This window comes from Accipiter gentilis, chromosome 14 (assembly GCF_929443795.1).
Source record: "Accipiter gentilis chromosome 14, bAccGen1.1, whole genome shotgun sequence".
Classification (NCBI taxonomy): domain Eukaryota; kingdom Metazoa; phylum Chordata; class Aves; order Accipitriformes; family Accipitridae; genus Astur; species Astur gentilis.
Window position 1 is genome coordinate 15047561 of NC_064893.1, and position 548249 is coordinate 15595809.

General features: G+C 38.4%; 8 protein-coding genes across 19 annotated transcripts; 4 read left to right on the top strand and 4 right to left on the bottom strand.

Moving 5' to 3' along the window:
* Window positions 1-13462: 13462 nt before the first annotated feature.
* On the bottom strand, window positions 13463-328032 carry BBS9 (Bardet-Biedl syndrome 9). 2 transcript variants are annotated; one of them, XM_049817185.1, is made up of 25 exons: window positions 327816-328032; window positions 327406-327561; window positions 327092-327129; window positions 326606-326726; window positions 321339-321489; window positions 320698-320762; window positions 318104-318217; window positions 297949-298123; window positions 293317-293401; window positions 291364-291547; window positions 290210-290339; window positions 272879-273060; window positions 269822-269898; window positions 267481-267534; window positions 264733-264835; window positions 263687-263791; window positions 261544-261558; window positions 257788-257928; window positions 255477-255572; window positions 250601-250773; window positions 247696-247848; window positions 194122-194304; window positions 172462-172684; window positions 142650-142760; window positions 13463-15978 (listed from the first exon to the last, which is right to left on the bottom strand). In XM_049817185.1, exons 4-25 carry the CDS (start codon window positions 326715-326717, stop codon window positions 15938-15940), a joined length of 2673 nt encoding a protein of 890 aa, XP_049673142.1. In that variant the 5' UTR covers window positions 326718-326726; window positions 327092-327129; window positions 327406-327561; window positions 327816-328032; the 3' UTR covers window positions 13463-15937. The 2 variants fall into 2 exon arrangements, with proteins under 2 accessions (XP_049673142.1, XP_049673143.1); XM_049817186.1 differs by lacking the exons at window positions 327092-327129; window positions 327816-328032 and having other exon boundaries at window positions 327406-327665.
* A 356-nt stretch (window positions 328033-328388) lies between these two features.
* Window positions 328389-357105, top strand: NT5C3A (5'-nucleotidase, cytosolic IIIA). 4 transcript variants are annotated; one of them, XM_049817195.1, is made up of 10 exons: window positions 328389-328700; window positions 344324-344430; window positions 351422-351520; window positions 351969-352038; window positions 352742-352788; window positions 353191-353276; window positions 353534-353623; window positions 354880-355042; window positions 355508-355708; window positions 356472-357105. In XM_049817195.1, exons 1-10 carry the CDS (start codon window positions 328589-328591, stop codon window positions 356571-356573), a joined length of 1077 nt encoding a protein of 358 aa, XP_049673152.1. In that variant the 5' UTR covers window positions 328389-328588; the 3' UTR covers window positions 356574-357105. The 4 variants fall into 4 exon arrangements, with proteins under 4 accessions (XP_049673152.1, XP_049673149.1, XP_049673151.1 ...); XM_049817194.1 differs by having other exon boundaries at window positions 328618-328726; XM_049817193.1 differs by lacking the exon at window positions 328389-328700 and adding an exon at window positions 342350-343948.
* A 6926-nt stretch (window positions 357106-364031) lies between these two features.
* On the bottom strand, window positions 364032-382638 carry FKBP9 (FKBP prolyl isomerase 9). 3 transcript variants are annotated; one of them, XM_049817189.1, is made up of 10 exons: window positions 382323-382638; window positions 378089-378234; window positions 377316-377505; window positions 376454-376599; window positions 375020-375209; window positions 372579-372724; window positions 371178-371364; window positions 369112-369257; window positions 367445-367608; window positions 364032-365666 (listed from the first exon to the last, which is right to left on the bottom strand). In XM_049817189.1, the coding sequence occupies exons 1-10, from the start codon at window positions 382574-382576 to the stop codon at window positions 365484-365486; spliced, it is 1752 nt and encodes a 583-aa protein (XP_049673146.1). In that variant the 5' UTR covers window positions 382577-382638; the 3' UTR covers window positions 364032-365483. The 3 variants fall into 3 exon arrangements, with proteins under 3 accessions (XP_049673146.1, XP_049673147.1, XP_049673148.1); XM_049817190.1 differs by lacking the exon at window positions 382323-382638 and adding an exon at window positions 380784-381635; XM_049817191.1 differs by lacking the exon at window positions 382323-382638 and adding an exon at window positions 377618-377803 and having other exon boundaries at window positions 378089-378176.
* Window positions 382639-397375: 14737 nt separating this feature from the next.
* On the top strand, window positions 397376-407125 carry RP9 (RP9 pre-mRNA splicing factor). 2 transcript variants are annotated; one of them, XR_007508135.1, is made up of 8 exons: window positions 397376-397637; window positions 399023-399053; window positions 399868-399997; window positions 400320-400411; window positions 401877-401938; window positions 403111-403622; window positions 406384-406456; window positions 406541-407125. XR_007508135.1 is itself a non-coding variant. In XM_049817196.1 (6 exons), exons 1-6 carry the CDS (start codon window positions 397417-397419, stop codon window positions 403361-403363), a joined length of 789 nt encoding a protein of 262 aa, XP_049673153.1. In that variant the 5' UTR covers window positions 397376-397416; the 3' UTR covers window positions 403364-404244. The 2 variants fall into 2 exon arrangements, 1 of the variants encoding a protein (XP_049673153.1); XM_049817196.1 differs by lacking the exons at window positions 406384-406456; window positions 406541-407125 and having other exon boundaries at window positions 403111-404244.
* A 311-nt stretch (window positions 407126-407436) lies between these two features.
* Window positions 407437-413679, bottom strand: LOC126045741 (uncharacterized). Its single transcript, XM_049817187.1, has 4 exons — window positions 413529-413679; window positions 410858-412795; window positions 409732-409857; window positions 407437-407747 (listed from the first exon to the last, which is right to left on the bottom strand). Exons 1-4 carry the CDS (start codon window positions 413674-413676, stop codon window positions 407554-407556), a joined length of 2406 nt encoding a protein of 801 aa, XP_049673144.1. The 5' UTR covers window positions 413677-413679; the 3' UTR covers window positions 407437-407553.
* A 2863-nt stretch (window positions 413680-416542) lies between these two features.
* KBTBD2 (kelch repeat and BTB domain containing 2) lies at window positions 416543-430589 on the top strand. 5 transcript variants are annotated; one of them, XM_049816541.1, is made up of 4 exons: window positions 416543-416764; window positions 423841-424367; window positions 427265-427430; window positions 427870-430589. In XM_049816541.1, exons 2-4 carry the CDS (start codon window positions 424198-424200, stop codon window positions 429403-429405), a joined length of 1872 nt encoding a protein of 623 aa, XP_049672498.1. In that variant the 5' UTR covers window positions 416543-416764; window positions 423841-424197; the 3' UTR covers window positions 429406-430589. The 5 variants fall into 5 exon arrangements, with proteins under 5 accessions (XP_049672498.1, XP_049672499.1, XP_049672497.1 ...); XM_049816542.1 differs by lacking the exon at window positions 416543-416764 and adding an exon at window positions 417023-417265; XM_049816540.1 differs by lacking the exon at window positions 416543-416764 and adding an exon at window positions 417454-421717.
* A 3355-nt stretch (window positions 430590-433944) lies between these two features.
* On the bottom strand, window positions 433945-478990 carry AVL9 (AVL9 cell migration associated). The gene is made up of 16 exons (XM_049816587.1): window positions 478807-478990; window positions 463576-463696; window positions 461432-461517; window positions 459629-459700; window positions 458772-458861; window positions 458332-458398; window positions 457613-457653; window positions 456454-456492; window positions 452720-452789; window positions 451527-452074; window positions 448517-448651; window positions 447469-447688; window positions 445999-446116; window positions 442948-443001; window positions 440844-440932; window positions 433945-439391 (listed from the first exon to the last, which is right to left on the bottom strand). Exons 1-16 carry the CDS (start codon window positions 478870-478872, stop codon window positions 439297-439299), a joined length of 1911 nt encoding a protein of 636 aa, XP_049672544.1. The 5' UTR covers window positions 478873-478990; the 3' UTR covers window positions 433945-439296.
* A 9798-nt stretch (window positions 478991-488788) lies between these two features.
* Window positions 488789-492789, top strand: LSM5 (LSM5 homolog, U6 small nuclear RNA and mRNA degradation associated). Its single transcript, XM_049816950.1, has 5 exons — window positions 488789-488855; window positions 489613-489708; window positions 489943-489970; window positions 490631-490703; window positions 492488-492789. Exons 1-5 carry the CDS (start codon window positions 488810-488812, stop codon window positions 492518-492520), a joined length of 276 nt encoding a protein of 91 aa, XP_049672907.1. The 5' UTR covers window positions 488789-488809; the 3' UTR covers window positions 492521-492789.
* The last annotated feature ends 55460 nt before the right edge of the window (window positions 492790-548249 follow it).

Here is a 548249-nt window from a genome sequence, read left to right on the forward strand (position 1 = left end):
TCCCCGTACCATGCCTACACCAGGCTTCACAGACTGTTAGCTGCCCAGTAGAAGAGCCTGCCGAAGGCTGGTGCTGTCTCCGAGCCTCCCGATGCCCTGGTTCCCTATCTCCCCTCATTGGGGAAGGGGGGAGATGCTCGTTGTTAGCAGCAGCCTCGGTTTCTTCCCGATATTGGTAATGGTGACATGTCACAGAGGAAGATCGCTCTTCCATTTAAATCTCTCATGAAGTAAAACCCAGCCTGAGAGGGAAATACGCCATCTTAATCCTCCCACCTTAGTTTCACCCATTCAGTGCTACAGGTATGGTGTTTGTCTCAGCTTTTTACCTCTCCCTTTACCCAATCTCCCAAGTCTACCTTATCAGAGGTCAGCATCCTTTCTGGTTGTAATGCTGCATTAAGTGCAGTTTCAAGGTTTTTTCCTTTTTGCATCCCTATTTGAAGAGGGATTGCTTATTGTTGCTTATTTTTTCCAAGCAACATTCAATGCTGTGCTAGTTTTAACAACATCAGAGGGTTGCACTGAAAACCATCTCCTGCTGTCAGGTATGCACAGATTTTGTTATATGCCAGCAGTTAAAACAGAAGTCATGTCACGAAAACCCTTACTTCTTTTGTACAAGCATTACATGGTATCAGGTGTTATTGCAAGTTGTTACTGAATTACTTTGTATGTAATTCGGCTCCCTCTCTAGTGATGCTTTCCCGATGGTCAGCCATAAAGCTACATCAGCCATTAGCTGGTCATAATAAAGGTTCAACCTAGCACCCACGTAAAAAGAAGAAAAAAGCTTTATGGTTAACAATAGTAACAGTAAAGATGATGGCAGTGATCGCATTACATCTATCTTCATGATTATCTGTTTTACTGGCAAGTCGAAATAGCTAGAAAGCCCATTCTTCATGGGCTAGAGAATTCTTCCAGAAGTGGAGGAAGGCACCAGATCGCTAGAAATCACGTACACTTTCTTTTGTTTAGGAAATTCACTCTTCTAAGTCTTCAAAGGCCTTCCTAAGGGTCCCTTACCACGCAAGAAGGTGTGCAATAAACATGCTACATAGGAACATGTATACATCAGCACTGGGACCGTCCCTGCTTTTATTACTTTTATGTTGCTATGCAATATTTTAACACAGTTTCTTTGTATTCATAAGGCATCTCAAAATAAAGAAGAAAATATGTCTCTGATAAACACTGTATTAAAGGCTATGTCAATTGGCACAACTCACTGTTCCCAGTTCTGTTCTGCTAAATGACTATGCATACACAAGGCATTGCAGGTGGTTTGCATATCAGATTGAGTTTACACATTTCTATTGTTATTAACAGTTTAAAAAGACAAAGATTTCTCAAACCAATAACTTAGATAATTGGAAAGAATATCACACATCTGCTGTAGTTGAAGGCATGGATCTGATAAGTTTCAACCCTGCAAATTCTTGCAGGAACACCTGTAATTTGGGAAAGTATTTTATTGTCATTGTGCAGCAGCACACGGCAATCGGGAAGCCCCGTAGTAACTCATAGGATCATGATGGAGACATCGCACTTTCATGCAGGAGAGCAGATGGGAGTTACTCTACTGCTCATCCTTCGGTGGCCAGACAGGTCTTCACAGTTCAGTCATACTGAGCTGGGCTAGAGCCTTTCATATGCTTATGCATGTTCATTAATTTCTGTGCTTAATCGTGTTGTAAAATTAAGAACCAGTGTGAACAAACAGTATTTCTCACATGGGCTCTTTTCCTCCAGGAGATAATGATAATAAACCTCAAGACTGACCTGAATGTGTCAAAGAGGTGCTCCTGACAAAGGTCCCCTACTGCAAAATATTCAGAAAACTAAATGAATGTAAATGAGGTCTGGAGAGCACACTAAGATGTTTTAAAACTGTAACAGGATTAAAAATGGCATATGGTCAAAGTCCTTAAAGGAAAGTACAAGAAAGTATCTAAAAGTTACAGCAAGACTTACTTGAATAAATGTTTATAAATTTTATCAAACAACTCATCATTTTGACAGTTTTCCATAAACCCCTGGAACATGCAAAGCATTTAATTTATTTGCGGCAAGATAAATATAATGAGTAACATTTAAAAAGTTTATTAACATAGAATGTCCTGGCACAGTCAAACTTGCATACTCCAATTGTTTAAATTCTATTTTCTAAGAACTCAAAAAAAGTTAGCCTTACAAGAGGGAGTTTCTCATTGCAAAAGTCTTCAAAAGGATCCTCATCATCTGTACTGGTACAAATGCAAACCAAATGAACAGAGCCTAAACTAAACTGGATATAAATGCCACCAGTACCTCAAACTGAAAAATACTTGTATGCAGCAGAAAATATTGCTCCCATATGGAGACAATGGACTGCTATAGTAGTCCATATCAAATATGCTAAAGCAACAAAAAGAGTAAATTATAACAGAAATGCTGATGCCATCTCAATGATGGGATTCCCAGCAGAAGCTATTCAAGAAGCCAGAGGTCAAGCAAACAGAATGAAGTGGCATATGCTCGTATTCCTTTTTTGTTACTTCGCTGCTGTAAATAGTTTGTCTCCCAGAGATAATTAAAATAATTTTGTGTGAGTTATGTGTTTGTGTGTTAGGTTTACCCTTGAACATCTGCTGTGTCTGATAAAGGATAAGAGCTAATGAAATCAGATGAAGAGTGCCAGACATGTGGTACTTCTTTGCTTTCAATTTGGGAGAGAAACCAAAACCTGCATTTTGACCGGCTGCCATACTAGCTAATAAATGCAACAGAGTACTCTAGAAACATTTTTAAAAATGGAAGATTGATGATAATAGATGAGGATGGACCCTCTCTGTACTGGAGACAGCTGCTCTGCATGCGCAGAAATACTTGTTCCTCCCAAAAGAAAACACATGCTTATTTTGACAGAAGTTTTTTCCCTCCAGCCAGGATCCAGTTCAAAAGCACCTGCCCCTACCAAGCACAGAAAGGCAAAGACTTGCATTTCTGCTAAAAGACAAGTTTCCAATGACACGCATCCTGTAAGAGCATCACTTCACCTACAGAGACTCTACCCCGTGAGCTCATTCCTTCCGCTGCTGGTCTAGTTTTACAGCATAATTTCTCCCAGGACTTTTTTTTGAATGACAATGAAAGGCTTAAAAACTCAGAGAGCTGAGGTCTGAGGAACGAAATACATCAGGCTGGAGCCTCCTCTCCTTCACATGGGTGCCCTCGTTCACACTCAAATGAGCGAAAGGAGACTAAGGGCCATTAATTTTAAGTCATCTATAATAAAAAGTTACAGCTTGTCGACAATAGTAGGCGAAAAAAAAAGAAAGCTGCTGTGCGGTGCAGTTGCTGGCAGGTGGCAGCCTTGGGCGACCAGAGCCCTGCGGCCGGCAAGCCCCCGGGCAGGGCTGAGCCGGAGCTGCTCCCCCAGTTAACCTGAACCTCAGGTGGGGTTACAGCGATCTAACCCGTAGGGGCTAACGTCTTGCCCCTAACACGAGCGAAACGCTCTCTTGGTTCTCTCTCAGAATGCGCTGCTTTTTTTCCCCACTCACGTGGCTTCGGCTGGACAGGACGTTCGCTTCTACTGTCCCTGCAATTAGTACAACATACCTTATCTGGAAACAAAACAAACGACAGTTTTACAAAGAATGCCTCTTTATTGTTAATTTCCAGATACAAAGCTTAAGCGATTTACTGATTACTTTTTTTCTTAAGAAAACTGGCTATGCAACGTCACAGCTGGTACCGGTACGAAGTCCCCTCTACTATTTCTTCTCGGCTTCTGATTTAAAAAGAGCACACTCGATTAAGCATTAATACCCGATCTGTCCTGCTGACTGGCAGTACCTGCACATAGAGAGAGCAATGAACTGACAGTCATAAGCAGTCTTTTTCAGCTCCAACCGTCAGGATAGGTACAGATAATATACATCAGCAAATTGGGGTAATCCTGCACTGATCTGTTGAAACTTCTGCTAGTTATGCAGTTTCATAATGAGTAATACAGCCATTATTAAAGAAGCAATACTACAAGATATAATAATTATACTGGACTGCCCACCAATTCGACTGACTAATTAAACCCAGGGTATTCGGCATGTGCTTAAACAAGAGTACACTAAAAAGCAGAAATAAGCAAGTATACTAGCAACAAAGTAGAAATTTGTTAAAGACCCATCTGATTTTGCTACTGGTTCACTGAGGTCAGATTAATCTCAGACCTTCACCAAAAAGAAAACACACAGCCACTTGGGCAAGAGAAAAAATGTACTTCCAGAAGGCAGTGTAATTCATCTACTTGCCACGCAGCTATCTAAGGCTCTTTCAGAGGGAGATGAGAGCATCATTAAATGTGCCAGACGTGGGCTTTTGGTGTCATTACACAGATCTGCAGGAGGTTTCTGCCAAATCCCTTAAGTTCTCTGACAGTAGCATGCCTCTAAATACATCATTTAGAAGCATGAGGTGAACAGAGACAGGGAATAGTATTTACTTTGGAAAAGTATCAGTCACATGTCTTGTATATATTAGCAGGTTAAACCCAAGAGAGTCAGCTGAATTTCTTATGACCAAAGAAAACAATCAACAGTTTTAAGGTTTCACAGAATTTTAAATATGTATTTACATGTGGTTTATGCTATTTATTTTAGGTATCTTTAAAGGTAGACTCTGAAGTTTCAAGGTAGTGGCTGGCAGGTATTCTGACTTACAAAATGATGTCTTGTGAGAGGCTGGTTGGCAATAAACTATTTTCAAATCAGAATTTGTGGCTTTGGGGTTTTACTCAAGCTAGTTTGAAAAACACCAGAGCTAATTTGATCATTTTGATCAAATTGATCAAAATGTTTGATCATCATACAAACTGTATGTTTGTATCGGTATGGAAGTCCAATAATAAATAAGGTAGCTATTATTAAACAAAAATAATGTTACGGTGCTGGATGTACTTTGGAAACTGCTCACCATGCTAATAGACCCCATAATTTAGACCCTTCCCTGGGAAATGTTCACACATCAGAGTAGCCCCAATGAGGTCAGTAAGAATAATCACATCATGGGCAGAAGGCCCTCCGGCAAGCACTTGTTGCAGCAGGTCCCCAGAGGAAGGCAGGATAATGCCATTCGAAAGCAGGGCGACTACAGCATTGAGGAGCCCCTGTGTTCAGGTTCACTCTGTGTTGGGTTACCCAAGGACCAGGTCTCTTCTCCCAAGGGGGTGCATCTCCTGAGGCCCCCAGGAGGAGGAATTTGGGTCCACAGCCCTCTGAAAGTGGCAGCGCTGAGTGTTGTGCACACAGCCAGCCACACCTTTGGCCTGGGGGTGTGTGATCATGGTCCCAGAAGCAGTGTAGGACAGTTCACCCCATTGAAACCTGTTTAGTTATCCCTCACATTCAAACTGGCACAGGACCTAAATTAATCCACAAACGCAGCTAAGCAGCTGTCAGTGTCTAGGGCCTCCCAGGCTTTCCTTGAGAGCCAGTGGTTTCATGGAAGCTAGATGGAAAAAAACCCCAAAAGTCAAAGTGGAAAAACCTTCAGAGAAAAGGCATGAGACTGCCCATGTACTGACAGACTACACCAAGCAAGCTGCGTGACTTGGCTGCCCACTGGCATTGCTTGGATGGCTTGCCTGGGACACGCACAGTGTGGAGCACCTACAGGATAAAAAATAATCCAGGGTGGTATTCTTTAACTTTCACAATTAACTTCTTAGATGGACTTGTTCTGAAGCATGTGTTTACCTTCATAAATGTTCGTATTAAGAAAGAAAAATATCAAATAATAAATCACAGAACTGAGGGTTTTGCCACCCCACAGTGGAGCTGCTTTCAGTTCTGTTGTGCCAGAAGTAACGAAAGCAACTGGACTTCTTAAAATATAATTTCTGTGCATCTTTATCTAAAAATAAAAAATCATCCCCACACTCCAAATGATGATGAATTGACATCTGAGAATTCCACAAAATGACAATACAGGCTATCTATTAGAGAAAGTAACACTGTGAGCACTAGCCAGTGCTCACAACGGTTCCACACTTTGCTTTTGGATCCACTCCAACTGGATGAATAGACAGCACAATTCCCAAAATGCAGGAATTTTGCTGCTATGAAGCACTTGGAGGACAACAATCAAGCCTCAGCTTTGTAATGATAGGATTTCAAAAAATGGCCACTTGTTTTAAAATAGTCTGTGGTTTGTAAAGCTGTTTCTGCAGAGCGCACAGAGGATAAAATGCACATACTTTCGCATGCTTTCCGCTGCTGGCCCAAGTGCAGGAAAGGATTAAGACAAGACAGTTTGAATTTACATGATGCAAACTAGAAGAAAAGAGGAAGAAAAGATGGCTCTGAAAGCTATACTTCGGTTTTTGCCCAGAAGAGGTGTAACGCTAACTATTTTTTCACAGCTAGGAGGATCAAGCTAGATTGCAAAGGTATGAGCAGGGGAGCAGCCAAACAATAGCTCTATTCACCCACAACTCCAGATTCTCACTTTCCAGGTTCCCCAACTGAGCCACAAGCCTCGAATTTAATTGGGGTATCTAAAAAATGAGCACAATCCAAATTATCAGTTAGTTTTGATAATGCAGGCCTTAGCGAGGGAAAGGACAGGGACTGAACCGAGCCTAGCAGAGGCAGTGTGGTACCTTAACCCAAAAATATCCCCATGGGCGCACAGTGAAAACAAAGAGAGATGTGGGAGCCTGTAGGGAGAGGCAAAAAACCTTTATACCGGTTTATGAATATTTTCTAAGCACCACCTGGTGCTATAGTTTACAAAGGGTGGAAAATATATAAAGGGGATCCAGATGACACCCGACGTGAGCCAGGCGGAAGCACAGGGCTGCAGAATCCGTGGCAAGTCCTGATGGCTGCTGTGGCACAGCCTGACTGCCGACGCAGCCTCTGCTGCTATTGTGCGCTGGAGCAGGAGAGTCACCCTTGAGAAGTAAAACTGAGCATTCCCACTTCTGCCCTGTTCAGGAGCACAGAGGAGCCTCTGCACGTGTGGGGAGAGGGGGAGAAGGGGAAAAGGGCTAGAGCACAGCTCTGTCAGAGCCCCGAGAGCCCTGGTTTTCGTTTGTCCTAGCTGGGAGTCAAACCCACAATCTTCTCACCGCAGAAGCCACGTGACGACAGCGTAGCCCCGAGTAACAATGAAGTAGGCCCAAGAAATTAAAAAGAAGGGTGCTCCTTTTGCTTATACCCTCTGGCTGTTCTTCTTCTAAACAAAAATGTCTTCTGGCCATTCTGGTGAGTAAATTTCCCATTTTGGAAACTGCTCTGCCGCACCCGCTGGCTGCTCAGTCAGAGTTATACAACTTTGCTATTGACTGGTGGTTTGATCTGCTTACCTCTGCTGTGCCACTCACTTCACTTGCAGTAGTGCACGCCTGGTTTTGAAGGAGAGGTAGCTATTCAACTGGCGTAAAAGCGATACAGAGAAGGAATAATTTGTCTTTACATTTGGTGGCTGTGGGGGCACCTACAAATTTACAGTAGCAAGGCAATGACCAGAGAGTGCAAAAGAGAGGAACGAGTTTCAATCGGAAGTCAACATGGAAGCAATTTGGTAACAAACCTCTATACACAAAATCACAGTACATGCAGGTTTCTGTAAATGTTATCATAAAGCCTTCTCCAGCTCTACTATAGCAACCCAAATAAACAAAGATACAGATAAATGCCCAAACTCACTTCCTAGCTTAGCCACAGAGGGATGGACATGCCTGCTCGTTTGAGACCTAAGAAGCCTAACTCAGCTAAACACTCAGGATTCAGATTTTCCTACTGGGTATCTCCAAATGACCGAGAGGTGAAAGAGCATTTGTAGAAATTGCTTTTCTGGCCAGTGCAATAATCCTGAACAAGTAGGACCAGACTGTGGATTTTTTGCCTGTTAGTTTTTGTGCGATCAAAATTGTCAAGCTGAAGGTAGGAAGCTCACCCGGCTTAGCAATTAGGTACTCTCTTGGCATGCTGTAATCTGGAAGCCAAAAATCAGTGGCCAGGTTTGAAAAAGTTGATCTTAATGAGAAGCAAGAAAGGTTAAACGTACGAACTCTGTTACTCATTGGGATTTACTTGCTCAGCTCTAACTTTATCTTTGGTTAGCCCAATAAAAGGTATCACTTCGCTGTCTGGTTAGCTGTCATACAAAAAACAATGCAGCTACCAACTTTCCTCTGTTGGATGACATACTTGGGTAGTAGCCCTTTAAAAAAAGCTTCAACTTCTTTAGAGCACATTTGGTTTTCCATTCATTATTTTCCTGATGCTGAAAGCGATGTTATTCATCCCAGAGAAGAATAGCTACATTGTATTTCAAAGGTTTAACCAAAACACTCATTTTGCTGCAATTTTTCCTTCTTTCAGAATTTTAAAACACATCTACAAAGTGGCTGCTGGACAAAATCATCAATTTATCATCAATGGGATCTGGTAGAAAAAAAAAAGCAAAAAGGAAAGGAAATTAATGACATGATTGCAAGAGTGACTGCTATCTACAAAAATGTGGAGGACAAGAAGAAGGACTAAAAGCAAAGGAAGGACTCCTCTCACCATGAGATGAGCTAATGAATACTGAATGTAGAATGACTTTGTTAAAAAAAAAAAAAAAAAAGAGAGACAAAAATAGAATAAAATCAATTCTTAATACACCAAGTATGTACCATCCACAATCTATAACCACCTACACATTCACAACTCTCTTCCACCTTGTTTTTGCCAACCTCACCTGTAGCACTTACACAGAAGACCACCCTTTCTTTACCTTCTCCAGTCCTGCTGGCCTGCAGTAAGAAAGTATCATCCACTTCTGCTTGCACCTTGCTTTCCTGTGACTCTCCATCTCTTCATTCTCAGTGGTGGGGGACTAGATAGGTACAACTGACACAGCAATGACAAAACCATTAGCTATTCTGAAAGACCAGTCATATTGTCCATATTCTTCTTTGATTGTTTGGCCACAGAAACATTCATTTTCAGTCATCCTTTTACTGATGTTGAGCTGGTTGTTATCACTGCATCCAGCCCTGCTGCCTGACCACCAAACACCCGACCGTAGTAATCCCAGGGACACAGCCTTACCCAGACGAGGCAGGATTCCTCTTCTCAGGAAAATATATTTCTCTGTGGCAGCTGGCATGGGAGCTTCAGCACACGATCCAGCCGGGAATCCAGCTCCTTGGGTCTCCTTTTCCTTCTCCCAGGCCTTCTAGTCACTGCCATATGGGGCACATCCTTACAGCTGAAATACTGTTGCCCATAGCAATGGGAAAAGCACTCCCCTCACAAGTCACACACCTCCCGACTGCTTGTGGGACTTGCACCCTGAAGTCCGCAAAGCAGCTGTCTGGTGTCATGATGAAAGCTACAAGTCATACCACCATGAAATATCTAGTTAATGCTGGAACATGGCGCTCAAATATGCTGTCAAGAGAAACTCTCTTCTTTCTACTGGATCAGAAGCAATCACACCATGTTAACCAAGCTGTATTCTCACCAGTTCCTAGTTACAGTCATTGCTCAAGCAGAAGGAAGACACTACACATCCAGGCAGCTGGAAAAGCAGTTCCTGTTATATATGTAGCAACTTGACTGTTCTCCAATATTTATGGATCCCAATTGCCTCCACTTCATTATACCATCAGGGGAAGAAAAAGACAATAATCCCCTTTATGTCTCTTGTAATTGAATCCAACCACGATTATAATATATCGTGGGCACTTGAAGTAACTATTAATTATTGAATGCTTGCTTCATAATGAATTGGAATATCATCTGTTATAGACCAACTTCTTTATAGATTCTCTAACACTTCCAAGATGCTGTGGGACTGGTCTATCCCTTAAAATTAATAAAGTAATAAAATCAATACAATAAAAAATCATTTCTTTCCCAAACACACCATAGACTTTGTGATACGGTCTCATCAGATTTAGCAAAGTAAGAGGACTGGTCCAAGCCATCCTTGGACCAAACCCCTTGTTGTTTCCTAAGGTTCTCTAAGAATAGCACCTATGCTACATTCATTAACAATGATAAAATGTCTCAGTATAATGAGAGGAGACTGGAGGTGCCAATTTTTCAATAGTACATGAAATTCAGGAAATAGTAATAATAACGACAACATCCAATTTAGAGAAACCATGGCAACTTTTTAAAATACAGAGAGCCGAGCTTTCTGTTGATCAAATGTCACATTAAGGAAGTGCATTCTTCTTAATAGAATGTGTCCTGGAAATACTTCTCTCCCATACTCTCTCAGTTGGGGAGCAGAAAGGAAGCATGCTGTTCATTGCTTGATTTCCTAAACTACTTAACAGTGCTGCTTTGGTTGTTGAAAAGCTGCTATACATCACCCTGAGAGTGACTTTATCTCGTAAGTCGCTGAAGTAACATGTATAAAATGCTCTGGGGTTTTATTTTGCAAGGGCCTATTTCACATGCAGCATCACTCTCTACAGAGAAGCAACCACTTCTGGGGTGGAATGTAGCAGCTATTTAATTAATATTGACTAGCTAACCCTCATGCATATTTTATTTTGGGAATAGTACCTTTTGGAGTGACCCTCATAATTTATTACGTCATCTTGCTAGGAGTTAAATGGTGCTTATATGTCATCCTAATATGACATGCAGCCTCCCGCAGAAGGGTATGGATGTTCTCCTGTCAAAATTAATGGCAAAATACTCAAATTCAGTGAAAGTAGATTCGGGCCTCTCACCAGGTTACAGTAATGACTCAGGATAACTGACCTCCCTTCAAGATTTCTCATCAGGCAACAGCTTACATAATTGGAACAGCTTTTATCTTGTCTCTGCAGCTGAATACGCTGCCAGTCTGCACCCAGCTGGAGCTGTGGTGGAGACTGAGCTATGATCTGCAACGATCATTCCCACTTAGGAAGCACTCCAAATCCCTATTCAGCTTATAAAGATGAATCAAAATATCTTATCAAACACTGCTATCATTTTGCTCTGGAGCCTTAACTGGTTTTGCAAAAAATAATTTCCAAAAGACATATTTTTTATGATGACAGTGTAAAGTGGTGCTAGCAAACAAGTGAATAATACAATGTGTTCATGCTATATCAAATAGAAAATACTCCCATTAGAGCTAACATCACTTTACATGCTGTAGCCTAAGGGTGTGGATCTCTTCCAGGGCTCCTGGTTACTTTGAGATTTTTTCCTGCTATAAAAACATGATTTTGCTCAATCCTTTCATTTTAAGAACAAGGACGGATACTGAAATCTTCAATACAGCAAGTTCATCTGCAAGCATGGATGCCTCATACGCACGTAGTAAATCTAAGCACATGACAGTGCATGCAAAAGAAACATCAACCTACAATGACTGCATATGAAAATATAATGGTATTTTACACCCTTTCCTGTTTTTGACAACATGAAACTCTTGGAAAAAAACACAGTATACAACAATTATACTTCTTTAAATGTGCTTGCATGTTGCATTTGTTTGTAGTCCTTTCTATAGCAGATGTAAAGATAAAGCAATCGGGACACGTTGTAAGAGAACACCAGGTCAAATCAATTAACTGGGTTATGCTTCCATCCCATGATTAACCAAATCACTTGCTATACATTTAATGCTAACAAAAAAAGTGCTAGGTGTCTCTGCTGTGATCTGCTGGTCTCCTGAAGAAAGCATATTCCCCCAAATTAGCAGCTTCTATATAGCAACCAGCCAGCTATCTTGCAAAAGAGAAGGACAGAAATAATAATTCCTCATACTATTGACCATTATAAGAATTTACAAGAAGGAGATGGGCAAGTAGAGAGGAATTCCAGGCTCTAAACCAAGCAATATTTTAGAGTCTTTATATAAATATCAAACTTGTGTTAAACTTGGTCTACCAGAATATTAGAATAAATTCTCATAGAAACAATGCATTCAAAACCACTTCTAGCTTGGGTCACTTTTGCTAATTATAAGCCCAGGTCTGCAGACACTGAGTGCCTCAGCCTCCTACTTGTTTCCAGAGGACCTGAGGGCATTCTGTCCCCTCGACAGGATCAAGGCTCATGAACCAGCGGAAAGCTATGCAAACTTTACCTTTGAGCTGCAAAGGAACTAAGTCACCTGCAAACTGCTCATGAAGATACCACATAAATACCAGAGGAACCTTATGCTACAAGGGAGTAAATGAACAAGGCAGCATGATGTCCAGGGGTGACAACAAACAAGGCTATGGGAAACTGAAGGTTAATTTCAAATAAGGCAGCAATAGAGAATCTTGGTTTCAGGAGTACGTCATATTTTACAGCACCTTTGCAGCAGTTTTTTTAACAGATTATTTATAAACAGGATATTCTGATAAGAAGGAAAGATACTTATTCAATATGATGCATACCCTGTTTGGGTTTTTTTTATGCTGAAAGGACTTCACATAGCAGTACAATCTCTGCTCAGGAAATTTCAGTTTATGGCAGTAAATTACTATTTATAAGCAAGACAAGAATATTAAAACTTATACCTAATTCTTGCTGTACAATAAATACTGAAGAAGAGAAAAAGACAAAACATTATAAAGCAAAACCCAGCCTCTTGAAAGTAGAGAAACGTTGTTTTTCTGTGTCATAGTTGAATAATAGTTGGACAGAAGAATCAATCTGAGGCTGAAAACCACAGTCCTAGTTTGAACTCAGCATTGTGTTCAAAGCCCGAAAGATCAGCAAAGCCCAGATCTCCAGATTTTGGTCATCAGACTAGTAATTGTCTTAATCTGTTTTTCTAAATTGCAACAGCACAAAACAAAATGAAAGAAAAGCCCATGGACAATAACATTCAGAAAATAAATTCTACCAAGAAAATAAACTCTTTAAGTATTTACCTGTTTAACAGGAAAAAAAAAGTATATATTTTATGTTAGGACTTATTTTAGAAAATGCATTTCAAAGTGCTCTAGCACAAATATAATAAAGTTGCCATGACTCACAGCGTGGTTTTCAAAATGTCACAAAATTCCTTTTAGATATATGTATATGAAATTAATTTCAATAAAATGGTCATTAAAAAAATCTTTTTTATCTGTGAGCCACCTAAACATATAAAATTCTCCTTGAATAGCTAAACGTGCAGATAGGCTGCATATCTAAGCTGACCAGAACAGCTGACCAGGCATTACTTTAAAATCCTGTTCAGAATAGTTTGATGGCCAGCAATGTCTGTCTGGGCCTCAGAAACATCACTGATGAGAACAAAACATTTGGTCCCCCCTAACTAGCAATGTTTCCTTACATTTTTCTGTTGGACAACTCTCTAACTTCAAAACTTCCTGTAACTGGCCTGATTTCTTTCCAGCCGAAAAGAACTTTCTTAAAAAATCAAACTACATTTGAGAACTGCTAAGAATTACTTTACAATATTTCCTCTTAGCCTGCTGCATAAATGACTACCTTTCAATGACTTCCTTCCTCAGAGTTAGATGGACTATTTCACATTGGGGAAAACTAAGCAATTTTTACTCAATGCAACTTTTAAATCCTGATGATACTATCAAATACCACAATTTCGTGCAATATACAAAGAAGTCATACATTACTACTACAGACAGTTCTGCCTTTTTTTCCCCCTCTTTATTAACAGTATGTTTTTCCCCTTTCTGCAAAACTATTCCCATGAGGCCTCATTTTACAAAGCATAGAACAGAAAAGGTAAATAAGAGTGCTTCTGAGCCTTACATCTTAAAATGACAGAAAATAACTTAAATAAGAGTGAATGACATAATTGACCTCAGTGCCTACTTGTTGTTTACCCTACACTCCCAATGAAGCCAGGCAGCTCTGACCACTGGGATCACATTCAAAATGGTAATTATGATAAAGTAATATATTTTACAGAAGTCTCATTCTACACTGTTATAGTATGGGCTTTCAGTAGTAACTGTGGTTGATTTTTCTAGATTACCTAGTAGCCGCTGACAAGAAGACAAAAGAAGATTTGAGATCCATAGTTAAAGTTTAAGCCTAATAGCTACAGTAATCGATTAGTTCTCCATGGATTTTCTTTGGTCATTGAGGTGCATACAGAGACTACAGGAGATTATTTTATTGCGTAATTTTTGCAGTGCAGCAGGGTACCTTGACAATGGGTTGGATACCACCCTCCTGACAAAAACCATGGGGGAGGGATCAGAGTGAAGAAAACTCAGCCAGCAAAATCACTCCATAACAAGCAGGGGGTAGGATTTCCTTCCTGGGAAAGCAGCAAGATTTCTGGCCCCACAACTCTGAGAACTCAGTAGATATCTGAGGTCTCCTGGGGGACAGAGTCATTTTTACAGGGAGTTGCTGCCCACTTCAGTCCCAGAGGTATCAGAAGCCTTACCCAGTTCCCTGGCCACTTAGTTCTATTTAATAGCTAACATGTTGAAAAAGGCTCCATGAAACATGGTTATATCAGGTTTACTGAACCAGAGTTAGGACAGAGGGTTAAGCAGCAGATGCATAAGTGGTGCAAAGCTGGTTTTGTTTTGGGGGTGGATGCAAAGAGGTTGAAAGTAGATATGGAGATGATGAAGGTTGATGGCTTAAGACATCCTGAAAAATAATGTCTCCTTTTTATCCACAGATCAAGCTAGCACAAACCACAGCAATTGTCACAACCACTGCTGAAGCAGCACAGAAGTGAGTTGGAGGGAACTCTTCTACGGCTAGAACAGGAGTTGGTGAACCCCTGTTGAGGAAACCACCAGGAGCATGGGATGTGGAGATGGCACATGGACTTGCATCCACCAGAAACTAAGCTGAGACTAGCAGTGCTTTTGGTATCTGCCATTCAAAAGACCGCAACTTGTATTTTAGTATGAAGCAGCAACAGCCAGGAAAGGCCTCGTTCAAATGCCTGTTTTTACACTTGGTCCAAGTCTCAGTTATTTTCAGTTCCGAGTACATTTTTATTTTCAGTTCCGAGAATCTTTTATTGACATCTCAACTTACTCTCAGGAATCCAGACATGAGCCTGAATGCTTTCAAACCCTAGGCAAAGGTCTTCTCAAAGGTTACCTCAGTCATTGGGTGTTGCATTTCAGGCACCTTGCATGGACCTGACTTTCAGAAGGTGAATACTCAGCACTTGCCAAAAACTCAACCCTCAAAGCACCCTCCAACTGGATTAATAAAAATTAAGGCACTCAAAAATTGCTAGTTAGTTTTGAAAAATCTTACTCATAACTAGAACAGAGTAATTGACAAGAAAAACAGAAATCACAGGTAACCATAAAAAGATCCATGTGTTGCTATGCTCAAGGTACTTATAATGTAAACTTTATTCACGTTCATAGTGACATAGTTAATGGCAAAAGGGTTTGCCCTTTATGTCCAGTAACCATATTTTACTCTGTATCTCTAGAGAGCAGGAGTCTGTATAAGCAATGGGGGGGGGGGGGGGCGGGGGGAGAAGTTGATGGATTACCAGTTTTTCTTCTGGTGGTGAATTCAGCTGTCTGGAATAATGAATGTTAGTAGAGGAGGAAACGAGATAGTTATTTTTTGTAAAAACTCTGATATAACAAATGTTAATATAATCTCAAAGGGAGGTACAGTTCAGAATATCTTTAAAAAAAAAAAAAAAAAGATAAAACATATCCTGAAACAAAGGTTGCTTTTAACTACGTGTAAACAGTCTTTGATCAATCAACTGAATCCTTAGAAAGGGCTGATATATCGCAAAACGTAACGCAACACTCGTACTGCAGTTAGGAAGTGCTTAAACTTTGCTTATAGAAAGGATGCTAGTAGTTGGCAGGACACCCAACCAAAATTATTAAATGGAACTTTTTTGTATAAATTAGCATAGTCCTCTCCTTCTGGAAGCTGCAATCAGTACAGAGTAAAGTGGATTGGTACTGCTGCATTATAAATGCATTTGACATCAAATAGAAATTCCTCCTGAGGGTCATCTTCAGATTTCATGGCTTTTCTGCTTCCTCTGCTGCATCCTCACTCAAACCTATAAAGCAGAAAAGAAGATGCTTAAAAATTCAGCGTACTTGGCAAGTACATACACTATATTGTTGTAAAAGCCTTAGTTATAGCTGGAGGAAACAATTTATTACATGCAAAACAGGATAAAAATGCATAACTTGCAAATTCAAGCACTCACAAGTTTAGAAAATACAAAAAATTCAGGCAATTTCACATCAGCTGTTTTATGCATATGATGGGTGATACAGTCTAAGGTATAAAATAATAGAATACTTTTACATCAGAAAAAAATGACCGAGAACAACTGGGCATATGATCTGAGACAGTTACTCCATCTACTTGCATTTTGCCTGCCCTTTTTACTAGGTAGAACTGGTAATACAAATTGCAAAACAATAGAAAGTTAGGCTCCATAAACTCATTAACAAGGGGGGTTTTGTTGGTTGGTTTTTTTATATAAGACTAACACCTAACACTTTGGGCAAGGGGAAAATAGCAACACGCCTGTATTGAAGATAACTTCTGCCTTAAACCAAGAGTACAAGTTTCCTATTTTCAAATACCAGTTCAAGAGATGAATCCATCTTGGATTGGATATTAATCTTTGCAAATAAACCTGACAGAATTGGAAAAGTGGGTAGAAACTCATAAGAAGTTGCTTGGAATGTCTAGGGAGGAAAAAGAACAGCGGATAATCACACAGATTTGTATATGCACATACCTGTATGACTTCAAATTAAAGTGATAATTTAACCCAGCAGTTTCTTACATGTCCACTATTAGTTTAGGTTGAAAATTATTTAACTTAAATCCTTTTCTAATAAATTTAAAGCAATCCAAAATAAATTGGCACCATCTCCAAATGATATATGAATAATAATAAAAATAACACACAGCTTTTATGGGTTGTGGGGTTTATTTATTTTTTTCCTTATGAGCCATCTCTGAAGAAGGCTGAATTCCTCGCACACCCTGTGAAGTGAAATGATCCAGCAGGTCAGCAGAATAAAATTTGAGCATCCAGGTCTTCTAAACCCAAGACACCAGTTGCTTGTCAGCCCAACTGCCTTCACAATCACGTTCAAACAGAATTTAGCACCAACAATCTATGTAATATTAAAAGAATATGCTTTCATTTAGGTCCATGCAATTCCACATGAATAAAACATCTAGATTTCTTTTTCAATTTTTATTTTACACTACCAGTGTTTTTTGGTGTTTGGGGATTTCAGTATTTACAACGGTTTTCATAGCTGATGGTGCTAAACTGAACAAATTTTATCTCAAGCCTTGAGACTGAAGGAAAGCATCAGTGAAGCTAACAGAGCAGGAGATCAAGGATAAAATCGCCAAGATAAAAAAAGACTAAAGCAGTAAATTTCAGCAACAGCTGGAAGCCCAAGGGGCTAAGAAGCTCCCCTTACTGAAGCTTCTACTTTTTTTTTTTTAAAGGACAATTAAAAATACCATGTTAAGAGCTGACTTGGGTTTACAAAGGTCAGCCCTCGAATGGTAGTTCTTTTGTTCAAAACTCTTACCAAATAGCACATGCTGGGATGCCAAAGGGACCAGCAGCAGGTCCCATCTTGTTTCGTTAATGATCTCGGGGAAGGAGGTAGGCAGCATGATAATGAAATGTGCAGATTATAAGAAACCAAGATGAGCTACAAATACTGGAGAGGAGAAAAAAATATTGCTCTAGGACTAAGAGATTAACAAGGCTGAGAGAAGATAAAAGGAGATACCGCTTGACATATATTGTGGAAATAATTTTAGACACAGATACTTGCTAAGGAAAGCCCTGCAGAAGTAGCATGGTGGGAAAAGCTGTTAAAGACATGCATTTGCAATGAAATGTCCCATGTAGCTCAATGCAGTGTAGAAGCCACTGCAGAGCTCACAGTTAATACTGTTCTTGTCTATATAGCTTTGTTGAGATCATACCTGGAGCTGTTTACAGCTCTGTACTACATAAAAAGATACTGGAGAATATCTTACTTTCCCACTATAATCAAGGAGAAGAGTTTGCAAGAATTGTGAAACTGGTTTCTGCATGCTCTTACAAAAGCTGGACACACACATGTTTCTCAGATGAGAAGCAGCAAAAAGGTGGTATGATTATGGTCAGCTCTTTGTACTTGAAGAGAATAGCCACAGATTTTCTAGAGACCAGGAGGCACTAATCTGTGCATTAGCATTGCCCACTAAGTTGCATTCTTAAGACATGGTACACTGCCACTGCACAGTGCCCTCAACTTCAATACATTTCAGGACTGGCTAGAGGATATCTAAGAAGCATAACAGTACAGAAATTAAGGAAGGGAGGTTTACAAAACTATCGGGGCGGGGGGGGGAACCTTAATGAAAAGGCTGTAATATCCTAATGCATCTTTTCCTTTATTAGGCTGAAAACATAACATGCTAAAAATTAAAATGTAATTATAAAATTATAACGTAAAAAAAATTGAGCCATAAAATAGTGCCCAAGATACTGCTTTCAAAACCTGTTACATACATGACATTGACTTCTTACAAATAACCCCTGTGTCTACTTCTACACATTGCCACACCAAAATGGACAATGTGAATGGTTACTTTCAAACTCATGAAACACAGTGGATCCACTAAACCTAATGCGTTAACTGTAATTATGGGCTGGCAGAACTGAGGTAATATAGCAGGATTTACCTCAATTTCACACAGCTTTGCCCAACAGCACTATACACAACTATAGGGAACCTGGAATACTTCTGCATGGATCAAAGAACTACCACATGAGTAAACTGTGGGAGAGGTGAGCTGACAGGTGATGTACAGACTGCAGCTATATTTATTGTGTAACTATAAAATGGGAGCCAGTATGAAAACATGGCTTGCAATAATCAGCCTTCCCACCTCTACCCTGTATTTTTTCAGCATGAAGTATTTATTAGTCATCTAGGATAACAACAGTAATTTCAACATTGATCTAACTGGCACGTGCTATATCATAGTAGGTGAGATGATTAACATCAGAGAGGTTTATCATCAGTATATTCTGACAAGCTTAGGCAGATCCTAAGAAATACAGGGTATAAAATTAAAAATTCTGTAGATTAAGGCTCCTTTACCTCATTGCATCAGGACAAAAAGCTTCCTTCCATCTTCATATCCCCTGTTATGAAGTTCTCAATGTTTCATGTTATAGATCATCCAAAAATCCTACCAGAATAATACTGGCCTGAGCACATACTTAGACAAATGTATATTAAAAGGTTTATGTCTCTATTTATCAACACCATTAAGAACTGGGAAGCTGCTTTTGGAAATAATCGTGATAAATTTTAACTCCTCTGCAGCCGGCAACCCCAGGAGTTTTTGGAGGTAAGTTTTCAAAACAGAGTTAAAATATATGATTAACTTAATATCCTGATTAGTAACATGAGATTGCATATATCTGAGGTGAAAACCAGAATCCACCTTCAGTCACTTAAATCCCTCAAATTGTTTTGTGTATTTGTCAATCAGAGCACATTAGCACCCTCATGAAAGCAGCTTCTATAAACAGACACAGGGTACTTCAGTCGTATTAATTTGCCTCTTGAAAAGCATGACTTAATGCATACACATCATTGAGTCACAGAAAGTTCATTTGCAGATCAAAATGTATTTTTCAGTCTTGAAAACTGAGAGTTCAAAGAAAATCAGTTACAGTGACAAAAGCACCAAAGACAGCTAAAATACCCCAACTTTCCTGGAATTATTATTCATGCAGTTAGAGGAAAAAAAACCCAAACAAACAAAACCCCCAAAATATTTAAAGGGAGGGATGATATTTGAGCATGATAGCAGAAGGGAGGAGAAAGGATCATTTTCTGTAGTCATAAATTGTTCACGCTAAGCATGATGGTATAAGGTTTAAAGATGTTCAGGTTAAAGAATTAGGCAATGGAAGAAACTACCCAGGGAGGTGGCTGAGTCAAGAGTGCGAGAGGTTTGCAAAGACAGGGTCGATGAAATCCTAGTGGGGATTAGTGAAAAGGAAGATACGCAGGCTTTGAACTGGATGACCTAAAGGATCTTCTCCAATCCTATCATTTATGCTGTTATGATTCATCCTAAGAAGAACATTTTGGACTCTCATGAATTACTGGCTGAGTTTCCTGGATACTATTGTACATTAGTCTACTCTGAAGCATGCATAAAACTAAGTCAAAGTTGGCTATGAAGTGTTTGATCTACAGTATTTGACAGTCCCCAGTCTCTTTTTCATACAGTGACTCAGAAAAAGGGCTGTTATAACAAAACAACAAAAGTTATTTTGAGTTCAGATTAAGTTAGAGAAGGGAGGCACCACTTTATTCAGCTATTTCCACCTAAAAGAAAAGAGGAAAAAACCACCCCATCTCATGGCCTGATGGTTAATATTGCTATTTCTAGACCTGACATAAATCAGCCTTAGAACAAACTACAGCTTTAAAGTAACTGTTTTTCATAAAATTTTGGATCCTAAACTAAATGTTCCAAGTGACCAAAGCTAATAACTCTTTTTACTTTTTTGTTAACAAAAGATGACAAATTTTTCCCAGCACCTTCAAGTCACATTTCTGAAAATCATAATTTTCTTTTTAAGAACTCCATCTATTCACTGATAATAATTTTCATTATCATTATAAACTGCTTGAGGAAATATATCCTTTTTCTTAGCATAAAATCTTTATTCCATGGACACAACCCAAAAGGTTTTTCGGAAAGTTTAATAAAGTGACAATATCTCACTTATCCCAGGCAAACTGGCACAGTAGAGCTTGGAATGCAAAAGGGGTTAGTGCAAAATCATCAGCTTTAATGCAGTGCAGAAGATTTATCATGATGGACAAGCTATAAACTTTTCTACACTAATGGGAGAAACTGGACTTGATCAATATTCTATATCACTTTTTATGGAATAATAAACTGAGAGTGAGCCTTACCATTGCCTCCCAAGTCATCAGTGAGTCACTGATCACTGCATACATAATTTAAAAATTATCAGAGTTTTGTATCTGAAAGGGGAGTGATGGCAGCTGAATGAGTGGGAAACATGGACTGAATCATTCATTAAAGAGTTGTGTAAAACAAATAAATTCGGTTTTTATTTAGGAAGTAGTGTGACTGATAGAAAGGACTTCATTCAGTGAACTTTTCTTTGTCCTAAGGGACCATACACATCACAGGATGGATAATGTGAAACAACAGTTTCCATCACTCTTAAATACACCCCCTACTAAGTGCAACTAACGTGACCAAGTCCAACCTGTATGAAGTTATCAACAGTTAAGTTTCTAAACAGCCACAAAACAGCAGGGGTAGAAGCGGCAGCTCTTACCTTGAGGACAGCAGGGTCTATTCCCACAAAACTTAAAAAACCTTGCTAAAAATCTTCCTTTTGTCATTCAGACTTAATAGTAACATGTAATGGCAGCGTAACACAGTGGAGATAACAAGGAGGTAATGACAACGGTAGCATTTATCAAGTGTCCACGTATTTTGTTTTTTTTTAATTAACTTTCAAAGTTCTTGTGCCTTCATGCCCCCAGGCAGCAGCCCTCAATGGAGACTGCAGATGTGGGCTTGTGGCAACTCAGGCTCACTGTGAAAAAGGACACGTTAGGAAAAGTTACAGTGTCCCTTCCAAGGCAATTTCTTCATTTTGTTTCTTTGTTTTCCGAAGTACAGCAACTAAATATCCCTATCGTTAATTTTATCCTGACAATTGGTAACTTATGCTGTGCTTGTTTTGTATAATGCTGTTGCCTTCAACCTTAATTACATTATATGGTGCACACACACAAACATACATACCCATACACATCCCTACTACAAAATTTTCTGCTGAGAACCCCAACACCTAAAAGCATTAGAGCCGCCACCAATGGGTCCAAGGAATGAACAACTAGACTAAATTACTGCCCATCTGTTTTGGGTAAGGTAAGGAGATGTGCACCAGTCCACAGTTCCTGGGATTATCAAGCACTCAAGCTGTAAATGGTAGAGTTCAGACTCCTACATTTATAATGTTGCAAAGTTTCTATGCTTTCTTTAGGTCTTTCTTCTGCTTTGTATTTGGAAAATGTGCAAGACATATGAAACGTTTCTAATATTAAGTTACTAAATTTGAACATCAGGAAAAACATCCAGTGACATGACCAATAATTCCCAAGGCGCACAGCTGCTTCTTCTAATGATCCCCCCCCACACATATATACACACACACCCCTGTACACACATATATACACACTGCTGGAATAAACACGTTCTGTAAGAAACAAGGAGCTGCTGAAATACCAAATCTAGCTTACATTTATAAATATCAAGGAGAGAAGAACAAGAAGATTGGGATGCTGATTAGTTTGAAGCAATGTAGAACTCTGTAAGCAGCACTCTAAGCTCTGTTCCAGAACAAAAAAAAAAAACCAAAACCAAAAACAAACAAAAAAAATTCCAAAATTTATTACAGAGCAAACTGAATATGCTTGCAGGAAGACAAGCTGCTTAAAAAGCAGTTACCTATCTGAAATGAAGTCATTGATCATTACTGTGGGAAATGTAAACTCAATGAAGCCAAAATTTTGGATGAAAAATGCCTATTTTCTCCAAATACCTGACTTATCACAATCACCTATCAAATCCTGGACATTTTTCTAGGAAAGTTTGCAAATGTTTTGAGACATGGTTGTTTTCACTTAGAGATGATCACAAGAAGTCATCACAACGACACATTTTAGCTGGAACAGATTTTTCCTGTCAGGAATTAAGTCCCTAAAAATGAGTTTGCTTTTCAGTGGCCAAACCTCCCTTCTTTCTAATTAGCTATCAGTCTTTGTTAGGGCATTAAATTAATTCAGTGGCTTCTATGGCAAATACATGCAACACAAATCTAAAACTTGACTAATCATGGCCACACAAATGTCAACGCTTCAATTTATTCTTCATCATGCTTATATCTTCCTATTCACTGAGAACCAAAATCCTACTAAGCTTTTCAGAACTGTTGGCTCTTAAATAATTTGCTGTCAGAAAAAAAAAAAAAATCAGGGCCACATACACTGAGATTAGAGAGATAATAATATATTAAAAACAGGGTCTCTTTTGCATAGACATAAGTCTTTGCTTTTTCCTGGGGAGAAGTAATGCCATAGTAATCAGTCTTTTGCCTGCTTGATTGGCTGTGCTGTTTTTTTGTCTTTCCAGACAGACAGACCGACCAGCCAGCTGACTATTAACAAATCCTTTATCTTCCCAGACGAGTGATCACCATGACAGATAGGCAAAACTCCAGGGGTAGGTTAGCTTTAGGGCAAGATTTTCCACCATTTTCATATGAATGGCAGCGAATCCTACTCCTGGAGACAGCCCCCCAGTGTCTGCTTGCAGGAAGATCTAAGATCCTTCACTGATATGATATACATATATATATATATATTACAGTCAATTTCTACTCCTTATAGGTTGGTTGCAACTCATAATCAACATCTGAAGACCTACAACCTCCCTGTCAGTATAACTTCAAACATTCCTCATCTACCTATGCAAACTTTAGCTAATACTGAGCAAACTTTTCAGCCAAGATGATTTTCCTTACAAAACTGCAAATGCAGGTCAAACAAACCACCAGTCAAATTTCTGCTGAATTTGTCAGATCAATTTGTTTAAAAAAAGTAATTACAGCATTTTTTATATTTTCAAAATCTTTTGAATTTTCATTTCACCCTGAAGTATTGCAAATAAACTTCCTTGAACATAATGTGTTGGGTTTTTTTTTTTAAAAAAACCCCTTCAGTTAGCTGATACAAAGTCTAAGCGAAATACTTCATTTGAGGAGAAAACGAGAAACCTGAATCAATCATTGGAGGTTGTCCCAAAATAACAAATTTTCTAATTTTTTTGCTTCAAGTCAGAAACTTAAAAAAACCCCAGTTATTCAAAGTCCTCTACTCTTGTTAGAGTGTACCTGTATCTTAAGTCAAAATAGTGCACTTATCCTTTTAATATGCATGATACAATTGTCAGAATGAAGCCTTCAACAAATATAGCTACCATATCTATATGCAAAGTACACGCAGCTTTATTCAACACCAGCTTCAGTAAAACATAGAGTAAAAGGTATGTTAGGTCTATAGGGGGAAAAAAACGCCCTTTTTATAAGTTAGTCTGTATCAGACTTGCATTTGGGGCCTGTGCTGTGCTTCTTGTGCAAGTTTAACTTGTATGGCCACAAAACAACTTAGTATCTTCATACAAAAACATCAGTTTCTCCAGTAGAGATTTCCAACATTTTCTTTATAGCCTACAGGACGCATAAGCCCATGGCTCCTCAGTACCAGAAAGATAGTACAAAATAGAGGAAAATCCGACAGGAACAGCATAAATACTTGTGTGATTTTGTGGAAAACAGAAAAGAGGAGAGGGAGCAAAATAAAATAGCTAAAGGCAAAGCAAGATTAGGAATTGTTTAGTGCTACAAAGAGATATGAAAGAGGATCAAGAAGATGAAGTCAAGGAAAGGAATATTCAAGGCTGCTTTAATGACGTGTATTCTCCCAAGGCAAGTGGTGGAAGCCACATGGCTTATGACATTTGCAAATTAGTACCACAATGAAGACAACAATCTGGTGGTGTCAGGGAGATGGTCAAGCTGATATAACAAGAGTTTTCCATTTCTAACTCCTATTATCATACAACCAATCTGAGGTGTTACAAATTCCTAAGTGTTTTGTAATATTAACCAAAACATCAGCTTTTGCTTACCATCAAGTATTCAGCAACTGAATACTCTTCTGTATGTTGCTCCGTTTAACAAGGGAACATTACAGTGCAAATGATACAATCATATTTGAGATTTCCATGGTTTCTTCTGGAAATAACATACAACAGGATTTTACCATTTGATGTAATTTTTCCTTTGGAGTCTTGTGGGAAAAAGACATTGGTAGAGAGGCAGGTTTGAGGAAAAATGTGTTTAAAAAAAACAAAGGAAAAAGAATACTTGTGTAATACTTTCCAATCTTAAATGTCACACATTCCTTTTAAGTTACACTATATGAGAAAAATGCTGTGAGTTTTTTTCCAAATGCAATCTTTTGATAAGTCTCAGTGTTGGCTTAAAAGCAAAAGAACAAAATAAAAAGAGTCAGTATTAAAATAACAGATGACATATCTTCTAAATGGACACTTAACTCCTTTCTATTGCTCACCAAAAATCTGTATCTGCTTTTTTGTTGTTGTTGTTTTGGTTTTTTTGGGTCTCCCCCCCCCCAGGCTAAAATCTTATCTTTGCAAATGCAAAGGATGATTTCTGGGGGTAGAAAGGTAATGTAATAGCAGTTCATATTTTTTGTCTGATATATATTCTACACTGTCTTAATGTCTCACTATACAAAGACCTGTAATGTAATTCTCCTTATTTCCACTGCTCTTCCACTGGCATCAGTCTTGTTTCATACAGATGGAAGTAGAGTCACCCCCTGCTACACCCCCGGATAATATTTTCAGGCATGTCTTGGCCATAGTAGCTATAATGGCAATTTCAGTACTCACAACAAAAATTGTAAAGCTACTCAGATTTGATGATCCAATTAAGGATTCCTTAAGGCCTGGGCATTTCTGAACAACCACTAGAAATTTCTGGGCCCTCCAATCTCACACCAAAATCAGCAGAACCAGAAGGAGGGCAGTACTTCGCAAGACTGAGCCTTTAAGTGAGACAAGGGGAGTCAAAAGAATATCATTAGACATAATAAAGGGGAATGAAAGATGATGTTTAGTGCTTACATTGTTAAAATTAGCTGTGGCAGAGACAGTCCTTGATAAGAAGAGCTGGCCCCAAGAACTAGCCAATGAGGCAGAAACAGTTCCTGATAAGAAACAGGAGCTGGCCCCAAGAGCCAGCCAAGACTGGTCTTGTGGCTTGGGTAAATACCAAGAAAACACTGAGCCTGCGCAAGAAAAAAAGTTATTAGTGGTGACGAAGAGTCGTCATCTATCTTCATCTCTGTGACCACCAGATGACCACCATAAAGAGGCACTGCGCAAGCGCAGTTGAGAGGAGACTATGGAAATGACCTCTCGGAGCTAATTTTAATATGACACAGGGATAGGTCATGCATATGTATAGGCGTATTGTGAATATGTAACACTTGACTGTATAAACTTGAGGCAAACTGCCGAGTCGGGCGCGCAGGGCTTTGGTGGGACTACCCCCGGTGCTGCCCAGGGCTGAATGAACATTCCTACTTTACAATCTCACTGATTGTGGAGTCTGTTTTCCGCACGTCATTAGCACCTCCACGAAGGGCAGCAGAAGCCAACACACCCGCATCTAAGGCTTGAAATGATGAAAGTAACCATTTTAAATGTATTATGGATTTTCTCATGGGCTCAGGAAGCAATAAAAACTAAGTATAGTCAGACTGCATGAGAGCAATACAGCTTTCATAATTTTCTGTGACTTTAGGGAAAACATGCTCAACTTTTATAGACAGCCAATTCAGTATTACAAATTTTCAAGAAACGTCACTGCTATGGGATTCCCACAAAAAACGCAGGTTATGTTGAAATTGCTGTCTTCTGCAAGGACACTGCTCAAAATAATTTTGCGTCATGTAAATGGGTTGAGTTTAATTACAGTGCAACACAACTAACTGTCCTAGATCACTGGCTTCTCATTGAACTGGATACCAACAATGCTAGGAAGAACAAACCATTTCATTATGGTGGTAATGTAATGTTAAGATTATTTCCTCATTGACTAATAAGTTAAGTGCCCAAACAAAACTAAGAAAGCCAAGACAAACATGCTAAATCAGGAAAACCCCCAAATATCCAATAAGGTAAACAATTTCCAGAAAATACACTGAAATACAGTGAGAAGGATACCTTTTGTTGTGCAGTGCTTCAGTTTATCAATCACTTTGCAGTTCCTTCCAACTTTGGAAGAAGTTTAAACAACATCAGTGGCTTGGTACATTTAGAAACAAAATGCTAAATCCCAACATAGTTAAAGAGTATGCCACAAATAGTTAAAAAAAAGATCCTTGTTTTAAGGTCAGGTACTATAAACACTTACTGTGATTTATGCATAAGTAATTCCACTGAACTTAAGGAGTCCTACTGGAATTCTCGAACATGTAAATGCTTGCAGAAGTAGAGCCTAATTTTCATGCTATATGTTTTTTTAGGCTGCTAACTGATCTTTTATTCTGATAAGTAGTATAATATTATCAGTTAAATATTATTAAGGCAAACAAATGATCTCTCTTCAAGTATGAAAGTCAGGTTTCCCAGACTCAGCAGTTGTATCTATATAGCAGAGAAAGAGCTGCCTTTGGAGCCGTTTTACCTCCACAGTCTGCCTCTTGTCCACCTGAAACAGCCTAAAGACAGTTCAGTCATGCTTGAAAGTAACCTACCTGACAGAGGAACCTCACAGGCTTCTTTATACTTCAATTCAATTTAATGCTGTTCTTCACTACTTGATGCACGCAAGGTCCACAAACCTGTGCCTAAAGATATCATCTAGGCCACCATCACCTGTCCTTATTTATGTAAGCAATTACATATGCCTTGCCAAGAAGGTGGACATCCAGGTTTTCACAAGCCACCTTGAAGCCAGTGAAAGTTCTCAACAACATAAATCTGCTCCTGCTTAGCGTATAGGACAGAGCTTTAAGACTCAGGCTTACTAGTTCACAGAGTAACCAAGTACTCATGTATGATACTTAATCAGTTCCAATTCCAGTTCAGAAAACCGTCTCCAATCACTTAAGCGTATGATCAATTGAGATCAGTGGAACTGAACACACCATGTATGTGTTCAAGTTGGGTGCATGCACAAGCACTGTCTTAAGAAGGAATCTAAGTATAGCCTTAAATACTTTCCTAAATAATGCCCCAGAATTCTCTAATGCTACAACACGTTATTTCAACCTATACTCCAAAAGTGGTGATATCAATGCATTTATGTATGTATTTCAATATTATTTCAAATTTAAACTTGCTAGAGTATGATTTTGGAAAAATATTTGAAACGTGAAAGTGGTTTTGTGTATAATTTTCTCCTTTTCTCTTCCTCTCTCCCTCCTTGCTTTTGCTAATGATCTCTGAAACTCTGGTATAAAACAATTGTGGTGAAACAGAAAATAAAAAAAAAAAAATCTACATTCATATTCTGAATGAAATATAAAATGCTAACAAAAAATGGTCATTTAGTAACAAAAAGAAAAAGAGTTCTGGGGGTTTTTTTAATTTTTTGCGTTTTGCTGTGCACAGGACTTGCAAATAATGTTGGTATGCATTTTTTGTGGGAGGTTTTAGGTCCAAAAAGAATCTGGTGACATCACCCAAGAAAATACCTAAATCATATATTACATTTAACTCAATACAATTTTGTTTAAAACTTTCTTAGGAAACAGATACTTTTCTGTCTCCCAAGTGTTCTCAAAGGAGTCTCTGCTTTTACACATGGCATTTCTGATCTCTCACTGCGGGAGAGCTTTACATCGAAGTTCACACAGAGCTCCAAAAGCTCCATTGGAGGCTCTCAAGGTGATAGTTTGGGCAAAAATGTAGAGAGACATATGTTATTGAGAGATATTCTGTTGCAGCAAAAGTGAAATCTAAATACAGTAGATGGAGATCTATCAAAATGTAGACATAGTCTCACTGTGCCTGACCATTATCTGCTTCTGCTAGGATCTTGCAACAAGCTGGATGCTATTCTTCTCTCCCAATGCATTTGCAGTTTAGAAGTCTTGGTGCTGTAATCAGGGATTTTGTTGGAAGAAAGGCAACATACATCACATGTAAGATGTTTTGGAAGGAGCTGTGAATTAAGGTCTAGATCATTTTTGCTTTTAACCCTTACTTGGAATGGTAAGAGTGTTTTCCAATCTGTCATCCATGACGTCATGGGTCTGCAGCCCATGAAATCACATTGAACAAGAAAATAAACATCACCCTTGCAGTACTTTCAGCTAAAGGTGCAAAGATATGATCATCTGCAGGAAATGGGCCAGCAGAAATGCATGATTGTGAAAGTGTGAAAATCACTCATTCAATGGTGTGTGAAGATGAAAAGCAGAGGATCAAATTGCAGTTTTACTAGTATTCTTTTAACCTACAAAAGATGAAAAAAGAAAACAGTAAAACATATCAACAACAACGTGTAACGAAGTTTCAAATACACTATTTAAAGTAACACCTACTCTTCTCTCATGCCTTTTGGAAGGCAGTAAAACAGAAGCACTTTTCAAATAGGTCCGGGTATTAGCAACTCATTCAATAGGTTGCAGTAAAGAGTAACAAGTAGCTCAAGACAGACAGTTCCTTTAAGCATGGTGGAACAGTCTGCTGGCTCACACTTAACATGGCCAGATCTTCTCCACCCACACAAGAGAATTCAAATTGTACTATCAGAACTAGTATTTGCCTAAAGGGTTCCATATGCGTTACCAGAGTGAGTCCCTGTGCAGTAGCTTGGAAAAAGACGGCTAGTCATTTTAACAAGTTACAGATCTAAGAAAGAATGAGTTATTTTCATATCTATTACACATCATGCAAGGGATGACAAGTTAAATGATTTCGTGTTGGTAAAACTAAACTGGATCATATTGAGATACCTATCTTCAGAGATGCTGCAACACCATGTCCCATTCAAGCCAAGACTGTTTTGAATGACTTCCTAGAAATGCTTCTAATACTTCTTTACCTTCCAAATTCCAGGATCAAAATGTTCTCTTCCTTTATTCTTTTATGTGTCACCTTCACATGACAATACCCAGATCTGGCATATTTCAAGCCTCATCTGTTTTTCCAGGCTCTTCCAGGAAAGACAGAAATATATAAGGAGAATGATAAAGTCTGAATACAGTTGGAAACAAATAACTTATTTTTGTGAGATCTTTCTGTGTCGTTTTGACAGACTGAGCTCTGGATTGGACTTGATGACATACTGAGCTCTACAGTTGGACTCAATGATCTTAAAGGTCTTTTTCAACCTAAATGTTTCTATCATTCTACGATTAGTGCAATCTGTCTAAAACTTTGGGTTGAGACTTCTGCAAATCTGAATAAATAATTAACTTAATTAGCTGATGGAAATAACACAAGGCTCTACCATACCTTCCCTAAAGGCATGTGCTCATTTGTCCACAAAGCACATAATCTACTTTCTTAATCAATGGGCATTCAACTCATGACAGGAACTGGCACTGCCCTTCGGGGTAGGGAAAAAAAGTGACCGGCAAAACTCAATGGGATTATGAGTCAACTGAAGTCATGAGTCAACAGCAGCCTGTTGCTGATTGAATCTGCCTCACCAGTAGGTGTTACTTCAGCCATTAATGCAGATTGCTGTATGGCTGCAGGGATATGCATGCCTGCCAAGGTACATAAAATATATCCAAACCAAACTAAAATCTGCCAGATTCTGAAAATATCATGTAACACCCTGCTCTGTAGCTGCAATAGCATCCAAAGTAATGTTTGAGAGAGCTGACCATGACCACACCCTTCCCTATGTCTGCAATACAGCCTGAAGGTTTTTCATTGACAGCCATTCCACTTAATCATTCAAAGCAATGCTCAGTTATTTGATTGCTGTGACTTAACACAGTAATAACAATAACCCAGACTATGCTTAAACCACTCACAGTGCTTCCCAAACTGTTTATTAGCATTGGCTTCTGCTTTACTAGCTATTTTCAACACCCTTAATACTGAAGCTCGTCCTCCGGCACCTCCGAGAAGACCAAGACTATATGAAAAAGGTGGCCTTATTTTTTATTTAACTGAGTATTTGATAACTGCGCTTTAACTTCACAGTTTATTTAACCTCAGCTCAGGCTAAAGCCATCTAAAATGCCCTGTGTAACTTTAGGTCCAAGACAAAATTGCATACAGAACACAGTCTCTTTCATTTCTATTTTAAAATGAAATTCAAGAGCTCCTCTTCAACCCATGAGTCAACTGCAAGGCCATCATTTAATAATCCCATCCTCTTATCACAATCATAGTCTGAAAATTTAGGTCCCCATGCTCAACATCTCTGAGCAGAGTATCAGACATATCAAAGGATTTCTGTCATGTTTTCACTAAATCTTATCTTTGAGCTAGTACCTTCCGACAAGTCTCTTTCTGAAGACCCTCAAAAGGGGAAGCTAATCACTGGCAGTCTATTCTATCATATTCTGTCAACACAAATAACTCTTTCCACGGACTGGAATGACTTCTTTCTTAATGTATTAATTTAATCCTTCTTAACATTAGAATTCACAGGAACTGAATGCGTAATTTAAGACTTACACCCCAACAGAAGTCAATATTTTACCAAGCAGTCATTAAGATTGGACAAAGAAAAGGGCATTTCCCCTTAAAAGTAGGTTTTGTTCAACAGGCAAGGCACAAGAGCAATATACAACATAACAAAATAATTGGTCTATTGAACATAAAATATCTCACATTTGTTTTCAGAAAAATGTTATCTGACTGTTTAACATACGCACTGATATTTTTATCAATGTTTCTATAAAACTTAGACGACTTTTTTTGTCTAAACAAATACAGTACGTGAAAGGCAGAAGTATGCAGCCTTTCTTCTATACACAATATGAAAGAACAGCATTTCTCTAGGAGACTTTTTTATTGTAAATCCAATGCTTATAAAAGCAGTACAATTAAAAGCAGGTGGGATGCAGTACAAGGGTTTCTCGTCGTTCTAAGCATACGGTTTGGCTCACTCAAATAATAAAGCCTCTATGCTTATTCAGTCTTGTACTTCTCTTAAAGCTAGGACACTCAGTTGTGCCAAATAATGTGTTGTCCAACTTGGACTAAACTGAGAACACTAAGTCATTTTCTTAGTCAACTGTGCTGTACTTGTATGATTTCTACACTACAAACAGACATTTTCTATAAGAAAAAAAGAAATTAAAACTTTCTAAAATCACCACTGCTTCCAATTTCTTATATTACTGGTAAAATCTTGAAGGATTATATACTTGAGATTAAAAATTAAAAAGAACATTATTACCATGATGTAAATATACCCACACAATCGTATATAATTAGGTAATTGTGTACATACATATATTCACTCTGCCTAATTCTGCACTGTTGCTATTATTTATATTTGATCTGATAGCTGGAAGACACTCTTTAGTCCATTTTCTTTGAAACTGTAAACAGAAGATAGCATCATCCTTTAGAGTCATTAAAGATTAACAAGTTGGGAACAAAACTTTTACTACATTCATTTTTTGCTAACTTAAAAGTAAGAAGTTAAAAGGGTAACTTGCATCTCATTATGTTGAATTGTAACAGTGAGAAAGAAAAACAAAGAAGATAAAGCAGGGGTGACATGGCAAATCTGCTAATAGCTGAATTTGTTGAGATAAAATAAAGGCTATACATCAACTTCAAATAGTTGGAAGTATTAAAAAGATGAGGTAACTTTCTAGTGTCTTTCATTCTTCCCAACTCACATTATCTATTTTCATAATAATCTTTTAAATTTGGCTTGTGGTTGGTATCAAACACTAAAATGAGAAGTGACAGTAAGAATGGCTTTTTTCTTTGAAATTCGACTTGCCAAGGAGTGGATCTGTCACCCAAATTTGCAGAGGCAGTTCTTCTCAGATCTGCATATAACTTTGAAGTGCCATGAGGCCAGAAGAATGAAATCAGCATTTTTTAAGTCTGATTGTCAGTACATGTACTGGACAAATATATATACTCTGAACTATGCAAAGTCTGTGACTGCAACTCAGTTCTGGAAGCGGAATGCTTGCTTTATGGAAAATGTTGTTATTTGCCATAGGTTTTCATTCTCAGCTATATCAAAACATGGAAATATAACAAAAAAATGAAACTTTTCACTATGTTTCAGATTGGCAGTGCCACCATAAAACAAGTTGTGGGTATGAAGAACAGAAATGACAAAGTCTCATTTCCTATCCTGATTCCTATCCCTGATTTCTGTCAGATTTACATACTGCCTCTCCTACAGTTTGCCCAGCTAATCCCACCTATGTCCCCTCTCGCCTCACAGTACCTTCAGCTACCCTTCACATCTACTAATTTCCTCCCAAGCAAGAGCCACAAATTAGGCTGGTTTTGAGGTAAGGGCATACTTACTCAAGATCTCATCAAACACAACAGGAAACACTGAAACTCCTCTTTGAGCCTTCCCCCTGGTAATCTGAACCTTTCCTTTACACCCACCTGACAACTTCTATGAAACTTGTATGAAATTATATATTTTTGAGATGTTTATCTCTCTTTAAAATGCATAAGAAGCTGGCAATAGGGGTTCAACAAGGGTGGGGAGAGAAGAACAAGAGACAACCACTGATTACATAAGGTTTCAAAGCAGGTTAAAAATGAAAGGCATTTTCGTTAAGATACGAAGTAACTGGACATAACTGGACATTTTTAAATTATAATTTTGAGAGATTCCAGTTCAGCAAATCCAAATGTTCCATTTCAATATGTCCAATTGCCTCACATCAAACAAAAATAGATGCATTTTCAGCTTGTTTTCCTGCAATCCATCTGTGTCTCAGAGATATTCATTGAAGTTGTGTGAAAACCTTTACATAAACTAATTCACCAGGAGGGGGGTGGGGTGGTGGTGTTGATTTCCCCTGGATAAAAGTAGCTTTAGATGAGAAATTTTAGAGAATCAAAAAAAAAAAACCAAATCAAGAACCCACACCCTGACATTTAATTATATAATCTACTAGGAAAACAGTCTATAAGGAAGCACTTCTAAGTTAGAGGCTTGTATTAAATTTAAAAAACAACCCTGTGATTTATACCACCACTTAGCTTTATAAAATGCCATATGTTAAAAAAGAAACATAATTAAAACAGCAGGGTGAATTCAATACCTCTAAAAATGCCTTCTTGATTGTAAATGTTCTGCAGAAAGATGGTACGGAAAACTGCATCACTTGAACAGATAAAGAAAATGCCCTTTAAGTGGAGATGCCTGATTTTACCCCTGGGTTTCTGTGGAGCAGAGCATGGGGCTCATTAGCGCAAGCTCTGTCCCATGTGAGTGCGATCGACACACTGGCAGGACCCCAGCAGGTACCTCCATGCACATGTACAACCTCTGTGCCAGCACTGGAGTCTCTCCACTGCCTGCTTTCAGCCCAGCTCTGCCAGCCTGCATGAGAGGTGACTAAGTGAGCTGTAACTCCCCTTCACACCTTTCTATCCTTGGGCCTCTCTCAGAGTATAGAGAAGATGCCTATGAAACTGGTGGAAAGCAAGTTCTGTGGGCTGCCACTCACTGAATAAAGGAGAGGACAGGAATCCATGGAGCGAACACTTCTCAGTAAGGGTTTGCAAAAACAGATGCTCATTTTCAAAAGTAAATAATCACTGTTTTGATTTTGGGTTTTTTACATATACAAAAATGTATGAAGCACTGAATGAAGGGCCTCATCCTCACAAGCATAAGCATGATGGGGGATTCTTTCAGCTGGTACCACACAACCCTGAAGTGTACAACCAAAGTGACTCCTTAAAGGATCAGCAGGGGAAGAAAGACACAGTTATGTGTCCGGCACATGCACATCAAACACAGAGTTACCTCTGTGCCAGAGAAACTCTCCTTTGGGAACCTACAAAAAACCTCTTGGAGCTAAACTGGGCAGAATTTGACTATTTTAAAGGAATATTGGGTGTTGTTGAGCAACCTTTAGAATGCTGCTCCTTGCTGGGGCACACCACTTAAGAAAACACAGCATGGTAACATGGAAACATATGCCACCAACCGTTACTGTTCACAGATTTTAAAGAACAGAATGGCTTAGACTATGATGATCTCAATACAACCATCTAGTTGGGTGCCTGGAATAATACAGGATATAGATTTTCACCCACTAATTTACTCAACAAGCCCTTAACTTCAAGTTGAGCTTTTTGATGTAAAAGCTTCAAGTGAAGAATGAATCACATCTGTAAGGAAGTTACTCCTCTCTGCCCAAATTTTGTCCTTTATTTCTAGGTCCAAATTTTTCTTGCTTCCAGCCACGTACATGTGCAATACATCGGCTCTAAAAATCATTATGTGGTTTTGTTCATCTCTACTTTACATCAAACAAAACAAAAGAGAAAGTAAAAAAAATAATAGCCGTAATATGCACATTACAGAGCACTTAATTTCATGTCTAGTGTCATACAAAGTACGAGATAACAATCTTGAATATAATGCACATTGTCTACTGGAACTGTCGTTGCTTGGATAGCTAGTTCAATTTGCCAGTACTAAAAGGATTAAGTCTAGGTAAAGGACATATCCAAGCAACCTATGCCCAACATGGATAGTTTCCCCATTTGTCAGGGAGCACTTATGGAATGAAGGAGACAGAAATAACACTTACTACACTCTGCACTTTTGCAGTTTCAGCATATTTTTCTCCACAGGGTACGTAATAGTCTGGTGGACTTTTCTCTCTTTTTTTCAAAGTATGTTTGCAAGCCAGATCACAGAATCATAGAATCATTTAGGTTGGAAAAGACCTTCAAGATCGTCCAGTCCAACCATCATCCATGCCCACTAAACCATGTTCTGGAGTACCTTGTATACGCACTATCTGAATACCTCCAAGGATAGTGACTCAACCACTTCCCTGGGCAGCCTATTCCAATATCTGACAACCCTCTCAGTAAAGAAATTTTTCCTAATATCCAACCTAAACCATCCCTTGCTGCAACTTGAGGCCATTTCCTCTCATCCTATCTCCAGCCACCTGACAGAAGAGGCCAGCACCCACCTCACTACAACCCCCCTTCAGGTAGTTGTAGGGAGCGATAAGGTCTCCCCTCAGCCTCCTTTTCTCCAGACTCAACAGCCCCAGCTCCCTCAGCTGCTCCTCATAAGACTTGTGCTCCAGGCCCCTCACCAACTTGGTTGCCCTTCTCTGGACACATTCCAGCACCTCAATGTCTTTCCTGTAGTGAGTGGCCCAAAACTGAACACAGGACTCGAGGTGCGGCCTCACCAGTGCCGAGTACAGGGGAACAACCACCTCCCTGCTCCTGCCAGCTGCACTATTTCTGATACAGGCCAGGATGCCATTGGCCTTCTTGGCCACCTGGGCACACTGCTGGCTCATATTCAGCCGGCTGTCAACCAGCAACCCCAGGTCTTTCTCTGCCGGGCAGTCACTTTCCATTCACTCTTCCCCCCAGGCCTGTAGTGCTGCATGGGGTTGTTGTGACCAAAGTGCAGGACCCGGCACTTGGCCTTGTTGAACCTCATGCAATTGGCCTCAGCCCATCCATCCAGCCTGTCCAGATCCCTCTGTAGAGCCTTCCTACCCTCAAGCAGATTGACCCTGCCTCCCAATTTGGTGTCATCTGCAAATTTGCTGAGGGTGCACTCAATCCCCTTGTCTTGATCATTGATAAAGATATTAAACAGAACTGGGCCCAACACCGAGCCCTGGAGAACACCACTTGTGACCCACTGCCAGCTGGATTTAACTCCATTCACCACAACCCTCTGGGCTCATACATCCCGCCAGTTTTTCACCCAGCAAAGAGTACACTTGTCCAAGCCATGAGACACCAGCTTCTCAAGGAGTATGCCATGGGAGACAGTGTCAAAGGCCTTGCTGAAGTCAAGGAAGATAACATCCACAGCCTTTCCCTCATCCACTAGGCGGGTTACCTGGTCATAGAAGGAGATCAGGTTGGTCAAGCAGGACCTGCTTTTTGTAAACCCATGCTGATTGGGCCTGATTCCCCGTTTGTCCTGGACATGCCGCGTGAGCGCTCTCAAGACAAACTGTTCCATAATCTTTCCTGGTACCAAGGTCAAGCTGACAGGCCTGTAGTTCCCCGGATCCTCCCTCCGACCTGTCTTGTAAATGGGCGTCACATTGGCAAGCCTCCAGCCCTCTGGGACCTCCCCTGTTGACCAGGATTGACTTATGCAAAAACCTTTACTGCCAGATATTTTTTTTTATTGTTCAGTGTCCTAAAAATGCCATTTGAGCACATGAGGTAGGAAAACAAGTAGTATGGGAATACAGTGGCACCAAGTTATATCACTATTGTAAGAGGGAAAGGGAAGACCACAGTTTTATGCTGTTTCTGAATGGGAGCGGTTCTCCATCACCTCTGATGGAGGACACTGGCCAAAGACTGTGGCTGGGGGTGAAATCTTCAGCCAGTTTTGCAAGATTAAATGGCACACAGGAACAAAGCAATGCAAGCTGAAACAGAGCTCTCTGTGAAACACTGGCTGAGCTGAGGTAGCAGAATTCATAGTGTAAACATAATGTTTCAGAAAAATATCATTTTACCACGTTCATCAACAAACCAAGAACAATACTAGGAACACAGTTACATCCATGTCTACATCATCTTTTACTAAAGCCTCAAGCCCTAAAGCTATTCCTGGCAGCTGCTCTGCAGAAGGTAGTATTACTAGACTAAAGACATCAGCTTCGTAATTTAGACATAGACCCTGGGACCAAGGTGTCCTGGTCGGGTCATCCTGCTGAGAATCAACAGGCTACTGTTGCTTTGTTTCCAACCACTTCCTGACTCTAGTTTAGCTATTTAGTCTTTCACCACCTGGTTTGTATTTGATTTGCAAAACTAAAAATAAACAATATCTCCCAAGGAACACCAAGAATATTCCACAGTATGCAGTTTGTGACCAAAGAGGCTAGGAGCTGAGGCAATACGTTATCTGGTACCCAAGCCACAGGTCAGACTGGTTGCCAGCTAAGCCAGTATTGCTGGTTTGAAGCATCTGCTCAACTCTCTCAAACAATAAGAAAGATATGTTCCATCACTGAAATAGAAAACCAAATTTAAGAACGGCTGTGTAAATAAAGTGGAAGTTCACTCAAAAACAATGACCCAGAGGCCAGCTATTTCTGGAACATGAAGAAAATTAACCTGGGAGGAGGTCTTAAGTTTGGAGCTATAATTCTACTGATTTTCTTCAATATGACTGTAAACACAGGAATAAAAATGGCTCTGAAATATAAAATTTAAAGAAAAAAAGGAATTTTTTTCCAGATGTTTCTCTGTGGATAGAATCCATGTTTTATTTTATTGTTAACTTTAAAAGGTACCTGCTGAATTAAAAATCTGGGATTCCTGGTTTTTTTCTAGTAATTAATATTGTATGTTTTATTGCATATACTTGTATACAATACTGTAATATTGTAAATATTTTGTAAATAAATCAATCCATTATAACATTTTATGGATATCTCATATCTTATAATTTTAATTTTTCAACTTTTAATTAACTTTGGGATTAGTTGTTCCTACACAATCAAGCTTCAGGCTTTAAGTAAAATCTATATTCCAAATGCCTGCTTAGTTGCTCACATAGCATGTTTGCTTAAAAATATAACTTGTTCACCAAAGAAAACTGAGTAACAGCATTTCAAAACTCTGTGTAGAACTTATATTCTCAAATGAGTTCAGGGTTACCCAAACCTCAGTAAAATTTGATTATCATTATGCTCCTTAGCATTCTTTTAGCATGGTGATGGGAACCTGAAAAGAATCAAATAGGCACTTACCATTTATCTCCAGAAAGTATATAGCAAGCACATTTCACTCCCCTTGCAAGCTGTACAGTTAATGCTCAGTGCTAGCAGGAGGCCAAGGTAGAAGAGAAAGAAATGCTTCTGTTGACCACTACCTTATTTGCTTATGCCCCAAACCAGCTGCACATCTGGCTCCCTATCTACTGATTCCAATTCCCAAGTACTCAATCTGCATAGAAAAATCTGTTCCCTGGCAATGACTACACTTAATTTCACATTAAACAGTAGTAGGAAAAAAACCCCAAAACTTTCGACTTGCAATTGTACATGTTCATATGTTACCACGTACCACGGCACTAAACCAGGGAAGAAATTACATCTATGCTTACATTTTAGCATACACATAGTTCCATTTACTTCTGTGACAGTACTCACAAGTTTAAAGTCATGCATGATCCAATTTTTTAGAATAAACTGGGTAACTCCTGCTTCCCATTTCCTTCTATGCCTTGTGTTTCTGCCTAAAAACAAACCTTTCTTTACTTTCAAGAAAGAAATCCTTCAGAAAGTACTTACATAGAAGCACAGGAATGGCATACATAATCCTACTTAGCCCAATAGCCACCTTTTGATAGTAATCCAAAGTAGACACTTTGGTAGTGTGCATAAAGCAGAGGGCAAATACAAAGCAATGTCCATCTTCTAGCACTCTGCAGCTGGAAAGTTTCCCGAGCTAGAGATCAGTTTTACACCTTTGTAGTTAGTAGTTCTCAACTGACTTTTCTTTCATAAATTCATCTAATCATGGAACCCATTTGTACTTCCATGTGGTTTCCACAACATACTGTGTGAGGTGTTCTACAATTTATATGCCACGTAGAAGGGTATCCCCTTTATTGTTTTGCAACCTGCTGCCTGATATTTCACTCAGTGGCCCTGTTTTTAGAATTTTGAGAACTATTGAACAATCCCTTCTAACTCCACACCATTCAAGTTTTCCTATGTCTCTATCATATCATATCTATCATATCTCATGCCCCATTCACCTCTCTTCTATCTAGAAAATGCTACCATGAAGCACTTGGTCTTTAGCTTGAATTTTGCCCTTTGGATCTGTCTCCTCCCCCCTTCTTTGTCTTTGTTATCCCTACGGATTATGACCAGCACCTCCCTTCTCCATTTTCTAATAGATCCTCTAAGTGTCTTTATAAGTCTATCAGCTCTGCACACTGATCTCCTACTTCAGGTAGGAATTTGTCCCTCTTTGGTTAAGTGGCCACAGCTGGATAAACTAAGTCATGTCCCCCTCCCACCCCCTGTCAGACTCTGTTCCAAAAAGACTTACAGTCACGTACCCCTCCCTCCTGCACCAGGCCTGGGAGAAGATAGCACCAGTACAGACGACACTTTTATTTGCAAAAGGCCCCATTGTTCCAGCAGGTGAGACACACATGATACCAAAATGGCTAGATTGCTTTCTTGCACCCTTCCAGACACCATGCTTCCACCACTGCTCCTCAGGTGCCAGATTCCTTCCAGCAGAATGTCCTCATTCATGACTGTCACAAGTACAAACAGGACTCACAAAATAAATGGATTCATAACTGAACCTAATCCCCAAACTGTGACAGAAGCCATTTGAGTAATCCCTTATCTGTCAGGGCTGTGCTCCACTTCCTCTGCACATTCCCCACCAAAAAGGGCAGAGATGAGTAGAGTAGTTCAGTTGTGGGAAGCTGCTGGCATGGAAGGAAGCTCCAGCTGAGCTTATAATGGAAACCACCTGCCCCTTGGGTTATGACAGAACAGGATTTCTCATTATATTCCCTCTATACTACTTACTTACATGACAGGAGATTTTCAATGTCATGTTAAAAAGAAGGCAATTTAAAAGGATAAATGCATATGAAGGTTAAAAATAAAAGATGACTTTTTTAAATTGGTACACTCAGCACTTGGTGGGTTAGTAAAACAAAACACATACAAACAAGATGCAAAATGTGATGGAAAAGACAGAAATGGAAAGTAAGAGTTATTACAGAAATTTCTTTTCACCTCAAGATAATGTCATCATTGCAGAGAGTAAGAAAGCAATTCCTTCTGCTTTCAGTAACCAATGTATTGCTGACCCATGAATGTCCCAGCTCAAGTTCCCAAAGCAAGTACTAAGTACCACCAGCATGAGTGCCTTCCCCCATTCTCCACCTCAGTTAAGTTTTCTAATCTGGGCAAAAGTCTTGCAGGGTGTGTTGAAAGTTAAAATTCCATAACCTGCTACTCTTCAAAGCAAAATAGCCACAAACAAGTATGTTTGTATTCTACAGCACTCAAAAAGTAACAATGGAAAAACGCTTTGTTGGGGGTCTAAGACTTTGGTAAAAGTTGATTCAATGCATTAGCTCAGTTTTGAATGTAAAAGCAAAATCAGCTACCAGAAATAGCAGTCCATCTTTTTTTTGGCACCATGACATGATTTGAGAGGATAACTGTACCTTGCGCTATGATCCCATCAGAACTTACAAACAAAACTGGGATGGACCAGTGTCCTACTTGGCATGGTAAGCTTCCAGGCAAAAAAAAGTGCTGCCAGTCCACAACTGATGAGCAGATGATATGCTCCACTCTTTAAATCAGTATCAAACTATCAACACATGAAAGTAACAGAGACACTGTTTATTAGAGGGGACACCTCACTGAATGCACTTCGAGCTAAATCACAGTTAGGCAAAGATCGTTTCAAGGGGAACTAGAAGCCCCTTGCAGTCATCAGAAAGTTGGTGGAATTTAACCTACAACTAAGAAGGCAAAGTAAGAAGCAAACAGATATGCTGTCTAACAAGATTCACCCTGCAGTCTCAGTAGGATACAGTATTTTCTTCATGCTCTCTCCTGAACCGTTGTGTAGTGTTGCTATGTACTATTAAATACTTACCGCATTCCACCCCAGGGGTGGCTCTGTTTCAGTGCTGGGTGAAGTGATCCTTATTTAAACATTACTTAGCTCACAAGAGTGCTGTGAAACTTAATTAAATTAATGTCTGCAAAGCGCTTTGAGGTTCTCAGTTGAAAGGTGTTATAGAAATCCAAAGTACTATTAATGTTTCTAAGGATGGGTGAAGCAAATTGGGTAAATGAAAGACTTACATAAATCTTCCCTCAAAGCAAAAGATGTCTGCAGTTTCAGTTAAAAAGGAAAACAAAAATAAAAAATAGGTTAAGGCCTTTACAATTCCTGACTTCACATTCAATTGCAATAACCATATTATAACTACACAATACAAAGCATACTAATATCTCATTCATTTTCAGCCTCAATTTTACCTCTGCTTAAAAAGGCACTCTCAGTATTTCAAACCGTACTGCTCTCAAAGATCATAGCCATCTTTTTATCTGTGATCCATTACACAGACAACTTTATTAGATAAAAAAATAACCAGGTCTTGGATCTTCAGTGAATCTACAGTTACAGGATTAGCAATCAACTGTTACTGGAGAGTTAGCTCCAGTCTCTTAACTATATTGAGCAACGATAACATGCTGAAATGAAAATGCAAGCTGTAACTACCATCATCTTTATTCTACAGACAGGAGAAACAACAGCTTTCAGAGAAGAAAACAATAGCTTGGAGAGAAGGGATTTTCTCCCGAGTCCCCATAACTAACTTTGGAATAATACAGTTTTTTGTATGTCTAACCTAAGACATGTCAGAGAATCTTCTTTCTTAAAACAACATAAAATAAAATAAGTTCAAAAGATAATAATCAAGGTAGTCTGTTACCATCCAAACACAAGGCAGCCTTTTACATGACACGTAGCTGAAGACTACATGAGAAATGCATTTCTAAAAAGCATAAATGCAGAGCATTATTAAAATCATGTTACAACATGTAAAACTTGTATCAAACAGAAGGCAATTAAATCCCAGAAAACTAATGAAAATGCTTGTTCTCATGAAATTTCCAGCTTAGTTTCGAAATCAAAACAATATGAATAAATATCCTAAACAGAAAAACTGCAGAAATGGAGCTTTCAATTCTTTCGAGCTTTGCCCCTCACCATTTATTTCCTTTGCAGTCTGGAGCTGAGGGGAGGAATGCTGCAACTCTGTCACCTGCCAGAGAGTACCAAGGGATATTGGTACATAAAAAGGTCTGGCCACTCCACTTCAGTATCACTTTATGCAATGCAGACCAAGAGGAATTTTTATTGATGCAGTGCACTTTGGGGCTTTGGCATCTAGTTACAGGTTGTATAACACTACTGTGAGAAACCATTTTTAACCTTGAGTATGCATGACTGCTTATGAGTACTTTTATATTATGAGGTAACTATACAGGAACAGAGAAGGCTGTGGTCAAAAGGAAGGAAGTCCCAATCTCTGCCCTATATATATTCACTATAATTGCCATCTGCATATAAAAATATATGCTTGGTTTGACTAAAACCACATAGAAAATATGTGTTCTTTTGAAAGTACACAAGAACATCAACATGAAGCAAGAAAGTATAACGCATCGAATGTTGCCCAAATTTGAAAGTGCAATTTGATGAGCAAATAAACACCCACCAGCCCAGAGACTGATCAAAATACAGTGTATTCTACTTAAACACAATCATAAAAGTGAAATCTGGTGACTGTACTAGAGCACACACATCAAAATACTATGTGCCACAACTTCCATGGCAAACGGGCCCTACCAGAGTCCTGCACATATTTTCCTTTCCTGTGTTGCCTACCACCTTGGAACAGGAGCCATCTGTAGAGAGATTTCCATTCATTCAGAGAAGCCAAAAACCAAAAACCTCCTCAGTTCCTTTCATACATGGCACACACATCTTGTCCACATCTCCTTGTTTTCTTCCCCAGACTCTAGTTCAAAAAGCCTTTCAAGACCAACTCTTTCAATTCCCTTAAAAATTACACACATTTTAAGTGGAATCCCTCTTACTTCAGTAGGATCCCCTTCTTTCCTAAAGTATTCAGACCTAGACCTAGTTATTTTGCATACCCGGAACCCCTGTATTACATTATTCTAGCTGTCCTTTGCTCTGCTGAAACTTTTCCCTTTCTGTGTTTTTCACTCTTTTAAAATAACATGCATTCCTTACACAGACCTAAAATTATTTCCCACAGCTATTCCTGAAATTTTAAACAGCTTTTTCTGCAGTTTCATACAAACAGCATTTATGCAACGCCTTCCATCCAAAAAGCTTGAAGAACTTAACACTTTACGTTAAGTTTTACCATATCTCCGTGAACTGCCTCTTTATTTACAACTCTCTTCCCTCTAGGCAAGTAAGACTATAACCACGTTACAGAACCAGAATCTAATGCAGTGGGGACCCGAAAAGCCTATGGGCACGGCTTCACCCTTGGCTGAAGCTCATCTAAGTATGGGCTGCAGCCCAGAAAGCAGGCCCACCCTTCCTCCTCCTCCCTCCTCTTGGGTCCCTGTGAACAGGGCTCACACAGCTAAATCAGGGAATGGATCCAGCTGAAAATAGACCTCTTTTCTTTTGTCAGGTTGCTAACTGTCTCTTAGCTCAGCTGACCATCCCACCATGAAGACACTGGTAGTGTCACCACAAGGCTGAGACAACACACGACTGAAAGGCAAGCAATAGCTCCCACTCCTTTCAGCAGGAGCTTGAACTTAAATATGATTCAGGTAATTGTAAAAATGCAGCCACGGTGCAGAGGCAGGTAAGATAGCTGCTCTATAATACAAAATGGAGTCTTATATCCGGTCTCTTACTCCAGGTGCTTGCTCCCATTCCTTCCTTGTGGTGCCCATCAGACTTCACAACCAAATCAACAAATAATGCCACACAAAGTTAAACCAGCAAAAAATGTACAAATATTTATTTTCTGGTGGTTTAGTTAACAAAGTGCTAGCACATGAGCAAGGCAGGGGAGCGGGCTCCAGAGCTGGGGGGCAAGAGCAGGAGGAAGAAAGGAGAACAATCTCCTCCCTCCAGCAAGGAGTGATCCTAGACCAGCTCAGCCATCTCACGTAACTCCATGTTAAAGGACTTCTCTAAAGGGCCACAGCTAGTGAGTTCTGAGAATTAACCTGGAAATAGGTACTTCCCATCTAGTGCTGTACTCACAAACACTTTAGACCTTTATTTCAAATAGCCTTAAAGACCTTTTGTCTTGCTTATTGTCTGCCAGTATTTGTCAACTTCCAGTTACCCAAACTCTGAATCACACTGTTCTCTCTGTATCAATCCCCTTCATCTTCCTTAACTGTTTTACCTTTCACCCAAATTCTTCAAAACATTTCTCATAGTACAAATGCTGTCCTCCTTTCAACTTTTTCTTCACTCGAAGTGGAATTTTTGTGGATTTGCTTTCAACTTATGATCACGTCTTTCCTTAACATATCTCTGAATTGCCCGTCTTCCCCCTTGAGCTAGCTGTCAGCAGACTCGGTTTGTTTCCTTCACTAGGGAAGAAGAGCCAGCTCTTTCCAAAGCCAAGAATGGGCAGTAGCTGTGTGGTACCCACCACAACAGAATCCCATCCCAAGCATAACACATACAAGTCAACAGAGACCATACAGCTACCAAATGGTACATTTAGTGTAAGAGAGCTGTTGCAGTCTACCAGTTACCTACATTATCAAGTGTGTTACAAGCACTGTAAGTTTTAAATTGGATTTCACCTTCTGTCTATTGGCTCTCCATCTTATATTCAGACCTAATCAGACTGTGTTAATAGACAATGTTGAATGGGACAGAATGGGACATAAAAAGGGACAGAACAAGAGCTGAGCAATATCCTCAGTAGAAGGGCCTCATCCCATGAGGTTCCAAGTGCCCAGAAGTCCAACACTATTAATGTAAGTGAGGGTACCAACTGAGCAGTAAATAAATACACTGTCTCAACAACAGTATGTCACAGCTAATCTGAACAAAGTTTATGTGACAGGCTATATAGCTCTGCTGCTGTGAATCTCTGGAGAGTCAATTTACAGGAATGCTTTTCCAGAAAACAGTAGATGATCTCTTCCCTACATGGCACAATCACAGACACAAAAGCAGTTTTGAAAATCCCTCAGCATTGCTCCAGCCACAAGAACCTGTGGTTGCCTTTAACTTTAAACTCTTGACCAGTCCTAAAGCATTAAAGAGAATTACACAATTGTGTAAAGATAGACACATAGGCTTTTGCAGGCCTCTTCGGAGAATGAGATGTACATTCCTTTAAAATAAGAGAAGAGAACCTTTTTTATTTTTAATGCAGGGACACAATGTATTTTGTAATTTCAGTACTTATTTTTAATATCAGGGCACGTTTAGGTTACTGTGCTTTCTTACATAAATGGTCATGCAAAGAGTGAAACTCCCAAGGAGAATGTGGTCCCTACCTTCAGCTTAAGCAGCCTCCAAAAGCCAATTTTAATACATTACTACTAAGAGGACAAATTGGCTATTCTGTCAACAAAGAACACCAAGAAGTTGACTAGTCTTGTTACAAGATGGCCAAAGATGAAATGTGATGAATATACAGCTGATGAAGGAAACATACAGTGAAAACTCTTCAGGATGGTACTCAGTCTGTTAGCAAGAGGGCTCTGCCTTGCTAGCTGCCAGAGCTCAAACAAAGCCTTTGATGAAATCACAACTACCCTTGTCTCAGTTTCGGGGAAAAAAAAAAAAGAAAAAAAGAGAGAGAGACTGTGGACAGTTTAATTATCATAGAACCATTACCATCAGCAGCAGTTTCATAATCTTGAAATGCTGCCATTCTCAAAAGACATTTGCCTGGGAAAAAAAAATATCCTTAAAACACAAGAGGCTGTCACGCTGTCCAAACAATAGAGCAATTCTTATACAATCTGATGCTACAACTAATTATTCAAAACAAAAACACCAGCCACCCACCCCTTAATTTTAAACAAGAGAACAAAGGATGTAAATTTTATCCAGAAATATTAGATTTTAAAAGGAGTAAAAATATCTAAAAATCAAACCAGATGAACACTGTAGACTTGCCTTTCTTTCATGCCTGTACATGCACAAAACTGATTCTGTGTTGAAGGAATGAGTACATACACTGTTCAAGTTCCTAACAAATGCAATAAAAAATAATAAGTAATAAACGTAAACTCCGTAGGAGCTTATTTGGTCACTTTCACTTGCATTTCAAAGGAACTGCCTGCTTCATTCACACTTTATCTTATTTAGGTTAATCAAACTGTATTTTATTTTTTCTTTGGCACCTATAAAGATTGTACTGATATAGTGCCTGCTAAGATAAGTGTTTCAATGTTCTTTCTTCTTACCATTAGTCACAATTTCCTAATGCTGATATTTTGCCAGGAAGATGGAGGAAGCAGTTACAAATGCAAGTGATTAGTATGTGTGTGAGTGCCTTGACACACAGTTTTGGTCACTTACTAATACAAATACTGAGCTGGCCTAAGGGCATCTTTTTGTCATTTCCCATTAATAGAAAAATATGAACTCTTTGTAACAAGTTGCTACTAAGCATTATTTCCTTGACTTCTACTGAGTTAACTTTTCAAACATCTGATGTTTGTTATTCATTTTGTACAGCATTTGGACGTTCTAAAAACCTCAGTAATCAAAGCAATATGCACATTGGAGAATGTTCTTTTTGTTAGTCTATACTGGTCATATATCAATCATCTGACTATACAGAGACTGGAGTAAGTTCAGCTTATTTTTCTTTTATGAGACAGATCCATATGTAACAATTATATATGCAAATAGTGCCTAAACACATGAGAAAAAACTACACGAAGAGGAAAAATCCTCAGCCAGTTGACTTGAGTAGGGCCAGAATTATATTCCTAAAAGTTTGGCTTAAGACATCCTGTTTGAAAGGTAAAAGGAGTCCAAAATGATGGAGTTTGTGAAGAAAAGGCTCAGAGGCTGGAATAAAAACACACTGCCAAAATAGGAAGACAAGCGAGAGACAGCTAGAGAGGAACTGCTGCAGGGAAAGCACAAGTAGAGCTGGAAGTCTGAAAGGACAGTATGACAGCAGTGAAGTGACAGGACAGATGTAGGTGATTTAGGCGGTAGTTAATGGAGGCAAATAAAACCAGTGGCTGTCAATAAAGGAAGCGATGGAAGAGATGTATCTAGTTTGCAGTACATTTCATTTGACATAACTGAGTGGGAGGAATATGGTTATTAGTTGGCAGAAGGGGTCCTGGCCTAGCAGGGGGGATTCAGGAGAGGTCTGTAAGCAGGTCAGTAGCATGTTTGATCTGAGCTTGAAGTGGGCATACAGGCCACACTTCTCGCTTCTGATATCCCAATACTTGGAGGTGGGGGTAGTAGCATGGGGATTTGAGAAGTCTGCACGGTATGTATGGGGAATGGATGCAGCAAAGGTGAGCAGAAGCAGCCCAAGGCTTGAAAAAAATGAAGTGACAGGAGCAGACTACTGAAGAAGGAAGGCTTGTACCTGGAGGCTGTGAACAGAGTTAAGCAGCAGCTCCTGTTACTAAGGTGGCTGACCTGCATTAAGATTTAAAGAAATCCTTTGGAAGAAATCCTGAAGGATTTCTGCTGCTATAGGAGGGTCCTGGGATTTGCGGCCACCTAGTGTCCAAGAGAATGTTTCACTGGCTGACCTGAAACGAGAACAAGGCAGAAAAGTTTTCTTTGCTTCATTCTTCCAAGCTGGCTGCTTTTCCTGGAGTCTCTTAAACCAGAAGCAAAATGTGTTCAGACTGCTTCTACAAAAATACATCAGTGGCGATCCATGGAAACAGGTTACCATAACCAAGACAGGTCTTCCTTGATTTTAGCTAGGTATTTTCTAGCCACATCAGAAAAGGAAAAATGCTTCTTCCTCTTTCTTCAGTGTCTGCTTTTTTTTTTTCCCTAACAAACAGAAAAGTAACACATAAAGTCATTAGGGGAAGGTGTGCTGCACTACATGCATTATCTTTATTAATACATGTAACAGCCCACAAGGAGTAACTTTGAAGATGGCTTTAGGCCACATCCACATCCAAGTAAGTTCTGCACAGCCAGCAAGATGGGGACCTCAAAAGTCACTTCAGTGACATCTACTTCCATTGCCATCGCAACTTTCAACTCTGCCCCTAGTGAAAGAACCATGTCTAGAGCAAAATGTTTTAAACTCTGTATAGACATAAGGCCAGGAAAAAATAATCCCTTCACTTCAACAAAATCAGCTGGGAACGGGATAAATTACAAAACAAATAATAGATGTAACTAGAGTTGAAGTGAGGTGAACTAGTAAACCAGCAAGGTACTGCTGGCATCCTGCGAGACATCTCCATGAAGTCTACTGTTCTTTCTTTTCCTTAGAAGACACACAAAAAGGTTGTTCAAGCAGCATGCAGAACCCTAACTACCCACATTCTGAACACAGCCAAACACTTGGAGTCTCAGTGGCTGCCACCATGCAAACAGGGAGAGCAGACTGGTGTGGCAAGAGATTCCTTATGCGTGTGGCAAAGCACTTGGATCTAGCAGCCATTGCATCCATGTCACCTGCAAGAAGCTTGGGATACTCTGCTTGGCCGTTTGATGGGCTCCACGTTGTACCAGAAGGCACACAAATGCCTGCGTGCCTGTGTGTATCTACGAGCACGCAGGAGTGTCAGGGACAGATACCAAAGCTTTTCTTAATCCTTTACTAAATACGTAAACCTTTAACTTTCTATAGCAGCTAAAATACAATGTAGAGAATAGCCCAACCATCCTGATAACAATGAATTTAAGGCACGTAAAATAATATAATGTAATATAGGCGAAATATAATTTATACTATTAGTCTTTCACAGAATTCAGATATTTATTAGCTGAAATTATAGACAAGAGGAAGAAAGATTATTTGGAAAGATACCACATTAAACAACAGAACAAATGCATAAGAGAATATGCATCTTTTATTTGGGACTTAGCATAAAACTGAACAGAGGGAAAACCACCACCATACATTGTCGACAGAACAGAAATGTATTTAACACTTCTTCGATCTTATATAAATAGTAAGCTTATTCTATGAAGATTTATGACACTAATTCCACTAGATTATTTATTTTAAATGAGGTATTTAAATCAATTCACAAATGGATTGTTCCACGCCAACTTGGATAGCTCACAGGCACTGTACAAGGATTTTAACATAGTAGCCCTTTTGGCAGGGGAGGGGAAACAGTCGTGTTTTCCCTTCCCCACCAAAAAAAGGCTTTTCTACTAGAAATACAAACTCAAATCCAGGGTGACAGCTCATCTCTGCCTAAACCTAGGCATGTTTTTTTTAAAAAGCCTATGAAATTATAAAGAGTTAGGAGTTATATACAAAATAAAAATACGACAGAAAGGGAAGCTTTCATCTCTCATGGAAGCAAAGACTGTTTTTGTTGATACATATGGAAAAAATTAGGCCCAATTATATGTTGTGCTTTGGCACTGGGGTTCCAACTTCACCACAGGCTTATTTTTTTCACAGATATACCATTACAGCCAATTCTACCCTTGAACATTTGAACTCAAACCTTGTAACACAGGCATTTTTGTTGCTAGATTACTTGTACCCTGGATGAAATGTTCTGTGTTACTGTTGTACTATATTTAGAGGTTAAAAAAGGGTTATCTGTATAGACTTTGGAGAACATATATTCATAAAAACATAAGCAGCTTAAACCATCTTGTGAATAAAGCACAATTCATTGCAGCATAACTTCTCATTTTCTAAATTAGGTCATGAATTACAGTCCTTGGTATCATGAGCTAAATATCCACTCAAATTAAGTTTTTAATACAGCAAAACCATTTTATTTTATGTGATAAATCTCTGAATGAAGATAGGTGCTTTTTCATGTTAAAAGGTGACACGATTACTGAGAGGAACTAGTCTAGCTAACCCTTCAAGCCAGAAATTTTGGCTGATAAAAGAGGAAAATTTCAAGAGTTTCAGAACTCTTTTGCTACAACAGCCAGAAATGCTAATTTACTAAAGCCTAATTTACTAGAGCCTGTGGACAGCTTAAATATGGACGGTCACACGTTGACCGAGATAACACTGTATCTAGCACAGACAATTGGATGCTCTCTTTCTCTTGAGATTTTTCAAAGAAATAGAATATCCTTAACCAGTGGCGAGTTGGAAAGTATCTTCTCTGATTATATAAATGCAGGATACGGAGGATCCATCTCTCCTTTACACCACAAATGAGACAACCCAGTTAAAGCCTACAGCCAAAACTTGTGAGTCCTATACAAAAAGAAATGCAAATACCAGCATTTGTCCTCTGCACCTCTCTCTTCCCCCTGCAAATTAATGTAACTGCAAATATTTGGAATCAGACAAGCAAAGCCAAAACTCCTGAGAAAGATAAGGTGCAAAAAATGGAAAATGGAAAGACTCATCTTCATGACTGAGTGACAAAAATTAAACCCTGCTGCTCAGCAACAATGGTGACAAAAGCTTCTATAATGATTATAAACTCCATTTCATAGAGGTTGAAGCTAGAAGGGAATCAAGTACTCTGACCACCTGCATATAAAAAACACTAAAGTTCATCCAGGTACTTCTGTACTGATAACTTAATGCAAAACTTATGTTTGGTGGAAAGATAGCTTTCTGAAACACATCTCATTTTCATATGAACACACCAAAAATGCAAAGTTTAACTACTAAGCATCTCTTAATGTAGGAAATCTTGACAAAAGACAGTTTTTCAAATCCCCAAAATTCAAAACTGTGAGTCAGGCTCCAAAATTCATGACATTCACTTTAAAAATAAAGATGTTAAACAAATAGTACTATGGTGTTTTGCTTTTGCTTTCTCATTCCTGAGCTTTTAATGCACATCTTTCCACAACCATAATTTCAGGCAAAAAAAAAAGGGTTCAATATGGAAGTTGACATACTTTTCAAATCTCAAAGTATCTTGTGTTCAAGAGCTGAAGGTCTTACTGAACCATCAGGTTCTACAAGACATACAACTGAGAGCTAGCAAGACCATCAGTAATTTAGGCACCATTAACTGGAATCCCTTGCCAAAAAGCACGTCACCTATGAGACATAAGAAAACGTGCAGAGGTGTAGTTTATGAAACGATGTTGTCCTGGTCCTGAAAAGAAGCTTTAGAAGGAATTTGGAAAAAAGGATTCTTGAAGGATTGTTTCAGGCCTGGAGCATTAAACACACAGAGAGAAAGTAAGACTTGAGAAGGACTGTACACACCAGCACAGCGTACACCAGAAAGTGACAGCAGCCCAAAAGAAGGAAGCAAAGCAATGGGATTCTTGACAGCTGGGGACCAAGAGACTGAATGTCATGTGGTAAGAGAAAGAAGAATAGAGAAGGTCAGAGAGACAGGGGAAAAAATTATCTCAGAAAAATATATTTGTACAATTTGTAACCAGGAGAGATGATGGAGAGGAAGTTGTGATGAAGAGGACCATAACAGTCAAGGTAATGACAGAAAAGAAAAGAAGGGAAAAATATGTGAAAAGTGTGAGGTTTACAGATGAAGGTTATTACAATAATTCTATTAATTGTCACTTTAGGAAGGACAATTAATAATACTAAAAAATAAGTGTCTTAAATTTTTAATCAACGGTCTACTTCTAAAGGCCTTGAAAAATGAATTTTCATTACAGTTCTGCAGCTTTTTTGGAAAAAGTGTCATGGTCTACAAATCAAAACAGTTTGAAAAAGCACTAGTCCCAATTAATCCATAAGGATCTCTGTGGCTAAGTCCTTATATAAGTTTAATTATTTTTTATTATTTGAACAGAGAACACAAAGACACAGCTATCTTAAAAATCTGCATTAAATAATCTGTCTGAAATATGAAGATCATTAGTCATATCTGGACTAAAGATACAAGCTTCCCAAAGATCACAGGCATAAGTAAAGGTGGCCAGGCTGTCTATAACCTGGAAGAATGAAATGCCACAGCAGGCAAACTGTCAACCATCTATCTGTGGTATTTCCTAAATGTCTAATATACCTCGATATACAATGTCACTTAACTGAAATACTATAACAATAATTGGTTCTTCCTGTACTTAAACAAGAATGAACATTATACACAGAAAATGGAGAAGGACACTAAAACCAAACATAAAGGATGAGGGAGAAATATTCAATGGAAACATAACGCATGCAGCGAATACTAATAACTTGAGGTATTGTGGCTTATTGTGAAGGGTACTTCAGTTTTCCCCTTGTGTAGCAAGGGCTGCTGCAGAACTAGGAAAGGATTCTTTTCAAATGGATTCATCTTTGCTAATAACTACATGAGCATAACAGGAAAAAATTCTGCAGGTTCATATCAGTTTTAATTAAACCTTAAAATGACTACAAGTTCTTCAAGAATCAGCAAATTATGTATCTTAAATAAAGTTCACAATATCTCCTCACTTTAAAAATAAAGGGAGGAAAACTGAAAGTGACTAAATGTACCCACCTTCATCTAATCTTTGGTGATGAAGACACCAGAAACATCTTTTCCTGATGCCTGTATAGGCCATGTAACTGATTTTCTTAAAAATTAATATTCTCCAAGAATGTCAACAACAGAAATCATCAATATTATTAAATAGAACATGGACCTAAATGGTTTATTTGAAACGAACTCCAGCCATCTTGAAAATACCAAAGATGCTTTTGTGAATACAGTACCCCTCCAGTCTTTCACAGGAAAATACAGCTACTGTTGATATCTACAATCTTGACAGTATGGATAATCACGTTCTGATAAGATCATGTTGTCTGGGCACTGCAAAATTACATAGTTCTGTAGTCTGCTACATGCTTTTCATTACATGCACGAAGACAGAATAAGCTGCAAATTCTGAAGCAATGTAGCACACTCTTTCAAAGCAATACACCTATCAGGCTGATGTCATGTTTTCTCTGGATTATCCAAATCAAATTTGTAATGAAAACTCAGAGTTTGATAAATAGACTTGAATATGAACTTTATGTTAGGATTTTAGAGCTGGTGTTTAAAAAACAGCAGAATAAGTATGAGATGAACGGAAAAAAACCCCAAATATACAGTCTTTTAATATACCTATTGTTTATTTCCAGTTTTCCTATATTCCAATTTTCCTATTTCCAAAAAACTCTGTTAAGGTGTTTATGCATTCAGAAAATTTTGGCTACCCTAAATTAGGAATAAAAAAGTTACCATGGATGAAGAAAACAACTGCATCAAGACAAAATTATTAAAATTAATTGTTATTATATATTTGCCCTGGTATGGCAAATTTTAAAAAACAGCAACTACCATTTTTATCTTTTCTCTCCAGCCTTACTAATTCTGCTTCAGAACATAAAGCAGAAAATCATACATATGTTTGTAGAACTACTTTTTCACTAACTAAAAATGGGATAGCACAGTAAAAAGTTAAAAAAAAATATAATCAGGAACACATCCATCCTTTAAAGGTAGGCACTCAATTACAGTACTCAGTACAGTAGCCACATTTTCTTATAGCACTAGTTATTGATTCAGAGGTATTTGAAAAATATAATGCCATTTTACATTTTATGTTTCCTGGAAAGTTTCCTAGGATAGCTTCTTATGAATGACACTCCATTTAATAAGAGACTAAACTTTCTCACTGTAGTTTCACAATGCAGAATGAGAATGATGCTGAGATTGCAGAAGCCTAAGCTAGTACATCTACACAGTGCTACGGAGTACCATATATATTTAACAGAGTGGTATATTTAACACAGTGGTTATGGAAGTAGCGTAACTGTCTTCGCATGCCACTTTCACTTCTGGAGTAGAAGGTGTTTTGTTTTGTTTTGTTTTTTTCATTAAAATAGAAGAAAAAAATCTTCCCATTCTGTCCACATGATGAAATCAAGCCTCAAATAAACCTCATGTTACCACCACAGAATTGGAGCAGTGATCCACTGACTGGATTAGCCCCATGCATCTGGGTTCATTCAGGAAGTTTAAAGTGATTAAGCAAAAAGATTTGAAGACAAATGTATCAAACAACATTTGCTACACCTTGTGAAGGGAGTATTTTTAGCACCCTGGTGGCACAATCTACCATCATCTTAATTCCAGGAGACCCTCTACAAGCACATCCATCCAATTTTGGCTTATGAGCTTTATTTCTCAATCTTAAATAAATTCACCCTCACTTTCTTAAGCATCCCTATATATACAAGCACTCTGGAAACAAATCACTGCAAACCTTTCCCTTTCCTCTGTCTCCACAGAGAATTATGCAGGCCACAGTTTTAAAGAAAACACAGTCTATGAGTCAAAAAGACTGTTTGGGGAAATACAAAGTAGATGACAGATTTGTAATACAATATGGAACTTGCATAGCTGTATGTAGGGGCACACAGGTTAAATTATTTCCTGATGGATTTCCCATGGCAGTGAAATACAGGCAGTCATTCTGACCTTTTAGAAATTGTTCATTGGTACTCTGAAAAACCATCATTAAAAATTATTTTCTGTAGTAAACAGATGGCTCACCTTTGCAAAGGAGCTCTAAGGTGTTCAAGGGCATTGGAGAATGACTCCTCTATTTCCTTACGTCCCACCTGCTGGTCACGAGGTAAGGGAAAAAGGAGAAATAACTAGAGTGACCCTAACTCTGACTGGACTCTTGCTTTTGGGCACAGAACAGGTACGTGTAATTTATGACAGCTGTTAGAAGAATGATTCTGAAAACTACAGAGAAACAAACAGACCTCTACTGCTCACGTATGTTAGGTCACCTAAATCTCTGTTAAGTCAGTGAAAGGCAATCCAAGAAAGTAATACATTTTTATTAGACACGTTTTTGGGGAGTTTTGCCAGAGTAGCATTACTTCTTTTTGGCCCGAGCAGGAAGCCAAAATTTAGCATCCTTAGGGCATTTCTACTACAAAGAGAAAACGATGAGAAAGTCGCATGTTTCTTTAAAGTGACTTTCACCAACAAGGTTATTTGCCTTTCACTCAGGATTGGGCCTGATCTTAGCTTGCTCTTTGCTTTCTCCTGAGGCTGCATTTTCACAGTTTTGTGTCCTGCAATTATCCACAGGCTCAGTTTTGTTTGTCTTTCATATATTTCCAGAGAGAGGGAAGGCTTACCAGGAGTTCTGATGGGCATCTCTGTGAAGATGTGGCACCAAGGACAAGCTACAAGCCTGCCAAGCATTCTCAGTGCTCTTTGCGACTGCTGGCTTGTGCCACCTCATTGCCACTGCTAGTGCCACCAACACCCAAGTAAAGCTTCCTCTGCTGAAGTCACATTCATTTACTTGCTTGGACATACATGGAAACAGTATTCAGGCAGACTCCTCAGTCCACACATGTTTTGCTGATAGTTAATATTAAGTGGCAAAAACCATCTGTATTTTGGCTGGAAACAGCTTCCTCCCCTCGCCCCCCAGCTGATTCCACAGAAGTTTTACTGCTTCTTAGTCTGAATAAAGTCTTAAATTGCAACACAGTAGTGGTGTCATAAAAAAAAACCCAAAAAACAAAAAAGCAATTGTTTTCAGATTTAAGTTTCTGATTGGATTTCAGAGACAACATTGCTGAGGAACTGTTCAAAGATAATAAGTCTTGGGGCATAATCAAGAGAAATAGAATTACCCTAAATTCACAAAAATAAAACTGGGCACTTACCATTCACTCGGAGCCGCATAGCTACAAAATGCAGCACTTGCTGTCACCAAGGTGATGCCCAGAGTTCAGACTGAAATTACCACAGACAATTTAAAACCCCAACTCTGGAAGATACTTTCCATCTTCAGAGATGTTCACTGAAGCTCAGACCCTCTCACAATAAAAATGTGAAAATATTGCAGCATTTTTTAGCTGTTACCCAAATACTATGATTTCACTGAAATTTACTGAAATCTGGACCTATCAAGGAGGTTGTTTGGGGAATTTGTGAGGGGGTGTGTGTGACAGATTACATACATCTTAATTTGAAAGGAATGCTATTTACTTTTGATGTTTAGTATCAGTAATATATTTTTCCAGATTCTGTGTAATTAATGTACTTGAATCTATACAGATGCACAAAAGCAGTATTTTGACCATGGATTTACTAATTATTTGAAGTAGGAAAACTCCCTTTTTTAAGCTAACACTACCACTTTGTTGGCTCTGGTACAAGACTACTTAAATAATCATTTCATTTTAATGATGCAATGAAAATACCGCAAGGCTGTCCTTACAGTCCTAATTACTACTAAAGGGATCTAAGGGGATACTTTAGAATATATTTGCATCCTGTACTCTGTATACCATAAATTCAATTAGCAAGCTGTATGTTCATATTTAGATTAATATACTTTCAAGAAATTAATTCTTTATTAGTGACAGGTATACTAAATACTTCATTCCTGTTTGTACCAGCTGCTACCGTAATCATGATTTATTCCAGTGATTAATTTTAAGACTTTGATGTAATGTAAGATTACTGTTGACCAGTAAATAGAAGTGAGATTTAACAGTATATATATTTATCATTCTCAAGAAGTTAATATCAACAAGCCTAACTATCTTAAATAAAAAAATATTCCCCTTTTCCAGCCAGCAAGTGTCCGAGATAGATGCAACAGCAGAATTTTAACCACGGTACTTTTTGGAGTTCTTGCTTTATTGTCCCAGCTTAAGTATTTTTCTATGTACAAAATAACCCATGTCTTCCTGGTTTTTACATTTAAGTAGTATCTAATTTTAAAAGGCTCCACACAAAAGGACAAGTTTAAACATTCTAAATAATGAAATTAGAACCTTAGGAATTTCTGAGGCAATTAAAAAAGCTATGCCCCAAATATGGAGTTTTATAGGCTTGGTCTAAATTCTTCTATGAAGAATTGTTAAAATAATTGTCTTCCTTCCAAATTTCTTCTTTCCAGGAGGACCTTGAATATGTTGTTAAAAATCAGCAGGCTGACTATTAACTATAATATTCAAGATCAACATTACAACTACATTATTCAAGATTGACATTCTTAAAGCAGATTTGCCTTTTCTGAGTCTTTCAACATGTCAGAGAAAGAAACCATGGGTTCCTACTCATTTCACTGCAAGTGTATATAAGCCGCATTATTTCACTGTCCACCAGCACAGATTTCTTTTTCTTTTACATTCTATTTATAAATGAAAACATATGAACTCAATAAAGCATATGTCTACAGAATTATGGCTTCCTTTATTCTAGTGGTAAAGCAGTTTATACATAATTGGCACATAATTTTATCCAGTGGTTTAAACTTTTTCTTGAACTCGAGAAAGGAACCATTCTGTTTAAGAACCTGATGGTTTCATTTCAGTGCAATCCATCATATTTTCTGATACTAGTAAATGTGGATTGACTACACATCACTGACCTACTATGCCGCTTGATGCTCAGGAAGGCTTCCCTATTTCAGTCTCAAGCCTGAAGTGCAGACCAGTACCGCGGACCAAGACAACCAGTAGCTTATCAATAATAAACACAGGGTGGCTTAAAAAGATGGAGGGCAAATTCTCCTTTCACATTAATGATATCAGGAAATTGAATTCCATTTAATGGAGAGCAGAACTTTGTCCTCTGTCATGCCAATACAGTATTAGTGAAACGTACCTCTCTATACACTTCATAGTTCTGTGTCAAGGTTTATTTGAGGTATATATTAGAGCTTAATGTTTTGGTTTCCTGCCAGCACTCAGATGGCAAAAACTGCTTTGTATTTTCATTTAGTTATTTCGGGGTCAAACAATCAATTATCAAACCTTCTATGTGGTTCATGAGCTATTAATAAATGCCAGTTCTAAAAAGTGACTGACACAAATATATGGCAGTGCAGCGTGTTTTTGAGACACTAATGAAGTAAAAGGTAAACACAAAATGTCCTCCACACTAGCTCCAGAACACAGGCCAGACCTTCAGCTCATGTAAAATCAGCACAAGTCCACTGACTTCAGTAGAATGGCACTGATTTTACATGCAGTGAGGTTCTGGCTTTTTAATTAAGGCACTATTTCTTTCAAAGCATGACACAAAGCATACACAACACACTAATAATGATAATGTTTCATTTGTTACCAGCTTCACTTTTATCTAGCAATTGACTTCATTGGGGGGGGGGGGGGGGGGGTGGAGAGTAGGATCCAGCTCGTCTAATGGTAATTGTGCAAAAATTAGGCATCTGCTTTGATATAATAGACTCTTTTGATAGCTAATGGAGAAAAGAATTCACAACCAGAGAGTAATCCATTGCTTTATGCAAGACATCCATCTTAGAGTGGAATGATGTTCCATCCTATCCTACTTTTCTGCATACTCTAAAGCCTAAGTAGCTAGCACTGATCACACATCCAACTTTGAAACTGTAATTGTGAAAAGTTCTTGATTTAGCTATTTCATATTTCTTTTTCTGCAGCTTACCTGGAGCTGAAAGACAAATTAATAACAGTGCAGAATGTACATAGAAGCTGATTCTTTGCTACATTGTGAACAGACTAACATTGATCAATAGTCTACTTTTTTTTTTAAACTGTGGAACTGTATGAGTTGAAAATAGACAGGACTTGTAGCACTAACATTTTTCAACACATCACTGAAGATAAGTGCCTTTAAGATCACAAAGCAGTACTGTTTCCATCTTAAACTACAATATACTCAAAACATATAGCTGCCTTGAAAAAATAAAATGGGAACAGATTATAAATTACAATCCAATCATTAGCTTGAAGTTCATGCCACCACAAGGAGATCATATGGAATTGCTTTTCCCTTTTTAATCTCTCTCACCATTCAAAATAAATTAGTTTTTGGAAAATCTTAATGGTATGAATACATTTGTGTGGGTGAATACAAAAATCCCACTTTTCAAGTCACTTAGGCCATTCAGCCAAAGACACGCTGTTTTATAATGCACACCTTGTTGCGTGCTGTAACTTGCACAAAAATATTATTCATACAAAGTTTGTAATAACATACTTTGAGCATTATGATAATAAACATTGTTAACAAATGTTCTGTAGTTGGCAAAGACACTGCTCCACCTTACACTAGCTACTAGCCTTGCAGGATAAAGTTTCACTTCTTAAATAAAAAAAATATAAATTCTAAATCTAGAAGATTTTAGGGATCTTTTTGTGAAACTACTTGGAAATGCAAATGACCACAGAAGGAGATAAAAGACACAAAATGAAGAAATGTAGAATTAAAAATCTCAGATCTTATGTTACAGATCAAATTAAGCTTGGAACTCATCAAGAAGTTTCCAATAGTCTTTTTAAACTGGAAAAATGCAAATTTGCCAGATTCAAAAAGGGGAATAGAAGATGACAGAAATACCTCTAGGTAGGACATTCACTTGGAAAGAAAGAGTCTTCAGTTCAACTGCTGGGATTCCACTATTCCCCCAGATACCCAGGCATTCCCTGTCAGTCTATTGGCTCCTCAGAGGTGGTTGTCTCACTCTCTGCAACCATTTCATTCTGGATAATTAAAATTCACTGATGCAAGGATGTGAAGTCAAAAATCTCTACTTCCTAAGAACTCAATGGCACAACCCTTTACTGTGGTCCTTCCCTCTCATTAATAATTTAAAGTGAAACAATTCCAACAGGAGAGACTGAAAAACAATCATTCCAAAATTATCAGTATACCTGCAGGTAAAACACATTCATTTGTGTCTTAAGAGAGTCATGATCATGCCTCTGCTTAGGTCAGTGAATAAATATCAATTATTAAAACATACCCACAGGCACAATTTAAATTGATTTTTCTCATTAAAATTACTTCAAAACTAAAACCATCTAGAAGTAAACTGGAAAGAAACAATAACTAGCATGATAGAATCTACTGAAGGTATTTAATTAAGCAGGCATACCTTGATTTTGCATGGCTGAACCAATCTTGTCCCTCAGCTTCTGCTCATGGTGCAGGAGCTCCAGCCCTGGCCACCTGAACTTGTTCCAGTTCATTGATATCCTTCATGCATTGAAGGCACCAGACTGGATGCAGTATCTACACATGGTCTAACATGTGCCAAGTAGAGGGAAAAAATTGGTTCTCTCAACCTACAGGCCGTGCTCCTGCCCACGGGGGCCAGATGCTGGTCTCCATCACTGCCAGGGCATGCTGGGGGCTTGTGCTCAGCAACCTGCCCAACCTCAGCAGTCCCTCCCCAGTATCACTGTAAGGGATTAATCCTTCCCAGCTGCAGCACTTGGCACTTGTTCTTGCTGAATTTAATAAAGTTCCTATTGGCCCTTTCTTCCAGCCTGCCTGGGCCATGCTGAATGGCAGCCCTGACCTTGAGGATATCAGCTGGTCACCCTAATTTCATGTGGTGCTCACCTGATGAGAGTGCACTCCATCACCTCCTCCTGCAGGATGATACAGATGTTCAATAGCATTAAATCACAGATAGACCTCATTTATGACTGGCCTCCAGGCAGAGTATGACCCACTACTACCCTCTGAGCCCAAGCATCTAAGCAGTTACTTGCTCATCTACTTGTCCCCCTCTCCAGACCATCAGGCCCCAACTTGGATACCCTTCTTTTTGAGTTCTTATAGTGTAGAGCTATGTCCTCATGTCAAATCTTTTATTTTATTCTTCATAACTCCCAAATCGCAAATGGTATATAGGAGATTTAAGACATGGAAGCCAAAGCTTCTTTAAGGAATTTATCTTGCTAGTGGACTATACATCATAATCTAGAGTCCAAAATATGATGCCTCATTTGGATAATTAAGATTTTTGGAGTATTTCTTAATTTCCTTCACTGTTTTTCATTTTTATAGTTTAGGTTGCATTATCTTAATAATATTGTACCACGCCTTATTTAAATATGACCGTTGCCATAGCAATTAAGTATATGTAGTTCATAGTTTCTTCCCAGCTCAGTTTGGTTACTAAATCTGCCACTCTAGCAGCAGCATAACTTGGTTCAGTAGTTTTAGGCTATATACCTCTAAAACTTAGACAACTGTCTGGATTGATACACACATTGCACTATAACAAATTGTGTATGTGTTTTATCAGAGATTTGTCCAAAAATGTTTACTATTTAGACTGTGATTTCTTTTTCATTTGAATGACTTGCAAATTTACTTTGCTGCTTTTTCAGCAAGACTATGGTATCAGCACCATGCAAACAAAGCAGCTAAATAAAATTGCAGTAAATGTCCTATTTAAGGGGAAACTTTCAGTTTGTTAAGAACCCCAAAGTGCAACATAACACACACTATATATTCTCAACAAGAGCCTTCTACCCCCACCCTCCCAAAAGTACTGTAAGCAACATTTTTTTGAGCCTTTGGAAGGCTATCAATAATTTAATGGTTATATCAGGAATCTTAATCCCTCCTGCATTTATCTTAAGCACTCTTCTGACTAGATATATCCACACCACATGAAAGCTCCTTTTGCTTTCTTTGTTTGCATGGAAAATCTTTACAACAGTAGCAAGTACGTTCTCATCAGGTAAAAAATGGAGCCAGTGAAATAAACTAGGAGATGCACAGAAAGAACATCCTTGTTTTCAGTTATACACAAGAAAAGATTTAAAATTGGGGTTGATGAAGCATCTTGGAAAAGTTAACATTATCAAACAACTGACATTTGGTTCCTGTTCCAAACTTTGGCAGACACAGCCTAGTATTACAACTGGTAGTTGATCCACTTCTTGTTGGGAGTGTAGCTTCAACCATTTTGATCAGCCATATTAAACATATTATAATTTTAGCATAATGAAAATATGACCTTTATTTTTGTACTTGACTCAGTCACTATGCACTTAATGGTGCAAGACTCCAAATAAAAAAAACAAATGGATTTCTTTGGAAAATAGAAACATTTGACTGCCCTCTTGGTTTTAAAGAGTCACTTCCTTCTTTCTGGCATAACCTATAGTAAGGCCAAATGAAGAAACAGACCTCTGATCCCCTGATTCCATTGGAAGTAATTGCTTTTTCTTTTTTATACAAGTATTTGAGTGGTTCTTTTGATCAGACAAGAAAATAATCTAAAAAAAAAAAGAATGATGTTGAGAGGGCCTTTGATCCCACCAGTGACTAAAAGCAAGGTCAGAAGCACGATGCAGAAAGTCATGAGCTTTCTGGTGGGTTTTGCAAAGAAAGCGTCTTCAAAGGGGGAGGGAGGAGAAGAGTCAGTCAGGAAGCTACAGAAGGCATTCTCAGAGGAATGAGAGCTGGCTGGAACTAGAAATAGGGCCAAGAGAACAAACTCCTAGGTAAAGAAAAAGCATCCCTGTGTATTCCCTGGGAGAGAGAAGGACCACCTTTGTAAGTCAATTAGTTCAGCTACAAAAAGTCCATAAAATGCAGAAGCCACTGAGTCTTATACAAAGAATTACTCTTCAGAAGAGAAAATCCCAGGTCCTCCATCTAATCTGTTTTTAAATTCAGAAAGAAACTACAGATGCTTAAAGAACAGACTTTCAGCCCAGCTCTGTCTGTCAGGAACAAGCCGAAATCCCAGGAAAAATAAAGTACCCTGAAGCACTCAAAACCTTTCAGAGTGTCAGCTAAGGTGGAAACAAGATTCATTGCTACTGTTACTCTTTGTATGCTAGCCACATCCTTCAGAAAAATCTCCACAGCATTTGGACAGTATTTAGCCAACAAGTAGAAATTCATTACTATGAACATTGATACTCACTTCATCTTATTAATGTAATTGGCCTATGGGTTTCACTGCCACAAGAGTTTAACAGAATTTCCAGACATATTAGTCTGTCTATAATCTAAATATTGAAAACTATATGAAGATTAAGATTCATCAGTAGGACTACTCTTCCATCTAAAGCTACTGAAAGGGTAAAGGCTTTTTTGATCAAACACCAGGTTAGGTTCTTTGTATTCTGCTGCTAGCATGAATCCTCCATGACTGCTTCAGTCTCATCTTCTGTCATTCAACCTCTAGTCATTTTTAGAATTCATGTATCATTTGGCTGCACTTTACAGTAAATGATCATATCTGCTTCTCTCTTACCACATTGTATCCAGGTTACCGGGAAAAAAGATTAGGCAGGAGTACAGACCACAGCATTAAAAGAGTAAGTGTCTTGGATTTTTTTTGTCAGAAACATTACAGGAAAGCCAGAGATGGGCAGGTCACATTAGGAAAACAAGCTCATTTGAGGAAAATATAAATACTTGTCGTAAGTCAGAGACCTTTGAACGTTGCATAATTATCATTGTAAACCTTACATGGCACCCTACATGTAAGTCATTCTGAGAGTCATCATCCTAATTATTCAAATCGAAATATTTTAAAATCTTGCATAGATACACTTACATACACTAAAGTCACAACAGCATAAAACCAGCAATAGAATCCATAAAACAAGATGGAAGCCTCTAGGCTTGTCTCCACATGCCCAGATTGAAAATAGTGCAGTTACAATTTGAACTCTGTAACAGAGATGGGTAAGTCATTCTCCCCTGCCTGTACCCTCATAAAGAGGTGATAATTCCAGCACTCAACAATGCTCCACAAAGGAAGTTTCAAAAATACTACCATGGGCTCGTACATCACTGCCTAACACAGGATGTGCTTAATGCTCGTCAATGTACCTACCTTCCATTAACACCTTCCTTTAACTGCTCAATTTACTAGCACATGATTCATTACTGTCAGGAAAATGTCTTGAAATGTTCTAAGATGACTCAAATTATTATTATAATTGGCATCAGCCTAAACTACATTTAATTTTCCCACAGCTAACTGTGAGCATCAGATGTGATTTAGAAGTCCTACATTTCTGGATAGAGGTATGAAAAATTGTAACACTTTTCTCTGACTTTAACTGGCTTTCTGGTTTGGTTCTGAAAAAAAAGTTTTTGCTCTGGCTAAGACAAGTCACCACACTTTCCTTTGCCAGGATCCTATGACATATTCAGTACTTTCTATTCCTACCAAGTTGACAGCACTTTGATCTTCAACTTCATGTCACCTCCAGCAAAACATTTAGGAGGTTTGGGAGTAGTTGCTGTTCACTTCCTTTCTTTCTCATGAAAATGATAATGCCAAGTCACCACGTCTGGTTTGCAGCCCTGGATGTTATCAAGAACTTCCTGAAATTTTTCCATCATGTTGTTTTGCTTTTTTTGAAGAATACAAACAGAAATTCTGTCTTGAAGGTAAACAGCTCTGCTGTGAAATCTCTGATACCTTCCAGCAATCTCTGTAAAAAGTTAAACATTCACATTTGCTTTTCCAAAGTCACTCACTAGCCTTTCCATAAGGAAAAATAAATCATCTTCACTAATGACCACTAATCACCATATTGGGTTAAAAAAAATTTCTCAAGTCCATTTTTCCTTTGATTTTGTCTTTGGGGAATTGGTTCCAGTTAATACATAGCACACCCCTCCCTTGGCTAACCAGCATTGGCTGGAGGTGATTTATCTGACTGCCATTACCTAGGTAATTTGCCATGTATCATTACACTGTTGACCAGTGATTTGGGAGTCCCAGCAGTATCCCTGGGATGTTAAACTAGTGAGAGCCTACTATATGAAAGCTGGAGTTATTATACTGCTCCTCTCTGAGCTATTTAAGCTACTTTTAGGAGACCCTGGAGCTTGCTCCTTAAAGTCAGTATTTATTTTCCATGACAGTTACAGACTTAAAAGCTCAGTGTTTGATCCAAAGACTCTTGTAGTCAATGGCAAACTTTCTACTGATTTCCTTCGCGTGAAGACTTCACACACCATTCGCAAAAGTTACAGCCACAATAGGACCCTGTTTTAAAGACACAAATGATAGTTCATGAAGGGTGAGCCTTTACACTTACCCCTACTGCTGCTAACACCTGGAGAGAGGAAGAATATGCCACAGAGCTGTTATATTGCCAACTCACAAACAAGTATATAGGAAACAAGAAGACCCTTGACTTCAAGTCCTCAATTTTAGAACTGGGAAATAGTTTGGTCTCTTGTCCTTCCTCTCTCTCACACAGAGGATTCATTTGGGGGCGTGAATTTTTTTTTAAAAATTGTATTATATAGATTTTCCATGTGAACAGAAATACTTGAGTTTCAATGGCAAATTAAAATGTCCTTGTCCTCCTAACTGTTCAGGATTTTGCAGATGGAGTCATTTCTACATGAAGTTTGCAAGTATCAGCTCTGACTTCCTACTTGTAAGAATTCTTACTAAGTTAAAAAAAAAAAAAAAAAAAAAAAAAAAAAAGAAGCCCAGACCACTCAGGAAAAAAAGTGCATGGCTTCTGCAAATTATCCTAATCTGCAAATTTCAGGATTTTAAAACAGATACAACCTACGTACAAATACGTTACTCTCTGATACAGGAAATTTTAAAGCAGCACTAGACACTTTTTATACCACAATGATCGTGAATATAATTTTTCTTATAGTATTGAGGCAGTTTACAGAGCCCTGAATCTGTGATTTATCCATCAGGTTTGCTGCATATTTAAAATCTCATGTTCTACATTTAAAACATTTGTTGTTCTGAAAGTTCTTAACAACAAGGAGGGAACAAAATCCAAAAGCAAGATCATAATATGGCTAAATCATTCCTCAGTTTTACTTTACATTAAAGCTGCTTTGGGGTTTATGAGCCAGGGAAAGTTTGTCTCATTACCAAAAGGAAACGAACATACACCTTGAAATGACTATAACTATTTAGAGCACAGATTGTCATCAGACTGGGAGCCGGTGCTTTCAGTAGCTAGAACTGAGCAATGACATATACTGAAGGCTATCAAAATAATACAACATGACTAATATTTTCAAATACTTTGGCTCATTAACTGCAATAGAAATTAATCTGTTTTTAAAATATGAAATAGGAATTCTCCTCTTTAAAATATTAAATAGGAATTCTCTTCTTCCTCCTTTTAGGATCAAGCATGCAAAGTTATATCTTTTTTCTAACATAGATATATAGTACAACCTGAAAATCTAAAAGTACTTTTACACCTAAAGAAAAGCAAGAACAGCAATAAAAACTTATCAAAAAGTAACTTGCTTTTTTCCCCCTAGATATCAGAATGTTAAAAAAAAGTAAAAAAATACAAAGGGACAGAATAAGATTAAGTATGAAATTTATGTATGCAGATTTGTATTTTTCACATAACAGAATGACAGCAATGTCCTAAAACATTTATATTGTCTATTTCCAGACCACACATCCTCCTGGCCTTCCTCTTGACTCTAAAGCTAGCTGTAGTATCTTTCAACTTGAATATCCTTGTTTCACACCTGCCTTACAACAGTGACATATGTTTAAGTTATTGCATTATGCACGTGTTCATATGACATGCCAGGAGTTAATGTTTCGGATCTGTAAAGAAAACAATGGCTTTCTATTACCAGTTAACCAGTATATTGTGCATATGAGTGCACTACAGCACAACCGCTGGGAAATTATATGCACCACATACACTTCGTTGACCAGTGCCAATATTTTCCCCTGTGTCTAGCTTTTACGCTCTACTCATACAAACTCTTCTGAGGATACTTCATTTATTCCACAAACCAGATCTAAGCACACCTTGGGCACAGCAGCTGCAGACAATCCTTTCTGGAGAATTCCACAAAAAGGTCAGCTATGCTTGTTAAGATATTTAAGGTGTCTGTTCTATTTATATCAAGTTTAAAAAAATATATTGAATGGAGTCTAGTAAGAGAGAACAATTCCACATAAATGAAAAACACGTGGAAATGTTCAATAGGTCAACTATGTAAAAACGTGTTATATACTGTGTTTATAGGTATTTTATTCACAGACAAGGCTGGCATTAGGGTTTTATTGATATCCTGGTGAAAAGCAAGTTAATCTAAGGGTTGCAAACCCATTTTCTCTGCATTTTAATGCAGACCACAAAACAGCATAGTAACATGCAATTATTTTCAAAACATATTAACTTGCACTTAATTTACATTATATTTTGATTGTAAATCTCTTCTGGCTTTGTATCCAGATTTATTTGCAGGTGACCTGTACATATATGCCATTCCCATTCATATGCTATATGAACATTTCTGAACATCAAAGATGAGATTATAGATCCAAAATCAGAATCCTATGTTATAGTGCAGGATCATCTTCAGTCAAAATTGCTGGGCATTTTACTGCAGCTAATCAGACAATCTAATCCAAATAATACAGTGTCTGGTTTTGTTGTGCCCGGGAACATTCAAAATTTGCCAAAAGCAACTAGGCTAAGTCCAAAGGAAAAAAGCTATCGCATAGAAAAGACCTTGAGGGTACAGAAACATCTACACCCAGAAAACAACTTCAGAAAGGGGGAAATTTGTGCCTGTACATAATCTTTGCTTTCAGTGAAACTAATGATACGACTGTGAATAAAATGCAATTTAGGCACAGCAGTGTATTGAAACCTCTATTTCTTGCTTCACTTTGAGGTGGTTTTAACCACCCTGCACTCAATGGACTTGTCAAGCAGCTTCAGTCGCTTCCTGAAATCCTATGCAAACTCTTTTTAGATCTGATTAGACTTTGGACTTTTTTAATCTGAAAACCAATCCACATTTACATAGTTCTGGGACAGTATCAATGTAGCACATTATATTTATGTTTGCCCCCAGAAACCATGCCAGTTCTGTAGAGAGCACAGTAATCAGTTAGGTCCTGCTAGGGATCAGTTTGGAACTGTTAGGTACCACTTTAGGAATCTCAGTACAACACATAGGATTCACTTTAAAATACCACCTCGGTAACTGTCCTTATCCAGCTATACCACTAATGCATTTAAGGAACTAGACCTCCTACAGGGAATGCAAGAGCAACTATGGCAGGAAGTTGTTAGCTGCTGGGCTCAGGACTCAGGAATCTGCCTTCCATTTACACCTGCTCCAGCCAGAGTCTGTAGACCAGAAACAAACCTTTGATTAAGACTGGGAGGTGTAACAGTAGGTGTGATTGTAGAATACAGGAAAACATTTGTGGGTTATGTTCTTTCTCAGACACTATTTAAGAAGAATTGTGGATGCTGGATATTATTTTATTTTTTAATCAACCGGCATGCATGGTACAAAGGATCAAATTTAAAGAGAGATACCTATAGTAAAATTGATATTATAGACTAACATATTTGCTATCTATACTTCTACCTATAATAAACACATTCAATACATAAAACTAGGTTATAACCCTACAATATAAACCAATGTGCAATATATATTTATATTAACTAGAGAAACAATATTGTACGATTTTGTTTTCCATTCACTAGTTTTAGACTTGGAACAAATTTTTTTATCTAAATACAAAAAAATCAAGTGACGGTAAAAAAATCTTTCACCACAGAAAGTACTGTATTCTGCAATTAAAGGTCCTGTTTTGCAATTGATATGAGTAAGAAGAAAATCTGAGTACTAAATACAGGTAATTTTCAAACTACGCTTTTATTTTTTCATGTATAACATAGCACCTTCAATGAATGTGGGAGGAGAGAGGGATATTAAAAAACCAGAAAAACTGAAGTTAAGACCGTCTTCTATGCATAATTAATTCCATTTGTAATACGTCCAAATAACAGCATTTTATTTCAAAGGTATAAAAAGTATATTTATCTACACCCTTTCAGAAAACAGCAGAGGCCTCAATAAAAAAGACATAGACTGCAGAAATTAACTAAAAGGCCAAACAGGTGCTGGAAATGCTGCACTAACTTGGACTCATCTCATAAAAACAGATGACGACAAACCTTCTGATCCTCAGTAAATGATGTTAAGTCCACCTTACATAAACAGATACTTCAGATTCTATGTCACTATTCAACTAATTTCAAATCCCTTCTTCAGCCACTGATTATTCCACTGAAAAGGTAAGGTACCTACACATCTGAGCATGAACCCACATGTTCATTCAGAATTTTAAATGGCAGCATTTAGGACATTGATCTGAGAACACTTATTTCAAAACACATCTAGAAGAATGAAAAGAAAAGATTGTCTGAATGACTATGTTGCTTTTTAAAATTGTCATTAAGAGTAATTATTTGTTATGATAAATTCTGTTGATAAAATCTTACCATGGGATTTACCTGTTAAAAGATATGTTTCTACTAAACATACTCACTCCAATTTTCCATGGTAAATCCTAAAAACCATGCTTCCACTTCCTCCTCATACTTATTTCAAAGAGAATTTACTTATCTGCTATGTTATTCTCTTTAAATTATGCTTAATATCCACTACAATAATTGAATAATAAATCTATATTCCCTGTTTCTTCAGTCTTTCCAGTGTTAAAAACATTGTTCCATCCCATAAATATGACAAAGTATATATACATGTGTACACAGCACTTTTCTGTTTTGAGTATTCAAATCAGTAGCTGCCAAGTAAAAAGGAAAGCATTCTAGATAAAAGAAAGCCTGAGACTACCCTCAAGAAAGTATTAGGCATGTGATGTGCATTAGCCTCCTCTTTGCTGCCTATATGATTATTTATACTAGTGCTGATGGACATATATTGGCTACTTCAGCACAGGAAAAACCTCACCCAAGGATAAGAATATTTTTCTCATGTCAGGCTCCAGAATCGGAAAGTGGTATTGATCACTAAATCCCTATATGGTTAGTTCACATACATCAGGGTCAGATGAATTTTAGCGCAATCCAGGACTCCATATGTGTTACTATCTGCTCCAAAGCAGAACATTTATCTCATTTGTCCCTTCCTCCTCCCCTTTCTTCCTCTTGTTCAACAAAAATTGAGATGATTTCAAGTCTCAAAGATCTTGGGAAACTGTAATTTTATGAGAAAACACTGTAGCCAGCTGAGTTTCAGATGACTTCCTTATTCTACCTACTTGGATTTTTCTTCCTCGTCTCTTTGTCCGGTAGCAAAATCACATGCAACAGTTTTATTACTTCTCTCAGAAAATAATCTGGGAAGGTACATACTTCCCAGCTGCTTTATTAACCTAGGCCACTTGAAATATGGCGTATCAGGGTATCTAAAGGATCAAGTCATGGTCTGAATGTACATAAGCTTCTCCTTAATTAAGTTTCATTAGGATTTTCAGAAGTTGCATGATTCTCCAATATTCTGATCCAATAAATTTGCTGTACTGAATCATTTTGGATGTCCTTAGGCTCTTTTTTTAAACAGGTACTTCTTAATTTACTCACCTATAGCTCTAAATGTATAGACAAACCAACTTAGACTCTGGAAGATGGGGAAGAAAAAGGACAGAAATTTCAATAGAGAGAAATGACAAAAAGGAGAAGATTCATTGGAGAAGGGAGGTAATCCTCACATTAACACACATCTCCCACATCCATGCCCACTCTTCCATTCTTACTTTTTCTTGAACTTTAAACCGTCATTATCTAAAATTGATGATACTACTTTCGAAGACACAATTACTTTCTGCTTGACCATGATTTCTTCTGCCTTTATAGTTAACTTCCAAACTCCTCAGCAAGTCCCAGTTAATTAGAATATCACACAGATAAAATTTAATGAAATGTTATACGTGAACAACAAATCTCTGACAATTCAGGCAACAGTTGTCTGTCACTGATGAGATGGATCAATTATAAGATGAGTAAATGCCTACAGTTAAGCAACCAGAGCTGCTTACTTTCATTCTACACAAACATCTGAAATGCTACATGAAAACAGACAAATGTTTTAAATATTACAAAACTCCTTCTAATGGAATCCAGTCTGGGCAAATACAATACCCAAATAAATGATCAACCTTAAGCTTCTACACAAAAAATGCACTTGCAAAAAGAATTTCAGTGAGAGTCACCATTCAACATATATGAATATGAAGTTTGAAATGCAACAGAGATTTCCAGAGGAGCAAAGACAAAGACATTAAACACTGCCAGTGAGGAGAGGATGATATATATGAAAGAGAAACACAAGCAAACTGAAGTTGGTGGAATTTTGCAGAGACAGAATGAAAACAATATAAAATTGGGACAGATAACGAGAAGAGTCACGTAGTTCAATCACATGGAGTAGGGTTTGGTACAGGGCATATTCTTTGAAACAGTGTTCTAAAGATTGAAACTTCACAAGCTTATTTTCTGGGGTTTGATTCAAACAAGATTTTCAAAAGCACTTAAAAGTAACTTTGCTTTTTCTGAATAAAAAACTCAAAACTCACATTACTCTTGAAAACACACTAGCTCTTGAACCAAGCGTTTAATCCACACACATCTTATTTCTTACAATTTCCATTCAACTCATTTATGTGGGGAGTGAACTGCAAGAGTTTTTTGGTAGCCTTCTCAAAAGATGTAAAAAACAATACAGATACTGGGAATTGGAAATCTTATCATTAAAAGCATGATACACAGCTCAAAATCCTGAAACCAAACTGTTTTCCCTAAACATCTGGCTTTTTTTGTGGGATTTTATTTCCATAATAATAAATAAGTCACGTTTAGGAGTGCCAGTTTATTAAGTATTTAATAATGGCTAAGCCACAGCAGCTGCCTGGATCTCACAGCACATCCAAATAGACCAAATGTTCCCTGTTGGTAACAGTATATTCAAATACAAGGATTACTATTATGGATTGATACTAATAAACACAAGGTTTAATTTTAAATGGGGCTTAAAAATCCATTTCCTTCCCTTACCATTTGCTATTTCTTTTTTAGCTACTGAATATTCCTGGACAGTTAGCAAAAATCTTAAACTTTTCATCACTTTGCAGTACTGTTGAAGGCTTCGGATGTAACAGTACAATATTTCTGAATTAAAGTTACTTTTCTGGAATCAAGTAAGTAAATACATACCATGTCTGTATATTTTTCTTTTCAAACTTTCATATCGGTTCATGCCTTACAGTTTCAACTCATCAATTCCTATCATCTGCACTGAAGCTGAGGGACAGTGAAAGAACAGGCTTTTAATGTTACCACTCCTACTTTCTACTCTCTCTAGTAGACTTTTCACTCTTACAAGCCTATGAAGATGATAAAAAGAAAATATTTTTCATCTGGATTTAGTTTACGAAATGTGTAAGCTCCATTTCTGAAACTAGGCAATGTTCACAACCTACTAATTAGGATTTTTGATCCTTTGGGGAGTCATTTGGATAAGGCCACTAGGAACTTTATTGCTTTAAAGGAAATCTCTGGGTAGCAGAAGGACAATTGAATTGTAAATAAAACTTGCTTTAGAGAATCATTGCATATCAGGTGCAGCACGGAGAAAGAAAAGAAGTTAACTATAGAGCTGTAGAGCTATGAGTGCTCTTGGTTAACAGCCAACAGCTGTAGACAGCTCCCATAGCCTATTTATCAGGTTGGCTAAGCTTTGTAATTTAGAGTTCACTACAGTGACTGTATTGTAAAAACTAACTTTGTTTCCAGTTGCTTGGACATGAAGCAAGGAAGTCATGGAAGAGAACACTCTTCAATAGCTGCATATGACCACTGTAATGACTGAAAGGGTTTGAGGTCTGTTGTATGCACAAGACAGATATAAAAAGCCATATAAATACATAAGCATCTCTATTTTTGCAAAATATGCAAATTTCATCAAATATTCCAATGTCATTGACTAGCCCTTCTCAAAATTAGAAACAAGATTGGACAAAGGTGGGGTTAATTTTGGAGACCCAAACAACCTGTTGAAAAGATGATCTCTACCTTCTGCCCACAATAAGACTGAATCTAACCCAATATCATGACTATGAGCAGTATGCATTCTAGTATTTGGCATGTGAATGGAATTTTTTTGGCTAACATTTTTGCTGTGATATAAGGATGACAATTAAAATAATTCAAACCAAAAAGAAAGGAGTTTTCCTTTAAAAAATATTTTAATCATTTGGAATTTTTGGAAAAGAATTTTGTGATCCAAAACACAGCCTGCATCAAAACTGAGTATGTTAACTAAATGAAATTTTTCTTTTCCTCCAAAAGACACTGCCAAAACTGCTTTTCAGATTTTGAGCTGAATTTGTTGTTATTTATTACTAGAAGAAAAAAGTTTGGAGAATAACAAATATATACTAAGCTATTTGTAACTAACAATGGGTGCAAATAATCATTAAAATTACTCAAGGGATTTCACAGCATCACAAAAGACATTGATCTGAACTAGTTTAATGTGTTTCTATTCTATCGAATGCTATCAAAAGCAATAAACTTGGAAAATGGCCATTTTGCAAGTTTTCATTTCCTCTATAATGAATTTTAATAAGCCAAAGTTTCCCATAGCATTCCATATATCTTTTTAAAAAGCATGAAAAATAGGGATTTATTATCCAAAACTAGTAAGTCTAGACTATTAGTCAGAATCAGACTGTATAAGAAAGAATCACCTAAATAATTATAAGCAATTACCTGAGTTAAGACACTATTTTTCAAGTTCTGTGTGGTTTACTTGATACATGCTCTGCACGCCTCTATTTCAGTAAAGAAAGTTGATGCATGCTGAAGCACTTGAAGCTACTCACCTCAACCCTCCTCACCAGAAATGCCCACCTTCTCCAGACCAGCCTACAATCTGCTTCCTTAACCTATTCCACCCTAAACAAGTGAGGTTAACTTAAGAATTTAAATGGTAGGTTTTTGCTGAGCAAGGTCATTTTGTCTGAAGCAGTTTAGACAATATTCAGCAATTAGCTCCACTCACAAGTCTAAACTGTTACTAGTCTCTGGCAGGGGAAAAAAAGAGGGGGAAGAGGGAGAGGGAGAGGAAAATTATGTGTATCTGTGGAAAGGTTATGGATTATTTCTTTTACTGAGAAGCAGAATATGAAAGACTGGATGTCTGTGACCTAAAGCCTTAGACAATTGCACTTGTGAATTCCTATAATGCATATTTCATGGAATAGAAATCTTTGGGAATGAAAGCCTGTCTGGATTGGTTAAGTCATCAGATGCAAAGTGTTAGAATTGCTGGTCTTGTTTCCCTGTTTAATCTCTTGTTGAGGGAGTCCCCAAGGTGCTCTTTAATTGTGTTTATACAGCAAAGCAATGCTATATCACATGTGGCAGTACAAAAATATTTTCATGCTGATTATATAGGTTTGTATAACTCTGATTAAGGTACTTCTCCTGTTTTAACTTTACAGCTGGACTTTCAAACTTACACGTGAACTTATAACTGAACACTTGCAAAATTTGCACTCACATAATTAAAAAATATTAGCAAAAAATTACATCTGTTTTCATTTTAATTGCTTTTTTTTTTACATTATTATATTAAAACAAAATTTCATTTTGTCTACTGCCCATTTATTGCATGTACCTTCACAATCAAAAGCAAGCCTGCTCCTCTTGTGATCACCCATTCAGGCAGCAGAGTACCTAAGATTAACTGCAAGCCTGTGCAGGGACCTACTTCTACATATGTCTTAAGAAAAGCAGATTGCAATTGTTTTGTATTTTACTCACTTGTTGTTACAATGCTGCACAGTTTACAAGCACAAATTATATGAAAAGTATCAGTTATAGTCTTTAATCATAACAGATTCAATTGTCAGAGTAGTTACAGTTTCACTTGTAAACTACCATATGAAGAAAACTCTCTTTTCTTTTGGAAAGCCTGACAGATGTCTAAGGTTTGGGGGGGGGGGGGGGGGGGGGCTGTTCTTGTTTCTTAATATTTGCATAATTCAGCATTTTTCAGAGGAGCCCTGGGTGTGGCCAAGAAAAACGCTCTAATGGTTTCCATTGCAAATGGAAGGCCAATGTTTCAGATTGCAATCTAACAAATTCACATTATTTTACAAATATTTTTGGAAGGAACACCTATTAAAATTTTTTTAGTAATGCTGGAGTAGGGTGAGCTACATTTGAAGCTGCAAACCCAGAGGAAAAAACATCAGTTCACCCTAAATACGTGAGTTAGTATTTATGTTGCAGCACTGCCATATGAAAAATGAAAGGATAACCAAAACGCAGCCCCCCAATAGAACTAGTCTGAAGAAAGAAAATTTATTTGGTTTAACTCCTATAAACAGAATCCATACATGGCAATACAAAACATTGATTTTTACAAGCAAGGAAAAGGCATCTCAAGCCTCATAAGTAGAAACAATCATACATTTCTAAAAAAATCTCAGGTCTTGTTTGTGAAGTTGGGGCTAGCAGAGCCCTGTAAAATCTTGTTTATATCTATTTTACACACAAATATATGCATTCTTATATACGAACTGTATGTATAAATGTTTATAGATACCTTAATACTATATACTACATAAGCAGACTGTGACTTCAATTCAACAGCATCAAGGATTTGCTTAATCTATTCTGAACTTGGGTAATAATGATAATCGCACTGGATTTTATATTGTTTAGCATGTATAACAGCTTTGCTGAATGTAAGTATTTTCTTAAGATACAGTTGCATGGCAGACAAGGTATGTAAGCAAATGAAAGTTACTTGGGCACGTTCCTATATACTTTGCTGACTTAGGGATCGCATATGGGGCAGGAATTGCGCCTCCAATAAACTACAGATTTTTTTCACCTTTAAAATGTATTATTTTAAGGAAAATTTATCGACACCAAAAAACAAGCCAACGTGAAACATTTCTCTTCAAAAGGTCCCATATGGCTTGTGCAGAGACCTCCAAAAACTGTAGTTGGTATTATTCACCACACAACAGTTTGACACAACAGTAGAAAGCCATCAACAGCTAATCCTAACTGGTTTGCACTGGTTTCTGCCACTGCCAACACGCATTTGAAGTCAGATGTGCTTGTTTGCATGCAGACCCTGTGCCTATGCCACTTTCATACTGTGACAGAACATATCAAAGTCTTTGCACACTGTTTTCAAAAGCAATTTAATAAAAGCAAATGAGCCAGTGACTTTTTTTAAAAAGAAATAGCACTCGGCACTCAAATTCCATTACATTTCAAAGGAATTTAAGAGCTCAACTCCCTTAAGGTCTTTAATATAGGTTAGCTACATACCATTTATCAAAACAGTAACTATTTGATCCCCACTTGTGTAAAAGAAGATGGGTGCCAAGAGGCAGCTTCAACATTTAAAGTCAGTGATTTACATATATCAATTTAACCTTATACAGGGTGCCTCCACAGTCATTACCCAATAACTACTTTATTGCTTCCTGACAGGGGCCTCCTCCACTGTACCACAGCCATTAAATAATACACTCAGGCTCCCACACCTCTTCCACTTCACAGGTCTATCACTGCATCACTAACCAAGCAGTTGTCATCCTAAGCTGGTAAGAGTTCAGAAAAAAACTGAAGACAAGACCAGGTATGATTTATCTTTTCAAAAAAACTCAGGAGAACTTTCATAGAGTGCTATTAAATCAATTGAGTGCACCCAAAACAATTTATTTTTTTACATACTGACTTCATAACTGTAAAAATAATCTTAACACTGTACATGCTCTTTGAGGGAAGGAGATATTTGAAAAGTGGATGCTCACATGTTTTCCAGAATATCTTCCTACTGTGCCTAGGCATGCTTCTTCAATGCCATCTAGGCAATTTTTCATTCTTAATTCAGCAATTCTCCTTATACACTGTAGGAAAAGTGACTGTTATTCTTAACACCCGAACAGTAATAGCATGCAACATTTAACACAAAAGCTAAGAACACAAATATATGAGGCAACTACTCCCTCAGTATAGATCAGCAAGAAAGAAACCAACAGCAGAATCTAGAGGTTGACCTTGTGTTGTTTTGTAACATAAGCACTTTCCACCCAAAGGGCAAAAGTCAAGGAGGGTTTGATTGTGGAGTCAAAATAGTCCTACCACTCTGTAATTTTAGCCTCCCTTTCTTCCTCCTGATTATTCCACTCAACATAACCTACAGCGTCTAGTGATAAACCTGCTGGCACACAATTTAAGGATAAACAACACTTAACCCTCTCTCAGCTACTTATCTTTTTAAGCAGTCAAAAGAAAAACCCCTACTCTATATAGTGACTTCTTGGTGTCTGCCGTTCCCCTCCTCCCCCGCCCCTCTTTTTTCTGTATGCAAACGGACCCGAAGGCTTTAAGCACAGCAATAGAGAACAGTTCACTTTCCCAAAAGGACATAATAGATGCTTTTTCACAGAACCAAGGGCAGCTTGTAAATGCATGGTTGACCGTGAAAAGTAACTGCGAAGGGATGGTAAAATCGAGTATCTTTGCCTATATTGAAGAACCCCAAGCCATTAATAAGTTTATGCCACTAACTAAGAATTAGTATGTACTTGCATGTGGTTCAAACAAAACAAAGATTATTCCATTATAAGAGTAATTTAAGGTAATAACAACAGCTTATTTTTATAATTAGACAAGTATAAGAACAGCAAGGGGGGAGCAAGAAAATTACTAAGTAAGGAAATGACTTTCCTATTCTCATGAATCTGGGAAACACCAGTGACTGATGTGTGGGAAAAATCGTGGAGGATGTGAAAGGTATTTTGTAACTACTTTGTCAATCAGTGGTAGAATTTATTTTTCCAAAGCAACACCTCTAATATTGCTATATGGTTACCTTATGCATCGTACTATGAAATGGCATAACTGTTATGATTTTATAATTAGACAAATTAATGTACAGAAAATAAAACACTTAAAAAATTGTAAATGGCACCCCAGCGCTAATTCAAGTAATCATTTTCAGTTCAGATTTTTAAAATATCAAACTGTTATTCCACTACTGATATAACCAGTGATCAAAAATAAGACACTTTCCCCTCAAAATTTAATTTGCAGACCAATGCCGACCACCTTCTCAGATTGGAGACATAGCTTTTCATGGAGTCACCCAAATGTCATATTCAGTGCTGTATTTGGGCTTCTCTCTTTGTGTCCAATAACATGACCAAGAAAGAGCTGAAGGACCTCAAAGAAGGTGTGAAGGAGCAAGTGAACACTGGACTGCAGAAAAAATTAATACGCATTGCAGCCTGCATTCTAGAAAGATACTGGGCAGAGAAATTGGCCTCATACATCTCAGCCAAAAGCAAGTAAGTTCAAATCACAAGTGATGTGCACAGAAAAACAACACTTACTAATGCACGGAGAATTCTAACTTAAACCAGAGAAAGCGAGGAAACGGTGATTTTGCATAAAGAAATTAACCTAGAAAAGAGTAATTTGAAATGTCACCAAAATTTTAGAAATTTCAAAAAGTTCTCTATATTTTTTAATTTCTTGTAGCTTGGGCAAGAAAAGAAGAAAAAAGCCTTTTCTCCATATACTACAACCCTTCTCCTGTTATAGGTATCTTTCTCAGCCTGTATCTGCTCATTTTCTAGACAAAATAATTATATTTTCTTTAATCACTTACTACAAAACAATAAAGAGAGGCTATAAGAAAAGAAAAATCTGGATTTGCACTTTTTCAAAATATTTAAAGAAGAAAAATATCAATAAGTAAGAATAATACCACTTAATCCCAACTGTGGGTTCTGCGTGCCTATACATGGATGGCACATGAGCCTGTAAGAACCTAACCTGATTTTTGTATAACAAGCTGAGTTTGCAGAATTGAAATTCACAAAATCAGTGGTTTGTGCTTTTTCATAATAGGAAAATGGATCATGTTTGATTTAGAAACTTTAATTAGAATACTCCTAGAAACTAAAAATTATATTACTATTTTATTCTACAGTACAAAAAACTCTCTTTAAGAGCTTATGGTTTTTTAAATTTAAAGTAGCTTTTAATCAGTAACTCCCAAGTAGTTTCAAAACCCACCTTGTTCACAATCTGTGGTCAACATTTGGTCACTATTGAAGTTGACCATAAAAACAAATTAATCAAATTAAGTGTACTTGAGAAGGATGTTGGGCTTCTGAGAGAACATAACTGAGCCCTTTCTGCAAAGGTTTCTGCAACACAGATCTCCTGACTGCTTTTCACAACTTTCTAACACAGATTAAAGGACAATACGAAATTAGGATAATGGTATCCTAAAAACAGCTCTAGAGAAAGTGCACCTACAGACAGTGGCAATAAGTTGACTTGGCTCTTACATCAATAGGAGTAAGTATTCTCGTGTGCTGGCCATATGCAGGCTGCGTAACAGTGTTAGAACTATGAAGAAACAGCCAAGGGACTCATTTATATCTGTTTTTGCAGATGAGACAATTTAATATGAGGATCCATGGGGTGGATGGCTCTAAATCTTTGACTGAAAATTACACACGGAGACAGAAAGCAATGGAATTATTGCAATACTTTGAGCCTAACAACAAACATCTCAGAGCTCCTACAGCATCAGTACAGGGTGCCAAAGACATAAATCACTAGCCTGAATGAAAATGAGAAAGAAAATGTTTTATTTGTGTAAAAACATGCGAAAGGATGACTTAATTAGAGAACAAAACCCTCACTATATCCAGTTGATTTATAAGGTGTTTTTTATCTATGAGACAACAGTATTTTGCATTACATTTCTCTGCAGTAAAGGGCATGACTTATCCTTCACTACCACAGTGAGCACAATAATACATCAAAGGGTTTAGGAAGGGTAGATTTGATGTTATCCCTTAGATAGTCCATAAAGTAAAACAACACTTATTGCCATTTCACTAATACCAACCATCCTGCCTCCGTAAGTATCTCAGAAGGCAGACAGGCTCACCACTATCTTAGCACAGCTATACCAGAAAGACACTGCTGTGAGTCTCCTACTGCTAAGACAAAAACATTTTATGATATTATACATAATATTTTACAGAGTTTACAGTACTAATTAATAAACTATGAATTAATACAAATATACAAGACAACCATACCTTTACAGAACAGAAACCTAAGTGTCTCTGTTCAATTCACTCCTGCCCACAAGCCTTCTCAGTGATCTGGAGAAATCTTTAAAATTCTCCCTGCCTGGGGTCTGTGTCCTCCTGAGGTGGGAGATTGTGCAAGCACTCTGAAGCACAGGATGTCTTCAAGACCCAGAACTTAATATTCTTATTTCTCTGAGTTCAGGCTATCCCCATACCTTGCTTGCCCAGCAGCAATGAGGTCAAGCTTCTTCCAGCCCTCCTTCCTTATCATCACTAGTCTCATGAGGACACTTTAAGGGCAGATGAGATCAATAAGCCCTCAGGCTATGCAGCATGCCTAGCTTTCCCTGTTGTAGCTGAGTGAGTCTAGGATGTCCTCAAAGTTTTCTCTGCAGGGTTGTGACTGCATTACACTGGAATCGACACTAAATGTAATCAACACCTAAGCTCAACAGATAGCAAATCTGGCCTTCCTGTGCACAGCACAGGCAGAGCTACTATATTACCATTCTCCAGTGGGGAAAACAAAATTCTCAGGTCCCTAATGTGCAAGGCTTAAAGGCAAGGGTCAAACGTCTATCTTAGGCATTATACCACTATACATTATACCAGAGAGCCTCAGTTCCACCTGTGTTCCTGCACCACAATCTGTGGTATAAACCCTTCAGAAACACCTAAACATAAAACACAAGGTGGAGATGTGTTACATGGAATTTAGGCTACCTGTATTTGGTGTTGGCCCCCAAAAGAGACTTAAGTAATTAAGCCTCTATTGAGGTGACAGAGTCAAGTTTCTCCACCATGTAATTAAGAAAAGTTTACATAATAAACAGAAGCTTGTAGTAACAGCTAGTACTATTACTTACTAGGATTCAGCCAGCATATATAACTGAGCAAGGCACATGCGTGCATCTATCTTCTCCAATATCAGCCTAGACGACACAACGCTTTTGAAGAAGCAGGAGACAGGAATCGATTTCTTTTTCAGACTGAATCAAAAACATGCTGTGCTCCTCTCAGAATACTAAACTGCCAGGCTGCTGGCAATTTTCACTTCTGAACCTCCCCCTCCAGGACTTGTTAGGCATTTTGGAGCTTTTAAAGCAAAATCTTCCCAGAAGGATTATCAGAACACAGCTTTTACCACTCCACTCCCCCCTGCCATGAAGTAATGATTCAGCTACATAATAGTAAGGCTTAAAGCACGCCTGAGAACACTGCTTTGCATGCACACTAACACTGTCTCCTTGTACTCCATTGTCTTCTCTATTTCCACTTCCTCCCTCCTGTTTTGTCCTCTGACTGAAAGCTCAGGCACGGGCTGCTGTAGCGCTCTCCATTTATACAGAGCCTACTATAACAGGGTCACAGCCTGTGAAATGAATCCCAGTGCACTACAACACTATGAACAACCACCACCAACAGGCCTGTCAGAGCAAATTAATTAAGTATATTTTGGTGATGCATGGTTCCCAATGGCTTCTTAAGCAGTTTCTCCTACTGATTGATGAAATCCAGTCTTCCACAATGAATTAGATGGCTGTTAGTGCAAATTATGAAATTCTGCTTGACTTACACAAAACACTCCATGGGCAGATCCTCTGCTGGTGTAAACTAAGAGCTTCAACAGAACAGTAAGAACAACAATTTACACTGCCATCTGCCCCTTTACCCCCATCGACCTCAGCCCTCCTCATAAACACAGTTGCGAGGTTATGACTCAATCCACATCTGTATCTGAACTATCAGTCTTGTGGAAAAAAGTATCTATTAGGGTTGGATGCAGGTACGCTTAGTGAACTTTTCTATTGCACCTTGACACTGTACATACCTGTCGGTGGTCCTAGTTGAATGGGAGGGTGGAGCTGGGAGAGGGAAGGTTACAACTTCACCTCCACTCCTCTGCTGTAGGCAAAGCCGTCCTTATGTTTCAACCACGAGAAAGAAATGGATGGAGTATAGAGGACCTCACTGGCATGTAGAAGATTTTTTTCCCAGCGGCAGCTGGTTGCTACAGCTTGGTCTAGACACAAAGAATTTAAGAAGTTTCCTTGTAACTCCCATGGGAAATGGCCAACTGTGAAAACTGCTGGAATTTCCTGATAACCACAGTGTCCTGACCTGTATTTTAGAATAAACAATGTTGACAGCAATAGTGCACCAGAAGCAGACTTTACCAGTTTGCTGCTGGGAACTTCCACCTACTTTTCACTTTTCCTTATTATGAGAACTGATATGTACCATGAGCTGCTCCTGACACACTCATACACATTCCCACAGTTACACAAGTGACAACATATAGAAGAACAGAGAATATAGAGCAAAGCAGGATTATTTTGAAAGCTTATCGCCATTCTTCTTGTTTCTTTCATTACACATCCTTATGACAAATACTATAATCAATACTCTCTTCAGCCTATTTTTATGAATTAATTACACTAAAGTAAGATTTCACATACTGTATAAAATCATGTATGGGGAAAAAATAATATTTAAAGTATACATCTCTTTTAGCCCACCTTTACTTCGAACTACAGGCAGTCATAAAACCGGCTTTATGACTTTTCTTTTTAAATCAGACTCTGGATTGTACTGCCAGAAAGACTAAGAGATACAATAACCTCAGATACACACACTTCATAACTGTACATTTTTTGCAATAATAATTAACAGATTTTAAAAATCGGAACTAAGAAATGTATACTACATTATTTTTAGCTATATCATGATCATTATCTTTATGGAAGTCTGAAAAGAAACCTTTAAATATCCAGTGAAAATTATTTTTACACAAGGAACAATATGTCAAAACCGTACTTCAGGACTCCAGGAAACTCCTGCATATCCATCCACCAAGCTTGGTTAGCCTGCAAAAACAAATGGTGGGGGAGTGGCAGCTACCAAAGACAAGCTCAAGGGCAGGTCAGAGAGTAAGAAAGCTCCATATGAAGGAGGATCAGTTGGCTTCAGCTGCCTGCTGTATCATCAAGCAACATGGTAATGTCTCTCTTTCATTAGGACTACATCGCATACCTCCATACCTTTTTTCCAAACTAAACGTCAAGAGCCAACTAAAAATATCAAGCAGCAGACCCACAGCAAATGAAGGGTGACAGTAGCATCAAATGGACACAGATGCTCACAAACATCACCAGCTGCTTCTGGGGGATGAGGGCTGCAGGCGACCAGCTATACCTGGTCATGCTGGCCAAAGCCAAAGAGATGAAGAGAGTTGGAAGATGCCCATAAAGTATCTTGGTATGGCCTTGTTGGGAAAGGCATAATAAAAGATGGAAATTTAATGGCTAACAGAGGCCAAGAATAAGAGAGAACAGATATGTTCAAACCAGGATCACACTTCTGATTGCTTTTAGTTGGACTAAGCCAGGCAGCTCATCTTGAATTACATTACACTACTGTGGCGCTTCTGTGAAGTCTGCATCCAGCCCCTGGTGTCTAAGTATTAGTGCCAGACACACCGAGTCGCTCGTGCTTTCTGTCAGGCCGTTAAAATGTGCTACAGGTCCCAGACCTGGCCCAGGAGAAGTTTTATTTGACCGCCTGAGCCAGTGAAGGTGGCAGGCAGCGAGTGTGCGCTGATGTGCCTGCCACTGGAGAAGTTGAGTCACTGTTCACTGTGCCAGCTGGATTCAAACCCGAGTTTAATAAACTGGTTCACTGCAGTGATCATGCCTGGTTGCTGCTGGCACAAAATGCTTTCATCTCTAAATGTCACAGGCAGGTTAGTGCGGCTTCCCCTCCCTGGAGGCGAACAGAAATGTGGAAACTCCAGATATAAAACCCCAGAATGAAAGAGAACAGAAAAAAATTAATCTACTTTTGACGTTGTTTGTTGCCAGCAGAAACTGGCTCCGCAATTCTAGCTCCACATTAGGAAAGGGAAGCAACAAAAATAAACCTGTCCTCTGTGGTCAGTTATAATTGCTGAAATCTTTGAATTATTTTCAGTGCAAGTTCATTCTGCAAAGGTTTTCTTGGAATGGGTCAGGGAAATACCAGGCAAGGAAGTAACTTCTTGTCAGACAACCTGAAGAAACATGTCCAGACAAGTGAGATGTAACCAAGCCATTGCTTGCCAGGAAAGTTGCATGTAAATGCCACTGAAAATCCTCAAGAAAGGCATAATCTGTACTGCCTTGTCATTTGCTAAATTCCTTCTCGGGTTGAGGTTGGTCCATTTTGAACTATAGTGCACTTCAGGAAACGAACTGATCTCTAGATGGGTATAAATGCTATTTAGACCTTGTTCAGAGCTTTTTAACCAGATCTCAGTGTGATACTGGTAAACATTCATCTTCTTGTATCACAAATAGGAACCACAAGGTCAGCTGCAAGATTTTCAGGAAGAATCTTTGAATCTTGCTGCCCTAGTTGATTGTAAAATATGCTTAGCCCTCACCATTCCCAAAGTTTCCAAAAAGCAAGTTAAAGTCATCCCAAAAGTTTGTCACTCCCAGATGTTGGCACCCAGTAGCAGAGGGACTTTTATAAAATTCTGGTTTATCTGTTTTGCTGTCCCACACAAAAAAAAAGGCCAATGATAAAGAAAATGAAGGTAAAGGATTGTTTTTCATTCCTCAGCCATCAGGTTGCACATGTCTGCTGACCATTGAACTTGTTTTACTTGCAAGGGCAGCAGGGAACAATAACGGTTCTCCAACAGAAAGGGAAATAGAAGGGTTAGAATCACACATAACCCTCCCCTACATCCTTTTAATGATCAAAGGAAGAAAGATAACCATATTGACATTATGGACAATGACATTTGAGATTAAGGTCATCTTCTTGCCTGCTTGTTGGCAGAATTAAGCTAAGGAGCAAGTCCCAGTTTCCAACTTCAAACATTTAAGCCATATTCAAAGATAATTTATACTTCACTTATCTTCTTCCATCAAAGAAACAGTACAGATACAAAACTGGCTTTTAGAAATGTGAAGATCATAAATTTGATTATATTTAAAAGGAAAGAGTGTTTGTGTATTTTTATACACTTCTCCAGCATCTCAATAGGGAAAATTACTTGTTTTGCTCCTGTTCATTCTGGATACAGGTCAGATGTGTCTCTCAACTAATCTGCCTCACCCATGGCCTCACCAAGGACTGCCGACCCTTCACAAGACTGTTCCTAAGCTTTGAATATTGCCAAGAGAGCAAAACTTCTTCAATATATGTCAGGGAGACATTGAGGAACTTGTGTATTGTAATATTTGTGTCCTATCTGGAGCTGAGATTCAATGTGGTCTTGTTTCTTTGTGATAAAAGCTATTTCCTTAGAAATACAACAGAAATATATATAACATGGACAACCAACAAGTGAAACAAGATGAGACAGTTGGGGGCATTCACAGCGTCACTGCCAGACTAGACAGGCATGCAAAACACTATGCTCTGTCTCACAAGGTTCATTATATGAAACCATACAGAAAATAAAACAGGACTGAGTAAGTGTTTTCTGCCAGGAAAAATATTATACGGCTTACCAGCTACTGAGGACAGGAGACTGTGAATTCAAAGAAAAAGTAAAAATTATGTGATTCAGGATCTAAATGTCTCCTCAAAAAGAACTGGAGTGGGATGGAGTCAAGTGGTTTAGCCAGCCCACAGCAGGATGCATTAGCAGGATTACTGGAGATGATTTATACTAGTTTTGTACCTCAGACTAGGAAATACAAGCATGTATATGTTCCTGCCTCAGTGCCTTCTTGGACAGCACATCAGACCTTTTAGTAATCTTCTAATGTCTCTTTCCTAAACTCATTTGCACATTAAAAGTTCAGACTGCAATTTCTTTTGTTAATATTATGATAATCCATGTTAAATCAATGATGTTGCCTTATACAAATGGTTTAGTCTAAATTGATGGCAGTAAATTTTTACCTCACTAGACAGTGTGGGGATTTGGGTGCTGCATTTTAATCAAACAGGCCAACTGTAATCAAAGCTTGGAGACAGATGCACAAATTTTGGCTTGAACCAAACGTGATAAACAGAAACATGATGAAAAACCTCAAGCCCAATATTCTTTTTAATTATTTGAGCAATAAAAATGCACTAACATAATTTGTCCTGTAGAAGCAATTAATTTTTCCCCACTCTACAGATTATGTGAGGTCTGACCTTCATATTAGGTCCAAAACAACCACCTCTCTAACCAAATTCCTTTGGAGCTCCCTGATAAGCGAACACTGGTCCAATGACATAACTGAAGTTGTTTTGGTTAGATACTTGTAGCCTGATAATGATTTCACTTTTCTAGAAACTCTGAAAAGCAGTGTACCATGTGGCTGGAAATACAGCAGCTTGGGGTGGAGCACCAGATTGCATCTCTTCAGCTCTACTAAAGTTTTTAGTGACAATCCAAAGCAGCATTTGGATATCATGTGTAATATATATAAAAAACATTATAGCTGTCTATTTACCTCAGAAAAAAGGCAGATACTTAGGTCATTAACTACCTTCTCTGGATACTTTCAAAAAAATAATAATAATCAGTTCTATATTCCAATGTAAAAGCTGACTTACACTGGTAGCAGATACTCAGTACTAGAGAATAATTCCTGTAATAGCAGAGCAAAGTTTTAGAATAAAAATTGACTGATGAAACAACAAAAGCAGAGTTACGCTTTGAAGATTCATAAAGACTGCAGACTGGAAATCTAAAATGTCAGAGCTAATTGCAAAGATTTTTAAAACGGGCTCTTGGCTCTTTGGGTCTTTTTTCCACAAGGCCAGAGAAGTTGCACAGGGCGGTATCAAATTATGTTAGTCTGAAACATTATTATCATTCAGGATCTTTCTCTTCCTTTGAACTTGAAGTGAAGTGAAATCAGAGCCATCAGTCATCTGCAACATTTGGAAAAACTCAGCTTTTCACAGTCAGCGTAGTGATTCAGGTTATACCTGAATTTTCTCCATGTCCCTATAACTAGTGAATTTGACTGGCATTAAGTGTAACACACATAATACAAATATCATGGCCTAACAAACTGTGAGATTCAAGTTAAGGAAATTCTGTATTTTAGTCCTTGATTCCCCCTCAGACTTATTCAATTCATGTAATGTGTCTGCTTTACTTTCTCCCTGTGTACATACATATAATTACCATCACCTGCATCACAGAGGGGTTTTGCTGATAAATGAATCTACGAAATGCTTTATGCTCAGATCTGCAGAACGATCATGCAAAAGTCTCTTGCAGATAGGTGCAACTACTCCCTCCCCAGTCCCTTGCAATCCTAATTTCCACAGCTGTCTCTTGCAAACCACTGTCAAATTTTGGTAAATACATTCTGTGTCGAGGAGTTAGCATCATTCCTGGGACAGAAAATAAGGCAGAGAAACAAGCAACTACCTAGCACATACACATACATTACAGAAAATGAATCAGAGTTAGGATTCACCAAGTATTTTTCTTAATAATCTGTGCATCATTTCTGTAGCACAAATAAGACTACAGTTGAAAAAAAGGCAGAAACTGAGTTAGAGACTCCTCCAAAAACATTAATACCAATATAATATAACCTGCTTTGCATACCGATACAAAGCATTAGAGATATTGAAATGGACTGGCCATCTGCACTTGGCAGATGTCCTTAAACAGAGACAGTTAAGCTTTTGGGGGCTTCCCCCCACCCCTGGTTTTCTAAATTTCAGAGATGGACCAAATACAACATTCCCTCAGTTCTGGGGTGATCGATTTGTGCAACTGGAAGCACTTTTTATCCAGGGATTCAAAAGTAAATAGCTGCATGCCCTTCCACCATTCAAAGGGCTCTAAAGGGTAGAAGAAATGCGTCATTGCCAGTTCAATGACTTCTGCAACTACCACTCTATTGAAAGCAATTTCGGGAGGCTTAGCTTTAGACTTCCTTCTCCTACATAATCAATGACTTTTCCTTTGTTGTGTCTCTCAAAACTTTTTCCTATCAGAAGGCTCAGAATTCAAGCAATACCACCTGTGCAGATGAAAGTACTAAAAAAGACAGCAAAAATGAGGAAAACATGAATGTGATTCAGACGCCTTGGGTAGTTTTCAAGATCACAGAAAGCCACAATATGCAACTCTTTCTTCCAAAGGAAAAAGCAACTTCCAACACTTGTTCACTGCTTTAATCTAGTATTTTCTATCTACCACAGTGACAATTTCCCACCCTGGTAAAATACTAATTTTTTAAATTGAAAATCTTTGTAGTAATTAAGGGTTTGAAGTGCTAGTATGAAATCTTTACTCTTGACTGATTATATTATATCCACACGACTTATTTTATAGTGTGCAAAACACAGAAGAAAATATCAATGTAAAAAAAAAAAAAAGCTACTTTATTATTTACCTGCTGCTGATTAATTCTGACAATTAGCACCATTTGCATTCCTGTGGGCTGAATATTTTAAGAGTATTAAAGTGAACAAGTTGTGTGACACTTGTCAGTTTACTAGAAAAAAATGACCCATGGATTTCATTATGAAAGAGGAAGGTCATCAGAAGTTATCAAGATTTGATTAAGCCTTCTTGATCAAAAATGTACTGCTCTGACCTTTCCTTTTCCTGTACTTGCAACAAAGTTATTCCATACAAAACATTTCTTGCAAATGCTCGAATTTCCTAAAGACGACTGGACTGTTTGTTTTTCCAACTGTAAAGGCAGCTAGCAGCAGTGTTAATAATATACCTACTTGAAATTTGCATGCAATTACATTGCATACAAAGAGTAGAATGTTAGTAAATTATTTCCCTTCTGCCCATTAACAACGTTATTTTCTGCATATCATTAGATAAACCTATTTAGACATTATTTCTCTAAATTATGTTGTAAATTACCTTACTTCCAGTATCGCCATGCTAGCAGCTGAATGAATATGCAGAGAAGATGTTGCCATTCTCTTTAGTGACATGATATTCCACAGGATTAATTTCCACTATACCTTCATTATTTGTAGTGATGCTTATGCTAGTAATCACTGTTAATGTTATACTCAATATATTTAACATTAAATTTTGCCAAATTGCAAAGGCAATGAGCAAATACTGAGAAAAAAAAAAAAAAGAATGAAGAGTTAGAAAATGAAAACAAACCAAACTATGGTCCAGTGAACTCTAGCTTTGCTTTAAACACATTAGCAAATATGTACCTCAGCTCCTCATTTCTCCTGCATTTCATAAAGCACTGTTAACCCCTTCCTTTTGGTTGTGGGTGGGAGCTCAGTGCATGGATAAGATTAAGTTCAGAACCAGACAGCCTTCAATGAGTTAACTGTTCTTCCACAAAGGTGAAGAGTTTTGCTGACCCAGTGCAAGTTGGCTTGAATAAAATCCAATTCTGCTGTAGTCAACAGGAAAGTAGGAAGGAAAATAGGATTTAACAAACAAAGCAAAAAAGTCCACAGCAGGAAGTAATTATTTGGGCAATTGTTCACTTTGTTAAGAGACTGGACTGTACTAATGTCTATCAGGGCATACTGCTGTGTTTGTGGTTTCTCTTCAGTGCCACGTCTAGTCTAATTAGTTAAAAAGTGGTCATACAGGCAAGCGAAATCTGCAGTTGTGTGAGGTTTCCGAAGAATACAGAATACATATGTCACTGATACATAATCTGGCACCAGTTTATTCTGGTTAAAGTTTGAGTAGTTGACTAAAATTAGATCAATACTGAAGGAAGCTCAGAATGCCCATAGAAGTGGTTTACAGAAATAGTTTCACTGACCATTACAACAGCTGCTATGGATTAGGCATGTTAAACGGTTCAGTTCAAGTTAACATTTTTAGTATAGATACACAAAAAACTGCAGCCACAGTATTCTGTCTGCATGTCTGCAGCTAAAAGCATTATAGGCACACACATAACATTGATCCAAGTTACCGTTTTACATTTATCAATTTCAGTCGTGCTTCTCACCACAAGAAGGTCAAATTAAAATACATTAAAATATGTATATATGTGTGTGTATATATATATGACACTGCAGTTAAGAAATAGATTTGTAGACAAAAACCCTGTAAACCGCTGGGGAAAGCCTGACATTCTATAGGGTTTTACAGATCACAGAGCCTTACTCACACAGTGATCATAATCATTATACGATAAAACAGAAAAAGCTATCAATAATAACTAGTGAACAAGGTAATATCAACGATGTTTGTACTGGAACAGTTCCTTAACTTTTGTATGTATGAGAGCTGTCATAATCCAGTTTCTTTATATTCTGAAGGTTCTGGATACAAAGCAGCACCACAGGCAGAACACTCACCTCATGATCTAGCTATATTTTAGCTCCTCTTTTTCCAGCTAAAGGGAAATATTTCCCTGGCTGCCTGCCTTCCTCAAGCTTCTTTGAACCTACCTTAAAAGCTACAAGCAGCCTCTGAGAAATGAACTTTTGGTTACAAACTGCATGTGGTGAGGTAAGAGAAGACTTGCAATGTAACACAGCCAATTTTTTTTATCAGACTCGGACAATTTAGATCAATATGAAGGCAGTAAGAGTGATGCCAATTTACATTGGTTGTGAATGCAATTCAGTGGTTTGCACTGAAGAAAGATTTTGATTTACTTGTTTTAGGATGGGAGTGTGGCCCTGCCAAACACTATTTCCCAATACTGCAGAGACTTAAATGAGAGACATGCTGAATGGATCACACTCTGATCCATTCATTTATCATATTTTATGGAATTTGAGGGATTTCATAGAGCATCTTTCTTTTAACTATTAACATTTTATCCAGTTCACAGAGCATCAGTTTCTCAGAAGATAACTGGAAAAGGTCAATTATGCACAGCCAGTTATTGCAAAATGCATTGCATGCATTGCATTTCACTCCTGACCCGGTATCCCCTTTCCCAACCTTGATATTTCAGAAAATGTGTCAGATAACAGTCAGTTATATTTGACACTTCGTAGGACTATCATTTGCCAGCTTTCACAGTACTACACTTTGATCACTTTTCAAGGTGTGGGATCAAATCCAGTATCTGGCAACTTTTCTAATCTCCTCTAGATGAGTCTTGTGCTGAAATGTAGAAAACTGGTGCATAGCTCCTTGCAGCAGTTAAGCCCCACATAAAACCAGTTTGGGAATAAGCTGATGAGACACCTGTGTAGGTTACCTGTGCCTCCTCTGCTTTTTGTCTCTCAGCTAGCCTTACATTTGAAAAGTCTCAACCAAGGCAGCCTTGGGCTTTAGATTTACACAGAACCAGTGACCCCATTTGCCTCCATAGCTAACATGGAGGAGATGCACTGGTACGCTTGTTCACCCTCAGCCACAACTTTTCAAAAATTAAGTGGATAATATTAATTACATGTGCCTCAGTATGCTGCAGGGTGGGTTTACTAATCTATGTATCACAATAGTGCAGGAGTTTCCAAAATTTTATGTAGATTACTTGATTATTCTATCAACCATGTATTTATTAAAATTCTGTTTCAAGCAATATCAATTTAACTCTAAAATAATTATTTTCACTTTTAGTCTCTGGTAATTTGAAATTAGTTTCAGGTATGAACATTAACAGAGATTTTGCTGAAGTTACCTGTAATTTACAGATTCATAAACCCCCCCCACGTGAATCTGAGGGACGAACCAGGTTGTTGGTAATAACCTGGATTTACAGAACAGAATTTGGTCTGCATATTGTGGAAGGTTATCTTTTTGTCCTGGTATCAGGTTAAACCATGACACTTTTATATTGTACTTACACTAACTGCCTTTTTTTGGGATAATTCACTGTAAAAATAACAACCCAATACTCACCGTTACACAAGATTGCCATTCATTGAGGTAATCCTTAGGGGTGAATTACAAAGCATTAAATACTTGGCTTCCACAAATTATTAGCAAGAAAAAATGTCATGATTTATTTCAACTTCAGGTACTTGAATACCATCTCAGTGCACTGAATTCTGCTGGCAGATGCCATGATACTATTCAGGAAAAAAATTTGTAGGACAAATTCACAAGATAACATTGCAAGTTTTGTCAGTCAGGACCCAAGTATTACAAATATAAAACATTCATTCTAATTATTAAAAAGGGAGCACGATACATAAGTCAAGCCTCATAGTGAGAACAAGTAAGCTTGTGGTTTTGACACTAGGCTGACACTCAGGAGATGTGAACCCAGTTTAACTAAATCTACACTATGCTTTTGATTTAAAACATATTTAAGATGTCCCTCTGAAAAATGGGAATAGTGATATTTTTTTATTTGGGATAAGATTGCCTCTCCTAGTAAGATCTCATTTGCAATAGCACAATAATAAGATAACCTCGACAAAAACCTGTTCTAAAACTTCAGACCACAATCTGCACTGACCTGAATTCAGGAAGAAAAGAGGCACTATGGACATAAATGACTCTGAAGCAAATATGACAATAGAAAGAGTGCACTAAGTGCCTGCAAAGTGAAACCTAGGCATATTAAATACAAAACCTAACATGAACATGTAAGGAGAAAGTATCCCCAACTATTTTATACTCACTAAATTATGTTACAATCATTTAATGTCTTTAGCACCCCTTTTATCCAGTGGCATATGAATTGTATTTCAATGACATACCCAATCAATACTAAGACAGCGTGAGACATTTTATTCCTTAGATTCATACAATAACTTTATATACAACAGTCTAAATCTCATCTCCTGCTCAAAGCAGGGTCAACACTGAATTCAGACCAGGTTGCTCAGGGTTTTATCTAATCTATCTAGTCGTGAAGCCACCAACAAAGAAGATGCCATAGCCTCACTTGGAAGCCTGTACCAAAGTTTTACTGCTCTCATCATGAAAAGTTGGTTCCCCCCCCCTCTCACCCGCCCCCTTAATGTCAATTTGGAACCTCCCCTTTTTCAATTTACGACCATTGTCTCCTCTCCTGCCTTGCAGGTCTGTGAAAAGCCAGACTCTTTCGTCTCAAAACCTGCTCCTTATTACTGGCAAGCTGCTTTCAGGTCCAACCTGAGCATCCTCTTCCCCAGGCTAAAAAGTCCCATTCCCTCGGCTTCTCCAACTCTCAACTTTGTAGTCCTCTGCTGAATTAATGCAATTTTATTACCATCTTTCTTGTACTGGAGGGGACCAGAACTGGACACAATATTGCCAATGTGCAAATTTCCAGGTTTTGTTTTGTTTGGTTTGTTTGTTTGGGTTTTTTTAATGTAACAATATTTTTGCCCAATTACTTGAGCTAATCTAAATATAGCCATTAACCAAAACCATTAATATAATCATAGAATGGTTTGGGTTGGAGGGGACCTTAAAGGTTATCTAGTTCCAACTCCCTTGCCATGGACATAGATACCTTCCACTAGAGCAGGTTGCTCAAAGCCCCATCCAGCCTGGCCTTGAACACATCCCGGCATGGGGCATCCACAACTTCTCTGGGCAACCTGTTCCAGTGCCTCACCACCCTCACAATGAAGAACTTCCTCCTTACATCTAATCTAAATCTACCCTCTTTCCGTTTAAAGCCATTACCCCTTGTTCCATCACTACAGGCCCTTGTAAAAAGTCCCTCTCCAGCTTTCTTATAAGCCTCCTTTATATTGAAAAGCTGCAATAAGGTCTCCTTGGAGTCTTCTCTTCTCCAGGCTGAACAACCCCACCTCTCTCAGCCTGCCTTCATAGGAGAGGTGCTCCAGCCCCCTGATCATCTTCGTGGCCCCCCTCTGGACCCGCTCCAACAGGTGCATGTCCTTCTTACGTTTGGGGCCCCAGAGCTGAATGCAGTACTGCAAGTGGGGTCTCCCAAGAGCGGAGTAGAGGAGGAGAACCACCTCCATTGACCTGCTAATGGACTATTAGGAAGGATATAAGACCTCATGCCCTGCATCCTGATAATGTTGTGAACTCCTAAGATAAAGAATATTCTTTTTTGAGTATATAGTTTATTTATGCTTTCTTATTTACATCAAGATTTGCCATTACTTACTGTTTCAGGAGTGTCTATTTTAACTAGTAACTATATTTCAATACCATTTTGTTCAGAGATCAGGTATATTTTAGAAATACTAGGTATCCTGCATATACAGAACAAGAATGTTTTCTTCATACTTTTGCTATTCAACTAAAACTTTTCAGATATCGGTATTAAAATCCACATCAACTTTTCATATTCAATTAATTATCATCTCCTCTAACTTACAATATTTGTGGACTAATCCCTGCATCAGCTATAATTATTCTGTTAAAGAAAGTACTAAACCCACTCTTATAAGCCCCCACTAGGGTTCTTTCTCCCTTTGGACCACATGCAATTTTTCCATCTGCCAAGCTCATGCTGTACTCAGTCTCCTATATTCACAGTATAGAAAACTCTCTTCCTGCACTAACGCTACCAAATTTAATCCTTCTCCATTGCTGTCTTTTAGAAAGCAAGAACTGTCATCCTTGTCTTCATAGACCTCAGTCACTGTTTTCTCATCTCACATTTTTCACTGGAATTCTTATGAATATAAAACCTTTTTCAGACTAAAACACCAAAACCCCACAAAACCCTACCAGCTCTGCAGTAATAAAGCTTGCCTTATTTGGTGTCATCTTGATCTTATCCGTTTTTCAGTACCTTCAATCTTCTCCCTCAACCAACATAAGTCATTGGAACAAAAAAAATGCCTTAAATCTTTTTGTAGGCAAAAATAATTATTGCAGTGCATGACTCCTGTTATACACAAAGAGCCATGCAACAATTACTTCATTTGTTAGGAAGAGGTTAACATCACTCATGGGCTCCTTGTAGAGCTCCAGCAGTTACAAAATGTCTTTGTGTAATGCATCAGCATTCCTGAGTTTTTGTGGAACTGGGGAAAAAAAATATCAATATTAAAAACAAGGGAGCTGGAGCCTTTACATGAAATACAGTTTTGTTCCTACCACAAAGCTAAGTGGTTTTGATCTTTCTTAACTTCTCAATCACGTGTGACCAAAGAATTCTTTGCAATGAATTATGTTTGCCTTCTATATTAATGAAAAGCCAACATGCATAATTTATAGAAGCTAAGAACCAAACATTAAAAAAAAAAAAAGCCATAGAAGTCTTTAATGGGAGAGTCCTCACCATCTAAATGTAACTGTTATACAGTGTTTTTCTATCAGATTTATTAGGTTTTATTTGAATATATTTGACTTTGCAATGATGTTTGTACAAAAATTCCAAGGAGCAAAACCATTAAAAACCAATAAAAATCCAACAAAGGAATGATCACAAGAAAAACAGGGAGTCTATAGAAGACTCCATTTTCTTTTAAAGCCAGTATTAGGCTTAAATCTCAACCACAAATATCTTAAAATGTCCCTCTTTCACAAACATGGATCCTGATATTTTGCTTTCTTTTTAGCTTTTATGCTGCTACTCCTCAGTACAATGACTTCCTGTAAGGAGTTGTGTTCCACCAAAATAACCGTCACCCTCTTTCTATAGTGACAGAGAAAGGCTTCTTCAATAGGCAAGAATTGAAGAAGTAGTGGAAAATAACATAACGTCTGAATCCTGAGCCACAAACATCAACAAGGAGCACTTCCATTAGCTCGTGCAACTTCAAAGTGTGTGCCACCCGCCACCCGCTCGCCACTTCCCCCCCCAAGAATAAATGAGATTCTGTAGTAAATATTCTATTGAAAAACAAGGCTAGCAATAGAAAACATGTTTTTTCACCCCATTTCTTCTTTTGGGACATACTATTTGCTTGTTATACAGAAAAATTAGCTTTTTCATGTAATGAGTAAGACACATCTCTCACCCTTTTAAAATCAATATACTTCATTACTTCATTTAAGTTTGTTTACATAAGGCAAGATTTTTTCATCCACACCATCTTGCAAATCTTGCAAGGCAAGGTAGTTGCTAGACTACCACTCTAAATGCTAAGCTGTCACTGTGGGTACTATGCCATCTGTGGGTTTATCTTCACTTCAGAATTAACTGAGCAATTAATCTGAAGTTGCTCCTACCCTGAGTCGTGTCTACACACATGATCTTTCACATGACAATCCAACTTGCTTGAGATGCATTAACACAGGTTTCCAGATAAAACAACTACTTTGTACATCTGAAGAATTGATTTTCCAAAGTACCCTCAGTAACTAAATGTCAAGTTAATACAGGCACAAAAAACTTGAGCAAATGGTGCATACAATATTCACATTTACCTCACTAGACCCCTGAAAATACTTAACGTGCATCCAAGTTGTTTTTAATAGGAAGAAAGGGTTTGACAGAATATAAATCTCAAACCAAAATGTTCAACTGATAGTAAGTTTGAAAGTTTGAAGGTATGTATTGGGAAAACATTCACAAACTGTCAATAACACAAACTTATTCTGTGCTGATGCAAATTACTCACAACAATTATGAATGAGGTTAAATAAGATTAGACTGCTTATGTGCTACTTGTGTAAACAGAGGAATGAAATAGTTTGTACTTTGAAAACAATTCAAGAGCTGGATCTCATTCCCAAGGAATGCCTCATCAGGCCCAAGTGTTTGACAAGTGAGCTGGTTAGACAGCACACAACACCATTTACCTACAATAAAAGCTGGACTGTCAGTGCAGCTGGGAATGAGGTCTTTTGAACAATCCAATTCCCCACATCTTAAAATCAGTGAGAAATTTGTCCTATGCATTTCTTACAGCAATATTCTTCATGAATCATGAAAGAAAGTATTGATTTGGAGAGGAGCTGATATGAAATCCATTGCTAAGTTTAATAAGGTAATTAATTGGATCCTACATTGCTTATAGCAATAATTGCAGATTACAAATCCAGAAACAACCTTCTGTTCACCTCTTCTTCTAGCTAAGCTACTACCTTTTGGCATTTCCTGTTCGCCTGTGGTAGGTCTGTCCAGAGGTTACAAAGAAAACAAGCTAGGAGAAGAAATGTGTACTCTTCGCTCCGATAGCAGTCTTTTTTCCCTGAGCATAATTCCTATGGAAAGCCATTTTTCTTCTTTAGAAACATTTTAACATAAAAACCTACTTCTCAAGGAAAATCATAATAAATTCATCACCTTATTTCCAAGAACACATACATGCAAAGACCTGTTCCATAGGCTGTCAAAAATAATTGACTAATTTTCTTAAACAATTGAATGAAAAGAAGCACTGACAAGATATTACAAGGCAAAAATTATAAATTAGTTTGGGGTTTTTTTTTGCATTTCCACATGTAAGTTTTACAGGGAAAATTACTTGAATAAAGAAAAAAAAAATCATGAAAGAATTATTGTCAGGCATTGGCTTCCTGTGCTGCATGTAAGAGTTAAAACCATTAACTGCTTCAAAGTGTTAGCTTGGCTGTCATTATTACAGAAATTAAGTCTTCAGACATGTGCAAGCGTCACTAGCTTCATACAAAAAGTATAAGCAACTCCATGTATCATCCTACACTTCATGATGGCATTAACTCCATGATGATTAAACAGATCAGGAATGAGAGAATAATTACAATAATTCAAAATCTTCATTTCATATGTGATCTTATTCAGTAGCGCTAGTATAGGAATCCTGATGACTTGATCATGTACCAGTGGGCAAGAAATCAACACCATAAAAAAATCTGTGCAGAATTTGACAGGCTTTTTTGACATTTCTATCATCCTTAATTACATTCCTCTCAGATTTCTATGGGAAGACTCAAATTTGACACTGACTTTTATTAATGTGTTCAGACATATTTACAACACACAGAGCTATTAGATCTCCTTGGAAATTTTAGGTCTTAACTATTATTAAATTTTACAGAACTTTGCATTAGGAGCCTGGACACTAGCAAACATGTTGACAACCTCAGAGGCCAAAAATTAAAGCAACTTCTCAAATACATGACAGACATACCATGGCAATATGGCGTGAAGGAATCTGTACCACTGCTGTGTTTGATGTTCCTTTTCTTTGGAATACACAGTTAAACAGGCAGTGAAGTAAAAACATGGGTTCTGCAGCAACTACTCTAGCAACCTACTGAATTGCTGGAAAAAAAATATCTTTACTATTTGGAATCAATGTATAAAACCCCATAGCAAATAAGGGATTTTTCTCTACCCTATATCAAAGTCTTCTATAGGACAGTTCATGAAGATTATGCAAATGTAACAACCTCCAATACAAGTTAAGCACAGACCCAACTCACCAATCATGGTTTATCTTGCTGTAAGGAAAAAAAATCCACTGCATGTAAGATGGCATGCTATTCATTGTAACTTCTCAGAAATGAAAATTCCATAACTACATTATTTATTATTTAATAGACTGCCATATTGAGTAACTAATTTAGTTACTGGTGTTAAACAATGTGAATTAATAGTAAATACAATACTGAAAGCTGTAGATTTTGCTAAGGTACCTGCTGCAGTTAAAAGTCTAAATTGCTATGACGACCTGTACCCAAGAAGACATTTGGCTGAATTCCAGTCAGCATTCTACTGTGTTATGCAAATTTAAAGCTTCATGATTGAAAAATAAAGATTGTTTCTAAGTGTGCAGAAATATAATTTTTTTAGTGTGAAAAAGTAATAGCATATCTGCATATCTGTAGCCTAGAAAATTCTTATAAGCTTTCTTCACCAATACAGTTATAGTAACAAAACCAGCAAAAATTCCCCTCCTCTGTCTTAATCATCTCAAAGTAAAATGAATATCAACATCAAATAGGGTCACTTAAATAACATTGACACTTTCTTTCACCAATTTTTTTTTATAGAGAGACCAAAGGAAATTAATGCAATCCCATACTTTAATAGGAAAGTAGATCTCCATGGTTAACATAACCAAGGAACTTAAATAATTTCTAATCTGGTCAAACTGTCATTCAGGGTCCTTTCTCATAATGAGAGATCAGGAGAATGAAACTACTGCTCCGTTATCTTATGCAAACACTCTAGATGGCCAAACATGACTTTTACAGTTGATATCCTTCTCATTTAAAAAGTGTGATTTGATCATGCATCTTTGATGCTTTGATAGACTAAAAAAGATTCAGTGATTGAAATCATCAATGGTAATAAAAAGAGAATTGGAAGACACATGCACGTGATGCTTTTTAATTCTTTTTATCTTTTTTTTTTTTATATTAAACTCTGAGTTATCAATCCTAAAATAAAATTTATTTTAGCTAAGACAGAATTATATGTACAAACTCGATACACATGCAGCTCAAATTATTTTTTCCTACAAAGTTGGAACCAAGTAAAGCAGTAAATAAAGCATGATCAACAAGATGACACAAAGACAAACTTGGAAATCTCATTTCTGATGACCACAGTTACCATATGTCTCTCTGCAAATACAGACAAGCAACTTGCTAGGTCGAATTTTCAAAAGTTATCAATGTTATCCTAAGCATGGTTGTATTTAAATAAAATAAAATTTCACCTTATGTGTTTCTTTGGTTTGAAGACAATAAACAACCACTGACCAAAGTATAAGACAGCTGGCAGGTTTTCACAGCTCAGGAAGTGACTACATCTTTTACTGGCATGGTTTCATTTTTCAGTCAAACTTAGGTAAAACATTGAATGGTTTAGAGCCCCAGTAGTAGTAAGGGTGAGTATTCACACTCTTGACCTGTTTATTAGTGCTTTTTAATATAGCTATCAAATATTATTCAACTGTACATTAGTTCTTATTGATCAGCCTGCAAAAAAAACCCTTCCTAAAAAGGCGGGGGGTGGGGGTGGGGCAAAGCAAACACGGAAAAAATGCCTTATGGTAACTTTCTTCACATTTTGCAATCTTCATTGTCCAGTAAAGCAGCATTTCAGTGAAAAAAACTGCCAACAATAAACAAATAACCTTAGCAAGCCTGTTTCTAGTTAACTATTTTCCCCATTTTAACTTTTTAACAGCAAGAAGAGAAACACAACCCATACAAAGAATACAAATCTTCCTATAAAAGCTCCTTCCCAGGTTGACTGTTAGTGCACATGAGAATTTAGTACATTTTCTGCAAAACTTCCAGTTTACACGTTGACGATTCAAAATATTACATCTCTCTTAAACTGACTTTCTATTTATTGGGAAAGTCTACAGGGGACACTGGGTTTGGACAAAATATTTAAAACTGAATGTAGACATGGCACAAAGAGAAACACTTTTCACTTTATTATTGAAAAAGACTTGCCTTCTACATCTCCCATTTGATCCAAATAGACAGATGATCTTATACCTAATTAAGCTGTCACTGTACACACACTGTATCCATCATAGGCCTAAGCAGCAGAAAATTGCTAAGGTCTAAACTATTTACAACCACCATCCTTTTTTTTTCCTGAAAGAAAACACTGGCAGCATTACATAATTGTTTTACAATGTCTATTGTTGAAGATTTCACAAGGAACATACAACTTTGTGTGGAGAGCTGTTGTCTGTAAAGGGAGTAAGGTTACAGATCAACAGGCGAATTTTAGAAGGATTTTCACTGTCACCAAGAGGTCAGTTTGGTTGACCCTTTATCAGTAAAGCTTTGCCTCAGGAATACAGAAATTTTCCAGTTTCAGAGACTTTTGCCCTTGCCTGTCCTAATATCTTCACTCCTCCACAGAAATCTCTGCTAATTTACTTGTTACAAATACTACTTCTGTCTTCACACTGTGCATTTTGAAACACTGCCCATGCTACAGGCACTTAGAAAAGTCTATGAAAAAAAAAGTAATTATAAATATTCACTGCTTTCATGCACAGAACTGGACCAGAAATTCAATAATGTGTCAGCAGACTTTCAGAACTACATCCGCATGCTCTCTGGCAATATGTAAACTTGCTGCCTCACCCTCACACATTTTTTTGTTCAAAGCAGGTACCAAAGAAATAAGTTTGTCCCCAGTTTTTTAACATCAGGTCAAATTAATCCCTAACGTAACTCAATGAGATTGTTGCTTGGTCTTATTCCCCAAGGAAAGCTCTATTCCAAAACATACATTTAATTAATATTCTCTCTCGTCTATAGATTCCTACAGGGCTTTTAAACTTTTCCTTGTGGCATAGTATTTGCAACCAATATAAGTTAATACAAAGGTCCCATCTATGCTGGTGCTTTATTAGTGTTAGGAAATAATAACACATGTGTTTAAAGATGTTTCCACAAGCACATGGATAACATGGAGCGACCACTCGACAGTGGAATTATGCAGCTAACCTAAAGCAAAACCAAGGAAGTAGCTTTATAGTCTGTGACAGCATATGGAAAAGCAGTGGAAGAGAATGAGAAGCAACGCCTCAAGATAGATAAAATTGGGCACAGGAAAACAATATTTGACTATTGATCCTATCTCACCCACATTAATAATCAAAGGCAAAGCTCCTATTAGCTAAAATTACATAGGATCAAGCTTTTAATGAAGAGTGATAAATGTCTCTCAGGGCTCACAATCAGAGATTATTACTAAATTGACTTAAGCATATGCTTGAGAGTCTTCCTGAAAAAAATCATCTTGGGTATACACATAAACAAAGGAAAGATGGGCAGTTTTTCCTGAATCAGACCTCACATGAATCAAATAGCAGCCAGGAAGGGAAAAGTGAATGGAAGTGTAATGGAGAGGAGTAATATAATCTTCTAAGTGCATTTAGCTTCTTGAAATTAGAATTAGACAAACCAGATAAATAAAAACTCAGGCTTCAGTGAGTGCCTGTTCTAAAAATCCTTTAACTGCCTCTGCATCCATTTATCCTTTCTAGCTCTGAACTGAAGCGCAGTGATGCTGGACAGCAGAGATGTGTGAATATTTTAGGTTATAATTTGCAGATGTATTTTCAAAGAAGTTTTCTTGCAAACAAGAGACCACAGGACATAATTTCTGAATGGGACTCCTCTGAAAGGTTGGGACTATGAAATAACAAAAGGAAAAAGAGCATATGGGAAACTCTCCATAACACTGAAAAAAACCCAGCATTAGCACACTTAGCCTCCAAACACTGTTCTATAAGAGAGAGGGAGTGAGGAAGAGAGCATTAATGCTACTCAGAAACTTTAGTTCATATCTAAGCAAGTTACAAAAGTTTGGAACTTTCACCTTGAGAAGAAAAATGTTAGAGATTAGATTTGAAAAAGAAAAATATTATTGTTGTGAATTCACTATACATTAAAAAAAGATGTTTCCAGAACCTACTGCAACATTGTTCAGCTCCCTAGATTACATCTAATGTCGACGTTTAGGACCGGAGATTCACAGAAGAAAAGATCATTGGAAGACCATGTGACCAAACCCAATGCTCTTAGCATCTTCTCAGATGAGGCTAATACTAAGTATAGAAGAACTGTTGCAACTTTTGGTTCTTGGATTTTATCCTCTGCCTTATACTTGCTCTGGAAATAGCCACCTGAACAGAATCACTAATGCAAATGTCTTTGATTACAAAGCATCCATGAGGCCAGGATAACCTCAAATATCCAGAATTCACCTTCTGGAAGCATTTTAAATGACATCTCATTTTCCACAGCTGATAAGAATATGACTTAATAGAATATGCACTTTGTGGTGTGATGCGACCTTCTAGTAAGAAGGTCATGCCAAACATTCCACATTTCATTATTTTCTCATGTGTGCAGGCTTTTTACACTACAAAAATTCAACTTTTATTGTACTATATTTTCAGCTGCTAAGATTCCTAATGTACAATATGATTTTTGAGAAAAAAAATTAAAAGTAGTAAGAGCTTGAAAACAAAATGAAGTTCGTACCTTTAAAATCTCTTCCCAAAATTTAAGCGATCTTGCAACACACATCCAATTCTGAGCACAATCCAGGTTAAAGTAATTGATCATTTGCAAAACCATTCAAAGATACAGTATTTACATGCTTTTACAAGATAAATGGGGTAATTTATTGTACACATTGTTAATTTGTACTTTCTCTTCCAAAAATTTATAACTGAGAAAAAAAGCCCATCAGAACAGCACTCAAAATCACTCAAATCTCACATTTGGGTGAGATCCTAGACATATTGCAGTCAAAAGGAAAGTACTCCAAACTACTTCAGAGGAGGAAGCTTTCAGCCCTGATATGAAGTATTACTCCACAAGCAGTTCCACTGGTCAGCAATCATGCAACAGCAGCAAGACATGGTAGCTCTTTTCAATTTCCAAGGAACAGCTATGTTTATTTGGATTGAAGTATGATTTTTAAGAAAATATTTTGGACTCTCAAACTTAATTCTGATCCTGACTTTCTGCATGACCTTGGGTGAATCTCAAACTCAATATACCTCAGGTCCTCATATACTAAAATGAATGCAGCATAAGTTATCCACCTCTATAAATCTTTATCCTGCTTAGATGAAAGGCGTTTTGCAATGTAAGTGCAAAACCTTGTTATTTATTAAAGGAGGCTTCTACCACAGCCCCTCACTTAATGTTGTTAGGGCCAGCCTTTACCTTTAAATCTAGCAAGACAATTATTGATTAATGACCACATCACCTCTGTCAGAAATATAAAAGCAATATAAACATGACGGTGCCTGACAAATCAGCCGCCTTAAGCAATGACTTGCGTAATTTTATCTTTTTATCCTAATGCACTCCCACTTTAGTAGTTTCTGGCAGTCTTAAGTGGATATACTTACATTAGCCAATCCTAATTCCTGCGGGTGGTATGCTGGCACTAGCACTGAGGTGCTCTTAGCTTTAGTTTATGAGCTACTCAGAGGTTATTGCACACACAGATCACTTCTCTCTTCCTCACATTTAGGTTTTTCAACTCATTGCAAACACAGGTTCAAATTTCCAACCCAACAGGTAGGACTAAAAAGTAAAATATTGTCTTAACCTACAAAATACTTATAGTAGCTACCCTATTAAACTTTATAGGAGCCTACACTATCTAGGACAATATCGGCCAATTCATTTCTAGAAAAAAGAGAATTTACACTGACTTCAGTGACACCATATCATGAGTGATATGCTGTTGGGATTACTGTAGTTCTCAATACTGAATGCAATTTATTGCACACAATTAATACCTACCTACAAATAGCAATGACTGAAAAGATATAATTAATAGTTATTATTAGTAAGTAAAAGCAGCCAGTTAAGAACCTATTTCTTGGAGTGTATCTTTGAAAGAACTTTCCCAGTTATTACAGGGACCAGTTCATTGGTGCTGCTGGCAACAATTTTGTAAGTTACCAAAATTCAACTTAAAACTACACTTTGCCTGAATGAACCCTACTGGCAAGCTGCTTAAGAACATTGCCATGCTTTGTAGGTGGCAAACGGGTGACTTATTTGGAAATTATTTAACTTGGCGAGAAGTAATAAAAAGCAAGATATTCAGCTAGAAAGTAACAATCTACCTGGACCAGATTATATTTATCCAAGAGTTGATATACTTAATAATCAAATGTAGATCTGCTAAAATTACTTATTAAAACTGGTAGACTGGAAGAGCAAAACTCTTTAAGAATGGTAAGTGCTTGCTGATTGAAAAACATTACATTAGCAGTAGATAAACTGACTGAAATAGTAGACTGTCACAATATGACAGGAGAAAACTCTTGCATCCTAAATATGAGGACAAGTTTTTTTAACATGGCAATAAATTATGACTAAAGAAGAATGCGCACAAATTACTTTTTCATCTCTCACCACAAAAATTTGTTACAAACAGTAACTGACTACACATTAAAGATAAAACACTGACAAAAAAAGTGAACTTATGAGACACAGGAATAGCAAAAGCAGTTTCTAAGACAGTGGAATTAAAAATAACCAACCCAAATACAGCTCCTCTCCATTTGTTGATTATTAAACCTATCTATAGCTGATTCTGAATTAAAAAAAACAACACAAAAACAACAAAAAAAAAAACCAAAACAAAAAGGCACACACCTGCAACTCCCTGTAGCAGTTTTTGTAGAAGAGCAGCATTATTGTTCTTCTAACAGCTGTAAAGGTATCTCATCCTAAAACAAGCAAAAGCTGTGAGGCATGCCCCAGTTGTGAATCTAGGTCTAAAAAGAACCTCAAAACCCTATGAAGCCTGAAGGAAAACCAAAGCTTCAAGGTACAGTGGAGCTGTTGGAGGCAATTCTTTTACTTTACATTATACTTTGAAAGCATTAGTATCTGCTTTATTTAGAGACTGACACTATCAAATACAGTGTCTGGTCATACACAGAAAGATTACCAAAAAGGAAATTTAACCACATTAAGAATCACTGCTTTAAAAACCCAGCCCAGCCTGAAATCAGGGACATTGATAGTTTTTAATCAAATATACTTCTGTAGCCCAGTATCCTAACATTTTGCTGGAAGCATTTGTATCCAATGCTATCACAGGCAGTGCTGCCAGGCCATTGCTACGTTAAGTCAAATGTCTAAGAATTTGTAAGAAAAACAGAGGCAGCCTGTGCTAAGTTAAACACCTTGGTGCCTCTTGCACTAAGTTACTAGAAGTCCCACCACTGGACCTGGCTGCTTTTGCTTTCTTTATGCTCTGTTTTCTTCCTTGCCCCCTAGTACATTTCTTCAGCAGATATATTTGTTACCCCTCTAAAGAATCAGAAGCTTATAGTTCAGCATCCACAGATCTGCAGGACAATTTTGCTGCTGTCAGTAATACAGCAATTGCCTAAGTACAGTCTTGAAGAGCTTCAGTGTTTAAATGAAGAAAAAAACCCAGAATTTGCAAGAGGATCTAAAAAACAATTACCCTTTATTTAGTAAAAGAGATTTACATACCCAAGTAACCAATACATTATCTGTATGAACTTCACAGCCTCCATCTCCTCCCCTTTTCTGGGAGTTCAGTGAGTACAAATGAGATCTCTACTGCATATCCATGAGCCCCTTTCTTTTTCTACAACATTGTGTTGCTCTGAGTTTTTCCTTCTCTCTTTTCTACTTGGTAGAAAAGTTACCTTTTTTTAAAGTTGCTCTTCATCAAGCAGATGACCTTTGATCATCTTTACTGTATGATCTGTTCAGTATCGATGAAAATCATAATCAACAAAAACACTTAAGAAAAAGAGCACTGGGTTGTTTATAATTCAACACTGGGAAAAAATTATAAAGAACAAACTTTTAGCCATTTTTTCAACAAATGTGTTTGCCTTTGAAACAGTTATAACTTTCATAATATAACTGGATGGACCTGCTCTCTACACCTACCATTGCTAGCACTGTGCCATGAGCCTGGAATTCTACCACAAGACTTGGAAAAAAAGAGAGGAGGATGCAAGTAGCCTTAAAATAGAAATGAAATTTGCAGTGTGATAAAAGTATATGCAGGGAGTTCAGAATCTCAAACTGGTATGCATAAACTGTAGATACACACAGTCCCAGAAGCTGCAAATAGCATCGAGGCCTAAAGCAAAACAAAGCCAAGGAACACTTGGAACATCTGAGAAATTGAAAGTCAACACAATATCATTTATGAAAGTATGGAGTGAATTCTGAGAAGCTGCCTCACAAGTCTCAGTTCAACCAAAGACTTTAGCAGGAGGCTTAACTGCTTTTCCTGCTATCCTTCTTCTTGAACCAGTTCTATTTTGACCATTGAGTGAAAAGCAACAGCCAGTGTAAATCTCCTAATCCCTCACTCATGACATTTAAACAGACAGCGCTGCCGTGAACAGCGTGATTCAGGCTAAATTTCCATTAAAGGACTTCCTTGCTTTAATTATTTTTTCATTGAAAGTTGACAATAGTAATGCACACATAAAAATATCATAAATGGGCAAATAGGCTGGAACTCCATCTGGAAGCTGTCACTAGGCTCAGTGAAGAACTGAGTATCGGATGGTATCAGAAGGTTACACCTCAATAGAAGAAAACTCATCTCCATATTAAAATGCTCATCTTTTGGGTCTGTATGAACTCCTGCTGATTGCGACATGCTTATTGTTTCAAATATTTAATACTGGAGTTCAGAGGAACCAAAGAACTCTGGAAATTCCAGACAGCAGAAAAGCAATGCAACACAAAGATTAGTGTCAAATAACTATTACTTTTCTCTGTATTAGAGCCAATAATTCCAGGTACTGATATAATGAATGCTGCAACCATGTAAGAATATATTTAATATTCATACTGCAATGGCAATAGAAATACAGAGGACCTGTACATACAAAATAACTGTTCCAGCCTTAAATTCCAGCTCAGTGCATGAAATAATCACATGGATAAATCCATTCCACGTCAGTACAGCAGTCCATATCAAAACACATTCTGGAAATCATTAACATCAGTGGCCTGGATATCACAATTATCAAATTGAAACAGGTTACTAAAGAATTGGGTCCCCATGCGGCTATTTCCATCATCAAATGTATCTCATAACTTCAGTGGTTTAAATGCCATTACGAAGAGAGATAATTGAAAAATCTGGTGCCTGTTCATTTGCATAATAAATATTACGACTGTAAAATGGGATTTTTTCATAATTGTTAGCTAGTAAACAGCTACTTGTTCTCTTTATGTGGCTGCTACTGTTTTCAACATATGAAGTCACAGTTGAAAATATATTAAAAAAAATTTACAACTGCAGGAGGAGTTACTGGATCAATATCATAATTTTAAGAAAAAATGTAAGGCTTACAGAATCATACCAGTGACAAAATGCAGTCAATTCAGGAACATGTCCTTTGGTTGGACTGAACAATCTCCAATATATTGGCATCTGATAAAATACATAACTTAGTAAAAAATTATTCAAGCTGACCAAAATCTGTACTTAATTTTATGAAATGTGATGACATAACAATTAGATGAGACTTAAAGCAAGCTGCTTTTACTGCATTCTGCTTCATCAAAAAACAATGAACAAATTTTGAAGGACAAGGATGAAAGCCCCAGCATTTTTCTTACGTAGAGAGAACTATTTTGGTTTCTAGTTCATGTGTCCCTCAAATTATGTCATTATCAAACATGAAGGAAAGCATAAGCTGGTTTAGAAAATCTATAGATGTGGCCAATATCTATAGGAGATAGAGACCTTTCTGAGGAAACTGGCAACCTGTCTCATTCGTTCTTCCTTTGCCATTAAAAACAAATACAGCCCCTGGAGAATTTTGGTTGTTTTTTCTTTTAACCTCTTTAACTCCTAGGTGGGACATAGCCACAGTCAGATAAGGGGAATACAGCTAAGAAATGGTATTATAACCTCCCCCTCATCTGACATATAAAGCGTGCCACAAGATGCTAAAACTGAGCTCTGATGCCTTTTTGAAGTACTTCCCCTTTCTCAAATGACTGTGAACCCCTCAAAAATAAAATATCTTGTAACTGAAGCGAAGATGATATAGACAACAAAAAGGAGATCAGCAAAAGATCAGCAGGAGGAGGAATTAGTAGTCTCTGAGCCTTTTCAAGTACCTCAAAAGACCTGGTTCACCTCTCTGTTCACTTCAATTTCTTCCAACCAATAGCCCAATACCATCTTTTGCTTAAACATGGAATTCCATAGTCTATAATATGGGCTTCCTTTTAACCTCCTCAGACATACAGAAAATACAGGATGGTTGGTTGAACACACAGAGATAAAATCAGACAAGGTACTGTATTGGGTCTGGCTGAGATGGAGTTAATACTCCCCATAGCAGCCCTCATAGCACTGTGCTCTCCATCAGTAGCTAGAAAGGTGTCGATAACACACCAGTGTTTTGGCTACTGCTGAGCAGCGCTGGCACAGCATCAAGGCTGTCTCCCCAACATTTTTGCCCTCCCCTCAATGGCAGGCTGGGGCAGGGCAAGATCTTGGGAGGGGAACATAACCAGGACAGCTGACCTAAACTAACCAAACAGATATTCCATACCATATGATGTCAGCTCAGATATAAAAGCTAAGTAAAGGGAGACGGAAGGGGGGCATTTTTGTCTTCCGGAGCAACCACTACGCGTACTGAAGTCCTGCTTCCCGAGAAGCGGCTAGACATCGCCTACTGATGGGAAGTAGAGAATAACATCATTGATATTTAATTCACTTTCGCACGCGTGACCTTTGCTATCACTTTATTAAACTGTCCTTATCTTGACCCACTGAGCCTTTTGTTATATTTTCTCCCCCCCATCCAGCTGAGGAGGGGGAGTGATAGAGCGGCTTTGGTGGGCACCTGGCATCCAACCAGGGTCAACCCACCACAGTACCCATGATTAATGAGGTAAGCTAAAACTGTATCAGCCCAATTCACTTCCATTTAGGCAGAAGGATATAATCAGTTCTTCAAACTGAAAGTCAGTACAATACAACACAGATCTTGCACCAACAATTTTTAAAAAAGGTCATTTATCTGAGCATATCTTTAACTTACACAGAGTAAATTTAAAAACAAATGATAAATTTGTCAGTTTTGTCACAAAGGCTGTTACTTGTAGTAATATAATTGTCAAGGAACATACACATGTTATAGTCAAACCTCAAGCACACAGCTTCTTGCAAAAGCCTGTAGTGTCAAGGAATGTTTTTACTACATAGCATTTCCTGAATGAATGGGAACATAAGACCTTTTTACTGATATAAAACTATAAATATGAAAATACATAACATTGATGATAGTATAGCTTAGGAAGAAATGAAAGTAGAGGATTACTTAGATTATTTTTTTTCTTTTTAATATTCTACGTAGAGCATCCACTCAGTAATGTACCACATATGCATCAAGGAAAAGGGAGGGTGACAGAAAGTTATACTGTACAGAGCTATTAAAAAGTTTTTATTGCGTATTTAACACATCGAAAGCATAGAGTTTTAGCTGCTACAAAAATTCAAATAAGCCCTTCAATTCAGCTGCACATGAGCAGGACCACTGTCTTCAAGCTAACTCATGCTGTTTCATAAGTAGTTATTAAAAAATAGTTATCTATTTTCGCAATGGATTTTTTGTTTATACTCCAGTACAGTTAATCTTTTTTCCACAGAATAATATTGTATATGACCACAGAGTCTTTTAGTGCCTTGTGTCTAAGTCCCTAGGCCTACTTTTCATAGAGCAGATCTGTCAGCCTAAAACCCAAGTCTTTTAATTCCAGAGATACATTCAAAATGGCAAGGATTATTAGTTCTGCTGTCAACTACATTTTAATAGTTTTTACAAGTCTAATTCTGAAGTTGTGTAAGAACTAGCTGGCAAAAAAGTTAGCCATAACTTATCAGGGAAAACACAAAGAAATATAAGCTATCTTAAGTGATTCTCAACAGCTGCATTTTAAAAACAGAATCAGGACTGCAAGTGCATAACTCTGAGGAAAACACTGATTTATTTTTAAGTATGTTGTACTTGGAAAATCATTATAAACCAAAACAAGGCAGAGCTCAGCAATGGAAAAGAAGCTAAAAGAAATCCATATGGGCTTCATCTTTTCACATTTTCTCCCCAGACAAATCCCACTGCTCTCACTGTTCTTTTCTGTGCCCCAAACTGTATTCCCCTCCCTCTCTTGTATACCTGCCAGCTTCAATACAGACCTCAGAGTTGTTAGTCTCTCTCCTTCCCTTCCTTAGAGCTAATTATCCATATGCTTGTCATTCAGATCCTTCCCAAAAGTTCCTTTCTTCAACAAATTTTCTTCAACAACACTCGACAGACATGCATTCATGTGTACCTGCAGGACAAACTCAAATCCAGGCATAATTAGGTCCCTAAGTGTACTTGTGAACTTGGATCTGAAAAATCAGACTGGAAAAAATGGGAGCTAACAACATAGTAGTTAAATTTATTCTACATTTGATTCTGCAGATTGGATGACCAGTGTGCTAAAATTTGAATTGGAATTGTGGGAGAGATCCAGAAATACCTCCTCAGGAATCTCTAACTTAAGGGTTTAAATACCAAAGAAGTGGATGTCTGGTTCCAGAATGCAATCCTGGTCACTTGCCTACATAGCCTATGGACACAGCAAAATATCTTCAAGGTAAAGGGTCCAAAAACCCAAAAAGCTGTGTGTAGAGCCACTAAGGACAGCCAATAGGAAACACTGTACTTTACATGTGTTGGAACTTCATCTCTCTTTTTCCTTCAAGAGCATGACTGCCTACCACGTGTCTCCAGTGGGAGTGGATCAAGGGCAGAAGTCTCCACTGAAGACAGGCACCTTAATAAACGGGGTTGTCTTCTTTGTAAAACTCCTTTCTTGTGTTTTTGAATATATATATAGCTGTCGTGCCTGAGTTTTGCTCTGAAACAGATGGTGCAAGCGCATTTTAATAATACTCAGGGAACGTGACTCTGGTAATACTCGCATGTCCCCACTTACTTGGTGAAAGGCAGTGACAGTGAGGGGAACTTTTAGTCCAACAGACATCCCTAGTGCACTTAAGGCATCTCTAAGGTTAAAGTAGAGCATGAGCTCATTGTTGTTTTCTTATGATTTTTGTTCACTCCCAAGTCCCATTTTAAACACCAAAACAGGTGTTTCAAATCTTGCCTTTAGAAAAGGGACACTGTGAAAGCAATCTTTCAGTACAGCATCATGAAGACTATGTGATCTAATAAACAGATAAACTAGTGTATATCTTAATTTAAAAATAAAGATCCAAGTTGTTCTTGAAAAATAATTATTGTCAAATGTATCATTTCATGGTGGCAGTAAGAACAAAAGCACTTTTATATGTTTAAAGATATGAAGACCCCATTACGAAAGGAAAAGAGATCATAAAACTGGGCTTCTACAAAAAAAAATAAAAAATGCTGGCTTCATCGGAGAGTATAGACTGTACAATAAAAATATTCAGACTGAAAAAAAACCCCACAACACAAGAAAACATCATCTTTCCTCAGTAAGAAATTCTCTGTGGTATCTCAACTAACATTTATCTGTAACTGCAGCCCCCCCCCCCCACTCCTCCTTCAGCTTCAGAAAGGAAGAACACTGAGAAAGACAATAGAGGAAAAGCGGTTCCAGTAGAAAGTTGAAGTACAGGTTTTGTTGTTGGCAACTCACTTCTGTACCTCAGGAGAAAACTCCTTTCCCGCCTCCTTAAATAACAGCAACAGACATGCGCAAAAAACAATGAGAATAAAAACCGCTTAAAATTTTGGCTCAGCACCATACTTATGGGCGATATAAAAGCACCAGATGAGATTGACAGCCAGTAGGTGCTATATGTTGGGAAGTGCCAAACGCTGCATGCAGGGTACCAAGAGACTACAGCCTGTGCTGAAATAATTTGCAGGCACTTGGGATCATGCCTCTGGTTGTGCACTGCCAGCTGTTACACAACACATTCCTGGAACGAGATCAGTGTAAATGAGCAATGCTATGTTTAGTGCAGGACATAATGGGTTATGAATCAGAAGCACTGAAGACAAGAAGCTATTATCTTTTTTTAAAAAGGTGTATTTCCAACATGTATTAAACACACCAGTAAAACAGTGACTGCAACTTTGAAAATATCACCGCAACCATTTATTCGATTTAACATACCACCTGTGTGACAGAAAACAAAATATGTGAATAGAAATGGAAAGTAAAATTCTACCATGGTTAAATATACCACACACAGAGACCTTTTCATCCAACATTGTCAGCCAAAATAAGAAATGTCAAAAAACATAACCTCAGTGAAATCTACTAATAAAATTAAATTTCATCAAGGCTCATGCCAGAGGAGACAGCAATAAAACCTCGGTAAACAACGTTGCACTACGCTTTAGAAAAAAATTAGAGGGAGAAAAGTTGGTACTATTTTTTATTTTTATTTCAATCTAGACTATTTCAGTCTAATAGAGTTCTTTTTGCAATTAACTGGAAAATCAAATTAAGGGGTTTAGTCATCTAACTCCCTAGTAGGCAGGTGCAATCAAGTGGCTAGGTGACTAAATCCCCAAACACGGCTGTGCAATTAAACAGCAGACATAAATTTGTCCTTGCAAAATTGTAAGTCATCTTTCAAAAGCAGCTCCTTAGGGGAAGAAGAAGAAGGAAAAGAAGAGAGAGTTCCTTATATTTTCTGTAAGACTTGCAAAGCAACTGATCCTTATTCTTCATCGCCAGAAGGCTTTTCTGTTAGAATGAAATTTGGAACAAACAAACAAACAAATTTAAAATTAAAAGGACCTGTGGGAGGTACATTAGTAACAGGTATGCTTTTTTCAGTTTCCTTTAACCTGTCATATAGCTTTATAATTAGACAGATCTGATACAAGTGAGCCAAATTAATCTGTTAACCCAATTAAAGCAAAACTCTAATTGAGGTTTCTACTCTCTGTTCTGTGGATCAAGTTATTAAATTACTTTCGCCTATACCAGCACAGATGTAATATGCTCTCCTTTAAAGCCAGCAGTTTTGTAAAACCATTAATTTTTTTTCAGAAGTCTCTGGACAAGTTCAAACACATGCAGCCATCCAACCTGGCCAATGTGAAGTGGAGGTAGAGCAGAACAAACCCCTCTCTCTTTAACTAGCTGCCAAATTTCTGTTAAATCAAAACTATGAAGTTATACGGTAGGGCTAATTATCAAGTGAACTTGGTTACTTTTTCCTTCCTGGGTCTTTCCCTGATGTAGGTCTTTAAACTTCTGCCCATGCTAAGCCTGTGAATCAGTGTGATTTACAGCACACATTAAGATAACTGAATGTGGTAAAGAGGAAACATATACAAGACATCTACTATTTTATGTAGAGAGGATAATGTTGTCGATGAAGCAGTACACAACAGATCGCCTCACGGTGTTTTTCACACACTGAGTTAAAGAAAAATTAAACTGTGAGAACACAAAAAAAATCAGGTTTTGTCCTACTCTTCATTTCAAAAAGGTAGTTTTATATACTTCACCAAAACATAACAGAGAACCACAAATTCATGATACATTGTATAAGAACAAGGATGAATGCTGCAGTTCAAAATGGTTAAAACAACATACCTGAAGAGCACAGCTCTCTAGTGGTAGTGAAGTGCTTTGGCTTAAAAATACTTCTACATTTAAACCAAAAAGCAGACAATAAATATAGACTGCACAAACTAGAAGATCAGAACTAGCTCAGGCCTCAGTTCTGCAAACCACCTGCCTATAAATAGCACCACTACTTACACACTAAGTTGTTGTCATAGCTGCATGACCAGGGCCCAAAATAAGCATACAATTTTGCTACAACATTGGAATATCCTGTTTGTAATATTAAAAACATGCATATAAAAGGTTAAACTAGAAGTGGCTACACATATATAATTGATCCTAAAAGATGACACAGTGAATCTTCAATGTTTTTGTTGGGTTTTCTTTCAGTATGCTGCTTTTTTTAACCTGCAGAGCAAGATGAGAGAATATGAAAACTAAACAGAACTTCAATTCAGATAAGAGAAAAGTTAGTTAAAAGATATTCAGCCCTTGTGCTGATGAGACATTCTTTTGAGAAAAGGCTTTGCTTATCAGACAAATGTCTAAGGGCAAGTGCCCTTGAAGGAAGCACTTTTTCCTAAGATAATTTCTGTTTAGAGAAAAGAAAACATGTTTGAATCAGTGGCAGTTAGATGCGTACACCTAGTAAGACACAGCTGTACTTTTCGCCTCTCCAAAGAAATAAGTTTAAATTAGATTGAGAAAACAACAGTTAAAAGAAGAAGAAAAGTAGTTATGATAAACACTTTTTAGACTGACCTTCTTCTACATATGTACATATAAAAAAACCCAGGTAGATGTTACTCAAACAACAGATGAGTAACCTCCTCAGTGATTACTCACATCCATGGCACACCACAAGCATCAACAGCCTACAGCTAAAATTTCAGCTAAAAAGAAAAGAGAAGGTTGATGCAATGTAACAGCCCTGGATTAAGAAGTATGGTCACTTCCATCCCTACCTGAACTGCTGAGGAGTGCTTTGCAGATAGGTGCAGACGGATAGATGTTTTATCTACACCTGCACAGCTAGACAGAGATCTCACAAATCTCATTCCTCGACCTCCTAGGAAAGGAGAATGGCTCTGAAAGGCCAGTAAATGAAACTCTGGCAGGGGAAGCTTTTCTGTAAATGATATAGGGGATCAAGTCAGATCAAAGTTGAAGCTGGTCAGAAAAACAATATCCCTATAAAACAGTCTAATGGGAATGAAACTGTATTGTCTAATAAGAATCCTTGAAAAATCCAAACCACATGAAAAAATTTTGCAACTCCTGATTAATATTCTAGACATTGGGCAACTATTGAGTAACCTACTCTTTCTTAAACAATACATGGCTACTGAAGTGTCCTGAGCATGTTATTAAAAGTTCATTTCATTGACGGGTAAGTGTAAACTGATGACAAAACTTTGCACCCGAGCAACAAAATAAGAAGCTAATTTCAAAATTATACTTGCAACTTTCAAGATTTCTCATAGTATTTGACTAGAGAAAAACTCTCAGACTAGAACAATCCTTAAATTTCATCATCTCAGTTTTGTAATCTATAGATACATACACAGGTCTATACATTAAAAAGATGGCACAGCATGCAACCTAGTTAACTTTTATTCTGCTTATAACAACGATGTATCCACTGAATGACAAATGTAAACATGACTGTTGCATGAAGACTAGCCTAATCTGAATGTGTAACTAGTAGTGGGCATCCACAAAACACAACAGAAAGTTGATCAATTCTTGCTAAGTCTGTTTAATAGCCTTATAAAAGTGAGAAGTCATGGAAGGTAGTGAAAGGTAAACTAAAGTAGTATCAAGGATAGTCATAAGTTTTTATCAAAAAGACACATTTCTAGTTTTGCAAAAGTTGATCTTGGATCAACTGCACATATCTCTTAGGTACTTAAAAATTCAGCTTGTGTTTCATTGCACTGATAAAGACACATTTGGTCAGTTCTTCACACAGTAAGATAGCCCTTACCAAGAAGTATGTTTATTTTTTTTTAGATTCATTGCTCTAAATTTCTACACAAAATCCACTTATAACACAGCAGTATAAAGCACTGATAGATGCACTCAGAAAATATCCTTTGAGTATCAAAATGTAGCAACATCTCCTATTCCAAATTGGGGGAAAAAAATCTAGGTATGTAGGTAAGAACAGTGAGATTTGAGATTAAAATATACTTTTCAACTTTTACTTGCATGTGGAGGCACACTTAAATAGAATCCATACTTTAATGATCTGTAACAGGAAATATTCAGTTAAAAACAGAACTGGAGAACAAAATATTCTAGATGAAAACAATTGCATCTGCAATTACCCTAAGAATATTCTTCATTTAAAGCTAAAATAGCATAGTGTCGTGGTTTCAACCCAGCTGGTAACCAAGGACCACGCAGCCACTCGCTCACTCCTCCCGCCCCCCTCCGGTGGGATAGGGAGGAGATGGAGGAAAGAAAAGAAAAAAATCCTGGAACCTCGAGGGTTGAGATAAAGACAGTTTACTGGGACAACACAAAGAAATTACAACAACAACGGTACTAATGAAAGAAAATACAAAAAGAGTGACGCACAGTGCAACTGCTCACCACCCGGGACCCGACACTCCCCCCCACCAAAAGTCAAGCCCACCCCTCGGCCTGCTCCCCATTTATATACTGAGCATGATGGCACATGGTATGGAATAGCTCCTTGGCTAGTTCAGGTCAGCTGCCCCAGCTGTGTCCTCCCCCCCCCCCCCAACCTCCCAGGTTCCTGTAAAAATTAACTCTATCCCAGCTGAACCCAGGACATTATCCACCCCTTATTCTATACCATCTACATCATGCCCAGATCCTACATTTTCCAATCAATCACCACCACTTTCCTTGTCTTATATACACATATGTATATGGACACCCCCTCCACACACCCACAAATAGCATTCCCTTAGTCAATGGGCTATCCCTCTAATGCGTCCATCAATTTTATTTAGTCCATGAGTTTGGGGCTCCCTCTGTTGTAACAGTCCTTCAGGACAGGAGAGATGGTGTGAGGTGTTGGGTTGTTGTATGCTGCTCCTGGAACTTGGGGATAGTACATTTAGTGCAACTCACGCCCTTGGTCTGCAGGTCGAAGACGTTGATCTTGAGGAAATTGCTGGGCGCCAGTTCAAGTTCTATCACTGTTGTTCCTGGCTCGGTTTCAAAGTCCATCCTTCAGTCATTTGGGGTAATTCTTACTGTAATACCCTTGATATGGCATATAGACAGTATAGATACAATGACATAAATTGGCAGGTTATTTAGTGGTTAACATCATACAGCCTAATTCACTGACTATTGTCTCCCAAAATCAAATCTCCTTGAGGTACACATTGAACTTCCCCATCCTTCTGCATCACCCAAGTGTAACCAGGTCCTTGAGCAAAAGCAATCCCTTGGATGGGTTTGTCTCTGCTTGAGGCAGGACTAACCCAGACTGTCTTCCCTAACATGCTCCTCATGCACACTACAGGGACTCTATCTCCTTCTACAGTATGTGGAAGTCTTGGTTGGGCGGGGCCAGCCCAATTGGCAGATCCTCTAGTATTAACTAACCAGGTGGCTTTTGTTAAACGGGTATCCCAATGTTTGAAAGTTCTACCCCCTATCGCTCTCAATGTAGTTTTCAGCAGCCCATTGTATTGTTTGATTTTTCCAGAGGCCGGTGCGTGATAGGGGATGTGATACGCCCACTCAATGCCATGTTCTTTGGCCCAGGTGTCTACGAGGTTGTTTCGGGAGTCCCATTGTCTGACTCAATTCTTTCTGGGGTGCCATGTCACCATAAAACTTGCTCTTCAAGGCCCAGGATGGTGTTCTGGGCAATGGCATGGGACACAGGATATGTTTCCAGCCATCCAGTGGTTGTTTCCACCATTATAAGCACATGGCACTTGCCTTGGCGGGTTCATAGGAGTGTGATATAGTCAATCTGCCAGGCCTCCCCATGTTTATATTTCAGCCATCGCCCTCCATACGACAGGGGTTTTAGCCACTTGGCTTGCTTAATTGCAGCACATGTTTCACATTCGTGGATGACCTGTGTGATAGTGTCCACAGTCAAGTCCACCCCTTGATCACAAGCGCATCTATATGTTGCATCTCTTCCCTGATGGCCTCAAGTATCATGGGCCCACTGAGCCATAAATAGCTCACCCTTATGTTGCCAGTCCAGGTCCACCTGAGCCACTTCAATCTTGGCGGCCTGATCTGCCTGCTGGTTGCTTTGATGTTCTTCAGTGGCCTGAGTCTTGGGTACATGAGCATCTACGTGACATACTTTTACCACTAGCTTCTCTATCCGAACAGCAATATCTTGCCACAGTGTGGCAGCCCAGATGGGTTTACCTCTGCGCTGCCAGTTGCTCTTCTTCCATTGCTGTAGCCATCCCCATAGGGCCTTTACCACCATCCATGAGTCAGTGTAGAGATAGAGCACTGGCCACTTCTCTCTTTCAGCAATGTCTAACACTAGCTGCACAGCTTTCACTTCTGCAAATTGACTAGATTCACCTTCTTCAGCAGTTTGTGCAACTTGTCGTGTAGGACTCCATCCAGCAGCCTTCTACCTCTGATGCTTTCCCACAATGCAACAGGACCCATCAGTGAACAGGGCATATTGCCTCTCATTTTCTGACAGTTTATTATACAGTGGGTCCTCTGCAGCATGTGTCACCTCCTCCTCTGGTGACATTCCAAAAATCTTTGCCTTCTGGCCAGTCCATGATCACTTCCACAATTCCTGGGTGACTGGGGTTTCCTATGCAAGCTTGTTGTGTGATCAGTGTGACCCACTTACTCCATGTGACATCAGTTGCGTGATGTGTAGAGAAGACTTTCCCTTTGAACATCCAGCCCAGCACTGGCAGTCGGGGTGCTAAGAGGAGCTGTGTCTCAGTACCAACCACTTCTGAGGCGGCTCAAACTCCTTCATATGCTGCCAATACCTCTCTTTCAGTTGGAGTATAGCAAGCCTCGGATCCTCAATATCCTCAACTCCAAAACCCCAGGGGTCGGCCTCAGGTTTCCCCAGGTGCTTTCTGCCAGAGGCTCCAGGTAGGGCCACTCTCCCCCGCTGCAGTATAGAGCACATTTTTAACATCTTGTCCTGTCCGGACTGGCCCAAGGGCTACTGCATGAACAATCTCCCACCTAATTTGTTCAAAGGCTTGTTGTTGTTCAGGCCCCTATTTACAATCATCATTCTTCTGGGTAACTTGGTAGAGAGGGCTTACAATTTGACTGTAATTCAGAATATGCATTCTCCAAAAGCCCACAACATCTAAGAAAAACTATGTTTCCTTTTTATTGGTCAGTGGGGACATAGCTGCTATTTTGTTGATCACATCCATAGGGATCTGATGATGTCCGTCTTGCCATTTTATTCCTAAAAACCGGATCTCCTGTGCAGGTCCCTGGACCTTACTTTCTCTTATGGCAACACCAGCCTTCAAAAGGATTTGGATTATTTTCTTCCCTTTCTCAAAAACTTCTGCTGTGTTGCCTCATATGATGATGTCATCAATGTACCGCAGGTGTTCTGGAGCTTCACCTTTTTCCAGTGCAGCCTGGATCACTCCATGACAAATGGTGGGGCTGTGTTTCCACCCCTGGGGCAGTCGATTCCAGGTGTACTGGACGCCCCTCCAAGTGAAAGCAAACTGTGACCTGCACTCCACTGCCAAAGGAATGGACAAAAATGCATTAGCAATGTCAGTTGTGGCATACCATTTGGCTGCCTTTGATTCCAGTTCATACTGAAGCTCTAACATATCTGGCACAGCAGCGCTCAGCAGTGGCGTGACTTCATTCAGCCCACAATGATCTACTGTTAGTCTCCACTCCCCATTAGATTTCCGCAGAGGTCATATGGGATTATTAAAGGGTAAGTGACTCTTGCTGATCACTCCTTGGCTCTCCAATTGGCAAATCAGCTTATGGATGGGGAACAGGGAGTCTCGGTGCAATATTGCTGTCGGTGCACCATCGTATTGTTCTTCAACCCTCAGCAACCCCGCAACCGAAGGGTCCTCAGAGAGGCCGGGCAAGGCAGACAGCTGTTCAATTTCCTCCGTCTCCAATGCAGCTATACCAAAGGCCCAAAGGTACCCCTTTGGGTCCTTGAAATAACCCCTCCTGAGATAGTCTATGCCAAGGATGCATGAGGCCTCTGGGCCAGTTGCAATGGGGCATTTATGCCACTCATGCCCAGTTAGACTCACTTGAGTTACAGATGCTTCCAATACAGTTAGCTCTTGGGATCTCCCTGTCACACCAGAGATACAGATGGGTTCTGCCCCTTTATAACTTGATGGCATTAGGGTGCGTTGTGCACCAGTGTCTACTAGAGCCTTATATTCCTGCGGGTCTGATGTGCCAGGCCATCAAATCCACACTGTCCAGTAGACTCAGTTGTCCCTTTCCTCCACCTGGCTGGAGACAGGGCCCCTCTAATCCTGGTTAGAGTATCTGTTACTCACTTTTTGCAAACGTGAATCAGAAGTCCCTTCAAGAGGGTCAGAAATGAGATCAGCCCTTCTACTCCGTCTGGGGGACTGCTCACGGGAAACTGGAGCAGCAGTTTTCCAAGAAGAATCCTCTTTTCTGGTTGCGTTTTCTCGCAACTCCCGTACCCGTGCATCTAGGACTGAGGTAGGTTCTCCATCCAACTTCCTCATGTCCTCTCCATGGTCACGCAGGCAAAACCACAGGTTAGCCCATCATGTGTACTTTCTATCTCCTTTCTCTTGGGCAGGGGAATGCTTACTCCTAATAGCTGCAATGCAGGCCTTTACAGGTGGGGAGGAGGACAGATCCACTTTGAATTGCTGGGACTCCCAGGACAACTCTTCTACAGCCAAGACACAGGCCCGCAGGGAGGAAGAGAGATTTCCTTCATATTGCCAGAGTTGGACAGCCAGTTAGTCCACCATTTGTCCATAGCCTTCTTTCCAGGACATTACTGCCAATGAGTTGGCATAGGTTGGTGGTGCACTTCGTAGAAACTTCCACAAAATCGGTTGCATTGGACTTCACCTGGATCTGTGGGTGACTGCCCATTTTCTGGATCATTATAAATCACCTCCAGCATGGCTAATTCCCTCAGGTACTGGATACCTTTCTCCATGGTGGTCCACTTGCCTTGGTGACATGTAACTTCATCCTTGAAGGGGTATCTTTCCTTCACACCTAACAGAAGTCACCTCCAGAGGCTGAGGACTTGTGTTTTAATTCCAATCGCCTTGTCGATGCCCCCTTCCCTAGACAGAGATCCCAACTGCTTGGCCTCCCTACCCTCTAATTCCAAACTACTGGCCCCATTATCCCAGCATCGGAGCAGCCAGGTAACAATGTGCTCACCTGGGTGGCGGCTAAAATCTTTTCGTATGTCACACAGCTCACTCAGGGATAGAGATGGGGTGATTATTTCAGGTTCTGCCTCTTTCTCCTGTTCTCGCGATGACCCCGGTTCACTTTCATCTCTCACTAAGCGAACTGATTTCTTTGTGTGTTTCTTTTTCTGTACAGGGGCGACTGATACTGGCACAGGTTGGTTCTCCAGTTTAGCTGCAGTAACTGTCACCAGGGTTGGGGTAGCTACAGTGCCTGTTGCCAGGGTAGGGGTAGCCATGCTGCCTGTCACCAGGGTTGGGGTAGCCACGATGCCTGTTGTCAGGGTTGGGGTAGCTACGGTGCCTGTTGCTGGTGTGGAGGTAGCCATGGTTCCTGTTGCTCTATTTTCCCTCTCTTCCCCCCGAGGGTGCTGCATAATATCAAGCAGTGTTTGGTAAATACTGGCCAGAGCCCAGCACAGTGCAGTAAGTTGTGCATCTCTGGAATACCCACAGCATTTTTCCGTTCAAACATTCTACCACTTCATGAGGGTTCTGTAGTTGTTCGGGAGTGAACTTCCAAGCCACTGAAGGTGAGAAGTTCTCTAGATACCTGCCCATATCCTCCCACATGCCATGCCACCCATGAATATCCAGCTTTGGGGCAGATCTCTGGGTGGTAAAGAACCTTTTTGTAGCCCTAAACAAGACCTGAAACATATTCAGGAGACAGAGCACTAACAACACGCTGGCTTGCGCATCCCAAGGATATTCAAAATTGTCAAAAGCTGTTGTAATTAGCCGGAAGGAGAGAAGGGAGGTGAACAGATGGGGGGAAGTATCCCCCCCACTTCCCCATGGATTGGGTGCAATTACCAATAAAATCTGATAGAAGGCCCCCGAAGTATGGAAATGATATCACCTGCTGCATGCAGATATCAGCTTAACCTCATGACCAGTCATGTAATCATTTCACAAGTCGACATTGCCCAGTATAGCAAAATGATAATCCCAATCCCTCTTCCAGAGGTGAGAAACATAACTACAGGCAATACATAGAGCATGTAAGAACTTACAAAACGCCACCATGTGAACAAATGAACCAACATTGTGACTAGCATCTATTTATCTAACATAAGAAATGCATATGACAAATTTGTTTCAAGACGCTCTGGCCAGATCTGTCGTTATCTCAACCCTTCGTGCCCCACGTTGGGCACCAAAAAGGACTGTCATGGGTTCAGCCCAGCCGGTAACAAAGGACCACGCAGCTGCTCGCTCAGTCCTCCCACCCCCCTCTGGTGGGATGGGGAGGTGAATCAGAAATAAAAGAAAAAAACCCACAAAAAAACCCAACAAAACAAAACAAAACAAACCCCCCAAAACCCAAAACAAACAAACACACACACACAGACACCCCCCCCCCCCCCCCCCCAAAAAAAAACACACAAAAAAAAACATGGAACCTCGAGGGTTGAGATAAGGGCAATTTACTGGGACAACACACACACAAAAAAGAAGTTACAAAAAAACAATGGTAGTAATAAAATACACAAAACGAGTGATGCACAGTGCAACTGCTCACCACCTGGAACTCCACGCTCTGCCACTTCCTCCCCCCTCACCCCCCCCACCCTGGAAAGTTGAGAGGTCCCCCCAGCTTGTACTCCACTTATATACTGAGCATGATGGCACATGGTATGGAATAGCTCCTTGGCTAGTTCAGGTCAGCTGCCCCGGCTGTGCCCCCCGCCCCCAACCTCCCAGGTTCCTGTAAAAATTAACTCTATCCCAGCTGAACCCAGGACACATAGGCAGAATTTGAATTTGAATATTTTAATAAGCAGAAACCAATTACTGAAACTCTTTACTCAAATGTGAGTAAAAATTGACCAGCATGTTCATTTAATTCTGCTGCCACTATCAGTGACCTAAACTGAGGGCATCTATGTTATAATTTAAGCTTAGAACAGAAGTGAGCTTTTGAAGTCATCCCCACTTTCTGTACTGTGGTTCATATACCATGAAACAGTCTCAAAGAATACAGATGAGACTCCTTTTAGATGGAGCAACGCTAGAAAATGTACTTCAACCACTAATGGAGTCCATTGGACCAGATCAGAGAGAGTCGGAAGTGAAACACCCTGAAATATAGATAGTGTGAACATCAAGCTCTCTGCATAAACTGTTTCCTCCCACAAATGTTTGGGGGGGTTTGCCCTGCACTGTTTAGCATAGCCATTACAATCACTATTTAGACCACAAATTATGCCTACTGTCATACGCACTTCCATTTAAGTACTGCAGAGTAAACTGTATAAATGGCACTGAACCTGTTACTTATCCCTGCTCTTTGGCATCTGAACTTAAGAGTGCTTAGTCTCCACAGTCCCAGGCAGACCGAGGTAACCTGCTGATGCTACGTTTCTACAAACCTAATAAAAGAGCATAAGCAGTATTGATTCTGAAATAGGCAACTGCACTTTCCCAACCCTCATCTTTTAACTTTCCAGGACTGGCTCAAACATTTTTGCAGCTGTGCAGAAAAGTGGATCAGAGAACTGCCTGAGGTAAAAGCAGCTCAATGTGCAAGCATGGCATGAGAAGTCCCGAAGCAAAGACAAATTCAGTCATGGATGCCTGAAGGTAGAGATTCCCCCAATACCATGTGGCTCCCTGCATGGCATGCAGGAGCACTAAACTGCCATATGCAGGCATCAGAGTAAGCCTCAGAACAATCCATGGAAAGATACTGGTATCTTCACTAGTTCTTCAGTTTATTCTTTGGAGGAATCTGCTTTCTTCACTAACTATCCAGAAGTTTAGGCTGCTAATGTAGGTGGAATGAATGACAAAGCCTGAAACAAACACTCAACGTTTTCAGGTACTGAAATACGTTGTAAGGGGCGTGAAGCAAGCAGTCAAAATACAGCTCTTCGTGCTTGATGCAAAGTGCGTTTAATTCAAAAGAAAGCCTATCAGTGGTAGCAATAACCTTGAATATATTGTGCATGTATATATATCTATATACAATGTTAACATATAGTAACCAATAGTAATATTCAAAATAATTTCAGAAAATATTGTCATCTACTTTATACTGAATAGTGAGGTCAGTGGAACAAAACTCTAACTTTTGGATTAACTGGAGACAGTAGAAAATTGTCTTCCCTTTTTCTCCTTTTAAAATGCTAGCAATCTGGTAGGATTGACCTTTGGAAAAGGCAAAAGTCTGCTCTTTCCAATCCTAATAGATTAAGTCAATAACCTGAATATCTGGACAAACATTCCAATTAAATATCAGTAGTTCTACATAAATCTTATACAGGTCCAGATGCGGAATTCAAAGCTACAAAGGCACAAACCTTCAAATAATAAATTTTATCTAAAATAACTCAGAAGTTCGTTCCAGGAGAGGTTTAAAATGTTCATCATTTTATAAGACATTTTTGTTTAAAGCTTTAATCAAGGAAATGTAAGATACTGGCAGCTTTGCCTCATTCCACTGCTGTGAGCTCAGTAGAATTAAAGGAACAGAGGTGGGGGGACATGTATTTCAAGTCACATAAGCATGAGAAGTAGGAGTGTCTTACACATATGGTTAGCACCATTTTATTATACCATATGCTTAGTAATGTACTTGGCTAAACATATTTTCAGGTGCCAAGTGCACCACTTGAGCATACTAGAGAGCTCTGCAGATCCTCCAAAGGTGAAAAAGCTCATACTTTCCTGTTCACACCCTTTTTCTCTTGAATCAATCTAATCAGTTACACTCAAACAGAACTGCACTACTTGTGTTTGGTATTGCATGACCAGTGTTGGTGGTCTTAAACTTTCACTGCCGTCAAACCTCCCTGAGGGTACTCAGTTACCATTTTTCCCTTCTCTATTAAATACCTGATTTTTAACACATCATCCAAAAGCATGGCAATGATTTGAGACAGCATGGAAGAAATAAAGAGCGGAATACCAAGTTCGTAATATAGCTTTGCCTTAATGTGCTTCACTGGATAGGAGAGTGGGGAGCTGGCATTTGAAGATAGTTTTCTGCAGTTTATTACTTAGAAATCATAATTTTAATTTAATTTCTCTTTAGTTTTTTGGAAAATATTTCCTTACAATGTTGTTAATCCCTCATTGGCCTAAGATACACCAGAAGGTGCTATAGGGTATCTGTTACATACGGCAAGATTCAACCATACTTGAAAATGGATTCAGAGTTTGTTCAGCCTATAGAAAAATGGACTTCATAAATGTTCAGTATATTTTATCTCTGTATAAATTAATGATCAAATAATTTTAAAGCATCACTAATCAGCAGGTTGATCTATATTAAGGATCCTGTAATTGCAACATGACAGACTGTTTCTGATCTCACCTGAACTGATACTACCCTTAAATGAAATGAATATGCCCAACCAAAGTTGGGCAGGAGAAAAGATTGGAGCCTATGCCACAACTACCTTTCCAGTGCCAATGTTTTTATCATCAAAAGACCTGACAAATCAGTTTGTTTATCATTGCTCCAGTATCAGAATTCTTCTGCTCCTTCAGCAGAGGTGAATCAATTACCAAGACATTCCTTTTTCTATTGGTCATAAATGTCTGTTGGAAAACAAAGTAAAATTTTTAACAAACTTCTCAAATTCAACTCAATATGAGACAAATTGCCTCTTGCCAGAACAACTTAAAAATACTGACTCCAGTTTCTACTGAAATGGCAGGTAGAAAGAGGTGTCGTATCACAGGACAAATGGATGTGAACAGATACGAGTGACAGATGTTCTTCTGGAAGAAAGGAGATGCAAAAACCCAAGGGGAATGTACCTTGTCTATTTGGACATTTCCTGTGGCAAGTTTTGTGGGCTATTTTATACATCTATACAAAGACAGCAGGTGTCTTGGGATCTCTCTAATCATGAGACTGTTAATTCTACTTCCAGCAGTGCCTGCCAAGAATAGTCTCCCCCTGAACTGTTACTTATGATAAAACCAGGCAACATGCATTACTTAATGTACATTACAGATTTTAAAACCCATCCTGTTTGCTGTAAAAACAGATTTTCTTTGTGGTGTTTTAGAACAAAGCATATCACCACGGTTCTGCAATGAGGACAACAATGCATATCTAGCAAAATCATCGTCCAAAGATCTAAAATTGCTTTAAAAACCTCTCTCAAGAACTCAAATCCAGCTCCTATTTTTCTGTGGTAGCTGATAATGGTGAACAAGCATGCTTCAAACACCTGCTTTCAGAGAGTTAGCAGAATATTTCACTATTTAAGAATTAAGGAAGAGAGGGCAGGAGGGGAGCCCCCTCCACCTGCTTTTGTGACATAGGAACCAAGTAATTCTCAAAGCTGGTTCAGCCAAAATTACAAACATTAGCACTCAGGTTGCTTTTTTAAAAAACTCAACAACAAAACAAAAAAAACTTTACCGGTTGTCTCTCCCCAAACTACAGAGCACTCAGCAGGAAAACCATGAAAGATGACTACTTTGAGAAGTACTGAAACCACAGATAATTCAGAGACTAAGTAACTGTTGGCAAAAAAAAGACAATAATTTGTATTTGAAGTACTGATTTAGGTGGAAGACTTTTTGAGAATTAGAGAATGGCTTATAATACCTAATTCATCCTAATGAATTTTTTAATTCCTATATTAACTCTAACTGTTATCTTCTTTTCCACAAACGTATTCCCACTGATTTGCAGAAATAAGTCTGAAAAAGACTGAACTGCATGCATACTTAACATTTCAGTTGGCTACTTTTTGGTAATTTATTAACAATTGTATTAGATATTACTAACACCTCTGTTCTGTGATTCTGTAAATAACCTAGAATCTGATTTTAGGAGCAAATAAACAAAATCAGCTTCACACACAGACCTGTGAGGTATGCTCCTAGAACAGTTTTAGCTGATGTCTTTGTTGCCTTATTTGTGACTGGCCATATGTAACTCCTGCTTGTATCAACATTAGTTCTCATTTGCTCTTCTGGAGAACAAGTTCAGGGATGCAACCTGGCAAAAGACCATTCTGTCAGGTATTAGGAACTGAGAGGCAGTGCTCAGTTCTGGAGGGAACGGCAACCTTGAGAGCCATTGACCTAAACTGTTGTAGAAATAAGCCTGAATTTAAAAGAAGAAACAAATGAGTAGTAAATACAGATAGGGCAAAATTCGGTTTGGGGAAAATGTACTCTAATCACTGACCAAATTAATGAAATTTTGCATTCACTTCAACTACCTTTCTCTACATGCAATACAATAACTTTTAAGTGCTACCTATGATTGTCCTTTAAAATTCAGGAACATCCTACACTCTGAGAAACAGTTACCTGATTCTTCTTAATGAAATTCAAACTACAAAATCACAGAACTGAATAGGCACAGCAGCCATGATATCTGGACAGGAAGTCCACCAGCCCTGATCACCTTTGCCTTCATAACTACCAATAACCATTAACACCTTCTGCATCTCTACCAAACATTACAAGCTGAGCACTGAAAAGAATTCATTACTCTCCAGGAAGAAATTAGTTTTGGCTAAATCGTCTATGTTTTCTAGTTTGTCTTTGCATTAAAGTACACAATACTGGCCATGATGTATTACATGACTATAAATATCAAATATTGAGGATCTAGAAAATAAATAGTGAAATACAGGATGTGCCACATTAAGTCAGTGCATAATTGTCAGAACAGTACTCCAGAAAGCAAATTAAATTTAACAGAGGTTCTTGTGTTGCCCTCTTCTTTTTTTTTATCATTTTTTCGTTTAGTCCCATTTATTGTATTACACTGTGCATATCATACAGCTCCTCTGAAAAATCCTTTTAACAAAGGGAAAAGAAAAGTAAGAATGGTAATTTAATTTTAGACCATTCCAGATTGATTTCTAGTCCATGCTCAGATGTCTGGAATTCAGCCAGAATAAAAATTGTATTTTAGAGAAAATGAACTAACACAGCCCATGAACAGTTTATTATCATAAAGTTTAGCTGTTAGCAATAAATATTCCAAAATGTTAAAACTGCTGCTCAAGGATATTTATGTGTTGGCTTAGCTTCATGTTCATGATGGAGTCTTGACCTATTCTCCATTTGACAAAACCAACAAAATGCTAAGGAGGACAGGAGAAGCAGCTGTCCTAATGCGACATTTCTTTCAGGCTTACAACCAATTTTACTCCAAGAAAGACCAAACACAGTTGATATAGAAAGACTAGAGGGCGTTTTCACTTTACTATACTCCCTTTTGAGTTCAGTGAGACTACATATACTTAGCAGTGTATGTGCTTAAGAATACTGTTGGATTAGGTCCTGGTCCACAATTTTAGAGCTGTGAGATAATTGCCAGGAAAAAGCATAAATGAGTTCTGGCACGATGGACTGTGAACACAAGAATGAAGAGGCTCCCCATCATACACAAACCACCTTCCGCAGCATAAAAATAAACTAGTGTTTCCAGCCCTGGTTTATTAGGTAATGGAACTCAGAATAACTTTACGATTCCACTTAATAAGGCATAGTGCACAATTTAAAAAATCCTAATAGCATTCTGGGTTCTTTTCTCAGTGCTCCTGTTTACTGAGGGTCTGAATCTGCCTCAGCTACTGTGGCTTCGAGTTCCATGGCAGCGTAAATTAATGTATGCTGGGGCAGTCGTGGCTTCCCCATTCCCTTCTCCTTCCTTGAACCAGCACTCATGCTCCTCCAATTACATGGTGAATGATTCAGGAAGCTGATCGAGTCAAAAGCTCGGACGCAATAGACTTAATTTGATGTATCTATGGCCTGCTGCCAAAATCGATAGTCATGTTCTCCTCCATGCATCATGATGCACATACCAACCTCCTCCACTGCAGAACTCGCAGCTTTGTACCTGTAGACCGAGTTATAACTCACTGACCCCATAAAATAGTAATCTTTCCTTTTGATGGTCAAACCATAATGGATAAAGACTAAGCAGCTTTAACCATATTTGGGGCAAGGTTTAAATCAGTTAAGCTCTCTAAAACTGCCTTACCACCTAGTCATATAAACAGTAGTGCTGCCACCAGCAAATGGAGCAACACTTGGTAGCTGGAAGGAAGAGAATGTGGCAACTGCCTGGATTCAAGCCATATCTCTTTCAGATACAACCAATCTAGTTTTAAGTTAGCTAGCCTAGGTACTGCTAGCAGCCCAGCTATGCAAAAGTTAACTTTTCAGGCACATTTTGCAATGTGCACTGAGGAACAGTTGCAGTGATTGTTTGCTTAATGCTGCTAAGAATGCAGGCCAGATGAAAGCATGCACATGTTTTTAATCATGCTTTTCACAATTAAAAACTTTGCCAGGTTATGGCTACAGGGGAGAGAACTAATACCCATGTGATGTGGAACATTTAGTGTATTTTCTATTTTTCTCACTTTCTACTGTCCTGTTATTCTATCCTCTGTTCTTACCTTGCTGCTTTTTCCTCTTTCCCACCTGCAATGATAGCAGTTGCCAATCTCAAAGTGACAAGTTGTTAGTACTCATACACATGAAAAAAAACCAAACCTAACATTTGCTGGAATATTAAAGACACCAGAATAAATCCACAGAAGAATAAAATTTGCTTGATAAACAGAGCCACAGGAGAGCTCTAACTCTGTCTAACTGCATATAATTTTGGTATTTTTAAATCCTAACTTTCACATTTAAGGTTTTCTTGAATGAGATCAGAGACCACATCAAAATCCAAGTTACAACATTTTCCTAAAGCTACTTTCCAGAAAACAAGCTTAGCTTCTAATTTTTAAAGTAGTATTCTCCAGTGTGCTAATACATTGCTGGGGTATTGCACAGTGTTACACAGCCCATCACTCTGTCCACAACACTCAGAGTACTGGACTTGAAGACAGATATGACATCTATGAGCCAAAATACATAAAAAAAAAATAATCACAGATTAAATTAATTATTAACATGAAGGTAAGGGCAACTTTTATAGAGAATTTTAAAGAAAATTAAATTAAATATGAGTTCAGATTTGAGTAAGTACTATCTTACTTGCTGTCTTACTAGATAAGAGCTATAGGTAGAGCTGAAAAGTAATCTGGCCTAACTGGCATCACAAAATCTTTTACTCTATTTAGGAAACGTAGAAGCCAAGGAACTACAGGGTTTATGTTGTGGTTCACCTTCCTCTGTGAGGCAACATGGGCTGTAAATAACACACCACTGACAAAAGCAAACATGTCCTCAGTAAGTTGCATAGTACATTTGTTTTGAGGGTAGCAGGAAAGGAAACAGACCTAGTTGTAATGCCACTTCAGATACCACATCCTGCGCTGCTAAACATTTTGGAACATCTTTCTATTTTTCCACCTGAAATAGAACCAAACTTTGAAACCAAAGTCTGCGCTAGGAAATACAAGCTGGTTTTGCATCCATCATACATTACCAAAGACCTAAACTTGATTAGCCTTATGCACTGGCTCACTGCTTACTAACACAAAGGCATGCATATAGATTTACTCATGCAATAACACAGGGTGGTAAGACACACCAGCACTGCTTCATGCAGCATGAGTATTTCTGGTCATATGTTCCAGCAGCTATTATAAAATTCAGCACTTAACATCTTTTTTTCCTGCACTTCTACTTCATCCTCATATCCTACTTTTGGAAACACTGCAGTAGGCTTAATACTAAATTGGTGAAGGTGACACAATAACCACAGGAAATGGAATTACTGTAACAGGTGAAAAAGATTAAAGGATACTCTGTGGAGTACAACAATACAAAATAACTCAGAATTAGAAGGTGCTTAGCAGAGATGGCTGATAAACATTTGATGAGGCTTACAAAATGACTGCTGACTTCAGGGTAAGTAATAAGCACTGCATTGTTGGAACTGTTGATTTTAACAACAAGGGCTACTGCTCTGCTGTTCCTTCTCCCTTTTGTGGAAGTCTTCCTAACGTGTAATATTGTTTGGTCCCAAGGTACCAAACGATTCTTTAACAAAGTCATCCAACTACCCTCACTCAACATGGTGAAGTTGAATCAGTTCTTGAAGCCTAGCTTTTTGAATTCCGTTACTGTAACTAATGGGTCTCTCAATCAGAAAACGTCAGAAGACCTGCATTAACTATAGTCAAAGAGTCATTAACTACTAAATTTTAATTCCCCACTGAAGTTAGAACTATGACACATTCAAGCATTAGGGACAACATGGTCACATGTGCTGCATCTCACAGCCACAAGCAACAAGAACCAAGTCATGAACCAAGGAGTTTGTGACAGGCCATCAGCTATGATTGTTGTGACAGCACACAGAGGTGGGGGCCCCAAAAGACATTACTATTAAAAGCAAAATGTGGTCTTCTGTGAATTAGATATACGTTCACAATGGGGAACTGTGTCACCAAGCATTCAGAAAACTGGAGAAGAGCTCTTAACATTACTGCATACAAATGTAAAATAAGAATTTTACTGTCCATTTTAAGTCACCAGTTTTAAGAGCTACAGCCAGCATGACCGAAATGCGTACTGCTCCAACATACCAAAGTGAGAACAACTTTGAGACACAATAGACTATTGGGATTCAGTGTTCAAGCCTCTTCTGAGACATGTCAACCGTAGCATCACAGTATCACCTACCTGTCCAAACATGGAAATCACATTGCTTCTATAGGAAAGCTCCAAGTTGCAGAACCTTGGTGGTACAATAACATTTTGAATATTTCATTCTAATAATTAAGAGCAAAAACTGCTGATACCAACTCTGGACACGTTTCAGTACTAATCACAGTATTATTTAACTAAGATGATATGCTTTGGCACTATACATCATCCATATTACCAACAATGCCCATTCCTTGAGAATTCAAAGCTCTAGCAATGCTTCAAAGGGGCTTATAATGACACTGATAATTTCCACAAAATGACACGGAAAACCTATTTGCAATTCCAGTAACACTCTCCAACAAAGAGCATGTGGGAATGTGCTCCCTCATTTCAGGCATGTCAGCAGTTCTTTAAATGAGAGCCAATGTTTCCATTCAAACGCCTTATGTTTCAAGAGGTTGCAGAGTCAGCCCTCAGGGAGAGAGAACTGATACTAGCAGTTTCAGGTGCTTTCATGCAATCTTGTATCTCAAAACCAGCCTTTTTTTCTTTTTTTTCTAAAGAAAGCTTAAGCCATTAGCTCATAATATGGATGACTGCCTTCTGGAACTGGGAGGGGAGAAAGGGGTGCAAGACACCAAAATTACTTCCAAAGGAAGATATTTTGGAAAATAACCTCTAACACCTCCACAATGTCTTTTTTTTTTTCCAGCAAACAGTTCCTAAAGACCTAGAGCTAGTCTCCCTTTGGTGGCCAGTGTTGACAAGCTATAAAGTGAGTCTTGGCATTTTGTGTGACCTGGAAAAAAGGCCTGGTAAACCATTTTACAGCCTCATCCTGGATTTAATTAATACTTATCTGATATATCAAACAATTACATTAGTATTAAAATTCTGAGAAAGTTAGTGAAACAGTCTGAGGACAAAAGTAACCTTTATTATGTGTAATCTGACTTTTATATAAAACTTAAGCCATACAATTCCAACCCTGAGCTTCTGCATCAGAAAAAACTCCTCCCTGGAGCACTCAATTGAGTTTTTGGAATTTCCTAAAACTTGCAGTACTGTTTTTCAGCAGTAGACAAGTTCTTGAAGTGGAGCGCTTGGCTCTGTTTTGTGCTATAGAACATCTTACTTTTAATTACCTCTTTTTTTATAAAGACAGATGGTAGAAGCCAAAAGAGTCTATATTCTCCTTTGCCCTCCAACCTTGATGTCCAGGGCCATGAACAACTGACCAGGATTCAATAATATACCTGGCTGCCACTAAATCTTTCTTGGCTTGGAATGCTGAGCGGGCATTCAAATAATGTTTTGATGAGATTCTCTATACTTTTTCTTTCTTTCTTTCTTTTTAAATAATACTTCATTCAAAACCAGAACAGCCTGAAATCTTTATATTTCTCAAAGACTGCCAAGAACGTATAGGAACCAGTAATATCTAACACAAATGCACATAAAGAATCAATAGTGGAAAGTAAATTTTATAGACACACTTCTATAATGTCAAGACAATAGCACAGATATCTGTGTACTATCTCACTAACCAACAAAGATCTAACAAAAGAAGTGAAGCCAGGAATAATACACTAATCCAAACAACATATGAAATTCAAAGCTATCCATGTTCTGAACAAAATGATGATTTCACAGTTAAACAAAAAACTAGGTACAAAAATTTATGTAGAAGAATTGGAGAGCCAGTAAAGCAAGTGGTGGGAAAACAGATGTCTTGAGAAACAAGCTTTACTGAGTATTCACTGAAAAGATTTTGCCACAGTTAAAGAAAACAATAGCCAGCAGCTCCTATCTACCAGAAACAAAGTCCTGGGCATATCTGCAGTGTGCATTTTAGATGGCAACACTTGATATGATGGAGAAAATAACTGATGTGTGGAAGGAAAAGCAACACAAGAAATCTTACTAACACTAGCAAGGAAAACAGCATTAACCTTCACCATCACAGAGGAAAAGTAAGCAGCAGCAAATAACAGAGAAGTCAGACTAGTTTCTGTCCTGCCCATCTTTACTGGCAGAGGATGAGCGAGTGAATGAATCCTAGTGACAGACAATCACCTTCTCTTAAGCACAGTTACACAAGACAACTGCCAAGGAAATATGAAAAACAACGTTTAGTCACATAAAAAGCTTTTAAATTTCTCTTTCTTTTGATTCCTTCCACTGTGCTATAGTTCCCCTTTCTTGCATACAGGACCTATTCAGAATTCCTAACAATGTGTTTAGCTTTGATTTTCATTTTATTCCATATGTAGCATGTCCCTTCTTCTCAACCTATCTTTTATGTGCTCCTTATCTTCTATTATGCATCAGCAGTTCTCATATTCAGGACTTGATAAAAATAAGGAAAGGCTTTTTCATAGATTTCAAAAAGCTCTGGATATGGCCATGAGTATGTTGCTATGCCTTGTATCACTTTTTACTGCTCCCCTAACTGCAAAAATAGCAACCATTTGCTAGTAATTTTAAGAGTGCCTTTGAATTCTCAAATCATAAAAGCGCTTTAAACAAACGATTTTTTCCATTCAAGCCACCAAATTTGAAGGAAAAGGTTCAGACTCTCTATAGCATGATTTGTTCATTTCACACCTTTTTTCTGTGATCTCATAGCAATTTCCAAGACAACCCATGAAGCAGAGTGTAAGGTACCCCTCAGTTCTTTGTTTCATTGACAGTCATGAAACAAACTGGAATTAGTCAAAGACTTTTTTAACCTTTGAAAGGAAATATTTTGTAAAACACTACCACAACCATTGGCATGGGGCAAACACAGAGAGACTGATCTCTTTACCCACTCTGGTGGATAATACACATTATAATATACACATCATAATATACTTGAATCTGCAAATATTAGAACATAAATACGGCTTCATATACTCTCATGTGTTGTATTACATTTCACAGGAGATGTATATACAAGCTCCTGCTAAAAAAGAAACTGCACTTCATTTGGTATTGACTTAATGAAGGAATTCTCACGTTAATCTCTTAAGCTGTACTGCTCTTTAGAAAAACAGACTCTGTGGAAAAGAAAACCTTCATAAATCTCTTCAGCTCTCTCCAGAAAAATAGGCTTTTTGTAGCCCAGTGATTTTCTTTGCACCTTTTCTTGTGGAAACAATTAGCTTAGCAATGTTAAAGTATCAGGTGAGACCAGCTGCAGGCTCCTGGTATCTTTCCTATTATATATCAATGCCCATACAGAAAGAAACAAGGATCTTACTCTCATAGTACTACAATACATCAGTGGGAATTACATAAGTGAGCTACTAATAAGGTTAGGTCTTGAAGGAGCTTTCACTTACCTGAGGCCATCACAGGTTTCAGCATTTTTGCCTGATTTGTTTCTCATTCAAGATTCTTTGTTAGCTCAAGGACAAAATATTGTGTTGGAACTCCCTTGTCAAAATGCCTGAAACTGAACTCAAACTGTCAGAAGCACATTTACCCCCTCAGATGAGCCCCATTAATTGGTTCTTCAATGATTGTCAAAAAATAAGTCTGAAGTCAGACTTGTTATTCTTACTTTTGTCACAAGCGTAGTAACCAAACTTGAGAGAAGTTCAGGTTCAAAACTGTGGCCATGGACAGCTGAAAAGTCTGCATTGCCAACAATACTGATTCGTTCAACTGATTGTTTTGAAAGCTCATTATGGGCATGAAATCCTATTCCAGACAGCATGTACATTTTTCCAAAATGATCTTTAGCTTAATTTATACATTTCCCTTTTATTTAATCTCATGTACAATACAGTTAGTACTAGGATTGATTTCTGTCCTATTATACTGTCTAACCCCAAAAATTTAATTGCTTGGCTACATTGATTGAAAATACTTCTGCTGTAATTGGCAAGAACATCAGTATCCAAATGATTACCAGTGCAGCAAATGATGATAATTACAATAACAGTAGTAAGACCACCTGTATCCTACTTGTGTATGTTGAAAATTTAGTGCAGTTATTAGTCCAACACATAAATAGTAGATGTCTGATCTACAGCAAATAAAAATCTTTAATAGAGCTGTTTTAGAGTTTTTACAGCATATTTAAACACCCTTCAAAATAAATTCAAGGATATGTCTCTGCTCATTTCTGTAGGTAAAAGATAATATTAAGAACAGTACAGTACAAAAATAAAAAGACTCAGTGGATAGCTGGCAACAATTTATATCCAAAAGCTCTTTACCATCTAACTGTACAAAGCCAAGTGTTTAAGAATACTCCTTTCTAAAATCAAATAAATGAAACACTATCGCAAAACTTCATCTTATATTACATCACTTTGTGATTAGCTACTTTATAGATGGCAGTTTCACACAGTTGTGTATTCATGTAAATTATGAATTATAAGATAAATTAGACACATAGCTAAATTTAAACGTGTCACTAGACTCTTTGAAGTAAAATAGTTGCAAACTTGTTTACTAACAAGAGTTGTTTACACAAGGTTGTGTAACTAAACATCTTAATGGGCTGGAATCATGTGATAGTTCCTAAAATTGTCTAGGCATAATGAGGACAGCAATCTTTGATTAGACAGGTAAAGTTGAAAGATCCTCTTAAATGGCACCCACAACATCTACATGAACATTGTAATGCAATGCTGTACATAAAGTAACAAATAAAATTAATAAAAGACACTAAGTAAAAATCGTAGGAAAAGATGTGCAGCTGTGCAATGTCTGGGTGCAACTTTGGAGGGTGTTTTGAAAATTTGGCTCAGAATGTCTTGTTTTATTGGAGTTCATAGCTCAACCTCACAGTCATTTATGTATAGCTGCCTGTGTATTTAGTCAAAAGTAATAAGCCAGATGCTTCAAATTAAAGACAGTTAAAAAATTCTATTTGAATACATAAATATAAATGCTGAGACAGTTTTTGGTCTTAGCTGCTATGAGTATTAAACTATGAAAGTTTATTTACTTTACTAAATATAATCATACAAGATGAGAACTTTGAAATTTAATCTTTGAGTCATCTAAATATTTGTATGACAGTAAAATACAAAGAATTTAACTAAAAACAGTGGCAGCACAGTAGTGAGTGCAAATGACAAATCTTTGGTCTCATTTGGTCTCATGAATAGCTTCTCAGAAATGTTTGTATTTAAACAATAAATGTAAATACTGGGCCATGTTCTCTGTTGCTCTCTCAAAAAGAGACAATGATTATTCTGAATTATCGTGGCAAAGTAAGGCAAGTATTTCCCTTAAATATTTAAGACTTTTTTCGTTTAGATAGATCGTTTACAGGATAGACTTGCAGGATCTTTGATGAAAAATTCTGCCAGGAAAATCAAGTCTTACAAGTTGTGAAAATTTCAGCAGCTGCATGACATAACACTTGACAAATCTGATGCCCAGTGTTGCAAAATCTTGAACGACTAAGCAAACTACAAGGTAATTGGCACCATTGTTAAAAAAAAAATAAAAATTTAAAAAAATAATAAAAAAAACCAAACCAAACCCTAACAACAAAGATACATTTTTCAGCCCTATCAGTCTTTGATTCATAGTAACTTTTCATCTAGTTTTCCATCAGCTTATTGGAGTTACTCATGATTTACCAGCATAAAACTCTTTACTCATAAAAAAGCAACCAGATCCTCTCTGTCTAAATCATTCAGTAGGAATATTGGTTAGAAAAATACATCTTAGGAAACTCTCTTTCATAGTAAGTAGTATGCAGCAATAGTATATGAGGAATCCAGAAAACTTACTTTAAGGGCTACATCCTGATAAATACATACGTCGTTATTTCATCCTGAAGCTCATCACCAACACAGTTTAATTGTTCAGAGAAAAGTAATTTTAAGGTTGTTCATCATATCACTTACAGATGTCTCTAAAAAGCCAGGAAGATCTTCCTTATTTGCTACAAAACACATTTTCAACTCATTTCATCAGAAATATTTAAGTACAAGGGAGAACTGGAGAAGAAGAGTTCTGCAAATCTCCATTAACTGTTACCTTCTGGAACATATGAAAAGTTCTCCTTGAAATCAAACCATTCACTCAAGCAGACTGCAACTCCAGTAAGAAATTCATAGTTTGTAAAGAAGAAAATGGAAGACAGCAGGAACAACATAACAAAGAGAAAGGAAGTGCACAGGACCTACATGAAAGAGTCTACAACCACTGCATTTGTACTTGTGATTGGAGCAGATCTGCACTGGTATTGTAGCTGTGAGCTCATGGAAGAAGTAATGATGTAACAGCAGAGACTTGAAAGTGGACTCAACTTCAAATTATACTCAAACTCTCCATCAGGCTTTTGCAGCCCACGATGAAATCTGTGCTGCTCTGTCCTCACTCTTAACAAAAACACCAAGATTAAAGCTAGCAGGGATAGATTTATCATGCTAACATCACTCTTTCAAATGCAACGTGCGCAGATTCAGTGCCTTGAGGTGGTAAGCAGGAAGAATTATTTTCCATTCACTGAGATAGAGAATGTTCAAGGGAGTACTTTTGTACCACTCAAAGCAACAGTTGTTGGCAAGAAGCTACTCCTGCAACTGCAATAATATCATTAACTTCCACATATCATGAACCTGATCCCATTCTTTACTATGGAATCACAACATACTTGGATTAGAAAAAAAATAAATAAGAAAAAAATCAGTTTGAACTATTTCAGCAATAAAAAGAGAACATCATGCAACCATTCACTCCCCTTCCAAAGAGACTCTGTGATTGGGTCAGAACCATTCATTCTCTCCTTGCACAGACTTGCAGCATGACTACTAGATGTCATTTTCTGCTGTTCTAAGTAACTATTCCAAATAAAGCCAAAAGCCATATTGACATGCTTAGCAACTGCCTGGAAAGTCTCAATATAGTATTTTGTATGAGAAAACTTGCAAGTCTGTGGCAGGATGCTACCCTACAGCACACTTCCTCATAGCACAGCACAATCTTCCAGGTCTTAGTCCCCCATTTCCCTCATAGTTCTTTGCATAGCTCATACGACATATTTAAGGCAATGACCTCTTTCCTAATTCTACGTCTACTCATGAAATTCAAAAGTTTTTTAAAAATTCTCAGCATGTCCAAAGAGCATACTAGCATACGATGCAGTGACTGGCAGCTATCTCCATACACTACATACAACATCTCACCAACAAGAGATTAGCAAGCTCAGATATTTATTAGCAGAAAGAGTTTCATGTAAATTAACTGTTGAGTATTTATTTTCAGTTTTGGTAAATTCTACAGCCAGGGTTTAATGCCATACTATCACAGGTAGATTACTAGCAATACTGGAGTTAGCTAGCTCAAGACTAACTAAACATCATCTGTGCAAGTAGAAATCACAGCAGTAATAATGTAGACATACAGAGGTAACAGTGTGGCACAGAATTCAGGTCTCCTCTTGCTCTTGAGGCTTCCTCCTTTGCTCATCATTTCTCTATGTTCCAACCTTCTTGATAGCACTTCTCTTCAGCAGATTTATACACACAAGCAATTTAACTATAAGCAAGGGTGTCCAAGTACAGGACACCTCTGAGAGAATTTGTTTCTTCCTTTCTCAGTGAGGAACTCCCACTGCCTCCTGCTGAGACCTTTGCAATTCAGGTCTTACACTTCTTTTCAGTAGATAAGGCACTTTATTCTGTTTTGTTTTTCTACCTCTACACTCGTACTTTCAAGAACTGCTTGAGTTTTGTCCTAATCCAGCACACTATATCAGTGGGAGAAATCAGACCCTTTGTTCCGGTATAGAAATACATATGTTCCCACTAAGGCAAGTTCATTACTCCTTTTTTTTTTCTTTTCTTTTTTTTTTTTTTTTTTTTTGCATTACATTGTGTATAACTATTAATAGAATTCAACCTGTACAAAATCCCGTTGCTAAGATTTGGTCTGGCAGCAGATGTTGCAAGTATGTAACTATACTTCTCGCTCAGTTTCAATGCATGGTAGTCCACCGCATTCAGCTGAAGTTCTCCTGTAACCTACAGAATCCTTTGGAATATTCTAACTTGATCAGCTCATTTTATTCCTTTGATTTCCATCTTCCTCTGTGAATGCAGTCTGCTACTAGAGATGTTTCTCTTTAGGTTTCTTTCCTACACAGGGATATCAGCCATTGTGCCCATGTTCATACTAAACTACAGCTGAAGAAACCCTGATTTTCTCTTCAGTTTTGAGCTATTTGGTGTTGTAACCTCAATCTACTTTTATCTATTTAAACCTCTATCATTAAACAGTGAGGATTTTTTGGTAAAGAACATTAAGAAGCTTAGGCATGGCATATCAGTTCAGCTGATACAGCCCAGTGAAAAATACTAGCTAAGCGCAGAAATGACTCTAAAGCCAGTATAATTTTGTATTGCCATTAAACTATCTGTATAGCTAGAGATATGAATAAGAAAAGCCATCTATGGGAAGAAAACAAAACCTCTCAACTTATAATCAAAATCTATCTTGAACTGCCTCAGGAAATTAAGGAAGATACATCAAGAAATGGAATTTTTACTCTGTTTTGTCCCTTTTTTCTCTTATTGACTGGACACAGTTCAATTAAATGCAAACTCATAAAACAAGGTACATAAGACACAACAAATATTCTTTGAGGGCTCACTGTAATCACCATGGTCTTGCTGCAGTCTCTGGTGCCTGAGCAAGAACTCAGGCCAAAAATATCATGTACAGAAAAACATTTAAATGCTATGATTTCATGCCTAGTGTTACCTTATGGTTTAAGTAGCTCCCTTGGCTCTTACACTTGTAGCAATTGGAATTTCCAGACAGCTCAGTGGCAGATAATCTACACGCTCTCTATATCGCAGCACTAACTGGCAGATGGCAGTCAATTCTTACCATAAATTAAATAAATTCACTGGTATAACACATGGCTGTAAACCTAAAGACTTTTTTAAAGCTTTCAAAGTTTTCATTCTGTCTGTTATAGTTACAAAGCAACAACAGCCAGCTATGTGATGTAAGTCTCAATGTTTATCATGGGCTAAGACTTACAGAAGGATACGCAGGTCCCCATGCTGCTGTTTCTGGATCTCACAAATATACTTCTACACTTTTCCTCTCATGCTAGTCTTTTCAGCAATCAGGTTATTTAAACATAGCAGAACACTATCTACTGAAGAACAAATATGTGCTTGATCAGAAGACTGGAGCATCAGACAAAGAAGAGGTATTGCCTGCCATATGTTCTTGATTTATTGGTCTAGTTGCCTGAAGTTAGAATTTTATCAGGATTGTACCCTACATCAGAGAGATGATATACTTTTCCATTACCAGAAGGTTACTTAATATATACAGATGACAAAGGTTAAACTATACATACGTCAACTTTGACATTCAAGAAGAAAAGAAAACCTCTCAACTTATAATCAAAATCCATCTTGAACTCTCTCAGGAAATGAAGGAAGATATATCAGGAAAAAGAATTTTTACTCTACTTTGTCCCTTTTTTCTCTTATTGACTGGACATAGTTAAATTAAATGCAAACTCATAAAATAAGGTACATAAGACACAACAAATATTCTTTGAGGGCTCATTCCCTTCTTATGAGCTGAAGTCTGTGAGGACAGTAAGTAATTAGCACTCTAGAAAAGTCAGAGCTCTAGGCTCTAGTGGATTTTTCAGGTCATTTTTGTGAGCAGATACTAATTTCAGAGTTTCAAGTTACACTATGGCATTATTATATATTGCTGCATTAGATGTCCTTCTTCCCTGCCCGCTATTAAAAATTTGCTCATGTCAATTCTGCTATTGTAATTAACTATATATTCCAACTCCCTGCCTGGCTGTGCAACAGTTAGCTGGGCAAACAAGCAGCTGAACGCATTTTAAACACACAATTAACCGTTTTTTGCAGATATATAAGGATTTTCTGTCTATTTCTATTGTTGCTTGCAGCCTCTAAGCTGCTGCTCTTAACTTCAACACCCATCTCTATAATGAACACATTTGATTTACAAACAACATTCAAGTACATTTTAAAATAAATGCTACAGGGAAAAAAAACAAAACAAAAAACAAACAATGAGGGGGGAAAGAGGAATGAAGGCACAACTTAGTAAACAAAATGGGAAATAGCTGCAGTCAAAGCCTGAGAGCTTACCAAGCACTTTATTAAACTGCAATGCACTACTTTACAGTGCTGCTTTTAAAATATGTTAACACTGTATCACAGTTCCCGGCAGCATGAAGACTTTCCAGAAAATGTGTCATCACTGTATGCAGCATATTTTATAGCCAGTATAATTTCATTTTATTATATACAATAATATTTTTCTGAAATTCTAGTAAGTCTCCCTACAAAAGATAAGTAATGACCATATTTTAATCAGCTGGCACAAAGTCTAACCACCACACTGCAGAAAAAAAAAGCCTTTATTACACCAAAATGTCCTCAGTTTCATTTTGCCTCTGTGGAACAGGTCATGAATAAAACCTGTGAGAATCTCATTCAAGTATTATGTAGCACAGAACCCTTTAACTGTGAAGTTATTTAATTCCAAGACTGATCTCTACAGTTTAACTATTCTTGATAGAAGAAGCTGAATAAATTCAGAATCCTACACATTGTACTATTATCGCAAGAAAAATTGAAAATTATGCTTAAAAAGCCCGAGATATATGTCGTTTGTTCCATATGTCCATAGCATTCTGAAAAGACAAGCTGTACACTTCTAAGTAAAACAACGTATTTTTCCTTTTCTTACCAGGCTTGGATTTCTGCTTTGCGATCTGCCCATGACTGGGAAATGTTGCTGTAGAGCCCTGTATAACCGTTCTTTCCTCTAAATCAGACTCTGTGATTGTAGTACAGCCACCTAGTTGAAAATAGAAGAACCTTAATGTGGTGTTTATGTAACAAAACAAATTTACCAGTGCATAATTAAGGAAAAGAGGTGATAAATTAGCTGACAGGAACATAAAAAACTGAAACAGTCTTTACTTTCACTTGCCAGAAATGTTTGTTAAAGAAAACTATTACCATTGTTTAGAAGGCTGATTATGCCTTAATGACTTCTCTCTACTACTAATGCTGGTTTGAAAAAAGTTTGAATGTATTAAGAGCACAGAATATGTAAAACTGGTTCCACATAGAAGATAAAATAATGTGATTTGTGTTAAAGATCAGATTATTGGGAGCTAGGTTTGTAATAAAAGTAATTAAGTGTGAATGAAATAACTTTACAAAGTCAACAAATCTTATGAAGATTGTTAGCTTGCCACAGAGAATAACATACAACGATATTTTTTGGATGGGCTGTTAAGTACAGCATTTTTATTACTTAGTGCTAGAGATGGAAACACAGGGACACCTTCACTGTCCAATAACACACTGCACTGGCAATGCCTTACTCATGAGTGATCTTAGGATGCATGGCATAATAGATTCTTTGTATTTTGCAATATTGCTTTCTGAGTATTTCATTAGAGAACACAATGACTTAAAGCCTTTCTTCAAACATGTTTAAAGGCCTATGTTAAAATATGAAGAGAGGGACAATCTAGTAGTAGTATCACCTGAAGACAGTTGCAGTAGCTTGCAGTGGAATAGGCTGACGCAAATTAATTTCAAAACAGCTGCGATCAGGACTTCGGAGGATATGTCACTGTTCCACAGCAAAAACACGGCCTTACAATAACTGCATTGCCAACAATAAGTACACAGCTGAGTAGTATCTCTTTCTCAGAGCCCTCCAAGGATCACCACAAGCAAGCAAACAAATCCATGTACTTATTGTATTCTGAAAGCACATGCTTATAAACAGCGCATCAACTCCCAGTGGCGAGCATGGACTTTTCACCTTTATGTCAGAGTTGTTCTATTTTGAAAAGAAATGTTCTACTCCAGGCCTCATAACCAATATATCCAATTTGCAGCAACACAGGCTATTCTCTCCTTACAAACTACATAAGTAAAACTGTTGTTAAAAATAAGGAAGGTTGCATCACCAGGTAGGAGAACTGCAGTTTCCCCAGCAGTTTCAGAAGCACTGGCAAAGCAATGCACGATGTCCTGCACAATCGTACCCCGCTGTCTAGCTAGGGTAAAGCAATGCAGCTCCAGTGAACCCTGTGAAAAGACTCACTCCTACCAGCTCAAGAACTGATACAGCATCCTTTGCTTCCTAAGGAAGAGGAAAGACACAAGCTACTATATTCCAAATACACCCCGACAGAAAGTTGCAAGATACAGCATGGGGTTTATGTTTGATTTAGAGCAAGCAAGGTTTTTTCAGTTAGAAAGGAAGGTTAAGAGTGAACGTGTCAGCAACATGCAGGCTTATGACCCATGACAGCTTCTAATATTTAGGGTGCCTGCTATGAAATGGAAGGAAAAAATGGGAAATTAGAAAAATATCTTCATGTTAAAATACTGTAACACTGCGGCAATGTCTGACATTGCATTAAATATAAATGTAGCTACACCCTAAATGAAAATAAAGACCAGTAAACTAATACTTCTGTTCCCATTTGCAAATTGTGACTAAAATGTAAACTATGAGATTTGATGAAATGGAAACCACTGCTTTAAAAGTCAATTAAAATATTTTTCATTCTTATTCTTCAGATAAAATCTACCCTATTAAACAGTAATCTGTAAATACAGTACACAAAATTAAAGGCGTTTTGCACAAAAACAAGTATTAAGAATGGCATGATACGTTTTAAAAAGTTTTATAACATTTCTAACAGCATGAGTGAAAACTCGCCTAGTAAATTAGCATCTATTGAATTTCTACATGGCAACAAAAGAACTTTTACAATGTTCATTCTAAAACCTGAAACTCAGTAACTTACATAGCTTTGAGAATTGAAGGCTTTTGATGCCAAAATATTTCTTTAGTCATTAACGCTGATAGTAACTTAATAACAGTTGGAAAAGGTCTATTTGCCCTTAGGTACAACACACTACTTGCTGAAAGGAAACAAGACTTCCTGCTCTTGATTTTGATGCGAGACATTTCTTAAGTGTTACTTGTCATCTGATACTATCAGAAGTTATTAAAATTAAAAGCAAAATTCACTTCTTCCGTAACTTTATTTTCTTGACAGAGAATAGTGAGAACTGAAATGTTATGAACTGAAATAGACTGTTTTACATACAAAGAAAGTGTAAACAGAATACACACAGAAATAGTATCAGCATCAATACTAAGTGCAGTAATTATTCTTACTTCTGCAATGATACTAATAACTGTTCCCTATTAATTGTTTTTTAAATACCACTGTTTCATAAAAAGAGCACTGTTCTCACTGCGGCAGGATTTCACCAGGACTCTTGCACCAGTAATTATTTAAATGAATGACCAGACAAGAAATCGAGATAATAGTGATACTTTACTCTTCAGAGGCAATGAGGCTCACATGATCAAGGTCTTTGTGCCCCCACATTTCCATCTTACTCTTTTAATACCAGTATGACCTTCTAACTGAAGGAACTACTAGAATTTGCTGAACTATGTCCCTTAGCTTGTTCAGATGCCTAGGACTGGGTAGAATGACTGGACCCTCATCTACACATCAACCTGCATCAGCATAAGCAGTATCTGCTTCTTCCAGTGGAATCAATGGCAAATTCCATTTTCTTGCTCCAATAGGCACAGGTACCCATCCTCAAGATAATGATGGATACCCTTGACAACATGCCATGATTTCCCACAGGAAGAAAAGAGTGGAGACCACACTAAGACAACTGTCACACTAAAAGAACCAAAACGTTCAAAGTAAATTGTAAGCTTTTACTAGACTAAAAAAGAGACTGGATAAGGCACAAATATACACCACTGAATATAAGATTTAAACCACAGTAGACCAGAATTGTGCAATTCAAAAACATTTCACAACTCAGAAGGACAGCTATCTGAAAAAAAAGAACCTTTCCTGCTAGGACTCCAAACTTTTTAATTTCACACTGCAGGGGTCTACTGAGGGTATCTACTCTGACTTCTCTGGTCAGAAACTAACAGAATTTTTACTTGAAGTAAAAAATCTATGAATTCTTGTGTATCTGTATAAATTTCAAAAAGTATCCACTGAATGTCCATTTTAGCTAGCATTTAAAATTTTTATGCACCTGGAGTCCTAAAATAAATCAGAGCAGCAGAATAATTTGCATTCATTGGTAATTAAGTGAATAGTACAAATCAGAAAAGTGAAATATTTAGGGGAAAAGGAGGGAAAAGAGAGGCAGGAATAGTAGTACATAAATCTACACACTGGAAAGGATCCAAGTTGAGAAGTTCTCCAGATGTCAGTCTGTAAACAGTGCTTCACAAAATGAATTTCCCCATTAATTGTTGGCAGGAATAACTTCTAGAATATGTTATTACATTTGACCCACTCTTTCCCCCTTTTCTGTGTACCTAAATTCTTGTCTGACATCACAGATATTTTATCAGTCGTGATAAATCCAAGAAAGCAAGCTTTGGTCAGCAAAACCGTTTGACAGGGTACAACATGCATAAAACTACACTCAAGCTAATTGTGAACTTTGTTCACCAAAGGAAATGAGACTTCTCTTGTTTATTTTCACTACATCTGTTTTTGTAACACATTTGGTTCTTAAGTTGGAAAAAGGTATCCACACCCAAAGGAAACATAAACATGCAATACACGTTGAACAAAAATTAAGTACTGACAGTTTTCCTACAGGTTCCTATCACCATGGGTTTTACACGTTTTAGCATGGCTCTAAAAGTTGAAAAACAGGAAAACAAAAGTAGTATACATTTAAAAATGAAAAGGCACTTTGAGGGAAAGATTATTTGGGTTTCCTTTTTCTCTTCCACTGGCTCACAATCTAAACTATGCATAAAGTGTTTCCATTTTCCTCTGAAATTAACTCTTGCAACAGTCTACAGAAAGGAGGAGACTCCTGAGCAGTCTTTGGCAGCGAGTCACAATGTGAGCAGGAAGCTTTCTAAATAGCAGCTTTTGTCATCCACATGTATACCATTATACAATGGAGACAATCTAAACAGTAAAATTATTTCATAGAGATTCTAAGACTATATGCAAAACCATAATCAGTTGGGTTTTCTGTGCTGTCCATAATTTTTAGGGAAGTGTATACAACAAATGCAGTCTAAGGGATTAGAGATTATTCTCTCTAAAACAGTGTTAATCAATTACTTCTACTGATTCTGCTAGCTACATTTATTCAAGTCCTGTAAATTTTATTACGATCCGCCTGTCGGAAAGTACCTTGCCTGTTGAAGTAAACACTGTATGCAGGCTCTGTAGATAGGCAGTGGTATTACTTCTTTCTAGAAGGAAGACAAAAAAATAACATCTACAGAGGAAAACCATACATATTTGAGTGTAGGATGACGTCCAGAGAGCATTTATTCACATACCAGGTCTGGATTAGAGTCTGTCATTTCAATAGACACATTCCAGAAATTCAAGCCTATTTCTACTGCAGAGGGAAAAGGGAAAAGAGAAAAGGGAAAAGGGAAAAGGGAAAAGGGAAAGAAGGTTGTTGGGTTTTTTTCTAAATGGGTGTCTGATAATGAATACGGTTACAATTTGCAATAGAAAACAATCCAGGTTTAGCAGCAAAATGTAGTCACTAATTAATCAGTTATGGATTTCAGAACATAGCACTTAAGTCTAACAGTGTGGCTACAATTGTGCAGTCACAAAATTCCATTGTTTTGTGCCTGATTTGACATAACCAAATTCAATTAAATGATGGAAAATATTTCTGTATTACATTCCATTAGAATAATAAATTAATGAAAAATCATACCAACTGAACATGCAGTCCAAGGCTATTGAAGATCACCAAAACATATTTTCAATGGGAGTACACAGAGACATACCAGACTATTGTTCTGCTTTACCCTTGTTTTACCGAAATGTTTCTTAACAAAACTTCCAGTTCATAAATTCCATAGCTTTTCTTATAATAAGTTGCCACTATCTGCACTGAGAGCTATACAGAGATATTTTGCACCAATTGCATGGCTTCAGTTTGAGCTTGTAACATGTTCATATATTTTGAACATGCCTGAATTCATAAAAACTTGACTTAAGAAGTTCAGGGTACTTTGGTAGTATAACCTCTTTATGGGAGCAACTATGCTGTTTAAACTGTCAGATTGCCTTAGCCATTCTTCCAGGATGAGGTTCAGTGCCTGTGGTATGACAGTCATACAAATGGCATCGGGAAACACATTGCTAAGAACAGATCTAACAGCTGTTTTCATTAAAGAAGCATCATTGGACGTTCAGCCAAGTACACAATCAAAATCAACATTCAGTAGTACCCTTACTAACACAGAATGCAGTAACATTAAACTACATTACGTCATTCAATATCTAAAAAAAGTAATTTGTTACTCACTATGAACAAAGGATAAATGACAATTGTGCTTCAACCACATAAGTGTACTGTTCCATCCAACAACCTATTCACCTGATGAGCACGGACTAGCTGAATGTCTTGGTTTCAGCTGGGATAGAGTTAACTGTCTTCCTAGTAGCTGGTACAGTGCTATGTTTTGAGTTCAGTATGCAAAGAATGTTGATAACACTGATGTTTTCAGTTGTTGCTCAGTAGTGTTTAGACTAAAGTCAAGGATTTTTCAGCTTCTCATGCCCAGCCAGGGCACAAGAAGTTGGCACAGGACACAGCCAGGGCACCTGACCCAAACTGGCCAACAGGGTATACCATACCATGGGACGTCCCATTTAGTATAGGAACTGGGAAGTGGGGGCAGGGAATCGCCTCTCGGGGACTGGCGGGGTGTCGGTCAGCAGGTAGTGAGCAATTGCGCTGTGCATCACTTGTACATTCCAATCCTTTTATTATTACTGTTGTGATTTTATTGGCGTTATCATTATTAGTTTCTTCTTTTCTGTTCTATTAAACCGTTCTTATCTCAACCCACAAGTTTTACTTCTCCTCCTGATTTTCTCCCCCATCCCAGTGGGATGGGGGGGAGTGAATGTGAGCGGCTGCATGGTGTTTAGTTGCTGGCTGGGGTTAAACCATGACACTGTTATCTAATTATGAATTACTATTCTCTGTGTATCCAACAATATTTTCACAGCATTCAAAGTGAACATGAGACACCACAAAAAATAGGCTGACTACTTTAACCTGCTGTAGGAAGTAAACCATCAGTTCACAACGGAAAATGAAAAAACGTAAAGATTCTGGGACCAAGGTATATAATTGAAAATACTTCATTACAAAAATAGCAGTGATATTGTAAACACTTAAAAACCCTAGTTCTGGCAATTCTGGTTCCCAAAAGTATTTGGCAAGCAAACTTATTAAATTTACATTTCGAGAGACACTGGACTATAAAATATAAAATGCCAAATGCTGAAATTTAATACAAGTAATCAGACATTGCATTTTTAAGGGGGTAATGAACTAGCCTCTGTTCTGCTGTATCTCCAGATACTACTTGGAAATAAACAACTTAAGTGATGAAATAAACATGGATACCAGCATCCTCTTTTAATGTTATTGAAATAAACCCTATAAACATCGAGCTGGTGCCTTTCCAAGACAAAAAGTATAGAATTTCTTTGGGCACTAGGAGTCTAGGAAATCAAAGTATTCATAAGAGAGAAAGAGAATTCTCTTTTTTATAATGCAGAAGTTCCCTTCCACACTTGAAATGCAACCTTTGCCAAAAATACTTGCTTTTCATTAATTATATCAAAGATAGCATGTGATTTTCGTGTATTGTTAATTTCTACTTTCTCAATTGTACCCAAATATCAGATTTGTCCATAACATGTAAAACCTGACTAATATTGTATTTGTTTAGTCTAAAAAAAGTCACTTTTACTTAATGACCAACATGATTTCTATTAATTGTACTAGGAGCTAAGAACAAATCAAATGATAATAACCTATCTTTGCTCCAATACTGCAATTAGAAACATACATTACTTTTATTTACTTTAATCCCACTAGTATTTAATACTCCATTTACTATATACTCCACTGACCAAATAAATCCAAATATTATCTTGTGTTAGCTCAACCTTTTATGACATTAAAATCTCTGGGGTTGATTTTAGGAGGAATAAAAAAAAGGCAACTCTGGCTCCATTTAGTATCATAATGCCATTCAATTAATCTAGTTTATCTGGAGGAAATGAGTATGGAACTGTACATAATACTTCAAAATTATATCTTATCCTGCAGACAGAATTTTCTCTTTTGCTTAGAGGGACTTCCTATTCAGCAAATTTTACTCTACAAAATGCATAGAATTTCATTATTTCACTAATACCACACTTATATCTGTGTAAATTGTGCAATTTTACTAACATCAGTAGCGTTCAAATGTTATGAAAATGATACAACTGAAAGATAAAAGTGATGTTGCATTACTGGGGTTACTTTGGACCCCAAAATAAAGGAGAATTCATAGAAGCAAATATTTTGTATAGTATGTTCTGCAAATATTTTCAGAAGTAGCCAGGAGACTGGGGGGCTTCATGTGATAAACCTTAAAGACAACCAACTTTACAAAACTGCCACGTACCTTTCTACCAAACACAATGTATCTGAAGATATGAGAAACCACAATCCCCCAAACCTCTAAACTCAGAAGAATCTTGTCACTGAGCTTTTCAGAGAGGAGGGAGAGACTTAATTTGGCTGTCATCAAATGAGTTACATCCACTAGAAGATAATGGATATTTAGGGAGAACTGTGTTTAAATCCAACCTGCTTTTTTGGTAAAAAGCAAGGTCTCTTTTTACAATAAAATGCTGTCTGAAACAAAGTGGCTTTTTATATGGGAAGACACAGGATTAACTGTTCTGATTCATCTTATTTAAAAGCTGACATTGCTGCTACTGCCCAAGATGATAAATTAAGTGACAGAGCAAGTAGATGGTCTCAGTCAGCTACTTGTATACCTTACGCTTATTTAATTCTCTCCATCAACTCTCTAGTTTTTAGGGATCATCTTCTGGCCTGACTGAGACAAGGGGTTACTCATTTTAAAAAAACCCTATTTTTGTAACTGTGAAATCTGCTAAAGTACAAAGTGAAAGTTGTATGACAAGGGTAGCCCCTACTTCCCTTCCCCTCCAAATCATATTTTTCTTGGTTTTGTACATTAGTACATGCTAAAGAAAGTCTATGTCAAATTAAACATAAATCTTGTAATGCACAGTTTAAATAAAACATAATTTAGAAATGTCTACCTCATCTGCATGGAAGCTATACAAAGCAATCTAAAAACTAAAGGATCAAATATGCTATTCAAAATACAACTATAAGTATTAGACAAATAACCTGAAACTGGAGAAGAAAATTAATTGAAATGACAGAACTTTACAGATTGCTTTGCACAATCACACCAATCAAGAAAAAGAGAGGAAATGAGTTTAGAGCTGCTTTTTACTGATTTGTATAATATTGTTCTGTGCCTGCATACCTCTTTTTTTAAAGTAAAAATATTTTTCTCCTTTAGTGATAAAACTGAATCTTAAACTGCAGCTTCACAGACATTTTAAGCCAGTCATGTGAGCCTATTTTTCGGTCCCTCCCTGTTATGTCCTCTGTGCTGGCACAAAGGTACACTTGAAGTTCTGTGATACATCAGATCTAGAAACTCATCTAGCTGAAAACACAACAGTAAAATGCACAAAGGCTGATCATGAGAATCATTAAATAATTTGTTACAAGGGACCTCTGGAGGTCGCTTAATCCAAACTCCTAATCAGACCAGGTCCAGCTAGATCAGGTTGCTCTAGGACTTATCAAAAGGAGTTCCAAGCATCTCCAAAAGACAGATTTCCACCACGTCTGGGCAACCTGTTCTGGTATTTGACACAGAAAAAAGGATTTTACCATGTTATTTGTCACACAAATTCCCTCCACTTCCTTTCCTACTATCATCAGGCACCTTCAATAAGCATGAGGCCCCATCCAAGCCTTCCTTTAACAAGTCCTCCATTCTTAAACATGAAAACAGTTCAAAAATAACTCCAGTAATGCAACACAAGTATATACAAAGGAGGCACTCCATTCTATGTTGTCCTGGTTTCAGCTGGGATAGAGTTAACTGTCTTCCTAGTAGCTGGTACAGTGCTATGTTTTGAGTTCAGTATGCGAAGAATGTTGATAACACTGATGTTTTCAGTTGTTGCTCAGTAGTGTTTAGACTATAGTCAAGGATTTTTCAGCTTCTCATGCCCAGCCAGGGCACAAGAAATTGGCACAGGACACAACCAAGGCACCTGACCCAAACTGGCCAACGGTGTATTCCATACCATGTGACGTCCCATCTAGTTTAGGAACTGGGAAGTGGGGGGGGGCAAGGAATCGCCTCTCGGGGACTGGCGGGGTGTCGGTCGGCGGGTGGTGAGCTATTGCCCTGTGCATCATTTGTACATTCCAATCCTTTTATTACTACTGTTGTCATTTTATTAGTGTTATCATTATCATTATTAGTTTCTTCTCTTCTGTTCTATTAAACCGTTCTTATCTCAACCCAGGAGTTTTACTTTTTTTCCCGATTTCCTCCCCCATCCCACTGGATGGGGGAAGTGAGTGAGCGGCTGCGTGGTACTTAGTTGCTGGCTGGGGTTAAACCACGACATATGTAAATACAGGACTTCAATACTTTTGCAATAACTAAATACAGCATATATTATATGACATGTCTAAAGAGCAACAGTTTTCCCACATTTTGCTTCTGTGCTGGTGAAAAAGCTGGTGATGCAGGACTTAGTGAAAGAAATGTCTTCCAGTGGATATGGTAGCAAAAAAAACCTCTTGGGCATGCAGCAAGAAGAGGGTGAACCTGACCAAAGGGTCTTTGAGAGTATTTCATAACATCAAAATTAAGTAATGATGTGAAGTAATGGAAATGTCAAAAAGTGGGGTTTTTTTCTCATTTATCTTAGGGAGAAAAATCACAGGCTTGTTGTGTACCACTGCATTCTGACCTTCTTTAAGTGTAATTTAAAACCTCTTCTTGTCAGTAATCTCATCTAATATATACATGCTTCATAACACAGCACTTTATGCACAGGAAAAAACAACAACATGACTGGGTCTCAGTTTCAGTGTTCTCCCTACGATCCACAATGGAAATCATAAATGAGATCTTATGCATGGGAACCTGTCACTTCAAGACAGATTTTGTCACACAATTTGAATTTAGTATTTACTCCCTACAGTATCTACCCTATAGCATTTCTGAAAACTTTCTATATTTGATTAACAAAACATCTGATCCCCTATTTATCTCAAATATGCTCTACAGTGCAGTGTGGAAAGATCAACCTTTCCTTAATTGTGAGGCTGAATGTTTTAGAATTCCTAAATAATAACTTTTTTCTCATATTTAGTGATATTATTCTTTAGGGTTTTTTCCAAGGAGAATTCAGTGACTCTTAAGTGACAGATTTATCAATACAGAGGCTTTTCAGCAACAAGCTAGGCTTGTTTATGAAAGCCATAAAGAATCCAGTCAGTAATTAGAGCTTCAAACTATAATAATGAATTTCCCAAGGTCTAAAACATGTTTTTGTAGTTTATAACTACTCTGAATAACATTACACCCATGTGCATGGTGGGTTGACCCTGGCTGGCACCAGGTACCCACCAAAGCTGCTCTATCACTCCACTCCTCAGCTGGACAGGGGAGAGAAAATATAATGAAGGCTTGTAGGTTGAGATAAGGACAGGGAAGGATTGCTCACCAATTACTATCATGGGCAAAACAGACTCAACTCAGGGAAATGAATTTAATTTATTACCAATCCAATCAAAGTAGGGTAATGAGAAATAAACTCAAATCACCTTCTTCCCACCCCTCCCTTCTTCCCAGGCACAACTTGACTCCCGGATTCTCTACTCCCTTCCCCCCCCCACCAGCACAGGGGGACAGGGAATGGGGGTTGGGGTCAGTTCATCTCACGTTGTCTCTCCTGCTCCTTCCTCCTAAGGGGCAGGACTCCTCACACTCTTCCCCTGCTCCAGCGTGGGATCCCTCCCACGGGAGACAGTCTTCCATGAACTTCTCCAACATGGGTCCTACCCATGGGCTGCAGTACTTCACGAACTGCTCCAGCGTGGGTCCCCAGCAGGGTCACAAGTCCTGCCAGAAAACCTGCTCCAGCATGGGCTCCTCTCTCCATGGGGCCACAGGTCCTACCAGAAGCCTGCTCCAGCGTGGGCTTCCCACAGGGTCACAGCCTCCTTCAGGCATCCACCTGCTCCCACGTGGGGTCCTCCATGGACTGCAGGTGGATATCTGCTCCACCGTGGACTTCCATGGGCTGCAGGGAGACAGCCTGCCTCACCATGGTCTTCTCCACGGGCTGCAGGGGAATCTCTGCTTCCCCACAGGCTGCAGGGGAATCTCTGCTCCGGCGCCTGGACCACCTCTTCCCCCTCCTTCTTCACTGACCTGGGTGTCTGCAGGGCTGTTTCTCTTACATGTTCTCACACCTGCAGTTCTTGTTGCGCAGCAACGTTTTCCCCTTTTTGAATCTATTATCCCAGAGGCACTAGCACTGTTGCTAATAGGTTCAGCCTTGGCCAGCGGTGGGTCTGTCTTGCAGTCGGCTGGCATTGGCTCTATTGGGCATGGAGGAAGCTTCTAGCAGCTTCTCACAGAAGCCAGCCCTGTAGCCCCCCCGCCATGCAAACCCAATACACCATGTTACAGAACTAGACAAAAAGAGCATGCTAGAATCCCTAATTCTAGACCATAAACACTAAGTGGTTTGGAAGGTCAAGTTGAACATTATTTGAAATCGGCTTTTACTGTCTAAAACCATTCTCAAATGAAGCTAGGTTTTTGCAAATGTGGATATGCTTTAAATTATTTAGTGGACTTTTCTGTATGAAGGTACTGATTAAAATAGCACTGTGGCTGCTGCTCCTCCTATATTTCAGCAATGTTACTCATCCTTTAATGTGTTTTTTTTTTTAAATTCCACCTCTTCTTTAAACCCTCTAGCCACAGCATTAACATATCATGTATATTTTTCTCCTCTACTTGTACATCACTTGAAAGAAACCAACTTAAGTCCAAACACCTGTATCTGAGTGGCAAACCAAAGACCATCTAACTGTAGTTTGCTGCCATCAAACCTATAATCTTTTATATTAACCACTTTTGACAGTGTGTTTTAACAAAAGATTAATAATAGCATGAGCAATTTCTTAGTCCCCACAATGTGCACAATAAAGTTATTCTGAATATTTTAGAGTCAAATTGACTACAAACACTATCAAATATTACCCTCTTTATATCATTAGATAACAACAATATTTCATATGAAAAATCAATTACATCTTTTGACTGATTTTTTTTTTTTTTTTTTTTTTTTGGTCTCACTTGATACCAGCTTTTACTCTGACAGCACCAAAATTCATCCTGACCTCAGTAAGACCCGAATCCCTTCATTAAAAGAAATAACTTGATGGGAGACAATTTCTGTTAAAAAAAAACCACAACAAAAAAAACACAAACCACATACCCCACAAAAAAATCCCACTATGTAAACATCATGCTATTTAATTTCCTTGCATTAGAAGTCTGTGTTCTTATATAAACAATTTGTTGTATAGTCAAGCTCACTGAATGACTGTCGCATTCTGATTCTTTTGCCTACTCAAAATGACTGAAACACAGTGTACGTTGGCTCAGCTCCCCTCCATAAAATAAGCTTAATGACTTTATACACAGGATGAACAAAGGCCAAGGATACATTTCGTTGGTAAAAAAGTGTTGTTTGTCCCTTTGCTTTAATTTGGTCATATCTACAATACCAAGTAAAGCAAAGCAATAGTAGCCTTTCTTGAGAGTTGAGGACTTCACATTGAGGATTCAGCTCAAGATCAGGCTCTGACCGTGTTTAAAAGGGTTTTTTTAACTCTGACCTGTTCTGAAACTTCAAATTTTGTTCATGATGTCACATTCAACAAACGGCTCCCTACAGGTACTTTCCTCCTCATGTAAAATTTATGAAATCAGACCAGTATCTAGAATGCAACACATCCCTCAACTCTCTATGAGTATATGACAATACATTATAGGATATTAAAGACTTGAGAAAGCTTATTTTAATTGAGCAGTCATTTCAATACATGCTCATGAACTAACTGCCATCTCACAGATGGACTCGGGAATTTATTATTATGAAGCACTACAACATTTACATTAAGACACTAGCTATACTTCCTTCATATACAGAAAAATTATTTCTTAGAAATACTAAACAAGAAATTCCATTGACTGAGTATAAACTTACCCTTTCTAAATGGCCCAAAACTAAAAGAGAAATTGGAAAAGACATTGTTTAGATAATGATTTGGCTAAATAGAGTTACTGAAATCCAGATTTAGTTTCCGTTATGTAGTCAAATAGCCTGCAGGTATAGTATCTTCAGCTGGCACCAGTCTTAATGCTTTTTTTATCGATCTGCCCATAGTTTAAGTGCATACATAAGGATACGGATTGTTAAACAATTCTTGTTATCTATCACTGATTATGGAAATATAATACAACTAGCAGCAGCATCTGCACTTTCTCTCACATGAAATGCTACTTACAGCAGTCTGTTCATTTTATCCTGTGAACCCTCTAATATTTGTTGTATTTTTTGTGCCTCAGCTAAATGGCTGAATTAAGTACCAGTTACATGACAGGTCCTTTCTATTACAGCCTATGGTGTAAGCAGTAATGTATGATTAGATTCTTTGTATTTGAGTTGCATCAAATATAATATACAATTATAATTGTAATTAACAAGGTACATTCAAATTCTTTGTATTTCTTGTCTTCCCCAAGAGATCCTTAGCTTCTCCTCATTTGAAAATTTCAACCAATAAAAAAAAAATACTAGGGGAAATAGAGTATTTCAAGTTCACATTTTGTGGCAGTTGCTAAAGTCAGCCTTTGAAAAGGGTTTGGTACAGCTATTAATACCACATGCTGAGTGTTTCCTGCTTGGTGCTCAGTAGGAATTAATAGAAATGAATCAATGTAATTTTCATATTTTCTTTATGCTTTTATCTCTGTACTTGTCATGAAGACAAGAGGTAGCACTGCTGTCATCGCACCAAAGTTACAGGAAAAAAATGAGGCTTTTACAGTCCTCTAACAGGTTTTTTCCTCCCAGAACATAAATGTGTATTTCTATCTTCCTTTCTACTAACACCAAATCCACAATGAGCTAGAAAACACCTTCTGTACCTTCCTTTTCGTCCACATACTGAATGAAAACCCACCTGAAGTGAATTCAAACTCTGAAGGTACTTTTAAAAGAAATCTGCTTCAGAGTTCACTCTCATGTGTCCTGCTAAGTCAGAAGGTTACCAACCACTACATGAATAAGCATAAAACAGTAACATACAGTACTGTCAAGTAAACAGGAGAAATCCTGACTAAATTAAGTCAATGGCAAAACTCCCAGAGACTTTAACGGGGCCAGGATTTCAGCCTTATCTTGTTGATCAAAACAATTATTTCACTGTTCAGAAGGACCAGACTGCTGTGCCTGCCAAGAATTTCTTAATGAAACCTATCATGGTGAGTCTTAATTGTATATACCTCTATTCTTTTTTCATTCTACCAAGGTAAACTGTTGACTTGCCAAAAATATTACAACATAATCAAACAGCATCCACAACAAATATCCATCTCTCACCTTAGCAAAAAGCCAGATGTACCAAAGCTCTCCTTAGCATAACCTTACCACTGGTCAGCAAATGAGTATTTATCACTCCCTCAACACCCATTACCAGCCACTGATGTTCATACCTGCTGAAGTGGCATACTTGCATTAAAAAGGAATGGTTTGAACCAAGAAATAAAATGCTTTCTTGGGTTGGCAATGTTGTGTGGCAGAAAGCTTCCTATTTTTCAGTGAATCACAAAGTACACAATTGAAGGAATATCTTCTACATAGCATGGACCCAAATTCAGAGTAGACTAACCATGAATAGTGTAACTGAACACCTCTTATATTTCTTGACATAGTTTGCAGTATACACTGTAACTACACTAACCAAAATGATCTCATGTATATGCAATTCAATAGCCAGAGAGAATCAAGTTATCCGTGAGAATCAATTTTACACTAAACTACAACAAAACTTTGTTTTTAATGTGCTGCAAAGACAACCAAAAATAAAGGCTCTTTTTTGACAAAGATTCCAGTACTTTTTATTTGGAAATATTTGAGAAATATGTTGTAAGATTGCACAACAAGCATTTTTCCCTTGATAACTAATTAAATTAAATAATCAAGCAGAACCAGTTAATTTGTTGTCCTCAGACTGGGAAAGTATTGCAAAGTATTAATTCTGCCAATACAGTGCCTTTGTAGGGAAACATGGCAGTTGTTTACTACCACAGGCATCATAAGAACCTGTCTTACATTCAGAAGGACTTTTAGGACAGAATCACAGGAACATAGATAAATCCTATCTATAACACACAATACGGCCTTTGCTAGATCTTAACCTCTTTAATTACCCCATCATATCTGGATTCTACTTTAGTCCATAGACTTTCCTTCTTCTCAACAATTTATGATAGAACGTAATCAGACCCAGGATATCTAACATAATTTATTCCACTAATTTTAATCACCTGCATAATTCCTGTCACATTAGTGCCTGTTTTATCAATGACCTGATTGAAATGAGAATATCAGTTTATAGCTTCATTTAAGTATGCCTGAACAGCAACCTAATACCCCTAATGACTACTCTGGTTACAAGAAACTCTTTCCATTTTAGAGAAGATAAAAAACAGGAATTACTAATTCATATCTATTTAAATAGATTGTAAGATTAGAAGGAAACAGTCTGATCATTCAGCTAGGCTTTATTCTTAAATGTCCTCCACAAATTCCTATGTGTAATTCAAGCATCCATTTATTTCTAAGCTGCTTTCAAAAATGTCACCAGCAATTATTTTTACTTAAAAACCCCTCAGTTTTGACTGAAAAGTTTATTTTTAAAAGTGCTAGAAGAAACACTTGCTTATCAGTATTCTGGTACAGTTCTAAGATAAATGTGAAATATTTCTCAGCACCACTATAAAATTTAATATAGTTCAGCACCACATAACGTACATTAAAAAAGGTTGTTCATAATATTTATTACCCTATAGTTGCACTATTTCTGTTCAGCCATCCATTCAAAATGAGGCATCCTTCATCATCCGCATACATCAGACCTTCTCTTTGATCTCTAATGGTAAATTTAAAGGCTGAGTAAATGTTCTTTGAAACACAGTGTGGCACAGCTGGTTATTGTTACACAGAAGACAGTAGGTCATTAAAATTGAAACTCAATTAATACAGTGGAACATTCCCCCTAATCATATCCCAACTTTGAAGTATTACCCCTTTTGCTGATGTCTCTAATCTACAGTTAACTAGTTTTCTTCAACTGGAATAACAATCAAGCTTTGGTTAAGGTCAGAATTAATAAAGTAGATCTTGCGTCAAAAGACAGAGAGCTACTGGCAATGCACCCTGCTGTGGTATTTGCACTTACAATACACAGCAAACACCCAACAGATATGCAGCCTACCATGTTAATTGCATGAAACTCATCAAGCCTGTGGTTTTTACCAGTTTGTTGAAGGTTTTTATAATCCTACAAGAAAGTACTTTAGCATTATTTAGTTAACTACACATTATTTTTTTATTAGTGCTTTAGCAACATTCTAATTAGCAGAGCATGAGCTAAATCTTTGCCTCAAAGTGTGACTGAATCAAAACAAAATCTTAGATATTCAAGTTTATGTAGCTTTTCACTTTTTCTTGCCCCCTTATCACCACTGTTGTTGATTCAACCAGTGACACCATTAGAAAAAAAAGAAGAACTATTTTAAAGAACTTTCAAATCTGCCAGTGTCAAGACGCATCTCATGTTTGATTTCATTACATTTTCCAGCTCAAATACCAGATCAAATTATTAGAGATGGATGAATCTGAATAAACACAAGGACAAGGAGAACATGGATTCATGGACCTTCGCTTACCATATGAACACTAGCTGAACCATTGATACCAGCTTCATTGACAGACCAACAGCTGACTCCTCACAAAATGTGGAACAGTCATAAACGTGACTGGTCTTCCAAAATGCTTTCATTCTTTAAAAACTAAGAAAAAAAAAATCTGCAAGTTCAATACTGATGATGCACAACTTTGTAACAATGTCAGGCATTTGGATTCAGGAATATGTCACGCTTTTTCCCCTAAGAAAAAGCCATCAAGACCGGGGTGGAGCGGGGGGTGGAATTCATAATGTAGCTACTGAGGAGCTTTACTGCAGCCAGACCTGCATCCTATCTGTGCTGGAGGTGATCACTCAAATAACCAAAACAACAAAAGGGAAATTGAGAGAGATTCTACACCTCATTGACCGCCATTCATACCCAAGACACTACCTTAAAACGCCACTATTTTAATCTCAGGCTGATATGCAAGGGCACAAGCTGTGCTTGCTGAGGCTGTGCCCCATGCTCTCTAAAACCCAGCCTGTCCAATCACATCTACCTCCAAGTCCGGTGATCCAACCACCCAGAGGCAGCAATAACCGCCCTGCATCACCAGATGGATCGGGCTGCATAATATGTTCCCTGAAGTTCAAGAGCTCTCTCTCAAATTAGTGTAGTTAACCTTGGGGAATTATTCTTTAATTGCAGCATAGTTTTCCATTGCAGCAAAAAAAATAAATGATTTATTAGGACAGACATCCCTGGCTCTCTGAAACTCACAACCCAAGAAAATTTTAGCTAAACTTATAATAAGACTGTAATTTTAAGCCTTGTTATTATATAGTTGTGCATTTAAAAAATAATCTTCTAGCATAGAATTTGTCATGCTTAGACTAAGACCCAAGGCAATTTCAGCTTCAAATGTTAAAGCCACTCTTTTACCTACTAAAGTTATAAGACCTTTAAAATTACTGTTTTTTGTTTCAGAACAGCATTGGGAACTTTTCTGTATGCAACTCAAAACCAGCTGTACTTTGCAAGTAAAAACTTTCCAAGTGCCTGGCTCTGCAGATTTTTGGCAAATCTATTTGAAAAACTGAAAACTGGAGGCCTGAGCCAAAACTTACTGAAGTCCATGGAAAAACTCCCATAGATTTCATCAGGATTTGGATTAGGCTCTAAAAAACTCTGAAGTAATTGAAAAATCAGTTCTGCATGTACAAAATATGAAATTTTCACTAGGTTTAGATTTATTAGACTCCTTTATGGTCATGTGGAAGAGCAAATACATTATAAGTGGTGTTAGTGAAATACATATATATTTTGCACTGCTAATTCACCACAGAATTCCACAGACTCATACATGTTACTTACCCTGCCTACATAATAAAAACAATGAAATCAATCCCACATACACAGACACCTTTACTTCATTTTAAAAAGACCTGAATATTAAGAAAAAACATTAATACCATCATACCCTGAGTGATTTTTTATTATTTTATTATTATTATTTTTATTTTTAAATTGAGGACCAAACAAAATACGGAGTAAGAGTTTTTCCCTTCAAAAGCTGTAAGCCAAATTCAGTGATAATACAAAACAAAAATCATTCTGGGTACATTTGCTTGTAACAGTTTAGACTAATGTAACTGTAGCAATTTCAGCTAAGATGCATCTAATTAATGGCAGCATAAGAGAAGAGTCAGGTTTACTCAACCTAAATATGCCAGAAAACAAAGAAAAGTAGCAAATGCAAAACAAATGTGTTGTGGTACCTGAAGTAACAGCCACACCATCTCCTGATGCAGAAACAGCTGCCTCTCTGCTGGCTACTGGATGCTACTTCCAGTCAGAAGAAACTGAATAAGCCTTTAACCTTGACATATTCTGGCTTAAGCTACATATCACATTAAAAGAAATACTAACAATCAACTTAAGAGAAATGTTGCGCATGCATATTAAAAAAAAAAAAAAAAAAAAAAAAAAAGGAAAGGCTCCCAAAGAACTTGTTTTCAGCATTTTAAGAGAGGAATGATAACCTGGAAATTATTTTCCACCCCCACCCTTCATCTGTCTGTAATATCTCTCCTGCAATACCTTTTTGTGGATAAATATGCTGTAATTTTGTGGTGGGCTTGTCTAGATAGGGGCTGGAAAGGACAATTAATGCCACCTAAACTGCAGAGCTAATTATGCTCTTAAAATTCCTAGAGCTTATGTATGAATACCAATGCACTCCATCATATAGGCTGTTCTTGAAATATCACAGGGAACGAAAAGTTAAAGGAACCAAGGGAAACCTGTTAAGTGGAAATCCAAAGTATGACTGGACATACAAGACTGACTCCCCATTAATAGCATACCTTAAATAAAAGGATTATGCTACATTATTAAAGTTTGGCTTCATGTAAAAATAGATTACATCATTTTTTACAGCCTCTTAAAATAACTATCTAGGTTTTACTTTTACTGTTGTACTTGCTACTATTGAGTCTTCTGAAATGGAAGGTCAGAGGCTGTACACTTTCTCCTTTAGCAGCACTTTTTCCATAGTTTTGAACAATTAGCTTATTAGTGCAGATTTTAGAAGTTTATTTCTGCTTGTGGTCTCTCAAGGACTCAAACAACATAGAAAATAAAGCCCAGTGACAAGCATGACCATTAGAGGAAATTCTTTCAACTGACAATTATTTTCACCAAAAGCTTACCTCAACATTATGAATCATTTGTGACCACTTATACTTAAGTAGGACATATTAAAATTTAATGGATTTCAATGCAAAGAGCCAGCAATAGGATTGTACACATCAAGGCACTAATGTGTTGATCCTAACTGTACTTAGATGAGGCAAGTTGGAATTGCAATGCTGCCAACTAAATTTCATAGTACAATAAATGAATGAATCCCAAATCTCAAGCGGGATTTCTTTTTTATTCATTATGCATGACATTTTCCTCTTTAAATTATTCATTTAAAAAAAAATGTTATTGCTTTAGCCTTCTTAACCTTTGTACTCCTTCCCTCTGTGGTTTTTGCCAGCTGTAATATCAATTGAGGGGGAGAGATTATCTAAACAACATAATAAAACCTTTTCACAACCCTGCACACAAATGTGTCTTGTTACACTTCCACCTTATTTTGCCTCTTTTCACAATACTGGTATCTTGGAATGTCCTGGGAAAAAAAAAATATGTATTTTCTATTAGTAGTTTCTTTTCAGGAAAAAAAATAATTCCAATACATTGTTTACGTAATCCCTGAAAACTAACCACTTGGAGAACCACCATTTGAGTCCAGCAAGCTGATGAAATTTGACTGAATTCATTAAAATTAAAGACCACCTCAGACATTCTTCTTCACTCTCTTCACATGTCTGATACTTAGATTTCCATTTTTAAAATGTGTTCACCTGAATCGTGCAGAATAACATAGCAGGTTGCAAGACAAGCTGTCACCACAATCTATTCAACTGTAACCTGTGTTTTAATAGTAAAACACCTAAAAACAACTGTACATAGAAGCTATGACACAAGACTGCAAGGCATATTTGAATTCTATTTATACACAGGTGTTATTGACTCATGGTATGACCTTGGGAAAGTCACTTAATTTCTGTATAGTTCAATTTTCCTTTCCACAGAAATAAATTACCAAAGTTACTAAACCAATAGAAAGAAAAGCTTTAAAGAGTAAAGAAACTTAAAATGGAAAGAAGTTACAAAGAATAAATATTCACATCAGAGAGCCAAACAATCAATGTTTCTGGCTCCACCAAGCTGTTCTTAAGCTTTTCTTGAGCAACCACAAAATCTTGTTGCTGTAAGCACTCCCAAAATTCTCCCTAATGATTTGCCACTCCCCTTCCTTTTCATTAAATCAGCTTTATGGGGCAAGGGATATATTTTAGTCTCAAAAATAGAACCCAAATAATTAGTTTAAAATGTGTGATATATTACTATTAGCTTATTTCTAGGCTTTTATATTAAGATAGAACTGTTCGTCATGAACAGCCGATAAATTTCTGCAAAAATACTTTAAACATGGAGAAATAGAAGTCACGTTAAAGTTGCAGCACTGTATCATGTTCCATTACATACCATATCATGTCTCATTATTAGCTGGCATGACACAATGTAACAGTAATGCATGACAATGCTAAGGGCTGTAAGAGTTATGGCAACTTCTTTGTTCTTATGATCATCCTCATGTGATTATCATCTGCAATTAGATGGAAAGAAGAAAGTTATATTTAAACTGGCACAACAGCTCAGCCATGCAGAGCTGCACAAAATGGATAGAGAAGTACACAGTGATCATGCTGTTTATGGATTTAACCTCCATTACGCCTTTGTCGAACCTTGCTAAAATCACATTGCCAGATAGATCCACACTAGTACCACAGGATTTTCTCTGCAGTTACTGCTTTGGGCCACCCAGATTGACAGCTGACCAGGAAAAGGGTCTTTCTACCCTTTTATTGCTACCTCTCGCTGTCAGAGTCATTTACTCCCTTGGGTGGCTAGTGATAGAGCTACTTGCTCCAACTATCACAGTAAAGGAACTGCGCATATAGTTGTATGGACATCAAAAGGCACAGTATGGAGAAGGAAACCAGTTGAAGTGTAGTGTGGAGAGGAGAAATGCAAAAAAATTATTGAGGAAAACCAGAGAAAACCAAACAAAGCAGAGCCATACTGGTAGCTTTACTAGAAGGAAGAACTACAAAGAGAAGATAAAAAGTACGCATTTTACCAAATGTTTGTTTGCCTTCAGGCAGTGTGAGAAGTATGGGAAGTTTGAGAAAACTCATATAGTGATGATGGACCTGTTTTGGTTTCAATGCAAGTAGTACACAACTTCACACAGAGAAACCTTTATCTGGGTATGGGAACTCCAGCTTCTACAGGCAAGTGAGAAAAAACATGTACTTGTTAAAAAGCAAACATACATTAATTTTTTAATCCGATAAATATTTCTATAAGTTTTGAACACTTAAGAAAATGAAGGTTAATCAATATGATACTTTAGTGATACATAGCTATACTTCATATATATATTTATATTTTCTAAACAAATTTAGCCAGCAAATGTAAGAAAAATATCTTCTCTTTCTGTTTAAATGCAGAGTTCAGTCTTTTTTATATCATCTTACACATTAAAAAAAGATATGTTTTCACTCTTAGTAAACAACCCACTTCCTGGGGGAACTGGTGTTTCAAGGTACTTTATTGATTAATATTGATTATTATTGATTTAAAAATCATACAACCTGTATGATTTTATAGAAGCTAGAAAAGAGGAGTTAGAGTTTTCATTGCAACAGTTAAAGTGAGTTAATGTCATTTCATATTTAAGGGCCTGAGCCAACAAATCCATAGGAATGAATTGGCATGCAGTGTTTTATAAATGTGCTTTAAAAGCCTCTGGGTACATTTAAGAAAAAATTCCTCAGCAAACTGACTTTCAATGAGAAATAGGCACTTTTATTAAGGTTTAGGTTCCTGAGGTCACACATACTTACCAATGTCCTCTAGACACTTTTGTAAATGGTACTGTCTCGGGAAATAGTGGAAACAGGCGAGAAACACTATGAAAAAGATGGCTAAAATGCTGAATCTAATTTGGTCAATGACAGTTTCCACTGACCTCGGTGGGCTACCAGTTCCATCAATCAGTACTGACCAATCTTGAGGTATACAAAATCCTTGCAGCAAGCTTTGTGAATGAAACTTTACTTTCACTTTTCCTTACAAAGATTTAATAAGCATTGTTAAAAAGCTTTATGAATACACAATATATTTAAAGTAAAATAAGAAAAAATATCTTAAAGCATTATTTTAAGGGTTACTAAAGGGAAAAAAAGTAGTTTAGTATTTTATTGTTACAGACAACATATGGAAAATATCTTAAGTGAGAATCACACTTCATAATGGACCATAGTCTTCTGTGGAGATAAACACCACTGGACTTGTGTCACGTCTATGAGAAAAAAATATACTGGCAATTTTTATACACTTCTCTGCACCAGCATGGGGGGCTATACAAAGCTGTTGATGCACCATGATCTCAGACTCACAATACTTAAGTTACAGGAAAAGTTTTCAAACCACCTCCCGTGATTTTAAGAATATCTGCTGGTAGTTCAAAAGCATTGTCTAGTCATTGGTGCTGATTTCTGTGCCCTCTTTGGGCTGCTAAATTACTGTTGAATAATTTCTAACTTCTCCAGGCAAAAAATTACTGTAGTTGCTACTGAGATAACATTACTATGACAGACGGGAATCTGTGTGAGCACAAGTGGCAGGCACTACATTTTGCAAGATATTCTGTGTTAAAAGTCCACATTATGAAGTTTGAGAATACCTGAGTTATACTGCTTGTTCCTTTCCTCTAATGACCAATGAAGAATTGATAATTAACACTGTAAGAGAGCAATTTGCAACAACAAAAATCCTATTTTTTCAGATCAAATAAACTATCACTAGTCTTTCTCTACAGCACACTCGCTGTATACTAAGAACTTTGCAGCAATGTTTATATCGTTTATATAGATATAAAAAAAATTAATATTGCTCTTCCAGGAATTCAAATCCACATGTTTTTACAATATAATCCTGACATTCTCCTCAAGTTTAGTAGCATGTAAACAGAGTTCCTTAAGGAATATGACACATTCTGTTGCATCCCAGTTTTCCAGTTAAAAGCACAGCTTCAGAATAGGCGATATTCACTCATGGATATCAGTACAGAATTTTGTAAAGAGGTTTTTATAAGCTTATGCAAAAAAAAAAAAAAAAAAAAAAAAGCATACTAGAAAAACTTTTTTCTTCCAGAGAATGACTTTGAATACATTCTGGGTGCATATATATATTTAATGTGGTAAAGAACATTGTCTTTAAAGTTAGCATTTACCCATTCATAATATGAATGATAGAATCATGATTATACAAAGCAGAATTATAATCAACTTGATAAATTAAAAAAGCTATGAAGACAAAGTGTCGAGTCAAGTATATACTACCATGCTTAGAGAAGTAACATAGTATGTATAAATACAGAATGGGAAACATCTGGCAACAAATGCATAGGAAAGGGTCTGGAGACTGAGATGGAGCAGAGTATAGCAGGGTATACTCCCTGCTATAGACAAAAGGAATAGCATTCCATTTTGGAAAACAAGCAGTAAGAATTGAAAGTCATCATGAAAAGACTGGGATAATTTAGTCACAATTAGTACAAAAGAAAAAGTTACTGAAGGGATATATGAAAAATCTTCCAAAGCTTTTACCATTATAAAGAACATCATTAATTGCCACCTCCACCTTCAATATTCACACTAAACCAGTTTGATTTGCAGGAAAAAAACCGTATATCGAATATCAGGAAAACCTTGCAATAAGGACACTAAGCTACCATATAAGCTATCAAGAGATATTGTTCAGCCTTGTCCAAGGTGTTTAAGAGTTCAGATAAACTTTGTCACTGATAGTCTGGATACACTAACCCCATCACAACACAGAGGAGAAAACTAGATGGGCAGTTGGCTTGACTTCTAGCTCTACTTTTATATAAGTCTTAAATATTACACTTACACAAAACTATTTGCAAATTCTATTTCCTGGATGCAAAATATTCCTCCTTTTGCTTTTGATTTCAGTTCTGAAGATTCAGTTGACCCAAGAAGATGACAGTCTGGCATTCCCCGGATTTCAGTGACACAGTACTCAGTAACTGATTTTCACATTAAGATAGTATTTTCTCTACTGCTCCAGTTATATTCAACTGCGTAAGCAAATCATGCTAAAGCACAATACAAAGATCTCCTAACCAAATAAAAAGTAGAAAAAAATTACTGAAGCCCAGTTAAAAAAAAAAAAAAAAAAAAAAAGTAGAAGAAAAAGGATGGTTTAAAGAAAAAAAAAGTCCTAATTTAAAATTAAAAATCCTTGCTTGAACAAAACATTGAACCAATACAGCTGCCATTTGCACAACGGGAACTACTATAGGAAAAGCAGAATCACATTCTAGCCAAAGAGCAGCTGAGATACCCCAAATATAGATGAGGCAATACTGCAAATAGAGCTCCAGTCAGACTGACACCTGAACAAGCCTCCAAACAGCCACAGCTGACACTGCTTGAGGTTTTCAAAGCAATCCTGCAAAACACACAGATATTATAAGAGACCTTTAAAAGCTACAGAATTAATTCATTGCAGGTCATCAGGATTTATGCTCTAAGTTCTCACACCCATTAAACTCAATACATGACAACCTGGGTGGTCTACAGCACCTTCCCCCAGCACTTCCCTGGCACTGACCAACACTTTGGGTTCACATCACTCCCTAAGCCCCTCACCGTTCCTCTCACGCAACCGTTTACACATTGCCAAAGGCAACACAGTACATAATACAGCCTGATGTGGCTTACAGTTATAAACCTATTTAGCCAATGATTCTGATTAACTTTTAATCATCCTTCTAAGAACATTTTACATACTGGAAAATTATCATATCCCTCCTCAACCTTCTCTTTCTCTTTCCCTCAGAAGAAAGAGAAAGCAAAATTGTTTCAATCATTTATAATATTTGTGCTCTTCTCTGAACTCTATTCAATTTGTCTAAGTTTTCCTTAAACTGTGTTACCCTGTAATTTCAATTGAATCTTTCTCATGAATAACAGAAAGAAATAATTTATCTCTTCATTAAAAGTCATATGACTACATCCCAACGTTGGAATTTGCCTTTAATGGGATCATATCGCTGACTTTTATTCAGTTGCTGGTCCACTATAGCCCCCAGGAGTCAATCCTATGGCACCAGAGCTTATGGAATTATTTCTCAATTTTCAGTTTGTCTGATTCTTATTTGCCAGACTCCTTTGCACTTATGTTGACTAAACACCATCTTAGTGACTTCAGATCATTCCCCTAATTTATCAAGGTCAGAGTTATTGCTCTTTCAGTGTGCTTGAAACTACTGCTAGTTTGTCACAAAACCACAGTTTTAACATTCATGCTCCATATTCCATCACTGAAGCTGTTAAAGAAAATAATGAACAAACTCAGACCCAGCAGAGAGCATGGCATACCTCTGACATATACTCTTGGATTAACTACAAATACTGATAACTATCTTCTGAAGGTATCTTTCAAATAGTTGCACACTTAAAGATAATCATCAGCTTTTTGATGTGGCTTCAGGCAATTTCTCTAGATTTCAGGGTACACCACCTTGAAGCTATTAAATATAGCTTCTGGAAATGCAGCTTACTGTTATAGTGCTGCAATGCCAGAAGGGTCCTAGGTACTTTTAAACAAATTTTTTAAAAGTTGGTTGCTATAGAAAAAGGAGTTTCCACCATTAAGAAAAAGAATGGGCCTGAGAAAAAGTGGCATTGAACAAAATCCTCAAGCTAATGACAGCTACACTACTGAATAATTATGGGACCACCTTTGGCTTGGCTTGGAGCTTAAACATCCTGAAGAACTTTCCCCTACATTAACATCCAATATTTAACCATAAATCCTTGGATACAAATTCAATTCTCAACATCTCCCTCTCTATGTATAGTTCTACCTCATTTTCCTCTACCTATTCCTGTTCCCTCCTTTAAGAACTGGGAGGAGGAGTTCCTCAATTTTATAGGCATTATCAAAGAGCTCTTTACTCAACAGCATATAGTTATTTTGCATACCGGTTCCCCTTTATATGACAGCATTCTCCATTTCTTCCTAGTGTAGACTGACCAGGTAGTTGGAATCAAGAGTGAGGCAAATTTCTTTATTATCCCCATTAACTGCACTGTTTGCACACTGACGAGTGGTCTTGGGCACATGAACTTGGTTTTTTTAGGTGAATCTAACTGGGCAGAAGAATCCCAGGAACACACCTAAAGCACTCTGAATTCTAATGGAGGATCAGTACATCAGACAGGAACAGAGGTAGTTCAAACAGCCTCAGAAACACATAGATAATACAAGTCATGTTGCCAGGCTCAGTTACTTCCCCCTGCAGATCTGCTTCTAACAGACCACACTACCTGCCAATGTCAAGATAGCCAAAGAAAACCCAAAGAGGTGACAAAGATGTTTAAAAAGCATCAGTAAAACCTTTATTCTCCAAGGAAGGCTCCCAGTTATCTCCAGCCTGTCCAAAGACAAACATCCACACTGTTTCAAAGCATACAGCACATCCTGCTAGAGAGTAACTATTTAAACACTACGCTATTCTAAAAGCATTTGGCAGAAGTGAGCCTGTCCAGTAAATGAAGGTGAGATTTCTTTTTTTTGAAGCTCTTCCATACTTTTCCAAAAAGCATATTCTCTCAACAGTTAATGAGTAAATATATATGTACAGAACCTTTTATCAAAGCTTCAGGCTGCACTCTTAGTGAACATAAGAAAGTTACATTAGGTTTTATAATTTCTTTAAATGATACCTTCTTGTGATACTCTGAAGTGTTAGCCTAATTAGGTCATAATTTTGATTCTTAATTAGGCGATTTGATATTCAAAAGGGCTACACATGAGAGTCAGCAATTTTGAAAGTAAAATTATTTATTTTGGAATCTGTATTGGGGTTACAGATTTTAATTCTTTTTCATGTAAGTTATGGCCAAAGGGCATTTCAAATATAGCTAAAAGAGTTTATGTTGGGTGGGACATTGCTATACCAGGTCTCAACCACGTCCCTACAGGTACTTAATTTTTCACTATTCATCATATGAAACTGTAAACCTGGTCCCACATATCATCAATACATGGCTAACAGCCCACTGTCAAATATCTTATGTTTTGCTTGGAATGTACTTCTTCCTTGTATTATTTTTATTTGAGAGGTAGTATAACTGTCTACCTGTACCACAATGGTAAAAATTATTCTAGTAGATGTCACTCATGCCTTCTTGGTGTTATTTTGGCCTCGTGTAATAGAAAAAAGTGGGTTTAGTGGTTTTCTAAATTTTAGTCTTTATATATTCAATGTGGAGACCAGATGGCTTTCCCAAGGTCCTTCAACTAGAGCAAGATTTCTTCTAATTTGTTTACAATTTTAAAAAATTTTACTCTTTTCCTAACAGAATTAATCATAACCAAATTGAATAGTGTCCTGAACCCAATAACACTAGTCAATTGAACAGGCAGAAGTGAATTTCCGTATTAAATCAATTCACCTTATTAGCTTAGGTGGAAAAAGATGAACTGCAGCTATTAACACCTTTTCAAAATTTTGAGAAGGAAAAACAATGCCTTTTCAAAGTTCTACAAATAAAATACCCTTAACATATTTTAGGCTTGCAAAGAAATACTAACAAAAATTTGTAAAACTAACTTGACACTTATTCTGGCTCACTTCTTCACTTCACATGATTATCAGTCCGCTTCCAGATATGGGTATAGTGTAACTCTAAAGAAAAATTATATAGAGAGTTTCTACCACAGCACAGTCTGCAGCTGTTTGACCGAATTATTTAAAGTAGCACATGCAGAGGAGGGCTGTACAGAGTAACAAGGACTTCTCAGTTGCTGAAACATTGCACAGGTCATTCAGATTATATTAAACAGGAATTAAATTATTCTTTGAAATGTAGGAAAACAAATACAGAAAATCAAGATACTGCCCTAACACAACTCCAAACTTGATCAAAAACAATACCCATGAAGACAAAATAATAAACTCCCAATTTTAAGCATGAACCATGCATACAATATACTTTTCCCTAAAGATATGAAGACTGCTGTAGGTGAAAGAGGTCATTGAGGCCAAACACCATAGTGATATTATGTGGTCTAGGAGACTACAAAGCTGAATGAACATCCAACCCAAATTCAGAGCACGAAGCTGGTAAAAAAACCTGCTTCCAAGTCAGCAGGAGTATCCGGTGTTTATTAAGGGATTGTCTGTCTCACTAAAGAAAAAAGACAGGAAGAAAATGTCTTGCAACAGTACAAAGACACTAGCCTTAAGATTCTAAAGAAAAGAGGTGGCTTTGTTTCCACTGTTACTAAAGAAGTAGGAATATAGAAAAGGACATGAATAAAATTTCTTTCAAAAATGGTAATTCCATGACATGCATTTAAATCATTGTGCAACACTCTGAAATCCTCTCTGCATTCCTTTTCCAAATTAGAAATATTCTTCAAGACCTACTTAAATTAGCTTCATCTTTAATTTCATGCTTTCTATGAGCTATCACCCAGCCAACTAGTACTTTCTAAAGTTGCAGACTTTTTTATTCAGTGCTATCACTACTTCATAATTAGTCATAGGCATATGCAATAAAGCCAGTAATGCAACCATAATCATTTGTCTATCAAGAAGGTAGGACTTTTCACTCCTCACTGCTTGCTCAGCAGCAATAAGTGATCAAAGTGAGATAAAACTTAGATTTAAAATTATCTCATTACCAACTCATTCTACAGGTCAGCAACACAGTGTTTTGGTTTTTACCTGTTGTGGAAACCAACTGCTAACACAGTCAGATGTGCATAATTTTTAATTTTAATATACAAATACATCTTTTGAATTGTGAACATATACTTCATGTCTTACCTGGCATGACAGCAGCTTGCTGAGTGGCTGAGTCTGTACTTAAGGAAAGCCGACCACCTTTGGCCAATCTATCACAGAAGAGGGTGATGTTCTTCTTCAGTCTGCTAGTGTCTTTGGGCATGCACAACTGGCTGCTGAGAGTCAGGGCCTGTTCCTTAGAGCTCTTTGACAAACAAGTTCTTAACAAGTAAGAAATGGCAGCATCCACAGTTTCTTCCCAACCCTGAATTAAAGAAAAGGAAATTAAATAAAATTAGGTGAACTGTAATATGATATAGCATATTAAAAACAAAGTAACAAATCAAGGACTAAGAATTTTCAAATTATACCAATACATGCAATACAATTTGAGGGTTAATGAGTGTCACGAACACCCAGTTCTTCAGCTTGTACAAACAAAAACTTTGCCAGTGAGCCTAAAAAACCCCAAACATGTCCCAATATTGACAGAGAAATGTAATTTCAACAATAATAGTAATAATAATATATAGACAGTATTGTGACCTAACAGTTAATTTCAGTAGTTACATTAACATCTGAAAACTAGAAGTTCCTGGATGCAACATTTAGAATTAAGAACAGAATTGATATGTAAATACAAACATAATAAGTAGTATATAACATCATGCTGAAGATATGTCAAGGCCAGGAAAAAAAAAAGTATCCAGTTATATGTTCTTTGGAATCACTGTCTAAGATTCTGACAATATGCCAGTTGCACAGAACACCATGACTGAAACTCAAAGCTGCAGATATTCAGTATCCACATATCAGATTGATTAACTTCAAGCTATGATACCCACAGCATTAGTAGAGGTGTGTCAGTGCTCTGATGAACTGGGACTTAGATTTCTGACCGTGTAGAGGGAAGCTGTAAACATTTATGAGAAAAGCAGTTTAGTAATCAGTTCAGTTAAAACAAACACCTATCTATGGAAAAGCTTTCAGGAGGAAAAGCTATATTCAGTGTCATATTCAGTATACATACTTCCACAAAATACAGTGAAGTTATTACTCCTGTGAATAACACTCAGTAAAAGCAAGTAAGTTTCTTTACATAAGGCACCTTGAAAAGCATCTTTAGAAGTCAGGTTCAAGTTTGTAATCTCTGCTATGGTTTTCAGTGACACAAATAAATAAAAGACATTGCTTCAAGTAAGAATCCTGGATAGCAGAACTCTTGTTATTTGCAACAATGTTATTAGGTTAATTTGTAAAATGTAATATATGACATCTATCTCATTTATGCAGTGTGCAATGCAGAATTGACTCTTCCTGATGCATTCTGTAATCTTAAATTACACTCTATGATGAGATCATGTGATTAATCCAAAGTGTCTATAATTAATGAACCTGCAAGTTGATCACAAAGCCTGCTCATGTCTTTTCATGACAATCTTGCAGAGCTTGGATAGAGTTAGCAACTAATATCAAGGCTTTGTGGTCTGCTAACTTCAGGACTCATAACATCTCCTAGTATTCAGCTACCTGTTAGCAAGTTTTATGTATGTGCTGCCTACATGTACAGGGAAGTAATATTCAATCACTGCACTATTACTGTCTGCTCTCTCAACACTCCTCATTGGTTGGGACTTACTTTGGCAATAGTCTTTATTGACTTCAGAAGTTTTGAGGCTACAGTCTGGAAACACTCAGCTCTATCTGCTGCTAAGCTAACAGAAAGTAACACCAAGGTAGCTCTTTACATGGTGATCACTCAGACAGAACAAACTCAAATATCCAGTTGCAGTTAATACAACCCCAGAGTCTTCTCGTTTTTAAGCTCTTCCTCATGATGCGTTCTACTTGATTGAAAATGCTCAGCTGAAGTGCAAAATCACCTACCTATCCAAATTTCCATGATGGGGTAAGTGTAACATTTTTAAAAATGATGGCATCAACCATGTCAGAGTCCACTGTCGAGCAAATAAGGTTTGTGATTCTCTTTTACTAGGTACATATGGCTTTTGTGAAAGCTAGGGTACTACTTTAGACACAGAGAAGCAAAGGCCACCCTTCCTGACTTTGTTACTTCCTAAGAACAGGTCCAGGACGGATGCTTACTAGTGGTGAAGTATATCAGTGAGACCACACAGTCATATGCACTTCAACCTGGTCCAAACAGACACTATTCCTCATAGTGTCCTGAAAACACACTGTATAAAACATTTACATTTTGCAGAGGAACAGGATCAACTAGTGAGGTTTTCTTAGTAAAGGTTTGCCTTTCCTGATTTCAGAACAATGACAACAATAACCTATTGTCTTATCTGGATTTCCGCCCAAAAAAACATGTAACTTAGAAAAATCATGCCAGTCAATCTGTACTGTGGTAGCTCAGTATTTTTCAAATATTCTATAAAGATTCCATTGGAGTGTAATCCACCCACTGACCTGTGATGGTGACAGGAAATAATCCACCCCACAGTCAATTTAAAGAGGTTAATGAGCTGGTAAATGCTGTCTACATTCCCACATACTGGGCAATGAAAGTTAATATGTAGAAAGCATCAAAAACAGTCAAGCCAGGCACTCCTAATTATACTACAAATCATGAAAAATAAGACAACATAAACGTAAGAATCCGAGTTACACTAAAAGACAAAGAAACTTGATCAACTGGTGTCAGCATACAGTAGCTGAGAAGCTGGCCAATATATCCCTCCAAATAAGTTATAAAAACGCAGGCAAAAGGAGCATTTAAATAAGGAGACTGAAATACAAGCTAACAAAAGTCAGGAAATTAAAAGTGGCTAGTATTCTCTCCTTGGCTCACACAGGTTATGTTTTACTTTGTACCATAGCCTTAAATACAAGAACAAGGGTTGGAAAATGTTGATTTCCATGTAAAACTGGTTTCTCAGTAGACCATAAAACTATCTTCTCCAAGTCAAGGACTGTTGACCTAGTAAGTCCAGTCAAATCCAAAGCAGCCTTTATGATTAGTGAAAGAGTACACAAAAGCTACCTCTACGTGGAAAAAAAACTTGATGGAAATCTGTTGAGGTGATTTTATACAACTAGGAATTAATGGCCACAAATAAGACTGCATTTGTCAGCAATTTTTATTGCCACAAGGGGAGAATTGAAAGAACAAGAAAAATTCTTCACCCTTTACGTATTAAAAAAAATAAAAGATGTTTGAAAATGAAAGTGTTCTAGTCTATGGCCCACACTGAAGAATGATTATACAGCCATAGTTGTAATGTTCACTAATGGCTTTTTGTGTAGTATTCTGCATATCTGAGGTCTGAAAAGAACACCTTCAACAGAAGTGTGATACCAGTAATCCATCATTCTATGACCAACAAGCGTTGCCATAACTGCCACGACGAATGTGAGTCAAGACTCAAAGAAAGAGGTATTATTAAATAATGCAAATTCTTCATATTGACTGTATCACCTGGAATAGATATGAAAAGTACTTAATTGATCAGTTTAACTTTTTCATTGGGAAAGGCTTGGCTTCATATTTCACATGTATACATTATTATTTTTCTCTTGTAGGTAATGGGTGGAGATTGGCACTTTCATTTTAACCAAATCATATACACCGCAGGAATCTGAAGACCAAATGTAGATTTGTGATACTAGCAGGACTAAGATTGTACTAGTACACACCACTTATATTCCATATATATATTATCATTAAGGAGCCTCAGGTGTTACAGCATATCTGAGTGTGACTGTGATTATACATTTGATCTCACTTTGGCATAAGGTTTAATCTAAAGTACCTAAATTTTCGGAAGATTTTTAGGTTCTACCATCTGCCAAACAAGAAGAAACCTCCAAAATTATGTTCCCTGCAGGGTAAATGACTAACCTACTGTTATTCTAAGATTGTAGCCAATAAACCTGGAGGCCTATTCAGCATGTGAGATCTCACACTGCAGATAAATTGTCAGGCTGTAGAAAGGGCACTGATCCTGTGACACAATATGCAGGTGGGTAATGTGGTTACTAGTGACATTTGAGGGCAGGCCCTGTTAGAAGGCACAGCACTGCTGTCTGCCACCTGGCTTCAAGTCTCCACTCCCCAAGAGTTTAACTGGTCAACAGACAAGGTCAACCAGACATACATAGCGGCAGGATCCGAGAGAAGAATTTCAATATTGTTGTTAAGATGCATAGGACACGCATAAACAGGGAGAAGCATGAGATAGGGCCTAACTATTGTCAGACTTGATAGGTTTACTCATATAGTTTAGATTCTTAACACATTCATACTGTATAACTGTCCACAAACATTTTCTTAAGTTTTTAGACTCCCCTTGACTCCACCAATAGTGTTATTCATAAATCACTGGAAGTTAATGAAGTGAAACATTAAGTACTGGTTAAGCTACATTGCTCCAACTGAGGTCCAGTCAAAATCCTATCTAGCTGCACGGCACAGAAGTTTACAGCGTTTGGTTTCCATTGCAAACACATACAAAAATAAAAGTCTCAAGTGCAGTTTCTAAAGACACTAAAGCGATTTCACTTGGAAAAGCCTGAGAATCTAACAGCTCCTGCTGCAAACATCATGCTGGAATTTCTGGTGGGTAAAGTGGTCTTCCCTCACGTTTCCCCTCAGAACTGGGGTGAACTGCTGCCAACACAGACAAGTTCTAGTAAGTATGAGAGAGAGTCAAGTAGATAATAATACAGCACATTGTGTCACATCATTTCGGGGAAAAAAACAAAAAGAAAAAAAAAAAAAGGATGTTTTACCTACAAGTTTTACCACATGGATTTTCTATAAAAAAATAAAAGCATTTGTTGCTTTTTAACTTAAAATCTTCAACAAGTTTTACTAAATTTTAAGCTGTACTTAAGCAGATAATGAATAAACTGAAAGTCTACCTTTCTCCATATTGATTAACATTAGACTTTATTAAAATTTGTTCTGAGACATTGAAGGTTTTGACACTCAAACCACTGATTTAGCTAATAGCAAACATACATCTAGATAGCCAAGCCAAACCTCATCTAACTGATGAACTCTATAGATAGATTGATTTCGCTAATCATTGAGAAACAGTGGGCAGTCAAATCTATGATTTGCAAGGATAGCCTACATACAGGACTATCTTAAACATATAAAGGGTGGATGAAACCTCAGTAAAGATTTTTAAAAAATATTATCAAGCCTTCTGAAATGATGACACGACTAATATTCATCAAGTTTTACCTGGACCAGATTATAGCAACTACTCATACAGCTATGTAGCTTTGAAGAAACAGCCTGATAAGTACTTTCTCTTAAATCCCTATTCTGCAAAGTTAAAAATTATCACTACATTGAGTATGTATAATTACAAAAGACTTTTTCTAGAGCAATCTTTGTGAGTAGATTTTTTTCCTGTAGGAAAAACCTGTAACAGACGTAAATAATACATAGACTTACTTTCAGGTAGTTCTCAGGCTTTAAAAAGAACACACACACACACACAAAAGCAAAGAAAAGATGGAACTGGGAGACAGAAAGGAGCCTTGGGATATGTTGAGGATGAATGCTCTGATTTTATGACAAAGCTTTTCCCTTCCTTTAGTACTCTGCAATTGTCATAAATTCACAAAATGCACCAGAGCTTAAATCCTGCAAAGGCTCTGAACACAAAATGCTCAAGACACAAGACCAAAGCATGGAAACTGAACACGCGGGGAGTTTTGTGAAGTGTGAAACTTTAACTAGTTCATTACATTGCATCATAACACAAGTAAAAATAACATTTATATTCACAAATTTAACCAGATGACCCCAATGACTTTTCCTCTACTCTAATACAGATAACCATGGAAACTCAATTTTGCCAAGCTATTAGTCTTCCAATATTTTTCTTCTCTGGATAGAAGAGATGACCAAAGGGTTCTCTTTGAATGTAAACCCTAGTTCACTTTGTGATGCTTAATATAAGAAAAGTATATAATAGGTCAGTAGAATTAACTACTGCACCACTCAAACTGATGAAAACATCCTTGTTATATGAAAGCAAAAAACAGTAAATCTGTAAATGCCAGCCCCATAAAAGACATTATTTAGCCTGGAGATTATACCTACAAGGTTTGAAAAGATACAAAATTAATTAATCATCTAGTCTGCAGAAAAAAGAAACATTGTTCTAAATGCAACAAGATTTTTTTGACAGGGAAATGATAAAAGAACCATAGAAACAGAAGATTGTTTTGACTGTAGTTGAGAGGTGAATGCTGTCTCCTGAAAGTGTGCTTACACCAAATACATAGACAGGACTGGAAGTTGCTGCAATCTTTGCCATGCCTTTGACTCTGGTTAAAGAGCTTCAAGCAGAAGTGTTTGTCCAAAAGGCTAACAACAAAGACTTTCCAAACCAATTCCATTCTTATACTAGTTAACGCAGAAGTGCAGCAACTTTTCAAGAAATGATTGCTAATGATATAAGCCCACTACAACACAGTACTATTCTAAAATGGTTAGACGTTTTCATAGCTGTTTCTCCATTAGGCTATTTAGTTTTCCTTCAACTATATCTGCCAGTTCCTTTTAGCAAGCCAGATAATCTGACTTGTGATCATCAAGGGGAAAAAATCTTTAAAGTTTCAGAAGACCCACAAGAGCAAGAAAAAGTAGAATTAAAATAGCTACTTCAATCTGTGGTTACAATATTTCACATGATATTGTGCATATCCCTAAACTGCAAGAACACTGACTCCTATTTGGGACCAGAATCTAGAGGTACAAAAGCAGCTCTAAGCAAGCACTGCAATCAGCTGAACTCCATCCTAGTAACAACATCTGCTGCACTGCATCTAGAATACCTCAACCTGCCATGCTAGGAATTTTTTTTAACACCCCTCCCTCCCCCCATGCCCTAAAAAGGCCCAGTAAGCTACATCACTACAGGATAACAATTTGGTTTATTGTCCAAATAAACAGAGAACATATAGAAGAAGGTGTTAAAGTAAATTGAAAGATGTAAAAATATTTCTTAGAGCTCACTGAAAGGTAGTCACAGATGGACAGTTCATGCCAGTAAGGTTACAAGTCTTCTCTACTTTGCAAAAGATGTTAATAATTCTCTGATAAGAACCTTCTCTAAATAGGCTTAAGGCCTTTGAAGGCAATCTTTTAAGCTACATGACTTCATTGCTGCTCAAGAAAGAAGTCACTTTGCCCACAGAAAGCTTCTATTTCTAATTTAGTTTATAAAATATGAAATAAGTCGACTTAATTTCACTCAAACACTAACTATGGTTACTGGAATTTTTAAGCAACAATAAAGCCTCTATTAAAAACTGTAACAAAATGCTTTATAACAGCAAAACAAGGGAAAGCCATAGATGCCTACAGAAATCTGTACTCAGTAGTGCTTGCTGATAAATCTCTTCATAAGTTTAAAGCATCATAAAATTCATTCAAAACCCTTCACATAAGATATCTTAGACAGGAAACTGCATGATCTTTGTGAGAAGATTAGATTAAAATAAATTATAGTACTACTTAGGGCACTGTTTCTCCAACCTGGAGGTAACTTGGACAGGGTTTCTGGCTGGGGAAAGAGTGCTCTATAGGGAGCAGACGTGGAGATGTGAGCAGAAAGAAGCAGCTCCAGTAAGAGCTCAGATATATTGTAGGGCCAACGACATTCCAGGGAAAGGATGGGGTAGACAACATGGAAGGGGGCACGGCAGGGGTGGGCAAGTGACTGTTGGAAGGTAAATTTGAGAACAACTGGTTTATGGAACTAACAGAACTCTAGGGATTGCGGAAAATTTAGTTAAGAGAGCTACAAATTCATACTATTTGTCTTAAGTGTAAATAAATCATTCTAATAGCACATCAGTCAAACTTGAACAAGATTGTTCCTAAGTTGTGTTCATGAGCCAGACAGATACATGATTCTGTATCTTAAGAAGTCTTTCTTAAAAAGCCTGAATTTACTTTGAAAGCCTTTATCATTATTAATATTATTCCTAGGGCAAAAGCCATTTTTCAAGCTGCCTATGAAGTAATTTATCCTGGACTGAAAACCAAGATAGTTCTGAAAGAACTCAAATGCAATGTGAAACATACTGAAAAACTATGCAAAATAGGTGCAAGCCAAATTATGGGAATTCTTACAGCTGTTAACTCAGGAATTTGCCTGGCTTTATCTTATTTCTGAATTTTAGTCACAATAATGATTTCATCAGCTCTCAAAAATGCTAGAATACTTAGATCACCTCACGAATGACAACCTTGGCATTTGCTTATCCAAACCACCAAAGAAGAAGTTTCTGTATCCGAAAGCACTGTATATGCTAACTCACAAGAAACACCAGCCATGTGTCTCTCAACAATTTGCTTTTACAGTGATTAAAAAAAATAATTTTATTGTTACACATACAAACTCGTAATCCACTAATCCAGGGCTACTGAACCGGTAGTTTCCAACACAGGCACAAACCATTAGCAAATTCTGCCAGGATTTCACTGTTCTACCAGTCATCCTAACCCACATTTTTCACGTATATTCTGTATTTCTAACTGACCTATTTGTCTCAAAGAGGAGATAACAGCACAGCAGCCATGAAGATGGCACATAACATTTGCCTGTTCTGCCAGAAATGGAGCTGGCAAGCTTTCCTTGTGAATGTCCCTGAAAAATAACTACTAAAGTTGAATTGATAAGGCATTTAGGAGACCTTCTGAACAGAATCTGAATAAAATGAAAGAAAAAGCCAAATAAACAGACTCTATATCTACTCTATATCTATATTGCAGAAAAGATGCAGTAAAATATTACTGAAATGTTAATGTATTAGCCTTTTAGCACTCCAAAGAGATAGTGTATTTTTTAAGATGCACAACTTGGTTGAAGAATTATCCTTGTAACAATGTAAAAACAGTTTTCTTCAACATAGTGCATTAAAAACGCCAGTCAGACATCATTTTAGAATCTTCTACAATTCACTTTTTTAAAGAAAACCCCAAACAAACAAAAAACGCAAACACAAACAACCCCACAACACCCAAAAACAAACAAACAAAAAAGACTTACCTATGTAAGTAACAAAAACCTACCACTGGAATAACTAAAAAGCAAAGAAATGGTAAAATCCTACAGACTAGTGCAACTCAAGTCTGATGAAAATCCGGACAAATTACTAAAGCCTAAATACATTTCAAATCTATTAAGTGCCTAAGAGGAACATTTGTCGTAAGCATACAATAGAAAAAGCACAAACTGAAATTCTTATACTAATCCTGTTCTCTCTAATCATATCTTCCTTTAAATCAAATATTATGTATAACACCTATAATATTAATTGATCTGATTTTTATTACTACTGGCATCTAAAATAATTAATTTCTAATGGGAATTTGCAGACTGATGAAAGCAATATCAAAATGAGGATATAGCTGAACATCCAAGTCAAGGCAAAAGACAGAACAACTAAAATGAAGAAAAGTAATAAGATACATAGTTCTAGAAGAATAGTTCAAAACAGTTGATGAATCAATTTCATTTTCATTCAAGGAAAGAATTTTAGGCAGAAAAAACATCCTTATTTGTGCAACGGTACTCTGAAGTCCTAACCTAAAGTGAAGAGCTACATTATAGACATTTAAATCTTATTAAGGATTTGGATTTAGCATACTTACCTACTCCAAACAAATTACAATTTACTTGAAACACAAAGGATAAAGACAAATGCAAAACCAGGGAAGTACAATGTAACATCTTCATAACTCTGATCACAATATGTCACCTCCTGGACAACAAAGCTCTGTAGGGATCCTGATATAATGGATATTTAAGGTACAAAAGATTAAAGAGTCTATGAGAAACAACAAATAGAAGAGCACAGAAAGGAATCAAGACTTATACAGGAAACTGTATGAGATCTCTTTACAATATTTATTGAACTAGTCTGAGTATAGCACAACAGATCTGGGCAGAGCTATTTAACAATAACTATTCATGCTAGCAACTATTTTCAAGCTACTTCAGAGCACCTATCTCACATTTTTAGCTAGTGGATTTCAAATATCAGCTTTAGAAAAAATCCTTTGTGAATAAGTTTGGGGTTTTTTTTAAAAAGTCTGTCACAGATACACTTGTCATTTCTGCACAGCTGTGCTGTAATTGCCAGCAACAATAGAAACAGCAACTTCATCTGTTCAGTTGAGAAATATTTATTTAACAAAAACTCCAGAAGCAAACAACTCGTCTACAAGAACCCATTTTGAGTCCTGCTGAGTAAATGTATACTGATATCCTATGGCAACTTCACCCAAGAGAAATCTATACGACAGATTCTTTCCTGAAAAGCACACTTGGCATTTAAAAGTTTATTTGTTCTCTGATATTTTTGTCCTCTGAAGCACAATTCACAAACCACTGAACACTTCTGCACTAAATAACAGACTACAAGTTTTTTGAGGATTCTAGTCTATAGACATTTAACTTTAAATCAAGATTTGCCAAAACCTCCTTCTATAATGTCTTCAGGTATGAAAGGAAAGCATACGGCTTAGAAATCAAAATAGCATTTTTAAAAATATCTCATAGAATATGCAGTATTTGTCTTTTAGGAAAGGTGCTCCTAAACTAATATTTTACCAAGGATCTTCTAGAAAATTCATCATGTAGAAGAGTAGTGTTAAAGCAGTAGGTGTTTCTGGAATCTAGCAAATTGAGCATTACTAAACAAACGTTCTGAAAGCTGCGTTCCATCATGATGATGGCCGCTATCATTCAAGATTCTAATATATTTTTCAAGTCCAATTCAGAAGAAAGTCCTGCTCACAGAAACAAGTTATGATTATTAGCAGTTGTAGGGTTTCATGTATTAATGAAACAACTGATAACATGATTAGAGAATGTATCACCTGTAAGAAAGCAGAAATCCTTCAGGTGGGGACCATAGTCATAACATTTCTACAGCTGCCTAACTCTTCCATGCTTTTGGGTTTAATAATTTGCTCTCAGGAAAGTGCATGCTTCACCAAAACATGACATATCAGGATGACTACAGATGGTGGTTTCATTAGCTCCTCCATTAAAATGTAATTAATCTCTGACTATTGTAGCCAAAGTTCCACAAGGGCTGCGTCCTTTAGGATCAGATGTTCTCCATTTGCACAGAAAGACTTTCAAAATTAGGTTAGAATTATGTTCAGAATTAGACTAGAATTAGATCAGTAGTTTTCTTCTTGACGAGTAATGAAGCTATATTGCCCAACTCCTCTTTCAAGTTGTCTAATATCTCAAATCAGAGCAATACAGAGTGTGTCCTAACACCTGTTTTTTATTATTTTATTTCTGGACAACAATGAAAATTATGTAGATCTTTAAGGTAGAGTGGGTGAGAGGCAGTGAAGAGAGCATGTTTTTCAACAGATAAATTCTAAATACCTAATCGTACACTTACTCCTGTAGTAATGGTTGTTTGTTGTAATACATCCTGTCTGGAATCGTGAAAGTTCACACACATCATGGGTTTCTATACAAATCATTCTTGAATCCTGTATTTTTGAGGGGGGGTTGTCATCTTAATTTCCTTTTTAACTTGACTTCTTACAACCATTGATCCCTTTCTGGGAACTGATGAAAAGAACCTCTTGTATGCACTACACGAATGGAGTGGTTTGGCTTCTTTGTTGCCAACTTCAGAGGTCTGTTGTTTTGCTTTTTAGCACTGAAATAATCTAACACATCATCTTTCTTTTCCTCAGGAACTTTTCACCAGTTGGCCAGGAAAACTGAGGTGCTGTTTGGGTTTTGCAGATGCTGTTAAAGCTGTCTGCAGGCATGCAAACACATCAGGAGTCATGCATCTTGCTGAAGAATGCTATACATCCAACAGTAGGTCTATACATGAGGTCTATAATTTCAGTGAGGTTCAGCAAGGTAATTTTTGATATGGGGAAGAGGAATCAGACCTTGTTACACTTGATCTGCAGAAAAAAGTAGGTAAAACATAAACATCTCACTTGAGACATCTCACTGCAACTCAGCCCATATTTATTTTCATATCAGTGATAAATACACTTGGGGAGGAACTTCTCTTACTACAATATCCTTTATTAGATTACCAATAGAAGATGCTATGAAAGCCTGACAAATGAGGTTTTGTTTCCAAAAGCTGGCAAACATGGAACCATGCCCACTTAAAAATTTTAGCTCTGAAAAAACCACAACTTGACAAAAAGTTTGTTTCCTATTTAAATTCTAACAGTACTTTACATCTCTCACCACTAACTTTAAACTCAGCTCTGTTTGCTTCAAATTGTGGAATTTCTATTCTTCCAAAATGGAGAGGTGAGGACAATGAGGATAGTGGCAAACTGGACTTGCATGTTTACTTCAACAGCCAATTTTCAAGCTTATGCTAGAATTACTGGGTTTTTGCTTGAGACAGTAGCTTGAGCAAAGATCATTAACTCCTCTATTGTTTGTACAGCCTTGTCTTATGACCTATTTTACTTTTGAGGTATCAAAACCATATTTTGGCTATATTCAGCTCTCACTTCATTATAATGCCAGGAGAAGATGGCAGAAATAAACCATGCAATCTTTATGTTCCTTTAAATTGAACTGGCCTGTCCTAATGCAAAGTGAGTCTATCACCAGCTGTGCAGGTATGAGAGAATACTAGTATATCAGTCTTAATCAAGGAGTTAAGACAAAGCATTTTACGATTAACTAAAAGGAAAAACTTCCGTCTGAAAAAATTGCTACTCTGAAAATGGTAAAAAGAGACTGATTATTTTTTTTTTCTGGGATCTTTTAACAAGATGAAAGATTCATATGACATCTTCTCACACTACCTAGCAGTAGCTTTGTAAATTCCAGTAGACAGATTATAGAACAATGCAATGTGTGAGCAATAGCTATAGGTTATCTAACAACAACCAACAAATGCAACATTATGATTGCAATTTACAACAAAGAACAACCATCAACAACCTCAGAACCAAAAGCAGTAATACCACAACTGGTTCCCCTGCAAGAACAAAGATTGGATGGTTTGATCTTGATATACCCTCTCAGAAACATTACTGACTGTCAGATCTGAGGGAAATGATGAATTCACCTGCATATCATTAAGTCATATGTTCAATATAAACAGAGAGCTTCATAAAATTATTGGGAGTATCTCTATCTTATTTTCTCAGAAAATGCCATGACACATGGTTGGCTTCTTTAATCAGATACTAACATACCATTACAGTATTTAGAATAAAAGTATCACAGCTTTGAACTGATGTGAGACAATCAGAATATAAAACCAACAGTAAATATGCAACTTTTCAGTCTATAAACCCTGTCCTACTATGTAATATAAAGGCCATACACTAATGATGCTGAAACTGGTAAGCTTTTTCAATATATAAGTAATTCCAGTGGAATTTTACAATCAATCTTAAATCACATTATATTTCTAAAACACTACTATAATACCTTTCAATGAATAGCAAGAGCCTGCAGACCTTTCAATTAGGACACAATATCAAGGAATTCTCCACTGACAGACAATCAGCTTCTTTAAAAGAAACAACCCAAAAGAAAGAGTGACTGATTAGGTATATCGAGTGTTAAGATGTTTTCGTGAACAACATTGCTATAATCACTGTAATGCATCACTCTTGTCATTAAGCAGTTTTAGATGACAACTGATCTGAACTCCTGGTGTGCAGTGCATATTCAGTAATTACTATTACGCTAAAATATTTTATATTCTCTTTGTACCTGAACTAGATAGATTACACTGCCCTAACAAAGAAAAAGTTTAGAGCTCCCCATTACAATATTACATAGAGAAAGATGTCTAGTAACAGAAACTTATTTAAGCTGTCAAACAAAGGGTATGTCTCTTGGGACAACTGCAATACTTTGTAGGATATCCAAGTTAGTTCTAAAGGAGGTAATATATGCTGGAAGCAAACTAATCACAGCAGAAAACAGTTCTGCCTTGACTAATTTACACAAAGAAATAAGATACCTGAGTAGGCTTCTGCTCACAACAGAGCCCACTGAAGATTAACTTCAGTATCTCTAATACTGGCAGAATAAATAAGGTGATAGCCCAAGTTAAATACAAAATCAATTCTCAAAATGTTTTTTTAAAAATACATCTAACCCACAGATGTGTCAGATTCTCCATCAGCATAAGGTTTATACCAAGGCTGAATGTTTGTTCTGAGCTTAATACAAATTCCAGGGAATACAATTAAACAATACAAGAATACAACGATTCTTTCTGTACTTACAATTCATAATGCATATCAAAGCCTGTTTCTGCATAATTTTGTTTAAACTAATTTTATGCTATCTGGAAGAAAAAAAGAAAGCTTTCTTTTTTCAAAAGCAGTACTTTTACCAACCACCAGACGTGAGCCTTTTAAAAAATAAAAATCTTATGTCCCCTTCTTACCAGCCACTGCAAATGACAAAAAAAAAAACCAACAAAACAATTTGGCATACCTTATTCTGCTAGTCCTTTGAAGTGGGAAGCATCAGATAAAGATATAGTATAGATTTTCATTAATACACAAAAGGTTTAAAACAGACCACACTAATCCTTTCTTTCTGGAACCAACAAAACATTGGCACGTTTCTATTCTGTCCACAGAATTCACTGTGAAGAATCACATGAATTCAGTTTAAAGATGAAGATGAATAGATAGTGGTGTAATTTGCCTCCAACTTGCTATGTTTGCCATAACCCACTGTCTTCTCAGTAAATAAAATTAACTGCAGGAAGAGAATAGTTCACAAACTTTTAAAGGAACTGTGATAGTGCTTAAAGTAGTGGTGAGACCACCACCTCGCTCTTCAAATTCCCTTTCCCCCAAATTACTTACCACAAACATTTGATCTTTCATTTCTAGACATTATAAAATTAACAAGTAATCAATCCATTTGAAACCCTGCTTTTAAGGGATCACAAATAAAAGTAAAGTAGAAATGGTTACGCATCAACTTGCAGTAACTTAGTGGCTTCACAACCACATGTCCTTCTCTCCACCTACTCTAGTTGTCTCTGGGGTACTCTGGTCCTCTTGAAAGCAGGCTAGCAGGCAGAGTGCTCCGCAAAAGTTTAACTTCTATATCAAAAGATAAAATCAAAGAAGGCTGGTACTTGAGCCATGCTCTTACTTCTCTTGTTCTCCAACTGGGTCACATATACATGCCCAAGCAAAGGGCACTGACAGTATCCAGGCACCACAACTCCATTTTTAACCTCTCTCCCTCATACTGGACCTTCCCTGCCCAGGGAGGAGTGGGGAATCTCATTTCTTCACCTTCATCTTTCCTCACTTGATAATCTTACATTGCCCTGAAGCAAAACTAAACTTCAGACTGAAGCTGACCTTTTTTACTTTAAAATGTTGTTTTGTACCTGGAAAAGCTTAAAGCTCCTTTCTTTTACTTTGGTGGTTAAAGGTTTAAAACTCACTAGCTTTTTTTTACCACTTCTACTGGACTTAGACTCTTCTGGTACAGTCAAGCATCTTTCTGAATGGTTCTGTTGCACGGCCTTGATTCGAACAGGAGGAAGGCTTGTTTATTAGTTTTGATTTTAGAAAAAAGATAGTCAACATCATTTCATGTAAAGTATTTTTCCCAGATGAAAAAAGGCAACAAATTTCACATGCTTCTCCCTCTAAACCTACTTATTTTCAGCTGTATTATCCACCTTGTTTCTAGAAAGAAGAAGGGGGGGGGGGGGGGGGGCGGGGGGGGGGGCGGGACAGGGATGAATAAAAAAATAATGTATCTGCTATAAACTTGTCTGTTCACAGAAATAAAGAAAAGTTACCAGTTGTCACTGCCCACTGCCTTATGGTGGTTTTGGTTTCTTTGTTAGTTTGTTGGGTTAGGGGTTTTTTTTGTTCTTGTTTAAGAAATTTTAAAAGTATTTATAAAATACCAAAAGATAATTTGTACTGGACTATGGCAAACAACAAAATATAAAATATTTCAGCCTATTTTAAAATGCTGCAGTCTGTTACACGGTTGGAGCTTTCTGTTTAAAAAGTGGTTAAGACAACTGTCGTGGTTTCAGCCCAGCCGGTAACCAAGGACCACGCAGCCGCTCGCTCACTCCTCCGCCCCCCTCCGGTGGGATGGGGAGGAGACGGAGGAGAGAAAAGAAAAATCTCGAGGGTTGAGATAAAGACAGTTTACTGGGACAACACAAAGAAATTACAACAACAACAACGGTACCAATGAAAGAAAATACAAAAAGAGTGATGCACAGTGCAACTGCTCACCACCCTGGACCCAACGCTTCCCCCCACCGAAAGTCGAGCCCACCCCCCAGCCCGCTCCCCATTTATATACTGAGCATGATGGCACATGGTATGGAATAGCTCCTTGGCTAGTTCAGTCAGCTGCCCTGGCTATGCCCCCCACATCCCAGGTTCCTGTAAAAATTAACTCTATCCCAGCTGAACCCAGGACAACAACAAGCAGATTATAGAATATAAGACACAAAAACCTAATTCCAGATGTATTTTACTGTGATTAAGACCTAGGTTGGATTATACTCTAACTAATTACAAGAATTAGTGAAAAGTGACAATTTCCAATAAATTCTATGAATTAGGGCTCATAAAAATTACTCTTGCCAAAGATGTAATTATTAGCTCAAAGCTTGAAAAGTACTAAACATTAATGGAAAAAAAAACAGTAAAAAGTTGGCTACTGACAGTCTTGACAGAATTAAGCCTCCTCGAATTACAGAAATAACCTTATCTTTAATTTTGAGAACTTTCACTCAGTAAAGGATTCTTTCCACAAAAGGGTATTTTCTACGTTACTCAAGAACTCTACAGTAAAACCCATCTGGTATCATGCCTAAAGCCTAGCAGGCTATCTAGTCTTTCCCAAGTGACTGATCCTTTCTTTTTCTGGTGATTTACATTCAGATCATCTTGTTACAGAAAGCACAGACACTTCTGATAGTAACTCCTATGACTCTTACTAGGCACTTTATGATTTTCTTCTGACACCATCTCTTTTTCATCACTGCCTTAAGAGTATTTTTCTACTTTATCTAATCAACACTGTAAAGTAGTAAATTTATAGTCACTAACTTCATTTAATTACACTAAATCACAGAGTCACTTAAAAATATGCATTTCACCCTCAGGCATTATTTTCTTCCAAATTACAACTTCAATAAGAAATTAAGATCGAATACAGACATTTATTTGGTTGGTATGATTCCAAACATAAATAAAAAGAGATGAAAATGTGCTACTTTGATGCCAGTTTACAGCTGTTACTATTAACTATAGTATCACAGAGGTGACTATAACAAGAAAGGGATGATTCTGAGCCATGAAGCACCTGTATGTCATTATTTGGTAACATCACGAGAACTATGAAAATATTTATTCTTCAGTAAAGTTATTAATGATGGCCATACTGCTGACAGCCCTCCATCAGTCCTGAAGTTAGAATGTTAGTATTGACAGACATATTTTCCCTTTGTAATATCTTAAACAAAGAAAACATTAATAGCTTAATGATCAGACAACTGAGCTATCAGGCAATCCAGACACCATGCAACCATTATATCAAAACTATCCTGTGTAGCATGAACCCTTTGAACCCTTTAAATTAGCCTGGACAAATTCCCTCCTTTCCCAAAAGGATTTCCTATTGTAAACATAGGCTTTATCACAAACTCAGCATTTTTCAAATATCTTTTTCCATCCAGAGAACTCAGCTTGGTAAAGTATAATCACTGAAAAACACCCCATAAAATGTTCTTTGCTTTTTTCATTTTTCAGATTTTACAGTACTTCACTCCCTGTTACAGCTAATAACAAATACACTAGTCTTGCAGAACAGTCACTAACTCTCCTGAAAAAAAGTGAATTGCATAATAAAACCTCTGATACATCATTAATATTACTACAGTGATCATGGATTCTTTTGTCTCCAAAAGCACTATAAAATAGTTTCCTACCATGTATTTCAACAGATAGCAAAATACAGAACTCAAACCCAGGATCCATTTTAAAGTATTGTTTGCATGGAGCTGTAACACTATGCTCCGAAATACTGATGATGTATACATCTATATTCTGAATATGGGTTTAATTTTAGTCCCACAGTAGCAAAGTACATTGGACAAAACTGCGCCTAACTTCCGTGTGAATAAGATTAACTTTTATCTGGCTTTGGCATCACTTTCTAAACGGTTTCATGAGCAGAAGGATTAGCTCATTTATCCCACTGGTCAAAAGCAGACACCTGAGAGATCTCATCCAATTTCTGGTGTTATACTTCTCAGACTGTGCAGAATTCATAGAAGAATCACTGAAAAAGGGGAATGTCCTTGTATTTCGAATACTAAACAAGAGCAACCCTTTTAGTCAGTTTAATCAAAGCAATACTATTTAGGTACTAGTTAGAAGTTTACTGCTGGAAATAAAATATGATGCCAAATATCTGTTACTCCCAGAAAATATGCACGTTTGCAGTATTACCTCCACTATATCTTTGTAGACAAGAAAAAACAAGTTTTACATGTTCTTAGACAAAAGTCTGCAGCAACAGAAACCATTTAGCAGTCTGAGAAAAAAATTGGTGATAATGGGAACACAAAACACCACTTTTGTATTTGCTAAATATCTAAGTGAAATGATTGCCAGGTGTAGAAAACAAGATGTAATCTGTTCTAAATGTATGAGAATAATGTTGGTATTACGGTCAGAGAAGCATTTCTTTTTATGGTAGCAGTATATTCTAAACATTCCCCTTCTATTAAAAAAAGCACTTCCATAGTTTAATGCTCACAGGGCAGAAAATGTTCTGGAGATGTAGACGGCATACAACCTGTCGTCTAACACATTCTCTCCAAATAAAAATGCAACAAACCATCTGTTATGGTTTTGTGTGGCATGGGGTTTTTTTTGATAGTGGGGGAGGGGGCCTCAGGGGTGGCTCCTGTGAGAAGCTGCTGGAAGCTTCCCCGGCTCCAAGTTGAACCCGCCACTGGCCCAGGCCGAGCCCATCAGTGACAGTGGTAGCGCCTCTGGGAGAACAGATCTAGGAAGGGGAACCGGCAGTGAGTGGGGGGATTGGAATGTGAGAGGAACACCGATGCAGATACTGAGGTCAGTGAAGGAGGAGAGGGAGGACGGAGCAGGTTGATGCCCCTGCAGCCCGTGGTGACACGGCAGGCTGTTCCCTTGCACTCCGTGGAGGGGAGCGGGGGAGCAGAAGCCCACCTGCAGCCCGGGGAGAGAGGAGCCCACGCCGGAGCAGGGGGATGCCCCCCAAGATGGCCGGGACGCCATGGGAAAGCCCGCGCTGGAGCAGTCTGTGACTGAAGGTCGGCTCGCGGAAAGGACCCACACCAGGGAAGTTTGTGAGGAACTGCAGCCCGCAGAAAGGACTCACGTCGGAGATGTTTGTGAAGGTCTGTCTCCTGCGGGAGGGACCCCACGGTGGAGCAGGGGACGGGTGAGGAGTCCTCCCCCTGAGGAGGAAGGAGCGGCAGAGACAAGGTGTGTCGAGCTGACCCCGACCCCCGTCCCCTGTTCCCCTGGGCCACCAGGGGAGGAGGTGGAGAGAACCGGGAGTGGGGTTGAGGCGGGAAGGAGGGAGGGCTGGGGGGAAGGTGTTCTAAGGTTGGGGTTCACTTCCGAATATCCTTGGTTTGTTTTGACTTGTAGTAAATTAAACTGATTTTGTTTTCTTCACCAAGCTGAGCCTGCCTTTTGCCCGTGACTGTAAGTGGGGAGTGATCCCTCCCAGTCCTTACCTGGACCCACGAGCCTTCCTTTGTATTTTCTCCCCATCCCACCGTGGCTGGGGAGGAGGGAGAGAGCAAGCGGCAGCATGGTGCTTTATTACCGGCTGGGCTTAAACTATGACACCATTGTGCAGAATTGTTTGAAGAGTAAATAAAAGAGTACTTTCTTTCACCAGCGTTCCACCTGAACGCTAGCTAGGAGCTTCTGTCTATAACTACTACTGGTACCTCAGAAGATTTTCCCCTTCCCTGCCTAAACTTCTCCTTAAATTGCATTCAGATTTCTGTTGTACCTTAACAATTTCAATATGGCACATATTTCCGTATTTTGTAAATGTTTCATCTCCATTTCCACCTCCAGTTATTGCTGGTTTACATTTTTCATCCTGGCTGCTCTGCAGGATGTACATCTTTACAATATTTATGTGAGGTCTTACAGCTTTAACATTAAATATTGTTAACTACTATATCAAAACCACATTGAGATATATACGGAAGTGATATCCTGTATTATAGGATACGCAACAGATTTCACCATGTTTTATCAAAACGTGTCAAAGCAATGCAATTCCTGATGGCAAAATAAAAGTGAGTCACACAAAAAATGGTTGTTTGGGCTTTTACGAGATTCATATGAACTGTCTTTTAATTCCATTCATAGGTACACATACTCCTCAGTTGTGCAGCTTGCTTTTTCAAGTTTAAATGAGGACCTAAAACAAATCTTGACAAAACCTTTTTGCTTTGCCTGCTAAGGGTCAATATCATGTAAAATGCCAAAACACTTTCCACCCCTCAGCGGAAATTGCAGATGATCCTAGATTCACTTGGAAACCACCACAACCTTTCTAAATGGCCACAAACCATTGTAAGTATTACAGGTATGTACCAAAATCCAGATTCACTGTACATTGCAAAAACCCTGTGCAAAGCATGAAAATTAAAATTAATGTGTACTTCGATAATTCTTATTTTTATTCTATAGAAGTAATTTGTGAAAGGTTATGCAGTATACTTTATAGTTCAGATACGTAAAAGAAATGCTTGAGATGTATTAATGTCAGAGTTTATTTCTCTTCTAACTGTGGCACACTGTCTTTAAGTACTTTATCCTAGAACCTAGTAAGAAGGCTGGACTTGAAACTAACTCGAAACTGGAGATCAACTCCAGTTGTTTTAAGTTTAGAACATGCCTTAATTCATCTAAAGCAGTGTTTAGCTGGGGACACCTTGGGTGAGGACAGAATACAGCATTATCTTTCATTACAGACCATTCTCCAAATTTTGCACACAATCTCACATAGTCACACTCATGAAATCAGAGCAGAATTTGCAAGATACCTACACAATGCAGGACTACCTAGAGCATGGTTTAGAGAATACAGGTACATTATCTATTCACAGTATTTTCTTTGTATAACTTTCATCCATTATATAAACCAATGTGCAAACACTGAAGACAACGTATGGCAACTGCTTAATAGATTAAATATATTGTATTACTGTGTACACACGTCTGTATTTTATAGTTCTATTGGAATGTGTGCATGTGAGTACACATGTATGTGTATTATATAGCATTTATGTTACAGTCTTCAAAAACTTGGGGCTATTCTGTTTGTGCTAACAACTGGACAGAAGCTAAAACCAGCTAAACTTACGCGAGACTCTCCTAGCTGGCTTGATAAGTAAGGCTCAAGCAGATGTTAAGTGGTATCACCTATATTATCTCACAAAACATTCTATAATATACTCCTACTTTCCCACTTTCCTGTGAAATCAATGTAGTTTGCATCAAACACCTACTTAATAAGGCTACTAAATCACTTCAAAGGACAGTCTTCAACAAAGTAAATGGGGAAATACGTGAATTTAAGCACTTAAAGCTCTGTAATGAGCATTTTTTGAGTAGCTCTTACAGATTCTTACCAGCTCTTGTGTATCTTCTGCTAATGGCAAAAACGTAGCTTCCAGAATAGCAACTTGATCAGTGCTGAGCTTCTGCCACAGACTAATCAGCATAATCACCAGATGGGTGGCACTTTTCAACTTTGTGAATGCCTGGAATATGTTGGCTTGATTCTCTTCTGCTGCATCTGCTAGAGCTATTACCTGCAAAAATTACAAATGTCTGTTAAGTATAATTTTACCATCCATGAACACTCAACACTGAAATTACATTTGGCACATTCTTGTTTTCCTTTAGAAGATCCTGAGGAATTCTGTTTTCCATAAACACAAACCACAGAGTTACCATTACTAAATGAGTTACCATTTGTCTAGTGTTTTCTTTTCATAGGCAATTTCAAGTCCATATGGCAACAGAATTAATCTATCTGGTACAATCAGTGTAGAAAGGATTCTGTTTAGAGCATATTCTTAAGGCATTCCTGAAATTGATCCCCATCATATCACATAATACATGGTAACAAACTAACTTGCAGGTCTACAACACAGAAGACACTAATCCCTATATGACCAGCAAGCCTACTGTATTAATAAAAAACCAATACATTGATTTTCTGCAATTAAAAATGCAGTATATAATTATTTCCACATGAACGTAACCGCCATCTGTTATTTTATTAACTCTCAGGTCCCTCCAGATTTTGCACTAGTTGCTTCAGCTTTTATGCCAAAACATAAACATTATGGATCATGTATATGAAGGCAATACCACTTTAACTGCCAGACATTATGAAAGAGTTTGCAAAATAAAATAAAATGGCAGATTCACTTCTAAGTTGGTAAGATAGTTTTGCTGAGTACTTCAAGATGGGGAAAAACAGAAGAGCTATTATATGATATTCTACTCAGTTCAGAAATAACTTGTCATTGTATATAATACTGTCCACTCACAGCATTACAAAAATTGGTATTTTGAAAAATATTGCTATAAATGCTTTCTTTCTTGAAATACAATGTTTAGACATTTTCCACCACTGGTGAAAAGTGAAGATGACAGTGATTTCAATATGCAGTTACTATAATTTCAATATGACAACAAGAGATTTTCCACGGTATTTGCACTGAATTACTTCAACTAAAGGAAAGGAACAAAGGTTAGGGGTTTATCCTGGGGAAGCACAACTTACAAGACCTGTTCTCTTGAATGCCATTACATCTTCATGTTGTCTGAATAATACTTGGCCTACAGCAGTGCCAGTTATCTTTACTGTCATTTAAATCAACACAAAGCACCTCCCTCAACCACTTTCTCCTTCTGTTTATTTATCTGCAAAATGGGGTAATAGGTGCTTGATTGGAGTTGTGGAAAGCCTCACAGAAATGCAGTTAAAGTGTAATTAGTATTACAACAGAATTTACAACATTAAACTTGCAGAGCTTGATCCACTAACATTTGGCAACAGAAGGAAAACGAAAATATTATACGATGCATCTTCAGCTGGGAAACTTAGCCAACCAGCTGTTAGCATTTGGTGGAGGAAAACTATTTTTAATCTGCAACACTGGCAGTAGAGATGTGTGTGTGTTCCCTCCAAGCTCCCATGTGACTGGGAAGATAAAGAAAACAGAATTTTAGGGAACTATAAATATGAAACATTTCAAACAAAATGTGTTGATAGCTTTTAGTTTAGATTTTAAAATGCAATGTTTCCAAATAAAATGGAGAACCCACAGGACACTCGTGAGTCCAAACACTACACAAATCAGAGCCAAGTAACTAAACAAAACAACAAAAAAAAGCTCAGCTAACCAGGCAAAGGAGAAGTGAGAGATTAATCCCAAATAGTGAAAACCAACATGACATACTTTGGTTGGAGGAGGGTAACAGTATCATAGACACATCATCTGATGTAATCGTGCCCACGTTCAGTTTGCTCAGACAAAAGCCCTGATTTTTTTCATACCTCATGTTCAGCACGAGGTGGAGTTCCATATTGCAGTTACTTTTCAACAGAGCTGTGCGTGACAAAGCTACATGAAAAACGCAACACTACCTAGTACCCTACATCAGTAGCATCTGACCAGTGTAACCAGTAACTGTATGCACAACACAGCTTCATCTTTCTGAGGAGACAAGCAACAACAGTAGACAAGTTCTCCTCAGTCTGACAGTGCCCTTCACCTATCCTGTTCAATATGAGCATCTGAGAATTTGGGGAAGAAAAATATTCTAAGATGAATTTTACATACTGATGACAATCATCAGTACGCTTCCTATAATACCATTACTGGATGGGACAGTGCAATGGATAAATTCAGAATTCCTGGAATTTGGAATACAGGCAAGTTATCTGTATCCTATTACGGATAATCCTCAGCTAATATCAATTTTGCTAAAGAAGCAGGCAAATACAGTTGCACTTGTGCGACAGCTACCTGAACCCCACTTACACAACAAAGGTAAAGTCATTAATGAACTCCTAGGTGGTGTCTCATTGCTGTGCTGTATTTCAGCTTACACTGTACTGTATAGCTCAGAGGTATAAATCACATAGATAAGCAACTGACATGGCCTTTTACCTTAAGAATTCTTCATTTCAGAATTGGCTTTCTTTCTATTTTATAACCATGAACAAAGGAGATGCTCACCTTTTCATAGGCTATAGATGTAAACCAAATATCCCAGTCCTTCCGAACAACACCTAATGTACCAAGCCTATAAGCTATTCTGAAAGCAGCTTCACAAAAAAACCTAAAAAGTACAACTGTCAAAAAAGTTTGTCTTTGGTACAAAATTTTACAGTTCTGAAGGCACAATAATACAAGACAAATATTATACCGGGGACAGGCCTAAGTTTCTAAATCAGAAGCGCAGTCTTGGAGTGTTGCAGGTCACTGAAATGTACAGCAATTAACTTGTTATATGACAGCTTATACACAAGTTCTACTTTACACTTGCAGAGAAACCAAAGAGGGAAAAAACCATTTCTAAGAACTAATTATTATGTAAATAGACGAAGAAGTGACCTAATAGAGCTTTCTCAGATCCGGACTATCCAGGATAATACAATATTAATTACGATACCATAATGTGGGCACACACAGTCACCAAGATTTTTAAAAAGCCTATACCACAGACAGAAAAAGGTTGTCAAAACAGCACCCTTTGAGATATGCTGAGAACAGAAAGCCAAGGCAACACAGAAAGCAGCTGGAAGGGACTAAAAATAACTTTGACAATACATGGTTCAACAGTAAATGCTTAACATGAGGGGAAAACAAGAAATCACTCCTCACAGAGGAAAACTAAACATCTCCCAGGACATCAGCTATATATTTTAGAAGTGTTCTGCAGTTCTTCATTCAAACACTTGCAGAATTTAAGGATGAGTAAGTTTTAAAAACATGACATTCACATTTTTAATTCTTTTACTTTCACCTGAACATTATGTCTAGTTGTATTTTACGACAGTTGAGGCATCCTGAAGAGACTAGGATCTCAGTTTGTGACTATTTTCACAGAGTAGGTTGAAAAATATATTGCAACTGGCAGTCCCAAGTGTAGCTTAGATGCAGATTTTTAGACAAACTGCAAACTATCAAGTAAAAAGTCCATTTATACTGCATAAGGCCTATCATTGCCTAGTTAATGTTTCTCTTTCTTTAGTATCACAAAGCTTTCAAACAAAGAAAGCTAAAAATAAGGTTTTCAAACTTTCTTTCTAAAAGCAATGGAGAAAGGAAAGCGGCTGATGCAGGAAAGATTTAAGAGGTGCTGGAATGGGTTGAAAGTACAGTATCAAATATATATTTTTACAACTGATCAAAACTTGCTTTTCATTTACATCCTTTTATGTTTAATTTTTTCTGACTAAATTCTTGCTCTGTTCCAAAACACCTACCTACAGCAAAGTAAGGCAGTTGTTAATAAAAGCATGCTGTGAAAAGAAAAGAAAGAAAGAATAACTATTCTCTAAATTAAGATGATATTTAAGACTTTTACTAAATTTCATATTCACAGTTGCAAAGGTAGAACTGAAATCCAGAAATATTTTTATAATCTTGAGAACTTCACCCCTCAACACTATTACCAGGATTTGACTGCAATAATTTCCAAGCATAGAGCATTTCTCATGTTTTCAGCCTTAAGTTTTTAAGCAGAAAGATTTCTCTCTATGCTTATTTCATTGCTAAGCAGACCTTAGAAGACGTCAAGCATTTGAAAACTGTAAACTAATGGTGATTCAAGTTTTAAAAACAATCAGATTTCTCCATTATTAGTGCCTACCTAATGATATTTTTTTAGGGCATTGTTTAACATTCAGCAATAACTTCAAAATTACTAATCCCTCTTGAAAAAGGCTTGCAACATACCCACTCTTGTATATTCAGATGAGTTTCTTGGGGCAGTAATGAACATCACTCTCCCAGGCTTATTCCAATAATAAAAAACAACCATACAAATACTATTCCAAAAATACAAAATGCCTTCTTATTAGCTGGCTAGGAAGTTGAAGAAAACTTTGAAAAACTAAAGGGCAAGAAATTAGTTCCAAGAAGCTTTCTTTTGATTTGGTAGTATATTTTCTTGGAGACCCTAACACTGTTGGGACTGAAGACTCTTACAGGTTTTACGCCATATTCTAAAATGGAGAACAGGAAATGTGGCTGACAATTTGTTGTTCTTTTTTTAAAACAGCCAAGAAAAACATAACTGTTCACCATTGGTGAAACTTTAGCCAACTAGTCTTACTGTCACCTAGTTCTATCACACTGGGTTCAGCTTCCAGTAAATTTGAAGTATCTTCACTTGATTTAGCAGAAATCAAGTTTGAAAAGAACGGAAGTTTGGCATTTAAGGAACACAGAATCTCTTTACTTTTCATTCACAGCACTCAGGAGCAAGCCTTCTAAGCAAAATTTGTTAAAATACGAAAAATAACACCAGAAATGTAATTATTCTCAAATGTATACCGGGACGATGAATTATCAAGGCTATTATGTACTCCACAGTAAATTAATCCATAATCAAAGCCTTTATACCTGGTTTCAAAAGAGCCATTCTGTACACAATTATACAAGCAAAAACAGAGATCACAAGCTCACAGGTCTCATCTGGCAATCTTTCTTATGGAATACTTTATTGCAAGGTAGTTAGTTGATCCGACCCATCCGACCCATCCAACTATTTTTAAACAAAATTAGATCTTCATAAAGCAGGATTTTAATGCATATAAAGCAGAAAAAATAGAGATCTGAGAAATGCTAGGATGACTGCTTGTTCATTCGCATTGCAACAGGTCATTTACTACTACTCTATTTCACACTTTTCCCCATTCACTCATTTTAGAGAAGGAAATACAACTCAGTTACTAAATCTATAATAAGATATAACAGATTTGGGGGGGGTCAGAAGTCTCCATCACATATCCTCGTTCACATAGAACATGTAAGCATTTGAAGTCAAGTATTTTCTTCCTTACAAGCCCCTTTGTTTACCTTGCACACATGGCGCGCAGACACATACAAAAGCTAAGACACCAGCAAAGCAAACATTTAAGACAAACAAGACAACATAAGCGATAATATCAATTTAATTAAATCCTGAATATCCCTTATTCTTGGAGTAAACTTTTTTTTTTAGGGGCAATTCTCAAAGTAGTGTACAAAGTAACAAAACAGTGATTAGCAGCCTGATTCCCTGTGCGGACCATCTCACTCAGCAACCATTGTGTGCACAGCTTTTGACAGGTGACTAAAGCTTTATGGAATGCAGGCAAAGATATCCATGTCAGAGAGAGATCTTTATCAAACACTCCATCACCAGAAAGAATAACCAGGTCAGTCCCGCAAGGGAGCACTTCTAAATGCTGTGGTGTTCCCACAGCGCTGCAATGGGTACGTGAGAGGGCACGTTGGGATTAAGTACCTCAGGCCAGAATTATCTAACCCTTGTAAAAATGCTTCAGCTAGTGCTAACCATGACCGCAGTTTTTAAAACTGTGGCATAGGCCCACCTTGATAACAACAAAGCATCAATTCACTAGGCACCAAATACTCAACTTTCAAGTGAAGCTCAACATGACCTCAATCTAAGAAGACAGCAGAGACAAAAGACATTGCAGCATGACGACCCATGCTTTATCTGCATGCACCCAGCTACCTCCTGAAATTCTATTGCCTCACTTGACAAACATGAAATAATTGATCATCACAAGTAACTACTACAGCAATCTGTGCCTCTGGAAACTAGAATAGACAGATTAAGGAAATACTCAAGGTTGCAAGGGAAGTTGTGTGGTTTTGTTTTCTTCTATGTTATTTCCATGACAGAATCATCATTAACAGCTCTACTGCACCTTTCTAAATTGAAATTTGCCACAAAGCACTATCATCTACAAGCACAACAAAGGTTACAGGTTAAGATGGCAGTTAAACACTCTTGTAAGATCCAAATGCATGTTCAGAATCCTCTTTTGAAACTTCAGATATATTAAACCTGTGTCTTACCTCCACAAACTAACGTGACATAGTGGATTATTATCATGGAGAGTCACGCTGCATCATTTATTTAGTTTTTAGAACTAGTTACAACAATGTTAATAAGAAAATTTTTTGGGATAAAGTAACTATCATTTCAGCTACACAGACTCATACTAGTATAAATATGGTCCGTTCAAAAGGAAAAAGAGATCTCTACCCTTTTCATTTTTCTGCTTTAGAACATTTGATAAGAAAACAGGCTATTACTTTGTCTTCACAAGTGTCTCTTTCCCCAGCTTTTATCTATACCACTATACTCTTAACTAGAAATTGTTTTGAAAATTACAGCAAAATATTTAGTGGGTTCAGAACCCTGGGCACTGGAGTGCACTATCCAAAAGTACTTGATGGTTAATACATTGAAACTCAAATTAAAAGCCTGATAGATCGATGTTACCCTGCTCTGTAGGGAATTTCTATTTTGTCTGGACTAAGTATTTAAACAAGCTATGACAGTAAAATCCAAGCATGAAGACCACCTGGTTAGCTCTACTTTAAATGGGTACAATCTAATCAAAAGAAGAAGATTCATATTCCTCTTCATATGCATAAATCAATTTTGAAAATTTTTCTGTCTTAGCAATACTAAAGTAGTGGCAAAAACCTGCTTGTTTGCATCACTGTTGCCAGTTTACTGGTTTTATTTATATACATCTTAGTGTTGTATACTGCTACCTATCATTATCTGAGAGCTTCCTTGTTTAAATCCATGGTAACAGAAAAGAAGAATTCCTGTTGTGTCTGGTGTTCCATCTGCAATAAGGATTACAGTTAGGATTACTTTAACTTGATTTATATACTTTTTTCTATTTGCTTGTTTGTTTTTTTTCCAAAAGGGTTTAACATTTTTGAGAAGCCAGATAAATTAATATGGTCAATATGAAGAATACGTAGAAAAAAATTATTTAAATACCTGACACTTGACCTCCTCTTGATAGCCCATCCATGAGTAGATATTGCAGCCAGTTTTGCATGTGAGTAATTGCTTGTTATTTGGTACAGCTATTAAATACCAAGATGGGGCAAAAAAAAAAATTCTTGAAGAAAGGCTAAAAACATATTCAAAATACATATAATACTTTCCAATACATTTAGAAGCAAGTTCTACATTATAAAATCCAAATGTAGAAGTGGAGTTATAAAATTAGTAGCTTATCTGAGTGAAATAACATCTGTTGGAAATTACACAAAACCCAAGAAACCAGTGAGTTACAATAAACCCTTTAGTTACCCCTTCAAAACAAAAGTTGCATTTAAGCATAGGGATATGCTAAATAACACACAGATATGTCACAGAATCTCTGATAGTAAAAGAATATTGAAGACAGAGTTTCACTGTAAAGCTGTGGTTGAACTGGCAGCAATGTAGAAAAAAATACAGCCAAACATTAGCTAAATGGATGAGCTTATCATATTCCTGCCTGGAACCCTCCATCTATAGAAAAAGAAAGAAAATAAAAAAGGAACCACCTGAAGTAACATTACAGTGTATTCAACAGCAGCTCTTCAGGTGGTATCAAACGAACATATATTTTTAGGTCACTGAATTTGTTGTGCTGCAGATAATGGCCAATGATGCTCATTCTTCTGCACACCTGGAACTGCACCTTCTAACTCTCTTCCCTCAAAATGACAAATTAAGAAAATTTCCACCTGAAATACCCTGCTAATTCACAAGCACAAAGCCCACAGAAACAGAATCAGGTGCAGTTTTCTTTACATGCACACCTGCCCTAGCCACACAATAAACTCAGGCAGTGCATTCTGCCAGTTAAGCCTAGGAGTTAGAACTTAAAACAGAAATCAAAATATAAAACCAATATAAGCATATATTCGTCCCCCAAACTGGTTCATCTTAAGTTCAAGATAAGACCAGCTGCAAAACTAGTAATTATTTTAGTGCATAAAAATTATTTTATCACAGGATTATTCTGATGAAGTAAGTATGTCTCACCATAGGCTATGGATTGGTGTCCAGTATAGTAAATGCCAACATTATATAGTCGTGTAAATATTTACAGGATTGGGGCTTTACTATTAATCATAACATCCTTTGTTGTTGTCCTGCTGCACTTCTAAATATAACTGGATATATGGCTTTCTAACATTCTTTCCAAAATACATTATTTAATGATGCACTTATAATCTCTTAGCCTTTGAGAAATGTCATGAAAAAAAGAGTTCAAAATCAGCAGTATAGGCAAAAGTCCTTCACCTATGGCTTTGGAAATACGACTTTTTCCCTACTTTCAGTAGGGCAACTTCTAACTCCACTCATATCCCACACTGCTGTTCTTTTCCGTAAAATAAATGAAAAGACAGAAGAGTTAACAAACATTAAAGAAACTCCTTCCAATATGTTCAGCACCAATTCTCTACTGAAAGAACAGCTGTGTGGCAAACTTGCCAATTTTTGAGATAAACACATTTTTCACCTAGCCTCACTACCTATGTACCCTGGTGTGCTGACAGAAAAGCAAGACTGTTCAGGCCACCTAGAATTAAAGGGGGAACAAACTCTCACCTTCAAAAAGCCGTTGGAGACACACTCAAAAAGATTCAAAGTTCAATTCAACTCTACTTCCTAGAAGAAAGCCATTTTTTCCATAAAGGAAAAAAAGTGTTAAACAGCCTACCATCAAATGCACAAGAATTAATGCATTTATATTGCAGCCTTCCATGCAAACATTTCATTCCTCAACTTCTCCTTTATTCTAACAGGCAGCTGAGTCTATGGAGGAGATGGGACAAGATGTGTAATGTCTTTTTTAAGTCCTGTTGACTTAGACTAAGATTCCCACTGGGGCTGCTAGAAGTAGGGGAGCAGAGGAAAAAGATAGCAAGTGTCAGGTAAGGTACTCTCCAGTGTCTGAAATGTGATAATTAACCTTGTAACTTAGTTTTAAATCTAGAAAAATCTCATTGTCTGAGCAGAAGTCTATGGATAGTTCTACTGTGTGATATTTGGATTAACAAATAGTACCCTCAATGACATAGAGCAGGAAAGAGCTCGTTTTTCAACACTAATATATAACCACACACAAATGCGCCCCACTAAATTATTAACAAATGCTCTTACCGATTTTGGCTAAGATAGGCTTTCTGATAAGAAAAGATTTTCCTTTCAAAAAAAAGCTCAATTTAAACACTTGTCTTGTTCCCCTGATGTAATACAGCTGAAGTTCATGCCCTGGTTCTGTCAAATCTAATAGTTTTAACTTAGTTTCAACCATTACTGGTCATAACAAGATGTATTCAAAAGTGTGTTTATGTTTGCTTTATTCTATTGCATCAAAGTTAGGAAAACACATCTGGGTACCGCACATTGTAGCCACACTGCAGACCAAAAATCCAGATAAACGTTTTGTCTAGAGAGATGACTAAATAAGTTGGCCAAATATCAGAACAAATTCACTTTGATGTTTCAAGTTGGTGGAGCTCAGAAACATGACCTAAGTTATACAGTTACATCCTCTGAAAGAGTAGCAACCATCTCTTCCTCTAGCATCTGCTGGGAGGAAAAAAAAAAAAAAAAAAAGCAGCATTCGTTATGAATGATGGCACAACTTAACATGAATAAAATCACAGGAACCTAAAGAAAAACATTTGTCTACCTTCACTCATATTCATGAATAGTTCATATTCATACCTTTTTCAGGACCATCTCCAGTGCTTACCTCCACTGTTACCAAAAATGCCTTGGAGTCTGCTTAGGAGTACATAGAGAAGGATGGCATTTGAGATTCACATTGCAGGTGCACACAGCTAAACTCAGACTGCATGGACAGGTTCCATGTAAGCAATTCCCTCAGAGTGATATGGAACCACTTGTCAGAAATTAATGATGAAAATATATAAAAATAGTTAAAACTTCATATGAGGTGTAGAACTAACTGAACTCCATTGATCACGTAAGAAAGCAGACAGCTGGCACGTTAAATGATTGGACTGGAAAGAATTACTGAGCACCATTCCTGTGGGAAGTAGTACTAAAGAAAACCTGCTGCGCAATGAGAATATGAACCAAACATTCTGTTCTTTTTCTAAATGGAAAATTCCTAAGGGAAAATATAAAAGAAAGAACATTTCCCAAAGGAAATAACTCCATTGCAAAGCTTACCGTTAAAGGAACTGGAGGAAGAAATGTCCTCTACCCTCACAAAGCAAAGAAACTATGAAGAACCAGGAAGATAGCAGCCTTGCTTTCTTTTGGAGCAAATACAACATAGCTGTTTAAAACAGAGTGAGATCCACAAAGACAAATTCTAAGATGAGGTGGCTAGTTTCCCTTAATTTCCTCTATAAACTGTGGAGGGACCACTGCCTTTTTTTTTTTTTTTTTTTACCCATAGAAGATATCTAACTTTCAGTGCCTTTGACTCCAGAAGATCCTTCTTTCTCTCCATTGACTATGAAGGAAATCTAACTTCTCTAGAGGAAAACCGCTTTTGTGAATCTCGCTCACCCATAGCATAACAAAGCAAACCCAATCTATTCAAGAGATATGCATAAATGATCCTTTAGCAGTAAATGCTGTAATAAAACATATAAGAAATAGTATTAAAGGACAATTTCATCTCATTAGAGTCAATCTTCATTATCAATAAGTACCTTTCCCTGAACTTTATTGAAATAAGCAACTGAATAACAGACTTTAAGCAAGATGTTGCTATGTGCTTAAGTACTCCAGTATAGATGTACTCTTGTGCCTCACCATACTGTACATCAGTACAGTACAGTACCTTAAAATTTCTCCCTCCTCTATACAGTTTATCTTTCTTCTTCCTTAAAAACAGCTATAAAAGTTGGAGGACATTACAAATTTTAATTTTTACAATATCGGCTATCCTTAATACAGCATTTGTAGGCATGAGTTAGTGATCATTCCATAAGTACTAACAAGACAGGCCAAGAGTAAAATTTTTGCAACATATATGCTCATGAATGGCATTTTTTCCACAGTGTTCACAATACTTCAAGACAGAAGTAAAATATAGAGAACAGCCAATTTCATGTGATCAGAGTGGTTTTCCAGATTTCCATTAAAACTGAAGTACGGAATTCAAGGGAACATTTTGAAAAATAGTAACTTAACACTGCACTGAGTATTGAAGGATCTTGTTTGAATTTTTTTTATTTACAAATTAACAAAGCACAGTAACCAATTTTGTAATTTATATATTGGTAATTTCCCACACAGACAGTCTTTGGTAATTCTACATAAGGAGCATTTCCAGCCTTTCACTACCATCTGGAGCTATTTCCATTCCTTTCTACAGGGAAGTCTTTCAGTTAAAGGCACAGGTTCTTTCCCACATCACAGACAAAGACAACTATACACACACTGAGGTTTCCTCAGCTAGCAGTTTGACTCCCTTTGTACATACTCAGTTGACAAAGCTTTAACTACCTTTTTTACAGCAACTGTGCATTACAGTCTGCACGTCACTTGCTCGATTAGCATTCTTCATCTCAGTAGAATAACTGAACTGCCAACATAAAGAGCCATGGCAGGTGAAGTAGTTTCAAAAATATATTAACAACCTGTACCCCTAAGTTATGTGTTTCTGAAAATCTCACTCTTCTTCAAAAGTATGCATCCAGAAAGAAGTTCTCATTGCTTTATTCTGTAGCAAAAAATAAAGCTATCCCCAAGACTGTCAGGTCACTTGGCACTACGTTAAGCCTCTAACAGCCACTTAAGGCAGAGAATAGAGCAATGACTACATCGCACCACTTACCAGCCCTCCTGTTCTGGACATCGGAGACACACCTCAAGTAACTCCTTAGGATCAAATACAAAGCTATCTACAATATAGTTAGGTTCCATTTTCCACAACTCCTGTTTGCCTGGGACAGTCCGTCTCCTGTAAATGACTACTGAAATCTACCTTTCCTCCCTTTACCCCCTTCTCTTCAATATACCCTTGAAGGATAATAGGTGTCTTGAGGTGTGTACACATCAAAGCACGAATCGTCAGTGTCAAACTCAGGACTTCACCTGACAGCAAAAGCATAACATCCAAAGTAAAATGAAAAAGGAAAGTAGGAATAAGTAAACAGTTCAAAGCAGGTTACACAGTGGTATTCACCACAACTTTTTCTTCCGCATAGTAGCACAATACTAAAGATATAAAATTCCCAACACCCTCCCTCACTGTGAATAATAACATGTTTAAATCTGCAAAAGCAGCCAAGAAAGCTGTCCACAGACAAATTAACCACAGACATTTTAGTTCCCTTAAGAACAAAATTTTAGTACATTTGGTTTTGGATTCATGATCTATACAGCTCAAAAGTTAAATAATTCTGGCTATAAGTAAACCCAAGCTTTACCTAGAAACTGTTAAGAATATTTATTTTCCCATTGAAACAAGCCATTCCAACCTAAGTCTATATACCACATACTTCTGTATAAAATGTAAAATACAGTTTAAAAACAACCAACACAAATCCAAAGCAAACCAGTATCCTTTATTTGGGACTCAGTTGGTTAAAGCATCAGGTTTAAGAAAGGATCGACATGAGAGTTGTTGTTTGGACCCTTGGGGGCCCAATCCACAGAAAACAAAGTTCCACTACTTCAAGTGACATATGAACAAGGACAGCATGTAAACACAATACCATATTGAAGTTATTTTAAGTTGTTTTCCATTTTCTGTGTCACAGATAAGACATATTCCTAGTATTAAAAAAAGCTACAGGTAAAAAATATTTCGTGATAGAGGCAAGTGATTTTAAAATACCGTCAGAATGGTTATTCTCTGTTTGAACCTGAAGTTTTATCACAAGCAATAGTACGCTGAATTCACATAGCAAGCAAGTTTTGAAACAGAATACTATACATTGTAGACTCAACTACAATATGCATCTATACTATAAAAAAAGTATTACAAGTAAGACTTAAAAACTACAGTATAGAACACACCTCACATGCCTCTGATAACTGAGAGTCACAGTGCTTACGTGCCAAGTTATACACAAAAAGGCCTATATGTTCATTAGAAAGTCTCACTGATGTGGTCAACACTAGGGCAAAATGAACCACAAGTTGGGGAAAAAAATCATTGTATCCTGCAGTCATCTATTCTAGTATGTCCTGAGCACTGTAAAATTCATTAATTATAAGTAAATTTCTTAAATACAGAATATGTAGGTCAAACTTCATACTCTCATTTTTTTCACAAATCTAAACCCATGGATTTTTGCTCCACAATTGTTCTATAGTAAGTCTGTAAAAAATTAAACGTTGACCAATTATAAAAAATGAAATTGACTCTACATTAATAAAGCCAGAAATTTTCCTTAAGTCAAAGAAAGCTTTCTCACTGACTTCAGCATAACTGAGATTTTAGACAAGGAATCAAATGCAAAATGTAAACAAGCTAGTAAAATACATTTCCTCCAATATATAATCCTAATTCTTAACAATATAATTATATAGTAATAATATAAAAATATACTAAATACATGTAATTCTTAAGATATAATTCTATTCTTAAATAGCAGTTTTCTGTATGTAGATAAAACATATTCAGCCTCTATCACTCATAACAATATTCACAGAAACAGAAAAACTGAAACTGTCCTGAACTTTAGCAAAAAGCTACCCCGATGTAATAATTCACTTGATAAAAAGTAGCTCCACATTAAATGAAGAAAATTCTTTCCCCAAAAGTTAACATTTAGCATTTTCAACATTCAAAGATCACTAACATTATCAGGAGTTATTATCAGAGTACTGATGGACAAAATCCCTTTCAAAATGGCAAGGGGGTACTTCTGTCAGTAATTATCCCCACTAATTGGAAACTGCCCTCTTTCATTTAGTCTCTTCTAGTGAATGCTCCTCTTATCTGTTTTTCTCCATGTGATATCAGCCAGTGCCCCTCTCAATTCACCTGCTGCTTCATTTAACAGTCTTACCCCTCCATAATCACTCATTTTCTTTTCAAATATCTTCCAATTTTCAACATGTTTCAACTGGGCATTTCTCAATTTATTTATTTCTTATCAATCTATGAAAATATTGCAAAGATATTTTTTTTTTTTGGTCACTTGACGTAACTTCTAATGGTAGATGAGTTAGGAGCATACCTTATGTGTGACAGGACATCAAGATACTCTCAGCTTTGATGACCATGTTTCACAGATGACATACAGACTTTACAAAAAGGTTATCACCTGAACCTGTAATCCACCTACAGCTCTTTGAAAAGCAGTGTAGTTTTAGCCCCCTGTCCTTTATCCTCAGGTACCCATAATCTTCCCTGTCTTTTTGTGGTGATTTTGCAAAACAATATCCATAATGAACAGTAGAAATAGGAGGCAAACTATGCAGAATTAACAAAAATGGTAGTTACAAAACAGAATCCTGAACATACAGCTTTTTCCTTAACCACTGCATAATAAAATTCAATAGCATATAATCAATAAGGGGTTTTATGGAAACTGAACATAAATTACTTTTTTAATAATTTAAACTAAACATATAATTAAAGGAATACAAATAAAAATCTCATATCTTTCCATAAATTGTATCAACTATTATTGATTATATTACACTTCTACATAACTTTCTAACACAACTCCATTTCAGCCATTCCATTATTTTACCCAAGATTAATGTCAGGCCAACATCCTTACACTACCTCAGCCTTCCTTTAATTCATCTGAACATCAGCTTTACCCAGTTTTCTGGAACCACCCTCCTTTGTCACTTCTTATTAACCTTACTTGTAGAGGGAACTGTTTGTCCAAACCTTTAAAATTCTTAAATACGAGCTAAACTGAGGATTTTTAAAGGTTTATAGTAATGTTTAATATTCTCCTTAGTGACTACTGGAAACTACTACATCATTTGATCAGAACACAACTTTTCCCTTCAGATCAATGAAGAACATATATTCAATATTTCTGATTCTTGAAGATACTATGTTGCATCACAGCTGCAAAAAAAATAATCCATAAAACAACAATTCTAATGGAAAAAGGTGTCTAATATGAATACAACAGTCTCAGGTAAGTGGAACTTTTCAGATTCTTGAAGATTTAAATGCAAAATAATACTCTGACATCCTTGTTTGCAGAACGGCCCCCTCATACTGACCCTTATATGTACATTTCAAAATCCATCAGAAGAAAGCTGGAGGAAAAATATGCTATTAACTAATTAACTTAAATATGCAGGGGATCTAGCAGGTTTCTTCTCTATCGTGCTGTGGTCTTTTATCCCTATCTTCTGTTCTCAATCTGATACTGCTTCAAGACACATAAATACCTCTGCAGGAAAGAAAACTCACACCTCCACTAAACTGATGCTTAGAGCTTTTCCTTTAATCTGTGTCACAAATGTAATTACAACTGAAATAGTTGTTAATTTTATAATTTTTATTTCCTTCCATTTCGCTCTGATTTAAAAGCATCTGATGCTGCAAGTTCAATAAGCAAAATATCAGCACATTTGCTTTGTTAACCCAACAAAGTCATTACAACTCATTTTTTAAGAGTTCAGTTTAGATACACAGAAAATGTATGTTTTATTAGCAGTGTGTTCTTAGACTTCATATGATGAGAAAACTATCTCACTATATATACAGATATTTTAGTATGTAAACACATTGTGAAATGTGTTTGAAAGCACCAGTGGCATTTATGATTATAATGCTGATGTGCTTGTCAATTTGCTACAAGATGATTATACCATCAAATAAGGTCTTGGGTGGCTGTAATTAAACCTTCCACTACATTTTACCTTATTCAAACTTCTGATTATATTACAAAAGCTTCATGTAAACTGGAAGCACGCAGGCAGTTAAGTTTCACCATAATACAGTATCACTCAATAGGTGTTTGCTTCTCAGTAAGGGTCAGATTTTGCTTATAATCTATGGCCCTCTAAATTGGCTGGGACACTAGTTTTACTCAGGATTTGTCATGGGAGTTAAGATATGCAGTATTCAACCACTAAACATTCCTGGGTTCTATTCTCCACAGCTAGGGAGAATACCGAGTAGGATATTTCTAGAATAGGATATTTTGAGAGAGAGAGAATTTGTATATTCTCTCTATATATGGAGAATATGTATATTCTATATATAATATAGAAAAGGATATTTTTAGGGACTCAGCTTCACTGCTGAAAACTATTCTCTCAAGAAAGCAATCACTATTTGAGTAACTGTCAGGCAAAACATGAGACTTCTCTGTCTGGTCCTATTCCTAGTCATTTTTAGGAGTCAAACAAGTAAAGAGCTTTTCCCTATAACCCATTACAACTACTTTTATTGATGTTCTAGTAATTGGTGATGTGGCAATAGGCACCAGTACACCTGTCAAAACAATTACCTGAATAAAATCCCTGTAATTGAAAGGCTAATACATTAACCCATGGTGCCATGTGCTATGTGGGTAGCAAGAAAAGCTTATGCTTTCTTAACATCTTCACTGCATTCTTTCCAACCTTATTCTGACTGCTTGGCAGCCCATGAAATTATTTTAACATAGAATTGCCCTATTTTAAAAATAAATTGGGCTCTTTTATCCATAATATATTGCTTTAGTTCAAGAACTAATAGAAAAATCAAGAACAGTAAACTCCCATCACTTTTTTCATATTACTGCTAGAACATTGTAGTCTAAACTTTTTCTCATTATAACACAATTTGTAATTGCTTTAGAATGTATTAGTTGAGTAGTCTTTAATTTGAATCATCGATCCAGCTAATCTTTACTCTGGTTTGTTATATTTTGTAAGTCTTAGATAAGGGTCTTCTGTTAATAAAAGGTATACTTCGATTTTGCTTAAGCTCACTTAAATTATCATAGTGCCAAATTATAGTGCCAAGACTTAAGGGCAGTTTTAGGACTTCATTTCCTTAAGTGGTATCAGCTCCTTATCAAAAATGTTGCATACAAACTTAATTAAAACATGACGGCAAACAAAGAATGAGTTGATTTAAAATGCAAATATAAAACATATCCAAAGTACAAAGCACAAAATGTACACCACTATAGGCTATATACTAAAGTACAACTCATCAGATTATTTAAGTGTGCAGCAAAGAGTTTTTTTGCAAATAGGTCAGAATCTGTACAACTCCTTAGAAAAAGTTGTGATCATAAAGGCCAATTTTACAAGCAATGGTCCTCCAGGCCCATGAGGTTAATATGAGCGGCAAATACATTCCTAACAGCATAAGATGACCTTTATTGTTTCTAATTGGGCTTCTATGTCTTCTTCAAGCCAGTGAAAATTCTGTCTCATTAAACCGACAAACTTGTTACACCCACCTGGTTCTGACAAACAGGAACACATCCATGTGAGAAATACCAGTGAACTTCAAATAGTACATTGTGCACTTTGACCTCTGAAGTCAAATGTACATGAAAATAAAGCCTTGAAATGGTTCAAGAAAGCAACTTTTACTGCTGCATATTAAAATGCAAATTGCAGGAGATTAGTCTAATAACTCACAATTGGTGACCTTAAAATAATTTGCTTCTAATCCCCACTTAATTTAAAACCAAATATTTTAATAAACTGACTCTTTACCAACCGTTTTCCCCATCAACTATTTTTCCCCTTAACATCTATACTATTTTTCACAGTGTTGATTTGATGATATTTCCCCTTCAATGGAAATTAAGCAAGGGTTGCCCCTGTACTACCAAAGAAACAGAATACTTTTTGACTGAATTCTTTTCTCTATGCATTTAGCTGCCTTCACACTTTCAGAACAAGCCTTACTACTTCCTTTTTAAACTTTCTCTCATCTAAAGAATTTGATTTAGTAGAAATGTTACAAGCTCTTTGCATCTCGGGGAGAAGAACATAATGTCACTGGGCATTTTCCTCTTTCTCCTAGTTAGTACTATTAAGACCTTTTTAATTAGTATTTTAACAAGTATACTCTTGATTCTGCACCTTTATCTTGTCAACAAGCTCTGCTCCCCATGGAAATAAACAATAGAAGACTAACTTGACATCTTTAACAAAGCCTCTGTCCTTCAAAGACACTGGGACGAAGGAACAGTTTAATTAAGATAGGAAAAGAAGCTGCCAATCAAATTTTAAAACACCATTCATTAGATGGGTTAATAGATAAAAAGAGTGCCACAATTTCTGGAATCCGATCTCTTTCACTGCTGCAAGCAATACCTCACTGAACGTGAACTGCTAAAAGGATTGACATAATATATTTTGGGGGAGGAAGGGTTAGAAATGCTCACATATTCCAGCGAATCACTCTGCCATAATGCTTGCAAAGTAACACTGGTGTGTTCCCCTTGGGCAAACACCTGTTTACAAATTGGGACATATCATTAAAAGTGACTTCTCCTTTTATGCTCTATGCCAGATTCAGTGCAACTTATTTGGGTTATGCCAGACCAGCATTCCATTCCCATGTTCTGGACAATTAATTGCAACCTTCAGTTTGACTACTTATCTAAGGTATCTAAAACAGTGCCTGAAAACATGGAAAGACCCAGGAACAGCTTTCAGACTTTCCACCTAAAGAAATGGTGCAACTAGCTTAGTTAACACTAACACACCCTCGAAACCTATGAATGAATGAGGCAAATTATTAACTCACAAAGTGTACAGCACTTCTCATTTATCCATTGATGATGTCATACAAGTTTACAGAGGAACCTTTCTTAAATACCAAAAGATAAACAAACATGTCAGCACACTGTGGAGAAAACACTCTACTCTGGAAATCTCTCAATGGACTAAAAAAACACCTTTGGTCATCAATAGCATTTTTGCCAAATTCAGGTATGCAAATTTTTTGCAGAGAATTATATTTTGTAGGTTTTGCTGAAAATTAACCAACTCTAAGAAATAATTAAAAAGTAAAACAACAATGTATCTATTGCTTTGAACACCATCATTAAAAGTCACGTGCAAAATCAGAAACCTAAATCAGTAATATGTAGGCTACTTAAGTACCATAGATTGATGTTCAAATACACCAAATCTCTTCCAGTAATTTTGGAGGATACAAATACTCTAAACAGCTGAAAGTTCATTGTTATTTTAGGTACTTAAATAAGGTGTAGAAACCTACAGTAGAGTATGGAAATTTGAAAGTGTAAAGACAGGTACTTTCAATGTAAAAAAAAATATTCACCCATCTGACATATATTACTGTACATTCTCATTTTTATTATTGCCATCAGTCACCCCTTCTTTTGATTGTGCTGTATAACTGTACATAACAGTGGTTAGAAAAAACACTACAAAAATTGATGGAACGTTATAAATACACACTGTTTTAGTTGTAGCAGACCACATCCTGGTAACTAGGCAGATGTTTGCTTTCCGCTAACACAGAGTAAATGCATACCATCTAAGACAAAATGGGGTTAACTTCCTACATCGCTTGCTCCAGTATCAGAGACTTCAAAGCAGCAAAGCCAGCTCTGTGCCTGTAAGCTGCCCGCCCTGTCTGTACCATCCCAGTAAGCACAGCACGCTCTGCCTTGTACCCACTGTACTGCCTCACGCAGAGCCTGTGAGCTGCTCCACAGCACACAAAGCCCGCAAGTAGTCCCAGCTGCCACGATCTACATGTGTTCCAGAAGACGTCTGGGACATGCTGGCGTGTCATCCCCACACACTACTTTCGAGGGGGTGCTGAAGCCTCTCTTTAAAAGTAATATGGACACAGGGTCTATAACAGATACGTGACAGTTCCCTGTGTGTTTCAAAAATATTTCATCATAATACTCAAATTAGGGAAATATTTACCTTATATATTAAGCCTGTAACAAAAAAATTATTGCTTCAGTTGTGAGACTACCAAAAGGAAGGATACATCTATTAACAAAATTACTTCTATGGAATTATGAGTAGTTTCAAAAGATTCCTGTTCTTCACATCCCTTTCTCCACCCTAGACAAACTAAAAAATTTACATCATCCTGTCCTGGTTTCAGCTGGGACAGAGTTAACTGTCTTCCTAGTAGCTGGTACAGTGCTATGTCTTGAGTTCAGTATGAGAAGAATGTTGATAACGCTGATGTTTTCAGTTGGTGCTAAGTAGTGTTTAGACTAAAGTCAAGGATTTTTCAGCTTCTCATGCCCAGCCAGCAAGAAAGCTGGAGGGGCACAAGAAGTTGGCACAGGACACAGCCAAGGCACCTGACCCAAACTGGCCAACAGGGTATTCCATACCATGGGACATCCCATTTAGTATAGGAACTGGGAAGTGGGGGCAGGGAATCGCCGCTCGGGGACAAGCTGGGTGTCTGTCGGCAGGTGGTGAGCAATTACACTGCGCATCATTTGTACATTCCAATCCTTTCATTATTACTGTTGTCATTTTATTAGTGTTATCATTATCATTATTAGTTTCTTCTTTTCTGTTCTCTTAAACCATTCTTATCTCAACCCACGGATTTTGCTTCTCTTCCCGATTTTCTCCCCCATCTCACTGGGTGGGGGGGAGTGAGTAAGCAGCTGCATGGTGCTTAGTTGCTGGCTGGGGTTAAACCACGACACGCCCTTACTTTATGGAAGTACAACACTATGACTGGTTGGTCCTATTGCCTCCATATATGAAAACTATATCAAAGCATTACAGCAACCAGGACTTTTCTTGCTCATTATTTCGGATAGTCATCTTACTTCCCAAAATGGCCAACTAACAGTTTACCTGGAAAACTGACATAACCGATGCATTAGAGTTACACAGGCATCTGGGATTATCCCATCATTCTAGAAACCTTGACACAGAAGTTCATTTGCTGCTGCAGCTTACTCAAAGTCAGATAACTTGTCTCAACTCTTATTACTTAAGATGGGTTAGTTTCAAAAGAAATGATATCTAGCTGAATCAAATTAACATCTTGACATTCACTTATCTGAAGGCTGATCTAGCTGTCTGAGCTTTTAAAACTGAGCTAAAATATTTCAAGGCCAGGGGAGGTTCTTGAGACAGTATTATAGGTCTGTGTAAGGATATGTGAGGAAAGCCTCCCTCATTCTGGGTAGAGATGGCACATCTACCTCAAGTGACTAAATTCTCCTAACTTACTTCCAGCCACTCAGCAGAAAGTTAACACTCTCTCAAATGAGACACTGTATCTGATCATGGAAGACCTTCTAAAACATCTCAATGCAAAGTATAATTGTTTAGTCCAAAATTTTGTGTATATTGAGCACATTATATTTGTAGTACATTAGGATTGATCATATATGAAACCAGAAATAAAGCACGTAAAGGGGAACCTGAGTGGCAACTTTTAATGCCAGGATAGGTACCACTCCAGCATATATCCATGCACTATGCATTAGTTCTTCTTAGACTACCTCTGCATCACAAATCAGAAGGATAAATAAATAAAAGGATGATCTTTCATTTCAGAAAAAGTGTTTGCTATTTGAAATTTAAATTAGAGACTAAAGGTTCTTAGCTGAGTTCTTACCTTATCTGAAGGTCACTTGTCTTTGTCCTTAACGTCAACCTCCTGACACTGCATCTTTTAAGCTTATTAGACACCACTACCCTCTTTTAAAACTAAGTACTATTGCAAGGATGTAGACTCTTCTTTGTAAGGCCTGCTTAACAGTTGAAATCCATTAATTTAAATCCACCACTGAGCATCTGAACAATATTGCTAACCTCTTATAACTCTGACCTGAATATTACGGAAAACATTTCACCTTGTTTTCTGGTAGCTACTTAACCACATTAGAAGAAGGAGGAAATCACTTGCACTTAATTTTGTTTTGGTAGCATTAATCATTAAACAATAACTGCACTTTCAGAAACTATGGGAATCAGCGAACCTTTGAGGAATGTACCACTTGGGGAATGAAATTCCAGTAGTAAATGCCATTTGGAAGTGTCCTCAGAGATTATCAGTAAATTGCCTAGACGTAAGAGAGGATCTAGAAGGAAACTAAATGGTCTGTCCTGAATTTTACATTTCATTAGTCACCTGCAGCATGGAATGAAAAAACATACCCAGACACCAATGCACACCACCACATAATGAGGGCATACCAAAGAACAGGATTAAACTTTCAAATCATTCTGAAAAACTGAAGATTTAAAAAGTTTGCTATGCAACAGAAGCAAAGACAGTTAAGTATTTAGGCAGAAATAATTAACTGTATAATATAGGGGAGGGTTATGTAGCAGATCTGCAGAGAAGGATCTCAGCATTACAGCAAATCAAAATCTGAAAACAATTCATCAGTATTCTGCTGTTGCAAAGAAAAACCTACCAACAGGATACTGCAATGTATAAACAGTGATTGTGTGTATATATACACATAAGCATTTTATAAAAATTGAAAGCATTGTTCCATTTTGCTGGAAATAAATCACCATGAAAGGACTAAATATTAAAATGAAAGACTCTGTTGACCAATATTAATCATTTCCATGCCACTCCATATGTAGCATCTCCCTCTAGATTTTTTTTCTGATATCTATGGCTAATTTGTTGTGCTGTTCATTATGCAAAAGTTGCTTGCAAAAAGGCAAAACACATATTTGCATTTTAGGTTAATTTGTTGGGGAACACGACTAAATCCTTTACTTGTACAACTTAGCGGCAGAGCATTAGAATAGCTAGGATATACAATCATTTTGCTATCTGTACCCAAGAATTACACTAAGTATTCCTGAAATGGACACTGCACAAAGAAGAATTTAAAACAAAACATTTTATCTTACACTTTGCTAGTAACTAGCAGAAATACCTAAACAAATTTTTTCACAAAACATGGCAAATCAAAAAAGCCAACAATAACTTTTTCCACAAAAAACCTGTATTTCTTTAAAAGTAATTTCACACATCATCTGTAAGCTCAGGTATGTAATTATACGAGATCTGTATGTTTGAACATAAGAATTCTGTAAGTAACTTATTACATTGTAGATTTGAAAGATAGCACTAATACCTTGAAATAATGCAGAAGAAATAAGAAGTCCTGTTCTCCAATGTGGCTGAGCTTTCAGCAGAAGTGAACTGAGCCACTTACGCTTAGTTATCTGTAGCCACAGGAACCATGCAGCTAGTCCCAACTGACCTAGTCTCAGGGGTACTCGAGCATGACCCTATACAGGGATCTCACGAGTAACTGGTATTTCTATATCCTTAAAGAAGGATCTGAAAAAAACAAATCTAAGAAGGTTAAGTACAGATGGCACAAGATTCTCTAGACACTAGATGAACAGTTCAGTCACGTGCAAGTCAGCTCTAGCCCAGAAATTTTACTGAGGTGTATTTAGCACTGTGCTAACCCAATAAGCTTGGGCACAGCACTTCACACCATGACTTCAAAACTGCAGCATGGCCAGAATTAACTCATATCTGCCTGTAATAAATGTGTAGACATACCCTACCAAATGCAGAAGTCCCACAGGATCATTTCAGATACTGAGACAGTATTGTTGCAGAGCCAAGGATCTTGCCCAACAGATGTAATGTTGAAATGTAAAATATGTATCATTCCAATCTTAATTTTAGCTCACATCTCATCATTATTACTAGAGAAAGAAAGTGTCTGTGTTGAAAAACAAGTGCTTCAGCTCTCAGCTCAACTCTCTGCCATCAATTCCTCATGTGCTAAATAACTATAATAAAGTCTCACACCTCAGTCTCAAGTGACAGATCAAGACTACAATCTATGTTATCCAAAAAAGAACTCTTTCTATCACATTTCTGCCAAATTGTATAACATATTAGGTCTAAACAAAAGAAAGTATAATATCCAACTTGGATGATGTACAGCCATGTCTCCATCTGACCATGGTGACATGGCTGTCCCACCTGTTTTATTACAAACACTTCATTCACATGTAAAACATCTGAAGCATTCTAGAAATCAAACTGAATTTATGCTGCTAGAGGCATTCTACAGTAATCTTTATAACCTCTGTGGTTTATATATATGTGAATATATACACAAATATATATTTGCACATGCTATATATTAACATACTACACACTATATAAATATACATCCACATATCAGCTATGTAAAATAAGCATGAGGAATCTATGCATTTCCTATGAATTTCACAAAATTGTTGTGAAATTCAGTAAAAAATTAATAGAATTTTCCTGATTTTTTATCTAATTTTCTTATTTAACAGGGCATGCTGCCTACACTAAACACAACTGTCCCTTTTCAACAAGGACCAACGCAGTGTTACAATACAGTTTTTTCAGAAGTGAACTGTAGCATAATGCAACTAATATGCATAGAGCACACTCTCTTGGGACTAGTATTCTGCTGCCAGAACAAGGGAGGCCCACTTATTCAGCTGACCTCCCATCCTGAGAGGTATTAGGACTCCTCAAACTACCAAGTCTCAACCCTGGCGTAGCTCCAGTACTGTACTCGTTTCATAAATGTGCTTTCGGAGCCAAGACATCTGCGTACTTCAGTGACATGCAAGTTATAAAAGGAGTGTTTATATCCAGCTTCAGTATAATGTGAAAGTTTAGCAGCCACAAGACAGCTTTATACCGTGACTGGATGTTACTTAAAGGCTTCATTGTACTTCCAATGACAATACTCAGCAAAATAACTAGAACTCTATAAATTAATTACACTTTCTTCTAATAATTACTAAACTCTCCTGGATTTATCAATAAGATGGCCCAAGCATCAGAAAACATGGCAGGAGGCCCAAAGACTGATTTAATATTTATCCCTACTGACCAGTACTTCCCATTATCATTGTTCACCGCAGGAAACAAGAGAGTAAGCTTCGAATCGTACAAAATGTAGCACTGCAGCTGCTGAGCTTCACAGTCTGCTGGGTGTGCTTTGGTCCAACGGCCAGTTCTCTGATGGGGTAACCTGACAGGAACGAACTTCTTTCGTGCCCATGAATCCCATTTCTGACATGGCATTTAAAGCCTTCATTTCCGTTCCCCCACAGTTCAGTCTTCCTACATGTATCATTCACTCTGGTAAACTCTAAATAGCAAACACCATGTACATTCAAATATCTTGCCAATGGTCTAAAAGGAATGAAAAAACAGTATTTTCAAGTATCTGTCTAGCTCTTGCAAACAATAATGGTACATACTGCTTGCCTACAAGAATTAATTACTTGTCTTTCAAATAAAGCTGGACACACAGAAAGCAACTTATTAAATGAATTATTACAGTGTTTTTAAAAAGCCACTGCTATGAGCTCAGAGTGCAAATATGTTTTATCATCACTCACCATCATCTGAATCTGGGTGGCAAAGTCACAACTGCTAACAGAGATACCTAGATGCCATATTGGAAAAGGAAGGCATGAGTAAGGATGGAAGAAAACATCTGAGAGAAAGCACCATTTGTACCTAATCTTCCATAGAAGATGTTCCAACATTCACATAAGAACCATGTCCACTCTGCTTTTTACTTTCATCTAATGCTCCTGCTTTCATTTGCTAAAAATTTCCATTTTAGATTCTTAAATACGTAATTTATTAAAATTTATAGTGAAATGTATAGGAGTATACCTTTAAATAAGTGAAGAATAGAGTGGTGTCAGGACTTTAGTAATTTCATAGATTAATCTACATAATTGCAGACTATAAATTATTTTATATTTTAGTATTATCAATCATACTTCCCTACTTTTGCTTTTCCTTTAAAGCTTTTAAGGCCAGATTCACTGGAACTTTGACTCATTTTCAGTAATAAGAAAAGCAGAAGCATGCAGTACCAGCTTGGAAAGCTTTACAGATGCTTTATTTCCTCAGAATAGCTAGAAAGCACATTCCTCTTCCTGCTTTCATCTCACAGATTCCCACTGCTGCTTGCATCTTCCCATGACTTTCTATACACATACCCCAAATTCCCTGCCTGGTGGCTTTCACGCTCCCCTGCATAAATTCCCTTTCACTGCACACATTTCCTTGTGCTCCAGAATTAATAAATGTCCAATACACCACTTTCTATCTCCTTAACCACTGACACTATCACAGACAAATATCTGAAGAGATAAAGCAGGCCTGATATAAACATTTTACACAGATTGGGATTTCATCACTTCTATCAGGTAACGTATGTTTAAAATTTAAGATTTTGATCATAATTCTTGGGCAAGTTTGTCAACAAATGTTGCCAAATAAATAGTCTTTTTCACATGGTTTACAAATTAATAAAGATTTGGCAGGTCTCAATTTTTTTTCTCCTCGCTTCACTGACTGTTAGGCAAGATGGTAAACTCTGTCTTTTCCACAAACAGTGAAATAAAGTCCCCATCTTAAATGTGTAATTCAGCTCCACCTTAATTGCAAAGCTGCAACTGGCTCCTTAAAATGTTTTATACCCTTTCTAGATACGTTCAGTGCTAAGGCAAGTGCAAATAAATTCAGAATTCTTTGAGAATACAATATTTAAATACAGTACACAAAGCTGCTTCTGTGGAGCCTGGGTCAATACTCAATGTATTACATTTTCTAAGACAGATCTACTGCCTCCTTTCCATAAAGCCTCACTTGTAGAGGAGGAGGAAAAAATGCATTTTCCTGTCAAAGAGCTCATCTGCTAGCACTGCAATGAATACGACATTTTTAACTACAAGATGAATGTAGTGTGAAATGAACACAGGTATCTATGATCCTTCCAGCTTTAACTGCAGTTGTGTTATGAATATTTAAATAAACATCTGGATTCCCTCTAGAATTCAGTTCGGAAGGGAATGCTATGTTGAGAATAGTGGATTGGGGAAAAAGGATTCAGACTTCTTTCTAATGCAAGAAATTGTTACATGGTTTCCGTATCTCTAATGAATATAACAACATCCCTACATAACAGCTTGAGCAATATAATTAACAGAAAAGTGCAGATTTTAACATTTTCATTTTGCAGATGATTCAGTAATTTAAAATCTCAATGCTAACACATAGCATTAGAACTATCCAGTACAATTTTCAAAATTATTCCATTTTCAAGCCATTTAATTTTGTGGGGTTTGAGTTTTGAAATGGTCACACTTTCAATATGGGCAATACAAAATCATTTAAAGAACAAATAATGAAGAGTGGAAAATAATAATTCAAGTGAAACACTCATTTAGCTTAATTACAAAATGTTACCTTTCCAATTTTCTCCTTTAGTCTTAGGAAATACAGATCAATTTATATTTCGACATGAACAAGAAATCTTTACATATGCTTCATATAGAAAATGTTTGAATAGAACATTCTGACAACTACAAATAAGTCTGAAAACCTGGAAACTGGCTAACACTAGTTAACAGCCTAATTTTAGTGGCTCAGCATTTTCCAATAAAAAAAAAAAATCTAAAAAAGCTAAATAGCTCCAGAGAAGACACAAAATGAACTCCAGAATAATGAATAACGCTATATGTGTAGGAAAAAACATAAAAAACGCAAGAGACTAGTTAAATGTGGCAGAAGAAAAGAAAGCAGAAAAAGTAAGAGCAAGAAAAAGAGACATATCTGCAGTAAACATTCAGGATGCCAGAAGGAAGTCACTCCTGGACATCTAGATTTGTAGGTGTTAAAAGACGTTGAATTAAAATAAAACTGTAGAAGAAAATACAATGAAAGTAATAAAATTACTTCCAATTCAAGCTCAAAATACTTTAACAACTATTCTTTTCAGATGACAACCTGTGCTATGAAACCACTGAAAAGTATCCTTCAGTATGCTTTCAATATAACAATAACCTTGAGCTGGAACAAAACATCCAATAAGGTAGTAGCAATAGCTTTAAAAACAGTGATTGTGGAGTACAGATTCTTCTAATGTTTCACCATAAGTCTCTATAGTATAGTCCCAGTATACTTGCCTTTCGCTCAAGAAAAAAAATCACATGAACATAAACCATAACAAGCTGCAGCAAAGCTCAAGTACTCCCAAATCTCTTCATGGTCCACCTTAGATCAATTCTTCTAGCAGCGCTCTACTGCTTCCTCATAATAACAATCCTCACAAAGACTTAATTTGCACCTCTGAGTGAAGTATCAATTGCCACACTGGAAAACTGATGTTTGTGTTTAATTGAACATCTTTCTTCATCAGTCTTCTTCCCACTATTTAAACATCCGACAAGCTTGTAATGTGAAATTTGTTAAGATACAGAAAATGCCACTGTCTTATGGTTACAGGTTTACGACTTCACCACCAAAATCAACCAGTGGTTTAAATGGATGATGAAACAGGAGTCACGTGGATCTTAAACTACATTTGAATGAAAACTCAACACTGCTGGAAGACAGCATCCCATGAGCAAAATGATGTAACACTGTCAATCAAGCTTTATATTTCGAGGGTGAATTTCACAGATTAATCTGCTGAGATGTTATTTTACATAATGTTATACACTGCTGTAAGCCTCTGACTCTAGCATCTTTGACGTGAAATGTGTAAGGATTAAAATTTAGCAAGCCAACCTGGCAGAAATACAACTGTTGACATTTACTAAAATACACAGTGAAATTTCAATGCCAAAACAATATTTGTTCTTGTTGCTAGATTTATTTTCCACCTTTTTAAAATTATTTGTGAGACAGTTGGGATTTTGTTTCAAGTGGAACTGCAAAATCAAGTATCTGGACACAGATCTCAAAGAGGATTATCAACTCCAACAAATTTACCAGAGCAATAAAAAGGCACTTAAAAAGAATATTTCAGACATTAACATGGAGCACAGTCCACAAAATTTACACAAAATAATGTTTTAATATGAATAGATAGTTGAAAAACTGAAAAGAAAGGTAGACGGGGAAAGAATTTCCTAGGATCACAATTCTTCATTTAACTCAGTATGATTAAAGAAAGATTGAGACTCAATGTCTTAAGAGATAAGTCCTCTTATTACACTACCATTGGCAAATAGCGTTTACTGCTTACATTGCACTTCTAGTGCACACGTTTTAATACCATTTATGCACTAAAGTGTAGCAACTTAAAATTGTAAAAGCTGTCATAGTAAAGCTGAAAAGACATCCAGACCTTGCAGTACCAGATCTCATAGTATATTCATTGGATCACATTGCCCACAATGCAAGTAATTACCTGTGATATATAAATCCTAAACATCTAAGTGCCAGAGACTGCCTGCTGGACCTAATCATTTGTTTTCAACTGCTGTGTTATCAGTTTGAAGTAAGCAAGGAAAATCTGCCCTAAGTGTATTAAACTTGAAGAGAAACTGTTTACAGAATGAACCCAGAATTATATACTAGCTGTTTGTCATGGTTTTAGTCCTGCCGGTTACAAAGCACCACGCAGCTGCTCTCTTACTCCAATCCCCCCTCCCCAGCCATGGTGGGATGAGGAGAAAATACAAAGGAAGGCTCGTGGGTCCAGGTAAGGACTGGGAGGGATCACTCCCCACTTACAGTCACGGGCAAAAGGCAGGCTCAGCTTGGTGAAGAAAACAAAATCAGTTTAATTTACTACAAGTCAAAACAAACCAAGGATATTCGGAAGTGAACCCCAACCTTAGAACACCTTCCCCCCAGCCCTCCCTCCTTCCCGCCTCAACCCCACTCCCGGTTCTCTCCACCTCCTCCCCTGGTGGCCCAGGGGACGGGGGTCGGGGTCAGCTCGACACACCTTGTCTCTGCCGCTCCTTCCTCCTCAGGGGGAGGACTCCTCACCCGTCCCCTGCTCCACCGTGGGGTCCCTCCCGCAGGAGACAGACCTTCACAAACATCTCCGACGTGAGTCCTTTCTGCGGGCTGCAGTTCCTCACAAACTTCCCTGGTGTGGGTCCTTTCCGCGAGCCGACCTTCAGTCACAGACTGCTCCAGCGCGGGCTTTCCCATGGCGTCCCGGCCATCTTGGGGGGCATCCCCCTGCTCCGGCGTGGGCTCCTCTCTCCCCGGGCTGCAGGTGGGCTTCTGCTCCCCCGCTCCCCTCCATGGAGTGCAAGGGAACAGCCTGCCGTGTCACCACGGGCTGCAGGGGCATCAACCTGCTCCGTCCTCCCTCTCCTCCTTCACTGACCTCAGTATCTGCATCGGTGTTCCTCTCACATTCCAATCCCCCCACTCACTGCCGGTTCCCCTTCCTAGATCTGTTCTCCCAGAGGCGCTACCACTGTCACTGATGGGCTCGGCCTGGGCCAGCAGCGGGTCTGACTTGGAGCCAGGGAAGCTTCCAGCAGCTTCTCACAGGAGCCACCCCTGAGGCCCACTCCCCCGCTACCAAAAAAAACCGTGCCACACAAACCCATAACACTGGTAGATTCACTTACTGTTATTTGGTATCTGCTAAAAACATACTGGTAGGGTTTGTACGCAGTTTGTGTTATACTAGTAAGTTTTTACCTTCCTGGAGCTGGGAATAATTGATATTTTATCACCTGCCACATTTTAAAGTGATTTATATCTAGCATCATGCTGTTGTGCTGTGTATACTAATTATATAAAATTACTTTAAAAACTAGACACAATTTGCATTGAGTTGAGTCATACCTAAAAACATCTCATTTATTGTACTTCATTCAAATTTTACATCTGTATAGATCCTGACTGAAGATCATGGCACACCAAGGAGTTCATGATTCACACAACAGTTCACCTGCACAGTCTTAGGCCACTGCTGTGCTGCAAGCCCAGTGTGGCCTTCAGGCCTGAGATGTGCTGCAGAAATCCTTTGGCCACAGAACAAATGGAACCTACGCATTGTAATAGAGGAGCCTGTAGGCAGCTCCACCTCCATACCAGCAATTATGCCACTTGCATGGCCTTGCCTCTACCTGAAAGTGCAGCAACGTCTCCTGAGAACTTTGTTCTTTTTTGACTGTAGAAATGATAAAGAGTTGTTTCCTTGTTTTCCTAGAAAATCCTTTAATAGCTTGAATGACCAAAAGGGAGAATCTTCTCTATAGATGGTATCTGCCCAGCACGCTGCACATGTGTTGGAGAGGTGCATTTGAAGCTACATCACTTGGGGTTCGCAGCATCTACAGGGACATAAGATTATCTATGCTTACTACAGTGTCAACTCCAATAAACAGCATCATGAATGATACCTTACAGAGACAAGTACCTTTCTTACTGGGATCATAACTGACCAGAAGCTTCCAGTGCAAAACATCTCATGCCTGTATCCTCTTAACCTACCACTGACTTATCACACTGCAGCTGGCTAGCCCGTGGTAGCCTCGGGCTCTGCAGTAGCTCCTGCTACCCACTAAAAACTCAGAAAGCCAAATCCAGGAAGGCACCTAGTTGAAGCTGCGTATCTTTACACAGGACCCTCTACAGAGGAGTTAAAGCACTGCCCTAGGAAGTGTGCTACCAGGTCCCAACCCTCCTTAATTCCTATTAAGCTCCCTAATCATTGGGATGAAAAGACCCTGGGACGGGACCCTCCAAAGCTGGACCCAAATTAAGTAGGGAATGCAAAATTTATAATGCCAGAAAATAAAGAATACAAACTGCGAGCCAGTGAGAAGAAATACCTTACAATCCACTGAGCTGTTTGCCTATGGTTGTATCCTACTCTGGCTACACCAAATTCTTTCCCCATAACTGCCCTATTCACTGGAATGCATTCAAATGTAACGCTCTTATAAAGGTCAAATATCTTTTTCCTCATATGCTGGATATTATCAGGTAAAGGGGGGAGGAAATACACCAGGTAGGGATTTAACTGATTTTTGGACCATATGGTTAAAGCCTCTTCCCTGGTTTTTGCAAGCGAAGAGGTTCATCCTATACTGTTTTAATTAGGATTTTGATCAGTTCTTTAAAACCAAATTGTTATAGTTGTCTGAAATTACATATGTGCATGCTGCAATTAATGAAAATGAAGTATTTTAAGCACTCAGTCTACTCAAACGGGTTTCTGAAAAACTGAGAGAAACATGTTAGGCAATGAATTGAAGTCTATTCTGTAAAAACTAATGTAAAATCAAAGAAAGCCTGAATATATAAGCCCTCACTGAAAACAGTAACTTACCACATTTTCTATACTAAAATCCACTCACCACCTCACAGATAAAATTTTACTACAATGAAGATGTGACAACACTGCTGTAAATAACTGAGTTTTCTCTACCTCATTTTCATTTAAGCTCTGAAAGGTCAGTGTTTTTAAGCTCCAAAACGCACATTTCCTTGTCAGAGAAACAGAAAAAAAAATAATCCATATATACAAGCAAGTACCTTTCAGAATATCCAGAGCCTGTTAAAGAATGGTAGCCTATTTATTCTCCAAAAGGCTGAGCAAATTTTCTTCCCAACCCCAGTAAAGACCAAAGTACAACCATGCCTCTTAGAATAAGCACACACTTAAAACGAAAATACTCACCCTCCCTCACTATCATTGTTTTTCTTTTAAACTTTTGTTTTCTATTCCTTTGGTATATTCTTCCTTCACTATTGAATCTATTCCTTTTGTACCTCAAGCTGGTCTGTCTCTCATTCTATCATATTTATCCCTTAAAATCTTGAGACTCTTTGCCACCCCTTATCTCATTTTTTCAGAACTGTAGGAGTCAGCTTGGTTGATCTGTGAGCTTCCAATTTCTCAGACAGCCCTTCCGACTTTGCTCAGGCTCCCCGTCTCCAAATTAAAAAATCCAAAGAAATATGGCTTCACAGATGCCAGCCATTTCTCCTTCATGACATATCCACCTTAAAGCATGTGATTTTTTTGAAGTATTCATGCCAGAAAGAGATTGTTTCATTGTTTACACAGCTGTTTAAAAAAAAAAATGAAAACATTTGGAAAAAAACATTCTTCAAACTTTTAACTTTATTTCCTTGTAATTCCACATCCTAAGTATTTAGGAACTAAGATATTTTTTAAATTAATCTTCATTCATCTGTCTAGAGATTTCAATTTTTTATGGCCTGGATTCTCAGAATAGTGAATGGTGAAGTCCATTTTTTTCCAAGAAAAAAAAAAGAAACCTGAAGTATTCACCTAACCAGACCAGGCCCAAATCATTCAGTCAATGAACAGATTATCATTGAACTTGATGGACATTGGGCTGGGCCTACTGCACATGAAAAAAGTTCCTGTACTAAATGCTAAAGAAGCAAATATTAAAGATTCAAATGAAAAAGTTCTTCTTTTTTTGTACTAGCATGAGGCAGACCTCCAATAATCTTAACCATGCTGAGTAGCTGGCTTTAGCACATATTTAAATCAGTTCTACACACAACAATTTACATGATCAGAATTATACCCATAGGATCATACATGTGGACCAAAATGCCAGACTATTTTATCTGAAGGCTGTTTTTAATTCTGTTCTTGTTGTTTTTGTAACGTGATGGTTTTAGTTATTTGGCTCTTCTAAAGGCATTAGCTATCAGGAAAACAAAGATATAATAGAAAAACTAAAAATAAACCATTTCTCATACACATTCTGCCTTTCACAATTTAGTTTATAGGTCTACAGTACATTTATGATTCTCATTGCATTGGGGGGAGGAAGGGGGAACAAAGTCTGAGTAATATCAATAAGGTGCTGTTGTTCGCTCTGTCTTGTCACTAAATGTGAAACGGGAACTGAACCACAGCACAAGTTGCTGTACAAAGACACTTCACAGAAGATTACCACTGCAGAATTCAGCATAATGTTGGCATTGCTAATGGAATGAAACTAGAACAGTATGAATAATACATTACATGCACCAATCAATGTTACACTGTAATGGACTGATGGAAAATAAATAATCTTCATGAAAACCAAGGAAGAACTTTCAAACACAAATATTTTATGATTATTCATTTATTATCTTTACTAGATGAAAAGAATCAACTGTGACAAAACTGTAAAAGCAGCATAAATGTTGCTTTATCTTTACCAAATATTTATTATTGCTTTGAAGCATGACTAGCTTCTGTACTTTCTGGGTTTTCTTCCCCTCCACCCTCCTTTCCCCTCCCAATCAGGACACACAAAATCTAAATGCCTACTCCTGTTTTAAATAATTTATAGGACTCTATAAATCGATTATTCAGATTTAAAAACTAAGACAAAGCAGTATGTGTAAAAATAATTTGTCTCATTTTGTCTGAAAGTTCCAGATTCTCCTCCTCTCTTCACTGTATCATCTTAGCCATCTTTTCTTCCAAGTACAACCTCTACTACATTCCTCCAGCCCCCAGTCTTCCTAAACTTTTATTTTATTACCCAATAGCAACAGCCATTCACACACATGTACATCCCTTCAGCTAAGATCGATCTTTCTTAGTCTCACTAGCACTGATAACTATACATAGAAAGTGCTTTCCTACACACCTTACTTCAAAACAGTCTGCACCTACCTCTCTTCTAGGCTTCACAAATCCATCCAAGGCTCAGATCTCCTTCCCTACGGCCCCCACAACCTCCATGAACAGTCAGACTCTGTGCAGATTATAAATACCCCCTACTAGTTGCAGTGCCTGGAAAAGTAAAAATGAAGGCTGCAAAGGGTCTGGTATTATGATAACAAAGACAGCTCTGTATTCCAGGGCCCTAAATCTCTCCTCTTTCTCTGCATGCAGTTCATGTGTTATAGTCAGTCCAGGGACATGTAGTTTGTATCATCGTTGAATCAGAAAAACATAGGCACATCATATTCTCTTCAACACTCCACCTTCTCTTTTCCTCATCTCAAAAAAACCTCAAACAGTGAGCGTGCTTTTTGTAGCCACCATCTTAACATTCTTCCCCCTTGCTGAATTTTTGAAACTTTCATTCTATTACTTAAACAAAGTGGCTCTCAAAGAGACATTCTTTATATATTAATTTCAGAACCAACTGAAACCAACCAACTCCCAGCTTGATAATTATCAAGGCATAATTATCATCACAATTAGTCTCCTCAGTCCAAAGGGCTTTTATTATTATCTTCAGGTTCATCATTATTATTATTATATCTTTGCAATGACACCTTTATCTCAGCCATCTGTAAAGTCTTCAAGTTTTTCAAGTTGTGATTTCAGATCTATCTACCAGTGGTCTTCCTAGCAGAATTCAAAGCAACTGACAACTAAAAATACAAATAAAAACTACCTACACAGAAATCCCACTCAGCTGGCAGGTATACAGCTGGGCTTGCCAGAAGACAAAGTCAGAGGCCAGCTCCTAACTGTTGTCAGTGCCAATTTAAAATATCTGGTTTCATAGCGTTAAAGCAATGCTTCTGTAAAACAATGAGATGCTGTCTAAATTCTAAGCACTTTATTTTCTATCTTTCCTTGTTTCCAACTTCCAAAGAGCAGGGGCGGGGGGGAGGTGGAATCAATCAGTGTGAACATACCCATTATCTTAAAAATACAGAAATACTGTACGGAATTTGAGGAAATGACTGGTATTTTAAGTTTGGACTGCCTGCAGAAAGGGTTCTAACTTGAGCATGGCCACTCTGTGCTACGACAAAAGAAATGTTAAGATAAGGAATACAGTAGGGTAGCCCTAAAATTAGTCATTGCCACATGTCCCACACTATTTGGAGAGAATTTTAAACTTTCCTTCATGATCCTTATGGCCTGTATTTGTTGACCACTTTTCCTTTAGTTTACCAAGGCGAACAATGTGCTGTGTAAAATAAAGCATCCCTTTCACAGGAATAATGGCCATTCCAACAATTGCATTTTCTCATTAGTGAGTGATTCTTAAATGTATTCCCCTTTGTCTTCTTGTAAATAAAGTCTTTACAAAGCTGAGGCAAGAAAAATACTAGATGAGCTTCGCACTGTTCTTGCTCTGTGAAGATCTTCTGGTATGGAAAAGGTCAGTAACTAATTCCCTTCAGACTACAGACTCAGATCCAAAAGTTTAAACAAAAACAGTATTAGAAAAGCCAATAAATGAACCCAGAATCATCTTATTGTGTAACAGCTTTCCTAAATACCTCCTAAATACTCTGACCTTCATCCTTAGTCAAGGATGTTAGACCTGTTAAACTCAAAACTTGGTTAGAATTTGGTGTGTTGAAACAGCAAGATCTTCAGAAAAAAAGAAAAACTTTACTCTGCTTGCACAGCATCCAATACACAGGGTGCCTTGAGCCTAACTGGAGTCTATAGGTACTCCAGAAATTTAGAGTTACTTCACACTGCATTGAAGATCCTGATCAAAACCAAACCCAGGCTTTTTCAACTTAAACAAAAACTTTTATTGCCATCTGAGAGATTCAAGATCACAGTAGGAAAAAAAAAAATCATTCAGCATCTATCAGAGGCTGTTACCACCTGCTGCTAGAGCCAGAGGACATGGGAAAATTGGGAAAGTGTTGGTTGCAGCAGACTGGAATGCTGGGGTAGCCTCCTAAAAGCCTGCTCTGATTTCTCTCCAAACATCCCTACCCCTTCAGCATGGCAACTTTAGTTTCTCCATAGGTTACTTCTCTCATGATGCCCTGGGGAACTGTCCTCATCTGACCAGTGAGTAGAAGCAGGAAAGGACTAGTGCAACAAGCAAGACTCTGCACTTCTACTGGGCAAAGATGTCGAGGAAGAGCCACTTGTGGCAAGAGGGGAAGGGGACCCACTGAAGGATGGGAGGGCATACTGTGGGGATGATGCCCACAAATGACTGGGTGGCCATCCCGGACTCACATGTCATCCTCAGTCACTCATTTGACCTATTCATGTTGATTAATGAGCTGAGAATGAACTCCTCTGGGAACATTTCCCACTGCAACTTCGGCAACGCAAGGCATTTTGAAACCCAGGATCAGGAGGACCAGGGGATCGGGCTGCAACCCAAACAGTGAAAATATAAGCCTGCTTAGGGCTCTAAATCCAGATTCTGACATGGGAACAACACTAGAAACTATTAGTAAAAATGTATGGCTTGATTCAAATTATATAAATTTTAACAGATGGGTTAAGGAAAACTGCATTCCTTTGAGGTTTCTTAAGAAATATTTTGCATCTCCATTTTAATTTTCAATCTCTAAATATACATACATTCACATTTTCTTAGCTAAATATGTAGCTCTTACACTTATTAACATGTTTTAAGACTAAATTTCCTCTTTTCAGCTTCTGAAAACTACTACCAGCTTTAGTGTTATAAAAAAACTATGCTTCTAGGTGGTCTCTTCACTATTCTTTTATAGTGCTAACATCCAGCAAAGCTATGCCTATATGAAGAAAGAATATCTTAAACTGAGTTTAGACATGCAGACTTACAAGGAACATGCAAGAATCCTTTTGCATCATCGGGATTTTTCCCCAAGATTAAACTAGAAGACTGACTCAAATTGTATACATTATCCAGAAACCAGTATTTGCGCACTACTCTTACTTACATTTTGGAGGGTCAAGGTAACTATATAATCTTTTCTTAATGGTGTCATTTAGAGTAAGGCTTCAAAAAGCTAAAAAAAATTTTTTAAATGTTATGGTGAAACAAAGGCCAAAAAAATAAGGCTTGCTACCTCATAAGCAATCAAGCAGGGGGGGACAGACCAAAACAGTAGTAGCTAAAATTATAAAAGGCAGGGTAGTCCAATAGCTTAAATATGGGGAAGAACGGAAAAATCCTGAAATGCAATCTCAACTCTTCCACCAGCTTGCATTCCAGCCCCAGATAAATTACTAACCAGTAGCATTTAGCTACCTACAATTCAAAGTTCTGCTTCTATTTACCAGGAATGCTTGAGAGAACTTAGACTTTACTTATTCACTATATATTAGCACTTTAATCATTATTTTCCCAGTAAATTCTACCGATGTTTCAGAGTGCAGAAGGAAAAATCTGGAGAAAGAACTTAACTAAAGTGCAATCTTCTTAAACAGTTCCTCTATAATTTATTTGGTATTTTATGAATTATTAGCTCCATATCTAAGTTCTTCCTTTTTTACAATGTACCAACTCTTGACAGGAAAGCTAAGCATATTTACAATATTTGTCTTTTGCTGCACTCTGCTGGAACAATCCACTTTTCAACTGAAAGCAACATTGTTCTGTATGCAATGCAAAAGTTAACGAAAGAGAGAGGGGAAAATCCAGGAATCTTATTTCTTGTAAGTATGTACTGTTTTGAAGCACATGTATTTTTCAAACCAGAATTTAGACATTTAAATCCATGTTTAGTTGACCTAATAAAGTGGCCTATTTTAAAAGAAAGAGCACCTGAAACTGTCCTAGATAGAACAGGATTAAAGAGGGCTCCCTACTGCTCAGAATAAAACTAGAACAAATTAAGTGCCTCAGTAATGCACTGAAAAGCCTCTTGAAACAGATTGGAAGGGTCCAGACTTGCATGCACCATTTTAACTATCCTTCAACTGATAAACACACTATTTTAAAAAAGAAACATATGCACAGAAACCTAACCCTCTCTATTTGATCCCTGATCAAAATACGAAAAAATTAAGTGACAACATAGGTTATTATAACATTTACAGAAAATGAGACAAGACTTTGAATCTCTTCAAAAAAATGACTACAATTTACTGGACATTTTATGAAAATTTAAAATTTACAGTCCCATTTGTCTCATTAAAAAATGAAGAAACTTAACCAGGCTAGAGAGCTTGTGTTAACAGTCAGAACAATTAACTCCCATGACAATTCATTCTGACTGAGGATCTGCTCCAGAATCACCCAAACATGCTCACAAATTAAATGTGACCTCCTACTAGAAAAATGCACCTGTGATTGAAACAAAGGGCTATGACTTTTTTTTCTTTCCTTCCCTCCTTGCCCCCAGGGAGTAAACTCCTTTGCAGTGACCATAAATTTCTCCCCCCTCCCAAAAAAAATTTTTCTTGAAGGGGAAGTAAATAACACAGATGCAACAGAACACAAATGTCACAGGCTTGTTCTAGCAGTCTTCTGAGAGCAATGAGGAAAAGCTTTCACTCTTAGACCTGTCTTGGGAGTTGCAAATACAGATGTTGGCATCAGTCCCAGAACACAAAGCATACTTTTCAGTTTTTACTAATACCTGCTAAAATTGTATCTTGGCATTTTTGCTCAGAAAGAAAATTAAGGAACGACCCTTCTTAATGCTTTGTAATCCACACAAATCTCAAAAATTCTTCTCAGGGAAAGGTTTCCATAGAATTTTTATTTATTTATTTATTTATTTAAAACAACATGGCCTCTTAGGCAGTCATTGCCTTTACACCTTTACAGATTGCCTTGCTGAATTCAAACCCAAGAATAAATACAGACAATAATCAACAAATCAATCAAATCCTCACATGAGTAGTGAAGTAATGGTTTCAGAGCTTACAGACATAGAATGGATAAACAGTGACATAGGAAACAAAACATGAAAAGGAAGTTTATCTGAAAACTATCTACTTCAAAGGTTGAAGTACTTAGACTAAAATTGGACAGGCCAATTGGTTTCTCTGTAAAGGCACTGCTAGTATTCCCCCCACCACTACTCTCAAAAAAGTTTAATTCAGAAATTAAAACTGGTTTTCATAGGAACAAATTTATATACTAGAGGCCAAGTGCTTCTCTGTTCCACAGATGGGTTACCCACAGAAGAAAAAACACATGAGCAAGATGAAGACTTGTATCAATGTGGTTTTCTCCATTTGTCTCTGGTGCCTTTGTTAAAAATAAATGGTCAGTGATTATCACAACAATAAACATAAATAGGGAGTTACACTTCAAACTGTAAACATGCCATGCTGCAATTTTTAACCCGTAATGTAAGAAAACATATGGGAAGAATGGGTGAAGGAGCTTTTTGGAGACACTGGTCTTCCAAAAACAAATGGACAGTGCAGGCAACAATTTAAGAACTAGGTAAGGAGAGCAGTAGTTAAGTACTGGGTAAGAATCAAGTCAGATAGACAAATCTGTGGTAGACAAGCTTCCACTACTGTGCATCTCAGGGAAAAAAAAAAGCAATAGAGGAAATTAAGCAAGATGACATGGGAATTTCACATCATGGAATTCTAACTAATTGCAATTACAAACTACAATCTCTTCATGTGCTTTTATACAAAGGAAAAAATAGCAAAAAATAAAGTGAAATAAAATGCAAAAATACAATCCAGTAGACATGAATAAAATAGTGAAGATTGAGTCAACCTGCAAGCTGTTAATAATTTCTGCAGTTCATAATTTCTGCATACAGTTAAAAAAAAAAAACAAAAAGAAGGAGAAAGGATCTTTAAATTTGTCAGAAGAAACAATTCAACATATGTTTTAATGAATCATATTCCTTGTGATTCTCATCAAACAATACAGATTTCTTCTCAAAAGGGGGTAAAAATCTGAAAGATAGCTATTAGTAGCCAACAAGTAATCTGCTTCGTATTTGTTTCCACAATAAAAAGAGAAAAGAAATTGAGTGTATCAGATGCTCATAAAAGCTAAAAGGAATAAACGTAGCTAGAAGACATAGAACATACTGAAACACAACAGTCTTTTTGAAAATACTTATTTTAAGACAGACTTCTAATTGCCTATTGGAATGTTACAGACAGCTAATGCACAATGAAATGCTCATTAAGGAGAAATGAAAAAAAACAAGGAAAACGCAAAAAGTTTACTTTTCTTCCAGCAAAGAATGGAATTTTCTCAAAACTCTGAAACCCCATTCAAATTAGAACAGAGGCAAGGGCTACTACTGTTTTCTTTAACATGACAAATCTAATTAGCTAGTAAATAACTAACCAATAGTTAGAGGTTGCTCTTTAAGCACTAAATAATGAGATGTAATTAAGGTAGCAAAGGCAAAAGGTTACTAATTTAGGGCATTTCTATGGTGTAGTGTTTAAATTATAGGTTTTATACAAAACGCATGGGCCAATGCACAAGAAAAAAAATCTTAAAAAAACCCCGGAATGCAGAACAAATTAAAATTTTAATATTATAATACTACTCAATTGTATAATAGGATTTTGCTAAGTGTCACAGAACAGAAAATAAAAGTAATGCTCCAAGGTATGCGTGTTAACCTCTTCAACCTAAATACATTGCAAGCCTGCTGACAGCAGTAAATAGACACATTGTAACATGAAAGACTCTGAATTCAAAGGGCTTTAATAGGTGTTACTTTTTCTAAGTATATTGTCCTTGAGAGTATAAACAATGAACAAGATAAAAATTATGTTATCCACACCAAATAATTTCAAATTTCCTAAAGGGAAATGGAATGAGTCCTTTAAAAATACCATTTAAAAAATCGAGTTCCTGTGATATATAATGTCTTTTTCTCCACTTCTGCTTCCCTGGCGAGTATAGTCTTCAGCACTCATACATCATGTTTTCTAGGTTGACCAAAAGGCTTTTTGGAAAAATAAGGATTACAGCTGTCACTGTCAAAACCTGCCACTTCAACATTTCAGTGTCCTGGTCATCTATCCAACAAGGGACTCAAGCAAACACTTAATTTTCAGATATCTAAATAATACCAAGTCTGCATCCATAACAAATTGGCAATATTAAAACAAGAAATTGGCAGTCACAGAACTTTGTCAAAGAACTCAAGGCAAGCAGAATGGGCAGAATATTAAATATAGAAGCCTTAAAATAATACCTCTGTGGTTATGATACTCATCATTACTGTCTTCGTCCTTCCTGACTTCTGACACACTCAGTTCATTACACCAACTTTCCCTGCATTAACCACCTTTTTCCTTTTCATACTGGTTTAAATTATCCACAACAGAATAATTAAAGGCTTCACAATGTAGAAATACCTACTGTGTGGAAGTCAGTAGTTAAGCACAACTGAAACATAAAATAGGCCTGTTGAGATGCCAGCTGGCAAGAAGAAATGGAGAAGAAAGTTCTTTTCCCTTTTGTTTTTGTCAATTTACAAATTTAACCAACAGTTTAGCTCCAACATAAACTGTACCTTTTATTAAAAAGATCTAAATTGGGAGAATGACCACACAAGTTACATTTTTCCTCAGAGAGGTAGTTGCTAGAGAAGCAGCTCCAAGCTCACTGCAAGGAACATACACACAAAGAAACAGATTATTTTGTTTTTAATAAAGTGTTTGTACTATTCTTGATTTTTTTTTTCCTTCAGGAACCCACAGTCCACTACTATACTGCCTCTAGCAAGTAATACCAAGCAGAATCCTAGCTCAGCTGATCAGGGTGTGCAATGAATACGTAAGCAGTATTATTAGATGTACTGGGCAAGCAGGGGGTTGATGACCTGAGGTCTATTCTCACCTCTGACTTTGGTCTACAGAGTAGACCAATGGTCTATACAAGTCAGTTTGGCCAGCCATCATCAGTGACTAAATTAAATGTCACACCTATACAAGTACCCAAGATCAACAGAACAGTGATTTAGATGCTCATTCTCCATGTGTTAGTGGAAATAAGTAGTTATAGAGACTGATGTAAAATGATTTTAGATTAAGTTAGCAGATAAAATAGCTTGGTGTTGGTGGGTTTACAGTGAAGATACAACAGTAACCAAATCGACTTCAATACTCAACTCACACCAAAATCTGCAAGCATTAGATGAGTAAATAATTTAGTTAATTTGGTCCTCGAATATTTATTTCCCAGGTGGGGTTTGGGGTTTTTTGGGGGGAGGAGGAGGGTGGGTAGGGGGAGGAGAGAGGTCTTTTTGTTTTGTTTTAAACCAGAGTTTGGCATAAAATGCTATTAAATTACATGACATATGTAGCTTTCCCCCTTATTATTTAGTTGTTGGTATAATGAACATTATAAGTTGACATGAACCCAAGCATTTCACTGAATCCAGGGATGAAGGTCTCCGAAATATTTACTCAGCATGAATTTGAAACCAACATATACTTGCCATCCAACCACAATGCAATATTGTCATCTATTGTCCATCAAATAAATTAGTATCACTTATGTGTTTACACCAGAAAATTACCTAGTTCAATGTTATTTCAGCTACCTGAAGGCACAGCACCCATGGTCACGCTGGTAAAACAAGTATAGTAGCCACCCAAAAGCAAACTATTAAAATTCAATCAGAAGACACTAAAAATGTTCTCAGTACTGCATGCAGAAATTAACCAAAACTGATAATAATTTAATATTCACTTAATTCATCACATCTGGACCACTCAATTAAAATGAGCAATTTCACAAAGATCATGTATGCAAACTCGCAAGGTAACCATTGTATCTTCTATCACGTATGCTCACTAATTCTTCTCAGCTGTATAGCTTTTATGCCTCAAATGCTTTTGTACTGCATAATTACAGGGCTCATATAGAAAACTTTCTAAGGAGCATGAAATAAGTGTTTTCCATCCTTCTATGAAGGCAGTATGAATTTTTTTATTCAAGTTTTGATTACACTACTGCATCGCACTTCCTCTCTTACCTATGGAGTACATTTCTTCCAGTGAAAGAGCCTGTCAATGATTCAAGCTTCAGCACAGGTATCCGATATTTCAGATTATGAGATATGACATTTCTTTCAAAGAAATAAGACTTACCAGTATTTCTTTCTCCGGGGAATTGTAGCCAACCGGCTCCATTTTCATTCATTCAAATGCACACAGGTTCTTTCAGTCCCTACAGAAAGCCCTCATATACAGTCTGGTGAGCTCATGTTTAGGCTGAGGATACAAGATCTAGCCCTAAAAAAGGAATATTATTTTTCCCCTTCAAAAAGACATTAGCCAATGAAACAAATGTCACAAGATGTGCCAAAGAAAATTTACATCACAAGAAGTGACATAAATCACTTCCTGATGTTGCCTTTATACACCAGAGAGTACAACCTGCACATACCCCTAAGGACTGAATCAAAGTTTGGGGAACCCTCTGATAGGTCACATTGGTGCAACAGCTCTAAAGTGGGAACCCCACCCAGGGTGGAGTGGGGAAAAAAAATTTAAATAGAATCACACCTCTGGCCCTTTAGTGATTTGAATGGAGCAGTGTGTGTTCAAACCTGGCTAATTCACAGGTTCAAGAGGAGTAATTCAGTAGATAGGGCTGTATGACACAGCACAGTGTAGCTGAAACCCTCCTTTATGGAAAATGTGACAGGCCAGACTGAATGCAGTCCAGCAGATGCCAGCTGAGGTGCTTTGTGCCATATCTACACACACAAGGGCATTTTATTTCCAACCTCGTTCTCTTGTGATGGCTGTATTGTTTCCAGCTTTTACATGCATCTAATCCCCCTCTCCACAAACTGGCTGACCTGAAGTGAAGACTGTCCCACATTGGAGCAAGTAATTGCTACCACAGACCACTATACAGAAAAGTTGTGCCAGCAATCCTAATATATGCTTCCCAAGCACAGCTAACTACTTTCAGACATTTTTGGAATATATCTTCTAATAAAAAGGGGCTTTGATGACATTGTAAGTATTCCACTGTTAAAGCTAAATTAGTCTTAGGGAAACAGAAACATAACACTACTTGAACACCAGTAAAATAGAGAATTTTAATTATATGTAATAGCCAATAAGCTACTTTTAGGGGCTATGAAAAAACTACATTTAGCAGAAACAGCAATAAAACAAGAGAAGTTAAATATAACTCCTCCAAAGAACAGCATAATTATTCAAGCCCAAAAGAGCTAATTTATACTATGGGTGTAGTTCTCACTGACATTATCTGGGGAAAATTACTATTACAGGAGCGGGTGTGATATATAGCCTTTAAGTCATGCATGATAAACCCTAATGGTTTTGCTTTGAGGTAAAAGTCTTTACTAATCAAGGAATGAATCATTACCAAAATGTCGAGTTCCTGAGGCCATGTGTGTCAGAAGTGCAATCTAGAGAGAATACTTAATCATTAATGATCACTTTTGAGATTTTTATCAACCAACTAATAAGCAAGGAAAGAAGTTAAGGGGCTTGAACAAAGAGTTAATGGACCTTTAATGACATCCCATGTGTTTTAGTGAATAGAACATAATGAATTTTATTTGCCAGGACCACAAACCACCAAGGATCAAAGTGCTTCACACATTGCAAGTGTTAAAGTAATGCAAGGAACAGTACTTATGCTTTCAAAAGATTAGAAAATTATGTTTACTTTAAAAATTGCAATGCCAATACTTATTTTGTATTACACCTATGTAGTAGATTACAGATTAGAAATAAAGAGCCTAGCTTCTTAAATCAGTAGATGGAGATGAGGTAAGCAGAAAAATGGGAAGATGTTTTCTTCTTTAGTATATTAGGGGCTGGACCTGTTGGTATCAACTATCACAGAAGTAAAATTCTGGCTCTTAAGATATACAATTCTAAAACTACATTCAGGAACAATTCTGAAGATGAAATAAAGATATGATGAATTATGTGTATGTACACATATATACGCATGTGCACATGTACACAAACATATATCCTTTTGTACTACTGCCTATAAATCACCTACATCTAAGGAGGGCAAAGGCATTTACCTTTGATATACTCTTCACCTTTGTGCTGAAATCATTATGGAAATACCAAAAGAAATTACTCCACCTAACAGCCTGAAACCACAAAGGATTACTAACCTAGAGTATTTCCAGATCCCTAAAACAAAAAAAACTGACTGTAGAGAACCTAGTTCAATCATGTGAGTCTGCAATCAAGCACTAGAAATAAGAGACCCAAAAATCAAATGGGAATGTGTCATTTGATAGCTGGGGGAATCTTATTCTGAGAGCAGGGAAAAAACAGGAAACAAACAGAAGCAAAGAGGGGAGGTTGTGCTTCCTCTCAAAAGACAGGGACAAGATCCAAATCTCTTGCTGAAGAGATTAAAGTAAGTTAGATCCTTCCAATTAGCATGGCTCTGTTTTCCACATAGCTGTATTGTTCATGCCAACAACAAAATGCACGTGCACATTTAAAAATTCCTTTGCAGAATTCAATTATCATTTACTCCAAGTGTCAATACATATACCGTCAGTAGTGAGGAAATTCAGTATCAGGAACTGGACAAAGCTGAAATAGCTGTCATCAGTTTGAGTTAACTGGACTCCAGGAAAGTCTGAGCAAGATACATACCAGATACAAGACCGAACCTAGAGTGCGTGCCTAGAGACCAAAAGACAGAGAGCACCTGCAATTGTGCTTGTCACAGCACCCAACAGCACAGCAAAAGATTAAAACAGATCTGCAGAGAAGGGTGCGGAAAGTCACAGAATTGTTCCACAGTAGCTGAAAGACAGGAGATCATGAACCACCTCCAACTGGGAGCCACATAACTACATTAGTGCAGTGCTATGAGGAAGGTGCATTAGTATGTTTTTTGTTCAACTTTGACACAGGTGCAAAGTTTCCAGGTGGCATCATATTCACATCTAGCTGGTGTTGAACACAGGCGGAGCAGACACGTGACAACATCCCCAGCCATAAAGGCAAGCCCCTTAAACACTGGGCCAGAACCCTGTGTCTTATAAACCAGGCTCTCTGGAATAATGGTGGTTTAAATCAGCTAAGGAACTGTTCTGAAAACTGATCAAAAGTGTTAGACAAAAGGAACAAAATATGCTTACCTTTAGATATTTGTGAACTGTTAATTAGAATATGGCTTTTCATTTGAAGTGCCAAAATTTCAGAGAGGAAATCATATGATTCGGAAGATACAATTCAGAATCAACTAGTTATCTCAATTGTGATTTAAACCCAAAACTAATTTTGCCTGATAGTGTCAAATACTATAAAATGGACAAGAACTGGCACACAGTATTTTAATACTTAAAATACTGCTTCACAAGGTTTCAACACTCTTGCTTGATCACAAACCAGAATGAAAGAGATATAACATGCATGATCAGCAGCACTAGGGTGAAAATTCCTCACAATTGTCTTGTTAAGTAAGATGCGCTCAAAGGGATTCTAAATTCCTTTAAGTTCTATCCAAAATTCAGATTAATTACACATTCTGCTGAAACCTCAAGAAACATAAACATTTAGTGCATTTCCCATGGGCTCCTAAATTATGTCCAGGGATACAAAAGATTTGCTTTTTCTCCATACATTTAACCTTGAAAGTCTATTGTATCATAGCTTTCTCTTTTTGGATGCTTTTCTAAAAAAACATTTAGTTAACTCTTTAACATTAGCTGAATGTTCTTTTTGTGTATGTATTTTAGAGTAAACTTAAAGCTGCAAGTCATATCCTACATGCTTTAACCAGGTGTTGCTCTAATTTTTTTTTTTCTTTCTTTGAGAAAAAGAATGCTACAAAGTTAGGTTTAGATTTGGTTACTTACATGTCAACTTTCAAGACTAGAATAGATCCTGTCAAGTAATATGGCTACTCAACGTCACTCTGAAAATAACATGGGATTGAAGGGCTCCAAAAGGATCAAACCAGTTGCAAGAAGAGTTATCCATAAACAAAGAACAAACGTAAGGGTACCTAAATACCAATCCTGTGCTGTGGCATGAAACTGTGGGCCAGTCCTAAGTTTGAGCAGCTGGCATGAATTCATAGCACAATTGCTTAAATTCCATCTCAAAAACATGAAATATTCCATCATTCTGTTTAAATTAGGCTATGACAAAGAAACAGTTGTGTTATGAAGCTCATAAAGTTCGGAAAATATTAGAAGCACCTTTCTCCAAAACTGTCATAGGAAAGAGAAAGGGCAACTCCCCTGACACTACTAATTAAAAAAAACACTGCATTCATTTAGAGGCATTTGACTTTCAAAACCTTCGCAAAATTCATCTCTTTCTCCAGAAGTCTCTACTGAATGCTGAAGATCCCCAACTAACATCCAGGGCTGTATATGTGAGGGACAGCTCACATCACAGATCTCAGGGAAAATGGCTACCCTTACATGTGAATAAAGCTTTCTCAGTCACAGGTAACATATTCCTACACAGTTTACTGCCGTGTAAAGAATTAAAATGGATCCTCCTGATAGAATTGCCTTCGTTATTCTAAATGAGGAGTCATGGTATCTCTACCTAGAAGCAATTGTGTTTGTTGACCACTTCTACCAGATCGATGGTGAAATGCTACACTTACCTTCCAGTGCTGCTAGCTGTATGAACAAGATAAACGATATAGGAATGCTGAAGGGAGAACAAATGAGGGAGATTACACTGAAAAAATCTGTAGGAATTGTGTTTGTTCCTGTTCCCCATAAACTGTAACCTGTGAGCACATCATGAAATCTGAAAGACTACTTGAATACTTTTCCCCTTGTTTCAAGCAGAGTTTTTAAGTGAAAAATTCCTATGTGTGTGAATCTCTGCAATTCATATGCAGAACTCAAAAGATGCAAGACCACAACCAGCCAAGATAAATACAAACCATATACTAAAGACAGAAGAATGAACTGGACAGCTTCTAGTTGTTCACAGAGCAAGATCTGAAAATTACATTGAAAGCCACTTTATTGCTGCTTACAGCCAAGTATTTCTGTGAGACAGGTTATTCAGTAATAGTATACATAAGATGACCACGACAGAATAGCTGAATTAGGAGAAAATAAAGGGAATAAACTTGCAGTATCAATTAGTTCTAGCAGTTTTGTTTAGAAAACCATGTTAGGTCCTCTTACTAATGGAAAGACGCTCTCAAATTTATAAAGTATCTTAAAGAAAGAAAAGCTAAAATGTATCACCAATCAAAAATAAGGACCCATTGTTGTAGAACATGTAGTTATTAAGCCTAGATGTCTCAGGTTATGCAACTGTGCTGACCATTTATATGGGACTTGTTCTGTCAGTCCTTTCCTAGTAACTGCCACTTCCAATGACCACACAAAATTTTACAGTGACATGAAGATCCAGAAATCATTAAGTTCCTCTATACATTTTCTAAATTAGCAGACTGGGAGAGGAGAGACACTATTAGTATTTCTACTGAGACAGGGGATATCATCCATCGTGTCTGGTTAGGTGGCTACTGCCAGTCAGCACTAGTGCCCTGGCTTGACAGTGCACAAAAAAGCAACTGACGGTGGGTGCTGAGGCCATGGGTAAAACCTGAGATGTCAATATTAGAAAGCACAAGTGAATTAGTGGTTTTACAGGGTAGGGATGAAGAAGCTTCAGAACATGGGGAAACCTGAGGTACTGTGCAATAGTGGCATCAAAGAATAGGAAGGGAGCTATGCTTATTACATATGATGGAAGTGTGGGGATATAGGATAAATCTGTTTGATTCATGATTTGTCTTAATTTTGCTACCTTTTATTGTAATACAATGCAAGGTAGAAGTGATTGCTTTGTCATTACATGTTTTTGTAAACTTGAACTGTTCAATCTTCTCTCAGATTCATGTTTTAAGTACTTAAAATTGGTTAAGTAACAGTTAGTGCCCTAGGACACATTTAAAATACATCTGTCTTCCTCTTTCCCTAAAAGAACGTAACTGCAGTAGTCTTCTAAACATGGCTACAGGGTTAAACACAGCTTACACCTAGACATAGCTAGAACTGCTTAGATTCACCAGGATAAAATACATGTGGGTTGAAATAAGGAATTGAACCATCTGATTTTTTATGACACTTGTTAATTCCAGCTTGTACCTGGAAACCCAAATAATCTATGTCAAGAGTCAATGCATGAAAATTATATTTCCAGGGCAGGCACCTGCAGCTACTGTCAAGCTATGATTATTTCTTTTTTTTAATATGACAGGAAACACATTGTAGAGATTAAAGATTATTAAATTACACTTTCAAACAATAACATCTCTACTAGTTGAGCGTTATACAAAGTACATGCTATTTATGCCAGCTACTATAAAATTTGCTGCAATCTCATTTAATATTTGAAGTCCTCTAAACTACAAAACATTTATGCAATCTCAACTACTGTTCAATTGCTTTTAAATTTATCTAATTAAATTCCTTTCTTAGAACAAGAGCTAGCAGCACGTCCAACTGCACTCATAATTTTAACCAGAGATCAAGAAATAGCATCTATTGCAAATTGATTTTTCCATTATTTTCATAGCATCTTCCTACAAATCATTCCTAAACATTGTAAGAATAATATTCCCTTTTTCTAATATAATATACAAGGCTACTACATATATAACAGTTTTTCTTTTCCTTCCAAAATGGAATACCTGATGTCACTATTTGTTAACTGTTGTTAATAGTCATTCAAATCTATTTAGACCTAGAATATTACTTCAGAAAGACAAAGTCTAGAAGATTAAACAGGACTATAAAACTATAAGCAAGGTTTTCATCATTGCACACACTGATGCCTGCTTATACATTTCTCGGTTATTGTGAAGATGAAAAGTATGGTGACAGTTTCCTTATAGTAAACCCATTAGTAATTTTACTGTAGCACTAAAGACATATTGCCATGTTGGTAATGTACAAGGACTAATACAAAAATTTAGTTCATAAATAGAAATGCTTTTTACCAGAGAATCAAATGCAGCTTGATGAATTTTCTGTGGTTTGGCATCTATAGGTTTGACACACCTTGTACATCCACCTACATATCACACAAACACAACTTTTACTTGAACTTGAAAATCTGAAAATTAACATTTACAATCTACTTCAGTTGTAAAATTCAAATCAGTTCAGCAATTCATAACAATTTGCAGGTGGGCAAACAAACTGTACAGAGTAAGTCTAAAGTAGGTATGTATCACACCTAGGCAATGAAACCACACGAGTTGAATATTCACCATTATTTGATTTGTATTTAAAAGGCTGTTCACAAAAAGGTTATATATCTGCTGTATAACTGTTCTGATGCAAGGAAATAAGAGAAGCAATAAGAGGCACCTTTATATTCCCGTGGATTTGGAGAAGTTACATTATAGCTCCATTATAGCTTCAATTTAAAAAAAAATTCCTAAGTTATACTAGTTATTCTATTAAGAATATAACTCATATAGAGCCCAAATGCTGGGGAGTCTGGGTTAAAAAGAATAATAAAATCACATACTCATAGTAACTGGAAACTCCTTCGTGTTCTAGATGAAAAGATTTGGAATATACTATAAAACCAAAACATCTGCATTTCCCTTCTGACTGCAAAACCCAATGTAGAAAGTAACAAAACCTTTCTTTGTACATAACAGTTACTTTGGTGAAAAATGAAGGGATAAAGCAATGTAAATTTTTCTTTTCTCATTATAAAAATATTTAACATAAGAGAGGAGATGAGATTCTCAGAGAATGCTAAGAGAGTAAAAATCAATTTCTTTTCTAACAGAGGGTTTTTTTGTGGGATTTATCATATTTGTTTTATTACAAAAAACCCTAAAACTTCTACATCACTTTTTCAGAGTTCAATCCAAATTCCACTGAAGCAAATAAGAGTCATTCCACTAAAAGTCTATGGATCATCATTCTTCATTGAATGCATTCTGCATTAGGAAAACTACTAAACACGACCATGGTGCTCAAACCAGACAACTTTCCAAAAGGAAAAATAGAGACAACTTGTTTGAACAATTCTTCTGAAAAGCAGTATTCTCAAAAATACAATCATATTAATTCCAATGTCAAAAAGGCTATATGCTTAAAAGAATTTTTGGAGCAAGACTTCATACTGTTCGTATTTATCCAACCTCATTATTCTGTTACTGAAAACACACATACCATATTTTGAATACTTCCAAGTATTTGCATTAGATATACTTGTTCAAATAAAGACAGATGATGATACTGAAGTAAAGAAAACAAGGTCTCTTCTAATATAGGAAATGCATCATCGAGCAACTTCATTTCACCCACACAGCAAAGAGACAATATTAAACCCTACCACAGCTCTCACTTTCAAAACAACATATGCAGCAGTGCGATCTCTATGGCAATTACTATTTTACTACACTTTTGTTTGTACTAACAATAACAACATTTCTTTGTTGCAAGGGGGTTCACATGAAGAAAAGAAAATTACAAAGGAAATCTACCAAGAAAAATGTGAACTTGCCTAAACCAAAGTCTTAACAAATGTGGAAAAATGTGTTTGTTCTCTGGAAAGAAATCTTTTTCCTCATTCTCCTTTCAACTACACTAATTCTAATTAAAAAAGCTTACAACAATAATTGTTAAGAAATGGACCCATCTAATTTGGTTTGAGGGACTAAAATAAGTTTCTGCAATATGCATCTTTTTCAATCACCTGATTTTTTTCATATCCTCAGAACTCATCTTTCAATTCAATTGCATAAGAAAACTGTCAAACACATCCCAGTTGCTTTTAAGTTTAAAAGCAACAGTTCTACAGAGCAAAAGCAGAAATGCAAGAGACTCACTTTTGTTTATCTTTAGGGCTTATTTAGCCATGCCATTTCAAATTGTTAAAGAATCACATATCTATATCAACAGTACCTAGTATTTCTTGAAGTTACCAAAAAACCTCCACTTTCAAACTTAAACCATCTCATAGTTAACTCATTCACAGTAAAGATTGAAACAAAGGCAAACCTGACTTACGTATAATCATACATGGAAAGGCAGTTTTCTCCAATTTAGAGAAATGTTTTCTTAAAGCAAAGAGTAAGGAAAAATATTTTTCCTTAACACATCTGTTTTTTAGTTGTGATATACAACAGCACACAAAGGTAAGGGTTTTTTTCCAGCAAGGAATCTAATTTTGACTCAGCTTTTCTAACAAGTCATGTTAGAAAGTAAAATCAGATCCTCCAACAGAAAAGCACAAAACACATAAAGCAACTTCTTAGCAAAGGGGACACATCATGAAAAAAAGGTTTTTCTAAATCAATGCAGGGCTGAGGCAGGAAAAGGAAGAAAAATTGTTTTATTCCTTGTGTACTTCCAGTATGGGGATGGTTTAGGAATGAATTTTTTTTAAACATTTTTCTTCTGCAGCTATCGCATTCTGAAATGATTAGAACATAAAATCCCCATAAGGCAGGACATGGCCAGCCTCAGATAATTTTGTTGTGAATGTTACACCAGCCAAACCATTCCACCAGTTTACAGTGTACCATAAAATATTTACACAAGCTATGAACTATAAAATATTTTCACATGAACTATAAAATATTTACACTATCAACATCAGTTAGGAAAGAATGATGTGCTGTCAAGCTGGTGTGACCCAGGAGTAAAGATTTTGTGGTCGCAGATTGAATAAAACCATTACAAATCATCTGGAAAGTTACAGGGAATATTAGGTTAAACAAATTACTGCTTCCTGGTCTCTTGGATGGTAAATGTAACCAGGAAAGCATAGCTCATTCTTCAAGCTAAGTTTTACCAACAACGTATAGAAATGCTAGGCTCATAATCAAACTGTACTGACCTCTCTGAATGTTCCTTCTAGCAAGGTGTCCAGATGTTGAAGAGGAGCAGGAGTTTTGTCTTTGAATCGTGTCAGCAATCGCCGCTCAATAGCTCGAAACTGTACGGCCCTTTCAGATAATAGCTCCTGAAATTTTTCAGCATTCAAACGTAGCTGCAATTTAGGGGTTTTCAAGAATTCAGGTTAAGGGTCATATACATTATGTATGCACATTCCAAATGAAATGGGAGAATGATAGTAAAATTTTTGTGAGAGTGTGTATTATTCAAATCTGATAATGTCATTTATATCAGTTTCATATTTTACACTCCTTGTGAAGATTATTAACATTTTCAAGAATGATCATTTGCCATGGAAAACAAAACTAATTTTCAACAGCCACAATAATCTGTGAAAAAGCATAAATATCTCATCAAGAAGCCTAATAACAAGAGTGAAATTTCACAACCAGGATCTCAAGGCTGCTTCTTGGTTTGGTGTGCTGTTTATGACACATACACACAGTGTATTGGACTTGATATTCATTGCAGTAGAAGGTAAATGGTTATTGCCTAAAGCATAAGTAGAATAACTAAATTCTGCACTGTTTGAATTATTGTCTTTTTCTGAAGAAATACGTTTTCTTTTTATATATACTGATCAGCTATAGCAAAAAAACTCTCTTGAAGTGTTCACAACACTTTGAACATTGTACATCAAATGCCCAGATAATAAGAACTCTTATTTTATCTTTTAATCACCTTAGCATTTTCCAGTACATGCCTCTAACACAAAAATTACTAAATACAGGTGAGTCCTTTCAAAAAGTTGGGACTCCTGTGCACAACTGACACACTGTAACTAGCAGAAGTTATCAGAAGAAACATTAAGACACACAGCTTTCCCGATGTGAGCATTATGACACACATCCATTTTAAAGTGCCCCACAAGGAGCAGAAAAATTAAGTTTCCTAAATTTAGAAAACAGATTATATTTTAAAATAAGCAAATGTACCATTCCCCCACTACATTATTATGAAGGACAGTTCAGGGAAGCTAAGAGAAAAAGGAACACTATGCAGCTTTTCTAGAAGTAGGAAGAAAGAAGGGACATCTTGGGTAAAATTCTCCCAAGTTTGCCAAAAAAGAATGTGTTGAAACTAACAGGGATGGAACCATTAGGATCCCCTTGATAGATCATTTGATATTTTTAAGACCAGATAATTATTCTAAAATTTCAGAAACTTCAGAAAGTTTCATCCAGCTGAAACATAATAAGATCCTAAATGAGCATTCCAGCAATCACACCTATATTTCAAATTTCAATGTATTTAAGCTTGTGATACAATCTAATGAAGCCTATGTTTAAGGTATTTCTACAATAACAGTCACTAAGAAGAAAAACCCAAACTATTGAATTTCAAATTAGTTGAAAGACTAACAGAATAACTCATGTGCTTGAGAGACAGACATGGATGTAGGCTGACTCCCTAAAACATCCCAGAGAATCCCAGCTACAACTTCCATCTTTCTGTGTGGCAATGGCTCCACCTCACAGAAAATTTGGTAGCACAAAAGAACATCCAGTATTATGTCTCACTCTTACATACATATGTTGCTGGTTTTGTCCGTTACACAAGTTTAACAGAAATTTTCAAATAGCTATTCTCTTTTTTTACTGGAAAGGCAGGGGGGGAAGGAGTGCATATATTTTATTTTATAAATGTCCTGGTTGCAGCTGGGATAGAGTTAATTGTTTTTCTAGTAGCTGGTATAGTGCTATGTTTTTGAGTTAGGTATGAGAAGGATGTTGATAACACACTGCTGTTTTCAGTTAGTGCTAAGTAACGTTTAGACTAAGCCAAGGACTTTGCAGCTTCTCATGCCCAGCCAGCAAGAAGGCTGGAGGGACACAAGAAGCTGGGAGGGGACACAGCCAGGACAGCTGACCCAAACTGGCCAAAGGACTATTCCATACCATGTGACGTCATGTCCAGTATGTAAAATGGGGGGAGTGGGGCTGGGGGGGATTGCTGCTCAGGAACTAACTGGGCATCGGTTGGTGAGGGGTTAACAATTGCATTGTGCATCACTTGTTTTGCATACTCCAATCCTTTTATTATTGTTGTCATTTTATTATTGTTATTGTTATCATTATTAGTTTCTTCCTTTCTGTTCTACTAAACTGTTCTTATCTCAACCCGAGTTGTACCTTTTTTTTCCCCCAATTCTCTCCCCCATCCCACTGCGGGCGCGGGGGGAGTAAGTAAGCAGCTGCATGGTGCTTAGTTACCAGCTGGGGTTAAACCACGACAATAAGCTATTTCTACAAGCTAGCTGAACTATTAGAGATTTTTCATTGTCATCTGCATGACCAAACAGGAAAAAGTAATTAAATTTATTTTATATCTGGTCACGTAAACTCCCTGGAGTCTCCAATGCTACTTCTACAAGGGCAGTCAGTTTTTTAAATCTGGAGGGACTTTTTATATCATTACCAGGATGATTCAGAAAAAACAAAAATTCTCATGGCTTCATTATTACAGAACAGTAAAGTAGTCTAAAACTAAGGACAAATTTTAGAAACAATTTTACAGCTAATATGACATTAGTGAATGAAGAACCCATGGCTTCTGTACAGGCAGTGAGCAGAAGGGCAAATACTAGTACTGTAATTTGTATCATTTGCAGACTGCACTAGCTACTTGCACTCTGCCAGTCACAAGGGCTATTTCAGAGGCAAGGCATACTCTGTATGTTAAAAAATAAATGATGACATTTCTTCCATCACTATCTTAGATGCAGCTTTCTATTTTCTGAAAGACAAATGCCTGTGATAGCTATAGTTATAATCTGATAAATCATAGCACAACATACAATTTTTAAACTAGCAGAACATTAATGATTCACGTATTATGTAACATACCTCAAAATGTCGATCAATTAGTTCAAAATATTCTTGCAGGGGAATTGAACCAGAAAAAGTACATGCAAAATCTTTGCAGTTTTGCTTCTTGAAATGTTCTTCAAGTCGAAGCGTGAGCTCTTTTGTTATCAGCCAAAGGTCTTCTAACTGATCACTCTGGATCCTATATCGTTCTTTGAAAACAAGAACAAATACAAGACTAATAAACACACATTTAAGCCACATACATTCACTGCACAACATCGTTTAGATAATACACAAATTTAACTTGCTAACTATATCCAAAGTCTATAGGAGATTTTCATAAGAGATACATGTTCACTAGTGCTAAAGAAATAATTGTATTTTATTTACATCAGTCCTAAATACTCTCTGGTTTATCCTAACTTTAACAAGGCAATTTAACAAAATAAAAGTTTTTACTGCTTCAGGACTACTTACTTCAGAGTATGGGCCTGTTCATGAAGAACAAAAAGCTATGAAGAACTGCCATAATAAGGAAACAAGAGAATTACTGGATTATATTAAGTCATAACAACGGGCTGTCTGCAATTCTCTGCCATAACACAATCTTAGTGAGCTTTTCTGAGAGCTGGAGGCAGAATCAGGTTCAATTCACTTTGAACCACGACAAAAGCACAGCATCCTAAGCATTTGATAACAGTGGTAACAAAACCACTCCAATCCACCTAAAATCTTGAACATCTTTTGGAAACAGTTATTGAGTTTTTAGATAATACAGTCAATATAAATTTTATTACATCTCCACTTCCTAGGGTATCTTCTAGTAGGAAAAGTATTACTCTAACTAGTCATTGACAACAATACTCGGTTTTGATAGTGCTATACTTCACTCTAAATACAACTAATATTAGTAGAAGGTGATTTTTATCCATCTACACACTATGGCTTTGTAAAAATGGCTTAGTGTAGAAACAAAAGTGTTAATATAGTCTGAAGTGAAAAAACAAATCCTGTTAGCCAGCATCTGTCCCAGCAAATTAATTTAACTTAGCACATTTTAGTGAACTTCAAATTATCAAGCTAGTGGGATGAGATTTTATTTCTGTTGGTTTTAGTCCACATTTATATAATCTTCTCCTTCAATTTCCAGAAAATCAGAATTAACTGAATGTAGAGAGGAAAACATTGTGGAAAATCATAGCAGCATTTTAATATTATTTTTTTCCAGATAAACACTTTCAAACAACAGTTCTTTATTTCTTTTCAGTACTCATCTACCAATACCTTATCCAAAAGAATAGGTAGAAATAGACCTATGAAGAAAAAGAGTTGCTGGGGTTTGATACAAAATAGGTTTTTTTTGCCCTTGTTAACAAGGTTCACAGTAAATCAAATCAACCAAAATTCTTTAGAACTTGAATGTACTTATTTAAAATTTTCTCAACATTAGTAATTCAAGATTGTTTGACATTACCACTGGCATCATTCCCAGGATATGTATTCCACTGAATAGAGAATGACAAATTCTGTTTACAGTGTAACAGGAAAGAAGCAAGTTTTATTTAAAAACATGCCTGTTAAAGAAAAGAACACCATCTGCTAAAGATAACATTCAACTTAATATCCATTTTTTAAACACTCACAATGTAATGGCTGGACTTAGTTGGATGTACCATCATACTTTGCCTTAAGTGATTTTTCCTTGACGGAAATTAGCTCAGATGTTTTCAGGCGAAATCAACAGTCATTCCATTTATAATTGGCATATCTAATACATTAATGGTTTAAAATGGATAAAACTAATTTCCTCCAAAATGCATTTTCAGTTTCCATACATTGTTTTTTGGTCAATACAAACACAATCTAATTTTACCATGCCCTGAGTAGAGAGCATTGCAGTAATTTGCTTTACATGATCTTCCAGTTCTCAAAAAAGACAAATTAGATTTAGAAACTGTAGGAAACTGAGAATCTTTAGTTGTACTATAAACACATGCTTTAAACAGAAATACAATGAAAAAAACTAAAGAAATAACTGTGCGTCTGCTCAACCCGTGCTTTTATAATAGTTAACCAACTTTTGTTACCTTTTTCTTAAAATAAGCTCTGTTACAAAAAATTACAATAGGTTTTCAGAAAATTCTCATACAGAAAAGCAGGTGACTGAAGAGCACCAATAGGTTACATAGGTTACAAAGGCTTTTAACACTGTCCAGCTAGCACAACCTGCATTAAGAAGAGTTGCCCTGCCAGTAGGTTATCTGAAGGAAGTCTAGAAGATTCAGTTCACTCCTCAACTAGGAAGCCCTCATCAGCAGAAAACAAAAAACCCACAATTAGCAGTCAAGCCTTCTTTACATTTTGATTAAAAGACAGTTTAAAAAAATTTCAGAAAAAAAACCAAAACTTAAATCTACATGGAGCAAGCTTCTTTTTAATATGTATTAACTGTCAAAATGAACTTCAGGCTGGGCTTCTTCGCAGCATCTGAAGAAGCCTGAGGTAACAGGCTGAAGTAACATCTTCAATTACTACACTGTTCAAAATGGATTAGGTAATACCATTAAAAACAAATGTGAAAACAGATGTTATTCATGTTTGCAGCTTCAGCAGTGAAACCCAACTGAACCTGGAGACTTTCATTCCTACATGTAGTTCCTCCCATTTAGAACTTAAGGTCCATTTGATAAGGGATATGGAAAAAGATGTCTTCTTCCATTGTCCAAGATTAACTTCTTTCATGGAAAACCAGAAATAAGGATTGATCAGTCCCAGTGAACTCTTGTACTTTTCTGAAACACCATTATTTTCAGTCACTATTTATCTACACATACAATTTTCTTTTTGAAGAACACTTCCACAATGATAATGTTGCATACACACTTTTACAAAGTATAAAATCAGTGTTAAATTACATAGCAGATTAAGGACCTCCCAAATAATACATAATTTCATCTGCATTCATTAGTTCCATAGAAGATCTGTCCACTCAAGCACAATCATTCTGGTATCATGACACTCCACCAAACAGTGCTTTTGTATTATGGATAGTCTCTGCTCATAAAAACATTCGGAATTATGCTTGAGTGTCAGACCTTTTACAATTTATTTATTTTTTAATAAGTTTTACTTAGGTAACATTTCAAATAAGAAACCCCCCCTAAGAAATTCTGAAACCAACCCAATGCAATGCATGAATTGGATGCTGGAAACAGGCTGCTAACATAGAAGGTGGCATCAAACAACTAATTTGTTTTCTAATTCCCAAACACAACAAATGAGTAGTCACACTAAGAGAAACAGGTATTTTGAATCTCCTTTGTAAACTGAACTTCACAAGTAAAGCGTGGGAAAGTTTATAGTAAGACTGCAAGCATCATTCCTAGCTAGTGAATAAAAAAACCTGAGAAGAAAAGCTTGAGGGGTTGGGGTGGGGGAATTAAAAGGTAAAGCCTCACTAGAAGCTAAAATACATTCATTACATAGACACAAATTTGTCCCTTACACAGCATCAGATTTAGCAACTATGCAAAACAAAGTCCAAAACAAAGATTTAAATTGTAATCCAAAAAACAACCCCACAGTTATTTATAAATCCTTTAAATCTTTAGTTTTTAGAAACTATCATTGCATGCCTAGTTAGTTAAAACTGTTTAAGATCTACTATTTAAACAAATATTAAAAACCAACTAACAATAAAACAGCATGCAAATAATGCATACAAAACCCAATACAAACGGGTTTCAACCTTAGAAATGTAAAGTGATTGTCGGTACAATGAAAGTTACTCTCCAGATGGTTTCTGTTTTTAACACATTTGATTACATTTGAAAAGGTATTAAATATTATCCCATAGCTCACAGCTGATGCCACAAATACTTATACAACCCATCGTGAATACTGATTTTTGAAAACAGTGAGGCAGATTGTTTTTGTGTCAAAAGAATTTCGCATCAATAAACTAGATTCTGATTTCCCACTCAAAACAGTTTTCATAAAGCATTCACACAGCGTTCCATTTGAATTCTCTGGAATGCACAATAGGTATTCTAGCTTTTCAATTTGTTAGTCTGCTGTATTAAATGAAGACTTTGTGCTCTGCTGGCATGCAAAATGCTAAACACAATTGAACTGATTTGGTTCCAATGCACATGCCAAGAAAGAGTTTAGCAAGTTGAGTAGTTGTACAGGGCAAGACCATAAACTCTCCAAAATGAAAAGAACCAATCTTTTTTTAAAGAGCACAAACTCACAGGGGGCTGGAACATAACTACTTAATTTACAAACTGCCCTATATGAGAGACACTGGACTAGGTAACATATCTACATGCAAGTTAATACATTCTGTAGTCATAATAGGAAGGATATTGAATCCATAATCCTACACTTATAAAGATAAACAGGCATCTAAAGACAGGCATTTACTTAGATGTAGAGAAACAAGTAAAGTAAGGTCTGATGCCTAAAGTCAAGGATTACTGAAAGTCAGTGGAGAGTTAGAAACCTGCTTTTTAATCCCTTTCAAAAATTCCAGTAGATGACTACTTCCAAACAGAGGTGTTTATATACCTTTGAGGAAAAGAGGGTTTTTTCCATTATTATAATAACAGTATTACTTCATGAATAAAGCCATTGCTAAAAACTTGAAGAAAATCCAATTTCTTCAGAGAATTGACACTATAGTGTACTATATTTTGAGTATTATTTTTTGTTTTGTTATAAAATTTTGTGCCTTCCCTAGTAACATAATTAGATACTTTAGAGGGGATAAGAAACAGTCGGTTAACACTTTGAAACTTCTGCATTAATTCTCATACAGTGATTATCCTTCTTTGTATGATTTGCATTCTCATATTGTACGTATATTAACTGATGATCAGGCCTCTTCTGCATTAATACTAATAGCACTTACGTGATGTTTTTGAAGCAAGAAGAGTGGTTTTTGAACCAGTTAAAAACTGAAATCCCAGAACATTTGCCTGGTCATGCTCAGATGGATCAACAAAGTCTGAAAGAGAAAGTTAAATACAGTTTTCTATAATTTGACACTGGTATTCAACAAACTCTAAACCATAGCCAGGGCCATATCAACATTTGCACAAGCAATGTAGGAAAGACAATCCAAAGGAGACTGCTCCCCTTCTTAGGGCTCAGAAGAAAAGAACATCAGCAGTAGTTTGGCATACCCTCCCTTCATTCACAGGCAGAAGCTGAGCCACACATTTCTTGTTCTCCAGCCTGGAAACAAAACGTAGATTTCTCAGAGGTTCAGTCTGTACCATCTAAAAAGATTTGTGATTAGCGTACAGCCAAAAGACTATCACCTTTTACTGGAGGCAAGGTCACATTTAATTCAGATATTTATGCAAAAATTATGTGGAAATTACAATGAAAATGTTTAAGTGCACTCATTTTTCAGCTTTCGGCACAGAGCACAACAAACATCTAGCTTGCTAAAACTAGGTACTCTGCAAAGTCCATGCATGCCCACCTTTCTTTGCATTCCATGTAGTGGATCATACCAGGTTAAAAGGCTCAATTTTAGAGTACCATATTTTAAAAACTACTCCATGTCACTCCTCCTCCCACCTTCCCCTAAAAATAAGGCAAAACAGGAGTAGGAGAGATACAATTTTTATTGAGTACACCAAGAATCCAAAGTTCCTTCACAGATCACATCATAAACAGCATGCTGCTTTCCCTGCACACCTCCCCCCCACCCATCACTGAAAATGGGATGAACAGAAGTCAGAAGGTTTTAATACCTTCTTCTGGAATACATTAGGCCTATGCTTTGTGTTGTATTTTCAACAATGCATCCCTAAGTTAAAAATAAAATATCCTGCTGTATTCTGAAAGCATTATTGCTTAGCCATAATGGAAGCCTACCTATGATTAAAACCCCAAAATCTAGACAGTTGAGAAAAAGCTTCTCTGTTTCAAGTATTACACAGCACAACCTTTTTAGAGAAAAGGTATATTTACTCTCAAAGTGAAGAAAATCATGCTACCAAAAACCCCAATCATGTCTGCTCCACTGCTCTCAGACAAATGTACTATATAAGCTTTTAAAAAGAGATGCAGCTCCTCCTTAAAAATACCATATTAAAGTTGTTGGCCCATACGGCTCTCTGAAAACTGTTCCAGAACCCTGAAGTTCAGAAACCTAGTCACTGCCAGACTGAACTTTTTCACAATCACTTTATAAGCCCTGTTTATTCATTTATTCTTGTGCTAATATGATCATCTAGATCCATGACACAGCCACAAAATATTTACTGAAGGCAACTGTATTCCCCTTTTTTGCCTGTGTTTTATTAAGCTAAATGAGTCACTTCAATTCTCTTCTTCAAATCCCTAGATAATGTTCATAGCCTTTTTCTACACTTTTGAGTTTGAATTAATTTTTATTTAATATCAACAACCAGCACTCAGTGTGCCAGTTCATAGTAACATGATATTAGTTTCTTGCATGGAAACATTTTGCCTAATGCATCCTCAGTTCTTAAGTGTTTGCTTATGATTGTACCATATTGTACCACAGAGAATTCCTGTGGTAACTTCCTCCTCCTCTCTATCTTCCAAATTATGAGCACATAATTACAGCTGAAATTGTTACAGCTGAAAAATAACATTACACTTTACCCAATTTCATTCTTCTTTTTCCAGGCCTAAATGGCACCTAATTCCTCCTTCATACCATTTTAATATTGTCCTGAATATAAAACGTAGCTCAGGTTTGCGCATCAGAAAATACCACGAAGTACATTTCTTCTAATGAAGGCTAATGAAATTATTAAGTAAGATCAGGCTCCAGATCAATGCATCAAGAACTCCACAAGACTTCCTCCAAAGCAACTGTACCCCTTACATACAGTATTTACCACTTTTGCTTTGCCCTGCTTATCTTTTTTCAAATGAATGCCCATGTTTTCCCCATTACAACACCACTGATAGAATTTCATGTAAAATGATTTTCTGGATAGATAAAAATTAGATGTCTATCATGACCACTGCGTAAAGAAATCTGCAGTTTTACCAGAGACAGATACACTAGCCCAGACGGATTATTATTGAAATATTATGACATTGTTTCTTTCAAAATATACTTTTTGAAAATTCTAACATTAGCTTTGTTAATTACCTTATTACTTTGCACAGACAAACAATTCCTGTTGGATTTCCTAACACATTTCCTTCTATAGACATATTTAAAAGCCTACCTGGAAATATGGTAAGAAAACTGATGGGAGGCTTATTGGTATCAATAGTTAGCTTGTGGTTTGCTGCTTTTGAAGATTGAGCTGGAAAGCAAATTAACCGCAAAGGCAGCCTGAAGTTACACTGTGCAACTTTCGGTATACCTAAAATGAAAGAACACAGATTCATCTTTCATATCTGTATTCTGAATACAAGATACTTCATACTGGTGTCCTCAAAGAGGTAAAACAAGGTATTTTTAATGTGATTAAGGAATATGTTAAAACAAAAACTATGTAAAATTGTCAATTTTTGTTAAGTTTTGCACCTAAAATACCTTTAAATTTGAATACTTCTAATTACCTTTTCAGGTGAACAGTTTCAACTGAATGGGAAAGCAAGAGCTATTAGCCAAATCCATTGCATACCTGTATTTGTACCAATTAACATGCAGTGAAGATTAACATTTTCTTTAATGCTCTAGACAAACTATTCTACTCTAACAGAGACAACAGCTGTGTGATTACTCGTGATGCTTCGAACACAAAATTAAAGCATGTATGCTTTTATCAGGAATATCACAAACTAAATAATTTTTAAGAAGACATTTACTCTTTTTTTTATACTTTTAAATATCATCTATACAACCTTCATATCATCTGTCAGAGGTTTGTGGCTTAGAAAAAAACGTATCTAATGGAGATTATTACCCAAAGGTATATTAAATTCTATCTTTCAACTCATTGCATCATAACAAAACAGAATTGTAGAACAAACTGGCTACTGCCTTTGGTATTGGGATCTAATATCATATGCAATTTTATCAGAATAGTGCAAAAGAAAAGAGGGAGTTTTAACACTAACATTTAGAAAACATATTCTTTAGAATGTGTAGAAAATTTGCTCAAATATAAACATTGTTGAAAATCATTGGCATGTCAGGAATTGCCCAGTATATTCTATGTGAAGGGTAAAAGTGCCAGTTGCCATAAAATATGGAGTTCTTGCTCTTTTAGGCGGCCACATTATGGTTTTTTTTTGAGGAGGATTAACCTTGTTTTGTTTGGGTACAGACATCACTATAGGCACCAATATTCATCTTATTGAGAATAGTATTAATGCCATAGCAACAATCACTCATTCTCTCCCAAATAACCCATGAAACTCAAACATTAACCCCCACTCACCTCAGCAGAATTTAACAAAGCACATTTTTCGAGAGAATAAAGTAATTTACTGTCACAGATTATATGGAGACGGAAAAATCATGAAACTGAAAGCTACACAGAGGTTATCAGTCATGTAAGATTAGCAGGTTAGTATAAAAATAGAGCTCAACCATTTAATAGTCATTCAAGCAACCATTTTTGCTAACAATTTTGCTTGCTGCTTCGCTGATCTCTTGCAATGAAAAATTATTTCTAAGACTCATCTCAAGTGAAAAATGTTATTAGAAGGCTCAGATTCATCCCTCTGGTTGTCAATTCATTACATCTTTTGGCTGGCTTATAATGCCTCCAAGTAACTACTCTGCAGCAGCTTGTAAAAAAGCAAAATCAGTGTAAAACAAGCAGAAAGATTAAGACAGGTCCTCAAAACTAGGACATCCCTGGGTTCCACGGAAAATTCCTGAAAAAATACTTGACAATATACCCATGACCTTTCAGAATGATTCAATCAACTGTATCTTGAAATGTTTCAAAACTGCATTTTGAAATATTTTTATATTTAAAACAAGATGTTTTTCTTCTTCTTTCAAACCAGCTTCTCCTAGATAGTCTGCTCTCAGTCTGCCTCATCATAAACATAATTGTTCAATATTTGAGACAAAGGTCAAATCAAAACTAAATCAAATCGTATCTGGTTTTGGGAGAGGCCTCGGGAGCTTTCTACTTGATGAGTCCAAAACAACTATATAAAGAAAATAAAACAAAAAACCTTCAACAAAATTTATCAGTACAGTGAAAAACTCTTGCTGGGAAATGCTTTCAGAGTATTTCAGAATTTTAAATGGTAGTAAAGAAACACAAAGCAATAGCAAAGTGTGGGAGCCAGAACTTCCCCAATCCTTTGGTGGTATGTCTAGTAATACATCTCACTTCATCTACAGTTACAATACATTGCACAACATACAATTTTAGCACTGTAATAAAGAAAAAATGTGAAAAAAAATTCAGATTCTATTCTAATCTGAAACACAACAGAAATTTTGTAACATTATCTCATAAGTTACTACTATTAAAAGGCATACTATGCACTTACGCGATAAAAGTAATAAAACAGTTACATGCACAGTAGTTACAATTTCACTTCCAAAGTACTCGTGCATTCATCTTAATTATATTTGAAACATAACATTGATGTACATGACATAAAACATTAAAGCTCAGATCTCTAATTTAGGATGTTAAATATTCAGAGAATGTATGCTTTTTCTGGTATTGATTTAACCAGTCCAGTGCATCTCACAGTAACCCAAATAAATTTTGTCCCAGATAATTCTGCAAAGTTTACTGTGCTCCACAACACTCTCTTCAGCATCAGGTTTTCATCTAGAGTAAAAATTTCTTAAAACAAAATCCAAGTCTTCATTTTTAGAACATTACCCTTTCGAATTATATACATTTTTTAAAAATAGTTTATTTATATATTTACTGTATTTTTAATAATTTTTAAAATTACTTCATATAGCAGAAAACTGCCACATGGTGATACCTATTCTTGCCAAAAATAGTATTTTATTGAGATGGTTCAAGCATCTGTTTCCTGTATGGCACCTCAAGGTCCCCCAAAATATCCAGAAACCAGAAAAGGAAAGGAACTGTTAATGCAGTTATCTACTTTTTTACTTCATTTAGTATGCTCATAAGAGCATAAGTATTGAAAAACAAGACTCAAATATACATACATCTATATGTAAAGCTTCTGTTTAGGAAAACTGAAAACACCCTTCCGGTTGATCTCTAAATCTATGACAAGCAACTTTTTCCCCTCCCCGAAACATGAAGGTATTTGTACTTATATATCTTTAAAGTTAGTAAAATATCCCCTACAAGGACTGTACCTTTTCAACACATGTACACAATTACATTGCAAAACTATCCTTCTCTCTTTTTACTCTAGCTATACATAAGCTAACTTTCCAGTTCTGTTTTGTCTTTTAATTGTACCTTTTGCAAGTATCACATCTATCACAATCACAGCTATGTTTTGTACTGCTGGTATTCTCAGTTAGAAAGCAGCCTTTTAGCCTTGAATAAGATGTTTCCAATTGAAATTGGAATGAAGAGATGTTAAGTGACATCATTCTCGGAGCTAGTCAGTCCAAACAGCATAGCATTAGCTACGAATCCTTAATAGCTGTTTCAGTTGCATCAAAAAAGCTATAATTTAGCTGCCTAAGTTCTTGCTGAAACTTGAAAAAAATAGCTAAAAATATGGTAAAGAAAAAACATACAATTGTGTTTTCCATTTCCAATCTCAATGCACAAGGCACTAATACTTTGCAAAATTCCTATGTTACATATGAGAAAGTGCAACATACTTCAAAAAATGTACTTGCTACTTTCTATTTTCCCCATGGGTAATTGTCTTCTTATCTCTAAGCCTCATTTACGTTCAACTGTCTCAAATATTCACAGCTTCATAGGGTCAAACCAAGGATAATAAGAACTTACAGAAATAATAAGTAAAATAACTCTGTTCCAAATCTGCTTTATTCAGCATACGCTGTCATTCATGAAACCATTCGAACTTTGCATTTTTTTCCATTCACTCACCTTCAGGATTGAGCTCTACCGTATGACCAGCAATGGAACAAAAAGAGAAAAAAAAAAGGATACATAAGATGTTACTCAAATAAGAAAAAAGGGAAATGTAGTAACTGGTTTTAAAGAACTTAAGCCACGTTTGTTAAGTAGACAATACATAAAGACATAATACTAGCCAAAAAGCAGACATGAGACCACATTCATCAATAGTGCAATCCCATCCAACTAAGTGACTCATTAACCTTCAGCTGTATGAATCCCACAGAGATACACTGAAGACTGATTTGGCCACAAATATGGATATCTTAAAAAAAACAAAGGGGAAAAAGTCTCTATTCAGATAAAATGAAGTCACAAAGGCACTTAACTTTTGTTTACTAGTACATTACACTTAAGGATTTGATTGCTTTGTAGAAGTAACACCAGTATGTATATGTAATGTAATGGAATAGATTTATCCCAGCTTAATAATTAATGAATATCCAAAAATTTAGCAAGATCTTAATTATGCTGTTTTATTTAGAAGTCTTCCAAATTCTACCATTAAAAGTAAGTTTTTAAAATTTCTTCCACAGTCTCCTAATTCTGTTAGATGTCATGTCTTCTGGGGATTTTTTTTTAATTGCATATAAACAAACATACTTAAGATACAAGATTTCTTTACTTCCCTAACCAAAAGGCTTGCAAAATCCAGCCTAATACCTAAAATATAAGCGTAAGTTTAACTAGTATCACCTGAAAGAAATAATACTTTCATTTGCTGGTGAGAAATACCCTTTAAGTTTGATACTCTGGTCTTGCAAAGCAAAATCACAGAAGCAAGACCAGGAAAACAAAAAGCAAGCTTTTAAAATCAGAGGATCCAAGATACTCAAAAGTATATATACTACCTATACATTCGTACCACAAAACCTGTCTAAAGCCACATCATTAAGTTGGATACTTATGAAGGTACAGCATCTCATTCACAAGGAATAAGCAGAGTCACAAGACAGAGGGACTGAAGTTGTACAAGCTGTTTGTGCAGGCTCTCAAGAAAAAAGGGAAGAGCATCCTTTCCTCTCCCACCCTCTACACATATCTGCAAGCCATGTCTACAGAGGGTAAGATCAAGTTCTTTAAAAACATGACTTTCAGTTTTGTCTAGAAGTAAACATTTCAGTCATCACATAGCCTAGACTATCATCATAAACACAATGTTTCAAGTGAGAAGTGATGTAAAGTAAATGCTTAAATAAAAATGTCTACACAGGATAAGGTACTTGAGACCACCACCCTTCACAGAAGCCCTGACTCCACATGTATTTCTTTGATGCCAGTCAACTTACTCCATGTCACCCTTCCACTTGCGCTGGCACAGCTCTGTGTTTGCACAGTGAACCAAATTAGCAAATCTGGCTGAGAAATAACTGTTGATTGCATAAGCACAACAGGGGAGGAGGAGGAGCAGGAGCAAAGCCAAGCAGTGAGAAGTGAAGAACAGACAGCTTAAACCAGTTTATGCTGCTTTTAACTTAATGTGGAATCCCTGCCTAAATACAGTTTCTCTGGCACCTGACAGATTCACAAGGCTGTGTGTAGAAAACTAAGCTAATCAGTCTTCAGTTATGGATAGCAGTGTAAATTCACATATTCTATCACTAGGGTCATTAAGGCATTATAAAAACAGAACTACTTAGTTTCTGTTCCTTTGGGTTAGTTTATCTGTTTAGAACGAATATATTGAACTGTTAAAAGGGTAGTGAGGAACAATCACTCCCAATGCTTATTCAAATCTCGTCAGTGGGGAGGCAGTTATTGTCACATTTGCTGGCAGCCCAGAAGGCTGAAGAGTCATAAAGATGTAATTAACTTCTCACTCCCAAAGGTGGTCCCTTAAAGAGAAGAACAGGAGCAAATCGATAGGACAGGGTAGGAAAGCTTGTACAGCTGCTTCCTAAGCCATAAGCATATGATTTTATCTCTATAAGACCAATTACATAATTTAATGATGCTACATAAAACATTAACTAAAACTGAAGACTAGACTCTGATACACACTATTTCTTTAATTACTACTGTTTCAATATATTTCAAAAGAACATTTATAAGAAATATGTAAAGAAAAAAAACTCAAAAAAGGCAAATCAATTTGAAACCTCCAGTGGCTTACCTGTTGGTGTACTATATGAAACCACACAACTTCCTTCTAGTTCTGATGGAGTACAACTCCCCTTCAAAAAGACAGACAGGACCACGGTTTCAGATGAATCTGGTTCTAAAAACAATACAATATTAAATCAAGTAATAGGAGCATCCAAATGAAAGCAACATTTTCTAGCACTTTGGGAAATATCCTACTAAATTATGATAGTTGTTTTCATCAGTTCACCTTTATCAAATCACTGGACATGTGGGGTTTTTTAAATCCGTAATTTGTAAAAGGCAAACTAGTCTCTCCAACTTATAACTATCTTGAAGTATAACCAGTAAAACAATTCAGCACACTGAACACAGATACTATCAAAACAAATGCAGTTTTATACTGTGATTTTACAAAGCCATCAGCCCTTTGCTCCTGTCACATGTTGATGAAACATAAGAATGCTCCTTTCAGATGACAGCAGCAGTCAGTAAAGCCCTGTTTCATTACTGCATATTTCAGAGCAGAATTGATCTGCAGTCCCAACCAAGGCAGCATGACATACTTCTCTGGTCTGTAGTTCTACTTAGTCTTCAAGGCAATTCCACCTGCAGCCTTATTAACAGAGCTGGAAAAACACTAGAATCACCAATTGATGCCAAGTTGGGAACATATGCTAGACTGTCCACAGGTGAACAAGCTTTCTGTTCCTGCTTTTAGCTCAGCAGTGCCATTTCTACATAGACAGAACTTCCAGCAAAACAAAGTACCCCAGCAAAAGCACCACAGAATAACTGATTATTTTTTTTCTCTCCATCATGAAGCTGTCACCCTGCCTTTCCTCACCTGCCATGCATCATACCATAATCAAGGAAGCAACTCCATTCCTTTCTACTGTGTCTTTCTCCACCAAGCAGTATCTAGAAGCTGCAGAGTGCAGGCAAGGCAAATTTGTAATTGCTTTAACTGCAGTACATCTGCAGCAATGCACTTGATGGAGGCTGGACTATACCTTTCAAACATCCTCAGAAAAAGTAATATGATACAATAGCTGTAATGGTACTATAATAATTTACCTAAGTCATCAAAGACGAACTGGTCACAGGTCACTGCTAATGGAGCTTGTACACATACTGCCAGGTTTGGTTTCTGCGCAGTCACTCTGCTCTGTATTGTTATCTAAATCAAGTGACATACGGAAGTATTTAAAGGAAGCAACAAATCAATCTCTGTATAGCAGAAAACAAACATAACCAGCAAAAAGATATGAAAAACCTGCAAAGAGCAATTCAGCAACAACATTTAAGAACTTCAAATTTCAACTTCAAAACCAGTAGTTTCCTTTTACAAGTGTTATTTACTTACAGTCAATAATGGAACACAATAACCTGAAATGCTACAAAAACCTGAAGGGATTCCTCATGTTCTTTGTAATTTTAACTCATGACAAACTAATGCTAAAGTGTTAATTAAAATGTTAATATTTTGCAAGTATCATGTGCCTTTGTTCAAATGTAATAAATAAAATGTTGCCTCTTTTAGGTGACTAAAGTAAAAAACCACAAAGAATAAAAACAAAGCTAACCAAAGAAATTATTTCCTTTAACTAGAAAGAGCAATACATAATCTTCTGAGTAACTTCAGAGACAAGTTCTATTTATTTTTTTACTGCAAACAAATTCTAAAGTTCAATATGCATAATACCCAGCACAACTACAACTCTAGATATGGGAGCTGACCTAACCATAAACCATGGAGTTGCCCTGGTTCCTTCTACTGTAGGCAGTTATTTCTCTGCTAAACAAATGGATATCAAAAGAATGTCCTTAACTGAGATCTAAAATGAAATCATAGCGGTGACTGAGATCTGAACATGGTTTGCATATATGGGCTGCATACAGGTCCTCGGATCATACATTGCTATTAATGCTAGCAAGGAACGATCACATCTACCTCTGTACCTATATCAGGTACACTTTGCCCCATTTTCTGAAGCCAGAATCTCAATAAGATGAATAATGAAGATGGAATAAATAGCCTTACAGATGTTATGCCAATTAAATGAGCTGAAAACATGCAGGCATGAGACTGCACACTTCAGAATTTGTAATCAAGACAGTGATATTTAAAGTTACTGGGGAATGCTACTTCAGTATATTTCTCAATTATGTTTGGCTTTCTGCTGTATATAGGAGCCTGAAGTGAAGAATCCTCTTATCCAGAAACTTTTGTCGAAAGTATCTAATTTTATTAAAACTTTTCTGACAGGCCTGTCATTGGTGCAAAATTAAATTTAAAAATTCAGCTTTTTAATATAAAAATAAGTGTTACAAATTCTGGAATTTTTTTTAGAGCACAACCACCATTACAATGGCCAAATAATATTCATTAGTAACATTAGCTACTTTGCAGAAAACATGCAAGGTATTCATATACATTGGTTGCAGTTGTGCAAGTCAACAAAATATTTAATTTTAAAGTTTATCAAAATTGTTCTCAACTTGTCCAAATTCAGTGGTTAAGTTTAAATTAGTCTGACAGGAGTCATAACATGCAACCATAATGTACAATTATTTCTTACTTTATAAGAACCAATGCTTATAACTTTGTAAATATTAAAGAGTTGAATCCATTAATTAAAAGGACTTTTCCATCAATTGCTATTAATTAGAATGGAGTTATATGAGATCAGTTAAATGAATTTATCACAGGAAAATATATTCTGGAAAAAGTTGAATGCATGGTAACTGCTACAATTAATATTTTTGTTTCATTAAGAGGTATAAGATGCATAAAAAAGAAAACAGAAAGGGGAATTATAAAGGCTTCCCATTAAAAAGCTTATGAAATATATGAACACATCCATGCTCATTTTAAACAGTGTTTGCCATTGGCCTTACAACAGCAATAATGAGGAGATGAGGGAGAACAATGGGAGTTACCTGCATTCCCAATACTGAAATTGTAACTGCTCCCAAAAATCAAATTTGGCAATTATAAACGCAGTACTTTCTTCTGTAATAACTCACTTATACAATATATTGGCTTCAATGTAGACTAAAAGCTGATAAATTCATGCCTTTCTGGAGGTAATTTAAATTTACATTACATATTTTAAGGTACCCCTATATTCACAGCCTGATTCAAAGTCCAATGCCATTCATCTGAACTTCTTTGAGCAAAACTGTCACAGACTTTATGACGATTAGAATTTTATTTTGTAACATTTTAGTATCTAAAAATGCAGAAAATTACTGTATTTAGGCAATACTGAGGAGAAACTACACTTGCACACACATGCATACCTATGCACATACACACTCACACTTTCTTTAGAATCAGTTACAGGCAGCAGCTCTCATGGAGGACTGCAATGATGTCAATTTTCAAATTAGATTTCCCTAGCAACTTTTTTCACTAGCAAAAGCTATGAAAGTCTTTTTATAAAAGAAAGTCTATTTTTGTTTATTAACAACTAAAAAGGCAGCTGAAGATAACAAACAGCACACTTTGAGTAACCAAACATTTACTTCCTTTGAAAAGCATTGGAAGAATTATTCTTACAACTTCAAAAACAACTAATAATGTTTTCATGTCTGCTTCCTGATAAGCCTATCAAACATAAAACTCCAATCACTTTCTGACTTCAGCAGAAGGCTTGCTAGAATGACACCTTGTCATAGTAAGGAGAAAAAGAATTAAGTATATATCACATTTCAAATTTTACTCATTTTCATTATTTAAGTGAAATACACAGAAAGTGACAGGTTTGTTAAAATTTGCCACCATTATTTGAAAGCTACTGTTTGAGTCAGGCACAGTACCTTTACTGTAACTGATGGTACTGCCTCTGCTTTTACCTCACTGTCAATGGCTTGCTGTGAAGAAAAAGATGAAAACAGAGTAAATTCAATACTACACATGAATGAATGAACACAATGAATGCAATATTACTTTCCTACCATCAACTTGGTAAACCTGGAATTAACAGTAAAGGACTTATCATTCCTATGACAGATTAAAATACACAAAATACATTTCTGAGTTCCTTCTGAAAATGTAAAGCCTCTGTTTGAAATTGCCTGCAAAAAGGATAGCAAAAGGTCATGAATGTTGTGTATATAAGAAACTAATACACTCTGATGTATATATGAATATTTGAAACTGTTTTATTTGGCACACTACTTTCCACTGTATATTTTATTTAAATTCTGGAAATACCTTCTGTTATTCAGCAGGGAAAGGTGACTTCCAATCTGCCAATGTATTATATGCGCATCATAGTACGTGCTACAAAATCATCACACACTATCTTATAATCAGAAATATATTTTGAACTTCAAAAGAAAATTATAGCAGGCATCTTGCTACTCCTGCTAATTTCTATTTCAATAGGCAAATTCCATCTAATTCAAAATCCATCCTGACCTTGCTATCTATTTTAATAGCTACAGTTTAAGAAAATGTTCCTGTTTAAAATATTTTATTTTAAAGAAACACTTCACTTCTGCTATAATACCAAATTACTGACTTGAACTTACACCTTCTCTTGATAAAAGAGTATAAGAACAATCTGATGTCCTCTACCCACCCTCCTTTTCATCCCAACATGCCAGTATAAGATCCACATCTGCAAGGTTCCTAAGAAGTCAGGAAGCTGGTAGGCTCTCCGGGTTCTAGAAATACAACTTACATTTGTACATTGTGTATCTTTTTAAGTTAAAAAAACATAGCTACTTTCATACTGGTTGTCATGCCCACTGTTTGTGGTCACCAGAGGTTGATTCTGAAGCAACAATAGGGATCCAAAGAGATTGATCCTTACCATATTCAGCTTTCAGAAATCAGCTGGATTTCCTGGATCAGAGGCCATACACAGAAGGTGGTGTTAAATAAGCAAGTGGAAGACCATTCTGGTTATCTAATCCATTTTAATACATCTGTATCCTCTTTGCTTCTACCACACACATCGCACTTTGAATTTTTTCACATGTGCGGAAGTAGTATCTGCAAGCCTGTAGGTTCCAAGATCACTGCAGAAGCCCTAAAACTGTTCCCACATTTGCTGTATTGATCCTTCCCCATGAAGCATCTTATCACATTTTTCCTTTCTAGATGGCTACTGAAGGAACCCCCAGGAAAGCCTACCACACAGGAAACTAAGATATATAGACAGCCTTGGGAAATAAAGATTTAAGGCTGTGGTTCAGTTGAAACATTGAGTTAGTTATATATGAAACAGACCTTTTGCATCTGGAAGGTTGAGCAAATGAGCCCAGCAGCATTAGAGCATTCTATGGACTTAACAGTTCTAAGCATTGTGAGCAGATTATTGCAGCTAGCCAAGACCATGTCACACTGTCCTTTTTTCCACAGACAAGTGCTAGGACACTAGCACATTATAAAGAGGTCCCTTTATCACAGAAAAATAGTAGTAGAGGTAGCAGTAGTAATAATAACAGAGTTTAAATAAATATATCAAATATATATATACACACACACACAAGTATTAAAAAGCAGCTCCCTGCGTATTTTTTAAACAGTAAGTAGCCCTGAAAAAACAGTTTTGCGGAAATTAGTGGCCAAAAATGACTAATTACAGATGTTCCAGTGCAATTAGTACATTCTGAATTGTTAAAGTGAAAAGTTTTAAGAGACAATATAAGCTCTCCTAAATCTTAATGTGAATTCATTTTTATAAACTACGTATGTATGCAAGATGAATAAACTCATTAGGTTGCAACACCAAAGAATACTGAACGATATCTTGCCAGAGAAAGATTATTTCTTACAACACATCTTTGAGTGGTTCATGTATTCTATCTTTAAAAGATACACAGGATGACACTTTTACTGTTTCCCCCATATTACTAACTGCTCACCATTAAAAATTCTCACTACTACGAAGTTACTCCAGATCCAAAGTTCTCATTCACTTACATTTGCTTAGACAGCAATCTAAAGGTCCCCAGAAAGAATATGCTAAAAAATTTTAATAATTCTAGTTAAAAATCATTAACAAAAGTGCAGGAAAACTGGGGGCTATGCAGAAGCTCAGTCCAACAAATACAAATATGTAGTAACCACTATCCATGATCAACCATTATTTACTCATGTATGAAACCAAAGTTTTCAGTGCAGTTTTCTTTTTATACAGGTACATACAGATTCTGCATCCAAATCAGGTGAAACTTCGGCTGTGACAATTAGACCTCTGTGTTTTTCAGATTTGGGCAAAATATCTGAAACAAAAAGTAAATCAGCTCTCCTTTAACAAACATGCAGCTACGTTTCTAAAAATAATACAATTTCAACATTATATTAATTTATATTTCCTCCATCATTATATACTTATAAATATTTTATATTAATATATAAATGATTAATATATAATATTTATAATGTAATATTTATATTACATTTATATCTCAACAATACATTACCTGATGATTTCCAAGACTGCCAACATACAAGGCAAAGAATGCTATGAACTCATTTATATCCATGATATAGAACTATATGTAAAAAAAGTTGTAAAGATTAAAAGCTAGGCACTTAATAACAATCTCTTAAGAGTCCACAAGTCCAGCTCTAAGGTATTTGTGTTTTTCTGAAAAGCACTTTTATTTCTTAATACTAAATGTATTGGAAAAAGTAAAAGCCAAACAGGAAACGTATAGTTCCCAAAGTAACAAACAGTAAAGACTTAATGTAAAGGGGAAATTAACATATAATAGTTGAAAGCATGAGCACATTCAGAAAGCTGCAAGAATTTTATTACCCATAGGGTCCTGAAAATGACCCAGAACTAGTAGGCAGCACATTATCTCTTTCTAACAAGAGGGTCAAGAGAAAAGATTTTGATTAGGACAGAAAATAAGTTTTTATTTTCTTGTGCTCAGAGAAAAATGCCTCCCTTTATTACAAGGAAAAAATGCAAAACAAAAACACATTCCTCCAATATCAACTACTAAAGAAGCTTAGGCCTGTTTCATACTGCCACAATTGCACACAACTGGTTCTGCCAGTTACACCTAGATCAGCACAATCCATTCCACTTGTACAGGTAAGAAAATATTTTCCTTTTCTATCCCTTCTTAAGCATTTCTCTTCAGGTTGCTTCTTCAAGCAAACTATGATGCAACTTCTGTCATACAGTTATTTCTTCAGTTAGAAATAGGACAGAGATCACAACCAAAGTTTACATGTAAGTATTAGCTTTTTCTTACCATTAAACAGAGCCAAAACACCTATGTTTAATCAGTTATGTCATCCAGACTGATGCAAGTAACACTAGATTTAAGTTAGTATAACAGTTAAGATTTTAAAATATTTCATTGGTTTATAATGTAAATCCTTATTCTTCAAAATGTATAAAACAACTTAAGTTCAACAGTTTAATGGTCAGCACTGGACAGAAATACAAGACGTTTATGGAAATAACTAGTCTTAAGGTTGTTTTTTTTATATATGATGACCTAATTCTAAATACCTTCCATGTTTGGAAGTCAAAATGAAACAAAGAAAAATTATTTCCATATAAGGGTAGGTATTTTCAAAACAACACAAGCTCTTACTGCACAAATGTGAATCCAAAAGACAGAAAAGTCAATGGCTCATTGTAAAGATTATGCTTAGCAGTAACTTCATGGTGACCAACATTCAAAAGTGTTTTGTATTCAACTAGACATGATTAGCAGTTATTTTAAGACTTAGCTAAAGTACTAAGAAAAAAGCCAAAATGAAACAAAGCCAAAAATCCGAAACTGAATGGCATTCTTCAGAAGTAAAATGTTCTGTTGTAAAAAAGGTTTTCTCACAAGTTTTACATCCAGTTAAAGCCAAACACCACATCACTAGAGCACCTCTCCACAACGGAAAGAGCATTCATAAAAACTCATCTGAAAACACCACTGTAACACCTTAGTTCAGATTAGAAATATTGAGGAAGAAAAAAAAAATTAAGAGGAAGAGAGAATGGGAAAAAGATCAACAATACTCACAGTAAACTTGTCAATAGTAGTTATTAGAAAAGTTATAAAGGACAGCTGTGTTTCCTTTCTCTCTCTCTCTACATCTTCCACACAATATGTTAAATCTAACAAACAGATGTTGATTCACTTCAAATGGATTTATTCCTTCCATTATGCTTTTCTTTCCATTGGTTATGATAGCCAGACAAAATTGTCAAAACACTTACAAAGGGCTGTGGTAAATATCAATGGAATTCACCCATACCTATATGTTTAAATAACCAATTACTGGATTTGTAAAATTAAAAAACTGATATTAGTCTATCACCAAGTTACATGCAACTACAAAAAAGAAATACTTGAGTTGTAGCACCAAGCTCACAACTGCAAATAAATAATTTCTTTTCTAGTGATTTCAGCTGTGAGCTTTTTCACTCTTTCTCACACAGAAAGCCACGACTATTTCTTTAATGCATTTTAAGAACATACTAAGTATCATCAGGAAAAGATTTTAATTGGTTGTTTCTATTTGTCTAAGATTTTTCCATAGTTTCCTGTAAAATCACATGCTTCCAATTCCCTATGCAAGTTCAATAAACTGTTTTAAAAACTCAGTTATGAAAACACAAACTTTGAAAGATCTCTGGAGAAATTATGTGCCATTACTTGAACAAAATCAATGCAAGTTATTAGCAATGTATGTAAATTCCAGAATTTATCATGATCAGTTATTTGGGTTTTGATACCTTTCGCTATGTTCTTCAAATACTATCGCTTTTTAAAGAAGTTAAAAGAACAGAAAAGTTGCTCTAACAAGTGTCATTCTTTGTTAATTGCATGACTTAAGAAGCCATTTGTAATAATAAAACAGAATTTGGCGTACTTTTGCTCTCTCTGAAGCCTAAGTATATCAGACTGTTGCTGTGAAATTTCTTAAGTTTTCTTGCCTTTGGGTAGTACATGCTTGTCAGTTTTTGCTCTGAACCCTTGCACTAGTGAGAATTATCTGCAAACTGACGTAAATATCTTGAAAGTTCCAATAGGCATTATGAAAATACAAAGAAAAAACTCTGTATCGAAGGGCCTTACAGTCTAGAATTTTGTTTGTCCATTTTTTTATTAAAACTGAAACTTTATTAAATACTACATTTCCTACAGAAATATAATTACAATTAAAATATGAAAATAAAACAAAATATTTTAAAGTCCTAAAAGGAAAGTCAGAACTACAGAAAACGAAGAGGTATACCTTGTGTTTTTGTGGCCTCCTTGATGATTTTCTGAAGCGCTTTCATTTCAGCATTGAATTCTTCATAGTTTATTTCCCTAGAATCAACTCGAGGAGCCTGGAAGAGTGAAGGATCAGTTCCAAGGTAGGAACACTGAAGATGCCCATTGTCACTCAGAGTGACTATAACACCCTTCAAGTCTCTGCATAAAAAGAAACCCACAGCTCATTAAGAAATTGGGATGTATCACAGAAGCAATAACATTGAATTTGTGCTGCTTCTACTGTTCCATCTACAAATATAACAGAACTTCCTGTTTTTAATGAGATTCTTTGACCAAAAGAAAACAACAATATTTATTCTTCAATTCAGATGTGTTTATTAATATTACTCCCACTTACTGCAATCATACCTAAGAACCAACCTGTGCTAGATAGATGATTAAAACATCACCCAATTATCTCAGAATCTGTATAATCAAGACAGATAAAGGAAAGGATTAGAACAAACAAGCTGAGTAGAAAGTACAGTTATAGCCTTTTTTTATTCACAAATTGTTATTTCAGTTTTTTGAAGTATGGATATTTAGATTGGTATGCAGAAGAGGAATTAGCTAAATGGAACACCAAGTAAGGGAAGGGAAAGGATGCATTAGAACAAACCACTAATGGAATGAACATGCTCACAGTGAAGACAGCAGTAGGACTTTGATGGTATCAGTAGGTCCCCTAACCCATTCTTTGGCTGCTACCGCAGCTCCTGTGCTGGCTTCAAACCTTGGCTGGCTCTTCCCTGCAGCATCTTTCTGAAAGGAAGCCACATGGATCCAGAACATTCCCTTTACACTGCTCTGGATCAATACAAATGAGTGTTTATTAGCTACACTATGGTGTCTTTTCTCTTGAGGGAACAGTACATCATTGAACTTATTCCTACAAAAATCTCACTCATTTTGTTTATCTGATCATGTACCACACAGATGCAAGATTTAGGAAAGTATTTAACAAATTATGAGACAACAGGGAGTACTGCCAACATTTTGCTTAACTTGAAGGTTATTCCTAAACAAAAGAAGAACTGAACAGTAAAGAAAGACTAGCATAAATGTTAACAGAGAAAGTTAGGAGAACGCTAACTTTCATTTTATTTTTTAAAATGCTTACTCAACTAAATTAAAAGTTTGTATTTATTTTCATAATCTTGAGGTGACACATTCATGCCAATGATGTGCTCTTATCCCATACTTAGAATTTCTTACAGCAGACACTGCCTTTGCATCAAATACAACTGTCATATAAAGAAAAGACAGATCAAATTTAATTCTTAGATATAAAACTTAATTTTCATAACAAAGCCTAACGCACTATCCCGCTAATTAAAACTATGCAAAACATTTCATTTATGTAAGTGTTCAAGCTATAATTCATAAAGAATTAACAAAAATTCTTTTTACTTACATAGGCTGATGCCTTTCAAGCGCCTCCTTTAGTACAATCCTCATGAAAAACCAGGTAGCTATATAAAAAAATAGAATTCTCTCTGATTTCCTATGTTGTCTTGTAGCATGGCTCCAGTACGCACAGATAGGAAACCTCATTCCAAAATTTTCCAGGGTAATAGTAATTATGAAGGCAAACAGGTGTCACAGATTAATTTTGATAACTGATGGCCCAATTGGGCAGTCCAAAATGCCTTTTTACAGAATGCTAAGGCCACAATCCCAGTGTTGGTTTCACAACTTCAATCAAATATTCTGCAAGAACTATGCTGTAACTGAGATCATCTGAACTCTGTACAGTTATAATATAACTGCATACAGAAATAAGACCCCACTGGGCACCACACAAATAAGTAGTTTCTGGAGGTAAGTTTGAGCTTTTTTGTTCTACAGAAAGTAATTTTTACTTAGTGAATGAAAGAAATCTCCTGGCTGAACAATGAATGTATGGAAACTGGTTCGGAGGTTTTTTTTGACAACAGGTATCCTCAGCTAGTCCTTCGCTGCAGGTAGAACATGCATATCTGAACTGCCTTCTGGAACAGAACACACATAATAGGGCTCAAAACACACTGTTCCCCTTATCTATTATATAAGCTCATCTTGCACAGAAACAGTCTTCTCTTTTGGGACTACTGTTCCTATTGCCACAGAAAAGCTTCCAGCTACCACTGCAATTTTTAACGTATATTAACATTCACTCCAAAACTAAGCAAACTGTAATAGGAAGGTGTCTTTTTGAGCACCATAAAGCTGGAGATGCCAAGTGTCCCCCAACAAACACTTCAAGAAAAGAAAGTAGAAGACTTAATACTGATTTTCAACTTACATACCCAGTACCTGTGTTAACAGCCTTCCTGTGAATGTGATGATCTATTTGTGACTTGTAAGCATGGGGTTTGCATCCATTACTTCTGACAAATTGTAAACTCTCAATCCAAAATGAGAGGAAGTGGAACTAAGCATGTGTCCTGGTTTCTCTGGCTGCTTCAGTATTTGTTGCCAACTATAGTTGGCTTTCTTGCTCAGGACTGGATCTGTTGTTGGAATTACATGCAGAACCACTCATCCTAGCTTTCTTATGTCCAGAAAGCTCTGTACAACACACTTGTGCTACATTTACAGAATTCTGGATGCAACAAGTACATTGGGCTAGCCCTGAGATCTGTATATGAACAATACAAGGAGACAGACTATTGTGAATACTTGGACCATAACACAGTCTTGGTAACATATGCAAATAACACCTAATTTATAGGACTTTGCTTAATGACTGCCCAGTGCTTGCGAAGAACGTTGCCATACTGGTCACAGGTGTAGCACTCTAAAAAAAGGAATATTGTTGAAGCAGGTGCTACCACACCACCAAATGCTACCATGCCCCACACTTTGCTATTTAGTTATAGCAAATAATGAAGTTGCTAAAAAAAAAAAAAGGGACAACAAGAGAAACTGCATCATGAGCTTGTTCCACAACTGGAGAAAGAAAACTGACACCTGAAAACAAAACAATTTCTAAAATTCTTCAGCAATTGCTTTGGACCATCTTAAAATTTCTTTCCGGAGGCTATGAATCTGTTTAAGCTGAGAAGGAAAGATCCATGAGGACATCTGAATGTAAATCAAAAGGGCATGAAGATGAGAAGGAAAGATCCATGAGGACATCTGAATGTAAATCAAAAGGGCATGAAGAAATATAGCTACACTGTTAGCAATAAATCTTTGATGATATACTACTGAAGTATAATACATTCAAAAGTGGTTTGTAAATACAGTCCCTCCTATGTACCTTTAAGTTGGCAGTCATCTGCAAGTACTCTATAGAACAAAATTAACTCAAATCAATGAGGTGATTTTCCTGTATAAATTATGCTTTTCTTAACTTCTGAGTTTATGTCAGCATTACAAAATGCACATTCAAAAACTCCATCTTAAAATAAACTCAGTCATGACATCCTTTAAGTCTGCACTAGCTCAGAGACAAAAGCATTGGTCTAAGAAAGCAGCACTACAAATGACACTTCCTTTGCTTCAGCTACTGTTCTGCTGGGTCCCAAGAATATTGTTCAACATGAAACACATACAAATATTTAAAAAAGCCTTTCCTCAGTAATCTTTCCTTGTTAAAACTGCCCATGAATTTGTACATCAATAGAAACAATAAGAAAAATATGAATAACCAGTTACAACATATGATTTACAATACATTAATTTCTCTGTTGGAATGTTTGTCAGCCAGTTAAGATTGCTTTATTTTCTCAAGCTTTTATAACAGTGGTTAAAGACAGCAGGGGGAGGGGGAGCATATTTAACAGTTTTATAGTAGTTTCACCACAGCTACTGCACTCATACAACAACCCTGCAAATACCATTACTTCATTCGGCACATTTTGCACACAATCTGGAATTTCAATTACTTGTTAAATTTCTTTTATTGTAAACTATATATTACACAATAGTCAAAGTAATAGAAAATCTAATGGGACACTTCAATAGTGAGGAACTCAAAGTATGAAAGAAATTATTCTGGTATCTAAAATAACTTTACAGTACAAAGCAACTCCTACACACATATGGCAATAATTTGAAAAACTATCTTTTATTGGATTCTGGATAATAATAACAGCATATGCTTTTTGTAGGTCTTCTCTTACTAAACAAAATGCTCACAACATAATTCTCGAAGAAATTAAAATGCTTTGCATGTTTCCAGTTATATAATACCAAATTGATCACTTGAACAATTGACTTAGAAGTTGAATCTGTAATTCTGAGTTATACTTGAATGACACAAGCTAAGCTTTGGACAACTCTTAGGACAAGGTCTGGTTATTGACACCATTTACAGCTTTATTTATATTTATAATAGCACATAAAACTTCCACCTCAATTTCAGAAGTAGTCTTAATTGGTATTACTCATACCAATTATTTTAGAAAACAAGATGCTCTGCAATACTATTTTCAGTCCCTTATTGATAGTGTATTATTTATAAATTACTAAATTAGGAAACTAATTCCTGATTTGCACTTCAGCATTTTGAATCCAATTGTCCCCTCATTTTATCATCCTCTGAAGTAATTACATGCAAGAGCATAACTACAATATCGCTTATTAGTTTAGTGCTTTTGAAAACCCAAATTGTTCTAAGTTTCACTACCATTTCAATGCCACTTTAGCAGTAACTGTGTGAAGTATTTGATAAAATGCTGAAGGAAGATCAGACTAGGAGTAATAAAGTATTAGAATTTTCTAACATGAACTAATGGGAGTAAAAGTCAAAAGCCCATCTTACTCATATTAAACGCACACACTCCAAAATCAGACCTTTGGCTGAATATTTAAAATATGCCTCATGGAACTCAGTGCCAGCTACCACCATTTTTTAACTGGTTTTGGGTATCTGTGGAGCATCCTCAGGCTCCTTTGAAAACCCCTTCCTCATTAAAAAAATCTTTGTTCAACTTTACATCAAAAGTAATACTTGTATGTGTAAGACTTCCCCATTCTGCTATTACATATGAAAACAGATAATTTGTTTGCTCTCAGAAACTAACATTCTTTTAAGGCTATTTATGTTATGTATTTAACATGCTTTGCACACTCTGCAGAGGGTATGCAAACATCATGTAAATATAGTGTTCAATTACAATTGTTTAACAACATGTAATTACACTGAATATCATTAAATAATTTGTGCTGTTGCTTTACAGAAAAGCATTCTTCATCTTTTCCATTTCTGTGATGGTTCAGGATTGCAGATCTTAACAGTATACCAGACACAAATCTAATTTAAAAAAATATGAAATACATGTAAGAGGAAAAGAGAAATCAAACATGATTTCATCTTGATAACCAGTGGATAAGCAGTTTAAAAAACAGAAGTTACGACTAGAACAACAGGTCAACATCTATCCCCTCTTATAAGCACTGAAATCCACTGAAAGTCAGAACTGAATAAAACCTGAATTTGGCCAGAGTGTTGACATTTTGAATGGCTGAAGGATTCTCCAGCTTCCAGGTCTTACCCAGTACTTTCACGCTCTACTTGGTAGTGAAGACATTTTCACTAGCACCCTTACATAGTGACACCACACAGTAAAACAGCAAACTAGTGCCTTACAGCACAACAAATTCAGACAAGTCTTTAGCTTCTGTAGTTTTTTGAAAGAGACTCTTTGCCTAAAAGGCCAAACGCCATCCAGGGACCAAATAAAAAGGAACATCTTGCACCAAACAACAAAATGAAAAAAAGCAATGGAAAGTAATTGTTTTTACTTTCACTGCCAAGTTAAAAACGAACACCACTCACAGAAGTTTGGGTCGAGGTCTTTTCTACCAGACCACTACTGCCACCTGCGGGGCAGCACAAGGCTTGCGAGGGCAAGCCAAGCAGCACAGCTTTCGCACAGGAGAGTCGAAAAGTTACCATATCACGTTAAATGAAGCAGGTTTTTGGGGTTTGTTTGTTTTGTTGTTGGTTTTTTTTTAACACGGTTAGTGTAATAGCTTGACAGTTTAAATGTAAGGGAATCTTAACAGGTTAAGATTTAACAGTGCATGCAGAGGGACAGACATCCATGCACGACATCATCTTCTGGTTCCTTCAGGCAGGGAACACGCATACTGGTATAGACAGGCTAGACACATGATTCAAGCTCATGCTACAAATTACATATAAAATTAATTTTTATCTGAAGGATTAACCAACTTATTTTCTTGTTTTAACTACAAAATCAAAACTATTTCAAAAGCAGAGAAGGTTTTATTAAAGTAGCCAGCTTTAAAAAAGCAGATTTAAATGAAAATTAGTATTTGTCACGAAGTAGAATAAAAACAGAATAGAGTGATCACGCAGGTCTCCAGAAATATCTGATATTGCTTTAGGGGAAAAAAAAAAAAGTAAAGAGCTCTGAAGTATAATATATTCAAGGAAAAGTTCATAACTTCCACATTGCATTTCTTATTATCACAGTTCCATATCTAAGACACTTAATGGCATTATCTGAATTGAAAATGAACGTGAGGACTGATAAGAAAACCTGATTACTTTAAATAAGAATCCAGCCTCTAAGAGCTTCAAATAATAAGAAACAAGAGAAATTACATTGTGACTTCATTTATGACAGTACCAGTGTTAGCAGTAAGAAATAAATTAAGTCCAACTGTGACACATCTAAAACATCTCCATGCTTCATTCCCTCTTAGAGCTACATCGAGAAGTACATATTTCTTCATTTCCACCTCCTTTGCTTAAGTCTGAAATCTGTTTCAAGGCCAGACTCCCTCACTGGCAGACAGGTATATAGCAGCATCTAAAGGCCCAAAGGATAAACCAAAAGGTAGCAGTTAATGGCATCATGAATATAGGATCTGGAGGGCCTCAGTAGTTTATCATTCATCTAAACGTTCTATTCTCCCACTTCAAGATAGTGGTTAAAGTCCATTTCACTCTGGGCAAGCTGGAGAGGCCCCTAGCATCTCTGCTTCCAACAACAGAGATACAAGGTCCTATACAGATAAAACTACACTCTAGTAAGTTTATTGTTTTAGATAAAGCTTATTCTTAACCATTGGCTTCATACAAGCTAATATTAGACAGTGTGTGATGAAAATTAAACTACCCACAGACTACAAAGAGGCTAACAAAAATAACCATGATGTCTTTCCCACAGATTTTTTCTGAAAGGATTGAATAATTAGGAAACTTAAAAAACACTCAACTCTAATCTCCATCTCTGTCTCTTCAGTTTGACAGTGATGTGCCTGCAAGCTTCAAAATTCAACAGCATTTCAGGCAGGAGAAAGTGTGTACGCTATTACTTTTAACAATACTTATCATTGTTCCTTCATCCTGTCTTGTAAAGAGCAAAGCTGCTATTTAAAAGCATCTCTGGCACTTTGCACTGCTAGCTGGCTCTCGTCTCCATAGCTTAACATAAATGTCCCCTCTGCTGGTCCTTGAATGAAAAAATGTCTTTCATGTTAACAGTATAATAATCAAGACCTTCAAAATCAACAGCCTTAGACTGTTCATAATAACTGTTTTTCAAACAAGATGTCCCAGCACTTCCATGGGCAGAGCAAGTGTCGTAATACATCCATAAACTCAAGCCTACCACTCAATACCCAACCCCAAGACTGAGTTCAGAACCTGATACACTTATATTGTACTCTGTCACAACGTGAACAGGCACAGAGAAATTGCAGGTTACCCAAAAAAACCCTATGCTATTTGTTTAAAAGCAAGTATTTTATTTTAAATAGTAGAGGGGAGTTACTTGCCACCTTGGTCTTGAGCAGTTAGAATTTCCACTTTTAAGGCTTTCGCTAGAATCATGAGGGTAGGAATATTTTAAGTGTTACTCTAAGTTGAAACCCTTACAAAACCATATGACTGTAAAAAGTAGGCTTTTTGAAAAAAGCAAGTAAATGACATGCAATAAAATTAGGAGGACTGGCAATATGGGCAAGTGCTTAATATCATACAGTAAATACCATTTGAAACTAACTTGCTAGAAAGCCCAGTCATGAATCACAGTATATGCTGGACACGTCTATGTCTTTTTCAGGATCAGAATCCTACTAAGGTAAAAGAAATACAATCACATTCATACTTTGTGGCTAAGTTACACACATTAAAATTATCTCTTCAAAAGACCTTTAAAAGGGTAATATTTTGTACTGCCACTTCTTCACAATCCAGTAGCAATTTAGTGATGAAAAACAAATGCAATTTTTCTTAAAAAAATTTCTTTAAAATGCAGTTATGTTTAAGTAGAAAGATTCTAGAATTCTCTGTATTTAACTTCTCAGATCAGGCAACATTCTTACAGAACACTCAAATAAAAATTTATATATATATACACACGTATATAACTGAACAGTTCATACTGTGCGTCATAACTGGCATTGCTTCTATTACAGTACTACTATACAGAAAAAGGAAAAACCTTTCAACAAACTATAAAGTTTGATTCCTTAAGTTTTCTTTCCATAAAACCATGTAATAAGTGCTAAGTTTTGCTGGTTTTATATGTAAGTTTTGCCATTTTTATATGGTGATTCTTTAACAGTTGTGGTAGCTGTGGTGATGTCAGTTATAATAAGGAATAACAGATGGGCTGGAATGAAGAACAAAGTCTTTTCAAGCATCTGGATCGCTAAAAAATTCAACTAAAGGAGTTTTATTTTGACTCCACCCTATATGTGATTGCACTTTTACACCTTATATACTTAATACAGCTACAATATTTCTTTTTTTTTTTTTTTTTCCAGTTAAATTCAGTTCCTGTTGCTTTTCTACTGTTTGGAGAGCCCAGCTACACAAAATACGTTCATCTAACCACCCAATGTACTATGATTCTGTGCCAGAAAACAAGTTTTCATTTCAAGTTCATATCTGGACCAGGCCAATATTTTCGCACTTGCAAATTGACTGCAGATTTTAATTTTCTTTAAAAAATATTGGAAGCTAAAACTTCATAAAGCACAACTTCAACAAATAGCTATACACCAGAATTCTGAACTCCAGTCTTTTGATTCACGTGCCTCATTTAAATTAAACTGACCAGTCTGTTGGGCTATGTATCCATTCAAATCTGGGAATTAATCCTATGTCAAAACAAAGAATTTAACACTAGCTTATGTTCTCTTTTTTATGGAGACAGGTTGCTGAATCAGAGATTTATATATAAACTTATTCAGATAAAGTGCCACGAAATTACAAGCACGTTAACTATGTCAGGCTTAAGCTATTATTCACACACAGAACACAAGTCTTGATTCTGTGAAGCCAGAGAACAACCATCTCCAGGGACTTTCTACCTCATTAAACAAATAAGGATACCAACTACATATTTCTTACTAGTCATTCTAATATTACGGAATACTAACAAATCAGAAAAATCCAAAAGGAGTATTGTATTAAACATTTTTCTGGAAGGCAAAAAAGTGATTCTCTCCATGGATGGTCTAGTAACTGTAAAATTCTTAATTGTTCGGTGTTGGGGTAAAGATGGGATTGTTTTTAAGTGCAATAAACACAATAAATGTCTCTTTCAGTAATGTGTTTCCCTTCAAAACACAAACCGATTAGCAATCCTGAAGTGCAGCAGCACATATCACTTGGCTTATGCTTAAAGTGCACTGGAGGTGGTGTGGGGACAATTTATTGGTTAGAGTCACCAGAGCAATACTTCTCAGCCTTGCAGTCAAGCTGCAGACTGATGGGGAGAGAGTGGACAGAAACAGAGTACTGGAATACACAGTAAACTACTAAGCCATAAAAACCACCCAACCCTTCCTCACATACTCTTTTGAACCTAGGGTTAAAGCATCAGGAATTTTTTTTGCATTCATTGTTGCTCCCATGGTCCTCAAATAGCCAAGGCGAACAATAACACTAACAGTTCAAAGGTGGTACATCAGACTATTGTATTGGTTTTGTGTGGCAAGGTTTTGGTAGCGGCGGGGGTTACAGGGGTCTTCTGTAAGAAGCTGCTGGAAGCTTCCCCTGTGTTCGAGAGAGAGCCCATACCAGCCAGCTCTAAGACGGACCCGCCGCTGGCCAAGGCCGAGCCAATCAGCGATAGTGGTAACGCCTCTGTGATAATATTTTTAAGAAGGAAAAAAAAGTTGGGATGCGGAAAAACAGCCGCCGGAGTGAGGAGTGAGAACATGTAAGAGAAACAAGCCTGCAGACACCAAGGTCAGTGAAGAAGGAGGGGGAGGAGACGCTCCAGGCGCCGGAGCGAAGATTCCCCTGCAGCCCATGGTGAAGACCATGGTGAGGCAGGCTGTCCCCCTGCAGTCCAGGGAGGTCCACGGTGGAGCAGATATCCACCTGCAGCCCGTGGAGGACCCCATGCCGGAGCAGGTGGGTTCCCAAAGGAGGCTGTGACCCCGTGGGAACTCTGCGCTGGAGCAGGCTCCTGGCAGGACCTGCAGATCTGTGGAGAGAGGAGCCCACGGAGCAGGTTTTCTGGCAGGACTTGTGACCCATGGGGGACCCACGCTGGAGCAGTGTGCTCCTGAAGGACTGCACACCGTGGAAAGGATTCATGCTGGAGCAGTTCATGAAGAACTGCAGCCCGTGGGAATGGCCCACATTGGAGAAGTTTGTGGAGGACTGTCTCCCGTGGGTGGGACCCCACGCTGGAGCAGGGGAAGAGTGTGATGAGCCCTCCCCCTGAGGAGGATTAGCGGCAGAAAATAACATGTGATGACTGTAAACCCCATCCCCGTCCCCCTTGTGCCGCTGCGGGGGCTTGGTGAAGAAATCCGGGAGTGAAGTTGTGCCCGGGAAGAAGGGAGGGGTGGAGGGAAGGTGTTCTGAGATTTGGTTTTATTTCTCATTACCTTACTCTGGCTGATTTGTAATAAATTGAGCTAATTTTCCCCAAGCTAAGTCTGTTTTGCCCGTGACGGTAATTAGTGAACGATCTTTCCTGTCCTTATCTCGACCCACAAGCTTTTTCTTATATTTTTCTCTCCCCTGCCCAGCTGAGGAGGGGGAATGATAGAGTGGCTTTGGTGGGAACCTGGCATCCAGCCAGGGTCAATCCATCACAACTATCAAGCCAAAAAAACTTCCCACTTTGTTCTGTAAGTATCCTTAAGTGGCCATCCCTGGTTATAAAGAATGAATGCCACATACTTGTAGTAGTAGTAGTATATGGCAAAACAGAAAAGTCAAAGACACTACCTTCAATCAAAACGGGCTGGAAATTACTAGATAACTAAGCAAAACTGTACACATCTTTTAACACTACTCATCTGTTATTCATATTACACATGCTTTTATCAGAAAAGATGCAAAAGAAATGGAAAGAGGGAGCTAGAAGTAAAACAATAACTCGGCACATAGCAAGAGGCTATTGCTTCAGTAAATTACAAGTCACTGTCTCCAAAACTAACTTATAAGTATTTAAAAAGACTGTAAGATACTCTCTTGTAATGTACCTGTGTAACCATAACACAAGTGGGGATTAATTTTCAGTACCTTCATTAGTCAAATAGTCTCTGCTTCTTTATTATTTCTGCCAGGGGAAAAAGGACTCATACAAGAACAACATTAGAAATTTTAGACCTACTGAATTACTTTATTTTGTCTTATAAGTAGTAAGAAAATCGGACACTACTATAGCATCTTAAATCAGCAACTTTGAAGTGATTCAGTAAGCTGCACTATTTCCTGCATCTCAGCCTACACAGTGCAAATTTAAATTTATTACTTTAAGTCTCTAATTCAGTAGACTCCATAATCAAATACGTAACAGGGTAAGTCAAAACCTGAACACCAAAAGCCAGCAGCTGGGTTTAAGAGATGGCTGATAAATACATTACTATTTGATACAGTCTTAATGGGCTGGTGGTTCACAACACCGATGTTAGGAGTTCAGGCATGACCCCTATAGTCAAGCCTGCAGTGACCATACTTGGAGAAGCAATAACCAAAAAATTACCTAAGAAAATTTCAAATACCACAGACAGTTGTAATGCTAGCAATTAGCAGGGAAAAAAAATCACTTTTTGATTGCAAACTGAGCAAAACAGAATCAGTGGTGAATACATGGAACCTTGTGATATTTTTATGGGATCATTCCTCAGTATCAACCTAGGCAGACTTGAAGTTCATAAAGAGTTAAGTGTGGATAAAGCTTACTAAGTAGCCCTGCTTGCCATCTTGAACATATAAAGTCTACTTTTATTTCCTGGCTTTTTAACAGTTACTTTTGTTTAAAAAGAATATTATTTTTTCCCCATCTCAAATAATGAAAATCTATTTATTAGCTTAACTCAAGCTAAGAAGTTGGGTTCTGGAAATTTAATATTTTAAGAAGCTCAGAAATTCTTATTCTTTAGAGGTGATAAATTACTTCTGCACAAAAAAACTCTCCAGACTGCTTTAAATTTCCTCTTCAAAAAACATGCTGTTCCATTACCAAGTAAAATTATATTTATCTGTCAAATAAATGAAGGTGAAAGCAAATATTCTAGTCATTTTCACCAACTTGTCCATACCTGTCAACCCCTTGTAATAAAAGGAACTTCACATTTTACAAGGCATACGCAGCATTTTGTGGGTTATTTGCTTCAAGAATCTTTCTTCCGTGAAGAACAGTCCTCTTGCTTACAGATATAGTAGTATATATAAAGGCTCACAAAAGAAAGTTGGTTCCTGTATTCTAACTCCTAGATGTAGCTCCTAAAAGCAAGAGGCACCACATATGCAAAGCATCCGATTACCTATAGACAAGCACTACAGGTGACTCTAAAGTTTTTTCCTTGGGGTATTTCTAATCAAATTCCAATATGGCTGAAGGTGGAAATACCCTTCATTTAAACATGAATTTTACTGACAAACTGGTGCCTAAAGTAGTAAGAGTCCCCAATATATTAAACAGAGAGGGAAGAACTATCTTTCCCACAATACATCACCTAAACCCTGAGAGAAGGCTGGTTTACTACTAGAACTGTGCCTGCTGATAAATTCTACATTAAATCAACATTTTTTTGCCATATAGATAACACCAGACTTCATTTCTAGCCAATAGCTGAAAGCACAAAGAACCATCTTTGTTCTAGGGACATCACAAAATACTGACTTGAAAAAAGAGGTATTTGGGGAAGTTTGCAGTCTATTTCAGTTTAAAAGAAAAAAGTCAGGCTACCTTTCAGCATTCACAGGCTTATCAGATATAACTTGAAGACTGTGTAAAATTATGACTAGTGAACTTTAAAAATGTTCAGAGAAACAAAGTCCCTGATTTAAAGGCTTTACGCTTTCCTAACATAAAAACAAGCTTTTAACTTGGAAGCGATCAAAGCAGAAATCCCTTTCCTGAGACTACATCCAAGCTATAATGCTCTTATCTATGTGGTTTTAACCCAACCCACAGTGGCATTTCAGATGTTTGTGATGGAAATATCCCTTAGGCTAGCAACATGTGTTATTGTGCCTGAATGCACCTTAACATAACATTCTAGTTTCAGGCCAGCCAGGTCAGAGTAATAGTGCAATCAATCAGCTATTAAAACATGGTACTCTTAGGAATAGTTTTGCCAAGTGAGTTAGTGTCAAATAAATAGAAAAGTAGTTGTCTAAGTATTTTACTCTACTCCAAGGACCTTTTATGGTAAAGCATATGGAGATAGGATAACTCAGGCACAGAAAAACAAATACGACTTGTGATGGGCCCTTAAAAAGTGACTTTCTGCTACTTTCTGAACAAGTTATTTCAGATGATTCAGACAAACATAACCCATCTTTTTCGTGGGGGAGCATTAAGTCACTTGCCTGTACAGGCTCAAATTCCCACCAACAGGAAAAAAACTACTTTCATATGAGGCGCTTTAGCTAACAGGAACTCTACATAGGAGCCACATTCCTATGGGCTTGTTCCCCACACAATTACCTGAATTATGAGGGGGGCAGACAGAGAGAGAGAAAAATGTAACACATCTCAAGAAGCATCAAAAAGTGACAAATTCATAGAATTGAGAATTATAAACATAAGAGATAATGCTCATGAAATTTCCTTTGCAAAGGAGATGTGGAGGTACAAGGAAGGTCTTAGAAAAGAGGTCTCTGATGAAACAGAAAAATGGAAACTAAAGGGCAAGAAAAAAGGGAATGGACTTTGAAGTCAATGCTGAGAAGATATTTATATAATAAAGATGGATACCAAGCAAACACTGCTGCTCACAATTACCATTTTGACACTGAAAATTTGAGTAGAGTAGGAATTCTTGTAATTCCTTTGTGTAACTTCCCAGATTTCAGCTGTTCTAACTGCTGCATATATACAGTTTCTCTTCAAACCACTCTAGAAAAGGTTTTTTTGTTGGTTTTTTTCAGGTTTGTTTGGGGTTTTTTAATCAACTCAGGCAGAACACCTAAACCATTTCCTTCAAGACTTTCAGTGAGAATGCTTTTGCACAGCTGTAACTTCAAGGATGACAACACAGGGCATGCAAAAATATAACTGTCCAAGGAGGCTTATCAGTGGGAAGATGAATTTGTGCTGAGACGAAGCCTCAAGCAGTTTAAATTAATCCAAACTGTCAGTGTAAGGAGTCCCCTGGACATTAAAACAATGTCATGAACAGTTAGTAACTACTATACATTAACAGAACTAGAAAACAAACTTCTAACAAAATAAGGGACTAACTTCTATAACAATGATTAGAACTGAACTTCCAGTTCATTGATCATAGTTATAGAGATCTTCAGGTAAAACCCAGAATGAGATAAACTCTCAAATTTTTGCCTGTAGTCCAATTTTCTGATCAGAAGCTTTTATAGGAAATTTTCAACCTCCTGACAGAGAGTGTTCAGGTTTTAAGAGAAGGCAAAAAAGTGTAGTTAAACGGCTTAAAAATATATCACTTTTAGAGAGCAGAGACACCTCACAAAAAATGTTGTAAGTAACCACTTACCTTTGATTCATTTTTCCTTGCATGTTTCTAAATATGTGATGGAAATCATGCAGTTTATGCATGTTGTAGTGTGTTATTATCATTATTTACATTACTGGTATTGCAATAGGAAAATACTGCATTTCACATTATTATAAGAGGAAAAATCAATTCATAAAGCATAAGGGGAGACACACACTAGAAACACAAGTTACTTAGCTGGAATTCTCTGAAGCACTTGAACAGTTGATCTTAGAAGTAGACTATCAAGATTATAGGATAAAGTATATGACTGCCTTTATGAAGCAATCACTACCCCTGCCCCAAGGCATTTATATAAAATAGCTTCTAATAATGCTTTTCTTATCCAGCAAGCCAGAGCTATTACATTAGAAATAATAGACATTATGCCAACAAAAAAATACAGATGAATATATATGATCTGTCGAGACAACTGTTTTCAGAACACTCCATTTACTTTGTAAGTATTATTGCAATAAAAGTTGAAAGGATGTGAAAGTAATTAATTGACATATGTCATATTTAAGGCACTTCAATCTCTCAGCAGTGTAGGATTAACAACTCTATGCTTATTAAAGTACTTAATATTATTTATGTTACAGTAGTGCCCACAGGCCCCAATTGAGACTGAGACCTCTCTTGAGTGGAGTATTAGAAAATAATTATCACATTGGCTCGCAAAGAATTCCCTTTCAAATTTATTTTTTTATTTTAGAAAAAACGTATGTTTTGTTTCAGCCAAATTACTACCTCTATAATCTTTACCACAGTTTTTGCTGTTTAGCCTGTATTTATTTTTAATGTCAGAAAGAAGTAAAAGCATACCACATATTTTTAAAGAGAAAGACAGAAGCATAGTTCTGAAATACATATGCCCTAGACTTCTCCCTGCCTTTCAGGTCATTGGGTCTAGACACAAAGACGTTCCTTCATTTACTAGCAGTTGTACAAAGTTTATAAAGAAGTTTGTATAACTAGACTGCTGTGTCTCCACCCTCTACAGAACAAAACCCCAAACCAAACCCTAGCATTAGTAGGTCTGCAGGAATTCCAAATCTAACTAGCAAAATGATCCGGGACAAATCAGTAGGCTCTCAAAATTCTCACTAAGATCAAACTACTGAGTGTTAAAGTTCACATGAAACAGCCAGAATCTGCATACACTTCTTAGAGGCATTATTGAAATAGATGGTTCAATAACACCAGTTTCCAAACAAATAATGGTACATACAGAAGTCAGTACAATCCACTGTTGTAAAAATCAATGCCTTTTTTCTAATTTTTTCTGACACAAATATTTTTCTGAACTTCAAAACATGTACTGTCATATCCTGCATAATTAACTTTTGGTTTATACTAACTGGCCCACTGACACTATTCATTATATTTTACTTGTAAGACCTGTTGGATGAAAGCCAGCACAACTCTCTCCAGAGAGTCTAAAAACAATTTGAATTCGAAATTATTAAAAAATCATTAAGTAACCACTAGTATCAAACACAACACAAACATCCCTCAGATTACTCTGCAGAAGTCAGTAAAGCTAGTTAGTCAGACGTTGTATTTTCATTTGTTACGAGATAAAACGTGTGACTTATCATCAAGTATTCAACAATCCAGTGTATGTTGGCACAACAGCCACAAACCTGCTGGGGATCAGAAATTATCTTCCTGACAAGGCCACTCCTACTGCATCCCATATGGTCACAGGCACTGGGCAGACAGCACTCACCACAGCTCTGGTGGCACACAGTACGGGCATCAGATGGATTGAAAAACACTAGCTGAACTTTTCTGTAGTTTGCTTATTTCAGTGACAGACTCAGCACAAGTTATCAGTATGTCACAATTTCTCTACACTTGATCTCCCTGCCCAGCCAGCTTTTCCGTGACCTGTCTGTGTATTTTAAAGAAAGTTTTGGTCTGTTGCAGTACAATCCTCAACAATTTAAACAGTTCCTTAATTTCTACAGTTTAACATTGGAGTGTAATAATCTGTTCCAACAAATCGTCTCTGGAATTCATATGCTCTTAAATGCTTAATGAAGAACAGATTTCCAGTGAGATTCCCTATTTTCCTGTCTCAGGGAAGGATCTTACCAGACTGCAAAGCTTCACTTTTCATTCTTTTAAAGAAGAAACTACTCCACTGGAAGTATGAGAGCCCAGGTATACCTTCACTCAAGAAAAAACGAAAATCTAAAGCACAGGATAGGAATTCTAGTATTCTTCTAGAATTAACAGTATGCTCATTAATGAAATGAATATTTTACAAAAGAAAGAAAAAATGCTGAATTTTCCTTTTACAAGTCACTTTGTTACATACCTCAGAAGTGTTTAATAGGATCTAGAAGCAAATTTCACAATGGGAAATTAATCTGAAAAAAGTAAACTTTAACAAGTTACTTACTGTAAATTTGCTACTTTCACTGATACAGGAATGTGGGGAAGTTGAGTGGCCCATTTCAGTGTAACATCTTGATAAACATTCAACATTTTACCATGGTTTCCAATTAGAGTGTTTATTGTTCCTTCTTTCACTGTTAAAGATATAAAAACAATTTTAGGATGAAAGATTTTCAAAAGCCAGTACTTTTCTTGGAGGCTTGTATGATTACACTATTTTTTCCTTTTAAGCCATTACTTATTATAAACAAATTTATTATAATTACAGTGTCAAAAGTTATGAAAGTTACATTGACAATAACCAAGGACATATGTGATTAATTATGGATACCCATTTCAGTTGCATACTACACAACACATGCCACAACTTTCCAAGGTTCTAGCCAGCCATGTTTGGTAATTTAAAACATGATGAGCAAAGACTCATAATTGCCATGTTGGCATGCCAGGATAGATATGACAAAATACACACTGGTTAAATATCAACTACTTATACTCTTCATTAATTCATTGACTTGTGAATACTGATTAAACATGTATGCATTTATAGGGTTTATTTATAATATAATTTAAATCGAAGTATAAAATGTGAAGATTGTTAAAATCATATTCATAAAGTATAAAATGATATTTTAAGTCTAAAATAAAAAATGGTGTAAAAACTTATCAGATAGTTTTTGAAACATTAATATAGAATAGATATTAAGAATCTGTAGTTCTATAGTGACGTCTAACCCAGTTGCTTCCACACAACATAATAAGTTAGTTTCATCTCCTAACAGTAAACTTTATTTTATTTTTTTTTTAACTATCAGTAAATGACAGAAGGTCCTCAAACACTAGTTTACTCTTCCAAACTCTCTCACTCTTTCATGTTTGTTGCTTTGGTAGCCTGGGCAAACTTACTCAAACACTAGACAAGTACCTCAATTTGGTGATGAGAAAATACTTATTTAGATTCTAAAAATTATGAAACTTCACACTAAGTAACATTTGAAAATAAACCTGCTTCATCCAAAAAGAGAATTACGATTCCATAGATTTTCTACAAATCAACGGCTTATTCAGAAAAATATATTTATTCAGTGAAAAAAAAAAAAAAATCTTAGCTGTAAAAGTAACCAAGCTAAAGTAAAGTTGAATTTTCCTTTTACAAACCTGAACAATAAGGAATGAAGCAACTCGGACTGTAATCAAGCTTTTTCATAAATCGAATTTGCCCATTGTCCTTAAGGCAAAAGAAGTTTCTCTCACCAAGCACAAAAACAGAAGAAACTGCCTGATTAAAGGAGACAACGCATATATCCAGTGCTTGCTCTCCGATGTTTAAAACCCAATCCACCTTCAAATGAAAAAACATACTCCATAGATCAGTTGACAGCTGCGTATTAAAGACAAAACTTGGAGAAGGCTCAGAACTCATCAAGTTACATGAATATCATTAACATAGATAGAAAAGCAAAATCAAGGTCTTTTTTTGAAAGAGAGCTATCCTCTTATTTTAAAGGCAGTTGGTAACTTTCCTTATTGCAAGTGAAGCAGCAAAAACATCCACATTTTAAAATAATCATGATTGATGGCTATGCAGTTCATTTAAGTATATTTACATTTTAAAATACACATCCCATTCAAAATGAAAATGCTTTATACTTCAACTATTAAATCCAAGAACAGAATATTAGAATCTTTTAAATCTGCCTCTGTACATCTCCCCAGATTAAGGGCAAGGTCAGAGAGTGAAAGGTGGTAACTTATTCTACCAATACATGTAAAAGGAAAAATAGACAAAGTTTGAGGTTTGTAAGCCAATATTCATGCTTGCAGTCACTAACGTACATCCTTCAATTTGAAGAACGTTTGTGTATACCATAGCTTGTTTACTTTTCCAACTACATACCCTGATATAATAAGCAACCACTTACAAATCCTGCCTTGCCTATATCATTACTCCTTTAAACAACACTACTGCTTATTGATACATTTCATTGGTTTGTTACTTCAGCTCCTCTGAGAAATTTCAACTCATTCACACATGCAAAAATTGCTTTTTACTGCTGCCAAGGTGGTTAAACAGAAATTCAGAATTTATGGAGTAAAAAAAAAAAAAAAAAAAAAAAAATCGAAGTTTAACTGTCAGCACTTCCTATATGAACAGTATCAATCATTTTGCTTAAAGAACATAGAATGCATTCTTTACTGGCGTATCTGATATATGAAGCTGGAAGTGCCATCTTAAAAGTCAAAGGGAAAAAAAGCCAGGCTTATTATATTTGTCTCCATGTATGCTTCTAATTTTAGATTAAAAAAATGTATTTAATTTGCAGCATATCTGATAAAGCTTCCAAATTTCTTATTTAAAAACTATGTCTTCTCCTAATTCAAGATGTAGGATTCTGCCTGACTTACAGTTTGAAAAAATTCTGCGATTAGCCACTGGAAGGAAGATGCTCTCCCAATATTTTACTGTCATACCTGAAATACGCTGAATCTAGCTAGCATTTTACACAGTATATTTAGCAGACAAGCAATTCTACTGCAGGACCACAGAGAATGAAATTGTCTTCCTCTTAATAGGAGGCAGCTCAAACATTAAACTTAGTCACAGGGACCTCCTGAAGATGGTTGAATCCACAGGTTTTTGACAAAAAGAGTCCAGGATACTGACTATGGAAACATTTTTCACTGCTGAATTTTCTCTAAGTACAAAGGATTCCCCAAGTAGAATGAGGTTAATTTTGTAAGTCCAATACAAAATCACAAATAGACTTAAATTAAAAACATGAGTACTATTTCATGTGTATCTATTTATCTATTTTACTACAGTTTAGGTTCTGCATTACAAAGACTGCCTTAAAAACAGTTATCTCCAGTAAAGAGTTCTATCTTTTTTTTTTCCTCCTTAGAACAACAGTAAGTTTTAAGGCCCAACCTTAAACAACTGAGGCCCAAAAAAACGTTAATAGAAATCTACTGGAGTCTTTCCATTGCCTTTAATGGCCATTGGATCAGGTCCTTTGTCAGCAGACAATGTTTCCATTCGTTACTTAGCGTTGGTCTTTTTAACATGTATGCAGTGTACCATACAGGTTATGTAAAATAAACTGGTTTTACCGCAAGTCTTTTTCCAGAACTAAGTTTTTTCTGTTCTGGTTCTTGTCTTTCATCAGCATCTGTCGCAAATGCCAGCACTTGGTATCTGTTATAGGAAGTTTAAAAAAGTGGAAAAAAAAAAATCTTTGTAGTTAATACCCTTACATTAAATAAAAAATAAAATATAATTATCATATTATGAGTATACATACACAGTAAAAGCACAGTCTAAAGGGATTGTTAGAAAGCCTACTGAAACACATCTATTATCAGCAAAGGTGTTAAGGTAAATATCACTATAGGATAACAGCTAAATGTAAAGGCAGAAATGAAAACAAACATTTCTATTCAGATTTTATCTGGAGTTAAAATAAATTCAACAGCTAAATATATTACAGGAAAGAAATCTGGACCACAGAGACAGAAGCAAGAAACCAACATATTATCAAATTGTGAAAATAGGATTCTACTAAAAAATAAACTTTTTTGCTCTTATTAAGCTTTAAAAAAAACTTCTTCAGCTACCCTGAAATACAATCTGCTATATTTAATAGTTACACTCTAAAGCACATCCGTTAAGTAAACTAAGCGGTTCCAATCCAAGAGACAACAGTAAACTGGCGCCAGTAGGTGGCACATCTTGCAATAGAAGGGAGGTTTGTGGGTTTGGGGTTTTTTTATTATTTTGTAACTGCCAACCAACCATACTAAGAAAAATTGGCAATGAAGACATTAGAACAAAGATGTCAACTACCTTAAAACCTCCACACCATCTATCCATCCTCATTTACACCTATGCAATCCTCAATGTTCAAACTGTGTCCTCACTGACTCTTCTGTAACTATTTCTTTCCTGAATTTGTGCTGGTGTTCTAACTTACTGAACAACCCTGTTTCCCATGTATGCACATTACATAATCTGTAAAATACTGACATTTCCTACAAAAGTGAAATAAACAAGAACAACAAAAAAACAGCAAAAAACTTATCCAAAAAGGTAGCATTCAATTCTGGAAGTCATGGAGTACTATCAGCTCCTAAGGTCAAACCAACACAATTGTGAATGTTCCAATTTAACAAATAAAAGTATGTATTTTTGTATATTATCAAAGTTATAGATTTAAAATGAAGAAACCAGCAACCCTCCCATTTCAGATGCATGTATTGTGGTGCTTGCTACTGAAGGTTCTTAGTTTCTAAGATTATGTTACTTACAGAAGTAAACTATGTACTTGGAGTAAGAAATTTAATTGCTTAAGGTGAATGCTATGACCTAGTTAAAAATACTAAATAAGCTGCTTTTAGTACAATTATCATGCCTTTAGGCGTCCTCTATATGAACAAATTCACTTCCCTTTTTCAGTTTAACACATCTTATAAGAGAAGTTGCAGATTCTGACCTAATAAAATTTTCTTTTTTCACCATATTTTGATAGTCTTGGCTAGCACATTGTCATTTTATCAGGGACTAATACAGTTTTCAAACCAAACTCCCATTGAACAGCAATATGGATTGACCATACATACTGCATACAAGTCTTTCATCACAAAAATCTCAAGCCACAGATGACCAACACAAACTCTCAATTCAGCCATCACATGAAGTATTCAATCATTTAAATAGGACAAATTTTGCTTTTAGACTTTGAAATAATTCAGAATCAACACAGGGAATACTGCTTTTATATGAAGGCATTGGTCTGTATGAGCTATAGGAAGATGGGTAATTTGAAATTTGGCAACTTTTTCTGCTAAAAACACTAGATAGAACTGCTGTATTTTTCATTTACTATGAGAAAAAAAATGTTTAATACCATAAAAATAACCTCTTCTCTTCTTACCATGTCTATTTTCTTTACTTTAGAAGGATTACTAATTCTAATGTCCTAATAGTTTAGACACACACTAGAGACTAGTACCACAGTGTCTTAACACTTGGCACTAAAGACCAATAACCAAGTGAAGAGTTCCTTTAAAACTACACCTTCCTACAATAAAGGCAGCACACTTGTGAATCAGTGACAGACTTAGGAAGGATTTTAGCCACATTTGTTGTAAGAGTCAAGAATCTAAATATAATGAAAATACATGAGATAATAATTTGAAAGAAAAAATATTTATTTATTACCAATAATTATAAATCCTATTCTGATTTTTTTCTTAGGAAAAATATGAATTTTCTATTAAATTACTTTTACTTACAACATATACATCTTCTCCTGTGTTAAGAAAACAATACACGATGTCTATAATCTGCTCATGCAATATCCAGAATCTAAAAACCATCTGATCAAGCTTAAGCAGCATAATAAAAAAAGAGTATTGCTTGAGAAATTCAGTGATAGAGCAGGGTAGTGTGACAAAGTATTGTGTTAGATTAACATTCCCCAGATTAGATTCCCAAGGCATAATCTATAAAAAGTGGCATTCTTATTTTCTTTAATATGATTACGTCTGAAAAAATCCTTAAAGATACTTGTCAGCCCATTCCTCCAGCTTGATGAGATTCCTCTGAATGGTAGCCCTACCCTCTGTATATTAGCCACTTCCTACAATTTGGCATTGTCCTTGAATTTCAGGACATGCATTCTGTCCTATTGTCCAGGATGAAGATGTTACAGAAATACTGGCTCCAGTATCAACTCCTAAGGAACATCACTCATATATGGCTGCTAGTTAGAACTGCAGACAACTACTACTCTGTAAGCCTGACAGCTCTGCCACTTTTTCATCCATTTTTTTAGTTCTTTTTTTATCATGGGTAGTAGCTCTACCCCAAACACCACACCACCCCAATTTACTGCTAGGCACAGAGATGCAAAAAGCATAAGAGCAGACCTTGTCAGTTTTAATGGAGAAAGGATGAGGCAAAGCAAGCATTAAGTTCCTTGGTCTTTTCACACCTTTCTTAATGTTGCCCAATCTGTTCAGTACTGGGTCAATTTCCTGGATCTACCTTTTTGCATCTGAGGTATCTGTGGAAGTCCTTGTTCTTCAGACCCTCTGCCAGTAGAAGTTTTAACCAAGCTTGTATCTTCTCAATCCCATCCCCTGCATGCCCACATGATATTTTATATTCCTCTTTAGTAGTCCATATTAACTTCCATCTCATACATTTCTTTTTTCCATTTGAACTCAGTCAGGAGCTACGTGTCCAGTCAAGCTGCCTTCTGCTACTTCTTATTTTCTTGAACATTGAAATGGATTGTTCTTAGTCTTTGAGACAGTTACCCATGAAGATTCGGCAGCTCTCCTGAGCCCTTTTGTCCCTCAGGGCAGTCTCTCACAGGATCCTGCCTACCAGTTTCTTGAACAAGCCCAAGTATGTTCTCTTGAAATCTACAGTCTTTAGTCCACTGCTTATCTTCCTCACTTCTCTCAGGATCTTAATCCCTACCATCTCATGGTCACTGCAGCCAATGTCTGCAACACTCAACGGCAGATGCTGACTATTACTTCTCCAAACATTTCTTTCTTCTTTCTGAGTTGTGGACTCAGCAAAGCATCTTCCCTAGCCAGGCTGTCTAGCATCTGCATCAAAAAAAGTTTTCCCTAACACACCTCAGAAACCTTCCACATTGCTGAAGTCCATTGTGTTGCCCTCCCAGCAGACTTTAGTCCTCCATGAGAACAAGGGCCTGCAATTAGGAAACTTCTTGTTTAAAAAAGGCTTCACAGCAGACATCCACCACAACGTCCCCCTCCTCAAGCATTCATCTGATTCTAAACAGATGGATGTTTAATAAACTCTCAACATGGTGGTTCTGTAAGAGAGCACCATGTATTCAAGCTGCTCCCTCCATGGTGAACACAAATCCTCCCACGTCTGTCTTTTCTTCCTGAAGAGCCTGGAGTCACTTAGAGCACCTTAGTCATGCAAGCTACCCTGTCACATCTCTAACTGCACACACAACTGCTTTTTGTTTCCAAGGCTGTAAGTGTTTGTAAATATGCACTTAATATGGGCCCCCACTTATCCCACTTCCTCTAAGGTATTATGAAAGCATCCCCCTTGGTGCACTTGACCCTTATACCCTATACCATCACTTACATCCTAGATTTAGCACCTATCTGTCAGTCTAGCAGTCAAGGAGGTTTACAAGCCTCCTCTGCAGCTTTGTCAGGTGGATTCCATCTCTCCCCACCAGCCGTCATTCCTTCAAGAGGATCCTATGATCACAAAAGCCAAAGCCCTGTCTCAAATCTTTTCTGAAAACTGAACAGATTCACCAGACTAACACCTACTTGCATCAAAATAAAAATTCCATTGAAATAACTGGAAGGAACATCTTGCTCAAGCGGTATAGCCCAGACAACACTGAAAGCACAGATTAAACTAAAGCAGGGAAAAACCTGGCACTTGCAGGACAACCTGATGTGCCTTGATAAACTAGCAAACTTAACACCTTTATCCAAATAAAATAGGACCATAAAGTCCTCAGGGGACACAGTGTGCTTTCTTCTATGACTGTACAGAGATGGTAATCACTCAACAATACAGAACATTTTATTTTTCTTTCCTGCAACTACCTATCACCTGCTTTGGATACAATATTAGTAAAGGCAATAAAAGTTAGACATGATCACTTAATTTGTTTACATACTAAATGATAGCACCAAAATACACGATAATTACTAAACATGAATACATACTTGTAACTCTCAACTTGTCGACAAGAAGACACTGTAATGAAAGAATCTGTCCGAGAGTTGTAAGTCAAGGGACCAGGCAGAAGAAAACCAGGTAAAAAACGGCCAAAAGCATAGCTTTCCTGTTCAAACAACATAAGCATCCCATCCATGGACTGTATGCATATCAAATCTCGACCTAAGGTAAGGAAAAGAAATACAAATTAAACAAAGCAATGTTATTTATATAGTTTTAATCCTAAAGTTGTTAGTAAATTAAAATTGTACTCGTAAGTAATCCTAACAAAAATAATTAATTTTAATTCACATGAGTGTTTACTATGAGGAAGAACACTAAATATTCTAACCTCAATAAAAGCTTACTTACTAAAATAAACAAACTAGATTTTTGGGGGAATAGCATTCAGAATATATTAAGAGCAAAAAAAGAATTAGATACTTTATTTCAAACCAAAATTCCTAAAGATATAACTATTACAATTTCAGTTTACAGAAATGTTTCAATACTCCCAAAATGCCAAAGTGTTCTGGTTCTTAAATGCCTCTACACATTACAAGCAGTCATAACAACTGTGGTTTAAAAATAACCTATTCTACTCTTCCAAGTCTACTTAAGGAACATAACAGAAAGTCCTACAAATATGTACTACTGTGAGAATAATACAATGGTAATGTTTTCCACACTTTGCATTCACATTTTCTGTCTTCAAGGAAATAAAAAAAAAAACAAAAAAGGCCCACTGTGTTACCAGCAAGACTGGGGGAAAAAAAAAACCCTCAGCTTGGAGTAAATTACTTCAAGCCTTGTCCATTATTCAGCAGCCTCAAGACATGACTTAAGACATGACTTGTCATGCCTCAAATACACCAATCTAAATTCAATGTCTCATTTGGAAGACTTCCAAGATCAGAGACTGATTACGCAGTTCGCATTTCATATGCAGGGATAACAATTCAATCAAACAATATTTTGCATGCATTCGAAGACAGCTATACCAGTAAGACCAACACCTTCTGAAGCTGATAGAAGTATCTCTCCTGAATTCAGAGATAAGGCCCCATCTTGCAAACACAACATGAAATACTTGTAATTCAGAATGTCTATTCACCTCCATTAAAATACTCCATTGTGTCTCAGGAATTACTCTATACGCATGCAAGACCCAAACAAATTGTCTGTTCACTAAGCTCCATCCTCAATCCTTTAAGAACTGTTTTCTAACATAGGAAGGTGAAGCAAAACACGAATAGACCCAAACGTCATTCCTACACTTAGATAAAGGTAACAAAGGTCAGAGATATTCAGTATCTGAAAAAGGAACAAATGTAAAGTACAGTGCAAAACATTGTTCATCTTCACTGATTCTTCATAGAAACTTCAATTACTTAAAAATAAATAGTAGTGTAATAGGTCAGCAGTACATCATGCTACTTGTCCTTGTGATTAAAACATACAATAAAAATTTAGCTTAGGGTGAGAACAGAAAAAAAAAAAACAAAAGGAAGGCAAAGCAGCTGGGTCATTTCCACTTGCCCTCCCTCAACCATTTTTCAGACTTTCCCATTTTCCAAAAATCAAGTTCTCCCACCCTTCTTTCCAGATTCTGCATATATTTCACTACATATTCTATAAACCCTGTTGCAAATATCAACCATTTGACAGGAAGGACATCTGGAAGTGTAATTCATGTTGTTCATTTGGTAGAGGCAAAGTTGAATTTTCAGTCTCTAGTGGAAAAGTTAAAATACTTCAATCCTTCACACCAATGATTATACAGACAGAACTGCAAAACAATTTCAACAGTGTAATTTCAGGAACACTGATGGCATTTCAAGCATGTAATCACAACACCTGTTTCTTCCCTTACATTCTACATAGACATTTTCTGAAAACCTTAAAGGTCATTCTTATTTTATGGAGTTTTGTTGGGTTTGTCTATTTGAAAACTCCTAAAGTGCATACATTTTGGGGGATAACATTAACTGACAATATCAAACACTGAAATTTTGCTTTAGCAAGGTAGTAATAGAATTTCCAATTGACAAATTAATAAATTAAAACATGGAAAAAAATTTTATTCAACATTAAAAAATCCCTTATTCCTTATTAAACATTAGAGAAGTATTCCATTAATCAAGAAACCTTGATGGCTTCAAAAAGAAACTTAGGTGAGAAACAATGAAAACTCATCTTCCTAAACTGAAAAATATCAGAATCTGTACTAATAAACTGGCACATTACACAAAAGCAATTCAACATGGAAATCATTAAAATACTGTTCAAAAGTAGTAAGAGTCAAACCAATATATCTTTGCTTTTTTTCTACTACTGCAAGTGAGAAAATTTAAATATATCATCTTTATAGCAGCTCATTAAACCAGTGACCACTTGTAACTAGCTAGCAACTTCAATTTGATGATTTAAGTCTCAAAAGTTTAATCTATAACATTCTGAAGTTTGTACCACTACACTGGAAACTTGAAACATTTAAAATGTTTCCTCTTCTATGTGCAGATTAAAGTCATACATTGTTCTAGGAAATGTAAACTCTTTACCTCTGTTAACAGCAAAAGTCAATGAGGAAATGTTTCCTGTGTCTAAATGCAATCATTTTTGAGAGAATTACGGGTTTGACATAGACCTCCAAAAGCATTTTCGAAAGAGACCAATTGTTTTAGAGCTATGATTTTCCCAGGATTTTCTACACAGGCTTTTTAAATTATAAAGCAGGGTCTAGGGCTTCTGTTCAATCTTAGAATTTATTGTTTATAAAATCAGAAACATATTCTACAGTATACAAACACATTAGATAGGCATATATACACACACACCCCTCTTCAATGTTCCTAACTAGTACATTTCCTCTGAAATTATTTGTATAAAGCAGCTTTATTAAATCTTTAAGAATCATTTACCCTCTTAAATTCTTGTGCTGCTTTTGGCTGGGACAGAGTTATTTTTTTTCATAGTAGCTGGTATGGGGCTACATTTTGCATTTGTGCTGAAAACAGTGTTGATAACACAGGGATGTGTTAGTTACTGCCTAGTAGTGCTTACACAGAGTCAAGGCCTTTTCTGCTTCTCACCCCACCCCACCAGCAAAGAGGCTGGAGGTGCACAAGAAGTTGGGAGGGGACACAGCTGGGACAGCTGACCCCAACTGACCAAAGGGATATCCCAGGCCATGTTATGTCATGCTGAGCATATAAAGCTGGGGGAAGGAGGAGGAAGCAGGGGACATTCGGAGTGATGGCATTTGTCTTCTCAAGTCATCGTTATGTGTGATGGAGCTCTGCTTTCCTGGAGATGGCTGAACACCTGCCTGCCCATGGGAAGTGGTGAATGAATTCCTTGTTTTGCTTTGCTTGTGCACATGGTTTTTGCTTTACCTGTTAAACTGTTTTTACCTCAAACCATGAGTTTTCTCACTTTTACTCCTCCGATTCTCTCCCCCATCTCACTGGCGGGGAGTAAGCGAGCAGCTGTGTGGTGCTTAGCTGCCAGCTGGGGTTAAACCAAAACAATATCCTCCACGGGACACATTCCAGAATTGACTTATTCATAACTTGTAGCTGACGTTCTGTATCTGAAATATGTGGTATTAAAGAGCTTACAGCAACTGCTGATCATAGTTACAATGAACATTTGGTTTGCTGCTTATACTGAGTCTCTGAAGTACTAGCCAAGAAAAGTGCAATGACTTTACTAACATACAATTCAGAAATTAGTGAGAGTGATCTATAAGTACCTTATATGTTTCAATTAAAAAATAAAGCAAGATGCATTGTGAATTTTAAAGTTATTTAATATTAAGATTCCTACAATTCTGAATGTCCTGCTTTTCATCACTAACAGTGGACCCTATCAACTATTAGTAGTGTAAATAAAAAAAGAAAAAGAATGTATTTATAAAATAATTGTAGCAACTATACAATTTCAAAGAGTATCACTTGAAGCACACTAAGGCTATGAATATACAAATGAGCAAAACCAATCTAATGCTTTGCTACTGCTGGCAGAAGCAGTCTTGCTCACCTGCTTCTCCCTGGGGGGCCTCCAGCTCCCCTTGTTCAGGTCGCATAGTTCCTCCCCACTGCCAAGACAGATCTGGTACCTATCTGATGGCTGTTAAGCTGATAGTAGGACACCATCCTGAATTTGTGATTTTTTAAAAAAAGTTTCAAATGAGTGAATCATCACCCCACATAAATAACTCCATACAAGCTTAGCAGCTGCCAGGGGTGACCTGGAAAGTATCAAGTGTGACATGGCTCTGGGGGTGATGGTTAAGGGCATAAGGGCCCAGGTGGTTTTCCTCCTTGATCCTGCTGAGGAAGGGGAAGGGCGTGAGGAAGACTGGGTATATCCTGTGGGCCAACAATTGACCACACAGCAGGTATCCACAGCAGAGCTTTGTTTTATGACCATGTGACCCTCTGAGGATTGACAGCTGTTTGGAAGAGACAGAATCTTCTGACTAAATCCAGCAAAAGTACCTTTGCCATGACACTTGCCAACTCGGTAAAAGCAACTTTAAACTAGGAATGCCAGGGGAGGGAGACATTTTACAATCAAGTGAGGGAGTGGTAGGTGGGGTAAGCAAGCAAAAGGCCCCAGGATAATGTGAACTAAAGGGAAATAGCTATCAACAAAATAGGGCTGAAGTGGAATCACCTCAAGCCCTAGAATCGAAGCAAGGAAGTGCCCATGGAATAGCAGGCTTATAGAGAAAGCCCTCATGGCCTTTTTGAGTGCCTCTCTGAAACGCCTCTACAATAACGCACATAGTATGGGGGAAAACAGGAGGAATTGGAAGTCTGTGTGCAGTTACAGGGCTACAACCTCACTGGGATCACAGAGACATACTGGGCTAACTCACATGACAGGAGTACTAAGATGAATGTATCCAGACCCTTTAGGAAGGGCAGGCCATGATGGGGATGGGGAGTTGCCCCTTTTTAGCAAGACAGCACCCAGAATGCATGGAGTTCTGCCTGGGGACGGATGATGAGCCAGTCATGGGTCAGAATTATTGAGCAGACCAATATGAAGGTCTGCCATAGGCCACCTGATCAGGAAGATGAAGATGAGGCACTCTTCAGACATCTGGCAGAAGCCTCACATTTGGTGGCTCTGGTCCTCATGGGGGACTTGAACCACCTTGATATCTGTAAGAAGGACAACGGCAGGGCACAAGAAATCTAGGAGGTTTCTGTAACACACTGACAAAAACTTCCCAACTCAGGTGACCGATGAGCCAAAAAGAGAGGCGCTCTGCTGGACCTGATACTTACAGGCAAGGAAGGATGTGAAGGTTGGGGTACAGCCTTGGCTACAGTGACTATGAGATGGTCAGGAGGATGATAAGAATAAGTTCAGGAGCATAATAATGAATGAGCAGGGCATAAAACAGGACCACAGCCCTAGACTTCAGAAGACCAGACTTTAGCCTCTTCAGGGATCTGCCTATAAGTATCTAATGGGATATGGCCCTGGAGAGAAAAGGGGTCCAAGAGAGCTGGTTGAATATTCAAGGACCACCTCCAAGTTCAAAAACAGTCTATTCTAACAAGTGGGGAGTCAAGCAAAGGCAGGCAGCAAGACACCTATGAGGATAAACAAGAAGCTCCTGACTACCCTGCCATAAAGTGTAACAGGTGTGGAAGCAGGAGCAGGTGACCTAGAGAAATATAGACATACTGTATAATCATTCAAGGATGGGGTTAGGAAAGCAATAGCCCAGCTGAGTTGAACCTGGCAAGGGATGTGGAGTGCAACAAAAAAAGGATTCCACAAATACACAAACATCCAAACAAATACTAGGAAAAATGTGGGACCACTGCTCAATGGAGTAGGGGCCATAGTGACAAAGGGCACAGAAAAGTCAAGGAGCTTGATGCTTTCTTTGCCTCCATCTTTGCTAGTAAGACTGGTCTCGAGGAATCCCAGGCCCTTGGGACCAAAGGGAAAGTCCAAGCAAAGGAAGTCTTATCCTCAGTGGAAGGGAGTCTGGTTAGGGAATATTTAAACAAAGTAAACTGAAGTTCATAGGGCTTGATGTGATGCACCCACAAGTGGTGAAGGAGCTGGCTGATGTCATTGCAACACCACTCAATTATCTTTGAAAGGTCACAGCAATCAGAAGAGGTCCCTAAAGACCTTAACTTTCAATGTCTAGCTTCAGTGGAACTCCCTGGAACCTGAAACTTGAACACAAAAAGATTACAGATATCAGCTTGAAAAACTTTTTTTAAAGGCACAATAGAAGGACACATTTATACTTTGTTTCTTAGACTTCTTATCCTTCATCTTTTCTTCCTTAGAAAGATATAGATAAAACCAGAAAAGAAACCTCCAAAATTAAAATTGTGCATAAAGTCACCAAAAAATTATAACAGTAATTACTTTTTTGCCATGTTGCTATTCCACTGTTTTGAAAATTTCAAAATATTGCTTGATGTATCATAAAAGACACTCAATTGTAAAGTGAATGCCCTTACTAACACAGAAATCTAATATATTTTGTAATAGAATTAAATTTCAAGTACTTCTGGTTATACTGATGGTAGTGAGAAAGCTACCTTTTAGACAGCTTCCAACCACAACCTTCAGGGTTTAAGCTTGTCTAAAACATACAAGTTGTTAATTTCTATTCTTCTGATGACATATAAAGACAAACACTAGAGCAGATATAATTGATATGCAGTGGTAATCTAGTAGACATATTACAATTCAAGTAACAGAAGTAAGTGAAGGTCAGTAGAAGTGTTGAGATGTTACTTAAGTAACAAGTAGCAACAGCTTCTGCTCTCATGTAAATTATGAATATCAACCTTATTCTTATCAATTTCATTACATCATGAAAATGATGAACAGAAAAACAATAGCACCTTCTGCAGTATATATGAAGCTACATGTCATATCAGACACGGAAGCATTCATTTTTAACATTCATAATCCCTAATCACACAAATATCATTGTTAAAATATCTCCTGTTTTAACAGTAGTGACATGATTGAATATGACATGACATAATGTGACAAGTTCTTTAGAGCACTCCAATGATCTCCAAGCATACTGCAGTACTGAACCATACTGTTGACGAAACAAATATAAGGCACCAAAGACTAAATCAGTAATCACTCTTTTTGCCTTTAAGAGCACAGCATCACTTCTTAATATACCTACCACTTTGTTCATCATATTTATGTTGTTCCTACTCACTAATTTGCAAATTTGGATTTTAACTAGCTTGTACTAGTGGTTCAAACTCCAATTATCCAAACTATTACACATAAAGCATAATTAAAGAAAATTAAATTGTGTATGAACTCTTATTTCCCAGTTTTTTATAGGTTAACATGTTTCCTTTAGCCATTTGTTTTTAATGTGTAGCTAGTGAATGGAGTTTTTATGTTTCACTTTAAGAAATGCCGTCTTCCAAAAACTCAGCAAGAAATGTCCATTTCAAGAAAGCTTATTGCAGCCAGTTGGCTTTGCCAGTGACATATTTATAAAGTGAAAATATAACCCACAGTGTTTTCTGCAGATCAGATGGAATCACTTAGTGTACTCTACATAGTTTCAGCAGCTTGTGTCTCAAGAGGAATGTCCCTCAGCTAGAAAGTGTTACTTCTAAGCACAAGTCCAGCTACTGTTGTTTTGTAGTTTTGTTATTCTAGCATTATATGAATACATTTATGGCACGCTTTTAAACCACAAGGCATTTTTAGAGCTAATGCAAAGCCAAAATGAGAGGCAGGTGGTAGCTCTTTGAAATAAGCTTCTAATTATTTTGGAGCTCAAGTTTTTTGCATGTTAATTATTTCCTCTACTCTGAGCCTCTCCTCTGGTACCAAATCATTTTCACAAAAAGTACATTATGTAATCCCAAGGCCTGAGCACCATGTGAAACCATGCAATGAAAACTACAGTATCAAATGGGATAAATTAGAAATCAGAAAAAGTTTCATAGAGTTACAGATTTTAGGGAGACATCAGCAGAGATAACTTTATTGCCTTCAATGGTAATAAAAAACTTCAGTCAAAAGCCTCATGTGGAAGGCAGTGTCAATGAAATAAAATGAAAAGATAAATTGGCATTTATAAGACACCCAGGAACCTAGGACCCCTTTAATGATACCTGGGAAATGTATTCCTAATATGATAAAAGAAAAGTTAAATCCACAGTGCATTGACCAGTGAAGCGATGCACACAAACTGTATTCTCACACACTGGAACAGAAATTACTGCCCTGACTTGAAACAAGCAAGTATGTTTTCCTTTTCCTTCATCATTGAAATTTGCCCCCCCAAAATTTCTCCCAGCATAGAGAACAAAGCCTCCTCTGGTTCAAACCCATTTTGGAGAATTCAACTTGTTGCTGAGTGTAGCTCCTGAAGCAAAACAGATCTGGGTCAACTGTGAGAAAAGCACTTCAGGAATCACTTCTGACTAATGGAAAAACCATTTGAAAGTATGTTGGGCAGTTCTTAAAACAATGTATACCTCGTAAAAGGCAAGTCTTAAGTTACTTCCTTAACCCAAAGCAGGAAGCACACGTCAGTGTACATTCTGAAAGAACTCTGAATTGACTAGCTTGGTGGTCTGGTGACTGCTCATTGCATTACTACAGAAGAGATCAAAGTTCAGGACTTCAGCTACAGCCCTTCATTCTAGGCCAGAGGATCTGACAGCACCACCAAGGCAGTGCAATACCCTGCACACATGTAAAGAGGAAAAGGAAAAATGCCCTGCATCACTCAATGCTAATGCTAGTACCCATCCCAAACAATGCACAAAGTGTACGTATGTTCCAGCTGAGATTGACTAAGTGCTTTTCTGCTGGAATTGAAAACCACTCCAACAGGAAGGAAATAGAGACATGGATAGGCGTTTAAGAGAAACGAAGGAAAGTGTTTACGGAAAACACTAAATCCTTACTCTACTGATGTTAGATTTAATTATTTTCTAATCCCTTCCAGATATTAAAATATTGCAGTAAAACATGTTCACAAGTCCCGATACAAGAGATTCTGTTTCTGCAACAGCCCACTCTGTAAGAAGCATCCCTGGTCAAGACACAGTAAATCATGTGGTCAGAGCTGCCGTGAGAAAAAGAATCTTTTTGCTTCTCTCAGCCATCATGCTGTATTCTACCTAACCTCCTGCAGATTTCTACCTGCCATAAAGCATAACAAGGATTTTAGATGGAAAGGGAATCTTGAACTATTGAAATATCTCCAAAGGCCAATCAGCCCTCACTTGTACAATCAATCCTTTTAGAGACCTGTGATATACTCCTTTATTCTTGATCTGACTCTTACCACAGAAGATTACATAGTTAAATTATGCAACTTGGGAATGATCCCTTTAAACCTCATATTGACCTGAGGTGGCAGAACAACCCTTAGGAAAAACACTAGTATGGTTCAAAGGAGCACAAAAGACTGACATATAGTATAGACATCCAAAAGTATCATAGCTGCAACATCCAGCACACCAAAGCTCCTACTGAAAGAAACATGATATTTGGCACTGTGTATGCATGAGAGGTAAAGTCTCCATGCCTAAATAGATTATAGTACTAAAATTTGCTTACTACAACCTTCATATTAAGTGAATAATTTTTGCCACACTCAAAAGTGGATGTTTCTATCTAGTGCAAGAAATAGTCTCAGGAAAAATGTTCAGGCAGCTGTGAAAGCAGTATCACACAAAGTTGTTCTTTTTTCAATACAGCAGATTAATTATAGACATTATAAATAGACTGGGTCTTGAAAAAGAACATTAGCTGTGCATGGGAGAAAGGCTGTATGCATAGATGTAGCCTGAATAATGATGATTCATGAAGAAATGGTAGAATTCTTTTTCCTTAAATTCTATTTCTTGCCATAACTTGTTGAGTAACTACTTTTCAAGCCCTAGCAACTGCAGAAATCACAGAAGCATTACAATACTGACATATGCTTTTTCTAAAGAAGGTAGGAGAAATTCTAGTCTGTGAACATTTCCAATGTCAAGCTGCCCTCATGTGAAGTTATACACATATTATACATTATAAAACATCTTGCTGAACTAGCAAATGTCCCCCAGATAAAAATGAAATAAAGTACTGTCAGCAGTTGCCCTTCCAAATCAATAGCCTTTCACTGAATAGTTAAGGCACATGGATGTTTTTAATGAATCACAAATCAATACCAGATTTTTCACTCACCTCAACTGAAGTGGAGTATAGGCCCTGTTTTGCAATATTTTAGGTACCAGTAGGATCTTAAGTCACCATCATACAATAAATCTACAATTTTTAAAATTCCTTTTAAGACAGACCTGCAAACTTATAACCAAAGTCCCACTGTTAAAGCCCAGTGAATTCCCCATCTTTCTCCTACTTCTCCATTCCCATTCTCCTTAGAGTAAGAAGCTTCATGATTCCTAAGCACTTCCCAAAGCAATTTGATTCTTTACTGATTTTTTTAACTAGAGAATTGTTGAAAATATTTGCTGAAGAATGCTCTCCAGAATAACTGAAGTCACATCCAAAAGACTCATTAAAAATAGTTTATAGCAAAGTCTAACAGTCTGAAGCTTACAACACAAAACTTGGGAGTTTACAGAATCTTAGGTGGAATACCTACACCTCTTCAAAAAGTTTCAAATATCCCATTAAAATTAGAAATAAACAGCTTGACTAAATGTCCTCAAAAACACCAATAAAATACAGCCACTTTTCACATTCAGATCATTTGTCTATATATACCCTAGGCTAGTAACGAACATACACAAAAAGGACTAACTCCTACTTTGTGGTCAAATGAGTCAGTGAATTACGTAGATGTAGCAAGCAGGAACAATTTGTTACCTTGTATTTTAAGACTGTTGGAAGCACACTATGAAAACTCAAATGATCTTATTACTTTGTCACTAACCTTTCCAAATATTATTTTCATACTTTTGCAGGTAAGCAAGATGACACACATTTTCATTCCAATCAATCATCATCCTAAAGAGCAGTTGCATATATTTCATTTCTGCTGTAATCCTTCCTTGTCCTTTTTATTCACTATAGTCACCAAATACATTTTGGGGGGTTAGTCATGTTTATCTTTAATAAACCATGCTCATAATCAGACTCAGTCATGTTAAAGAAATGCAAAAATCTAGCAAGGCTGCAGCATTATTTCTTTAAGTTATGATCACTCTCACCTGATCTGACCTTATACAAGCGGCAACAGAGCAGACAACCACAGCAATGCATGGTGAAGTTACAGATTAATTTTGTTTAAAAAATGAATTTTTAATCCAATAACTCGATTTGGTTTCCTAAACTATTTTTGTGCTGGATTGCTTTTCTAAGCCTTTTAGAATCCTCCAGTTTCCCCTAGAACGTTAAAACTTTGCTACTTGAAATGACAGCATTGTATAGCACCAGCCCTTAAACTTCCAGTAGGCAGAGACTCTGCTACTTAGCAAGAACTATGATTAATGTATGCTCAAGTCTCATTGACCAAAGCTTGCATTACTACCCAGGGGAAAACATGGCAGTCCTACACAAAACAAGTATGTAAAATGAAGCCTACCAAAAATTTTAATTTTTTCCAGCTTGAATTTCTAGTTGTCTGGCGACACTTTTAAAAATCTTATCCATCTGTATATGTGCAGCTGTCCAAGTTTCGCAATGATAAACCTATCAATGAGGACTAGAACAAGTTGTGACCATGATCAGAGCCAACCAGATACCACAAAGTTAGAATTCTCCTCATGAATCTGAAGTAAGATTACCTTGTCACCTTTTCACTGTTATCTCCTCTTGCTAGCTTGTTCCCTCTCACTTTTGATACAGGCAAACTGTATTCATTGTCTTTGCTTTGCATTCTTTTCTGTACTTGGAGGATACACTCAGACCTACTCACCACTACCTAAAACCTCCAAGAAAATCTCTCTTGCATGACATAGTAGAGTGATTTCTAACAGGAATTATCTGCACCAAATCTAGTAACCCAAAGTACAATTAGTAGAAAGCATCATAGCCTGTACAAGATACATTTCACCCCTCTAGGAAAAGCCACTACCAAGGGTTTGGTGACCTTCCAAATAAATGTCTATAGGTTTTAGACTTTTTTGTAATGGAATAGTCACAGATGAACACTAGAAAAATAAACAAAAGCTACATATGCACATTTCTGAAAGACTCTGAGAAGACATAAGAGACTAAATAGTTAGAAACTAAAACTGCATTCCTTTGGATGAAAAAAATATGGGGCAGCAAACAAATCTGACAGACAAATGCATCCACATGAAATGCGGGAACATTTAATAAGAAAGTACATATGTAAATAATAAAGCTGTACATAGGTTTGAAGTAACAAAATTCATCACGCCAAACTATTTATTAGACAGGGTAATAATACATTATTGCATTTCTAAACTTTAGAGACAGCGTCTCTAAACTTAAGTAAAACATCTGATATGATCTCAGACAATTGTCTCACAGGAAACCAAAGAATGGCAGGCAATAGCACTAAGAAGAAGAATCTGGGGATTAGAGTAGGACGATGAATTAAATATGAGTCAACAATATGTCACCAAAAAGACAAATGCAAGATTGGGTCATTATTAATATACATGCACTATTAAAAACATATGAGGTAATTATTGTTCTGCTTGGCACTCACTGATTCTTGGCTGAGGTACTGCAGAAGCTGTAACCCTACATGCAAGATACAAAACATTTTATAATACTAGTGCACAATGACTGCACACATTTGGGTACCATACTTCAACAAAAGAAATTAGAAAAAGTATCATATAAAAATCTATCAACGTTTTGAAAAACAAGGCTTTCACTTACATATACAACTGCTCCCAAAGTTAGGTATTTCTACAATTGGTTTTACCTCATTTTAATTATAGTGCTTTGTTTAAATGAAATACAGATTAAATGATATATCTAGCAATTTATAATTGAAGCAAAGTTCTGGCATACTGAAAGACAATAAGAGTTTTTACTTCAGTTAGGCTATGATCTTACTCATTACTGTTAAGAGAGGCTGAGGAAGGTGAAAGGAAACGGATGGCAAGGGATTCAGAGAATGTTTTCCTCGATTATATTTCCATTCACATATTCAATTTAGAGAAGAGGTTCTTATTTAAAAAAACAAACAAACAAACACTAACAGGTTTCCAAAGTTACATGAGAAACCATTTACAAGTAGTCATCAGCAGATCTGTTTCATGAAAAAACTCACGAAGACCAAGCCTTTCAAATAATCTGTCTTTATCCAGAAGCAATTTAACAGGAAGGTAACAGTTAAACATTCTGCCCCTTAATAGATCTAGCCAATAAATCAAAGTCCAAATTTATACTGCCACTGTAATTAAACATAGTCATAAGAATCCTTTAATCTTACAGCATAAAACTCAGCTGGTAATTTTTTTCTTGCAGAACCGTGGAAAAGTTAAGCACAGTCTACCCTTCTTACAAAGTTTCCTGTTACAAGGTTGCATGGTTTACACATATGTTGTATTTCATTATTAAAAAAATTCCTCTGTATAGCACCCTCTTTGTTGTAACAGTCAAAAATACTTTGCCTCCAGGCCAGTGCTATAATAAAAGTAAAATGAATTCAAGGCTATTTGCTGAGAAAGATAGGTTCAAGGTATTTTCACACTTTTTTGCTTGTAACTTTTTCATGTCAAATCTGTATTTTCTTTTTCCTTCCTTTTGCTATTGTTTTATTACTTCCTTTTATTGGTACAGTATCCACTGAACAACTTCAAATAAATCTGAACTATTCTGGAAGCCAATTTAAAGCATTAAAGTTTCAGATTAAAAAATAAATTCCAAAACCTGTGCCTTATTAGGAGGATCCAACTCTAAATCATTTATCAAGTCATTTGAAGAGGTTATATAAAAACAGGGTGAATTCACTGATTATTTAACTATTAGATAATGCAAGTGTATTTTGTGGAGTCGCACAAAATGGTATTATTACTTTTGCAGGGAAAATAAAAAGCCGTTATCTGTAAGTGAACACCATTCAAAAATAACTCAGCAACTAAGAAAGCAAGGTTATTAAACTATGCTTTCTCTCTGTCACTAAATAAAATTAGTATTCTATTCTAGAGCAACCCAACAGCTTGTGTGTCCCACTGGTAAACTATCAATATGCTGTTTCTTTAGTTCTTAAGTAGAAGACAAAATCTTAATAACAAAAATTGAAAAAGAAAACTGGAAGTGTTGAGAATATTCATACACCCACCTTAATGTACCACTTATGCCCTGAAGAACAATCACAGAACTCAAGCCTCACCTGGGAAAGGTCAACCTATTACAGCATGGGATCATTCACACACTTCCTAAGCATTTCAGACAGTAGCTCAGGAAACCTACACTTCATACACCAGTTCTCAAAACATAGAATTTTAGTATTCACTTCTTATACACTGTTGTTTGTTCATATATAAGCTACTACCCTGCCCTCCATTCAGTCTAATGCACAACTGACCACAGGAAATTTATGCGATTATCTGTAAAGCTACCTAAGCTTCAAGTAATAGTGGGTTTGGTTTTACTTTAAAGCACTTCTCCATTCTTTGTATCATTTCAGCAGAAATTTATTGCATATACTTTCCTCAAACGTAAGTCACATTGACTCAAGGCAAACAAGGTAAAGAATGAAATTGTAGCCTGATCTGCACACTTTTTCAAAGCAGTAGTAAGGGCACTTTTCTTTTACTACATAAGAGCAAAGTACTATCATTTCTTATAATTAAGCTCCACATCAGCAATCTCTCAGTCAGGCACAAGTAGTATATTAACTCTTTCTCAAGATGTAGAAGGACTTAGGCTAACGGCTATAAGCCAGCTGAGTTGTAATCCATTCAACAGAAACTGGTAATGTAAGAATAAGAGTGATTTTCCAAGTTAGTGTCTCTTTCTCAGATTTCTCCAAGGGCAGGACAACACCCCACGTCTAAATATCCCCAATGTGAACAAGACAGTCAAGGCTCAGGAAAGTTTATTTCTATGTGTTGTAGGTACAAAATTAGGGTAACCCACCACCACCCACTGACTGACACCCAGCTAGTCCCTGAGCGATGATTCTCCGCCCCCACTTCCCAGATCCTATACTAAATGGGACGTCACATGGTATGGAATACCCTGTTGGCCAGTTTGGGTCAGGTGCCCTGGCTGTGTCCTGTACCAACTTCTTGTGCCCCTCCAGCTTTCTCACTGGCTGGGCATGAGAAGCTGAAAAATCCTTGACTTTAGTCTAAACACTACTTAGCACCAACTGAAAACATCAGTGTTATCAACATTCTTCGCATACTGAACTCAAAACATAGCACTGTACCAGCTACTAGGAAGACAGTTAACTCTATCCCAGCTGAAACCAGGACAATACTTCATTAAGTCTCGCAGTAAATACACTTGTAGAATCAGTATAAATGCAGCTTTAGAGATGCTGCCTAATAACCAATAACTGTAATGAGAGGACCATCTAGTGGTGACAGCCACAATTCACGCTCTGCTATTTTAAAGACAAATGCACTGTTAATCCATGCAAGTCACTGGACTTCTCAGTCTTTGGCTTTTTTATTCCATAGCTTTAATTGTTTAATTTAGATTTCAGCCTTCTATGATGAGACTAAATAAATGGGTCCGTTGATTTTCTTCATTCGTTCCTGTTACGAGAACACCTATGTCAATTCTTCCACATGTGAAAGTTGCTCATAGCATCAAATCATTAATCTAAAGACATGAGCAAGAATGAAGCTGCTAGCAACTAGGCTACAAAATAGGTCTGTTTACATCACAATTCCCTCCTCAGAGAAATCTATAATACCTTTATTCTTAATACAAGAGACAAAAAAAAAATCACCAGTTGAGAGATGACGGTTGTACTTGGTATGTTTTACATCTCTATCACATTTCAGCTAAACACACGTGCAGTTTAACAGACCAAATTATAACATAACAAGGGTCGAAGATTGCCACAAACTAGCAGGGACAGAGCAAACGCTTACATTGGAGGAAGCTGAGAATGTGATACACATCTAATGGTGTGTGTTTCTGTATTTTGAACATGTCAAACAACTGCAGAGACATTCTTCCCCAGCTACCACAGTAATAGAAGCTGTGAGAAATCCTCCTCCCTAACAAAGCTGCAGAGAGTAGGCACAGGGAGAGGTTTATGTAAGCACACATTTAACTACAAACAGCTGAAGGAAGCTTAGTGGAGCTTCATAACCAAACCAAAACATAAAACAGTAGTAGAGCATTTGCTTCTAAGACCTGTTCTGCTTAATTTCTGAAAATCTCTGATAGGACTCGGTCAACCAATACTCAAGAGAAAAATTTCAGGCAGTTTCTCCTTAAAGACAGGCATCCTAAAGCCACTCAGCTGCTTTGTAAATTAGAGAATCAGATTCTACTCCAATACAATCTAAACCAAACTTTGATATTATGAAAACTGAAAGCTTGGTCTGAACAAATCTCTGCCCTTCAGCCCCTGTAAGCATCTAAAGGTAAATGCAGGATTTTCAGCAACTCGATAGTTAAAGAACTGCTGAATTGAAACAGAATGCAACTTCTGCACCTTTATGCATTCCTTGCTGCCTACTTATGGAACTGTCCCCCAATTTTAGTAGCAGTCACCCAGCCTCAGACTTCTGTTCCAGCCTGTGTTATGCATCTCTTGCAACCCTACCTGGCCCATCCCATACTGTGGAAGGTTCTTGAGGACAATAGAGCATGCTCAAGTTCTTTCCCCACAGGCTTCTCTCTAAAGCAGTGGGCAGCAGTAACCCTTAGCCAACTTCTTCACTGTTCAACCTTCCTCTTCCAAAAGCAATTGAAACTTTTCCCAAAGGAATGCACAGAGGCCACCACAGAGGCCAAAGGAGACATAGGATGGGAAATGGAAACTATGTGCTGGTTTTACATCCCAATTTTCAAAATTGACTATGCAACCTTACAGCATCAAGAGACTAACAAAGGACTTGGCATCTCAGTTAAAGTCACAGCTGTAGTGGCCCACTAGACAGCACAGACTGCATCTGCACATGGGTAGAAATCACATTATGAATGATTACAGGAGAAATCTGAATGCCAAGAGGCAAGTATTTTATCTGAGGAAAGAGCAAGCAGTAGTGAACTGATAATTTTTGGCAGTACCCAATAAATTGACAGGCAACTGTTTGGAAGCAGTCCAACAAAAAAGAAACAGAAAGTTAACTATAACCCAAGTAACTGTTCGTCCCAAGAAAGGACAGAAAACCCTCAAGAATGCATTAGAGGATACCAGTACAAACTAGTGTACAACAACTCAATCTTATTTTTCTTTTGCCAATGTTAACTGGTATGGCTGGGTAGAATAAGTTTCTTTACCACTGAAGGTACAGGACTAAGACCTCCATAAAAAGAAAAAAGCATAATCTTCAGTAAAAGAAATCTGAACAAGACTGAGCAACTTCATAGATGAAGTGCTCTGTGTCAACTCCTACAGCATTCTTTGCTTCCTCAGATGAAAGATTACATTCCTGGGGGGACTGACATTCACATTCCTCCCCAACACTCCCACAGCATGCTTTCCATGTATGCATGCTTTCCTCCTGTTCAACTGACATTCTCCTGTGTCTGCTTCAGTAGCTCTGTAAACATGACCTCTAAAGTGCCTCTTTCACCTTCACATTGTTTCAAGGATACTTCAGTATAGCAGTAAGACACATATTAGTCACAGCAGTAGCAGAAGGCAGTAAATACAAAACCTCTCCCCATGTTTTGTTAGTCCGCTTCTAGAGTGTGGTGTAGAGGTCAGACTGTTAGCAAAGCAAGCTCAGCGCTGCACGCTTACAGCACTGCGACCACCACCACTCTACTGAAGGCAAAAGAGACTGTTAGCAGATGCCTGGAAAGAATTCCAGAGAAGCCTACAGAAGGCAGACAATAAAAAAAAAAAAAAAAAAAAGTTATTTATTTACAGACTGGTTGGTTCTCAATTGCAGCACAGAATATCTGCCAAAGATACACACAGATAATATGGCAGGCCAGACCAGGACAGGCATCTGTTTAGTAAAATTAACAATGCTTGATAGACCTCCTTTCTGGTTCACTCTGGCTGGTCCTGCAAGATGGAAATAAAACCACAATACTGTCATTCATAAGCCTCAAGGAGAGAACAGAGTATTAAAAATTATACTTAAAAAATCTGAAAAAGATTCACTGCAAAAGGCTAGGGGCAAGTTTAAAAGCATATCCTTGACAAGAAATCTAATCAGACAGTCCAGGAAAGCCACATAAAAAGGACATTCAGTCAAGGAAATCTACAAAAAAGAACATTCTTTCATTTCCCCAATCTTTCTCCAGTGTCCATTTTGCCTATTTCTCTGATGCTTCAATATATGCTTTAGCAGCCTGCTATTAAGTACCTCAACATTCACTAAAATGAGGACTTAAACAGAAAGCTTCTTCATCTTATGATATGAACATGTATTGTTTATTACATAACACAAATCTCTGCCTTACTTGTTTATTAACATTTTTACCACCTCAAGACTTGAGGTCATTCTTTTTCCACACTGTCTTCCAATAAAGACACTAATGCGAACTGGAACATGGGGAAGATGAAAGGAAAAGGAAAGGAGCTTGACATGCTGGGACAGAAGTGCTACTAGAAAACAAGAAAAGCCTGCAGAACTTACCAAAGTTCCCTCTGCTATTCTTGCTGCTTTTGCAGGATTGGCCCTCATTTTAACCATCCTATGTGTTGAGAAGTATTTGGCTGACTGAGTAGGTTCTGAGGTAAACACTACCTTCTGTCTCCCTATCTTGCAAAGACATTTTCATTACATCACTTGCATATGCCACAGCTCATGATAAGGTATATAAGACATGGGTCTGGCATCAAGATAGAGCTGGTGGTCAGATTTCTCAGATCTCCATAGTAAACAAACATGCATGTCAAAAATCCAGAGAGTTTATTCTGCAGAACTGCATGGTGGTACACAGGTATTTATTTTATTCTTCCTGAACCACTCCAGACACTCACATCTCTTAGTTTACTGTTGCCTCACTACATCTGTTACTGCAATTCCACTACAGTATGTCAAGAAGCACACTACTCCCTCTTCTCAGATTTACGAAACACTGTATTGTCTTTCTGCTGTTAAGAGGAATATGCCCATGCCCTGTACATTCACTCATTAAGATACTCATAGCATAGATACCTTCTCACCCACATGAGCTGACTGTCTTTCCCAAGGTGGTTGTGCAAAATGAGTAGATGAAAATCTCTTCAATCGGTATGAATCTTGGTTAGCTGAATTTAAGCCCAGGGACAAGCTTGCGTTTAGGGTAAGGCATTGGAGAATATTATAGACACAGAACTAAGGGATTGTCTGCATATATTTGCCATATTGACTCAGAAGACTTTCTGCCTTGGTAAAGTGATATCACTCTGCCAACAGTTTAGGGATACTACTTGAGTAGATGACTACCAGCCCCCAAAATTGTTGGGCAAACTTTACTTCTGAAGAGAAAGAGCTGTCATGTAGAGTAAACCTAAATGCTTCCAGATTAGAACACAAAAACATTCATAATTGTGTCACAAGTTCAAAAAAGAATGATAACTATTAAACTTATTCAAAACTACAAACACACCATAAATACTATTTTCCACTGTTATGTTTTTCCAATCAAAGTTAATTTTTTTTAAAAAAAGTCTCCATTACATATCTTCAAAGACACTTCATATTTTAGGTTCAGAGAATGAAGATGTTAACTATTTTCTTTGTCCAGGATAAGCAAGTTGCAGAAAAGCAAAACAGAATTAAAACATAGAAAACAATTATTTTACATGTTAAAGTATTTTACAAGGGAAGAGCCAGGGGTTTTGTAATGTTTTTTAAATCAATATTATCCTTGTAAATTCATATCCAGGTCAAGATGTGAAGAAACAACTATTCTGCATTTAATATTTTTTGCCTCATTTTAACTTCTGTTATCTTCTATATGCATCAGATAAAAGTTACTATAATTTATAGAAAGATGGTTTCCTCTAGGCAGCAGCATCATGTTGCCTTTCAAAATCTAAGTTAAACCTCACTTGTTCACAGTTAAACAATAATAAAGAATATGCAACAAAGAGTTTACCTTTTACACCACCAAATGGACCATAAGTCATATTACAAGCTGTTCTCTGAAGATTGTGCTCATACATCAGTTTAATCTGATACTGGTTCCCATGTTCCACATTTCCCAGAGTTCCTACAAAAAACAAAGGGCTTATATTTACATCTTTGATCCATGCAATGTGGAAGAATTAAAGGAGTACCACTTCAAACAACCTGAAAAAACTATAACTTACTCCTAGTGACTCTGAGGTATGAAGGCTCACACTGCTGCTTTCTTTAAAAAAATCATCAAGCTACAAAATTCCTAAAGGCCAGAACCAGAAATAAGGTCTCATTATATTAAATATGGTACAAAGACTCATGGGAGGCTGAGATTTTGTTACTTAAATGTATTTTTCTTCATGTTAGGCACAACTCTAAGATCAGAAAACAGCCTGCTCAAAGGGGAATTCTTACGATTCTGTAGTTATTCAGTGAATATACCATATACAACAGCCAGCCTCAGCTGTAAGAGTCTTTGCCTCAAATCAAGCTGTAGCTTGTCATTAGCTATAATTTGACAAAGCTATGCTTAGGGCACATTTATCACTTGCCTTTGCTCTGTCTGAAATTCAGTGCAGTGATCAACAATGCAAAGATAAGAAACAAACATATGGCAACAAAAATAATTTTATGATACACATCACATTCTCTGAAAAAGTCTGCATGAACTTTAATTTCCTGACTCTTTCAGGGAACTAGCAGATATTAAAATCTTTCTAAAGAAACTGAAGTTAAAGCTCCCCTTTGATAACCAAGTCTTTCCCGCACGCCATGAAGAAAACAAAGTTCTTCATCATGTAGAGTAACCCTTAAGGACTAATACTAGCAAGCAAAAAAAAACCTTTGAGAACAGCCACATCAGCAGGGAAAAAGGTGTCTCGAGTGAATGTTATCTAAGCTAAATCCTACCACAGCTTTAAGAATACAAAGATTATTCTGACACTATCTTAAACAACATGCTATGAAAGATTTGTAGCTTATGCTAACCTTTTAGGCAATTTCTCCAACTAAAACCCAATATAGCTTTTAAGAAATTACCCCTAAAGCAGGCCCACATCAGGGAAGGGACTGGAACAGATATGAAGAAAAAAATCCTGGCTAGGTAAGTAACTAGCTAAGTAGCAACACCAGAGGAAAAACAAGTTAGAAAGTAGTCAGTCTGTGTATACTGACTGTAATACAATATCCAGGCCATACTTTAGTCAGCCCTGAAGGATGCTTTCATTTGTTGAGGAGAAGCAACATAGTTATTTTATTACGAATAACAGATATGGCAAAATTTATAAAGCAAGTTAAGATCCCACTTCATGAAAGTGTAATTTGCCATGGAAGCATAAAGAAATACTAATCATTATTTCTCAAAGGAGCTTGTTCAAAAGTACCTGTTCAGATGACAGAAATTACCATTACAACATGAATGCTTACAAATTAGTACAGAAAGTCTGTTAAAGAATTGTAAAACTTTATTTTTGTAATTACTTAAATGCTTAAGCCATGTAGACCAAACAGCAAGCTATAACTAGAAAGGAATTCTAGACTGATGTATTGTTGTACGCCATTAACACAAATTTTAAAATAATTTTTTTTAATAGAAATTGTACTGATAGACTACAATCCTAAGACATAGCACTAGTACAGAGAAGGGAAAGTATGAAAACTGCAGTACATCTCAAAGTATCACCCCTCAACAAAGACCAGTTCTACATGTGTCTCCAGATAAGATAACTAGAAGACAAAGAGAATCTGGAAAGCGAGCATGTATTTGTTACCTATCTGCCTAGGCTGTGAATAGGAAGCAAGCTGCTCCTACAAGAAAACCATGCTCTTATAATGAAAGGAGCCACAGCTGTCCCTGCACAGAGAAAATGAACAATGTATAGTTGTCTATTGAATTTTGAAGATGGGTGTACAATCAATAGATCTCTTAAATCTGTGCTTTGCTTTAAGCATATATTAGAATTCATGCACAGAATACGTATTTTGTGACTTGCCTCTTTACATATACAGAGAACACAGCATTTGGAATTTCCAGACAAAGGCAGTTGAAGAAAGAGGATTTAAGAAGAAACATAGTAGTTTCACCTTTTTACCTGTATTAACCTCCTATCTTCTCTTGGGCTACGTTACCAATGTTCTGGCTTTCTAAGAAACTACCTGGATTTTTGAGTTCAGAAATAATTGTAATTGTTTCATTTTTAAAAAGCCAAGTAAGTTGTCATTAAACAACCATTTGTTCATTAGCACCCTGAATGGTACCATCCACTCCTAAAACTGCAATGAGAACGAGTTGTTCATAAGCACTACCAATCACAGACCATCACACACATCACAGCATCTCAAGCCCTGAGCAGATCAGCAAATCTCTGTTAACCATCAGGAAAAATCTAGACCTAATTACTAATATTTCCTTTTCATACATGAGTTTGAGTTAGAGAACATGACTACAGCTCTTCAGGGATGATGAGCAAACACTGTATATACCAAGTTTAGCATTACCAAGTTTAGTACTAACCTAATCCAAACTTTAAAATACACTTAAAATCACTGGAAAGCTTGTATCTGTAAACTAACCTGAAACAGCATATACACAGAGTTTTCGGCAATGCAACACAGCCAGATGAAGTCCTTCAGTACCACTGTAAAGAAGGTTAAAAAAAAGCATTGTTTTCAGATAAATTCCAAGTACAATGCATACAGGATAAAATTCAAGTAACATGTTGAAATTACTTTCAGGTGTGGAGCCTTTGATCTCAGAGCACACATCTTTCCCATGGTTAGTACATGGTTAATGAATTCTTTAAGAGCGTATATTTAATTGGCTGTAAGAGAATCTACTTAGGAGAACTTAATTTTAGATATTAGTTCTTAAAGGATTCATTTTAATTTTGAAATTAACTTCTAATACTGCAGCATGAACTTTATTTTAAAAATGAGAGAAAAACCTGTACTAACTTTCAATACAAGGTTTTTCCTGTTCTACATACTTTAAATAAATTGTACAAGTATCTGGAAGATTTTCCTCCACATACACATTAAGTAAAAACTCTCTCATATCAAGATGTTTCAAGAAGCAGATCAAATACATACTACAGCATTCATAGATGTGCTTAATAGTTGTCCATCTGGAAATTGAAAACCCACCCCCCAAAACAAAGAAAGAAAATCACATATAAGCCTTAAATAAACAGCAACACAGACTGTTGTTGACTTACGAAACAAATTTTCCCACTTCCACCTGCAATATTGGTTCTCGTAACTGCACTTCCAAGAGCAAGTCTTCAGGTTGTACTCCATCTCCAGGTTTCACAGGATGTGGATTGAAGATTCGGAGATATCCCATATAACTGCCCACAATAATTTTATCTAAAAAAAAAATAAAAATAAAAAAAAATTATCACCCACTAAAGGAGACTACAGAATACTACAGCTCATATGGAATTAAATTTGCTGCAGAAGTGCTTCAAAGAATACCCTAAAAAGACAGAATATTTACATCATTCAATTAATGTTGATTATGCTGTGTCTTCTAGGTTAAGAGTAGCAATTAGCTTTTTTGTAAATCCATGAAAACCTGTCAGTAAAGGGTTCAATATGGCAATTATCAAGGTGGTGGCACTGACCATTGTTACTATTCCATCATTTTAGACTATGTTCACACTTCTTAAAAAGTCCCATTCCAGTTTTGACGAGTAGTTCAAACTTTCAGCTTCTACATCTTGAATTTGTGCATACACATATCACACCAACAGAAGTGTGAAATTTTAACACTGGGACTGATGACATTTATCCAAATGCAAGCTGAAGCCAGGTAATTGCTACATTAGGTCAACAAAGCTAGGCCTTGAGGTCACCTACTCTTGAGACAGATCCATTACCTCAAAGGGGAATGCAATAGTTACATCAGACTTATTTTGGAATCATTATTTTAAGCAAGTAGCTATTTGGTTGTTAGTGAATAACAAAAAATTATTAATGAAAAAATCCCAACAAGGTGCCTCCCATGATAACTACCAACAACTAGAGTTGGTTGCCAGTACTTATTTCCTCTAGATGTAGGTCCTCGTATCAATGCAGATCAAAATCAAAACCAATAAAACTTGTCCACAAGTCAGGACAACGTACAAGTATTCCTAAACAAAGTCCACCAGGCTCTAAAGGCTTGACATAGTTCCACAGGACCCCACATCAAAAGCTCAGAACAGCTGCTTGCTTCCTCTCTTCTTCAGTCACAAAAAAATTTCCACACCCAAGTCCATCATTCAGAGAATACTGACTGCCTTCCCCACTCTCATCTCATCCTCAGTTGAGTAACAAGTATTCCATCAGCAGTAAACTAAATCCATTTTAGTTATTAATTCCGTAAAAATACTTAAGTGAGGACATTTTGACCTGTGGTTAGGCAATTGCAACTAGCTGATTCACTTTTGGTCCTGAACTGTGGAAGAAAAGAGCCTAGTCTAAAAACAAAGAGAAAATATAATGTTGAGAAAGTAAATAAAACAGCAGACTACCACTCCCACGGCACTGTTTAAGTCATGCTTTTATATCAGTTACATTTTTTTCCACTAGGAAAAGACTATTCAGAACTCTGGCAGAGTTTTGGGGTTTTTGATCACAGGTCAGTCTACACAACACCAAGTCTGCAGGCAACAGATGGGCTACACTTGTCCCAAAGCGGGGAAAGGATCTTTGCACAGGAGTTAGCAGGGCTCACTGAAAGAGCTTTAAAGTAGATGTGAAGGGGGAAAGAGATAAAACTAGGCTCGCTAGAGATAAGCCTGGGGACACATCCCCAGTGTTTGAGGGGACAGTGTGCTAGCAAGGTCCTTTGGTCTGCTGTCTCAGTGGAGGTAGGAGATAGAGATCCATGTGGTGGCAAAGACGCAAGGGTTAAAACATGTTAGAAACCATGGAAGCATCTGAGAACAGTCACATAGGAACTAGGACTTCTCCCCAAAAAATGGTGGCCAATGCCATGCCATGCATGCAACATGGGCACCAAACAGGAGGACCTGGAAGCTATTGTGCAGCAGGAAAACTGTAATACAGCTGCCATCACGGAAACACGGTGAGATGACTCACACAACTGGAGTGCTGCAATGGATGGCTATAAACTCTTCCGAAGGGATAGGCAAGGATGGAGAGGCGGTGGGATAGCCCTGTATTTTAGGGAGTGTTTTGATTATCTAGAGCTTGATGATGGTGATGAAAGGGTCGAGTGTTTATGGGCAAGAATCAGGGGAAAGGCCAACAAGGCAGATATCAGGGTGGAAGTCTGTCATAGACCACCCAACCCGGACGAAGAGATAGATGAGATATTCTATAAGTAGCTGGGAGAAGTCTCACGATTGCTAGCCCTTGTTCTCATGGAGGGCTTCAGCTTACCAGATGTCTGCTGGGAGTGTGTGGAAGGTAACTTCCTCACACAGCTGGTGAGGGAGCCAACCAGGCAAGGCGCACCACTGGACCTGTTGTTTGTGAACAGGGAAGGACTTACAGGTGATGTGATGGTTGGAGGCTGTCTTGGGCATAGCAATCATGAAATTATAGTGTTTTCAATTCTTGGAGAAGAGCAGAGTTAGCAGAACTGCTACCCTGTACTTCTAAAGGGCAGAATTTGGCCTGTTTAGGGGCCTGGTTGACAGAGTCCCTCAGGAGGCAGTCCTGAAAGGCAAAGGAGTCCAAGAAGGCTGGACATTCTTCAAGAAGGAAATCTTAAAGGTACAGGTGCAGGCGGTCCCCATGTGCCAAAAGACAAGCCAGCGGGGAAGATGACCAGCCTGGCTGAACACAGAGCTTTGGCTGGGACTCAGGAAAAAAGAAAAGAGAGTTTATGACCTTTGGAAGAAGGGGCAGGAAACTCAGGAGGACTACAAGGATGTCATGAGGTTATGCAGGGAGAAATTTAGAAGGGCCAAAGCCCAACCAGAACTTAATCTGGCTACTGCCATAAAAGACAATGAAAAACATTTCCATAAATACATTAGCAACAAAAGGAGGGCTAAGGAGAATCTCCGTCCTTTATTGGATGTGGGAGGAAACACAGTGACAAAGGATCCAGAAAAGGCTAAGGTACTTAATGCCATCTTTGCCTCAGTCTTTAATAGTTAAAGACCAGTTGTTCTCAGGGTACCCAGCTCCCTGAGCTGGAAGACAGAAACAGGGAGCAGAATGAAGCCCCCATAATCTGAGGGGAAATCATTAGCAACCTGCTACACCACTTAGACGCACACAAGTCTATGGGGCCAGATAGGATCCACCCAAGGGTACTGAGGGAGCTGGCAGAAGTGCTCACCAAGCAACTTACCATCATTTATCAGCAGTCCTGGCTAACTGGGGAGGTCCCAATTGACTGGAGGTTAGCAGATGTGACACCCATCTACAAGAAGGGCCAGAAGGAAGATCTGGGCAACTACAGGCCTGTCAGTCTGACCTTGGTTATAGAAGGTTATGGAGCAGATCATATTGCATGCCATCACATGGCACGTACACAACACCCAGGTGATCAGGCTCAGTCAGCATGGCTTTATGAAAGGCAGGTCCTGCTTGACTAACCTGATCTCCTTCTATGACAAGGTAACCTGCTTAGTAGATGAGGGAAAGGCTGTGCATGTTGTTTATCTGGACTTTAGTAAAGCCTTTGACACCATTTCCCACAGCATTCTCCTGGAGAAACTGGCTGCTCATGGCTTGGATGGGCACACTCTTTGTTCAGTTAAAAACTGGCTGCACAGCCAGGCCCAAAGAGCAGTGGTGAATGCAGTTAAATCCAGCTGGCAGCAAGTCACAAGTGGTGTTCCTCAGGGCTCAGTATTGGGGCCAGTTCTGTTTAATATCTTTATCAGTCATCTGGACAAGGGGATCGAGTGCACCCTCAGTAAGTTTGCAGACAACACCAAGTTGGGCGAGAGTGTTGATCTGCTTGAGGGAAGGAAGGCTCTACAGAGGGAGCTGGACAGGCTGGATCAATGGGCTGAGGCCAACTGTATGAGGTTCAACAAGGCTGAGTGCTAGGTCCCACACTTGGGTCACAACAACCCCATGCAACACCACAGGCTTGGGGAAGAATGGCTGGAAAGCTGCCCAGTGGAAAAGGACCTGAGGGTGTTGGTCAACAGCCAGCTGAATATGAGCCAGCAATGCACCCATGTGGCCAAGAAGGCCAATAGCATCCTGGCTTGTATCAGAAACAGTGTGGCCAGCAGGACTAGGGCAGCGATCATCCCCCTGTACTCAGCCCTGGTGAGGCTGCACCTCAAATACAATGTTCAGTTTTGGGCCCCTCACTACAAAAGAGACACTGAGGTGCTGCAGCACTTCCAAAAAAGGGGCAATGAAGCTAATGAAGGGTCTAGAGCACAAGCCTTACAAGGAGTGGCCAAGGGAACTGGGGTTGTTTAGCCTGAAGAAAAGGAGGCTGAGGGGAGACCTTATCACTCTCTACAGTCACTTGAAAGGAGGTTGTAGTAAGGTGGGTGTCAGTCTTCTCCTAAATAACAAGCAATAGGAGAAGAGGAAATAGCCTCAAGTTGCACTAGGGAAGGTTTAGATTGGATATTAGGAAAAATTTCTTCACTGAAAAAGGTTGTCAAGCATTGGAACAGGCTGCCCAAGGAAGTGGTTGAGTCACCAGTCCTGAAGGTATTTAAAAGTCATGTAGATGTGGCACTTAAGGACATGGTTTAGTAGTGGACTTAGCAGCATTAGGTTTGTAGCTGGACTTGATCTTAAAGGTCTTTTCCAACCCAAGTGATTCCATGATTCTATGAATTTCTACTGAAAAAGTTGTACACCAAACCAGTAACAGCTCAACTTTGTATAAATCCTCCTGAAAAAAGGGACAAACTAAAATAAAAATAATTTTTAAAGTATATGGCAATGGTGAAATCAAACTCAAGTACCTCTACTGAGCAAAAACAGAGCTCTAAGATGAGCATGAGTGTATCAGAGAAAGATCCCAAATATTTATTATTTTTAAAAAACATACACATACAAGAACACTCCCTGACAGCAAAGATCATTCTAAATTATTAATGACTACACAGAAAAGAAGGGTTTATTCAAGCAGAGTCACTTATTTCAATGGACCCTTATTTTCCAGGCAGAAAAGGTTGTCTGTTTTTCTAAATTCTTAGCTCTCACCTTTCTTTTTTTCCTTAAGTTTTTTTAAGCTACTTACGACATGTGTTTGCTCCCGTGACTAACTGAAAATATTGTATTTTAAAGATATCTACCATTGAGGAATAAGGCATTAGAAAAAGTACTATTGAACACAAGGGAGAATTTAGATGTTTAGAAACCTACAAATATACAAAGACAAATAGCACTGAATTTGTCTTAAGCCTGTAGGGACACATAAAATATAGCAGACTAAAATACCTAGCCAGCTAGTCTGGCTAACAAGCTTTCAGCATGCATTTGCCAATTAAACCTGCAGCTGTATAGCTTAAAAGCCAGCAACCATGACATTTGAATTTACCTTGTCCACTGCCACTATTATCAACATCAGCAACACAGAGACAGCCTTGATCAAATTCTTCCTTTTCTCCAAGTATGGTGGACCACCAGTCTCTAGCTTTAAACAACGACATTCTTCTTCACTGAAAAGGAAACAAATCATTGTTAAAGCATATACTAATATATATACAAATGTTTCTACAAACAACTTTTTCTTCATTAGCAACAACTTTCATTAAGTATATTCCATCTCTTAGCTTCACATTGCTCCAGTGTGAGATTAATAAGTGGGGATTCTTTCAGGTACCTTGGGTTTATGGTTATGTAGTTCATAAAACAACCTTAGGAAACTTCTTGCCATTAGTTTACAAATTAGTTGTGATAGACACTGCTAGTTATATGAAGAACAAGCAAAATAACAGCTTTTAAAAAATTGTTAAAAGTCTTCTGTAACAAGCATTAAGAAATTAAGTTTTCAAAGTCACAGAACTGAGGTTTTCTCTCTTACCAAGGTGTATCAGGAAAAAAGATTCTGATGCAAGTCTTCTGCAAGAGAACTTATTTTTAGAAAAGTAAATGAAGACATAAACAGACATTAAAACCTCCACCAAGTAATCTCCTTGAAGATGCCCTAGTGACACAACTAAAGAACCGAGTCAGAGAGGGCACAAATCAGCTTTTCTGCTCCCTACCTGCTGTTATTTTAGGAAGGGGGGGGAGGGGGAGAGGAGACTAATCCTTTTGTAGGCAGCTTGACAATAACATTAACCTAGTTCAAAACTCACAGGTCCATGCCTATGCTCTGCCACGAGTGGGACAAACCTGAACACAGTAGACCCCACAGAGCCCGCAGGGGAGGTGAGGGGCAGCCAGGCAGCACCAGCTCCGGCGGTTCTTTCCGGGAAGAAGGAAAAATGATGGGCTCACCCCTTGTTTTCCTTCGGAGCAAACGCAGCCTGCAAGCCCGCGCCTTCCCTCCTTAAAGGAAACAGTGGCCAGCAAATAAAAACATTTATTTTTTTCACCTTAGGCGGTTACCGTTGTCATGCCAGCCAAGCAACCCGCTGCAGCCGAGTGGAGGCTGGCGACAGCACAGCCCTCCCCACACCCCCTCACAGAGCCGCTGTGCGGCACCCACAGCACCCGAGCCCTACACCTCAGGAGCCGCGCCCAGACACACACACACACAGACCGGAGTGGGAGAAGAGAGACAGAGACCGACGGGGGGTTACCTGAGTGGAAGACGGCGCGGTGCGGACCGACTTGCTCCGGGGCGGCAGTCCCCGTCCCCGTCCCCTCCCCCCTTCCTCACAGGAGCTCCTCGCTCAGGCTCAGCCGCCCGAAGCGAAGCGAGAGCCACAGACCGGCACCGTTACAGCTCCCTCCCCCTTGCCGCCGCCATCTCCACTGTTCTTCTCACCGCGCCTTAAGTACCAGCCCAGCCCCGCCCCCGCCCCCGCCCCGCCCGGCCCAGTAGGGAGGGCCGCGCTTCGCGCCGGCACTGGGAAATGTAGTTTGGGAAGGGGCGTGACGGACCGTTGGACTCTCCCATTCCTTTCGGGGGGGGGGGAGGGGGAGGGGAAGGGGGCTGGGAAGAGAGGCATTCCTTTGTGTTTCCTGAGGCTGGTGCTTTTCTTTTCCAAAGCCCTCGCAGAAGCCTCTCGCCTTCGAGGACGTCCTTTGCGGCGCCCTGGTCCACCAGCCGTCCCCCTTCCTCCCCCCCCTTTTCCTCACGCGTGGTGCCGCCTGCAGGCCACGCGCACGTGACGTCTCGCGGGGAGCCCGAGCCGCAGCCGAGGCGGCGGGGCGCGTGCGGCGGGGTCGGGCGGCGCGCGGCGCCGTCGTTGCCGACCTGCCGGGTCTGGCCGTCGGTGCGGACCCGCTCGGGCCGGCGCTGAGGAGAACGCACACGCTCCGCCATCCCCGCCCCTCCTTCGGCGACCAGGGGGCGGTCCCGCTTCCCCGCAGCGGCTCTCGGCGCCTTGGCTTGCCCCGGGGAGCTACCATGGACAGGACCGCCGTGGCGAAGATGGGAGCGGTGGCCAGCGCCAGCGTGTGCGCCCTGGTCGCCGGGGTGGTGCTCGCCCAGTACATCTTCACCATGAAGAAGAAGACGGGTCGGAAGACCAAGATCATCGAGATGGTACGTGGTAAGAGGCCGAGAGCGGGGCGACACCGGCCGCACGCCACTTCTCGTACTTCTCAGGCCGGCGCCTCCCTGGTGGGCCAGCTCCCACCCCGGCCGGCCGGCCGTCTGCGGACGCAGGCGGATATCCCTCTCTGCCTCGGCAGGGCGCGGGCGGTCCGACATAGGCCGCCCTCAAATACCAGCCCTTTGCCCAAAGCACGGGAGTCCCTTCTCCTTCGCATCCGTGCCTTACAGACCCTGCCGTCGGCAGTTTGTCTGCTGGCTGGCACCAGAAGCTGAGATAGGTCTCTCCTCCAGATGTGTGGGGCTGTCCGTGTCCTGTGTCCACCCCTCGAGGCGAGGGGGCGGAGGAGGGACGTTGAGCCGGTTTCTCATCACGAGGACACAGGCTGAAGGCAGGCGCAGCTGTTCCACCACAGCGAGATCCACTGGCACTAAAAGTGTCTGCTCCGGCTTGCCCTGCCTGGCCTACATGTACCTATGCGTAAAGCTGTAGGTCTTGGTGGTAATTTAAAAGCCTGTGAGTAACTTGTTTAAAAGAAAAGGGGGGTGGGGCGCATGAAACTGGGAAGTAATGTCTGTTCACAGTTACTGTAAAAGGAAGACGGAGCTGTCTCTCACTACCCTTGTTATACTTGTTATTTAGGGTATTATTTAAATATCTGCTTATGAGTAACTGGATGGTAAAAGGTCTTAGACAATATGCTGATTACATGGAAATCCTTCAAAATTTGAGTTTATGATTTGGACACCACTGAACTGAAAGCACCAAGTCACTTGATGTTAGCGAATGGATATTTTGTGATCTCTCCTGCAAAACCTTGCTAAAAGCTCAGACTTATTTTTCTTTTAATTCCATGTGGAAACATGTAAATTACACATGCAAATTGTGAGCTAACTACTCCTTGACCATGTGATGCAACACTTGCCAGTAGAATTCATGCTATGCAGTTTATGATAACGTAAGTCCGGACAAGAATTCCACTGTGCGTTTTTACTAATCATAGAGTCATACTTACTGTTGAAAAAATATCTGAATGCCATTTCTAGTCTTCAGTTACATCATTCAACAATTTGGAGGGGAGTGTCTTGCTTTTTAGTTTCTGTGAGCCCACTTACAACAGCTTGTGATGGAGCAGAAAGTTTGGATTGCCATTTCAGAGATGTTTTAGATCTGTTTCTAAAAAAGGGCCCTGGACCCTATAGTAGGATTTTACAAAACCAATTTGAAAACTTACAGTGGCATAACACTGGTTGACTATAAATTACTCTTTTTTTAAAAAAATTCTGGTACTGTAGTACTAGAACTTACTTCAGACTTATGTGGACAACAAAATAACAACATTTAAAAGCCTGATCATGCAAACCCTCAAAAGGGAGATCCTATAGTTTCACCAACTCGTATTCACAATATCCCATTTGAGCTGTAGTTCAGAAAGTGCCTGATAATTGCTGAAGGTGTATTTGTATTAATTTTGTGTACAATGTTTAAATGGTGTTTTGGCTGGGAAGACTTTAAATTTTATCTTTGTTGCAAAGATTTTGCCTTTGGTAGGGAAAAAAAATTGTTATGCCATGTTAAATTGATTTCTGGTAAGTGAACTTCTTAAGTATGTACTTCAGATAACATTTTCAGAGCTATGCTCTTGGACACAGATTGTGATCCTAAATAGATACTTTGAAAAAGTTCTGCTTTTATGATCAGAGCTTTTCTCAACTTTAAATTGCAAGGGAAGAATAAAGCTTGTTCAAAGTATGTCAGCTTTCTCATACAGAAACATTTTACCAATTGGATGCAACACGTTAATACTATCTGCTCACTTAGAGAGCTGGCATTTCAACCAATATTCAAGTTGGCAGCTTCCTCAGCTAATAAACACTTTCAGTTCATCAGCTGCAAATCTTCTTTCTTCCTCAAGGAGTATTTTCAGCAGACACATGTAATCAGGCTGTGAAGTATCTTTGAAATAAGTGAAATAGTTGTGTAAACTTCATACCAAGGAGTTTGGTTTGTCAAGTATGGGCAAAAATGTGTTTAGTTGTTTGTTTTACTTGAATATGCTGCATTCTGGAGAAATTCCTGAAATCCTGAAATAGTTTTATCCACCAGTGTAGATTTGATTCAATGTTTGTTGTTTACAAGACACTGTATCTGGTTTAGTTTATCACGAGAGAGACCTTCCTTCAAGCTTTGGAAAGAAGGTCCTGTTTTCCAGTCTGTAATTTAGTGTAAGTTAGGGTGGTGCTAACAATACTGCTTTATTGAAATGTGTTTTTTCTAATACACAAGTTTACTATACCAGGCTGGTCTTCTGTGTTAGATTAAAATTACAGGATTGTTCTTGTATTTTCAGCAGATTTTTTTGGTTCAAGTTTTCTTTGGGGAGCATCAGACTTCGGTTAACATTAGACTTTGGTTTTATACCCCCATTAGACTCAGAATTACCTTGATTTATAACTTTCATCCAAATCAATAGGGAGCAGACCTATTTATACCTTAGTTGTATGACTTTAATTCTCACCAATGAATTATATTCTTTCATTGTAATTAACTTTCTTTCATTATAATTCTTTATAATGAAATATTCTTTCATTATAATTAACTACAGCAATCACTTTTTTGACTTTTTTTCTTAGTTAAAATAAAATTAGATTAATATAAGACCCAAATGTAAGTAAAAAGCTGACTTATAGCAGTGTTTAAATGCTAAGAAGACAGTGACCTTACAAATCAAATAGAATATCTATGAGACAAGTTAATATCAGGGATTATGATGCCAAGAATGTTTAATGTGAAGAAAAGTGGAAAGGATTCTCAAGCATTGTGGAAAACATAAGGGTAACCATGTTTCCTTGTTGAATAATAAAAATCAAGAAATTCTTAAATATCTATCTCACATTTCAGTAGATGAATTCTTTAGCAAAGTAATTAGCCTAGTACACAAATTTAAGCTTAATAAAGACACCATAAAATTACTGCATCTTCTTTGGAAGCAAAGGTTTCAGTCTGGAATTAAAGTATTAATGTTGTGTCTTCATTGACTGTCTGAAGTTTGCAAATAGGGAGTTTGCCTTAGGCACTGATAAATGTAGACAGAATTACTTCAGCTCCACTGCTGAAGTAACAGAGGCATTAATAGTAAACATATAGCCAGTCACATGAAGTTTTACTCAGTCTGTTAAGAAACAAATATCTCCGAAAACCTTCTGTATTACTTTGCACAGCCAAATTGCCATTTCTGTGAAACTGTAAAAGTATTCCTACAGTCAGGTGAAGGTAAACATTAGCTGCAATGTTGCTAACTTTAAATAAAGAGAAGGTTAATATTTAATTAGATTCTTAAAGTAACTTATTAGATAATGTTTGATAGCTACTTTAAAAAGAGATTAAACCTTACAGTAACAATCTATTGGATTTTTCAGGCCTCAGACAAGTTTGCAATGAAGTTGTGGATCCTTATAGAGCAAATCAATTCTGCTGACAAGTAGACTTCAGTTTCTTGCTTACTCTTTCTGAAGCCTTTTAGAAACTCAGCAGAAGACAGGTGTTCACAAACTAGAGTGAAAAATGTTGCCTAAGTCTTTCAAAAACACTCATCTGTAAGGAATAGCCCATACTAACTAAAATATGGGGTTAATGTAAGAAAAACTGTTTAATGGAGTAACAGTATTTTTTGTGGTTTGTCCATTTAATAAACAGTTGTTAAAACCTTGGATTTTTTTCAGCAGCTTGTTCCTCACTCTTTAGTTTTGGAGCTTTTTATTGTATTTATTTTATAAGGTTGAGAAACAATAATAGAACTGGTTGAAAACAGAATAGCAGAATACCTTAAACTGAGACTTACTCTCTCAGGTTTGATTTCCTGGGCAAAAGCTTGGTTACATTTGCCTAGATCTCCATTCTGTACCTGAAGTGAGAGGATCCAATTACTTGAAAAACAGATTTAGTATCAAATTTCAACAACAGCAAATTAAAAATCAACTTAAAAAGCAGTTTCTTATTTTACAGGAAACCTTTCAACCAGCCATTGTGAAATGTCTCTGGCCAGTTTCCTTTTTAATATGTTGGGGGAGGAAAAGAAATGCATGGATTTTGGCAGCATTAGAATTTACCTGGAGAGAAATAAGCAAATGTCTAAGGTAACTGAGGTTACTGCTGTTTACCTGCTTCACTAAGAAAGTAACATAGTGTGACTATCATAGGGTTTGTGTAGGGAGAATTATTTACTATTATTACTTTCTTTTACTTGCCAACTTCTGGTGAGACTGGCTTCTTGTTTCATAGGCCATCAGAGCATTTGTGCCACAGATGAAGAATACAGACCTTTACAACTGGCAGCAATCACATACTACTCCACTTCTTTATTCTTGTCTTGTTGCTAGTAACTAGTTGTTATAACTACTGTGAGGTTACTCTGGCATGAGACATTGATGACCTCCAAGTGGAGGATAAAGTAAAGGAGTATGCAATATGTAGCATCCATATTCAAGAATCTACATGGCTAGTATGTGAAACTCCTTCATACATACTTTTTCCTTTACAAAGGCAAAGAAGAGTTTGAGCCTGAGCAAACTGGAATCAATAAAAAGGGGAATGGAGGGAACATGGGCTCTATCTACCACTGCAGGATATTATCAGTTTCTGGGTAGTGCAGTGATAATATTTAAAATGTTGTGACCTTGAGAACTATCCAGTGATGTGATCCATGTGGGAATAATACTGTTCCAAGAGAACGGTACCATAGTATGAACCTAAGTAGTGAAAAGTGAAAGAACTCCTGAGACCTGATACTGCCCCTACCTATTGATGTGTGATTGAGTCCCTTTACATTACTAGTGACTAGAGTATTAAAATAATTTTTTAGAATGTCGTTAAAATTTTAAAACCAAGTTAAATTTGATATAAGTACTGGAGATTTCAGGTAAGTATTTCTATAAAACTTGGGGGTTTGTTTAGACTGTATTCCTCAATAGAAAAATCACATTGACACAGTGATAAACACCAACATTACTAAAGCAAGGTTGTGTTGCCCACAGGCTTTTTGCACAGATAATCTTAATATATAATAATCTAGAATGTGGCTTGTAAAGCAAGTTTACACAGGCTAGGAAAAACACTTTAAGCATAGTTCATGTTGATATAACTTAGACAGTAGTAATAGGTTTTTATTCTCACTGTAAAATAATTCTCTTGGAAATTTAAAAAATTTGGATCCTAGTAGAAGAAAAATTGACTCAGTTTCAGTGTTTTCTTCTAACACTGTTAAGAATCAAAAAGTAGTCTACTATACAGATTATAGACATACTAATATTTTACTTTATTTAGTGTAATATGTTGATCCTACAATTTAACCATCTGTTTCAGAAGTAGGTTTTAATTTTCTGAAATTGCTGCTGCATTTTTTTTTCTTTTTTTTTTTAATTCAGTATGTGTTGAAACATATATTCTTACAAGGAATGGGTATGGGAAGATCAATTAAATTTTTAATTCTGCATTAGTTTCTTTAGAACTCATTTATTCTAGTTATAACAGTTATCAAAAACATGATGATGAGGTACACCTGAAAATTGAGCTCCAAGTAGTAAATATAAGTAAATGTCAGGATACAATATATATTGTATGTATAGGCTCAGAAGAACTTGTTTGCTACTTTGTTTTATCTTTTGTATAAAGTCTTTCTCCAAGACAGAAAAGCTATCTTTCAATGAATCATTCTGCTTGGGAATATGTTTACCTTTTCATAAATGCTTGGTATGTGTTAAGTCATATTTTCAAGTGATTTTCTCCTCTTTGCAATAACTCTTGATTATTGGTTGAGCTATAATGGCATCTGTTCTATTAAACTCTTTTTACAAATTAAGACCACTAGCAAATACTGCAAGTATTAACTATGTCACCTTTAACTGTCAAACAATATAAGCAGTAAAGTTTTTTAACTGTCTGAATATACATGTCATTGCAAATTTGTTCATATCATGAATTAAAATTGCATAGCATTTCAACAGTCAGTCTTGAGTTAACAAGAACTATCAACTTTTATAAAAAATACCCAAATTGATCAATATAGGCATTGAAGAGACCCAGGGTATGGATCCATGCGTTTATAGGCAGGAGAATACTAGCTGTAAATTCAATAGCAATTTTAGGTGTACCTGTAAATGTAAGAATGTCACCATTTGTGTAAGTCTGGAAACTTTAAAAATACCTGAGCTTTTGAAGTTCTTTCCTAAAAAAAAAAAAAAAAAAAGCTGCCTCTTACCTTTATTTTCACTTGAATTAATTGCTTAATGCAAAATACATAATCTTTTTCTGTGTTGGCTAGTTCCAGTTCATGTTAATAGCCTTCAAGACATCAGCCGCCTTTCTTCCCTCCATGTGTGCATACACAAGCATATTTTGTGCAAGTATACTACAGTATACTCTTAACTTACTGTGAAGAGTAAGTCTTGGAGAGAGTTTAAGGAAGAATACTGGAAGAGAAGTGCACAGTTAGATTTTATTGCTACAATTTGGTGCATTTGTCAGACGGTAATTAATTTTCAAGATTTAAATTTTAGGTAGTTGAGCTGCAGCAGACAGCGTAGAGCAGCAGGTGGCACTAGTGTGAATTTTGTGTCTTTGGACAGTAGATCTCTGCAGATGGATATTCAGTTTTGTAAGTAACCTGTCATTTAAGAAATCTTGTCCTACAACGACTGGCACTTCTCAGTCACTACCTGACTCCAGGTCAGACACGTACAACTGAACTTCTCCTGCAGGCAGAGGGCCTAGAGTAGCAGCAATGTCTCTGCTACCTGCCAGATGCTCAGCACTGAGATTTGGCTGATCCCATCACGTGCTAAGTGCAACTGAGAGGCAGGAGTAGCTCATGAGACTTCTTCCTGGCCTCCTTTCCTAACCAGCGTGTAAAGAGATATAAGACTGGGCAAGAGAGTTGGGTAAGTATACTGCCGTGGAGGATGTGGAAAATAAAAGTTAGGACATGAAGTCTAACTTTTCCCCAGCCTTCCTACAGTCATGTTACTGTGCAGCAGATGACCTGTAGTGACAATTTCTTCCTGGGCAGAGGTCTTCATATAGCAGTTATGTTGACTAGTTGCTGGACATCAGCCACTTTCTCTTACCCAAAAGTAATCAATCACCAATGGTCAGCTGCTGTAAAACATCAGAGAACTTATGATGATTGCAGTAGGCAGATTTTTAGTCCCATGTCAATCATGCACAGCTTGACTGGCACTGTGCCATTAAGTTGGAATCTGTGGCTGTTGTGTTAGTCACCTCTATCTTAGGTTATTTGTGTGGAGCTTCTGACTTTTAAGAAAAGAAAAAAAATCAGTACTCATTAAAAGTCCACTGGATTTTTCTAATTTGGCTAATCCTTGTATCAATAGAGTGTTTTACTTGAATGTTAAAAAAGGTCAGGCATTTTTCAGTACAAATGGACATATACTTAAGGTTGCAGCATTCGGGTCAAAGAAGACACCATGTTTAAATGCTAAAAGTAACTATATTCTTTTTGTTCAGTAATGCCACAAAAGAATACAGAACTTCACTGACTTAGACAATAATTACAAAAATAATTTTTAATAACATTTCTATACATTATGTAAATAATGCCCATTGCTAGAAGGAAATGTGGCTTCTGCTTTCATATATGCCAACCTTTAAAAAAAAGAGTTAATTCATTTAATTTATAATTATTATTTTTTAAAGGGGTGGGGCAATGCCCAGACTTGGACACTGAAGATTTCATTAAGTGTCTGAATATAAAATTTCAGGCTTCTTGAGCTCGTTTTGCCACCAAGAAAGATTCCTGTTCAAAGGTACTTCTTACTTGTTTCCCCACTCATTAGCTGTAGCTTCCTTCCTGCACCCTTATATAAAGGACTGTTTGTCTGCTTTGCAAATTGGATCACTGAAATAATCCAAGTTTATTAGAGCTTTTGTTTTTCCCTAAGAGATTGTTTTACTCCACCTTAATGCTGACAGAATGAATACCACTGAAATGTACCATTAATCCTGTTCCTTTAAAGCTTTCCCTCTTTATTGGAAACTTGCTAGTTATCAGACTGAAAGTGTAATTTTTACACTTAGCAGTTATTAACGCAATACTTATTATCCTGGATTGCATCTGCCTTTGCAGTGTAAATCAGTTATGGGTAAGCCTCAATCTAATCTGCACGTTACCAAGGAAAAATTGTATGTGAAACTGAAGGGTAGGAATTAGTACAAAGCAGTAGCAGTATAGTACAAAGTATAGTAGTGGTAGTATTGCTACAAACTGGTTTTGAACATGTCCTGTATCACCTCCAGAGGGCAAATACACAGAGATACAAGAAATAAGGAGCATCCAGTTGCATCTTTGAATGGATCCAGCAACCAGAAACACCCATAAAACAATGAGACACAGGGGCAAAACAGTCCATCGTGGCTCAAATTATTATGCTGCCTGTTATCTTTAAAAGGAGTGTATGATAGCTGTATTTCATCTTTAGACTTAATGGATTATTTTTTCAAGATGTTTAAAGAAGGGTCTGTACTCAAAGAGATGTTAACAGTTAAAAACTTCATTAGTCTCAATGTGTAAGTTTAATTGGAATATTAGCACTGCATTCTTCCATCAGAATTGTAGTGTCTGGTAATGCATTGTAGATTAAACTTTGTCCTGCTGACTTTGCTTTCAAACTGGGTCCCGCAACTCCACTATTCAAGGGTCAGAGTTTATTTGATCTAGATACAGCATTCTTGGGCTTAGTGAAAAAAAAATCTAAGCAGATGTTTTTTTCTTAGAAGCAGATAAGAGAAGAAGAGAATCAGCAGCAACTGCTTCAAGTCCAGGCCTTGGGCTTAATGCAAATTCCATTCTAGTTAGTGTTACATGGGAAGTTTCTAGGGAAACAAACATATATTTTTTTAAGTTCTTTCAATGCCAATGCATATAAATATATACAGGATATTTCATTTTAAAAAGTATACATGCAAATCTACAGTTTGGGGAAAAAATAGTACACGTCATCAAAATTACATTGTTATGCAAGGTGAGCTTTTGCACACCTAATAGCTAACCAAGAATTTTTAAATATACCACAGTATCTACATACTGCCAGTTCTTAGAATTCTATACTGTTTGCCTAGATGCTTTGAAGAAGGATTAGTTGTACTAACCACTTCACCTGTAAGCATTCTTTCAGAAAGTGTTGGATTCTGTGTAACATGAGAACAAACTGGATCTTTCAGATAGTCAGACTCCAACATCTATCCTGTTACCATAGCAGTATTAAAGGAAAATGAGAGTACCACTCAAATTAAAAAACTGTAATTTGTCAAAAATTAATTTATATATCTTTGCTCTCTGAAGAAGAACCAATAGGAAAAAGGAAGGAGGGGTTAAAAAAATAAGATACTTGAAATAAAACTGAAGTACTATCATGAAGAGCAAATGTTTCTCCCTGTTGCCACATGTTACAAACAGGGAGTGTAGACTTACCTTCCATGAAAGGTCTAGCCTGATACAGATAGTATCATCTGTCTAGAAGCAGTCTATAGCAGAGGCCCAGGGAATGCAGAAGAATGGGGCAAGTTGTCATGATTTTTTTTTCCAGAATGATTTCCCAGCCTCCAGCAGCTTGTATTTCAGAGACAGTGTCTGTAATTTAAGATGAGCTTTTTTCTTGTTGTTTTCCAGTACCTTTTTAAGGCTCTGTAAACTTACAGTATCAGCAGAAAGGAATTCCACATCTTACTACTTTACTTAATTGTGTGACCTGTAGCTGACTCCTTTTATTTGTTTTGAATGTGCCTCCTGTTAATTTTAGTTCATGACCTCTACCTCTTACACTGGAAGAGACAGTGAACAATCTTTCCCTATTAACCTTTTCTATGCCATCCAGTTATTTGTTTTCTAGGCTAAATTGTTCATTGTGTGGAAGCTTTTCATATCATGGCTTATCCTTACTGCCCTTCTCAGGGCTTTTTCCAGTTCCTCTCTGTCCCCTGTAAGATAGGGACACCAGAACTGCATTTAATATTGAAGTTGGATTTAGAAAGAGGGCTATCCAGAAAACATTGGTAAGAATAGGCACCAGTGAAATATAAGTATGAAGGCCAAGAAAAAAGGCACAATTTTCTTCTGCCCTGCATCAAGTGAGTGTCACAACCTTGATTTCTTATTTCAATTCTAGTGCTTTAGAAGCTCTTCATAAAATTTAAGCATAATATAATAACTTCTTAGTATTGATCTGAGCTTGCTTACATTTAGAATTTTTTAATTTTTTATTTTTTTTGCAAGGGTAGGAGAGGAATTGTTAAGAAAAAAACAGATTAAATTCTGGCTCAGGGAGGATGTCATTTATAGACCAGTATTTCCAACATACATTGTTACTGACCAAAGAGCACTTGGTCCTTTCCAGATACTCACTGATGTTTGAGAAATATGTCTTTGATTAATGTGCAAGTCCATCAAAACCTCTTACCCATATGTTCTATTACCTGGACTTCAAGATACCAAGTCAGCAATGTATTTGGCTTGCCTTCATTCCTACTTTCCTGTAAGATTCAAGATGTCTGATTTATCACCAGCAGAGATCTCTGCTTTTAGAGTGGTTTTGTAAGCACAAGAGGAAGATGCATAAGGGACAATGATGCTACAATATCTTTTATTCTCTCATCTGAACAATCATTTCCTTATACAGTTGCAAGTCATGGTTTCCTACGTGTTTCAAATTGATGCTAAAAACTCTATTCATTCTAGATTTACAGAACTGCAGAAACTGCTTTAAAAAAAACAACCAAACAAAACCACACACAAAAAAACCTTCAAATTCTGACCTCATAGACTTTCATAGAGTAACCACCTTGAGAGATCATTAAACCAGAATAATTTGTCTCACTACATGACCTTAACATAAGCTAATCATTGTTCTTGTGGACACTGCTTGAAACCTTTGCTTAGTCCTAATGAAACTGATGGTCTACGCCATGCTTAAAGCATGCTCTTGCTGGATTACAATGTGTCTTTATGTAGCCTTATTTTTTTAATGAATGACAGTCGTTTTATTGAGATAGCATTTTTTCATGAGTGCAACTTCATAGTAATTGTTGTATTAAACACAACAAGAATAAATACTTAAGAAGTTTAGCTGTTCTTTATACATTTGAGTGTATGTCTTAGCACTTAGGTGTTCAATACAGCCATAAATGATCAGACTACAGATAATGACCAGTTTATCCTGTACTGTAAAGAAAGATTGCTCTCTGATCAGATCTAGAAAATCCTTATAAAATAAAGTTGCTAAATATGCCTTGTGATACAGTGCTTACCTTCTCTAATTGGTTCTGTGCGTGCATTTATTTTTGCCTTTTTAAAATATAGCTGAGTAGACAATAAAATGGTGCTGGTGAGTCTTAAAATTGTTCAGCTTAAGACCCTCACCTTCTTAGCATGTGTATTCTCTGGATTTATCACAGTTTAATGAATTCAGTCTTTAATATATTCTTAACGCTTTTCCATAGCAAGTGCTGTTCAAGCTCTTTCTGTTCAAAGAATCTCTTACATTCCTCATGAGTGATCCCTATAATACACACAAGCTTTCATATACAAAAAATATTTCTGTATTGCATCATACCAGCTGTAAATACAGCTAGCATTTTTTTACACCAGACCTGTACTGGAAAAATAAGTGGTATCCAAAATTCCTGCAAGGCATCCTTCTAAATCTTTGTTTACCCCAGCTTCATCAAACTGAACATTTATCTTATTTTCCTTGTAATTGTCACTTACAGATATAAGAAGCAATTGCTGGAACCAGTGTGCTGCTCATCAACTCAGTTCACTAGGGTATGAATAAAAATCATGTTTGAATTAAATTATTTTATGTTGGTTCCTTTCTTCTGCTTGGTTTTGGTACTTGAGTGCTGAGGTTCAGTTAGCTTTCCCTGTCTTGTGGAGATTCTATCGAGTAGTCTGCTTAGGAAAATATATAGTAGGTAGATTTATTACAAAAGCAAAATTAGAAAACAAATGCAGTTCCTTAATGTTTAAAATTGATCCCTGTAATAAAACAAGGTATTGCTTAAGTAAAGTTGGGCAATATGCTAAATATATGGGGATATATTCAGAGTTGTTCAGTTGTAGTAGGCTCACTAAACAAGAATAAGGTAGTAAGCTCATGAAAAGCCACTAGCTAATGTTTATACTGTAGACAGGATTCACTCACCTCTAATTTTTGTAGCAATATTCTAATTCTAATGAACAGAAATAGCTTTTAAATATGGCTTCTTTCTTGATCTTTAAAAGCTGATATCAGTTTAGTTGAAGTATTCAACTTCTGCTTAAATTAAAAAAAAAAAAAGTTCAGCTTACTTGCTTACATAACTTATCTGTGCTGTGTTCGTTTCTTTCCACAAATAGGTGCAACTTAGGGCAGAGGTGTGTAAGGACCGGTAGAACCAGTTTTTCTTTGCTTCAAACTAAAACTTCCAGTGCTTCATACTCTTTGAGAGCATCCTGAATCTCTACAAAACAAGTTCGCCTAACACATCACCATATAAAGTTGAACCTTTTCCTAGTCTTAAATGAATGGCAAATCATCTAATGTTTTAAGTGGTGGTGGTGGTGGTTTTTTTCTCTCTCTCTTTCTGCTTATAATATTCTGCAGTTGAGATATGGCCCTCAGCCAAAGAGAAAAGGTTAAAATAGAACCTAACTGTTGAAATAGCTATAGCTCTTTAGTTCATGGTTCTTAAAATGCATTTAAATGACCTTCAGTATTGTGAGAGTAGAAATGTCATGCTAGACTTTGTTTCTCTCTCTTTAAAAAAGAAGTAGTAATTTTAATTAATCTTTTACCAGAAACAGTAACAGAACATGGTCGGTAGTAGCTATTGTAATTAAAGTGTTTGACACAAAGGTTTCTTAGAATTGCAAAGGCAGTCTTCCTTGTTTTGTAGATGAGGAGTTTCATATATGGTATTTTCATTAAAGTGAAAGTACATTGTTGATAGAGATACAGTAGATGCTTTTCTAAGAATTAGGTGTTGGCTGTATTAATGTTTACAGAAATTTTGTTCACATCATTTGCTCTTTCACTAACACTGTAATCATTCATTTAAAATGCTTTCTAGTCTGGTATACCAAAAATTAGTCTGTAAAATTTGGACTTAATTTCTGCAACTCTTTTCTTCAATCTTAAATCATATGTAATTTGAAGAAAAAAAGAAAAGAAAAAAAAACACAAAAAACCCCCACACTTTTTTTTTGTTTCCCTAACTTTCATAAAGAGCAAGCTAACTTTCTTTAAATTCTTGATAGCATTAGAATTAATTTTTTCACTGAATCACATCTGAGAAGTACCAGAATATCAACAGGCCAGCCCCACCACATCCCAGTCTCACCTATAAGGTTCACAAGACTCATTTATTTATATCAGTACCAGTCACCTTTGAAATATATAAAAGCTCAAAGACTTTGCAAATTGAATGCATAAAGTGATGCCTTTACCTGAACTACATGATTCATCAAGCAAGCATATTTTACTTCACTGTTCATAAGACTTTTTAAAATTGGAAATCCAGCACTGACATAAGCTACACATTTTTGTTGTGCAAATAATTCATATTTATTCAAGATACTGCATTATGCATACCTTTCCTAAACATGATTATGGAGATATTACTAACCAAAAACATGCTAACTATATTAAAATACTATAAAAGGTAATATTCCCTGTATGTTACCTATTACAACAGTGTACAAATTTTATAACAAGTAGATTAATGGGAGCTATGAATCCTGGCAAATACCAATGCCAAGTAAGTTCAATTTACTGTATATAGTCTTTGCAGGGATTATTTTATATTTTTAACATACCTTTCAAATTGTTTTGCTGCTTCAGGATACAGCAGACCTTAACATGTACATGTACATTTGGGGGGATCTTGTCCAATTCTAAGAGGATGAGTGTTGATGAAAGTTGCATGTTTTGTAGCAGCTGCAGTATTTGCTAGTTGTTTCATTTGGTCAATACACACAGAGCACAACTGAAAAAATAAAAGTACTATGTGTAGGTCAGAGTCTGAGGAATCCTAACAGAGTACATACTGGCCTACAGTTGAAATGCGGACACAAAACATATGGATCCAATGTACCATTCAGAAAAAAATCTATTGATTTTTTTAAATGTAGAAAAACAGAACATCCTCCTTAAAAGGAAATTTTCATAACTGATGGATTTCTAGAGTCCTGGTAATGTGGTCAATTTTTTATAGCGCTAGGGGGTTTGTAAGTGCTACACTACTAATCTGCCCTTGCTTCAATTCTGACGATTGCACTGGTCACACTCGTGGCCACGTATGAATTGGCCTGATGTTTGTGGTTGGTTCTGGCAGCCTGAAATAGTGATCATAAACCTAAGGTTGAACGTCAATTATGGGATAGTATAGGGAAGCTTGCACTGTTGCTATAGCAAGAGTTAACTTCACATGACACTTCCAAGCATTTACACAACTTCAAAGTGTAAATATGACTAGACAATACTTCCTTTATCCTCTCACAGTAAAAAAGATTCATTTTAATACACTTTGTGTCACCTAGTTACTGTCTTTGATGAGGCAACATGCCTAATGACAAACTTCTGAAAGCACATTGAGTTGCCTTGTCTCTCAAAAATCCTGACAAACAAGCCTCCTTGATTTCCTGTTTCAGTATCACATAGATAAAGTAAAAAATTAATTACTTTGCTGTTTCTACACAAATAAATGTGTGCTCCCTTGTAAACGTTAATGAGACTGTGTCAATGAGTTGTAGGAAATCTGTGGCACTCTGCAACAGGAAATCCTAAAATATTTGGAAAGTTTTTGTAAAAGGGTTAAAAAGTAACAAAGTAGTGAACTTCTGCTTTGAAAAACAACTGCCTTCCTCTCTCAGAGCAGCCCAAATTTGCCTGCTGCATCCATGAAAACTGTTCATCCAGTGAAGGTCAAAGGTTTTGTTGTTGGTACACCAGCTGATCATCTGTAAGCCTGTCAGGCTGTACTGCTGAGCATAACAAACTGCTGTGCATTGCTGACGTGCGTCACAGGACCCTGGGGTTTTGCACGGGGATTAGTCAGGCTGTATTTGGAAACGCCCTCAACTGCACCTTGTGCTGCTATATTAGTGTTTCTCAAGCAAGAGGAATTTTCTTTTGATTCTGCAGCTGCTCCTGCAAAACCCTCTGGTAAGTGCGCACAGCTTCTGTCAACATTACTGACTGTCTTCTGCCTGCATTTTTAAACCAAGGTTATGAGCTGAGGCATTACTTACAGTTGTTTATTGTGACAAACTGTATTTTTCAAATAAAAATTTGATAGCACAGAATTGGCAACAGCACTACAGGAATATATTTACCAGTTTTTACTGAATAGCTTAATTCAACTTAAATATTCCTCTACTTTTAAATATGAATCAGAGTAGTCTTAAGTGTGGGTATTTTCAGAGTGATATAGCTATGTACCATGCATGTCTGCTTTTATTTCTATACAGCAGGAATAGCAAAGATCACATAATATAGCAGACCAATTCTTAAAAGGATTTGGTTGGTTTTTGTTGGCAGCCTGTATGCAAGCCCTGCATCTCTGGACTCTGCTTGCCACCTATGCTGTTGCAGTAGGACAAAATCAAGGACAGAAGAATCAGGAGTGCCCTAAGCTCAACGCACAGGTACTCTCCTTTAAAAGCACAAGAGGAAACGCTGTTGTCATGTTTTCTGTGAAAGCTCTCTCTCCAGATTTTTTAATATGTTTTTTTTTCCAGACTAAATATCAGAATCCAGCACATTAAGTGTAAAAAGATGTAAATAATTAAACAAAATAAAATAGGAAAAAGTATTTTTAGTATGCATCCTATTCCATTTCTTAAAATAGCTTAGGTAGTGAAGCCACTTCCAGTTATTTCTTATAACCTGTGCTGGGTATCTAGTTTTGCAGCATGTTATCAAGCAACTGTGAAGATACTCAATGTTCTGTTATTTCATTTCCATAATAACATTTGCCTATTTACTTTTTACATAAGTAGTCCTAAGGCTATTTCTTGGCAAAACTACCAGAAGAGTAATTTGGTAATTACTAGTTACTAAGGATTTCCTACCATATTTGAGTTTAAATCATATGAATATAAAATGTATTATGGTTTTGGTTTTGATAATTATAAATTGATAAATATCTGTCCTGAGCTCAGGTTATTCTAGCGAACTGCATGATCACTAGTGCAGTTCTCCTGACTAGCTAAACATAATGGAGTGACTGATGTGACTACACTCGCATCCGGTAGCTTTTAATGTTCCTGTCTAAAAGATAAGCCTACTACAGCTGGGGCTGCTAAGAGAAACCTCTGTTGCACTCATGGACCAACATTCATATTGTCTGAATTAAAGCCAATCTTTCTTTATATATATATAAGCATATAAGCACATGTAGCTAAATAGGAGTATATACAGGTGACGAAAAAAGATATACACACACTCTCATTCTGTGGTTTTTGTTACAGCTCCCCCACATATTGAAACTCATATATTGTAAATAGCAGAAGTTACATGAAGAACCTTGCATGCTTTTCAAAAGCTTTTTGGTAAGGTTTGTTTTCTAGATCTAGTAAGTAGATGAAAGTAATGTTCTGTAATAACAGCAAAAAGAAAAATGGAGTGGAAAATAAGATGTAAATTGAGGATTGTGCCCCTTTTCTTTATAATTTCACCAAACTTACTTTCTGCCACCAAGAACACTGAAACCAATTTTCTGTAGCTTGCCAGGGTATCAAATTTCACAGCTATCCCTGATGCCATGCCCTGCCCTTTTTTGGTACATGTCCATAAGTAAGTATATGTGATAGCTAGTCTCAGACCTTGGAATTGGGCATCTGCAGTTCCCAAAATAAATGTAATTTATTCTTGGTTTATACTCTTTTACTTGGAAGCTGTCACCATAGACTAGAAATAAACTTTACAAATAATTGAATCCTATCCATTTTATCACTTTGATTTGCATTTTCCTTGTTCAGAAGTAACATTAATAGTTCCCTCTCCTTGACAGCCCACCCTTGTGTCTCCTCTGTATCAAAAGTTTATAGGTTTGGAACCTAGTCTAGTCTAAGGCAGGTTTACCAACAAAGTAGAAAAAAAGAAATTGTGTGATAATCAAAATTCACATACTGTCAATAGTATTACAGCTAGTTCTTATTCATTGTCTTACCACTTTTATGATGTTATGGTCATCTGAACTTTTGCAGAGTATTTTTAATATGTCTGTAAGTGTGAGAACAGTTCTTACTATTATTCAGAATTACTGACACCTAACAAAGTACTCTATCAATCATTGAGAATTATAGAGAAGTTCCTTTAAAATTTTATCCACCCATAATACGGGGTGTTTTCTTAGCAGTGATTTTTGGGAGGCATCCATACCAGATTAGTCTTTGCAAAATAAGAAAACTTTGTATTTGCCAAGTAGTGTAGGCTTACAGGGTATCAGTATAAAAATACTTTGCCCCATTTTTTTGTGTCCTTGGTCAAAGCATTACTTAGCAGACTTATGATGATAACCTCTTATATTTTTAGTTATTACTAGTAATATTTCAGGCTGTGTATCTAGATTTGACTGTGAAATGAGCCATATCTCCATGTAGTTAAGATAGCAAGTCACTCATCAGCTCATCCTTCCTAACTTAAAATTGCAGATAATGAAAAAACAGAAGGTGCCACAGTCGTCCTTTATATTAAGTTTCCTTTTTTATTAGACATTATTTTTTAATCTTTCTATATTATTTTTTTTTTTAATCATAGGGACTTACATTGTTGTTTTACTGGATAGGGGGAGGGAAGTAACTGCTCTACCTCTAGCTCTCAGTGGATTCAAAAGTTCAGTATAATCTTAACTCCAGAAGATGACATTACACCTTGTGCACACAATCAGTTATTAATTCCCTAGGATACCTGATTGGAAATGCCTATTATGACAGCTGTGAATTCACTTAGATACCTGCCTTCCATTTGAGTGATTATCACCAGCTCTTGTTTTATAATCGAACTGACACAGCATGCACTTAGATATGCGCTGTCTCAAATACTAAGAAAACTACATACATAAGCAGCACCCAGATACAACATAAAAGCATCTGTTTGCACTTCTACTATCCAATTGTATATAAGAAACTATATTTCAAAACTAGAATTCAGTACAGTCTTTACAGTAAATACTTTTCCTCTTCATTTAACCCAGCTACAAAGATGCATGTCTCATGTACTAAGTAGACTTGTAATTTTCAGAACTATCCTTGTTGTAAATGACCCATTCTGTGGTTTGTAGGACTGAGGGATTTCCAAACATGCGTGACTCCATTACTGTTAATTCTTTAACGTACGACTCTAACAGGTAGCAGGTAACTGGAATAAGGATGTAGGAAATTCTTTTGTAGCTATCATAAACAAGCAGATCTTTCTTCCCTTGCCATAAATCCAGTTAAGCTCAACCTTTCAAATAACCTTTTCCAGTTTTGTTCTCCTTGCTTCTCTTTGAAGGGTCCTTAAAAATGACAGAGACTAGAAACTTAAATGTATTTGTGGCCAGTGTATGTGCCAACCACAAATTACCTTTGGGAGTTGTCATCGTTTAACATGTGTTTTAAGAGAGATACCAGCCTCTGAGCTATTTCAATAACACATAGATGTCCTTGGTAAGAAAGCAAAAGTCTTCTCACACTTTCATAAAATGACAGAATAAATAGGGACACTTAAGTGTTTCAATATGATGTACTTTCAGATGTCACAATGAAATATGAATTCCTTTTCCTGTGCTTGTAGAAGCTCCTTGCTCTGACAAGCTTTCTTGCCTTTGTTAGGTGCTGTGGAGATTTTTGTTTCGCTGTTTCTCTATATGTGTTCTTCCCAGTCAACTGGTGCATCAGAATTTTGGCCCTTTTGTGTATACCAAGTTGACTCCTAGACCTTTCTTAAACAACTAACAGAAACACAAATTTTATCAAATTGACTGAACTTTTCTTATTAGCATTTTTTCACTCTTTGTTGTTTAATCTGCCTTACCAGTTCTTTCCAGCTTGAATCTGCTTATCTCTTTCAACTCTGAAGAATAGCAAACATACAACAAAAAAGACAACAGCTGGACTGGGCAGAAGTGTAAGACATTGAAGGAGACAGTTTGCCAGAAAACTGGTGACTGTTCATTAGACAGTTTCATTTACTTCTAATATAATAATGATAAAGCCTAAATAAAAGAATTGCTATTTAACATTCACTTGCAAATATGAATACAAGGTACTAGTGATGGGGACAGTGGCTATTTCAACTAACCATATTTGTCTGAGGCTTTATCAGATGCCGTATCCATAATGAAGACTTCGGTTTGCCTATTAAAGTGCTTGTGAGACTGAAATCATCTGGGTTATACTCACTGCAGAAGACGCTTTCTTTTTTTCCCCTGAACTAAAATACTCTTCATCTGACTTCAATTCTTGTGTAAAAATGAAAGATGTATTAGAAATAAATGAACCTTAAAATCTGATCTTGAGTAGGAGTATCAGTTTACAACATCAAAGCAGGAAGCTTTCATCATACTTAAAATCTTAAGCCATGTCTTGTTTAACATCATCTACTAAAGTGTTTACTAAAGAGGTTTTTCCTCAGGTTGTTTCAGAAACTTAAAAAAGGCCTCAGTCTGGAATAAAACAGTAGCAAACAATCCAAATTTCCTCATACAGTCTCTCCCTCTGATCTCTCCATCTCTCCCAATATATGTTCTGTTTAAATCTGTTATATTAGATACTAAGCAACAGACTTCCTAAGTAAACCAAACAATGTTTGAACTACTTCTTACAAAAGCATGCATTTAGATTTCACTTCAGTTTTTGTATTCCAAGTCTAAAAATACATATATCATTTGCCTCCTGAAAGACAAAGGAATTAGATTAGTCAATTTACAGTGAAAAAATTACAAAGCATAGTCAAATTGCATTATCTTTCATTATAGAGAAAAAATGCTGGATACCCACCAAACAAGTGGTAAGTTTACTTTTGTTTACCAGCACTGTATAACATACAAAAGAAATACCATAGAACACCTTTAAAGAGTTGCAGATTGTTAATGTTTTATTTCATGAAGCTAGATCTGCTGATAATTGTGAATAAATATCTTTAAGTGATTTGTAAATTTATTTCTCAAAAGATTAGGCAATTCTTTAATGGCTATTTTCCAGAAATTTTATTTTTTGTTAACACTCACTAGCTTTCTCAATGATTCCCAACCTGGGATGTAGCTGATAGTTGGAAGCCAATCCTAATGTAACATTTTTGAATTTGCTGTGCTAATAAAAGTAGCAAGGCACTGCAACCACACAGAGAACAACTGTCTTAGTTTAGGAGGTACAACTTTTGCAGAAAATGTCTTTGCCATAGGATGTCAAAGGAAAACCTTAAATCTTCCAAACTAAGTGAAATTAATGCAGTTTGTTTCTTTATGAGACTTAAAAAGCAAAGTAGTAGTAAATACCCTGTCATGACTTAACAATTTTTGGCAAGATATTCTGGTATAGGTGAAACTTTTTGGATGGGTAGAAAACCTTAAAAAATTATCAGAGACTCACAATTAGGGTTTTAGAAGGATTTATATTTTCTGTTTTCATTAGTGTCTTTGAGGATATCAGCCAGAAAGTAGCAGTAAGCATACTGTGGATTAGAATTGTTATATTCAAAAATGGGAGCACTGATGTGGAAGAAAAGATACAATCCAGCAAGACTAAATGTAAAATCTAGCACTTTGTGCAACTACCTGTTTCTGCCTAGGAGTAATTTTGAAGACTACTTGACCATTACCAACTGAATTTGAATCATTTTCACCGTATTACTACTAACGAAGCAAGTGTATTCAGACATGTATGCAAAGGTATTATCTGAAGACATGGGCCAAAGTCGCCCTTCAGCTGAGGCCTTTTTGGAGCAGAGCAGAAAGGTTATACCCACAGTTAGGGATGCTGTGTTTCAAGAATTATATGATTCAAATGGGTGGGCTAGGACAACACCAAGAATTGTCAGAGGTTTAGAAAATTGTGCTCTGCAAAAGAAGATTGAAGAAAGTGGGGTTCTTTAGTTAGGAAGAAGGGAAAAATATCCAGCGGGCACCTGTGAAAAAGAATACTTTCCTTGAAGATGAATGACCTAAAATTACAGTAAGGAAGGTTAAATAGAGATTAAGCAAACTTTTCTGAACATGAAGGTAGTTGAGCACTAAAATACATAGTTGAGGAAAATGAGGAATATGTCAGTGGAGATTTTGAAGAATGGCTTAGACAAGTATCTGCTGAGAATGATGTAGCTGTAATAGTTTGCTTCTACCTGAGGGCAGAGTGGACTAGAGCCAATACTTAAAGGCTTCTCCAGTTCCGTCTTTTCCCTGACACACCAGTGTCTTTTCCATTACAAAAACATGTGTTTGCAAGACTTTAAAACGTCATCTTTTTCTTAAATGATAACCTAATTGCAATTTGACTGCAAGGCAGTTGTTGCTAATTAACAAAAGGCTTAGTAGCATCAAGAGCAGGAAGAAAGCGTTGCGTGACAATTGGTGATATGAAAACTCTGGTTCCAGAAATGTGTCTGGAAATAGAAGCTGCCTTTTTTTTTTGTTTGTTTGTTTTAGATTTTATTTAGCTCATTGCAGCAAAAATTACATGCTAGAAAAGCTGAATGATCAGAATGTGAAAAATATAATTCCTAGCACTTCATCATCTTTGAAGTTCTGTGTGCAGAAAATAAAATTGACTACTCATAAATCCCCTTGTAGACAGATTGCAAATGTCTGATGCCTTTGCTTTAAAGAGAGTCCATACATGATTATAAAAGAAGGAAATACATACTAAATTGGGAAATTTCTGTCAATAAGTACTTCTTTTATGATTTCTGCAAGGTTGAAGAGAAACTTTTAAAGTAAGCAAAGACTTGGCAGGGAGGGTGTTGTTTGGGGAGCGGTGGGGGTTTGTGTTGGTTGGGGTTTTTTTTCTTTTTTACCAAATTCAGCATTTATCATAATATTCAAGAAACAAAAGGAATATGTGATGGGATAGCACGTGTTTGTTCAAAAATGTGCAGTAAAATAGGTAATAGAAAATGATTGATGAACTGGCTAGGGAGCAGGAATTATTTACTCTACAGCCTTGGAATACTCAGTTGACACATGCAGCGTTCTCAACAAAAGAAACAGGTGTCTAAAATCAGCCTGTCTTCTTTATCTATGTTGAAACTTTAAGAGCCTATTAATTGCACAAAGAGCTAGTTTTCAGGTTCACCATCTCCCAGTGACATACTTGAACCACAAAGTGATCCCATATGTCCTGTTTCTATGTATCTCCCTTATTTCCTACAAATACAATTATCTTTTCTGTGAGTGTCAGCTTACTGAATAATTTAGTATTAGGAAAGGAAATGAAAACAGATGTCGAGAGCAAACAGAATTGTACGCAGTTGTCAGTTAATATATCCAGAGTATTTTCTGTATCTTCATACTCTTAACTTGCCTTCCTGTCCTGAGCATGTCTTGATGTCACATGAAACTTTATAGATACAGATCTTCCAATTTGATGGATAGCTGGTATTACCTAGTAAGTTTTCCTCTGTAAGTATATTTCTGTCTTTGTTCTTAACTCTTCACAGATGCCAGAATTTCAGAAGAAGACTGTCCATATTAAGGACCCAGGAAGAGTAGAGGAAATTATTTGTGGCCTCATCAAAGGTGGAGCTGCCAAGCTTCAGGTAAAGACAGTAGAAGGTGCAACCAGTTCGGAATGAAAGCAAACGTGATTTTTGTTCTATGCCAAAAGATTTTAAGAATACATGTATATAACAGAAGTCAGTCTTCAAGAAATCTCCAAAACATAGGCATCTGTTAACTCTTTTAATAGCCCTTGTTGACTCAACTGTAATTCAACCAGACACTAGTTAAGTAAGTGAAATAAACATATAAGCTTAGTAATTTCAGGAAATATTCTGACCAAAGGAATTAGAAAAACAGGCTTGTTAGAAAAAAAGTTATTCATGTGGGATATTCTAGCTTACATTACAATAGTTCAATAGAATAGGGAGATTTCTGTGACACATGATACTCAGCTGCAACTATTGTTGATCGTTCAGAATTTCTAGCCATTCTTTATTTTATCCCTCCGTGTTGTAAGACAGTTTTGCTTTTTCTTTCCTTAAATAGATTATAACAGATTTTGATATGACATTAAGTAGATTTTCCTACAATGGAAAAAGATGTCCAACTTGTCATAGTGAGTACTTTTTTTTTTTTTTAATATGGATTGTTCACGCCTTTGAGTTTTTCCTAGATTTTATTTTTCTGTCCAATTTGTTCCCTAATATGAGATTTTATATTGACTTGTTACCTAACCTGTACATTCTAATGAAGTATTCTAGTGACTGTCTATATGTGGTTTTATGTATACGTATTTTAATCACAATCTGTATGAATTATAATCAGATAAATTGTCATTCACAATTAAAACATTAAGTTCTGAACTATAAGATGTTGGTGGCTTGATATGGTAGGGTTGACTTTTATTTTTTAAGAGCCCATAATAGTCCTGATGCCTGCAAGAACCAGATAGTAAACTCCTCAGAATTCTTGATATTTTTATCCCATAGCCTTTTAGAACAAACAAAGAAAATCCATATACTAATGGAAGTGGGAATTCTAAAACACATAGGATGCCTCATGATGATTTCAGAAACAGCTAAATCTCAAGAAACAGGTTAGAGAGCTTTTAATTGAGCTTTTAATTCAGAGATGAGGGAAGGACATCTTCATGTTTATGAAGGAAAATGTGCCTTTTACTGGTTGCTGGTAAGAAAAATTCTGAGGAAACATAGTAGTATGTCATCAAACATTGTCATCCATGCCATTTACAGTGTTGTAGAGCAAAGTAAAATAAATATACCATGTTGTTTAACACTTTTTTTTTTTCCACCCTCCAGACATCATTGATAACTCTAAGCTCATTACAGAGGAATGTCGGAAGAAGGTAAATGGAAAACCTGCTAGCTATTGGTTTGTTGTACAGACAACTGTTAGTATTCATTGGCTGTACTGTGTGTTGAATTACACAGCATGACAAGACAAGGGATACTTTCAAATCCTTAAAGCTCTCTGAGCTCTCTCACTGGCTGCAAGACATCCCATCACTAATAGAAGTCAACAGAAATATTTGTATTCTTGTTAGTAGCATGTAGTTCAGTTTACTAGCAGCCACTTTTTCTTCTTAGATATATTTACAAGCTAATTCTTTGTTCAAAGAGTATTTCAGACTCCATTTTATCTAAATAATGTAATCAGAATGAAGAAAGTTACTTTGATTGGTTAAATCAAATACCAAGTGTTATTTTATTAAAATACATTAAACATCTGATAGTTTTTTTCCTTTCAGTTATTGCAGCTGAAAGAAACCTATTATGCTATTGAAATTGATCCAGCTCTCACTATTGAAGAAAAATATCCATATATGGTAGAATGGTAAGAGACACCTCCCATCTTCAAATTGTACTAAGATTAGATTTAATAAGCTTTTAAAAGCAAATTAATGGCAGTAATTAGCTTTTAGCTAACACATTAAATGAATTAATGTCTGAGTATTGTGCAACAACTGGTTTTGCTTTGCTCTTAACTTGAATAAGCAAGAATTAACCATACAGGATGCTTTTCATCATGAGATTTGAGGAAAGGTGAATCTTAATAAGTCAATTTCAACCCATTTTTTGTTTCTATTCTAGGTACAATAAATCTCATGCACTACTCATTGAACAAGGCTTACAAAAAGATAAGTTTGCAGAAATTGTGAGGGAATCTGATGTTATGCTGAAGTAAGTTCTTTTTGACTTGAACAATACTCTTTTGGAGAGTTTTCTGTAGATTCTTACTTGGGGGGGGGAGGGGGGGGGGGGGGGAGAAACCACCACATTTCTGAGAATGGGACACCTTAATCTTGGAACATAGTGAGCTCTTTATGCTCCCAATTTATTGATATCTTGTGGCTAAATGCCCACAATGATCACACTATAAACTAGAGATCTGAAACTTTTTTTTTTAGTCCCATCTGTACAAGCTTCATTTCTGTAGACTTTCATCCTCTTGAACTTGCACTGGTGACACTTTTTTATAAGGGGAATATAGAGTTCAACATTGTTCCTTTAAAAAACATTCCCTGTGAGATAAAAATGCAGCATCTTGAGGAATATGTCTCACATGTTATATTAAATATTATTCTTCCTCTATGGCTAAAGGCAAGTTTAAAATCCAACAAAGTCCTTGCTTGAAATGTGCTCTGGCTCGCATCGCTTTTAAAGTTCTCCAAAATTGTCTGTAAATTTTGGACTACCAAAAAAATAGTGTTTGTTTATCATACTGACTAAATTCTTATCTTTCGCAAAACAGACAAGTATACCATCTCTGCCTGTTTGAAAGCCTAAGTCCACGTGGGTTGAATCTTCATTCACAAGCTAAAATTCCCTCAAAAATTTCTGTGATAATTTTTTTTTTTTTTAAATGTAAAATTCTACCTATCAATGTCTGTGTGGAGAAGGTGTATAGAGATAATATTATCTTGTTCCTGGAATACTATACATAGTTTTGATTGAGTACTAAAAAACTTTCAGGGAAGAGTGACAATAAATGTTTTCAGGATTTAAAAACAAAACAAAATTAGTTTTATGGTAATAACCCTACAGAAAGCAAAATATTTAAGCAAGGAAGATTGAAAAGAAATGTACAGCCTGATAGTAACTAGAGAGAGTTCTAGTAGTTGCTTGCTTGTTCTGGGGTGTTTGGGGTGGGGGAAGTGTTTTTAAGTCTTTAAAACACAATTAGAGGTTCTTGGGGAAAAAAATTATACAGATCAAGACCAAACGGCTTGATGCAGAAGTTTCTTGCTAAAACTATATGCCTTGTGTTAGGTTGATGGTTATTGCTAACCTGAAAAGGTGCAATAAAAGAAATTGTGAGATGCTCAGGGAAAATGAATTTTCTTTTCCAAAGATGACATTAATGTCTTCTGAAAACTCAGACATTTTTTTGCTTGCTTTGTTTGAGATTTGATTTGTATTTACATTCTGTGTTGCAGAGAAGGATATGAGAACTTCTTTGATAAACTCAGTGAACATAATATTCCTGTGTTCATATTTTCTGCTGGGATTGGGGACATTCTTGAGGAAGTCATCCACCAGGCTGGGGTCTACCATTCCAATATCAAAGTGGTTTCCAATTTCATGGATTTTGATGAACATGTATGTATGAAATAACACATTCTTATCAAACATGACTCTTTGTGGTATTTAGTAGCTATTTATATATACTACAAGATGAACATTTTAATGCAACAGATGTAGCCATCTACCCTGCCATATAGCAAATGAGAATTGATTACTCAGCACTCTCACAGGCAAAAAACAAGCAGAAGATAACAGTTCAAACACTGTTAGCATGGTGTGACTAAGATACCATTCATTTCTTTTAACAGCAACCTCACACTCAGCCCAGTACAGCGCTACTCCTCCAAGCAGGAAGGATCGCTCTCTGCCTAGTCTTAACAGTGCTATTACAGTCATTACATTATTTAACAGTAATTTATCTTGTTCATCATTAGAGATTACATAGTTCAGTGTTAGTTCAACAGTAATATCACCTATTTCATTCTAGGTTCTATCTTGCCTATGTGATATTAGAAATAACTTCAGTGGGTTTTTTAATAGGGAATATTAAAAGGATTTAAAGGAGAATTGATTCATGTTTACAACAAACATGATGGTGCCTTGAAGAATACAGAGTACTTCAAACAACTGAAAGACAACAGTAATATCATACTGCTGGGTGATTCTCAAGGAGACTTGAGTATGGCAGATGGAGTAGCAAATGTTGAACACATTCTTAAGATCGGCTATCTCAATGATAAAGTAAGTAGCCTTATCTAACCTTGTAAACTTTGAGTGAAACATTGTGAGTTAAACAGGTTCATTGTAATAAGCTTCAGATATCAAACCAAGTGTTTGGCCCATATTTGTTTGGAGATTTTAAACATTTTTTATGGATTTCTTGCCTTCAGTTTTTTTCTAACCCATAAGCTACAAAAACTCAAATGTAAATTGCTTTGGTTTTTGTACTGAACTAGTTCCAAAAAGGTATTTTTGTTGAGAAGTAAAATTCAGAGGCTAAAAAAATTAATTCTCTTAAATTCCTGTGCCTCCTCCCGCTCCTTTCAATACTGGATTGATAATTGAGCAAAATTATAAATCTTCCGAATAACAGATTTAGGCCGTGTCTCCTGTTTTAGGGTTGGGATTTTTTTGAGGTGACACAAAACTGATTGTTTGCTAAGTTATAATGCACATCCGTTTGCATTCAGGAGAGACAAAACTTCAGTTTTCTATTTCTCTCTGCCTTTTGGGAAGCTGAGGTAGTAGTTTTTCTTTCAGTTTCTTTATGTGCAAGATCCTGGAATAAATATGAGGTGTTATATCCTGTAATGCGCACACAGTTATGTCAGGCTACTCCTACGCTGTCATCCTGTGGAATTCACTCGTAGGAGCGATAACAAGTTTGCATGGCTCATTCCTTGAATTTGGTGGAAAGACTGGGCAGTATTTTAATGACAAAAACTCTTTCAGAAATTAGTTGTATAACTAAGTGGGTCTTTGTCTTTATCCCTTTTGCAATTAGGTAGATGAGCTTTTGGAAAAATACATGGACTCTTATGATATTGTCTTGGTGAAAGATGAATCCCTGGAAGTTGCCAACTCCATCCTACAGAAAATCCTGTAAATTGCAGTCTCAAGTCACTCCATTCCTTCCAGGAGGCAACTGGACAGAAGAGCACACATGTGCTGTCTTATATGTGTTTATTACTCATTTACAGAACTGTTTAATTTAATTTAAAACTTTTATCTTCTTTTTGGTATTTTGAAATATATATATGGAATCCATTGTCAACTATAAGCTCCTTTTACGGCTCTTATGCTGTTCTTTATTGTCTCACACTCCTGTTATAACTATATTTAAATTGGATTTATAGATGTGATAAACTGCTGCTGATGGGATACTATGGTTCACTGTCTTTTAATCAGGCATTTCAGAGGAGCATTTTAGAAAATGTGGCTATTTTGTAAAATTGAAGATGTAAACATTCTATGAATAAGCAGCGTGCACATTTGTGTTGCCTTTTCTTTCAAAGATACTTCAGTCTCAGCTGTACTTTGAAGGATCTTACTTATATGCTACAGACTGCCACAGTATTTTTTCATACATATATTTTTCTTCAGTAAAAATGCTTTATTCACCCAATTCAGGCAAAGTGTTTCTTACATATTTGTAGCAACAGATAGTTTCACAAGCTAATAGTACACAGCTGTAACTTCAGCCCCTTTTCAGATCTTATTTTGTCTGCTGCTCCACTTCTAGGCTGATGTTTCATGTCAAAGCTAGCATAGCTCATCTGAAATAATTTCTCTTGCAATTCTCAGTGAGCTGCTCCAGGCACAGAAAATCAAAACAAAGCTAGATCTTAATCTTGGATTTTAAAAGCTGGCTTAGCCGTCTTGCAAAACCAAGTTTTCTTGCTACCAGCCCCATGCCTCAGAAGCACTTAAGGAACACCTCTCCAGACTGCCTTTAAGTCACATTCCCACTGTCTGCAAACTGTAAGTCCAAGTATCATCATAGCACCAAGCTCTTCTCGCTTCATTATGCAAGTCCTCTCTGTTTAAACACCTACTGAATCCTCATAAAATCATAGAATAGTCTGGATTGGAAGGGACCTTTAAAGGTCATCTCATCCAACCCCTCCTGCAATGAGCAGGGACATCAACTAGATCAGGTTGCTCCAAGCCCCATCCAGCCTGACCTTGAATGTTTCCAGGGATGGGGCATCTACCACCTCTCTGGGCAACCTGTGCTGGCGCCTAACCACCTTCATCGTAGAAAAATTCTTCAGAAAGTATTTCCCCTGTACTGAACACATTACAGTACCTCTCAGCATCGTGTACAGAATGATACAGCTTACTACAGACGCAGCTTTGGAAGCTTGATCTAATATGTTGCAGAAGTTAAAGATGGTGTTGTGACCCTGGTCCTAAGAGGTCTCAGCTGTACTAGCTCTATTCATTAATAGAGGCAATCATACAACTTCCCTAACATGCAATATAGTCATTGTTCCCCTTTGCTTTCATTTACATACAGCAGGGACTGTGCCATCTTCCATTCCCTGAGGAATTGTAATGAAAATATGAGAGAGCCTAGATCTGCATTCTTTCCCACCAACAAGTCATACACACCTTAAGAAGTGGCCTCTTTCCATCCAACCTGTGGTCTGTTCTCTAAATTCTGTCTCAGTAGCACCAGTCACATTTTTTCCAAATGAGCAGACTTACATCTGTTACCACACCTGCTAGAACCTTCCAAGGTGGCAAGGCAGGGGGGTTAGTTTCCTTACCCCACCTCTGCATCCTCTGTGGTAAACTGAAATTAAATCATCCCTGTATTCTGAATGCATGGCAGAGGCTTGATGCACAATCTGAGGCAGTGTGAGCATCCTTTCATAATAACGTTGCACATGCTGTGCTGGCAGGGAACTGCTGAGCATAGGGACCTTTCAGAAATTCCAGCCTGTATCTGAACAGGCAAAGACTGTTTGAGGGATGATGTCCTCCTTGTATACAGTCTACAGTCATCCAGTTTCCTACTCCTGGCACAGGGGCAGCTAGATCCCCAGAAGCAGGAGCCTTAGAAGCTGTCCATTTGAGCAGAAAACCACTTAAACCTTAAGACAACTGGGGAGAGGATAGTGTCTTGGCTGCCTTCCATTTGAGAGCCATGACTCAGACAGCAGCAGACTGGGAGAGCTGAAAGTGCCCTGACAGTGCCAGTGACAGGAGGAGATGGGAGCAGCAGCTGCCTCAGCCCTGGCCTGCCAAAGCCAGAAGACAAGGAGAGCTTGAAAACATTAGTGACAGCTGCTGAGTCAGTGGCATCAAGATTGCTGCTATTCACCATCTCTCTCATACACATGCACCCAAAATCAAGTGCCCAGCAGCAGCAGGTGCTGCAGTTGATGTGTGGCTGACAGGAGCAAAGACTGGTCGGGTGGGAGACACTGCACAGAACAGGCTGAAGGTGAGAAGGACTTGTGGCAGCGCGGCTGAACGGGGGAGATTCTGCAGCTCTGGGAGCTACAGAGTGAGCAGCTGCCTGGGGTAGGCAGAGTCACAAGCAAGGGCAGCAGGCCGCCTCAGAGCAGCCAGGGACAGAGCAGCTTTATCCAAGCCATCACAGAAGAGCAGGAGGAAGTGTATTAGAGCATGCCAACCATAGTGGGACAGGAGAGGCTCACAGGCAGGCACCCTGGACACCCAGCCAGGAGGGGCAGGAAGGATGTTCCCCAATGTACAAGATACACACTTTCTCCCTTTCCTCTCCTGCTTGGATGAGCCATCGAGCCAACCTTCACACCCAGTCCCTGTGGCCTCTCTCCCTGTTCCCTTGTTTGCCTGTGCCAGGGAGGAGGGCAGGATGGTCGTATTGCAAAACTGTAAGGGAGGGAGCAGCCTTCTGCGCAGTTATCTTCTGCCTACACCACAGTTTCAGCACTGCCAGCAAGCTAAGCAGGGCGGTGTTATGCATTACTCCTCACAGGTCATCAGTGTGAGCTGCCCGCTCAGCAGCATGATCTGTGCCACCCTGGGCATGGCAAGGTGCTCAAGGAATGCCACAGTGTTTCCAGGGGAGGTCAGCAGACACAATCTCTTTAACACTCTACATTTTGGGTTTTAGGCACCTACAGAATTTATGTTAGCTGAGCTAACATCAAGGGGTTTTTGGGGGGTAGGGTAGGTCATTCTTCGTTTTGGAGTTTTTTCATTTTTTAAAGAAGCAATCATGCTGGATCTTTTGTCATAGCTGCCAAATAAAAGTCCAAAAGGCAAAGGCCTTCTGAAAAACACCAAGGTGTTTGGATGCACTGCTTACTCAACCAGTCTCCATTTGCAAGGGGCAAATTACCAGGCATGACTCCCAAAGTTTACACTGGGACAAAATTTTCCGTCTACAGGCGGGTTACCTTTGGAATACAGATAACAGATAGAATTTAGAGTATGTGAAAAGTGGCCAATAGCCACAGCTCCACAGCACAAGATATGTCAGCGACACACTCCCTGGCACAAGATCATTCTGGCTACAAGCGTAATGGATATCCCTGGCCATCCCAGCGTCGGTGAAAAGGAGGGGACAATTCTGGTGTCTCTATGTAGTATTTCTGAAAGGCAGGACTGCCCCGTGTTCTCAACCAACTTGCCTCAGGGTTTCACATAAACTCACTGATCCTCCCTCCAGAATTTTTCCTCAGCTTCACCCAACCCTACAGGAAGCAAGCTATCAGTCCTTCAGCATGATGAGGATCTCATTGTTCAACCCACCCACAACTAAAAGAAAAAGAAAATACCACCACCACAAAAAAACCCAACCAAAACCATATGGGAAAGCACTAGCAGAGCAATATGGAAAAGGATTAGACAACATCTTTAAAAGCAGTTACCAAAACAGACCTCCATCTACATCTTAATCTGAGTTACTGAAATGAGTATTCAGACTGCCTAGAGCCCAAGCTTATCAGAAGTGATCCCTTGATGATTTCCCAACTACACAGACACTTAAAAGTCTTTGCCTTGGTAGAGGATTTCAGATCAAACAACCATCTCTCGAGCATTATGTAATGAAGATTTTCCCATCTCACCTCCAAGCAGATGGACGACGAATGGTCAGTCACCAAACGTTCAGTCCGCAACGACAGTCACTTAAGGAAAAGGATTCTTACCCTCTCAACGAGGAGGCAGGTAAGTTAAGATCTCCAGCACACTTTTCTCCTTCTATCATTAAATCCTGTCAGTCTCAGATTCTACGTTAAGGGTCTGCCAGAGCAGTGAACCTTTTCTAGGACATAAGAGCAACTAAGCCACATTGCAGTCATCTGATAGAACCCATTTCCTGTACAAGGGGTATCTGCACACCAAATAATTTACTTCTTGAAATGCCACATGTATAGCTTTCTAGCGAATACAGTTACTTATATGATCAACCTGAACCAGGAGGTCTGATTTTGTAAACCTACATAGTGAGGTACAGATTATGAATACCCACAGATTATGAATACCCTTTCATCATCTCACATTCCGCTGTCAACTGTAACTCTTGCTTATATGGTAGTTAATGGAAAACACAAGATGCATTTTTAGATATCCTCCACTTTTTCAAAATCCCATCTTTTTGTCACTAGTCTGTTGGCTAGAAATAAGAATTGATACTATCAGTTGCCTCTCCAAAACCATAAGCAAAATTAACTGCAAACAAAATTTACATTGCAGCTACAAGTTAAACCATCCTTCTCCAGCAAGCCTAATTCTTGTAATTGCTATCCAGATTCTGCATTCACTTTTAGGAAAGAGACAGTATTCACAGAATGTCTTTCTAAATCAAATTTCTAACCAGAAACATTTTGCAACCCTGAAAGTTTATTTTATTTATGATTCAATTTGGAAAGAAAGGTATCATAGGTTTTCCAGACCATTCTCCCATAGCCAAAAGAGTATATCTAAAGTTTAATGCAAGGTATAAGCAGCAAAGTTAAGTGAATTTGTGAGGTGTGTTTTTTTTCCCCTCTACTCACAGTATGTGTTCTGTCTGTAGCACATGTCCAAGGTCAAGTATTTGGGACCTTTATTTAGCTAAAAATGTTTCCTCCTTCTGAGTGGGTGTTACAGCCAGCTCAAATACCCTCTTACTGTCAAACACACACTAATAGTCCTGATCTGAGCCAAAAACTTGCACCAAGTACTAGCTAAATATGCCATTTTTAAGCTTAAAGGAAAATCTGAGTATTTTTTCACACAGAAAAAAAAAATATTTGAGTTCAACAACTGCAAACTCTGATTTAAGTATAAATTCTGAATATACTTGGAACAGGCAGAGTTACACAGCAGAAAACATTGCTGTCAAGTTAGGACAGAAAAAATATTTGTAAATACCTGGATTTTTCTGGGTACATACCCATGTTCCTTGTTCATTTTTCTTTCCAGTGAGCCTCTGACAATCCAGAAGGTGATTCCCAGCCTTGACTCCAGGCAGCTTCCTTTCATCAACCAGCTGCCTAAGAGGAGTCAGCTGCCCAGCTCTGAGAATAGCACCTGGCTGTTCATTACAGGAGTAGCAGCAGCCTGATTTCTGGAGAGTCTCTCATTAGCTAAACTATCCATTTTCATCCGCTATTAATGATCCTTAAAGAGTTACCATATACTTTTCTAAATAATTTATCTCAGTTACGTAGGGAAGAAAGTATGCATAAAAAAAATTATTTTATATTTCCAGGTAGAAAATACTTCCCTTATATCCATATCCACCACAGGCTGCCCTTTCTAACAGGGTGGTGACGTAGAGGGATTTTTTTATTGCTGGAGCTAGGGGTGCAGGGGCTGGGCTGAGCTCTTCCAGTCCATACCAGCACAATTTCACTTCCCAGACAGCTCCCCCAGCTCTGGTTCGGTTAATTGGCAGGCAGACTGCCCTCACTTTTGAAGGGCTGCTACACACCATGTGAAGCAATGGGTAGAGGATTCAACGTAAGTACAACCCTTTTCTGAGAGGGAAGGTGGCCCGGAGCTTTCCTTTGAGGTAGGAGCCGATAGCTGCCAACAGAAGGGAAAAGAACTGACAGGGTCTACCTAAGTAATAAAAAATTCTGGATTTTATGCAGTTTAGTCTAATGTAGCCGGGTAGTCCTGGCCGCTGTTGCCTATGTCTGGGCAAGTAAATGCCCAGTATAAATACAATTATTTTGCAGCAAGTTTTTCCATTTATTCTCTGCTTTCCCCCAAAGCTGCATTTTCATTTCCAAAATGGCAGCCTCCAGATTTGGGGGGGATAAGGTGAGGGGGCAACAAAAATTTCTCTTTGACAGAAAAACATCGTTTAGATGGATCACAAACCATGTTTTCTAAGGCCTAAAGAGCGTTTAGATGGATCACAAACCATGTTTTCTAAGGCCTAAAGAGCAACGGAATGAGAATTTCAGATGTACTTACCCTAGCCGGAAGCACTGATAAAGTCATACCTGCTATCCCATCATTGATGTGCGCTTCCAAAGAAATCCAGCATGGCAATCTTCAGGATTACCAACTGACTGCACTTTTGTGCATGGTGCTGGTTTTGTCCTGCATCTGCCCTGAAGGACAACTCTGCCGTCCTGGTTTACTAGGAACTCCTCAGACCACCTCCTGGGAACCATTTGGAATGATCCTCTGTGCAGGAAGAGCTATTCACTAAGATTTTCCTAGATAAAACAATTCTGGATAGCAAGACGACAGACTTGGAGTCTGGGGGTACGTATGAGAAGAGTAAGGAGTTGTTTCCACACTGAGGACTGCTCCTGCCAGCATTCAAATCACAACTTTCTTCCTGCTCCTTATCTCAGCTCCAAAAGCACGCAGAAGCAATGTGTTTGAACCACAGTGACAAGTGAGCAATCTACTTCCAAACAAAACAAAAGGGAAAATTTTGTGCAACGGTCTTCTGAGAAAGCTGCTTTCACAAGATGGTGACGCTTCTAAGGAGCCATTCAGATCACAAACCTTTGGACTGTAAGTGCCATTCACCGACATCCACAATATTTACATCCGGTATAAAGGGCTGGTATTTACATCAAGCCCAAACCAGACCAGACTTCCAGCATTTTAGGTGCAATACATGCATTTTTTGAGCTACAGATGGAAGTGAAAACACCAAAACACAGACACAAAGGCCAGTGAGTTAGCTTTCGCTACCCTGGGGAATGAAAAGTTGTTTCTTACGTAAGACGGTTTCATTCAAGGAGAGACTTGGAGCCCCCAGCTGAGAGAACCATCACCCTCCCAACTGTCACAGCTGATGGCAATAGGGGATGGGTAATTTAGGGACCTCCTCCTAAAGCCAAAGAATGACTTGACTTCACTCCACCTGTGTGAAGTATGAAAAGAAAAAAAAAACACCCAACTTTTATTGTGGTTTATTATTTTCAATCCTTTTGAACCAAATCATCTTAGTTTAAAATATTTTTCCTGAAGATCAAAAGCAGCATTGAACATACTCGGTATAAGCCTGCTGTGTGCAAGAGAAGAGAGCTGCATGAAGAGTATTTGCTTCAACTCAAGTTTCCAACCCATTAAAATGCCAGAAAAAAAAAAAGAAACTTTAACAGTAATAGTTGATCAACGTTTTATTTAACAAAAAGATCAATGAGTTATTCAATATTTAATGGTATCAAACTAGAAAAAAAGTATTTCACTGCACTTTCTATAACAACTCTATCAAAAACCAATACAGAAGGTTTTCATCCAATTGAAATACCAGTTTTTAAAAAGAGCATCTCAGGGAGCCTAGAATCCACATGTATAGATCAGGAAAAGCAAGAAACTAGACACAAAGCAGATAATGGAAACAAAACTCCCTTTCTACTTGTCTTTGATAGTGTCACACTATACGTATTTGTGCTCTTTACATGTAATATACTGAGGGGGGATCATATAGCCTTCCAGAAAAACATGTCCGTTTAGTGTATTTTCTATTAAAGAGCTTGCTACATTTATAGATCTAATGGCTGATTGTCTGAAGAGTTCACATAACCTAAACAGCACTCCCAGGCCTGATTTTGTATTGAGGGATAGGGCAGAATGTTTGCAGACACAAACAGATGGGTCTGTTTCTTGATTCTATCACTGTCTTTTTGTTTATTGGCCATGCCAGACTGCTCTGCTGCATAAGCTTTAAGTACTTACTCCTTAGTCTAACAATTCCCAAAAGAGGAGACTGAAGTCCAACACAAAATCAACTGTATCCAGTACTTATGACAGTATTTGGACCCTATAATGCTAATGTTTAAAGTCTAACGGAACTATAAATAAGATTGCAACTAGAAAGGTTTGGGAATCACTGATGGGAACACTGTTTCAACAGGCCAGCAAGAGTCGAGGTTATTAATTAAATACAATACAGATGGTAGAAAAATTTTATTTCATAAGGAAAAAACCCAACACATACAGCATTACAATTCTAGGCCTGTTTAATTTAATTCACAGCTTATGGAAATTCTGCAATGGCATTGCTATCATTTGCATGTTCTGCAATTTGCAAATCAGAGTTCCTGCTGGCAAATACTTGTATGAGTTTGTTCCATTACCGGAAAGAGCGCTCGTGCCTTCTGAAAGGAGCTGGGCTCAAGCGCTGACAATTTTTACAGGTTATTTTCATGGGGAATATTTTCTGGTTTGTTCTCCTGCACGAGTATTTCAGATACAGAAGGTTTTTTAAAACTCTTTTAAAAGCACTCAGTAAGTTTTCTCCCTACCATCCATCCATCCAAGTGACTGTGTATTGTTCAATGAGAACTTCTAATCTTTAGCATAAAAACAGACCACGTGGTTCACAATACCGTGTATGGCAGTACACTCTTTATCCGTTTATATGTTATATCTTGAGGCACTTCACACTTTTTTCAAATATACCTAACAATTCCAACTGAAAATCTCTTCCTATTTTAACAGTCTACCACCACATAGGCACAGGCAGACACAGGCTATCTATCCAAGTGCTAACTTTTCAGAAACATGCTTGCTGAAACCCCTGTCAGCAGGTCAGCTCGGGACTCTCTTCTTATCTTTACAGTTCATCATGTTCCTCTTTGGCCTCCTGGTCTTTCAACTTGAATTCTTCAGCGGTAACTTTACCATTTCCATCCCGGTCTTGATTGGTGAACATATTTTTAACAATCTTTTCAAAATCAAAACCAGGAGCTAGTTTTCCTTTGCCAGAATCGACTTGAGCTTGAATGTACTCTGAAAACTAAGTGGAAGGAAAGGACGAGAAAACAGCTCACAATGAAACAGACATTTAAAACTGAAGAATATTCACAAAAGTAGCATTTATTTGTTGTTGACTATTCAGCATTCTACTACTTAAGTGTATGTAAAAGTACACTCTTACTATCCTATAAAGCTTAAAACCTAAATTGGACTAATTAGGACTGACACATGAGGCTAAATCACTCTTTGTGGAGCTCAGCAGGGATTTCCTCACTTATTCCAGTGGGTCCTGGACCCATAACAGAAAAGTTCTTTTTCATAATTTAGGGACAAGATGAGTTGAACAGAGAGTAACATAGAAACAGATCTATAGGGACCGAGGGGGTTTAATTTCACATGCCGATACAAGAAGCTCACACTGTAAAACAGACATCTGCCTGCATCTTACAAGAAACAACACACACAAAAAAAGAACAAAACACAGAAATGAGACTTTAAGTATCAGGATATCGTGACGTTTATTAAAGGAACTTCAGGCATTATGCCTTCTGCTTGACTCCATGGTGGGGAAGGTTACAAGGTTAGTTTTCCCTAAAAATCCTTTTCCTGATACGTATGATGAAATTATTCAAGGTGATTAGACAACATCTGACAGAAGTCATATTGCTAGCTTGCCAAAAACAGTCTACAATCAAACACAGCTTTTCCAATTAGTGTTATCTCTGGCGCTACTTGTTAAATAAGCTTCAGCAATGAGAGCTACTGCTGACATTCATTTACACCTTTTAGACCAAGTATCCTCTCATATCTCCTTGGCTTCTCCTTCCCCTCCTTGCTAGGTGACCAGGAGGATGTGGATAACAACAGTCACTTCCTACCTCACTCATTCTCTAGACTGGTAAAAGCTCTTACCTTCTCTGCAAGAGCAAAAGTGGAGGTAAACACAAGAAAGAAGATGGAGAAGGAAGGAAAATAAAGAGGTGGAAAAAAGTGCTAGGAAAAGGGAAAACAAGGTTTTTATTTCATCCCATTAGCTTGTTAAAATGCTCAAAGGCATCCCACGCTGTTCCGCAGGGCCACAGCCCACCCCTTGAGCGCTGCAGGCAGCACTACTCTGGCGAGGAAGGACACAAAACAGAACGACAGAGAGGTGACAAAGAAGGCTTAAGAGGAGGATAAAAAAAAATAGAACCCCTCAGTTAAGAAAAAACGCAGAGGAAAACCTCACAGAGGTTTATATTATCAGAGATGATGTGGCAAAGGCAAGCGGCTTTCCATCAGGGCACCCAATGACATTCTCACACTGCAGATTTTAAAAGCAAGTAAGGGGAAGGACTTGTTCACACAGCACACAATTCACCTGTGGAAGGAGCAGCTGCAGGCACTGCCAGACTCCAGAAGTGATTAGACGGTTCCTGGATGCACTGCTGAAGGCTCAGCTTTGGCTCAAGAATTCACCATAAACTTCTAACTAACAGACACTGAGAAGGCTGATACAACAAAGGATCATTGAATACTAACTCTGCCCCTTAAACTTGTGCCCTAAGTATCTGTTGTTGACCAAGGAGACCACAATATTAAATGATCTTAAGTAGTACGGCCATTCTTATATTTCTTTTTTCTTTTTGGTTCTATCTCTAAAGCTAGATAACCATGTTTTAACTGACACACTACTTTCTTGTTAACTTGACAACAAACACCATGTCAGAAGAAGAAGAGGAGAAGAGGAGGAGGAGGAGGAAAGACCTCATTCTTCAACGTTGGCATTGATGGTGGTAGGAGAAAACCCCTGCAAGTGTTTCCATTTTTTCAGCTTACCTCCTGCAGAAGAACCTCTCCATCATGATTCTGGTCTATTTCTTCAAAAAGATTGGGAGAGACTTCCCCATTCCATACAAACATGTACCCTTCAGGCAAGCCAGACACCAGCTCCAGCAGTTCGATGTCGAAAACTAATACAGCACTACCAGGCACTTCTCCTTCTGTCATGACAAACAGCAAAGAGGGGTATTTATCCTCACTTACATTGAAGGGTATCTTTCCTTTTAATCCGTAATTAAATTTCTCTTCCTGCTCCAACAGGTGCTTCTCTACTGTGATCCCCAAGTCCCGTGATCCCAAGCCTACCAAATCTTCCTGTTCACTTCAGCAGAGGTGAACAAAACATAAAGGAAGCTTTCATAATAAAACTGCATCCATTTTTTTACTTATAAAACTGCTGGAATGAATCAATTTTCCTTTATCTCACCAATACACTGTGTATCAAGGTGCTCCTGACAGACTCAACAGTGTTGCAACAGCTTGGGATGTTACATCAATGAAACCATGGAAAGAGTTTCATTTAACCTTGAATAAGAAAACTGAGGTCACCTCTAACTTCTCTCCAGTAGCAAACGAGCAATCTCTTCAGATATCTGGGTACACACCAAAACACTAACAACCATGCAATGTTTCAGACCGTGTGTATTGAATGCAATTTGAAAGATGGCAAATACCTATGACAGATATTTAACACAGCAGACTTTTTATGTTATGAGGAAATTTTCAATTTATTATATATAACTATGCAATTTTATAGTATAAAATGTTGCATATATATAATACTCAATTTTTCACGGAAGACAGGTACAAGTGAAAATGCTTTTTTATCTCTTATCACAAATTAATTCTCCATTAAGCTTGACATGTGATGCCTGACAGAGAGCCTTTATAAAATACAAACTGTTCTGGAGCTATTCAAAAACATAGCAACTTATGCAACTGTTTCCATACGTACCAGAGTTTGTTGATCATGGTGATCTCCTGATAGACTCCTTTCCCTCGAGACTTTTAACTCAGAAGACCAGTAACAACCACACATACTGGGATATGAAAGTTCTTGTCACTTCTATATTGTTCTTTTTATTATTGTTGTCACCGTCATTAAAAATTGGTAAGCCTCAATGCTCTAAAACAGAGCAAACTGCCTTAAATGTATTGGTGTTGGGGTTTCAACGGCACCAATACATTCAGCTTATGTAGTTTCTCAGTTTTGAGTTTTCTTTGAATTTTCTAACATATTAGTGCTGAACAGTCCCCTTCATTTTTGTTTCCCGAACACCACATCGCATGTCCAAGCATGAGTACCCAGTTCCCTATAATGAAGAACACTGTTTACATCCCTCTGCAACACCAGAGTGCCTGGAGATTTCCATTTTGACAAAGCAACATTACTGAGGGCATGTGTTCCCTTCTCTACTGGGATGGACTTTCTATTGGCCACAGTAACACTATGACTTAAAACGCAACACAGGATGTTCATTTCATTGGGGAACGGGGAGGTTGTCTAAAATAATGAAATGGAAAACCTCTAAAAAATTCCCATTCAAGCAGCTAAGAGCTCATCTTGTGTCACCTAATGCATAGCAAGTAACAAAACACGCGCACTTGCGTTTCAGTTACTCAAGAGATGCTAAGTGGATGTGCAATAGGTTTCACTCGCTTACCAACTCCATCTTCTCCATAACCAAGATGAGGTGGAATAACAACTGTTCGTCGTTCCCCAACACACATGTCTTGAAGGCCCATGTCCATTCCCACAACCACCTGTCCAGATCCCAGAACTATGTTGTAGGTCTTGCCAAGGCTGTGTCTGGAGAGGAAGGGAAGAAAAATTAAAAATTTCAACATACAGTAGAGAATTTATGTTGTTCAAAATTACCCCAGAAACAGCAGTTTCTAATTAGTGTCCTGTCATTGCCAAAAATTAACTTGGTGCCCAATGCTCTGTTCTACCAAGCAGTTACCTGAAGTTGTTCTCAAGGTAGCAAGTTACAGCCAACACCAAACAGAAGCATCTCACTGTTGACAAATCTTCTGCTACTAATATTATGGGCTTCTTGAATGAAATCCCATTAAAATAATTAATCCTGCCAATTAAGCCCCCAAAGTATTTTATCTTGAAATAAGGACTTTTGCCTTTCACACATTTTTAACTAATGAAGTTGGACATTTTAGCAGATATAAAAATTCCAGATGTACATTTGTCCCAGAACTACCAACCTCTAAGGATCTGGGTGCATTCACATGGATCGGCCATCCCTTTAATGAAATCAGTCGCTGTAATGTAGTAGTCACTTAACCAAGACAGCTTGGAAGTATACTACTACTGCTGCTATTTAACCATATTATATTTTGAATTATACCTTGCTGCTGGTGGCTCATTTCTAAAATCAGAAATTAACAGGAGTTAAAACGCCAGAAGTTAAACATGTATTGTGATTCTAAAAGCAGAACGTGCAGTGTAAAGACTTTTTACTTGGCATGTGTCATAACAGCAGGACCCTTTCTTCTGTTGGTCTCCTTTCTTTGGTTATTTGGCTTGGCTGTACCACTGCAGGATGTGCTTGTATAACAGAGTATTATTTGTAAAGAAAACAATTCAGTGGCTAGGAGGTCAGCCTTAAAACTAGGAGCACAAGATTCATGATCTTTGATTCTCTACAAACTGCTTTAAGATAGTCTTGACATCCCTTGGTTCCTGCTACAAAATGGGAATTGAGCATTCCTGCCATATAAAAGGTGTCTTGAATCTGAACACATTACTTGCATTCATACTTGCCTACAGCATCACATCACGTGCTTCAATGTAAGCCAGCTTTTCAGGTCTGCAAGCTATTGTGTACACCGTGAAAACTACGAGCGGTTTCCTATGTTAGTTATAACCTGTTTAAAAATAGCTTTTCCTAACTTGCCTTAATTATAAAATTATATTATAGAATAATATAAAATATTATTTAGATGACTTGCACTATCCAAACGATGAAGGCAGAAAAAAAGCTAGCAGAAGCATTCCTGTAGCTGCAGCAAACAATGCGATGGGCTCACTTTAGTTCTATACGAGACAGACGGGAGCGATCTCTGGCTTCCCTCATAAACCTACTGTCAACAGGAAGGAGGAAAATGAACATTATCATCACAGTCACGATCAAGCCCTCTGATAGTTTCTCCATGCTGACGCTTACCACAACACTACAATACAGGAAAACTAGCACCCATGTGCGGTACAGATATGACAGGCGACCGTTTACTATAAACCACACTCAAGACAGCTTTAACAAGACTACACAAAGTAGCCCTACCAGACCTCTCTCAGGAGCACCGAATCAGCACAGAGCGCAAATCCTACCCAAGAAACTGAATAAACTTGGACAATTCATTCATGCCAAGCCCTGTGTCGTTCTAGTATGACTGGCCGAGACACCCGAATTAGCCCACTTAAACAGACTGCCATGCAGACAACCTGTTTTGTCACTCCACCTGTAGTATTTATGTTCTTCTCCAGCACATTCCTACATCCTCTGTTCCCAGGTCTCTCATTATGCTATGACAGATTTTCTTTTTCTTTTCCTTCTCCTATGTATCTTAGGCAGGCAGACATAAAAATACATTTTACATAAATACTCAATTTTTTACTTAAAAATTCTTTATTCCCTGCCAACCCGCTCTGCAGGTGATTCACTCTGCTTTGACAGCTGCTAGAGATATTTTCTTTACTAGGTGATATACTTACGTCGAGTCCAGCAAAGTACCATCCTGGAGCGAAGCATTGTAGTGATACTTCAAGTAATCTCCCTTCTTACTCAGTACGGTGCAGTTGGAAGGTTTGTAGTTAACGGTAATGCCAACCGAATCTGAGGGGTTGTGGAAGTCAACCACGTGGATGTCAAAGACAAGCACTGCAGATCCTGGAATCTTTCCTAAATAGGAAGCAAATTAGGCAAGTAGAGAAAAAATGGTATCCTAACAGGCTTATGACGACCAGGTACTGCACCCTGTAGGAATATGTATTCCCACTGTGTCTGCTACTAAGTCATTTTACTCTTCTCACTCAGAATTAAAAGATTACACCTCCTCTGTATGCAACAGATGCAAGCTGCATCCCACTTAGGAAAGAGAATCAGTGGAAAAGCAATAAACACACACCCACTTCAACAGTGAAGGAAAAAAATTTCCATTATTCTGAATTTGAAAGTTATGCAGAAATGAAGCAATAATCATGTATTGCCTGGGACCACCCTAAATAACTGATTTGTGCTTCATGTACCAATTCATTATTGATAATCAAGATTCTTGTAGGACTTCTCATGCTTCAAGGAATGCCATTATGTCTAAAAGGTTACATTTCCTTAAAATGTCCTGAAAGCAAGCAACTTCTTCCCACGCTTCCCAGGATAATGTGCAATTGCATTACCAGGACTGACAGACACATCCAGACCCAGGAATAGGGTTTGCTGGTAGAGGAATCTAATACCCAAATCAACAGCACAGAATTTGCATTCCCAGAGGAGAGGCTTTTCTTCCAAGTCACATTTTCCAAATAACATCCCAGGAGGTACCTCTTGAAACACCAGCCTTAAAACTGTGATTGGCTAGAAAGGTTATCCTATTAGACCTCTCACAGGAATCCTTTTAGGTACCGAGTTTTCCCAAAGGAATGTTAATTCTGTGTTATACATACACAGACACTCTGCTGTTACATGCATCCACCGTTTACAGAGGTGGCTTAAAAGTCCACAAAGCCCGTGGCTGTGGAAGGAATGGGGAAGAAAACTTAACACGATCGATTCCTTTAGCAAAAAGAGCTTGTTAAGACACACAGGAAGGAAGATTTCACACTGCAGAGCTCCTGGCATCCAAGCGCCAGTCTGCCTGAAACACTAATTATCCAAATAATTTAAGGTCACCAATTACATGTGAGATTGTTCTGCATCATTATTGTCCTACCTCTTTAGCTAATTAAAATAATTCTGGGTGTAATCCTGTCAGTTGCATGCCAATAAAATAATGAAAAGAATAAGAATAACGAAAAAGCCTTTCAAATGCCAAAAAAACCCGGAACTACACACAGAGGCACTAAACAATAAAGGAAACATCATTAATTACAGCAGATTGAATGAAAAGCCAAGCTCACCTCTTCCTTCTTCTCCATACCCAAGATGGGGGGGGATTATTATTCTTCTTTTTTCACCAGTGCACACACCTAGCAAACCTTCATCCATTCCAGCAATCACATAACCTTTCCCAACATAGGTGTCATATGTACGATTTCGTGAATAGCTATGGAAAGTATTTGCATTTTAGCAGCGTCAGGTGTATTCAAGAAAACACAGAATCTCGCAATAGGTCTGCAACACAATTCTTAAACCGGTTAAGGTCAAGCACACGGTCATTAACTAGCACCAGAGAGGCACAATGCAATCACCATGTTCAATGAATCTAGGCCACCAGGTTTCATCAGTCAGTGATGCATGCATCATTTCTTAACCAGTACTGGGACCCTGGCTAGGGAACAGCTTATTTGCAAATATGTTTCTCCTGTATTTTGAAAGAAAATCTCATTTATTAATGTATTTTAGACTAAACAGAAAACATGTTTTGATAAGTAACTGAAAAAAAAATCAGGTTTCTCCTTTAAATTTTCCCCTGCCCTGATGCTACTTTAATAAGTGCTTATCAACTAGATATAGTTTATGTTCATTTTCATGAGACACCCTTCGGACGGTCTCATTTTGCAACCACAGCTATGTAGTTCAACTACTATAAGGAAGAGGTGGGATAAATAGGTTCTCCTGGGATGCACAGCATTAAAATGAGTCATGACAACAAAACAGTATCAATACTATCCCTCCCTTTCAAACTATGTAATCACTTATACATAGGTCGAAGGATCTGCTTCAACACCTAACAACAGAATAGAACAAGCATACAACAACAAATGATGTTTATTACAAGGATGTGTCTATCTTCTGTGTTTCTACAGGGCACGCTACACGAAGGCACAACCCAAGGAAGGGAAGGCAGAAAGGTTTTAATTCATCTTTACGAGGTAACTCTGGGAAAGAGCAAGACCAGCATCTGATGCAATTCAGATGTTTATTCAACTGCTCTAAGTCCAGATAGCCCTGGCTGAGCTGCCCAGGGGCAGTTCTGCAGCTGAATATTGCAGGGGGGAAAAATGAAGGAAAAGATAATTAGAGCTCTCAATCCCAGCCATCTGCAGCGCTTTTGGCATGCTACTAGTGAGAATTTTTCTCCTGGAGAACTCCAAGGCTTTCAATAACTATTGTTAGCTGCTCTATTTCTTCATAGATACTTGTAAGATAGTGGCCTTTCTTGTAAATTCTGCAGGAAGCCAGGATACAACACTCTAATGAATAAACCCTCTAATAACTGTCAGCACTTAGAATGATGTAGAGGCTACTGTCTACAAAGCACTCATTACTATTTATTGACAACAACCCTAATATAAACACTACAACCATTTTCAAAAGTTAATTACTACAGACAATGCTCATTTACATCTCAAAAAAAGAGAGATTCTGGGCAGGTGCACTGTGGATAAGCTTTAAGTTCTTAACTTACAAGTTTTCATGAGCTGTACATTAAGATATACAGTGATGGCTGCTGATGCAGGTCTCCTGCTTTTCTATCCTCCCACCACGCTGGGCAGTAGAATGGGGAGGTCAAGACTGATTCTGAACCTTACGGCACCTCAATTCAATTACAGGAGATACGATGCCTTGACTCCCCCTCACAGGAAGTAGCACACATGGCATACTAGGCAGCTTTTGTTTGTAAACTGATCTTCAGCTTGCAGCAGCTGTAGTAGTACTAAACATTTTTCCATGAGTTTATTATTTCGTATTTATGTTTTACAGTGGCTCATTTTCAACTCTTTTTAGCTACTTATGCTAGCTGTTCCGAAAGCTGGAGTGGGAAAGTAAAGTACTGCTCATTAAAGAGCAAACAAAAGTGACAGGAAGCTACAAAGGTATTATTAATCCTATAGTTCTGTAGGTGAAGCTCATGTGCCCAGAGAGCTTTGAATTTCATGTGACAGCAATTCATCTTCCTTTATCACAGAAACCCTGTTGCTGAATTCAGTCTTGAAAGACATTAGCCTTCGAAATGCAAACAGTTTTCAAGTACAAATGGAAAGATTGTCTTGAGATTAACCTCAAACTAGCCACTAGCACACTGACTCACAATTCTCAGGACATAAAATGGGAATCGTGTTTATTTTCTCTCTCTTCACTAGTATTACCTATTTGACAGATAAACTCTACGGGGCAAAGAGTCTTCAGGCACAAGCGTCTAAAGCACCCATAGCTTCACCAGGTGGATCACAACCCCTAGATGGCATCTGTGATACTGTCATAATACAAAATAGGTCTTCATCTCCCTTCCCATATTGAAAAGTTTTCTATGAGATTTTTAAGAACAGAAGACTCCAACTCCACTCAAAAATTTCAAAAAGGAAGGAAAAGCAAAGAATTGTATTTGGGTATATTATGGACAAGACAGACGAGTCAAACTGGAAATGGGATCTGTAGGGCTGAACGGTTTGGTTACCTGGAATCAAACAATGTGCCATCCAAAAGTGTGCCATTGTAATGGTATCGGAGAAAGTCTCCTGTCTGGCTTCTCCGCTCACAAGATTCAGGCACATGCTGGTTCTCAATAGCAATACCATCTTTGGGGTTATGGAGATCTAGCAAAACCACATCAAAGACAAGGGAAGCTTGGCCAGGGATGTCCTTGCCTACAAAAGCGTTAGAGTAGAAAATTCGTAAGAAATTGCAGGTGTTGTAGAAGGAGCTTAAACATGTTTCTTGAAGAAAAGTAACCCACTGCCGAATATCAAGCGCCTCCCCTCCCAAAATAAATTAGTGTAATCTGCTTCTAGTCAGTCATTTTTTGTTTCATTTGTGGGTTTGTCACTCAATTCTCCAACTCAAGTATTTCATTCTGTTACTATTGTGATGGCACTGCCTCACTGAAAACATCAGCATCTTCAGCAACACCCATCCTAGTCAACATACACCAGCTCCATCTGAGCTGCATGGTTTAGTCTACCAGTATTTCCAACGCCCTTCATGAAAGTACATAAAATAATCATTAGAATACAAATCTGGTACATCCGCTCTTCCCATCCTGTTAGTATCAAAACAGGAGACCACATGATGGAAGTTGAAGAAGGGTAAATTGAGTATCTCAGTGAAAATGTACTTTTCCATCAATACACAAATTATAGTGTGGGTTGCTTTGACTGAGGACCATTGAGCTCAAGATCCTAGCAAAATTTAAAAACATAACTCCACAAAGTTTTGTTATCCATGGAGATGGCTATTACAGTTAATGGTAATGAAGTCATGGAAGGGGTATGAAACCTTGTATACCACAGACACATCCTTAAACACTAGAGCAGAGAAAGAATTTAAGGAAGAGTCCCAAACTATACCTAACTGCCCCCTCATTTAACACGAAGACCTCTACGTATGACCCACAGGCTGCATACAGCCTCACAGGACAATTAATCTACCTTGTAGTTATTACTAGAGCATTGGTTACAAAAAAAAAAAAAAAAGAAGAACAAAACTGGAACTAAAAATACGTATTTTCTTTTTGCAAAAGTTTTTGCTCTCTGTGGCAGTCATTGAAACAATTATGCAGTCACCAGACTTCAAGTTTTTGTAGCCACTAGATATTAATCACAGATTATATTGTCTGAATGAAATAAAATTTCAGTATAAAAAGATTACAACTGTTTCAACAATATGTCTGTTAAGCAATTTACTGTTTAAATTTTTCTGTAAATCTTGTACTTTCTAATCAGTCCAATCCTGTACATAATATATTTTGAACCTCTCTTTCCATTACTTTGTTCCATCTGTCTGAAATGGGTAATAATGCTGTCCATAAATTTAAAATACACAAAGTGCAAGTTTTTTTTAAAATATGGTTGACCTGGATTAAAAAAAAAAAAAAAACAAAAAAAACTTTTACCATCTCCTTCTTCTCCATATGCCAGGAAAGGTGGTATTGTGATAATGCGCTTCTCTCCTACACACATTCCCAAGAGACCCTGGTCCATACCAGGAATCAGCCATCCAATTCCCACATAGGTATCATAAGTTCGCATCCGATTATGGCTAAAAATGAACAGAAAAAAAAAAAAACAAACCCACAACCAAAAAAAACCCACAACCAAATGTCAGACAGGCACAGGAAAGAACAATATTATTCTTTAAAAGCCACATGCTATGCACAATATAACTCACAACCTGCTGCTCCAAAAATATTGCTCCTTGATTTACCAAGGGCTGGCTGGGTGATGTTTTCCAGAGTGCTTAGCTATTTCAGGAACCTAACAGAGGTTCTGAAAAGTGGCTCACAAACATAATAGCAGCTGTTATTAAAGCATCATTTTCCACAGAACTTTAACAAAGTATGCACGCTGTAAACGTAAAATCTCAGTATGAAAACGTTAGTAGCTCAATTTCATCACAAACTCTGCTTAGTTTATAAAGCTTGTATCTAACTTGAATAGCTATGCTGCAGTGGTTATAAAAACTACTAGCTAACTGCAATAAATACTAATATAGATACAGGGAATGAAATTTTAAAAAAGAGGAGCCAGGCTGGTAATGCTCACACACAAATAGTCTACTGTTTCATTGGTTTGAGTCAGTACTGCTGTCCCATAACCCCTGAATAAATTACTGACACTTTTATGATGCTAGCTTTGGTTTCTTGTCTTTCTGGGCAATTAGCATTAATTGTTATACCCATGAAGAGCGAAGTGATGGTTTAAGGTGGCATCAGATACCTATCAAAAGACAAAAGGACACACAACCCAGCTGCGTACCTTGAATCAAACAGGGTCCCATCTAAGAACGTTCCATTGTAATGGTATCGTACAAAGTCAGACACCTGAACTGTCCGAGGACATTTCTCAGGTTTGAAGTAAGTCTGAACCTGCACTTCGTCCTCCAAGTTCCAGAGATCGATCAGAAGCACATCGAAATGGAGCACAGCATTGGGGGGTATCACACCAGCTGCAAAACCAAAACAACACAACCAGTTTTCTTTTCCTTTTTCTACAGGATATCAGCAAAAAGGGAACCAATCTACAGATTCCCTAAATAAAATCCACGATGTACAACTTACTCCTTTTTGTGCTTATATCCCCCTGTCCCCTTGTCACTGCTGCAGCTACATAAGAAGGGGGAGAATCTGGCAACATGAACCGTTATCAAGTATGTCCATCAGGCAAACTGCTCTTGATTTAGCACTTGTTGCCTCTGAGTCTGCAGAGCAAAGCTGCTTTTGGCACTGGCAAGACCTTGTGCAGCACTGCAAGGCCAAAACACAATAACTATTTAACAGCGAGGTAGGTATAAATAAGTAGTTAACTTTAGGAGCAAGGTTCGCTTGCACAGCTCTTCCTTTGGTGCACCCAGAGGGAGCCTGGAGCAATTAGCTAGGCTATAGGCTTAACAAACACCCCTGAGCCGGGGAGAATTCCTCTGAAATTCACTACTTGCAAATTCTACCCTTCTTTTCTGTGACTCTGTTCTCTATCTGCTCGGCTGAATCACTTGCACAACCAGCTATTCACTGGCCCGCTGCTGCACTTACGGACGCCGTCACTGCCGTAGGCAAGCTTAGGGGGAATTTTCACGAACCGCCGCTCGTTCACACACATGCCAACCAGAGCTTTGTCCATCCCAGCAATAAGTTGACCTTTTCCCACAAACACGTTGAACGTGGATCCCCTGTCATAGCTAAAGAGGGAAAAGTGAGCAAAGGTGTTAGCGGTTCATTTACCCATCATTCCACCATTTTTTTGAGAGCTTAACTGTACCTTGTCTCCCACTTGCCCCGTCAGCATAACTTTATCGCAAGACAGCCGCTAAGAGAAGTGGCAAATCTAAACGTTTCTGAGACTTCAGCCCAGCTCTCCTGCTCCCTGCTGACTGTCTATCTGAAACGCATTCTAGCTATATGTGACATATACTGCAGGCACCCAAAGCCCATAACTTCAAACGGCAAATTTACACACTAATAGTATAAGCAGCACTGGAAAATTACGGCCAAGAAAGAAAAATTAAACACTATTACAATATATGAAAGGATGACTGTTCCCACAGTAGGAGCTCAGCATATTGATTTTGGTGAGCAACACCACAAAAATATTAGGCAAGATCGACCAGCTTTACAATGCGAGACATCGTGGCTGGGGATTCTCTTGTGGGAGAAGAGGAAAGGGAAAAAGATGCCTTTTCGAGTAATAGTGGTGAGATTTGCCGGTTGATTATTTATTTTCTCCAGTTGGTTACTTATTTTCTCCTCCACATTCCCAGTTCTCATGTCATTAAGACTTGAATAGCAAAAAATAGAGATGTGCTTTAAAAAGCGAGTTTGCCAGATCAGGAATTAAGATACCCAGCTAAATGATCTTCCACTGTGATAATACATGAACATTTGAAAGGTAAAAGAAATGATGCTCAAATGTTTTAGTTTCCAGAGAGCATGGACAGCAGCAGCATTACCACAGGAGTACACCAGCATTAGCTTACGTGATTAGTTCGACTACCTTAAATACACACAATGACCCCTCTTTCCTGTGCCTGAATTACTGCCGTTATTTTTTTTAATCAATGTATAAACATGCAGCAGGAAGCATTTCAAAAGCTTCATGCTTATTCTTAAGCCTTTACTGCTTCCATTCTCTCAAATTCCTTTTATAATTTAAAGGAACTTTTTTTTTCCCCCCAGATAAAAGGCAGCACTGGAAAAAATAATTAAAAAAAAAAAAGAAGAAAAAAAAGGCTTGTGCCTCTTTGCCTGCTAAAATATTTTGGAAAACAGCCAGTAGCTAGATAATGCTAGGGAAATGATGTCAAACTTTCCTTCAAAGACTATACACATCACTTCCACAACATACCGAGCCTCCTAACAGTCCCAGTGCCTCCAATCCCTCAAATATTTTACTGAGTGATCTCTCTGTTTGCGCCATCATTTTTTTTTTTTCTGGCAAACATTTCCCTTAAAATAGACGACTCTCTATACAGCGCATTCACTTTCGGTTGCACAAATATTCCCACTCTCAGGCAAGGATGGAAAATATTTAAATTAGCTCCTGACAAATTCTATTATACACACAAACCCATCATTAAGATGTTAAGACTAATAACATAAATGGTTCTAAGAAATGCCCCAAAATGGTATTTTGTAGCAATTGACAAAGCTTGGCAATACATCTGGGATGGACTTAAAATAGAAGAGGGGGGTTTGGGGCCAAAAATAAACCTACAATTAAGAAAACATCGATGCTAAGCAAAGAATGGAACAAAGCAATGAAGAGATCGTGCAGCTTTGCAGGACTGACTTTGCAGGTTCCTTAAAACTACACAAAATTAGTTTCTATTAGTGGAATTTACCAAATTAACAGCAAATGACTAAGCAATTAAATGCAGACTTAAAAATGCAAATCATTTTATGGCCATAGAAATGAAAATGCAAATACTGATAGGGAAAAAAACCAAAAAGAATAAACAGGCACATTACATGTGACAGTCATGATTACTAAGACTTTGCCAACAGCCTGTTAACAAGAGCAGTATTACCACCTTCTACTGGGAAATATAGAAAAATAATTTTAAACCTCAAGAACATTTTCAGCAGCTGGAGAAGAAACAAAGTAAAACTGCCCTTAGTTCAACACCTGGAGTATTTTCTAGACAAATTTTATGGTAGTGTTTGACTAAACTGATGCTGGTAAGCACTTTCATAAACTTAAAAAAAAAAACAAAAAAACAAAACAAACAAGTAGCAACTCTGACAGGTAGAAAAAGGGGCTTTCTAACAGGCTAATTTTAGTACAATGGACCAAATATGTTTAACTTGTACGCAAGGAACACTAAAGATTTTACAACAAATACTCCAAAATATTTCTCCCATTAACCTACGGAAGATAAAACTCTCCTAATTTTCCATTGTCTTAACATGATAGACCACCGTCATCTTCTCCCATTAACCTACAGAAGATAAAACTCTCCTAATTTTCCATTGTCTTAACATGATAGACCACTGTCATCTTCTCCCATTAACCTACAGAAGATAAAACTCTCCTAATTTTCCATTGTCTTAACATGATAGACCACTGTCATCAATCTTGAAAAAAGACCATAGTGAATAGCAAAAATCTATGTCAACATGAACAAAAAAAATCACAAGCTCAGCAAACCTGGCTTTTTGCACCCTTCTGAAATGAAGGTGGCCATACAAATACTCGAGTTAGATTAGACTATCATCGTTACTATTTACTTACCAACATTTAGAGGACACAAAGAGATAACTGCTGTACGGTTCTGCACAGCCTCTTCCTGCCCCAAATAATTCAGAGCCAAATGGCAAGGAACTTGGAATTAAATGAGAGCCAGCACCTGGGAAGCCCCTCCAGGTGCCCTGCCTCAGTGCAGAAATTTGCTGGTACAACTCAGAGTACAAGTAAGCCTCAGTATGTATCTGCAGAAATCAGAAACACATTTCCGAACACAGGGCTGGTTTTCCAATTGTCGCATATTTGTAAAATGAGCCATGAGGATGCTGCCTTTGTGTGTCCTCACATCCGCAGCTAAGACTTATTTTCCGAGACCGTCAGTTGCCAATGAATTCACTGTCCTTGCTGTGCCTTTTCACTGAAACTGCACCAACCCCCGCTGAAACGTCAGCTACCGTGTTCCACACTTTACCCAGGGAAGAAGTAGTGCTGGTAAAGCAGCACTACCGGCACACTGAAGTCTCAGAGGAAAAGCTGAGCTTACTTTGAAGGACAGTTACTTCCCCAAGGCTGCAGATTTTCCTTGAAGCACAAGGAAGATTACCAGGATTACTGAAAATACATTTTGTTTTTTCTCTCCGAGTAATACTTTGATCAGCGGCAACGAACAAAGCAAGTAAAAACAAATAGGCTGTCAGCAGCATCAGCATCCTTCACAATCTCCTGATCCTACTATTTAGGCTTTCTGATCCCAAAATAACAGCAGGAAAGCAGCCAGGCGCTTCACTGTACGTAGGGCACATTTCTTCAAGGGTAACTTATCCAAAAAATTCCATGTAAGCAGAGCCTGATAATTCTTATATTTCTGGCAAAGACAGTGATTCGGAAATGTTTGCGTTCGAGTAGGTTTGAGCCTGGAGAAGACACAGGAAACGTACAGAAAGAAACGGGCAGGAAATCACGAAATACTGAGAGAGACTGCGATACCATATATGCTTCTGTTTACCAGGCTAACCGAATATCCTTACGGTCTTCTCTCGGAGCAGCAAGCTCCCAGTCAGCGCCTTAAGAAGCAGCTGGAAGAACGTGGTGGGCATCCGTCAGGGCACGCCAACTACTGTGAACTGGACCCAGCCACCGCAGAGGTCTCGCCCCCAGCCCCCAGCAGTCACACCCCAGCTCTTTGCCCTTCCACATCTCGAAGACACCTTCCCACGGCTGCCGATACCTCCTGCGTTCTCGCTTGTATTGCAAATTGGGCTTGCTCTCCGCTGCCCAGCTCACCAGAGACCTGCTTCCCCCCGGTCAACCCCAAAAGGGTTCACAGGCCACAGCAGGACGCAGCTGGGAAGAGCAGCGGGAGCCGAACCGAACCGAACCTCGACCGCGGCCTCCACCCGGCCCCACCACCCCCGGACATCCCCAAAACACCCTCGCAGGCACAGTCCCGCTCGCTCCCCTCCTCTCCTCTCCCCGAAGAGCCAAACCCGAGGGGCTGCGTCCCGGGGCAGGGGACGGGACGGGACGGGACGGGACGGGACGGGACGCCCAGGGCACGCCAAGCCCCGAGGCGGGCGTAAGCCAGACCTGGAGTCGAAGCGGCTGCCGTCGGGGAAGGAGCCGAGGTAGTGGTAGCGCACGAAGTCTCCGGGCCGCACGGCCCGCGGGCAGCTCTGGGGCACGAAGCGCCGCTCGAGGCGGACGTCGGCGCCGTCCCAGGGGGGCTCGGCGGCGGGCACCGGCGGCGCCTGGCACGCCGCCCAGCTCACCAGCAGCGCCGGCAGCAGCAGCAGGGCCCCGCAGCCGGGACCCCGCCGCCGGACGGCCGCCGGCCCCGCCATGGAGGGCTGCGAGCGGGGCAGCCGCAGGGTGCACTAGGGAGGGAGGGAGGGAGCGGAGGCCGGCCGCCCCGTCCCGCCCCGCCCCGCCCGCTCCTCCTCCCGCCGCTGCAAACTTGCAAACGTGGATGAAGCGCTCCCACCCTGGGGGCGGGGGAGGAGCAGCCTCGGCGCCGGTTCCCCCCACCCCCGCGGCGGGGCTGCGCCGTTCGGGAGCGGAGCAGCGCGGGCACAGCCGCCCCCCCCCCGGGCTGGCGGGGGGTGGGGAGGGCGGCGCGACGTGGCGCCGTCGCCGGGCCGCCCCCCCGGGCCGTTCCTTCCGCCCCCCCCGCAGATGAGGGCGAGCTGTCGGGAGCCGCGCTGGCGGCCCTGGGATGGAGCGAAGGCGCGACCACGGAGCCCAGCATCGGGGCTTTTTGTTACTGCGCTGGCACCGCGGCGCACGTACTCCGTGCAGGGCTGCGAATGTTTGTAGATGTAAAATGTTCCGGTTTAGATCGAAACTCCAAAGATACGTACCAGTTTGTCTCGGCATCTACTGCTTGACGCGCACCAGTCCTGCCACAGGTATTTGCAAACACCCTGTCAGGGAAACTTTGCAAATGACCCAGAAAAGAATGACCTGACGAGCACCCAGTAGGACACCAGCATCCAAGAGGGATGGCCGTCCCAGTCGGCCAGCTCTCCGCTTTTCCTCTCTCCCTGATCTTGCACACGCCGGTGAGGAGGAACCGAGATTTTTTTCCCTGTTACTCTAACTGGTTTCAGTGAAGAAGCGTGGAAAAGCCAAGTATCTGCACGTGAAGCACCAAACCCCGAGCAAGATGAAGTCAAATAGTACAGTATTTTTGAAAAGCAGTGAATTTTATGACAGCAGGCTTGGGGCAACTGGTTGGAAATGCAGGCACACCTAGGAATATAATTTATTTAAGAAACATCAGTTATAAGATTTTGTTATGGATACATTGTTAAACAAGAACAACCCACGCTCGGGTGGACTGCTTGTGAAAAGAAACCACCAAAACCAGGGAAGGTGGTGTAGTGATAAATGCCTGAGCATCGCAGCTGGGGAGACAACGGCTCACAGGCCCAGCTCCCCAGTCTTTCCGCATCCGCCACGCAGCTGTATAACCACAGCAAGAGAAGAGATGCAGCCAAATCGAACGGTTTTAAAGTGCTTTCAAAAACACTCTTGCATAATATTGATGTATTGCTAGGAAATGGCTGCTGCTCGATGACCTAACCAGTGAAAAAAGTTAGCAACTCGGGCAGCTATTTAAAGATAACCAGATTTGCGATTAAAAATCACATCCTCTTTCCAACAACAGTCATGCTGCACATTCCAAATTAGACCTGTAAAGCATCCTTTAAACAAGCCATGTAAAATGTCTGCCAGTTGTCTAAAATAGCTTATTTTGATGTTGTTTTTTGTGGACACACTTTATCTTCTTATGGAAAGCTCATATTTCACCACTGAAGTATGTTGATACAACCAACATCAAGATAAAGCTTACCCTGCATTTGGCACTTCTTTTTGCCAGGCAGTGACACCGTATTTATGCCCATTTATTTAAGCAGTTCCATGTTTTCAAAACAATTCCTTGGACACCTTAATATTTATGCAGTTTTGTCCTCATCACTCATGACCTCCATCAATAACAGTTCTCCGATTCTGATGTAATTACCATTGCCTCAAGATGCTATGTTACCAGTTTTATTAACTCCTAAAAGAGCCATGTGTCCGTTCTGTGTTACCAAACCTGCATGCTTCATGCCTCCGCTCTATTCTCCGTGTAGCTGATGCACCATCTGCCTCTCTGTAAGTACACACAGAGCTCAAGATAGTTGTCAGCCAGGGAGGTGCGGTTGCTTTCCATCCTCCTAGTTTTTGGTCAGGGCGCACAAAGGTAGCTGAATGCAAAAGCTGTCCAGTATTTTCCTTAGAAATGTCATTTTTAGCATTTTGCTATTTTTTTCAAAGCACACACATGCACACACAAAACAAAGTCTTACTTACATGTCAGTATGTTTGAACACTAACCCAGCCTCCCCAGAAGCATTTTGGGGATGCTGATCACTATCGGATCGCCTAGTCTTCAGTCAGCCCAAACCACAGCAATGACTAATACATTGTGAGCAGAGGGATAAGCACAGACATGCCTAAAGCTCCTAGAGAAGCTGGTCCTGGAGAGACCAGACTTAAAAACACAGTACAGCTATGGTCCATTCTCTTTCTGAAAACTTAGCTTTCAGGAATGTCACAGATTCCTGAAAGGCAGATTAAGGAGCTGGGATTCATGCCTTCGCATCTCCTTTTGGAAGATGCTATGTGCCTCATGTAATGTTCAAGAGGCTGCAGTTCTCCCAGCTTTGGGCTATGCTGTATCAAACTAAAAAGTATCTCGAGGATTCGATGCTGTTCCCAAATCTTTTGAAGGGCAAGGAAATAAAATGCCCACCAGCTCTCATTCTCTACCTGTGTATCACAGCAGCATTACTATTGGAGCTCGTCACACAGAGGAAAAAATCAAGAGCTCAAGTGTCAAGAAGGTAGATATGAAAATTCCTTCATAAACTGCTGGTACAAATCATGTCTCAGAAGCACTGAAGAAATCTCAGGAGCATGCTGATGTGTCATTTCACTAAAGACTAATTTATGGTAACATGGGAAAAGGAAATAAAGCCTTAGCTTGAGTCTGAAGTAGGCAAGATACCACTGGTGTGTAACTTGAGATGCTGTTCTGCTTCTTGGAATGTGCTTGAAGCCAAGCACCAGGCAGTCATGAGATGGTGGGCCTAATGTAAATTAAAATGTTCGCAACATATTCGGTCACATAAACATAGGAGATATTGTGACTAGTGAAATATTCTGCTGAGTGGCCGTTGGACTTACCCAGTGCTTAACCACTAATTGTTCTCAATTACCCATCATACAGCTAAGATTACAGGCCTGAAGATTCAGTCTCTGGATGCCTGAAGTATGTACTGTGTTTTGATATAAAGGTTTTCTAAAAAGGTGGCATACCAAGACAGAAAAATATAGAGTGGATTTGCAATGTTTTCTAAATACTCTATTAATTCTAGATCGAGAAAAACAGAGGTAGTCCTTTTTTTTCTTAGAAAGAATATGTCAAGGGCTGCAGCTTGCAGATACCTTGAAATTATGGCAGGCAAACTTAGAGAGAATTCAGATACTAGAAGTAAAACAGTGAGAGCAATGGGAAACACAGCTTGAACTGATATAAAATCCAGTTTAAAAAAAAAAATGAGTCTGCTTTTAATCAGTAGGTAATATTCAGAAACATCACAGTATAATGCTGGTTTTGGCTATATAATCTACAGGGGGATTGTGTGAAGGGACTCTGAATTATTTTTATATTCTGCAGTTTTCCACAGCTGTTCACCTTGGTATGTACTCTCTTTCAAACTCCTGAGAAGCTCTTTAGAGAATAGTTTTGGGTTACAACTAATGTGAAAGAACCACAGTGCTCTCTCTGCTGAGCTGAATTTCAAGTAAGGAAAATAAACCCCCCAATTATAACTCAAAGCTAATTTCTCCTTCTGAAGATCTGTAAAATTCATGGAGACCTTCAGATACTTTGAAACAACCACAGAAGCACAGTGTATCAACACTGGTTTTAAGTCTTAAATATGGCTAAACTATATCCATAAAACATTCTCACTACGTACTGGTTTTAATAAACACCATTTTGAACAAATACTGGTTTTATTTTATGCAGCTACACGGTAAATTCAGAGCACCTGGAACCTGAAATAGCTCTTTGTACCTAAGATATTTTAATATCAATTCTATCAGCTGCACATAATTTAATTATGTGTAATTTACTGTCAATGGTTTGACTCATGAGGGACTGACATGGCTTTAAATGCCTTTAATGACCAAAGTGATCCAGGTGACTTGGGCTTCTTCTTAGGCAGGCCATAAGAAATACTGTGACACAGAGTCATGCTGGATTGATCAGCCACCTCCACAGGCTATTTAACATGCAGATTTTATTCTGATTTATTACTGTTAGTGGTTTAGCAGTAAACACAAAAGTGCACAGAACGTGAGAGAAATGTATACACTTTAAATTGTTGATACTGTAGGTACATTTCACTTACTCCAATTCATCTTCAGTTTCTCTCTACTCCACCCACTATAGATGTTCTAATGAAAGTCAAACAAATAGCAGGTAACGTTGTGAACCAGTAGCCTTTTCGCTGCTGTGCCAGGAGAAAGTCTCACTTGCCCCCAGGTACTCAGCAGCTCCCCTGTTGGAAGTCACAGCATGATGAGATACCCCAACAGAGCTGTCTTAATTAGTACTTATCAGTCTGTCATTCCAAATGTGCTATGCTAAACTACTATCCAAGTGCTTTAGCAAACCCAGCTAATTTTGGTGGACACAGGTTAGATGGCACTTACAAAAGCCCACTGCCACCAGAGATGAGGCAGTATCTCACAACAGACAAACACAAGGACAGATTACAGTTGACATTGCCTTCCACCAGCAGCTGTCAAAAGCATAAGCCTAGATGGCAGACTTTTGAGGCATCTGTCATGCCTTCTTTTGTGTTTGCATTGCAATTGTTGTAGTTTGTACACTACTAGAAGTGAACAAATAATTGTAGCAAGCCAACTCTGGGCAAAACTATTTTCTAATTACACTAGAGCAATGGTGTTGGCCTCAGTGTAGATGTGCCAGTGTAAAACTGCAGAAAAACTACCCTATGCATCCAGTTTTTCCTACCATTCCTCACAACTCTATATGTAAATGTTACTGATTTCCATTCAATGTTCATGCATTTATCAGGCAATACATATATGTGTATTTGTTAAATAAGAAAATGCCATTATCCTCATCTCACAAAAAAAAAAAAAAAAAAAAAAAAAAAAAGGAAAGGGTTTTCAGACCTAAATACCCTTGAAAATAGAGACCACAGAGGTTAAAAATCACTTTTTCAGAAAAGCTGAAATTTCAACATAAGTATGAAAATCAGTTACCAGATTTTCAGAAAAGTTCATCTATGGAGGGGCTAAAATTTAAAAAATCTGGTCATAAGTGACATACCTAATGTAACATAAGTAGCTGGAGACAAGATGGGAAATGTCTTGGTTAACAAATTATTAAAACTCATGTGAACTAAAGCGTATTCTAAATATATTGGAGGTACCACAAAGTCAGAGAATGGTTTTGAAACAATGGAGTGCTTATACTAAGCTGCAGAAAGACTTGGATATTTGTAACAAAGGATACATGTGGTCAAGCCACAGGTTTTCAGTCTGTGGATTTCTATAGTATCGTGCACAAGTGGTAAGGAAGCCTGCTATACGTTGGCCTAGATTCCCAATGAGGGGGGGTTTGCATCTGCAACGGAAACGATCTAGGAGACTGCTCACACACACACACACACACAAAAGCAGAAAACCAGTGAGCTAAACTTCAGCCTTCTGCCATACAAAATTTGGAATACAGTGAGTCTCACTGAACTTTCATATGCAGCATGCACAATCTCAGAACTGTGTTGCTCAAACTGTGCAGAAAGGAGTGGTTCCTAACAAGGATCATGCTGGTATTCTTAAAAGCATTAAAACCAATCAATTACTGATAGTTTGCCTATTATAAAGGGTCTTCACTGAATCAAAAGGGAGGACAGAAGCATTACGCCTTTATTTGAAGACTAAAAAGCTTCTCAAGAAGCAGCATAAACACTAACGTCTGAAAAGCATTTTGGTCACAATTGGGTAACTAATTTATCACGCCTAAGTTTTATCACGCCTAATTTTTATCATGCCCGATCTGTACTCTCTCTGCTAGAACTGTTATGGCCCTATATTTAAAAATAATAATAATTTTTTCCAACATTCTTTTAAAAAAAGCTGCCTTAATAAAGTTAATTTGTAAATTAGGTGTGGACTATGACTCCAGCTCAGAAAGACAGAACCCTTTTATCCATGCTCCAGTCTCCCACCCACCCTCACATCCACCCATCCCCTGCCTATAGCATTTTGCCTATAAAATGCCTTCTGGAAGCTCTATGTTTTGGGAGGAGACAAGGAAATGGTTCCTCTGCAAACAGCTTGGCACAAAATAAACCATGCAAACTCTCCTGAAATGTAAGGGTATCTGTCCTACGAGAGGTAAAACCTGCCTGCATTTTGAAATGAGCACGCTACAAACTCACTTTGCCCGTCTTGGGTAAAAGGATTATTTGCAGAGGTGATTGGAGAAGAGGCAAGTCAGGTCAGTCACTTCTCTGCACACCAGCACTGTAGCTGCCAGTGGTGACTGCCTAAGCAAACTGGAAACAGTACACCTTGTTATTTTTCCCCTCTTTCATTAATATTCATATGTGAATCCCCTGGGAAATGCCCGAAGTGCATAGGTGTTACAGAATAGTGCTCACTGGTTCTTATTAGTGTATGTAAGCATTAAAGCAGGTACTTATCAGGGGTCCAGTCCAAGAAGATCACTGCAGTCTTCTCCCTTAGTTAGTAAGCATTTAGTGACTCTTGCACAAATTTTTATTTCCGTTTTGCATCTTGAGAGAGAAAAAGTCATGTATTCAGACATTGACTCTTAACACTTCTACTAGAAATTCAATATTCTTTTGGAAGCAGATCCACATGGATTCATAGGATACTAACTGCATTTCTGAACTTGTTTTTAACAGAAAAGAGTCCATCTGTGGAGCAACTGTAAGGTGGTATTCCAATAACCTCTTCCAGCCATCTGATCTGGGTAGTAAAGGACAGTTTTAGGCTCAGGCTTACAAAATTGGGTGCTTTCACATCACACAACAATTTTTAGGCGTTTGCATAGAGCTGGTAAGATCACACTGAGTGCTGAGCATGTTCTGATCCCATTCCTGTTTTGCTGGGCTGTTGCAGCACTGGTCACAGCTTTTGTTGCCTACCTTCTCCACCGATCATTGCAGGCAAGTTTGATCTGTCTGTCCTTATGCTTAGGGTCCAGACCCAACACCCCATGCAATCTATGTGGGCTAAAGAAACACTCCATAAATATAAAGCCAAGATTTAAAGTCTTAGCAAATTAAAGAGTTATTATTAGTCCACTTATAATCATGCTAAGACTTATAGTCCAAATTAGCTAATTATTGCAGCTCATACAATAACGATATAATTAAAACTACTGTGCACAATATTATCTATGCCTTTCTCTGTTATCGTGCTCACCCTTCCTCTGGGCTCAAAAGTCAGTAATACCAGTCTTCTTTAGAAAAAGCAAGGGTTGGTTATAGTAAATTGTCAGCATCCCAAGTTCTTTGCCATGATTACAGTGCTAATATTTATGATTTCTTCTTCCTCTTTGCCAGGAAGACAATGATGTTGTGCATTTCTTCCTCCTCACTTTAGGGCTGCTGGGTATCCTTTTTTTATGTTTGCTAACACTCTGTCAACTTGCTCCTTCTTTGTTGGCTCACAGTTCCATGTCGTATCTCAGTTTACTGCATGTTATAGGCTTTACCTATGTTGCAGACTTGTTCTTTGTTCTCCTTGTTAACCCACAAAATCAATTGACACAACTTCTAAGGGTTCATTTCTTTGGTGACCTCTGCTTGCCAGTTTGTGTCTATATTCCTGAGGCCTCTGTTACTGTCCTGTGCTTGAATTTTCAAGACCTCCACTGTCATCTTGTACTAGTATTTTGGGAGGCCCAAAATGCCCTCTTTTTTTTTCCCCCATATCCTTCAAGATGTGGTTTCCAGATAATTTAACTAATGCTTCATTAACACAGCCTAACCACCTGTAGCCAATATCTACTTGTTTTGGCAGTATCACTGGTACATTATTAAAATTACCTAATAACTGGGCAGAGCACCTCTCATTTCTTAGTTGAAAGCATGACCAGAAAGTACCACGCAAGGCTGTCAGGAAAAAGCCCTAATAGAAGATGCTAAATTGATCTTTTTTACACACTCCACAAGTGATGTATAGGAGCATAGGCCATACACAAATCCGCCTAGATACAGATTGGACTAGGAAAGAATGTGTTATCTCTATCTATAATGATATATTTATCCTTCCATTTCTATATCTGTAGAACTATAGCTGACAGTAACTTTCAAGCAAAAGTAACTATGAGGGAGTGTTCCTGGATGTCATTCATAGCAAAACTAGCATAATGGAATAAAAATATACAGGCTCCTAGCGCACCATTGGAAAACATTATTTTTGTGTGTTTAGCGTGAATTTCAACAGTCCAATATCAGAACTCCTTTCTCATTGCTGTCAGAGACACTCCTGGGTCAACTTGCTTAACCAACCCTTGCTTCATTGCTCTACCACTGCTACACTAGTTTTTCTATATTACCCTCTTGAGAGGGGCAGGGAAAGAAGAAGGTCTAGAACTGTGAGCTTCCATTCATTTCTTTTCAGTTACCTAGAAAGAAGCTGATGGTAACTTGACATATGGGAAGTATGTTAGGCTTAAAGAGCTGCGAACTTTGGATAGTTTTGAAAAGCTATGGTTAAGTGGGAACAGCTGTTTTGCATGGAACTAGCAGATCAGCTGTTTTAACAAGAGAAAGTCATCTTCCTGTTTAATAGGGGTAGCAAGCAGAACCAAGACTCTTTGCCTTAAACTTTTTAGATTGTATTTTTCATTCACTTTATTTCTGTAGTTTCTGCAACCCGTTAATAAACACTGGAGCCTTTTTAGGCAACTCAACCAGTGTTCCACTGGAAAGTTGGCAACTCGGAGGGGACATACCAAGGGCAGATGCTGGCACTGAAGAAGAATTTGCCTATTTTACTTGATATACCAGGTGTCGTTTAAATGGGAACTGTTTTATCAGTCACTATATTATGGAGGCAAGATTCAGGAAAGGAATATGCTTTTGCAAGGGAAAAGTTCTTGGAAATTGACCTCTGATTGAAGAATATAGCCAAAGCTCAGAAGGAGGAATTTCCTGCAGCTATGAAAGAAAACTGGCTACCAGGCAAAGAATCTAGCCTTGATCCCTACTAAGTCAGTAGCAAAACTGCTGCCAACTTTGATGACAGTAAGACTATAACCATTAGGGGTTAAGCAGCAGTATATATATATAGATTTAATACATGAGGAATGTCCAATCTGGAATGATTATCATCCCTCTAATAAGGGGTTCAAATTGCAGCGATCCTGACTCAACCTCTCATCTGCCAAAAACAGATAAATAGAGAATTATGGATTTCATTGCATCTGGCTGTTTCTCATGAAACCAAAGTCCTGCCCACTCAGCTTGGGCACAAGCGATCCCACAAAGGATGGTACATTTTGTAAGAAGTTGGGAGACTGCCCAAGGGTTGTCAGCCAAAATCTCCCTTCCTTACTGTTGTTACATAACATGCCGTTAGCATCTGAGTGCTCCTGCTACTCACACCGTTCCCAAATGTGCTCAGTCCTTACTCAGGCAAAGTCCCTTGAAGGCTACATGAAGCTTTGCCTCCATAATGACGTACCTGGGGCCTTCTACTAACAGAAGAGACACCATGTCAGTGTATGCCCAGAGATACAATGCTATATCGGTAGTGTACTACACAAATATACATGCATTAAATACAGCTTCATTCTTGAAAAAAATGGCAATGGCACAATGCAAAATGGCTGGGACTACATACAGTTATTCATATTTATTTATAAAGACCAGAAACCAAAAGGCAAAACCTCACAAAAAATGTAAGTTATTCCGTGATTTCATGTCTCTAAAATCTTAAGTGAGCTAAAATAATGAAGAAAGATCAAAGCTAGATTATTTTCACTGAGTGGTGGCTTAAAGAGATGGTAAGCATTACACTTCTGATGGAATGGGTGACTTTACCACTACCAACTCCAAGTGATCAATAAGGCAGTATCTCCACAGAAGGATGGAGGGAGTTCATCCATGCAACCAACTACCAGAGGCTTGGAGGACAGAATTTACAAAAAGGAACAATCATTCCTCTTGTAAGTACCAGCTTATCAGTCTTTGGGATAGATCCAATAAAAAGATTTGAGTGTTTAAAATGGGATGTAGCCTTATGAAGGAACTTCAAACTAAAGCTGCAAATAACTTTGCTCAACTGCTGTTCAACCCTGATTTCCAAAGACACTTCCTCGCTTAGCTGTAAAGCTTTCCTGCAAGCGCACATTTTTGAATACCCTAAGTAGTAACCTAGTCTTTACAGAAACAAACAATTCAATGCTTAGTTCACACCTGGGCTTGGTTGGGATCCAAAACTTTGATGTTCTTCTGCCTAATTTTCCTAAAAGGCACGCCCCTGTAGACATCTACAGAGTCTTGAACGCTGGCAGGATCAGGACTGTACAAAATGCAGCTGTGGCCATCGTATTCTTTCAGACATTTGCTCCCTCGCTTCCTTTATGTGAGGATGTACAGCAGTAAACACCACAGTAAAGGTTCAGTTGTGTAGGAACACTTTTCACTGCTGAGCATTGCCATTGTAAACATGAGATCAATCTGAGAAGCGGGAAGTAGGAGCACAATATTGTCACCTGGTGCAGTGGTGCTAACAAAGGGAGAACTGTGCTCTGGCCCCTGCTTAGAGCACTGATTTTGTATCTTACAGAAAGAAGTACAGTTTCCAGTGCTGTGATGGGCACCCCTCTTAGTGTACTCACAGCCAAGTTCAAACACACTTGTCCTTCTGACCCCATGAATCTCAGATGCTTTTCTCTACTGCTTCCAAAGAGTGGAGTATGAATGGCGGGTGGCCCCCACCAATGGAGCTGTTAGCCCGATAGGGAATTTTTTCCTGGTGGCACAGAAGCCACCATCACTGAATACCTAGACGGAGGAGGGAACCGAATCCAAGTCTCTCATTTTCTAATTGTTAAGCTAGTATACAAAAAAAATTGCCAGCACTTCCACTTTAAACAAAACTTTTCATTTCTCTGTAATAAAGGATGTCAGCACCTCTCTTCACAGCTGAGGTTCCCAAGTGGTTAGAAGTGCCACTGCTGTTCTGAGGTAGCCTTCCCTGAGGTCAGAAATGGTCCCGATATTAGACTCACTCTATTCTGAATGTCCCCTATCGGCTAGCTTCAGGCAGCCACGGGCTGGCCATGCTGGATTTAGGCTGTGCTCTGCTCAGCCCTGCTGCTTCTTCTGGATCCGATTAAGAGGTGCTTAACTTCCCATGGAGCCCAACACGGATTCTGGATTCCTCTCCTGTGCGTAATATCTGACACATAATCAGAAACAGATCCTGGCCCAAAGCTCTAGCCAGCCAAAAATTGAGAAAAACAGATTGGCTGACATTCCGCCAGGGTTATACTCTCACAGACACACTGATGCCCATGGGATGACATAGATGTAAATTAATTTGGCCCCGGTATGATCACTTGTAGTTGAAACCTTCAGTTGTTTATAATGAAGTTGTAGTGGATTTTATGAAACATATGGGATTTCAGATACCTCACATTGTGACCGCAATTAATGTTTCTGCTTACATGTTTTGGTGAAGCTGGAATTACAGCACCATGACAGTCAGCTCTTATAGTAAGACAACAGTTCTCCAAAGATTAACTTCTTGAAATGTCTGAAGCAGTACATACAAATAAAGGGGAAAAAAAAACCCAACACAACTTCAAATAAATATCCTGCTAAGTATAAGGAACCAGATCCTCAGCTAATATAAACCCTTTAAATAGAACAGATTTAAGCAATTTACAGATACTGAGGATCTTTACTCCAGAATAAATAGAACTGAAAATAATGATTCCTTTTTTCCTACTCCCTCCTTCTTCACAATTCATTTTGTTTTGATCTTTCCTAAGGACTGATACAAAAGCAATTGTCTCCTTGGGTTAAGTGTGCAACAGTCACAGGAATCCAGGGCTTTTCTCAGCAAAGGGGGAAAAAAGAAACTTTGAAGCTACCTACAGCTTCAAATAATCTCCTTCTATTAAAAAACATGGGGGTTAAAAAACACCTGACCTTGCATGTAGGTACTTCTGAGCTGGGCAGTAAAGTGATAAAGTCCATTTCTAAGACAGATGAGGAAATGCACAAGATGATTATTTGTATCAAGCCAAAGAAAGAACACATTTAAACCACTGTGGCTGAGCAGATTTATGTACCTATCTAATTTTACCTTCTGTGTTCCCCATTAAGATACTGCGGTGAAGAGTATTACACAAATGCCCTGATTCACTCAAAAATTAGGGCATGGACGTACAAGCCACTGGGATGCAAAGAACACAGCCAAGCTCTCATTGACTTAACAGTAAGAACAGGATAGTATACCATGGTCTGTCCTTCTGCCTCCACTTGCAACCCCACACTTCTGTTGAGACTATTAGTTCCTGAATTTGTGTCAATTATTCTGTCAAGGATGAAGTCATTGAATCTGAGGTCATCTAAGCCAGGCCCTTACCTGCTCCAGACTGGCAGAACTCTTCTTACTTCAGCCAAGCTGGGACAGTCAAGGGTGTACGAAAGCAAGACTGGTAGGGCTTCTGGAGAACTCCTGTCTCTTTTGCTATTGCACACATCCCTCCCATAGAATACCATTCATAAACTGGAAACTCTCCATCTTAGAATTGACTCAGTTTTCTGTCACTGACCTAACGCGCTGGAAAGATGTTCCAGAGTCTGACTACTCTGTTGGTTTGAAAAAGTTAAGTAAAAAGGCACTTGAAAATAGCAAAATAACAGTGGAATGAAAGGGGGGGCCAAAAAACTCCATTATATCACTTGAGTTTGCTTCCAAAATAAAGTCTCTAATTAGTAGGCATTGGCCCAGCTGGTATGTAACTATTGCCATTTCTTTAGAGTGAAAAATTGATACTGTGTCTCATCTAAGTTTTTCCAGGAATTTTAAATGTAATTGCGACACCTGAAAATACTTTGCCTGCATTGCTTGAAGATACATGACCATGTAAGGGACTGATTGCAATTTGACCTGTTACCAGACGCTAGCAGTGTCACCGCAGCAAACCTCTTAGCCTCCAGCAACCGTCTGCTTAACCTGCTCCATAGTGGATTACCTTAAATCGCATCACCTTGCATTTTGCTAAGCAAAACACATAAGACCCATGCGATGAATGAAGAAGGTTTTCTCACAACTTATGCACCATTTCATGACATCTCAGCCAGATGGGTATGTTGGAATTAGTTTATGAAGAGCAGAAATTGGGTTTTTTTGAGAAGTGTATCTGCAAGATTACATTGCTTTGCTGCTGAGTGTTGTTTTGTGGTAGAAAGGCCACTGCAGTCTTTCCAGTGCCAGTACACCTACAAAATTTGGTGCATGAAATAAAAATCTTCATCAATATTATATATTAGTGGCATGACATGCAAAAGCTAGATTCTTTTGTTTAAACCTCAAAATAAGCACCAAATCCTTGCAAAACACTGTGACAGAATTAACTGGACAAAAATAGTTTCCTGGGATCTGAAGTTATAATGGCAGCCACTTAGCTGAATACAAGTGAGAAACAAGACATGATCTTTCATCCCAAATAAGTAAGGTTTTACCAAGTAGAAGCTAAAATAATGTTAAAGTAGTGCTTTTTTAATAATATTACATTGTTAAATAAACCCTAAGGTTGCTAATTGCCTTGTAAAAGATAGGCTTTCTCACAACTGGTTTTGTCTTACTGTACTTCACAACCGAAGTGTGCTGCAATAGCAAGTACCAGGGAACAGCATCCTTTGCCCTTGACGTGCACTTTTGAAGCACCAAGATGATCCCAGTTAAAATAACCTTCAATTCCTGTACTTCTAAGATCTATTTTTTTTGCATTTCACTTGGTTTTTAAGCAATCCCTGAAATCTCATGTGCCCTTGAACCTCAGCATGAGGCTAAAGTAGAAATTTAAACTGCCTTCCCAACACTGACCTGCCTCCATTCCTCATCCTGCAACAGAAGGATCATGGCTGGGGCAGGAATCTGCAACACCTGGGGCAGATTCAGCTCTCTGGGGTTGCTCACATGCCAGAGAGGAGGGAGCTGCCCTTTGCTCTTCAGGCAGCTGTGGCCACTGCAGCATGGCCCTAGCCAGACCTCACGGGGCCTGTGGCTAGACCCTGCCCCATAACCAACGTGCCACCAACCCACCCATTAAAAAAAGAAAAGAAAGAAAAAAAAACCCCAAACCGACTCCGTGTGCTCTAGATGCTGCAAGAAACGGCCCTGACCTTCCCCTCCGTCCATCCCCACGTATTTTGGCCTCTGGCAAGCTTGGCCTGTGACCCTCCCTGCACGCCCGGCTGCTCTGCCCACCCCCCGACGCCCCTCAGCTGCGTCCCCAACCGTTCCTGAGGCTTCGGTGAGGGAGGCAACCCCTTCAGCCTGCCTGCTGCCTGACCAACACCTCTTGGCTGCCCACCGCCACTTTCCCCCCGTGCCTATCCACAGCCCCGCTGTGTAAATGATTGTGGCACCAAGGCATCTTTCGCTGTGCGGTTTGTTGGTTTTTTTTCTAATATCGGTGTTTTGAAGGCGCAACGGTCCACACGTTGTTTTTAATCCCCGGGAAGGGTGCCGGGGGCGAGCGGTAGACAGCTCGGCGAGGCCGCCCTGCCGCCTCACTGCCTGAGACGACGGGCTGCGGCAGAGCTTGAGCAGGGCCGCCCCTCACGCCCAACCGGACGCGCGGAGGGGCGGCAGGAGGGGAGGCTGCGGCGCGGGCGGCCGTAGCGGAGGGGGCGCTGTCAGGCCCAGCCGCACCGCCGGCGCCGGAGGAAGGCCGCGCTTGGCCGGGCGCGCCCCGCCCGGGAGGGGAAGTGAAACCGAAATGCGCAGCGGGGAGGGGAGGAGAGAGGAGGGGGCGGGCGGTGTCTGCGCCACCGCTGCCTCGCCGTCCGCCGCGGCTCTGGCCGCCGCCCCGATGTCCCACAGCGCGCGAAGGGGACAGCAGCAGCAGGAGGAGGAGGAGGAGGGGGCGGAGGGGGAGGGGGCGGAGGAAGGAGCGGCGAGGGGCAGCCAGGCGCGGCCCAAGAGCCATCTGGAGCCGGCGGCGAGCGGTGGCAGGACCCACGACCGGCATGAGAGGAAACGGAAGAGGCAGGAGGCGCAGCAGCTCCAAAAGCTCCAGCATCTGGAGTCCTTGTAAGGAGCGGCGGAGGGGAGGCTGCCCGGGGGGCCGGAGGGCGCGCAGCCCCCCAGCTCCGCTCTGAGCCGCCTCCCCCCGCCGGCGTTTGGGGCTCGTTCCCAGTGCAGGGTTGGGTTTTGGGGGGGGGGTGTTGTTGGTTGTTTTTTTGTTCCCCCTCCGGCCCCGCGGGAAGCAGGGGCCCGTTCCCTTCTCGCAGCTGCGGCTCCAGCTCCGTCAGATTTTAAAAACAGGGCCCGTGCTTACAGAGAAGCAGGTCTGTGTTTCAGTCGTGTACCTGCTGCCTCTCTCCGAGAGCAGCCAGCCCCCCCCCGGTGGCTCCGGCCACCCGAAAGCCGCTCAGGCGGTACAGCAGCATCCCGACGGGGCTCCGGGGCCACTCTTTAAACTGCTTGGGGACTTCATAAGGATTTGGGGGCGGGGAGGGAATGGGTCTCTTCCAGGTTTCTAGAAGTCTGGTAGGTTGCAGCGTAGAAGCAGAGGTTGTTCAGCCGGTTTCCGCTAGGATGGATTAAAAAAATAAATAATAGAAAAGGTTTGAGATCTGCCTAATGACTTCATCAGTAGCCCGAGGTGCTGTAAAAGGTTTATGCTATTTCATTGGAAAGGGGTTAATAGAATAAAAAGATCAGAAGGTTCACAAGAACGTGATTTTTTTTTCTTCCTTTACAAGTGGAAGTAAACTCAAAGTTATTGTTATAAATACCTGTTCATAGTGCGTTGGCGTGTAACTCCTAAGCACATGCGCTTTCTCAGTTGCTGTGCTCAATGTAGCACCTGCTTGCTATTTGGATTTTAATAAATTTTATATGTACTATTAAACTGCAGAGCAATGCTGCAGGAAAGATGGTACTTCGGTCCGTAAGGTTCTGTCTTTAGGTTTAAGACAGAGAAGAAGATGAAATTATTATTATATACTAGGTTTGGCTGGCAAAGCTAGATGTAAGGAACTCTCTGACTTGACATTTTCAGCCAAGTATGTCTCTTTACTCCAGCACTGCTGAATCATAAATTTGGATCAGTGAGATCTTGGGGAGGAGTGCTACAGAAAGAGGAGAGAATTACGCATTTATGGTAACGGAAGCTGAATTGGATGTACCACACATCCCCGTAAAGCAGTGCAAAGAAAGTAGTTGTTCCCCCACAAGAATATGAATCTGAAGGATGTTTGCAAGAGATGTGTGTGGTGTTATGACAGACACTCTGTCTCAGCCTGCTTGCATCCAGGTATCCGTGTTTTGCTGTAGTTCTTGGTGATTATTGATAAAGTAAAATTTAAGGGAAAATGTGAAGGTTTTAACTCTATACCATTGAAATACTGTATTTTCTCAATCTATTTGTCTGTGCTCAGCTGCAGAGTAACAGCATTTCTATTGCTTTTCAGCTATGAGAAACCTCCCCCAGGGCTAATTAAGGTTGGTAACTGTATTGCAGTAAATTTTTAGCATTACAAGGGATTTTCACACAACCTGTCTTTTAACCATTTATCTTAAGTGTCTACGTTACCTATATAAGTTGCAGAGAAAATTAGATGCTTCCAGGGGAAAGCTCAGAGCTCCTCAGTTACAGACCAGCCTCTTTGACTTGGTGAATCCAGAGTGAAATGCCCAGAATTGGATAGGATGATACCAGTTCTTTCATCACCTCTTAGCATGCACACTTAATGCAGTATTTAATAGTGCAGATAGAAGGGAGTCATTTATGGTGAAGCAGATTTTCAGTTTGAATGGCATCTTCTCAGGATTCTTTTCCATTGCCTATGCTCAAATATTTGTGTAAAAATACTTTAATAATGATCATTGCTTTTGCCAAATTTATATACCTAAGCCATAATCTAGTGCTTTTAACCTAAAAAATACTGCTCTGTGTTGTAAAGGCTGTTTTAAATTGTTATGTCTTGTTAGCAGGAAGAGGAAAAAGAAGTCTCTCCTTATCTGTTAAGTTTTCATTTATATTATTTATTTAAATAAATTACTAAAATACACAGGAAGGAATGGAATTAATATGGCAATAAAATTCAGACTGGAAGATTCAAGGCTGAGGGAAAAAGAAAAGTACTTAATGCTGTGAAAAGGGTCAGGTGTTTTGGATCCTTTATGTGTTACAAGAAGAAGAAATGTTACAGGGGAAATAGGTTCCATATTAAGTGAAGGCCTGCACACTTGGAGTATTAATTTTTACAAAGTTAAAAAAAAAAAGTGATTTTATTGTCCTTGTCTTTTTCTATAGGAGAATGAAATAAAACCAGAAGACTGCATACCTGATGTACCAGGCAATGAAAGTGCACGAGAATTCCTGGCACATGCCCCAACAAAAGGGCTTTGGATGCCTTTGGGAAAAGAAGTCAAAGTCATGCAGTGTAAGGCTGAAAATATTCCAGATGTCATTGGACCTTCATATAGCCATCCGTATACTCTGGGGGAGGGCAGAATGTCTGGTGGACAGATGACAAGGTCCAGGTAGATTGGCATCACATTGATAATAAAGCAACTGTTATCTTGAAGGCTGTAATAGCCTTTCCTTTTATGGATGTTACATTTATCAACATAATATTTGTATCTCTCTGTTTGTTCCAACAAATCAAAAATATTTTGCATAAATATGGGGTTTTTTTCTTTTTCTTTTCTTCTTCTTCTGATCTGGCTCAGAGGTGCAATTCACTGCTGCTTCTCTTTTTAAAGGTTGGAGGTGTAAACGTTATGGACACAGAACAGGAGATAAAGAATGCCCATTCTTTATTAAAGGCAATCAGAAATTGGAACAATTTAGAGTAGTGAGTACAAATACTGTAGTATTATTGCTTGTTTTTTTTTAATACTGATGATGCATAATCTTGCAAGTGAAGAGAAGCCTGTTAGATGATGCTTTATTAAGGACTTTTCCTCTGTCTGTACTATAATACAGATGCCGAAAATCTAATAAAGAAAAATAGCTACAGACATGTTTGGATGTTTGACTACTTTGCAGAAAATCTGCTCTTCAGGAGGAAAATTAGTAATTTTTACATTTAAATTGGAAATCTTCAAGAACCTCTTTCAACCATTACATTCAGTTTTTGTGATTAAAGTGTCAACGTAATAAAAATTGTTTAGCCAAGCTTGAGCTGCCCATATTGCAGCTGCTTCAGGCCTTCCACTTTCACTGTGAACAATCACATCATGAAGCCTGTTGTCTAGGTCTGTAATCCAGTAGTCTACAAGTCTGATCTCTTGCTACATGAGGCTACATCTCAGTTCTGCAGATTCTTTCTGTGTGACCTCTTTAACTGTTCCTGTTGCTCTGTGTTGTTAACCTATATTTCAAGCTGTCATCACTTTGTGTCATATATCCTCATTTCTGTCCTTGAAAAATCTAATCTGGTCTCATTATGTCCAGATACTGGACTTGTACTGATTGTACGCTGCTGCAAAGAGTATTTTTAGCCCTCTCCCATGACCAGATATTCTTCATTTTTCCTCAGGCTTCTTCTCTGTTGCATCAAACTCTTGCTGTACATCCAACACCCTTCATGGTGCATTCCCAACACCTTTATTTGCTACTGAAATTTTAATTCCCACCTCTGGTCTGCATCTGATATCTCCTCTCTGTTGAACTTGTTTGCTTAATCTTCCAACAGAAATGATCACCCCATCTTTTTGCCGCATTCTTGCATGGCATAAGCTCACCTTAAATGTCTGCAAAGTTTATTTGCTATCTTCCTTCACAACTATCTTTTGTTGCAATGCCTGTTTAATTTTAAAATAACCAATTTAAGAACCAATAATGGTAGCACATAGCATGCTAGGACAACTCCAACTTCATTATCCGCTTGTCTTATATTGCTTGCTCCTTTATTCCTGTGTGTTTGTATCCAAATTTTTAAAATATGCTGTAAGGGCACAGCTCATTACTTTGAACTCCAATATTCCACCTCTGTCTAGCTATTCTTGTAGTATTTGTATGGGGTTCTCTTAGTTAACTGTGATTGGAGAGGGTAAGAGGTAGTATATACCTAAGGAGAGTCCCCTTCATTGGTGATGTAACTAGATAAGCTTTTGCTAAAGTAAGAAAAACAGTTCAGATTAACAATATTAAGTCTGAGAGCATACTTGTGAATCAAGAGCTTGCTAAGTGTATTTCATCTTTTGATAAAAGCCTCTTGCATTGTGTTGCTTTGGTTTATTTTTTTAGGAAATAAAACAGTCAGTGATAAATATTTTTATTTACCAACACTGGATTTTCTGTTTTCCACTTTAAAGGCACATGAAGATCCAATGTATGATATAATAAGGGAAAATAAACGTCATGAGAAAGAAATGAGGTAAGTGTGTCTCTGTAGGAAACTGCATTTTCAATTTGGTTTTCTTTTGATAACATGATACTAATGTATAGGTGAAATTTTGATAGAAGCTTACCCTTATCTCAGAACATTTTTTTAGTGACAGTTTCTTCATGTTGGCAGAGACTAATGCATTTCTACTTTCTCAGTAATCACTCAGTAATACTTCCTACCTCTTTAATTCTATTTGCTTCTATATTTTTTCCCAAAACAAAGTTTAAAGAGGAGTCATATTCAGTTACACAATAATATTCAGGTACTTGGGTTTAGTTTTGGTTTAGGCCTAAAAAAAAGTTTGATTTTTTTTTTTTTTTTTTTTTTTTAATTTCACTGACTTCACTAAGGTGTTTTCAAAAATTCAGTGCATCAAAGTACCTTCAGTAGACACAAAGGGGTGGGTTTAGAAAGCTAGTTCTGGGCACCTGATGGTGTTCCCCATGTAAGGTTGATATTCAATGTATAAAGCAGCAGAGTTTTTAATGCTTTCTTACTTGAACTGCATCAGTGAGGTAACTGAACAAACTATAGGTAGCCCATAGACTTGTACTGCTGCTGTGGGTGTGTTGCTTTTTTTTTTTAAAAAAAAAACACACCAACAACAAACAAATCCTTGGAGCAGGTACTGAAGACAACAATAAAACAAGCAAATAGTTTGTCCCCATTTGCCAGTAATCCATGAAAGTTCAAAGGAAGAGTGCCTGTCAAAAATACCTCTGCATCTAAAGTGGAGTGTACTCCATCAGCTTCACTGACATCATCTATGGATCAGCAGGGCAATGAATATCAAAATATCATAATCCCAGTATGCATCTGTGTATGGATAAGCATAGAACTTCTTATGGTGGCCTGCTGATAGCTGTTGCCTCATTGTTTTGCACGCATAAATATTGGCCAATAAGTTAGTCTGCCTTTGATATCCCGTGGGATGGAAAGTCCCTGAGAACAGAACATCTGCTTGTCTCAAAAGAGGTTACTTTTATCAGTCTGTGAAAATTGTAATCAGTGTGTAATTCAGCAAAAGAGGAAGTATTCCCCTGCCCTTTGCATGCAGCTTCCATTTTTCAAGGTAGGAAGGAAGCAGATGAAAGCTAGAATAAATTACTACACGTAGAGGAGAGCTAGAAAAGATTCTCATTCACATGTTTTAAACTCAGGATACAGCAACTGAAGCAGCTCCTGGAGGACTCTACCTCAGAAGATGATGATGATAGCAGTGATGACAGTGATGAGGATGAAGGTGGCAGCAGCTCCACTTCCTCAGAATGTAGAGATAAACACAAGAAAAAAAAGAGAAAGAAGGAAAAGAAAAAAAAAGAAAAGAAGAAGAAGAAAAAGAGGAAGCATAAATCATCTAAATCCAATGAGAAGTCAGAATCTGACAGCAGTCAGCTGCTGTATGTTCCTTGATCCCTACTTGCGAACTGCAAGGAAAGATCCAAAGAATGAGGAAGAAACCACCAGAAAGGGCTTTATTAAAAACTCAGAACATACAGATGGTTACACACAGCATCCTACACTGGATGTCCCTCTTCTGCCCCTCTGCAGGGCTGCAGCCAGAAAGAAGAGAGCTGCATTAAACAATACTCAATCAACCATATCTTTATGCTGTAAAACCTGTGCTAAAGGTCATCTGTCTTGGTCAAATCAGGCCTCTGCATTGCTGCCTGTGAGTATGAGCAGGAAGCAGTGACTACCAAGGTATTGCCAACAAATCTGCAGAATTAGTAGACTGTCTATTGAAGTGTCTTTTCTCCATGAAGTCATTTGGTTATATACAAAGCCTCATTGTAATGGGACTGCCGTTTGCACCATGCAGAGCACTGAGAGTTCACTTACAGTGCTTTTATTATAAGCAGGTTATACTGTATTTTTTGTTCTCTGCATACTGCCTATGTGAAGTTCAGTGTACTTATCCTGTACTGGCAGCTAGGGAAATAAAGAGCGCTGTTGAACGGGGAAAGAGTTAATCGAGGGGATTTACTTTAAGACAAAATTGCAGTGTCAGCAAGACTTGGTTTTTTTTGTGTAGCAAAATCTCAACATCATCACTGTTAATGTGCACAGTTCTGTAACACCAAACCATAGGAGTGGGAGCCAACTGTAATGATGTTAGATGTTCAACTTTACTGTAAAGAGTAGTGGTTTTAGTTATTTAAAAAGGGGGTTTTCATGTTAGAAATGGAAAAAGATTAATTTCTACGTATACTTCAGTATCAGTTGTTTTGATACATTGGAGGTTTTTTTCCTTTTAAAAAGGCTTGGGGAAATAAATTCCAACTTATTTTTTATGTTTACTAGATTCTATGTAATAATATTTTATGACCCATCCCACAAGAATATAAATGTGTAAGGCTTTCAAAATGGTTTTCAACTATATGCGCATAAGCCACAGAACAGTAGTAAAGAACTTATAAGCAGGAAGAAGGGAAAGTTTTGTGTACTTGATTGACCTTGTGGACTGACCACACTTTTCTTTTAAATAATCTTGCAGACTCGACTAGAAAGATTGAGGTAACTATAAACTGCATTAGAGTAAACATCTCTTTTTGAAACCTCAAGGTACAGTGGTACAAAGGTGTGATTTGAGGACCTCCATGATACATACTGGTACTTTTCAAAAGGAGAAAGAAAAATAGGTCTGCTTTGAAAGGAGTAGGAAGGACTTATATAGAACTTAGTCTCTGTGTTTATGCTTATATTGGAAAAAAAAAAAGGCATGATAAAGCTTTAACATTAGTGGGGTGAACATTAACAGTGAAATCAAGGAACCATAGACTAAAATGCTTTTTTTTTTTTTCTCCCGAGAGCTTTGGAAAAAGAGGACAGGGGAAAGCATACATTAAAATGTGTTTTCTCCCTCCTACATGTCTAAGAGTCATTTAGTAAAAGTGACACACCATTCCTTGGCAGTCATTCACAATACATTCTGGGGAAAAACAAGGTAGTCAAGGCTTACTTACAAAAAGATCCTTTATCTTATTCCCAGAGCCTGAATGTGGGGTTGTGTTTTATCCTCCAGTATTATTTAGCAAATTTCCCTGTGATTTACTGGTGGCTTCTGATAGTTCCCTGTATCAGCATCATCATTGACAAATTCAAAGCTCCTGGCTCTTCCACCAGAAGAAGATTTAACATCTGAAATAACACAAAGAGATTTATAATGGACTGGTTCTCTGCATTGCCACATTTGCTGCCGAGAAAATCCATGTGTTTCTAGCACTAGTAATTGTTGGACAGATGCTGAAAGCCACAGCTACTATTCACCTGATGCATTCCAAGAGAATTCTTACTCAAGTTTGTCTAGAGCAGAGCTAACCTAAAGATCTCTTCAGTTACTTCAGCTTTTCTCATTTCAGATTCTTCCGAAGTTTAGTTTAATAAAAACAAATTCAGTTTTTCCTTAGTCTGTCATCCCATTCCTTGTTAATGTGTCCTTCCCATTTTACCTACCAGGGTTTACTATTTAAACAATCCAGAAAAATACCATAAAAGACCATTTCTAACTTGTATCAAATGCAATTTAAATATCTGGGAATCATCCAAGAACAGCAGTATCATGTTTTTTATTCTCACATGGCAATACTTGAAAAAGATCACACATTTTTGAGCTATCCACCTCATCTAGATCAGCCTATTTCCATTATTCATAAGATAGGTCAGCAGAGACCTAGCTTTATCATCCTAGTTCTATAAAAAGACTTTCCTGCAGTGAGTTGCCAAGGACAGTATCAACTGTAGTAGAAGTTATCAGTAAGAAGTCAGGGAACAGGGCACACCACTGTTGTAAAACCTTCTGTTTCGCCTTCAAAGTCCATCTCTCTAGCTCAGGGTCTCCACAGAAAAAGAAGGGGAGGAGAGGGGAGCATCACATCAATGCAGTGCGTTGGTTTTAGTCCTCAATCATGCATTTGAAGAGACTAAGATCTGAGGAACTACCTTGAAACTTCAAGTCAGCACTTGACTTTATACAGCTTTAACTATATTACTCTACACTGACAAAACCAAATCTAGCCAAAAATCCAGCTGATGGAAGAAAATCTTGTACTTATGTCCACATCATATAGACAAACTATGATATGAGATGACATTGACGGGCTTCACAATCCTGCAGAGCTTAAGAACAGGGCAGCAGTAAATGGTACGCTATAATAGTATTGATGCACATACATCCCTGTCATAAGCTTTTTTGCTTCCCCGTATAGATGGAATACAAGAAGTCTCAAAGTGCAGTTCTATTAAATTTATTTAAATAGTGGACATGCAAATTGTAAAAAGGTGACTTCAGCGTTGTCCTCAGTCTTTACAGTGCTACTTCTTACCCTTTAAGAGTGCACAGCGCAAAGTATACAAGAGAATAATAATTGAGTTTTGAATTTATGCAAACCTCCGATACAATTTTTTTTTCCCTCCTGCCCCATTATTTGCAGTTATCTCTTCTTATGGAGGAACTTTCTTGTTCCATGTCCTAAAGAAAAAAGGAAAAAAAGGAAAAAGATTAAGGTATGCATTCTCCCTCCAAATAATATATGTCAATTTGCTTCTAAAGACCAACTGGATGCCAGTGATTGCCTTTTTCTATTGCAGGAAGAGACACTGATGGTTGATACTAGAACTATGTACTCAACTTCCCAGCAAGGATAAATTCTGCAGGAATGGTGTTGGACTTCAGAATATCCCAGTATAAGAGATAGATAAGAGTTCCATATGAAACTCATAGCATATTTTCATTGTGCTCTTCTAAATACATTGTTGAACACATACAAGAAACACCATTTCTGGGGCAAATATAAGAAGTATTTTGGGATTATGCAAGCTTCCTGGATGGTTTTACTAAAAAGGATCAGCAATTAAAGGTTTAACACTGATGTTCAAATAATCTGACTTCAGGACTGATGTCAGTTTTGCTGCAGTTTAAGTTTTTGTTTCCAACCTTGCAAACACATGGAAGTGTAATCCTCTGTTTAATATATAAGAGACAGTCTTTAACTCATGTATTTCCTAACTGAATATTCAAGTTTGCTTAACTATGCCAGCTTGTTCTTTTCCAGAAGGAACTCTGATCTTTTAGGTAGCTTCTTGTATGTAATGACCCTTTTCAATTTATAACCTTTTCAGACTCTCCCACAAAAGCATATTTGTTATTCAACCTGCTTAATGTGATTTTTTCCTTCCATTTTTCTTCCCCAACTTCCTCCAAAGTAGCAAGAAGTCCCTACTCCATAAAGTTGAAGTTCTTAAGAATTATCTATATGCATTGGTGTTGTATCAAATTACAGTATTTTGGCTGAGACAGACCTGTAGGTTAAAGAAAAGGATATACTGCAAAGTGACACAGGACTCAACATATAAAAAAGTTAGTAGAACAGTTTGAAGATCAACTAGACTAAAATAGCAGTGTTTGGTGGGTTGTTCCCCACACATACGCCTTCCCTTAAATAAAGAGAAGGAACTTAACCTGGTCAAAGCTACAACAGTATTCATAGCAAGGTAAGTGTTCAAAGCTTAGCTTGCTTTTTTTCCTCATCTAATCTGCATACATAGCATTTGCTATAATTTCACAAGCTATCCAATATCCTTGCAGTTCAAACCAAGAACCATTAGTTCCCAAGAAAGTAATGGAAAAACTGCTTATAACAGTCATTTTTGTAGCTTGTAACTGTATACCAACCTTTGTGTACACTGCTTTTGAGCATCTCCCATGCTGCTTCTTCTGCCTCACATCTTGTGTCTCTGCGTTTTGAAGGTGGCTTGCCTATTCTTTTCTTCTTTGGTTTAACCAAAGGTGGGCACCCTAAATAGCAAGATACAATTGGTATTATTTCTCCAAAGCATAGTCTTAAAGGAAATTTAAGCTTGACTTTCCCCAACTGGTATGTAGTGTTCTTCTTTCTCCCTTCTCTCTATGCGCCCATTTTAATGGCAGATAAAACTGACACTACATATGTCAAGCAATAGTCTTATATGTCTACAGTATTTAATCACTGTTTAACCATAATTCTGGATGCCTTTTATTTTGGGTCATAACTTGGATAGGTGTAAATGTGGCAAAAAAGAACCCAGTGAGAGTTGGGTAATTCTGCTCTAGTGCACTTTCCAAGTGTTTGAGACTAGTTGATAGCTGTCCAAGTGACCCAACTCGCCCATTGTCTTTAAAAAACTCAATTCTTCAGACCTGTTAAGTTGTGCACCACAGGTACACAGTTCAAGAAATCAAATTTAGCATCAATATTACTGCTAAAGCAACATATCTCATTTAGCCAAACCCCCTTACTTGCAGGGCACTTAAGATTAATTTGAAGAAATGAGTCCTAAGATAAGCAACATTTTAAAAAGGTTGTCATTTTACTAGCACTTCTGAGGCATCCATTGGCATGAACAGCATTCAGAAGAAACTGATTCCTGCTTCCTAATACTGAATGTGACAGCTTCTGCAAACTACATAGGCTGGAAAAAGAGGAAGAGAAAGCAGAGAGCAACACAAAGGCCAAACATCCTCAGTATGCTGCACCATCTATGACTTGAAAAGGGAGAGGGGACATGCTGGAAGTTAAAGGTAACAATATTTTAGAACTATTTTACTATTCTTATGAATTGCTGTAAGGAGCTAAGAACAGTGCTGCTGAAGTAAAATGTTTTCAACTTTCATAGAGCAGGCTAGTATATAAAAATCCCACAACAATTTGAAGAAGGATAGGAAGGATAGAAAGCTTCCAATGCAGGAGACAAATCCCAAACCCCAACATACTCAAGCAGGAAAGCAATGCAGAGAGAGAACTCTAAGGAGTACACTCTGAAGAATAGTCCGCTGGGCTGTTGATACAGGAAACCTGATGTATATTATCACTGAACTGAAGATAGGCAAGTCATCAGTCTATTTGGAAAATAACTTCACACTCGGTTATTTGATAGAGCAATACTGTGATACTTGAAAGCCTGTGACCCAGGAGATTAGTAATACTTGGACTACAGCAAATTCTACAGTTGTTCCAACAGCACTTACACCAAGAAACACCCTTGAAGAACATCTAGAAAGAAAGCTGAACTCCAAGCAGACCTTAATTGTAAAAAAAACAAAACAAAAACCAAAACACCCCCCCATACCCCCCCTCCAAAAAAACAACAACAAAAAAACCCCCGCCAAAACCCCACGAAACCACAAACAAAAAACCCACAAAACCATTCTGCTTTGGGAGGAAAGAAAAAGATATTGGAAACTATCTAACCTTTTACTTTGTTAGAATTAACTTTGAATTGTTCATCTTTTCCTTAACCACATCAAGATGATTTGCACTCAGACACCCTTTAGCAGTAGGGGGACATGCTAGTTTCTCTGAACATTGGCCTATAGAGCTATCACACATGAATTCCTATATAGAAACATATGTTCTACTCATCAAGATTAGGAACTACCACTGTGTATGCACTCCAGAGAAGCATTATCCAGGTGAAGAATTAATACTACAGTTTATGGCAGTAGCAACTCTGCAAAATAAAGGCTTTGCTTGGCCACGTTAAAGCATTCGATGCTTTGATTTCCCATGGTATCTTTAAAAAAAAGTAGCTATAATGCATCCTTATTCACATGTTTGAGTTTGAGAAGGATGTAAATATACCCTGAGATGTACTGACTGACAGGCATTTCATCAATATCAGAACAATGATAATTAGTTTTATTATCTTCAAATCTTATCCCAATATCATAAACTTGCTGTTTTGTATCGTATCCTTTTGAATGTTCCTTAAGAACAGAAACACATTGAGGAAATAATTTGTACCTTGGTCTTTGCTCTTGGCTGGGGATGAGAGACTACCATGTATTTGGCTGTTAAGTTTGGGTTTAGCACCACTTCTAATCCAATACTCTTCAGGTGGTATCCTCATGTTCTCCCTTAACAGCCTTCCTAGTAAAAAAAAAAAAAGTTGATTTAAGATCAGTATTTAGTTTTGCTAATGTTAATATACTGTTTGATCCACAAGTCAGAATGCAAAGCTAACTACTGAATCTAATTGTAAGAGTCTATTAAAATAAAAACATAGTTTTCTGGAGACCACAGTTGACAATAATTACAAGCTACTTTAATTCTACAGATTCTGAACAAAGAAAATAAAGTTCAAGAACACTAAGCCTGTTGTTAGATCACTCTGGTTTAGATTCCTTTCACAATACAAGACTGTACTAAACAGCAGCCACTTACTGAAGTACCCACATAACCAGTTATGACCCCTGGCTGATAACTCTGCTTAGTCTCAGTTCAGATGAATCCAATTTCTACCAATATCTACCTTTGAGTAAACAAATTGTTCTTTTCCAGATCAAATTTAGTATAGTTTCACACTGATTTTATGAAAATTCAGCAAATCTTCTGTTGCTAACAGTAACAGAACAGCAGCTACAATAAAAAAAAAATTTAATGGTTTGACACCTCTTCTGCAGAGAAGTTACACAGGGTATGGCTGCCAGATTATAATGAACTTAATCTTGTTTAAACCACCTGACATGGATCCGTGATGAGAGAGTCAGAATGTTTGTATAAATTTAAATGCTGAGTTTCCAAGATATTATCAAACAATGGTAAATGTGTAGTTTAAATAACCTGCAGCTTTTCAAATGAAAAAATTGCCACTAATGTCAGAAAGGTAAGCATATCAAACTCAAAGGAGAGTTGCTGCGAAATTCTCTGCTGGTTGTGAAGATGCAGAATCCTCATGCAATAGGTAAAAAATTGCAGTGAACCCTTTTTGCCTCAAAAAAATATTCTGCAGTATTTCTGGCTCTAAGCCAGACCTGAAGCTACAACATTCTCCCATCTGCCCACTGGCTCAAACTACAATTTGCAACTGCAATTAGGTGTTCTTTGTGTGTGCTATTAAACAGCACTTCATCCTCGGCAATTAGCTTACCTCCCAAGAATTTCCGTAGCATTCGCTGCTGTTCAAGCCCTTCTCTTCTTGCTGTAGGCCTCTTTCTTCCATAATACCCATAGTCACTGTACACAACTTCATCTTGCTCTTTCTCCTTTGGCTTGTAAACTACACCAATGTTTTCACCAAGCCCACTCCTACTTTTTATTTTCTCTTGAGCAGGCCAGCTAATTAATTGAGCCGGTATAGCATTTTTAGGTGGCTTCCAAAGCACCCTCTCGCCAACTTGGTAGAAACGTCCTTTACTAGGTGTCAAGAATCCATATGGAGTGGCTTCTTGAAAGAAATATTCAATTTCATCCATGTCATCCTCCTCCTCCTCCTCCTCTCCATCTTCCTCCTCCTCCTCTTCTCCCCTCACAGAGTATTCTTCAAAGTCCTCAACTTCTGACAAACTCTTAGCTGCTTTTTTGAGAGAATTAATTTTTTTCTGACTAGAAGATCTAGGAAGGGCTACCAGCTTTCTATCTTTACTGTAAGCCTCTTTAATCTTCATGGTTGAAGAGTTTTTGACATCTTGGTCATTCAAGCTGTTCGTCTGCTCCGTTCCTACCACTGCATCTTCATTAAGGGACCCGCCACTTTTAATTTTCTCTTTCTCTAAGCCCTCTGTACTTTTCTGGAAAGTGTACGTGCTTTTCTGAAGCACATAGTCAGGGACAAAATAAGACACTGGGGCATTATCAATTGATGAGCCTTCCTCTCTGGAGGACATGTCATCAGAAGAAAGACTGAGTACACTTTGACGTTTTCTTTGTGGCAAACAAACGTCGTAGTTGTAGTTTGTGTCCATATGGTCCAAATAAGCCAGCCAACTGTTAGAGGGAACATACTTCTCAATTGATTCATCACACCAAATACTTTTATCTGTTTGGCTTTCATTGGTTGTGCTGTGGCTTAGATTCAGGTTTTTCTGCTGAAAATTCAAGTCACTCATTACCTCCATGCTAGATGGAAGTAGTCCTGCTTGTTGAATAAAGCTGGGCTCTTCCTGAGAAGTTTTTGAGCCTGTGGATTTTTTAGAGCTAGATTTCTTAGCTACTACCACATCCTGTCTTACCACTGGTTGATCTATGCTAACAGATCTTGCCAGCTCTGTGATTTGCACTGCCATGGTTTCACCTGGGGGGGATTTTGCCCATTGACTTGTATTCATCTGCTTTTCTGCATCCAGCTTCACTTCATTATTTTGGACCTCTTTTTCTGGCACAGTTTCAGCACCCTGTTTTGAGGGGAGAACAGCTTTTCTTTCATCTAAGGAAGCTCCTGGCACTGTTTTCTCCCCTTCTTGAGGGCTATATATCATTCCTTCACATGAGCTAACAGAAAATAAGTCACGCTGCACTATATTCTCTGGGACTGGTTTACCACTTGCCACATCATACAAAGGGATAGTTTCTTTAAAGGACTTCCACAGTTGAATAGCTGGAGAGCCATTTCCATATTCTATTCTCACTTCTTCCTTCTCAAAGGCATAGCTTCCAGTAGGAAGACTTCTATACTGTGCAGAGCTGGAAGGGCTCCTGTTATGAAACTCTCTGTCTACCATAATGGAAGATCCAGATGAATCTTGTTTCTCTGAAGTACTCTCAGTCTCTGTACCTATACCAGAAGAAACACAGGCTGTATTTCCTGCATCACAACCTTTCGTTTCTGTATGGATATCTTGGTGGGTTTTTTGCTTGTTTTCAGGCTGTCTAGGATCAGTCTGTGTTTCTTTTGTCTCCATTTTTTTCCCAGGGGTATTATAGTGTCTAAATCTTGTTGCATGATAAAACATAGGGGAAGGTGAGGGAGCATTAAAATAAGGCCTTCTGTTAATTCTTGCATGCATTGGATGCTGTGGAACAAAAAATCCAGGGTACTCATGGAACGCAAGAGAATAAAATGGAAAATATGGATTTCCACTTCGGAAGCCTAGACATTGGGGATTGAAAAAAAAATAAAGACAAATATATCTTCTTTCTGAAGTCATTATGATTAATATCTGCTTGCATTCACAGGGACAGCTACAAGATCAGACACATAGGCAAGTAAAACACTCCACCTGTCAATGCTTGGAAGCAAATGTGGTGCAGAAATCCAGAGAGAGTTCCTTATTATGGAACAGCTTATCTGGACAGCTACACTTTAACCAGAGGTTGATTTTATTCCTTGGAACATATACTAATTAGCTTTCCATACTTTTTTAAATTATTTTATGGACTATGCTATAGCATTGTCTTTGAAAAAGACAGCTCCAGATAGAAGTTAACATAGGTATACTATTTACAAGATACATTTAACAATATTGTTTCTGTGTGGATTTTTAAGTTTCTATTTACCCATACCTATAATGCGTGCATGCATGTATGGAACTCATATAAACATGCATGTTAATTGTTAAGCATATTCTAGAGCTCTGTATCTGTAGGATAACGATTACTTAATATTTTACTTGGTTTCCATTCTCCAGAAACAGATGCTTTCCAGCACACAAGCTATGTATTTAACTAATACTTCAGAAATCAGATCTTTGATAACCAAAACATTACATTAATGCTACCTTAAGCTCCCAAGAAGCTTATTAACACAAATACACGTTTGTTTCCTCCACTCTAGCAGTAATTTACTAAGCAAAGCTACCACAGATAGTTCTTATTTACCTTACCTGGAGCAGGTACACAGTACGGACTGTATGCATGACTGAGGTACCATGGATTTGGAAAAGGCTGTTGTGCTGTTGGCTGTGCATAAAAAAAGGGTCTTGTGTGGTTTGTGGAATATGATCCACTTTCTGAAGTTGAGGCAGTATTCATTTTTTTTTTAATCACTGAAAGAGATAAATGATCAGGATTAACCACTTTAAAAACTGTGTGACCTAATGATTTTTATGCTCTGTCAGAATTCAGCAGACATTCCTCTCCCAGCCCAATGAAACCAGATCTTTCCAGAAAAAGACTACTGTCTTCCAAACAGAAAGTAGAAAACTGACATTACTATCAAGGTCAAAGATTTTAGTTCTCCTTTGCTAAGCAAGCTTTTGTATGCAGCTTTCGATATTAGTGGTTTAAGCCAACCTTAAAACACATTTTAAAGCCACAGGAGAGTCACAGGACCAGTAACTTTAGTGTAGTCTTATATACGCTCATCCACATAAGGAGTACTCCAGACAGTTAAAAAGTAGCCTTCAGTCAAGTAGCCTTGAGCAAGAGGCCTCAAAAAAAAAAAACCAAAAAAACCAAACCAAAACCAAACCCCCAACCCAAAAACCAAACAACAGAAGGCTTCATGCATCAGAAATTTGGTGCTTTGTAAAGAAAACACTTCTTAATGCCAACACATATGGTATATTTGAGATCACAATAAGAGCTCTGTTAATTCAGTGTTTGTACTTTATAACGTACTTAAGAACAATAACAGCTAACATAAACCAAGTATTTCAGTGACACCATGCTTCCTTTACTTAAATAATAGGTAACAAAAAAAAAAGCAAAATCCTTATGCATAATTTCAAATTCAAAGCCATACAAAATTCACAAGACAGAACTTCCTCCTACACCTACATATTTCCTCAGTTAACCAATACACTAAGTTCAGCCCATTCCAACCCATACAAGTGATACAACCCTGTCACATATAGCTTACAAGCAAGAATAAAAGAAATTGGAGAACACAGTAGATCTAGTGACTACACACACACACACAAAAAAATCCCAAAACAAAACAAAAAGAGAGAGACAGCAGCTCAACTCTTCGGAGAACTTAAGCACTTCAAAGTTCCAGATAAAAACTTGAATTCAAGACCTGTTACAAACTAGCACACGGTTCAGCCTAGAGTTTCAGAAAGCTTTCAGGAGCACCGGAGCCCTCTTCAGTTTCCATCTAGAATGGCCTATCCAGCCCTCTCTCTTAGACCAAAGCTCCCAGAATTATTTTGGCCTTTGAGGGAGGTGGGGAACCCCAAACAAGCAAAAAGGAAGCCCTACAAAAACTAAGCTATTCCTGCCCCATTAGAGCCCCTCAAAACAGGTCCATACTGCTGCTGCTTACAGCCCAGCAAGAAACTAACCAAGTCCTCAGCTCATCCTCTTTATGGCAGGCAGCTGCTACTTGTCCACTCCCCCTTCCACCTGAGGCTCATTTAACAGTAGCGTGGGGGGCCTTTTTCCATCAACCGGTGGGAGGGACAATCAAAACATGAGGATAGGAATAGTGGTAAAAGCCTTCAGCTGGCATACAGAAAGCTAGCAGTCTCATATTGCAGACATTTAAGCTGCATGCCTAAGTGAATCCAGTATTTCCCTTTTGTAATGCTGGAACTTGCATTTAAAACAAACAAAACAAGGGGGAATATTAACAATCTTCTGCTTAAAACTACTGTTAAAGATGCATTTTTGTAGGGAAAAAACCCCACCAGACAATACAAGGCAAAGTTTACATTTGTTTTGAAAGTTTACCAGTTGATCAGTACTGAGTAAAGGGAGCAATGCTCATCCATCCTAACAGGGCTGAGCAGGCTGACAAATGTGATGTTCTTTCCATGTGAACAAGGGAAGTGCTTATTCCAGTACAGTGTACTCTACCAAGCGTAACAGAAATTTATGAAGTGTGAGGTTGTAATTTGACTCTGCCCTGGGTCTTTACAGGAGATGGGAATCTGAGCGGCCACTTGGGAACTTCATGTGTCTGAATGACAGAGCACTGGTATTGGGAGAGATGGCGAAAGAAGCAAGCACAACGAATGTGAGAAAACTAAAGAGGCGTGGATGCTTAGAGACCATTTACATTTCTAGGTTGGGAAATTCCTGTAATTTCTGTGTTTTGTTTTGGTTTTTTTCCTATAATGTTCAGGTTAAATTTGTCCTTTGCACTAAGGCACAAACTACAAAATGCCTGGGAAGCATTACTCATCTTGTTCCTTGCAGACCTCCCCAGTCAAAGCCTGTCCTTTGCATTAAGGGCAGCTCATGCACTTTGTGTGCGGGTCTCTCATGAGCCTGGTCTGGGATGCTTTGAATCCCCAACTCCTACATTGGTCGGATCAAGTTTTCACCTTTTTAAATTCCTAGCCTTTCTCTTGGTGGATGGACCCAAAGGGAAATAAAAAAAGAAAACAAAAAAACCCCGACTCCCTAGCTTTTTAAGAGTTGCCTGTCTACAGGATTTTCCCTTCCCTTGGGCCAGACCTCGGCCTTCTGCCTCCTCGCATCTCCCTCGACCCTGTCGCTTGGCAGGCTCAAGGCCACCACAAGCCTCAGGCGGCGTTTCCTCAAGGGGCAGGCAAACCTCGCCTCTGAGGCTCCCGCGTGTGACCAAAGGACGTTTCAGCTGCACGGTGCCTCAGCCGGCAGGAGGGCCCTTGAGAAAAAATAAAAAGGAGGCGCCGGGAAGCAGAGGGATACGGCTGGGCCGGGCCGGGCCGCGCCTCGGCCCTTCCCCGCACAGCCCACGGGCTGCAGCGAGCCGCTTCTCCTGGCAGAGGGCGCTGCCTCCGCCCGCACGCCCACTCCTCTCGGCGTCCCGCACCCGCCCTGCGCCGTGAGGCGGGCCGGCGCGGGCGCTGGCGTAGGCAGAAGCTGGAGGGGGGAAGAACAGGAAATGGGCCTGGCTTCTCCCCGCTCTGAGCATGCGCAGGAGAGGCGGGCAGGGGCGGCGCTGCGCGGCGCCTCGTAACGGCCGCCGAGCGGCGGAGGTGCTGTGGGGGATGAGGAGGTGGAGGGCAGCGCGCCTGCGCGCCTAGTGGCTGCCGCCTCCGCAGCCCGGGTGGGACCGGATCCTTCTCCTCCTCCTCCTTCTTCTTCTCCCCCCCCCCCCCCCCCCCCCCGCTTCCCTTGGCTGGCCCCTCGCCCCCGGCCGCCTGCGGTCGGGACGCTGAGGCAGAAGAGGAAAAAGCGGCGGTCGGAGGTTTGTGCGGGGAGGGATGGCGGCGGCGGCGGTTGTCCTGCGCTCGCCTCCCGCCGTAGCGGCCGCCGTCGTCTGGCGCGGCCGTCGGGCCGTTTCCCGTCTCTTCGCCGCCGCCGCCGGCCTGCGGGGCCGCAGCGGGGGTAGGCCGCCGTTTCGCCGCGAGGGGGGGCCTCGGCCCCGGCGGTGGGGGCGCTCCCGCGGCGGGGAGGCCCGCGTGGGGCTCTGCCGCAGCCTGCCGCTCCCCAACCCCCCCCCCCCCGGCCTGGGCGCGGCTCCCGCCCGCCCCCTCCGCGACCTGCGGCCGCTCCCGCCCGGCAGCTGCGGCTCTGGTCCCGCTGGACGCCGGCGGAGACCCGCGGCGGAGGCACCCAGAGGAAGAAGGCGAGGTGGCGGCCGCGGCGGAGCTCGGGAGGAGGAGAGAGGAGAGGAGATCGGGAGGCGCGGCGGCGGGCTGTCAGCTGTGCGGCCGGTGGGGCCGTCCCTGAGCCCCCGAGCGCGCCGGTACTGGCGGAGCAGGAAGGCGCCCCCTTCCCTAGGGCTGGCGGGCGGGGAGGGGGGGGGCTTGCTAGGGAAGCAGGAAAGGAATTAAAGCAATGGAGGGACGGGACGGCGCGCCCGGCTGTCAGGAAGAGGAAAAAAATGTGTTCCCACTCTCTGGTAACGTGTGGCTGTGTACCGCGAGCGGGAGGGGACTGTAAACTCGGGCCGGTCGTGGGGTGGGCAGTAGGGCTTCCGGCGTTCAGTGCTCCTCTTCAGCTTAGCAGGTTGGGACGCTTGCAACTCCCGTGGTTTTCTTTAGAGACGCTTGAAAGCACAGACACGATGAAGTCGTCTAGGACAACAGCACGGTAGTGGCATTGGCGTTCCGTGTAACGTCTAGTTCTGTGCGTATACGTACTACTACTACCTACAGCGACCGGGGGTGGGCTTCAGTGTTTGCGTGGATTTGAAGAGTCAGATTTCTTAGCGAACTCTTGCAGACTAAGTATATGCATAGTATAGCTTTGAAGTTAGCCATTTGTGTGCCTAGGATTTTTCCAGTATTTATGACTGTTTCTGTTATGAGTGGGATAGATACCTGCTGCTTTTGAAATAACTTTAATTATGATTTAGAAATGGATTTGCATTGTAGTTAGCATAGGCATTTTTAGAGGATTCCTTGCAAAGCCACAGCTTGCCTTTTTACATTTCTTTGTGATTATAGTGGGCCTGAAAGGCTGTGTGCTGTTGTGAGCTCACCTAGGGCTGTATTTACATGAATTTTGTTGAGGTGATGTATTTAGAAGATCATTGAAATACATGATCAAATTAGTTCAGTTTCCCATAAATGTACCAGGAGAAATAAGTGATTTTTTAATATTTAATATACTTGGATATGTAAATCGTGGTCTCGTGATCTGGGTGTAGGTGTCACACCTCTTCCCTAATTATTTTTGTGTGTGGAGTAAAAGGGTCCTGTTATACTCAGTGCTGTGTAACTAGCATCTTGCAGGAACAGACCAAAGCAGAAGAAAGGATGTTGCTGCTTATTTAGTATTTTTGGCGGTGGTTGTTGGGTTGGGTTTTTTTCTTCCGAGGCAGGCTTTTTAGTTTTGGTCATGTGATTATGAAATGGACCAGAATTGTTGCAAACCCTAAAATTTGTCTTCCGTAATCTAGTGGTTGTTGCATTTTGAAAACAAATTTTATATGCATGAATAAGATAACCATTATAAGACTCTTAACCTTTCAGGAACTAACTTATGGTTAGTTAAGCTGCACTAATTATTAATCTGATTTCTTAATGTAGAAATGCTTGCATTTATAGTTGAACATCATCATATCTCATAGTGAATTTTTAAGGGAGTGGTGTATACATGTGAACTGAAATTTAAGCTCTTAAATAAAACAGACTAGCTTCACTAACATACCAGATTTCAGAGAAAAAAGCCACTTTTCCATACATGCATGATATATGGCTGGATCTTGCTGGAGACATCCATGGCTCACTCCCTCCCCTCACCCCCCCCCCCCCCCCCCTTAATTTTCCAAAACGGGTCAAGTCTTTCCACAAAACAGAAATGCCCTTGGGGATGGAAACTACCTGTGTTCAGCGTAGAAGGCCAGTTGCCAAGTTGTTGGTTTATCTTGTGCTAGTTTTATTTCTGAGCAGGTATTTCCTTTAGTGTATAACTTCCTTCAGGAGCAGAAAAACAGGAAAGAAACTGGTAATGAGGAGCGTGTTGTGACCAAACATGTTGTTAGCATGGAGTCTGACACTTCTAGTCTCTAGCTTCTGCATAGTTTCAGAAAGCTCACCTACCTCAGAGTTCTAACTCGCCTTCTAAGCATACTATATATGGAAAATAGTAGTAGTTTCCAAGTGAATAGTAATTCTCAAAATGATAACAGTGTAGGAATAAATTGGTCCTGTTTTTTTGTGTAATTTCATGTTGTTGCCTTATTAGAATCTCCTGGATGTGCTTGGGTTTCTGGACTGCAGTGCTATCAAAGACACCTTTGATGGCTTTAGAAGAGAGGGAAACTTCCAAGTCTGGAACTGCTTCATGAATTACCTATTTATTTTTCGTTGCCAAGGATGCAAATTTCATACATTACTCAAGAATCTAGAGCTTCCAACTCCTGTTTCTTCTTTCCTATCTTTGAGATCTGTTGGCTAGGTGTATTGATTTACATAATTGATTTTAATCGTTTTTAGTGCTTGTATTCCCCCTTGCTATTAGTTGGCATAATCGTTTTGAAACATGTTGGTTTGTAACTTGGCATATCCTTAATAGTAACTAAGTATTAAAAGTGCCCGAGCTTGGTACTTTCATTGCTAGCTGGGAGGATTGCTATCTATACACACATGAATTCTTGTATAGTTTGGTTTATAGTTGTTCAGTTCTTAATTCTGACATTTTATTATGTTAAAAATAGTGGATGACTCACTACTTCAGACATGTTTTTGCTTGTGATTTGTATGAAGCTACCATTGCATGGAAATAGGAATTTGATTATAAGTGCACAGAAGTAGTATTTAAAGCTTTTTTTATTAGTTAAAACTAGATTAAGTAAACTAAATGTCCAGGGAAATAAGTTTTGGTGGTTTTTTTCTTTTTTCTTTCAAACATACAGGTTTATTGAAGTGTGAATTGTAGTTAGTGAAGTTAAAATTCAAGAGATATTTAGATGCCTAAAGATGCAGATAGGAACCTGTGACTCTTTCATAGATTTTGTTTCCCAGAATTCTGTTGGAAGTTAGGCATTTAATCTAGCAGACTTCTTAATGGGATTTTTCAGAAGAACTTATTTCTTCTCCTAGTATCAAAATATCTAAAAAAGCAAAAAAAAAAAAGCATGTCTATATATCTGTTTTGCCTTTCTTATAATTTGGAAAAAATCAAGCAAATTTTGTTTTGAATTAGTCCAGTTGAAGAGTATTATATGTATATATCTTACACCTTTCCCTACTAATTAAATTGAGAATAGTCAATATACTTATTCCATGTTATATATTGAAGTATAGTGTTAATAATTCCATGTATGTAGTGCAGTTTGTATCTCTGTTTATTGATCTTTGCCTGACCTCAGAAGATAAACAGATTCAAGGAAGGCAATTAATAGCCTGTACCATAACTCATTAACATTTGATGACTAATTTTTTGAATGGTCTTATTCAGATTTGATGTTAAAATCACCTTGTCAAAATTACTTAAGCTGAAAGGAATAATAAGTACTTAAAACCAAACCCTCTTACCAACCTGTTACTTAATGCTGCTCTCCAGCTTGATAGGGAGTTACTTTGGATCACCCAGTAGTAATTTGGTTTAGTTTGCAATCCAGTACTGCTGTGGCCTTCCAGCAGCTATACCAGTCCTGTTTTAGACAGCTGACTTCCCAGAAGTTACCCAGAACAAAATGGTCGTTTCAGTGACATTGTTGAAGGGGAGAGTCTTATTCATAGAACTTGCATTCAAGGATTATTTTTATTCTGTCAGTATTTCAGCTCAGGATATTAAGCTAACTTCAGCCATAGATCTTTTCATCCGTAAGGAAATGTTCATCGCTGTGTAGTTAGGAGAACTACAGGAGACTTGTACATCTGTAAACATCTTTTCAAGTTCATAGATTTTCAGTTAGCTGAGATCTAAGAGCTGTATGCCAACCAAGCACAGTGCAGTGAGAGAGGTTAGGTTCGGACTGGGGAGGACTGAGCCTCTTACAGTTTTCCTTTGGCAAGTATGTGGCTTTGGATAAGCTGATTGTTACTTTGGTGCCTCAGTTTTTCAGCCTTTAAAGCGAGGAGAATATCTCCTTCAAAATTGTCTTGAACTCTTCAGAGATGTGCAAGAGAGGCAGGTAGTATTGGAGGACTTTCCAGGCACAAAATGATGTTCCTACACCACTTACCTAATGTGTTGAACAGATTCGCTTCTCTTGGGGAAGTGACAGTATAAATGATGGTAATTTTGGACCAGAAATTCAGAGATCCTTGATATATCTGTTGTTCTCCTGCGGAGTATTTAGTATGGTTCCATTACAAGGGAATGGGATGTGACTCCTGACTTTGTGACAAATACAAAATTTTGTTCTTTAGCAAATTGTTATCACTGGCAGCAAAACACAGTATGGATGTGGAAAACGGGAATCATGTACGTAGCATGGTCTTACCGTGTGTGCCTCTCTGGAGCGCATCATGGAAATGAGATGGTTTCAGATCAGCTGTAAACCAACGACTCCAGCTTTGTAAATTTACAGTTCAAAGGTGGTTCACATCACATAAATGTTCTGCAACAAGACTCCTGTCATCTCCTCAATCTTTTCTGCTACCAAAGGTCATACTCAAATGTTCCAGCTATTTATAGTAATTAATTTCACAGTTTCAACTTGTCTTCTGTCGAACAGGTCTGCTTTTTCAGTTACCGACTGTCAGCCGCATGCTGCCAAAAATGTCTTTGATCTTACTAGCAGGTACATATCAATTTCTCCATGGCATCCTTGACTGGTTCTGTTACGTAATGTCTAAAACAGTGCATGTTAGTTTTACTCTTTTTTTCCTGTTTCTGAAGATTTATATTCTTTAGAGTTACACCAGAATAGGAAGTTATGATATCAATGACTTCTTTTGCTAAAGCTTAGTACTACTGATGCTCTGCCTGAACAGAGCTTAATCCACTGGCTTGTATTGTTCTTGAAACTTTACTCCTAAGCCAGGAAAAACAATGCTGTAGAGAGACCTGGGATACCAGTAAGGCCACGAACTATTTATTTCTGTGGGCCTAACACACTTAGGAAGTCTGTATGTCTCTGTAGCCATTTAAAGTTCAGTGCAAAATCTGCCAATGGATTAGGTTGCATGTTAAGCTGTTATCAGATAACCAGGATAGTGGTCAGTGATGCAGAGATAGGATGCATACTAATTTGGTGAAAAGAAGCTGTGACTTGAAGCAGAAGGTCATTGCTTTAGAAGAGCAATATCCTTCTATGTCCTTGATACACTTGTTGTTCAGCCGCTTCAGTGGTTAACTGCACCTGAAACTTGAAGGTCTGAAGTCAAGACTTCTGCTATAACAACAGATATTAGCATGTAGTAGGCTGTCCTTCTTTCTCCTCCAAATATTAACACCTTTTCTGTTTTTCTTAATTAACTGGCTTCACCTGAAGTAACAGTGAACATTGGGTTTGACTATTTTGACTGTTTTCCAGTTAAACAACTGGTGAAAACTAAAAGCTTGAAATTCCTGTTTGTGTATATTCACTGAAAAGGATCAGTGACACTAAATTAGTAGTAATTAAAGTGGCATTAATTAAGCATATCTGTTTCAAGTGAGTGAATGTTAAAAGACAGCTGTCTTTGAATTGTATTACAGGCAGGGCTCTGAAATAGCAGATCTTTGATATGGCTGGAAGGTATTTCTACAGCCTTCATCTTACACTAATTGTGTATTTTTGTATGGAATTTAAAGTATGTCATTTCAAGTAAGGTATTTCTGCATTCACTGTTCATAATGAACTATAATGATACTGATGTCTTAGACATTAGACAAACAAGTCCCTGGTTATTCCTCAATTTTTGGAATGCGAAAGAACGGTGCAAGGTTAAATAAACCTGGAAGTATTTGATAGGTGTGGTACTCTAGTGTCCTTTATGATGATGATTTTGTTGTCACAACTATCCCATTCTTAATTAGGTTTCTGTGTCCACGTGGAAGATAGATAAAACCTGACTCCGTTTTTAAGAGGAGGAGAAATGTCCAAACAGGAAAACAGACTTTGGTAGCCTGTGGCCATTGCTTTATAACCACTCCCAAGAGTTTTAACCCCTGCCATTCCAGCATCCCTTTGCTCCTATTATCTCCTTATTTTTCTTTTCTCTGGTCTGCAGCAGTCATGCTTACCTGGCTGACTCAGAAGGAAAAAAATAGAATGTGAAATGTTAATAGGTGAAGCCCTTCTGCACAGAGAAGATGAATTAAATAAGCATTGGCAATATAGGTTGTTAGGTCTTTTTAATCCTTAGGTCCGGTTCTGCTTTTTCTCTAGTAGAATGCCAAAGGTGAAGTAAACAGGTTGATGATGATGTTGAGAGTTTAGTTGGAGAATGATGGAGTGTTGAAGAAACTGCATTTACATTTTGAGTGGCCTGGTATTGATAAGCTTTAAGTAGACAAAAACACAGAAGCTGAAAAAGTAGCTGTTTAATATGGAAATGAGAAAAATGTGGATATCTTATCAGTGGTTGAAGGAAATGCACAGGTGTACTCGGTGGGAAAACTGGGTAATTTTTGGAAGAGGAATAAAGTCTTACTGAACCTCGTTTTAACTCTTCAGCCTTAGAAGCTGTGTTGACGAAATAAATTATCTTAATTCATCAGTCTACGTCTTGATGAGACTTAATGTACAAACTCTTCTGCTTTTCCTTTCTCTTTGATACTTCTGTTGTAGAGAAAAAAAAATTAAACAAGAGTTTTAGTGCAAGTAGTTAAGTTCTAATTTAGAAAGAAGTTTGTTAGACAATTACTTTTAAGGGGTAACTATGAAAGGTTTTTGAAAAAGTGCTAATGCGTAAATTAATTTTATTTTCCTGCTTTCAGTCACTCAAGTGCAGCCACTGATCACGAGATGTTACCACGAAATCTACCTCAGACTTCGCTTTTGTTCATTCATTTGCTGCATCATAGATCTCAACAGGAGCTCTGCAGGCACTCTTGAAAGTCTCTAAAGAGATTGTGGCAAGTCAAAGTGTGATGACCTAATAGGAGGTCAAAGTCTGAAACACTGATTCAGCAGTCCAAGATAACACTGCCTTTTTTTTATCAGTATCACTTCTGAAGGCTACAGACCTCCTGCGTTTCTTCCCTGGTTACTTAAGAAGCATTCAACTGACGTTTCTCTGGTGAAAAGATCTTGACTTTTCTCTCTGGTCCTGGAAATATTAATGGAATACAGTCATGTCTACCCAGGACGAGAGGCAGATAAATACAGAGTACGCTGTATCCTTGCTGGAGCAGTTAAAATTCTTTTATGAACAGCAGTTGCTAACTGACATAGTGTTGATTGTTGAGGGCACTGAATTTCCCTGCCATAAGATGGTTCTTGCAACATGCAGCTCATATTTCAGGTAAGTATTCAAACTAGGATCTGTTAATTCTAGCAAATCTGTGATACCTGTTTTTGAGTGTAATATTACTTAATTGATTAATAATTAATGTGTGGCAGAGAGTTTTAAAGATCAGTGAAGTAAGTAAAAAACCTGAATATCATTACTTGCCAACACCAAAAGAGTAAAATAAATTTTCTATCATCTTGTGACTTACTCTGGATAGGTAGTCGTTTTTACAGTAAGTGAAAAAAACCCAAACCAAACCCCACCACACTTGTGATGGTTTGTTTTCTTTAGGGAGTTAATCCAGTCTGAATAATTAGTAGATTTCTTATTCTTCATACTTAATCTTTAAATATTTAATCTTCTTTTATTTCCCAAGGTAGGGTAACAAGGGATTACTGAGATTTGGCTATGGGAGTTCCATTGTCATGTTTATTAGCTGTAGTTTCTTAGCAGAGGTAGGGATTGCTGTGCAAGTTCATGGCTTTTCTGAATCATCAGGTTTTCTCTGCTCAGCAAAGCAGCCAGAAACTCTTTTCTTGCCTGAGAGCCTTGCTGCAATGCAACAGGGTTTTTTGTGGGTGTGTGTTTTTGTTCACCCCCTGTCCCCAAGATGCTGTTGCAGTTTTTAATTCAGTAGCTCCTGCTTCCCAGGTGTCCTGTTTTTTGTCTTTTGAAAAGTTTTTATTAATAAGGTATGTCGAGTGCTACTACTTTTTGCAGATACCTTCATGGTAAGTCCTAGAAGATGAAGTACTATTAATTTTCTTTAGTGATTAATCATTTTTTGTTGGTAACACAGTATAATTAATCTGCCTGTCTGGAAGGAATTTTGAAGCTTGAAACCAGTCTTGGTGACATCCATGCATGTTTCACCTTCCTGATGCATTGTGGAGGGATTATAACTTTTCTTTCCTGTTTAATCAAGGGAAGGTTTGCAAATTCTGTTTTCTTGTTGAGATGGGCTCACTATACAGAACACGTCTAAAACATTTTCTGTATTTTGTCTGCTTTCTTGTATAGAACTATTCGAGGATTAATTTATTACTTCCACTGAATTTTTTGTTGCTCCTGGTTTTGTATTAATTTTTTCATCTCAGATGAGTCTGTTACAATTTTTAGCAACAAGTATTGTGTGATCACTAGATAATGATTATTGCTGTTGGCCTTGTGCAGATGACATAGTTCCAACAGTCTGTAAAATAACAGCCACTGGAAATGTAGCCAGATTTAATGTGGGTGGCTAATGATAAAGTTGGAAAGCTGTCACGAGTCCATGCAGTGTGCTGCATTAGAATATGCAGTCAGATCTCTTATTCATATGTGTTTGTTTATTATTTATGGAATGAGGTTTTGGCACTGGTTAAAAGAAGTATCAAGCTTGTGGTTTTGTCGTGTTCTGTTTTTCTTCTCTACTTTGGTTTAGAAAAAGATGCTCAGCTTCCTAAATTTAGCTTTATTATGAAAAATTGATAGTCCTGAAGGAGGCTGTGGGGAGAGAGGGAAGAACAGAAAAGCATCTCTTAGTGTGATCCAGCCATTGTGTATGATTGCAGCCAGCTTACCTTCCATCTTTGTGCTCGAAGGCTGTGCTGCGACAGCCCAGTTCCAGTGCAGGCTGCTCAGCAGTGTGTAAGCATGCACTAGAGCCAGATTCTCTAACGGCTACCTCTTCTTCTCTATGAAGAGGAGTCTTTGCTGGCACTTGTACTGTCTTTGCTTACCTTTAAAAAGCTGCATGCTTCCATGCTCACTTGACTAGTCAGTGACCCCTCCTAAAATGCCAGTTGCCCTGAGTAAGGAGCTTGGAAGACTGAGAGATGGGGATGGGGCAGGAGGGAATGGTGGTGGGGCACTGTCTTTGTGTCAGACGCTGCTTGGAATGGTTTTGCCTAGGGAGTGTATCTCCATGTCGCCTTCACCTCTGCAGCTGGAGGCAGGACTGTAGGGTGCACCCACTGTCCCTTCTAACTTCTCTCATATGTGGCTTCCTAAAAAGCCCCAAATAAATATAAAGAGCCTTGAGCTGAATTTTCAATACAACCATAAATACCAAACCTGAATGAATATAAAGCTTTTAAAATCAAGTGTCCCCCATTTTAAGAAAAATGACAAATACCTGGTTTACAGTACTAGAATCCAGTTAGTTCTTAACTGTGTTGCAATGAAAAAAAAAAAACAAAAACAAAACAGAATGGGCAATAGGTATATAAAGCATTATGGAAACAATAGCTTTTTTTAAATTGCTTTCTGCTTTTTTCAGGAAGATGTCATGGAAATACTTGCACACACAACCCCCCCCCCCTTTTTTTTTCCCCAGAGCAATCTGATAGTTTTTTGTGTCATTCATTTTTGTCTACAAACTTGCAAGTTTACTGTGTATTATTATGAATGGTATACAAGAAATACTTTGTAGAGTGCCAGTCTTTGCTCCATTTTCCCAGCTAACTTTCTCCTCCTCGCAGAGGAGCAGGCTTTTTGATATGACTTAGCTCACTCCATTGCATAAATCTGTTTCTTTTGTTTTAGAAGCTAAAATCTAGCTGCATGTGTTTCAACAGTATTTTCTGGAGGCTGTTTCTTCCCTCTTATTATCACCTAACATAGAAGTTTTAAATTTCATCACTAAAACTAAATAATCATCAGAGTACTCTGCTGATTAACACAAAAGCATTTGCATAAATATAAAATATTTCTACAGAAGGCAGTGATGGTACTTCTTGAATGTTCCGTACAAATGCTCTATCTTAAATACTAGATGGTAGCCTAAGGTAAATACTAAACACCTGTAAACAGGCAACCTAAAAGACTGCTCATCTTTTGGAGTGTAATCACTGAAGACTTGAAGGTGACTATTTAAGATTACTGTACTTACTGTTGATCCTTGTCTTGATATGTATATTCCTCCTCAGAGCCATGTTCATGAGCGGGCTAAGTGAAAGTAAACAAACACATGTACACCTGAGGAATGTGGATGCAGCCACTTTACAAATTATCATAACTTACGCATACACGGGTAACTTGGCAATAAGCGACAGCACAGTAGAACAGCTTTATGAAACTGCCTGCTTCTTACAGGTAGGAATGTTTTATTTTGAGTATGAAATTACTGCTTCTAACCTCTGAACCATTTTTTTCTTTATCCTGTTAAATAGTCTTCTGTTTAGTCATTTCAAAATACTCCTGTTCAGTTTGCTCAGTACAGACAGCAGTTGCTTGCCAGATACGTTTCATGTACCCTTCCGTCCTTGCTTTATGGTCCCTGCGGAGGGTGGAAGTAAAACAGTGCACCTCTAACACTTAGCAAATGAGTTTCTCCAGCAGACATAATTATGTGATGTACTTGATCTGCATGAAGCAGTTGAGGAAGTCACTGCTGTAGTTCTGTGCGTATATAGTATTCCAGGCCTAAACTGTGTTGTTCAACAGTAAATGCAGGTATTTTTACCTGCTGCTGGTACATGAAGAAATAGATGGTATGCAGTAATATTTAGCATGTGTCTTCTTTGCATTACAGGTAGATGATGTGTTACAGCGGTGTAGAGAATACTTAATCAAAAAAATTAATGCAGAAAATTGTGTGCGTCTGTTAAGTTTTGCTGATCTCTTCAGCTGTGAAGAGTTAAAACAGAGTGCTAAAAGAATGGTGGAGCACAAGTTCACAGCTGTGTACCACCAGGAGGCTTTCATGCAACTGTCACACGATCTACTGATAGATATTTTAAGCAGTGACAATTTAAATGTGGAAAAGGAGGAGACAGTTCGTGAAGCTGCCATGTTATGGCTGGAGTACAACACAGAGTCACGATCGCAGTATCTGTCCTCTGTTCTTAGCCAAATCCGAATCGATGCACTTTCAGAAGTAACGCAGAGAGCCTGGTTTCAAGGCTTACCACCTAATGATAAGTCGGTGGTGGTGCAAGGACTGTACAAATCAATGCCCAAGTTTTTCAAGCCCAGACTTGGTATGACGAAAGAGGAGATGATGATATTCATTGAAGCTGCTGCTGAAAACCCTGGTAGTCTTTATTCTTCTGTCTGCTATAGCCCCCAGGCAGAAAAAGTTTACAAACTCTGCAACCCTCCTGCTGACTTGCATAAGGTTGGGATGCTTGTTACTCCTGATAATGACATCTATATAGCAGGTGGACAAGTTCCTCTGAAAAACACGAAAACCAATCACAGTAAAAGCAGCAAACTCCAGGCTGCCTTCAGAACTGTGAATTGCTTTTACTGGTTTGATGCACAGCAAAACACTTGGTTTCCAAAGACACCGATGCTCTTTGTTCGTATAAAGCCATCCCTGGTCTGCTGTGAAGGCTACATCTATGCAATTGGAGGAGACAGCGTTGGTGGAGAACTCAACAGGAGAACTGTGGAGAGATATGATACTGAGAAAGACGAGTGGACCATGGTAAGCCCGTTGCCTTGCGCATGGCAGTGGAGCACAGCAGTAGCAGTTCACAACTGCATTTACGTAATGGCACACAACTTGATGTACTGTTATTTTCCCAGGTCAGATGCTTGGGTAGAAATGGCTATGCGACAAACAAGTAGATGTTTTGCTTCAGCTGCTGCTTTTGGTGATAAAATATTCTATATTGGAGGACTGCATATTGCCAGCAATTCTGGTATAAGGCTCCCAAGCAGTACTGTAGATGGGTCTTCCGTAACAGTGGAAATCTATGACGTGAATAAAAATGAATGGAGAATGGCAGCCAATATCCCTGCCAAGCGGTATTCTGACCCATGCGTTAGAGCTGTTGTCATCTCTAATTCTTTATGTGTCTTTATACGAGAAACCCACATGAATGAGAGGGCGAAGTATGCCACCTATCAATATGACCTGGAACTCGATCGCTGGTTTTTAAGGCAGCATATATCAGAACGTGTGCTGTGGGACTTGGGGAAAGACTTCCGCTGCACGGTAGGAAAGCTGTATCCGTCTTGCCTTGAAGAGTCCCCATGGAAACCTCCAACGTATCTCTTCTCACCAGATGGAGCTGATGAATTTGAGCTGGATGGGGAGATGGTTACTTTACCACCTGTATAGCTCCTGAATTAGACTGCACAACTGATTTTGTGCTCAGTTATCTTGAAATAAATGATTGTGAAAGAACAGGTCTGGAAACAGAAGTGTCAAACCTGTCTTTCATGAGTTGTATTTTTATGCCCTACCTAATACTTGCCGCCATTCAGTATGAATCAGTGAAATGAGCAGATAAGCTTCCATAATCTGAAATACTATTATCTGATAATTGAGAAATGTAGATGTATATCATGAGCTTAAGCATCTGACTTGTCTAAAGAATTAATTTCTAGTTCTATGAAGTCTCAGTTCAGGAAAATTAGCTTCAGAAAAAAGTAGTTACTGTTTCTAGGATGATGTCACAACTCTCTTGAAAATATCTTCCAGTTATATTTGAATTACTCCTGGATATTCTACTTAAGTGCTAGTTATATAATTGTCAGTGTGGCCTAATCAAAAGACTGTGCTGCACTTACTTAATACTAACATCCATGTTGGTATAGTAATGCCATTAAAAGAAAAAGAAACAAATCCCATGGATCTACCTGTGGTAGGAAGGGTAGATCTTCCATTGTATGGTAACATGCAGGGCAAAATGACTGCAGGTTCAGTCACATGTATTATTAGGTGCATGTATTCTATTTTCACTAACTTATACCTGTCTATTTAGAATACAGGTCTTCCAAGCAGCTGGTAGTTTACCAGGTGTGGACTTAAGTTGCTGGGCTTGCAATAGGAATTGTCAGCCCTCATAGTGCGGGTCTATGTGGAGCTTTAATCAGTAAATGTCTCCACGGTCTGTATTACAGTAATGTTGGCTCATGTATATTACTTCCTGCTGCTGATGTATTTTTCCATTGTAAAACAAAGTTCTAGTGTGGATTAACCAGGTCTTTATTTTCTGTTAATTTAATAACAAGCATTACTGTAGTGTGATTGTGTATAGATACCCCTTAGCTATCAGGTTTTTTACTTTGGGGGGTGGGGGGAGAAGCAAACTGTTCAGGAATATCCTGTGCTGTGTGCAGGAGAGCAGATGACTAGTGCTGCTCTAGCATTAATCCCAGGAACCACTAGCAGTAGCGGGGCACCACCAACCTAACATGAACACAGGTGCTTCATGACAAACCTTACTAGCATGTTCAGCTGCATCATGTTCTGGCACTGTATTTTGAATGACATTAATTTATTAAAAAAGACTGAATCCAGCTGAGTTTGAGTGTGCTTTCTGGTTGAAGTCAACACAGCTATACCACCCTCCCACTGCAGGCACACTTCTAGCAAGTAGTTTGTTGATGGCAACTGGAAATAGTTAAGCTGTGAAAAGCCTGGAGACGAGTACATTAGTTGACTGTGCTTACTGGTCAGTGAAAGCTGGAAATCAGGTATTCAGGTCAAACTGAGGATTATATAGAACTTGGATCCCCCACTATGATTTTTGTAAATTAGCACTTGTCCAGTCACAGGACAAATTCTGCTCTACTGCGAGTGAAGAACCATAGCCATTAAGGAGGTAATAAGGAATCTTTTCTATATGCTCAGAAGATGGGAAACGTATGTTCAGTCTTTAATAGCAAGAGCAAATTTATTTACTCTATTGTCCAGACTGCCCCGGCTTTCCCTTCATTTTCTTTCTTACTCTAGCAAATACAACTACAGCTTTCACCAAAGATGACAGCTATATAGTTTTGTGGCTAGGTGGCAAGTAGTTTTACAAAGTTTTGTCATGTACAATTATTAAAGGTTTTGACTGGAAAAGGGACTTCAGCCAACAGACCTGCCTTATATAAAAATCTTCCTAATACTTTGGCATTTTGTACCATGTATGGATTTATGGGACCCAGAATAATGATGGCTCTAACAGAAGGAGGCAAGCTACTGATTTTTTTTAAATGAAGGTGACAAAACCTGTTTGCCTTTACAATTACATCAATTTTATTTTTTTTTAACACCTGAATTGCTTAGATAAGAGGGGAGAAGTGACTCGGGATCCTGCTAGTAGGTCTGTTTGTCTTGCTTTCGTGTATCAGGTAGGACAGCCAGTTGCAAGCTCATTCAAGAGAGTATAGATTAAAAGAAAAAGTGATACTACTTTATATGGTGATTTGGAGAATCACATACCTCGGGCATAACTCCAGCCTGAACAGAGTACTCAGTTCTGGGGGGGTCATTCTCTCTTCGGCCTGCTGTATCAGGCTACATTAGGCTTTAGGACAAGCCTGTGTTCTTCCAGGGTAGATGATATATAGCTAGGGAAGGAACACAGTGGGCTTGCTCTGTTACTGAGAACTTCCAACTTAAGTTTAAAATCTTATGCATAGTTTCTTAACAGAGGAAGAAGGGGGTGGGGGTAAATTTGACTAGGAAGTAGGTCACTAAATGGCAGTGGCTGTGAGTCATGTTGCCTCACAGAACCTGGAAGAACCATCCTTGATTTTTTTCCATTTAGGAACATCTTTTAAAATACAGTCTACGTGACTTCCTGCTAGTCTGCATTTTTTTTAATATATTATTTTTATATTTTTTCTAGATATTATCTGCATATTTTTGTACTTTGTATGGCCTAAGATGATGTAGTACCTTATTTAAAATTAATTTACTATTAATAATACAGTACATAAGACTAGTGGTGTTGAACAGTTCTCTAGTGACTCTGCTAAAGACATACTTAACTATTAGTTCACTTATTTATACAACTAGTGGCTGCAGTCAGTATTCAACCCCAGAAAAAAAACACAGCTCGCAAATGCTATTCTCAAGTCTAAATTCTTTCCTTGCATAATTTGAGGAGGAAACTCGGCAGGCAAAGCATTGTCATGTGCCTGGAAATGGTCACTAGTGGTCAAATTAAAGAAAGACTGCTGTAGGAACAAAGACAACAGCTGAAAAAAAAGCAGTTCTCATTTCATAAATGGAGCAAATACAATTAAAGCCTTCACAGAGTTCTAAACTAGTATCTCACTACAAAGCTTCAACCTAATACTAGCCTATTCAACCTGTACTTGGCTTTGAAGTACATTTACATACAAGTTTCAATGAATCAACTTTGTATGTCCTCAAGCTTCACTGTATTTGCAAAAAGTTGGCTTCTTTTCTGGTAGAAAACTACTTGAAGTTAGTTCTACATAGTTTCAGTTGCCCCTACCTGAAGTAATAAAAAGAAGCAATCTGGCCTTTGCTAATTTTTAATGCATCCATTTATTTTTACAGTTGTTTAAATATATACTTAATGGCAGGTTTAATTTTTGTTCTAAGGGGACTAGTCAGATCTAGGGCAGTGAACTGTGTCAAGCTTTGCAGAGAAGAGAATCAGATGGATAGTTAATTTCAGGGGAAAATTTGCTAAAATTATGAAGATTTTTTTTTTTTTTTAAGATTTAAAGCACTGCCTGGTTTAAAACACTACATTTCACAACATTTCTAGTTTCACTCCTCAATGCTTCTGTTATGATGCACTAGCACCTGCCCCATTGCAGTGCAGACCTGCACACCACTGAACATATTAGCAGGCTAGTGGTTTTCCTGCTCTGTTTCCGATTTATGGCTACCTTCAAATTGTTTTCTCCTTTTCGATCTGGATTCCTACACAAAAGCAGCTTTAATTTAGGCAGACTCCGAATTAGGCTTGCCCTTCCACTTGATGCTTAACATTAGCCAGACAAAAGTCTGTTTAGTTCCACTCCAGAATTCCTTAAAGTATCTCCCTCCTACAACATTTACCATGAGTACAATGCAGCCAGGCAGAGTTCTTACTCAGAGAGCTTATAACCTGTAGGAGGAGTACTAGCAGACTGAGTAAAATGCAGTGATCACTCATGACACCAGGAGGTAGTCAATATGAAATCTGTACATCTTCATATACCTCCCAAGTTCTGGTATGGAAGGGGTTGGTGAACAGCCTGAACCAGGAGGTAAGAGCAAGACCTGGGTCAGTACTGAGTTACAGAAACTTTGAGATGGAAGAAAGGAATAACGGAGAAGATGGAACAAGCATGAAGGTGAAAGAGAGTGATAAAAGTACGTCTGTGTGTGCTTTTCTCCCCTCCTGCTCTAGAACACATAGCTCTTTTGTGGCTTGGTCTAACTTAAACCAGCTAGCTTTGTTTCAGCGAAGAAAGGGGTTCAAGCATTGTATGTACACCATTATTGAAGTATGATTGGTCACCTGAGGCATTTCATGACTTCATCTCTTAAAATAGTAAACTGTACTGAATACATACATGCACTCTGCTGCATTAATATGACCTAACAGCCAGTAAACAGGGCAATAACAGGTACTAAAAAAGTAGTGATATAACATAGACCTTACAGTCCATTCAGATTATGTGCTAAACATATGGCTAAATCTTGATGCTGAGATTTTATTTAGAAAGTGCAAGAGTTATGGCTAGTTAATTGAACACAATTTTTTTCTTCTCTTCCATAAAAACAAGAAACAATTTCCACAATTTAATAGCAGACATACTCTTCAGCCAGGTCTTTGTCACAGCATTACACATGTCAAAATACATATACACACAATTCATTAAGAGCAGCAAAGGTCAGTAATCACAGGTCATATTAGGCAATACATTAAGCTCAGCATTATTTTTTTGCCACTTTCTGGTATGCCTGAACTTTTAAATTCTCCACTCTGTTCCTGTGTGCATTTCATAAGGTCTCTGAATTCAGAGGTGAGAGACCAGTTGAGTTGGCTTCTTCAGTATTTTCCATCTGTTTCATATAATATGCAAGTGATGTTATTCCCCATATTGTTTTTCAGACAACAAAATACCTCTGTATCTGCCTTCACTTTAGATAACTGTTCTTCATTCAGTCTAAACATTCTTATTTGATTTTCTTTATGCTCACCTGATCTAGAAAGCAGCACTACTTTCTTGGTGATCTAGATTAAGACAAGAAGATTTTATAGAATGTTCTCTGCTACTATTGAGGCAAATAGTAATTATGCTTTTATCAATATTAGTAAATTCAGGCAGGGAAGTAACAACTTTCTGTCAGTTGATTTTGGAATAGTATTACACGAGGAGCAATCTATGATTAGGCAACTTTGAGCCTATATAGACTCAAGAAGACAGCTAGACTTCCAAGTTCCATCACAACTGAGATTAAGCCACCTGTGTACAGACAGTATGCACATATGATGTCAATTTACAGGAAATACAGTAATCTGAGTAAGGCTCACTATTTAACTGACAGAAGTGACCCATCTCCATATTTTTTTTTTTATGAATCCAAACACTGCTTCTGATGTTTGATAAAGAATAGGGTCAAGACCTGAAACATCACAGAATTAAAGCTCTGTGCCTGCTTTTTTAATTCAGTTTCTCCTCTACTATAGTATTAAAGACTCAAAACACCATGAAGCAACTTGTCATACCTCTTTAATCATAGTACAATAATGTAGTGTTGCTGCCTTTAATGAGTACTTTGCATTTTGCCCTTTTTAATGAAAACTAAATACCTGCAAGAAAGTAAAATTACACTGCATAAACAACATGATGTAAATTTATCTTTCAGCATCTTTGCACAACTACTTGCAGATGGTCGGAAAAATTTTAAAAAGTTTTAGAGAATTGCAACTGTTTTCTAGACATAAGCTTCATGTAATTCACATCTGAATGTTATTCAAGGCAGTTAGTTTCTTCCTACTAGAAAGAGCAGTTCACCAAATCATTCTCAGCTAGGTACAGTGACAGTTACAGTAGAAGTTTTCAAGTTTTAAAATAGCTCACTATGGCAGAGAACTGGATGTGCAGCAATTAATTTACTCAGCATCCTGATTTTGACTAGATGTCACAATCCACATGAACTATGCATTATTTTGAAGGTATATCTACATCAAAATTTTACAGTCACACTTAAAAGTTCTTACTGATACAAGGTCTGTGAGCTACTGAAGACTTTAATCAATTCACAATGAGCAGTACCCAATAGGGAATAAAGTCACACTAGAGGACCCTCTTGTCCTAAATTTGCAAAAAGCAGCATCCACAATCAGTTTAAATGGAAGACAAATTTCAAAAAGACTGCCAGTGTATTGCAAGTAGCTACCAATATCAAACCCAGACACTGCAAACGTCTTCTGATGGGATTAATTTCTTAAAATAATACAGCTTTTTGAGCAGACAGAACTTTAAACAGGCTGGATGTATTTATTTTTCAAGCAGCACAAGAAAAATCAAATACATTACTTGCATGTTCAATTATCAAGCAACAGTTTCTATGTTTAAAAACCTGCATTCATGCCTTCACTTTTACAGTTAAATACTGTCACATTAGTTTCTCTGCTTAGTAATAATTTCTACGGAAGTCAGAACCTTGTTTAGGCAAAATACTAGATTTACTTACAAAGGTGCTTAAAACAGATGTACAAGGTTAAACAAGTGCAATGTACTAGGACACTGATCTAAAAAATGATAATTACATTGCGATATTTGAGGAAACTGGTGTCAGATATGCACAGGAATTGAGGTTATGACACAAAAATGATTGATGAAAAATGCTGAACATTTTAGCCAAATGAAATATTAGGTCAATGATACTTAGTCTTGTGGGGTTTTGGGGACTTATATGCTCAATAGGCAGTTCCTCAAATGCTGGCACATACAAAAAGCAGAGGTCGATGTCTTTGATGCCAGAAAGTTGAGAGGTGTGCTGTTGTATTACCTGTAAGTCAGTTCATGCTGCACATTGACAGCCAGACATACCTCTGCAACATACGTCACAACAGAGCTGTAACAATAGCTTCACAGTTGACTCAGAGACATTATCACCAATTCATTTAGGACTCTGTTTCTTGCAGTGCAGGAATGGATGTCAGAGTCTTTGAAATAGAATTCAACTGCCTAAATCTTTCTGAATAAGTAATAATGCTTGCACTGGAAATTTTAAAACAGAGGGGAGGAAAATAACTTGCATTTGCATTGGATTTAACTAAAGAGGTTACAACCATTAAATTAAGAAGAGGACTACATGAGCTTAGATGAACCACAGTGGCTGCATGCCTTCCTACAGCCCAAAATTAAGTTTAAGCAAATGTCAAAGAGCAAACATACCTGTTAATGAAAACAAGTATTATGAAGATCACTTCATCTCCACCCACTGCATGAGTCTTAATCACTGTATGAGTTTAAATCACAGTCCAACCTGCTAGCAGGATGTCAGGTCTTAAAAAGATTGAAAATGAATACAAGTTTCTTATTCTATCATTTGTAAAGTAAGAAAAATACTCTTAATCAGGTTGTATGTTTGGCCCAACCACAGAGACAGCTGGGACAGTGGGAAAGACTGCAGAGAAAGATCTGTCTGGTTTTCTTGCCAATTAAAGAAATACTGTGAAGTATCGTAACAGAGTCCCTGTACAAAGCAGCAAGCAGCTGTGCATCAGCTTAGCACGGCAGAGGACACCTCATCCTGCCTTTCCCCAGATCAATCTACCAAAAAAAAAAAAAAAAAAAATCAGCTTTCTAATATTCCTGGGCCAGCGAAGGAGCCTGTGGGAGTAAGGGGAATGCAGAGAGCTAACAAATCAGCTATACAAATTAGGCGCATAGAATTCTACAGAAGAAACTCAGGTGAGAAGGTGACAAAGACAAGGATATTGAAAAGGGATCCTTGAAGGTCCTGTTTCTATATCTTGTACATGCAAATACCAACCACTTGCCTGGCTCCTAGAACTAACCATCATGAGCTCCTACACCTAAATGTACCTAGTGTGCCTTAAGGTGCTGAAGTTAGTTTTATAGGTGCTTAAATCCTTTATGCATGTTTATTCAGTCTTCACTAGAACATGAAGCCTGACCACTTAAATCCCAGACAGCAGATAATATGTTAGCCATTTCACAAAAGCAAGTGATTATTTTTGGTTATTTTCTTACCTGTGTGCTGAATCAGAAAGCTCTAGACTCATCATGAATAAATGCAGCCAGAGCTTTCACCAGAGCTTTTTCTGCGTATCAAGTACTAATCTTTGAAAAGATATAAATGTCTATTACAGAGTTGTGGAATAAAACAGAAAAGAGCATCAAAAGTGTTAGGAGATACACAAACGCACACAGAGACCAGAACAACAGCTGCAGTTGTATAGATACATTTTACTTGTATGTCAGCAGCAGTAGATTAGTAGAGCTTTACAGGCTTTTTTGCCCTTCTCAAATGAAACTACTCAAACTAGCTGTATACTGTCAGGTTTTCCATGACCATTCTATCTAGTTTGTCCTAGAAAAAATTAATGAAGGCTTTTAAACCAGATCCTCTGTTTTCAAATTGTTGTTTGAGGCAATAAAACTGAAAACTAAGTTGTTGGACAGTAACTGCATGATACAACTGTGGCTTTTCTATTAAGCTTTTCAAATGCACCTAAAGAAATTAGAACTTAATTTCTTAAAACAAAGTACATTCAAGCCTTCTTGTTTACTTCTTGTACAGCTGCTGTATTTTATTTGAGGAGTAGAAGAAATAACCATGACTTGAAATCTTGGCCCCAGAAAAGAACAAGGCAAAATGCTGACAGATACTGATGAGGCAATAAACTAAGAGCCTTTTACTACAGAAAGTTGGAATGTTTGCTAACGTAATGTAGAAAATGTTAACAGCTATCATGTGGGGATGTTAGAAGGCATATAGAGGCACACAGGTTGCAAGAAACAGGAAATAATCTCTCTCAGAATCAGGAAATGTAGGAAGTAGAATACACTTGCAAACAGAAGACACTGTGTACATGTTACATACAAAATACAGCATTATGCCTCATCTTTTCATATAAACTATTATATTTCTTCACACAAGCATACAAACTGAGCCGTTTTAGTTACTCTCTCAAGTTCTAGTGTTACTTTCCTTATGAAAAAAGTAGTTATCCAAACAGAACATTCCCTGAGTCAACACAGAAAATCAATATAGCCGATTTTCTTTTGGAAGCGTTTTCATAACTTTACTGGCAAAAAAAGCCACCCAAAAACCTGCATGCAGAGTTTGCTACTGTGCTACTTTTAGGTGGTTTTAGTACTTTGTATGTATATGCATGTAACTACATTGGTGGTGTAATTACATCCTAATAGAGCAAGACCTCACAAATCTGTCTGTGATCCAACCCCAGTTTGGGACAATTGTTTTGTAATACTTTTTCTGAAGAGAGATCTCCAACTGGAATCCCATTCACTTCCCAGGGTAAAAACACAGCCAAAACATATGCAGAGTTATGAAGGCCTACTGCATAACATGAAGAAAACACTAATTTTGCAACTGTCACACAGATTTGGGGACACAAAGAGAGCAAAAGACAGATTAATGTGAGCAACTGTACATGGCTACAGAGGAGAAAGGGAGAAAAACCCTTAAGTCATCCACAGTCTTACTCTGCACCCTGCTGATTTTAGTTTGCAGGTGAAAGTGAGACAGTTCCACCTGGCTTGAACCCTTTAAGGGTGTCCACCATATACTTTTTGCAGAGATGTTTGCAAATCCAACCTGAAAGAGGAATCAGTATTTATACTCTGCTTATTTCTAACAAGAATTCACAAACATTTGGCTATTTGGATTGAAAAATATAACTACTTTACATAAATATTTTCAACATCCAAGAAAATGTACAAATCTAAAGTCAAACACATTTGACTTACAACAAGCCCTGTTTGCTAATGTCTTTATAAAGGCTCAGTTTTAAGGAAAAGTAGTCATTTTAAATACAACAATTATACTGAAAATGCCAACCCATTGTATGGAGACACTCACCATTCTTCTACACTTCTAGTGAAACTTAATGGTAACATCCCACATCTGCTTGCAAACAACATATACCTTGCTTTGGTCCTTGGTAATTAATCTCCACTCCTATGTTTTGGAGTGGTCTTTTTACAGCTCAGAGAAAGCATTGCAACTGAAATATTCAGCAGCATTGTGCAAAACCATCGTTTAGTCCCCAAGGCTTTGGGTTGACTGCGTAAAAGTGGAAAACCACGACGACATAGCTGATTTCGCACTTGTGAAGGCTCCTCCAACTGATTGACCTGCATTATAAAATAAAAGAAAGAAGGACAACAGTGTAGTGTTATCATTACTAAGCTACTACAAAGAAATATTAAAAAAAAAAAAAATTATTGCACAATCAAGTTCTCCAATTTGGGATTTAACATCCAAGTCCAGAGTCTGTGTCAGAAAATAGTCAAAGAACTTGAACATAGTAGGTCAGCAGAAATGGCCTATGTTGTCCTTTGCCCTAGAAGGCTTGCTAGACTTAGGGCTGAAAGGCGCTCCTTGCCAACATGTACAACAGCAAAAAGAGTAGAAAGACTCTAATGGAATAAAAGAGGAAGCTAAACAATTTTTGGCCAAGCTACTGCAGAACAACTATCAGATTCTTCAATGGGTGAACTCACATTATCTCACACTGCAAGATGACAGCATGATGTTGCCCCTGTTCAAGTGCAACAAGTGCTTTTCCAGAAAATTACAGACTATTGCAAAACCTACAGAAACTGACACAAAGTCTTCCTCTGATTTCAGCCAGTTCTGAATAGTTTCAGTCAAAGTGATATAAAAATGGGAATAGCTCAATGCAGAAGGTGGTGTTGTGGTCTCAGCATTTCCAGATTACATGAAAGCTTTTACCTGAACATCTCTCTTCCCACATTCATCTCCAGCCCACACTGGAAAAGTGAATTTACACTACTTTCTTTGTCTAGCTGCTTCTCTTTCCACTATTACACAATATACAGGGCTCAATCAGCAGCTTCACCCCTCAAAATGTTGCTCTGTTTTGTATGTATGTTATAAAGTATACTTCGATTAAAACAAAATATAACTGAGATTGTCATGGTTTAACCCCAGCCAGCAACTAAGCACCACACAGTCTCTCTCTCACTCACTCCCCCCCCCCCACCCAGTGGGATAGGGGAGAAAATCAGGAAAAGTAGTAAAACTTGTGGGTTGCGATAAGAACGGTTTAAGAGAACAGAAAAGAAGAAACTAATAATGATAATGATAACACTAATAAAATGACAACAGTAGTAATAAAAGGATTGGAATGTACAAATGATGCACAGGGCAATTGCTCACCACCCACCGATTGACACCCAGCTAGTCCCTGGGCGGCGATTCCCCACCCCCACTGCCCAGTTCCTATACTAGATGGGACGTCCCATGGTATGGAATACACTGTTGGCCCGTTTGGGTCAGGTGCCTTGGCTGTGTCCTGTGCCAGCTTCTTGTGCCCCTCCAGCTTTCTCGCTGGCTGGGCATGAGAAGCTGAAAAAATCCTTGACTTTAGTCTAAACACTACTTAGCACCAACTGAAAACATCAGCGTTATCAACATTCTTCGCATACTGAACTCAAAACATAGCACTGTACCAGCTACTAGGAAGACAGTTAACTCCATCCCAGCTGAAACCAGGACAGAGATATAGGATGCTTCTCCAAAAAAGATATGGCTCAGATGCAAGCTGGTTTTCAATTTCTTACCTACAGCTTTTCCTGTTTGTACAACATTTCTGCTAGTAGAAACCATCACATTTCCAATCTTCTTTCCACGTTCACTGTTTTGCACAGAGCTAAACAAGAGAGATACTGAAGACTGTTAGTTGACTGACTTCTTATTAGTACCAGGTGTAAATAAAATACATAGTTAAAATATATATCAAAACATACATAAATTTACATAGCCTACATATATATAGGTTTTTGTATACATACATATACATATATATATACCTATATATATAAAAAAAAATATGACATCAAGCCCATAATTCCTGCATGCATCTTATCCACGTAGATCACTTAAGCTTCTCAGAGGAAGAAAAGATACTGTCAGCAAGACAGGAATCAAAACACCCAATGCTTCACTCTTATACAACACACTTTATACATTTCCTAAATGTTTACCAAAATGCATTTATGTTCTAAATTACAAAGTCAGATTTGCAGTAGTTTTGAGAATTTTTAGCCCTAGTATATAAGCTTTAAACAAAACAGTAATTGTTACTGGTCAGACATTATTCTTTTATCTAAATAGTTTACTTTGTATCTTGCTTTAAAATTAAATTTTTCATCAAGTACAGTTTACACTCATGCTTTTGTTAAATGCAAAAAAGACGACAGACACTACCACCACCTGGAAAGAAAAGCACAAAAGCAATCAGTTTTACTGCACAAGTGTGATCACTTGAAAATAATCTCATTTAGTTTTAAATGGTAACATTCAAATCCACATTTCAGGCTTTGCAAATCCATTTATGTAAAACTTAGCAACAAGGCATGCCACATTCTTTTCCCACTTTCAAAATCTTCATTGTGGATGCAAAAAGCAGAAAGAATGAAGTACACCAAGAACAAGTTTAGGCTCAGTTTGCAAAAGCAAGTAATTTTTATGAGTATCTGATAGCAAAGTCACATATGGAAAATAAAGGCATTGTAAAAATATTTATTATTAGAGACACACTAAGAACTACTGGTCCTTTTACATTGATTTCAGGCTACTCAGAAGAGTTAGCATCTCCTCTGTCAAACACAAAAATAGGGCAAGTAAAAGACAGACACCTCCACATCTTTCAAATTAAGTCTTTCTATAAAGACTGTCCATTAATAATAAGAGCTGCTATCAGCATGCACCTTATTGAAGGCAATTACCTTGAAATTCATTTGCATTGTCAATCACCATCATGGAAATTTAATCTGTCATTGGTCAGCAAAAACAACAAAAAGATTCAGCGGGCTGAAGTCTGAACCTTTTTATTCCCCAAGTTGTTCTTCTATGTTAGCATATGTTTTAGGTCTACTCACAGCATACTGAACATAACAGACTACAGTCAAGGCAGGTGCAGAATCAGCAGCACGTCTGTACTGCTGATTTACAGGCATCTTAAAGAACCAGTCCCTGATATTTCATGGTCAACATAGCTAAGTGAGAAAATCTATTTTGCTTGGTGCATAAACAAGAAGAGATAGTTAACTGCAACTCCAATTCTGGCTTCAGAGCTGAACAGCTATGGGAATAACAAGCACCACCGAGTTTTAGACTTGAATACTACAGGCAAGAGCCAAGACCAACTTAAGGTTCAGTTGAGTGTGGTGTAATGAGAGATGATGTTAAACTCATTTTAAACTTCTAAATTGAAGAAGCTGAACCATGTCTCAGAACATACACAGCAAACTTCTATAACAATGCTGTATCAAAAACCAGCTAATTAAATAAAAGAGCTGTTTTCCCCTAATAACGAGACCTCAAGTCAACATACAGAAAAACACTGATGAAAGTTTTAACAGCTTTAGTTTACAATTTAAAAATAAATATACAAAAGTCTTGTACTTGCAATGCAAAAAAACAGGGCTCTATTATGTAAAGTCCAACACAAAATAGTGCATTAGCACTGTTTTTCCCTATTTCAGGCAAATGTTCCATCTCTAGATGTGGTGATGTTTTGCAAGAGGACATTGAGTATAGTTTCATGTAGGTGGCCAATTTAAAACATTGTTTTGTTTAGTTCATCATAGCAACAGTTAAACAGTTATTAATATTTGACCACACTTTTTTTAAAAAATACAAATCAAAGTACTATATACTTACTGTGACAATCTTAACTTAACATCTGATACAGAGTACTGTCCCTGGAATGGGTGGCTAGAAGAGGAGGAAAAACCCGAAAAAACATTAAGTATTTATTTTTTCCACAATGAATCTATACCACACAATTATTAGTTATACTCCTCTCTGTGGCTTAAAAAAAAATAATAATTTGTAGGATTACTACTATATCACTTTACAGAAGGCTAGGTCCCAGTGACTATTCAACCTTAGATTTCTTATGAACTACCTGTAAGGTGCCTTCTATTTACAGACCAGATATTAACAATCTTCTTACACTAAGGCAGAGTCATCTCCTTCTAGCAACACAGAGCAAATAAAAAAAAGAAAAAAGATCCCTTAAGTAGACCAAAAGAGCTTTGTAGATCTGAAGAAAAACCTTCTTCAGACTACAGCAGCTGACAAAACAAAACTTCCTGCAGTACAGTAATAAGACATTAACCCATAATCCCATCACCAGGGCGGGGAGCAAGTGAGCAGCTGTGTGGAGCTTAGTTACCAGCTGGGGTTAAACCACAACAGTCCTTTTTGTTGCCCAACATGGAGCATGGAGGGTTCAAGGTAATGACAAATTTGATTGCAGTGTGCTAGATTGAATTTATAGCTGTTATTGCTGTTTAGCTATTAATTGACAGGCTCCTATGCTTGCCATGGGGCTTGCTTGCCTTACTGTATATTAGGGTCTAGTGCTCATTAGTGGCTGCTTTTTGCTTTTACTGCTTGCTGTAGTGCTTATCTTACTCTGCTGTGCCTGGGAACATTTTGATAACAGCAATGGCGATGCACCTGGGCTGCCAGATGGCCAGGGCATCACTGCTGTACTGGACAGGCTGGAACTCCAGTGAGAACTCGAGTCAAAGAGACTGTGACCTGTGGATGAGTCCACGTGGGAGCAGGACACCCCAAAGCATCTGTGGCTGTAGATGAGTCCACGCCAGAGCAGGTACACCTCAAAGTGTCTGTGGGCATGGTTATGTCTGTGCTGCAGCAGGTATACCTCTGAAGCAATTGTGGCCCAAGGATAAGTCCACGCTGGAGAAGGTACACCTCAAAGCACAAGTGGCTGTGCATGAAGTGATGCTAGAGCACCTCAAAGCATGTGGCCATGGATAAGCGCACAACAGAGCAACTACACCCCTAGAGGGACTGCAGATAGGTAAGGCCATGTCAAGCAGGTTCACTTCTGAAGGGACTGTGGCTGTGTGTAAGGCCATCCTGGAGTAGGTATATACCTGAAGGGACTGTGGCCCATGGATAAGGCCACACTGGAACAGGTGCACCTCAAAGCGACTGTGGCTGTGGATAAGTCTATGCTGCAGCAGGTATATCCCTGATGAGACTGTGGCTCATAAATAAGGCTTCACTTGGAGCTGATACACCCCTAACAGATTGCAATCTGTGGATAAATCCAAGCCAGAGCAGGGGCAAGGGGAGTTCATTGCAATGTTAAACCCTATGGTCTGGTCCAAAGGGACCAGGGGTGGAGACTGTAATGGAAATACTTGTACACTGTTGTAATCCATGATTTGAGTTGCATGTTATAGGAATTACTATAGCAGGAACCACTTGAACCAATGGAGGACAAGCCTTACAAGAAGCAGCGCAAGTGCAGCAGTGACCTGACCTGAGCTGGCTTTGCTGCCCAATAATTCCACCTGTCCTGTCCTGAGTGACCACCATAAGAGATGGAGCCCAAAGTCAAGGACTAAATTAACTCAGTGGACATTTTGTGGACATTTCTGGACATTCTATGGACACTTTACAAAGTTGGTAGACTAAGAGAATGACATCTGTGTATTATATTGAAGGATGGGAAGAGGGGTGGTGGTTAGCGAGGATGTGTTGGATAGTGTGGGACCTGAGCGTGATGTAAATGGTATGGAATAAGGGGTGGATATTGTCCTGGTTTCAGCTGGGATAGAGTTAATTTTCTTCCTAGTAGCCGGTATAGTGCTATGTTTTGGATTTAGGATGACAATAATGTTGATAACACATGGATGTTCTAGTGTAAGTACTGCTCTACAACAACTAAGTAAATTACTTTCCAGCTTCTCATGCTGCCCTGCCAGCAAAGAGGCTGGGCTGCATAAGAAACTGGGAAGGGACACAGCCAGGACAGCTAACACAAACTGGCCAAAGGGATATTCCATACCATATGATGTTGTGCTCAGCATATAAACTAAGGGGAAAGCTGTCTGGGGAGCTGCTGATTGGGAAAAGGCTGGGCATCAGTCAGTTGGTGATAAGCAATTGTTTTTCATTTGCATCACTTCTTTTTCTTGGGTTTTATTTCTCTTTTTGTTATTTTCCTTTTCATTATGAGTTATTATTATTTTATTTTATTTCAATTATTAAACTATTCTTATCTCAACCCATGAGTTTTCTTACTTTTACTCTTCCAATTCTCTCCCCCATCCCACCAGGGGGAGTGTGAGGGGAGTGAGCGAGCAGCTGTGTGAGGCTTATTTGCCAGCTGGAGTTAAACCACAACACCCATGCTAAGCAAAACACATGCACAGCCAACAGTGTTACCAAGTCTAGCATCATCTAATCTTTGAGTGAAAATACACATAAAACAATCCAAAGTATAGAAGATGCAACATAAAACAGCCAACTCTCCTCCATCCCCATCAATAACAACCCTGGACACAACTATGCCCTGCACACCTGGAAGCAATTAATAAAAAGCAGAACCATCTGAGGGCAATTCCCAAGGAATGACAAACTTTCTACAGCTGGGGACAGCCAACAATCAACTTGAACAAGTTTCAATTCTCCTGACTCTGGATATATTTTTCTTCATAAAACTATAGCCCAGAATTAGAGTAAGGTATTGAAGAACAGAAATACTTTCTTTCTGTACTTACAGAATAGGGCCCCAAAGTTTCACCCCCAGGGCTTTACAGCAGGAACAAGGGCAATGCTGTAATTCTACAGAACACTGTGCCTGAATATGCATACTAGGAGCTCTCCATGTTAAATGCTAAAAAAAAAAAAAAAAAAAAAAAAAAAAGAAGAAGAAAGTTTCCTTACCTAGAATTTACCTCTGCAAGAGCTGAATGCTTGTTGCTATTCCATACTCTGTAGTTGTGGGTATTTTTCCAGGCTGCTACAAATGCCGTTCCAAAGTCTGACAAAGTCTTTTCGTTGTCTGAGAAATTAAAAAAGATGAGAATTTGCAGCAATTCATTAGAGATGCAATACAAGACAAATTACTTTTTTTTTCTTGTAAAAAAAATTAAAATTTTCCAGGCTCTTACCAAATCAAAGACACTTAAAGCTCTAGTACTAAGAACTGGGCACTTAAAAAATGTTTTATTATTTTCATTTTGAAGTGTCCCAAATATACAATGCCAGGACAAGAGGGAGGGGGAAAAAAAGCTTAAAAAACTCCACTCTTCTTATTTTTAATTCATTTATAAAGTTCTAAGTAAAGAGCTCAACTGGGGAAAAAAAAAAAAAAGTCACCCAAACATGGGCCTCAACTTAGTCTCTGGGCAAAGACAGGAAAGGGGAGAGAATGGCCACAAAGCAACTAAGAGCAAAAACATCATTTGCATTGGTCTTGGTCAGATACACTGAGCTTTGCTGTACTATGTTATTACTCATTCAAATTTAGTACATCCCAAATCCACACTGAAGAGTACAGGAAATAATTTTAAAGCCAGCCAGTGAAGTAGCATCAGTTTCCAGAAAAACCTGACATTTCATATCAACCAGGTAGTCATCTTAAAATATTAATGTTGTCAGAAAAGAACTTGGCATCTTCCAAACTTTAAAATCAAGTTCTCAAGCCCATGTTTTCTCACAAATACCAGAGAACAAGATCTGAATTAGTTAATTGATATGAATACAGAATAATCGTGACGAGAATGAAGTTAACAGGGTCAGCGCTGGGCAAACTAAACATTTTTTCCACAAATAAAACACTGATTCGTTTAGTTATATTCATGCACAAAAGCTGGAACACAGAGATTTCCCTCAGAGTTAAGACAAAAAGCGTTGAGCTCCAGAAAAATGTAAGCTTATAAAGCCTCTAAATGACACTTTTCACTTATGTGAATCCCTACTTAAGACCATAGCAGAGAGGAGAGGAGAGATGGAACAGCCTAGTAAAACTTCCTGAAGACAGTCACTTAACTCCATGTCTCCTTGAATCCAATCCATTCCCCACAATTAACTTTAAGTTGCAACAGTCTGTAAGACACCCAAGTTTTTGTAAAAGTCTCATCATATATGGGGTTTCAGGTACTTCTGCTTAGGAGGAGAGCTTAATTAAATCAAGGAGGAGACAGTCAAATAAAATGTCTGTAAGGCTGTGAAGCAATTAGTAATGAGCTTGTGAAGGAATAATAAGAATAGCCAAGGACAACTGAAAAAGCAGCCTAAAATGAAATATTAGGCACAGAGAGATCCAATGATAGGCCACATGTTTAATACAACAAAGCAAATGCTTATTACACCCACCCTCATCTCAGTCCCTAGGCAAGGTATCTGTTCTACCTGGTTGCAGCACAGCAGCAAGCAGTGCATGAAGATAAGCACTGAACTGAGCCCTGATCCACTCATCTCCTCCTTCCCATCCAGTGCCATCAAGGAAAACATCATCTCTGTTCTCAGTTACATGCTTCACCAAGTAATCTGCAAATCTTAGGTCAGCAGTTGTTGGGTTCAGGATCTTACGGAGTTCTGGATCGTGGATTTGTACATGAGCGTCTTCTATCTGTTTGAAATAATTCCAACAGTAAACATTTATCTCAATAAAACTGCTTATACATACTACTATATATTGCTACCTAAATCTAAATTCACATCCCCCAAAATATCAAGAAGAAACAAATGGCCAAAGAAATAATGAATTAACTGTTCTCAGTTACTCCTGAGATTCTCAGATACTGCTCTGATATAGCCAGATGATGATCATCTTCCTGGCACATAGTAAAAGTTGCTTATTTGACAGGATTTGGCAGGGGAAGTTTAGTGCTCACATTTATTTTCCTAGAGGCTCTTTGACTATCGCTTCAATTTATTAAGTTGGTTACCTACATGTAGCTATCTTAGGTTACCAAATGCTGATTATATAGTTGTACCTATTTGCTAAAACCAACACAGTGTTTTCCTAAGATACTATTTTTTTAACCTCAATTAAATCAGAAGGAAGTCAAGAGCAGCATGCTTTATTATCCAACTGTATCTGTTTCTCAGCTGCAAGCACTTATTTTTGAAGACCTTATTACAAAGTCATGGAAAAAGCCCATGACATGAAAAGTAAAATTACACCAACAACAAAACAAAAATTTAGAAGTGCCCTGCAAATTCAAGTATTGGATAGAAGAATATACACAAAAGTTTTGCACAGCTTATCTAATCCTATCCTAACAAATGATACAAATTTAACAAGTTTCTGCATTTAAGAATTTGTTTCATAGGGAAGTAATTCAAAATTTGAGCATGAATGTGAAACTTTAAAGCTATACTTAAAATGCAACCTCCATTTCCCCCTGCTCCACCCCGCTCACGTTCAAGCAGTTCAAATGCAAAAGATTCATACTTCCACAATTGCATCACTCAGATGTTTCTGCTGACGGAACAAGATATTGGTGGCTCCCGCAACAAAACCACGGACTGTTACATCTGACAGGAGATGATGCTGCTGCAGTGCCATGTATGGCAAACAAAGGTACCCCTAAAGTAACAGAGATATTTAGCAGATTAACGTAAGGCAAAAAAAAAAAATCCAAACAAAAAACCCCCACCAATTATCTATATTCAGTTTTTCCTAATAAAAGCCAGCACATTCCACCGAGAATCAGCCTTGCTTATTACAATTTCAGCCACAATTATCTATTGTTTTGCTACATTACATCTGCAAAGCAAAGCAACCAGATTCCATATGAATTAAAATTTTCAATTTAAAAAAAAAAACTGTGTCACCTTTCAGTCTCAGGACTGAAACTGAAATACAATGCAAAGGACAGAAATCAAACATGTTTATAAGGCAGCAGAATAAGCAGTATAAAACAAGAGTGAAATCTCAGGTCAGTTCAGAGACAAGAAGTCAATGGAAATAAAGATGCATCTCTCCACTTGCATACCATGATGTCTTCTGGTAGTCCTGAGGCACATAATGCAGGACACCTACAGACTGCTGTCCACATTTTATAAATGGAGATTTCCAGGCTCCAGAGATGGCAGTCAATTTTTGATAAGCATATGCATGCCCGCTTTAAGAAAGAGCGGGATGGAAAGCAACACATTGTGCTTTTTAGCCACTCCATATTTGTAAGTTAATCTAGTATCCTACATTCCAATTAAAAAAAACAGCCAACAAAAACCCAAACATTTTGAAAAAAGGCTTTGAGGGAAATCACTGAGAAGCAGCTATAGGTATTGTAATTTTCTTTTTAAATATAGGATCAACGTACCCCTGAAGTCTAATACTGAAGTATAATTTCAGCTGTTCAATTGCATAAAGCACAAAGCAGTTTATTCACTAGTAGAAACCCCGAAGGGCTAACAGCATACTGGACAGAAACAAAGAGCATATGCACTTCATCACGTAGTACATGGTAATTGGAAACATATGGAAGAAAGGAGCACAACTATTCCTTTTTGTTATATTAGACACAGGGATGGCTTTCCAGATGACAAGCACTTATCAGCTGAAAACAAACAGTCTGTGTCAAAGGAACAATGGTGCTTTGAGAGGAATCGCCAACCTAAAATGGAAATTCTTCAAAAAATATGCCTTAAGAAGCTGGCAAAGGGAAGGTTTAATTACTGTATACTCAAGTAGCAGTGTCTTGGAAATCTTTTACTATTTAAAGTATCAAGTGTCAGTTCCCAAATTCACATTTTTCAAAGTATAACAACTTTTATTTCCATGAACATGTTCCATTCTTTTTTGAAAAGTACAAATGAAATGAGCATTAGATCTTACAGAACTGGTACTAAAGAACATATTTTTCCTTATGCTCTGATGTACTTGGATATGTTTTTATGCCATCTGTCAAAATATCTTCCCATTCAAATTTGTCAGATTTATTAGTCTTTCCATGGCATGGCATAAAACAACACTGAGATGAGAGCTCTAAAAGAGATTTAAACTTCCCAGTAAGTGGTTAAACTATAACTTTGAAACACATTTTTCTGATAACTTAGAGATGTAAAGCCTTTTCTGCTTTAATTACCATCAGATGAACTCAAATGAAAAGTGCCTTTGTGGAACAGAAGGTAATCACATAAAAACTGTCAGCTTCCTTAAAATTGTTTACTTTTCCATTTTATAAACTTAGTAGCAAACTAAGTTTGCACTTGTAGGCCCCCTTATCAATTATTTTCTTCTTGCTTTCAATCTAGCATTTTCAATAGAACTAGACTAAATACAATTTACAGGCTATTCTCTTGATTATACAGATCATAAGGACAAACACCAGACTGCAGATCTTTATTGATAAAGCATTTCTAACAGTAACATGACGCAACACAGGGCAATGACATTGGAGCTACTCACTTGGGCCCACACAGTATACTGTTTCCAATGAAAGTTATTGTGAGAAGCTCAAACACAATCATCAAATACAATGTTTTGCAAGGAAATGCAAATAAGCACCTCCAAAGGAAGAAACACCACTTCAAACCTCATCAGCTTGAGGAAATAAATCTGAATCTTCTACTTCCCAGGCAAATGCTCATCTAAAAGGTTATTACATTAAAACCAAAACAAAACAAAATGTAGTGTATCACTTCTTTCACTGGCAAAAGTATCTTTAAAAGGGACACATTTTCCCTGGTTTTTATGGGAAACCAGCCCTAGTAAAGGTATTGCTTGTTATCTCACAATGCTCATCAGAGTCCTTAGAAAGACTCTGGAACACCTGGAGTTCAGTTAGGCATCAGTGCAAGTTTAGAATTCAGCAAGTTAGCACCATGCACAGGGAAAGAGCCACAGACAACCAGAAAAAGTTATCATGTAAAGAAGTGTGAAATTATATATATAGTTACATTTTTGTCTGTGTGTGTATACACACACATTTGTATATACATTTTGTGCATATATACACACATACACATTTATAAATACATATATATATAAAAATATAAAAAAATTAAAAGAGGAAAACATAGGTTTAGGTGCCAGCTAAGATACAGCTTGCAGAATCTTAGTTTAGATTAAGGTATCTAAACAGTTCTTAAGTACTCTGATCTTGCCCCATATAGGTCAGATCAACAATTCTTCAGAGTAGAAGAAAACAGTATGTACTGATACATACCATTTACTAACCACAGTGGGGCTGCAGGTTACCATCATGTAGAATTGCAAATAGTGTGCAAGTATACATATGAAAGAAAAGTGGAATGCATATGTGCACGCACACGCCACTCTCAGACATGCACTGACACTTTCCACCTGCCTAGGAACATGGTCATTTGACAGAGACTGTACTTACATGTTTTGAAGTACCCTACTGTCCATTTGGAGTTGGGTAACCAAAATTATTAACCACATTGAAAAACAGATGTCTTTTTGAGTTACCAGCTATCATGAACAACATGTTTACCTTTGTAAAAATAGCCAACGGCATACCATACTGGTCCTCTTCCAACCCAGATACCAGTCCTGGAACAAGTACCGTGTGTCCTGTATTTGCTTGGGGCTGCACAGTGATTGGAAGGCTTTCTGAGCTCATGCCTTTGCTTGGAAGATTTTCAGCCTGTTCTGATGCTGTATTTTCATGTTCTCCTTCTCTCAAATTAGACTCCTCCAAAATGCTAGGATCTAAGGTCTCCCAGTCACTTTCAGAGGACACTGGAGAAGTGTGGGAAGGAACTTTCAAGCGCTGCACAGTACCATTGGAGGACTGAGCTCCATTGCAAGTCTTCTCTGACTGGGAGAAAGGCATGTTTGCTTTTTGACCTTCCAGTGAATGGTTTCCTGCCATCTTCCTGCCTCCCTTTCCCATTCCTAAGTTTGTATTTGAATTATCAGCAGCAGACACAGAAACATAGTCATCTAACCGTGGTGTATTTTCCTGCAACCCAGCATCTTCCGATACGCTCTTTCTTGGTCTATACTGTGAGCAGTCAGTAAGACCATGTTCAATCATACCTGGAAAGTGACAGCATGCATGAGTATCAGCATCTCAATAGAAATTTAAGTGACTTTTGTTAAAGAAAATGAACAAAGTCCTCTTGTGTTCAAAGTGGAAATCATGTATTTCAAAACACCACTTTGGGGAGGGGGGTGTTAAAAAAAAACCACTACAAGAACCAAACCCCACACTTTCTCTCCTAAAGAATCTGCTCCAACTTTTTTTGCTTTGAGAAGACCAGTTAGAAGCTAAGAATTAGCAAGGTTAGGGGGTTTGGGTTTTGTTTGGGTATTTTTTTTCTTTTCTTTTTTTTTTTTTTTTTTTTTTGAAGAGTGCATGTGGAAGGGAGAGGTTTCTATTTTTGGTTTTTTAAGGAACTTGACAGGAATGTGTGACTTATTCAGGGTCCCATCTATGTTACCCACAGGCAATACAGAAGATACAGTGGCTCTGATTAAGCACAAGAAATAACCCATAGAGTGCAAGCAGTAAGTACTAGGAGATGTGTACATAGTACATGGATATGCACAGAAGTCACCCATTTTTCAGGCAACATACCAACATAACTCTTGTCACATAAGTTGTTTTCCAAATGAAACAGTACAGCCAGTCTCATTTATCACCAAAAGCATATAAAAAGAAGTCCAAACTTCTCTTCTTACCAGGAAAGAGTGACAGGACAGTCATCAGAGCTCCCACCAACCTATTTACTGGAGAAATATAAAACAGCACCTGGTGGCAGAAGGGAGGGAGGTGGGGAGAAGACGGTGTGCGAGAGGAAAGAGGAATTAGGGAGGAGAGAATGAGAAAAATAAAATTACACTTAAGCTTGACAAAGATAGAACACATACAAACTATTCAATGCATTGCTTTTTACATTATTTTAGAAAGTCTGCTTACCAACAAAAGCTCTTAAACCAGTTCAAAGTAAATATTTAAATGTCTACTGTATCCTTATATAATATTTGTAATATATATGTTATATGTATACTTGTCAATCTTCCAGATTTTTCTGTCAATTGTTCAGATTTTCTTCCTCAATTGATCCAGTTACTGAATGACTTGACAGAAAAAAGCTGTTCCTGGCACGCCGCATAGATTCTTGTTCATTTGTAGTACACTAAAATATCTGTGTTTATATCAAAGAGGCCAGACAATCTCCATTCCAGAACTCTGACAAAAACCTATGCAAAAACATCTCCTCTAAGAAAATATATTAAAGCTATGCAGATAAATGAAAAACAGGATAAATGCATGCTGCATTTATTACAGGTATCTTCCTATGATTGAAAAAAAAATTTTTTTTTGAAACAGAAGACATGACTGATATTAACTTTGGTAAAGCACTTAAGGCATAACATGGGAAAACAGAATCTCCTTAATTAAATCAGAGAGACTGGTATTAGTAAATTAGTTAGGAATTCAAAAGGGGGGCGTCAAAGGCTAGCAATGAGAGAAGAAACAGAAGGCAGACTGAATATTACTACTGGAGTTCCTCCAAGACAGACCTTCGGGGGAGGAAAGCAAAAAAACCCAAAACCCCAAACAAAAAAAACACCACATAAGTCAACTTGTTTAACAATGCCATTTTTGCATCCTCAAACAGCACAATACTAGTAAAAAATATTTCAGCATTACAAGGAATCAACAATGATGCAAAGGAATACAGAATGATCTAGCTTGATGACTTTGCAGGCCAGTTTAATAGGTATATGATAAAATTAAAAGTGCAAGTTTGTGGACTTAGACTTAATAAAAGACTTCTGCTGTAAGCTAGGAAGACACTTTAGAAGTGACTGATTAATAATAACTCATGTTCCACTAGTATTTGCAAGTCTACAAGCTAGTGAATCAGTGGAACCAAGAGAAAGACCTATGCAGTCCTTACACATAGCAAGCGATGGTAGAAATAGACTCAGCTAGAAATAGATGATGTACATTATCTTGTACAATTTTTCTTTTCTTCTATGTTCAAGATAAGTGAATTCCAATTGCAACAGCCACAGAAAAAGCATGGTGAGAAGAACAAGCAGCTCGTCTGGGCAAAGAATTTCGGCTTACTCCAATGGGAATAAAAAAGTCTAACTTCTTTTAAGATGCTGCTCTATAATGCATGTATGAAAGATACATTAGCAACGAACTACAACAGAAAGCCCATGATAACCCTACAGGTTTAGAGTCTATGATACCATGTATTCCTAGCCAAACTTATTTTTAAACCTACAGAAATAATTAAGTCTATAAAGAAGTACCTTGTTTACAAGAAATCTATTCCAGTCTAGGTTTTTGTTTGTGTATACCGCTTACTTAAGCCAAGTATTTTTCTGTATTTGTTCCACCAAGTCCCTCTGCCATCTTTCCATCTACGTGAGTGCACACCTCCTACCCCCCATCCCCATTTATACAGCCTACAACATTTACATCAGCAAACTGGGTGGTCTGGCCAGCAGAAAGTCAAATGATCACCAGCTGGAAGTAGTCTTCCAGCCTAAAAACAGCTGAGAGGTGAAAAAAATTCCTTTAGCCTGTGGAAAGGCATCAATCGAATTGCTAAGGATCAAAGGAAATCTGTCTGTGGCATTCAGGCATTCTTCAGCTCAAGGAAAATTGGCATTACTAGTGGCTTCTTGCATATCATATTTAAGGTCTTTGAACATACAGATACCCACAGTTATTCTGGAACCTTAACATCTACCAACAAACAGGCAGTGCCAGAAAACCAAAACTCTTCCTTTTGAAATTGCAAGTGTTATCTTCCTGTTGGAGCTCAAGGAAAAACAAAAGCAAAGCAACCTGCTGGTTTATTCAATAAGCATCCAGTTATTTTCAAAATAATTTTGTATGTTTGAGTCATGAACATGCTTGGGAAACCTTCCCTCTCCCCTCTTCCTGTGCATTTATGTCTTGCGGTTTAAGCAGCTTCAGAAAAGAATTGTAGCTCAGTAAAGTATTTTGTTCATATATGTCTAAATGCTGAACTGACCTGACAAAATGCTATCATAAGTTTTTAAACAGATCAATAGAGATACTTTACAAAATCTTAACTGGAAAATATTTTTTATGGTTTTTTCCAATTATGGTTTAAAAAAAAAATTAAAAATCACGGTAGACTTTCACAATGTATTATGGGTTTTTTTGGAAAAAGCTTCCATATTGTCTTGATTACATACATCTCTACATGTGTACTTCTACTATGTCATAATCATATTTTCTCAAGTATACCTTCTGCATAGCCTTTAATATAGCAGTCTTTAGTATATGGCTCTTTAATGCAGAAACTGCATTTATTCTCATCTATAAATACTTAGAACCGTTAAGGTATACCTAACTTAAAGAATTAAGTGACAAGTGCAAAAGCTTCGGAAAGGCTGCTAACTTCTATTTTTAAAAGCCATATTTTACTCCCTCACAAGAGGTACCTAGGCCTTGGATATAGACTTCAAAAAGCCACACAACTGTTTCAAATATCTTACAGATTAAGTCCTACTGACTTCCCAGTTGCAGCTAACAGGAAAATCTTATGTTCCCTCTCAGCACTCTGAAGAAGCTGGGGTTTAACATGGCAGGTTCACTGAAGAAAAAGTGACATTTGGGAAACGGAAACAAAACTTTAAACAAAAATTTTAAAAAAGCAAACAAAAAATAGTCCCTGCATAAATGTTTCTGGGAGCTGAAACACAGTCATTTCACTGAAAGTTCTTGTTCCAGGGTATTTATACATAGAAGAAAATAAACATATCTGCTATTTCACATCTGCTTGTACATTTTGCATATTCCGCTTAAATTACTAAGATAGCATTGCTTCTGAGGGAGTAAGGTAGCTTAAAGAAAACACTGAGCCTAGAATTCAACAGTTTTTACCAATTTATAATCTGAGTTCAGCCTGACCTAACAGATACAGCTCTTTACGCTGTCTCCTGCAGGTGTCCTGCAATTCAGGTCTGAAGGACACTTCTAGCCCAAACCAGAAGTTCTACTTACTGAATACCTGTAAAGCTGTACGCTCCCTTTTAGGTACTAGCATTTCCTATTGGTTCTTTCACACAGGTACCTATTTGCATATAAGTATATCCTTTCCTACCTTTTATAATACGTTAAATTTCTCCACTCATATTTAATCACATTTTACTTACTCTGGCTGGGACAGCTATTAATAAGGTGGAATGTGGACAGAAGCAGAGGCAAATTTGTACATCAACACACAGCAGTTATGTGTAGCATAATGTCCCAATTTATATATGGATGCAAAGTTGTTGATATGACTTCAGATACTTTTATTTCACTTTATTTTACTTTAATTTGTTTTTCACTAGTATATTCTACACAATTTCATATGAAAAAAAATTCACAATTGCATTTCTATGTAAATTACCTGCCTTCGCCTACAAAACGTTACCTTTTTCTCTAGAAGAATCAATTTAAAAATGATCAAGACCTGAAAAAAAACACAAAAAGGAAAAACTGGTGAGTGAACTAGTGCCATTAATCAAAAATACTGTGCAAACATAATCTCTTATCATGTTTTCATGTTAATCACTGCATAACCGTCAAATGATCAAATACAGGTGACCAGTAAAAACCAGTGTTCCAATACCCTTTCTCCACCTGAGCCCTCATTTTAATATAGCATTTGAGATGGACAAAGAAAAACCTGCACAAACAAGAATTGTTTGATTTGAATCATAAAAAGCTTATCAGAAAGAACACATTGTATAATTCCAGAATTTTAAAAAAAAAATAAACTGCACAAACATAAAAGAGCTCCTCCACAGAAATACAGAAAACAATTCAGCAAAATACCAAGAACAGCATTCACCTCACCTAATTTTAGGCATCTATAGATGAGGCATCTAGATCAGAAGTGGCTGTCCAGATTCTCTACACTCAAAGTAAAACACTGATGCTTCTGGCACATGACTGGCAGACATCTGAAGTTAAACAAAAATGAGTTCTACCCCAAAAATCTACTGAGCAGGCAAAAATACACCATGAAACCCAGATTCCTGAATTTGTTTCCTTGATGCCTCTCAGTTAATAAAAGATTCTAAATGCTATTTGTACCTTTGCTGTAGGATACGCGCTCAATTTCAACAGTCATTAAGAAAAAGAAGGAGAGGTGCAAGTCCCCTTAGGTTCTATGATGGCAGAAGCTGCAAAAGTTACAAGATACAGGGAAAAATGCTCCAAGTTGTGTCTGCATGGACTTTAGCAATATTATTCTATCACATTCATCTGACAAGAAGCAGGAAATAGAAACAAGATCATAAATGAGACACCACTTGCACTTTGGGACAGGACTAAAGACATGTTACACAAACCTAGAAATCTCCAGGGAATCCAGCAGACAGACAAAACTTCTTAGTCTGGAACTTACTTTCACTCAAGTCATGTAGGCAGAAGGGAAATTAGGAGGCTGTAACCAGAAGTACTTAAGAAACAGTCTTCTTACTTGTAGTTCAGGTATGTCTAGACATGTTTATTTTTCAGTTCCTCACAAAGCATTTTACTCCACAAAATAAGTGCTGTAATTTGTATATTTAATGGAGAATGCCTACCTTGTGTCTAAAGTGAAGAACAAGATCCCGAGGAGACAGCCCTGAGATACCAAAAAGAGAGCAATTACTACAGTTTAATAGCTAGTAGAGATACTAACTTACTTCTTGTCACCTTCTTTCAGGGGAGATGGACAGCCATTATGCATTCTATGTGAACCTGATTATTTCAATAGCAGAATTCATACCAAATTCTTTCTTTTGAGCAGGAGCAAGAGTTAAATCTACAATGGAGACAATAATAATGTAAATAGTCATGCTCTGAGTTACTCCTGTTGGCTGCCACACAGCATTATGGAAACACTGAAGTAAATACTACACCGTGCATTCAGAAAACACAGGGAAGAGTCAGAATCAAATGGGAGATAGCCCAAATAACAGGTAGATGAAAGCTTGAGCACCCCACATCATCAAATAGTTCAATCTAAAAATTAAGAAGGTGCTGTTTCCCAAAAGCAGCCAAGCAGTTGCTTGTCAGACTCTTAGGTCAAGAGGTAACATGGCTTTCAGCCTACCACTAACTCCTATTATAAAAGCAACACTACATTTATTTGACATTTATTTAAATCCATTAATAAAAGAAATGCATAACAGAATACTGTGCAGGCACACAGACCTCTGGTGCTTAAGCTGTTAATACACATGAATAAATTAGCTAAGGAAGGGAATGTGTTGATTAGTGTAACATTATCTCTGCTGCTTGTCCAAAAAAAGTCACTTACCCAGATAAGCTTGTGACCCTTCTAGCAAAGTACTGCCCAGGGAACTATTCATATGATCATAAAGTTCCTGTAAAAGTTAGAACAAAGGCAAAAAAATCCAGAAGCTGTTAATGGCATATGGTCACACAAAATTCAGAATAAATAAAATTCACTTATTCAAGGATTTCAATGTCTTGTTCCAGAAAGAAAGTAAAATTTTACTAATGGAGTCAACGGAGATACAGGCTGACAATCACACTCATTCTTGTGTTTCATTACAAATCAGAAAGCTGACCCTCTGTCAGATTAGGGTTGTTCATTTAGTTCACGTCAGGTTATTACAAGAGCTGAATAACTGTATGACCTATGCAAATGGAACATTTGAGCAATAATTAAAAACACTGAAGTCCGTAGCCATACACTGAAAACTTTGTTCTGTGTGGCTATTGCTTAAAATTTACCTTTAGAATTGAAATTTGCGTGAAGTCTTTTTCTTCAAAATATGCATGTGTAATGAGTTGCAGCTTTGCCTGAAGTAACCCATACAAAGGCTTGGAAGAAAAACAAACACAAAAGCAAGTGAAGAAAACTTATTTAACCACTCATTTTGAATGTTAATCTTCTCCCATTCTTATCTTGCAATATAGACACATTATTACGCATAGAGTTCATGGAGGGACAGTCCTTAGTCACTAACTCACACCATCTTTCTCCTGTGCTCATTTTAAATGCCGATAATTATTTTCTTTCCATTTGCACGTACCATACCATCACTGAACACCTTTCTGGAAAAGTACTTTCCTGCTTTAACACTGCTTGTGCAGCTCCAGTAATAGTTCTTTCTTCAGCTTTAACCACAGAAAGAATTTCTGTTCCCTGCCTGGTGACCAGTGGCTTTTGCTAAATAGGTAGAAATACACGTTTCTTCAAAACAAGAGTATGCTGTGCATGACTACTTTAAAACCTCTTTCAGTTGCCAATAGACACTCTCTCCAGTTATTATAATGGCCACACCCCTCAATCCTACTACATGAAATAAAGTTAGTAGCACTTAATAATGAAAAGTGCAAATAGATATCCAGGTCCCTGACAACAGACAGACAATTTTACAATTATTCTTACAAAGAGATACCAATTCAAGGCAGCTCACTCAAATGCCATAGCCTTCCAATTCAATTTTGTTTCAGTATTTTGTTACCTTCTGCAATGATTTAAAGACAGATGTTTGGAGCCAAAAGTTCCAAATAAGGATATGGAAAACAAATTATTTTTAGTCTGTTGTTTGAAAATGTTTTTGGAGTTAAACAAGCATTCTTACCAGCTGACTGAGAACACAGACACTTTTCTGTACTGTTTCTCGGGTGATGTCTGCTTGACGTACTTTTAATGCCTAAGAAATAGAAGTATTACAGTATTTTTACCCTCACACAATTTAAAAAAGAATTCTTTCACAGGTCTAGTTGCCGCATACCACCCCCCTTTTTAAACAAAATCCTCAAACTGTCTTCAATGGTGGAATACCCAAACCATGCCACAGTATGCCCTTACCTAGTAAAAATAGTCATAACACTGATATGTCAGAGTTGTGTTCTTATCTCTCTGTGCACAGCAAAGATCCAAATACAGCTGTGATGACAGGCAGAGGACTGTTTAAAAGACACTAGCATGAGAAAAAGGCAATAGCCCTGGAAAAGGCAGTGGCATTTTAAGTCAGGGTAATGTAACAGAAGAGAAGCCACAACACGTCATTTGTTCTTCTCTAACATTATCTGTGAAAATGGACCCAGTTGAAAAGTCTTTGCCGAGAAATTGTTTGCTTTATACTCAAGGAGTTTCTTTGAGCCACCCATAAAATAAAGGAGGTATCATCTGCAGAATCAACTACATTCTCAGCCAGACCAAATGGTCCCAGCACTTAACAGCAGACCTACAAAGGATGGGGGCAGAAAGACAGCCAAGTGATACACTTCATTGTACAAAACAGCAAGTGTGTGGACTGCAGCCCACACATCAAAAGGGACAGATGGAAAGAGTGGTAGAGCTGCCATATAAAACACATTGGTTTATATTCTACTTGTTCCAAAGAGTTCATTTTAAACACCTATTTATCTTCTTAATTGGTTACTAAACAGCATAAACTGGAATCAAGAGCACAATAAAGCCAAGTTATTGCATAGTTAAATAGAGCAAGACTCTAAATCACAGAATACAGTTAACACTGGCTGCAAAGATAATGAGTGAACTGAAATCAACATGGATTTAGTTCAAAAGAAACCGAATTAAAATCTGCATGTGTGAAATTTCTCCTATAGCATAAACAGGAACTTGAAATATAATCAACGTCTGATTAACACTAAACCCGAGTACATAATTTACATCTGAATGCAAGACTCATTTAAAACTCAAACCCACATGGCATTCCAGATTCTTGGCACTTCACTGGAAAAGGTAGTAATTTTTAAAGGAATTTGTAGTAACTTCTCAATTTTAAGTGCACAGATCACACTACCATAACTACTTTTGAAAATATGGACAGATTCTAGTAGATCAAGTACATAATTTCCTCAGTGTGATCAGGTGCACACAATTTTTCAGCTTTACTGCTAAAAGTTCAGTATTGGTAAGCAGCTACAATGAATGGAAAGATTCTAGTCTACTCTGCAAGAGTACTTTTGGCAAAGGAGGTAGGTGAAGAGAAACATCCCTACACTTGCATTGTCAGATCCCAGGAAATACTCTAAAATTTTTCATAGTCACACACTGGAGAAATTTCAACTTTTTCCACCTAAGAGGCCTACTTCCTGGAAACATGACTTGGCCACCTGACAGACTGTCAGCTTCATTTGTTACTTGGTGCTGATGCCTGGATTAGCTCTCAAGAACCAAAACATATTTTTCAATTGCCTCGAACATTTCAAAAGACCACAATATGCCTGCTGACATAAGGGAAAGAAATAGTTCTCAAATTCTGTAGCTGCCTACTGTGCACATTTTCATAGACTTTTAATGTAAGCTGATCATGCAGTTTGACTGTTGGCGTAATTCAAGCCATTGAATTTTAGGGTCGTTAATGCATCAGCCCTATTATTTCATTAATATAATTCACAACTTGGAAAGTTACCTTCGCTTCGATCTGCCTATAGCAAGAGACGCCATATACTGTGGTTCTATCCCCATATCTTGGTGGCAAATGGAAAAACACAGTATCTATGAAAAAGAAAAGACTGTTTCGTAAGTCACTAACAAGAGTTCAGTATTTTTATTTTCAGCATCACTTATTTATAAAAGGTTTACTGCTGAAAATACTAGCACACTTATTTTTCTGAGACTTTAAAAAAAAAGAAAGAAAAAGTAATCTATAAAGCTACGCCCACACCCAAATTAGTTTCCAAATTGCAAGATGCTTTCCCAATCCCGTATGGAGCAGCAAAGACAAGGCACTATAAGGCAAGGTGTACAGTTGCAGCATGATGCCATTAAGAAGGTAAATGCAATGAAGATTGGGGGGGGGGGGGGGAGCAGGCACAAAACACTAAGGAGGACACATACTGTTAAAAGATTAGAGTAGCTGCTACCACTGCCAAGGTAGATATCCATGCACCAGCACTGCTATGCTAACAAAAAGGATTTGTGAATCTTAGTCTCACACAAAATAATTACTGTCTCTGTGCAAGTGTGACATGAAAGAAAAAGATCTCTATAAAATACAACAAAAGAAAGGCTTTTATGGCTTGAGATCTATATACACACATACATATACACATGCACTTGCTACTACCGCAAAGAAGTTGCTAAATCCTAAGTAAAGGAGAGGATTACCACTGTTTGCCTTTCAAAACACGAGTGAAATCCATTTTGAAACCAACTATTAATTTTTTGTTTGCTTCATAGTAACAAAATGAACAGAAGAGACAATCCCATATGCATTAAGTCTAACAGAAAGAGGGACTATTTTTAACAAAGCTTGCTCCCTTGAACAAGTTTAATTATATTCTGGAGATCACCTAGACTTTTAGAAAGCCTTTAAGACTATTTCCTGTATCTAGTCATCCTCTTTGCAAAACTGCAACTATCAGTGGGAATTAGTTTAAAACTCAAAAAATAGATATCTAATAAAGTTACAGTAAATGTAACATAACTATTATCTGAAACATATTCACCTGTTTCAAGTTCATGTGTATTCTTGCCTACAAAACACAAGGATATTTATCAGTTTTGTTGCCAAGTCTTTTCTTCTTACCAAAAAATACACATTGGTAATCTTTCAGTGCAGTGATAAAAATGCTCAAAGCTAAGCATTAACTGGGGTGGTACTGAGCCAAGTTAGAACAGTGAAGTGCAGCTGCATATGATTTTCCTAGCTTCGAATGTAGCCTACTTCTCACTATGTATTTAACAACACAGAAATTGAACAAAAATCATGACCCAGACCAGAGTCAGAGAGACTTCTATTGCTGCTAGGAAGGGGATTATTTTGATATGACTTCCTTTGCTTCCAAATGAGGTCTCTGGAAGCTAGAGAATTAGGAAGGTAAGTACATCAAGTTAAAAAAAAAAATCTTATTAAAAGTAGCATTAAAGGGTTTCTGTGATTTTGCTATTTTAAGTGACTTCCTTGTTCACTGCTCTGCAGAAAAAAAGATTAAACAACTGAATATGCATATAAATGTCACAGTGATGAACTGAACTGCTGTTAAATAAACAAAGAAATAAATGCAATACTAAAAAAAAATATAACTGCAGTGAACTTGCTGGTAACTACATGGCAAAGGAATCATTCCATCTTCATTCTGCTGACAAATACACTAAAGCTCCTGTTCCTACCCTTTACATTTGCTGGTTTTCAAAATATTTCATTCTACAGACATTGAATGACTTGTAGGTCACTCCAAGAATCTCTAAATTAGTGGAGGGGGAAAAAAAATCATTAGAAAGCTGAATTTTAGGATTTCATTCTTCCCTTACCTCAAAACTGGATTAAGGTTTTACTCAAGAGTTTATTCCCCTTTCAAAGAACTTCTGAGAAAGTCAGTAGCCTTGTTTTGCAATAGGACTACACACAAGTGACCCTTAAGCTTTTATTGACATCCAATTTCTTGATGTAGGAGGTACACCTTTATGATCTACTTTCACTTTAAACTCTGAAGCAATTATCATTACCAAAGTATTTTGCAGCTTAAACAAAAAGTACGGGAAGTCTAACAGTGAAAAGAATTGTTGGTTGCAGTAGAAGTAGTACATAAAACTTCCTCTCTTGTTTCTTACCTTCCTGATAGTTGTGAGCACCATCTGGTAAGGCGAGAAATGGCAAGTATTTCCATTCCTCTGGTAAACCGTGGCTGTCATGTCCTTCTCCAGGCTTTAGGGGAGGATAGGAAAATTCAACCTAAACAAACGAACAAGAATAGAGTGAGGCAGAGAGAGAATACATCACTGTTACCAAATAAGCAAGTCTCTGTGATTCAGCCTAGCACCTTTTTCTGAGCAATGGTATAAAACAAAGTTTTTCTTCCTACTAGCATTCCTTGTCCCTTCCTCCAATGCACCCATGGACTGACTCATGTGTGGTCTAACTGACAGGCCCTGGGCAGATGTGGCTTCTGCTGTGCTTCCATCCAGGCTAGTACCTTTTCCTACAGAGAAATATGAAACAGATCTTTAAGCAGAAAACATCACTCAGCAGCTGAATACCTTCACCCCTGTATGCACATAGCCAGCAGCACATTGCTGCACCTGCAGTGTCAGCAGAGGTCATTGCTGGGGCACACACATCCTGAAATCAGATTTGGCTTCTCTGCCCCTCCAGGGCTCATGACTAGGTAACATGCTAACACATGCAAGTGTGGTGGGTTGACCCTGGCTGGACATCAGGTGCCCACCAAAGCTGCTCTATCACTCCACCCCTCAGCTGGACAGGGGAGAGAAAATATAACAAAAGGCTCATGGGTTGAGATAAGGACAGGGAGAGATCACTCAGTCAATTACCATCACAGGCAAAACAGACTTGACTTGGGGAAAATTAATTTAATTTATTACCAACCCAATCAAAGTAGGGTAATGAGAAATAAACCCAAAGCTTAAAACACCTTCCCTCCCACCCTTCCCTTCTTCCCAGGCACAACTTCACTCCCAGATTCTCTACCCTGTTCCCCCCCAGCAGCACAGGGGGACAGGGAATGGGGGTGAGGTCAGTTTATCACACATTGTCTCTCCCACTCCTTCCTCCTCAGGGGCAGGACTCCTCACACTCTTCCCCTGCTTCAGCATGGGGTCCCTCCCATGGGAGATAGTCCTCCATGAACTTCTCCAATGAGAGTCCTTCCCACAGGCTGCAGTTCTTCATGAACTGCTCCAGTGTGGATCCCTTCCACAGTGTGCAGTCCTTCAAGAACAGACTGTTCCAGCATGGGTCCCCCACGGGGTCACAAGTCCTGCAGGCAAACCTGCTCCAGCATGGGCTCTTCTCTGCATGAGGCCACAGGTCCTGCCAGAAGCCTGCTCCAGCATAGGTTTCCCATGGGGCCACAGCCTCCTTTGGGCATCCACCTGCTCCCGCATGGGGTCCTCTATGGGCTGCAGGTGGATATCTGCTCCACCGTGGACCTCCACGGGCTGCAGGGGGACAGCCTGCCTCACCAGGGTCTTCACCATGGGCTGCAGGGGAATCTCTGCTCCGGCACCTGGAGCATCTCCTCCCCCTCCTTCTTCACTGACCTGGGTGTCTGCAGGGCTGTTTCTCTCACATGTTCTCATGCCTCTCTCTGGCTGCAGTTTCTGTTGCGCAGCAATGTTTTTCCCCTTCTTAAATCTGTTATCCCAGAGGCGCTAGCACTGCCGCTGATGGGCTCGGCCTTGGCCGCGGGCGGGTCTGCCTCGGAGCCGGCTGGCATTGGCTCTGTCGGACATGGGGGAAGCTTCTAGCAGCTTCTCACAGAAGCCAGCCCTGTAGCTCCCCCGCTACCAAAACCTTGCCATACAAACCCAATACAGCAAGCCTCTATTTTACCCTACAGAATGTTGAATAATCTCAGAAACTATAGTGACAGCAAAATACTGCTTTTAAGTATTTTTATGCCCTTGACTGCAATGAGTGCTACACATTGGCCTAAAGTACCTCCTTTTCCTTTCCTCAAGAAATTCTGCCTTTCAGTTTCACCTTTCATTTATTTGCCATTTACCTCTTTTTCCCAGTAAGAGGGACAAACTTTCTACTCCTCACACTACACTGCATGTCTACCATAGATCTTCATAATCAGTATCTTCACAGTACTATTGTTTCATCTTCTTTTCCTATGGAGACCCCTCTGGGTTTCCAGCCACTTTCACCAACTCTTTCTTCCATATGTTCATTTATAAAATTACTGAACAAAATCTAACCACAAATTTATCAGTAAAAGAAACTGTTCAAAGATACTGCAACTTCTCTTGAAGGACATTTAGCAATAAACTAGTGAGCTGTAAAACATCTACATGAAAATAAAAACGCAGGACAAAGCAAGCACAGAGAAAATATTAACATTTGATGGATGATAAAATAAAAATACTGTAAAGGACGAGAGTACTGAAAAAGAAATGGGAAATAAATCAAGAAAAAATGAAATTCTTCACCTTACCACGCGGTGTCACTCTTCCTACAACTGTTGCCAACTTGGAAAAAAGCACGAAGGACCAGAAAACAAGAAATCAGCCCTGCTACTTGCTGTATCAATTTCAAGTTTTCTTATTCCTCATATATAAAAGAGATCTTGAAAACATCCAAAGAAAATAAAGGTCTGGTGAAAGACCAAAGCCCTGAGCTAAAGGTAAGTAAGGCGCAAAGAATAATTATACAAGGGGGTGGGGAAAAAAAGACATGCAATAGAAAAAGGATTAATTTTGGCAGGGTAAAGAGGGGGGAATCCAGACCCTGACTTGTAGTTAGTTGTCAAGAATCCACAAAGCCTTTTAAACAAAATAGCCATTAAGCAAAACAGAAGAACATCTGACTTCCAAAAGTGAGACAAACAGTGGAATTAGCATCCATACAAAGAGCAGAGAAACTGCTTGCATTTAGTACCTAAATCCTGAGAATTCCCTGCTATCCTTTTCAAATCACAGATTATAAGAAAATCAAAATGTTAGAAGCTTCATGTAAATATCTGCAATACAGAAGAGGATTATATCATACAATCTGATACTGTCCAGATTCAAACTGGCTGGCTGAAAACACTGTTTACAGAATTATTACTGGATTCTCGCAGGAGGAGTAACCTCAGCAATAAATAAAGCACAGTTCGTAAGTTTTAAAACATAGATAGTCAAGGGGCATCTACACTAAAGTCCTGAATCAGGTGTTTTACTTCACTGCATGGCCAACAGAGAGGGGTTTGGATCCACCCTCTGCAGGAGTTTCTTTCCATAGAATACAGAGGAAACCCTGGGTGCATTAGATTTCAGTGAATACCTTCAAAGCGTCATTCCTGACAGGGGGATACTGCAAGTAAGGATCTAAGACATCATTGCTTCCAAGCACTTACAGAATTACGACTGTATTTTCCATTCCAACCAAAATAATGAATTAGAAGACATCTTTAAAGGAAAGAAGGGTAGGACAATTCAAGCTATATGAAAAAACATGTATTCACTAAGGAATACTCCTTTTAAAAGCCCAGAAAAAAGCTGAGAGATCTGGCTCCTGTGTTATTTTGACAGCATGAAATTTCCTGAAGAACGACTTTGTTCTAGCTCACAACATGCCATCAACACCTCAGCTGCTATCAGATACTGCCAGCAACCAAAGTACTATAAGAAAATTGAGTAGCCTAATTAAAAAAAAAAAAAAAAAAAAAAAGCCCAAAACCCCACAGTTCTTGAAAATCTTGAAACTGAGCAGTGCACATGTACCAAAGTGATAATAATGGGGTAGGGAGAATCTCAGTTCTATTACTTCTGAGTTTCTGAACAACTGGAGCTTCAGTAAAATTCTTCTCTCAGCCTGTGTGCGCAAACTCTACAGTATAGTATTCCTAGTTAAGGCAACTTAAAACAAAAACCAAGAAAAGGTGGTTTTTTCCTCACCTTCCACTTTAAACCCAAGACCAACCATGACAGGGGAATGGGACTACAGAAAAGACCTGTCTTACAGCTCCTTTTCTCCCTCTTCACAGAATGAAGAGAGGAGCTCATTTTTTATTGAAACACAATAGAGTTTTATGTAAATCCATACATATATACATGTGCATGCACAAAAATGCACTTCAATTTCCCTATTTGTCATTAATACATATCTGTATTACAAAAAATGCCTGCAAATGAGAAATAAAGTCTTTTAATAAAGCTCAGTAGTCAATAGGAACAAAGAAATACGTGCAAGTTTTCAGAGCTGACTGCCAGAGCAGATTTTACAGGGTTTTGTCTCCTCAAGTGAATTAAAAAAAACCCAAAACTCCTCAACAAAATGAAATTAAAATTCAAAACTGAACTCCTCAGAGACTGCAGAATAAACTACATAAAACATGAACTAGAATCTCCACTCATTTCTTACTTTTCCAAGCGTCAGGAATCTTCATTACAGCTGCAAATACTGATTATGCCTGTCAAGGGGTTTTGATGGCAATGCTTTCTGCCTGTTCAGATTGTCTTGTTCTGTGAGCAGATAGCTCTTGATTGATTTCAGAACTAAAATCAATAGAGAATATTGTGATTTAGTGGAGAAATAAATAACTGTGCTCTTCACTACACAAAGTTAAAATAAAATATAATTTAAAAAACTCTCTAAACTGAAGTACAACTGAATTTCTGGAACTTATATTTTTATTTTTATGTAATTCTGCTACGTTAACTAACCTTTTATATGCGTTTGTACTGAATCTAACAGTTTGGATGCAAAGCACCTACTGATACACAGTCCGATCTTGTTTGTGGAATGAAAAAAAAAAAAAGTCCAGGCAATCTGTTTTGGTTCCTTGTCTCTAAAGGGACTTCCTAGCCAGAATAAATTTACCAGACATTCATTAACTCACAGTAAAGAAAGGATGAGTGCAGGCAAGAAAAAATGTATTTCAGTTCCTACATTTAGGAACTAACACGATAGTTTTTCTTTAAAAAAAATGCATTGATATTGTCTTCTACTAAATTACAAGTACACAATCAGAAGAGAGGTTAAAAAAGGACATTGATAAAAGAGGAATTTCCAAAATATATGTGCATGTCCACCTAAACTATCACACTCAAACATTAGACAGGTAGTTGGCATTAATTTTTTGGTGAACTTCATACTCAGGTGAGGTTGTTTTCATTTTCTGTGGAAAGTGTTAAGTGATAGCAATCACAGCAAGATCCTCAGTGAACACTAAACAGTGATAATTTAAAATGTGCTGGCAAGTCAGTATAAACTCCCCATTCTCCCCACTCCATCTACTATCATGTTTGCACTACTCCACTTAAAAGTTAACTCCTCTTACTTAGCACAGTCACAATATAAACTCTCCTCTTTACTACAGGTATTTTGGAAGATATCTCTTCAGACTAGAAATGAAAAAAAATCTGGACTGAAATAAGTTTTTCCATCGATTCAATGGAGAGAGGATTTACTCTAAAATCTCTAAAAATATCTGAAGTATTTAGAATAAAACTGGAACTTCCTCACATTCCTGTATCGCTAAAGCTATAGAACAGCCACTTCCACAAGTTCGAAGACACCATTTGTATTGCTAGAGATGCACAATATAACCATTCAAGTTTGCTTCGAAAACTCCAACTAGGTCAGTAAAGTTTTGACTCTTAGGCCCTTAAAACAATCTGAAACACTGAAACTTTTGTATTTGTTTTCAAAAGTCATGCCAGTATGCATTTTAGACACTCTTTCCACTTACTTAACACTTTTTTTTTGTAGTCATACAGTTCAAGTCAGACATAAATCCTGTGCTTTGGAACTTTTGCTCCCATCAGTCTTCTCAAAGAAAGTAAGTAACAACCCCCGCCCCAAAGAATAACATGATACTACTGCAACTATTCCAACCTAGGGGACTTGCTAGGGAACTCTGTGCCCTCAAGACAAGACTTGGTGGTCTTACAGGAAGCAAATTCGAATTCATACAGCATGAACTCTCAAGAAGATAGAAGGTACCAGAGAGGGCAGTTTCCTTAATGAAACAGGAAAGGGCAACCCTCAGCCCTACTCCCAATTGACATCTGCCCAGCACAGCCACTAGTATAGACTGGTTCCCAATGGGAAGGAGCCTTGCCAGCTGCCAGGGAGTTGTCAAATGGTACAGTGAATCCTCCTTCTCCTGGGAAAAAATGAAGGACCAGCATTGTAGACATGCTTTAAAGCACATCTGCTTGTCAGTTTAGAAACAGCCATTGTGTGTAATTCCTCTGGCATATATTGCTGAACTGAGGCAGCCCAAGAGAGCAATTGGCTTGTCTTATGAGCCAGCAAGCATTCAGGTTCTTTACCACAGGACATCTGATGTTCCCCAGAATGGCTCTTGGTGAACATGTTCCTTCCTTACAAGTTTCAACATTAGATTTACTCATGAGAGCGGACAAATACAGCTTGCTACCAAGTATGAGGCTGAGAAGCTACACAAACACAGTAACATCTTGAAGTACAGAACTGTGCTCTGCTCTAGGTAACCCCAGTGAAGCAGGCAGCACTGTGCCATCTCCCAGCATGTCAGAGCAGGCAAGGAACTTGCTTTCACATCTTGTATCCATAACCTTCTGAGAGCGCTTTAAGAAACATGCCTGCTAGAAGTAATAGTTCAGCACTACGTACAAGCTATGGGACGGATTACCAGAAGTAGAGATATATCATAAAATAAGGCAATAATAGGACAGGGAACACAAAGCTGAGACTTACAAGTTCCAATTTACTCCAATGTGAGTGATCTCTGTTCAGTGAACTTACAGCTTTGAAGCTCCCTCTATTATATATGTATGTAAATTATGCTGCCACCTTCATACAAGCACTGAGAGCCCAAGTTACTATTTGAAAGCATTCTGAAATAGGTAGATGAAAGGTGCAACAAAGGTACAGAAATATGTATTTTACTGATTTAGCATTTATTCAAGAAAAAGGTCAAGATTCCCACTACAGAATGTTTAAATAACTATTAGAATGTTATGACACATACAAAAAAACTGACAGATCATAAGATAAGAGTCAAGGATGATGACTATGGAAAGTGTTACATAACTACAAATAGGTATTTAGGAACCTTCTCTCAATTCACGCATCAGGACAACTATGGAGAAAATATCCAGTATGGCATCCTTCAAAGAAATACTTTGCTTCCTGTCCAGGACTTCAGGGAAGCAACTGCAAGGTTATCAAAGCACAGCACTCTTCAAAGCTTGAAAAACTAAACAAAGACACAAAACAAACAAACAAAAATCCACCATATCTGGGAGTTTTTCTTGAACAATGAACACAAAATACTAAATAGGCATACATAGACATGTGCAAAGAGTGGAACCCATCCTTAATCCTACACATGAGATCAGAATCTGTGGTATTGTTTACAGAAGTGTGAGACAGCAAGTACTCTGTGTACTCAGCAATGCATTGTGTATTTAAAGCAATTAGCATCCCATGCTAATTTGAGTAGCCTTTCTAATAAGAGCTAAAAGCTTCTTTCAGAGTTTCAACCTGTTGAACATAAGCAAATCCATGTATTTTAGACAACGGGCTAATCTTTGACACTCTATGTATTCTACGATTAACTTCATCAAGAGATTTCATGCTCATAACTGTCCTTTAAAATGCTTATGTAATATTATTACAAGCAGGGAACAAAACCAGAGGAGTTGTGCTAATGTTTACAGGTTATCATCAATAGAGCCAGGAACAAAGCCCTTCAGCTTGATTCCAGCCTAGTTCCTTTTCAAGTTGTTTTTTCTTTCTGTTGCTCTTTTAACAAGATCTTGTTTAATCACTAGAGAAGATTACCTATTGCGTAACACCTGCCTACTGTGCTCCCCCAAAACAAAGACACAAGGACTTTAAAGACAACAAAGCATACATTTCACTTACTTGGTTAAGAACATCAAGCACATCTAACAGAATCACGCCAATTACTGGGTTGGCAGAGATGAAGAAGAGAAAAAAGTAATTCTCCAGTAAAGTAGAGTGTTAGAAGAAAGACAGCAAACAAGCAAGGACTGAGACAGGCTAGAAGTGTTCCCCTTAACAAAAGAAGAGAAAGATGCCTCCAGAAAGGCTGCCTGTGGAATCTGCTGAAGAGAGCGACTTCAGTATTTCCCTCTTGGAAACAAGTGCTACACTCTAGGGCCCAGGAGACCTGGAAATGTGGGCAGTTCTCAAAAGAGTTGATAAAAAGAGCAGACTGAACTCGCTCATTCCTTAGACAACTCCTAATTCTGCAAAGTCAAGCCTAACTTGCCAACAATGCTGCTTGAAGACACACGCTCCCTAGGGATAAGTAAAAAAGGCCACACGCACAGATTGCTCAGGCCATGTTACCTGCTGATTTCTGCAAACCGCAACAAGCATTACCTTCCAGAACTCAAGTGCTTGAAGCTCTCGGATGACAGGAAGAGCACATACACAATGCAGGAAGGGAACAAGTCTAAAAGGGCATTCTTTCCTCTCAAAGATCATATTCAGGCTCTTCACAAAAACTTAGGTATCAGCTGTTTCATTCCTGATCTTAAGTTTCCTTTGCATGCCAGGAAGAAAATCTAGGATCAGGCAAGGTGGGGGGATTGGTCTTCAAACACAGTCCACACAAAAACATACCCACACAGACAGGCAACTCAGACACTACTCTGGAGAAAGCAAACATCAAATTTATATCAAAAAGTTAAAGTACCTTGAAGGTCCTTAGGAGAAACTTTGGGACTCCACAGGAATATGCCTTTCTGTATTTACCATAATCCACTCCTATGTCTGTGACACCAGGTTTGAAATGTCATTCTCCACTGGTGTACAGACAACTGGGTCAAGATCAGCGGCCGTTATTTTACAGAACAAGGATCCCAAGCAAACAAAAGTGACCAGCAATGCAAGCAGTCCAGGACACACACAGCACTTTCCCCACTACCCATACATTTAATTTTTTTCCACAACACAGTAAGATATGTGAGACGGGGAACCAAAGGAACCTTAGTAGATATAGTAGATATATGAATGTAGATAGGAATTGTTTATTAATTATCTAGCTTGTAATGAAGTTAAAGAAGTTTCAGTAGAGGTAGACATGGCCCAAGGGGATGAGAAGTGATGTTTAATGTTTGCATTGTTGAGGCTGACTGGGACAGGAGATAGTCCCTGATAAGAAGCAGCAGTGGACCCCAAGAACCAGCCAAGACCGGCCTTGGGATTTGGACAAATGCCAAGGGACAACTGAGTCTGCCCAAGGACAGAAGGTGAAGAGTTCACCGTGAAGAAGACATACAGCCTTCATCTTCACGACCACCAGACGACCACCATAAGGAGGCACTGCACAAGCGCAGTTGAGAGGAGACTATGGAAATGACGTCCTGGAGCTAATTTTAATATGAAGCAGGGATAGGTAATGCCCATGTATAGGCGTATTGCAAAACTCTATGTATATGTAACGCTTGACTGTATAAATTTAAAGCAAACTGCCAAGTCAGGCGTGCACGACTTTGGTGGGACTACCCCCCATGCTGCCCAGCACTGAATGAACATACCTACTTTACAATCTCACTGATTGTGGAGTCTGTTTTCCACACGTCATATGTACATGTTTAAGAAAGTCAAGAGCAATTGGGAATACATTCAAACCCTTGAGAGGATATGCGAGACAATGGTCACCCACTGTACAAGGTCAGAGGCGATCTGCAGAGCTGCTCAGGACACTGAGTGCAGAAAAGCTGGGCCTTGCACCAGTGAAGTGAGATTATGTATGGCCTGAGTGGTGGTGACCCAGGGCCTGAGTTTACTCAGGTGTAATAGCCTCAAAGCCTCGCAGCATCAGGAGAAGATGGGGATTCTTATGCCAGGTCAGGCAGTACAGTAGTAAAGGGAGCATCTGCTTCCTCCAACAACCAGCCAGGGGGCTTACATTGACTTGTGCATAGCTGTCTTACCTGCAAGCTCTTCCAGCTTTGCTGACACTTCCCTTCCTCTCCTTTTCAAATAAATCAGTTCTTATTTTAACTTTGCCTTAAAAATGAATGATTTTTAGACTACTTGGGATATTTTAAGCCCTCCTACACCCTCAGAGACTATTAGCTCTCTGCCTCCCCATGTAAATAAAGCTTGGAGACAGAGAGCTCAAACGAGGATCGTGGCACACAGGATCACTAGTGGAGAACTACACTTCATGACTCTCAGTCTTCCACATTCACCATAAAGCCAAGGTCTCTCCATGTATTTTTCAACACACAACTTGCATCTACTAGTCAAGCTCTGTTTAGGTTACATTTTCGCTAAAGACCTCTATCATAAGATAGATAAGAACTTTCCACACTATTTAATGCTTTCAAAAATTAAAATGTAAGGCAAATTAAGTACTTTATTGCTTACTTGTACAAGAGGAAGCATTTCATGATTCTGAAAAAAAAAAAAAACAACCCCAAACCCCTTTCCCTTTATTTGCTCCAAAATCACTAGCCACTAACTACTACAGCTCCTGAAAACTACTGAGGAATTTGTTACCAGTCTCTACAGAAGAAGGGCACAAACAGCCCCAAAATACAAGTCTTACCATCCTGTACTGAAGCAGGAGATCAACAGAACATAAGAAGCAGGGAGATGGACCAATAACCTGCTGCAGTTACTAATGAGACAACCAGCTACAGATACTCCAAAACAGACCACACCATTTCTGTTGCAGGCTTCCCTTATTTTCAATTTATGCTCCAACGCTTTCGTGATCAGAGTCCCATAGAGCCCAAGAAGCGTGTACAAACTCATGCCACACCAAAACCATGTGTTTTGCATTAATGGACAAGAGTATGAGCAACTACATACAACAAAGAGCTGTGTTTACTGTTCCTTTCACCTAAGGCTACTCCTCTTTCCAGCAGCAAACAGGTATCAAAAAAAGCAATTTTGGGAGGAATACTAATAAAGTGTTTGTCATTTCATTTCAGATGAATGAAAATCATGATTGAATGAATACTACCCATGAGCTCTGCCCATTTTGGGACTACTTAATTACACAGAGTGCTACTTAATTATGCACTGAGGAGGATTCCCGTAACAAGTTAGCCGATACATACAAAGCAAAGAAACCCATCATGATGCCTGCTTCACCCCAACTGTCATTCCCTTCTTTAACAGGCCTGCTGAAAGCCTGTCAAGCACCAGGTGGACCTCGTTTCTATCCAAGCTTCTCCTCCCTTTCTGCAAGCACTCTGCCATAACTACCTCTTCTCGTTGGTAGATAGAGCAACTAGCACTTTTTTATTATCTCATTGGTATCACAGTCCAAGTCAGTAACTAAGAGGCCCAAAGAAGCAGGCTAGCAATCTGCTTGTGTGAACAAAAGCCTACAGCTTATCCAGAAGCTTACTCCGTACTTGTTAGAGAAAACCCCTTCTAGTGTGTTCACAATTTTTAGTTTGAAAATGCAACATGGTGGTTTCACATAGCACAAAGCCTTCCTAACAGTGAGCAGCAGCTCTAAGTTTTTAACAACTGCCCAAGAAACTGCATCCTCATATTAAACAACATATGTATGGTAAACCTTCACTTTGTTTCCTGCATAATCCTACTTCACCCAGCAAGAAGACCCACAGTCCAGCAGTAGGCCCTTGGAAGTAGCATGTGAAACAATCATTGTGCTCGTGCACACAGAAATGGACCAATTCCCTGACTCTCCTTCTCTTTTGTAAACAAATGCATATAGATTGTTTTTCAAGTCTACGCAAGAAAAAGATGTTCCTATACATTTCCAAACTGCACATAAAAGTGTTCTATGGGCTAAACATTTCTTATACTGCAAGTTAACCAACAGGAAGAGCTGTACACTTCAGATGATGAAGCTTCAGATGGGAAGTCAGCTAATGAAAACACCTACCATCAAGAAATCCATTAAAATATCTAATTCCACATGCATTACCTAGTAAGACTACAGAGAAAACAGAGCTGGAAACACAGAACCCGAAAGAAGCCTTCTCAGGCAAACCAGGGAAATTCCTGTTATGACAGGCAGGCTAGCTGTAGGATCTCTCAATCTGAAGCTCTCCAGATTCACTCTGAATTACTGCCATTTGAAAGGTGCTTTGGAACTTTGCTTTTCTGCAATTAGTAGTTTCTCATATGCAGTCTACAGCATGCCTGCAGACGGTTGGTATCCACTGGTTCTTGTGCTAACACTGTCTATTAAATTAAACGGTTGTTTTGTCTTCCTTATTTTTCACTTTCCAACAGCCTCCTGGAATACAATTGTGTGTCATGCAGTGGTTCAATGAATGCTCCAAACACCATGAGCGAACATGACAAGCAAAAAGAGAAGTCCCAGATTGCCACTTTCAAGAGACTCTTTTCCACCCCCCTTACTGGTCTTCTCCTTGTGCCCACATAGCTGTCTTCTGCAGATGTCCACTCAGCAGAGAGTATCTGTGAACCAACCAGCTCAAAACCAACCCAACAAAACAAGGCTTATTGTTTGGTCACTTCAGTTCCCCGTTTCAGCTTCCCACACAACTGCCTCTGCTTTACAGTGTTGAAGAGGCATGAGAGGAAAAGGAGAGAATGATCCCATATTTGCAGAGGTGGCTTACAGTCTTCATATGAATACAGCCTCAAAATCCATTTTGTTAGCCTACCTAGGCAAGGTCTTCTATGTCCTCCTTGAAAACAGACTGCCCAAGGACTACCTCATTTGTTCCTAGAAGTGACAGAGAGAATCCAAATCCATTTTTCTGAAAGGTGGATCAGAATTTTTATACATCAATAAACATATTATTACACTATAGGACTACATTTGTTGCTACTCTTGCCCCCAAATCACACCAGTTCTGTGACTTATCCTTGATCATATGCAGACTTTTTTCTCTTCCAGAGGTCTCCTCATGTTAATTCCCAAGCCTATACTGTTGTTGTTCATTCCTATTGCATGACTTTATAATGCACCCCATTTCTACCATTTCAGCATTCCTTATCATCCATCTCTTGCACGACATTCCAGTCTTCCTTTGTAACACTGATTCCTCAAGTTTGCTCATCAGAGTTAGATTTTAGTGTGTAAATGCCAGCTCCACTGACGCGGGCCCAAATTCAGTGCAAGCACTTTTCAGGCCAGCGGTTCCTCTTCTGACACAAATCTGTTGCTTCTTCCTCTCCTTCATACTGTTTCTTACCCAAGTACCAGCTCTTGTACTAATTCTCCAGTATCTCCACCTAAAAAAAACCCAAAACCCCAAACTTCTTTTTTTTTTTTTTTTAGTGCTGTGTGATCCATTATCAAGTTCCAGGCAGATTCAAGCTACTCTGTTTCTTTTACAGAGAAAGTAAATCAATCATTTATTCTTACAAAAGATGCAGGTCAGTCAGGCATGATCTATCATTAGTGAATGCCCGCAGGACTCAGTCTACTTAGTTTCATGTTGTTAGTTAATTCTTTCCTTCACAAATTCTCTAGAGCCTCGCACACTACTGATGTCAAACTCATTAGGCAATAGCTGTGCAGCTCCCTGTCTCCAGTTCTTTTAGGAAATGATTTTTATAGTTCAGTAACAAATCTGCTAAGTGACAAGTAGGATATATTTAAAATTAGATTTCTGGTTAGATTTCCCTTAGGAAGTCTGGCTGGTTTTGGTTCTACCAATTGTCATTACATTCCTGCAGTTCTTCTCCTTGTCACACAGCTACCCCCTCCCCTTCCCCAACCGCCTTCCTCTCCAACTTCTCCAGTTCATTTCTTGAGGTACTTAAAGACTTTGGTTCAGAGGTATTCCAACCCCGTTTTTGACAATACTTGAAAACATGTCTACATTTTACTGGCAGCAAGATAAAATTCACTGCTACTAATTTATATTTTGGTGTTGTTGTGGGGTTTTTTTTGTAGCTTTGCATCAACACTGTTACAAGAAAAGAAATACAGACCCCAAGAGAAGAACAGAAGCTACAAAAGGCACCTCTGCTTTTGTCTCCAACCTGTCTTGTCCAAGAAGCCAACAACAAGGTGAGGGCAAAAATGCGCTCTTCCTCCTACAGACACCCAAATAACACTCATCTCCTAACGGTCTTTGACAAGAAAGTGACAGATAAATACTGCAAACCTTGCAAGCTAGATGATCTAATTACTTCACCAGAACTGATCCTGCAAATATTCACATGTGAACAGCCCCTAGACAGCCTGAGGAGAAAGGATGCATTACAAAATCATGCAGGTCTTTCAGAAAAAGTGATGGAAGAACACCTACAATGAGTTCTTGCACTTGTGCTTCAGCCTCTGTTGGTAGGAGGTTGTTTTACATGTTACAATGCTCATTTTATTTCCTGAAACATTAACAAAGATTAATTTGACTCTCTGCTACCTTGTACGAAATGCATTCATGTCAGACCAATTCTTGTGTAACAACCACCATCACATTCATTACTGTTTTGGTAATTTTTGTAAAGACTAAGACCGCTCTATGGAAAGACTCACTGCAAATTCAACATTGTATCTATCTGCTCTTGTCACAGCAAAGCAACTGTGTGTGCAGCTCGGCTGGGCAACAACATCTCCTGTCTCAAGGGTTAAAAAAAATAAAATAAAATTAGAGCGTAAAACACCTATGAAATACAGAACATAAAATTCTTATGCCTTAGAGACCACACGAAGCAGTCAGGCATTTATGAAAGAAGGGAAGAGACACACAGAGAAAACTTAAACCAAGGGTGGACTTATGCCCTGGGGCCATGAGGCTGTTTGTGTACAAGTTGTACCCGTGAGAGAGTTCAAGGAGCCGCTGCTCGGGAAGAACAGAAGGTAGGTAAAGAGATATTTTTTTCTCTCACTTCCCTGTCTGACCGCACTAACCACGCACGGCTCCCATTAGATAACGGGTGCCACGATTTGAGCCGTACCCCAGCATCTACAGGAGAACGGGGGGACGGGAGGCGGGGAGCTCACCCCGCCGGCCCTCGCTCCGCCTCGCCCCCCGGCGGGAGCGCTGAAGCAGGACAGGTAGCAGTCACGTACGCAGCTCGGTAAAACATTAACTGCCCGGAGCGGGCTGAGTCACGGCCCCGCCAGGCCGCCCCCGTCCCGCCCCGAGCTGAGGGAACCCCTGGCCCGGCCCAGCCCCCTCCCCGGGGGAAGCCGGGGCTAACTGGGGCCCTAACGCACTCTGCTGGTTTCAAACCGCTCCCTAACCCACCCCCTGGAGCAAAGCCTCCCGCCCCCCATCAGGCGCGCCCCCTCCCGCAGGGGCTCAAGCCTTCCCGCGGGACCGCAGGCGGGCCGCCCCGCCCCAGGCTGGGGGAAGCAGTCGGGCAGGCGCTGCTGAGCGCGGGGAAAGTGACCCGGGGGAGGGCAGGGAGCGGAAGGGAAAGGCCGGAGACGACGGGCACCCGCGCCCCCTCACCTGGCAGCCTTTCTTGTGGTGGAAGCCCACCACCACGATGTGCAGCACTGGGCCCCGCTTCTCCATGGAGCCCCGGTAATGGCCGCTGGGGAGGATGCCGCCGGGCCCGGGCTCTCGCCCCGCCTCCCGCCGCCGAGGGTCCGACAGGGAGGCAGTCCCGACCGACTGCGCTTCCGCCAGCGCCCGGCCGGAGGTGGGCAGGGCGCTGCCGGCAGCACCTCCCTCTGCCCGCTCCTCCCTCCCCCCAGCCGCCGGCGGGGTGGGGTTTCGCTTCGGCCCGTCCTCTCAGGAGGTGCCCTCGGCCGCGGGCGGTGGAGCGCGGGCTCCGCTCTCCTCCTGCTGCGCAGGGACCTCTGCAGGAAAGCTCGCTTCGTGGAAAGGACTGCCAGGGAAAGTGGCTTCGTTTTATCCCGCGGCCAGGAAAACACATCGCGGCCCGGCAGTGGAGTTGCTGGCTGAGGCCTTCCCGCCCTGTCCTGGTGGGCCGCGGCGGAGCTTCGAGCAGGGGCGATGATGGTGCCTCCTTCTTCTGATCTTCTTTTCTGAGAAAATCTCCTCTCAAAGCCCTCTCCCCCCCCCCCCCCCCCCCCCCCCGAAGCACAGAGAACAGCACATCCTCGGGCTGCGTCCTTCCAGCGTGAAGTTGTGCAGATTAATGGCAGCGCAAAATGAAGTTTGGGATGGTTTCAGTCCAGGTTTGTCAGGTTGGTTGCTGGAGCTTAGAGATGAGAAAAGTTAGGGCTTCTTCCGTTAGCACTGTTCTGCTGATGAACATACATTATGATACTCTAGAAAAGACAGTTCCAAGACTTGTCCAAGAGCACAGGCAAATTTACTGTGAGAGAAAAAAATAAATCTTACTGCAATCAGACCGTGCTCCCTCTTTAACCTTTGCTATGATTCAGTTCTGGTTGTTTAAATCAACACCACTTTGTAGAGTCTGTACTCTTAATAATTAAGATTCTCTGTGGAAATCAGAGGAAGAGATTCTTTTTGAAAGAATTGTGAAAGAATAGAGCTGAAAGAAAATCTCATCCCTAACACAGTACCCAGAGGCTCAAATTATAACAATAAAGCATGTAATTATTTATTGTTCCTCAGATCCAGCAGAAGTGCCATTATAGAAAAAATACACTCTTAAGGAACACAGGATAAGCTACAAGGAACAATCCAGCTCTGGCAAGTGAATGATTCCTTATTAGTTTTAGTCTGTAACTTACTGTTTAGTATCATTTCAAAAAATAAAAAGGTATGAAATATTGGCCATTATCTCCTGCAGTAATGAGGTATCGCCCAAAAGATGCATGGGAGCGTTCATAGCTCGTACTCACTTCACTGAGGAAAATGCAGTCTGGCATTACTTGCTGCTATGGATTTTGCATTATAGAGGCATCTCAGTGATACTGCTGGATAATTCTGGCATATTGCTTCTCTGAATATATTATTAGATTATTTTTTTTTCAGCTTGAAATTTTCTTTGCCGCTAAGGCAAAGAAATGTTGCACTGACAACATCAGCCTGTTCTAGGAAAACTAACATATCTCCGTTTGTTTTTTTGGTTTTTTTCCATAGCTCACACTGCGTGTATTTATGAGAAAGGAAGGTGAGAGCTGCTACACAACGGAAGCTCTTGGACAAGGCTCAGTCAGAACCTTTCCTAAAGTTTTCTTTCTCAGTGCGTAGCTAACAAATGGCAATGAAAACTCAGCCCTACAGTTCTTCTGTTACTCAGAGGTAATATTTTACTTAAGAACCACCAGCTATTCTATCATTACCATAGTAATTGTAATTTGTTAGTCATTCTGCATTTCATAGCAGTAACAAGGAGTTCTCAACTTGGTTTATGTGCAGTGTGACTTCTTGAGATGGATAAGCTTTACCTGGTCAGTATGGTATTTTAACTCTGGAAGTAACATCACAGGTGAGCAGTTCCTGTGGTAGCTGGTAGCTCCTCTCTGTTTAAGTATAGCTCAGCTTCCTATAGAACATAACTGTGAGTTTGTGGAGGCAAGCATGTGAATAAAAAAATAATCGTGCTGGGATTTTTGTTGAAGAAAAGCATAAATGAACTCCTGGCATGGATCTGAGGTTTGTGACTAATTTCTTCAGGACAGCAATCTCACTTTGTGTTTGGAGTAGATTTTTTCTGAAGCGCTTGTTCTAGATTTTAGAAAAACTGAATTGTATGCAGTAAGGATCATAACAATGGTTGGGGTTATGATCTCTCACTTGGAAACTTCTGTAAAATAAATAGGTAAGAGAAAAGACTACAAAAGAATTGACTGGACATAAATTTAATAAATGTCTCACTATTACAAATTGGAGAACATTTTACAAAGATAAAAATCTTAGATATGAATATAAAAATATAGAAAAAACCATTAGTTAAGTAAACAAACAAAAGTAGCAGGAAGAAGAAAGTGATTATTTTATGTGAAATATGGAAAACAGCAGTAAGGCAGGAGAAAACACTGCTGTGTGAAGGGCCATCCACGTTCATTATGGTGAATGAAGGTGCACGAGAATTTCATTAATGCGATGATTGGCATAATCTGATCATCCTAATTGACTACATCCATCGTCCACATACAGAAAACTACTTGGCTGAAGTTATTTTGGGGCAACCGGGGGCCGCCCTTTACTTCTGCGGGAGGCGGTACTGATCGGTCAGTTCTGGGTCCAACATGGCGGCTAACGCGACCACACCAGCCCGCCTCACCTCCTATTGCTGAGGGAGCGCCGCCGCTTGGCGGGAAGCTGGAGTGGGGTGGGCGGGGTTGGAAGACGCCCGGCGGTTCCCGTCAGGCGAGGGTTTCCTCGGTCCGCCCGGAGGTGCAGTGCTGTGTGGAGGCGGCGTGAGGCGAGGGAGGGCGGTGGCGGCTGGTCCGGCCAGCGGCCCGGTCCCTGCCCACGGCGGCGAGAGGCGCCGGGGCGTCCCGGTCTCCGGCACGGGCAGCGAGCGGGAGGGTGGCTCCGGGCCGAGGTTTGGGTGCGGAGCAAAGGCCGACTGGGGACGAGCGTTGGTGCTCGGCAGAGCCGCGGTGATGTGCCGCGTGCTGTCGACACCGAGGTGTTCTCGGTAAGGGAACGTGTTCCTGCGGCCGCAGAAACTTGTTGAGGTACTAGCAGCAGTAAAGCCTGCGAGGACACTAGAGTGACTGTCTTTCCACTCCACTCTTGCAGCATGTAGACAAGTGGCCCTTAGATGTAGTCACAGTGAATGACCCCAGTGGGGACCACACACTAGAATTCATTTTCTGTGAACTTCTTCTCACCATCTATGATCCAGTCAACTGTTTCAAGTTCAGTAGGAAGAAGATGGGTCTCTTCTTCCATCTTGGGTTCTGTTGAACTTCCCTCTAATCCTCCTTCGTGCCATTCAGAACGCAATTTTAGTGTTATTTGAAGGCTTCATAGATGCTGTAGTTTCACTAAAATGTTAAAATAATCCTTTTGCAGTAAGCAGGACCAAATGTTATTTGAGTAGTGCATTTAATTGCAGTAGGGCACCATAAAGTAGGTGGGGTTCCAAATAGGCTTCTCCCTGGGAAATACTGTCATGTGGGAGTGATAGTGGCATTCTCCTGAGATTCACAGGACTCTCAAGCGTGCAAGCAAAAAAGGAGAGCTTGGGTTGTTACAGAGGTTTGCAGACACAAATGCAACATATCTTCGCCTCCAGCTTTGAACAGGATTAAATTTGGGTGGCTCAGATCTTGACCATTATCCCCACCCACATACTCTGCTGTCCCTTCTGCTGTTGACACTTTCACTTCCTGGGGTCCCCACTTTGGAAAGGGTTTGCAGATCTCTATCTCCTGTACTACTTCAGGAACTGCCTGTGCCTGATGAGATATGTTTGAAGAAGGTAACTGGTCAGAATTGTTTCCTTAGAAAATCTTGACTGAGAGTTGTAAAGCAGAGATACATTCCAGTGGGTTGTGAAGGGAGGAGAGAGAGGTTTGTGACCTCTGGGCACAGGTGTTAATTATTTGTGAAGTAGGAACTCCTCTTTGGGGCATCTGGTCAAAATGCTCCCCCCCCCCCAAATGCTAGCCACTAAAGGTGATTATTTTGTTTGTAATTTTGTGCTGTTTTCCTCAGATCCCCATTTCTGCCCTGGTGTGTATTGTGGAAGCTCTGGAGGTTGGCTACAGCCAACACAAAAATCCTTCTCATAACCTAATGCACGCTGCAGATGTGACACAGACGGTCTATTACCTCCTTTTCAAGATGGCGTGTAGCAGTAAGTACAGGAAGAAGCCAGACAACACTGACAGGAATGGATTGAAGTCTTAAAGAAATACTGAGCACGCAGTACATTCATGCAGTGGTTGTCAAGACAACAACAGAACAATCTTTGAAGATGGACTAGAGAAATGGAAGGCAGACAGATTCCAGGGTGGTGATCAGCCATTGCAGTTAGGGTTCAGCTGGTGGCTCAGGACTTGTGGCAATACTTGTGTCTCCCACTGTATGTTGATGATGCCTTTTTCTGGGCAGCTCAGTGAGAAACGTGAAGAAATGCTGCTGCCAGCATGTACTGTGTGATGGAGCATAGGACAGAGAGGTGCAAGCTAACAGGGCATAGCACAGCTCCTGCTATGTCTTTAGGCCAGTTTCAACAATGGCTGAACTGACTTGCACTCAGGAACAAACTTTTGTGCATACGGTCTGCCTTTCTGCGGTCCCTTTGTTACCGAAATCCGGAACAAAACTCCTTAACAGGAATGAGAAGTTAGAAGCAGGCACTTCTTTATTGCAGCGCTGGGCACACAGGGGATCACTCCACCTAGTGTGTGCACCTGTCTAGTTTAATCATGCAGGTTAAATACACACCTGTTATACATATTCACTAAATTTCTGGGAAATGTCATACATAATCATCAACTGTCCAATAAATCATTAGCATATGTAAACGTCCCTTTACGCAGGCGTGGTGAAGTCTCTGGTGGTCTTCAGAAGCCCTCTGGTGGTCTTCCATAGTCTTCCTCACTTTGTCCGATAGTTGACCTCTCTTATGTGATTCTGCGCAGTATGATTTTCACCATCGTGTATTAGATTTACAAAGAAGTACATTCAATGTTAATTCTTGAATTTAACGTTTCTAGTGATTGGCCCTCAGTCACACCACCTTTTCAATATTCTTATACTAAAACATTCATTGGTTAATCTTACTTAATTCCACTAACTGGAATCTTGATCAAAGTGGGGTTTCTAAGCAACAGAACTAAGGTCCATAACGATCTCTCTTAGTTCCTTAGGACAAAACACTACAAACTAACAAACCGGTCGAAGTTTCTATGGTTAACTAATTTTAGACAATACTTATTTTCTTATGACTGTATACAGCACATTTTGTATGTTCCTAAGTTTCAATGACTACATTGCGAGCTTCAAACCCCTATATTCTACATTCTTTACCTTTTGATCAAACCCAGCTTATATAAAATTTTAACTTATCAGAATATTTGTTAACACCTTGATTGCCACAGTCATGTTGCTTTCAGTTCTGAAGCCAGATCTGGATGCTCTTCCCTGAGGAGTAACATGCTCTAGTGCCTCCTGTATACATGTCCTGAGTCTCCTGTGCTGAATGTAGCCTGCCCCTGTGAATTGCAGTGTTTACTAAAGACATATTTGGAAGGAGTCAGGCCCTGAATGTCTCAAGACCTGACCCAGACTGCCTGATTCTGACCGGTTGTGTCAGTTGCTCCTGATTGTGTCTGAAGTAAATAGGAATTAGGTCAAATTTTCAGCTACTATAGATGCATACTCAGACCCTCCCATGAGATCCTAAATTGGTCACTGCTGCTTTTAGGGCCATTAGTTAATGAAAATGCACTGCAGGCTGTAGTCAGTAAGAATAATTCAGTGTTGAGTAATGCAAATTGCATTATAATGGTGAGCAAATGGGTCCCCTTTCTCTCCTGAAACCGTTGAAGAAGGGCAGTTTTCTCTTGGGGCTACTCTGCTCTGAAAAGGGGCTGCTGGATGGAAACAGCTGCCCAAGTGCAGTAGCCCTATGACCTGTGTACATTCAGAACTGCCTTTTTCCACCTTGCTGCTTCTTGGTCTGTTAATAATTTAGCTGCAACTCATCTGTGAATGAAGGATTGCTATTTCGTTCTAGCCCCTGTTGCCACAGGGCTGAATGGGATTTCATATTCTGTCTGTGAGCACAATACAGCTAGGCAAGTGTTAAAAAAGAGAGAACTGGAAGGACATGAAAATACATGAGTAAGCGATGGAATAGTTTGCTATTTTTTTTCTCTCTCTCTAAGAGGGAGAGAGATGATGTAGCAGATGAAAAAAAAAAAACAAAAAAACCCCACATAAACCAAACCATACGAAACCACCCCACTGTTTTAACTTATGTACAGAGCAAACTGGATATGAAGTCCTTGAGGTGCACCAGCACTGTCAGTTTCCTGTGTTCCTTGGTTTGGTGCAAGCCCTGGGCTCCAGTAACCTGTGCAAAGCAAATAGTGCTGTTGATTAGAAACCAAGGTGTAAAAAAGTAGTTGACAGCATGGTTTGCTCCCTGCTGGCTGTGGTGTTAAAGACCTTAAACCCAGAGGAGCTCAGGAGCTCCCAGAGTTATTTTTTTCTTGTAGAACCAGTTTTCATGGCAAAGCTCCACTTCCATGTTTTATTCCTACCATTGAGATGAAGCTTTTTTCTCACCTGTCTCATGAACTAGAGGTGGAATGCCGCTTCCCTGCATGTTGGCAAACAACACTCGCATTTGAATGCTCTCATACTTCTTGTTTGAGCAAGCAGACTCGGGAAGCAGGTAGGAGAGATGAGCCTGTGGGTTGTATCCTACCAAAGAAAGTAGGGATGCAATCTGGGGGAAATCGAGCTCTATTTTATTATTATTTTTTACCCAAGGCCTTTGCTGTTCTGGATACCAAAACTAGCAATAGTGAAGTGCATGTGGGAGATAAACAGGATGGTTTTCTATGTGGTATTGGGTCAGGAAAGCAGGTGCTTCGCAGTGGTCTGGAAGATCAGCAGTCAGACCCAGCCCTGAGCCTTCTCTTCTCCCAGCTGCACAGTGGCAGTTTCCTCTGCCTGCCCTGGTGTGCCATGTGCCCTGGCCCCTCACCATCTTGAAGGCGCTGGACTGGGCCCGCACCATGTTTGTCAGTGTCTTTCCTGTCCTGGGGACACAAGAACAGGACATGGGAGTCCGCATGCAGGCTCAAAAGTGCCAAATAAGAGAGGAGAGTGGGTTTTGGATTTTAAATTGGGTTTTATTGTTTTTTTTAATTGTTCATTGCCCAGTCTTGCCAAAACTGCTTCCTGTCAGGACTGAAGGCTTCTCTTAAAGAGCTGTCTCTCCATCTTGAATGTTTGCAGGGATGGGGCATCTACCTTCTTTGATGAGTTGTTGGTATTCTCTGCACAATGCCAGCTTGGGTCTGGCTTCTTCTTCACTCACCCGTTTGGTAGCTGAGGACAGCCACCCCCCACTGGTTTTGTCATCCTCAGAATGACATAATGCCCCCTCCAGGCCCCAATAACCTGGGTGACTCTCCAGGGGAGTCCAAGAGGCTCTGGTGGTGTCCAGCTGGAGGGATGAAACAATTGTCTGGTTTGTCTTGAGCTCTTGTATTTCAAGTATCTTCGATGAATACCTGTGTCTTATCTAGAGAAGATACATAGCATTGGAACAGTGTTATTGGTGTTGCAAATCCAACATTGAATTGAAGTGCAATCTGAAAAAGCACAAGCCATAGTTCTTCAATCTGTGTGGGCAATTACCTCACATCAAGTTATCAAGCCCAGAGTAACAGTAGCTGAAGAAGCTGGAGCAACAGCATTATTTATGTATTACTGGAAGGACATGAGACTCCTGTTTTCCTCCCTTATCACAGGCTGGCTCATCATGGTTTGTAGTCTTGTACTACAAGTACATGCCCTGGATGTGTTTCCACAAGATCAATATGTAAATACTTGGATTTGGTTGGCCTCTACTGTAACTAACTCATCTGCTTTCTGTGTTGTATCAATTAACAGCTGTAGATCTTTTGACAACATTTTATTGGCTTGCAAACTCCAGTAGCTGCATTACAGAATTATACTATGTTAAGTGCTTTTGATATTAATGTTCCTCATTGCTATTTTTTCCGAGTAGGTAATGGCTGTATTCCTGGGAACATTACGAAATCAGCTGGTGGTGGACTCTCTCCTTCCACACCATAAACGCTGTCCGATCTTGAAGGCATGTGTTGCTTCAATGTAACTGATTAATCAGCCAGCCTAGAGGATGACATTCAATGTTTCCAGGATTTTAACACATCAAATGAAACAATCTACTGGTGGTGCCTGGCTGGCTGAGCTGTGTAATTCCCTGACAGGATGGGTGGGACACTTGATTCAAAGCATTATTGTAGGGATAAGTTTATTCCTTTTTCTATATGTGTTCATTACATGCCTCTACACATTACCCTGCCCTGCACCCTGCAAGCCCAAATGGACACCTCCAGCTTTGCCAGCCGCAGCGGAAGTGTTCCCTTGAGTGAGGGGGTGGAACATGGGATAATAACGGACGATTGGCGAGGAGGATTATAAACATGCTCAAGTGACCTGCAGCTGGTGTGCAGAAGTATACATATATTATACTAATTGCTGTTTATCCTTGCATGCTTGACAAGTAGAACATCTGTGTTTAGGTAACACAGGCCTGTGACAGACTTAAAAGGCACCCTATCGAACACGCTTGAGATTCCCGTCCTGCTGTGGGAAGGATCAAAGCACAGTGGTATATTGTGCCTGCACGAATCCCTGATAAACTGGTGAAAACAGCAGGGTCGGCAATCCCCTAGCATGGGCTAAGCTCAGCAGTCCCTGTGTCCCTGCTCATGTGCCTGTGCCTGGGTGCTGCTTCAGGGATCCCCCGGTTGGTGAGGTAACAAAAATAAATTTACTGTTTGCATTTAATCCATGGTTTTGTGGTTGTTCCTGCATCCTGCCTGTGCCGCCTCACACAGTCATTGTAACTACCCCAGCTGGCACTTCAAACACCCTCTGCTCAAGGAGACACGCCGGCCCTGCAGCCTCGCAGAGAGTCAAGTCCAGCATTCCATCTCTCTGCTCTGGTCACGGCGAAGCGCTCCTGCCTGGAGCCCAGTGGGGCAGCAGTACTCACCCGTTTCAAAGGTTGCATTTAACTTCAAGAACACAAAGTCCAAGCATTCAGCGTTATCTGGGAAATAACCACATTTAAGAACTGAGCCAGCAGCTCAGCATCAGACGATGCCAGCAGCTGTTCATCCTTCAAAAGGCACATGTGCTTCTGGAGGCAGCACCACCTTCCTAGGCGAAGGACGGAGTTTATTCGGACTCAATTCTTCTGGCATCTGCCCTGTCACAAAACGTGCAATGGCTCTGGAAGCTGAAACACCGGTTTAATTAATGCTGTAGCATTAGGCAAGCAAAGCCTGTTTGAATGGCCAGTGGTTTTTTGGCTCCAAGCCCGTTGTGCACAGGCAAAAGGGCTTCCAAAAATCCTTCTTGCAACAGCCATCTTGTGAATTGATAAGCAAATCTGGGGGAAAACATAACTATCAGCACATAAACCAGCTATGATGTACAGTGCATAAAATCCTTCCACCTGACACACCCGAGGCAAAGAAGACTTATTTGAGGAGGGGGATTGACACCCTGAGGCCGCCGGGCTGTTCGGGTACCGGTTGCACCGGCCACAGCCCAAGGCGGCGCCGGCCGGCTGGAGGAGAAATGAAGGGGCATCCCTCTACCGGGATGCGTTCAACACGCGCGACTGCCAGGAACACGAGCCGCACGTTCAACACCCACCTCACGAAATGTCATGATTCCTGCTCGTTCCCGGCATTTATAAGAAAACGGGCGGGGGAGGGGGAGGGACCGGGAGGAGGCACCGGAGCGGGGGAGCGGCAGCTCCGCTATCCGCTAGTCGGGGCTGGCCCTCGCGGGAGGCGGTGACAAGCAGCGATTGGTCAGGTCTGGGTCCAACATGGCGGCTAACGCGACCACCAACCCCTCTCAGCTCCTGCCGCTCGGTAACCGGCGCTGCCGCGGCCCTTCCGCGCTCTCTTGGTGTTCGGGGGGAGGATTCCGTCTTGTGGGCGGCGGGCGGAAGGGAAGGAAGGAAGGAAGGAAGGAAGGAAGGAAGGAAGGAAAAGAGAGACCGCTTGCGGGTACCTCTGGGTGACGCGAGCGCCGCCGCCGCCGCTTGGCGGGAAGCTGGAGTGGGGTGGGCGGGGTTGGAAGACGCCCGGCGGTTCCCGTCAGGCGAGGGTTTCCTCGGTCCGCCCGGAGGTGCAGTGCTGTGTGGAGGCGGCGTGAGGCGAGGGAGGGCGGTGGCGGCTGGTCCGGCCAGCGGCCCGGTCCCTGCCCACGGCGGCGAGAGGCGCCGGGGCGTCCCGGTCTCCGGCACGGGCAGCGAGCGGGAGGGTGGCTCCGGGCCGAGGTTTGGGTGCGGAGCAAAGGCCGACTGGGGACGAGCGTTGGTGCTCGGCAGAGCCGCGGTGATGTGCCGCGCGCTGTCGACACCGAGGTGTTCTCGGTAAGGGAACGTGTTCCTGCGGCCGCAGAAACTTGTTGAGGTACTAGCAGCAGTAAAGCCTGCGAGGAAACGGGTTTTTTAAAATTTTTTCCTGTTTCTTTTTTTTTTTTCCTTCTTTTTGTGTTTTTTTTTTTTACCAGTGCCCGTGGCATTTACTTTTTTTGCTGCCTCAATGTTAAGGTTTTTGTTCGAAAAATGTTCTATAAAATAATCTCTTGTGTCTTTCAGTTTATTTTTGTTTTTATTTACAGAACTTGTGGACAAATGCATAGGTTCACGCATTCATATTGTGATGAAGAGTGATAAAGAAATTGTTGGAACACTTCTAGGATTTGATGACTTTGTCAGTATCCTTTGATGGAATTGTTTAAGGCCGTCCAGTTTATGCTCCAGTTCAATTATGTTACTGCTTTTGAGAGGTTTGAGTTCACCGGATGGAACCTTTTTGTATGGATCCATTGTATTATTCCGATCTTTTTAATTTTACAGATAAAATCACAGCTTAGTGTAAAATGGAAATAACTTTAAATATTTTTGTTTTAAAATTCGGGGCCTTATTTTCCTTGAAACTGGATTTTCAGATATGGTGTTGGAAGATGTTACAGAATTGTAAGTATTATTTCTGCCTCTTGTTGTTATTTAATGTTTGGTTTCCTGAGGCAAAATATTTTGTAAGATCTATAAACAAAGTGTTTTTATTTTTTTCGAATAATTGCCAGTTGAATGGTTTGTACCTTGGACTTTTAACTATAGAGGGTGATCTATTCAGGACAGCCATGTCACAGAGTAGCTGTTGCATGACTTATACTTGTAAACAGGTTCCTACTTTGTAGCCTTAACTTTGCATGGATCATGTGTTGAACTATCCAGTAGTTTGTTTGCTTTTACATTTCCTTAAGGTCTAGTCAAAGATTTAGAAAGTAGGTTAGCAGACTTAAGGATAAGTATTTATTACTTTGTCATGCCATGTTGCTATTTGAAACCTATTTTGAGTATTGGTGGTATTTAAGAAATTGCCAAGATTTAGAGGGTGAATCTGTATCTTTATGTGTATTGAGCAGAAAAGTACAATGGATCTTTTTAGTTGTCGGGTAGCTTTCTTTACCCAGGTGGTCAATTTATCAAGATTACACTGCAGTGTGGCTAATTTATTTGTTAGTTCCAACAATTGTCATCTTAATGTAGAGATTTATGTCAGCTCTGTAATCAAAACTGGAATTGTTGTCCCTGGTTATGTGTTCTTTCTTACTTTTTCTAATGCTGCTTCAGTGAGATTACCCCTGAGGGCAGAAGAATCACAAAGCTAGACCAGATTTTGCTAAATGGAAACAATATAACAATGGTAAGTCATCGTTGTTAAAATGCTGCATGCCTTTATTTTCTGTACCTGTAAATTGATCAGTAATTGAGTTCAACTACTTTAAGCTGATATTTCCAGACAGTTCAATTATATAAGGTGCTTTCAAGTAGCTTCTGGGGCATATATGTGTATGCATGATGCTGGAAAAGCGATCTTAATGTCTTAGTATATGTTACAGTTTAAAAAAAAAAAAAAAAAAAAAGCATGACCCTAATTTTATTTTGGTGAATGTTTTTCTGGTCTTCAGGTGTGCAAGGGAATCACTGGCTTTGTTAAGCACTCTGTAGGCTGGTTCATATGGTGGCTTTTAACTCATGAGTGTTTGCCTGCATAAGTGTGTAGGTGGAATGCATCTACACTTTATCCGTTATTGTACGTATAAATGTGTTTGCAGCAGTTTGGATGCTTACAAGCTTGTCAAGTTGTTTGGCAGTTATGATACCATGTGATGCCCAGAGAGCTGTACCTTTATGTGCTCTGTAAAAATCCCAAGGTCTGTTGGATTATACCAAATCAGAAGCACTGTGATTTTTAGTTTATCATCTGCCAATGTATGGAGATCAGTACTGAAACAGTAATTAAATACTGTGATTAAGCATCCCTAAGCTGAATTCTGCAACTTCCTAAATACCACAAAAGCGTACCCAGAGCAGTTTTTTGCTTGTCCACATAGATGGCTACAAAGTCTGGGCTTCCTACATAAGGGCATTCCTAATTTTGTGGGAAGAGGAGAAGAAGACTGACTTGAGTCAAAGTCAGCTCTTTGTGAACAAGGAATAATCTCCATTTTGCTGTCTTACCTACCTTGCACCTCCTCGCTGTGTGTCTGAGCAAGTGCCATCTTGACTTAAATTCTAAGCATTTTTCTGCTTTTGTTATTGTTCTGCCTCCTTAAAGGATAGTGCATGTTCCTACTTCTTGTATGGGATAAATTTACTACCATCCAGTTAAGCTGGTGGTATACTGCCCTTGAAGCAGAAGCTGGTGATTCTTAGAGTGCAAATTTTCAGGCAGATGTAGATATGTTTCTGTATTAGACCTTGTGTGTCTCTTGTGGACACATCTTTGCACGTCAGGAAGATTATGTGTGTTAGACTTTTTCTTGCTTCGGTCCCAAAAGCAGTGAAACTCTTTTGTCTTTAGAAGTGCTCAGCTAATTATTAAGAATATATCAGTAAAAGCAATGGTTATCCTCTTCTTTTTTCCTTTATTCATGTTTTTCCTTCTGTATTTCTTCTTCTGTTGTTCAGTTCTTTACTTTCTTCTCAGGAAAATTACTCCCTGCTGCCTGTAGAAGGGTTGAGGCTCTGTATTAGCTTTTGGGCTTTGCTTAGCAATAGAAGTTGGAAAGAGGAAACCAACTTCACAGTATAGTGGCAGTCTGGGGAGGAATCAGCAATTCAAGAAATTCTTCACGAAAGGGTGTTCTTTGTCCTTTAAAAAATGAGCTCTAGTGTTTCTAGACAGAATCATCTCCATGAAGTGAATACCAAAGACAAAAAACAAAATGTGTGTTACCTAGGAACTCCTTTGTGTTTTGTTAAAGATTATTTGTATTTTGGAGATTCTTTCTGGCATGTGCTTCTCTGGCAGTAACTGACTTCCTCTCTTGGGAGAGGAAGATAATATTCAATCTAAAAACCACTTTTGTGGTCTACAGATGAAGTCTCCATCTACTAAAATGTTGTAAACCAAGAACTGTCATGTGTGGGTTTGTAAAACTCAAATCTATGGCACTAACACAAAATTGTCATCTTCTTTTATAGCTGGTTCCTGGAGGAGAAGGACCTGAAGTATAAATTGATGCAGTTGTCATCTGTGAAGACATGTTATATATACATATGTAATCTAAATAGAGCTTTTGGGGTATGGGTGTGGGTGGGTTTTGGCGTGGGTTGTTTGTTTGTTTTGTTTACACACTCTTTCAGTTGACATTTGATAAAAGAGAAGGATTTCGCCTTCAGGAAGGGTGCATTGCTAATGATAATGCTGATTTTGTAAGTTGAAATCATGATTTTCTTGTAAAGACGCACTAATTTGTTCAGAATAAAAGGCCTTCTTTTTGTTAGTTACTGTGTTCTGTTATTTAAGTGCACGAGTTAGTTTTATAACTGGTTGATGGAGTGGGACAATAATAGTTACATTCCAGTTGCTGTCAGTCTTCAGTTTTTCTACATCTGTTGCATTTGTTTATGGCCTAGGTCTATATAAAACCCTAGTTGTGAACCAAGAGATTGCTATTCTTTGCAGTACAGGCAGATACTAAGCTGGATGGTTTGTTTAAACACTGCTTCAGGCTGTGTCACTTTAAACCATGTGGTAGAGTGCTGTAGAATTCTGAAAGCTCTTCAGAGTGGATGCATCTATTTGATGCTCAGCAGCCTTTGGTTCTGCTGGCCTTGAGGTTCAGCTCTCTTGGACTTCTTTTGCTTGGCAGATGTACTTTCTTAGAGTAAAGGCACTGTAGTGGTATTTGGCAAGTGAGGACAGACAGACCAGACCTAGTTCATGACCGGATGAGGGGGTGGGAAGGTTGGTGTTGAAACTTCTCATTCCTGTCAGTGGTGAGACTTCCTGCACCACTAAGTGGTGCTGTGTATGTATACTTAATTAAATTGGGAGCTGCCTGTGCCTGCCTGCTTGTGTAGTTCGGAGCTGCATTTGTTCTCCTGTGATACAAAAACTTGACAGTGCTTGGGGGCAACTACTACTTTAGGAGAATTTCTATAAAGTAATAAATTGCTGGTTTTATTTTGCCATGATGGACAAAAAAATAACTGATTCTAAATCATGTCCACTGCAGCTTATGCTTCCATAACACACCATTCAACTGATTTCTATGTGTAAATGTCTTTGGAGAGGAATCACAGGTGCCTGCTGTTACTATAGGGACAGGGAGCATGGGCTCACAGGAGCAGAACATGCTTTGCCTTCCCCTCACCAGAAGAAGAAAGAAGAGTTGAAGAAGGGTGCTCAGGAGCAAAAGACTGCAAGGAAGTTGCTGTACTTGATCCTTTTGCCTTGCTTTATCTGACAGAAAAGCTACCTTCTGCTAGCTGGGTCTTGGCTTGAAATACAGTGAGAACTTCTTGCTTTAGCCTATTAAAGGAGAAAGAGACTCCCTCCCCTCTCCCAGGGAGTGTGCTACTTTTGGCTCACTTGTTCTGAATATATGATCTGCAATTACAATGTTTAGATTGCATGGTGACAGTCTATAGTATTGAGTCCCTGAATTGGTTTTCACTTCTGTCCCCATTTCCTTTTCCAGCTTTTTTCAATACATCAATTAGTTTAAAAAAAATATATCTTTTTTTTTTTTACATGAACATCTGTCAGCTTTGGCCCCAAACGCTTTATTTCCTAGAAACAGTTTGAGTCTTTTCATTGGAATATTTAAAATATTCCTAGCCAGTGTAGTACTATTGTGTTGGGTTTTTTTTTTAATAAGTTTCTGTACAGGTTCCAGTGTGTGCACTAAATTTCTACTGTGTTCAGTATGTTGAAAACAGTCTTAAGCTGAAGAGAGATTTTGTGCTTGGGAGAGAAAAAGAACAGGTCTTGACTCAAAAGCAACTTTTCAAAGGGAAAGGTAAACTATTTTGTTTCTTTTGGGATTTTTATTCTGACAGCACAAACATCTTGTTCTCTCAGGATTTTGTTATCTCTGGGAAAAAAAACCTTGATATTGCCTCACTTCCTCCTTCCCTGGTTGTGGGGTTTTCACTCCTTTCAGAAGAAGTGCTGAGACCCTTACGTTTTAGGAAGGCATTTTAACTCACTACTTGGAGGTCTGCAGACATCACTGTAGAGACAGTTTCTGTGCATCCAAATGCTGTTAATCCATTAAAATACAAGAGGAAAGATTTGTAACTTGGAGCTGAGAAGTCAAAGTATTCCAGATGGGTCTGGTTTACTTTGCATTCAGTATTCATGTAGCCTGTTGCTTTGAAAGTGCAGGTAATAAGCTTTTCAATTGAATAAATGAGTGGTGGTGGTTTTTGTTTTTATTCCCCTAGAAATCCAGTGCTTAATCATACTGCACTGTCCTGTAGAAGTTGTGGATGCTGTGGTGTTCTCCAGAATGCTACTTAGGCTGCCGCTACAAGTAGGTCATTTATAATAATAACCTTAGACTTTAAAAATACATAACACTTAATGATGCTTAAAATTTAGAGCAGGGTAGTCATCAGGTTAAAATAGCTTCATGCTTGTGACATACACAGTGATGGTTCCTTTCAGGTTTTTGAGTGGTTTTTTTCCTTAAGACAGTACTGGTTGCAGTGATCTTTAGCTTTACAATATGGCTAACGGTCTTAGTATGGATATGATTCCTTTCTGCCTACTATTTGAGTTTACTTGCAGACATAGTTAAGATAGCTCTTTAGAGTTGTGTGTGGAGTCTGTGTGTATATAGATGTGTGTGTGTGAAAGTAATAAGACCTAAAGTGCCCTCCCCACATCGTTAGTTTTTGATGACCTGTATTTCAGTGTTACCAAGATTTTAAAGCAACCGGAGTATTGCTGTTGCAAATGTTTCCATGTTTGTCTAACTATTCTGATGAAATATAAAAAGAAATCAAAACACTGAATGTTTTATTACATGCCTTATAACTATATAGGCTTTCTCTGTCTGATATCTACTTCTTTTTTCAGGATTCACTGTATTTTTTTTACCGTATGAAATGGAAAGATATTTCTGGCTTACTGTTGGCTTTTAATAGATGTTTTGTCCTTGGGGAATTAATTCATAGTTTGGAATTTAACTGAAGGACATTTTGCATGCCCGTGTTCAAATATTGATGCTAACAAGCCACCATGCAGTTCATGTTCATAGCTTTATGGATACTTAAAGATAGGCAATAGTCTTATTTTTTAATAATGCTTAACCTTTTTCTCTTTGGCAAGAACAAGCAAGTCTGCCTGGCTTTGTAGTACTTGCAGCTTTTCCTTATCATCAGACTTTGAAAAGGGGAGAACCAGTATCAATACACAGTTAGGATGGTGATTTTTTAAAATACTGAGTTGCAAAACAGTCTCAGGAAGAACGTGTGTGACTGGGTGTGAGAGTCTGTGGTGCAGCATTACTAACATTTGCTAAAAAAAGTTTTAAAGAATGAAGCATTTGCTTTATGAATGGTACTTGAGGACAAATTCTGATGCTGCTAAAGTATTGAAAAATATGCACTGATTTCAGTGATTATGCAGGTTTGATTTCTGCTCATGCCTTAAATCTGAAGAGAAACCTACATTTGAAGGAGGATTCTGTATGAAGGGTAATCAAACCAGTAACCTACTTTAAGAATTACTTTAAAATATGTGGAGCATCGGTTAAAGGCAAATAAGTAAAGTTTATCATATGCTCCTACATCAGCTGTGACTATTGAATACAGACAGCAGTCCACCTCAGAACTTTTTCGTGTACAACTGAAACATTTAAGTTGTAAGAGTTCACAGCCATGAGCTGATGGGCCACGGTTCTCTCAAAGTGCTTTAAGTTTAGTTTCTTGCATGGCAGTGACTCTCTTCAACATTAGGAACTATACAACAGGGTAAAAGACAAATTTATGTGAAAGACGAATGAATGATATGTGTCATTATCAAAGCTGTTTGCATTTCACCATGATGCAGATCCTTTCTATAGGAGTTGTGTTGGCACATGACTTAGAATTCAGCTAATCCTCTCTTGAACTCCTTTAGACTTTTGGCCTCCACTACATCCCTGACAATTATTTCCTTTACAAATTAAAAAAAAAAAGGGGTGGGATGGGGAGAAAGAAGAAGAATGGGTGGAGGAAGCGGGGGTAAAAAGTCTGTTGTCTGCCAGTGCTGTGGGCTGCTCACTCACTTTTTCCGTAGAACTCCTGGTTGTTTTTTTTATTTTTCTACCTTAGCCTATTAGCCTATCCTCTACACCTCTGGCCATTTCCTGAAGTTTGTCTGTAGTTTCCAACATTAGTAGGTAAATGTATCTATTTTATTTTATAGAGCTTTGATAGTCTTTAAATTATAGAAGTATTTAAATCTTGGAAGAAATGTATTTGCTTATTGATTTTTATGAGTAGCTATGAAATTCTTATTTATTAGTTGCCCCTTTTTAAATTAAAATAAAAATTAATGTTACACAAGAAATATAGTGAAACTAAATGTTAGGGTCTTACTACTGCTCGATGTTGAGAGATCATGGGAAATGCAGAGAATTTATGTTAAAAGTTATGGACATTTTTCAAGATATTTTTCCAGGTCTGAGGCACACTGAAAGATTTCTTTCATGTGGTAGGGTGTTTGGTTTCATTGACTTCAGCAGAATACATTGACTTAAAATAGCTGAGAATCTGATGATAAGATTTTATACTCTACCTAACGTAGTGTTGTGATGACTTGTCATCTGAAATCAAAATTGTATTTGATCATCTTAACAGGAGGCTGGATCTTTGATCTGGAAATTATGCTGATAGTGATGTTACAGAATCCATGCTCGTGACTTAACTGGTTTCTTGCAGCCCCTCAAGTTCATGAAGCACAATAAAGACCCATTCCTTTTTGTTATGGTGCTATCATTAGTGATGGAGGTATTACCTTGTCAGTTGTAACACGTGGTTTAACTGCTGTTGGGTTCTGCTTTTATGCCTGAAAAACCTGTTGATTTAAATGGGTTTGCGCAGCTTATGCTAATGATATGGCTGGAATGAAACAGGGTCTTGTGTAGTCTGCAATGACTGTATATGGTCATGGTTTGCAGCTGGGTGGGAGGGATTCATTAAAGTAACTTCTTATTTGGACTATTTAATAGCTTAAATATGAGTGAACAGTATAATTAGAACAGTTTCATTTTTACAAGAGGAAATTTATAAATCAGGTTTTATCCCATGTTAGGATTGAGATACGTATTTACTGAAGACAATGAGTCTAGCCCGAACACTGAAATGCTTCTGTTTTGGGTACACTATTGGAACTTTTGTAAAATTTTCAAATCATAACAGTCTGTCAGTTTCTGCTTGTTGAGTCTGAGACATTACATGATGCCCTTTGAACAGGTAAATACTGCTAATAATTGGTATTTGATTTGTAGACTATACCTTTTGTATGCTCTGGAGTCACATATAAATAACTTCTATTGTTTCCTTTTAATTTATAAAAGTTCTGTTCATCAAACCATATAAGCACATACCTGAATTCCACTAAATTAAATGTTAAACTTCCTGAATTACTATAAACTATTGTGTAGCTGTAAACCGTTTTTGGCTGATAAACCTAAGCGGTCAGCTTGGTATTCCTACATGTATATGTGATTAAAATGCAATAGCTCAGAACAAGTTACCAGGCAACCGCACACTCTGGCTGCATAGGAGGCACAAAGCACCTGGCCCGTTCCTTTTAATCAGTGGAAAAGTACAGATTCTCCTGTGACCTTGGTCACTCTGTCTAACATATAGTTAAGAGTACTTTTATACTGCTCTCACAGTGGGAGAAACACTGTGTGTGTTTGTGCAGTGTGTGAGAATCACTTTACCAAGATTCTTTCATTTCTAAAACACCTGGGGGAAAAAACACTCAAAACAAAATGCAATCTTAAAACTTATTTAACCCGAGGCAGACTTCTGGATTCTCATTCTCACAAGTTCCTTTACAATTGTACAATCTTGTAGACTATACTGAGAATGAGTATTTTGTATGTGACATATTTAAAAGTTTCATTTTTGGTCTTACACACTTTTGCTGATCGTTAATGCCTTTGTTTGCTAATGGCAACTGGCAACAGACAATGCATATTGGTTTCAAGGCCCTGTGGAACAGAGAAGGTATTTGCCAGTGTTCTAACTGCTGTTGCAGACATTGTTTCGGTGGATTGCAAGTGACACATTCCAAGTACCTTTTCCTACCATTGCCGTGTTGTTGTTGTTTTTTTAAATACAGAAGAATGTTTCTGTACTTCCCTTCCCCATAGATGCACGTTGTTCTATGTTGTGTGCTCTTGCAGAGTTCTTAGTCTACCAGTTACAGATTACTCCTTTCAGTTTTTGTGCATTTATGAATGTGTATCTACCTATATACACACTAAACTAACATTTATTCAGAGGTAATATGCAACTGCTACAGAAGTCAGCTATTTTGCAACTTACGGTGTTTGCCTCCAGTCAGTTGTTTTACTATCTATAAGTACCTAATGACCGAGAAGGGGAATGTCAGAAAATAGATGAATTAGGCTTTATATTAGAAATGGGTTTTGTAAGATTTAAGAGAACACAGTTTTGGAATAAGGATTTATGTACTGCGCTCAGTGTTCTGTTGGGCTAATGTTTTGCAAGAAACTGAAGTGTTTAACTTTCAAATGCTGTTTATGTAAATTGGCTTACCTATGAGTAATCTCCTTCAGCTGTGTGTAACAATGAAATAAATTTTAAAGATAGTCTAGTGTTGCTCTCATTCTAAAGGTGAATGTTATCAACTTCCTGTATCGTTCTTGACAAATGCCTGTCTAATTTATTCTTAAACATTTCCTGTAATTATTACTACTGTTGCAAAGATTGCTACGTACCCTGAGTTTTTCAGGTTGTAATTCAAAACCCATTATTCTGTGTCCTGTGTGCAGTGGATGTACACAAGATTTTCTTTATAGCTACCTTTTAGAATTTAAACCTTGTTATTTCTCTTCACTATTGCCCTTTCCAGGTTAAGCAACTGGTTTTCAGTTTATACTTTGAAGTCAAACTTTTGTACATCATTGACCACTCTCTTGGACTTCTGTAGACTCTCACCAGATACACTACCCCCTTCTTGAAAAGCAGTACATCATCTGGAGGGTTCAACAGCTAATCCATGCAAACGTAGTGCTGCAAAAATAATGCTTGGATGTACCAACTCAAGTGTCATGAGGAATCACTGGGCCTCTTCATTAGTGAGAAGCAGTACATAAAAACTAGGTGACAGAAACAGGACGTGAGGCTGGCATACTGGTCTTCAAGCTTGCAGTGCAGCTCTGTGGACTTTGGATGACTAAAGAAAAGCGTGAGGCACAGGAGAGAACTGCTGCTGGATCTTAGTAAATCATTTGGAGAGAGGTTTTCAAAGTCAGGAATTAGGTGCCCAATTCCAGATTGCCTGTGAAATCACTGTGTACTTCCCTTGCTTGTGTAACTTTGTGTTGTATATTGTCTAGCAGCTTTTATTTCAAAGTTAATTAATTGCATTGCTCTTGTTGCCCCCAGGACTGTTAGCAGCTGGCATAAGTACAGAGGTTGCCTGGAAGGGACAGGTTAGCGCTGCTGGACGAGTACAGCGTACAATGTGCTGCCAGCCTCTGTTAGAGGTGTCACAGAAAAAAGAAACAAAGTGTAAATTGTGGTTTGTTTGGGGGTTTGGTTTGGTTTGGGGTTTTGTTTTTCTCTCCCTCCGAAATCCGTCATTTTCTCTGCACAGTGAAAATCTCTCAATACAGGGGGATTTCTTAATGTCACTTCCCTAGAATCCTGTAGATAAATAAGTGTCTGCCAGTAGAAACAACACATAATTTCAACAAAACAAGACTTCCCTTATCCTTTGAAGTTCCTGAAGAAGCACCTCTCCCCCCTTTCCTTGCTCTTGCACCTGAGCTGTGGCCTTTTCTTTTTTATCTCCATCTAGCGACCACTGTGCTCAGCTCAGGACCTGAGTCAAACGTAGTCTCCACTCATGTGGTACCCACCTTAGTCAGTGTGCCTACAAACACCCATCGGATCATGGGGAGTGGGATGTGGCGGAGCAAAATTTCTGGTTTCTGGACCAAGGTGGCTTTGGAAATCTTCTAGGAAATGCCAAGGTAAGCCTGTGCTTGTTCTGCAGCATGGCAATGGGCTTCACAGATGGAGAGCAGCAGGGTGTTAGCGAGATGTATTACAAGGTGCCCCATTTCTCACTGCTGTGGCAGCTTATCAGAGTGTTCCAGGAATGCAGCCTTAAGATTTTTGACCCCAAATACTGCTATAAACACTCAAGCCCTTTTTAAACCTGGGAACTGTTTCCTATCGGGAGACTTGAGAAACAGAATCTCCTTTTTAATGGAAACTGAAAGCTCTAGACTGCATAGTTATGAATAAATCTGGAGAACATGGTATGGGTGACTCTGGGGTCTGTTTCAGTTTAAGGCAGCTGCAAGGAGAAACTCTGCGAGGTGTCAGTACCTGCAAATTCCTCCATAGCACCCTGATGTCAGGAGTGTCTTACAGAAGAGAGCTTACCTCACCGGAGGGTTCTGCATATGGATGTGCCTGTATCTGCCTTGATGCAGTGCGCTTGCCCAAGCAGATGCACTCTAGCTGCTGGGTGTTTGAGTGCTCCTCCTCCTTACACCTCCTGTGGCTTTTCATGGAAAGTGGTGGTGATTTCTTGCTCCACCTGGAAGGAGAGGAAGTCTTCTGTTACAGCCACATCAGAGGGTGATCCTCAGACAAGGTGAGCACTTAAGGCTCCTGATCAGCTGGGTCCAGTCTTGACTTGAGCTGTCGTGAATAGCTCAGATATTGTTACTGGGGATATTGCAAATAGGTATGCAGCCTTATAGATATATACTCCAGAAAGTATTTTTAGACTGGCACTGAGGTTAGCGGAAGAGCAGAAGAAAGCAGAATGTCTATGAATAAATATTTATACAGGGTACCCCCTATTTTCTTGATTTTTGTATTGCATTGACTATGTAAAGGGCTGGAGAACCATTAGCAGGGTTTTATGAGATTACTTTTCCTTCCTATAGTGTCTGGCTGAAGGTGAGGGTGTGGGAGGGAATTATATGCTCTGGTTATTTTCTCCAACTGTATTGCATCTTTAAGGTCATGGCTAAATCTTGGCAGTATCCTTTATTGGAGGCTTACTTTTTCCCTTCAATCTTGCATACTTTTCTGTTGTTGCTACTGTTTTATAGAAATTAGTCTAAGATTAATCTTGTTCAGAATGTTACCTGAACTGCCTTTCTTGGCAGACTTCAATCAGTAACACAGTTTCACGAGGACTTAATCTTAAATACCGAATTCTATACTGTACATCACTAATCCAAAACATCAGAAAGAGCAATTGGGCAGGCTGGAAAATAAACCTCTGGGCACTAATGTCAAGCAGCTAGATACACAGAAGCTCGATGTATATCTTAACTGAAATAACACATGAAAAGCTGACAGTGAATGAGCCTGTCATTCATTCTGTCTTATCCTGGCACATGGAAGTAAACGTAAATCGTAGAAGACCCTTGCTGTATGGGACTGATTTGGGGGGTTTTGTTGTTGTTTTTTTGTTGTTTGTTGTTTTTTGTTTTAAGTGGGACTGAGTGTGGGAGGAGAGGCTACATCTCAGTCATGACCTGGAAAAACAAATAATGTTTTAGGGAACACAGAACACCAGAGGTTTTTCTTCAGTCAACCACTTTCCTACTCTTGTTGCTTGACAACAGGACTTCTAAGTCACTGATGTTGCTTCCCTCTCAAAAGCAGATGATTCTGGAGTTCATAGGTGAATTCATTCCTTGCTTTTGTGGACCTGGTCAAGGCTGTGTGTTGAGCAGGATTTTGCGTGTTTGATTTCTCCCTTGTGCTGCCCTGAGGCTGGGGGCATCTCTTGAATCACAAGACTCTTTCTGGCACCCTGGAGGGAGGAGGTGGATGCAGGCATTCAGCAGGGCTGTCAATCTGCCAAGTGGGTCCACCTGTTGTGGTACTAGTTTGGCAGAGATGGGAGAAGAGAGGTCTGAGATCATCTACTCAACCTGACTCTCCAGTGTTTAACATAAAATTTCCAGTCACCAGTTGTAATTGTCTGATTGCAGGGCAGCCTTCAGTGCTGTTTTACACATTAAAAGGTGTGAGATCAATTTTGGCTGGTGTCTATCTGCTACTCTATGCATAGGAATAACTAAGTTTTAAATTGAATGAAAGTGCTTCTGCTCTTTTTCTTAAGAATTTTTTTTTTACTTCATATAGAGCTTTGCTATACTGTCTCTCTGCTCTATCATTGATAACAATGCTGAGTGATAAAATGGTTCTTGCCTTTGAAGTGAGGCCTAATAACACTAATTTTCAAACCAGTTTGAACTCTTGTGGAAGAAGGTAGGAAAATGATAGGGCAATCATTAGTTTTCTTCCCTCCCCTAAACTGGTATAATGTGTCGTCTTGTGGCCTTTGATAAAACCATAACCACAGCAACATACAGCGGTGGATATATTGCATTAGGGTCTCTCATCTCATTAATCATATTCTGCTTCCAGATGGCTTACAGGTCACGAAGTAAATTAACATTCAATAGCAATACATCAAGATGCTGCAGAAAATTCTGTTCTCCCTTTCAGAGAGATGATGTGGGTTGTTAGGGACCTTTGAACAGTAGCTGACTTTTCCAAAGTCTAACAGTATCCCAACCTGACAGTTACTGAGCAGACTGCTGTGTAAAGGTTAATGAAGTTGTCTGGCCAGATTAGTTGGAGGGGCTGTACAGGAATCGGCAGGTGGAATTAAATTCAATATGTATCAGCAGAAGAAGGGGAAAGTGGCTTAAGGGGATGGGGTGTGTTGGAGCTTTGGTAGTAGGGCACTCTGTTGTGGGGTGGAGTTTTTCTTAAACCAAAAGCCTTTTAAAATCAAAAAGGTTTACATTAGTTTTATTTTGTTTTCTGTTGTTTTGCATTCCAAACTCTGGCCTAGGAGCATGGAGGCACATGTGGTGCTTTTGGAGAGTATTTATGGTCCAGGCACAGATGTGAGTGTAACGCTAATGTGTCCTGTAATCAGAGGGAGGTATGCTGGTGCAAGAGGTCCTGTAATCAGAGGGAGGTATGCTCGTGCAAGAGGTCTCAGATGGGTGTAAAAGGAATTGTGACTTCAGAGAAAGTTAACGTGTGTGGCTCCCCTCCCTAGTGTATTGTAGGAAGGACTGAAAACAGCAGAAAAAGTGATGTACTGGATGCAGTGGAGAACAGCTGTACTTACATGAAAAACTTATGTAATGGATTCTTATTTGAAGGATTGTTAAATTACTTTTGGCCTCTTCTCTGAAATGAGGAAGGTAAATGTGTCCAGTTAAATTTCACATTTGCTGTGTAAATAAACAAGTTTAGAAAAGTGAATCTTTGCCCACCAGCCACAGGACGTCCTGAGATCAGTATGAGAAGTGGGATAAATTGCCTTTGAGGAGTGTGTGTCACTTCCTAAAGAAGTTAAAAAGACACGTCCACTTTTACGTGTCTCGAGTCAGAAGAGATCTCTGTCCTATGGGGACATTTTGTAAAGTATTTAAGAGGATGAAACAGAGGAGTGGTTAAAAAGATTGGTTGAGCTGCTTACTAAAATTACATGTGTGCGTGTTGTTAAATCTCTTGGGCCCTTCAGAAAAATAATACCCTTCTGAAAAGGTACTAAGCAAAATACACTTGTAGATAGTGATTCTACATAAGGATGTAATACTTATGAGGAGAAATGTAAAGAAAGTTCTATTATAACAAATTTGCCTATGGCCTATCTACTACTCCCTTGTTACTAAAATGAATTTTTCTGAACAGTTCACAAACATATCAATTCTGTAGCTATGAAAATATATAAAAAGTAAACTGTACTCACAGATATATTAGAAGAAACCAAAAGCATTACACTTGAATATGAAAAGCTGCATCTTGGACGTAGCATCTGAGTACACAACACCACAGATATGACTGAAAAGAAATACCCGTGAGATTGGTTACTTACTTGAGAATTGATGGTCTTTCTGTTTGTTGCTACTACCCTGATACTTTTAGGAGGATAAGGGAAAAAATTAATACTTTTGGAAGTAATTTGTGTGTGTTTCTGAAGTACTGCTTGATCATGGCTCAAAATACTTGACTTTATCTGCATGACTTCAATACACCTTATAAAACCAGATGAACTAGGATATTTCTGAGGGTTGTACTAATGCTCATAAGCACAGCTTGGAGATGTCTAGATTCCACCTGGTGTATTTGCAAAAGAGGCTCAGTCTATACTGCTGCTGCCTCTATTTTATGTAATTGCCCTTCAGGGGTCTGTTGCCTGTCTATGGGATTTTTCTCATACCTGGTTAAACTGTGCTTGTCACTGACCTCACGGCAAGCCTTGTCTGATCTATGAAATGTCCTGCTCCCAACAAGAGCATTGTCTTGGACAGAGGCTGGTCAGGACATGGCAGCCATTTACTGGCCACACAAAGGCAGCCAAGGAACCCAACTGAAATGCATTTTTGCATGCAGGTCCCTAGATCAGCCTAGCTTTGCTCAGGCAGCTGCGGACTTGACAGAGAACTGTCTTGGGGTATGAATGTCTGTTTTCCCTACAGCTGCAGGCTGGTGGGTCTTTTCTGTTCCAGTCTGAGGCTGGAAGACTCCACTGGAGCCTGTTACACCTGATACAGAGTTAGCAACAAGGAAGCATTGCAGCTGCAGTCCTCCTAGGTGATACAAATATTGTGCCACTTTCATTAATTGGCTTTTTTTTTCTGAAGTCATGTTCTCATTCTCTAGTAGCAGTATTGATATAAAGCTGCCTTAATCCAGTAAGAAGTGAGCACAAGCTCTAAGCATACAAAACTCTCTTATTGACATGATTACATCCACTGCAATGGTCATACTGCATATTTCTGCTGATGGGAAAGCTGACACTCTCTACTGACTTCATTTAACTATGGTAAAGTGGTGTGTGGAAACAACATCTAATTCGCAGTATCCAGTGTTGTTAGACTCCTTATATAGCCGTGTTGTAATCTTGGAAACAAAATTCTGTTCATTCTCTATCAATTAATTACTTATAAATTTCTTTAAAACCACTCTTTTATGTATGTTCCCATTTTCTCTCACAGTTGTGCATTTGACTTGGGGAGATTTTAAGAAAAGAATTGACTTACCTAAACTGAGTTGGACCTTTAATCTAGGAGCGCAGGAGTAGAGACTTCCAGCCTCTGAGCGTGGGAGGAGGCGGCTGTTGTAACTTGGATGGAGGTGGGAGGAAGGACTGAATAGCCTGGAGACCTCTCCTTGTGGATTTGTTATAAATTTGAAATGGAAGGTGGAAAAGGTGGTGTGTGTATTTGGGCCCTACTCAGCCTTTTCTCATGGTGCTCAAGTCCAGGCTTCTGCAGTCACTCCTTTGGACCCAAATTGTGTGGCAGAATTTATGGTGTATGTATGAGTGGAGTCAGAGGTGGGTTTCTGTGGATGGCTGTATTGCAAATGAGAAGTAGGAATTCTGCTGGTGTGTTTGAAGAGCTGTTAGGAGGCATGTGTTAAGAATGGTCTGGATGGCAAGACTGCTGCAACTGATCTGTGAGAAGTTGAGGCATGACTAATCTGCAGGGGTTTGTCTCTGCAAGAAGCTTCTCAAGCATGCATGTGAAGGAGAATGATGGGGTGTTCTTGTGTTGGTGATACTGGAGATAGGAAGTACTACCTGGATAGCATTATAGAATTTTTTTTTTGAGCTCTACGTCTCTAAGAAGGTTTTGTTCATGTTAGAAAATAAATAAAAACACAGCCTTGCTCCTCTGCCCCAGGTAAGCCACTCCTCCATTACAAGGTGGCTGGGTGTGTTGAGCAAAAGGGAAGATGGAACTTTCTTGCTAATTTGTGGAAATTACCTACAGCTTCCTTACTAGGTATAATTTGCCCTGGGGAAGTAACTAGGGAATTACTGTGGTTCAAGTACTTTGTATTTGAGAGTGACTGGAAGCTTGTGTTTGAGAAGGAGACAAAAACCCTCTCAGGACAGTTACCAAGCAGTTGTATGGATATGAAGCTTTTTTCTTAACTAGACCACTTAGCAATGGCCTTATGCTTTGCAGCAGGTACTTTCTACCTCTTCTATTAAAAATGTATAGCAAGTGTCTAGGGATATTTCTTCTCTTCCTGAAAATAGTTGCATTAGAATTCATATTTCTACCATACTCTATTATGGGTAGAAATAATTAAATCTGGTAAATGTTAATTTTTCTTCTGAAAGCTGTCAGGAAGAAGGTATTACAAACAAGTTTTTTTCTTGTTCGGAAAAGACCTCCAATCTTTTTGAACATGAGATTGTTCTCTTTACTGATGTAGTTCAGCTTGTTATGTTACAAAGACAGACAAATTGATACAGATCTCATGTCTGACTGCAGTGACAGTACAGTTATTGCTCCTGTTCCTGTTTGTGGCTTATGGTGGAGGATGCTGCAAAGGCAGGTTTGATGTGTCTGTGCGCTTGGCTAGTCTGCCTAGTGTAGGTGTGATCTCTGCTTGAACCGGAAGAAAATGTTGCAACTGGACTATGGTGGTGGTGAAGGATAGCAACTCCAAAGTGCCTATGCTGCTTCAAAGGTTAAAAAAAAAAAAAAGGGGGGGGGGGGAGGATGGGGAAAAGACCTAATGCAAATCTACCAGCAGCATGCATGGGTTTTTTGGGGGCCTTCTATAGCTAATTTAGACCTTTGGTTGTTCTATGGTAGTGCTTTTCCCAATACATACCTATAAGATCGAGAAAGTTTGATTAACAAAGTATTCATTATATATTTTTCCATTAATACTGACATAACTAGTTCTGCAGATGCATATGAGCCACCTTCCCACCCAAAATGCAAAATGCCTGTTGGTAGAAAACTGGATTTGGCAAAGTTGTAACTGGTGTCAGACCATTTGTTTTGGCTTCATTTTTTAATTCAACATTTAATTGAAATGGCAGTCACACATGAATCTAAGCAGGCGTATGTGAATTTGTCTAGCAACTGTGGGCGACTATTCGTGCTGTACTGCATATGTGTCCTGCATCTGCATGAGACAATCATTCAAAATTGTTACATAATAGGTTAATTGTAAAAGTAATCCTGAGTTACAAAAAAAACCAGAAGAGGCTTTACCTTTGGAAGGATTAATAATTTTAAAGCAGTGGCTGAATTTTCTGCAGTGATTTGTCTTTGAAGCAAAATAAGCTAAAATGAAAAACCCACTACCCTTCTGGAGGAAGCTTACTCATTACTGAGAATTATTTTACACAACTATAGGATTGTAATGATTTCTGTTATTTCCTGGAGTAAACAAGTTCTCAGTATGATTTAAAAAAAAAAAAATTCAAAAAAGGAGAGCTAACATTTATATCACTACAGTCTAGTAATGAAGAATAGCCAGGGTATTCCTTTGCCCTGTTGTTAAATGAGTTAATGTTTAGAGTCAGCATTCATTAAAGCGCATTCCTAGTTGCTTGTGAGACCCTCTGCTTTTCTGGAATGTTTTAATTTGTAAGAGGGTCACTCCTCACTCCATGTGGAAACAACTGGCTTAATCACAGGTGGACCTGTGAATGGCAGCCTGTTTCAGAATTATTGTGTGCAAACAGTTCATAAATACCATAGCAAATTAGACTGCAGATGTGCATTGTTTTCCATTCTAATGAAATTTTGTGACATTTGAGGTGTTTTGTGGTATCTTTCCTCTGTTAGATCCTGCAGCAGATGTCAGTAGCTTAAATATTTCTGTGACATCACTCTGGAATGTTTTCATTGTGTATTTCTTTCAATTTCAGAAAAGAATACACAGAAATTTATGATCCTTGTTTTGAAGTATTTAATCGAATACTGCAATAAAATCACACACAGCTTTGTAAATATGCAGCTTATATATATACTTAGCTTAATGTATGCAACACTTAAAAATTCTGATATTGTTGGTGTGTTACTTATCAGCCCAAATATCTGGGTGTAGCAGAAGAAATACTCTCTATTAAAACATTCTCTACTACTGTTTTACTTCCAAGGCAACAGCTCATCCTGCAAAGATCACCTATCCAGAACTACCAGCTGGAGACTTTTGCATTTTGAATATACTTGATATTGTTCTCTGTTATTCTGGGAAATGACAATTCTTAGAGTGAAAGATTAATTCTCAACCATGAGCATCTGCTGGTGAACTGAGTTATCGGGCTCATTGTTTGACATGAACAGAACATATTGTGTAAGACTTGACATAAGTCTCTGTTCACCTCGCTGGGCTCTTAGAAATGTCAAATGGAGCAACCTGTCCCTTTTGAAACTGCAGACCCTCCCTCTCTGCAGCTCAGGCACAGCAGCAGTAATCACGTTGCAGTGTGCTCAGGTGCTCCAGACCCAGCTGGTCATGCTGCATCAAGTTTTAGTCTCAGCCTGTTCTCAGACCTCAAAACCACTGAGAATCTGAACACTTCAGTGCAGCTGCAGAGGGGACAGGAATGCTTCTGCAGTCCTTGGCACTGATATTCCCAATTCTAAGAACCTGGCCTTTTAAGAGAGACTCTCTATTCGCTACAGGGTGTTTTCATTCTAAAATCAACGGTAGCTATGTATCCATCATAGTGTGGGTGATGCTACAGCTGTGAATGTGCAAAATCAAGTCCTGACACATGCTGTTGTCAATGGAGCAGCTCTGGAGGCTCCCTGCTAAATGTCACCAACATGTGCTGAAGCCATGACACCACATTTGCACTGTCACTGTTACTTCTGTCAAGTTAACATCATCACAGACATGTATTTTTCTTGGCATCAGGTACCCTGTAGCTTTATGCTTCATTGCACTAATTCTGTGCCCCTGAGTATTTCAACCTTTAGACATTTTTCAAACAAACGTCTTTGGTTAGAAAATACCTTCCGTCAGATTATTTAATAAGAAACTGCTGATGTGTACGTAACCTACAAAATGGCATTTCTTGGCACCATCGTCCAAATAACTTTAGATTGCTCTTCACTTACTGAAACCTCTGCCTTTGTAGTTCCCAAAACCATTACAGGTAGCTGAAATTCTTTGGAAAATTCCCTGTATGTCTCAATAGGCTGAGATACTGCAGAGCATCATAGGAGCTAGCATTGTTTTTCATTTGATTGCTTTCCTATGTGTGGTCTTGGTTCCATACACATACATGGAAATGAGTCCATATCTGGAGAAAAACCTGTCATCTGGAGACGACATTTTTTGGAAAGAACAAATTTTACTGTCTGCCAAATACTCAGTGGCTCACACTCATCTTCATAACAGCAAAAAGCTCAGTGTTTGTCTTCTGTAGAAGAGGATGATCTTTAAATCTTTAGCAAAAAAATCATATAGATAAATAGTGGTCTATTCTTTCAGAAATATTTTGAATATTATACTAGCTAGTAATTTTGAATGATGTGTCCTTGCTGCAATAAGGAATTATTTATAGAATAATTGATGCAAGCAGTGACGTAGGAGAAAGTGCTAGGTGTGTTCAAGATCTGTATTTGTGGAAACCTGGAAGTTGTTTTGAGCAGTCAAACTAGAAAAAGATTAACTGACTTGACTTTACAGTGGCTGGGGCCATGCTTGGTTGATAGCAGATCTAATACTTACATGGGACACTGTTGTGACATCCTTAGATTAAAAGTATGTATTTTAGGGGGATGGGAGGATGGGAAAGGAGCATCCTGACTCCCCTTGGAAGCAGAGCGGGGAAGCAGGGAGCAGGTGGTTACTTTTCCTGGGACAGTGGGAAGCTGATTATGAGCTGGGAGTTTCTCACAGGCAACCTGCAAGGCAGGATGATGAAGAGGAAGCTTAGACATGAGGGATCCTGGTACATCTCTTTCTTACCCAGACTGAAAGGATCCTCTCATACCTCATGCAACAGACTGGTAGCATCTGCAGAATGTTGAGCACTGTCCCTAAACCTATCATGGATTGCAGGAAACACCATAGTTTAATGCTTAAATTTATTAAAAGAGTATCAATAATGGCTGGAAATATTCTTCAGAGAATGTCATGGTCATGTCTCATCAGGCAGCTGCAAGCATCTTCAGAGGTTAATATATCTAGTAAAGCAGTGTGTATGTGCCTGAGTTTTAGATTCCCAATTGTTGCTTTACGCTTTACAGCGCTATGGAGCTTGGTGTGTTGGAAGAAATAGACTTCTGCCATGGGCTTTAGAGACCAAATCCTCTCCAAGTGACCTGTAACTAAACACTGTGCAATGTTTTTGCACCATAGTATTTTAACCTACCTGACTGCTGTAAAAAGTGTATTTTGCCATGATGAGTAGTTGTGGTACGGAACTCACGGCTACAGTACACCACAGTGGTTACGTATCTGTATGGATGATGAGATCTTTTGTAGTTACAAAAATAAATAAGTATCCATGATGAACATAACCCCAGGGCCTGGACGAACAAACAAAAATTCTGTGGGATATCAAGATGATGTTGGGGGGGAATCGGACGTTATTAGGGACAAAAATCATCTGGTCCACTGTTAATATGGGTGCTTGTAAAGTTTTCTGCTGTGATAAATGCAAGACAATTCCATAAGTAGTGTTCAGAGCATATATGGTTATCAAGTGCTATCTGAAATGTGGTATCTCAGTACCCTTCAGTAACTTCAAATGTTTGTGCCATTGACCGAGACCATCAGAAGCACTGTAATGGAAGAAACTAGGAAGAAATCTTCCTTAGGCTTATCCATTTTGCTTTGGTATCATTTGGTTTGCTTGATAACCTTCCTTTGATACATCCATAACTGCTTAAAACAGGATACCACTAGTAGGCTTTGAGGAACTATTAATGAGTATGAGCTAATCATTTTCTAGTGTGCAGCCAGTAATTGTTCCAAGTGAAAGAAGTTCACATGACTCACGAGAAATCACTTTTATGCTTCAAGTGTGAAATTGCAGGTCCTTACTGGTGGCACCTTGTGTGCATGGCATACGCTAAAAGCCTCTGCTGACTCTGTCTGCTTTCTCTTGTTACAAGAATGTAATGGCACTGTGTCTGCTGCAGCAGGATGCCTTCCTCCTTCTCACTTTGTAGACTCGCATGCTGCCTCTTACAGGGACTGGTAGTGGAAGCATCAATTGGAGAGAGAAACCCTGCACTCAAGTAACCTATTCTCAGGAATTGTTTCATTGCATTCAGTGGGGCAGCAGTGCTAGAAAAATCTGAGGTTTATCTTTGAGAGTACCAGTGGTAGGTTGTCACACTTGATTTGGCTTTGGTTGGGATAACAAACTTGTTCTGTATTGTACAGATTTCTATCAGTCCTTGGTAGGTGATGAGTGCCAGGATTACCAGGAGGTGGTTCTCATTGCCTTAAATTGTGCTCTTTAGCACAGGAAGCAGGATGACACTGATCAAAAGCCTCTGAACATAGAAATGATTAGGAACACACACATCTCTGTGTGTGTGCCCATGCATATAGTCTAGTTTGTGCATAGTGAGCGTCTTTGTCATTGATGAAATAACATATCCGTGAACTTTGTTTCTTTAAGCTGGTGTCTCTTGTTCCTGCATAAAATGAAGTGCTCTTATTAAACTTACATTTCTGTTCTTAATGCTTTATTTTTTCTCTTCTTACTTGTATTGCAGGGTTCTGGAAAAAAACTAAGCAAACTTTTGTATGAAATTTACACTTCTGAATCTCAAAAGGGAGCTCACATCTCCTAACTTTTTAAAATCACAATAAAGAGTGGTTTTGTCCTGGTTTCAGCTGAGATAGAGTTAACTGTCTTCCTACTAGCTGGTACAGTGCTATGTTTTGAGTGCAGTATGCCAAGAATGTTGATAACATACTGATGTTTTCAGTTGTTGCTCAGTAGTGTTTAGACTAAAGTCAAGGATTTTTCAGCTTCTCATGCCCAGCCAGCGAGAAAGCTGGAGGGGCACAAGAAGTTGGCGCAGGACACAGCCAGGGCACCTGACCCAAACTGGCCAACAGGGTATTCCATACCATGGGACGTCCCATTCAGTATAGGAACTGGGCAGTGGGGGTGGGGAATCGCCGCCTGGGGACTGGCTGGGTGTTGGTCAGCAGGTGGTGAGCAATTGCGCTGCGCGTCATTTGTACATTCCAATCCTTTTATTACTACTGTGGTCATTTTATTAGTGTTATTATCATTATTAGTTTCTTCTGTTCTCTTAAACCATTCTTATCTCAACCCACGAGTTTTACTTCTTTTCCTGATTTTCTCCCCCATCCCACTGCGGGGGTGGGGGGTGGGGAGTGAGTGAGCAAGCGGCTGTGTGGTGCTTAGTTGCTGGCTGGGGTTAAACCACAACAGGTTTTAACAGCTTCTATAAATATGTGATAGATGGTAATACAGCAGAAAAAATTGAATAATATTACAGTACTGATCCCTCTATAAATGTGTTCTAACTACTGTAGTTAGTTTGGCTAACTTTTGCCATGCTGTAGTTGTTTGTTTCTAGAGGTGCTGGGGAGAAAAAAGGGAATGTGAAAAGGAAAACAGGAGAGAAGATGAGCATAGAATGTGAAAATTTACATGCAGGTTTAGAAAGTTGCTTTGCATCAAAAACTGTTTAAAAACTTGCTTTATTTTTAAACAACCGCCAGTTGTTCTACAAATACAGAGATTTCCCAAGAGAAAAAGTACGAGTAAGTGTTTTCCTCCACTGCTGTGTAAAAGAATAACCCATGACTAACTTTTCCACAGTAATACAAGTAAAATCTGAGTAAATGTGGACTTCAAAAATTTTGTAGCAACACGGTAGAGCTGTGAGAGGACAGGCCCACCCTATGCTTTTAAAACCTCGCCTGCCCACAGCCTGCAGGCAGGCAGAGCCAGAGATGGCCAAAAATTCAAGATGGTCCATATAATGAGATAAATGAGGCCCAGATGGAATGAGGTTTTCTTTCCCATGTGCATTACCTATTTTGAAAAATGTAAACAGTTCCCTCCTCCTTGATACTTTCTTTTAACACTGTCTGCTAGCTAGTCACTTGGCCTTGTCAAGACAGCTGCAACTGTGCTTTTTGGAACAGTCAGGAGGCTATGTTTTCAGAATGGAAGATGCTGTCACTTTTGTAAAACCTTGTTGGGTGAAACATTATGATATGCCTTGAGTGTAAAAGTTATCAAAATTACTCCATCAGTTTGATCACAGGATTTTCTCAAGCCTGGGCTGAGAACCCCTCAAGCTGGGCTACAGTCTGCTGTTTTCCCTTTTTGCTCTTTACGCAGCAGTGCTAACCACATATGTTATCAAGTGTGTAGCCAGCAGGCTCAAAGGAAGTGTTTACACACCTCTTTCCAGCACCTGGGAGGCCGTATTTTGTAGCAATGTGCCCAGCTTTGGGCTCCTCAGTACCAGAAAATTATTGACAAACTGGAGTGAGTCCAGCTGCTGCAATGATTGGTGCAGGGGAGCACAGGTCGTAAGAAGAGGCTCCGAGAGCTGGATTTGCTCAGCCCAAAGAGCAGAAAGCTGAAGTGGGATCTGACAGCTGATTTCAACAACATAGCAAGAGATGACAGGGCCAGACTCCCCTGAGAGCTGCACAGCAGTAGGGTGAGAAACAATGGACAGAAGCTGCAACATGGGGAAACGCCAGTTAGGGTGTAAGAAACTCTTTCACTGTAAGGGAGGTCAAACACTAGAATCAGGGCCTACAGAAGTTGTCATATCTCCATCCCTGCAGGTATTCAAAACTCATCTAGGCAAGTCCATGACCAACTTTATCTAAATATGATGTTGGATCTAACATCAAAGTGGGTCCAACTTTGAGCAAGGTGAAAGGGGATATTGAAACTGCTTAACCAAATAACCTTCCAACCTCAATTAATTCATTTTTCTCTTCCACAGGCATGTCATTGCCTGCTGTCATTACTGAAAACTAACAAGCCCCTAGTCTTGCACCTTGACTTGCTTCTGGAATCTGGGAGAACAAGCCCAAGTTTGACGTTTCTGCTGTTGGTTGCAGATAATGCTGTGGCAAATCCGATTGTGTCCTAAAGAGCTGTGATTTTAACAGGGCTTTTGTATGTAGCACCACCTTGTCTGGAAGCAGTGACAGCAGCAGCTTTGTTTCTTCAGTCTCTTATATGCTGCTCTGTGCAAGTCCCAATCCTATGGTGTCCTTGCATTCTGGAGCAATAGTGAACCTACATTGATACGAAGCCATGCATTGTTTTTCTGTGCAAAAGCCGCTGAGAAGAAACTCCAGGTCATAGCCCTCAGAGTAGCTGTGTTGTCTTGAAGAAGATCAGCCAGTTGAATCGTGGTGGTCTCTGGTCATGGTTGCACTTGACAACTAGGGAAATGGTGAACATTGAGGTTGAGCCTCCTTAATTCCTGGGCTGAAATGAAGTGTAAGTACTTGCATGCCATGGGGATTATTCTACTCAGGTTTTGTGGAGGAGGAAAGGAATTGGTTCTGAATAGCCTTTGCTTGTAGTAGAAGGAATTGGATGCTTCAGTCATTTCAAGCTACAGTAATCACCTTAGCAAGCACCACTGCAGAGTATGAGGTGAAGTTACTCCTGTGTAGAATGTTCTGGTTTTGTTCACTCTGCATATATAAATAAAGAACATAAAACTGTTCTTAAAACTTTGATTTGGGGGGTTACAAGGAAAGATTTGATATGTAATAACCAGAGATCAGTCTCCCTGGGGACCATTTGCATTAATGAACCATCTGCTACCCTTTCCTCTGTTAAGCATCATGGAAAGCATCATGCTTTTTCTGTCATGCAGCGATAATGGGATATTCAGGTGTCTTTGTAACAGGAGCACGTTTGACAAATTTTTGTTTGTTACTCCTCTCTCCCCAGTGACTGCCTCTTGTCTCAGGCAAGCTGGTCCTGTCGGTCATTATAAATGTGACGAGAGATGGAAATAACCAAGAGGTCTCAGGTCTCTTTGGCAATATGGCGATTAACACAGGCTGTACAGTGATGTGATTCATTCACAGAGAAGGCAAGCATGGAGTTGTGAATGCTTTGCTTATGTGGTATTGCAGCATCTAGTCACGTATGGCAGGTTGCTGCTACTTACGTTGCCTTAAGCATCTACTTTTTAAAAAAAAAAAAAAAAAAGCCAAAAAACCTTCATTCTTTACTGATTCTTACAAGGTCTGAGGGTATCCGATCATCACCTCCATATCAACAAAGAAGTATGTACACTAGCTATGCTTAAAGAGGATTTTTCCAATGAATTTGCCTGTCTGCAGTTGTTCTGTGCTGTCTTGAAACACTTTCCCTTTCCAAGCAGGTGAAACAGAAGTGAAGGATTCTCTTACAGCTATTTAAACAGCGGGGAAGTTAATTCTGATTTCTGTGCAGTTATTTTGGATTTTGGATTTACACTGTACTACCAAGAAGGGAATCAGTCCTAGTCTCACAGTAGTACAGTCACACAGGGAGATTATTGGTTGTGTCAGGGAAAACTTCTTCCTTTAAACACACTGCACTGAAGCTCAAACTGTGTAGCCCTCCCATGCTTTCATTTCATTGGCAGTAAGAGATGCTTAGTTATCAAGAGAGGCCGCAGCAGGGGAAAAAGGGCAAAACCTTGCATCTCTTCTCCACATGTTGGCTTGTATAAGTAGAGGCTGTGCCTCATGATAGTACTAAATATAGGTTTGTTTTTGGGGGGTTTTTTAGGAAAAGATTAGTTGGGAAGAATATAGCCTCACACAAGCCTTCTGTCTGAAATGCACAAGAATGACAGACCCAGACTTCTATTAAACAAAAAATAATTGTCTCTTGAAAAATGTCTTCTGCTCAAATATGTGATTCTTTATTCTACTGACACCGCTTTTTCTTGAGGCTCTCCCTCATCCAATTTCAGCAATCAGAATGTCTTTTCCAGAATGCTGCTGGTTTATGGTATCTCAGGTCTTATGGGTGCAGTGGTCTCTAGTCTTTTAAAGTAAAAGTCAAGTCAGTTAGTAAATTCCAGCCTTGTCCCAGTGCATGAATCCTCACAGCATGGCTTTTGTTTAGAAGCAGCTCACAGGCCAGGCAATAACTGGTAGCTATCTCTGATCATCTTGTCACTCATGTCTCAGATGTGATTTCAAGGGGAAGCTATCATATGAATGATTTAAACTACCCTTTTGCTGTTTTTCTTCCCGCACCCCCATCCATTCACTGTAGTTAGTCCTTCTTTTTGAAAATAGTGATAATGCAATTCATAAACCAAGATAAGCAATTAATTATTTCCCCCAAAACTAGCTGTTTCTGTTTCCCCCAAATCTTACTGTTTTTCTTTGTCTTGGTGTTCATAAACAGGCAAGGCTTCCTGCTGTATTAAATATCCATATTGTTGGCAAAAAGCAAAAATGTTGCAGCTTGCTACTACCTGAATATATTAGTCATTAACAAAGGAAGTCTGGTAAGCGTTTGCAGGACACCTGGTGCTCTGAATAGTACTACTTGCTAGCAGCTATCCCTTTTCCCTCTCTTGTTATTGTGCAAAATGAAGAAGTCATTAAAAGGTTAAAGAAGATTCCTCAGCACTGAGAAGGATAAACTAACATTGCGGGAAACTAAGAACAGAATGGGATAGACACTAAAGTTTCTCCATGCAGCCTTGCCAATGTCTAATCTCCTCCTCCACCCCCTTCCCTTGTTACGTATTTTTTTGAAATATTTGTGAACATAAAGCCTATTGGTAGACTCCTGTGGTTCAGGAGAGATTTGTGCCTGCTTCATACAAGTAGGGCAAGTGTATGGTGTGGCTGGTTCTTGGGGATGAAGCTGGGGCTGTCCCCTCTGGGTGAGCATGAGCTGGGGCTGTGCCCACTCGGTGGGCACAAGCTGGCTCCCATCGGAGCTGGGGAGCTGTGATAGCCCAGCCAGCAGCTGCCGAGTGCTGCTGAGAGGAGGGATGTCTGCGCTGGCACCCCATGGCAGGCGAGGAAAATGTGTCAGGGAAAGTCAGAAGAGTCAAGTCAAGGCCTTTTTGTGAGAAGAGAGAATAGCTGGGTTGGGCATTTAAAGAGAGAGGTTAAATAGGGAGGTTGGGCATCTAAAAGGTGTTTAGACACCTCACAGGAATTATTCAAGCTTTCACAGTTAACGCAGCTGGTCTTGGGGAGGAGTGAGGGGTCAGCAGAGTTGAGTGTTCAGGCCATATCCTCTGTAGCGCCGAGCAGGGTCTGGTGATTCCTTGTCTGGCTTCGGACACCAACTTTGAACATCCCCATCCCTGCCATCTGTAAATTAATTACTAATTCCAGTTTGATCTGTCTAAATTTCTTTCTTATAGTGAGCAGTGGTATTTTGGTGTGTTGCAGTTAAACAGCTGAAGAGAGAATGGTAAAATTGAAAGTGACCTTTTTTACCTAATGGTCCTTGAGAATGTTGGAATGATTTATTTGCTTAGACTGTGACTACTCCCTTGTGAGTAACTTCAATCTATTGAGTTTAATTGGTCTACAGCCGTTATTCTTCTGACTTCATTAAGTGTGGAGGGAAGACGGTGAGGGAGGGGAGAAGTTAGATGGGCTACTTAGCTGTATGTGTTCTTGGTTTTTTTCCCCATATGTCAGGGGTTTCTGTGTCTGCAGAGAACATTGGAGTTGAAGTATAAGAGACACAAGGACAGAGTAAGAGAACTTTGTTTGAAACCTGATTTGGTGGAGATTAAGAGGGAAAGGAAATATGGTTATGGCTTTGTCTATAAATACCTTTTCTAAATTTACTTATCTTAGCTGCTGGGATCTTGGATCGTATTCCAATTATGCATAGCATTCCTCCCCACCAGGAAAGCACGGTTATGCCTATTGTACAGGTAGACGCTATATGTCAGAGTAGCCTCTCTAGTCTGTACTACCTAGGCTTGAATTTTTGCACTGAGAGTTGCAGAGCCCTTTCACTCGTGTCTATTCATTTGAAATGCTCTCAAAAAGAACAGTAACACTCAATTACATGGCTCAAGGCAGGGAAGAATTGAACCCAGGAATCTTGTCTGGCCAATTCAACGGTGAGTTAAAGGAGTGGGGAAGAGGAGAGGCTGGGCAGTGGATATTCTTCATTTGGCTATGAGCACACAGTGTGGTATGGGGATTTGCCATGCTGGTGTGACAAATGTGATGAAACCCTAATTCCTTCTTCCACTGGCTCTGCTGTTAGCCTGTGTCCAGATCAACTGGAGAGAAAACCCAGGGCTCTTGACACCCCATCTTCATATCCTAATATTCCACCATAGGTGGGAAGTCAGGCCTGTTGCTTGTGAAGTGTGAATAGACAGTCTTCATACTGGAAAACTCAGCAGTTGGCACCTCTGAGTTTCATTCCCAGCACTGCCCAAAACCCCTCCGGCTGGTTACTCACTGCCTTTTGTACCTGTGGAGGGCCGGCCCTGTGCAGAGTGAGGCACTTCTGCTGGGAAGGGAATGTCAGCCCTGGGTTCAAGGAAAGGGGCAGTGTGAACACTGGAGAACCTAACCTGCCTGTTCTTCTCCAGAGAGGTAGAAGAGCTTCTAGTAATAGCCCTCTCCTACTGTGATTTGATTATTTTTTTTTCCATCCCTCATTGCCAAGGTTACACTTTAATTCTATTCAGCAAAAAAGGCCCATATGTAAACTTGACCTTGGGAACTTCTATGTTGATAACAATGGCTTGTTTGTGTGCATTGTGTTCAGCTTCCACTGTAAGTGATGGGGTCAAACAATCTGAAGACAAGGGGATGGGAGAGAGGTCCTGCTTCACATTAAAATCCACAGTCAGTTTGAGTCGGATCTTTTCGTTTATAAAGCAGTCCTTAACACACCATGAATGTGAAGACCACAGATTGACTCTGCGGAAACCAGCCAGTGTCTGTTCCTACTAATGCCTTACGCTTCTTTTTTTTGTGGGTCACGAGGCAATTGGATACATGCTTGGGTTAGATTATTCATGTCATATGCTGTTGGACCCTGAAATAACTTTGATTTTATGCATTAAATAAACAATCGTGTTAAAGTTCCTAATCGGATAAAAATCTGCAATAAATTAAGAAGCAAATGCTTTATGCCCCTTTTTTTTCTGTTACAAAAACTTAGCAACAAAGTGTACCACATTTATGCTGCTCACTTTCATAATGACCATTCTTGCTTGGGATTTGTTCTTTAAGGTGTCGAGTGCTCTGGCTGTAATCCAGCAAGATTGATGCATGTAATTTAACTTTAACAGTGTAAGTAGTCCCACTTCATTGAAACCACTTGAGCGATTAAAGGTACACAGGTGGATACGTGCTTCACTGGATGGAAGCCAGAACGTGCAGAATCTTCCAAGATCAAATCCTTAATTATTAAATTGATTTAGAGCAGTTATTGTATCCAAGGCAACAATGCCAATTGGTAGAGTACTAAACTCTATATGCATCTAAGAGAAATGTAGTTGTCCTGGTTTCAGCTGGGATAGAGTTAACTGTCTTCCTAGTAGCTGGTACAGTGCTATGTTTTGAGTTCCGTATGCAAAGAATGTTGATAACACTGATGTTTTCAGTTGGTGCTAAGTAGTGTTTAGACTAAAGTCAAGGATTTTTTCAGCTTCTCATGCCCAGCCAGCGAGAAAGCTGGAGGGGCACAAGAAGTTGGCACAGGACACAGCCAGGGCACCTGACCCAAACTGGCCAACAGGGTATTCCATACCATGGGACGTCCCATTCAGTATAGGAACTGGGCAGTGGGGGTGGGGAATGGCCGTTTGGGGACTAGCTGGGTGTCAGTTGGCGGGTGGTGAGCAATTGCGCTGCGCGTCATTTGTACTTTCCAGTCCTTTTATTACTACTGTGGTTATTTTATTAGTGTTATTATTAGTTTCTTCTTTTCTGTTCTCTTAAACCGTTCTTATCTCAACCCACGAGTTTTACTTCTTTTCCTGATTTTCTCCCCCATCCCACTGCAGGGGAGGGGAGTGAGTGAGTGAGCAGCTGCGTGGTGCTTAGTTGCTGGCTGGGGTTAAACCACAACAGTCTGTTTTGGCACCCAATGTGGGGCACGAGGGTTGAGATAACGACAAACCTGACCAGAGCTTGTTAAAACAAATTTGTTATAAGCATTCATTATATTGATCTAATAGTCACTGGTCATTATGTTGATTTGTGTGTTCTTAGAGTTGTTGCTCTGGTTTTTAAAGTTCTCTTATGTATCACCTTGCTTGCTGTATGTAGTTCCTCTTCTGCTGCTTATCATCTGTGGGAAGTGGATTAAGGTTTTCGCTTTGATGTATTGTATAACACTGGTTTATGGTATGACTGTGGGATTAATCTGGTATTTGCACTCAGCATTGTCACCTTTATACCGCGGGAGCCATCTGTGGGAAACTATTAATAATTATACCATTTACCTTTCCTCCTTGGAAAACCAGTCTATGGGTGGGGTACCTTTCTTTCCCTCTCCTTTCTCCTTCAGTCCAGTTACAATGGTGTTTGAGAATTTTGAAAAATTTGAATACTCTTGGGATGTTGGGACCAGCACGGTCCTAGCCCTACTGCTAGGAATTAGCATGCTTCTGAATGTGGTTCAGCTCTTGTTTATGGTTAAACAACTATTTAAGAAGATCACCCAGAGATCTGCCCCAAGGCTGGATAATTATGAGTGGTGGGGTGTGGGGGATAGTACAGGCAAGTACCTAGAAATGTGGGCACCTGCAACGTTTTGGAAATTCACCCCCGAACAAGTGCAGAATCCAGAAGAACTAGTAAAATATTTGGAAAAGGTATGCTGTCACCCCGGCAGCTCCAGAGAGACACAAATCACTGCAACATGCTTGGGCCTGGCCCATGCCTATCGAGCCCTGTTCGACACCACTCAGTACCCTCAAGGGGAAGAGAAAGTCTCTGGACCTAACAACAAACGATGAGCACTGCGGCCACCCAAACCTCGGCAATGGGCGCTGCGGCCCCTCCAGCCCTGGCAACGAGCATTGCAGGCACTCAGACCTTGGTGACAGGCACCGCGACCCTTCAAGCCCTGGGTAGCCAAACCTCAGCAACAGGCACTGCAGCCCCTCCAGCCACGGCAACAAGCACAGCAGCTACCCAAACCTTGGCAATGGGCACTGTGGTCCCTCCAGCCCCGGTGATGAGCACTGCTGCTACCCAAACCTCGGCAACAGACACTGCGGTTATCCAAAACCCGGCGAGTGATACTGCAACTGAACCAGCGGACCAACCTGCACCAGTGTCAGTTGCCCCCGTACAGAAAAAGAAATATACAAAAATATCAGTTCAATTAGAAAAGGATGAAGGTGAACCAGGGTCTTCACGGGAACAGGAGGAAGAGGCAGAACCAGAGGTTATAACCCAGTCCCTATCCTTGAGTGAGCTGCGGGATATGCGAAAAGATTTTGGCTGCCGTATAGGTGAGCATGTTATCACCTGGCTCCTCCGATGCTGGGACAATGGGGCTAATAGCTTGGAATTAGAAGGAAGGGAAGCCAAGCAGCTGGGATCACTTGCCAGGGAAGGTGGCATTGACAAGGCAATTGGAAAAGGGACACAAGCCATCAGCCTCTGGAGGCGACTCCTGTCAAGTGTGAAGGAAAGGTACCCCTTTAAGGAAGACGTTATATGTCAATCAAGCAAGTGGACCACCATGGAAAGAGGTATCCAATATCTGAGAGAATTAGCTGTGCTAGAGATGATTCATCATGACCCAGACAACCCACAATTACCCAAAGATCCAGGCGAAGTCCAATGCACACAACCCATGTAGCTGAAGTTTGTACAGAGCGCACCATTGTCCTATGACAACACACTGGCAATAATGTCCTGGAAAGATGAAGAGGCACCGACAGTGGATGAAGTGGCTCGCCAACTCCATCAATATGAAGAAAATCTCTCTTCCTCCCTACAAGTCTGCGTTTCAGCTGTGGAGAAGCTGTCCGAGGATTTCCAGCAATTCAAAGAAGATATGTCATATTCCCCACCTGTAAGGACCAATGTCTCAGCTATTAGGAGTGAATGCTCCTCTGCCTAAGAGAGAGAATATAGAAGGTACACACTGCGAGGTGCCCTGTGGTTTTACCTATGTGATCATGAAGGGGACATGAGGAAATGGGACGGAAAACCTACCTCGGTCCTAAATGCACGGGTATGTGAGCTGCGAGGAAAAACCACCACAAAAGGGGATTCTACCAGGAAAAATGCCACTCCAGTTTCCAAACAGAGTAGAAGGGCTGATTTTATTTCCGATCCTCTTGAAGGGAATTCTGAGCCAATTTTACGAGAAGTGAATACTGGATACTCTGACCAGAATTAGAGGGGCCTTGCCTCCAGCAAGTTGGAGGAAAGGGATAACCAGGTCTATTGGACTGTGTGGATTTGATGGCCTGGCACGTCAGACCCACAGGAGTATAAGGCTCTAGTAGACACCGGCGCACAGTGCACTCTAATGCCATTAAGTTATAAAAGGACAGAACCCATTTGTATTTCTGGTGTGACAGGGGGATCCCAAGAGTTAACTGTATTGGAAGCTGAAGTAAGCCTAACTGGAAATGAGTGGCAGAAACACCCCATTGTGACGGGTCCAGAGGCTCTGTGTATCCTTGGCATAGACTATCTCAGGAGGGGGTATTTTAAGGACCCGAAGGGGTATCGATGGGCTTTTGGTATAGCTGCCTTGGAGACGGAGGACACTGAACAGTTGCCTACCCTGCCTGGTCTCTCTCAAGACCCTTCGATTGTGGGGTTGCTGAAGGTTGAAGAACAACAAGTGCCAGTTGCTACCACGACAGTGCACCAGCGGCAATATCGCACCAGCCGAGACTCTCTGATTCCCATCCACAAGTTGATTCACCAACTGGAGAGCAAAGGAGTGATCGGCAAAACTCGCTCACCCTTTAATAGTCCCATATGGCTGGTGCAGAAGTCTAACGGGGAGTGGAGACTAACAGTTGACTGTCACGGCCTGAATGAAGTTACGCCACTGCTGACTGATGCCATTCCAGATATGCTAGAACTTCAATACGAACTAGAGTCAAAGGCAGCCAAGTGGTATGCCACAATTGACATTGCTAATGTGTTTTTCTCAATCCCTCTGGCAGCAGAGTGTTGTCTACAATTTGCCTTTACTTGGAAGGGTGTCCAGTACACTTGGAATCGATTGCCCCAGGGGTGGAAACACAGCCCCACCATTTGCCATGGACTAATCCAGGCTGCGCTGGAAAAAGGTGAAGCTCTGGAACACCTGCAAATACATTCATGACATCATCGTATGGGGCAACATGGCAGAAGAAGTGTTGCAGCGGATCCACAGGGGAAATCACGCACAGACCAATGTGATCAAGTGAAGTTCATTTACTACAACTTTTAGCACAGTTATATACCTTATGTGCTTGTGCACGCGCCTTATACAATACTCTAATTGGTACAATACCCCGGTTCATGCGACACTATCTTATCCTCTATTGGCTGTGCAAGCTTCTTCATGACGTGTCCAGCAGTTACTTATCTCATTCTTCGGCATCCAGGAGTTGCTTGTCAGGCTCTTCTTATCTTCTGTTTTCCCAGCGTACAAGGACGCAGCGTCCTTGTCTGCCCCAGCACTTTGTAAACTTATGCTTCATTCCCACCTAATGGCTGGATTGCTCACATGCCCTCGCCCAGCCAAGAAATCCTCAACATCCAGTGAACAGTATTTACTGGCAACCTATCATCTGCATTGTCATGGCTGCCAAACCCATTTCAAAGGAAAATACTTAAATTGGAAGAACATGTTTGTCCACCTTAAACTTCATCAAATGTGGTGTTAAACATCTAGAGGCATTTCCTTGCTCCTGTCTTTTTGGGAACCTCTACCTAGGATGACCACATGTTTTTCTTTCAGGGTATTTGAATCCTTGTCTGACCAGAATGCCTGGCTGAAAAGAATAGTTTTACTTGAATTGCATCCTAAAAGCAAGTGTTAATTAAATGTAACAGAGCAAGGCTACCAGTGTCCTTCAGCTTTAAAACCCTGCATGACAAAGTTTCCTAATCTTTAAGAGGCTGTAGCAGTGATAATCAATGCTTTCTTCTGTGAAACCAGTATCTTCCCAGACTGGTGAAGACAGGTTAATAGGGCTAGAGCCTACCTCCTTCTCTCTTTCCTTTTCCTTATTCTTCAGAAGATATTTCTGGTCTTTCCATAACGATGTAAAGCTGGAGAGTACCCCTACTGAGACACAGTGCTCAGAAAGACAGGTGAAGTATTAACAAGGAATATCTCATTTGTGACTTAGCTAATGGTCTGACATTCATGGCATGTGAGGTCCTCTGACTTCCTTGTGATGATTCTGTACAGTACAGCAGCTATTAGCACTCCTACAGCTTGGTAGAAAGATTTGTTATTCTGCTGGAATCTGGACAATCTAATCTGTATGTTGTGGGTCTCAGCTGGAGTAGAAAGAAAGAAAGTAGTTTGAAAGATTAGCAAATATTTAAAAGGTCTTGACTGCAGTCATTTTGCAATTTTTGGAATATTGATCAACTTACCTTGACTCCTGACCAGAGTCTTCAACAATTTGGTGAAGGTCACCAATATCACAAAGACTCTTTTCTGTGAAGAACATGATTGTGAAGATTGACCCTTGTGCCTTCTGCAATACTGGGAAAAATTGCAATTCTGAAAATGCCATTTTCTTTTCTTGACCCAAAGCACTCTTTCAAAAAGCATTGATTTCTCCTCTTAGTACCATAATATTTTAGGTTTCCTCAAAAAGCTTCCAGCAGTTGTATTAGGAATAAAATTTCTATTTAAATAGCCACATAAATACATTCTGACATGTTGCCCAAACGATAAAAAGTTGCTACAGTTTGTGCACGTAGCGACCTGTCATAGCAAAAAAATTAAATACCTTATCAAATGTATATTGAAGTAAACAGAAGAGGTTTGGGGTTTTATTTATTTTAATGGGAAGTAAGAACCTGATTTCACATTTTTTCTAAATCTTGCTTATTTTTAAACTTGTCCAAAAAAAACCCCAATTATAATGTAATTAAGTCTATTCCTGTGATCTTTTTTTATTTCAGTGGGAAATAAAGTACCGATTGTCTTGCAGAACCTGGTGCATAATTATGTGGTTTGAGCCAGCCTTTATTTCCCTAACATACATTGATGTCTTTTTAGTGGTTTTGTTCTTTTTTTTTTCCTTTTTTTTTTTTTTTAATTAGCCATTCTGACACTTTAGACCTGTGATCACATTCATTGCTACATATTTGCTTTTTGATTTGTCTAAAGAAATGCTAATTCATTTTACATTCTCTTGCAGACAAATGTAAACCAGATACTTTTGGTGAACGTCCCATGCCCATTTACTGAGGGCATATGTGGATACTGCATTCATTCTGGATAGTTCACAGAAAATGAGTGGTGCTAAATTTGAGCAAGTCAAAGACTTCATGAGCAAAGCAGTCACCACATTCAACATTTGCTTGGATCCAAAAACATCTGTTGTAGGGGATAGAATATCTGTGGTGAGCCATACACTATAAGATTTCGAAGCAGGCAAAGGGAAGAGGCCAGTAAAGAAAGAATTCAGCTTTGTTACCTACCACAATAAAGAATGAATGAGAAGATATAGTAAAGAATCTCTTCAACAGCTGAATGGAGAGGCTGCCGTTGGCTATGCCATATAATGGACAATTGCTAACATTTTCTCAGGGGCTCCCAGTCCAAGACCACTCAAAGTTATCATCATTATATCTGCTGGAAAAATGAGTCAATGGGACAAAGGAACATTAAAAAAAATTCCCTGCAAGCTAAGTGCCAAGGCTATGCACTTGCTTGCAATTTCACTAGGAAAGTCCTATGACAGGAATGCACTGGAAGAGCTCACAAGTACTCCTCTGGAACAGCATTTGGTGCAGCATGGCAGAATCCACAAGCCTGAACTTGACTATGTAATAAGGTTTCTGAAGCCATTCATACATTTCCTCAGGAGTAAGTTATCACATCATAGGTACGTTTGTTGGGGTTGTTTTCCCTGTGAATTTTCAGTATTCTGCAAAAGCACTGGATGGATAAGATTGGGGTGTACTCATGGATGTGCATTGCTGGGCAGATTATATTCATTCTCCCTTCACAGAGGTTTTCAGCCTCATTCCTTGGGTAAAATCAGGCATTATATCCATCCTCCTTCATTCCAAGAGTCTTTATTTTGGTGACTGACATCTGTAGGGCCTGTTGTTTGCCATCAGTTTTATAAAGAGTTTAGCCAAGAACAACTGATGGAATGGATGCAGCTTTGATGCTGAAAGAAGCTCTGCTAAGATTGCCATTGCTACAGAGCACAGCTGGTTTTTCTTTTCCTAGAAATATCTCTGATTTTGAGAAATAAATATTTGGTTATAAAAATGTTATTTTCAAAAGCACAAACACTACCAAGAAGATCCTCAGTGCAGTTCTTTGAGTGAGTTTGTCCTGATCGTATATTATATATTCAGCAAGGAAAATATATAGCTAGAGAGGAAAATCAGCCATCATCAGGGTTGTTAAATACAAGCCAATAGGGAATGCAAATAGGAACTGATTTCAGAATTCATTTTATAATGCATATATGGAAATCCTGTTACACTGCTGGGACTTAGAGGAAAAATTTACTGGGGGGCTACATGCTCTATATTAGAGTGAAATATTGACAAGTGCCCTGCTCCCATTAAAGATCACCTCCAGCTAAACTTCAGTGGGATCTAGGTACTTCTGCCTCATCACTCAGCTTTGGAAGTCCAAGACCCAACATTTTTGCTACTGTAAAAGTATAAAATCTGTCTGTCACATGAAAATGAGAAGAGTCTAATAATTGCCTGCATCCTCTACAAAGTGTGTTAAATTGTGAATATAGGCCACATAAAAAGACATCAAAAGTTATGTTACTCATAGATTTTGTTAGTGGCTTTTAGTTAAAAAGTCAGAACAACTTACTAAGGAAATAAATAAGTAAAGTATAAATATAATCCTCACATTCATCTAAACAAGTTTATTTAGGTCCTTCACTTTTTCTTTCAAGTTAATTGCATTTTTTCCTGTTGATGGGTGCAGAATCAGACCACCATATAATTCACCTCTCTCTATATAGCGTTTGTGATATGTGTGTAAAACTAATGAAGTCACTTAATTTTGCAGCTATTCTTAGGTAAAAAGCAAAGCTTTGCCAAAATCTTCTAAATCCCAGAAAACTAATGGATTTTGTTACTGTCTTTTGAACAGGTGAAGACAACTACCCACCAGAAGAGCTCAAGGGAAAGTATAGCAGACTTTGCTTTCAGAGCCAAAGACCTGTGTAAGTCCATTACATAGTTATTTGAATATTGGGAGGTTAATGGTGAATAAGATTTGCTTTTGGAACACTCTCCTTATTAGATGTTTTCAACAAGGGTTGGGGTTTTTTTTGATTGGTTAAAAGTCTGCTTGATTAGCAAAGATAAAGAGTGGAACTGGACCAAAATAAACACATTAGAAATTGACAGCATACCATGTTATGTTTTAAAACAAGTCTAAAATTGTTGTACAAAATTAACGATATCCCCTGTATTATTTTTGTATTTTAAATGTGCTTTTGTAGTCACCCAAAACTATTCATTGTGCCCTTCTGATAATTTCCAGGTGCCATAATATATTTTAATACTAAAATGCTACTTTTTTGTTACATGGAGGCTTAAATATAGTGAGAAAAGAGAAGTAAAAACTGAGGAAATCAGTCACTGATGGCAGCCAGTTTTGTGATTCCTCCTGCCAAAGGTATTGGTTCGTTCTGAAACTGAATCAAAGCACAAAGAGCTCACTTTCAATGCAGAGATGCACTAGGGAACTGCCCAGTAGGACACACACCAGAGAATGCTGCAAAAGAACTGTGAGGCCAGTGTTCAGGTCAGCAAAGGAAACATGAAGGCATTATGAAACATGAAGTCTCTGAGACATTGTTTTCAGGGTTGCTTCCCTGAAGCACAACTAAGAACAATGTAAAAGTTCCTGAAATTTTCCTGGTTTGCATTACTACTGTAATATAGACAGGCACACTGTCAGCTTATATCTATTTGTTAGGGCAGCTTTAGCATGAGCCTGGGGAAGAATTTGAATTGTTGCATTAGAAAAAAATGATGACAATAATGAGCAACATCTAAGCTTTTGAAATCCTTTCCTCCTGCTCTTGGAGGAAAATAGCTAGAGCAGCTGGTTGAGAGTTCTTGTTTCTGTTTTCTTATGTTTAGAAACACAATCTCTTACTTGCAGTCATCGTGTTCTGAGTTTTCTCTAGCAGAAGTTCACATATACATTTACTTGGATCATGGCTGATAATAGCAGTATCACTGACTTGTAACAATCAACTTTCTTATTCTCACTAAAGTCTGTGTTTTCTTGAGAGCTATGTATACATTCTTCTGCACTTATATGCACTGTGCAAAACTATTTCTAACCTTCACTCACTTTTTTTTAACTATATATAGATCAGTTTTTAAGACTTTGTTTTTCAAGAGAAGTGACTCTAAGCAGTCAGGAAAGACAACATTGTTCTGATAGCAAGAGAAATCAAGTATTTTCTTGTTCTGTGTATAAAGAGGTTGCAGTTTTCTTAAATGACATCTTTTGTGGGGAGGTGGAAAGAACACCACACTAGCTGAAAATTTATTCTTTTTTTCAGCATATTAAACTGTAATTTCAGTCTGTTTGTATTTCTGTTACAATTAGGCATTCAATTCTGTCAACAGGCTTGAGCAATTTTCTGAAGAAATTAACTTCCCTCTGAAGGTACCTGTGAATGTTTTTATCACCACACATCCTGACTGTGTCCTGTGTTTCTCTCTAGCTTTGAAATGGAGGAGATGTCTGCAGACCATGTCACCATATAGGCTACTTCACTCACTCCTCCCTGCTACTCAAGAAAACTCTTGCAGGCTGATGGAAAAAATAATCCTTTAAGAACAAGAGTTTTCACCAAGAAGAAACAAAACTGGAGTAACTAGAAATTTAAGGCAAAATTTTCAGAAATGTGAAGCCCTTCAGCCCAGCTGAAGACAGTGGGGGCTGTGGGTGAAAGTAGAATTTGTATTTGAAAGAAACAAGCAAGAAGGGGAAATAGTAACATCTTTACATCAATTAGCCCTAGATGAATCCTACTGCATCCTTAGAATACCAAGTGGAAGGAGGGGGATCTCTTCTCCAACCTTGCTCCTGCTTTAAGGTGTTCTTCTCATTACCTTTCTTTTCTATTTGCAAGTGAATGATTCACATAAACCTCTGTCCATTTTCTGACTGAACCCTCTCTAAAGGGGTTGAAAAGCCTGATGCTTTCTTTACTCACCTGCTGTCTCTTCCCAGCTAGCCATCTAAAGCACAGAGTTGTGTTCTGGTTTATCTTGGCTCCATGCTGTTTCCAGGATTTAAGAGATACAAACTGAACTGCAGAGTAGGTATCAGAATAGTCAGTAGGTGCTTAGCTAAAAGAAGCAGACCTTGTTCTAGAAAAAGTCCTGCAAACCATTCTTAACTTTTTCTTGAATAGAGTTTGCTGAGAATGGGATTTGTGGTTTTGCAGTCAAATGTTAAATCATGCTTCATAACTTTTTCCTGAATTCTTTCAAGCTTTCATGCCCTTCCCAAGGTGTGAATACCAACCATAGATACCATGTTGTAAGATGAAAGTTGTCAGTACCATGAAGAGATAAAATGACTTTCCCGTGCAATTTTCTGCTATTCATCATCCCTTAAGAATCCATTGCAATGTTTGCTGAAATCATGATCTGAAGATGGCTCTTTTAAAAACTGCTACTTGAGAAGTCATTTTTAGCAGTTCTGCTATGAAAAATGATAATGAATGCAGAGAAACACTCGATCAGTGGGAGGCCAGAAGGCAGGGATTTCAGCTCCTAGAGAGAGACATTTAGAGAAAGTATATCAGACTATATAAGATTTATTGCAAATGGAGTTCATGGATTCTCCACTTTCCATATCCTTAGCTTTTTCATTTTTCCTTTTCTCCTGCATCCTCCTTAAGAGGCGAAGGTGGGTTGTGTTTCATTGTTAGGGACTACAATGCTCCACATTGAAGAGACATGGTTTGTTCCTGTCTATTTCTATCACAGGGTCCTACAGGAGCACTCATTAAGTCTGTGGGCTCAATCAAGCATCTGAGTTGGGAAGAGATGTCCTCAGTGAAATACTTGCTGTCTTAAATACAAAGAACATGCAGAAGATGGGGAGAAATAACTGAAGAAATAAATTTCTGTCTTCATAAGGAGATGTTTTTGTTTGTTTTGCTTCTCAGATGTCTGGGAGGGGGAAAAGGAATGTGGTCCCCTTAAAAGACAAACAGTAACCTGAAGAGGCAGAAGCAGTTCATGATGTTACTCTGGAAGTACACTGCATTCCAGAGAGATGTCTGTTTCTCTTCAATGTTTCCAAGAGTTACAGAGAACAAGATAACTAGAAAGATAGTTGTTTCAAAATTACAATGCCTGTCTCATGCCTCAGAGAATTAAAAGATCTCCGTTGCTTTCAGAAACCTGAAAATGTACTTGAGGTCTGATGTTAATATGTAGCCTCTGTACTGTACAAATGAGACTATTGAGAAGCTGCATTCTACCACCATGTTCAGTTCATCTGGGCTTTTTACTGGTGCTAATTGATTTGCAAGGTGCCATGAACTTCATGTTTTACTTTTTTTGGTTGTTGTTATTAAGTTACATTGCAGGATTTCCATTTATGTCGATGGCTCTGCTATAACATGTATATACTTCCTTGTTAAAATATTTTGCACAAAAAGCATCCATATTTATTTCAGATGAAAGAGAAATGCAAAGTAAAAATTAAATTTGGTGTCTTTGTGAGATAGCATGTGTATATCCCCTTTGTGATTTACAGCATCATTCATGCCTCACAAAATTGAATTGTCCCTCAGAAGTGTAGGAATCTGGGAAATGTGAGGGTAGAGTGCAAGAGTTTTCTTTATCTTCCAAGAATCCCTGGGAAGAGCTGGGCCATAATGGAGTTCTGATACAGAAAAACAGAAGAGATTTGTAAAGAGAGAATGCATTTGTTGCATTTGAGTTATGTAACGTCAAGTCATTATAAAAATGAAAAATATGATGACTGCTCAAAGGTTGCACATTTCATGAAGATTTAGATAATGATTTTAATAAATTAACAGCTAGAAATGACTATGTGCCATAGCTCTTAATAGCTTGTTAATTATAACGTGTTCAACACAGAATATCAGCTTCTTTTTATAAATAAAGCTAAAAATCTCAGGAAAATACAGAGTCCATTCTGATACCATGAAAATTACCAACTACTTCACACACTACATTCTTTAATTTGGAATTGTGCTGTACCCAATATGACATGGAAGAATGGTTTTAAAATTGTGCTCCAAAGCAAAGAATATTTTAACTGTCAGAATTGCCAGTAGAAATACCTTAGATATGTCATATGTCTGTAATACTGGGTTCCTTGCTGATCTCAAAAATAAGTTACTTGGACCCATTTCACATAAGGAATCTAACATTAACTTTATAGAAGAGATTTCTTTTTAATGTTATTTCTGTAGAAGAAGAATTGGATCTGGGTATTCATAAAGGACTGGTTACTGTTTCTTTTATTGAGCTATAAGAAACGGTAAGGTAAGTATGGGGGAATAAGGAAACAGTATATCCATTCTACTGTTCAAGATGTCTTTTCTAAAGAATACGGGGTAGAGAATGAACACTGCAGCATTTGAAAAAAAAATGCTTTCTCCTATGTGGAGTTCCTTGGTTTTTTTCTTTGTTCATTTAAATGGAAAAAAAAAAAAAAGTTAATACTCTAATTGGAAGCAGTTGCATTCTTGGCCAGGCTGGGCAGGTAAGGAGGAAAAGGCTGGAAAGTGGAGTTCTCCCACTCTGCTCTCTGCCAGCACCCCAGCTGTCCTGCTTCCACCTGTAAATGTATTCTCAGCATCCTTCCTTCTTCTGTCTCCTCACTCTTTCACAGCACAGTTGAACACTGAAATCCATTTAATTTATAGTCTACCAGTTCTTATTCTTTCGAACTCTTCTCTTTGCTCTGCCACAGTCAAAGAAAATAATTCAAAAAATGACTGATCATTTATAATAAGAAATTTGTGTCTATTTTTACTGGTTCACAAAACACCAAATCAAACAAAAACTCACTAAACTAATTGGAGATGTATTAATTCTGTGCCATAGCTGAAGCTGTTCGATCCCTCTGCTCCTATCTTTGTGACGTTTGCCATTGACTCTTGCTTCACATCTTAACGTGTCTAGCATAGAAGCGCTTGGACTTTCTTCGTGATGATTGCACTGTAAAACCTAAGGAATCTCTAAAAGGAAATGGATGCATTTAGTTGTCCATTGCCATGGCTGGGTATATGCAATGTCTTGTGGACAGTACGGGTTGCAGCTGAGCTTACACCCCACTCTTCTTCTCAACAGGGCATTAAATTTGTCTCTAGCCTCTCTGCTGCTGGTCATCTTTGTAATGTCTGCAGGAACTTCACAACTTTGAGACCTCTACCTATCATCTGTCACATTTAGTTGAAATTGGCCAAGATGTTCACAATTCTACTGTGGTAAGATAGACAGACAGACACTGTAACAATATTAACCTTATTTTCACTGGAAAAAGGCTAAAAAGAACTGTAGAAAACCAGGATCAGTACACTCCACCCTCCCTTCTCAAAATGGCCAAATTTTCATTGTACACATGGAAAACTTCCTTTTTAAAACTAACCCAGATCATAAGATTCTGAAGAATTTTACAGAATGACACATTTTAAAACTAAAAATGAAACCTGAATTGAAGCAGGAAAGGGATTTCCAGCTAATTTTCTCTGACTAAACTGTCCAATAAAAGCTGGTCCGGAAATTTATTTCATAATTTATGTCATACATTACTAAGCTTGTTATTCTGGATCTTTACTGCACTTCTGTGGGAAAAGTGCCAAGGAGCCCAGTACTATCTTCCATGTTGGTCACCTCATTAGCAGAAAAAGAATTTGTGATAAGAAGCCTGGGAATATATTGATGCAGATAAAAGAACAATGTAGCACACCATTTTAAAGAAAGAAGAAAAAAAAAAAGAAAAAATTCATGGTCTTTCTGACCAGCTCACAAAACATCCTTACATCCGTGGGTTGTACATATATCTAATACTGCTCATTCTTTAACGTCTGAATTTTCTGAGTCCTTTGTGTTTGCTGTGAAGGTAACCACAGCACCACTTGTGATTATATGATTTCCTGTGGCTCGTTTGTACTGACTGCCTCACTGAAGCATAATTTTTGAGAACACATTCACAAAACACAATACAGCATAAAATGCTCATTTTCTCCAAATGATATAGAAAAAAACAATAGGTGTCCCAGCATAGTCTTTCTTGTGATCTGGTACACTGATATGCATGGACTTTTGTGGCACATGTTACTTTTCAGTATAAGGAGTGGAGTTGCGTGTGATGGGAAAGTGTCATTGAATGCCAGGGGCTTTTTCTTTCACTCAGTCTTTTTATGGCTTAAGACATAATGGCCTTTTCCTGCTTCAGATATCAAAAAGAAGGATTTTTAAAATGTTGTTTGAAATAGAAGTCTTTGCTCATGTATCCCAAAATAGCAAGAAGTAGTAATAAAAATGGTATGTCCAAACCTGGTTAGTAATAAACTCAAGAGAGTGAAGAGAAGACTGAACTGCATTCTGGTGGCTGCTGCTGGTAATAAACCAGATGGTTAGGGCCTGACTTTCATTTCCAACCTTTTTCTAAGCATTCTGCCCTCTTTGGCATAAGCACAGCTTTCAATGAGATTGTATAAACCATGTCAGAAGTGGACCCTGACAATAGCTGCATCTCACTGGCAGATATAGTATTTACACAGAACTGCCAAGGTAATCTTACCTTGAAGAGATTAGCGGGAAGCCCAAGCTCATATTTTTAGGAAAAAATTTTGACATTCTGAAGACAATTGGGTCCTTGACATCACCACTCCTGAATATGGTAAGTTCCACAATGTACTGTAGCTCAAGTTGATCTGTGTATTTATGAATTAATTTCAGATTCAATGGTCAGTACTTTAGTGAGGTAAATAACTAAATGTGTTTTGTTCTTGCAATGCCACCTTTTCACACAGTGTACATGTATTAAATTAATTTCATTTGCAGTTTAGCCCATCTGACCCAGTTGCCTTCAAAGATGTAATATTCTCCTTATGATCATCTGGAACAGTAACATCAACCATCCTTGATTTGGGGTTGAGAGCAAAGTTATGTCTGTAACTCAGCTTGCTTGCATAATTCTCTATTCTTTGTCTCCCCTGTGATTTTTAGCCATACTCTTCTTGTCCTTTCTTTCCACAAATCCTTGAAAGACCACTTTCTTTGGCAGTCCCTTTCTTTTCTGTGTACCTAAGAATACTGACCTCTTCCTTCATTATGCTAGCAAAGTCTCTTGTGATACAGTCTCTTCCCAAGAGACTCTACTTGGTCTATCTTACCAAATCACTCCTAGGTAATATCCATGGAATATATTGTAATAATATTTTTTTACAGATATATGTAGATGATGGTTTTATGTGTAATTATCTCCTTTGAAGCTGACCCTTTGAGAAGTCAGTGAGCAATGGAAACCATAAGGTTAGAAAACAGGTTTCATTTCAGTCATTATCCCTACCCTGCAATCTAGAGTATGAGTGCCAAAATGTTGTCAGATGGAATAGAAGAGTCTCTTGGAGACTCCAGCCAGCACAGCACAACCTCATCACAGTGGAGGATGAAAACCCAGTGATTTTTAACACTCTACTTTTCCCCCTCCTTGGTGGAAAATCTGGACCATTATTTCCACAGGTAGAAATAGAACTTTTGATTCTGCTTTCAGAGCTGTTGCCAGCTTTACTTTATTTGCAGTGCTAATGGGTTTCCCTCTTTTTTAGAATCAATGGCACCTGGCTGCCTTACGGCATCTGGTTTAATTTTGGCAAGAAGTAAATTACCTGAGCAAAGCTATCTCTTTGCTTTCTCTATGGTCAGGATATACTCCCCCATGAGAGTTTAAAGTTGGAAGGCAAGGGGAATTGTGATCCTGGCTGGATTTTAAAAATCTCAATATAGTCAGGTAATTCATAACAGTCTTGTTAACATTGAAACACTGCTCTGATGGAAGACTGAATTCCATTCAGGAAGTTGTTTAAATAAAAATATAATTTTCTCTTCCATTGTACAGAATCCTGTGCACACAAATAATATTATTTTTTTCACAGGCCATCCCTGTCAGAAAACTAATGCTAAAGTTATTGCAAAATCACATCTTTAATTTTCAACATGCCATTTTTGTATGTAGCAGTTTTGTGGTTAATAGCCCTTAATGGATTCTTTTTTTTTGCTATGAATTTATTTAAGTATTATTTGAATACAGGCAAACCTTTGGTGTTCACAACAGCCCAAAGCAATGAGCTTCATTGCTTAATTACATGCTTTATGAAATAGTACCTTCTTTTGTACATGTTTATCTCATCTTTTATTGGATACTCTGTAGTTTTCACATTATGAGAGTGAGGAAATAGTTATTGCCTATTCAGTTTTCCCTGTGTCATTGCTTATTTACAGATGTCTGTCATCTCTCTCTTCAGGCTTCTATTTTCCAGATGCAGACTCCTAGACTAGTTAAATATTCCTTATATGGAAGCCATTCTTTACCCATAATAGACTTTCTCTATGCCTCCCATGGTTGTATTATATATATTTTCATTATTAGGGGGAAGGACTGCACACATTATTCACAGTAAGAGGGCACTGTGGATTTTTCATTGGTGTATTATCCTTTTCCTTCCCTGAAAATTCCTAACGTTTGTTTCAACTTGTGTATCAATACTGAGCACTGAGTTCATGCTTTATTATAATACTGTGTTATAATTCCAACATTTCTTCCCTCAACAGGACTGAGCTATAACACAAAGTTAAGACTGGGCTGTTTACCATGTGCACCACTTTTATCTGCAAAGAATTTCATTTGACATAGGATCATTCGGTCATCCACTATCATGAAATCCTTCTGCAGCATTTTTGCTGTCAGTTTTCATTCCTACTGTCCCAAGTACCTTACTGTCTTCAGCCACTTTGGGCACATCACTGTTCCCTTCTTTTTTCTAAATCACTGATGAACATTATGAATAACACAGGTCTAAGCACAAATCCGCTTGTGTGTCTACTGACAGCTTTCCTGCACTGGGAAAACTAATCTATTCCTAATCTCACTTACTATATTTTAACTAGTATTAAATAGTGTATAATTTAATAACTGTATTTAACAATGTTAATCTGTGAGAAGATTTTATATCAGGTGACAACATTAATTATTTTTGGAAGGTTTTCATTGGGGAAGTTGTCAAAATCCTTCTGAAAATCCAAGACAATCAGGCACACATGTATTTTTCACATGGCTAGCGATTCTTTCAAAGATAGGTTTATGATAAAAGACTTCACCTTACATGTTGACTCTTCCTTGATAGAGCACATTTATTGACATCTCTACCAACTCTGCTCTTTTTTATAACTCATACTAGTTTGCCTGCTGCATATATTATGCTGGTCTATAAACTCCCTAGGATTTTTCTGTAAGACCTGATGTCAATTCTGCCAATTTTCATCCTTCTGGTACTAGAGCAGTTTTAAGCAAGAGGCTGCAAACCATAGTTAGCAGTTCAACTGTTTCATTCTTAATGCCATTTAAAACATGTCACCCTTTAGATGAGTGTTTTCTGCTCCTGGCACTTTACTACTGCTTAAAACCTCTCCTACCAACTTGGCAGATGTTTCAGGCTGTCAGATCCTCTGGCACATCACTTACATGTGCAGAAAAGGGACAGAATTCTAGCACAGGAACCTCCCTGAACTCCTCCATGGTGAATGCAGATGCAAAGTACCCATTTAATTATCTGCCATGGCCTTGTTTTCTTTGAAATCTTCTTTAACAAATTCAATCAATTACAGGCCATGTAGACTCTGTCAGATTGTCATTCCTGATATATTTGAAAAAGAGTTTATTATTTGTTTTTATGTCTCACAGACATTTTTCCTGAGAATATATTTTGCCTTGCTTTATTGTAGTTTTACATATGGTTTCCAAAATGTCTTTTTCTCTGTTTTTCATTTTACTGTAATTTATGCCTTTTGAAAAGTTTCTTTTACCTCATAGTAGCCTTTCTTATGGTGGTGTGAATGTGTTATCTAAAAATATTACCTTCGTTTAGATGTCACATGACAGTAGGATGTCATCATCATGGCAGTTAAATGGAGTCTTTGATTGGGCTTTTCACCTTTGCAGCCTCTGTAATTTCCTTTAACACACCACAGATGGCATCACCTTTCTGGTAAGATAGTCTAGGCTTTCTTTTGATGGGATTCTGTCTTTTCAGCCTCCCTTTTGAGTTTTGCCAACCTCTGCCCCAGGCTTAATCTGAGGATACAAAGCTTTTATTGACATCAACCCAGAGGAAACATCACTGCAAATATCATACTCTTTCACATCCATTCTCCACTCCCCTAGTCTTTCCTTTTAAATATTCTGCCAAAACTTTTTTAGCTTTTACTGTCAGCAATATGGTATCATTTTAGTTTAAATGAAGACCATCTTTCCTGAATAAACTACAAAAGTTTCCCCTGGTACTCACTGAATCTCAGTTCTTCCTCCTTACACCAGTTTCCCATCAAGACATCGTCTCTTTCTTGTAGTATGCATGATTCTGGAAAAGAATTTTGGAAAATATTACTGTGCCAGTCCTGGCCCCTTACTTCCTTTTTAAAAGCCCAAATTTTCACTCCGCAACATGTTTCCCAGTGTTTAATTTGTCATAGCTGTCCACACAATGATTCAGCCACTGAGCCTTCTCCAGATTTCCTAAAAGCCCATCTGGATACCTTGTGTTATGTTTGCACAGTGACCAGACAAGCCACCCTCCAATGCTCTCCAACGTTACAAACCTGACTATCACCTACCAAACGCTATTACCTGGGGTTCCCATCCCATGCTGCTTCATTTGGTTTTGTTTGTCTTTTTGCTGCCCAGGCCCCTGTCTGACTTCTCTTGTTTTGACTTTGCTCTTAAGGATGGAGAGAATGTCAGCTCCTTGCCCTTGCAGTTAAGCTGCCCTTTACTTGTTGGCTTACTGTATGCTTTACCTGAACCATGGGAATTTTCTGGCTCACATGTTTATGGATGTGGCAGGACTTCTATACTAAAGATAACCTAACAAGGCTGCTTTCCTTGATTAGCCGCTAGTGCTTCTACTTAATTAAGGATGATTAATTGGCTGTCACAGTGTTTTATATCTTTGTGCAAAATTCCTAAGCCAGTTTTGTACTTCAGGGTTTGGGATTAGTTTAGCCAGCTGCTTGAAATGTGTAGATGTGTTTTGAACTGTGAGTGAAACACCAAGTTCCTGGGCTGTAAGATGCTTTTGATGAAATATTGATGAAATCTTCTGACTTCTATCTGCTGTTTCTCTCGGCTTGGGAAGGACAATAGGGACTGAATCAGTGTTGCTACTGTGAGAACAGAGGTTAAAATTAAAGGCAGATCGTGAATTACATGGGTAAATCAGCACTTCCACTTTAGCCAGAAGCCTTCCCTGTTACAGGGAACATAGTGAGTTAGTAGGTGGAAAATCTATGTTACTAATAGAATAGTAATTTTTTAAAGATATAAGAGTTTTGATAAATATTATTGAGTAATACCATTTTGTTTTCCTTTTTCAGTTAGCTTGTTGGAAAACTGAGTATCACATGATAATTTAAAGTTGATTTATTCACATTGTAACATGTTTTAAGCAAAGATAAAAACGCTAAATGCCACTAGCTAAATCCTGCTTTTGTCTGAACTTGTACCTGGGTTTCACCAGCTATGGACAGCTCCACTACAGCTAGTCTGTGAAAGGCAGAGCTCAATAGCAGCAGTTGTGTAGGGAGATCAATCATTATACTCCTTGTCTGCCAGCTCACCATTTGTTAATTTATTAAACATTTCCTCTAAGAGCTAGAAAATTTTCCTTTATTTCCTATTTCACGGCCTCTCTGCAAGCTTTCTTTGTTACTACTGTAAATTTTAATATAGCCATTAGCCTTGCTTTACCTCTGTTAATGAAGGCTTCTTTTAAACATATTCTCTCATCTTTTGCATCCAGGCTGTTTAGGGAAATGCAGGTTAATGATTTCTTTTCTTCCATCCTCTGACTCTGTCTTCCTCTTAGCCTTTTGCACTTCCCTGCCATCATCATCTTACTCTCTGTTCCCTCTTCCAAAGGGGCACCGAAATTTAGTTTTTCTGATAAATCAAAGAAATACCCTGACATTAACAAAGTGAAATTTAAAGGAGCTGAACATGGATCACTACTCCTAACAGGGACGAATTGTTTGTAAGAAACAAGAAGGTGCTTTGTATACCTGAAGCATGGTGGCAGGTGTTTGTTATGTGCCACACACCATGAAAAATGTAGACAGACTGCAGTGAGTATTCGGCACTGTGTCCCATTTTGCAGTGAGTAAGTGCCATAAGGAAGGGCTGAATAATTTGGGTTCACTTAGCCTAAAGATAAGGGTGATACCAAGGAATAACAGTGGGCATGATAACAGTCTTCTCAGTGGTATCTTGAAGAAGAAAAGCGAAGTGCAAAGCAAGAAGAAATCTCCCTAACTTACAGCAAAGAAGGTGTAAATCAGACTGAAAAGGAAGTAGCAAGAGTCATCATCCGTAGAGTAAATCAATGTTTGCTGGGGAGACCGAGGACTTTCCTTTTCTGGTAGCTCATAAGAACATATTATACAAATGTCTCTCAGGGACAGTGTAGGTATATTGATCCTGCTTCAGGCAAGAGGACACACTAGATGAGGTCTTTTATTCTTCTTTTACAATTCCTGATCTCCCTGTCTTGCCTTAAGCTGCCTTATTCCGTGCTTCTGACTGTCCTGCTAAATTAGGCCAGTCATTAATGCTATCCCAGTTCTTTCCTGCAGGATGCTGTAACTGCAGTCATTGAAAACACTGGCATGGATTTGGGCAAGCAAATGAGCTGTACACCTTGAAAGCTTCTTTGCTAGGAACTGTACAAGTGTTATAATCTGATAAGCACTGTGCAGTGAATAATGTTACTGTTTGAGAAGCTACTGTGTCTCCAGAAAATTGTCCTTCCCTGAACTCTCAGAAATGAAGTGCTGCAGACTTCCCCCTTTGCATCTGTCTATGGCGCAGCAGAGAAGTGTGGTTGTCTTTTCCTACCCTGGTCCGAAGGCATTCCTGAGCTTACATAAACCAGTGCTGATTTTAAAAGTTCAGGACTACAAGTAAACCTGTTGCCGAAAACCTCGGAATAAAGAACTTATCAACACCAATTTAGTGCAGATAAGCAGACACTTCTTTATTAACGGCCGGGTGCGTGGGTGAGTCCTCTCAAAAGACCACGCACACCGAATACCAAAATCATACACCTTATATTGAACTTATTCATTCATATTCATTAGATTTCCGAGAAAGGTTATACATATCCATTAGATTTCTGGGAAGTCATTAGCATATGTTAATGTCCTTTACGCATGCGCATTGAAGGTCTCTGGTGGTCTTCTAGAGTCCTCTGGTGGTCTTTCATAGTCTTCCTCACCTTGTCCGATAGTTGACCTCTCAGGTGATTCTGCGCAGTACGACTTTCGCCATCATGTATTTGATTACATAAAATACATTCAATGTTAATTCTTAAATTTAACCTTTCTAATGATTGGCTCTCAGTCACACCACTTCATCAATATTCTTATGCTAAAACATTCATTGGTTGATTTTACTTAATTCCATTAACTGGAATCTTGACCAAAGTGGGGTTTCTAAGCAACAGAACTAAGGTCCATAACGATCTCTCTTAGTTTCTTAAGACAACACTGTAAAACTAACAAATCGGTCAAAGTTTCTATGGTTAACTAATTTTAGACAATACTTATTCTTTTGTGATTGTATACAGCACATTTTGTATGTTCCTAAGTTTTTATATGTTCTTATTACTTATTATCTAAATTCTAAATGTTCCTACTAAATGATTTTGGCCAATTCCTTCGGCCTTGGTACCGGGTTATACAGAGGGTTTCACAGCAGCTGTTGGTTGTTAATTAAATATGCAAAATACAATAGAGGTACTTTTGCTAAACTGCTTCTTACCATTTTATATTCTTATTAAACATGAGCTATTCTAACTACTACCAAATCAATAATAAAACAAAGCTACTAACTAGTCAATAACAAATAACATAATCAATAACCAATCAGTAACAAACCTAGGCAACGGCAGAGAAGACCTCACTGTCTTCCGCAACATTCTTCCATGGGATGAGTCCTCAGTGCAATATATTGTGGGTCTGTGGATCAAAATGTTATTAAACATGTGAGAAAAATGCCTACTTTTATTAATCCTTGTGATTTGTGACTGCAGTCCTGAAGTAGAGTGAATTGGATACTTTTCCTGTCATTTTTGCTTTTAGTGATATCCCCAGCAATGAGAAAGTATAATAATAAATTTGGGGTTTGGTGGGGTTTTTTTTCTTCCATTCAATAGAAAGACCTACACAGGCTAAGAAAGCTGTAGAAGAGGACAGCTTGACTGTTTAACAAAGCAGTGTGGAAGAGGAGAAGGGAGAGATTACAAGCAGAACTGCAGGTTTCTGTCCAGAATTAGTTTTATGGCATTACAAGAATCAAAACGCTTGAATCTGGAAATCATCACTTCAATTACTTCTTAATTATTTCTCAATCATCTGAGTATAGATTATTGAAAACTTCATCCATCACAACTCACTTCAGTGCTAGTTTACTCCTAGGTGTGAAAGACAAGTTTATTCATAAGGAATTTTAGTATCAGCAGCTGTACTTAATGGAAAGGTGGTAAAGAGTTTGCTTCATTGTCAGCAGTGTGATGTGATTATCTGAAGGTGTTAAATGCATTGATGGAACAAGTACAATTTTAGAGATATACTATACCTACCAAACCAGACTGCTCATTTTAGCACATGCTAAACTTTTAGTGAAGCTGATGTGCAAGCAGATATCAAATTAATGGGCCCCATCACTTTGTAAAGAGTATTCACTTTTGTGGACATGTTGGCTGAGCATTTCATTTGCAATTAGAAATCTCAAACAATACCTCTGTGGGGAGCAAAAAAAGAGCTCAGCATAGATCAGGAGTAGATCTTATCTTCTCATACCTGTCCTAACATGAAATACATACTTGTATACTCTATATTTATAGTCAGCACAGATTTATCACTGACTCAGGAACCCTCCATTAACTACAGACTCTCAGCCTAGATCCATAGCTTTTGTGTTGCTGAAGTTCAGGAAGATGAGGCCTATTCAGTCCTCAGTGCTACTTCATGCTACTAAATATGCCATTTCCCAGCCAACAACCCTGTGAATAAAACTGATTCCAAAATTGCAGTAGGTGTTTTGCTACAGTGGATTTTGAGCCATTCCTGAAATGATCCTCTGTGCTGCAGTAAGGACAGCTGTTAGAGCATCACGTGGTACTTCTATTAATTGCAATACCTTATTTTTAAATTGCCATCCAGTGTTCACTACTTCAGAGAGAGTTTTCTGCATTAATTTCAGTGGATGTAGCTTCTGGCCCTCAGTCAACATTAAGACGGGGTGTAGCCCAGAATATAGCTAATCCCCTAGGATTAGTTTGCAGGGCTGGATCTGAGTGTAATAAAGCCTTGTCAGAGACTAAGTCTGTGCAAGTTCATATTCTTCATTTTTTTTATTTTAATGTACTTTAACTTTTTTTATAAAGAGAAGTACTAATTAATTTATATTCTTTTACTTACAAGTGCAACTTGGATCTTTATCCTTGTAAACATCACAGGTGTTTTCCAACCCAGGAATATGTGAATGCTGCTGTTGTTATCTTGTGTAGTTCACGGAAAATGAACAGCGATGAATTCCACAAAGCTAGGAACTTCCTGATCAAAACACTTGATGCTTTGGAGATCACCCATCAGCACAGTGCGGATAGAGTAGCTATGGTGCGCCATCATGGTCTTCCACGAGCAAAAAGAAACCAGGTGGAATTAGAAATTTGATCTTGTAAGCTACAACGCTAAAGAATTAATGACAGTGCATGTTACAGAATCCCTTCAACAGCTGAATGGAGAGGCTGCTGTTGGCTTTGCCATAAAGTGGACAATTAAAAATATTTTCCCAAAAGCTACCAGTCAAAGAAACTACAAGGACATCATTATTTTATCTGCTGGAGAATCCAGTTAAAAGTGTAAATTTTTTTTCCATTGCCATTTTCCTGGGGTATCTGGTTTTGCATTTGTTTTTAATTAATGAGCAGAAAACACTGACCTTGTAATGTGCCCATAAAAAGATCCCAGCAAAAGCTTCTCATGGCAGAAACCACAAAGAGGTGTGAAGGATGTATGAAAGGGACACAGCCTTTTTTTCCCCAATCTCTACTGCTTTGCAAATTGCTGATAGACTAGGTTCAGAGGAAATAACATACTGTAACTGACTCGGCATCTTGACTCTCTACTATGGCCAGCAAATGGATATTGAAAAGAGAGAATTTTTTGATTTAAAAAAAAAAAAATTAATCTCTAGGCAAACATTAAAAGCTTAACTTGAAAAACACTTACCTGCAGCTCTGCTAACCATTGCTTCCCATGGGTGTAAATAATTTGTGTTAGGAATGCTGTGTATGCAGATAAAAAGATGTTTTTACATCTATCCGTAAGATAACTTTGAGAAAGAGAGCACTTTGGGCAATGTGGTAACAAATAATGGAGAAACACACCCTTGTTATTGCTCAAGCTTAAGTGTATCGATATTATGAGCAGCAGAAAATCAAAACGTTTGAAAGTCAGTTCAAATTCTGATGATACATTTGCTGGTAAACTTGATTTCTTTGTTCTGCTTTCTTGACAGGCTCTTTCAACAGTCACCGACCAGAAAAATCTTAATGAGAGGCACAGCACACACAGTCTCCAGTGACCCGACCACCAGCCAACAGACCCAAGGCTTTTGTGAATCCATTCATCTTTTTGCTTTGCCATAAGCAGTGGAGACAGTGCACCAGCCTACTTGCTTCCAAGAAAAGTTTGATGCTGCAAGCATCCACGTGGGTGCTCATGTGCATGTGCACTACTAGCACGTGTGTACACACATACTTTACCTTTCGTCTTGGCATTGGTCTTTTTTACACTGGGGCCCTTTATGATGAGCTGCATTTACTCTGGATGGTAGAAAACGGAACAGGAAACACAAAGCCCCCATTAAGACCGCGGGCAAAGTGGGCAGTTGCCTGTAGTGGGAAACTGCTGTGATGTGCCAAGCAGCCCCCATTGCCTGTGACAGAGGAGACAGGCTCCATTGTGTTAGCACCAAGTACTGACTTGTCCCTGCTTCAGCCACTGCCAGGAAGGGGGCCAGGGTGTTTGCAGCAGCTTTGAACCCTGTTGAGGCCACTTCTCCCAGCAGCAGCTGGTGGTGTCTTCAACCCCTCTCTGGCAGCAGGCATAGAAAGCCATGCTCCTCTTCTTTCCCTCTCTGGCCCCACAGAATCAGTAAGCTTTCGCCGTCCCCCCCACCTCCTCCCCACCAGCATCCTGGGAGCTGCAAGACCCTTGCTAGTGTTGGAAAGAAGGGAGGAGAGGCAGACTCTGGGTCACAGGAATGGAGGTGGTCTGGAGAGGAGGCCCCACCAGGGCGCAGCCTGAAGGAAAGGAAGGAGGAAAGGTGGAAGAGGCCTGACTTGGTGAGGAAGAGAGATGCCTTTAACTACCCACAGTTCCTAAACCACCTCTGCATAACTGATGCTTTCCCACACTTGAAAAACCTTGAGTTGCCTCTGGCCAGACACATGACTTCCTGCTATCCGAAAGGTGTTTCACAGGCATTTGAATCTTAGGTATGTATGGTCCTGCAACTGTGTGTTTTCTCTTCTCTGTTAAGGGTGACTGGAAATTCACCAAAAAGTGACTCGGGGTGAATGATGTAATGGCTTAAGGTGGCACACTGCAAGCTCAACAAAATAAAAGTGCTGTGGGTGTGAGCTTTCCTTTCCTTCTTCTCTGTTTGGTATAATACAGTAAATGCACTACGTTTTGTTTTTAAATACGTACATCTAGATATAGCCATAAGTAAGCTCTTTGACTTCAGTGGATGAGGAAAGCACCTGGTAATTTACAGTATATCAAACACGTATGAGTTATTTGTTCCTGAAATATGGTTTGATAGTCTTAAGACACCATGGGAGTTTTGATCTAGATAACCCCTTGGGAGCTGCTATGGGGCTTCTCTTTAGTTGGATTTTTGTACATCATCTATTGAAATAGCTTAGTGATTTTTTTTATTCATACACCCACCCCCACACACACCCCCAGTAAGACAAAGACTCTAAGTTCAAGTGGTTAAAAAAATTATGCAATATGTTTTGGGAAACATACAAAAAAAGGGGAAGCAGAAAATATTGTTATATAGCATTTTGCTGAACTCAACAAGACAAGATACTGCAAATGGATAGGAAATAATCAAAATTCCTTTCCCACTTGATTGCATAGTTGATGAAGTTGTCCTAAAAGCGGATTTGTTTACCCGGTGTGCAAGCCAAAAACACACAGAGTTGAGCTATTTTCACATTAATTTCACTGATGCTCATGAATGAGTGCCTGTCTCAAGACAGCACACCTTTGTCTCAAAAATTCCCAGATTTATGTACTTAAGTAATACATATTCATTACTATTTCCCTTAATGATTAGTTCTTTCTTCTTCATCTCTCATGTAAATTAGTGCACAGACTCTGTCTTGTTTCATCATTGTCTTCTTTTGAGCAGGTGGTATCATTCGAGTAGGTGGTCGATGAGTTGATGGTCGCGATCTCCCCCTGTAGGAATTACCTTTTACCTACTTCTTACACTGTCTTGGCAGTTCCAAGCGGTTCTTCAACCTCGAGGTCTTGATCAGACTACAATCCATTATCTTTTCTAACATAAGCATTCTACCTATTTACAAAGCCCCATTGTCTAATAGTTTATTCCTAAACCCTAAATCATGTCTAGTTATTGTTTTCCTCTTTCAAATATTAACTGATGGGGGCTGTACACAGGACTTCAGCAGCTCCCTGGTTATTTCAATCATATTATACATATTAGTTGATATAAAAATGACCAAAATTTTCTTGACTGTGCTTTCTGAGAGACAAAATTTCTTCACGTAGGTATATTTGTGCTCTACACAGAAAGTGTTGAAAGATTACCACAAAATCACTAGGTATAAAAACTATCAATCAGCTTCAGAAGACACAGTCTGTAAGTGCATTGACCCAGTTTTCCAAATACTTGTGACTAGCTGTAATGCTATAAATTGTTTTACTGGAGCCAGCAGGCCAGTTCATGATAACAGAGCATGCCTAACACCAGGTATTCAGATCATCAATGTCTACATTCACCATAAATGTAAAAAATCCTTCATATTTGATCTAGATATTATTAACAGACTGCCATCTCCTAAACAAAAATAAAAGTTAAAAGGAAGAATCAAAATTCTATAAAAGACATGTTATAGCATCTCAGAGGGAGGAACTACTGAAACTGTAATCTGTTGGAGTGAGTCCAGAGGAGGGCCACGAAGATGATCAGGGGGCTGGAGCACCTCTCCTATGAGGACAAGCTGAGAGAGTTGGGGTTGTTCAGCCTGGAGAAGAGAAGGCTCCAGGGAGACCCTATAGCAGCCTTCCAGTACTTAAAGGGGGCCTACAGGAAAGCTGGAGAAGAACTTTTTACAAGGACCTGTAGTGATGGGACAAGGGGTAATGGCTTTAAACTGAAAGAGGCTAGATTCAGATTAGATGTAAGGAGGAAGTTCTTCACAATGATGGTGGTGAAGCACAGGAACAGGTTGCCCAGAGAAGTTGTGGATGCTCCATCCCTGGAAGTGTTCAAGGCCAGGTTGGATGGGGCTTTGAGCAACCTGGCCTAGTGGAAGGTGTCCATGCCCATGGCAGGGGGGGTGGAACTAGATGATCTTTAAGGTCGCTTCCAACCCAAACCATTCTATGATAGTCACCATACAAAACAGTCCTGTGTTTGATACTACTTAAAATATCTCACAAGCTTCATATGGTGTCAGTGCATTACAATACCTAGCCCCTCCCGTCCGCCCCTGCCCCGTTCTACTTCTTTCATCGAACTATTTTGTGAAAGGGCAAAACCATTAACCAACCAATGTAGCTGAAGGGGTGATTCCTTTCAGGTGTATAAGGACCTGTTTAGAACTGCATGCCAAATGGATACAACAGTAGTACAAACTTGATTCACCACCCTTTTCCTTGCTACTCTGCAATACAAGTGGACTGAGAAAACCTACCTCATTACTGAGTTCATACAAGATAGAGAGACAAAATATTTAATCTCATATGCAGTATCAGCTCCCCTATACAAGCAAAGAAAAAACTGTGTAGCACAACAGAGAGCAGAAATCATGAGAAGGTGTGCAAAGAAATGTCACACTGTTCGTGAGCTCACTTCCTCTTTTTAACATGTTAAAACTTCAGGCAATTTCCGCCTGCTGCACTAAATTATCCAAGTAATGCAGTCTCTAGCAAAAAGCAGGTAGAGTCTCTAAAAGCAGTCATCCTTAGTTAGGTTTCTTTCTCCAGTGAATTCTGAGACTCTTTAAACAAGGAATGTATTTCTTGCATTGTCTTTTCATTGAACCCAATTCACAAGAGCATTCCCTGCTTCCAGTAGACACTCTGCAGAACAGCAGGCTTCTATTTGTTTCCAGCCATGCTCAAAAATTGTATGTCAAATTAGTGCTGTTTGTTGCTAGTGACCTTCTGAGTCCATCCC

Coding starts and splice junctions, on each gene's coding strand:
- NT5C3A (XM_049817195.1), top strand. CDS start 328,589: ATGGACAGGACCGCCGTGGCGAAGATGGGAGCGGTGGCCAGCGCCAGC. Junction 351,521..351,968: donor GTGGAGCTGCCAAGCTTCAG/GTAAAGACAGTA, acceptor TTCCTTAAATAG/ATTATAACAGATTTTGATAT. Junction 352,039..352,741: donor AAGATGTCCAACTTGTCATA/GTGAGTACTTTT, acceptor TCCACCCTCCAG/ACATCATTGATAACTCTAAG.
- FKBP9 (XM_049817189.1), bottom strand. CDS start 382,576: ATGGCGGGGCCGGCGGCCGTCCGGCGGCGGGGTCCCGGCTGCGGGGCC. Junction 375,210..376,453: donor ATATGGAGAAGAAGGAGATG/GTAAAAGTTTTT, acceptor ACGCTTTTGTAG/GCAAGGACATCCCTGGCCAA. Junction 365,667..367,444: donor GAGAGGTTCTTCTGCAGGAG/GTAAGCTGAAAA, acceptor CCTTCCACTTAG/TTTTCAGAGTACATTCAAGC.
- AVL9 (XM_049816587.1), bottom strand. CDS start 478,872: ATGGAGAAGCGGGGCCCAGTGCTGCACATCGTGGTGGTGGGCTTCCAC. Junction 463,697..478,806: donor ACCACAAGAAAGGCTGCCAG/GTGAGGGGGCGC, acceptor TCGTTTGTTTAG/GTTGAATTTTCCTATCCTCC. Junction 457,654..458,331: donor AGGGTCACAAGCTTATCTGG/GTAAGTGACTTT, acceptor TTGGTATCTCAG/GGCTGTCTCCTCGGGATCTT.
- LOC126045741 (XM_049817187.1), bottom strand. CDS start 413,676: ATGAATACTGCCTCAACTTCAGAAAGTGGATCATATTCCACAAACCAC. Junction 409,858..410,857: donor GCTACGGAAATTCTTGGGAG/GTAAGCTAATTG, acceptor TTTTTTTACTAG/GAAGGCTGTTAAGGGAGAAC. Junction 407,748..409,731: donor AGCCAAGAGCAAAGACCAAG/GTACAAATTATT, acceptor CTTGCTATTTAG/GGTGCCCACCTTTGGTTAAA.
- RP9 (XM_049817196.1), top strand. CDS start 397,417: ATGTCCCACAGCGCGCGAAGGGGACAGCAGCAGCAGGAGGAGGAGGAG. Junction 399,998..400,319: donor AGAAGTCAAAGTCATGCAGT/GTAAGGCTGAAA, acceptor CTCTTTTTAAAG/GTTGGAGGTGTAAACGTTAT. Junction 400,412..401,876: donor AATTGGAACAATTTAGAGTA/GTGAGTACAAAT, acceptor TCCACTTTAAAG/GCACATGAAGATCCAATGTA.
- KBTBD2 (XM_049816541.1), top strand. CDS start 424,198: ATGTCTACCCAGGACGAGAGGCAGATAAATACAGAGTACGCTGTATCC. Junction 424,368..427,264: donor ACATGCAGCTCATATTTCAG/GTAAGTATTCAA, acceptor ATTCCTCCTCAG/AGCCATGTTCATGAGCGGGC. Junction 427,431..427,869: donor AAACTGCCTGCTTCTTACAG/GTAGGAATGTTT, acceptor TTTGCATTACAG/GTAGATGATGTGTTACAGCG.
- BBS9 (XM_049817185.1), bottom strand. CDS start 326,717: ATGTCGTTGTTTAAAGCTAGAGACTGGTGGTCCACCATACTTGGAGAA. Junction 250,774..255,476: donor TCTTGCTTCAAAAACATCAC/GTAAGTGCTATT, acceptor TTGTTTTCAAAG/AACGATATAGGATCCAGAGT. Junction 142,761..172,461: donor GCAAGCTGCTGTCATGCCAG/GTAAGACATGAA, acceptor ATTTTCAACTAG/GTGGCTGTACTACAATCACA.
- LSM5 (XM_049816950.1), top strand. CDS start 488,810: ATGGCGGCTAACGCGACCACCAACCCCTCTCAGCTCCTGCCGCTCG. Junction 488,856..489,612: donor CTCTCAGCTCCTGCCGCTCG/GTAACCGGCGCT, acceptor TTTTATTTACAG/AACTTGTGGACAAATGCATA. Junction 489,709..489,942: donor AGGATTTGATGACTTTGTCA/GTATCCTTTGAT, acceptor CTGGATTTTCAG/ATATGGTGTTGGAAGATGTT.